Genomic DNA, 492,450 nt, shown 5'->3' on the forward strand with positions numbered 1-492,450 from the left:
TTTGAAGAGGTGAAGTAGATGTCAGGGAAGCAGGACGTGGTGTGCTGGGCAGCCTTGTGCAGCAGGAGCTGAGGCTGTTGGGGGCCTGCTTGAACCGTGGCTCAGAATGTGTGGCATTTTGGTGAGCCTTGACAATCGGAGAGAAATGTAAAGACATTGCTGGAAATCACTTGCTCTGTCAGAAGGAGAGCATAAGGCAGAAATCCATGGTTTAATTGACTGCAGATACGAGCTGCCGTTGCGCGTTATCACAGAGCCTGATAGAATATCTGTAAGATACGGGGGACTTGAAGCCTGGGATATTACTTGACGATTGAGTCTGGGTTGCTGCCTGTGTTATTTCCTGTCCTGCTTCTGCAGTTTTGCTGTGCCAATAGCTGATAATATTGTTCCTTTTTCCCCTGAAACAAGTGCTGGTGCTTAAGTGGTGCTTTTTGGAAAGCCTCGCTCCAGGCTTCAGCTTGAGGAGAGGAGTAAAATTGCAGGGTGTCTGAAGGAAAGTCTTGTTTTGAGATCATCTTGCTGAATCATCACATAAAGTCTGGCAATTGTAATCCTCTGTACGTCCATCATTTTTTGCAAGGTGTTTTTAATGGTTGAAAAATATCAGTAACCTACCGATGTCATATCCTTTTCTGCAGCTTTTCATTTACTGGCTTAATCTAGCCTTTGTTGTTCTATGGGGCAAAGTGCTTATTTATAGGGTTGCCATACTAATGTCTACAGTTGTACAAAGGGAATGTTGAATTACATCCCATGTTGCAGGTGCCTTTTTGAGTAATGGCAATGAAAGTTTTATGCCCTGTGCCAAAGATGAACTCAGTATCGCCATGCTTGAATTGTTTTAAAACCATGCATACGTATGGAAATTGTCTTTGTTTTAAGCTTTAAGTTGGCACACAGGCGTGAGTTTTCAGCACTTGCATTGTCAGAAGGCAACCCTTGGGTGGTGCAAACTTGTGCTGGTTCTTGCCCCTTCCATGTTCTGCTGTGCACTTGACCATCAGTGTGCTGCCTTGTTGGGGTGTGGGTAGGTTTAGGGTTGTTCTGTCTCATAGCCATCTTGTGGGGCTCTGGGATGGATGTCCACAGCTGTGATGGGTGTTACAGCTGCTGCCCAGTTGTACTTGAGACATTGGTTGGTCCTCCAGCACTGTGATGTCAGTTGTAGGGGAGGTTTCTGAAGATGGACCTCCCATAAGTCAAATTGTACCGGTGTACAGTCGGGAGGTAGGCAGTTTGTGTTGATGCTGTGACTTGTTTTTGTCTGCCACTGTGCTCTTACACAGTCAGAATAGATCATTTTATGCTGAATTTGGTTACTGAAATTACTGAACTAATATTAAGCTTAGTGCAGAAAACGCTACGCTTACAGAATGAATGCTATCTTTTTCATAAGTTACAGGAAACAAAACATATCTAAAACTCCTTCGTAGTTGTACCAGCAGAGCTTGCTGATGTATAGCAGAGTGGAGGTTGCAGCATCTTATTTGTTGATCTTTTTTGACGTGGTGACATCTGCTCAATTGCCTTGTCAGTAGCTGTGTGCTTAGCAGGGCGCTGGCTCTCCCAGTTCACGACAAGCAGCCTTTCTGCTGTTCAGTGCTGTGTGGACAATTCAGAAAAGAGAACGGAGATCAAAAAGGAGGTTTTGAAAGAGCTGAAATTCTAAAACACTTTAATACATCAAAATAAGTCTTTCACATTAGGAATATGTTGTAGTTTGTTTTCACAAAGAATAATGTTGCACTGATACGTAAATGTAACTGTAGATATTAAATTCTAATCATTCAAATTATCTGGAATCAACTTCGCAGATGGTAAGCTGTGCTTCAAATTATTTTACCATTTGACAGTTATTTCATTATTTGTAAGCCTCAGTGGTTTAGATACAGCTGTAACAGAAATCTTTGCTACAGGATTTTTAGAAAAGAGATGATGATGAGTCAAGCAGTGACTCAAAAATCTTATTGCACATGTATTGGGAGCATGACATTTCCATTTAGATCTTGTAAGAAGACAGAATTTAACTTGGTCTCTTGACATGGATATTCTTGTACGTTGCAATTGGCCTCTTTCGTTTGTTCTGTTCCTGTACTGATAGAGAGCTCTTGGTACAGCAAGGGCTGTGCTGAAAATAATGCCTCCTGTTCTATTGTGCTGACCCAGAACATGAGAGACAGATGTTGGGGGTATGGCAGTAGAGACTGAAATTGCCCACCAATGTTCTATTACGTTTTGTTGCTGTGTGACAGATGGCAGCAGAAGGGCGGTCTGACAGAATGGCATCTGACATGGATTTGAGTATCAAGCAGAGGTGTGTCATTGAATTCCTCCATGAAGAAAAAATGGCACCTATTGACTTTTGTCAATGCTTGCAGAATGTTGATGGAAACCAAATAGAGAATGTGAACACAGTGAGGAGGAAGAGAAGGAAAATATGTCACTGCTGGTTACACCATTTTCATATTGCTAAATGACAGTTGTTAAAATGAGGTCATTACATTGCCTCCTGTCTTATTCCATGTTGGTATTGATTATATGCTATTGCTGTCTTGCCTCTTAAAGTTAACAAACAGCTGTAGGGTTTTGTTTTGCTCTGGTGCATTCAAAACTCGAAAAATATAGTTGAACAGTTGTTCATCAGGCAGTATCAGAATAGAAAAAAATAGAAGTTCAAGGTTCTGTTTGGTTATTTTGTCTGGTTTTGTCTGTGGCTGATAACTGATATAAGAATAATTTCTTCAGTGTGTTGTTTCTGCCAAGAATGGAAGGTGGAGGTGGAATTTTCTCCCTATTTTCTATGGCCTCCAGCTCCCCACAGACCTTAAGAGGCTTCAAATATCCTGAAAGAATTTATAAAGGAGCTGGCAATAGTTGAAACCTCTGCAAGACTCTGTGAATGGGCTGACTAAAATCTAATCTGTACTGATTGAGCATACTTGAGTGCTTTTGTTCCAATTAAACCAGGTCTTTTTTATTAAGCAACTTATTTACATGATCTCTTTCCTGGAATGACATTTTTACTGGCAATCATCGTACAGAGGTGACAGAACAGTCTGAGAAGAGGCTCAATTTCTTTGTCTTGTCCAAATAGGGCTTATCTTCTGCTAGTGCTTTTGGTAATTGCTTCACCACTGCTACTTGTAGGCGCTTGGACATTGCAAAGGCAGTCATGTGTCTTGGTATCACTGGTTTTTTAATGCCTAATTGCCTTACCGCTTAAAAAAAGGCTTGTAGAACCAGCCTTGGGAGCATCTTCTGACATCTAAACAGTGAGAAAGTCTTATTGGGCTTCACTGGGGAGCCCCAGTGACTTTGTGACTGACTTTGCTTGGTTGTTGAGGCCTCAGCAGCAAAGGGAAGATCTATTTTGTACAAAAGAATGCCGTAATCCAGGGGAAAGGCTGGCTGTATGCATTTTGGAGAAAAACAAATGGACAGATTTCTGGTGGAAAAGCAGCGTAGCTCGTGTCAGATTGTGCTGAACTCCTTGAGCTGCAGCAGAAAACTAGGCTTAATTTTAAGATGAGATATTGTGACTGCCTGTATTACAGACTTCTTTGAAAGAGATCTTTTCTTCTATACATCTATGATAATGTCTGCATTTTTGTGCTGAGGGAAGTTTGCTGCCCACAGCTAGGAACTTCAGCTGCTGTATGTGTTGAAGTTGGATTATGTCACTTGCAGGATTCCCAACTCAGTATGAAGCAAGGCAGAAAAAAATAGCTAAGTATAACAGTGATCAGTGCCTTCTTTTTTTTCCAGGCACCATTAAAAATGATTTTACAGACCTGAGAATGTTGTCTTATTCCATTAGTAAAGGCTGTAAAGAGACATAACTTGATTTACATGTAAGCGGTTGCATTACAAGGGCTAAATTGATGCCTCGACAAGTTATGACTGTTCTGAGAAAGGGCTGTAAATGTGTCTTACAGCTGCTAGAGAAGAAACAGAAGTGGTCTAGGCATAACAGAAAGAGGTACTGACCAACTGGTCCCTGACTCTATTGGCAAGAGCTGAAGGCAGCATGCTCGTGTGCATTCCGCTTTCTGCTGCTGAGGGGACTGAAAATAATTTTTCTTTCTTCCTTCTCTCCCAGCATCTACTGGAAATTGGGCAACTGTACTACACTGGTATAACCTTTCTGGTTGCTGGCAGAGAGGAGGAATGTCTACTTTCTCTTGCTGTGCTGTTTACTTTTTCTTTTTTCCATTGCTGATGTTCTTTATCCTTCTGAGCTCTTCCACTGTGTGTGCTTTTTGTGGCCAGTTATGTGGCACTGCTGACTCTTTGGCCTCTGTTGCTGTTCAGTGTGAAATTAGTGAGATACTTAGCATTTCTTGTGGGAGCTCACACAGCATGTATTTTTGGAAACAAAAAGATAAGGCATGTGGTTGAGGTGATGTATCTGCATAAAGGAGTACATTTCCCAAAATATGCTTGTTTAAATTGTTCAGCTTTTAAGCATCATATCTGCAGAATTTATTGCATTCCAAGTATAGCTGATTATGTCTGAGTTAACATGTTGGTATGACAGTGGTTATTCACATGAAGTGCAGTTGAAGAACACTTCTTCATTTGTTAAAAAGGGGGGATGGAGAGTTATATTAAATACCTCAGCTCTACTCTATGAAAGAGGCTTATTAACAGTTGACTTTTGTCTTGTCTCTGGCGTGTTTGGTATTTGCAAATTGGCCTTAAAATAGTACTTTATTCTTGTGTAGTGTACCAAACCAGGATCTGTACGATGAACGTGTTTGCAGGTGTGCATGATTGCAGCCAGTTTCTTTCTGCCTGAGAAGTTAGATCACTGCCTCCCAGTCTACAGTAAAGAAGGAATTGTTTTGGATGTGTGAGGCTTTGTAGTTACCTGCAAATCTGGTATCTAATCCAGATATATTTGGATGCAGCACAAGTAGTGATTTCAAATCACTTACTCTCTTGAATTTAGGCAGAGTTGGAATATTGATAGATGAATAGTGATAAGAACTTTTCTTAAACAGCGGCCAAAAAAGCCCAGTGGCTGCTAGCCAAGGAGTGATTTTTGCTGGCTGACAGTAGCTGTGGAAAGTTGAAGGCGGTTCTTTCCACAAAGAATTTCATGACAGCCACCAGACTCATTGCCTGTCTGGCTTTTCAGAGAGAATTTTGGAGATGTATCAAAGTAACAGTTCTTCTGTCTGACAGTTGTGTCTTTCGGCTCCTGTAGGTGTGCCTCAGTTGAGCTGTAGTGCTTCCTGTAAGGCACTGCGTGCTCCTCGCGATTCTGTACGTAATTTATACCATCACAAAAATGAAGAGATGTATTTTAGGGAAGTGCCATGTGTCTGTCACCATGTGTTGGTTGTCTGATTTGCTTGCTAAGATTCTGTTTAACAAATTTTGATACTTTCTTTCTCTGAGTGGAGGTGCATGGAGTTTTGCTTTCAACTGGTGCAGGTTTCCCCAAAACCTGTAAGAAGTTAATTTGCAGTTTCTGCTTTTCCTCAGTTCTTCTCTTTATATCTTCTGTTTTCTCTTTCAAATTTGTGTGACGCATCCCCCTCTTTTGATACTTAATGGTAGGCTCTCGGCTAAATCCTTTATTTCATTGGAAAGCAGGCTGAAAAATCCTGTTCTGTATCTACTGACATCCAAAAGTTAACAGCAGGTTGTCTTTAAAAGTAACTGTTTATTGTGACTGAGCTACCCTGCCTTACTAGCTGTATGAATGGGAAAGATTCTAGAATGCTTTTATTCTGCTGGGATTCTCATCTAACTCAATAAACTTTATCTTCCAGTACCAAGATAAAGAGGAAGTTGTTTTATGGATGAATACAGTAGGACCTTATCACAATCGCCAAGAAACATACAAATATTTCTCTCTTCCTTTCTGCGTGGGATCAAAAAAAAGCATCAGCCATTACCACGAAACCCTAGGAGAAGCACTTCAAGGAGTAGAATTGGAATTTAGTGGTCTTGACATCAAATTCAAAGGTAAGCACGTGAAAGCACACAGTCGCTTAAAAACAAGCAAACAAAAACACACAAACCCATAGAACTAGATTTTGAAGTTAAAAGAGTTGAAAGTTTGCTGCTGCCAGCAGCTGGCTGTCTTTCACCTTGTTTCAGAAGCCCTGCAAGGTTGCCTGCTACTGCTGAGTGTTCAGTTTACAAAGTTTCCATCTGTATGACCCTTAAAGAAGGTGCTCATAGAAGATAAATTTTCTGAGAGAAGTGATTATGTTTTATAGAATAAAAATGAGGTTTCTGCATATGAATGATTAAGAATATAGTTACTGTGATTATTCTGTAGTTATCAATTCTGAATTTTTTTTCTGTGGTGTTGAATACTAGAATATCTTTGTGATTGAAAAGGAGAAGCAGGTGCTCAGCATCTCCTGAGTTCTACTCTAACACTAGATTAGTTACTGTATCTGTCTGTTTGCTGTCTACCTTTAAAATACCTTTGATGAATTTACTTCTATTGAAATACGGTGGCTGTAGCTTCTTTTTGCAGATACATTTATTGGTGTTAGGGACTGAGTCTTCTACCACAGAATTTCTTTGAACTGTGTTCTTTGGTACCCAATGACCTTCCATGTGCTGTGTAATTAGTAGTTGCAGAGCTTCATATAACAGATTTCTTTTGTTTATATCAAATTTAACATTTGTGTTTAATCCAACTTGGAAATTAATGTTTGTATTGTTACATATATGTAGTGTTATTATTGCATTGCTGGTTCTTACTGGGTAAAGAACTTAAGTATAGTGTCTCTTGTCTGACCATTTGCCTTCAGAGGGGACTTGTTTTCTGTAGTCTACAGAGTTTTATCCAAAATTGAAAACCTCATTATTATACTTCTCTTATAAATTGGGTAAATTGAATAAATAATTATGATTTTGTTAAAACCATACATTCTTCAGAAAGTTGTATATCACATAAGTGGTTGCATCTCAGCATTAAAGGAGTTTGGAGTTGAATCTTTCATTGAAGAAATGAGGTGTGCCTGTATAAACACCAGAAAACAGCCGTACTGTTTCTTTGCAGAACTTACAGCCTGCTGAAAATTTTGATCAGTGTGAGGGAAGTAGCTTTCCTGCCAAACTGTGTAGAAAAGGTTCAGAAACAAACTGCTAAAAACACAGAGGGCAACTGGCAGCAATTCAACGTGATTGTGAAGATTAAGCCAAGCTTCTGTTGTCTGAACACAATAAGTATTTATTTTTACAGCCTGTTATGTTTAATTTTTACTCTCTTTGTTGCATCTCTGCAAAGAGATTGTGTTATTCCAGGGACAAGCATATGCTCTAGATGATGCACCAGATTGAAAAGGCATAAATACTGTTACCAATGGAACTCTTTCTCCATCCTTCTTGTAAAACAAAATAAGGTTTATTTCATGATTTTATTCCCCCCTCCCCCAGCTTGTTTTCTGAAAATTAGCCGTGGTTAATTTATTCCCCTGTCATTATCAACTTCTTGCTAGTGCAGTCTAGGAGTACTGCAGCAGATTGTGCTGATCCTCACTGCTCAGCACTTCTCAGACCTGTGTTTTCCTTGTGGACCTGGAGGCAGTAACTTAGTCTACTTTTATAGAGGAAGTGTTGATGTGATGTCAAGGAAAGGAGATGAACTGGCTTAACTTCAGCAGCTGATTGAAATGCTTGGAAAAGTTTCTTCTGCAGAAGTGGAAAAAGCCTAGAGCCTCTGCTGTCCCAGAAGTATGTGCCCTAGTCTGGGTTAAGTTTGTGAAGCTGGTTCTACTTGGGAGAACAGATGAAGTAGAGTGAAGTTTTGATTCATCTTCTGCTGCTCTTTATGGCCTGTAGTTTCATGTTCATCCTTCTAGGGTGTTTTTCTGCCTTTCTACTGTGAATACAGTCTCAAATGCTTCTGTAAAATGCTTTGATAATGGAGAAATTAATGTGTTTGTTTCAGAGGTACTCATACAACTCTTAGAAATAAGATACATAATGCCTGTTTTCTTATACAAAGGTAAGTAGAGCTTAAGTGACTCTGAACTTCCACCTCCTCAATGCAGAAATTGGTACCATTCCTCTTTGCTTAGGAGAGGTCTTTTGCAATGAAGATGGGTTTATTGCAGACTAACAAGAATTCAGAAGAGGGAAAGTGCATTGGTTTTTGTACCTTGTGATTGGTTTGATTTTGGTGATGACCCTGCCAGTTTTATATGTCTGTTGCCTTTCATGGATCTTAACAACAGGTTTTCCTTAGGTTTTATTTTCCTTTGACAATTCTGATCCAAAACTTGAGCTGATGTTTTACACAAAAAGCTCTAGATATTTTTCAAGTATTCTTTAAGGTGAAAAATTGAGGGCAGTTTCTCCAGGGCTTATGGTGCTTATCTTCTGCCCAGAATATTTCTTCATGTGCCTTTTACATCTCTAATTGTATTGCTGGCCCATACTAGTATCTAGATGCTCCATTGGGGCATGTTTTTGTGAAGACTGCCCATAATGTCATTCAGAACAGGAAGTGAATGAGCATAGTAGAGTAGAGAGTTGTAGTTGTTTAGATTGGTTGGTTGTTCTTTTTTTTTTTAATTATTTTTAGAATTAAGTGGATGTTTTAGTCTTCTTTAAGTGTGATTGATAAGGTAGTGGCACACATGGAGAATTCTACTATGTCCTATATTAATTATTATTATTATTATTTTTTTTACATTTATTTAGCAACCCATTTCTGCTCTTTGTTCATTGTTAATCTGTATGGGACTTGTAGTGAATTTAACTCCTAAACAAAGTGGCTACAGGTCAGATGTTGTCTATAAGGTAGATGGTATGTGATGACTGTTTGATGCCTACGCATGTGAGCACAAGCAGAGGAGCTGTCCCTGTGCACTTCTACAGTTTGTGTCCTCAGCATCCAGCAGCTTCTTCATTAGGAGGTGGTGTCATGCTTTTAGTGTCAGATTCATTAAAGAAACCTGAATGGGAGTCAACTCTGTTTTATTCTCTGTAATTTGTGTTTATTTTTTTTTTTTCAGCTTTCATAGTAACAAGCATAAATTCATTGGAGTTATTAGGACTTAAGCAGTTGAATTGTCATCCTCTATACATTACATCAGAGACCTAGTGAATTATTAAACATACTGAACATTGCCATCATAGCAACTTCAATTAGAAAATTAATTTTTGGTGGTGTTGTTAACACAGTAACAATTAGCAAAGGTGAGTGTAAAGAAGAAAGGATTTTTTAAAAACATTTCAATTTTGCTCTTATTTAGAATTGGTGTTGAATAAGTGCACTTCTGAATGAGAACTCCTTGCCCAGGACTGCTCTTCTGTACCATCTCTATGCTGGCTGTTCAGGGTGATGTTCAGTGTAGTACTGGGAGATGGTCAGATACCAGATTTTGTACTATTTACACGTCTGAATGAAACCTAATTGATCAGACGTTATAGAAAATCTGAAATGTGACATATGGGCCCCTCCTGGGTCTTGCTTCCTTATCTTTAAAACTTTGTTACTGTGTTACTGATATTAGTAAAGCTGTTTTGTATAGCAGGCATATTTTAGCAGATGTTATTTTATAGACACTGATATCTGTGACTACATAGTAGCTATCACTAAGTTTACATTCCTCTTGTAACCATGACTGGGATAAAAAGTATCTTAGGAGGGCAAAGCTTTGGACCTGGTAAAGCTGATGTAGTCTTCAGCTGCCCCAGCTGCTGAATGCTGATCCAAGCTACTTTCATTTAATCATTTCATACAGCAGACTTAAGCTTAGCAATCTAATCCTGTTCTGTAACTAAGTTATATCTTCAGTATTCTCTTTTTAAGCAGGACTGTTTTTTTTAATGGCTTGAGCACTTATCTTGGTTCCCCTTGCCTTTTCTTCCTGGAAGAATTGTTTTGGCAGGAGGCAGGGGGAACTGTTCACCATAGTATGGTTGAAAGTGAAAGTATGCTATTAAAATCACACACTTATATGTTGTAAGAATAAACTAAGGCTCTTTCTAATAATTGTACTGGCTTTGTGTAAGTGCACTGGATTAATTTGTGACATGGTTGATCCGTAGCTGATGGTTGTGTCATTGCGAGGTCTTCTTGGTATTCTGCAAACTGGAAGGAAAATCTCTAAAAATGGAGGACAACTTTTTGGTAGTATGCTGCTGTCAGCATCAGTGCAGTCCCTTCCCTTCATGTGATACTTCAAAGTCTTTTTTCAGCAGCAGAAGAAAGTATTTATCTCCCAGAGGATTAAATGCAGAGTGACACCACTTGAGTTAGCACAAAAAGCCAGTTCCTGGGGTCTGATAGCCCATGGAGGAACTTGACATTAGATTATAGTCCAATACTACATTAATTTTAATTAACAGCCACAAACAAAGGCTGTCATATTCAGGCTAAAATGGGGAAGATATATAAACAAAGAATTTATGTGTAGCTTATGTTTTAGTTCAGTAGTAACACTCACCCCTGTCCTTGTGTTGTTCTTCAGTGGTGCTGGTACCAGTGCCATTTGTGTAGCCGTATGATCAACCATGCAGGCAAGAGAGACCTGCTGAAAAAGAATTGGCCCCTTAGCACTTCCTCTAGAGCAGGTTTCTGTGCTGTGGTGCTACGCAGTGCTTCGTCTAACAGACTCCACTGGTTTACCTTTTTGAAGTACTTTCACCCTTATGTTAGTTCATAGGGTATTTTCATTTGACCTCTGTGTTGAAGAATCCCGTGTGATTAAATTTAACATCAGAAATGGGTTATTACTGGTGTGTAGTGTGGGACTGCCCAAGAGTGATAATAAAGTGCCCGGTGTTTTGGAAGGAATGAATCCCCTATGTAGCAACGAGTCCGGAAGGTAGGCATTTGCTGCCTTTTTTTTTTTAATTGATGTCAATTGGACTCAATCAGTTAAAGTGGAAAAAAAATGCCAAAAGAGGACTTGTTGTTGTTGTCCAGAAAGTATAGGATCCAGCAGAGGCATAAATGGAAGCTGAAACCTGGATTTGTGAGTCTGTTTAAATTGTGGTGCAGTTTTAATGACTTACCTCTCCAAAATGTACCAGTATAGATCTTGGGGATGTTGCTCATGAATGCTTAGTCAGAACAGTCAGAATGCTGACCAGAATGGTATTATTCTTCTCTTTGTTCCTGGCTAAGTGACTTCAAAGCAGCAAAATATTTGTTGCCTAATATGTCAATCTGGAAAGTAATTTTTGTCATTGTGCTTATGAGGCTTGGAATGCACTCATTAGATCAAGGAACAAAAATGGAAAAAGTAATGTTTCCATAAGAAATAGGAAGAGAAGTAGCATCCAGAATAGCATACAGGATAAACAGCCAGGACACTGTTTTGTCCTGGGCTATAGGAAATTACTCCAACTATGCAGGACTGCTGTTGGTTGGTTTGTTGCTGCCTTGCTTCTCTGGGCTCTACATCAATTTTGCTTGATGAGAGATACTGCCTGTACTTCTGTTTTCACAAATTGTTGTCATCAGAGAAACTATGTTATGTATTGGAAATACTCTGCTTGTCACTGCTCCTTCTGTGCAGGTAATTCAATTTTCTTTTTAAGCTTTGTGTTTCAGTAGCATGTGGAAAAGTTCAACCAGGCTGAATTTCAGTACACAGTAAAGCTTTACTTTGAGTATCTACTAGGAATGGGTTGCTCTTCTCAGTGATAACAAAAGGGGTAGCAGGAATCTGTTTACATTCTGTTTATTTTCTACTTCTGGAGAGTGAAAAAATTCTCACAGAAGCAGCTATCTTTTTTTTTTTTTTTTGTCTCTAAATCTATTGCTGCATGAGTTCTTCTACATGTGAGCCCTTTTACTGCCTTTCACTTGAAGTGGAAATGGAGGCATGAACGCATGGTTGTTAACAGCATTACTTGTGAATTGTAGATGCTGAAAAATAATTTTCTGGCTTCAAAGAATGTATTTATTTTATTTCCAAACACGGACTCTCGTGCATTCTTTGCCTTTTCCTACTTCTGTTTTCTGCCTTTTTTTCTTTGCCTCTGTTTCTTCTTGGAAATTGCTCAGAACTTTACAATACTTTATAATGATGATTGTTCCTGGTGCCAACAGGGACAATCAATGAGCCTGAAAATACTAAAGAGAAGAGTTAATAACATGTGCAGTTTTGTTTATTTGCTAATAATTTAATATCTCTTGTTAAAGTAAAAGCGTTCTCAGTATCTGTCCAAATAATGCTGCTGTCAACAAAAGGATTTTGATCTTGTGCTAATAAAATAGCATAAGGATTCTTTGAAACCATTCCTTGTTCAGTCAATGCGAAGCTTCTTTATTTGGAAGAGTGGAATTACATGCACAGTTGTGTAATTGCTTTAACAGTTCTGTTTTAAATGTCCTTCTCTGTTACCTACTTCATTGTAGCCAAAGACTCCAGCAGTGCCCATTCCTCCATCTGCTTGGCCGTGTTCGTTTTGAGCCAGTTCTGTAATAAATCGTTAATAGTGCTTTCATTTTTTTTTGCAGATGATGTAATGCAGACTACTTACTGTGAGATTGACTTGGACAAAGGAAGAAGAGAAGCCTTTGTGTATGCTATCAAAAATCACTATTGGTACCAGATGTATATTGATGACTTGCCAATATGGGGTGAGTAATGCACTGCATTAACAACAAGGTTACAACTACAGGATTGCAGCCCACTGTGCTAGTGGCTTTCCTGGAGTCATCAATGGCTAACCTTCCTAGAAGAATTTCACAAGCTTGTAGAATTTATGTAACTAACTAATACAAGTAAGTGAAAGGATTACTGCTTTGAAAGAACAGTTGGAGGACCAATGCTAATGAATTACATGAACAGTGAAAAACAGCATTGTTTCTCAGGCATCTCTTTGATAGTACTAAGTTACCAGGGTTAAATTCATCTTTCAGATATTAAAGTAAATGGTATTTGGGTTGGAGATGATGTCTGTGTCTTCTAAACTCTCCGATTTTGTCCCTCCCTTGTATCTCAGTCACATTCCTAGTAAAGAAGTACTCTGCATGTTTCTCCTGGCATTTTACAGTGATGGCAGTCAACCAAAGTAAAAGTAGTGGTTTAGGTTTTTCATGGTTTTCCACCCTGTTAGGACTTACTAATGTGAAAGTCAGTGTGACATATGCACGATCATTAAAATTTGGGAAAAAAATTGGGAAATCCTCAGAATATCCATATTCTACTTTACTGAAGTCCAGGTAAAAAATACCTTTCATTAACTGTTTGTAACTAAATATAATGACTTCAAACAGCTGTTTGAGGGCTTTTGAAGACTTGCACTTTATTTTCTGACCTGAAAGGAGCAACCAGCTCTTCCTAAGTGCATTCAGATACAATGATTCAGTTTTTTGTTTCTGCCTGTGTTGCTGTCCTCCAGTGGAGTGGCTAGAAATGGCTGTTTTCTACCATCTCCCAAAGTATGGAGCTGTGTATGAGTTCACTCCTTCAGATACTGGTTGATCACAATGTCTTTTACGTGGAGTGGAGGTTGGCATTCTGTTATTCTGCTAATACCATGGGAACAGGTGGTACCCAGGTGTTAGGCTGTATGGCGTAGGCATGAACTGGGGCTTGTTTTGCCTGTGTGGCATATGCAAGGCAATTCTAACTGATGAGCCTAAGTACAATTACAGCAGGAAAAATACTCCTTAAAACTTAAAGCACGTAAGTGCCATTCCTTCACACACCTGCTTCTTTGTGAGACTGTTTTTCATATCCTTCACCTGCTTACTCTCTCACTGTCCTCGCCTTTATAGATCCTTGAGAGAGAGATCTTGAGAGCAAAAAGTGTGTGCTGAAGGTTCAGCTAACGAGAGCACAGTGAAAGCAGAGTTTTGTAAAGAAAGAGAAATGAGTGGAGGGGAAGACTGAACAAGGTGATGGGAAGATACAGAGGTCCAAGGCTAAGTTGTGTTTATACATTTTAAATCCATATTCAGGTAGTTCTTGCCAGAAGTACACATAACGTTAGAGGAATTGTTACTTCACGTTTCTCACGCGGGATTTGTAGCTGTGTGCTGTGGTGTTAAAAAGCCGTTGCCAAACAGTTCTTGTAGATAACTGTGATTGAAGGTATAGTCCAGGTACTGCATTTGAAAAGCAAAACATAGGGTCTGCTGTGTTCTCTTTGCTTTAGCAATATTGCTTTTTATCTGCCAAAACTTTAGAAATCTGTATTTTTGAACATAATTGTATAATATTTGGAAAACAAACTGTGATAGATGCTTACACTTGTTTCCTGTGCAGGCATTGTTGGAGAAGCAGATGAAAATGGGGAAGATTATTACCTTTGGACTTATAAAAAACTTGAAATTGGTTACAATGCAAATAGGATTGTGGATGTCAATCTAACCAGTGAAGGAAAGGTGAAACTGGTACCAAATACAAAAATCCAGATGTCGTATTCTGTAAGTACTCTGATGATGCATGTGTAAGAAGAAAGTTCACATGATAAAAGAGCTCAAAGGTAGTTAGTTACTTGTGTACTTATGTATCAGTGTAAAACTACATTAGAGGAAGATATCTAATTCCATTATTTTTATTCACTTCTGAAAAACCTTGATAGGTTTAATGGCAGTAAATGGAAAATGAAAATAATGATTTTTGAAATACTTTAAACATACCAGAGCTTGTGTAATCTGCAGAAAAATGTTTTGGTAGGAAAGGAAGGTGTTGTCCCCAAAGACATGGAGGCTAGAACTTTGAGGATCCCCAGGCAGCTATGTATTTCCTTAGTGCTTGGAGCAGTGACTTGCATGTCACAGATTTGAGCTGGATTCTAAACTAAGATCAAAACCCTCTTTGAATGTTTGTATTTTGTAGGCAATTACTATTAATGCTTTTTTATTTTTCCAATTACAGTAGAAATTTCTTGTTTATATAGCCTCACAAGGTTTTCTCTGAAGCTTTCTGCTTTTCTCTTGAATTGCTATGATAAAAGGTAACAAGTAAAGAATATTTTCTGATCTTTCCCATTGAATGAGATTATTAGATTTTCATTCCTTGTTGATTTGATCCATTAGACATTTAAGTCAATTATCTCATGTTTTCTAAATTCATATGCAGAAACCAATTCTTAATGCATTAGTTTTCTGCTGTGTGTTAGCAGTAGGTGTCAGCATAAGATCTTTTGTCACGGTACATTCTTGCCACTGTTATGTTTGTCTTATGTTGAACAAATTATAGAGTTTGAAGTGCAGGTAATTGTATTTATCTGTGCTTTCTCAAATTGTTTCTACTGCAAAATTTATAGTTTCAAATATAACCAGCATTGTGAGATTCGTATGTTCTGTTGATTTTGAAGTGGACAGCACAGCACTGAGTAGCTGTCAGTAATTAGAGTGAAATTACATGTTCCTTTTAAATACGTCTGGTGTACAGAGCTTAAGACTTAACTTTACATCTCTTTTGGCACCACTGGGCAATTTTTGGTCAGGCATGTGCAGTGTTTAGTTCACAAATTGTATGGGGTGGATTTAATCTAACTTGTTGTAAGCAATGCTTCTTGGTGGCAGTCTCTCTAATGAGAAATGCACTTGTTTAAAACAGTGCTAACATTAATATTTTGAGCTATTAATCTTGATCCACTCTGTATTTTGAACTAAACAACACTTAGTATTGTACCTGAGAGTGAGGGTGATACTGAGGTCTTGCAGTTTGAGTATGGCTGTGGTGAGTATTGGGTTATTCAATCTGTGTTAATAAGTTCCCTTCTGTAATAGCAGGACAGATCTTCTGGAAAGGGAAGGTCCTCGTCATGTATCTTTAAATACAAAAGCAGGTTACGTTTGTTTCACCATCACTAAAATTACTGAAGTTTCCTAATCTCAGCCTGCTTTTGAAAAATTCTTAGTGTAAATTTGTATTTAATTTCAAGAATTACATTCAAAAATTCTGATGAAAATAGTCTTGTTCTACCACGTTAGCAAATTCATCAGTGCAGCTGAAACTTCTAGATCCAAAGCAGTCCTCTGTGGCGCTTATAGAGTAATTACTACTAATTAGTACCAGAAATATTTGCTATTATCCTGTGAGTGTATGGTGATAACCGTATACTTTCCCATCTGGTTAGAGTTGATCATTGATGGATGAAATGTTTATATTAAGACCATGTTGTTTTGCAAAATTCTAAGTGGCAGCTTTTTAGCTTGCAGTTTTAAAAAATGTAACTTCTGTCTTGAAGGCTGATTCTTTCTTGTTCCTGAACATGCCCAGGGAAGGTTATGTCTGTAAGGCCAGGTGGCTGATGTTTGTTCTGTGCCTGGACAGTAGAGTGCAGCTTTAAGAACTCTGGTTTTGCTTTTACATGAACCTGTATTGAAGGAAATCTCTGAAGTATGTAATTTAAAAAATGTGGCTTGGTTTCTTTGTGGTTATAGCTGAATGCATTATAATAAGCTTCTCAGTTGTAAACTTTTCTCTTTAGGTGAAGTGGAAGAAGTCAGATGTAAAATTTGAAGACCGATTTGACAAGTACCTTGACCCGTCTTTCTTTCAGCACAGAGTATGTACTGTACTAAGACAACCTTACAAAATATTCCTCTGAAATGTGTGTGTTAGTTCAGAAGATGTAATGGAAATTCTTATGGCTGCCCCCATTACTGTTCTTCTATAGGGAAAATGTAGCGGGGAGCCGTTCTGAAGCAACCGGTATTAAACTTACCTCTGTTTGTTGCATTTGTTCCCCCAGTGTCTTACCTGTATTACTGTTTTAAAATTGAATTCTAGTTTTAGGTTCATAAGTTATCCTTTTCATTGAAGCAGGGGTGCCATCACATGTTGTATTGTTCAGCTTCCTGATACTGCCCATCACCGTGCTGTTCTGAACGTCTGACCAAAAGGCAGCATGCAAATGTTAGAAACTGTACTTACTGTTTTGTTGGTTTTTTTTTTTTAAGAAACAAACAAGAGCTCAGTCAAATCCACTCATCCACTTAATGATGTTGGGACTGTCTCTAAATATAATTTTCTGCAAGTAGTTTGAATATAACCCTTTGAAACGCTGGCCATCTGATAGCCAGCAAAGAGCTTAATTGTGTTGGATTTCTTAAATTCAGTATTTTTGTGTGGTAAACTTTTTGCTGATTAGAAAATTAACTTAATTGAAATAACTTTCTGGCATTTAAATTGCAGTAGAGTAAGCAGTATAGAAGCTTTCTGCATAGAATCCAGATGATCTGGCATAAAGCTACTAGCCAGTGGAAGACTATTTAAAAAAAAAAACCAAAACTAAAAAGTTGTCAAGTTATTTCCAGTGTTTGTTGTTCCTTGTGTCTTTGATGTGGCCTATAGATCTAGGTCTGTGAGGTTTTCCTCTCAATCAGCAGTTGTTAAAGAAACATTTCTCTCTACTAGGTCTTGTGAAATTTAGTTCTTGTTAGTCTGCTATAACAATGCAGGCTGAAGCCTACTGGTACTGCAGTATGAATTGTAAAATGTTTGGGGGCAATCAGGCATCTCTAGGACTGCAGGTTTTAAGTGACAGTTCTGTTACTTAAATAGGATGGCTTCAGTCTTCTTAAGTGCTTCAGCAAACGTCTGTGTGACAGTTTGAAGTGAGCTGCAAATACCAGGGTGGTTCAGGTAAATACATTCACATGTTCAGAAGCAGTCTCAGCCTAGAGACAAAACCACCATGCAGCTCCACTGCTTGTCAGTTGGATAACTGCATCTGTTTACATATACATTTCTTGACTGAAGTAAATGGAAAGCAAAAGGGTGATGCCAGTTGTGATTGTTTAAGCTGCCATTGCAGTTTCCTTTAGGGTAGTATACTGGGCAATGCTTCTTTCTGAAGTCAGAAGATTTGCATTCTGTTTGAGCTAAGTAAGAAAACAAAGTGTGCTTGTTATAGGCAGAATAATGCTCAGCATGTTTTAGTCCTGTGCAGTGCAATTGTTTATTCCACTGATTTTTTTGTGACCTGTGGACGTATCTTTCACCAATGTAAACCTCCTTAGTAAGGCAGGAGTACATTGTGCCTTTACTCTGCCCAGGGGAGCATGCATAGAGTTGTTCAGACTTTGCTGGTGCTTAAGTAATTTGTGATACCTTGGTTACAGCAGTCAGCTGTTAAAAAGCTTTGTGTAGTGTTTCAGAGGTCAGGTTTAGTGGGACTTTCTGCAAATGTAGTGTTGCATACAATGTGGGCTTATTGTTGCTTAGTTAGTACTGTCTTACCAATCAATACCTGTATTGAAACAGATTTCAAATACATTTATGATTCTAAATCTTCAGGGTATGTTTTCTTTTTGTAGATTCACTGGTTTTCAATTTTCAATTCCTTCATGATGGTGATCTTTCTGGTTGGCCTAGTGTCTATGATACTAATGAGAACTTTGCGAAAAGATTATGCCAGATACAGCAAGGAGGAAGAAATGGACGATATGGTAAGACTTGCATTAGCAGTCAATTTTATTTCAGGCTTAACAATTTCTTTGTGCATTCATTGAGTTAGCTGCAATTGGATGGCTTTCTTCAGTTGTCAGAAAACTCCCCGTGGGTGTTTTGAAAGTGTTACTGGTTTTCTTTACAACATGCTTCTAGGTTGCAACCCAGAATTCTGTGTTGTTGTTGTTGTGTTAGTGTTTGTATCCCCATTTAGATTAAATGAGATCTACTTTGAGTACATACATGCATGTGCTTCACTTCAGAGGATTTTAGAGGCAGGAAGAAAATCTAACAGATCTTACTGCATCCTACATTCAAGTTGTATTTTATTTCATTTCTCTCTTCAATGCATCAGATCTAGTGGAAAAGTAATACGCTTGCAATTGTTTTACTAAATTAAATCTTGAATTTGTGCCTAGCTTGTGTGTTTGTCTAATTATGGTAATGTTTAATTATGATGAACAGATCTAATTTTTTTTTGTTGTCGTTCCTAGGACAGAGATCTAGGTGATGAGTATGGATGGAAGCAGGTCCATGGAGATGTTTTTAGACCATCCAGTCACCCTCTCATATTCTCATCACTTATTGGCTCTGGGTGTCAGATTTTTGCTGTGTCTCTTATAGTCATTGTTGTTGCAATGATAGAAGATTTATACACAGAGTAAGTGTAATTGTTCCATGTCTTTCACATATAAATGCTTAAGTGAGCAAAATAATCAAAAAAGTGATAGTTCTGACTAGCTTGGGAACAAAAAAAAAAGTGTTCCAGAGTCTATAGGAAATAATCAGTAGTAGTATTTTGGGGGAGTCTTGAATTCTAGTGAAAGTTTTTGAATAATCTGACTGTGTGATTTGATCATCTTTAACTTCATGAATTCTTGCTTTTTTACATGATATATTGGTATATTTTGAAACTAGTTTGTTCTTCTGTGGTATTGCTGATAGATTGTTTGGGAAAGAAGTGTTTGAAGATGCGTGTCTCACTCCTGCTTTTATCTGCAGTGACAGTGTATTTCTGTATTACACTTTTTGTTGCCCTCTGTCCTGTGAAGATTAAATTATGAGTTTACTGTGTTGTGAATAATCTTGTTTTCTGCTGACAGTGCATTAAGTCAATCTAATGCACAAGTCTCAGGTTTGGGAATTGAATCTCTTACATTTTTTTCAAACAGATGACAGATGCCACTCAGCAGGTGTTACATGCAGAACCTACAGTAGTAGGTGGTATTTGGTCCTGCCTGGGGAGAACTTTCTTAAACAGTACTCCAGTTCCAATTTAAGATACCAATTTTGGTTCACCCAGTTCTCTTCTGTGCTTTTCAATGTGCTTGATTTCTTTTGCTGTTCTGGATTGTATTCTTCAGTTTTCTGTAGTGACTGTTTTGAATAATGAAGAAAACTGTATTTCTTTGTGTTTTGTTTTCCCTTACTTGTCACCATTGCTTTTAAAAAGCTGTAGTACTCCTGATACGCCACTAGAGAGAACTCTTGTTACTGAAGTTCACTGCTTTTAAATGGCATGTTTAAAAACCTACTACGTGGTCAGTACCTTGGCATATTTTAATTTTTCATATGATGCCCTTTGTGCCTCCTTGTCTGTATTTCTGCATACGCTTGTACACATTTGTAATTACACAACCTGTTGGCACTTTTAAGAGAGGAATTGAAGCAATTTCAGAATGCTTGTGCACTGTAGTGAAGCTATAATTTGGTAACAGCAATTGTAAAATGCAACAGAACAGTAATTTAAAGTATGTGTGCACTTAGGCTTTTATTGCAACAGGTCTTTGTATTACGTTAAGTGAATTCTGGGTGTGTAACTGAGGGCTTGACCAAACCTGGACCAGAACATTCATATGTTGAGGGAAATAGCAGTGCAATTTCAAAAATGCCATAAATGCCAGTGTGGGAATTGCCCGTTAGTGTTCTTCAGGTCTGTTAAAACTGTTAAAGTCATGCACCTGATGCCATCTAAAAGCCTTTTTGTGGAATTGGATCATGCCAGCTATTCATTTATTAATAGTGATTTGTGTTTTGAGCAACTTTGCTGTTAGAGTATTTGAAACATAAGTGAGTAAGCTTGAGAATAAGAAATCTTGAGATTCTACTTTTAGTTGAGCCTCTGCTGATTGCTTTACAGATAGCTTAGATGTACATGCATCACATCAAACTTCGTGGTCACCTGGGGTTTTGCACAGTTTTCCAAGTTGGCTTAAATTAGAACAAGTGTTAAAACTGGTTTCTGTCTAGCTTTCTAAATAGAAAATACTAGCTTTCTAAAATAGAAATATTATTTATTTATTACAGAATCACAGAATGGCCAGGGTTGGAAGGAACCTCAGGGATCATGAATCTCTAGCCCCTCTGCACATGCAGGGCCACCAGCCTCCCCATTTAATAGTAGACCAGGATGCCCGGGGCCCCTTACAATCTGGCCTTAAACACTTCCAGGGATGGGGCATCCACAAACTCTCTGGGCAGCCTTTATTAACAAGCATATGTTAGTGTACTTCTCCTTTAATGTGTGTGTGACCAGCAGTTACATTTGCTTTGTTCACTTGTTATGGTCATGGAAGCTGGTTGTATTAAAGATGACTTCATTCCAGCAATTGTTAATCAGAAGGCAAATTACCAGTAGCCTAGAATCTCTCAGAGCAGCAAACTGGCTGAACTCTTTCTGCTACTGCTTGTAGCCAAGGTGGCAGAGGGATATGGAGAAACAGTTCTCTTCACAGATAATTTGCATCTTGCTATTCTTAAGTATCATTTAAAAAATGTGTGCTGGGATGGTTTTTATAATTTAAAATTATTAGGTTTGCATGTAAAGTTTCAGAAAGTATGCCAAGATAAATACTTCAACATTTAATGAGGTGATAATTTAGAAATGACCAAACTCTTCTGATTTGACTACTCTGTGTTGATTGTGGTTCCAGTATTTATAGTTTCCAGTTTTCTAATTTTCTCCAAGGTGAACACTTTTGGTCTTAAAAGTTGAGAGTCTGAGGGATGGCAGAAACATTTTTCAGAATCATAGTCAATCTTTTTAATGCTGACTTTTATGTTAATCAAAGGGTAACTTTTATCTGCAGCAGTTGAATCTTACTTTTAATATATGACAGTTAAATATTGCATTCGCTGATACAAATTCAAATGCCAGAGTATTTTGGGCAGAGATGAGATTTTGTACTTGATTCTACTGAAAATGAGTGCATAATATGAAGGAATTTTGTATGCCGGACCCATGTTTCCCAGATTGAGTTATAGTTGACCAGAAGGTTTGAATATAAATAGTTCTCATTTTTATGTAGACTTTACTTACATTTGCACATTTTCTCTATAATCTTTTCTCTAATACTGTTTGCTTTTCTATTTCATTTACAAAACCATATCTTGTAGGAGAGGATCAATGCTTAGTACAGCTATATTTGTTTATGCTGCAACATCTCCAGTGAACGGATATTTTGGAGGAAGTCTTTATGCTAGACAAGGAGGTAAATTGCTTTTGTGTTTCAACATGCTTATTGCAGTGTTTTATGAAGTGTTATTTTTATTTTCAGTGACATAGAAGTATTCTCATGGAGTAACATCTTTCAGTTGGAATCCATTGAGATAGTAATTATTTTGAATATATTTAAGTTTTGTGTTATTTCTTTATTCCATATTGGCTCTGTTTTCTGTGTAAAAATAGCGAAACTGTGGTTAATTTAAAGATAATAAGTACATCTTTGTGGTTTTTGTAGCTTAATCCATTCCTTACTCTGCAGTACGAAAGTAATCAGTGTCTGTTATCTTATACAGAGTTTTAGGAAAGCCCTTATTTTAGGAAAAATATAGGGAAAATAATTGTGGTGTGATTGAAAGTATTCAGTCTTAACTGCATTGAAATCCATCATGAGTTTGGAGGTTAGACATCTGAATGTGTGTGGCCTACGTATTAACCTAGTGATTTCTAGGAAAGCAGATCTACGTAAATCATTTACTGATCCAAAACAGTGTTCCAAGCTGTGTAGTTCAGCCAGATTTGCATTTTGTTTCCAGTTCCAATGCAGCAGACTGTGAAATGCTATCATATTGGGTGAAAATGCAGATGATGGTCTTGAAAAATGTATGCTGTTCTTCTGACTGTTTTACATTTAGTGCACACTACAGAACCATGTATGTTGTGTATACTTAAAATACATATGTTATTTAAGAGCTTTAGAAAGTGAATATATACAGTGAAAATTAAGGTATTGTCCAAGAGAAGCTTTGTTTTGAAGCTCCTAAGGGAATGTATACAGTAATACCTGGTAGCAAATGTTGTTTTTCCCCTTACGTGTGGTGTTTAGGAATCCTTTCTAAACAATATCTTTCCTTCTAACTTTTCTGCTACTGAAGAGATCTGAATTCTGTTTTGCTGTATATTTTGCTTTACACCTGGGTTAGCTAGTTGTTTAATGCATCCTGAATGCATGAATTCAGCTTAGTTGGGTTGAGACAACCTGGAGCGTGCTCACACCACGTCTGTTTTTCTTTTCACGTGGCCTAGTAAATTGATTAATGTACTGTCTCATAGAAGTTTCCAGAAGCCAAATAAAAAGAGTAGTTGGCTCTTGGCTCTTGTATCCTTGCAGTTTGTTGTTACTTATCTCTTTCATCTTTTTTTGGGAGAAGAAATCAAATATCTAAATTCTGGAGAGCTTACTGGTGTTTCTTAAGGAACTTTCTAAACAGATTGCATTGGGATGTTCCTTCTTACAGGAAGACGATGGATAAAACAGATGTTCATTGGAGCTTTCCTTATTCCAGCAATGGTGTGTGGAACTGCCTTCTTCATTAACTTCATTGCCATCTACTACCATGCTTCAAGAGCTATACCATTTGGAACCATGGTGAGTCATTTTAGTGGAGAGTTTAAAAACCACTGTAGACATGGGAGAACTGCCTTTTAATCAAAATACGGTTGTGAGTCATGGTTTCAGCTTTTTAGTTACAAATTTAAACTGGGAAGTTTTAATGTGCTTCAAGTATAATTTCCTTTAATCATAACAGATGCTGATTTCCAGCAGCAGGCCTCTCTCTTAAAATGTCCCTTCTGCTTTGTGCTTGATCTTCATTCTGTAATAATCCTGTACAACACATGAAGTCAGCGACTTGAATGTTCAACTGGATGACAGATGCCAACTGTTTATAAACTTAAACATAATCCAAAAGGAATCCAAGTGAAAACCACTCCAAATTACTGTAGTCAAGCAGGGGGAAAAAAAAAAAAAAAAAAAAAACAACAAAAAAAAAAAAACAAAAAAACAAAAAAAAAAAAACACTTTAAAATTTGGGACAAGAAGTCCTGAGGAGATCTGGGTTTGGAAAAATGAATCGCTGTTTTTACTTTCTGAATAGGTATTTAGTATCCAGTTATGGTCTTGTGACTGTGTGTTAACCGTGTCACTTGGAGAACAATGCTTGCTGGATTACTTCAGTATTTAATCAGCGTAACTTTTCTTGTTTCTCATGGCTTTTGTGAGGGTTTTTTTTGTGTGCTATTGTTAGCCCTTTCAAGTAACCTGAAATAACCCTGTGAATACAAAATAGGAAATAATAACTTGGCACTTCAGCAGAATTTCTTTTTGATCTTACAAGGGGTGTTATTTCGGAGGAGAACTTTTTCAAGTGCTACAAAATAGCTTTTTAAAATTTTATGCAGCAGTTCTTCAAGAAATACTGAAGGGAAGACTTGTTATCTTTGTAGGATCTGTAGCAAATCATAATATGTAACATTTGTCATAGTTCCCTTCTTTTTGCACCAGATTTAGTGAATTGTTCGATCAGAGAGATTTGAGTAGCTGTGGATTTCTTCTTAGTTTGTCTATTGCAAAATGTAGCTTATTAACACAATTTTTATCATATGAATTGTAATATTAGAGTTATAATCAAACTCAATATATGACTGGAAATATTTCTGAAGAACACATTGTTAAATAATGAATGTGGTAGCAATCATAAATGGTAATTAAAATGGGAGAGACAATTCTCAGTTCCAGGCAAAGGCTTTTAATAACTTTTTCCAATAGAATAGTAATTACTTCTTATGTTTGTGCTGATTATAGTTCTTTATAAGAGGTATTTACAATGTCCACCATATTACCAACTTTTTGCATTGATTAATTGTTACAAAACTAAGTACAAAATCAAGTTAAATGTGTTTATAAATGGTTCATTTAGTTTTTCTGATTTTCTTCTTGAAGAAGATAGACTAAAATTTTCTTTGATTGTTTGTATTAATCAGTGTGTGCCCCAAAGGGATATTGTAGTGTTTTTTCTTTCCTAAGCTTACAGTCATGTACAGTATTGTCAGAAAGTTTTATAACGTTGATCTTTGACATGTGCAAAGGGGATGTGTTTTACTGCTGAGCAAGCATTTATGATATCAGATTTCTCACTCTGTATTCCCAGTTGGAACTCAGAAATGCTGAGGAGAGGGAATTCCACCTGTGCTGAAGTTTGTCTTGTAAATCTGTTCAGCTGACGTGTATTTTAAGATCATGGAAACATGGGCGTGCAAAAGCAGATGGGAATATAAATCTTTAGGGGTCACTTAATCAGGGATGTTAGGGCTCTTTATACATAGTGATTTTAACAGTCTCAAGGTTTTATGAGCGTGTTTGAATCGTTATGACTGGTAATAAAACTTCAGTGGATTTAGGGGACTTTTAGTAGGAGCGGGTTATGAATTGGAAACTTCATCAGAATCATCAACGCTCTAATGAATTCAAATTAACTAATGGAGCTGGTTGTGAAAGGCTGTGAAAACTGTTTGAAATTACTGTATTATGCTGGGGTCTGAGGTCCCTGGGAAGCTCTCTAGATATGTGGATAAGATACCTTTGCATCTTGTCACCTTTGTTTTTAATGTAGAGAATCTTCCATAATTCTCTAATGTAAACTTGTTGCTGCTTCTGTTTTGTGGAATTAAAATCTGTCAGCTGAATACACTCAAAACTCGGAAATGACGTACCTACCCTGGGGTATGTTGAGGCTACCCTCTTTGATTTAAAGTTTCTGGCAAGAATTAACCATTTATCCTTCAGTGCTGTAAAAGTGGAAAAAGACAAAACTGAATTTCTGAAAAGAATTTCTGGGCTAAAAGGTTGCTAAAAGACTGTGCTTTAATATGACATCCTGTGATTTGCCCTGTTTCGCATTGCTACTTGCAAATGAACTGCAAGGTTCACTTCTCTGCACCTTAATTCCTTCTTCCAGACAGATTTTTTCTGTTAACTCTAGGCAAGGGCAGCTGATGCTGTCAAAACCAAGATAAGAAAGTTGACACGCAGTTTCTACATCTTTGATCTACCTGCTATCTGCTTCTCTGCATTTTGTGTTAAAGTACTCAGAATAATCGATCCCTCCAGGACCATCGTACACCTGACTGTTGTTTTAGAACTGTTTTAAACATCAAAAGCTTTGTGCACCTTGAATATCTTTTTCTTGATGTCTGAGATTGCCTCAAAGATGTGGCAAGGACTAGGAAGACCACAGTTATTTTCTGCAGTGTTTCATCAGTGTTGGAACTCTGCCTTTAGCCCTTCTGGATGTTCGTGGCAGCTATACTAGGGCAAGTTTTGTGCAGTACTTGAGCCTCAGCAAAGGCTTAACTTCTTCACTGGGACATCCTTCAGTTGCCCTTCCCTTCAAAATGCAGCTAAGAATGTGGCAGATGTTACTCAGATATGAGAGCTTTTTAAAACTTGATGGCTTAATGCTTTCAGTACCCTGAGCATTTCAAGTAGATGTAAAAGTCTGTTTTTTCTCTTTCATCTCTTCATCTTTGGGTGATGTTCTACTCTTTCTTCTTTTGGAGCCCAAAGTTGTTTTCAGTTAGTGTTTATTTGTAGAATTTCATTACTATTGAATGTGGATTTCTTCTGAAGCTGTTGTACGCCTTAGCTGAACTTCCATTGATTTTTGAGTCTTTCCAGTGTATTAATCATTCTATTTTGTCGTGTTTGAATTATAAATGGAAAATAGAGCAACTAAAAATAATTTTAGTAATAGCAAATGAAGTGAACTCTCTAGTTTTTGAAGGAGTATTATAATAGTTCTTTGCAAAAATACCAATTAATGCTGAATTTCTAGAGTATACCATGGTAGAACCTCCTTAATTCTGACATTTCTTAAGCTGTGACTGCTTACCCTGTTGTGCATGTAATATGTAATTTAAAGGTTCCATTAAGACTGGTATGACTAATGTAATATTCTGACTGCAGAATCCAAGCAGCTTGAACTATTATGTTGTACCATTTTTGTTTTGTTTGGACAGTAGATTCCTGTGTGGCTTTCATTTCTAGTGTGCATTTTTAATGATCTAATTATATTAGGTTATTCATAAAGTACTTATCTTGCGATCAGGAAACTACTGTTTGCAGTCTTCATTCTTTGTTGAAATTGGAAAGAAGTACTTCCTATGACAGATAGCTTAATCCAGGCTACAGCCATCCCTGACTGCTATAAGGTGAAGTAAGTGTTGGTTGCCACTGAAAGAGCTGAATGGTAGCACCACAGGTTTTCATCCATTGAGCCAGATCACAGAATCACAGAATTGTAGGGGTTGGAAGGGACCTCCAGAGATCATCGAGTCCAACCCCTCTGCCAAAGCAGGTTCCCTACAGCAGGTCGCACAGGTCGGCATCCAGGCAGGTCTGGAACATCTCCAGAGAAGGAGACTCCACCACCTCCCTGGGCAGCCTGTTCCAGTGCTCCGTCACCTCACTGTAAAGAAGTTCTTGCGCACGTTTGTGCGGAACTTCCTATGCTGCAGGAAATCAGATCAGATCAGGAAATGAACTGGCTGAATCAGACCTTGCCTAAAAAAAGGGAAAAAAATCTAGTTATTATGCGTTCAGCAGATTACTCCCTCACATTTGCTTGAAAGTTACTGTGGAGTCCTTGGTTAAAAACTGCTTTTATCTTGAAATTGACTCAGCTTAATGCTTTTGGCTAAATTTTTTAACAGTTCTATTTATTACCCAAAGTAACACCCCAGATTTACAATTCAATTGTTAGAAAATTAAAAACAATTTATTTTGAAGCCTTCTTTTCTTGCTGTGTGTGACATTTTGTCCAATTCCATGTAGAAAACTTTCACTGTACGAATTCATTACCTCTACTGGGGGAAGGTTTCATGATGTCTCAGGGTGCAGTTTTGGTAGGTGACAGGAAAGATCAAGCTGCTGCCTTGACAGTTAATTTTTATTGCTTTTCTCCCTTGTGCATTAAGCAGTCAAGGCACCACAGCCTGCCAGTTGCTGTTTAATATTAGATATGCCCATAAAAATTTTAATTATCACCTTTGAATGAAGTTTAATCTACAGTTGTCAGAAAATATGAAACACATGGTACTCAAACATAAATTATTTCCCCCTCAACAATGTTTCCTTTCAAATAAGGAGAAGCGAATTCTGTGCCTTCAGTCAAGGGCAGTAAATATTCTTTCCCTCTTAAAACAAACAAAGAAAAGGTGTGGTGAAACAACACAAGAGTGGTGAGGTTGATGGTTTCTCCTGTTACAACTACAGTCTGTGCACTAAATCACATACTCAGGTGTGAAGAAGGTATGTAACAAAAATGCAATAGCTGAAATAAGTATGTTATGCAGTGTCTTGATAGAGAAACTCATGTAATTTGCTTGTGTTTAAGTGAATTATGGAGAGTGTGTGCTTTTTTTTTTTATGAACTACTGTTTTTGCAGTTGTAGTAGATCTGCTGTTTACGTAATTTGTTTTCTGAAGTGATGGTGAACACTGCTGAATGAATCTCTTAAAGGACTCATTACGATGTAATTCTTGCATCTGCCTGTTGCACAACTGCTATTATTGCTTCTTACTAAAATTTAAAAAAAATGAATAAAATTACTGGTTCCTCTGGAGAGGTGCTTCTGTGGGAAAGCAGAGCAACCTCCATTGATCCTGCCTTCATTCCTTCTCACTGTGATGATAAAACAGAGGCCAGTAAGGGCCTGAGCTGCTTTTACTATTGTAGTGTATTGTAATTCCATTCTTTGAAACCTTCAAGGCAGAAATCTTTCTTTTTCACAGAATCGCACAGAATCACAGAATCACCCGGGTTGGAAGGGACCTCAAGGATCATGTAGTTCCAACCCCCCTGCCCAGCAGGGCCACCAAACTTACACATTCAGATCAGGTTGCCCAGGACCCCGTCCAACCTGGCCTTGAACACGTCCAAGGACGGGGCATCCACAACCTCCCTGGGCAGCCCGTTCCAGGGCCTAACCACTCTCCTTGTGAAGAACTTCCCCCTAACATCCAACCTAAATCTTTCCTCCTTCAACTTGGATCCATTTCCCCTAGTCCTGCTATTGTCAGCCCTTCTGAAGAGTTTACTCCCCTCCTGGGTGTAGGTTCCCTTCAGGTATTGATAGACTGCAATGAGGTCACTCCGCAGCCTTCTCTTCTCCAGACCAAACAAGCCCAACTCTTAACTTTGCCTGTCTTTTTTTTTCTTTTTTTCACTGAAGAGCTGGTTTTACCCACACACAAACTCTATTTGTTTCAGATTTAGCTTTAAACTCTCTGGGTTTAGGAATTGCCTAGCCTGCATTGTAACTGCCATGGTAATTTGCGGCAATAGGCAGAACGTGTTCGTCTTGGGAGGAGGCAGTGTTTTCACCTCAGATTTGAAATAAATAGGGTGTCAGAAGCTAAAAAAAGCTAATTATTTCTGGCCATTTGTCATGTCCAAAGAATGTCAAGAATGAAGGAAGTAATTTTCAGCTAGCATCAGTCTACACAGGTAGGCTACCTTGAGGTCAGGCAGTGAGGTGAAAGTGAGAGAGAAGATGCTACTGAGATTAGTGGCTTGTGTTGATTGTAAACAACACTGGTTTTGCTGATCAGCTTTCTAAGAACAGCAGGTTGCTGTCACCGGAGCACTGTTGTTTGAGAAGACTTAATATTCACATCTTTATCATCTAGTGCAGCTTGTCAGAGGCAGGTGGAAGTGGGAGACATTGCTAAGCCTGTGCTGTCATCTCTCCTCTCTCATTTTGTTTGCCCGCCCTTGCACTGCAAAATTCTCTCAGTTAATTTTTAGACTTCTTAGTGGCTCCAGGAAAAAAAAAAAAAAGCACTGTAAATCCAGGTGTTCTCAGAACATAGTAAAGCATTAAGACAAGTGGTGCATTGTACTGCTCAGTAGATTTCAGCAAAGGTTCTGGCTGTTCAGTCCGAAATTCATTTGTTTTTTAACCAAATAAAATACATTACAACACTGTCAGTCATGTTTTGGCTGAACAAAACCACAAGCACTCGGGTTTTCGGATGGATGCCAACTACAGATGTACTGAGGGCAGGTTGGCGGGAAGCCATTATTCAAGGAACATTGGTCTGTCTTAGCTCGTTCTATGCAGATAACCATTTCTAGATTTCAGAATTGTTGGTGGGTCTGTCTCCCAAAAAACGCAACAGCCATGCCCAGCAGGAGCAAGTTGGGCCTGTGCCTTGCTCACCTGATCTGAAGCCATTCGGCTCTGTGGTTGTATCACTAGTGTGTGATGATGCTGGATGCCTTTCCTCATCTCTTGAGCTCAGTGGCTAGACCTTGGTTTCCTTCTCTGAGGCTGTATTCCTTCCATGCAGATTTTCTATGGTAGATGTTTTGTAAGACGGAAAATCACAAGCCTGTAAGTTTTCTTTCAGTGAGACTGAAATTCAAGGCTGTTGCTGGACAGTTTTTCTGTAGTAAAGTACTAAGATTTCTACTGATATCCACATTTCAGAATTTATTTTTGAGATCAAGAACTGAAATGAAGCTACAGGCTCTTGATAACTCTGCCCTGCAAAAGCCAGTTGTAGTTGGATGAGTAGTACAGATGCTCTGCTGTGGTGCCCCTGGCTGAGCCTCTTGCCAGTGCCAAGAAGAAGCCCGCCTTATAGCCACATGTGGGGAGAACCACAGACAAAGGCAGCCTTCTGCACCCCATGTCCCTGAGCAGGCAGAGTGCAAAGCATCTTTCAGTGGAAATGATTTTGGTATGGTCAGCTCAAATTCCTTAGAGCCTCTTCAGGCCTTAATTCTGGAATATCTTTTTACACCCTACGACTCAAACGAGCTGGGTCTTTTTGGTCTGTATCCATTAGCTGTTATTTAATTTTGTGGTAGTGGTGCTCTTGTCCTGTTAAGTTTAAAGGATTTTTGAAGTATTTTATTAAATGTAGCACTCAAGATGTTCTTTGTCTCAGCTGGTTTTTGACATTTCTCTCTCAAAATTTTCATCTGCTTATTCTTTTGAGCAGATTTCAAGTGCAGAGCCTGCATCCATTAAGTGAATTATGTACTTCCATAATTCATTCTTAGTTGACCTCAGTGTCTCACCTAAGACACTGTGCTTGCTTACCTGTGTGTTTCCAGTAATGGGAAAGAAATGGGAGATACTAAATGTATGTCTGCTTTATTATTGCTAAGTATAAATACTAAGTTTCCCCTTATTTACTGATGAAGCTTCTCATTTTAGTGGCTAATAATGCAATGCTTTAATAACATCTCCTCAAAGAGGTATAAAACAGTACGGAGAGTGTGCCTGGTTGGTGTACCACTTCTCTGAATTTTAAGATCTTGATCCACGCAACCATAGGCAGTGTTTCCTGTTTGCATCTGGCCCAGGTTAGTGGTATTGTGCAAGTCAGTAGCACAGGGATAACCCACTCACTCCCTCTTGTCAGATGTTACTGTAAACTCATGTTGCTGACTTAATACTTGTTGTATTGAAGTAGTACGACTCCTCATCCCCAGAAGTTAATAAAATGTTTAATGCTAGTTCATTTTATGCTAAAGGTTTGTGAGTATTTAACTTGTTGCTAAACATTTTTTCTGTATTGGAGGGTAAAAATACACTACCTTCCAGGAATAGTAGTAGAGATACATATGTATATTGGAAAAATTGTCCTGGTAAGCTTTTAGGGAGGATGCCTCGTTGGAAAGATGTGGAACATTAGCTTGACTTTGTATTGTGCGTAAACCTAATTTTTGTATGTAAGTAGGGCCATTGTGCTTTTAAACTAAGTATTTGTACATATCAGTGGTCATTTGTGTCTTTGGCCATCTGTGTTCTTAATTACCTGCATGATGGATAGCAGAGAAAATTAGACCTAATATTTTGATTGGTAGCTTTCTGATGTGGTTTTGCAATTCTTGTTTAGGGTTCTTGTGGGGATTGGATTTAAATTCTTGTACCCAACAGTATTTGTTGTAGATTTGTATGCAACTACCTAACTTGCTAGGCTGACTCCCAGGGATAGCTGCAAAAAGTGAAAAGAAGCTGGCGAAGCTCCCAGTGATGAAGCACAATTGAGGTTTAGTTTAATTCCATAGTGATTAATACAATGTTTAGAGGAAAACAATAAACTAAAGAATCTGCAGTAATTCTATAGTTGATGTAAGAAAATATCTCTAACACTTTTTAGTAATATCTATTGTGAAGTTTCTCAGGGAATAAATACTTCATTTGATAAAATAGTTGTATATTAACTAATGCTTCATAACCAAGAGTATGGTTCTGCAGCAGTGACTAATATAGACAGACAGAATAGGCTGATTATCTTCTTTCATCTTTTTGATGTTTATTTTTAAATTATTTTTCATTTTCAGGTGGCAGTGTGCTGCATTTGTTTCTTTGTCATTCTTCCACTGAACCTTGTTGGTACAATTCTTGGCCGCAATCTGTCAGGACAGCCCAATTTTCCATGTCGTGTCAATGCAGTGCCTCGTCCAATACCAGAAAAAAAATGGTAAAAAAAAAAACCCATACATGTTAACTAAATGCATTTGCTTCAGTACGTTTAAAGTGACTTATCAGGCATGATCCCTATAACTTTCTGAAGTAACTTTTCTGATTAGAGTTATGTATGGAAGAGTACCTTTACTAAAATTTTATGACTTCTTTCTTCTGAATGCAACCACCAAGCACAGTTAATGGGTAATAGATAAAGCAGATTTTACAGTCCTGGATCACTGGTTTATGTTTGGCCTGAAATGCTCTCCCGTCTCTTACGTAAAAAGGATGGCCTATTTCTGATATGGGTGTCTTGAAACTAAACCTGTTTTCCTTAGTTAATGCCTCTTACAGGTTTAGGATGCAGTGTGCCTTGGAGGCAGAACTGTTCTGTTTAATGGTCTCCACTTTCAAGTTGAGACATCTGCAGGGTAAAGGTGGGGAAAAGCTTGTAGTGCTTTTCTGTATTTTTGTTGATGGTACAGAGCCTAAAATATTCCAAAGTAAATTGTTTGAATTACAAATAAGCCTTAATTATTTTTGCAAGATTTGTAAAGGAGTGCCTGGTCTCAAAGAGTAGACTTATGGGGATTTCTTTGCAAAGCTTGAGTGCAGCCACTTTTTTCTATTAATTTAACGTAGAGATTGAGGCAGCAAGCTATGGAAATGAAAACATTCTCAGAGGATTTTCTTAATAGATTTTTCTTGCTTTTCCTGTTCAGAGGAACACAGTGTGAAGGGGGCACTGAAACGTGTACACTTACAATATCCAGCAAGTGCAGCATTCTTAATCTCTTGTTAGTGGTGGATTGAGCAGCTCAAATGCTAGGATTTGATTTATACTGTGGCCTGTATCTTGGGAATCTGATAGATTTTGCAGGATAGGATGACAGGACCAAAAAAAAAAAAAAGGTGCTTTCCATAAAGATAATGTAATTGCATGGTGTCAGTTTAGACAGCTCTCCCTATAAATAATAAAAGAAGCTCTAAATTAAATCACTGGTTACCAGCTATGTTTGGAATCACTGCAAGTACTAGACAGATCACTTTAGTAGGTGGGTAAGTATTAATTTTTGGCCATATGCTGGTGACTATATAGCATTAAAATGAACACTGGTTCTTAATCATACAAGGATGACCCCGTGGAATTTTCATTCTGGTATTTGCAGTATCTGTTGTCAACAACAACACTGAGTTTTAATTACTTCATTCAAGGCTGGTGAATGTTCTGGGGTTTGATTGCTTAGGCCCTTCCTGTCAAGAGAAATTCTTTCTGTAGCTGTTAAGGCTGCTTAGATGCGTGCCTCTATGCTTGTAGATAGGTGTGGGTCCTGCATTTGCTTCATGTTTCCCCAAGAATGACTCCTCAACATCCCTGGGGGTGCCTTCTTTCTAATATACTGATATGAGACATAATTCTTGTTAGCATGTCTTTAAATAATTTTCTGGGCTTTATAAAGTACCTAGTTATATGTTACGTTATATTTTTAGAAATATTATTATTGTCCCTAAACTGGTTTTAATATCTTTCAGGTTCATGGAACCAGCTGTTATTGTTTGCCTTGGTGGAATCCTCCCTTTTGGGTCAATTTTTATTGAAATGTGAGTTTGACAGCTATTTGCCCATTTGATTAAAAACAGTAAGTTAAGTCGAATTGCACTATTATCTGCATATTTTGTTTACTCTCTGCAGGTATTTCATTTTTACTTCATTCTGGGCTTACAAGATCTACTATGTTTATGGCTTTATGATGTTGGTTCTGGTTATCCTCTGCATTGTGACAGTTTGTGTGACTATCGTTTGTACATATTTCCTGCTAAACGCGGAGGATTACAGGTGGTAAGTATTGTGGTGTTTGCATAGTTGACCAGGCTGAGAGTTTTATAGAATCAAGAGTCTTGACAGGTCTTTTCAAAGTATCCCATGTCCAGATTTTGTCTGTGGGGAGTAAAAGTGAGTTCTTGGATCCTTTCTACAGAGGAACTTTCTTGGTGAGCACGCATCTGGGCACGTATGTGTATATGCATTAAAAAATACATTGAGGTACAAATGAATATAAAGAAGGATCATTTGATATCAGCAGTTGATCTTGGTCTTGAAATAGCAACTTTTGTTATGTGTAGCAAATGTAGAGTTTGATAAATAAGTCTGTAGAACCAGGATGCTTTATTTTTAGTGCACTGTGCATCTTCTTGGGAAGCACTTTCAGTAGATGTGTGATAAGTGTGTGTGTGTGTTTTCTTTCAGGCAGTGGACAAGCTTTCTTTCTGCCGCATCAACTGCGATATATGTTTACATGTACTCCTTTTACTACTACTTTTTCAAGACAAAGTAAGTGACAGTTTTCTTGAATATCAGATTGCCAAAGAAGTTTATTGCAATAGACAGGGAAAAGTACCTACCATAAATTTGTATTTTTTCTTTTTCAGGATGTATGGCTTGTTTCAAACATCATTTTACTTTGGTTATATGGCAGTATTTAGCACAGCTTTGGGAATAATGTGTGGTAAGTTTCAAATATATAGAAATTTTTCAGTCAGAATTTTTCAGATTGCTATGTTCTCTCACTTTAGATCTGTGTTTTTGGTGCAGGAATATGTACGAATTTTGAAGAAGAGTATTTATGTATTGTGGAGCGAATTTCAGCTCCTCTACAAAGCTGAAAGACTCAGTATTAGGCAAGAATACAAACAAAAAGGAATAGGTTGTTTTTAGAGCAGACTGACTTCTTCCAAGCAAATTCCATGTTTGATTGAGTCCATGTTAATATTTTGCCTTGGAGCTCTCAGTGTTGCCCTTTGCCAAGCAGCTACGTATTGGTGCTGCAGTACTGATGAGAACCTTCCATATCCTGTGGCGTGTTTAAGTGTGGGTAACAGTTCAGAAAGGACTGGGACATCAGGGCAGCATTTATAAAAATAAGTATTGGCAAATTCAGAGATGAAGGAGAATGCAGAGTGCTCCCATGTTCAGCAGGATTTCATTGCTTTTTAAGATACCTGTTTTAACAGGTGTTTAGTGAAAAATAGTTCTTGTCATGGAAGTCATCCAATGAAGCCATGTATATTTATTTGTTAGTTTTATTTTTATCCTTTTTTTTTTCCCAGGAAGAAAGTGCTTCTTAATTCTTTTATGCGTTATGTATGATCCTCATTTAATACTTTCCTTCACAGCAATGAGTAGACCTCTAGACTCTAGTGGAAGGCTTTCTCTGAGTTAGATATTTGGGACCCATGGTGTCTTACTGGAGTTGAGTTTTACTTTCTGTAAAGTATACATTTCCTGATATCTCAAGAGGATAATTTCACAATGCTTTTTAAAAAGAGGAGAATCATCTCTTAATCTCTTTCCTTTCATGAAATCTGATCTTGCCTCATTGGGTTCTTGGCACATTACAAGACTTCCCTGCTGTTCTGGTAGTCTCACAACCATTTTTTTTTTTCTTTAATAGGCTTAATACTTTTCAGCTCTAATCTTTTCTTATAAAGTGCTCAGGCTGGTATTGATTAAAATGTCTGTGATGCAGAAGCTGAGCTTGCCCACCAGTTCCTGTAATTAAAATGTTTTTTAAAACATGGAAGAGTCAGTTTGTCAGATGTTTTCCTGTTATGGTAATACTGTACTTGGTGGAATATTAGGACAAAATCTAAATTTTTTCAGAATCAGAAAATACTTCTGTTACATTTGATTTCCGTACCTCTATTGAGATTTTTTTATTTTTTTTTTGTCTTTTTCAACTGTGCTGTAAGAGAATCTGTGAGATTCCTTTTTACTGAGAACTCATATTTTCAGCATGGGGGGAGGGGAAGTCCCCTGTCAAAAAGCATTTGTCCAGGAAGCTAGCACGGTTCTCTATGTAGTGTACAACTCTTGTGTAATGTTTGTAGAGCTGTGATTTGGATGCTTGTGCAAATGGCCATGTTCAGTGTCACAGCTGGCTATAAGATGAACTAGTTCAAACCAAGGCAGTAGTGTGTAGGCTAGTATCATCCAACTCTTTTTTTAAGTGCTGCTGATGATGCTTAGTTGTGGGATACTTTGATCCATTAAGTCTTCTGTCCTCTGCAGAACATCTGCAAGTTCTGGAACTGGACTGTAGGGAGCCCATGAGAACTTCCAAATCTGTGGAGCTTCTTGTGCTTCCCTCTTACTGCCAGAGAATAAAACTGATTCCCCAACTCAGTGTATGGCCGTCTTTGTTTCGGCTGGGTTGGAATCGTTTTTTCCAGAGTGTCTGTGTGATGCTATGTTTTGCTTCTAGGAGAAAAGGGATGTTGACAGCACATCAATGTTTATAGTTGCTGCTAAGCAGTGTTGTACCGAGCTGATGACATTGCAGCTAAGGGCCCAAGGAGCTGGGAGGGAACAAAATTAAGATACCCGACTTAGAGTAGCTGAAGGGATATTCCATGCCATACAACATCATGTGGGAGTTTTGAACGGAGCTGGGAGTTCTCCTCATGGGAGTCTTCTCATGGAGCTGTACTGAATAGCATCTTGCTTACTGTTTGTTTTCCCTGCTGTGGTGTTTGTTAGATTAAGGTTTTTATTTTGCTGTGGTGTGTGGCCTTGTCTTATAATAAAATAGGCAGCTGAGAAACTTATGTTTTGTGTGCATGTAAGATTGCAGTCATCTCTGAGCTTTGCGAACCTCACTGTTGATACTTTAGTAACTACATTCTTTGCTTTGCCTCTTTGAGGAACCAGGCTACAGAGAAGATGGGAGGGAGAATTGAGGGAGACTTTCCAGCAGTCCGTCGGCCTCCCTTTCTCTTTCATTTTTCTTTTTCTCTATCTTAGTAAATAGTTTGATCTCAAAAAATAAAAAATAAAAAAAAAGGCAGTATAGAAAAGCCTTTTGCAGTACTATGCTTTGGCATCCACAAAAATACTGTAAGTATAATTGTATGACTTTCTAAAAAACTTAGATGCTTAGTAAGTCTCAATTGACTTGAAGTAATAGATGGGAAATAATGTTTGATTGCTTTTCCTGGCTATTTGGATTCTTTTAAATTCTGTTTATTTAAAGCCTGCTGTTCTGCTGAAATATGCTTACAGTTTATTCCTGCCAGATCTATGTAGGCAAGTTGGGCACCTTATCAGGTGATAAGAAGGTAAAGAAAGAAAGAAACTGTTTTGTTTTTTCTTATTTAATTTACATAAACTAACTGTCCTGCATTATTCTCAGGAAGACATTCTTTAATTGTTTGTCTTAATTGTCTGGTGTTCCTTATCAACTCCCCCGACTTCTATTCAGTGCCAGTGAAGTGGCTTTTAGAACCCTTGAACTTAGGCGTGGTCATTAGTGGGCCTTCACTCATACAGCTGCTGTGGTTCACAGTGAGTTGTGACTTGCTTATAGAGTTGAGAGCTGTAGTCTCACGTGACTGCTGTTTGCTACTACTCCTCACTTCTATTGCATCCACATATTCCCAAAGGAAGCAGAATGAGTTGTTCGTTCTCCCAAATACCTTGTGCTATCTGGCATCGCATCACTGGAGAGGCTCTCGGTGAAGGAGTTCTGGAATGTGTCTGAGTTCAGGAACTGAACTGGGCATTGGATCTGCTGGCAGTGCCCGCTTTAACAGGCAAAATATGATGAATCTTAGAACAGGAATTCAGTACCTTTATTTTGTCCATTTGCTGTCTGAGACAGATTAGTATCATTGACAGGCTTCAGAAGTCCACTTGTGCTTCTGTTTAACTCCAAGCTTATGTCATGCCTGCAAATCACTGCCTGGCCTCCCCTCTGCTGCATTCTCAGTGCATTTAATGCTTATGAGCAGCAGCCTGATCTTGTGTGTACTGTATTCATTTTAATGATACTCTACTTTGTCCAGGCTTGTAATACAAGTACTTCACTTGCTGACCAGGGAGTGACTGCCATATTTGCCCTGCTTGAAATATCACACAACAGCACAGGCTGCCTCTGCAGGCTCCTGATTATTCCAGTTGTTATAGAAATGATGCATCAGGTTTGCTTTATTCAGGTTTCTTGATTTTACATGAATGTTGGGCTTTTAGAATTTGAAAAACAGAGTTTCGAGCAAATTTAGTGGCTGGACTCATGAATTATCTGAGAAGTCCCCAAAATTTAAAGAACTGTCGTGGTTCTGAATAAATCTGTGGTCTGCTGATATTGTAAGGCATCTGTGTTTACTCAGTCTGGCAAACTTGGTTCTGAGTTTTACCAGTAGGTTGCTGAATCTCTTTCTGAGAGAAGGTCTGGGTCTCATCTGTATTTCTTCGTGTTTCTAAGTGTGCTTAGTCTTTCAGTATTTTGGGTATGGCACAAACTGTTGCTCTGTTGTTTTGGTGTTTTTTTTTTAAAAACAAACACAAACACAAACCCACCAAACAAAAAAGATTCAGTGACCTGTTCTTTTACTACTGCTGTGACAATGCGTAATCTGCTCATGACTCTTACTAATTTGAAAACCACAGGTTGCAATTTCCTTTAACTACTAACTGCTACTAGTTTAATCTCTTTGCACAGACCTCCTTGGAGTTTAAGACTCGTGGGATGGGGATCTATTATTATTTGTGCCTTGTGGGAAGAAAAAAGCCATCTGCCAATAAAACATTCATCCAGAAGGCATGCAACTTATAATAAAAACCTGCCCCCCCATCTACCTTCCCTGCAGAGTGGGTGATTGTATGTTTTTTACCCTCTGTTCAGAAAAAGGGACCCGGTTATTGGCAGCAGTAGGGGGGCTACTATATTTATCGAGGCCAAGTGAGCGTGGCCTCTTGGTAAGATGGCTTAATGGATTTAGTTTGCTAGGCTAGGGGAGTTCTTGCAGATGATTGCTGGGAGCGTGGATAATTGGAGAGAATGTTTGAGAACAACTATTGCAGATAAATAATTTTGTGTGCAGGGAGTGATTTTAAGCGACTGTTTATCTGGTTTGTTTTGATCAGCTCTCTAACGTTCAACGTTTTCTGTTTACTTTGCAGGAGCTATTGGTTACATGGGAACAAGTGCCTTTGTTCGAAAAATCTACACTAATGTGAAAATTGATTAAGGAAATAAGGAAATTGAACTATGGATCAGTTCCTGTTTTCAGGGGGATGAACTTGCACAACAAAAAGCGCGAGAAGAGATTTGGGTTTTAACACTGGGCACTGTATGGGTCTCCATTTTGTGGATGGCTTAAAGTAACATCTATTTCATTGATCCTAGGTTCTTAATGACTGCTTTCTCCAACTGTTCACAGCAAATGCTTGGATTATATGCAGTAGGCATTACTACAGTACGTGGCTAATCTTCCCAAAAAACAAACAAACAAAAAAGACCCCAGCGCATTTAAGATGAATAGACTAGCTCTCTTCAGTGAAGAGGACAAACGGTTTATTTAAAGCATTTGTTCCATTCAGTAAAAAGGGGGAAGCTTGGCTGCTAAAACTGCTTGATCAGTAGTCTTCCTGGTACTTAACATTTCTAACTTACGGAAAAATGCTGTTCCAGAAAGATTACTTTTCTGATTTTTACTGCCATTGCCAGGATAGGAGGTATGTTTTATATTTTGAATCCAGGTGCTTTTTGGTTTATTTGCGTTATCGACTCTACCCTACATTCGTTTAAAAATAATTTAAAAAGATATTAAAAAAACCACATGCATGTAATATATCAGCTCTCATTCTAGTTGGACCAACTTCCCTTTATTTATCTTTAAGGTAATATCCAGCTATATCTTAAATCCATCCAAAGAAAATAGAGTTTGAAGACAGATGTGTTCTCTGCAATGCAATTTACTGTACAGTTAGAAAGCAAAATGTTAAATGAAGAGGATTGTTTGTTTTTTAATAAACACTCTGAGGTCTAGATTAAAACAAAACCAACATTTTAACTGAATGTCTAAAGTGATTCTCCTTTTTTTTTTTTTTTTTTTTTCCCAAGTTATTCTTGCTTTTTTTGGGGGATTTGAATGAAGATTTTCCTTTAGACATTATACAAGGGGTAATAAGTGTATATAACATTAAATAATGTAACTTAGGTGTAGATCCCAAATGTATTTGGATGTACAGATTTACTACAGAGTACTTTTCTGATGATTCGGTGTAAAAATGTGTGAATTTGGGTGGCTTTTTACATCTTGCCTGCCATTGCATGAAAAGTTGGGTTTTCTTCACGATGTGTGTATGTCATGCTTTTCTGTTCTTTCCTTTCTCAAGCTCTTACAGGAATTAAATTTGTAATTTAGAACATTTTAATTTTTGTTAATCCTATCTGGACACTCGTGTAACATCAAAAGCACAGTTGCTTTACAGTGTTCAGAAAACTAAAATAAACTTTTCAGACAAAAATGTTCTGATTGTGAAAATAGATGAGTTTACAGTTGAAAATGTTTGAAAAGGCAGTGAATGCCTGTTTCTGCATACGACATCAGTATGTTTTTCAAGTATCAAAACTCCACGCATCGAATTCAGGATTTCCTTAGAACTGTGTTATATGATGCAGCTCCATTGTGGCTGATCAGCATCTTAGAATTCTTTTTGACTGAACTGTTTGTGGAGAAATCTGTTCTGTGATGGAGCTGGTATACTGAGAAAAAATGGGGTAAGCACGGACTAAAATGAATGGGCAAATAAAGGTTGCGTCTTTCTAAGATGACTGTTAATTATGCACTGTATTTAGCTAGAAAGGTCCTGAGTGTGTTTGTGACAGACTTAAGAAATGTTTAGCATGATGCCTTTTGGTTTTTGTTTTTCTGAGGGGGCAGGGGAGCATCTGCCACACAGGGATGTTGTTATCGGTGTGACTGTCTGAAGCAGAGCAGCTACCGTGGAGAATGTGACTTCTTTAATTTAAAGAATGAGCCAAGTATTTGTATTGGTCAGTACTTTATTGTCTCTACGTAAAAAGTGCAGATAATGCAGTAGCCACAATGTTTCTGCGGGGCTGGGGAAACTGAACGTAAAGCTATTAATAAGAAGCAATGCGTCTGGCTGTGTATGGCTTCTGTGACATATTTGAGCTCTCAGCTCAGACACCGTTGTCCACTTTTAACCAATCTGTCAGAAAATAATTAGGTTTTGCTTCAAGGGAGCGGGTGGTGTCTGCGGTAGAGCGCTGGCATTTAACGGACAGTTGTTTTTTTTTAAGGTGCTGGCTGATTTTGAGATGGACTCATAAACTGGGTCAACAATTAGTTTCCCTTGGTTCAAAAACATGGAGTCTTAATGCAGAGAATGGGTTTTGTGCTAGTTCTTGCCAGTGTGAGAAGCCCTTTTTTCATCCATGTTCTAAATCTCAAGTGAGAAGCCATTATCTGTACACAATAAATACGTAAAGTACTCCTCTGAGATGCAAGTTTAAAGGGAATATTTTTGATAATGGGTCTGTTTTTCTATTTAGAGCACTGCTATGTGATTAGTCTATCAGAAATGTCACCAAACCATTTGTGAATTTCATTTAATCACTTTTTAATGCCACAGAATGGTGGGCTGCCTACTTGCTTTCTCTATCCTTTGACATTATTAGCTTTCGCATATCTAGATAAGATTGTATAGCTTTTAAAGTGGCATTGAAAAGATACTTATTGCTCAGGCATTGCTTTTGTTTCTGCAAGCACGTTCCTTTGGAGAAGTACTGTGTTTAAATAATTGACATTTTAATACTTTCACCTTAGCATATGAATAAATTGGGGATTTGCTTTGTTTTCCCCTTTACTTTGCTTTCTGAAAGGGTGCAAAATAGTTCTGAACAGCCTGTCTCTGTGGTTGCTGTTTGGGAGTAAGGCCATTTATTTGCCCCACCCTCCAAAAATAAAAAGTGGCTCTGATGTGAACCATTCCGTTCAGTAGAATTTGGAAGCTCTCTGCTTAGATGATGTAGTCCTTCCTCTTTTATGGAAGAAATAAAGATCTTACAGCCAACATTCCTCTTTTCATGGTTGTTTCTCAGGATTTTCTGGTTCTTGAAGCTTTTTGATGACTCCTCAGTTGGCTATCAGCACTTCTCCTCTTTGCACTGGGGCTGGAGAATTCATCAAGCAGTAGTGCAGTGTTAAGTGTTACTTCTGGTACTTTCTTCATGAGAAGTGAACAAATACTAGATTGAAAATGGTGTGATGTTTGGTTACAGTCTCAGTTATGCTCTTTTTTGATGTCTAAATGTTTTGAAACAATAGTATAACGGTTGTCCATTAATTCCTCCCCAGTTTTACATTCCAAAATGCATAAACGGTGCACAAATGATTTTCTGTATGATAATGTGGGTGAACTTCTCACAAGTTTCAGCTGTTAGAAAAACAATTCTGTTGAATATTACACTTTTGATGCTATAAAACTGGATAAAATTGATAGCACACTTCAAGATATTTGTATAAAATGGCACCCGTTATCTTGTGTGATTTTTTTTTTTTTTTTTAATGAATGCAGAGGAAAGACAAATGGGAGAGTAACATCTTGCTCTGGTTACAGCAGTAACAACATACAGCTAAATCTGCCAACCTAAGATATGTAGGCAGCTTCACTGAAAGCAGTAGACTTTCATAACTGTGACTGCATCAGCAGTTACTGCTGGAACATGTCAGAAAAGGGTAAGCTCGGGGGAAAAAGGCAAGCTTTCTATCCAGTCTGGATCTCGAGTTACTGGAGAGGTCCCCTTCAATTAATTTTTAACTGTGGCTTTTAGTTCATTTAAGAATCAGTTACAAGGTATAAACCTAAGGTATAGGTTGGACAGAGGGGTGGAGGGGGGCACTTTGACGTGGGAGAGAGAATAAAAAGCTGCAGAACCCCATGAATACTGAGTGGCTTTTTGTAGTTTTGATAAATTTAGGCAATTTTTTGATAGATTCACTTCAAAGGACGGAAGCCAAACTGGGAACGGGGTAAAAATAAAATAAAAAATACTGTATTTGGTGGACAGGCCTCTAGAGAAAAAATTCTAGTTGTATCTTTTTCACCCCTGACCTATGTCCGTTTCATTGTCATCAGTGCATTCACCGTGGTGCAGGGTTTTTCCAATACATGACATGGATTCTTCTGGCATGTCATAGGCAGATGAATGGGGGAGGAGTGGAGGGGTGTTGCAAAGAGTTGTGGCTTGTGGGAAGGTTAATTTCCTAGTAATGCAATGGAGATCAGTATGTCATATCTGCAGGTTCTACTGTGCTAAGGCTTCATTCCATACGGAAAGCAAACCTAGGGGAACTTTCTGAACATCCTTGTCTGAAGCTTTCCTTCAGGAACTTGAGCTTGGAGCATTCTAGAGCGTATCAAGCGTTCCAGCCCATGTCTATCCTTAGCTGACTTTGCAAGCCCACAGGACTCCAGAAAATAAAGGCATTTTTAGAGTTGGAAGTCGATGTGCAATAAACAAAGCACCAAATTTTACATTACTTTTGTTGCTATGAAATGGCCTTGTAAATTCACTTTTGTAGTCTTGTGAGGCATGCTTAACCCCTAGATGCAATAGCTGCCAAGATAGAATCCAGTTCACCAAATCATAGACACTGTGAACTTGAAATGCTGTGGCTGAATCTGAGCCAAAAGGTTTAGGTAGTCTATCTAAGCAGCTGAGCAAACTAAAAAAAAACCAAAATGCAGTAAATAATGCATTGTGATTTTTCATTCTGTCTGAAGACTGTGCGGCAAGCTTCTGGTGGCTTATGCAAAGTTCTGAGTTACGGGGGCTGTTTCTGAGGAGCTTCTGAACATGGCTGAGAACATCATGCAGTGCTGGACTCTGGGAGGCTTCTGTTTGTGGCTGATGATGTTCATTTCCCAAAGGCTTGAGTCAGATGTTTTGGAACTGTGTGTTACACTGAAGTGTTAGACAAGGCATGGTTGTTTTCTGGGCTGCTAGCTATGTGATGCTCCCTGGGAGTTCATGTTACACAGTTACTGGATCCTGAATTGCTGGAGCCTCGGTTTATCCGTATCATTTTACTGCTGTTAGTTTAGCCTGAGCCTTTTCTTTCTTTCCTAAGGAGGTTTAGCTACAAGAATAAGAAGGAAATCTCCTTGCTCTCTTCTGATGTCTGGCCTGAAGTTGCTGGGTGAACCATCGAGTGTTACCATTATTATTAAGGAGTTTGTATTAGAGATCTGAGAGTTTTATGGACACCCATTTACCTGCAAGAACCCCAGACGATGCTCTCTCAAGTGATTTTTACAATCAGATGCCAAAGAGGTGCAGTTAGGTTTCTTAAAATGCACATTTTGACTCTGCAAGATGACTTGTATTAGTTTTATTGCTTAGCTATCTTTGATTTTGAGATTTTTTGCCCCCCCGTTTATGTCACTACCAGAAAGTGATTGAAATCTAACACCCACCGTTGTTTGAATCTGAATTGTAACTTATCTCTTTCATTATATGCATAGCTAAATAAATAATGGAAAAGGAAACAGGATCTTGGTGTTAGCAGTGTAAAAGGCAGTGTGTAAGGTGAACCTGAAGTACCTATTGCCTAATGAGGTGGAGTATCTGTGTGGTCTGTACCATAGCTAGGTGTGTGATTTGGGCGAAGATGCTACTCCAGATAAATCCACGTGCAGAAACTGTGTCTGGGAACCTTTCTAAGGCATTTCTCCCTGAAGCAGTTTTTTCTTTGAATTTTGACAAATTCCACCATTCTAAACTCACCCTGTGCTGTCAAGATCTGCAAAGGATGCACGGGTGTGAGCAGGTAAATGCAGCTGTCCCATCTTTTGTCTCAGAGTAAATAAAAAGGAATTTTCCAACCACCGGTAGCTTCTTGGAAAAACGTTACTGCTTGTGTCTGCTTTGGGCAGCACTGTTACATTGATGCTTACCTGCTAATACACATGTGGAGGGCTGTGACTGCAGTGAGCAGCTTTCAGGGCAGATCTCAGAGCCCCTGGGCTGTGTGTAAGCAGACGTGTCAGTGCCTTTATAGATTACTTCTGGGCAGTGAATCACGTAAGCACAAGTGAGCTGTTCACTGCGCGGCAATGCGATAAACTTGGAAAAAGAGCAGCTCACCTCCAGCCTATTGCAGGAGTGACTGAAGTGGGCTCTGGAAGGAAGGAAGAGTGAGGATCAGCAGTGACCTTCATGGTACTTTCATTGTTATCTGTTTGGATTTGTCAATGCCGTGGGCCAAACAGGGAAGACAAGGTGTCCTAGGAGGAGTCAGCTCTAGGATGGGGGGGTCCAGAGCAATAGGCTGGGGGGATAAAAACCTGGTGGAGGAAATGAGCAGGAGGAAACAGGGAGAAGATGGATAGGCGTTGTGGGATGGGAAGCTGTGGAGGTATTAACAGACTAAATGAGCCCTGGTAACAGTGTCACAAAGCGGGGGAAAGCGATGCCTCTGCAGTGCTCAGTGCCTGCAGGAAGTGATGTGTGGCGCGTGAGTTAAAGCCACTGCAGTGGTCGTTCCCTGCTAAAAAGGAGGCAATTAAGTAAGCTGGAAGGGTGTTCTGGAAACGCAGATGAAAGAGAAACAGGGATGCTATGATTACAGAGACCCGCTCCATCTGCCCCTATAGCGATTGTATAAATGAAAGAAGAAAAATCTTTACGTGTTCGGGGAGCAAAGGGCAGGAGAGGAAATCTCTCATAAGCCTGGAGAGAACTGGGGAATGAACAGTGGGACGGGCAGCAGAGTGCCTCAACCACTTGGTTCAGTGTGATGGAGCCGAGTGTAGGCAGGCAGCAAGAAGCAGGTCTTGTGGAAAACTAACAAACGTGTGTGTGTGTGTTTTAGCCTCGGGACATATTGTGTGCAGAGATACTCCATCAACACTAAGTGGCTCCCACATAGCTTTGCTCATGGATGCTGTTCAAAACAAGCTGTGTGCATTCTTGCTCAGCGAGGCTTGAAAACACAGCGGATTTTGTTTGCATGCATTGGGCAGGGGGGATTCTGAGAGCAAAGCAAAAGAGCGCCTTTGACAGCGATAGATATAGATTGCTTTGTTTCCAGCTATTTAACTGTTGCTGTCATGAGCTGCGCCCATTTGAAACTTTACCGTGTGAGCAGCTCCAGTTAGAAAACAAGCAAACAAAACCTTTCACAGGGATTTTTTGTTTCTTAGTTGTGCTGATGAGGCACCTGCCAGTGGGAGATGTCACCAACGGGTCTCTGAACGCTTAGAAGCAGTCACTGCCTTGTATGCACTGCTTTGATTGCCAGCTGCAAAATGAGAGCCGCTTCTGGAAAGGCTGAGCAGTGCTTGTGTTAGGGAATGGCTTTCTAGAAAGTGTCTCCTGGAGTGGAGGAATTTTCTTTGTTGGGTGACAATATTAAGCTCCTTTTTTAACTCTCTCAAGAGCTCATTCTAACTACGTGGTTAAAGAACCACTGTTTATTTTGTTCCCTCCTTCAGAGCTTTAGGATGTCTACTTGTGTCCTATCTACGTCTCCAACAAAGCTTCCAAGTGTAGAACTTGGCCTCCCAAATATACATTGCTAGCAAGAGAGAAGTTGGTGATTTCCATGTGCTGAAAAGACTTTGTTCTTTAGGTGGGTGACAGCCCACATCTCTGCGGTGCTGCCGCGCACCCTGCCTGCTCTGCTGCTCCATGATGCTGAGCAGAGAAACTGTTGCCTTTCCCTTGCGAGTGTCTTGGGGTTTGGTGGTACAGCCATAACTGTCTCAGCCCCACCTTCTGTGCAGAGGAGAGAAGGGAACACCTCCAGCTCCTACCTTGTGGGAAGTGGGAGCTCTCTGAACAAAGGGCACGTTTCACATCCTTCTGAGTTAGATGAGAGTGTGTACCCATGTGGGCCTAACTCCAGGCGTGTGTTTGATGTTACAGCTCCGCGTTTGTATTGGGCAGAGGGCGGTGAAGGTTCCCGTGAAAGCTGAGGTAATTAAAAGGAAGGTGAGAGGGACAGATGCTTCTCGTGCCACTCGGTACAGTCTTCTACTCGAGGTTCTGCGCATCCAATTACCGCTTCCTAAGAGACTTTAAGACCGTGATATGAGAATTTGTGCCGCTGTCCGTGCTGCTGGTACTCGGACCATGGGGCAAGGCATTTCTCTTCGGGTACCCCCGTTCGAGGGAAGGAAGGTACCGGGCGCTTGCCGGCGCACCGGAGCGGCTCTTTGCTGCGGGGGGCGGCGGCGGCTCCCGCTCGCGGCACCTCAGCCCGCGGGGCGGGACGGCGGCGCGGGCGCGGTCGGGATTGGCTGGCGACTCCCGGAGTGGCGGCGGAGCGGACCAGCCGGGGCGGGGGCGGGCGGGCGGTACCCCCCGCGGCGGGAGCGGCCCGCGGCGGCGGCGGGCCGGCCGGCAGGGGCGGGCGCGGGGCTGCTGGCGCCGCGCAGTGCCCGCATCCCGGGCAGCCGCGCCGTGCCGCCCCGCTCCGCCGCCGCCGCCATGGGCCGCGGGGCCGCCCCGCTCCGCCGTCTGCTGCTGTCGCTTCTACTTCTGCCCGGCCCGGGGCTGGCGGCCGGGGAGCCGGAGACGGCGGAGGAGCGGATGGAATACCGCGACCCCTGCAAAGCCGGTAGGGGGGCTGGCGGGCGGGAGGGCCGCAACTCCGCGAGAAGTTTGGCAGCCGCCGGCGGTGGGTGCGCGCGGCGGGACAGGTGGTCTGCCGGCCGCGCGCCGGGCTCACCTGGCCGCCCGCTGCCCGGGGCTCCCGTCTCCGCAGCACAGCGAAGCCGGGCGCTGATCGGGAGGAACGGCGCTTGCTGTCGCGGCTGCTGCCGGCCGTGCCCCGCCGCTCCCATTCCCGGGCAGCCCCGGGCCGCCGCTCCGCTGTCCGCGAGCTGCAGCCTCGCGCGTGGGGCGCGCGTACGTTTGTCAGAAAACGACGACGCGTTCTTCTCATCTCCCTCACCCAGCTGTCACCTGCTGCTCCCAAACGAGAGCTTTCTTAAAACGATAGGAAAATGCCCAACAGGGCTTTGCAATTTTTTTCTCATGTACAATCGTTTTCTGTGCATTTTTGCAGCGTGTCGGCGGCTGTTTCAACTTGTCCTGCGTACGGCTCTCTTCCCCGAGTTCTGGTGCGTGCCCCGAAGAGGCGGGACCGCACCAGAGCTTCGCGAGCTGCTCCCATCCCGCAGCTCTGCCTCCATCCCGCAGCTCTGCCTCCATCCCCAGCTCTGCCTGCCGCCGCTCGGGCTCTCCTGGCGCTCCCCGCTCACGGGGAGGGGAAGGAGGATCAGAGCCGGTGAAAGCAGCGCCAGCTCCGGCTTCAGCCATCAGCCAAACCTCCCCGCCTATCTGCCTGTGTCAAAGTTACTGTCTACTCTCTAGCAAGTCTTCTCTTGCTGCCTTCGTCGCTCTCTCAGAGTTTTTTCATTCCTGCATTGGATTGTGTCGGGTTGTTTCTGAGCGTATGCTAACTCATCTTAACTGTTTTGATTTCTTCAAGAGCTTCTGTCATCACTTGTATCTCAGTTTGCAGGGAATATCAACTCAGATTTTCTCTTTGGAAAACTGGGTCATGCTCTTAATGTGATCGTTATTCCTTTTGGTTCTGGCAATCAGCTGATGTTTGATCTTGTGAATGGCTTGTCTGCTAGGAAATCCGTAATCAATATCTTGTTAACCGTACTCCATTTACAGATAACTTTGTGCAAAGTCTTGTTTTCTTGGTGCTATAAGGGGAACTTTCTTCACGTGCGGTGTTCCTGGTCCCTGGGCTTTCACTTAATGACAGCTTCCCTTGTTGCCAGTCGTCTTCTGACTGCTTTCAAGGTGTTTGCAGCTCTGTCTGCTCACACAGATGAATTCCATCCATACATCTGTCAGAGCTCCTCTCTCTATTCTGTATTGCAAATTGTTTAGCTGGCCTTGTGTGTAGTTTGTGTTATGAGTGGAGTGTTTTATTCCAAAATTAATTGGAGTCCCCTTTTATCTGCAGACTGTTGACTGCAGAAAATGTTCCCTTGATCAGTAAGCCATTTGTGTATATATGTGTACATGTGATATGTGTATATATTTATTCATTATGAAACCTAGCCCACCCGTACATGCTTTTATTGGCTTTGTGTCTGTCTCTTATTTGGTAATGAATTCACCTCTCTCTCTTTCCAGAAAAGCTAGGTTTTACTGATATGGCTGTGATTCAGACCTGGAGACATGAAGTTTAATTAACTTACCAGCATCATTCAGGGAACCTGTGGCTGAAAAAGAGAAAAAAAAAAAAAAAAAAAAAAAAATCAACCTGTTAATTACCTGCCTCTGCTGCAGGTCCTCTCCTTTTCCTGCAGCTCCCTCATTTCCAGGCTCTCCACCTCTCACTTCTGCTTGTACAAGGAGCCTGCACTGAAGCCTCCCTTCATCATGCATCCTTTCCTCCTCTTCTGATCAGCATATAAACCTGGTGTGTATTATTCCTGTCAATCCTCTTCAGTCAGGATCAATTCTCATTTCTCAGTATTTGTCTCTAATAATTTTCTAGTGTTTTTCCAACAGAGAAATGAGAATGAGTGGACAAGACCCCTGGAGATCACACACACTCTTCTTGACCAGTTCAAGACCAGGCTGGTGCTCGTGACAGTGCTGGCAAGCATCTGTCTTTGGTGGATGCTCTTAACCAACCCAGACCACCACTGTTTTGGCTTCCCTGTTGCCTAACCTGGGGCTCCAAGTACTTCGCTTCAGGTCTGCCTTTTCCACCCAGACCTTATGGTGCAGAGGATGGTACTTCTACTTTGTTGTAGCCTTTTACACTCATGGGCTGGGCTTGTTAGTGTGTTTCTTGTGTTCCAGTCTACTTTTCTGTAGGCAGTATGATCCTTCCAGTCAGTCCTGATACATTGTGCTTTCTGGTTCTCTAAGCCATCTTTTCTCCATATAAGCCATTTCAGTCTAAGTGCGGAGACCTTAGGCTGCAAGACGTTTAATGTACTTGTCTCTATGCACTGAGCAGATCCAGTTTTTGAAGTCTACCCAAAACCAAGGCAGGCAGGACTTTTACCACTTGGAGTTGTTAGACATCACCCCTCCTCCTCTCCCTGCCATTCATTCACATGCTTCTTCCTCTTCCAATAATAGACCTTTAACAGACCTAAGCAGGAGTTCTGCTCTCTGAACGTCATCCCAAAGTATTGAAGTCCAGACAAAGTTACTGAACTGCACCTCTGTAAATGAGACTGTACACAAGAATGTGGTGAAGACGCTTCTAACAGAGTTGGCCCTCTAAGTTGGGCTATTTAGGGGCAATTGTCTAATAATTATGTAGGAAATCTGTCAAGCTCTGTTTCCAATGTGCTGTAACATCAACAAGTCTATTTAATTTCCTTGAGCCCGAGTTTCTCCACAAGTGAGACACCATCAAGGTTTGCCTAGAAGTTTGACTACCAAGAGGGCAGTGATTGCAGACCCTGCTCTGAACAGCTCGAATGTTATATGCTTTATGAGGGTAAGTTTTTGGTTGTCTTTGAAGCTGACACTGTGAAACCTGTGGTGGTATTCTTGCTGTCACCGCAGTTACACAGCCTCCTGTGTATGGTACTGTGGCTGCAGATTACATGCAGACTCTAGCCCATTGCAAAGACAGAGGCAGCTCCTAATTAAATGTTTTCCGAAGCTGTTAAAAGTATAGTGATGTACTTCACTTCTGCAGGCTAATGGCTGTGACTCAAGGACGTGATGTGTTCAGATCTGGCAGGTGAAAGCCTGTCAATTCCTTACCCTGCAGCTCATGCCCTGAGGGTGAGTGCAGGCTGTTGATGATTCATCTCCTAAGCCCTCAGTGAAAAACCTGGCACAAGTTTCCCTCTGTTGCACTAGCTAAGGGTATGATTATATCTAACAGCAAGGTGAGACACACAGCAGCACAGTGCAATAACCTGTTAAGCCACTGTAACGACCGGGTACAAGTATAAATGTGTCCAGTCACCAAGACTCAGCTGATGATAACTCCACTGCCACTTAGTCTCTAAATCCAGCCATCCTCTATTTCCTTTTCATAATCCACGGCTGCTTTCTTGCCTTTTGGTAGGGCAGGACATGTCTGGATGAATGGTAAGGGAGAACTGAGGCAGGGCTGCACAGCTGGTTTGAGTTGCCAGGGGAGATCACAGTGCTGACTCTGCTAGGTGGTTTTTGCTCAGTGTTGTGTCACGTCCCTGGAGCTTTCCAAAGGGAATGGTACAAAGGTTCCTTCTCAGATAGTCTCTGTAATAGGTAGGAAAATGTCATAAGCCTACCCTATGCTTAGGATAGATTTGCTGCCCGCAGAGTACAGCTAAAGATGTAGGTTCATAGAACATCTGCTGTTCTATGAGTTGAACGGGACCCATGGGGATCACGGTCCAACACCTGGCTCCACACAGGGTCACCTAAAATTCAAACTGATGTCTGAGAGCAGTGTCCAAAGGCTCCTTGAAATTCCAGCACTCAAGCTGTACCCACTGCCCTGTGCAGCCTGTTGGTACCCTCTGGCGCAGACCTTTTCTGTAACCCCCAGCTGCCCTCCCCTGACGCAGGTCCATGCCGTTCCCTGGGCCCTGTTGCTGTCACACACAGCGGAGCTCAGCGCTGCCCTCCACTCCCTGTGAGGAGCTGCAGCCACCAGGATGGCACTTCGCAGTCTCCTCGCTGCTGAGCAAACCAAGCCTGGCACAAGGTGGCTGCAAAACAGGAGGATAGCACCAGAAAATTGAGTCCATCCCTGAGGATTTTGCAAACTGGGGACTATGGGAGAGTATAACAGTAGCCTTATCTTCTGTTTGTTTATCACTTGAAAAGCTGTTAGAAAAGAAATCTAGCAGTGATAGAGCAACTATTCCTGCCAAACCATTGCCCTTTCAAGGATGGATGCTGTTTGCCCAGTCGTAGGCTAGCACTGTGTATATCTCTTCCTGCTGGTCGATCCATCAGATTCTAAACATCCCACAACAGAGTTCTTAAGCCTTGACTGAGTGCAGTTCAGAGTGATCTTCCCACAGGGAGATGCAAATTGTGCTTTGCTTTTGTTCTGTTCCTCCTAGCTCTCCTCTGTAAAGGCAGTGCCTTTTGTCCTGGAGGCAGTAGTGAATTTCACTTGAGTTGTGGTATAAAACTTAGAAGTCACATGCAGACATTTCTTTGGGAAGCTGAGGAGGTTACTGTTAGGAACTGAAAGCCGTGTGGGGGCTGATCGAATTGGAAGGAGGAGGGGGGAATCTGTGAAGTTTAGTTTTCATGAATATTACTTGGGTTTTGATCTTTCTCCATTGAAGCACAGATCCATCGCATAAGAAGGGAAGCTTGAAAGCTCTTTGCAGATGACCCAGTGAATCCAGCCCACACACCCTGCGAGGGTCTGCCTGACTCTTGATTGGGGCTTTTCTGCATTCTTGCAAGATGCCTTTTATTGGGGGGCAATGGTTTGAGCAATGACAGAGTATTTTCTAACCTGTCCTTTGCTTATCGATTGCAGATTCCTGTGGAGGAATCTCATTTGTGTCTTAAAGATTTTTCTATAAAGCCTTGAAGCCTCTGAGCTGGTGTGGAAGGTCCAAGTGAGCTACCATGGAGCTGTAGTGCAGCTATTGGTGTTTCCAGCTCTGAGTCATAGAAGATGGCAGTGGGAGATGCTGACTTACCCAGGGCAGACAATATGATGGCATCAGTACTGGCAGCTGAATACTGACCTCCTGAAGCTATGTGCAGCTGCATGAACTAAATAAAGTTCCCTTCCTCCTTTTTTTGACTCCTTACTTCCTTGTATGTACTTGCTTTACTTGTACTTAAAAATGTGCTTCGAGGTAAGAGCCTGGGATATAACCCAACCTGTGGGTTCCTCAGCACTGGTAGGATGTTTACAGGCAAAGTGACAAGCTCTCTCAAGCAATTGTTCCCCTTATATTTTTTTCTCCAGTAGGTCATAGCAAGGGTTAAATCTTCAAGGAGGATGTTGACTGAGTCTTTTTGGGTGGTCTGGAAAAGAATGAGAGAACAAACTATTAATTTACCTGCTTTGGGGAGGTGACAGCAATTAAAGGGGAAACAGGTGGGTGAAGGCTACTGCGGACATTCTGTCTTTATATACATTCAGTGTTGTTGCTGTTTGCAGCTGGGGAGGCTGTATTTTGCAGTGGAGTAGAGTTGCGGTAGAAACTTCTGCCTCAAAGGAAAGGTAAAAGGTGACCTTTGTTATAATCCCAGCCAAACACAAACTGATGGTAACAGCTTGAAGCAAAATTAACCACCAATCATTTTCTTTATTGAAATTCCCAGTCACTGAATATATTGGTGTGGTGAACTTGAGACAAAATCTTATGATTGTTGGGCACAGGAACATATAAAAATCTGTGTTTGGAGTCCTTCCAACATTCAGCTGTTTCCTTGGTATCCAAAAAACCATGCTTGATCTTTGACATTACTTGGGATATGTTGAGTCTACTTGTCCTGAGTGAGATTTAACTCTCAGTGCTATACAACTTAGTATTTAGCAATGGGCAGGACAAGGGATGGGCAAACTTTGTAAGTAGGAGTTGTATTTCCAGAAAGAAAGCTGGTAGAGTAGGGAAGAAGTGTTTTGGTTGTCATGGACACTTCTTTGTAAAGAACTTTTAGAGCTTTTATTGAGCTTTATAGTCTTAGTGCAGTTCACAGGTGCATGCCCTTGACCATAACCTGTGCAGGCTTGATCAGTGAGGATAGCTCATTCCTCAGGTGTTCTGTAGCATGAGATTAGTAAGTCAAAGAGCCCCAGCCAAAGGAATTTAGAAAACTATGCTGCATATCCTTCAGGCTTCAAAAGCCCGCAGAGCAAGGAGTTTGGGCTTAGGGTACTTCCCACTTGTATAACTGTATTTTACATTCACAGTCCTGCTTGGAGTTTTCATTCTTCTCTTGTCCCAACCTCCTGTGTAATGTTTATGCCTTGCTGGAAGGCTCACCCTGGAGCTCGCTGCATCTTTTCAATCAGCCACTTCTTTCTCTCTGCTAAAACTGTGCCCATGGGTGTTTCCCAGGTGAGCAGCTGCTGCCCTGGTCTGAATGAGGCGAATCATATAACTACAAATTCCCACTGTAGTCAGATCAGACTCATGCATTCCTGCTTGGGAAATTGCAGCCACAGTGTGCCTATGTGTTAGATTTTCTGGAGCACTTTCTCTAATACACCCGTTTTCTTTTTTCTCCCCTCTCTGTATTACCTTAGCTGCAGAGACCCACATGCTCTCTGTCTGCTTCACTCTGTTTCCTACAGCTTCATTTCTGGTGCTCCTCCATCTCTGTTCTCCTGAAGCTCTCTTAAGTTCCTGCCAGAAGGATTTGCTCAAGTCTTACCCTGCTGTCTCAGGTGTTCTGAGATGCTCTCTTCCTCAGTCTGTGTAAGGTGCTCTTTCTCTTCTGTCCTGTCCCAGCATTAACTCCTGCTATTCTCCCAGATGTCTGTGGGTTGTTACATTCTCATTAATCTGTGCTGCTGCGCAGCCCTGTGCTGTGTTGTGCATTTGCCTGCTGTGTTGCCTTAATGAACTGATTCTGTGGAAAAAGCTGTTTGCTGTAGTAGGTGGTTGCTTTGCCAATCTCCTTTCCCCCAGGAGACTGGAGGGAAATGATAGGCCTGGCTTCTGTGAATCCAAATCCAGACCTGTCTGTACCAAATAATGGTGATGGAACTGGTGAGAACATTGACCTGATGAGGAGCTTGTTTCTTTGCTCTTTTCAGAGACAAGCAACCTTGGAAGAAAGGAGGCACTTCTGACAGTGAATGGCCTTCTTGTCCTGGACCATGAATATTGCAGTTATGAACCTGCAACAAAGCTGCTTTCACCTAGTGCTGAAATGTGCTTACACTGCTCAGAAAGGATGGATGATTGATTAGAAACTGTTATTGTTCTGATTCAGATACTTAGGGCTTCTGCTTTTTATCCCCTTTGTTATAGCTGAGCTCCCCAAAAATGCTGATCTCACTGGGCATGTATACTTTGATGTTCAGATCCTCTCTAGCACTTCCTGAGCAGGAAGGTCCCAGTCAATAGAAACTGCTGAAATGTGCAAAGAAGCATTTGATTAAACAACTGTCAATGTCTGATTGCTCCTTCTCAGCCAGTTTGTGTCAGCCCAGCTTGGAATGAAAAGAAACTGTTAACTGTGTGTGTTGAGAAGGAAGTCCACTCTAAACCCAATGGTAAATCACCCTCTGGTTTGATCAATACAAAATGTCAGAGAGGGGCAGCTGCTATTGGTTCTTGAAATAGTTCAGCTTTAGATCGAAACAAAAATTCGTAACCTCTCAAGGCATTTTGTATTCATGCAAATACCAGCATTCAAGCAAAAAAGCATCTGTTTCACCTCCCAGTCCACAAATCCCAAGCAACTTTGAGAGCAAACCATCCCAGTGTTAGAAGTCCAAGCAAACTTTGTATTTTGCCTCAATTTATTCAGAATTAGATGTGGGGTAATGCTGAGTGCCTTTGCCTACTTATAAAACAGATTGATGCAGTCCTGGACAATACTGAAAATTAACTTTCTCTACTTCTCATGTCATAGCTCTGGGTGTTCCCAGTCTCCCATGTCTCGTTTGCACAACTTTGAATTTAAATAGCGTTGCCTGCATAAGTAGCATTTCCTAATCAACAGTGTTTTCATTTGCTTTGAACTTTGCCAAAGTTTGCTGTTTTGGTTACTCTTTTGCATTCTGAATTTCAGGATTTCAGGTCAGACCTGCTGAGGGTTTGTTGCTTTCAGAAAACAGAATTTGGAGAAGAAAGATTATGTGCAAAATGTACCCTGCCTTGCACTAGCACTGGCTAGACATAATGGAGGAGATGATCCTTGCTCTTGTGACACGTGTTTGCTGTGGAAAGAGAGAACTGCCTGCAGCAGTGTGTGTGTGTGGGCAGGGGGCTGTGTGATGAAGGCATGTGTTGATTGTTTTTGCTTTATATTTCCCCAGGTATAAAATAGATACACTAGTTTTGCCAGGTCAGAGCTCCCTCCTGCAGAAATGACAGAATCAAGTCTTCTCTGCGGCTTGTAATGGAGCTCCTTGAACATGAAAGGGGGACTTGAATTATGTTCAGCTCAGGAACTCTGCACCTGAGGCTGCACCAAATATAGGTAACAAAGGAAACTTTTGGGTGCATTGCCCGTGTTTGTTATAGATGTTGGGTAGAGCATAGAAAATGAGGCTCCAGAAAAAGCCTGGGTAGCTGCAGAACAAATAAATCTGAGCTTTGTTGGACTCAAGAAACCCTGGACTGAGAAGCAGCAGTTGGTAAATGATTCTGCCAAGCTAAGAAGAAAGTAGGCACTGGGGAGCTTAACATAGTGATCTATGAGTCAGGGAATCTTGAGATGGCTGGAAATCATGGACCTCCATTTCCCTTACTGAGTACCTTGAGGCTAAGTAGGACTATTCCTTGGGTGGCTATTATAGTTACCGCAAACTAGATGAGGACAGAGCGGTGATAAAACAGCAAAGTTTTTCAGCTGATTCATGGAGCCTGTTAGTAGGGCTCCTGGCAGTAGAAATTGCAGCTCTAAGTTGGATGCACCTTGCTTTGCAGAATCAAGATATTTGATACTTTAGAGGCCTAATTTAGATTTCTGTGGCTACTAAGTCTTGCCTCCACCATTGTCCACATACTTCTGTGTCGGTTTATCTGCTGCCACTGCATTCTTGACAAGAGAAAGGCAGATCTCTTTCACTAAAAGCGAGTTTTAAAAAATTTTGGCTGGGCCAAGAACTTTCTGACTTATTTGCACAGTGTGAGTTTGAGCATGGGCTGTTTTTCGTAGTGCTGTTGCAGTTAACTCTGATTAGAGACCTACAGTTCAGTTTGGTTTTTACCTGCTGATGCTACTGACCTGGGAAGGCAGAGGCACTCCAGTTCTTGGTGCTTACCTTCTGGGGTTGCTTTTGCAGCAGAAGAGAAGCCTGTTGTTTGTAGTGATGTTGATATTGGAAGTGTGTTCTGCTCAATGACACTCGGAGCTGCAGCTGGCCCTTGTATTAAGCTGCTGATGTGTTGTGCAGTTGAACACTGCCTGGATTTAATCTCTAACCTTTGATTGTTCTTGAAAGCATGTTCTAGGGATTGCATTCCCACCCACGCTGCTCCTATGACCCTTTCCATTTCCTGGGTGTCTAAGTACAGAACAGAAAAGATTCATTAACCTGGCAAGTAACCTCTTTTTATGGGGGAAGTGATTTTCTGTCACGCTCTGTTAGATCCTATTGATTTCTGTTTTTCCCCTCTTTGGCCTCTTCTGCAATATATTCTCTTCTTTGTCATGCTTCAGTAACAAGGTGATATGTGATATGCTGGTGTTTTGGTGTTGTTTTTTGTTTTTTTTTTTCTTCTTTTTCTGTTTCCTAGGCTGGGATCTCCTAAGGCCATTGCTGAAGTTGCCAAGGCTCTGCCTTTTCTTGGAAAGCTTTGTTGTTAAGGTAAACTGTTGTTTAGTGATGAGATACTGACATCAGGACTAAGACCTCTTGGCTGTCCTCGTTTTTTCTTGACACTAAAGAGCATTTTCTATCCTTTTGCACTCTTTTTACATTGAACAATTATTAATCTCCTGGAAAAGGTACAAAATGTTTGCCATGGAGTTTGTAACTGCGTGTGAAATAGAGACCCTCAAACCATCAAGCATGCCTGCTCTTTTTGTCATAGGCACTTTTGACTGCTGGGTCCTGGATGCTTTTGCTATGCCTGCATACATCACACCTATATCCCTGACTCCCAAGCTGAATCTTTGCAGTAACTAGTTAGAGAAATAGTTTCCCTTCCAAAAGTATGCTTGCACTTCTCCTACTAATTTTTTAGCTTTCGCAGTTACAAGAAGCCATATTCTGTAGAAATGTTTGGCTTTCATGTTGCCTACCCCTACTGCTGTTGAGATTCAGTTGATCAGAATGAGGACCTCCGAAGGGAGAAATAACACTCATTGTGGCAAGACTTGACCAGGTTGGCCTAAAAGATGATGCATGAAGAGCAGTTACTATTAATTTATTAATATTACTCTTTTGAATGTAAGTCCCCAGACTACTGTGTGACTGGTATTTTATGTGAGAATCTGGCAAGGTGCAAGCAGGCCATGAAAGAGAAGTTCTATCTTCTGTGCGTTTTCTTCCATCCATTCTGAAATACATGCTGCTGACCCAGAATCCATGCCTTGGGTAGAACTTGTCCAGAATGCACTAGGGACTTGCAGGCTTTCTCCTTGCCCAGAGTAATTCGTAGCCCCTTGGGTATTTTGTCTGCGTGTGGAATAGGAAGATTGCAGCTGAATTAAGTGATAGAAAGTCTATGTGTGCCTATGGGAAAGGACTGTCTTTGGAGGAGAAAGTGGAGTTGGAAGCCATTGTTGCAAAACTGGTGAAGCTGGCTGTGTTAGTATCAGCAGAAGGTATCATCAAAATTGCAACTAATGGCTAGGGAGGCTTTGAAAGGATATTTGCTCTCCAGTGTAAATGCTTGGCTGGAGCTTGGTCACCAGTCCCTACAGGGTGCTAGAATGTTTTTTCAGCCAATATGAAGGCTAAAGGGATTGTGTTTAGGGGTACCTGTTCTTTGTGCATTGGGAGTGGAACTCCCTGCCATGTGATGCTGCTGTGTGGCACAGGCAACCACTGCTTCCTTGAGGACTTACCTGAGGATAGTTCTTCCTCTGGAGGGAGAAACTCAGGAATCAGCCCTGTCTTGGAAAGACTGGAGGAGAATGATGGGGCTGTGCTGCAGGTGGTGCCACTTCTCGCATGCTTCTGTTACTGACGATGAAGAGAGTGACAGATAAACCAGCCAGTGCGTTGTGGGCTTCTTGTTACTCATTATCAAAAACCTGCCAGCAGCCTCCTTTACACTGTCACAAGCCAAGGTTCTGGCTTTGTCTCCAGTCCCCTGCTTTACCCCAAGTCTTGCTAACGTACATGAATGCAAAGTCCTGAAATTCAGGTTCATGGTTCCAAAGTTCATGGTCTTGAGAATAAACAAAAAACTATTGTGATGGCTGCGAGCTGGGTACCCCATTAACCCGGAGTCATGAATATTTATTACACTGGATTACAAAAGAACATAGAGACTATATTGTATTTCCTATAACTTTATTTCCATGGCATCTTTTTCTTGCTGGGTCACTTTAATGTAAGCTTTGCTTATTTAGTTGCACACTTTAAGCCGATTAACTTTTTACTAATAAAATATGTGTTGACTCCCTTTGTCCCAGCTCCTGTTTGTTTGTACCTACACTCCTGCAACAAAGAGTCGCAGAGAACTGCTTTAAGCTTTGGATAAATCCCCCTGCTGGAAGCTTTGAACAAGCTGAATGTGTCCGGGGGTGATTTCAGTCTTGCATTTTCTCTCTTGCCCTGTCAGTGCCTGGAAGTTGGGCCTTGCAGAGCTAACTCTTCTGAACACCTCCTTCGTTTCTGAAACCATTTGTGCTGCTATGGAGTTTGGTGAGACCAATTCAGCCTGTTATTGTTATTCTCTGAGCTGGGTCAGAATAAAGCCAGCTTCTTACTACTAGTGATGGGGGGGACTGGGGAAGCTTTTCTGCCATGAAGAATGATCTGTGGTTCTTTATGTTCAGTAGTTTCCCAGCTTGTAACTGCATTATTCCTTCTTTGCTTACAAACCTTCCTCTGCCATTCAGTGCACAACTGTTGGTTGTTCTCAGATAGATGATTACCTCCTATCTTTTTTTTAAAGTTGCTCTATAAAAACTCACTACTGGTGGCAGTTGATGACCTGTGACCACAAGGAAAAAGAAGGTAGGCAGGATGCAGAAACATAAAGAAGAAGGAAGGCCCTACTTTGCAGCCTACTGCAAAGAGAAACAATATCCTCCTTGGGATCATCTCCCCTGCTCAGAAGCTGGTGATGACAGTGGTGTTGTAGCCATTGATTTTTGTTCTGCGTTCCCATCCCATGAACTGGCTCTGCCTGGGTAGATACCCTATTGCTGGAGAACCACCAGCACTATTGCTAGGTTGGGTGGGACTTTAAGCAACCTTGCTGTGCTGTAGATGTTCCTGTTCATTGCAGGGGTGTTGAACCAGACGACTTCTAAAGGTCCCTTCCAACTTTAACGATTCTTTGATTTGATGCAGACCAGCAGCTGCTGGAGCAAATTCCTGGGCGCTGTGTCTTTTCTGATCAAGCACAATAAAAATGTCCTTCTGCAATAAATGAATCTCATCCCTTTTGTGACCTTTTATTATTATTTTTTTCCAGTGGGACTGGTGACCCTGTCTTCTGTATGTACCCAGGAATTCCTCTGACAAAGTCTCACAGCTGTAGGAAACTGGAACCAGTTTGCATTTTTGAGGGCTGGAGTTCTTCCTGACACTGGTCTGTCTGGGGCTTGGAATTTTTTTTTTAAATTCTGAGCCAAAAAATGGCTTTTCTGCCTCCAAACAAGGCTAATGCAGAGAGACCTTATTGGCAGAGTTAAATTCTGGCAACTGTCTCATAGCAGCTCTGCCTCTTCTCCCCTTTGCCCTCTGCTTTTGTCAAACTGCAACCTCCCACTTCAAAGACAGGCACACTCCTGACACAAGACTATTTGCTATCCAGAGGGCACAAACATCTTGTCAGGGGAAGAAGTTGTTTACATTGTAGAGACAATTCATTAAGGCTGGGAAATGTCAAATTTGAAGTTGCTTTTGCACATTCAATCCAGCCCTGCTTATGTGTAGTGATAGTCACTAATTATACGATTGCATTACGCTGCTGCTGGAATAAATCCAGCTCTGGGGTGAAGCAGACTGATGATGACAGGAATCCTTTCTCTTCTCTTGCAGAGCCAGGGAGGTGCACAGTGAGCATGGATGAAAAAGCTTCTGTTTTTTAGACAGATGAGTGGCACCATGGCAGAGTGCATACTGATGCTCTGCATGCTTTTAAGTGAGCTGTAGCACCAGTCTTTTCAAAGATTCTTAATACCTTTGTGGTTTTCTAGGTTTTTGACATGGGAGCATATAGATAACTTGCAAAAGTGCCAAGTATTTGCTACCACAAAGGGGGAATCTAAGCTCTGACACAGAATGCACCGTGCTAATGTACAAGGCTCAGCTGGGGTCTTTCAGAGAGAGATGGCCAGCAGAAGCAGTGCCTGCTTGTGGTTGTGTATTTCATATAACGCTGTGAATGTTTGTGAAGGCCTGGGGTGAGTGACTTCGGGGTGATTCTTTGTTTTCAGGACAAGACTGGAAAGGGACGGATGGGTGTGCTGCAGTAGGAGGCCATCCTCTGGCTAGGGAGGGCTCAGCAGCTGCTCTGTAAGTCAGCTGTGTCCAGTTATGCTGTAGTTGTGGCCACTTTATTCGGTTTAAGTCCTGGCTGCTGTCTTTCCTCCCACCTTTCTCCTTCCTTTTCCTTGTATAACTGAGCTTCAGGGAGAGAATGTAATCAGAGTCTGATCTGGTTGAGAAGTTTTTTATCAAGTTGGTTTCCACACAGACTGATTTCTTTGACTGGTGTTGCTTCCCAGTTTTGTGAGTACGTGTGGTAGCTTGAGTGGTCACAGAACCAACTGACTGCTAAAGAGGAAAGAGAGAGAAGAGAAAAACAGCTGCCTTAGGGGGTAACCAACAGTTCTGCAGGCTGCATTCAGAGTGAAATAATGTTTTTGTTTTGCTTGTCCTGTTCTGATCACCTGCCTGGACTGTCATGGCTGTAGCTAACTAATCCTCCAATTTTCATGAAATTATAGATTTTATTTGTTAGTGATCAAACAGGACTAGAAAGCACTAACAAGAGTGTGTTACCAGTTTATTGGAGGTGTGGAAGGTAGACCATATTTGCATATGCATAGAATCACAGAATCATAGAATCATAGAATTACTCATGTTGGAAGGGACCTCAAGGATCATCAAGTCCAACCGCAGCCTAACGGTAGTACCCTAATTCTAGCTGACTCTGCTAAATCATATCTCCAGGCACCACATCCAAACGGCTCTTAAACCACATCCATGGATGCATGAAGCACAAGCTGTGTTTAATGTTATTTTTGTGCTGGATGGCTTTAAAAAGTTTCAGTGCATGAGGAAGCAAAGCTGTGTTAGGGTGGCTTCTCTTTCTTCCATTTCCAAGGATATGGAGGAATAACAGCTCCTTCAAATTCCTTAATGCTGTGGTTTTATGCTGGTTCTTGACAACTCTTCTGATGTGATGCTATGTGGTTTACTATGAAGGGCCTTCAAATGATTAACAGTTTCCTCCTGAGATTCTTCTATCTTCAGAGCTTTTTATTCTAGTCTGGATGTTGGTTTGTGAATAATTATATATTTATTAATTCTTTTAAAATGGCCATGAATTGATTTACCTCTATGCAGAATCTCCTGTGCACTGATTTCCATTCCTGGAGTGTTCTTCAGTAATATTCTCAAAAGTTTACTGGGTGAGACAGACTGTAATGCATAGCCTGAGTTTGTTCCTAGCACTTTCTGAGGGCGGCCATTGCAACATCATGTGCTCCATACTTTCTGCAGAGATCAGGATAAGAAATATCTCTCATAACTTGGGCCCAAGGCAAGAGGCTGAACTGAAGAGGACCCTGTTACTGATGGAGAGAGTATAGCCTATAGCATGCTGAATCACACAGCTTTTTCATTCATTTCAGCTGCTTAACAGGATTACATGAGGAGTGGTTTCTGCCTCCAGGCACTTAGTGCCTATGGAGATCTGCAGCTGTCTGGATCGGTTAAGTGCAAATCTGAGGACTCCCCTTTATGCAAAGGAATGTATGAATTACAGAAACCATGTGAATCAATTGCATGGGAAATTTTTCAATTGCTTCAACCTATGTGAGATTTGAAGAGGACTTTCAGTTGACTGTGTCGCGTCCCTGACAGTTTCCCCCTTAATGAGAGGAGATGTTTCAGGATGGCCACTAGGTGTAGGAGTAGGATAGTTTTGGTGAATCTCCTTGCCTTGGCCAGCGGGAAACAGCGCAGTGTGCAAACAAACTGAGATTGCTTGTTCTTCTGTAGCATGACTTCCTTTTGAAGTGACCAAGCCTTGACACCCTTCAGACTTGAGAGGGAAGGTAACTGTAATACCTAAATGCTCCCCAAGAGCAGATACTGTGTCTTGGGTATGGAGCACTGGGCTGAAGAGCTGGGACATCCAGCTCTTCTTTGAGTTCTGTGGTAAAAAAAATGTGTTGTGTATTCAGGACATCCTAAGAAACGTACATTTGGATGACTCTTTGGGATGTGTATTTGATGCCTGATTCACCAAACTTTGTCTAGAGAAATGTGACACACTTTACAGTGCAGCACCTTATTCCAGTGGATGCAAATTCTGCACTGCACTTTTCTTAGAGTGCATGTATAACATGCCTTTATTAACAAGCAAAATATTGTCATCTATGTTCTTTTCCCTTTCAGTTTTTTTGAATTCTTCTGATAAGCTCCCCTGCGTTTCCAAATGGAGATGTTTATTGTCTGCTTCCCTGACTGGATTTAATTTTAGAAGAGCAGTAATTGTGAGTGAAGTCCTCACCTATCTGCTCAGGCTCCTGATCCACTTGACTACGGACTGTTAGTTTGCATGTGGTCTAGATTGAATATGCTGTTGCCAGAATGGAACAGAGTGGGAAGCCACAGTGGATGCAATAAAAGTGAGAAGGCAGTTTCAGATGTACAGCAAAATATTGAAGCATACATTTCAAAGATACATAGGGTACAAGAGCATCATTTGTGCTTTGGGGAGTTCTAACAGATACAGCCTCATATCTGTGGTAACATCTGGATGACAAGTGGGCAAAAGTCACTCCTGTCCTAGGAGTAACTCACTTCTGTGGAACCAGGAACAGGGATGCTTGCACTCTGTGACTTGGCAGACTTTCTTCACATGCTGAGGTGTTCATTACAGGTCTTCTATTTGTGAGCCTGCAAGTGCGATGCTGCAGGGACGGGACCCTGGCAGGAGGCAGCATTTAGACCAGTCAGCAGCATTCCAAGGAGAGGGCACTGGGGAAGCCCAGGCAGACCTAGGAACAAAGGAGCTGTTGCTTGGAGCTGCATGATGAAACCTTTCTCTGTGGAATCCAGACAATCTCCCCATTTATGTATAAGTGGCATTTGGTCACAGTTTTTGGGCAACATATGGAAACTGTTTAAATTAGCTGTATGAGCCATACGTGAAACAGATGCATATTCTTGAGTAGGCTTTTGTAATTTACATTTGAGCAAGTGAAGGGTGCATCTGGCTTGCTTGGTGAGTGGCAAGCACGTCCTCACCCACAAATAGTTGAGTGCTTGAAGTGAAACAGAACCAAATATTACAAGACATATACTGATTAAGACCAACTTCTCAGCAGCACCTACTGCATAAATAAGATGAATAGATATAATAGCACTTGATCATTCATTGCTTTCCTGACTGCTCACTGCTGGTGCAGTGATTAGTAATTAGAGGGACATGAAACCTTGATGAAGAAAGCAGAACTGCTGTGGCTTTTGAATCCTGATAGGAATTTCACATGGGAAAAAAGTGCACCCAAAAGTGATACCTCTAACTGGAGCTGTGATGACCTCTGAACTTGTGGAGCTCTATACTCTGGGAGGACTGTGTTGCTACACAGCCCTATGTGCTCACTGTGGTGCATGTGGCTGAAACAGGACAAAATGGCTTTGAATATAAAGAGCATCGACTTTATATGTGCCAGCTGTTACAGAATAGACCAAGGTGATAGCTGCTGAAACTGTGGTGATGTTTGTTGTGGTTGTTTGGGTGCCTGAGTTCAGCTGTGAGGCAGTAACACTGGAACACAAGAATGGGAGAGTTTATGGCACTGGGTTCATACATGCAGTAAAAGAACTCTGGGATGAGTGCTTTTAGGGCTGACAATGAAACAGATTTTGGAGCATCAGAAGAAATCACCCAAAGGTAGGCCATAACAGGGTATGAATCACTGCTACAGCAGCAACACTGATTTGATGTGCCACACAAGAACGTTTGTACAGCAAAGCATTCATTCATGGGTATATTACTGACAGTTATGCTCACCTCCAGCACTGGGTGCGGATCTGAGTGCCACAACATTTGAAGGACAGAAAGCTGTTAGAGAGCACCCAAAGCATGGCTACGAAGATGGCGAAGCATCTGGAGAGTGAGGTGTGTGAGGAGCGGCTGAGGTCCCTGTGTTTGCTCAGGTCAGAGCAGAGCAGTTGAGGGCAGCCCTCATGGTGGCTGCAGCTCCTCTGGGAGCAGAGGGCAGCGCTGAGCTCTGCTGTGTGTGGCAGCGACAGGGCTGAGGGAACGGCATGGAGCTGCGTCAGGGGAGGGCAGCTGGGGGTGAGGGAAAGGGTCTGCACCAGAGGGTGGTGGGCATGGAACGGGCTGCACAGGGCAGTGGGCAGCCTAGGCAGATGTAGAATTACCTACAGATGTCTCAGTTTTCAAAGGCATTAGGTTTTGGTGGTTAGAGTGTCACCAGACAGTTGCAAGAGAACTGTGTTCCTTCATAGCTTTGCTGCTGGTAATTTGTTTTTTTGTTGGTTTTTTTTTTTTCTTTTTAAATTTTTTCTCTTTTATTTATTTATTTATTTATTTTTTCTTAATTGTGATCACTGGAGTTTATTCTTTCCTGCCCCTCATCCAAAATGTAAGCTGTGCAGAACTCCCTGGGCCGTAATCTTGCAAATGTTTGCGATTTGCTGCCACTGCTGTTGGAGCCCTGGAGTATGACTGAGGAGTGTTAGGGGTGTGCATTGTGCCACTGCAGCAAGATCTGGGGTTGCACTGAGCAGTCTGACTTTTCTGAATGGGTGTTGGCAGCACAAAGAAAACTTTCCTAGGTTCCCCTCTCCTCCTCTAGCTCAGGTTGGAGCTGAAAGAAAGGATCTGCAAGCAGGAGCCTAGAATTCACTGCAGCACAGGTGGTAAATATGTCCAAATGTAGAAACAATGTGTTCCTGAAGCGGAAGTATTGAGTTGCCACCTGAAGCAGTGATTGAGCACCTGGTGGAAGGCAGCGCCAGCCCAGGGGAGTTCAGGTGCATGCAATGTACCTGAATGACCAGAAGGGATGGAGCCAGGATCTGTCCCTTACAGACCTCATGTAAAGGTTGGCAAAGAAATGAGGGTGTTTCTTTAGAGATTCTGTACCTGAGGTCTTTTGAAGGTAAGCAACTTCTTTCCTTCGTGTCTGTGCTCACCGCTGTTGCATTTGAACAGTCCTGGCTTGCTGCAGCCTAGCACCTTGCTACTTTGTTATTGTTGCTGTGCATTACAGTGTTGCACTTCTTAAATTTAAGAAGTGAACCCAATAGTTGTTTGATGTCTTCTCTGGCAAATGTTGATGTTTTGGGTTGCGGACAAGCATAGGTGAAACATCTCCTGTGCTTTGAGCTCTCCTTCTTGTTTTGTTCATGCACTTCTTTGGACTGTTTTTGCTAGTGGTGAGACTTATCAGGAAGCATCTTTGTCACATGCATTGCTCTAGTAATGTTTTGCGTGTTGCAGGGGGTGGAGCGCTTCGTTTTGCATATTTTTAACCCCTAAATACTTGTGGTGAGGCCAGTCTAGGATAGTGGCTCGATTCTTCATGAGGAAGGGCTGTAGTCTGCTGTCAAGGTGAGCAGTTTCTACTCTACCTGTTTGAGGTGCTACTATGATTTTCTGTGTGCGGTATCTCCTTCTGATGGGTGTTTGTACTGTTTCATTTTAAAGGGAAAAGGGAGGGAAGGAGATAAAATCTGTTGGTCTCCTCTTATGGACTGTTGTTGTTGGGAAGGAAAGAAGTATTTTTCTTGTGGCTTGCCCCTTATCGATGCAGCATAAATGCCATGTTTCATATTGGATCTTAGCTCGGCACATGTCTGGGACAGTGCTAGTGTCTTATGCAGCCAACTTGCTTTCTTGATTTCTCTTCTAAACTTGTGGTGTTAAGTGTTCTACTAGTTAAGCTACAATACACAGTCACTTGTTTTGTCTGCTATTACTGCTTGCTTTTTCTTGACACTGTGATTTCATAGCTTGCAAGAATCCCAGTCCTGTGGGGGTGCCAAACCTTCCGCTCCCTGGAGTGAGCTCAGTGCTCTGTGAAGGTCCTTCCTGGTTGGCATTTGGAATGTGGCATTTGCCCATTTCCTGAGATCTCATATTATTCTTGTATAACAGCTTTTTTCTTCCCCCCCCTCCCCCCCCCCCCCCCCCCCCTGTTCTGCTCAGGCACCTTTGCATGGCTTGGGAAATAAATTCTAGCACAGTCAGGAGGTGATTTGGGGGTATATATCCCATGCTCCCACAATGCCATTCTCTGTCTGTTAATCTCATTCTGATCTCTTCATTGTTGTGTTTTTGGCAACCAAAATTCTCCTCCCAGGCCTGAGAATTTAACATCAGCACATTTGCATGACTGATCAGATTTGTCTCGCTTCTATGATGACATTGTTTCTATGGAAAATTAATGGATTCTCACGTTGTACTTTTAATGGCTGAAACCAGCTCCCTTCCACCCCCAAACTCAGAGGGGAAGTCTGTAAACAGCTCAAATTAGCCATCCTCCGTAAATATTTCCCATTTCTTTCGTACCTTCTGTCTGCTTCTTTGCTTTTTTTTCCTGCAGTGCTGCAACACTCCACTCCTGGTGCTGGTGGATGAAGAACAATGAGTAAAATGAGCCAGTGTTTGCTTTCCTTGTCTAGCCCATGAATAGATGTGATCTATCACGAACTGCCCCCTTTCATCCAGCACTGTGGTTAGAAATTGTTAGCCTGTCTTTAAGTTTGCTCCAAATGGGCTGGAATTCTACCTTCTTTTTTTTTTTGAGGATATAGCTTAGCTAATGGTTCTGTTCCTGCTCATTTTTGTGATGAGCCTGTGTGTGTGCATGTGTATTTTCTGCATGCTTGCTTAAGATCACCTGTTCTCTAGCTGCATTGCTTGGGGCTCCAGTCAGGTGACAACACCTAATGCATCAAGGAAAGAGGGCAGTTTCTGCAACAAAATCTGACACCTGAAGAATAAATTCTATTTCCAAATGATGCAGTTTAAATGAGTTGTGATGGTTCACTTGACACTGTAGTCATGGCTGGTAAAATGACTTTAAGGGGAGAAAATGCTTAGCTGTAGAACTGCTCTAAATGAAGTTTAGGATTGCAGCAGTCTTAATTTTTCACCTGCGTCTCTAAGGTTGTTGTTCCTCAGCTTCATTTGAAAGAATGAATCCAGGGCAAGTCCCAAGGTGTGAGAGTTATCTGAGGAGAACAGCTGGCCGAGATTGATTCCTACCAGAAGACTGAAGCTGATGGCTGAAAGATTCAGAAAGTTTTTGTTTTGTGGACAGTTGGTGAGGGGTGCGCAGTGCTTTAGGTCAAGGTCTCGGTACCCATGGTACTGAGAAAGTGTTGTTGAACAAGAACCTGAAACTCAAGACAGCAATTCGTCTTTGAAATGGGGACTATGTTCCTGGCCTCTATCCTGCAACTGTCACTGTCATACCTGAGTCAGAAACTGCTGTCATGCAGTCCCCATGCCTGCCCTTGAGGACACGTTGGAAACAAATCCACAAGATTTAACTCTCTGCCCCATTCCTGTCTTCTCCAGCGAGCTTGAAGGCACCCTTTGTGAAATCACACAGCAGTCAGACCTTTCCACTTGCTCCTGATCCAGATGAGAAGGGCAGTCTTTGGGCAGAGCTTCTCACCCTGCAGCTTTGAGCACTTGTCTGCATGTGCTGGGATCTTTCTCCTGCTCTGGGTGTACGTGTTCAGCAAAAAGCTGATGGACTTGCATATGAGTCCAAAGAAGAGATGCGTGCTCCTTGCGAGACAGTATCAATTCTGACCAAATGCCTGTGGAATTACTGACAAGTGGTGGAAGATGTTTGCTGAGATGTCTCTGAAAACCAGAGCCTACATCTCTTACAAGGTGGAAAGAAGGGATTTTGAAAAAACTTGTTTCACTTTGGAGCTATAGAACTACACTTGCCTGTCCTTTTCCTAACCCAGACTTGCCTTGTGGACTAGTGTGTACTTCCTGCCAAGGATCCTGCTTTCAGCCCTACAAGTCCAAGGTGGGGTGGTGTGTCTCTTAGAAGGTAGATGTGTCTGTTGCAAAATTCACCAGGATGAACTTGGTGTTTCTGTGTTCTGATTGTCGATCTAGTTATCTGAGGTTAAAAGATCAGACTGGTACATCAGGCAGGGGGCCATGTTTTCTAGTGAAATGTGTTTTGCCTTAGCACTTGGGTAATTAAGGTGTGCTCCTACAAATGACAGACAGAAAAGTATGGGGAACATAATGTCTGAGTTAATTAGAACAAAAATGTTGTCAATGGTATAAGTTAAAATGCTGAAGATACGGACATAAAGAGATTTATTTGAATTCTTGTGGTATGGGGAGGGAAGGGCAAGAGTGAATCTGCTTTGTACTGACAGGGCCTGGGCTGAAGCAATTGACTGTACAAAGTGTTACTTTTCTGGATGTAGTTGTTGCACGAGGCTTTGGATTATATTAGTGAGGATAAAATGCCTCCAAGTGAAGGGCCACAAATCATAACTGGGCCAATAGGAAGGGAAAGGGGACTGTAAAACAGGAAATCAATTTAATACTCTGTGGGTGTTTGCAGCGTGCTCACCCTTCCTTCAAATTGCCAAAGGAAAGATTAATTAAAGTTATATCGAGCAGCAAAAATGATGGAGGGTGTGCAATGGGGCTTGTGTGGTATGACTTTCTCTGTAATTAATTGACAAAGGCACACTTGGATTTCATTATCCAGAACCTTGCCGTCTCCTTCTCTTAAAGGACAGCAGAAATGATGCTGTATTTCCAGTGAGAGCATTTCATATGCACTTGGGGAAGGCGAAGCAGGGAGGGAGGGGAAAGGTGCTGCCTCTTGTCAAGAAGCACCTTTGTCAAGTGCCACTATGCTCTCTTTGGAGACTATCATTTAGGATCAGAAAACAAAACACATTTTTCTGTTGATGGTTTTGGTTCCTGGTTTCCACTCCTACAATGGTTGAGAGCTGTATGCACCATGAAATGTAGATTTTGGCAGGGAATGGTGATAGCTGGACCTTAGACTTCTTGCCTGTCTGCTGCAACACAGAGCTGTGTTGTGGGAGCTTCAGGTTGGGTTAGGAAACCGTTCTTCAGGAGAGGGTGGTCAGACCCTGGAACAGGCTCCTCAGGGCAGAGGTCACAGCCTCAAGCCTGTTGAAGTTCAAGCAGCATTTGAACCATGCTCTCAGACATAAGATTTGAATTTTGGGTGGTTGTGTGGAGCCAGGAGTTGGGCTTGATGCTCCTTGTGGGATCTTACCAAGTCAGGGTATTCTATAACTCTACTTTTTTAACTTTGTGCTTATTTGTTTTGGCAAGGGCATCTTACCAGGATGTGAGCTGACAGGAAAAAAATGATATAAGGTCTTTTTTTGAGTGACCATTTGTTTTTCCCCTATATGCCTCTAAACTGTGTAACTTGGGGATTGAACAGATCCATGAATGATAGCCCTATTTAAAAGCAGTTTCCCTGCACTGTCTTGTACAGACTAGGAAAGTGCCAGATGCTCAGCTATCTCAGGTGTAGGTAGCTAGTTAGCACTTGTGAACAAACCAGATCAAAATACATTTGTGTGTCCATGGTGCCTTCTGGTCATCTGTTGTCTACCTACCCGTGAAATGCGACCAAGAAGCGCACTGCAAGCTGTGTACAGCTTGCATGAAGGTCCATTTAGACATGAATGGGCAAAGCTGTCTTGTGACAGAACTGCAATGGGGTGTGCATAGTCATCTAAAGGAGATAGTGTGCCAGAATGTTAGTTTGATCACATAGCCCAACTTCCTTTATGAGAAGGGTTAAGCTGGCCCCTTGAATTTTACACATTGCATTACAGAGAAGTAGCATCCTTAGCCCTGTAAGTTGCTCCAAAGTATTACAGCAGACATCCTCTTGTAGTACTTCTATGAATGGATGGATGTTTAGCCCTTCAAAAGCCCATAGATGGAACTGATTTGCTGCCTGTGTCATGGATTTTGTGTTCTGAGTTCACAAATGCCATTCTGCATCACCTGTACTGGGAGTGGATTCATAAATCACCGGGCAGAAGAGACTACCATGGAGGTATGCAAAAGGTGGAGACCTTGAGTGAAGAAGCAGCCAACAGTAGTAGGAGAGTTATGAATATTATAAAGAAAAAATCTTTCTCCTAACCTAATTATGACAGGCCGTATTGCTCATGCCACTGATTTTTATTTATTTTTATTTTTATTTTTTTCCCCTCAGCTCCCCATTAAAATAAGGCAGCATGCAGCCAGGAGAGAGTATGAGTTGTTCCTTAAAACCAAATGTTATATAAGCTCACACATGTGCTTGCAGCTTTGGACAAATATAAGCCCAAAGTGTGTGTTTGTTACTGCTTTGTCACCTTCCAGGGAAAGGCATTCATTGAACGTAAATGCTGTCTCTTGCAGATGACTTCCCAAGAGAGGGTGCTGTGGGAATGCTACATGTGGTAACTTAGCTCAGATTTCTGCAGAAGTCTGAATAGGGCACCAAACTCAGATTCCCACGATGTTTTGATGTTCTTGAAATGTTTGTTGTTGTTTACAAGTGGGCCATGTTAGATGTTATTCCACAAACTGACACTCTGCGATGAAATGTCGTCATCGGGCAGAGAAACTTCTGCTTACTGAGAAGTGAATTGTTGAGTCTCTCTTGCTGGAGAACCATGCTTGTGCCAGACAGCAGGCTGGCTGTAGGAACCTTTGCTGTATGGCCTTGTTTGCAGTAGAGCCTTCAAGCCAATTTATCATCAGGGCTGACCAATGGGGAACTTCTGATTTTTTCCTACTGAAGAGAAACAGACTGATCCAGATTGAAGCACCATGGCTTAATATGGTAGTCTTGACGCTTTTCTCTTAATTATTGCTGTTGTTGCTAGTTTCCCATTCTACTTTGCCTCATGATCTGGCCTTATTTCCAACGCAAGCCTTTACGATTTTTATCTCCTCTTTCACTGATTACTGCCTTATTTTTGAGGCTTTTCTCTTTTGTGACACAGTTGTTACTTTGCACAAGGGAATATGATTTTCTTCTTTAAGGTATGAATATTTTCCAGCACATTTCAAAGTACTTTCTCACTGCTTCCTGTATCTGCAGGTGATTCAGCAACAACAGACTTGCATGTCAGTGCATGAGCAGAAAGAAAAATGAATGTGCTGGAAATTCACTTTGATCTGTTGATTTATTTATTGCTGGAGTGCAGAAGCCCTAATGAAAGTGTGGCCAGCCCTGAAAACTAAATTTCTAGCACTCAGACCTGTCAGACTGGGAAGCATCAGCAAATGCTGAGAAGTAACTTGCAGGCTTTTGCTAGTGCATGAATAATCATAGAATAACCCAACTGTATGTACAGCCAGCACTCCTCGCCTATTGCTCTTGTTGACAAGCTGAGATGCTGGCTTTCCCTTGCACTATTCTGGCATGCTACAGTCACTTCTGGAGCAACAGGAGTTGGTGCCCTAGGATCTTTCCATAACCCAGATTATGGAGAAAAGATCTGGATGGGGAAAAACACTGTCCCTTAAACACGTGCATGTATGATTATCTCAGGGATGTGTTCAGACCACATCCTTTGATTGCACTTTTAGTCACAAACAGCTGACGTGGCTCATCACTTGAGTGACAATTGAGTCTGCGCCTTGGGTTACCTGACCTTTGCATCCATCTGGCCACAAAATTGGAGGTGCCCAGGTTACTTGTGCAAATGCTTCTTCCTCTGATGTTTTGTACTGACTCTCACATGCTCAGGTAGTCAATCATGAGGCATTCCTTCTTGGGAGCACAGCTATTATCTACACAGAGAGGTTGTGAACGCCACTGGAAACTGAGTTTGAGTCATGAATGCTGCTGAAACAAATGTGAGGCATCTGTTTGGATTCACATTGCTATTTGTTTTCCGTGCTCGTTGCTATACTGTGCTGCAGGAAATCTGCCAGGCAGGAGTAAAGACCTTCCAGCAAAAATGTGTTAAAACTGCATAGAGGAACTGAAATAAAAGTCTGTCAGTGTGAGCTGTGCCAACTGGCTGCAAGCTCAAAAAAGATTCTTGAGCTGATGGCATAGACTTAGCATGCTTCTGTCCCCACAGAAAGAGGGTTCCTTTGAATCAGCTTGTGGAGTATAGTCCTCAATCTAGGTTCACATCCTATTCAGCACCTAAAACCTCTCATTACTTAATCAAAGCTTCACCCGGTGAGATCCTCTCTGAGGAGGAGTGGGATGGAGGTAGTTTTCCAGGCAGGCAGAGCATGCCTGTTTCCAAGGTTGCTTTTTCTAAGAATCTATTGCAGCTGTTTCTGATGGGTGCTTCAAAATTCCTGCAGTCTCCCATGGTGTCCAGAGGCCAACTGCTTTGTAGCTTCCTGTCAGCAGGGTAAATCTATGGACTATACTGATCTTTTGGTGCTGGAATGGAGCTTTCTTGCAAGAAATCATGACAGGCAAATGGGTGAAAGGCTCCTAGCCTTGGTTTGGAGGCTGGAGATCCATTCAAACACAGACTTTGGGTGATATTTTTCAGTTGCATCCTTCTGTTAATAAGGCTTGCGTAAACTTGGGGCTGATGATGATGAGGGTGAAAGACAGTTGTCCCATTTTGACTTGAAGAGATAAGTCTGCTTGTAACAAATACAATGATATTGCATTTTGTTTGGGTTCTTATTCTCAGGAGTAATGTTATTTTTTTTTCTACTTTGTTGCCTTTGAGGAGAGAAAAAAAAAAATGTAGAAAGACACTTCATTAAAGGACTGGAGTAAACGTGCTTTATAGGATGTGATTTTAAATTGTTGCAAACACTTTTGTATTGACTCAGCATGAGAGACAGCAGGTTTTTTTTTTCCTCTGAATTCCAATTCTGACTTAAAGCTAGGGAAAGAAGATACAAGTAGGAAGAAATAGAAGAGGGAAAAAGAAGTTACTTGAGAGCACTGTGGGAAGGAAAAGACCAGGGGGTGTTTTGCAGAGAAATGATTTTAGGAAGAAGATGCTCTGGGCAGCCACATTGCTTTGGAGTTATAGAATGCCAGAGCCCCCCAGGCAGGTTACTGTGCAGTGCAAAAACCAGCATGTGGACTGTTCTCCTGTTCTCCTGGGGAAGAAATCTTCTGAAAATGAAGACAGCTTGCAAGACTTTTTAATTTATTTATTTATTTATTTATTTATTTAATGGTGGGTTTGTTTGTTTATTCCTCCTTTGCCTCAACAAATAAATGGTTTCCCATTGCACACACTGGGGAGTGGTGGGGTTAAACATTCTGAGTAGCTGATGCAGACTGCTAGTCCGGCGTGGAAGCAAACTCTCTTATATTAACTGCATCAACCTCAATAAGGGCTGCTCTGTTCTAACTATCCGGAGCGATTAATGCATCATCTTAAACAAAAGCTGGCACACTATTGCGCTGAGTGTTAAGAGTTTGCACCTGGCTGTACGCTGCAGAGATTTCTGCCAAGAGCAATACTGGTTTCCAAGTTAGCTAGCCTGCTGTTAGGAGATTTTAATTTTTGTTTTTGTTTTCTCTTTTTGGAAATCCTCCCATGTTAAATTAAAAAGGAGACGTTGGTAAAGGAAATCAGAAGGAATGCTTTCAGAGGTTTAATTTGCCAGAAGTCTCTGAACTTGTGACCCTTTAAAATAAAATACTTGTTCTTTCCTGTGGGACAACTCCGTTGGGGTGGAAGCAAGCATCTTTTAGGCTTGCATGCCTTTAGGAAAGAGCCTTTGACAGCACAGGAGAAGTTGCAGCGCAACATTCTCAGCCAGGATTTCCAGTGAGGAAAGTTGCTTAGCTGGCTCAGGACTGTGATAAATTGTGGTTCCCCTTGAGCATGCTGGGACTATAGAGAGCTGGCAATAAATGCTAGGGAAATTTGGCTTTTGTAGTGGGCCATCTTTCAGGATGATGCATGGCTTTGTAACAGAAAGAGATTCCTGTGCTAGGGTTGGGAGAAAACTCTTTTCCATTGGGAATGAAAATACAACAATTCTGTTTCTTTAAATCCATACCACAGCTTCAGCATGTACTTACTACCTTGTCCTGAAAAACAAACTATGCTGTGCTAATGGAAAAGAGCCCCTGAGAGCCTATGGTGGTGGAAATTACTCTGGGATTGAAACGGTACTATTGATTTGTGTTAGGGTGGAGAATGGATGTCCGTTTGGCCAATTCAATAGTAACCTACTGAATGGGGCTGGAGAAAGAATCACATGGCATGGGATGCTGTTAGCCACATTGTTCTGAGCAAGTCATGGATATCTATATGGATAAAAAGTCTTCAAATTGCAGTCAGTTTTTTCTCTGTTTTTTCTCTGGCCATTCCCAATCAGCATGCCTCTTGGCCAAGCTGGTAGACTTGTTAGTTGGTGGTGAGCTGATAGTATTTTATGTTCTCCTTTGTTCTGTATGAGGCATTTGGTTGCCAAGATATCAGGGAGAGCCTGAGTTATGCCTTTGTATAGGTTCTGTCCTAGTTTTAGTTGATGTCAGTGCATAGATTAGTCTGCACTATGGAGTCTTTTGGAACTGTTGCTGTATTCCTGTACTCTGGATTTTGGTAGTGCTGTTAAGGAGACACAGCCAAAAAGCTACAGTCAGTCTCCTGAAAGGCTGAGTCCTGCCTCCTATTCCTCTACTATGGCCAGATAACCCCAGGCAGACAGAGGGAAATGGAAACAGCTGAATTCCTGTGCTCGTACCAGCTCAGCTGCTCATGGCAGCTCTTTGGTGGGGTGATGTGTGGCAGCTGGTATGTGCCCTGTAGCAGGCATAGCTCTGTAGGAGTTAACTCTTTATAATTCAGTTACCACAGATGCATTTGCAGGTTTCTGATATAGAGGCGAATATCCTGACATGTTTCATTTGGTCTCGTCAGTAAAAGCAAACTCATGAGTAAAACCTGGTGGTTACTTAGGCCTAACTTACTCTGATCAGTGATGCTGCTTGCATAGCAATGGGACAATTTTTCCCTCCAGGAATGTAAATATTGTTGTTTGTGTTTCCATTGCATCTGGTCACTGCTGCAGAGAGCAACTAACTCTACATTGGTCCTTGCCTGACTTACTGAGTTCTCTTGAGTTGTACAAGGAATTAATTTCTCTATTGTTTATTTGGTGTGTTTGGTTTTCTTTTTCATCAACCTACACAGACTACAAATTTTAACAGCTCATTTCATAACCTGTTTGTTATCTCTGAAAGATCTGTTCTGTTTGGTCAACTGCTTCATCATCTGCAATTACTTAGTTGCATCTTTTCAATATGAACTGTACACTGTACACTGCAGAGTCTACTGAACTCTTATAGGGTTACCTTTTCTTTTTTTAAAGGATTCCCAGTCTTATTTCTTTGAGCTTTGAGTGTTGAGGTATCAGTTTGTTTGTTTGTTTATTTATTTATTAATGGCTTCTGGCTGAAATTCAAGGATTTTTACAGAACTAAAAACTCTGAGAACTTCATTCAGGGTAACTAATCCGCAAGAGGACAAATAAATGACATTTCTCCAGCTAAGTGGAAATGGTAGGCTGGATCTGTGGTTGGATTTAGGCCAGTTTAGCATGGTGTAGGTTGAACATTAAGTCCCACAGCTGACAGTTCATGGTTGTCCTATTTTATGCAAACTATTAACCTGAGATGCTGTGGACGCAACATCTGTCAAAATCTGAGCTGCATCTTAGTTCTCTCCTTCACACTAGCTAGGAAAGTACTCATAACTGCCCCTTGTAGGCTTTAATGGGCAGTGAACACCACCTCCATAAAGCTCAGCTGAGAGTCAGACCTGCAATAAAATTTAACACAAGGCATTTCAGCTAATAAGCTCTTTTCTGTGCACCCGCACAGTGGTTCAATTTAAATACTGTCACCTAGCCTCCACCAATGTCCACTCTCTCTGTGCTTATAAAATACTGCTGTGTATTACCTTTTTCTGGTCCATGGAGTTGTGATAGTCTGCATAGGAATTATACTTTCCTTCCAAAATAAAACTAATTGCAGTTTGTTTCTCTCCAGCTGCCTTTTGGGGTGATATCGCTTTAGATGAAGATGATTTGAAGCTGTTTCAAATAGACAGAACTGTTGACTTAACAAAGCACTCAGCTGGCAACGCAAGACACACTTCAGGTAAGGGCAGCCCAAAGGTGACACTGCCTTCTTTCACTTGGTTTGATTGTCAGATGGCAAAGAGTTCCTTGTCATTTGCGTGGCCTATTCTTGCAGGCAGGGAAATGCACACAGAGAGAAGCTAGTTATGTAATTGGAAATGAGAACCAACTCTGAACTTTGATAAAAACAGTCAAGATTTGCACTGAGGGCAGTCATGGAGCCTTTCTGTTTGGCCTGAAGGAGTTTCGAATTTACAGTGTTGGTTTCTTCCTTTGACGAATTGCCTCTGCAAATTTGGAAGGAAATTTGATTGAAATAGGGACATTCAACTTGGCATTAAATTTAACTATTACTGTTCTCTTTTCTTATAATCTTGATGGGTTAAAAACTGGAAAAAAAAAATGCATTAACCTAGGTAAAACCCATTGATGTCTTGCACATCAGCTACCCTTGAAAAGATTATGTAATTGTTACAGATTAACAGTCCTGATTTTTTTTGTAAAGCCAAGAGATTGGTAATATAAGCTGATGTTACTTTCTGCCCCTACTTAGCTATTACGTATGCTCGGTTTTGAGTCAGACTGGAGTTGTTTCTTGAGTCAGCAGCTCTGCTTTGTCTCCATCTCTAAGAGTATCTGAAACACTCTGCAGCTGCTTTGGAGAGTGTGAAGAGACTCCCTGCAGTATTTATTTCATGATGGCAGGAGAACTAGTTGGAATCTGAGCTTTGAGGGACATTTGTGAAACTGGAGACAAAGCAGGTTGGGACAACCATATTTTTTCTCTGCTGCTGTGCTTTTAATTTAGCAAGTAGAGTGTACAGTTGAGTAGACACTCAGATTGGTGGGGCAGATCTGATGTCTGTGCATCTCCACTCATTTTGTTTCATTCACAAGGACTGCTAGCTGGTTCTGAACCTTTGTGACTGCCTGCCTTTTGTTTCAGAGTAAGTCCTATTCTGGGGTTTGGTGCTACAGCTTCCTGTTAGAGTATGTCAGAAAGAAAGACGGCACATTCATCTCCCAACTTTTTATATACTTTATACTTTAACATCGCCATATCTAATCTAAACTCATATTGACTCTAAACCACTGTGCAGAGGGGGTCTGCACATTTCTTACTTTTTTTCTTACACATTGCTTCCTGTAAATGTGTTATTGTGTCACTTACCCTGTTAATGTTGTTTTGAATGTAGTTCATTCTCAAGTGTTAGACTATTAGGAATCAGTTGCCTTTAGAGCAGAAGGTAAGTCGGAGAATGAGGACCAAGTAGGCTGGACAGGCACTGTTCATCTCTTCTGTGTCTCTTTGTCAGCTACAGAAGTTAGAAGATATTTCTGTGGAAGCAAAGCCAAATGCCAACCATATCAATTTAGTGCTGGTTTTTATAGTTTTTGAATCTGAAACATTTTTTTGTGCTCAGTACTCATGCCAGGCATGAACTTTGTAACCTACACCTATACTAAGTAAGGCAGACGGTGGTCTCACACAACCGTGACTTGTGTAATTGGTCTTTATGTATTAAAGCCCAGTGGTGCTCCATGTGATGGTCATTAGGGCAATTGTGATGCTGTGCTCGTATGGTGCTCTCCTCATCACTGGCAGACTTTGTTCCTCTCCCTGATTTTCAACCCCTGGAAGTGCAAGCTGACAACTGGCCAGCCTCTGGGCCTGTCGTAGCGAGCTTAGCTTTCTGCAGAGCATGCATAGAGGGTTCTCTGCATTCACCTGCTCTGCAAGGGGGCTCTTCATAGGAGCAGGAAGAGATGATTCTTCTCCTACGGGGCTTGCTTGACACTTGTGAATTGTAAGAGGGTGGTCTACTTTGGCATGGTGGGGATTGGGATCCATTCTTCCCTGGGAGAAAGTCCTGCTTTCTGGTTGTTTGGTTTTTTTGTTTTTTTGTTGTTTTTTTTTTTATTTTATTTCCAGTGGGAAGAATGCAACCTCTGTACAGAAATGGTCTAAGACCTTTTATGAGTTGGTCCCCTTGAATTATAACGTTTCAGAGCTTCCTAAAGCTGTTAATCGGATTAGTTGCATAGTGGGGGAAGTACTTAATATGTACATACACACAGGCTCTTCATATCTGGGAGCTGCAGTTCTGAACAAGCTATTAGGCCAGGCATTCTTTTCTGTGTCCCCAGAAAATGCTGTTTGGCTGAGAGGAGTGGGAGGAGGGGTGAAAGTAGTGCTATTTGACACTCTAGGGCTGTTCATAAATGTAAACCTTACTAGTTTGTGTAGAACATCTGCAGCTGTTAAGCTCCCGAGGAAGAATGAAGTTTCCACATTTGTGTGGGTGATGGATCTCCAGTGAACGTAGATACAACTAGGGATGATTTCACTAAAAGCCTTGGCTGATGAGAGCTGAGGCTGTCAGATGTGGAAAGCTTTCTCATTTCAACTCTCCTTCTTTACCTTTTTCCAGTCCAGTCTCCTTTCTAGAGAGGTAGTTACTGCCCTTCTCTAGGCCCTTTAGAAGGAGGCATTACACAAGAACTGTACCTCTTATTTTATGCACTGAAATCCTTTTGGAATGCAGATATGACCTGATAGTCCTTACTCACGTGAACAGTCTCCTTTGCTCCAAAACAGCTTCCTTTCCAAGTAGTCAGCGGGGAGAACGCAGGTTGGGCAGCTGAAGAATGCAGGAGGCATTATGAATAGCATCTTGCATTCTCTGATGCTTTTGTAGTGCTGTTGAGGGAAAGGCAGAGACATCAAGGCAGTCTACAACTAAATGCAGCCTATTTAATCCAAGCAGATTATTTGAGTTACTTATGCTGGTCTCTGTCCACTAAGTTAAAACTCTGAGCAGTATTAAGTAAAAACAACAACAAAAACCTTGCAAACAGTACAGATGAACACTGTGTGAATGCTGAGAGGCACACACTTACAAGGGAGCTCAGAACAGCCAACTAGTTCAGTTCTCATTCAAACCCTTCCAGGATTTCCCTGCAGATATGTTCCAAAGTGTTTTTTTCCTACTTAAATAATTCCAGTAGTGTGATTTCTGTTCTCTTTACCATACATCTCAACCTCAGCTGTGCTTTTCCTGAAGGTTAGTTTTATTCTGATCAATGATCTTGTAAAAACAGCTGTCTAAAGTTGTACACTTGATCTTTTTTTGAATTGAAATACAATTTTTGTGATATTCTAAAGCAGAAGTAAAGTGTGTATTTTCCTCCCCTCTATTAGCTGCTCTCCACTGAACTTAAGTTCTAAACTAAGAATTGCTTGTGTTGTTTTTGTTTGCTGCTTATTAGACAAGTAGAGGTGCTACAGGCCAAACATGTGCTCTGTATCATTTATTCATCCTATTATTACTGTATATAATGACACATTTTAAAAAAAAAAAAGCTCCAAATAGGAAAATTCCCCCTCCTCATTAATTTAATTTATTTATTTATGTAAAGAAACAGAGAAGGATGTTTAAATATTACTTTGCATTTAAAATGTTTGTTAGCTGCCTCCCTGCCTCTCCTTTTTGGGTTCAAGTTTATGTGGCATGTTTGCTATGAAAATCAGTTGTTCTCATACGACAGTGTTGAAGATGATTTCCCCTGGGATTTGGCTCAGCAGAGAGGGTAATGATAGAATCCTTATGGTTGGAAGGGACATCTGAAGGTCATCTAATCCAACTGCCCTGCAATGAACAAGGACGTGCACAGTTAGATATGGTTGCCCAGAGCCTGGGGCACCCACCACAACTCTGAGCAACCCTCACTATAGAAGACTTCTTCCTTTTTCCAACCTATAGCTCCCTTCTTTGAACTTGAAGACATTTCCCCTTGTTCTAAATGCCTGAAGATCATCCAGTGAGTGCAATCCTCTGCAAGTCCTTGCTTCACCAACTCCTAATCATGTTGAAAAAGACCTTACGGTTTTTAAGTTTCCTGTAGATTTCTTTGAAGCTTATTACATGTATTTGCTTTTACAATGTCTATTTCAGTTTAGAAGAAATTTGGATCTGAACTTTAAGGATTCTTTTGCTGCTGAAAGCCTGTTGGTGGCTTTGAAATGGGGAAGAAACAAAAAAATCCGCTGGCAAGCTGTGAAACTGCATGGTGGCACTCAGGTTCTGAGTCCTCTAGTGCAAAGTGATTGTCTTTGCTTTATTGCTTTATTTTCCAAAGCATTAGCCATAGAGGAAGAAGACCTTTTCTTTTCTTGCCATGACCGTGGGAATTTTGTGACTATTTAATCTTAATGGGCTTATTTTAAGTCTTTTGAGGCAATTTAGGGATTAAGAGGAATTTACTGTTACAATATGTTTTTTCCTGATTTCTGTATCACTGAGGCAATTTGAAGTCCTGAAAGGAACCTCTGAGAATGAGAAGGGCAAGTTTATCTCTACTGTTTTGTTGCTTTGGCTTGGGCAGATGAGAAGACATGGGAGTCTGGCTGCCTTCACTGCTACCATGCTGTGCTGGGCTTGCTGCTGAGGCAGTGACTCTGCATCACGATGCCGCCAAGAATGCTTTTCAAGAACGCTCAAAATAGGTTTTCTGTGCCTCTAATACTGAGAGATTTTTATGCTCATGGCATGAAGGCCTTGATAAAGCCTTCACAGTCACACAGATCAGGAAGGATTTACAGAGCATCTCTATGAGCTAAAATAAGTGATTCAGATAACAGTGCAGTTGGATGTGTTTGATCCCAGAGATTTTATTGAAATCAGAGTGGGAATTGACTTTAAATCACAGAATCATAGGGGTTGGAAGGGACCTCCAGAGATCATCGAGTCCAACCCCCCTGCCAAAGGAGGTTCAATACACCAGGTCACACAAGTAGGTGTCCAGGCAGGTCTTAAATATCTCCAGAGAAGGAGACTCCACAACCCCCCTGGGCAGCCTGTTCCAGTGCTCCATCACCCTCACCGTAAAGAAGTTCTTACGCACATTTGTGTGGAACTTCCGATGCTGCAGCTTCTGGCCATTTCCCCTGTCTCCACACACTACTAAAAACAGTCTGGCCTCGCCACTCTGCCCCCCGCACCTTAGCTGTTTACAGAGGGGGAGGATCACCTCCCTCAACCTGCTGGCCACGCTCTTTTTTATGCACCCCAGAATGCCCTAAGTATTTCATAACTGATGTTGGGATGGAGGCTGCCATGAACGGCCAGAGGCTGTGGCATCAAATTCATGAGTCTGGTGCAAGAAAATTCCTCTTTGGTGAATTAAGCAAAGAGAAGTTCTGAATTGTACCTTCTATGAATAAAAGTGTGGTATTGGTTTGTTGGCACATGCTGGTTTCTTGGGCACCCCCTTTATTCTGATCATGATGTAAAACTGCAGGTGGCTCCTCTGCTGTTTCACCAGGTCTGCAAGAAGCTCATCTCTGCAACAGGCTGCTTTTCTGTTTCGCCTTTTGGGATGCTTTTGCTCACTTTGTTCTACAAGGCTTTTCCTATTTTCAGGATTTGTTCTTATGCATTTTTTTTCTCCCTGACAAACCAGGAACCTTTGACTTTAATTATCACATGATCTGGGATTGTTTACAGGATGTTTTGCTGGAGTGCATCTCTTCTACTAGAAGATATATTATTCAGCTGTAAGCTGAGGAAAAAGAGTTCTTCTCAAGTGGCAAACTTGGTGCTCAAAGCAGTTAGAAGCAGGACTTCTGCTGTCCCACTTTGGGTGAGATCGTGTAGTTTAGGATCTGTGGACAGCAGTAATGCTTTCAAGCACGTTTTGACGCATTTCTTTCAAGTCCTCTGATGCAACTGCTGTGCTTCTAGTGTGATTTAATTTAGTGCAGAGTGATTTCAACATTGCTGCTCAGCTTGGAGCATATTGTTTGTGCTGACTTAATCTAAGCTGTGTTGATCATAACCGTCCAGGACCAATGTAAATAGCTAGTAAATAACGTTTGTGTTATATACCCACAGCTATTAACTCCCCACAGCATCTGTTCATCCTCTGAGAAATCTTTAATGAAGGCTGCTTCCTCTTACGTGGGTAGAAAAATATCTTTTTTCCAAAGGACCTATCTGAGGGCTCAGTCCATCTGTGTACATACCTCTTTTTGATACAAGTTGTTAAGCTTGCTAGTGTTTGTCCTTTAGGGCAGATTAAAGGACAAGCAATAGGTGAACTACTATTTGGCCCTTGCAGGAGCACAGCCTGAATAGTGCAACCCTTCTACTTGCTCTGTGTTCCCCTTGGAATTAGATGTTTGTTTTTCCCTCTTGGCTAGGTTCCTCTTGGCAACTGGTTGCATGTGCACAAAGGGTTTTTTGGAAATGCACTGTTCCCTGAAATCGAGGTTTTTAAATGGTAGACTCCCACCTATCAAAATAAGTGATTTTATTCACCTGAATAAAATCTGAACAATACGATTTTGCTCATATTAAAATGTTTTCAGCATTGTAACAAAAACTCCCAAATATTTCTAACACTGGCCACCTATCTATTTTTAGCAGAAACTTTGGTGTTTGTCTTATGATAAACACATCTTTAATCCTTATGTTTCAGAAATAAATTAGGAAGCCAGTCTGATCTGATTTTGGCATATCTCTAGATAGCACTAGTTGCAGCACACAGTCTCTGCATAGGCAGTGCTGAATCCCTGCTGTACCTTGCATGGCTTTGCCTCTGTCTTTGGCTCCCAGCCCCACAGATTTGCCAGTCCTCTAAGTTCTCTTTTTGGACAGGTCTTAGGCACCTGGAAGTTGGTACAAGAGGGCATTATTAACCATTTAGGAAGTACAGCATTAATAACATCTGATTTATGTTTGCGACTTTCTTGCTCTTGATTGCTCTTAATTAAATGTTCTTTAGGTCTTGTCTACAACTGGTTTAACACACTTGGAAACCATTCCTTTTACTGGTGTCAGAAGAGTCTGAATAGTCTTTTGTGTTTAAGTGGAGGTTATTAAATAGCCGTATATGAATTAACTGTGATTCAGGGAACACATGGACAAATGCATTTGAGGAGATCAGTTTATCCGTATGGAAATTGTCCTGGAAGTTAAATCCATTACCCTAATTGTAAAATTTGACATTGCTGAGCCAATAACAATGGAATTGCCTAAATCATGCATTTGTTTCAGAGATGGCAAGTGCTTAATTTCCTTGAATACTTGCTTGAATGAAAAATTGAATTTGCCTCAGCTGTGTAGGCGGCTTTGTCAATTCTGTGAGTGTTTTAGTAAATGAATTTGGAGGTAGGAAGTTGTTGGTGAAAGACTAAGATCTAAGAAGCTATGAGAGAAGTCTGGTGCAGGCTCGTGGCTCTGCAAGGCCAGCTTGGATGCTTTGATTTTCAGGCTCTTTAAAGCAAGGATGTTCCTGTGCCCATGAAATAAAAGTTACTTACTCTATTCAGTGGAATAGTGGGCCAGGTACAAGAAATAATCAGAAACCAAAATGTTTTGATAAATAATTACAAATAACAAGTAAATTAGAAAAAGCTGTAAAATGCTCATGGTTGATTTGAACAGAAAAAGATTACGTTTGTGGAATAAATGTGTTTACTTCGAGTGCTTGCTCAGGTCTAATTTGGAAAGAAGGCAGGCTTTTATAACTACAGTGGACAAAAAGGAACTTCACTGTAGCTCCCCTTTTCAAGTGGCAAGGACAAAGTATTTATTCAGCTGTCAAGTGGGGAAAGAAAGCAAATTAGTTTTAGGCTGAAATGCTGTACTGTGCTTGCTGCTGTAGTTCTAAGGTCAGATGGCAACTTGAATAACCTTTAGGAATGGGTAACGAGTTTCTCCAGGACAAAGATCAGAGGCAAAAGGAAATATTCAGATTATCCTGCTGTTTCACTTCCTAGAGCTTTCCTAAAGAGAAGTGTGAGATTTAGAAAGCGGTGTCTGTAGGGGATTCATCACACATCTTGAAACTGATGGAGCTGCTGAGTCCTAGAGTGGGTTTGTGGCAGAGATGAGATTTGAGTTGCTTTTCCACCAGTTTGTCTCTTCCATTGAAATGCAGTTGTCCCTGGGCTGAACTGGGTAGTTTCTCTGCCAGAAGCTCTTGGTGTGGAAGTTTGCTGTGGTAAAGAAAGCTTTTTCCACTTACACTCCAACTCCTCTGTGTTTTGTTTTGTTTCGTTTTGTTTTGTTTTTTTTTTAATGACTGCAAATGATTCTGGCATGTTTCGCCATGGAGCTGAAAGGCAGCATGAGGAATGGGGTGACATCATGCATAGGTCCACTATGAAAATGAAGGTCTGTGCCTCAGAGGCACTGCTGCTTTCCCCAGCGCTTTTATGTCCTGGCTGGCTGAGCTGCGACCTGCTGAGATCCCAACTCCCAGCTTCATGGCTGTGGCAACAGAAATCCATACAGCAGCAGCAGCAGCTGGCCATATGCTCAGACAAGTTTTTGCTCAGGCTCGGGGCTTTTTTGGGGCTTCTTTATCTGCATGCTTTCTGGACAGGGATAATTTGCAGGGGAGAACCTGGGAGAAAGCTGATGGCAGAAGGATGGTGGAGATATGCTATGCAAGGTCTTGCACGCTGCCTTACCTTGAGGGACAAAGGATCATGCCTACCCTACCCAAGCCATAGCCCTCTGGGAAGTCGTAGTCATAAGTTGTATGACTACACCCATGTGCATTTACAAGGCTGCTGCCAGCCCTTTGGGAGCCTGGAGGGAAAGTCTGAATGGCAGTAGCTGAAGCTTGACCCCGGTGTTCTGGATCCCTTCAGCATGCTGAGAAGAGATATGGTGTTGCTGGCTCCACTGTTGATCGAGCTCTACTTGCTGCCTGTCATGGTCTCATTCCCCTCAGCCTGCAGAGTCTGCCTGGGTACATGGTGGAAGGCTAATGAGACTGAGTAAGTCCTCCTGCTTCTGTTCACATCTGGGGTGTATGCAGGGGCTTGCTGGGTCCTGGAACCAGAGTTGACTTGAGGCTGCCTGGTAGTCTTAGTGTTTGTGCTCTTCTGAAAGCCTTTTGAGCCCCATACCTGGCCCTTCTTGTGCTATCACCTCTGTGCTGGCTCATGACTCAGTTTCCTTGCTGCTGGCAGCCAATTGAAATGTCCTTTAAATAAGCTGTAGCAGAGCTGGCACGTAACTAAGCAGATGAGGTGTCTGCTGGATCTACTCAAGGTCCTTGGGTCTGTTACATATGTCACAGTCCTCCAGAGGGTAAGAAGGACCAAAAGCGCTCCAGGACTTGGGAGAATTTGAATATCCATCAAGGTAGAAAGCTATTTATGCTTGCACTGCACATTCTCTTTGAACAGAGTTTAATTGTATTTGAACATAATTTAGTTTCCAGTGTAGTGTTTTCATTTTGAGTTAATTTTTATCCACTATAAACAAGGTAAGGGGAAAACAAGAGGATTAGGAAGGCTCAGTGGGAGCAGAGCTGGCTGGCTGTGCATGGGAACCCACAGCTGGAATGGGGTAGGGAAGTGCTGCAAGGAGCACAGAAAGCTGTGCATGGCTGTGCCTGAGGAGGTCCAGAGAGTATGGCTGAAGCAATTAGACTGCGCAGGTCAGAGGTAAGGGGTTGTTAGCAGAGGGGGGGCAGGAGGGTTTGTACTGTTTGCACAGCAGTGGGTGAAACCAAGCCAGCTCTTACCTTTTCCTTAACGCTCCAGAAGTTCATTTGTTTTTCTTCTTTTTTCAGAGGAGACGTAGGCAAGAGAATGATTATTGTGAATCAAGAGAGGTGTCATGGAGAAGTGCCTGTGAGAGCTTGATCTACTGTATTTACAGGAAGGCTAATGCAACACACCAGTAGTTGGTGCTGCACATTGCTACTTCAATGTGCTGGGAGGGGAGAAGTTACATTCCATGTGTACAAACTTTGTTGTACAACAGGAACACAGACATGACCAAAGGACTTGTGTACTTGCTTTGGACTTCAGTTGTCACTTGTCTAAGCACTATAAGCCAGCATCTTGCAGGACTCTGTCTCAGGGAAAAATCAGTGATATGGCACAGACTGTAGGTAAATCTTTTTTCCTTCCATCTGTCCATTTTTTTTTTCCCCTGGGGGGCAGGGTAATTGTTAATTTTCTGCAGGAAAGACCTTCTTCTGATCTTCCCAGTCCTCCCTTCTTTCCATGGAGTATTATTGTTCACTGATTATTGCTTGAAATACTGATAGAGAGGTTAGTGCAGGTTCTCACAATTCTTGCAACATCTTATTTTTAAAGATGCATCACAGTATGAAAATGATACAGTCACCTCCAGAAAACCAAAGAGCGCAGAGGGAAAACATAGGGTGCTGGGGAATAATGCTGCCAATGGTCTCCTGCAGTGTTGGTACTAACATGATACAGGAGATGGCCAGCCAGAGGGCAAGGTGCAGTAAGTGCTTTACAGCTCATGCTTTTTTGCCAGCTCTGCATTTGCTGAACTATGTTCACCTTTCTCTTGCGAGCTTTCCTCGCAGGCTGGTGTCTTAGTTCCACACAAGCAGAGCTAATGCAGAGATGACACATCTGCTTGTCCAAGCTTATGAACCCTGAGACTCTCCTGAGTTATTGCAGCTAGTCAGCTTACTCTGAATGTAAAAAACAGATTCCTGCAAGGGATTTGTAGTTCAGAATTTTTCTCCTTAATTTATTTTTCTTTAAATTTAGGGACTTTTGGCTATTTCACTGTCAGGAAATGCTAGAGGACTACCTCAAATAATTTGTTCAGATCTCGAGGGCCCTGGGGGTTATGGAAAGTTCTTGCTACAGACTCTCTACCAACTCTGGGAGACATCTGTTCTGCATTCTGAATGCATTTTCCCAACAGAGTTTGTTTTAATAAAATCATCACTTTCTCTGCAGTTAAAAAATCCAGTGCAATAAAGGGTTTTGACTACCTTAAAAACTTGTTGACCCCTGGTTAATGAGGAAATTAAAAAGCAGAGTGTAGCATCATTTGTCTAAGCCTGTCCTTCCAGAAACTTCTCTGATGATCGTAATATGGCAGTTAACCAGAACTGAAGCTCTGAGAAGAGATGTGTTCAATGTTACCTGTACTACTTGCTTTCTTGTTGATGCTTTGTTGTAGTTTCTGTTTCAAATCCAAAGTTTGAGCTGTGGAATTTGACTAGCATGTATACTGAATGAGTCTACTAAAGCAAAGTACTCTGAAATACAAGGTGAAATCAAACTGTTAATTTTATTTTTTTTTTAATTTATGACACGTTTTTCCTTGGTTGTATTCAAGCCCCCAAATGGCTTTTCCTTCTTTGTAATACATACTCGAAGTCTTGATGAGACTTAGTCCATGTGAGTCCTATGTGTACAGTCAAGTTGTTCTCTGCTGAATTAGAAAAGCAGGATAACCTAAGAAAGTGCTCAGGATTGGATGATGTGTCCTTTCACCTCAATGAAGGCGACAAGGCTGTAGCTGCTGCCCATGTTCAGCTATGGTGTCCTTGTATGTGAGAAGTAAGCAGGAAAAGGAGTTTGCATGAATGTGGTGAAGAGTGCCTTCACTGTCTTGGAGAGAAAATGTTACCCTGTCCTGGAACTGCGTGGTAAGATTTGATTTTAATGGTAACTGGTCTACCATCTTGGAAAAAAGGGAAGATGTTGGAAGCTTCATCCCATCCAATTTCCTTCTTGGAATACTTTCTCAGTTTTCAGGCACCTACAGTTCCTCTTGACAGTCATATGACTTTAAATTCTAGATAGGTATTCCGCTATCCCAGGAAGGATTGTTTCTCCTGTGTTTCCAAGTGGATAACATGCGACTCCTGAGTTGTGCTTTCAGGTAAAAGCTTCAAGGCAGATGCTGTTACAGTGTTTTAAAAGTTAGCTACCTCTGAAGCGGATTTGTGGCACTGTGGGATGTCTCACAGTGTGCATGGGAGAAGGTGATGTGTATTTCCAGGTCTACTACTTACATCCCAATTCAATAGCTGCTTGACAGCTTTGCCTGGCTTTTCTCTCCTCTGGTGAACAAGACAACCCATGTGATTTTTGATCATATGGAAGAAGCACAGAAGCTTTATTTAGTAGGGGACCTGATTGCCCCCTCTTCAGCAGATCAGAGTGTTTGGGTTTTAGAACCAAAGAAAGCGGAATGCACAGAGCAATAAATATTCTCAACCTTAATCTGCATTTTGTGTAAGATGAATTTACAAAAAAGTCCAATAAATTACTAAGGTGTTCTTGTCCCACCCTCTCTCATAGACTGCATGAGTACCATATGGACTCTGCTTTCTGCTGTTTCTTCAGATTGTCTTTTTGTCTATGCTAGTGGCAGAAGGGAACTGCAAATTGTATAGTTTTGATTTGACTCCTGGCACACTTTGTGCTCTCTCTTGCTCTCTTAATCTGCTGTCTTTTATTTTGGTCCCAGCTGAGCAACTTGGACTCCTTTAAGCAAAATTGGATTTTCATTTTTCTTTTCTGGAAGAGGTGTAGAAAATGTTTTCTTCCCAGCAATGCCACAGCCGGCTGCTTTCTGCTTCACTGGACCCTTACTTATCACTCAAGCTGCCTCTTTAGTTTTTGCAAACAAATTGGACACCTGTTCTTTAGCCAGGACTGTGAGCATTATGGATTTAACTCAGATTTATGGTGCATTTAAGCTTCTGGAAGTTCCTTTAAGTCAGCCAAGCTCCCGTGACAATGCTGATCCGTGGGGAACAGAAAAACTAATTGTTGTGAGTGTGCTCGAGGTAGAAGGTGAAATATTTCAGCCCTGGTAGAGAATCTTTTGTCTTTGTCAAATTGTGCATGGAAACTGAGTTATCTAGTAAGGAAGTCCAGCAATGCCCAGCTGGGGTTGTAGCTGTTAATTCCAACAAATTGTTAGGGAAGATGCAATCATAGAAGTGTGGGAGTTAAAAGAGCTTAGGGTATCCAGTACTGCTCCCTGTGTAGAGGCATGATCTAACAAGATTCAAATCATTCCTTGTTATGGGAGAAGCAGACAAATCTTGAAGTCAGGATGAAGGGAAGCCATAACTTATCTGACGCAACAGCAGGAAGTATAGAGGATGAAAGTGATTTTGAAAGATTTGTTAACTGATGGAAATACATTTAAATAAAAAAAAAGAACAAGAGTCAGTCCTGTTTTGCTTGTGTTATAAAGCTACTTTAAGGCCTACCTTCTTATTGCAATATGGAATTTTCACAGACCATTGTGTCAAACTGAAAATTTGCATTCTCCTTTTTAATGTTTCTAGTCATAATAGGCCTCAATGCATGGGCATTCCAGGCTCTGGAGCAGTAATGGCTGGAATCCATTACACTCTTTGATGAAAAGAATAGTCTAACTGAAAGGTGTGGTTTAAGGGACCTACTGAGAAGCAACAGGTCCTGCACAATGCCTGTGGTGCAGCTGCTTTCAGATAAAAGGTTCATTCCCTGGCTTCCTTATCTTACTGATAAAAGCATGTCAGTTACTTATCTTTGTCTTGCCAAAATCAGGCATTATCCTTCTCTTGGGATGAATCAGGAGAGAGGATTAAGTGTCAAGTTGCTTTAATCTTCAGGATGTGTTCAGATATCATAAGGATAGGAAATATCTGAAAGCCAGTATGAATCAGAGCAGGATCTTCATCTCATGTGATTCCTTGTGGGAGAAGAGTGTAGTTACTCCCCGTCTTTCCTAGTGAGATTACTAACATTTGAAACTATACGGCATATCTGCCCACCAATATCTGGCCTTTGTGTAGAGCTTTCCCTTTTCACGGGCTACAGTGAGACAAAATATGCAAAGATGTTTTAGATTTCATTAGTCACACTAGTTTATTCAAACATCCCTTTTGCATAAGAAACCAAGGCTTGCACTGATCTCTGGGAAAGAATGCGCTCACAGCTTGGAAAAACAGTCTGCGCAAATGGCACTGCTGCTCTGCAGAGGTCAGCAGCTTTGGTGCAGGAAAGGGGGCCCAGCTGTAGATTTTGGTGACATTATTTGCAATTCAATCCCATACAGTCCCCTTTTAGGAGAACAATTCACTAAATACGGAGTTGTTCTTTTTCCTAATTCACCATATAATTCACCTCCCGATTTCAATTAAGAAGCAATCTGTTTGTGACTGCAAGCTGCATTTGTTTAGAAGTACAAAATCATCCTTTGCTTCAGCAAAGACTGCATCCCTTAATTCTGGTGGTGAATGACTGGTTAGGGTTTCCTTTAAATGGAGTGGCATGTTGTGTGAAGAATAGCAAACTTTGGGAGAGTGAAAAGTCCTGGGGACCTAAAATTTAACTGAGAAGCAACTTTTGTTGAGCTTGGGCTTAAGGAAGTGAGGAGGACTGGGCATGAAAGAAAACAAAGGGAAATGTTAGGATGGGACATTGAAGCTGGAAAAGAGTGATAGAGTTCAGAGCAATCTATCTTGTTGAATCAGGCTGGTTCCTGTTCACACATCTAGTGGCTTTTGTCCAGTCAAGTTCTGCTACATTATGCACTTCCTTTGAGAGACAATCCCCTGATTTAGTGAGTCTCTTGGACCACAATGATTTAACCTATAGTCAGCTGAGAGTCTGGATATTTTATTTTCCCGTTTCATTTTATTGCTGTCTTCCATCATCTGTTTCCTGATCTTTTAATTAGTTCTAGTAATATAATGTTGGAGAGGTAGAATTGGAAGGAGTATATCTAATAATATATTTTGAAGAGACAGAATTAGAGTTCTTCTCAGCCCTTTTCCCAGGTATCATAGATGTTGACCTGTGTAAAGGGCCAGTGAAACCTAGTCACCCCTTCCCTCCCCTTAAGAGCAGGATGTGACATCCCTGTCCTTGCCTACTTGGAGGGACTGGAGATGGATTTGCAAGAAGCCAGTTCCAGAGCAAGAGGAATGTTTTCCAGCTGGCAAAGCGAGACTTGCAAGGCTGGAAGGATTCCATCTCTCTTGAAAGTGGGACACCTCTCTTGGAGCTTCTACAGAGCATCCAGAAGTGCTGTACGCATAACAGTACTCTGTTCTGTATTTGGTAGTTGATCATGTTCTTCCTGCTTTACCTTGCCACCAAGACTGAAAATTGCTGGTACTTTTTCAGAAATCGGCCCATTCAGCTTCCCTTCTCACATAGGTATCCTCAATAGCAAAAATGGGATGGAGGGAGGGTGACAACAATGATGGTGCCAGAGCCACCTTCTTAAGTCTGTGGATGTAGTCTCAAAGCCCATTTAATTTGTTATCCATCTTGCTGCCTTGTATATTATGCTCTCTCACCCTAGGCATGATTTTTTGAGTTTTTCTTCCTACTGGAAGAAATTGGTAACTGGAAGAAAAATGGTAATTGTGGAGAGCTTTCCTGCCAAAGATATGCTGGGCTGGTTTTCTGTGTTGGTTCTGTGTTCAGTGGCTTGCTTACAAAGCTTCTATACTGCCTACAGCTCTTCAGCTTTGGTATTCCCAAGCTGATCTTTGCAGAATGGAAAAATTTCCCTAGAAGAAATGCTTTGCCTTTTCACTACATGGGGAAAAGTAAAGCACAGGATGGTAACAAACTGCAAGACATCCCTGTAGGCTGGGAAGAAATCCAGGGAAAGAGCCCTGTTTTATCAGGTTGCTAGTTACTGCTCCTGTAGGAGGTATAGCAGCCAGTTTCTGAGGCCAGCAGACCCACAGATGACCTCGCTGCCATCTGTTGTCCTTCCTATGTCAGAGCTATGCCAACATACAACATGAAATCTGTTGTTTTTCTTTTGCAGGAGGCCTGGGAGAACAGTCTTTTGAGCCAAGTGAGAACACCACCTCAACCGATAGTAAAAAAGCAGTTAAAACGGGTAATGTGGTACCCCACCCAGACCTTTGGGTATCTTTTATTTACTTTTTTTATTCCCTGTAAAACAAACCTTTGTCCTGTGCATGGGTGTGTGCCTGCATGCCTGGGAGACTAGCTGTTCCCAGGCATCTTCATTTACTGCTGTTTATGAACTCTCTGCAAGGGTGAATTTGCCTTTTGTGATGTGGAGGGTTGACCTCAGCCAGCAGCCAAACATCCATGCTTGAGCTCACTGGCTTTCCACCTCCACCAGTGGGATGGGGTAAAGAACAGAAAGAGAAAAAGCAAGACAATATTAATGACACTTTAATTAGTAAAGGAAATAGGGGGCAAAAAGTCCAGAAGTCCCCAAACAAAGTGATGTAAAAGCACTCACTCACCCTCTCCCAGAAACAGAACGATGTCCGGCTAGCTTACGAGCAATGGCTCAATGGCTACCTTAGAAGACAATCCTGCAGTTCTTATTGCTGAGTATGATGTCAAATGGAATGGAATATCCTTTTGGCCCATCTGGGTCTGTTGTTATAGCTGCATCCTATCCCGTTTCTTGCTTGCTTAAAGAAGTAAAGATGACTTAGAAGACTGATTTATTTTTTTTTTTTAAAAAAAAGAGCCTTGATGTTGTGCAAGCACATCAGCAATAGCTAGGACATGCATGTTGTTAGCACTATTTTAGCTGCAAATTCCAAACAGCATCATGTGGGGCTGCTATCTATGAAAGAACTTAACTCCATCCCACCCAGACCAGTACATGTAGGTGGCCATGAGTGTGGCTGGGCCTGTTAAAACCATTTTACTCCAGAGCGGAGTTTGTAGTACTACCTGTCTGCTTCTTGCTGCTGGAATATTTCGTCTAAGCTGTTTTGTACTTCTGTTCACCTGAAGCTGTGATATCACCTGTGCAAAGTCTTGCAATTGGTTTCTCTTACTCTTGTAGGGAAGGTATTGCTTACAGGAACAGTCTCAACTTGTGATATCACAGGTATTTGCGCAGTGTTGCCCTGTTGATGTTTACAACCCACTGTGTTTCCCCCCTCGTAGGTCATCAAGGCAGAGACCAAACAGCACTTCAGTCTGCAGCAGGGGTGTGTGTGTCTGCATTAATGAGTGCTATGTTCATAGCCCAGTGCTGCATTCCCATGTCACAGCTGCTCTTATCTCCCAAACCTCCGTCAGGCCTTAAGTAATGGCACAGTTGGCAAGAACTCTCAAGAAAGATACTTATGTCAGTGCTTGTCTGACTGTTTCCCAGACAAATGAGGCTGAGACGCCTGAGTGAATTTCAGAGAACATCAGGGAGTGTTCTGTGATATGCTGCAGATTTGGAGTGCTACCTGGGTTGTATTCACTGTATGGAGTCTCAGATCCGTAGGTGGTTTGTGGAAACCTCTGAGGTTGGTGATGTTCATCATGGAGGGAGGAGGGAATGGATTTTGGAAAGAATCTCAATTGTGTTAGGCTTAGCAACAATACTAGTCTGTTAAAGAGATTATGCCCACGTAGACTAAGTACTGGAAAATCTGCCTGGCTTTATCTTCCATCGAGGAAACCGGGAAACCTTCATGTGTGCAACATGGCAGTGATTGAAATCTTCTTAAAGCATTCTGTCTAGGTTTCTTCTATCTCCTGGTGATATTACACCTGCTGCCATCTTCCTTTCAGTCAGGTTTCTTTAAGGGCCCAGCAAGTATAAGCAATAAAAAGAAGAATATTTTAGGAGGTAAGGTGTCAAGAATTAGGACTGCTGCTAAGAATTCATCTAAGAGGTTGTATTGTTGGTGAGGAATGGAAACATTGTGCTACAGAAAGGCAGATCTTGCAGAACTTCTATCACACAACATGCAGGAAAGCACTGGGGAGATGACTCTTCATTTGTCTTTGCTGGTAGGAGCTGTCAGTGTGCAAATTCACAGGGATCTGTGGCAGCTTGTGGAGCAGTTTCTGACTGGGAGACAAATATCTACTAGACCATTTCTTTCTTAAGACCCTTTCCCTTCTTCCAGCTGTGGTCTTTTAAATGACCCAGCAGTCCTTTGTGGGATAGGTGAGTGTAAAGAAGGGGAGGACAATTCTTATTCCGTTACGGTAACCCTCCCTCAACATTGAAGGATCTAGCAGCTGGTTTGGGCATGGAACAATTTCTGAAAGAGTGCAGCTAGCATGCTGGAGCTGGAGATAAATGGAACAAAAGACAAGTTATTGCTTTATCCTGCAGCTGAGGGTATGACCTCCAGTGGGATGGGCAGAGCTGTATGAGGCAGGAGGAAGGGTTTGAAGTTCATTACTTTCTTCTCTCTGTACTACCTTAATTTCCTTCCTATTGTTAAGGTTGAGGGGATCAAAACAGTAATGGTTTACTCACCCATGTTTCTGCTGAAGGGATGAATGGGAGAAGAGGTTCTCAGTAGCACATCTAAATTTGAGAGAAAGAGTTCAGTGGGGCTTGTTTTTCGTAACCCAGCAACCCATGGCCCTTACTTGAGAATCAAAGTTGTAGCTGGTCTTGTTGATTTCCATACGAAATACCACAACTGCAGCTTAGATCATTCCTCCTGGAGCTTCAGAAAGGCCTGCCAGCACAAAGGAGCCACTGCCAGCAGTGCTGCTTTTTCAGGTGAGAAAGGAGTTCCTGGTGATGTGATTTTTTAGACCAGTGCTCTCTGCCACTGTAGCAACGCCTGTACTCTTATTTCTTTGCCCAAGTATATTTGATGGGACAGCTTGGTGATATACTGGTGAAGAACATCTAAGAACCACAACTTATCAAATCCTTAAAGATGGTAGTTTAAAAGAAAAAAAGGTAGAATAAGGCTGTTTTGAAGTTCAGACTCTCCCATAGCACAGCAAACATGAGGTGAACAGCCAGGAGTGAAAGGAGTTTTCTCCTGTGTCAGTCCCAGTCCCACACTGTATCAAAAGTGCAAATCTTGTAGGCGACTGCTACCCAAGCACGTGGCAGCAGCATAGATACAAGGCAAGGTACAGGGACTGCCTGGGAGCATGATTTAATCTTCATTCAATCTCTGTTTTTTTGGCCAGTACTGAGCACCACACAGCAGATCTAATGAGAAATCTGTTCTGTTTTTCCTCTTGCATTTTTACGTCCTTTCATTAAAATGTTCAGCATAGAGATTTGCACTGAGATTAGAATGCACCAGCTTTGCCAGCCCCGAGCATCCCTTCTCCAGCACTGTGTGATCCATATGTTTTTCCATATCATTTGACATCTGGCATGTGAAAACAAAAAATTACGTGTAATACCTTTCATCCTTAAGTGTAGGTTTCAGTGAAAGCGGCCCATCTCCTTTTTCAAAGGCCTCCTTGATGTGTTATTCTTACTATTGTAAAGCCAGCCCTGCCAAGATAAGCCTTTCACTGCAGATCTGAATGAGTGTAGCACATCGAGAAAATGAAGGAATATTTGGATTTGTTTGACCTCCATCCTCATGCTACTCTTAAAAGAAGTGCTGTGTCCCTGTCTCTGAAGTCGCTATTCGGTAAAGCGAGGTGATGGATACAGCAGGGGTGATCCTTCACGCGTTTCCGAGAGAGTATATTCTTGTAATGTGCAGTGATTCTGTACAAAAAGAGGGGCTAGGTTTTCAGAGACTAACTGTTTCCAACTTCCAAACAAATCACTGGCAAATCTGGCTATGGCTTCTGGCTTGAATTAACATCTTGCCTTTTCTGTTTTTCTGTTTTCTGAAGGTCTAGGGTATATACCTGAGGTCTGTACCTGGAACTAAAGAGGATTTAAACAGTGTTGCCACTCTGTCTTGCAGACGGCAAGCAGAACGCAACACTTGTGAGGAGCCTGAAGAAGAAGGAATATAAAGATGAGTCTGGGATGGATGCACGCTCCTCTCCCAGAGTGCGCAGGGCAACCACATCCAGGGCTGAGAGGATCTGGCCAGGGGGAGTCATCCCCTATGTGATTGGAGGAAATTTTACTGGTCAGTAGTGAAAATATTGCTCTGTTTGCTCAGGGGTGTCTCAAAATACGTGGGAGATCTCTGGAGCAGTTTTCTCACAAACAACCTGTGTTTTTGAGAGCCTTTTTCCAGACACATGGTGGTGGGCAATGGGGTTGTGCAAGGAACTGTGTACCATAAAAGCCTGAGACTAAAGTGTATGGAGAAATAATTCTTTGTTCGGAATTCAAGAAATAACTGAGTGACTTGGCTGCTTTCTTGATTGCTTCAGGGACTAACATCTGTAAACTGCAGTCACATCTTGTGTTTCCAAAAAAGGACCTTCTGTGCAGTTGGAAGAGCAGGGCAGTTTGATAACCACTTCTGTATAGTGTGGTTTTGCTTCCCTAGTCCTCCTCCTCCTGCCAGCTTAGGGCAATCCTCATGATCTGTTTAGTAAGTTAAACAAGACCCTTTACCATACTTGCACTAAACTGCTGCCAGGAGTGTGTGGAGCCTTAGTGGAAGGGTCTGTTCTCCTTCTCCTCATACTAAAGGAGGGGTTCATGCACCCTAGTAGGCTATTGCAGAGCCTGCTAGTCGCAGGTGTCTCATGCATTTGTCAGAGAACAGCTCCCACATCCTTCAGAGTCTGAGGGAGTCTTCTCTACGTTGTGTGTGTCCCACTGCTATAACCACACAGAGTATGTAATGCCATCCTTCTCTTTGGGTGACTGTGAGAAGCAGCTCTCGTAATAGCTCTGTTTTATATTCAGCTTGGTGCTTTGCCTTAGTTTAATATCCTCCTGGAACTTGTCTATTCCATGTGCTTTTTTGATGTACTTCTGACCTTTAGCCCTTCTTTAGTCCTTCTTGAGAGTGGCAGCTTACTCTGTAGACATGTGTACACAAAAGCTGCATGTTTTGTTCTGGAGCACAACTTTCTAGCTGACTGTATGACTGTTCTTGGTGCAGCTGAGTGACCACTGCAGGTATCCCATATCCTGGGAGAGATAAAATGCTGTCACCTACCTTCTTGGTAGTATGAGCAAGGTGTAATACCTTTCTTCCCGAGTGTCTCTCTGATAAAAGTCCTGAGCTGTTCCTGAATTCAAGGATAAACCAGCAGTGTATATCTGTATCTCTATTTGTATCCATAAGACTGTTCTGCCTCTAGCTCCTATATTCTTTTTGCTACTAATTTTAAAGATAAAGCATCTGACAGTAGTTCTACTTTAGTTTTGTGGTGCATTTATGTGAGATTCTTGGGCTTTGAAATCTGTGTGGTCACTGTGCTGCAACATGTGAGCAAATCTGGCGTGCCACTGAATAGCTAGTGCACAGATAAGAACACCAAACTGCAGTGCTAGAGAAACATTTACCTAATGAGGTGACATTTCTTGTATGCAGAAGCATTGCTGTACTTAACCATATTTGCTACCTGTTTTATTTAGAGCTGTTAATTCATCAAATACAGGAGGATAAAAATATGATACAGTAAATTAGCTCTATAGTAGGAAGATTGTCCCAGATTGTTATAGGTATCTATGGGTATAGAATTGACTATTGGAAAGACTGACTGTCCTTATGAAGTCATGCTCTTGAAAGCCAGGCTTTCACTGTTTGCTGTTCTTGGATTTCTTTTTCAGGAACCCAAAGAGCTATATTTAAGCAAGCTATGAGACACTGGGAGAAGCACACTTGTGTGACGTTTGTGGAGAGAACTGATGAAGAGAGTTTCATTGTGTTCACATACAGAACGTGTGGGTAAGTGATACTTACGGTGTCTGCAGCTATCAAAGTTGCAGGCATCTCTTTCATTACAAACAGCTTTGTAAGTCTAGCTCTGGCCACAATATAACAACAGCCACTTGGGGGTGTCTTTCTGTTTCAGATCCTTTTCCTGAGATAACACTTAAGTGTAAGCATGCATTTTTACAGACGTGGTTATTTATATTTTTTTCTACATATACACCTATCTGTATGCATGTGTGTGCATATATATAAATATATACTTACATACCTACTTACATATGCAGCTACATGTATGTAGATGTATATAGAAACATACGCACACTCATATACTTACAAATATAAATACATACAGTGTATGAAGCAGGTAGCTTGTACCTATCTCAGTCTTTCCTAATTCACTGATGAACTGAATGGGTTTATGGCTTTTCTCTTCCAGATGCTGTTCATACGTGGGTCGCCGAGGAGGGGGCCCTCAGGCCATATCCATTGGAAAGAACTGTGATAAGTTTGGTATTGTGGCTCATGAGCTAGGTCATGTGGTGGGTTTCTGGCATGAGCACACACGGCCAGACAGAGACCAGCACGTCACAATCATCAGAGAGAACATACAGCAAGGTAAAATGGCACTTCAGGTTATTCCACCTGGCTTTTGGATGGATGGCAATCTTCCTTACTGGGCTTGTGCAAAACTCTGCTGTGAGATGGGATGGAGGGGAAATATTTCTAGTCTTTGCCTAGAATAAGGGTCAAAATAGTTGAATGCATATAGATTTGGGGCATCCAGGCAGAATTGTTGGGTTGTAGGAGGATATTCCTTTAATTCCAGACTCCCAGAATTGGAATAACTAAGGGATTTGTTTTTTCCCTTTGTTTAACATCACAGGTCAGGAATACAACTTTTTAAAGATGGAAGCCGGGGAAGTTAACTCACTTGGAGAGACCTATGACTTCGACAGCATCATGCACTATGCTAGAAACACATTCTCCAGGTGAGAATTGTAGATTATCTGTCTTTAGACAGGTAACTCTTAGCAGTTGTCATAAGCTGTGCGGGATATGTAGAGCCTAGGATGAGACCTGTGATCTATTACAGAGATATGTGGTGGTTGCAGTAAGCTTTGAAAACATTTGAAAAAGCAGAGTGCTTGAAGAGAGGTATGGTGGGCTACTGTATTCCCCTGCCTACTATATTCATCTTCTACTGATGGTCTCAGAGACTATTTAAAGCTGTACCAGTATGTCTTAGAACCTCCACAGTCAACGTGTGTGTAAATCTGCCCTCCTGCAGGGGGATAAAGCTAAAATCAGCTTCGAATTTTGGTAGTAGTACAGCTCATAGTTTGGAGTTACAATATTGCCTTCTGAGTCCTTAGCAACTTTGCCAAGGAATTGGTGTCAGGCCATTATTTTTAATTACACATTTGTGTTTTTTATTTTTTTTAACTATTTATGCACTCTAGATCATGGCCTTTTCAGGCTTGTGATTCTGTGTTGTTAGGTTTCTCATGGAGAATTTTTCAATTCTGTTCCTGTCTCAGCTTCTGTGTGGGCTATTTGCCCTTGACTCTCATTTCTTCTATACAGATGGAGCTTGCTTTCTGAGTAGAGGGCTCAGGAAGATGTGTATGGAAAGGGGGAAATGAACATAAATTTATGTCCTGAATTTGGAATGAGAACTACTGGATGACCAGCTCTATTTTGCTACATTATTTGAAGGTTTTTCAGTAAACAGAATAGAAGCTTTCTTCCCTACGTACCTCAAGTAAAGGAGATGAGAAGCAGAGCTCAAAATTTTATTCTGAATAAATTTTTTTGCTAATATTAAATGCATCTTTGAGTCTTTTAAAATCTTCTTATTTGCCAGTTGTATGGCAGTGCTAAGCCTAACATTTTGTGCTTTTGTTTCTGAAACTTTGCATCAACCATGAGAAAATATCAAACCTGCTGAAGTACTGCTTGTTATGGCAGGGAGAGATGGTGGTTGGGCAAAGATGTATTGCTGCCTTCAGAGATTTCTTTGGATCAGATACCCAAAGCAAATGATTTTATTTCCCTTGAGGCATCTGCTGGACTGCCCCAGCATTTGCTGGACTCTAAATAGATGGAATTGTCTTGCACAAAAGCAGGATTAAGTTATTACTGCCATTTATATTGTGGATGCCTTTGAATCTGTCTCTCTTGAAAACCAGGGTCCTTCAGAACACTGCTGGCCAAAAAGGGATACAAATGGCAAGAGTCCTTCTAAATCTAAATTGATGCTTAATAGGATTTTTAAGTCTGTTTTCTTTAAGTCTTTTGTCTCTGTGACCCACCCTCACCCCAGCAGCAATCTTTGTGCAGTAATTGAACTGAGCACTAAGTGCATCTGTGGGCTGATTGTGCTTTCAGAGTAAATAGGCAGTGCTGGGAACAGGCTTTTACTTAACCAAAACCTGTTTTGAGATCTACTGCCCCAGGCGAATTATGCTTACTTTGACCAATGAGCGTGGATACAGATTTGTGAACTTGTGCATGTCTCTTCACCTTACTGAGTTTTGCAGGTGCTGGCCAATTGCTGCTAACAAAGACGTAGGACCCACGAAGATACTAAGTTCCAGCAAAGTTCGTTATGGCTAATGGCTAGATATGGGAGACAGTCTCTCTATGACACTTCTAAGGAAAGGACTGTAGCAGGTGTGTGAATAGTTCAGCAGGCTACAGAAAGTTCACATGGGAAAAAAGATGGTATAATTCTCTGCTGGTGGAGAACAGCGTATGGATGAGGAGCAGCTGACGGAGTTATGAATCATATGGCATGAGAAGCTCTAAAGCTGAATCTGTGACTCGCTGAAGCAGCTCTTACACTGCAATCAGCACAGCCTTGTTGCTTATAAGTTCTGGTGAACACTGATAACAAATCATATGGTATTTGACATTGTTAAATACTGCCCCAAATCCTAGGATGTATTTACACTTTCTGTCGTGGACATGAAGTTTAGATACTGTTTTTCTGGGACACGATGATCCCCGCCAGTGGAAGTAGCACTACTGGGAATTGCTGCAGGAGTAACTTACAGTTTTCCATTCAAAGTGACATCACTTGCATCTGTGATGGGTGAGGAGTATAGTCTTAAAGGCTGTAATGACAGCAAGAAGAAGTTTTTGCCATGATAACTTCTCTCTGTGTTAGAAAGCTGCCTGTTTTACGAAGTGTGGCTACAGGCTTATATTTTCTGGTGCATTCTTTACAAATATGGAAGGAAATTGTTTAATTTTACTATCTTAAAATTTCTATTATCACTGTCCAGACCTACAAATGGCAGTTTAACACTACGGGAGTTTAAACCTCTACAGACTCCAAAGCAAATAGTGGTTTGCTTTAGTCCAGTAGGCCTGACACTCATCAAATGTACGACTTCTTATTAGCAGTGTTGCTAACCCCAAGGGGGCTTATTTGGACAGCATGGTACTGCTGTGACCTATGTGGTCTAGGCCAGAAAAATGCTCTCTTGTTATCAGTTCCTTTGTTTGTGAAATGACAAGAACTATATTTAGTGCCTCCTAATTTGGAGTCATGTTTGGCAATAATGCTTGTTCAGGGAGTAGGCGATTCAGTTGGTGGAAACTATAAAACCTAAAATCTTGCTGCCCCAGCCCATGTTACAGCCATCCAGAAAAAAATGCTTGGCAGATAACAATCAATCACAAGGTAATTTGAAATTGAGTTGTTTGTGTTGTGTGAGCAATTCCCTAGATGTACACAGTGACTGGGAGGCTGGAGGTTGTGAATATGCAGTTTTGAGGACTGTAATAGTCAAAAGAATCAAAGGTTTACCTTCACAAGTGGTGGTTACTCTTACAGTTTGTCAGTCTTTTCTGGTTGAGCCTGGAAGTCAGCAGGAAGCATTTCACTTGCCTCATAAGTACATCCCTGCCAAGCATTAAGTTCTTCTCTGAACTCCTGAGGAGGCTTGAAAATGTAACATGAGCAAAACAACCTGTCTCTGCGTTACTCCTGGGGTTGGAGGATTTATTTTTTTTATACAGAAATTCAGACTGAAGCATACAGCTGGCATTTAGAATGCAACACTGAATTTGTCAATCAAAACTTGATGTATTTCAGAGCTTGCAAGTACTGCTTTATAGTGCAGATCAGAATTTTTTTTACTACTGGAAAAAAGCTCCTTCCATGACTTTTTTTTTTTTTTTTTTTTAAAGTAGATTAAATTATTTCCCTTCTATTTCTTCTGTCAGCTTGCATATTTACAAAATATATTTATCCATAAAGTGTTTCTTGACATTTTTCAAAAATTCCACTTGCGGTATTTATTTAAAATTAAAGCAAAATTCTCACAAACTTTATTTTCCTGAGGCTCTCACTCAGCTGAGCAGCCCAATGAACCAAATTGTTGTCTGCTTAGACCTCAGCTCACACTTTTGAAGATCCTTGTATCAGGACTTGCAGCACTAAAATTACTGCCCTTACTGTCCCACTGGGCTCTATGGACAACAGTATCTTTTCCATCAGAAAGAAGTCTGCCTCAAGGAGCCAATACCAAAGCTTCAAAACCTCTGTTAGCATTGACACTGTCAGGGTTGTTAGGTATTCAGGAGTGCAGTGAAATGGTTCCAATGGACTGGACAGCCTGATTACTAGAGCTTAGATTTTTTACCAACCTGGCATTCAATTTTCTGATTATTCCCTCTCACATTAGCTGTGCAGTTTTAACGATGTCTCTTGCGTGCAAGCTCTTGTTTGTGTGCACTGACTCTGCATTTTGATGGAAGTGAGGCCTGAACTTAAATCCTTTATCGGACTGAGATCAGAAGTGCAGTAGACAGCTCTTGAGTATGAAGCAAGGAGAAAAAGGCAGAGACAAATGGAGTTATTAGTCTGGCAATTCATGCAGAACAAAGGTAGAGCACTTGATCTATTTCTTGTCTGTGGCAACCACAGCCATTGCCACAGTTCAGCCTCACCTGCTACCAAACAAACTTCCTTTCCCTCTGCTCATAAGTGTCCAGTGTGCACCTCTGCTTAGTCAGATGTGTCATGAACCTTCTGCAAGAATATTTGCCTTTTCTCATTCATGGCAATAAATGTGTCCATTCTGAAACAGCAGTTAGAGGCTATCCTGATATATCAGAGATTTGCTTTGCAAGTCTTGCAAGATTTGTCTGTATGTTTGGAAGCTATCTGCTGTACACTGATGACCACCTCAAGACATGTTTATCATAATCTGCCTTACTCTTACTTATTAGCATGGGATATGTTCTCAAAGACGACCTGCAAGGATGGCTTTGTGTTCATCATGTCACTTTCCCTACTTCACTGCTCTTTGTCTCTCTGCTCTTCTCTTTAGAGGGGTTTTCCTCGACACCATCCTTCCCCGTCGTGATGATAATGGAGTCCGGCCAACTATTGGTCAGCGTGTTCGCCTGAGTCAGGGAGACATTGCTCAGGCAAGGAAGTTGTACAAGTGCCCAGGTAAATATGGCTTGTGGGAAGGGCTACAGCTTTAGTGTAGACACAGTTTGTCTGGAAAGCAATGAAAATCAAGAGCACCTTTGGTGAAAGAACTCAGGAATTGTAGGCCATCAAATGCTTTAAGCTGAAGGTGTGGAAGAACTGCACTTGCTTAGCATGTCTCTTGTTAGTATTTTGCTTGTATTCTTGTTTGGTTAGGGTTTTAGTTTTCTCTAGTGTTCTCTACTGAAACTTTGTAAGAGAAGTGTAGAGTAGCTGCAGCATTAGCATTTTGTTAGTGTTTTCATATCAATATCCCTTCTAGAATTAAGGCTCTATTTGTAGAAAATGAAATTGATATGTAAGACCATAGATGGCTGGTAAGCAGAAATTAGCAAAATAGCAAAGGATTTTCTGATAAACTAGGGTCTCTGCTTACCAACCCTCAAAATTTTATCTTTCTATACACGTGCTCTCCCAAGGAGAGCTTTATTGAAACTTCAAGTGATTATGGTGTGTTGCACTAAAGCTTTGGGTATGACATGGAAGCTCAAAGATGCAAGACTAGTTGCTGCAAGTGGTTGCTTTGGGCTGCTCAAGGAAGGATTGTATTCCTCTTTCTGCTGCAAAAGAGGTGGTAGACTCAGGAGAGCTTTTGTAGACAACCCATCTAGTTATATCTGACTACTGAAGACTGGTAGTATGAGTCTTGCTTTATCCAGAGTCTGCAAAGATTAGCAAAAAGAGTTATCTATGAGAATAGAAGGATCCTTTTAAAATTGAGATGATAGACAATAGACATTTATGCAACAGTTATGGATGAATAGGTTAAAAAAAGAAAACTAGATTTCAGAGAAGTCAGCCAGACTTAAGGATGTGCAGAGTATGAAGATATAAATAGAGGATTTGAAGAATGATCACACCTGTCTAGCACCTGTGTCAAGAATTGCAGCAACTGAGAATGGGGAAATTACGGAAGGTGTGATGCTAGGAGGGAGTTAAATGTAGAAAGCATTGAATTTCTGCTGGTGGCGGAACATCCATGAGAAGATACTTGATAATAGAGTTGCCCTAGTTTTGCAGTATGACTCTAACATTTGTAATAATGTAGGTAAGGAAAAAAGACTTTTGCAAACATTGCCCAGGAGTTTGGCCATTGTATTAATGTGGCCTCACCTGATCATAAACATTTTCTAAATCAGTGTATGCTAAGCAAAACAAAAAATTAATCTATGTGGAGAAAACATATATTGGAGAGAGGGGAGAAGGTGGTGGGTAGGAGAGCAAGGTTTTACCAATATACAGAGGCATATCTTAAGATCATAGAAACATCAAGTTTGGGAAAGACCTCCAAGATCATGTAGTTCAACTGTCCATCTACAACCCATGTTTCCTCACTAAACCATGTCCCTTAGTACCACATCAAAACTATTCTTGAACACTTACATGGATGGTGACTCAGCCTCCTCACTGGGCAGCCCATTCCGATTCCTGACTACTCTTTCAGAGAAGAAATTTTTCCTAATATCCAACCTGAACCTCCCCTGGCACAACTTAAAGCCATTTCTTGTTCGTGTAATCCTATCACTGTTGGAGAAAAGGCCAGTCTTCACCTCATCACAACTGCTTTTCAAGGAGCTGTAGAGAGCAATAAGGTCTCCCCTGCGCTTCCTCTTCTTCAGGCTAAACGATCCCATTTCTTTCAACTCATAAGACTTGTGCTCCAAACCTCTCACCAACTCTGCCCTTCTCTGGACACACTGCAGAGCCTCAATGTCTTTCTCGCAGTGGGGAGCCCAAAATCAGACATGGTATTTGAGGTGCAGCCTCAGCAGTGCTGGGTACGTGGGGATGCTCACTGCCTTGCTCCTGCTGGCTGCACTGTTTCTGATACTCACCAGGATGCCACTGGCCTTCTTGGCAACTTAAGCACTCTACTGCCTCACGTTTAGCTGAGCATTAACCAACACCCACAGGTCCATTTCCTACACAGTCTTCCTGCCACTCTGTCCCAAGTCTGTAGTGTTGCCATGAGCAATGCTTAAGTGAGCAGCTGGCTAGCACTGGTGTGTGAATTATTTACAAAGCTATGGAAAGTGGCCTATAATTGATGTGCATGTCCTCCTCTTCTGTTTTATCCAGATACAGGTCAGAAGGTATGAGTTCATTAGGGCCTACAATAAATTCTGAGGCACAGCAATACTTCAGAGACCGGGATGTTAGGGAATCAGGTATAACTTTTCTAGGTGTACTAGTCCTAACTAGCAATTATTTCTTTACATAACTCTTTTCTCAAACATGTAGTTGGAGATGTAGTTCTAAGGAAACTATCTTCTACATCTCAGAGATGTATTTCTAAGAAAATGATCTCCTTTTACTTTAAGGATTGAACTGTCTGAATACTTGAAAAAAAATAATTAGAGATGTCTTGCACTGTTTTTCTCTGAGTCAGATTTAATAAAATCAGGCTTCTCACTTAATCTGTAGTCAGTTCTTCCAGCTCAGATTTCTTGAGGCAAACTGAAAAGCTACTTTTGGCCTGAGGTTAAAGTCAAACTAAAAGCTACAAAGCAACTTTTTTTTTTTAGTGAGGACCCTTCTGAGCTTCAAGTTTTCTGCTTGCAGAGTAAAAACACTTAGACTCTTTCACCCCCGCCCCCCCCAAAAAACTTAGCAAAGGTTATTGCAGTTCAGAAAATACTTGACAGAATAACGATCAGAGCTTTAAGCTCTTGAAACCAATTTTCTTCAAATGTCTATTGTTTTATTTGGACCAAAATTTATAAACAAGTTGCTTTTGAAGATAAATGGTACAGCATTTTTGATGCAACTGCATCACTGCAACTGCAGTTTGAATCTATGGCTTGGAAAAAAAGTTCTTCAAAGCACAGGAGTTAAAACCCAAAGGACTTCAGTTGTATGCCTTTGCAGGATCTGACTGAGATTTTTGGGTAAGGAAACTTTGTTCAATAGCCAAGCTGAGGAATTTAAGGTGAAACATGATCACTTAATCCAGAAGTTGAATGGCAGAAGGTTTCCCATGTAGTAGGAGTGTTTGAGAACCCCCACAAGAACTAGAAATGATATAAGAAGAGCTAAAAGTGTACTTGTATGAACCAGAAGGACTGTTATTTATTAAAAGAGATGTGGCTCTCCAACTCATTAGGTTTGTGGCCCCTATGTTTAGGGCTGTCTTAACTTTCCCATTCTAGAACCCTGCTGCTTTAAATTGCACTTAATTTCCCAAAGCTTACACCTGCTGGGTTGTGCCAAGCCAGGTGAAACCAGAGGAAATTACTGAAGGTATTTCTGAAAGGAAATAGCAGTAAATGCTAGTTTTGGTATGGCACCACAGTTGAGGATTGGATGAATGTATTCACTCCAGAAAACTTTAAAATGTCCTGTTTTGGTGCTAAAGAAAACAGGACTGTATAGCTCTTCTAACTGCACGGGGATGGTTAAGCATTTCATTGAGCATGGTCATGCATTATGTCATCCCATCCAATGCTCTGTGCAGTATCAAAAAGATTTGCCAGTAAGCTTATGCGCAGAGAAAGTGCCTGTCTTTCTACTTCATTTGCAAAGGAGTTTTGACGTATTTGCCTCTTTCACTTCATGTCTGTTCCTTTTTAGTAGCTTAGATGTACAACAGACTCTTCATCATATGTGAAAACTACATCAGCTTTTTGGATCCCAGAAGCACTGAACTATAGTCTTATTGGACCTATTGGTTTATTTGATACTAAGAGGAGTAAATCTATATTACTTATTGATGTCCACTACAAGAGACTATATTCTGTGCTTACACGTACATTGTTCCTTACTATTCTGCTCCCTCCTACACATATAGGCAATTGCCCTCCTCTGCTTTGAAAGGCCAGCCTCTCCCAGCACGCATGGAGCCTCTCTGAGGCTGCGAAGTTCAGATAATTAGCAAGGTCTCATTTCATGATGCTTTAGCGAGTAGTATTTGGTAGTAAGTATGTTAGCAGCTTCTCCATAGTTACACTATTACGTGTTTTTGCCAGTTACTGTGCTATTACATTTAAGAGAACTAAGTTAGGGCTGGGAAACCTCCACTGTGGTTCAGTTGACTGGGTATCTTCTTTATCATTTGCTATTGTGGTATTATAGTGTATTTTGCAGTTTCCTTATAATCTTGTGAGGGGCAACTTTGTTTGGATATATTTTATTTTTTTTCTTAGTGGAGAAAAAGCATGTGTATACCTTGTCAGTTTTGGATTGGCATATCTTGCCAGATGTTGGCATTCCTAGAACAATCCTAGGCTGGTGGCCACTCCAGTCAGTACTGACCCAGTGGCAATACCAGAGGATCAGGTGAAGAGTGGCTTGCTACATGCAGGGATTATATGATTGATATGCCTATGTGCCTGGGATTATATGATTGATATGCCTACAGAGTGGCTGGAAGACAGTGTAGAAGAAATGGACCTGGGGGTGCTGATTGATGCTCGGCTGCCAGCAGTGTGCCTGGGTGGCCAAGAAGGCCAATGGCATCCTGACTCAGAATGTATCAGAAACGGTGTTGCCAGCAGGAACAGGGAAGTGATTGTCCTCCTGTACTCAGCTCTGGTGAGGCCACATCTTGAGTACTGTGCTCAGTTTTGGGCTCCTCACTGCAAGAAAGACATTGAGGCCCTGGAGTGGGTTCAAAGAAGGGCTACAAAGCTGGTGAGAGGTCTGAAGCATAAGTCTTATGAGGCTGAAGGAGCTGGGATTGTTCAGTCTGGAGAAGAGGAGGCTCAGGGGAGATATTATTGCTCTCTATAACTACCTGAAAGAAGGTTGTAGTGAGCTCTGAGGGTTGGTCTCATTTCTTCTCTTGTGCAACTGGTGATAGGACTAGAGGGAATGGCTTTGAGATGTGCCGGAAGAGATTTAGTCTGGACTTTAGGAAATACTACTTCTCTGAAAGTGGGATGGGCTGCCCAGGGAGGTGCTGGAGTCGCTGACCCTGGAGGTGTTCAAGGAATGTTTGGATTTTGTGATGAAGGGTATGGTTTAGGGAGAACTACTGGTGATAAGCGGATGGTTGGACTGGTTGATCTTATAGATCTTTTCTAACCTTGGTATTTCTGTGATTCTGTGGGATTCAGCTTTTTTTGAGATATCATGTTTTTCCTGGTTGAGAGTTCTAGGAGCATCCTGGGAGAAAGAATTAGATCCCAGCAGACTGTTCCATGGGCAACAAGGCAATAAATCTCTGCAAGATGTGAAAAGGGAGAAGTGTGTGTGCGTCCTGGAAATGTCCAGTTTTCTTCTCCTGTGCATGCAAGTCACCATCTTTTACCACCAGCAGCTCTGCTCACCTGCTAAGCATGCTGGGAGAGTCTGGAGGAAGCATAAGTTATTACTGCAGAGTACTTTGAAACTAAAACTTCCCATGCAATGCTTCTTTGTGGCTGGATAATGGTAAGGGGAGTTCTCAGGGATCAAAACTTTTTGAACAGTTTGGAGGTTTCTGAACTCTCTTTTTTTTTTTGCTTCATCCCTTCAGGGCAGATGCATGTATTTTCCTGTTTGTTTGGTTTTTGTTTTTTGTTTTGTTTTTGTTTTTTTCCAATGGTGCTTCTTTCTAGTAGTTTTAAGTACATTTGTCTTTCCTAACAGGAATCAATTTGCCAGAGATAATGCTGCCTCAACTTATTCCTAGTAGTGATCTACCTTCCAGAGCACCTGTAGGAACTGGTTGGTTGAGCAAAAAATCCCTTTTTGTGCCCCTGCCTATTGTTCATCAAGTCTGACCTGCCAAACTGTGGGTCAAATTACTGCAGGGAAATCAAGAAGTTCTGGTCTATATGACTCCTTTCCCTTTTCTAAAGATTCCAAACTTTTTGAATGGGACTGCTCTCTTTTCACCTTCAACTTCCAACCTGCCTATCAAATATGATCATAGCTGAAAAAATTAATGAGTATGCGATAGTATAAGGCAGAGAATCCCCTGGCACTCCCATGAGAAAGGGAGCCAGATATTCAGTTTTGTCAGATCCTTCAAAGCATTGCTGCTTAACAAGGGATTTTTGGAAGCTGCCTTACCATCACTGAGGAAACCAATTTGCAGGTCGAGGGGAGCTTTATAATGTCAGTGAGTTATGACGTTAGAAAAACAAGGTGAGAGCAGGCAAGCCAAGGTCCCCTCTCTTTGGGAATGGTATTTGCACATGTCTAGTGAGTATTCTGATGGATGAGAATAGAAGTTTTTGATTTGTGTGGTTCTGCAGCATAGCTGGTCAGCTTCTCTGGACATATGTGTGGTCATTCCTTGTTCCAACAAGATCCTCCTGGCTCAGAACAGGAACTACAGTAGCTGCTGCTTTCCCACATTTTGGTAGTTTCCTGAAGGAGTGTTTGCAAATTGTTTACTTCCCAAAGGTAACACTGGAATCTACATTTCATCAATGGCAGCAGGAGACAAACATGAAAGTGTAGAGCAGAATGAGCTGCAGCATTCATATTTTATCTTGCATAGTGTAGCATCAACGTAGATGCTAGACAGCCAAAGATGTGGTGCAAGTAGAACTTGCCCTGCTTTTTTTGCGAAGTTCTAACCCAAGACACTTAAGAGTAACTACAGAGAATGTCAACTAGAAGTACTGAGAAGGGTGAACAGATTTGGTGGAAGCAGTCGTGGGATTGCAAATTGGGGTGGACTAACGTTTTTTTATTTTATTAATGGATAAGATATTCCTCAGTAGGACCGAAACTTTGAAAGTTCTGACTCGTGGAAAGAAGGTAAAGGAAGATGTGTGCCTTTTAAAAAGCTGTTTCCTCTGTGTCCTTGTGCTGATAATCTGTCCCAGGAATCCTAAAACATTTCACATCACATCTTCAGCAGCAGCTGACCTTATGGCAGTACCATGAATGAACATCCTTAGAGTATGAGTTACCAGCCTTCTTGGAGCAGCTATGTGCACGCATTTTGTTAGAGCTCAATATCCTTTGGAGAGTCACTTCTTGTGGCTGATTTTTCTGACGTCCTCTTCTCTCTCAGCTTGTGGAGAAACTCTGCAGGACAGCACAGGGAATTTCTCAGCTCCTGGCTTTCCAAGTGGCTATCCCTCATATTCCCACTGTGTCTGGAGAATCTCAGTGACCCCAGGAGAGAAGGTAGGTGACACGTGGACTAGCTGTAAGTGTACCATTCACTCCCCTTATGTGAATTTTGCTTGAGATGTTAAATATTAACTGTTGCCAACTGTTGACTTCTGCGTGCCTGGACTGCAGGAATGGGGTCTGTCCTGCCAGAGATGGGGGTCAGGAATTAGTGGCTCTGACAAGAGGTAACACTGGAATAGAATCCTCTTGTAGGTTTGGGCTGTCAGTTGATCCCCGATCCCTCTTCTCGTTTCACAGATACACCCTGCCTGGACAGTTTCCTCAGTTATTCAGCTTGCCACCTGCTAACTCAGATCGAGCTGATAGCTGACGAAGTGTTCTTTCAAACCAAGTGCTGGTCGGATGAGTTGGATAAAATATACCGACAAGACAGAAGGGAGCTGAGGAGTTGAGTGACATCAGTAGCCTGTCCCTGTCATGTGGGCATAATGCCTCTGTCAGGAGAACCCTGCTCCCAGCCTTGAAACACTGGGGCCTGCTGTGCATCAATCAGCTGCTCTGTCCGCTTTTCAGCTCCTTTTGTTTTATTGATCTTCCTGTGGAAACAAAATCTGTCATTAATCCATTATGCCAACCCTTCAGGCCTTTCATGTCTTACTGGACTGCAATAATGCATGGCCTGACTTGGGTGCTTCTTGGCAGAACAGCTTTGCTGAGGACCGCCCTGGAGACACACTTAGGACTGAGACTTGGAAGAACAAAGGAAAGTGCAGTTGTCTTGCTCCTAGACTCAGTTCTGTCATCTTCAGGCCTGGTCCTATATTGTACTGAGCTCTTGATGTTGGCTTCAGGGAGAGCTTTGCAAGGTCCCAAGAACAGTCCAGGTTTTGGAAAAAATTCTGTGGCAAACAATATATATAAGTTATTACATGGCTTAAATCTTGCAAGGACAAAAAAAAGCCATGAGAATATCCATCCAGTGACTTCCAGAATGAAGCATGTAATCCTTGTTACAGGGGAAGGATGCCAGTGGGATAACGCTTTCTTGCTGAAATCTGCCCTGGAAAGCCTTTGAACATAATATACGAGTGGAAGTGTCAGAATGTGGAAACTTGTCAGCAGAAGTAGCTATGTCTTACTGGAGATGTTTGTATAATGGAATAAATCCCAAGCATCTCCATTTTTGGGAAACATGTGTCTCTGTAATATTCACATTATTTAAAACTAAGTGTTCCATTTTTAACTTTTTTTTAAAGGAGACTTTAGTTGTATTTTATTAATTGTGAAGCAGTGACTGTGTGAATAACATGTAATAAAATGTATAGTAAAATGCCATCTTCTGTTATGTACTGTATGGCATAATTACAATTCCTTGAGAAGCCTTTCCTTTTTTTTTTGAGAAAAATTAATTTGAAAATCTAACTTGTTCTCCACCTATTTTTTTTATGTATACTCACTTATGCAACACTGTAGCAGAGATGAAATAGACTTGATTTTGAAGTAGCTCTCATTCCAAAGATAAGTGTGTAGTCTGTCCTTTCAGATCATGTTGAATTTCACATCAATGGATCTATTTAAAAGCCGGCTTTGTTGGTATGATTATGTGGAGGTGCGTGATGGCTACTGGAGGAAGGCTCCCTTACTAGGTGAGAAGCTGCTTCATCTTAACTGCTTTTTTTTTGTGTGTGTGTGTGTGCTTTTAAAGCTTGTTTTGGGAGGGAAGGAGTGGGAGGAACAAAAAGTATCCCAACACCACTAAAAACAAAACAAAACACAACTTTCTTTACCTGCAAGGAACCTGTGTCCAGACAGAGCACTGGTCATTAATGTTAGATATGTCAGCATATTATATGTGCACCAAATGATCAATGCTCCAGTCCTCTAGTAGCAAAGACTTTATTCCTTCCTTTTCTAGCTTGTGAACTGAGGCAGAGAGGGAAATGAATGAAAGGCATGGCTGAGATTAGAAGTGTGTGGTCTCTGGAGCTTGATGATGCGTTTTTCATAAGATTTAAATGGAACTATCAGATGGTAAGAATGAAGAAGACATGCAGCTCCTGTCCAAAGCTGCTGACCTTATTTCTTCTTAAGAATACAAATCAGAGAGTAATAGAACAGTTTGAGTTGGAGGGCACCTTAAAGATCATCTAGCTCCCACCCCCTGCCACGGGTAAGTACATATTCTACAGGATCAAGTTGCACATAGTCCCATCTAACCTAGCCTTGAACACTTCCAGGGACGGAGCATCCACAGCTTCTTTGTGTAGTCTGTTCTGGACCCAGCACTCTGTACTTTAAGTCTCTGTAATTCTAGTGGGGAATTTATCTCTGGGCCCAAGGATTACTGATAATGCCTAGAATATCAAACTCTGCAAAGGCTCTATTTCTCCCGAAGATCTCAAAGTGCAGCTCTCCCTTTGTACTCTCTGTATTCATTTCTCTGTATCTTGCTGTCATAACTGCAAGTTGTCTGCCACCTAAGTGGGCAGCCAGAATTCTCACCTGCTTTTACCAGCTTTGCTGCTGGCTCAGATCCTGTCTTCTGACCACGTGTCTTTACATCTGAAAATTGTAAAGACTACTTCCATTTTGAAAGTTAAAAATCAATCAGCTTCTACCACCACCAGTTTCACTAGAGTTGAGGTGCCCAGGCTGCAGCATGTATCTAGGCTAATGTGAGGTCAGTGGGGCAATGGAAATTTAGGTGCCAAGTTCACCTTAGCCCAAGGGACATTCCAGCTGTAACACAGGATGAAGTTCTTAGGTTGGAACTGTACTGCTCTCTACAGGTCTCTGTGGGCCTGTGTTTCAGTGTGGAGTTGGCGGCTGTTTTTATTACTTCCTGCCTGTTTTGGGGTTGGCAGCAATTATTGTTTTCTGTTACACATGCTTCAGGTAACATTGCTCCAGTAGCTGTAATTTCAGCCGTTGTTACTTATTTTTTTTCTGGCAAGTAATTTGAAGGTATTTCAGAAGCCGAGCCACCTCCCTTTCACTTTCATGCAGGTAGACTTGTGAGTGTTTCCATCTGGAATGAGATACTGGTTGAAGAGGCTCCTGCAAGGGGCTGAGCCCATGAAATTAGCTCAGCAGAGGCAAACAGACGGCAATTCAGCAGGGGGTGGGGAGAGGGATTAATGTGAATTGTGAAAGCATGGACTTCTTGCAGAGGGGAAAAAAAATAATACATGTGCACTGCATATTTTCCCAGGGTGAAAACCTTGCCTTTAAATGTATAACATTTTATGAATGGGCCCTTTATCACACTCTGAGGAGTTTGCTCATTCTAGTTCCTCATCTGTTTCCTCTCCTTGACACCCTTGTCAAACTGCAAGTCTAAATCCAGGAGGCAGTTGCTCAGTGACCCTAGAGGAAAGAGTTTTGCAGCACTGATGCTGTTTGTTAGTATTCTTTTTGGTAGCACAGATGGGAGATACAATTATGCTGTATGTATGTTATGCCGTATGCCTGTGTCACACTGCCCAAACAGTGCTGGGTAGCTTTGGTACACAGGCTAAGGATAGAATTGCCAAATACAGCTTGTGTCTGGACTGATAATTGAATGAAGGACTCTACGAGGGGAAAAAAAATTGGTGATGAAACTGCCATGACTCACTTTCCATGCATTCTTATTTCCCTTTACTGCATATCACAGGGGCAGAACACTCACATCCTTGAAGGCCATGGGCATTCTGAGGCTGCCAAGTAGTGAAGATAGGGTAAGCAGAGCCAAAAGTGACAACCATCTGATTGTAGGCAGATGACTACACAGGGGGCATCTTGGCTTTTAATGCATAGAATTCATGTCAACCACTCTGCCCTTTGTATGGAGGAAAGCAGCAGCCTTCTCTGTCTGCCAGTAAACAGGACTCAAATGATCTGTTTCCTTCTTCAGTGCAGAGAGCACTTAATGCAGCCTGCTAATGAACTAAGATACTATTTTGTCAATAAGCAATTACCCAGGTTTTCACTTAGACAAGGATGTTCAAAGAAGCCATTCTCTAGTTTCATAAGGCCAGGATCAGGTTCCCTGTCACCACTGCTGTGACTGAACTTCTGAATAACTGCTCTCTGCTTCTGTTAAATTCGACTTAGGGATTCAGTTGGACGAGATGCCAGTTTTTGCTCTGTTACCCTGAGGAGCCTCTGTCTGGGACAGGTAGAGAAACACTAGAACAATTTTAGGGTTGTTGAGGTTGTTCAGGCTGCTCTGACAGATGCCTTCTGCAGCTGCTCCGTTCCAGGATTCTCCATTGCTGGCAAGATTCAGGTATTTACCAATGCTGATGAATACCAGAGAGCAAAAAGGGCACTTGGTCACAAATCTACTGAGTGAAAGAGACTGGATGACTGCAAAGGTTTAACCAGAAGGAGGTTTGCTAGGAATAAGATCGGAGGATAAGGGATTTTTAGTACTAGCAACAGGATGAGCTGTGTTGATGCTGTGGGAGATCTGCAAAATCCTCTTTTCAGTATGGTTACATCCCACCTTCCATTTGACTTGTATAGGAATTTCTGAGGCTTAGTAGGTAGGAAGGACAGATCTTTAATGTCCCATCTCCAAAAGGATGGTGGATAGTTCTCCTCTATCAGCTCATTTGTCCAGTCATGTGAATCAAAACAGGAACCCCTCTGAATTTACTGAGGCAGCAGAGGTTGTGTCCATAATAACTGAATTCTGCTCCCTGCAGAATTCTTCAATATAATAATTGAAGAGAATATATATTAATGTGAGGGGAGAGAGAAATTCAGAAACATGAGTGGTGGAAGTGAAAGGGTGTCTTATACAAGCACTGCTCCTTTAACCACAGACTGTCTTTGCTTCCTGGAACCACAGGTGCCTGCTACCAGTGGCTGTACTGCCTGGAGATCTTGATCATCTTTTTTCTGCCTTCTAGGTAGATTTTGTGGTGACAAGATCCCTGAACCAGTAATCTCCACGGACAGCAGGCTGTGGATCGAGTTCCGGAGCAGCAGTAACATCCTGGGCAAAGGCTTCTTCGTGGTCTATGAAGGTACAGCCTTTAGTTAGTAGTGTATTGCATTGCATGGAGCAGTCAAAACAGGGCACAAGGATTTACGGGATCAGTAGGACTTCTGCTTCACCATTTAGTTAGACACAGCACCCGCTCATGCTTTCATGGGGATCAGCAGAATTTGTGGGTTGTTCCAGCAGGTAAGATATGGCTCTTCTAATTGGATTATCATAATTCCTTTTGAGGAATAGAATGGCAGCACAGAGCAATGGCTTCCAGTCATAGGCCAGGGTTCTGTTTGCACTAACCCACCCCTGCAAGCAGCAGTGCTCTGTGTAGCAGGTGTTGCTTCTAGTAATTTAACAAAGTTCTGTTTCAGATCTTATGTTTTATATTACTTAATGCAGGTGTTTCTTATTTCTTAAATGCAGAGGCTGCTCTTTGGTTTCTTGTGTGTTTTACTTACAGAATATTAGAAATTAGCATGGCAGATTTTCTGTAGATCCAGGTACTTTGGAAACTTCTGTGACAGTGGGATGCTGAGACAGTTTTAGAGGAGAATGCTTCCAAAGTCATTAGTGAATCTCATCAAGTAGTTCACTTAGAAGGCACCTATAGAAATAAGCAAGTCCAACTGCCTGACCACTTCAGAGCTAGCTGAAGGTTGAACTGTTTGTTGAGGATGTTCTACAAATGCCTCTCTTTAAAAATAGTTACTGCAGTAACTGAAAATTCCTGATCTTAGTCCTATAACAGTGCAGGCTAATCTAAAGCCTCTGGGATGTCTCTGCTGTCCACAATTCGACTATGAATAATTATTTCCTTTCATTTTCTATTACTGACACAGCATTAATGCAATAGCTGTGGTTACCAACCACTGAAGTGAGTTTCACTCCTATTTGCTACAAGTTCACCTGCTGTTATCACTATTATTTTTTTCATCGTTACACTGCACATCTGTAGTGTCCTTTTCCAGAACAGCTCTGTAGTCTGTAACACCCACACTCATTACGCAAATACTCGTAGGTTCTGACCTGTTCTCCATATATTTCTTGGAGCATTTTTACATTGATCTCCAAAGTATATTCATGTGCAAAGCCACTGACCACATCAATACTAACAGTAGCTTTTGTTTTGAAATGCTCTAACAGTAAATGTTTTTTTACCCACTAATTTAAACATCCAATCTTTTTGCATCTCTTCCTTTCTATCAACATAGACAATACATTTTCTTGAAGTGGTCCCATGTTCAAATTCAATCTTATGAATACGATCGCTTAAAGCTATTTCCCAAACAGCCACCAAATCTGTCATCTTCTGTAAGTGGCTGCACCAATACTTCCACAGGGCTCTCCTCCCTGTTGCTGTTTTGAGCCTCAAAATCAGTAACATTCCTTTTCCACATACGCTTATTTTTGACAGTAAAGATTTAAAAATATGTAAGGGTCTTCATTGTTCTCTGGACAACAGGCATTTTCTTGGAAGAATCAGTCATGAGTTTAAACATAACTGTCCTGATGATGCATCATGTTTCAGTAGCCACAGGAACAAGCATGGCTTTGAAAATCCAGTGCTGAGTGTCCAGTATACTTGTGAATAATAGTACTAACAGAAGGAGGCAAAGAAAATGCAGGACTGTTGGGGAAATGCAAATAAAGCATATAAGGATTTCACAATCGTGTGGAGCTTTTCACAGGAGAAATATCTGATTTCTGCAGGATCTGCTATCCCAGAGACGGAAGTAACCTGACAGATTTTTTTAACATTTCTCCTGAGAAGCAGCTGTTGCAGCACCATGTGGTTTGTAACACCCCTTTTGTGGTAGTTTGAGGGAATTTGCACTAACCAGAATAGTGAGTTCCTGATAGACTGTTTTATTTTGACCTATTGCTTTTGTGGACTAGTCAACTTAGTTCTTACCAGTGGAGAATAGCCCACCATATCTGTTCTAATTTTTTAAAGGACAAAAAGCAAGGGTAGGACTGTTCTTAGGAAACTACATCTCTGTTCTTCATCATAATGTATTGATATGATATCTTGTTTTATACTGATAAATTACACTGAAAGATTTTTTTAATATTAACTACATCCCAAGGGTTGAAAAACTTGTTTATCTGGATAATTTTTCCTGTTTCTTGTTAATGAATAAATGACCCCTACAGGTTGGTCCAGTAAAGATGAGCAATGCTTACTTCATATGAAATCTGAGGAGAGCAAGCAAAAGTGCAGTGTGCATCTAGTTGTACTTTGCATTCCTCTGATTAGTCATATTTACCCTCTTGCTGTTAGCATAAGCACTTTTCAAGGCTCCAGCTTTTTACGTAATTTTTTCATGTAAGCAATTTCCCTTTGAAAAGGTAGGAAATCTGTTGCTAAGCCTGAAAGGCAAATACAGAGTATGAGTGGTGGAAGCCAGTTTGTATCACTGATGGCCCATTTCTTAATTCTTTTCTTAGCTCATTCTTCTCTTGTTAAAAGGACGGGAAATAAGATTGTTAGCATCTCTCCAAATACTTTATTTGCTGAAATTGGAGAGTTTTCAAAAATCATCCTTAATAACAATTTCCCACTGATTCAACTGCATGTAGTATCTCATTTATTTCCTCCATTGTAATGTAGTTTACTCAGATGATTTGTGACTTCTGTGTTTAGACAGTATGTGTAATTTTTATTTCCAAGGGAGGCTACCCTGAATTCTCTAACTTTCTGATAATTTTTGTCCAGAAGTTCTGTGTTTCTCTTAGTTCCTCTTTCTTCTTTTGAAATCTTCTCCCTCACATTTTGAAAAGCAGAAGTGGGTCTTCAGACTGCTTTGCTGAGAGAGCACAGGTAAACTCTTGTGCATTCAAACTTCGCTGGGAGCTGTATGGGTGAGGACTGACTTTTGGGTTGGTTTCCTCCAGTTCTTGACTTTAAAGTTTTAAATAGATGGTAGGAAAGATGTAGAAGCACACAGCCACATAACAATTATTTTTTGGTAAATCACATAATGTAGTGAAAGTGTCCTTTCAAGAGATTCAAGATGAAGAAGATGCTGGTGGCTTTGCTTTAAAACACTGCTAGCAGCCCAGAATTTATCATTTCTGTACATTGCTCAGGCTATGTCAACAGTCTCATCCATTTAGCAGTAAAACTCTTCCTATGTAGTTAAACACTCAACTGAAATTTAATGGGAGCTATTGCAATGGGTAGAGAGAATATTGTTTGCTGTCTGTTTTATGGCTATTAAAAAATAATAAGACTTGTCAATTCTCTCCTCTGTTAATCCTCTTTTTGTTTGATAGGGAGGTTACTTGGAGGGTCATAGAATCACAGAATGGTATAGTTTGGAAAGAATGCTAAATATCATCTAGTTCCAACCCCCACCTTTGGTAGGGCTGCCACACACCAGATCAGGCTGCCCTGGGTGCCATCAACCTAGCCTTGAACACCCTCTGACTAAAGAATTTCTTCATCTAACCCAAATCTCCCCTCACCTTATTTAAAGCCATTCCACCTTGTCCTGTTGCTACCGAACCGTGTAAGAAGTCAATCCCCCCTCCTGCCTACAAGCTCCCCTCAAGTACTGGAAGGCGGTAGCATGGTCTCCCCAGAGCTTTTGCTTCTTCATGCCTGCACCAGAATGGCCTCTTGAATGTTGCTTGATGAACAGTTCAGCTTATGCTTGTTAATATCGCCATCTCGTGGCTGGATTACATCTGCAGCTTTTTGTTTGGATTTTTTTCTTCCCTTCTTTTCTTGGTCCTTATTGCTGTTTGCAAGGGTTAAGCAGTAATGGATGTGACCTGGAGTGTGAAACACACAAATCCACAGCATTTCTATGCCCCAGTGAGTTCACTTTGTAAAGAGGTTTTACAGCAAGATGGGAGACACTTTCAAAGATGAAACACTGGATTTTGGAAAACCTTCCATGACGTGTGTTGCTTTTGTGGAACAAGTACTATTGATGCAGATTTGAACGGGGAAGAAGGCTACGTATGGAGTTTTGTTTTTTTTTACCTAAGAAAAAGCTTACAATCACATGGTTTTGTTGCATGTTTTTTTATGAAGCTATTTGTGGTGGAGAAATTCGCAAAGATGCTGGCCAGATCCAGTCTCCTAATTATCCAGATGACTACAGACCTTCCAAAGAATGCATCTGGAAGATCACAGTTTCTGAGGGCTATCACATAGGGATCTCATTCCAAGCATTTGAGGTGAGAAATGTTTTTGCAAGCACTTGAATAGGTATTGTTTCAGCTCTGTAGGTCCTTTAAAATGAAAAATGTGTAAATAATTATATTCAAAACAAACAAACTTTTCATCTCTCCTCACCAGAAGTTTGCTCAGAGATTTCAAAGCCAACTTTTAAATTTTCAATGAATTTAAAAATTAGGAAGAACTTGAATGCACAAAAAACTGTGAATGTTAAGTAAGGGACTCATGAGTCCTTAAGATTTCACTCCGGTCAAATAAAATTGATGGTCGCAAGCCAAGTAAACAGCTCCGTGCTGGTGCTGCTGGTACTTCTACAGATTTCAGCATGTTTGTGGCTGTCAAAATAGATACCACATTTTCAGATGGTAGATCATGAAAAGTTCAGAAAGTTTACTATTGGTTATAGGATGGCATTCACTCTTAGGTAGGTGCCCAGTGATATATTGTATAAGTCACAGACTGCTGATAGGACCTCAGTTTTTACATAAAGCCTATCTAGCTAATTGATTCCTCTGGCTTATGCACACTTGCTGCACTTGTCCAGGAAAAGGCAGGTACCATTACTTTCCTGACAGCAAACCCAAGGCTATTTCTTGAGCCTATGCTTACAGCTTCTCACAGAAGAGCAATTTATCATGGAAAAATCAGAGACTAAGTTTCATTGGAAAGTAGCCATGAAATAGAAATAAACTGAAATCTGAGAGTGTTTGAATGTGATTTCTGCTGCAGGAGTGACAGCAGAGATGAAGCAAGAACTTAGTTGTGACCAGTTTCTTAGGATGCTCTTTTTGAAGCTGACTGCTGGCCAAAGCATAACTAGGTAGCTAGCCTGGTTCAGTGCTCATGCCGACAATTTACAGGCCCACCCTTTCCCATTTGCAGATTGAGTGGCATGATACATGTTCTTATGACTACCTGGAGATCCGAGATGGCCTCACTGAAAACAGCCCACTGATTGGTCAGTTCTGTGGCTATGAGAAACCAGAAGATATTAAATCCAGTTCAAATAAGATATGGATGAAGTTTGCATCTGATGCAACCATCAGTAAAGCAGGCTTTGCAGCAAATTTCTTCAAAGGTATGTGATCTGGTACCTCTCAAGGTCAAACTTAGGAGATGCTTATCCAATAACTTACTGACAAAGTGAAGTTACCATTGCATCTACTTCTAGTTAAAAGAGGTTAGACTTGTCAGCCAATATTAAGTCTATACGTGTTTTACTTTAAAACTGTAGAAGAGTTTGTTGCTGAGTCATGAACAGCACTTTACTGGTTAAGACAGAATCTACATCAAAAAAATATTAGATTTTACTAGATGCCATTACTAGTGCAGACCCTAACGCATTTTGTATCACAGTGAGATGGATTTTGAACCGCATTTATCTGCACCAGGGATACTGATATTTGCAAAGAAGGTATACTACTGTACAGAGTGTTATAAAAACATACAAACAAACACACAACCAAAAACCTCTCTGTTTAAGTTCTATCCCCCAGAAGAAAACTTTTGGAGAGGAAGTGATTTGCAATCTAAGTAGAATTTCAGGGAAAATTCCAGAATGCTTTTGGAGACAAATGTGTTCATATACTGAAATCTTCTTCAGGAAGATATGAAGGCTTTTTTTTTTTAAGAGCTGGACCCAAGCCATGGTTCTTCACCAGCATCCTGTCTTGATAGAGGCAGGAGCCAAACATCTAACCTCTTGGGGAAAATACATTACTGAGTTGCTTTGAGGTAGTCAAAGTTTCTTCTACTTCTTTACAACTGTCATTGAACCCAATAGATACAGCTCCAATATTTGGATTAGTCCTTTATTTCTACTTGTGCCCTGCATTAAAACTGATTACCAGATTGCTGGCAAATACTGTGAATTTTTTCATCCCGTTTCCTGGACAATTCTCACAGTACCTAGATTGCCTGTTAAAAAATTCACAGTTCCACATGGATACAAAATGTAGCTGGTTCTTCCTCACATTGGCTTCTTTCAGGAGTTCAGGCTGATTGTGCCAGGAATGTCTTCCAGTGACTAGCACTACCATAAGAATATTAGTAAAATGTTCCAGTAAGGGCTGTACGTGGAATCAGGGGTCAGAGTGAGAAGAGTAAATCTGGCCATCTGTATATTAAATAGTCAGCTCAGGTTGTTAAGGTTGAGAACCTGACTGCAAAATCTGGGATAGAAACTAATGTGTTCCTGAAAATGAACAACTATTTCATGCACTCCCAACTATGTTGCTGCTCCCCGTTCAGCACAGTATAGCCTCCCACAGCTCCATGCATGTGGGCACCATAATGGGCTGGTTTCTGGTAGCTCGCGTCACTCGAGCATGAGGAATCGAAACAAAGCAAACAAACTCAAAACCAATTGGCAAATGAGAATATAATAAAGTGAAGTCTTTACAAGGGACCTTGTAAAGGGGATTTGGCTGGTTGGGAAAGTGCGACTTGTTCTGATTTCCTCTTGATAGAAATGGATGAATGTTCTCAGCCAGACAATGGTGGATGTGAGCAACACTGTGAGAACACGCTGGGCAGCTACAAATGCACCTGTGAGCCTGGTTATGAGTTGGCAGCTGATAAAAAGAGCTGTGAAGGTGGGTAATGTGCAGATTGAGGCATCTACCTATCAGGTTGGTACTGCAACTAACAGTGGAAATGAACAGGCTTGGAGACAATACTCCTTTCCTCTCCATGTTCATTTCTTTTTATCTGTTCCCCCGTCACATCCCTGTAAATTGTCAACATGTTCAATTGAAAAGTTTGGGTGAAAGACAGAAGGCATCCTTATTCTCTACTGTTGTGGCCAAGGATCCCTGTTCAGACCAGATTTTGCACTGGTGGCAGGAGGAATGTTGGAACCTGATAGTGGCCCAGAAGAATTTCAATCCAAGGCTTATTTTTTTTTAATAGGATATTTCTATTGTAGACTGATATCTGTGATTGTGCTGAGGATTCAATTCTAATTTCCAGTTGTGGGGGGGAAAAGCACTTCTTCAACAGAAACTGTTTCTGTCAGTATTCTGTGTGGGCAAACAGCCTGCCCCACCCCAGACAGCTGTGCTCACTCTGGAGTGGAATGCAATGCTGTGTTGTCCCTCAGATGAAGTTCTGTCTCCCCTAAAACTAGTGAAGTGCTAAATGTAATAAGCAAATGGTTTGGGAAGTTTGGGTGAAAATCCAAATGCTTTGTGCATGTCTTGTTTGTTTTATTAGGTTCAACAAAATGCTTGGTTTTGTATAACTCTACTGTAACAAGTCTATAAAACACTTAAGGTAATGAACACACCTGTTGCACTTTTTTTTGCATTGAAGCTGTCCCCTGTGGATTTTGATGTTCTGGCAGGGTCTCATTATTCCAAAGAAATAACAAGAAAAAAATGTTTTGTTGCAAGTAGAATCTTGCACCAGAAGAGCAAACCACGCTTGATTTCTCTAAGGCAAAACCATGTCCTCTTTCAAAAGAGTGGAGCTGAGATGTCCTGAATTTTTAAAGGAAACAAGGAAGTAAAGTTAAGTCCCTGGCTTTGCTTTGCATTTTCCATAGTGAAAGTGCTGTCTACATGTTAAATTTGAAATTATAAGGTTAATAAACTGAGTGTGGGTGAATTTACCAAGCTGACGTTTACAATTGTATTGTGCATATTAAGTCAACAGAACCGTAGTAACTCTAAGGCTGTAGAGTAGAATTGAGATCAATCTTTATCAGTTTAAGCAGCTTCTGGGGTTTGTAGCCTGGCTGCATTTCACTGGTGATTTACAGCAGGTGAAGTTCTGTCTTCTCTGCAATTCCCAGCATTTTAAACCAGCCCTAGAGGCTGGAATTTGAAGTGTGCCATCAGCCAGGGTCTGATTCACATCCCAGATAACAGGGTGACAAATTTCTGTATCTGAAGAGAACCCAGTAAAACTTGTGTTCATTTATTGCCTCTCCAGCTGCCTGTGGGGGCTTCATCACCAAGCTCAATGGGACCATTACTAGCCCTGGATGGCCAAAGGAATATCCTACTAACAAAAACTGCGTCTGGCAGGTGGTAGCTCCAGCCCAGTACCGGATCTCTCTGCAGTTTGAAGTGTTTGATCTAGAAGGCAATGATGTATGTAACCAGTCCCTGCATCTGTGTGATTATTGGCTAATTTGGAATTCTGTACCAAAATCCTTTGGGTACAAGGATGAGGAGACTATCTTGCTGGTGGAGCTTCTGGTTGTTTCCTCACCCTTGATATAATAAGCTAATGGCAATGACTGTTCATCTTCTCTATGGAGTGAAGGATTCAAGCTGTTCTGTTATAAATGGGTGTCTTTCCTCTACTGGCTTTACGAAACTGTAGATGTTCTCCATCCCTAATAGGTGTCCCATCCTATGCTTCCCCAGGGCTGCCTTTGTAGGAAGATAATTGGAAATGAATATACAAGTAGAGTTGATCAAGGGTAAAGAAAATAGACAGGATAAGAGTCTGTTCTCTGCCCTACCAAAGACAGGATGGATTTTAAATGAAGCATTTCACTTCTTTCACTGTAAATGGCTCTTCCTTAATTCTTCCTGGCTGCTGAAGATCCTTCAGTGCTGTCATGCACCTGATAAGGTGGGAGTCATTATTTTGGATAAACTAAATGGAAATGCTGCTATTCTGATAAAAGCACAGATGCTGTAAGTTTAGAATAGCAAGGGAAGGGGATGAGTACATTCACAAGAGAGAATCTGATGAAATTGGGAGCATACTGGCATTTCCTTTCCCTATCAGTCAAGTCTCTGTCCCCTCTCTGGAATGGTCTTCTCTAAATCCACTGCCTCCTCTCTTGGCAGGTCTGTAAATATGACTTTGTTGAGGTTCGTAGTGGGCTGGCTACTGACTCCAAGCTGCATGGCAAATTCTGTGGCTCAGAGAAACCCGAAGTAATCACATCATATGGCAACAACATGAGACTGGAGTTCAAATCAGATAACACAGTATCTAAGAAAGGATTCAAAATCCACTTCTTCTCTGGTATGTAGCTGGTTCTCTGATTTAACCTCTCATTTTTGGTGAATTGTCTTTAATCTCCTCTAAATTAGGCAGAGTTTGACATAGATGCATCTAAAAAGAATGGTTGCTCTGTGTTGTCATCTTTCATCTTTTCTCAGTGCAATGTATGGTCCAGTTTCACAATTTGATATCAGTGAAGTGCATAGATTTCATCAGCACCTCCAGGCCCTGCACAATGGAAAGCAATGGGGAACTTGGTCCTGGAACTTCTTTTTGTCTCTGGAATCAAGAATAGCTTTTTTTCTCTGAAACTAGGAGAGTTAGAACATTTCTAAAAATTTTCTATATAGTGATCCTTCCCATCAGCACTGTACATACCAGTGGAAGTTCTGAATTCTTTGTATCTCTTGGTTTCTGAACCTTGTTAGCTTTGGAGGATAACTGTGCATTGTATGAAAGCGGGCATTTAGATCCATGCTCTGTTTTCAGTGGAGGCTGAAGAGTATTAATATTTTCAAAGAGAATGATCAAGCAAAATGACCTTGTGTTAGACCGCTGCGGAGTGGAATCAGGGCTGAGGTGTGGTTTATTGAATTCAACAAGGAAGGAAAGGCAAAATGGCGTATGTTTTAGCTAGAACTGTGTTAGGGAGTGAGGAAACAGGTGAGCATAATGAGGTCCAGGGTGGTCAGAAGAAAAATTGGAAATAAGCTGCTTATAAATTAAATTGGACTGGAAACTGGGAGCAGAATTCAGAACACTGAGGTTTAGGAATGTCTGTGAAGAGCAGTAGAGGCAGGTAAAATTCCGTGGTTGTGTGTTTTTTTTCTTCAGTTGGAGCAGTTTGTCACATGGACTCTATGTAGTGAGAGGACACTAAAAAAAAAACCTTCCACTTTTCCTTCTGGATCCTTTCATTGCTTGCACTGTGACCGTGAGGTTTTCTGGGTGGTGAATCTGAGGTGAATCTCATGGATTTTCTTATGAGAAAGGTGGGACAGAGGTCTTTTCTTTTCCCTTTTCTCTGAACCCTGTATGAGTCACTTGTGCAGTAAGGGTGAAAGAGGCAGGCTGTCTGTGGCCTTAGGACGGTACTGAATACACAGGAGTAAATATTTAGGGCATATTTCAGCTCCTACCTCAGATGCCTTTCTTGGTCAAAGCAGTTTACAGACACTTATCAGAGCATATATGAATTTGAAATTATAAGATCGTTATTTGAAAATATAAGATCGTCTAGTCGATTTTTGCTTAGTCTAGTGAATTTGTGTGATTCTTTTCCTGGACCATATTTTAAAATAAGGTGTTGCTATAGATTTCTTTTTGACAAGGAATCTTCAGCTGTTCAAAGCTTGCATTATATAATAAAGCACTTTTGTGGTGCATCTTATGGATTGAAAGACAACTGCAGAAAATGGTATCCGGACTAAAAAGGGATTGGACTAATCCAGCAACAGAAGCTGGAGGTGTGTGGTGGTATGGTGGTATCTGCCATTTTGGATATAGGACTCGCTGCTTGCGACTGCAGTAGTTTGTTTCTCACTGGCAACTCAGTGCTTGTTGCTCTTGCCCAGACAAGGATGAATGTTCCAAAGACAATGGCGGCTGCCAGCATGAATGTATCAACACCTTTGGGAGCTACGTATGCCAGTGCAGAAATGGCTTCAAGCTGCATGAGAATAACCATGACTGTAAAGAAGGTAAGCCCTCTGTTCCGTGCGTTCAGGAAAGATGAGCTCCCACAAACACTATCTGAGCCAGAGTGCTTCCTGCCCTATATTGGAAAAGTTTGTACTTATCAGTCTGGGACATTGAAAATGTCCCAGGTAGCTGAAGAACTATCTAGGAAATGCAATAAGAGGTCTCAAGAACTCGGTTTTGGCTGGATCTGTTTCCCAGTCTGGCCCTTTATATGTCCATGGGGATGGACAGGTTAGAGGCAAGAAATGAAAGAAGCATTTATGGGATGTTACCACCAGACTAGTCGCTTCATTTAAGGCTTGGATTGGGTCAGAAGAGAGAAGCTGACCTGGTACAACACTTTGCTGATGCCAAAAATACTTTTTTTTGGTGCATGCCCACCCCTTAGTTGACACTGCTGAGGCCTTCCACTGAACAGCCTCTGTTACTTGCCTGATTGTTCTGTGATTCAGTTTTTCAAGTCAGCAAAACAAAATAGCTCAAGGCTGAGATAGCACTGAAGTCAACATGGTGGTGGGGTTGGAACACATGCCACTGAGAGCAGGGCAGATGAGCTGGAGGAGCAGGAGAGTACATCTGACAGTGAGGAGACTGAGGTTAATGAGGTCCAGGAAGATAAGATAGTCTTTCACCAGCTGATCAGTTAATTCAGCCAGCTAGTCTGGCTGTATCTAGGAATGCCGAAAGTATAGGCCTTTTCAGGGACAAACCCACCAGAACTAAGTAGTAATCCTAAAAGACCTTATTCGTGACTGAAGCCTACCATGTTTTTGCCATAGCTAGGGTCTCAATGGGGGGAGAGAGGTTTGTAGGCTATTTCAGTGATGCAAATTAATGTATGAGACTCTCCTTGATGCCTCTGTCATACGGTCTCTCTCAAGCTGGTTGTGAGCATAAACTGAGCAGTGCAGAGGGAATGATGAGCAGTCCGAACTGGCCTGACAAGTATCCTAGCCGGAAAGAGTGCACCTGGAATATCTCTGCAACACCTGGCCACCGAGTGAAAGTAGTGAGTAACCAGCAAATGGGAGTGCCAGGGGAGAAGCATTCTCAGATTTATAATCGTCCTTCTTAATTTTCCTTATTTTTATTTTTACTGTAGACTTTTAATGAGTTTGAGATTGAACAGCACCAAGAATGTGCCTATGATCACTTGGAAATGTATGATGGGCCCAACAGCAAGTCACCCATACTTGGCCGCTTCTGTGGCAGCAAGAAACCAGACCCTGTGGTAGCTTCTACCAACAAGATGTTCCTTAGGTTTTACTCTGATGCTTCCGTGCAAAGAAAAGGTTTTCAGGCAAAACATAGCACAGGTAAGCTGATTCCCTGCAAATATACCAGTATGATGAGATGCCATCATATCTCACTGCATTGTTTACCAGTCAAGATTTTAGATACGCTTTTCTGCAGGTGATTTTACCCTGAGATTTTTCTATTTGGAAACTGTGCTAACCATCTCCCATTGTTGACAACATACCATACATGCTAGCTGAGAAGCTTACTGATGTCAGATGTTCCTACTCACCTTCTGCTGTTTAAATAGGAGATGCTTGGTCAAGTGACAACCTCTTCTGTTCCCCATCAGTTCTCAGAAAAAGAGTGGATACAACTTAGTCTAGCAAGGGATGCCTTTCAGATATAATGGCCCACCACAATGAGCTCATACTAGATTGGTTATGGTGGAAGCAAAGATGTGCTGTGAGCATACACAGCAGGATTGTATTTGTAGCAACCCAGCGGTGGATGTGTTGTACCAACATTCTTTTCTGAAATCTCTGTCACTGTAGATGAAGCAGACCTTGAGCAGCACTACTTATTCCTCGTTAGCTGCAGAAAAACCACCAAAGTACTTGCACTGAACTATCTTAGGTGCAACGTGGGCAGATTATTTTGGAGTCCAGGTTTTTAATAAGCTTCAGCTTACTGTTGGCAAGACATTTGGGGTCACAATTTCAGCTACAGGACAAGTTCAAAGAACACGTTAACAAAAGACATTACGTTGCTGTTCTATAAAATATCTTTTCTTCTGGCCAACATTAACTGGTCACTTCTTTCTCTCCATGTTTTGCACCAAAAGAACCAGGCTTTTCTACACTATGTGGGTCACTGGATTCATGGATGACTGAAGAATTCACTCTTATGCTAGTTAGATGCAGTGGTTAGTAACCTTCCCTGCTGTTATATGTACTTCAAACTGAAGGTCATCTTTTCCCACAGACAGCCCAAAAGTGGGATGGCAAATCTTTTGTGAGGTAGGGCCTTTGAGGAGACTGTGTTTTGTGCCCTTTTCTTCCTTCAGTGTGTGGTGGGCTCTTAAAGGCTGAAGTACAAACTAAGGAGCTGTATTCCCATGCTCAGTTTGGGGACAACAACTACCCAGGGCAAGCCAACTGTGACTGGGTGATTGTAGCAGAAGATGGTTATGGGGTGGAGCTGATATTCCAGACATTTGAGATCGAGGAGGAGGCTGACTGTGGATATGACTACATGGAGATCTACGACGGTTATGACAGCACCGCACCCCGCCTTGGACGCTTCTGTGGCTCTGGGGTAAGCCATGGTGGCAAGGATTTCACAGGGTTCTCGGAGGTGGGAAAGAAGGGTGCTCTCATTTCCTGTTTTGGGAGAGGAATATCTGTCACAAATTGGTGATGAGAATGTCTTGTGCATCTGAGTCTTGCTGCTTCCCCTCTTCCTACAGATCAGTCATTTTATCTACTATGCAAAGTTGGTCTAAAAAACAACTGACTTTCCTAGCTGACTTTCTGTTTTCAGCCCTGGGCTTTATGCATCAACATGGGACTGCTACAATGCTGTGCCCTAGCCCAGATGCAAAATCATTGTGTGAATATGAGAAACTGCTTCCGAAATCTGGTTTAATCCTTAGTTACTTCCTTCCTGAAGCCAAGTCACATTTCCAGTCATGGTCAGGAGAGAATGAAGGCTGAAGCTGTTAGTTGACTCCAGGATGGTGTCTTGTCTTCTAAATTGTTATCTAAGTCCTGATTAGCAGATGTGACTCTGTTAGTATGAGCAGTAGTGGGACTTGAACAATGAAATAGAGAAAGTGCTTTTGGAAACAGCCAGGTAGCATGTGTCAGGACAGTCTATGCAAACTAGGGAAATGGTCTGGAAAACTGACCAAGGTATAGCAGATTGGTGTGAAGAAGCTCAGAATAGTGGGATAGTAATCACCTATCTGCATGCTGACAAATGGACAATGGTAGGGAAAGTTTCAGGGGAAACACAGAGGTTGTAGCAATTCACAGCGGTGAGGGAAGCAACCAGAGCTTTGCTTGCATGATGCATGGGAGGGACTCGACTGCTGAACAAGGTCCAATTTGAGCTGTGTCATTTCCTAAAAAAATTAGCACAAATCAGAATGTACCCAGAGGACTGGAACAAGAATATCCAGGGAGTCCCGTGACCAATCAAAAACAACTGGAAGAACTGGAATTGTAGAGTGGACTGGTATCAGTCTTCAAATATGAAAGGCAAGCATGCAAAGAGCAAGACGAATATGCTCAGAAAGTCAGGGCAGGTGGTACTGAGCACTGAGTATTCGTGTTTCCTAGCCTATTCATTGTGAGCTTAAACTCTGGCACCACAGCGTGGATGATTACTTAGCATGCGGACTTGACCACTGTGTTATGTTCTTTCCTTTTCTGCAGCCTCTGGAAGAAATCTACTCTGCAGGAGATTCCATCATGATTCGATTCCACACAGACGACACCATTAACAAGAAAGGGTTTCACGCCCAATACATAAGTACCAAATTTCAGGATGCGTTGCATATGAGAAAGTAATCTGACTGCTCCTCGCAGACGTTCCTTACCTGAAGATCGAGATGTTTAGCTGTGATTTTTGACTTTTTTAAGCCTCTGTGCATCTGACCAAAAGCAGTGTACAGTATTTTCTGTAACTAAAACTAAATCCTGTCACAAGGGTTTGCCTCTGAAATTATTAGTGTGACTCTCTCTTGTTAACATACCTAGGACCAAAAATTGTCTTCTAATCATACCTGTCAAGGGCATAAATGTTGTGTTTTGCATAGCTTCCCATAGGGCTGAATGAAGACTGAGCTTAAACTGAGGAAGGTCTTAGTCTATTGAATACCCTGTCTCTAGATTATATTTCCTAAGCATCCTGTACAAGCTGTCTGAATACATTTTCTAAGGCATATGATGTGGGCAGCCACTCAGTAGGGTTTTCTCAGAGGACGTTGTGGACTGTCTATTCTCCTCTGCAGCCCAAGTTACTCAGTGCAATATGAGAACAACTACGCAGCTGAGACTCCAGATTCCATGACTCCTTCTGTCCCACCTATTTAGTGTCCTAGTTTTTGTGATTTGAGAAGTAGCTGGGGGCATGGGGATGATCTCCTTGGTTAGCTGACCACAGTGAACAAGCAGTGGTCAGTGCCTGTCTGCAGTAATTGTCCCACTGCACACTGAGTGGAAGTACTTTGACACAGTGGCCAAGGGAAAGCTTGTGTCTGACAGGGATGTGTTTTTTTATAGGAGGCAGAGCATGAATGTGTAATGGTGGCAGAACTTTGCAGGTGGAACACTTACAGTCTGCTCCAGTTACACTGCCAGGCAAGGCAGCTCAGAGGGCTATAGCAGCAGTCCAGGCTTCATCTTTAACAAGAAGTCTCTCCTAACTCGACCCATGTTTGCTTTCTCAGTCATTTTATGCTTCTTCCTTTCCAAGTTTCCGTTGCTCCTGAGTACCACATCTTTGTGAGCCTTTCATTTTCATAACTGTTTATGAAGCTCTCCCCAGAACTCCCCACAGCTACCAAGGGGTGCTCTTACAGCATCAGCTAGCTGGAGCATCTCACAGAAGAACACATCGAGTCAGAGATGGTCAGAATACCTTAGCATATTGTTGTGGTTGTTCCTGAGACAAAGAACAGAAACTGTGCTACAGGTCAGCTCTGGTGAGCTCTGGGAATCTGTCAAACAGATGCATGCTCCAGGCACAGGACAAGGAATGGGAAAGTTCTGCTGGTTTGCGTTGCTTCATTCTTTGCCAGCCCACCATGCAGTCTATTAGCTTCATAGCAGTTCTATAACCCTGCTGTGCATATGAGATGTTGACTTAAGCACCTTGAGCTACAAGGCTGAGACCTGCTCTGCGTTGCAGTTATTTATGCACATGGAAGCTACTGAACCATTGCAGAATTAACAGATAGCTTGGCACTTATTTGAGAGAAAGTAGGGAAAACTGCGCCTTGTGGGAGAAGTACTGTAATTGAGCTACTGGTAAGGGAGGGGAATAAAAGAAGAAAAAAATCATTCAGAACTAGATCTATTTCATTATGGCACTCATGGGCAGTAATGAGCTAAAAGATGAGGTACATTAGCTTTAATAAAGTATTTGTAATCCAAGGGTTACTGTGTTTACATAACCAGTGTACTGTCAGGCTCTGGGGTGACACCTGCCCGTTGAGTGCATGACTGTGGAGAAACGTGGGGTCAGCAACACTGTCAGGCACAAATGACTTTTCTGGAGATGAGGCCGTTTCCAGACACATAATAAATAGACCCAGCCTTCTCCAAAAGTCCTCAACCAGAATATGGTCCAAGTATTGTGAATACTGGGAGAAGCAAATGCATGAAAATATTTTCTTGCTTAGAACAAGAAAAATAAAATAATTTATAAACAATATTATATGTATATAAAATGTGCATGTAAAAAAACAGTAGTCAAAGCCTTAAATGTCATGTGAACAATACTGTGCCATGGACTATAGCTTTATTGCAGGCTGTATAAAAACATGTTATTTCTGTTTGTTTTTCTAGCTCTGTTTTTTCTTTCTAATTTTTGAGGCCTTTTTACAGGCAAGGCCTTTAAATTCAAGCTGTTTGACCATGCAGGTCTGAGGAAGTGAGGTCTGTTAGCTGTGGTCTGTTAGCTTTTTTCCTTCTCTTTCTTGATCCCATTCAAGCAAAATTGCAGTGACTCGGATCTGGAAATAAAAGCTTGACACTGATCCCTGTGAAGCAGAAGGAAAGTAATAGGTGGCAAGCAGCAGTTCAGATTTCCTAGCTCTCTAATAGGAGAGAAGCTTCCTGTGTACTTCCACATCTGTGCTCTATGTTTTGATAATTTCTTATGTTCCTCAGACTTTGTATTTGGTGTTCTGGTTTGTTGCAGATGCTTGCAATGTGGTTTGATGGATCTACTGCATTTGTTAGCATTCAAGCAGGTGTCTTTTGTGACAGTGTACTCACAACTGTTGTACTGTACATTTCAACTGATGATTTGTGTAGAATATTTCTGCTGTACTGACTGGGTGGTAACAGTCAATAATTCTAACTGTCTATAAGTTTCTTAAGTGAAAAAGAAAAAAATGTGAGATCCTCCAAGGTGTGTACACATATTCCAGTCTTTGTGTGGTTTTACATTTCACTAACAAAATTAATATTATAGGTGGGGAGGAGAGGAGGGTGTGGGGGCAATCAAAATGTACCTAATTAGTCTAGAGACCAAAATGAGTCTCTGCTTTTATTAAAGACTGGATTCAGTTGCACATTCTATTGTATACATGCATCCACCAGTTCCTCAAGGAAAAGAAATTTCTTAACACATCTTCACTGCAGCCTTGTGATCTGTACTCCCACTGTAGCAGCAAAATGTTCAGTACACAGGCAGCATTAAAAATGTTTTTCTTCCTTTTTCTGTCCTCTGCCTGATACATATTCTGCTTGCTAAGGATCATTTCTGTGTTTTTCCCTATCCGTCCACTATTCATTTATGTCATTTATGTCCCCTGAACGTTTCCTGTGGTGTGTGATGCAGCCACTCAAAACTTCATGGTGTCTGAATTTCCTCTATGCTGCACCTAAAGGCAGAGCAACAACGGAGACAAAGAATAAGTGTCTTCACACAGCCTCCTGCACCAGGATATGACTGCAAAGTTTGATTCTGGAATGTGCCAGGGTGCTGTCAGTCAGGTCACTGATGGACATGATTTCCAAAATGAGGGCCAGTGAGCATCCAGTCATGCTGAGAATATGGTCCAAAGCAATGCAACCAAAGTAGAAACCAGTGGGAAATAGGAGGTGATATAGAAGGTGGAATATAAACTAATGTGACAGCTGTCTGAGAAACACTGATGTGTGCAGCTGCAGCAATATATGCTATCACCGTTTTCATGATCTATCTGGATGCTGAAAGTGTTTCTTGATCTTTCACAGGCTTATATATTTCTTTCTCTTCAAGTAGAACTTTCCCTTAATTTCTCTTTCAGATTTGCCAGCCACCAGTGCTATGTGATGTGGCCAGTTTCTTATTTTTAGAATCAGGATTTAATTTTCTAGAAAGTGCCCGAAGACCATCCGGTCACCATCTGTGAGATGCTGAAGGGGATATCTATTGTCTGCTAGCAGATTCTTCATCCTTTATAAGCATGAGTATTCAGTGGTACACCAGTCAAGACAAAGAAAGATGCTTAGGAGCACACAGGCCTATTGATCTCAGTATCAGGCATGAAACAAGCCAGCAGGAATCCTCCACTTTGTTCTGGCATTTCCCATAATTCTTCTCTAGCATACAAGTTGTTAACCTTAGAAAACAAAAGCAGAATTCCCCTCAAGCTGCTACACCCTCACAGCCATAAACAGTTTTGTTGTTGTTTGGTGGGTTGTTTTTTTCGGTTTTTTTAAGCCATGAGGCAGATTAGAAAAAAAGAGCTGTAGTCCTCAGTGCCCTATAGCCACGTGCCAGCCATTCTGCCTCTGACAGAGGAGCTGCTTTATCAGGTGTGCTGGGATCCAGTCAGACTGTCTGACTCACCCTGACAGAAATGCCCTCATCTTCTTCCTCTTTACAGGTCTCCAACTTCTTGTGTTTTGGTTTTGTTATTTTTTTCAGCAGGAAGAGAATCTCATTGTAAACAGAACGCTGAGCCTGGAGTCGGACAGTCAGCTGTTAATGTGTGGAGGGATTTCTGGTGGAGGAGAGCAAAATGGTGAGTGGAGCCATCCTGTCTCAGTAGAGTCATATTTCGATGGAACCTGGGGGAGAGGTCAGAGAGGTGAGGCTGACGGAGTATTTGAGTGTTTTATGTAATGTTCCTTGGGAGTTTTTAGCCCTCCAGTTCCTTGCTCCAACCAACTCAGCTGGCACTCTTGTCGTCTTTGCTTTACTTGTAGTGCAACCAACAGTTTTAGGTACCTGCTTGGATTTTAGTGTCTATTACAGCTTTTCTGTCCAGGAGAAATTACCCGGTTCTGAGGCAGTTGGAGCAAAGTGGAATCAATCAGTGGTCCTTTCTTGAGGAAATTTCCTGTCCTTTGGAGTGGGTTCCTGCAGGATCTGCTGAAATGATCACACTAGAGCTGATGCTTGTATAAATACAGGAGAGGACATAATCCCTGGCTGCAAGCATTCACGGTTTGAGCTAGTATGGGAACAACTGGGAGGGAATTCTTTCCATATGTTGGAGAATTGATGCTGAAAGGGTGGAAGCATCTGTTAAAAAAGACAGTAGCTACTGTAGTTAATGCTAGGAAATGTACTTGACTCCTGTCAGGGTCACTGATGCTCAGAGCCCAGTAAATATCACACTGAGTAATCTGGACAATCTATGAACAAAAGCAGGGATGTGTCTGCAAATAAGGATAACACAGTGCCAAATTATGTTCACTTTAGGTATCAAAATTTCAGAGCGGGCTGGAAGGGAGTTTCAGTCAGGAGGTCTGGAAGCGTCCTTTCCATTCTGAAGTAAATATATTGGATGTCAATAGTAATTTACATGTAAATGACATCCTTGTCTCTCCTGATATGGATACTGTACCAATTTGCATATTTATCCATTTTTGCAAGTGATTTGAGACAGTGGCTTTAAACTATTGTTCACATTAAGAGAAACAGCCTTGTTCTCAGTGTCTTGCTGCAGTTTCCTGTGTTTGCTTGATTAGAGAATTCAGATTCCAAATATGATAGTCTCAGTAAGATATCCTGAATCTTTCATTTTGTACATAAAAGAAGCTCAGTGAAGAACGCAAATGCATAAGTTACCAGTTAAAAATGTAAATGTAGAACCAGGTTATTACTTTAAATAAGAGCTGTGTGTTTTCTGGTAGAAGCTAAGTATGCATTCCCGGTCTAAAGCTATGATTAAATAAACTAGGAAAAAAAAATTCTATTTAACCTGATTGGTAGTGATTGTTTTATTGCAAGTTACAGACATACCTGTTTCTTGCTGGGAATATAAATTTGTCAGCAGTCAATTGCACGTACAGTTTCGCAAATACCTAGAGCACAGAAAGGTGAGAGTATATAAATGCATTATTTACATGGCCTCTTCTGCTCAGACTTTAATCTAACCTCCATGCACAGTCCTGAAATACATATAAAGTCCATTAAGTATATATCATTACCAGGAAGGAAATAAATGTACAGCTTCAGAGAAGAGATAGGTGTGAATATCCAAGCTCAAACATTAACAGGTCAGCTGTGCAGAAAGGTGTGTTTCAGTGAGGAAGTTTGAAGAATGCACAATAGAAAAGTTGAGTAAGAATGCTTCTATAGAATTTCATTCCCAGCTGGCAAGATGGGTGTAGCCATACCTGGGTCTCTGAGGGGCCTGAAAAGAGATCCTTCTCACTTGGTGACTGATTGTTAACTATGCATGCAGTCCCTAAGCCAAGTTGTTCAAAGGTTACACTTCCAGTTCAATGTCCACAGCTTGCCTACAAAGGCCACAGTTCCAAACAAGCCTCTGACTGCAGTTAGGAAGGGGAGGATGAATTCTGGATTGTTCATTAAGTAGTATGATCCATCATATCCAGCGAAGTGTCCTACTCCCAGACCACAGGACATAGACTGAGCTAAGATTGAAGTGTGAATCCTCTCATAACCTGCTTGTGCTCCCAGCCTTCCTTCTCCATAACCTGCAGTATCCAGACTTCCTGCGTACTTTCACTGCATTAACTTCCCTGACCTGAAATAACCAGGCCCTATTCAAGGCATGGCAGAAGAACTTTCTGCAGTCAGAAAAAGCCAGATTTGTGCTGGCTCATTATACTAGCTTTCTGGGGAAGCACAGTGACACTTCCTTTCAGCCTTCTGTCACCTTTCACACCAGTTCAAAGAGACCCCAGCAGCTTTGCTTTTTCACTCAATTTTTATTTAATTCCAATGTTTTTATGGCTCTGGCTGGGTTCAGCAGAGCTGCTGCACATGGACATGCTACTTACTCCTGGATTAGAGGAGAGACTCCTGTGCTGCTTGTCCTCATCTCTGCCCTCCAAACTGAGCTTCCCTTCCCAACACTGCCACTAGCACAAATCCCTCCAGTCATCTGCAGTTGCTGCGGTGCTCACTGTGTAACGGACTCAGTACTAGTTCTAGCAGCATGGCTACACCAGAAAGAAAAGTAGTTCTTAACTTTCTTTAAGCCTTCCAGAATGCTGATTTGCATCCCAGACAGGCAGGCAGCTTTCCTCCTGTGCGTAGAAACAAATTAGCCAGGAAAAGGTTAATATCTTTCTATCTTTTCAGCCGTCCTTGAATCAACAAGAGCAGAAACATGTGATTAGTTTGCAGCTCAAAGGCTGCAGGTGCAAGTCTTTGCTATCTTACAAATTACCCTGTACTTCGGCTTTGTTTGTCCCTCAGCCATAGTGGTAATAAAAAAGTTTTGCCCTCTTAGTAGGGAGTTGGCAGAGTAAACCTATTGCATGATAAGGCTCTGTATAGTGTAAGTAATTCAAGCAAACCAGTTTATGTTTTCTTGTACTGCACTTTTAAATAGCCTTGTATGCTTTTTTTTCTTTTTTTTTTTTCTTTCCCTCTTGAATAACTGTCATGTTTCCTGTTCAAATCATGTTGGTATATTCCCGTGCCATCACTTCCAGACACTGCAGAAATATCCCTCTCCATTCCCACACCTGCATAGGGCACCTACAAATTGCAGAAAGTGTGATATTGTTTTTATTCTTCTTCTTTTCTAATTTCTCTGCAGGATGTGACAAGATCTTTCATGCCCTTTTACAACACAACTGTAAATTCAGTAAGTATACTGTGTAGGATGAAGATCAACTGCCTCCTTGGCACCACGATATACCTCAGAAAGAGGGAATATAATTCTGAAAAGGAGGAGGTGCTCTTAACGGATAGTGGATGATTGGAATCTTATCTGACATGCTGTTCTATTGCTGCTAACATGCTATTTTATTTGTCTTGCCACTGAATGAAAAGGCACATCAGTGGTAAATCTTTTTTAAAAGGCAAGTATTTTGTCTCTCTTCCCACAAAAACTTGTGGATGTGCAAAGATCTGGACTTTACAAACTGACCTTCCTGCTTGTACTGTCTGTATTCTGATGCACAGAACCTACCTGGCTTTGCTTCTTCCCAGCATTTTACTGCATAAACTGTCAGCTGCGGGTAGTGGGTTAGCCTGGGTGAAGGGATAACAAGCAATGCATCTGCCATCATCACTATGTGATAGGCCTTCTATCTCCCAGCTTCAACTGCCTTGTCACTTGTAACCAGGTGTGATGTTTTTGCAAAGGCTAGAAAAAGCTGGAGAGTTTTGATATGGGGTACGCACAGGTTTCAGTGTCCTTCTGTGCATGCCTTGCTTCTGCAAGCCCAGACAGGGTGTGCAGTGCTTTCCAGTGATGGATGCTCCAGGTAGGGGCATGCAGGTAGATGCTGCAGTGAAAATGAAGAGCAGATTTGCAAAATCACATCATTTCTGGGGTCTTCTTGCTCCCCTTTTTGCTTCTTTCTCTTCTGAATCCAATCTTCTATGGCATGTATTAGTGCTTATCTCTTGCATGTATTTTTTCCAGTCTCAAACTTCTTTTTGAGGAAGAATATACATTCTTTCCATTCAGTCAGAGCCACCGTTGGCTGGGTTCTTGCTTAGGACTGGCAAGTGCGGGCCAAGACCTCAGGGTCTGGCTGGGTTCTCCAAGTGTAATCTACCAAATGCTGCTGTTGAAGTCTTGCAACTGATTAGTCTCTATCTGTGCTTGCTCTATATAAAGTAATTTTTTGTAAATTTCTATAATTGTCTTATTTCTAGATCTCTCCAACTGCAACAGCAAGCACACCTGTTGAGACAGATTGTTCTTATGGGGTAAGAGTTTGTTTCATTATTTAATTTGACTGATTGCTTATGGAGTATTTCCCCTCTAAAATCGTAGAATCTTTTGAGTTGGAAGGAACCTTTAAGGATCATCTAGTCCAACACCCCTACAATGAACAGCTCAATCAGGTTGGCCAGAGCCCTGTCAAGTCTGATCTTGAATGCCTCCAGGGAAAGGACATCTGCCTCCTCTCTGGACAGTCTGTTCCAGTGCTTCACCACTTTTGTTGTAAAAAAAAAAAAAAAAAAGCATTTTTTTTCCTTATATCCATTCTAAATCTCCCCTCCTTTAGTTTGAAACCATTTCCCCTTGTTTTATCACAGCACACCTTGCTAAAGAGACTGTCTCCTTCCTTCATACAGCCCCTGTTTACATACTGAAAAGCCACTACCGGGTCTCCCCGGAGCCACCTCTTCTCTAGGCTGAACAGCCCCAGTTCTCTCAGCCTGTCCTCGTAGGGAGGTGTTCTATCCCTTGAATCATTTTTGTGGCCCTCCTTTGGACATGGTCCAACAAGTCCACATTTCTTCTCCACATCTGGATGCAAATCAAACTTCTGCATCTCCTTTCTATCCCAGTGTATAGTATAGCTGGGCTAGATGGCACTGTTGTGGCCCAGAACTGTAGGTTCATCATGTTGGCTATTCTTTTTGCATGCTAAGGCACGCACTCAGCTACTAAGCACAGAATTAAAGGATCACACTGCATGTGTTTGACCTGACTCTCTTTCTTTGTGAATTAGTATAAACTTTGGGTGGTTGGAGTAGCTGCAGGGATACCCAGCTTCCTGACATTGGTTCTTGCAGTCATGTTGGCAGTGGTCTGTGTTCTCCAGAGGTCAAACTTCAGATGGAAATGGGTAAATACCTTCCTTCACCAGAATGTCTTGCCACTTCCCAGCCTAATCCTCTATGTCAGAAGGCTGATTCAGTCCTCTCTATAGCTCTTGGAAAGTTCAGGACTGCACTCCTAGGCACTCAAGCTCTCACTGCTTTACTTAGAAGTTAAAGGATCATAAAGATCAAAGAGAAATTTAAGTTAAAATTCAGAAGAAGCACTTCCAGGTGGTCTGTTAACTAGCAGAAAACAAAATCTATGGCCACTGCTTTTCAGTGGATTCTTCTCACCCAAGTAGGAATCCTCTGATTCCAAAATGATGTTACTTAGCTCCCAAAGCATTGGCAAGTTGTTTCATAGTAACTAGTTTTGTCAGCTTTTCTTCTGTTCCAGACTGTGGGTTGGGTATGGATGTCCTATGTCCCCAGTGATGGGATAGAGTCAGAGTTTCTGCAGCGCCATACTTCTTTCCCCTGAGGTGAAAAAGCATTCATATGCCCAAGAAGGAGAAAAGTCAGGAAGCACTGTGGCAGCCAAACACTGACAGTTCTGCCTAAAATGGTCTGTTCCTTCCCCTGCTACTTTATAGAAGTTTTAAACCAGCTCTAGTTCTTGCGTGGCTCATTCTGCTCTCACTCCAGAAAGAAACCTATAAAAGTACTAAAGGAAGTGGCCTCCCTGTAGTTGCTGTTCATTAACATCTTTTTGTGTTTTGTTCTGCTTTTCTGATTGTAAATGTGCAAGTGAGGGTTTTTCTCCTGTATGAAATGATCATAAGAATTTGAAATGTTATAGTGAAAGCAACTGTTGGGCATTAAGTGATCCCTTCTGAAAGGTGATTCCCATGGGCTGGCATCAAAAGGTCTATGTGGTTGTCCCAAATGAAAAATCATTTTGACAGGCACCTTAAAATGTTAGTTTATTATCCTCTATGGTTATTTACACACAGAGTGTGTTCTGAGTTAAAAAATTGTTTAATAACATTTTCTCACAGCTTTGTGCTCTTTGTAAAGCTCTTTGTAAAGGGTGAGTTGTAGATAGATGTTCTTTGTCACTGATTTTGTTCGTTGCTTTAGACAAGTGAATGTTGTGAAGTACAAGAAGAACATGAATATGAAAAATCCCCTCCCAGACCTCCAAATGTAAGTCATCATTTGACTGACTCTTAACATAGCTACTGAGTTACTAAACACAGTGCTGGCTTTAGCAGTAGGAATGGAGACCTCACCGTAAGCTTGCTATCCCAGAGCTCATATGTTGCCAGTATTTCTATCTATGTGTCTGTCTGATGGAATCCCTGAAATGGGCCATGTAATGGATTGCCATTGTTTTAGAGTACATGAGTGAAAGAGCTGCATCCTGCTTGGGCAAATGTGGGAGGGAGAGGGGAAAACTAGAAATGTGACCCGATGTGACATTTTCATCAAAATACTGACAAACAGTTCTAAAGATGGGCAGGAATTCTAGTGTTCTCCATTCTCTGCAGCCCGAATACTCAATGACAGCCATCACAGAAATAATATTTTGCTTCTAGGATATATACCTGAATGTGCTGGAGGAGACAACAAATGTCTATGTAAATGAAGATCAAGGAAAACGCTTCGGAACAGGCATCCAAACACAAGCAAAGGCCCCACAAGTGAAGAAGCCCAGAACAGAGCCACCTATGACAGAATCCATTTATGAAAATCACCCTCCCTCTTGCTGAGAGAAAAGTGCCAAGTGATGGCTGGACCAGAAATAACAGACAGCATTTTCAGGACACCAGGGGTCCCACAACTGTGTTTCAAGAACAAGAGTATTTGTGTGTACTTGAAATTCTGGAGGGTAGGACAGAGACATTGTGAGGGGAAAGAACCTGATTGAGGTTCAGTCTCTGAGTGGCTCAGAGATAGTCTCCTCATTTGGGGAGTATGAAAATTCTCTGGGAGAGGTGGCTTTACTGTCCTCCTATGTTTAACTTACTCTGTTTTAATAAAAAACATGTAAGTCCTCTTAGTGATACAGCTGGAAGAGAAGGACAAACGGAGTGTTTACAGGAGCTCACACAACTCGGGTGCTTTTGCCCCTCGGTAGTGCCTAGGAGGGCAATAAGGCAACGTGGTTCTCATTTGACAGGAGGAGACAAGACTGTAAGTGAGAAAGAAATCTGGAGGCAGAAAGAAACTGCTGCTGCTGTCCTTACCCACAGGGATAGCAATTCCCCTCCATTCTCTGCTAGGGAAAAGCTGGGCCATAACATGCTTAGTGAATAAGAGAGGACCTCAACAGCAGGCAGAGGTCCGACCAAAGGTGGAAACAGCATTGAAACTCTTGCTACATTCAGCCTCTGAACTTGGAGGAGTGCTGTGCGCCAATAGGGATGTTGCAGCTTTCTGTCAACCCCCTGTGAGCAGCATACTGGCAAGGGTCCTTGCAGGCAGCAGCAGCAGTGAGTCCACTGGTGAAGCAGGCAGGGCCTCCCCCTGGGAAGGACAGTCTTGCCTGCACAGCACTGCCCACGTGCACTCTGACCTACTGTGTTGTGTGGAGCAGTGTCTGCAGGCACAGTCCTAACCCAAAGAAAGGAGCAGCTCAAGTCCTCATGAACAGATTGTTCTTTATTGGGTCATTAGCATAAACATACAGCATAGTAACTCGGTCCCTCTGCAAAGTCTGCTGCTGCTGTTGGGACACACAAGGCCAGAGAAGCGGGTGACGGATAGCCACAGAGTCACAGCTGTGAGCAAATCAGCTGTTCAGTGGGTCTGCTGTGCTCATGGAGCATATGCACAAAGTGTCATTGCAGTGGGGTGCAACATCACCTTCTGCGCTGTGTGAGGAGGAGCCGTTCTGGGACGTGTTTGATGTACCACAGACTTTGTCTGTGGGCTGTCCTTGCGGAGGCTTTGAGCTGGTGGGGCAAAGTTCCTGCTACTGGTTTGAGTCGGGGATGTGTAAAGGAGCAGACTGGCTGAGGAGCACAGCAGTGAGGTTTTGTGCCCCTCAGCGGGGGATAGCACAGAGCTGGTAGTAGGGAGGAATATTTCCTGTCCCACTCAGTGATGGGGTGATGCTGAGTTTGTCAGGGCTGACAACAGGCTTCACGGTGAAGTTCTGCAGGATGGCGGTCAAGAGTAAGAATATCTCCATGCGTGCCAGGCCCTCTCCAGGGCAAATTCGTTTCCCTGGAAGCAAACACAACCAATAGCACTGAGCAGCTGATGTGGAGCGGCTCAGTGTTTGTACTAAGCCCACGTGTTATGTATGCAGCTAAAGCACACGTTGACTAGATGCAGCCGCAGCAGCGAGGTGAGTGGAAGTTTGGCTGGGTGTGTGATGGCAGAGCAGGAGCAGGAGAAGTGTTGAACACAGGAGGAGGCGCGGAGGGGATGGGAGAGTGAGGTGATGCAGAGGGTGGTTGAGAGCGGAGGGTTGGGGCTTTTGGACAGCAAGTGTCTGCCCATAGCCTACTTAAGAGGAGCGTGGGAAAAGTGGAGCTGCCGTGGAAAGACAGGTTGGTTCAGGCTGGCTTTGATGGTTGCGTATGAAGGTGACAGGTACTTTAGAAAATGAGAACGGGTCTGCTGCGTGTCATTCCATCAGCACCTGCCAGCGGGGGTTTTGAAAAGCTGTCAGGCCCTAACCAAGGTGTCCAATGTGGCTGGGGAAGAGATCAGCTGAGAGGAATTAAACAGAGAGCAGTGAGCCCTGAGGAAGCGCTGGCAGGACTGGGCTGGGAGCATGTGTGGTCACCTGAGCAGGAGGACCACAGCTCCTGAGGGAGGAAGGCTGTGCCTTACCTGCTGAGAAGGGAATGAAGAACTCGCTCTTCCTAAAGGTGCCATTCTGGTTCAAGAAATGTCCAGGATTAAACTCAGTTGGGTTTGGAAACTCCTTGCTGTCATACAGTGCGGTACTGAGGAGGGGAAAGACGGTGGTGCCCTGCAGTGACACGAGAAGAGCAGAACATGAAGGGGAGCGGCATTGGGCCACTTAATCCTGCTGCCTGCCAAGCTACGGCTGGACTTAGTGGTACGATTGTGTCAGAAGACATGAAGAAATGTGAGCACAGTGGCCCAGGCTCTAGTGGATTGCGGTCAGCTTGGTGCCTGTGTGAAGTGACACAGCTATGTTTTGTTGTGAGCGTTGCGTGTTTCCCCTAACTGGGCAGTGTACAGAGCAAGGCAGTAGAGGAGTTGGACAGAGCTAGTGTTCCAGTCTGGGCCCAGGGAGCAGCAACAAGGCATTGCATGGAAGCTAGCGAAACCGCTGGGATGTGAGGATAGAACCTTTATGAAGGCCTGAATGTGGACAAGGTCTGGCCCCAGCGTTTCTTGCTCCTGGCCTCTATCTGACAGCCTGACAGCAGTGGTGCTGCTGCTCTGTTGCCAAACCGGAGGGAGTGTGCCTGCTAACCTTGGGAATGACGTAGCCTCTGAAGTGGACATCTTTGGTGACTGCATGAGGGAGGCTCATAGGGACGAGGGTGATGAAGCGCTGGATTTCGTGGACCACTGCATCTGTGTAGGGCATCTGGGTCCGGTCAGCCACACAAGGTCTTCGTGATCGTCCTACTACCCGATCAATCTCTTCTTGAACTTTCTCTGTCGTGAGAAGCACAGCCAATAAGATGAGCGAATAAGGCAAACCCCACCCAAGCAGGTCGTCCTAAGCCGTCCTCAAATCCTGTGGGTTCAGTAGCAAATCAGTGATGTTGGGAACATTTATGTTGATTTAGGTGTTGTCTGGAATGCACCTTCTCTGCAGCCTATTCCAAGAATGCCTTATAACAACTTAGTTACACTGGAGTACTGAGATATAAAGATGTGGACACAATCAAGTCCCTGCGGGTGCATTTGCTGCTCTTGCTAGTGAAGCCAGGAGATCTCTACCAGCCACCCTAGGGTATGACAATGCAAGGACTTTGGCTGTGTATGTAGAATATGAGAGAGTAAGTTTGGGAGAGGGAAATACTCTGAGATATCTGTCAGACTCTGGGGAATTGTAGAGGGAAAAAATACTGTAGACCAGTACCTTGTATCTTTGGATATTTGAGGAGAAGCAGAAGTCCGTATCGTACAGTGGTGCTTGTTGTCTCTGTTCCAGCAATGAACAAGTCAAAGGTTGAGGTTATCAGGTTTGTGATGTGGAAGTGTGATTTGGGATTGTCTTTTTCCTAGAGAAATAAAACTGTGCTGTTTCTCAGGTTGAACTGAGCAGTGTGGCCCTTCCAGAGCCGTCGCATTTTTCTGCTAATGTGCAGCAGCCATTTGGGACCTTGCAATGCTATTAAAGAGCTGCAAGCCAGAACCAATAGCAGGCATCTTTCCAGCTCAGTGCTGTACGGTACATAGCTGCCTACTTGCCCTTCTTGTGCCACTTGCTTTCCAGTACAAGAGCTGGAAGATCTGATTGTGAGTGCCCCTGGGTAGTAGCTGGTGAGTTTACAGGCCACCAGCTATGAGCACAGTCAATCTGATTATTTCCACTGCACAGACCTGTTGCAGTGGTTGAGAATCAGGAAGGGTAAGTGCAATGTCATTGTTGGTTATGAGAAGGAAAGTGATTCAGCACAGGCATGTTTGAGAATGAGCTGAGGCTGCGTGCTGTCTCCTTACCTCCTGCATTTTGCTGAGGAAGCAGTCGATGAAATCCTGAGGGGCACTTGGATCCAGGGAGGCTTGATGCAGCTTCACCTCCTCTGCAACAAATGCTTTTATGGCATCAGTTTCTATGATTATCTTGTTGTGTGGGCCCGGCAAATAATCCAGGATGTAGGAGAACATCTGGTACAACTGGAAGGAAAGAAACAGGAAGGTCCCTGGTGTGACCATTGCCCTAGTCTTTGTGATTAGCCAAAAGCAGGCAGGCTCAACTCCCTCAGCTGAGACAAGTAGAAGGGCTGTGGGGCTGTGCACAACTTCAACAGAGCAACTGTGACCTGCTTGGTCACAGTATGAATTCATAGTGTTATTGAACGGTTTGGGATGCAAAGGGCCTTCAAGATCATCTAGTTCCAACCCCACTGTGGTGGGGTGGAAAAGGTGCTTCTTGTTTTGAAGGTATTCCCTTTTCTGCAGCAGAGTGTTGATGGGTCCTACTGTGAAGGATGAGATGAGACTTTCCTGAGAGGAAGGCCTCCTGCTCCTCTGGCAAAATGTCCCCACTATGAAATATCTGCTGAATGTACCTGTCCCCAGTGAGAGTTGGTCAGTTCAAATACGTGGTTCATGTGGCTCATCAGGGACAGGAACTTTTTGTCTTTGTAGTCATATCGTTTCCCAAAGACGATGGAACATATGACATTGGAGACAGCGCAGCTCAGCTTGAACGTTGGGTCGAAGGGCATCCCTGTGAGTTCAGAAAAGTTACAATCTATAAAGAAGTAATGAAATAATTAAATAAAACCTACGGCTACTGTGAGTAACATGAGCTGCAGTGGACAGTGGAATTTCACAGTCTCGGAATGAAGCAGAGGGGTTCTCCAAAAGGAACTATATGTGATCCTGGCATTGTTAACAGCTTAACAGCTTGGGAATCAAATGTGCCCTAACAAGGAAGGTGCCCTAACAGACTCACAGAATCACAGAATTGGAGAGGTTGGAAGGGACCTCCAGAGATCATAGAGTCCAACCCTCCTGCCAAAGCAGGTTCCTCATGCCAGGTTGCACAAGTATGCATCCAGGCAGGTCTTGAATATCTCCAGAGAAGGAGACTCCACACTCTCCCTAGGCAGCCTGTTCCAGTGCTCCATCACCCTCACCGTAAAGATGTTCTTGCTCACATTTGTGCAGAACTTCCTAGTGCTTCACTTTCAGTCTGTTCCCCCTTGTCCTGTCTCCACACACTGCTGACAACAGTCTGGCCTCGCCACTCTGCCCCCCACACCTTAGATATTTATAGACCTGGATCGGGTCCCCTCTCAGTCTTCTTTTCTCAAGGCTGAACAGACCCAGTTCACTTAGTCTTTCTTCATAGGTTTGATGCTCCATGACTGATGATCTTTGTGGCCCTCCGCTGGACTCTTTCCAAGAGATCCCTGTCTTTTTTGTACTGGGAGCCCAGAACTGGACACGGTACTCCAGATGAGGCCTTACCAGGGCAGAGTAGAGGGGGAGGATCGTCTCCCTCGACCTGCTGGCCACCCTCTTTTTAATGCACCCCAGAATGCTGTTGGGTTTTTGACCACAAGGGCACACCGCTGGCTCATGGCCAACCTGTCGTCCACCAGGACGCCCAGGTCCCTCTCTGCAGAGCTCCTCTCCAGCAGCTCATCCCCCAACCTGTACCGGTGCATGCAATTATTCCTCCTAGATGCAAGACTCTACACTTAGTTTGTTAAACCTCATCTGGTTTCTTACTGCCCTGCTCTCCAGGTCTCACTGAATGGCAGCACAGCCTTCAGGTGTGTCAGCCAATCCTCCCAGCGTCGTATCATCACCAAACTTGCTGACGGTGGCCACAATCCCCTCATCAAGGTCATCAATGAAGATGTTGAACAAGAGCGGACCCAGTACCAACCCCTGCGAAACACCGCTAGTTAAAGACCTCCAACCGGATTCTGCACTGCCAATGATGACTCTTTTCTCTGCCAGTAAGCCAGTTCTTAACCTACCAGAATGGTTCAGAGTCATCTGAGAGGCCACCTTGCCCACTGCTCAAGCAGGGCCACTTAGAGCCGCTGCCACAGGACCACGTACCAACGTCTTTTGAGCATCTCCAAGAATGGAGACTCCACACCTTCTGCTAAGAACATGGGCTCCCTTGGCACATTCCTTTTTTTGCAAACGTAGGTGATATTAAAAGCAGATCGTACTGTTTGTTTTTGTGATCTCTTCAAGCAAGTGCTCAGCTTCCTCCTGGATCCTCTCTTCTATGCTCCTCTTCCCCATCCCAAAGTTGCGCAGAGTGGTGAGAGCAAACCGCCGAACTTGTATCCATCCCTCGTTGTTGCTGAAAATAATGCCTGCGGAGGAAGAAGAAAGGGGAAAGACCTGTCTTGGGTGTGCTGGACCTGTGATGAGTGGAGGCTCGCAATGAGAGCGAGTGCTGTCTCTGGGGGAGCACTGACACAGCACTGTGTAGCACTGTGGTTTGGAGGCAACCTGCAGAGGTGCTGTAGTCCAGCAGCCTGCTTTTGGCCTTCTCCAAGACATAACCAACCTCCTTGTGAACAGCTGATCCCTTGCATCCACACAGAATTTCCCCTACTGCAACGTGGCTCCGTTGCTTCTTGCCCTTTGCTGTGCACACATGAGCCCAGTCTGGCTCCATGTCTCTCTTACACACTTCACGTGGTGGAAGCCAGAGATTGAGGGCTGCCCTGCCTTCCCTTGTTGCAGTGGGACCCACCCTCTTCTCTCTGACTGCCCTCATACATGCATCATTTGCTCCAGCCCTCATCTGCCCTACTTGTCCTCAGTGCTTCTCCTTTCCTCAAGGGAAGCTCAGTCAGTGAACATACCTAATCCTTTGTTAGTCCGCTCTGCCATTGGCATGTGTCCTCTGGCAGCAAACTCATCCGCACGATCAATCAAGGCTTCTTTCACCACCTCGTATCCAGACAGCACCACTACTGGACTTGAACCCAGTTGCACTGAGAAGACCGGCCCGTATTTTTCAGAGAGCTGTCAAAATGCAAGAGAGAGCGTGGCTGTGGAGCAGGTAGAGAGGAGGGGTTGAAAAGTGATCAGGCTGCTGCTGCCTCGTGCTGCAAGCTGGGCAGCCTCACAGACCTGCAGTGTTAAGTGAGGCCTGGTCCTCTCAAGACAAACATCAGTGAGCCATCAGCCCCATAACAAGGGCGGAAGCAGCGAGGGGGCAGCTGAGATCCCCAAGAGCTTTTCTGCTCCTTGCCCATTGCCATTCAGCAATTTACAGCCACATATCGTCCCCATGCACACAGCCCACACATTCCTCACCCTCAGCAGAAACTGAGAGGAAAGAAGGGAGTCCTTACCTTCTCAAGAGTTTTGGCTAAATCCTTTGGTTTCACCTGCAGTAAGTTCCCTACGATGGGAAGGGGAGCTGGTCCCTCAGGCATCTTCCCCTTTCCAGACCTTATTCTCCATTGCACGATGGAGAGCAGGCAAGCCACACAGATCAGGAGGACAACGCTTGCTGCTCCCAGGAGCAACATTTCCGAGGTGGACAGGAGCTTCTGATTGTGCTGTTGTGGCTGCCTGTGCCCCTTTATATACTGAAGGGTTCTGCTTTGTTAGGTAAACAAGAAGTTTTCAATCACATGGCTGAGTTACTTGATACTACTTATCAATCATTGCATTTTTGCCCTGTGTTGCGAAATCAGGACGTGTCAGATATGCTTTGCTGATTGAAGACACACCTCGTGTCAAAGAACTGCAGAGGCCAACAGAGTTCAAGTATCTTCATGTCTGCTAATATGGCTACTTATTTCACTCCCAGTTTATTGTTACAGAGTTCATACTATGAATGTGGTGTTCCACTTGAGGTGCTCCCAGAAGTCTTCTGTTGTATATGTTGTATAGCATCGTTGCTGTAAGTGTTTTCTACTATTCAGCACAGTTTCTACTAGTTCTCATTAGGGGAAACCATCTGTGCTGTTACTGTTACTGTCTTCCTGACACCAATGGTTGTGGTCACACTTCTTGCAGACAGTGCAGCAGACCAGAGCCAGGAGTATATAAGGGAAACCATCTCTTTTCATGCATGCACAGCTGCCTACTTATCCATCGATTGCAAGCAGGAGACTGTTTCCATGCTTCCATGTTAAGACCCTGTGTGTAGGATTTGAAGCAGTGACACCTTTAACAGAGAGCATTGTCACTGAGCTTTTTGCACTTATGCCATGGAATGCGCAATCAGTGCATCAAGAGGGGAAAACATGGAGAAAAGGCAGAACTGCGGGACTGGCCAGTGAGGGGAAGAACTCAGGGTGAGAGGAAGAGCTGGAAGGCCCTTCTGGGGCTCCAGAGTGGCGTGCACAAATGAGCTGCTCTCAGCTCTGTGTTATGAACTCTTGACAGAAGCTGAGTTGGTGGCCTGTGGCTGTTTGCTGGAATGGGTGCAAAGCACACAGTGATGGCTTTGGAGGCAGCTGGGAGCAGTAGAAGATGTTAAACTGCTGGGTTGGGTCCACCTGGAAGCATCAGGACTCGTTCTTCCCAGCTGTCTCCACAGCTTAAAAGCTCCAGGCTAAGGGCAGGTGCTTCATGGTGCTTGGCAGGAGAGCAGGATGGGTGTTGTAGGGCAGGCTATGGCTGTGTTTGGAGCCTTGTCTTTCTTGGGGTTGCTTGGTCCCCTTGCTTTGGTTGTGGGGACTTGGCGTAGGCCTTTTGTTGACCCTGACTTGTTGATTTGTGGCCACGGCAGCTTGCAGCTCACGTTTCCCCCAGGCTGGGAAGGGAATGCTTCCTTTGTGCTGACTGCTTGGGGTAAGTGAGGGTGATGTCAAGAGGCGTTCTGAGTGCTCCCTCATCAAATTTGAGCGTGCTTCTGAGCAGAGTGTTGCGGTTGATGCTCTCTAGGGCTAAGATGTTGTCCGAATGGACCTTGATTGGCTTGAGATGTGAACGCATTCCTTTTTGCTTCTGTAACACCTTTACTTGGTTCTTTGTTTAATAATTATGTTGCCAGCATGTTCAGGCAGGTTTTGATGTGCTTATCTTAACTGCTGAATACGTGCCGATTTTATAATAGCAGTTTATGAAAGTTATTGCATGCCTATTCACTTCTAGTTGGTGAAAGTGGAGTTCATGGTTTTTTGCCTTGTAGAGGAGTTCATGGGAGTTTGCATTGCTTCAGAGTCTCTCTGCCACCGATTCAAATCCCCACCAGCTTTTCTGTAAACTTCTTGGAACCGTAGAATGGCCTGGGTTAAAAAGGACCTCAAAGATCACCTAGTTTCAACCACCCTGCTATGTGCAGAGTTGCCTACCACCAGACCAGACTGCCCAGGACCACATCCAGCCTGGCCTTGAATGCCTTCAGGGATGGGGCATCCACAACCTCCTTGGGCAACCTGTTGCAATGTGTCCTCTGTGTGGAAAAACTTCCTCCTAATATCTAACCTGAACCACCCCTGTCTCAGTTTAAGACCATTTCTCCATTGTCCTATCACAGCCATTCCCGTTCTTGTTTATTTGCTCCCTTCAGGTACTGGAAGGCCATAATGCAGTCTCCCAAGAGCTTCTCTTCTCCATGGTGAATGATCCCAGTTCCCTCATCCTTTCCTCACAGGACAGGTGCTCCTGCCCTCTAATCCTCTTAGTGGCCCTCCTCTGGACCCTCTCCAAGAGCTACATGTCCGTCCTGTACTGGGGGTTGCAGGCTTGGATAAAGTACTGCAGATGGGGCCTCACAAGAGCCAGGTAAAGGGGGATGTAATCACTTCCCTCTCCCTGCTGGTCACCTCCCTTTTAATGCAGCCCAGAACACAGTTGGCCTTCTGGGCTGCAAGCACACACTGCTGGCTCGTGTCCAGCTTCTCATCTACCTGGACCCCCAAGTCCTTCTCTGCAGGTCTGCTCTCAAGGAGATCTTCCCCCAGTTTGTATAAGTACCTGGGATTGCCCCTGGCCTAAGTGCAGCACCCTGCATTTGGCCTTATTGAACCTCATTAGTTTTTCATGGGCCCACTTCTCCAGCCTGTCCAGGTCCCTCTGGATGGCTTCCCTTCCTTCCAATGTATTGACTGCACTGCTCAGCTTGGTGTCATCTGCTAATTTGCTGAGGGTGCACTCAGGGCCATCGTCTGTGTGGTTGATGAAGCTGTTGAAGTGCACCAGTCCCAAGACTGTCTCCTGCGGAACACTGCTTGTGAACACCTTCCACCTTGATACAGAACCATAGATCTCAGCTCCAAATTTCCCCTTTTCCTGCGGAGTCATCCCAGGAATGATACTTTGACCAGGACTGGCATTTTTCCTCCATGCAATGTAACTCCTTACTCATAGTGATTTCTCACTCTCTGTTCCTTCCTCGGTGCTCCCAGCAAAGGTATTTCAGCTGACATGTGGAGCAGAAGTGTTTATTCTCCTATGATTTCAGCAGGAGACACCATGTGAGAAATGATCACTGCACTCCATCTTTATTCAAGGGAGGTGCTGAGGGGCCACGTTGTCAGTTAGTGTTGTACCATGTAATGCTTCAGGGAGACAGAGGTGCCACAGTAAGAAGGTGCTGCCAGCCCTTCCAGCCTGTTTAGTGGCTGGGCCATAGTGTGCCCAGTACTTCTGAAGGACCTCTGGCAGCAGGCACCTTTCTGTCAACCCCCTGTGAGCAGCATACTGGCAGGGGTCCTTGCAGGCAGCAGCAGCAGTGAGTCCACTGGTGAAGCAGGCAGGGCCTCCCCCTGGGAAGGACAGTCTTGCCTGCACAGCACTGCCCACGTGCACTCTGACCTACTGTGTTGTGTGGAGCAGTGTCTGCAGGCACAGTCCTAACCCAAAGAAAGGAGCAGCTCAAGTCCTCATGAACAGATTGTTCTTTATTGGGTCATTAGCATAAACATACAGCATAGTAACTCGGTCCCTCTGCAAAGTCTGCTGCTGCTGTTGGGACACAGAAGTCCAGAGAAGCGGGTGACGGATAGCCACAGAGTCACAGCTGTGAGCAAATCAGCTGTTCAGTGGGTCTGCTGTGCTCATGGAACATATGCACAAAGTGTCATTGCAGTGGGGTGCAACATCACCTTCTGCGCTGTGTGAGGAGGAGCAGATCTGTGTTTGGTCTGCCTGGGACTTTGTCTGTGGGCTGTCCTTGCGGAGGCTTAGAGCTGGTGGGGCAAAGTTCCTGCCACTGGTTTGAGTCGGGGATGTGTAAAGGAGCAGACTGGCTGAGGAGCACAGCAGTGAGGTTTTGTGCCCCTCAGCGGGGGATAGCACAGAGCTGGTAGTAGGGAGGAATATTTCCTGTCCCACTCAGTGATGGGGTGATGCTGAGTTTGTCAGGGCTGACAACAGGCTTCACGGTGAAGTTCTGCAGGATGGCGGTCAAGAGTAAGAATATCTCCATGCGTGCCAGGCCCTCTCCAGGGCAAATTCGTTTCCCTGGTAGCAAACACAACCATTAGCACTGAGCAGCTGATGTGGAGCGGCTCAGTGTTTGTACTAAGCCCACGTGTTATGTATGCAGCTAAAGCACACGTTGACTAGATGCAGCCGCAGCAGCGAGGTGAGTGGAAGTTTGGCTGGGTGTTTGATGGCAGAACAGGAGCAGGAGAAGTGTTGAACACAGGAGGAGGCGCGGAGGGGATGGGAGAGTGAGGTGATGCAGAGGGTGGTTGAGAGCGGAGGGTTGGGGCTTTTGGACAGCGAGTGTCTGCCCATAGCCTACTTAAGAGGAGCGTGGGAAAAGTGGAGCTGCCATAGAAAGACAGGTTGGTTCAGGCTGGCTTTGATGGTTGCGTATGAAGGTGACAGGTACTTTAGAAAATGAGAACGGGTCTGCTGCGTGTCATTCCATCAGCACCTGCCAGCGGGGGTTTTGAAAAGCTGTCAGGCCCTAACCAAGGTGTCCAATGTGGCTGGGGAAGAGATCAGCTGAGAGGAATTAAACAGAGAGCAGTGAGCCCTGAGGAAGCGCTGGCAGGACTGGGCTGGGAGCATGTGTGGTCACCTGAGCAGGAGGACCACAGCTCCTGAGGGAGGAAGGCTGTGCCTTACCTGCTGAGAAGGGAATGAAGAACTCGCTCTTCCTAAAGGTGCCATTCTGGTTCAAGAAATGTCCAGGATTAAACTCAGTTGGGTTTGGAAACTCCTTGCTGTCATACAGTGCGGTACTGAGGAGGGGAAAGACGGTGGTGCCCTGCAGTGACACGAGAAGAGCAGAACATGAAGGGGAGCGGCATTGGGCCACTTAATCCTGCTGCCTGCCAAGCTACGGCTGGACTTAGTGGTACGATTGTGTCAGAAGACATGAAGAAATGTGAGCACAGTGGCCCAGGCTCTAGTGGATTGCGGTCAGCTTGGTGCCTGTGTGAGGTGACACAGCTATGTTTTGTTGTGAGCGTTGCGTGTTTCCCCTAACTGGGCAGTGTACAGAGCAAGGCAGTAGAGGAGTTGGACAGAGCTAGTGTTCCAGTCTGGGCCCAGGGAGCAGCAACAAGGCATTGCATGGAAGCTAGCGAAACCGCTGGGATGTGAGGATAGAACCTTTATGAAGGCCTGAATGTGGACAAGGTCTGGCCCCAGTGTTTCTTGCTCCTAGCCTCTATCTGACAGCCTGACAGCAGTGGTGCTGCTGCTCTGTTGCCAAACCGGAGGTTGCTTGCCTGCTAACCTTGGGAATGACGTAGCCTCTGAAGTGGACATCTTTGGTGACAGCATGAGGGAGGCTCATAGGGACGAGGGTGATGAAGCGCTGGATTTCGTGGACCACTGCATCTGTGTAGGGCATCTGGGTCCGGTCAGCCACACAAGGTCTTCGTGATCGTCCTACTACCCGATCAATCTCTTCTTGAACTTTCTCTGTCGTGAGAAGCACAGCCAATAAGATGAGCGAATAAGGCAAACCCCACCCAAGCAGGTCGTCCTAAGCCGTCCTCAAATCCTGTGGGTTCAGTAGCAAATCAGTGATGTTGGGAACATTTATGTTGATTTAGGTGTTGTCTGGAATGCACCTTCTCTGCAGCCTATTCCAAGAATGCCTTATAACAACTTAGTTACACTGGAGTACTGAGATATAAAGATGTGGACACAATCAAGTCCCTGCGGGTGCATTTGCTGCTCTTGCTAGTGAAGCCAGGAGATCTCTACCAGCCACCCTAGGGTATGACAATGCAAGGACTTTGGCTGTGTATGTAGAATATGAGAGAGTAAGTTTGGGAGAGGGAAATACTCTGAGATATCTGTCAGACTCTGGGGAATTGTAGAGGGAAAAAATACTGTAGACCAGTACCTTGTATCTTTGGATATTTGAGGAGAAGCAGAAGTCCGTATCGTACAGTGGTGCTTGTTGTCTCTGTTCCAGCAATGAACAAGTCAAAGGTTGAGGTTATCAGGTTTGTGATGTGGAAGTGTGATTTGGGATTGTCTTTTTCCTAGAGAAATAAAACTGTGCTGTTTCTCAGGTTGAACTGAGCAGTGTGGCCCTTCCAGAGCCGTCGCATTTTTCTGCTAATGTGCAGCAGCCATTTGGGACCTTGCAATGCTATTAAAGAGCTGCAAGCCAGAACCAATAGCAGGCATCTTTCCAGCTCAGTGCTGTACAGTACATAGCTGCCTACTTGCCCTTCTTGTGCCACTTGCTTTCCAGTACAAGAGCTGGAAGATCTGATTGTGAGTGCCCCTGGGTAGTAGCTGGTGAGTTTACAGGCCACCAGCTATGAGCACAGTCAATCTGATTATTTCCACTGCACAGACCTGTTGCAGTGGTTGAGAATCGGGAAGGGTAAGTGCAGTGTCATTGTTGGTTATGAGAAGGAAAGTGATTCAGCACAGGCATGTTTGAGAATGAGCTGAGGCTGCGTGCTGTCTCCTTACCTCCTGCATTTTGCTGAGGAAGCAGTCAATGAAATCCTGAGGGGCACTTGGATCCAGGGAGGCTTGATGCAGCTTCACCTCCTCTGCAACAAATGCTTTTATGGCATCAGTTTCTATGATTATCTTGTTGTGTGGGCCCGGCAAATAATCCAGGATGTAGGAGAACATCTGGTACAACTGGAAGGAAAGAAACAGGAAGGTCCCTGGTGTGACCATTGCCCTAGTCTTTGTGATTAGCCAAAAGCAGGCAGGCTCAACTCCCTCAGTTGAGACAAGTAGAAGGGCTGTGGGGCTGTGCACAACTTCAACAGAGCAACTGTGACCTGCTTGGTCACAGTATGAATTCATAGTGTTATTGAACGGTTTGGGATGCAAAGGGCCTTCAAGATCATCTAGTTCCAACCCCACTGTGGTGGGGTGGAAAAGGTGCTTCTTGTTTTGAAGGTATTCCCTTTTCTGCAGCAGAGTGTTGATGGGTCCTACTGTGAAGGATGAGATGAGACTTTCCTGAGAGGAAGGCCTCCTGCTCCTCTGGCAAAATGTCCCCACTATGAAATATCTGCTGAATGTACCTGTCCCCAGTGAGAGTTGGTCAGTTCAAATACGTGGTTCATGTGGCTCATCAGGGACAGGAACTTTTTGTCTTTGTAGTCATATCGTTTCCCAAAGACGATGGAACATATGACATTGGAGACAGCGCAGCTCAGCTTGAACGTTGGGTCGAAGGGCATCCCTGTGAGTTCAGAAAAGTTACAATCTATAAAGAAGTAATGAAATAATTAAATAAAACCTACGGCTACTGTGAGTAACATGAGCTGCAGTGGACAGTGGAATTTCACAGTCTCGGAATGAAGCAGAGGGGTTCTCCAAAAGGAACTATATGTGATCCTGGCATTGTTAACAGCTTAACAGCTTGGGAATCAAATGTGCCCTAACAAGGAAGGTGCCCTAACAGACTCACAGAATCACAGAATTGGAGAGGTTGGAAGGGACCTCCAGAGATCATAGAGTCCAACCCTCCTGCCAAAGCAGGTTCCTCATGCCAGGTTGCACAAGTATGCATCCAGGCAGGTCTTGAATATCTCCAGAGAAGGAGACTCCACACTCTCCCTAGGCAGCCTGTTCCAGTGCTCCATCACCCTCACCGTAAAGATGTTCTTGCTCACATTTGTGCAGAACTTCCTAGTGCTTCACTTTCAGTCTGTTCCCCCTTGTCCTGTCTCCACACACTGCTGACAACAGTCTGGCCTCGCCACTCTGCCCCCCACACCTTAGATATTTATAGACCTGGATCGGGTCCCCTCTCAGTCTTCTTTTCTCAAGGCTGAACAGACCCAGTTCACTTAGTCTTTCTTCATAGGTTTGATGCTCCATGACTGATGATCTTTGTGGCCCTCCGCTGGACTCTTTCCAAGAGATCCCTGTCTTTTTTGTACTGGGAGCCCAGAACTGGACACGGTACTCCAGATGAGGCCTTACCAGGGCAGAGTAGAGGGGGAGGATCGTCTCCCTCGACCTGCTGGCCACCCTCTTTTTAATGCACCCCAGAATGCTGTTGGGTTTTTGACCACAAGGGCACACCGCTGGCTCATGGCCAACCTGTCGTCCACCAGGACGCCCAGGTCCCTCTCTGCAGAGCTCCTCTCCAGCAGCTCATCCCCCAACCTGTACCGGTGCATGCAATTATTCCTCCTAGATGCAAGACTCTACACTTAGTTTGTTAAACCTCATCTGGTTTCTTACTGCCCTGCTCTCCAGGTCTCACTGAATGGCAGCACAGCCTTCAGGTGTGTCAGCCAATCCTCCCAGCGTCGTATCATCACCAAACTTGCTGACGGTGGCCACAATCCCCTCATCAAGGTCATCAATGAAGATGTTGAACAAGAGCGGACCCAGTACCAACCCCTGCGAAACACCGCTAGTTAAAGACCTCCAACCGGATTCTGCACTGCCAATGATGACTCTTTTCTCTGCCAGTAAGCCAGTTCTTAACCTACCAGAATGGTTCAGAGTCATCTGAGAGGCCACCTTGCCCACTGCTCAAGCAGGGCCACTTAGAGCCGCTGCCACAGGACCACGTACCAACGTCTTTTGAGCATCTCCAAGAATGGAGACTCCACACCTTCTGCTAAGAACATGGGCTCCCTTGGCACATTCCTTTTTTTGCAAACGTAGGTGATATTAAAAGCAGATCGTACTGTTTGTTTTTGTGATCTCTTCAAGCAAGTGCTCAGCTTCCTCCTGGATCCTCTCTTCTATGCTCCTCTTCCCCATCCCAAAGTTGCGCAGAGTGGTGAGAGCAAACCGCCGAACTTGTATCCATCCCTCGTTGTTGCTGAAAATAATGCCTGCGGAGGAAGAAGAAAGGGGAAAGACCTGTCTTGGGTGTGCTGGACCTGTGATGAGTGGAGGCTCGCAATGAGAGCGAGTGCTGTCTCTGGGGGAGCACTGACACAGCATTGTATAGCACTGTGGTTTGGAAGCAACCTGCAGAGGTGCTGTAGTCCAGCAGCCTGCTTTTGGCCTTCTCCAAGACATAACCAACCTCCTTGTGAACAGCTGAACCCTTGCATCCACACAGAATTTCCCCTACTGCAACGTGGCTCCGTTGCTTCTTGCCCTTTGCTGTGCACACATGAGCCCAGTCTGGCTCCATGTCTCTCTTACACACTTCACGTGGTGGAAGCCAGAGATTGAGGGCTGCCCTGCCTTCCCTTGTTGCAGTGGGACCCACCCTCTTCTCTCTGACTGCCCTCATACGTGCATCATTTGCTCCAGCCCTCATCTGCCCTACTTGTCCTCAGTGCTTCTCCTTTCCTCAGGGGAAGCTCAGTCAGTGAACATACCTAATCCTTTGTTAGTCCGCTCTGCCATTGGCATGTGTCCTCTGGCAGCAAACTCATCCGCACGATCAATCAAGGCTTCTTTCACCACCTCGTATCCAGACAGCACCACTACTGGACTTGAACCCAGTTGCACTGAGAAGACCGGCCCGTATTTTTCAGAGAGCTGTCAAAATGCAAGAGAGAGCGTGGCTGTGGAGCAGGTAAAGAGGAGGGGTTGAAAAGTGATCAGGCTGCTGCTGCCTCGTGCTGCAAGCTGGGCAGCCTCACAGACCTGCAGTGTTAAGTGAGGCCTGGTCCTCTCAAGACAAACATCAGTGAGCCATCAGCCCCACAACAAGGGCGGAAGCAACGAGGGGGCAGCTGAGATCCCCAGGGCTTTTCTGCTCCTTGCCCATTGCCACTCAGCAATTTACAGCCACACATCGTCCCCATGCACACAGCCCACACATTCCTCACCCTCAGCAGAAACTGAGAGGAAAGAAGGGAGTCCTTACCTTCTCAAGAGTTTTGGCTAAATCCTTTGGTTTCACCTGCAGTAAGTTCCCTACGATGGGAAGGGGAGCTGGTCCCTCAGGCATCTTCCCCTTTCCAGACCTTTTTCTCCATTGCACGATGGAGAGCAGGCAAGCCACACAAATCAGGAGGACAACGCTTGCTGCTCCCAGGAGCAACATTTCCGAGGTGGACAGGAGCTTCTGATTGTGCTGTTGTGGCTGCCTGTGCCCCTTTATATACTGAAGGCTTCTGCTTTGTTAGGTGAACAAGAAGTTTTCAATCACATGGCTGAGTTACTTGATACTACTTATCAATCATTGGATTTTTCCCTGTGTTGCGAAATCAGGATGTATCAGATATGCTTTGCTGATTAAAGACACACCTCATGTCAAAGAACTGCAGAGGCCAACAAAGTTCAAGTATCTTCATGTCTGCTAATATGGCTACTTATTTCACTCCCAGTTTATTGTTACAGAGTTCATACTATGAATGTGGTGTTCCACTTGAGGTGCTCCCAGAAGTCTTCTGTTGTATATGTTGTATAGCATCGTTGCTGTAAGTGTTTTCTATTATTCAGCACAGTTTCTACTAGTTCTCATTAGGGGAAACCACCTGTGTTGTTACTGTTACTGTCTTCCTGACACCAATGGTTGTGGTCACACTTCTTGCAGACAGTGCAGCAGACCAGAGCCAGGAGTATATAAGGGAAACCATCTCTTTTCATGCATGCACAGCTGCCTACTTATCCATCAGTTGCAAGCAGGAGACTGCTTCCATGCTTCCTGTCACGGAGTTGACCAGATCAATCTATGTCCGTGACAGGGGCGACAGGCCTCTGTCCTCCCCCCCCCCACCCCAGTACCACAAGAATGGGAAGGAAGGAAGGGAGGAAAAGAGCAGCGGCAACAATCTATGGAGGAAAACTTATTTTACTATAATATCGGAATACAAGATAACACAATATATACAATTTAATTGAAATTGAGATTAATAAATCAGACAAGATGAGAGAGAGAGTTCCCGGGACCGATTCAAACCTGAAAAGCTTGGAACGGCCAGGAAAGCACCCTCCAGCACCCACTGCCAGGCAGCAAGAGAGCGCCCCCCTCCACCCGGAAGGGCCAGATCCCGTGACTGCAGTAATGTACAGGGATAGGTAGCTGGGATTGGGGCAGTGACACTTTAATGCCCCGTACACTACATGATGTTTTGATGTGGAATACTGAAACCCAAAATAAAACAAACAAACATAGAACCATGACATTCCACCCCTTATTCTACATCGTTACATCATGCTTAAAATATATGTATACATATATACAAACAAAAAATGATTACAATGCATTACACACACACGACTATATATATATACATATACACATAGAATTAGTAACTGCACTCCCCTGGCATCAAGTTTCCCTGTGGTACACACTGGACATCCCCATTCTTTTGCATTACCCACCAAGTGCCTCCTGGTCCCTGGGCAAAAACTGTACCACGGAGAGGTTTGCCCTTTCCAGAGGCTGGAAGAACCCAAACTGCCTTTCCTAACATGTTCTTTACATGTACAACAGGGACTTTATCTCCCTCTACGGTATGTAGGGAACTGGATTGGTTAGGACCATCACGATTGATAGATCCTCTGGTATTGACTAACCAGGTGGCTTCTGCCAAATGCTTCTCCCAGTGTTTAAATGTTCCTCCACCTAGTGCTTTTAGCATCGTTTTTAACAATCCATTGTATCGTTCAATTTTACCAGAGGCTGGTGCATGATAGGGAATATGGTAAATCCACTCAATGCCATGATCTTTGGCCCAAGTATTTACAAGAGAATTTTTGAAATGAGTCCCGTTATCTGACTCAATCCTTTCTGGGGTGCCATGTCGCCACAGGACTTGTTTCTCAAGCCCTAATATGGTGTTTCGGGCAGTAGCATGGGGTACTGCATATGTTTCAAGCCACCCAGTGGTTGCCTCCACCATAGTAAGCACATAATGCTTACCATTGCGAGATCGTGGCAAGGTGATATAATCAACCTGCCATGCCTCCCCATATTTGTACTTTTGCCATCGCCCTTCCTCCCACAGAGGTTTCATCCTCTTGGCTTGTTTGATGATGGCACATGTTTCACAGTTATGAATAACTTGTGCAATGGCATCCATAGTTAAGTCCACCCCTCGGTCTCTGGCCCATTTGTATGTTGCATCTCTCCCTTGATGACCTGAGGTCTCATGGGCCCACCGAGCCAGAAATAATTCACCCTTGTTCTGCCAGTCCAGGTCTATTTGAGCCACCTCAATTTTGGCAGCTCGGTCTACCTGATGGTTATTTTTCTGTTCTTCAGTAGCCCGACTCTTGGGCACATGAGCATCTACATGGCGCACCTTTACAACCATATTCTTTATTCGGGCAGCTATGTCTTTCCACAGTTCAGCAGCCCAAATAGGTTTACCCCTTCTTTGCCAGTTATTTTGCTCCCACTGCTGTAACCACCCCCATAAGGCATTTGCTACCATCCATGAGTCAGTGTAAAGATAGAGCATTGGCCACCTCTCCCGTTCAGCAACATCTAAGGCCAGTTGGACAGCCTTTACCTCTGCAAATTGGCTTGATTCTCCTTTCCCTTCAGTGGCCTCTGCAACTTGTCGTGTGGGGCTCCACACAGCAGATTTCCATCTGCGATGCTTTCCCACAATACGACACGATCCATCTGTGAACAGGGCATATTTCTTTTCATTCTCTGGTAGTTCATTGTATGGTGGGGCTTCTTTAGCACGTGATACCTCTTCTCCTGGTGATGTTCCAAACTTTTTACCTTCAGGCCAGTCCATGATCACCTCTAGGATTCCTGGATGGCTGAGATTCCCCATCCGTGCTCGTTGTGTAATCAGTGCAATCCACTTACTCCAAGTGGCATCAGTAGCATGATGGGTGGAGGGAACCTTTCCTTTAAACATCCAGTTCAGCACTGGCAATCGAGGTGCCAGAAGAAGCTGCGTTTCAGTACCAACTACTTCAGAAGCAGCCCGAACCCCCTCATATACAGCTAAGATCTCCTTTTCAGTTGGAGTGTAGTGCTCTTCAGACCCTCTGTACGCCCGACTCCAGAATCCCAGGGGTCGGCCTCGAGTCTCTCCTGAGGCTCTTTGCCACAAACTCCAAGTGGGACCGTTCTCTCCAGCAGCAGTATAGAGGATGTTCTTTATACCCTGTCCCATCCGTACTGGCCCTAGGGCCACGGCACGGGCTATCTCCTGCTTAATCTGTTCAAAAGCCTGCTGCTGCTCAGGGCCCCATGTAAACTCATTTCTCGTTCGCGTCACATAATAAAGGGGGCTTACAATGAGGCTGTAGTTTGGAACGTGCATTCTCCAAAAGCCCACTGCACCCAGAAAAGATTGTGTCTCTCTTTTGCTAGTGGGTGGAGACATAGCAGTGATTTTGTTGATCACATCTGTCGGGATGTGACGACGGCCATCTTGCCACTTTATGCCTAGGAACTGAATCTCCTGGGCAGGTCCTTTCACTTTGCTTCGCTTAATAGCAAAACCAGCACTCAGAAGAATTTGGATCATTTGCTCTCCTTTTGTAAAGACTTCTTCTGCTGTATCGCCCCACACAATGATGTCATCAATGTACTGCAGGTGCTCAGGAGCACTGCCCTGTTCCAATACAGTTTGGATCAACCCATGGCAAATGGTTGGGCTGTGTTTCCACCCCTGGGGCAAACGGTTCCAGGTATACTGAATGCCCCTCCATGTGAAAGCAAACTGTGGCTTACATTCTTTGGCCAAAGGAATGGAAAAGAAGGCATTAGCAATGTCAATGGTGGCATACCATTTGGCCGCTTTTGACTCCAGTTCATACTGGAGTTCTAACATGTCCGGCACAGCAGCACGCAGTGGGAGTGTGACTTCATTCAGGCCACGGTAGTCCACCGTCAGCCTCCATTCTCCACTGGCTTTACGCACTGGCCATATGGGGCTGTTAAAAGGCGAGTGAGTTTTGCTGATCACTCCCTGACTCTCTAGCTGATGAATTAACTTATGAATGGGGAGCAAGGAATCCCTGTTGGTGCGGTACTGACGCCTGTGCACCACTTTTGTAGCAATCGGTACCTGTTGCTCTTTTACTCGCAGCAGCCCCACAACAGACGGATCTTCTGACAGGCCAGGCAGAACAGACAGCTGCTTAATGTTGTCTATGTCCACAGCAGCTATTCCAAAGGCCCATCGATACCCCTTAGGATCCTTGAAATGCCCCCTTCTGAGATAATCAATACCTAGTATACATGGAGCCCCTGGGCCCGTCACAATAGGATGTTTTTTGCCAGTCCTTACCAGTGAGGCTTATCTCAGCCTCCAACACAGTCAATTCTTGAGAGCCCCCGGTCACTCCAGAAATATGGATTGATTCTGTCCCTTGGTGACTCGAGGGCATCAGAGTGCACTGTGCACCAGTGTCCACCAGTGCCTTATATTTCAGTGGTTCTGATGTGCCAGGCCTTCGAATCCACACAGTCCAATATACTCTATTATCCCTTTCCCCCCCCTGACTGAGGGCAGGGCCCCTCTATTCATTACCTGTGGTAACTGGAGCAACTGCACTGGTGGTTGATCTGCTTTGTAATTCTTTCACCCGGGCTCGTAGTACAGGAGTAGGTTGACCGTGCCACTTCCCCATGTCTTCTCCATGGTCACGCAGGTAATACCATAAGGCAATTCGCGGTGTATTACCCCTTACTTGAGCCGGAGAGCGTTTGCTTCTAACAGCTGAGATCTTTGATGGTGCACGTGAGAAGGAAGGTTCATCATCTTTAGTTAGGTGGGCTCACATAAATTTCATCATCTCCTTCATCTCCTTCATTAGACTCTTTTGATTATCCTGATCTTCATCAAGCATCTCTGATACTGCTATAGGTTTGTCACAGTTAATCAGTTGAGACATTTGCTGCCGCGTTTCATTCAGTTGGTCCGTCACTTTTGAGATGGCGGCTACAGCAGCATGAATGGGGGATAGCAACTGTTGATAGTTTTGGAGCGTAAGAATTAATTCATAAATTAAGGGTGTTCTCTGTTGTTCTTGGTATCTATCACACGCTGACATTAGTGTAGAGGCATATTTGTCCGGCGCTGTTGTTACGAGTTTCTGCCATATCTCAGGCGTTGTCCTCACTTTTTCAGGGTCGCGGTCTTGGCGTGGATGGTTAGGAACAAAGTTAGGGTCATACAACATTTCCACCACGCCTATTTCTCTTAAATACTGGATACCCTTTTCAACTGTATCCATTTTTTTCATCGCAATCTTCAAACCGTTTTTGAAGGGATATTTTTCCTTCACAGCTATTAACACTCGTTCCCAGAGGGAGGCAGCCTCATCCGAACACCGACTAATTCCTCTATCGATAGCTGGATCTCTGGCAATGGCACCGAGTTGGCGAGCTTCATTACCATCCAGAGACAAGCTGTGGGCCCCACTGTCCCAACAGCGAACCAACCAGGAAACAAGACTTTCATTCGGGTGCCGTGTAAACTCCTTTCTTGAACCTTGGATTTCAGTCATCTTTAGAGGCCGGCGAGTAGTAATAGAGATTTCTTCTTCATCATTCTCTTCTGCATGTCTCTTAGTTTTCCCTTTTGCCTTTCGTGATGGTGGTGGTTCTGAGGAGGGCCCCTCGCCTGGATCTTCCTCCACCTCCTCCTCCTCCTCTTCTCTTTTTCGTTCAAGACGCGAAGACACTCGTTTCCATTTCTTGCCCTCCACAGGAGCAACTGGTATTGTTACTGGTGTCTCCTGTGATTGATTAGATTTGACTTGGGGATTTTCCCCTTTGGCTTGAACCTCAGCTCGGAAACTCTCTCTCTCCAGAATGGTATTATATAGGGCACGGTAAGCACAAGCCAAACCCCAAATAAGTTGTACCTCCTTAGATTTATGTAAGCCGCATAGTCCCTGACTCAAATACTGGCTTAGTTTCTCAGGATCCCACAGGTGTTCAAGAGTAAAATCCCATGACACTGCGGGTCCCCATGCTTCTAAGACCTTTCTTAAACCTCTCCATATTCCCTGCCAGTCATCATTCTCTAGTTTTGGAGGAGACTCCTTATTACGAATGCGTTGGAGTACACTCAGGAGAATTAACAACATGCACACCAACATGAGTATTGATGACACACTCACCAACATGAGTATCAATTCAAGATTCGAAAAACGTTTGATAAACCGATAAGAAAAACCAGAGACTGGTCTGAACATTGTGTTGTTTGTAAAATTAGCTATTCCATTTGGGATGTAGCTGTTTGTGAAATTAGCCATTCCTTCTGGGATGTAGTTGCTTGTGAAATTAGCCATTCCTTCTGGGATGTAAATGTCAAAATTCAAATCATACCACATTGCAAGTAGGTAAAACATAGGTGTCTCCATCAGTGCCCTTAGGTAGTTATATATGAATGCAATTCCACAACACACAAGTGTGAGATGGATTATTGGCCAGTAGGTTGTGAGTAACACCATTGCTTTAAATCCTTTACCCAGCACCCCCAGGATAACAAGTGGGTTCATCACTGGTGCTTGCTAAATAGGGGTTAATGAACTGAAGCTAACAAGAGCAGGGAAAAAAAAGGAAAAAAAAGAAAAAAAGGCACTACCCAGACTAAGTAGTGCTCAAAGTTTACAAATATCCCAGAACACTGGCAGTACGCCTAATCTTTCAAGGTCAGGTTTTTCAGCACAGACACTTGAACTACTGATAATGCTCCCTAACGAAGCTCTCTAAGAGCAAAGAGAAAATGAGATTCGTTCTAAAAGCTAAAAAGCAGCTCGTGCCCCACGTTGGGCGCCAAAATTCTGTCACGGAGTTGACCAGATCAATCTATGTCCGTGACAGGGGCGACAGGCCTCTGTCCTCCCCCCCCCCACCCCAGTACCACAAGAATGGGAAGGAAGGAAGGGAGGAAAAGAGCAGCGGCAACAATCTATGGAGGAAAACTTATTTTACTATAATATCGGAATACAAGATAACACAATATATACAATTTAATTGAAATTGAGATTAATAAATCAGACAAGATGAGAGAGAGAGTTCCCGGGACCGATTCAAACCTGAAAAGCTTGGAACGGCTAGGAAAGCACCTCCAGCACCCACTGCCAGGCAGCAAGAGAGCGCCCCCCCCCACCAGGAAGGGCCAGATCCCGTGACTGCTGTAATGTACAGGGATAGGTAGCTGGGACTGGGGCAGTGACACTTTAATGCCCCGTACACTACATGATGTTTTGATGTGGAATACTGAAACCCAAAATAAAACAAACAAACATAGAACCATGACACTTCCATGTTAAGACCCTGTGTGTAGGATTTGAAGCAGTGACACCTTTAACAGAGAGCATTGTCACTGAGCTTTTTGCACTTATGCCATGGAATGCGCAATCAGTGCATCAAGAGAGGAAAACATGGAGAAAAGGCAGAACTGCGGGACTGGCCAGTGAGGGGAAGAACTCAGGGTGAGAGGAAGAGCTGGAAGGCCCTTCTGGGGCTCCAGAGTGGCGTGCACAAATGAGCTGCTCTCAGCTCTGTGTTGTGAACTCTTGACAGAAGCTGAGTTGGTGGCCTGTGGCTGTTTGCTGGAATGGGTGCAAAGCACACAGTGATGGCTTTGGAGGCAGCTTGGAGCAGTAGAAGATGTTAAACTGCTGGGTTGGGTCCACCTGGAAGCATCAGGACTTGTTCTTCCCATCTATCTCCACAGCTTAGAAGCTCCAGGCTAAGGGCAGGTGCTTCATGGTGCTTGGCAGGAGAGCAGGAAGGGTGTTGTAGGGCAGGCCATGGCTGTGTTTGGAGCTTTGTCTTTCTTGGGGTTGCTTGGTCCCCTTGCTTTGGTTGTGGGGACTTGGAGTAGGCCTTTTGTTGACCCTGACTTGTTGTTTTGTGGCCAAGGCAGCTTGCAGCTCACGTTTCCCCCAGGCTGGGAAGGGAATGCTTCCTTTGTGCTGACTGCTTGGGGTAAGTGAGGGTGATGTCAAGAGGCGTTCTGAGTGCTCCCTCATCAAATTTGAGCGTGCTTCTGAGCAGAGTGGTGCAGTTGATGCTCTCTAGGGCTAAGATGTTGACCGGATGGACCTTGATGGGCTTGAGATGTGAATGCATCAGAGGCTCAGGATGCTGGAGAAAGTTTCCTTGAAGGTCCTGTACCTGTCTGGGGTGATCCCAAGCACCAGAACAAACTAGGTGGTCTGCTCCAAACGGGCCCCTGTGTCCTAAAAATCCAATTGTATCCTTCACTGCATTAAAGGAGATGTGGCCCATAGGTCAAGGGAGGTAATTCTCCTGCTCTACTTTGCGGTTCTGAGGCCCAACCTCCAGTTCTGCATCTGGGAGCTCAGCAGCTCCCAGGATAAGAGAGTGGTGGACTTGCAGCAGGTCCAGAGGAGGGTCGTGAAAGGCCACGGCTGGAGCACCTCTCCTGGGAAGTTAGGCTGAGAGCTGTGTTTGTTCAGCCTGGAGAATGGAAGGCTCCAAGGAGCTCTTGCAGTAGCCTTCCGATACTTGAAGGGGGTTTGCAGGAAAGAAGTGGAAGGTGTGTATTGATAGGAGAAGGCGTAATGGTTTTAAACTGAAAGGGGGTAGGTTTAGGTTAGTTGTAAGGAACAAGATATTCACAGTGAGAGTGGTTCAGTGCAGCAACAGTCTGCTCGCAGGAACTGTGGATGCCCTTTCCTTGGAGGTGTTCGAGGCCTGGCTGGATGGGGCTTAGAACAACCAGGTTTATTGGATGGTGTCCCTTCCCTGTGCAGCGGTATTGGATCTGGATGGTCTTTGAGGGTGCTTCCAACCCAACCATTCTGTGATGCTATAGAATCAGGAACTCCTGCTCTGGAAGGCCCTGGACTTTCTACTTTCCTTTTTGCTTCTGAAACTCCTTTACTTGGTTCTTTGTTTAATAATTATGTTGCCAGCATGTTCAGGCAGGTTTTGATGTGCTTATCTTAACTGCTGAATACGTGCCGACATTACCATAGCAGTTTATGAAAGTTATTGCATGCCTATTCACTTGTAGTTGGTGAAAGTGGAGTTCATGGTTTTTTGCCTTGTAGAGGAGTTCATGGGAGTTTGCATTGCTACAGAGTCTCTCTGCCACCGATTCAAATCCCCACCAGCTTTTCTGTAAACTTCTTGGAACCATAGAATGGCCTGGGTTAAAAATGACCTCAAAGATCACCTAGTTTCAACCACCCTGCTATGTGCAGAGTTGCCTACCACCAGACCAGACTGCCCAGGACCACATCCAGCCTGGCCTTGAATGCCTTCAGGGATGGGGCATCCACAACCTCCTTGGGCAACCTGTTGCAATGTGTCCTCTGTGTGGAAAAACTTCCTCCTAATATCTAACCTGAACCACCCCTGTCTCAGTTTAAGACCATTTCCCCATTGTCCTATCACAGCCATTCCCGTTCTTGTTTATTTGCTCCCTTCAGGTACTGGAAGGCCATAATGCAGTCTCCCAAGAGCTTCTCTTCTCCATGCTGAATGATCCCAGTTCCCTCATCCTTTCCTCACAGGACAGGTGCTCCTGCCCTCTGATCCTCTTAGCGGCCCCACTCCAAAAGCTACATGTCTGTCCTGTACTGGGGGTCCCAGGCTGGGATGAAGTACTGCAGATGAGGCCTCACAAGAGCCAGGTAAAGGGAGATGTAATCACTTCCCTCTCCGTGCTGGTCACCTCTCTTTTAATGCAGCCCGGAACCCAGTTGGCCTTCTGGGCTGCAAGCACACACTGCTGGCTCGTGTCCAGCTTCTCATCTACCTGGACCCCCAAGTCCAGGCGAGTAGGGTTCTCTTCTCAGTACTACCTCACTCTTTGTGCCCTAATTCTAGCAAAAGCCCTGGAACTAGGAGTACTCCCAAAGTTTCTCGCTTCTACCAGGAAGATCTCAGTGTGTTCCAAGTATTCCCACCACCCTGGCGGGCACACAGGAATTTATTGACCAGAGGGGAAAACTCACAAGTGCAGTCACTCTGTCCTTTTCCTGCCAGAAGCCCTAGGCCCTTTCATGTCACAACCCATGGCTTTTCTGAGCATTCATTTCTGCTTGCAGAAGCCACGAGCAGACAAGCCTGGTTGTTCCTCTCCATCCGTGTGAAAGTCTGGGGAAGCAAGGCTCAAAGACCCTCTTTCCACCTTTCCCAGTTCCATTGGAGGAAGACCACTGGAGGCATATGTTTGGGTTTTTCAAATAACAGGCTAGCAGTGTTGTAACTTGGTCTCTTTTCTTCCGAAGTAAAACTCAAGCTTGGAGGAAATGTCACCTCTGTGTAGAATCTCCAGTAGGCTTGCTGTCTGCTCCTTCTCTTTTTGGACCTCAGTTCAGCAGGTGTCAGTGGCAAGTGCCACTCCTGCCCTCAGGGCAGCCAGCACCCCCCTTCCATGGGATGCTTGGAGAGTGTATCCCTGCTGTCTGTAAATGCCGTTCGGGCTTGGGGCTGGGCAGTGTGTTAAGTGTTGCATCTCTGTGCACAGTTGTTTTGCACAGCATACCCCATCCCTTGCATGGTGTGGGGCAGGCACACAGCATTCTCACTGGAGGCAGTCCCAGAGTGCATGGGCCATCTGGTCTGCAGTTCATAGCGGTTACTGATGGTGGTATTTAATTCCTCTTTTCCTGTCAGAGGTCTCCAGAGAACTTCTCTGCAGGTGACCACATCTTTCATGCCCTTTTTCATGAGACCCATAAAATCAGGGCGAGCCTGCATAGGATGAAGGTCAACAGCTGTCTGGGTGCCAGGGTGAGCCTGGGAGCTTGGGACGATGGTTTTGGAAGAGAAGGAGCAGCTCTGATGTGACGGTGGCTGTTCAGAGCCTTCTTTGATGTGCTCTCCTACAGCTGCCAGCATAAGACTGTGCTATGTGACAGTCATCCCAGGAATGATACTTTGCCCAGGGCTGGCATTTTTCCTCCATGCAATGAAACTCCTTACTCAGTGATTTCTCACTCTCTGTTCCTTCCTCGGTGCTCCCAGCAAAGGTATTTCAGCTGACATGTGGAGCAGAAGTGTTTATTCTCCTATGATTTCAGCAGGAGATGCCATGCAGGAAATGATTCAACAGCATCCTGGCCTGCATTCGAAATAGTGTGGCCAGCAGGAGCAGGGAGGTGATCTTCCCCCCCGTACTCAGCACTGATGAGGCCGCACCTTGAGTACCGTGTTCAGTTTTGGGCTCCTCACTACAGGAAAGATGTTGAGGTCCTGGAGCGTGTCCAGAGAAGGGCAACAAAATTGGTGAGGGGTCTGGAGCACAAGTCTTATGAGGAACGGCTGAGGGAGCTGGGAATGTTCAGTCTGGAGAAGAGGAGGCTCAGGGAGACCTCATTGCACTCTACAACTTCCTGAAGGGAGGCTGTGGTGAAGAGGGATTTGGCCTCTTCTCCCAGGGAATGAGCACGAGACGGGGTAATGGACGCAAGTTGTATCAGAGGAGGTTTAGGTTGGACATAAGGAAGAATTTTTTCTCTCAGAGAGTGGTCAGGCACTGGAATGGCCTGCCCAGAGAGGTGGTGGAGTCACCATCCCTGGCAGTGTTCAAGAGGCATCTATGCATGATGAAGTTTAGTGCTTGTGGTGGTAATGGTGATGAGGAGACGGTTGGACTAGATGATCTTGTAGGCCGTTTCCAACCTTGTGATTCTATGATTCTATGATCACTGCACTCCATCTTTATTCAAGGGAGGTGCTGTGGGGCCCGTTGTCAGTCAGTGTTGTACCATGTAATGCTTCAGGGAGACAGAGGTGCCACAGTGAGAAGGTGCTGCCAGCCCTTCCAGCCTGTTTAGTGGCTGGGCCATAGTGTGCCCAGTACTTCTGAAGGACCCCTGGCAGCAGGCACCTTTCTGTCAACCCCCTGTGAGCAGCATACTGGCAGGGGTCCTTGCAGGCAGCAGCAGCAGTGAGTCCACTGGTGAAGCAGGCAGGGCCTCCCCCTGGGAAGGACAGTCTTGCCTGCACAGCACTGCCCACGTGCACTCTGACCTACTGTGTTGTGTGGAGCAGTGTCTGCAGGCACAGTCCTAACCCAAAGAAAGGAGCAGCTCAGGTCCTCATGAACAGATTGTTCTTTATTGGGTCATTAGCATAAACATACAGCATAGTAACTCGGTCCCTCTGCAAAGTCTGCTGCTGCTGTTGGGACACAGAAGTCCAGAGAAGCGGGTGACGGATAGCCACAGAGTCACAGCTGTGAGCAAATCAGCTGTTCAGTGGGTCTGCTGTGCTCATGGAGCATATGCACAAAGTGTCATTGCAGTGGGGTGCAACATCACCTTCTGCGCTGTGTGAGGAGGAGCAGATCTGTGTTTGGTCTGCCTGGGACTTTGTCTGTGGGCTGTCCTTGCGGAGGCTTAGAGCTGGTGGGGCAAAGTTCCTGCCACTGGTTTGAGTCGGGGATGTGTAAAGGAGCAGACTGGCTGAGGAGCACAGCAGTGAGGTTTTGTGCCCCTCAGCGGGGGATAGCACAGAGCTGGTAGTAGGGAGGAACATTTCCTGTCCCACTCAGTGTTGGGGTGATGCTGAGTTCGTCAGGGCTGACAACAGGCTTCACGGTGAAGTTCTGCAGGATGGCGGTCAAGAGTAAGAATATCTCCATGCGTGCCAGGCCCTCTCCAGGGCAAATTCGTTTCCCTGGAAGCAAACACAACCAATAGCACTGAGCAGCTGATGTGGAGCGGCTCAGTGTTTGTACTAAGCCCACGTGTTATGTATGCAGCTAAAGCACACGTTGACTAGATGCAGCCACAGCAGCGAGGTGAGTGGAAGTTTGGCTGGGTGTGTGATGGCAGAACAGGAGCAGGAGAAGTGTTGAACACAGGAGGAGGCGCGGAGGGGATGGGAGAGTGAGGTGATGCAGAGGGTGGTTGAGAGCGGAGGGTTGGGGCTTTTGGACAGCGAGTGTCTGCCCGTGGCCTACTTAAGAGGAGCGTGGGAAAAGTGGAGCTGCCGTGGAAAGACAGGTTGGTTCAGGCTGGCTTTGATGGTTGCGTATGAAGGTGACAGGTACTTTAGAAAATGAGAACGGGTCTGCTGCGTGTCATTCCATCAGCACCTGCCAGCGGGGGTTTTGAAAAGCTGTCAGGCCCTAACCAAGGTGTCCAAAGTGGCTGGGGAAGAGATCAGCTGAGAGGAATTAAACAGAGAGCAGTGAGCCCTGAGGAAGCGCTGGCAGGACTGGGCTGGGAGCATGTGTGGTCACCTGAGCAGGAGGACCACAGCTCCTGAGGGAGGAAGGCTGTGCCTTACCTGCTGAGAAGGGAATGAAGAACTCGCTCTTCCTAAAGGTGCCATTCTGGTTCAAGAAATGTCCAGGATTAAACTCAGTTGGGTTTGGAAACTCCTTGCTGTCATACAGTGCGGTACTGAGGAGGGGAAAGACGGTGGTGCCCTGCAGTGACACGAGAAGAGCAGAACAGGAAGGGGAGCGGCGTTGGGCCACTTAATCCTGCTGCCTGCCAAGCTACGGCTGGACTTAGTGGTACGATTGTGTCAGAAGACATGAAGAAATGTGAGCACAGTGGCCCAGGCTCTAGTGGATTGCGGTCAGCTTGGTGCCTGTGTGAAGTGACACAGCTATGTTTTGTTGTGAGCGTTGCGTGTTTCCCCTAACTGGGCAGTGTACAGAGCAAGGCAGTAGAGGAGTTGGACAGAGCTAGTGTTCCACTCTGGGCCCAGGGAGCAGCAACAAGGCATTGCATAGAAGCTAGCGAAACCTCTGGGATGTGAGGATAGAACCTTTATGAAGGCCTGAATGTGGACAAGGTCTGGCCCCAGCGTTTCTTGCTCCTGGCCTCTATCTGACAGCCTGACAGCAGTGGTGCTGCCGCTCTGTTGCCAAACTAGAGGGTGCTTGCCTGCTAACCTTGGGAATGATGTAGCCTCTGAAGTGGATGTCCTTGGTGACTGCATGTGGGAGGCTCGTAGGAATGAGGGTGATGAAGCGCTGGATTTCGTGGACCACTGCATCTGTGTAGGGCATCTGGGTCCGGTCAGCCACGCCAGGTCTTCGTGATCGTCCTACTACCCGATCAATCTCTTCTTGAACTTTCTCTGTCGTGAGAAGCACAGCCAATAAGATGAGCGAATAAGGCAAACCCCACCCAAGCAGGTCGTCCTAAGCAGTCCTCAAATCCTGTGGGTTCAGTAGCAAATCAGTGATGTTGGGAACATTTATGTTGATTTAGGTGTTGTCTGGAATGCATCTTCTCTGCAGCCTATTCCAAGAATGCCTTATAACAACTTAGTTACACTGGAGTACCGAGAGATAAAGTTGTGGACACAGCGAAATCCCTGCCCATGGAGGGGGTTGCACAGCACAGGCAGCATCCCTTATGAGGGTGCAAGGACATTGCCCACAGATGTAGAACATGAAACAGAAAAACTGTTAGATGTGTCACAACCTGGGGAACAGAAGAAAGGAGAAAATACTGTAGACCAGTACCTTGTATCTTTGGATATTTGAGGAGAAGCAGAAGTCCGTATCGTACAGTGGTGCTTGTTGTCTCTGTTCCAGCAAGGAACAAGTCAAAGGTTGAGGTTATCAGGTTTGTGATGTGGAAGTGTGATTTGGGATTGTCTTTTTCCTAGAGAAATAAAACTGTGCTGTTTCTCAGGTTGAACTGAGCAGTGTGGCCCTTCCAGAGCCGTTGCATTTTTCCACTAAGGTGCAGCAGCCTTTTGGGACCTTGCAATGCTATTAAAGAGCTGCAAGCCAGAACCAATAGCAGGCATCTTTCCAGCTCAGTGCTGTACAGTACATAGCTGCCTACTTGCCCTTCTTGTGCCACTTGCTTTCCAGTACAAGAGCTGGAAGATCCGATTGTGAGTGCCCCTGGGTAGTAGCTGGTGAGTTTACAGGCCACCAGCTATGAGCACAGTCAATCTGATTATTTCCACTGCACAGACCTGTTGCAGTGGTTGAGAATCGGGAAGGGTAAGTGCAGTGTCATTGTTGGTTATGAGAAGGAAAGTGATTCAGCACAGGCATGTTTGAGAATGAGCTGAGGCTGCGTGCTGTCTCCTTACCTCCTGCATTTTGCTGAGGAAGCAGTCAATGAAATCCTGAGGGGCACTTGGATCCAGGGAGGCTTGATGCAGCTTCACCTCCTCTGCAACAAATGCTTTTATGGCATCAGTTTCTATGAATATCTTGTTGTGTGGGCCCGGCAAATAATCCAGGATGTAGGAGAACATCTGGTACAACTGGAAGGAAAGAAACAGGAAGGTCCCTGGTGTGACCATTGCCCTAGTCTTTGTGATTAGCCAAAAGCAGGCAGGCTCAACTCCCTCAGTTGAGACAAGTAGAAGGGCTGTGGGGCTGTGCACAACTTCAACAGAGCAACTGTGACCTGCTTGGTCACAGTATGAATTCATAGTGTTATTGAACGGTTTGGGATGCAAAGGGCCTTCAAGATCATCTAGTTCCAACCCCACTGTGGTGGGGTGGAAAAGGTGCTTCTTGTTTTGAAGGTATTCCCTTTTCTGCAGCAGAGTGTTGATGGGTCCTATTGTGAAGGATGAGATGAGACTTTCCTGAGAGGAAGGCCTCCTGCTCCTCTGGCAAAATGTCCCCACTATGAAATATCTGCTGAATGTACCTGTCCCCAGCGAGAGTTGGTCAGTTCAAATATGTGGTTCATGTGGCTCATCAGGGACAGGAACTTTTTGTCTTTGTAGTCATATCGTTTCCCAAAGACGATGGAACATATGACATTGGAGACAGCGCAGCTCAGCTTGAACGTTGGGTCGAAGGGCATTCCTGTGAGTTCAGAAAAGTTACAATCTATGAATAAGTAATGAAATAATTAAATAAAACCTACAGGTACTGTGGGTAACACGAGCTGCAGTGGACAGTGGAATTTCACAGTCTCTGAATGAAGCAGAGGGGTTCTCCAAAAGGAACTATATGTGATCCTGGCATTGTTAACAGCTTAACAGCTTGGGAATCAAATGTGCAGGAAGGTGCCCTAACAGACTCACAGAATCACAGAATTGGAGAGGTTGGAAGGGACCTCCAGAGATCATAGAGTCCAACCCCCCTGCCAAAGCAGGTTCCTCATACCACGTTGCACAAGTATGCATCCAGGCAGGTCTTGAATATCTCCAGAGAAGGAGACTCCACACTCTCCCTTGGCGGCCTGTTCCAGTGCTCCATCACCCTCACCGTAAAGATGTTCTTGCTCACATTTGTGGAGAACTTCCTATGCTTCGCTTTCAGTCTGTTCCCCCTTGTTCTGTCTCCACACACTGCTGACAACAGTCTGGCCTCGCCACTCTGCCCCCCACACCTTAGATATTTATAGACCTGGATCGGGTCCCCTCTCAGTCTTCTTTTCTCAAGGCTGAACAGACCCAGTTCACTTAGCCTTTCTTCATAGGTTTGATGCTCCATGACTGATGATCTTTGTGGCCCTCCGCTGGACTCTTTCCAAGAGATCCCTGTCTTTTTTTGTACTGGGAGCCCAGAACTGGACACGGTACTCCAGATGAGGCCTTACCAGGGCAGAGCAGGGGGGGAGGATCACCTCCCTCGACCTGCTGGCCACCCTCTTATTAATGCACCCCAGAATGCTATTGGTGTTTTTGACCACAAGGGCACACCGCTTGCTCATGGCCAGCCTGTCGTCCACCAGGACGTCCAGGTCCCTCTCTGCAGAGCTCCTCTCCAGCAGCTCATCCCCCAACCTGTACCGGTGCATGCAATTATTCCTCCTAGATGCAAGACTCTACACTTAGTTTGTTAAACCTCATCTGGTTTCTTACTGCCCTGCTCTCCAGGTCTCACTGAATGGCAGCACAGCCTTCAGGTGTGTCAGCCAATCCTCCCAGCGTCGTATCATCACCAAACTTGCTGACGGTGGCCACAATCCCCTCATCAAGGTCATCAATGAAGATGTTGAACAAGAGCGGACCCAGTACCAACCCCTGCGGAACACCGCTAGTTAAAGACCTCCAACCGGATTCTGCACTGCCAATGATGACTCTTTTCTCTGCCAGTAAGCCAGTTCTTAACCTACCAGAATGGTTCAGAGTCATCTGAGAGGCCACCTTTCCCACTGCTCAAGCAGGGCCACTTAGAGCCGCTGCCACAGGACCACGTACCAACATCTTTTGAGCATCTCCAAGAATGGAGACTCCACACCTTCTGCTAAGAACATGGGCTCCCTTGGCACATTCCTTTTTTGCAAACGTAGGTGATATTAAAAGCAGATCATACCTTTTGTTTTTGTGATCTCTTCAAGCAAGTGCTCAGCTTCCTCCTGGATCCTCTCTTCTATGCTCCTCTTCCCCATCCCAAAGTTGCGCAGAGTGGTGAGAGCAAACCGCCGAACTTGTATCCATCCCTCATTGTTGCTGAAAATAATGCCTGCGGAGGAAGAAGAAAGGGGAAAGACCTGTCTTGGGTGTGCTGGAACTGTGATGAGTGGAGGCTCGCAATGAGAGCGAGTGCTGTCTCTGGGGGAGCACTGACACAGCACTGTGTAACTCTGTGGTTTGGAAGCAACCTGCCGAGGTGCTGTAGTCCAGCAGCCTGCTTTTGGCCTTCTCCAAGACATAACCAACTTCCTTGTGAACAGCTGATCCCTTGCATCCACACAGAATTTCCCCTACTGCAACGTGGCTCCGTTGCTTCTTGCCCTTTGCTGTGCACACATGAGCCCAGTCTGGCTCCATGTCTCTCTTACACACTTCACGTGGTGGAAGCCAGAGATTGAGGGCTGCCCTGCCTTCCCTTGTTGCAGTGGGACCCACCCTCTTCTCTCTGACTGCCCTCATACGTGCATCATTTGCTCCAGCCCTCATCTGCCCTTTTCCTCAGGGGAAGCTCAGTCAGTGAACATACCTAATCCTTTGTTAGCCCGGTCTCCAATAGGCATGTGTCCTCTGGCAGCAAACTCATCCGCACGATCAATCAAGGCTTCTTTCACCACCTCATATCCAGACAGCACCATTACTGGAGTTGAACCCAGTTGCACTGAGAAGACCGGCCCGTATTTTTCAGAGAGCTGTCAAAATGCAAGAGAGAGCGTGGCTGTGGAGCAGGTAGAGAGGAGGGGTTGAAAAGTGATCAGGCTGCTGCTGCCTCCTGCTGCAAGCTGGGCAGCCTCACAGACCTGCAGTGTTAAGTGAGGCCTGGTCCTCTCAAGACAAACATCAGTGAGCCATCAGCCCCACAACAAGGGCGGAAGCAACGAGGGGGCAGCTGAGATCCCCAGGGCTTTTCTGCTCCTTGCCCATTGCCACTCAGCAATTTACAGCCACACATCGTCCCCATGCACACAGCCCACACATTCCTCACCCTCAGCAGAAACTGAGAGGAAAGAAGGGAGTCCTTACCTTCTCAAGAGTTTTGGCTAAATCCTTTGGTTTCACCTGCAGTAAGTTCCCTACGATGGGAAGGGGAGCTGGTCCCTCAGGCATCTTCCCCTTTCCAGACCTTTTTCTCCATTGCACGATGGAGAGCAGGCAAGCCACACAGATCAGGAGGACAACGCTTGCTGCTCCCAGGAGCAACATTTCCGAGGTGGACAGGAGCTTCTGATTGTGCTGTTGTGGCTGCCTGTGCCCCTTTATATACTGAAGGGTTCTGCTTTGTTAGGTAAACAACAAGTTTTCAATCACATGGCTGAGTTACTTGATACTACTTATCAATCATTGGATTTTTGCCCTGTGTTGCGAAATTAGGACGTATCAGATATGCTTTGTTGAGTAAAGACACACCTCGTGTCAAAGAACTGCAGAAGACATCAGGATTATGAAATTTCATGTCTGCTAATATGGCTACTTATTTCACTCCCAGTTTATTGTTACAGAGTTCATACTATGAATGTGGTGTTCCACTTGAGGTGCTCCCAGAAGTGTTCTGTTGTATATGCTGTATAGCATCGTTGCTGTAAGTGTTTTCTACTATTCAGCACAGTTTCTACTAGTTCTCATTAGGGGAAACCACCTGTGCTGTTACTGTTACTGTCTTCCTGACACCAATGGTTGTGGTCACACTTCATGCAAACAGTGCAGCAGACGAGAGCCAGGAGTATATAAGGGAAATCACCTCTTTTCATGCGTGCACAGCTGCCTACTTATCCATCAGTTGCAAGCAGGAGACTGCTTCCATGCTTCCATGTTAAGACCCTGTGTGTAGGATTTGAAGCAGTGACACCTTTAACAGAGAGCATTGTCACTGAGCTTTTTGCACTTATGCCATGGAATGCGCAATCAGTGCATCAAGAGGGGAAAACATGGAGAAAAGGCAGAACTGCGGGACTGGCCAGTGAGGGGAAGAACTCAGGGTGAGAGGAAGAGCTGGAAGGCCCTTCTGGGGCTCCAGAGCGGAGTGCACAAATGAGCTGCTCTCAGCTCTGTGTTGTGAGCACAGAGCCATCTCTTGACAGAAGCTGAGCTGGCCTGAGGTGGCCTGTGGCTGTTTGCTGGAATGGGTGCAAAGCACACAGTGATGGCTTTGGAGGCAGCTGGGAGCAGTAGAAGATGTTAAACTGCTGGGTTGGGTCCACCTGGAAGCATCAGGACTTGTTCTTCTCAGCTGTCTCCACAGCTCAGAAGCTCCAGGCTAAGGGCAGGTGCTTCATGGTGCTTGGCAGGAGAGCAGGATGGGTGTTGTAGGGCAGGCCATGGCTGTGTTTGGAGCTTTGTCTTTCTTGGGGTTGCTAGGTCCCCTTGCTTTGGTTGTGGGGACTTGGAGTAGGCCTTTTGTTGACCCTGACTTGTTGTTTTGTGGCCAAGGCAGCTTGCAGCTCACGTTTCCCCCAGGCTGGGAAGGGAATGCTTCCTTTGTGCTGACTGCTTGGGGTAAGTGAGGGTGATGTCAAGAGGCGTTCTGAGTGCTCCCTCATCAAATTTGAGCGTGCTTCTGAGCAGAGTGTTGCGGTTGATGCTCTCTAGGGCTAAGATGTTGACCAGATGGACCTTGATGGGCTTGAGATGTGAATGCATCAGAGGCTCAGGATGCTGGAGAAAGTTTCCTTGAAGGTCCTGTACCTGTCTGGGGTGATCCCAAGCACCAGAACAAACTAGGTGGTCTGCTCCAAACGGGCCTCTGTGTCCTAAAAATCCAATTGTATCCTTCACTGCATTAAAGGAGATGTGGCCCATAGGTCAAGGGAGGTAATTCTCCTGCTCTACTTTGCGGTTCTGAGGCCCAACCTCCAGTTCTGCATCTGGGAGCTCAGCAGCTCCCAGGATAAGAGAGGGGTGGACTTGTAGCAGGTCCAGAGGAGGGTCGTGAAAGGCCATGGCTTGAGCACCTCTCCTGGGAAGTTAGGCTGAGAGCTGTGTTTGTTCAGGCTGGAGAATGGAAGGCTCCAAGGAGCTCTTGCAGTAGCCTTCTGATACTTGAAGGGGGTTTGCAGGAAAGAAGTGGAAGGTGTGTATTGATAGGGGAAGGCGTAATGGTTTTAAACTGAAAGGGGGTAGGTTTAGGTTAGTTGTAAGGAACAAGATATTCACAGTGAGAGTGGTTCAGTGCAGCAACAGTCTGCTCGCAGGAACTGTGGATGCCCTTTCCTTGGAGGTGTTTAAGGCCTGGCTGGATGGGACTTAGAACAACCAGGTTTATTGGATGGTGTCCCTTCCCTGTGCAGCGGTATTGGATCTGGATGGTCTTTGAGGGTGCTTCCAACCCAACCATTCTGTGATGCTATAGAATGAGGAACTCCTGCTCTGGAAGGCCCTGGACTTTCTACTTTCCCTTTTGGTTCTGATATTGCCAGGGCAGTTCATGGAAGCTCATGCGTGCCTAGTAACTTCTAGTTGGTGAAAGTGGAGTTCATGGATGTTTGCTTTGTAGAGGAGTTCATGGGAGTTTGCATTGCTACACGGAATCTCTCTGCCAAGGGTTCAAATCCCCACCAGCTTTTCTGTAAATTTCCCGTTCCTGGCGAGTAGGGTTCTCTTCTCAGTACTACCTCACTCTTTGTGCCCTAATTCTAGCAAAAGCCCTGGAACTAGGAGTACTCCCAAGGTTTCTCGCTTCTACCAGGATGATCTCAGTGTGTTCCAAGTATTCCCACCACCCTGGCGGGCACACAGGAATTTATTGACCAGAGGGGAAAACTCACAAGTGCAGTCACTCTGTCCTTTTCCTGCCAGAAGCCCTAGGCCCTTTCATGTCACAACCCATGGCTTTTCTGAGCATTCACTTCTGCTTGCAGAAACCACGAGCAGACAAGCCTGGTTGTTCCTCTCCATCCGTGTGAAAGTCTGGGGAAGCAAGGCTCAAAGACCCTCTTTCCACCTTTCCCAGTTCCATTGGAGGAAGACCACTGGAGGCATATGTTTGGGTTTTTCAAATAACAGGCTAGCAGTGTTGTAACTTGGTCTCTTTTCTTCCGAAGTAAAACTCAAGCTTGGAGGAAATGTCACCTCTGTGTAGAATCTCCAGTAGGCTTGCTGTCTGCTCCTTCTCTTTTTGGACCTCAGTTCAGCAGGTGTCAGTGGCAAGTGCCACTCCTGCCCTCAGGGCAGCCAGCACCCCCCTTCCATGGGATGCTTGGAGAGTGTATCCCTGCTGTCTGTAAATGCCGTTCGGGCTTGGGGCTGGGCAGTGTGTTAAGTGTTGCATCTCTGTGCACAGTTGTTTTGCACAGCATACCCCATCCCTTGCATGGTGTGGGGCAGGCACACAGCATTCTCACTGGAGGCAGTCCCAGAGTGCATGGGCCATCTGGTCTGCAGTTCATAGCGGTTACTGATGGTGGTATTTAATTCCTCTTTTCCTGTCAGAGGTCTCCAGAGAACTTCTCTGCAGGTGACCACATCTTTCATGCCCTTTTTCATGAGACCCATAAAATCAGGGCGAGCCTGCATAGGATGAAGGTCAACAGCTGTCTGGGTGCCAGGTTGAGCCTAGGAGCTTGGGAAGATGGTTTTGGAAGAGAAGGAGCAGCTCTGATGTGACTGTTCAGAGACTGTTCTGGTGGCTGTTCAGAGCCTTCTTTGATGTGCTCTCCTACAGCTGCCAGCATAAGACTGTGCTATGTGACAGTCATCCCAGGAATGATACTTTGCCCAGGGCTGGCATTTTTCCTCCATGCAATGTAACTCCTTACTCAGAGTGACTTCTCACTCTCTGTTCCTTCCTCGGTGCTCCCAGCAAAGGTATTTCAGCTGACATGTGGAGCAGAAGTGTTTATTCTCCTATGATTTCAGCAGGAGACGCCATGTGAGAAATGATCACTGCACTCCATCTTTATTCAAGGGAGGTGCTGAGGGGCCACGTTGTCAGTCAGTGTTGTACCATGTAATGCTTCAGGGAGACAGAGGTGCCACAGTAAGAAGGTGCTGCCAGCCCTTCCAGCCTGTTTAGTGGCTGGGCCATAGTGTGCCCAGTACTTCTGAAGGACCCTCAGCAGCAGGCACCTTTCTGTCAACCCCCTGTGAGCAGCATACTGGCAGGGGTCCCTGCAGGCAGCAGCAGCAGCAGCAGTGAGTCCACTGGTGAAGCAGGCAGGGCCTCCCCCTTGGAAGGACAGTCTTGCCTGCACAGCACTGCCCACGTGCACTCTGACCTACTGTGTTGTGTGGAGCAGTGTCTGCAGGCACAGTCCTAACCCAAAGAAGGGAGCAGCTCAAGTCCTCATGAACAGATTGTTCTTTATTGGGTCATTAGCATAAACATACAGCATAGTAACTCGGTCCCTCTGCAAAGTCTGCTGCTGCTGTTGGGACACAGAAGTCCAGAGAAGCGGGTGACGGATAGCCACAGAGTCACAGCTGTGAGCAAATCAGCTGTTCAGTGGGTCTGCTGTGCTCATGGAACATATGCACAAAGTGTCATTGCAGTGGGGTGCAACATCACCTTCTGCGCTGTGTGAGGAGGAGCCGTTCTGGGACGTGTTTGATGTACCACAGACTTTGTCTGTGGGCTGTCCTCGCGGAGGCTTAGAGCTGGTGGGGCAAAGTTCCTGCCACTGGTTTGAGTCGGGGATGTGTAAAGGAGCAGACTGGCTGAGGAGCACAGCAGTGAGGTTTTGTGCCCCTCAGCGGGGGATAGCACAGAGCTGGTAGTAGGGAGGAATATTTCCTGTCCCACTCAGTGTTGGGGTGATGCTGAGTTCGTCAGGGCTGACAACAGGCTTCACGGTGAAGTTCTGCAGGATGGCGGTCAAGAGTAAGAATATCTCCATGCGTGCCAGGCCCTCTCCAGGGCAAATTCGTTTCCCTGGAAGCAAACACAACCAATAGCACTGAGCAGCTGATGTGGAGCGGCTCAGTGTTTGTACTAAGCCCACGTGTTATGTATGCAGCTAAAGCACACGTTGACTAGATGCAGCCGCAGCAGCGAGGTGAGTGGAAGTTTGGCTGGGTGTGTGATGGCAGAACAGGAGCAGGAGAAGTGTTGAACACAGGAGGAGGCGCGGAGGGGATGGGAGAGTGAGGTGATGCAGAGGGTGGTTGAGAGCGGAGGGTTGGGGCTTTTGGACAGCGAGTGTCTGCCCATAGCCTACTTAAGAGGAGCGTGGGAAAAGTGGAGCTGCCATAGAAAGACAGGTTGGTTCAGGCTGGCTTTGATGGTTGCGTATGAAGGTGACAGGTACTTTAGAAAATGAGAACGGGTCTGCTGCGTGTCATTCCATCAGCACCTGCCAGCGGGGGTTTTGAAAAGCTGTCAGGCCCTAACCAAGGTGTCCAAAGTGGCTGGGGAAGAGATCAGCTGAGAGGAATTAAACAGAGAGCAGTGAGCCCTGAGGAAGCACTGGCAGGACTGGGCTGGGAGCATGTGTGGTCACCTGAGCAGGAGGACCACAGCTCCTGAGGGAGGAAGGCTGTGCCTTACCTGCTGAGAAGGGAATGAAGAACTCGCTCTTCCTAAAGGTGCCATTCTGGTTCAAGAAATGTCCAGGATTAAACTCAGTTGGGTTTGGAAACTCCTTGCTGTCATACAGTGCGGTACTGAGGAGGGGATAGACGGTGGTGCCCTGCAGTGACACGAGAAGAGCAGAACATGAAGGGGAGCGGCGTTGGGCCACTTAATCCTGCTGCCTGCCAAGCTACGGCTGGACTTAGTGGTACGATCGTGTCAGAAGACATGAAGAAATGTGAGCACAGTGGCCCAGGCTCTAGTGGATTGCGGTCAGCTTGGTGCCTGTGTGAAGTGACACAGCTATGTTTTGTTGTGAGCGTTGCGTGTTTCCCCTAACTGGGCAGTGTACAGAGCAAGGCAGTAGAGGAGTTGGACAGAGCTAGTGTTCCAGTCTGGGCCCAGGGAGCAGCAACAAGGCATTGCATGGAAGCTAGCGAAACCGCTGGGATGTGAGGATAGAACCTTTATGAAGGCCTGAATGTGGACAAGGTCTGGCCCCAGCGTTTCTTGCTCCTGGCCTCTATCTGACAGCCTGACAGCAGTGGTGCTGCTGCTCTGTTGCCAAACCGGAGGGAGTGTGCCTGCTAACCTTGGGAATGACGTAGCCTCTGAAGTGGACATCTTTGGTGACTGCATGAGGGACGCTCGTAGGAATGAGGGTGATGAAGCGCTGGATTTCGTGGACCACTGCATCTGTGTAGGGCATCTGGGTCCGGTCAGCCACGCCAGGTCTTCGTGATCGTCCTACTACCCGATCAATCTCTTCTTGAACTTTCTCTGTCGTGAGAAGCACAGCCAATAAGATGAGCGAATAAGGCAAACCCCACCCAAGCAGGTCGTCCTAAGCAGTCCTCAAATCCTGTGGGTTCAGTAGCAAATCAGTGATGTTGGGAACATTTATGTTGATTTAGGTGTTGTCTGGAATGCATCTTCTCTGCAGCCTATTCCAAGAATGCCTTATAACAACTTAGTTACACTGGAGTACCGAGAGATAAAGTTGTGGACACAGCGAAATCCCTGCCCATGGAGGGGGTTGCACAGCACAGGCAGCAACCCTTATGAGGGTGCAAGGACATTGCCCACAGATGTAGAACATGAAACAGAAAAACTGTTAGATGTGTCACAACCTGGGGAACAGTAGAGAGGAAAAAATACTGTAGACCAGTACCTTGTATCTTTGGATATTTGAGGAGAAGCAGAAGTCCGTATCGTACAGTGGTGCTTGTTGTCTCTGTTCCAGCAATGAACAAGTCAAAGGTTGAGGTTATCAGGTTTGTGATGTGGAAGTGTGATTTGGGATTGTCTTTTTCCTAGAGAAATAAAACTGTGCTGTTTCTTGAGTTGAAAGGAGAACCGTGCCCCTTTCTTGTGTCACCCCAATTACTTTTTTTCCACCCTGGGCTATTGAATTTCTCTGCTAAGTGCAGCAGCCAACTGTGAGAAATTATCAGCATAGGTGTATTTGGGGATGAGCTGTGCTTTGGTGTCTCCTTACCTCCTGCATTTTGCTGAGGAAACAGTCAATGAAATCCTGGGGGGCGCTGGGATCCAGGGAGACTTGGTGCAGCTTTATCTCCTCTGCAGCAAAGGCTTTTAAAGCATTAATTTCTTTGAATATCTTGTTGTGTGGGCCGGGCAAATAATCCAGGATGTAGGAGAACATTTGGTAAAACTGGAAGGAAAGAAACAGAAAGGACCCAGAGTGACCATTGCCCTAGTCTTTGTGATTAGCCAAAAGCAGGCAGGCTCAACCCCCTCACCTAAGCGAGGGAGATGGGCTGTTTGGCTGGCCAGTTCTATACAGCAGTGGAGACCTGTTTGGTCACAGCATGAATTCTTAGAGATTTTAAATGGTTTGGGTTGGAAAGGGCATTCAAGGTCATCTAGATCCAATGACAATGCCGTGGGGTGGTAACAGCATTAAACCTTCTCTGTCTGGAAGGTATTCACTTTTCTGCAATAGAGCACTGACAGGTCCTGCTGTGAAATATCACAGAATCACAGAATTTCTTCCTGAGTTGGAAGGGACCCACCAGGATCATTGAGACCAACTTTCCTGTGAGGGAGGCCTCCTGCTCCCCTGGCAAAATGTTTCCACTATGAAAAATCTGCTGAACGTACCTGTCCCAAGCGGGAATTCATCAATTCAAATATTTTGTTTGTGTTGTTCATCAGGGACAGGAACTTTTTGTCTTTGTAGTCATATCGTTTCCCAAAGACGATGGAACATATGACATTGGAGACAGCGCAGCTCAGCTTGTACGTTGGGTCGAAGGGCATTCCTGTGAGTTCAGAAAAGTTACAATCTATGAATAAGTAATGAAATAATTAAATAAAACCTACGGCCACTGTGGGTAACATGAGCTGCAGTGGACAGTGGAATTTCACAGTCTCTGAATGAAGCAGAGGGGTTCTCCAAAAGGAGCTGCAGGTGATCATGGCAGTGTTAACAGCTCGGGAATCAAATGTGCAGGAAGGTGCCCTAACAGACTCACAGAATGGTTCAGAGTCTTCTGAGAGGCCACCTTGCCCACTGCTCTAGCAGGACCGCATACCAACATCTTTTGAGCATCTCCAAGAATGGAGACTCCACAGCTTCTGCTAAGGACATGGGCTCCCTTGGCACATTCCTTTTTTTGCAAACGTAGGTGATATTAAAAGCAGATCATACCATTTGTTTTTGTGATCTCTTCAAGCAAGTGCTCAGCTTCCTCCTGGATCCTCTCTTCTATGCTCCTCTTCCCCATCCCAAAGTTGCGCAAAGTGGTGAGAGCAAACCGCCGAACTTGTAACCATCCCTCGTTGTTGCTGAAAATAATGCCTGCGGAGGAAGAAGAAAGGGGAAAGACCTGTCTTGGGTGTGCTGGACCTGTGGAGGCTCGCAATGAGAGCGAGTGCTGTCTCTGGGGGAGCACTGACACAGCACTGTGTAGCACTGTGGTTTGGAAGCAACCTGCAGAGGTGCTGTAGTCCAGCAGCCTGCTTTTGGCCTTCTCCAAGACATAACCAACCTCCTTGTGAACAGCTGAACCCTTGCATCCACACAGAATTTCCCCTACTGCAACGTGGCTCCGTTGCTTCTTGCCCTTTGCTGTGCACACATGAGCCCAGTGTGGCTCCATGTCTCTCTTACACACTTCACGTGGTGGAAGCCAGAGACTGGGGGCTGCCCTACCTTCCCTTGTTGCAGTGGGACCCACCCTCTTCTCTCTGACTGCCCTCATACGTGCATCATTTGCTCCAGCCCTCATCTGCCCTACTTGTCCTCAGTGCTTCCCTTTTCCTCAGGGGAAGCTCAGTCAGTGAACATACCTAATCCTTTGTTAGCCCGGTCTCCAATAGGCATGTGTCCTCTGGCAGCAAACTCATCCGCACGATCAATCAGGGCTTCTTTCACCACCTCATATCCAGACAGCACCACTACTGGAGTTGAACCCAGTTGCACTGAGAAGACCGGCCCGTATTTTTCAGAGAGCTGTCAAAATGCAAGAGAGAGCGTGGCTGTGGAGCAGGTAGAGAGGAGGGGTTGAAAAGTGATCAGGCTGCTGCTGCCTCGTGCTGCAAGCTGGGCAGCCTCACAGACCTGCAGTGTTAAGTGAGGCCTGGTCCTCTCAAGACAAACATCAGTGAGCCATCAGCCCCATAACAAGGGCGGAAGCAGCGAGGGGGCAGCTGAGATCCCCAGGGCTTTTCTGCTCCTTGCCCATTGCCACTCAGCAATTTACAGCCACACATCATCCCTATGCACACAGCCCACACATTCCTCACCCTCAGCAGAAACTGAGAGGAAAGAAGGGAGTCCTTACCTTCTCAAGAGTTTTGGCTAAATCCTTTGGTTTCACCTGCAGTAAGTTCCCTACGATGGGAAGGGGAGCTGGTCCCTCAGGCATCTTCCCCTTTCCAGACCTTATTCTCCATTGCACGATGGAGAGCAGGCAAGCCACACAGATCAGGAGGACAACGCTTGCTGCTCCCAGGAGCAACATTTCCGAGGTGGACAGGAGCTTCTGATTGTGCTGTTGTGGCTGCCTGTGCCCCTTTATATACTGAAGGGTTCTGCTTTGTTACGTAAACTACAGGTATTTTATCACATGACTGAGTTACCCAATACCCCTGGTCAAATTTCTGAGATTGCTCTGTATTGCGAAATTAGGGCTTATCGGGTTGTTTATTAAAGACACACCTCGTGTCAAACAACTGCAGAGGCCAACAAAGTTCAAGTATCTTCATGTCTGCTAAAATGGCTACTTATTTCCCTCAAAGTTCATTGTTACAGAGTACCTGCTGTGGGTGTGGTGTTCCACTTGAGGTGCTCCCTGAAATGCTCAGCATGTTCCCAGTAGCTCAGTGCCCTGTGCATATTCTATTCAATACTTTATCTGCTCTCAGGGGGAGGAGCCATTTGTACTTGTTCTTCCTAACACCACTGGTTGCGGCCACTCTGCAATATTCTGAAGAACATGGTCATGTATGGTCTTGTGTGCATAACAACCAACCCAAGTCTCTCTCTGTAAGTGAAGTATGGCCTCACTAGAGGGGAAAGAATAACAATCTCACATGATCAGAAATGTCTGCAGAGATGGCAGTATACTAGAAAGGACCTACTAGATGACATGAGCGGGACATGAAAAAGGTGAACTTGGCCTTTGGACTCTGATATCTTCAAGCACTTTTAGAGGACAGGAAGAGATAGGGAAGCAGGTAAAGAGAGAACAGTAGATACTGTGACAGACTGGGAATGGCTCTCCAAGTTGAGAAAGATCTGAACTTGTGAAAGCGAGACTGTATCTTACTGCAACAAAACAGAGGCAAGGGCATGAAAAACTCTTGGAGACAAACCAGCATCTGTGTAGAGCCCCAGCAGGGTACTCTCTGGGCTGGACTATACGATGCTGCCAGTGCTGCATAGAACAACCTTGGCTCTGGTCTTTTCAGTAGTAGGTGGAGAGTCTTTCATTCAGTGTGAAGGTGAGGAGATGGTCTATGTGGCATCTCATGCAGAAAGGATAGGGCATATCTGGGTACCTTCTCTTCATCTGGTACAAGAGTTTCCAGAGGCCCACTTTGGTAGAGCAGCATGTGCTGAGCACAGTGGTGGAATTTTCTCAGCACTTCATGCAGATTTGATGACAAAAAGAAACAAAAAAAAAAATAACCCAATGAACAATCCTGTAGCTGTCCCTACAAACCCTGAGTTGCAAACAGTACAGCAGACCAGAGCCAGGAGTATATAAGGGAAATCACCTCTTTTCATGCGTGCACAGCTGCCTACTTATCCATCAATTGCAAGCAGGAGACTGCTTCCATGCTTCCATGTTAAGACCCTGTGTGTAGGATTTGAAGCAGTGACACCTTTAACAGAGAGCATTGTCACTGAGCTTTTTGACTTATGCCATGGAATGCGCAATCAGTGCATCAAGAGGGGAAAACATGGAGAAAAGGCAGAACTGCGGGACTGGCCAGTGAGGGGAAGAACTCAGGGTGAGAGGAAGAGCTGGAAGGCCCTTCTGGGGCTCCAGAGCGGAGTGCACAAATGAGCTGCTCTCAGCTCTGTGTTGTGAGCACAGAGCCATCTCTTGACAGAAGCTGAGCTGGCCTGAGGTGGCCTGTGGCTGTTTGCTGGAATGGGTGCAAAGCACACAGTGATGGCTTTGGAGGCAGCTGGGAGCAGTAGAAGATGTTAAACTGCTGGGTTGGGTCCACCTGGAAGCATCAGGACTTGTTCTTCTCAGCTGTCTCCACTGTCTCCTAACTCAGAAGCTCCAGGCTAAGGGCAGGTGCTTCATGGTGCTTGGCAGGAGAGCAGGATGGGTGTTGTAGGGCAGGCCATGGCTGTGTTTGGAGCTTTGTCTTTCTTGGGGTTGCTTGGTCCCCTTGCTTTGGTTGTGGGGACTTGGAGTAGGCCTTTTGTTGACCCTGACTTGTTGTTTTGTGGCCAAGGCAGCTTGCAGCTCACGTTTCCCCCAGGCTGGGAAGGGAATGCTTCCTTTGTGCTGACTGCTTGGGGTAAGTGAGGGTGATGTCAAGAGGCGTTCTGAGTGCTCCCTCATCAAATTTGAGCGTGCTTCTGAGCAGAGTGTTGCGGTTGATGCTCTCTAGGGCTAAGATGTTGTCCGAATGGACCTTGATGGGCTTGAGATGTGAATGCATCAGAGGCTCAGGATGCTGGAGAAAGTTTCCTTGAAGGTCCTGTACCTGTCTGGGGTGATCCCAAGCACCAGAACAAACTAGGTGGTCTGCTCCAAACGGGCCCCTGTGTCCTAAAAATCCAATTGTATCCTTCACTGCATTAAAGGAGATGTGGCCCATAGGTCAAGGGAGGTAATTCTCCTGCTCGTCTTCGCGGTTCTGAGACCCAACTTCCAGTTCTGCGTCTGGGAGCTCAGCAGCTCCCAGGATAAGAGAGTGGTGGACTTGCAGCAGGTCCAGAGGAGGGTTGTGAAAGGCCATGGCTGGAGCACCTCTCCTGGGAAGTTAGGCTGAGAGCTGTGTTTGTTCAGGCTGGAGAATGGAAGGCTCCAAGGCGCTCTTGCAGTAGCCTTCCGATACTTGAAGGGGGTTTGCAGGAAAGAAGTGGAAGGTGTGTATTGATAGGGGAAGGCGTAATGGTTTTAAACTGAAAGGGGGTAGGTTTAGGTTAGTTGTAAGGAACAAGATATTCACAGTGAGAGTGGTTCACTGCAGCAACAGTCTGCTCGCAGGAACTGTGGATGCCCTTTCCTTGGAGGTGTTTAAAGCCTGGCTGGATGGGGCTTAGAACAACCAGGTTTATTGGATGGTGTCCCTTCCCTGTGCAGCGGTATTGGATCTGGATGGTCTTTGAGGGTGCTTCCAACCCAACCATTCTGTGATGCTATAGAATCAGGAACTCCTGCTCTGGAAGGCCCTGGACTTTCTACTTTCCTTTTTGCTTCTGTAACACCTTTACTTGGTTCTTTGTTTAATAATTATGTTGCCAGCATGTTCAGGCAGGTTTTGATGTGCTTATCTTAACTGCTGAATACGTGCCGATTTTATAATAGCAGTTTATGAAAGTTATTGCATGCCTATTCACTTCTAGTTGGTGAAAGTGGAGTTCATGGATATTTGCTTTGTAGAGGACTAACTCATGGGAGTTTACATTGCTTCAGAGTCTCTCTGCCACCGATTCAAATCCCCACCAGCTTTTCTGTAAACTTCTTGGAACCGTAGAATGGCCTGGGTTAAAAAGGACCTCAAAGATCACCTAGTTTCAACCACCCTGCTATGTGCAGAGTTGCCTACCACCAGACCAGACTGCCCAGGACCACATCCAGCCTGGCCTTGAATGCCTTCAGGGATGGGGCATCCACAACCTCCTTGGGCAACCTGTTGCAATGTGTCCTCTGTGTGGAAAAACTTCCTCCTAATATCTAACCTGAACCACCCCTGTCTCAGTTTAAGACCATTTCTCCATTGTCCTATCACAGCCATTCCCGTTCTTGTTTATTTGCTCCCTTCAGGTACTGGAAGGCCATAATGCAGTCTCCCAAGAGCTTCTCTTCTCCATGCTGAATGATCCCAGTTCCCTCATCCTTTCCTCACAGGACAGGTGCTCCTGCCCTCTAATCCTCTTAGTGGCCCTCCTCTGGACCCTCTCCAAGAGCTACATGTCCGTCCTGTACTGGGGGTTGCAGGCTTGGATAAAGTACTGCAGATGGGGCCTCACAAGAGCCAGGTAAAGGGGGATGTAATCACTTCCCTCTCCCTGCTGGTCACCTCTCTTTTAATGCAGCCCAGAACACAGTTGGCCTTCTGGGCTGCAAGCACACACTGATGGCTCGTGTCCAGCTTCTCATCTACCTGGACCCCCAAGTCCTCATCTGCTAACTTGCTGAGGGTGCACTCAGTGCCATTGTCTGTGTGGTTGATGAAGCTGTTGAAGTGCACCAGTCCCAAGACAGTCCCCTGAGGAACACTGCTTGTGAACACCTTCCACCTTGATGCAGAACCGTAGATCTCAACCCTAAATTTCCCCTGTTCCTGGCGAGTAGGATTCTCTTCTCAGTACTACCTCACTCTTTGTGCCCTAATTCTAGCAAAAGCCCTGGAACTAGGAGTACTCCCAAGGTTTCTCGCTTCTACCAGGACGATCTCAGTGTGTTCCAAGTATTCCCACCACCCTGGCGGGCACACAGGAATTTATTGACCAGAGGGGAAAACTCACAAGTGCAGTCACTCTGTCCTTTTCCTGCCAGAAGCCCTAGGCCCTTTCATGTCACAACCCATGGCTTTTCTGAGCATTCACTTCTGCTTGCAGAAGCCACGAGCAGACAAGCCTGGTTGTTCCTCTCCATCCGTGTGAAAGTCTGGGGAAGCAAGGCTCAAAGACCCTCTTTCCACCTTTCCCAGTTCCATTGGAGGAAGACCACTGGAGGCATATGTTTGGGTTTTTCAAATAACAGGCTAGCAGTGTTGTAACTTGGTCTCTTTTCTTCCGAAGTAAAACTCAAGCTTGGAGGAAATGTCACCTCTGTGTAGAATCTCCAGTAGGCTTGCTGTCTGCTCCTTCTCTTTTTGGACCTCAGTTCAGCAGGTGTCAGTGGCAAGTGCCACTCCTGCCCTCAGGGCAGCCAGCACCCCCCTTCCATGGGATGCTTGGAGAGTGTATCCCTGCTGTCTGTAAATGCCGTTCGGGCTTGGGGCTGGGCAGTGTGTTGAGTGTTGCATCTCTGTGCACAGTTGTTTTGCACAGCATACCCCATCCCTTGCATGGTGTGGGGCAGGCACACAGCATTCTCACTGGAGGCAGTCCCAGAGTGCATGGGCCATCTGGTCTGCAGTTCATAGCGGTTACTGATGGTGGTATTTAATTCCTCTTTTCCTGTCAGAGGTCTCCAGAGAACTTCTCTGCAGGTGACCACATCTTTCATGCCCTTTTTCATGAGACCCATAAAATCAGGGCGAGCCTGCATAGGATGAAGGTCAACAGCTGTCTGGGTGCCAGGGTGAGCCTGGGAGCTTGGGACGATGGTTTTGGAAGAGAAGGAGCAGCTCTGATGTGACGGTGGCTGTTCAGAGCCTTCTTTGATGTGCTCTCCTACAGCTGCCAGCATAAGACTGTGCTATGTGACAGTCATCCCAGGAATGATACTTTGCCCAGGGCTGGCATTTTTCCTCCATGCAATGTAACTCCTTACTCAGAGTGACTTCTCACTCTCTGTTCCTTCCTCGGTGCTCCCAGCAAAGGTATTTCAGCTGACATGTGGAGCAGAAGTGTTTATTCTCCTATGATTTCAGCAGGAGATGCCATGCAGGAAATGATTCAACAGCATCCTGGCCTGCATTCGAAATAGTGTGGCCAGCAGGAGCAGGGAGGTGATCTTCCCCCCGTACTCAGCACTGATGAGGCCGCACCTTGAGTACCGTGTTCAGTTTTGGGCTCCTCACTACAGGAAAGATGTTGAGGTCCTGGAGCGTGTCCAGAGAAGGGCAACAAAATTGGTGAGGGGTCTGGAGCACAAGTCTTATGAGGAACGGCTGAGGGAGCTGGGAATGTTCAGTCTGGAGAAGAGGAGGCTCAGGGAGACCTCATTGCACTCTACAACTTCCTGAAGGGAGGCTGTGGTGAAGAGGGATTTGGCCTCTTCTCCCAGGGAATGAGCACGAGACGGAGTAATGGACGCAAGTTGTATCAGAGGAGGTTTAGGTTGGACATAAGGAAGAATTTTTTCTCTCAGAGAGTGGTCAGGCACTGGAATGGCCTGCCCAGAGAGGTGGTGGAGTCACCATCCCTGGCAGTGTTCAAGAGGCATCTATGCATGATGAAGTTTAGTGCTTGTGGTGGTAATGGTGATGAGGAGACGGTTGGACTAGATGATCTTGTAGGCCGTTTCCAACCTTGTGATTCTATGATTCTATGATCACTGCACTCCATCATTATTCAAGGGAGGTGCTGTGGGGCCCGTTGTCAGTCAGTGTTGTACCATGTAATGCTTCAGGGAGACAGAGGTGCCACAGTGAGAAGGTGCTGCCAGCCCTTCCAGCCTGTTTAGTGGCTGGGCCATAGTGTGCCCAGTACTTCTGAAGGACCCCTGGCAGCAGGCACCTTTCTGTCAACCCCCTGTGAGCAGCATACTGGCAGGGGTCCTTGCAGGCAGCAGCAGCAGTGAGTCCACTGGTGAAGCAGGCAGGGCCTCCCCCTGGGAAGGACAGTCTTGCCTGCACAGCACTGCCCACGTGCACTCTGACCTACTGTGTTGTGTGGAGCAGCGTCTGCAGGCACAGTCCTAACCCAAAGAAAGGAGCAGCTCAGGTCCTCATGAACAGATTGTTCTTTATTGGGTCATTAGCATAAACATACAGCATAGTAACTCGGTCCCTCTGCAAAGTCTGCTGCTGCTGTTGGGACACACAAGGCCAGAGAAGCGGGTGACGGATAGCCACAGAGTCACAGCTGTGAGCAAATCAGCTGTTCAGTGGGTCTGCTGTGCTCATGGAGCATATGCACAAAGTGTCATTGCAGTGGGGTGCAACATCACCTTCTGCGCTGTGTGAGGAGGAGCCGTTCTGGAACGTGTTTGATGTACCACAGACTTTGTCTGTGGGCTGTCCTTGCGGAGGCTTAGAGCTGGTGGGGCAAAGTTCCTGCCACTGGTTTGAGTCGGGGATGTGTAAAGGAGCAGACTGGCTGAGGAGCACAGCAGTGAGGTTTTGTGCCCCTCAGCGGGGGATAGCACAGAGCTGGTAGTAGGGAGGAATATTTCCTGTCCCACTCAGTGATGGGGTGATGCTGAGTTCGTCAGGGCTGACAACAGGCTTCACGGTGAAGTTCTGCAGGATGGCGGTCAAGAGTAAGAATATCTCCATGCGTGCCAGGCCCTCTCCAGGGCAAATTCGTTTCCCTGGAAGCAAACACAACCAATAGCACTGAGCAGCTGATGTGGAGCGGCTCAGTGTTTGTACTAAGCCCACGTGTTATGTATGCAGCTAAAGCACACGTTGACTAGATGCAGCCGCAGCAGCGAGGTGAGTGGAAGTTTGGCTGGGTGTGTGATGGCAGAACAGGAGCAGGAGAAGTGTTGAACACAGGAGGAGGCACGGAGGGGATGGGAGAGTGAGGTGATGCAGAGGGTGGTTGAGAGCGGAGGGTTGGGGCTTTTGGACAGCGAGTGTCTGCCCATAGCCTACTTAAGAGGAGCATGGGAAAAGTGGAGCTGCCGTGGAAAGACAGGTTGGTTCAGGCTGGCTTTGATGGTTGCGTATGAAGGTGACAGGTACTTTAGAAAATGAAAACGGGTCTGCTGCGTGTCATTCCATCAGCACCTGCCAGCGGGGGTTTTGAAAAGCTGTCAGGCCCTAACCAAGGTGTCCAAAGTGGCTGGGGAAGAGATCAGCTGAGAGGAATTAAACAGAGAGCAGTGAGCCCTGAGGAAGCGCTGGCAGGACTGGGCTGGGAGCATATGTGGTCACCTGAGCAGGAGGACCACAGCTCCTGAGGGAGGAAGGCTGTGCCTTACCTGCTGAGAAGGGAATGAAGAACTCGCTCTTCCTAAAGGTGCCATTCTGGTTCAAGAAATGTCCAGGATTAAACTCAGTTGGGTTTGGAAACTCCTTGCTGTCATACAGTGTGGTACTGAGGAGGGGAAAGACGGTGGTGCCCTGCAGTGACATGAGAAGAGCAGAACATGAAGGGGAGCGGCGTTGGGCCACTTAATCCTGCTGCCTGCCAAGCTACGGCTGGACTTAGTGGTACGATCGTGTCAGAAGACATGAAGAAATGTGAGCACAGTGGCCCAGGCTCTAGTGGATTGCGGTCAGCTTGGTGCCTGTGTGAAGTGACACAGCTATGTTTTGTTGTGAGCGTTGCGTGTTTCCCCTAACTGGGCAGTGTACAGAGCAAGGCAGTAGAGGAGTTGGACAGAGCTAGTGTTCCAGTCTGGGCCCAGGGAGCAGCAACAAGGCATTGCATGGAAGCTAGCGAAACCGCTGGGATGTGAGGATAGAACCTTTATGAAGGCCTGAATGTGGACAAGGTCTGGCCCCAGCGTTTCTTGCTCCTGGCCTCTATCTGACAGCCTGACAGCAGTGGTGCTGCTGCTCTGTTGCCAAACCGGAGGGAGTGTGCCTGCTAACCTTGGGAATGACGTAGCCTCTGAAGTGGACATCTTTGGTGACTGCATGAGGGAGGCTCATAGGGAGGAGGGTGATGAAGCGCTGGATTTCGTGGACCACTGCATCTGTGTAGGGCATCTGGGTCCGGTCAGCCACGCCAGGTCTTCGTGATCGTCCTACTACCCGATCAATCTCTTCTTGAACTTTCTCTGTCGTGAGAAGCACAGCCAATAAGATGAGCGAATAAGGCAAACCCCACCCAAGCAGGTCGTCCTAAGCAGTCCTCAAATCCTGTGGGTTCAGTAGCAAATCAGTGATGTTGGGAACATTTATGTTGATTTAGGTGTTGTCTGGAATGCATCTTCTCTGCAGCCTATTCCAAGAATGCCTTATAACAACTTAGTTACACTGGAGTACCGAGAGATAAAGTTGTGGACACAGCGAAATCCCTGCCCATGGAGGGGGTTGCACAGCACAGGCAGCAACCCTTATGAGGGTGCAAGGACATTGCCCACAGATGTAGAACATGAAACAGAAAAACTGTTAGATGTGTCACAACCTGGGGAACAGTAGAGAGGAAAAAATACTGTAGACCAGTACCTTGTATCTTTGGATATTTGAGGAGAAGCAGAAGTCCGTATCGTACAGTGGTGCTTGTTGTCTCTGTTCCAGCAATGAACAAGTCAAAGGTTGAGGTTATCAGGTTTGTGATGTGGAAGTGTGATTTGGGATTGTCTTTTTCCTAGAGAAATAAAACTGTGCTGTTTCTTGAGTTGAAAGGAGAACCGTGCCCCTTTCTTGTGTCACCCCAATTACTTTTTTTTCCACCCTGGGCTATTGAATTTCTCTGCTAAGTGCAGCAGCCAACTGGGAGAAGTTATCAGCATAGCTGTATTTGGGGATGAGCTGTGCTTTGGTGTCTCCTTACCTCCTGCATTTTGCTGAGGAAACAGTCAATGAAATCCTGGGGGGCGCTGGGATCCAGGGAGACTTGGTGCAGCTTTATCTCCTCTGCAGCAAAGGCTTTTAAAGCATTAATTTCTTTGAATATCTTGTTGTGTGGGCCGGGCAAATAATCCAGGATGTAGGAGAACATTTGGTAAAACTGGAAGGAAAGAAACAGAAAGGTCCCCAGAGTGACCATTGCCCTAGTCTTTGTGATTAGCCAAAAGCAGGCAGGCTCAACCCCCTCACCTAAGCGAGGGAGATGGGCTGTTTGGCTGGCCAGTTCTATACAGCAGTGGAGACCTGTTTGGTCACAGCATGAATTCTTAGAGATTTTAAATGGTTTGGGTTGGAAAGGGCATTCAAGGTCATCTAGATCCAATGACAATGCCGTGGGGTGGTAACAGCATTAAACCTTCTCTGTCTGGAAGGTATTCACTTTTCTGCAATAGAGCACTGACAGGTCCTGCTGTGAAATATCACAGAATCACAGAATTTCTTCCTGAGTTGGAAGGGACCCACCAGGATCATTGAGACCAACTTTCCTGTGAGGGAGGCCTCCTGCTCTCCTGGCAAAATGTCTCCACTATGAAATATCTGCTGAACGTACCTGTCCCAAGCGGGAATTCATCAATTCAAATATTTTGTTCATGTTGTTCATCAGGGACAGGAACTTTTTGTCTTTGTAGTCATATCGTTTCCCAAAGACGATGGAACATATGACATTGGAGACAGCGCAGCTCAGCTTGAACGTTGGGTCGAAGGGCATTCCTGTGAGTTCAGAAAAGTTACAATCTATGAATAAGTAATGAAATAATTAAATAAAACCTACGGCCACTGTGGGTAACATGAGCTGCAGTGGACAGTGGAATTTCACAGTCTCTGAATGAAGCAGAGGGGTTCTCCAAAAGGAGCTGCAGGTGATCATGGCAGTGTTAACAGCTCGGGAATCAAATGTGCAGGAAGGTGCCCTAACAGACTCACAGAATGGTTCAGAGTCTTCTGAGAGGCCACCTTGCCCACTGCTCTAGCAGGACCGCATACCAACATCTTTTGAGCATCTCCAAGAATGGAGACTCCACAGCTTCTGCTAAGGACATGGGCTCCCTTGGCACATTCCTTTTTTTGCAAACGTAGGTGATATTAAAAGCAGATCATACTGTTTGTTTTTGTGATCTCTTCAAGCAAGTGCTCAGCTTCCTCCTGGATCCTCTCTTCTATGCTCCTCTTCCCCATCCCAAAGTTGCGCAGAGTGGTGAGAGCAAACCGCCGAACTTGTATCCATCCCTCGTTGTTGCTGAAAATAATGCCTGCGGAGGAAGAAGAAAGGGGAAAGACCTGTCTTGGGTGTGCTGGACCTGTGATGAGTGGAGGCTCGCAATGAGAGCGAGTGCTGTCTCTGGGGGAGCACTGACACAGCACTGTGTAGCACTGTGGTTTGGAAGCAACCTGCAGAGATGCTGTAGTCCAGCAGCCTGCTTTTGGCCTTCTCCAAGACATAACCAACCTCCTTGTGAACAGCTGATCCCTTGCATCCACACAGAATTTCCCCTACTGCAACGTGGCTCCGTTGCTTCTTGCCCTTTGCTGTGCACACATGAGCCCAGTCTGGCTCCATGTCTCTCTTACACACTTCACGTGGTGGAAGCCAGAGACTGGGGGCTGCCCTACCTTCCCTTGTTGCAGTGGGACCCACCCTCTTCTCTCTGACTGCCCTCATACGTGCATCATTTGCTCCAGCCCTCATCTGCCCTACTTGTCTTCAGTGCTTCCCTTTTCCTCAGGGGAAGCTCAGTCAGTGAACATACCTAATCCTTTGTTAGCCCGGTCTCCAATAGGCATGTGTCCTCTGGCAGCAAACTCATCCGCACGATCAATCAGGGCTTCTTTCACCACCTCATATCCAGACAGCACCACTACTGGAGTTGAACCCAGTTGCACTGAGAAGACCGGCCCGTATTTTTCAGAGAGCTGTCAAAATGCAAGAGAGAGCGTGGCTGTGGAGCAGGTAGAGAGGAGGGGTTGAAAAGTGATCAGGCTGCTGCTGCCTCGTGCTGCAAGCTGGGCAGCCTCACAGACCTGCAGTGTTAAGTGAGGCCTGGTCCTCTCAAGACAAACATCAGTGAGCCATGAGCCCCATAACAAGGGCGGAAGCAGCGAGGGGGCAGCTGAGATCCCCAGGGCTTTTCTGCTCCTTGCCCATTGCCACTCAGTAATTTACAGCCACACATCGTCCCCATGCATACAGCCCACACATTCCTCACCCTCAGCAGAAACTGAGAGGAAAGAAGGGAGTCCTTACCTTCTCAAGAGTTTTGGCTAAATCCTCTGGTTTCACCTGCAGCATGTTCCCTACAATGGGAAGGGGAGCTGGTCCCTCAGGCATCTTCCCCTTTCCAGACCTTTTTCTCCATTGCACGATGGAGAGCAGGCAAGCCACACAAATCAGGAGGACAACGCTTGCTGCTCCCAGGAGCAACATTTCCGAGGTGGACAGGAGCTTCTGATTGTGCTGTTGTGGCTGCCTGTGCCCCTTTATATACTGAAGGGTTCTGCTTTGTTACATAAACTACGTTTTTTATCACATGGCTGAGTTAATCTGTTCTAACCGTCAGTCATTTGATTTTGCCCTGTGTTTTAAACCAGGTATTTGCAGATATGAAGTGTTAATTAAAGACACACCTCGTGTCAAACACGGCAGAGACCTACATGTTTAAAAAATTTGAACTGCACTCATAAGACTACGTATTTCCCTCAAAGTTCATTGTTACAGAGTTCATGCAGTGGGAGTGGTGTTCCACTTGAGCTGCTGAAGTTATAGTTATACCCACAACGTTTCTTTAAGGCTGGCACAGCCAATACACAGCCCAGCCCTGCCAGCCCTGCAGCCTCTCCCTGCCCAGTGCCATCGTGGCAGCGACTCTGCCCCACCGTGTGACCCTGACCCAGCTCTGGGTGCACACCCATTTCTCACAAAAGAACATTGGTGTGATATTTACACTGTCTGGGCTGTAACTAGGGTACAGAGAGGGTGCAGTGCAGTTCTGGTTCTTTTAATGGCATGTATTTTTGTGTGTTGTTATACAGTGGCTAGATACAATCCTTTGAACAGCGATAAACAAGTAGCTGTGCTTTACCTTTCAATAATGGAATTGGATTTATTTCCTTTCAAATAACCTAAAAAAACATCAGTTCTTTTGGTATATTTTTTGACTCTGTTTTCAGTCAACATAAATGCATTATCTGTGAATTTTCATATGGGATGTAGAATTGCAATCAGACACTAAACTCAAAGAAAAATCTGAGCATGTCTCTACCAGGCTTTCATATGCTCTCTTACCTGAGAAAATATCCCTTGCTCCACAATCACACCTTATTTGTGTAATTGATTTTTGGCAGTGCATACATTTGTGAACAAATGTTTTCAAGGGTGAAGCACAGGAAGAGTGAAATTTCACCCAAAATCTCTGATGACTCACCTGAGAACTCCCTAGGAATCCCAATTACTCCCATCAAACCAGGCTAACACAGTAGTTTCACAAAAACAAGTTTCATAAAAGATAGTTTCACATATCCCACTAATGTAAAAGTTTCGTTACTATCATGCATTAACTACATAATGTATTTCACAAGGGCTGCTCCAAAAGTAATGACTCCTATATTATTATGTTGGCTCATGACATCAGGTGTGGATGTTGGTGGGATGGCAGTAGAGGCTGAACCTTCCTACCAATATCCCATTACATTTTGTTGCTGTGTGACAGACAGCAGAAGAGGGGAAGTCTGACCAAATGGCATCGGACATGGAAGTGCATATGGAGCAAAGGCATGTCACTGAATTCTTCTGTGCAGAAAAAATGGCACCTACTGATATTCATCAATGCTTGCTGAGCATTTATGGAGACCAGAGAGTGGATGTGAGTATAGTGAAGCAGCGGTGGTGCATTTCAGCAGAAGTGATTGTGGACCACCTCCACTGGTATAGATGTTTATGAGTATGGCATGCAGGACTCGTTCATTGCTGGTGAAAATGCACAGCTAATTGTGGTGACTGTCTTGAAAAATATTGTTTTGTAGCTGAGAATTTGCTCAAATAGTATTATTGTGCTCTTTGCATCTGTTGTAGTTTCCAAGGAAATAAATAGGAGGCATTACTTTTGGAGTGTCCTACATAGGTGTGGCCCAAGACAATTCTCTTCAAGCCGAAAGGTTGGACACTCATATTATAAGGTGTGAGAAAACAAGCAAATGCTTAAGGAAGAGTTTTGGGAACAAGACAGATCTACATTTTTCCTCTCACCAAAATTGCTTTCCACTGCTTATAACAACTCACAAAGTAGTTTGCTTTCACAGATCTCAGGTGCATTTTACTTACCTCCCATCTCCACAGCAACCAACATGGCAGTCATGTGTATGTACAGAGAAATTAGAAAGAGCAACAAGTGAAACCACTCTCAGCACAGGTATTGCTGTGGTGGAACTACAGCACTCCCACTGTTAGTCTGGGTTTGTTTGTTTGTTTGTTTGTTTCAAATAGAGCTATTCTTTAATTTTTTTCCTGTCAGCATGAACAAACCACTGATAAATTAAAGTGAACTGTTTCTGTAGCTCCAAAGTACTTCATTTATTTACTATTATTTAGCCAATTATCAACAGTAAATGCTACTAGCATCTGAGAGCTGTATGGATGATGTTTGGCAAGGACAAGGCTGTCTGTGTGAGGAGAAATCTTGCAGTTACAGTCAGGCAAAGGGTATTGACAGGATAAACTTTCTCTGGGATCATGAAGGAATCAGTGTTACCTATTCTTCAGGCCCACCGATGGGTTCTCAAGAAAACCGGTCAGCTTCTGGGGTGTGGGTCCCACAGAACAGATGGTCCTGCTGCCCAGCAACCTGTCCCTGCTATCCCCACACACCTGCACTGTAAACAGTGCTGCAGTCCAGAGCCAGAAGTATATAAGGGAAATCACCTCTTTTCATGCGTGCACAGCTCCCTACTTATCCATCAATATGGATATGCTTTGTTGAGTAAAGACACACCTCGTGTCAAAGAACTGCAGAGGACATCAGGATTATGAAATTTCATGTCTGCTAATATGGCTACTTATTTCACTCCCAGTTTATTGTTACAGAGTTCATACTATGAATGTGGTGTTCCACTTAAGGTGCCCAGAAGTGTGCTGTTGTATATGCTGTATAGCATCGTTGCTGTGTTTTCTACTATTCAGCACAGTTTCTACTAGTTCTCATTAGGGGAAACCACCTGTGCTGTTACTGTTACTGTCTTCCTGACACCAATGGTTGTGGTCACACTTCATGCAAACAGTGCAGCAGACCAGAGCCAGGAGTATATAAGGGAAATCACCTCTTTTCATGTGTGCACAGCTGCCTACTTATCCATCAGTTGCAAGCAGGAGACTGCTTCCATGCTTCCATGTTAAGACCCTGTGTGTAGGATTTGAAGCAGTGACACCTTTAACAGAGAGCATTGTCACTGAGCTTTTTGCACTTATGCCATGGAATGCGCAATCAGTGCATCAAGAGGGGAAAACATGGAGAAAAGGCAGAACTGCGGGACTGGCCAGTGAGGGGAAGAACTCAGGGTGAGAGGAAGAGCTGGAAGGCCCTTCTGGGGCTCCAGAGTGGAGTGCACAAATGAGCTGCTCTCAGCTCTGTGTTATGAACTCTTGACAGAAGCTGAGTTGGTGGCCTGTGGCTGTTTGCTGGAATGGGTGCAAAGCACACAGTGATGGCTTTGGAGGCAGCTGGGAGCAGTAGAAGATGTTAAACTGCTGGGTTGGGTCCACCTGGAAGCATCAGGACTCGTTCTTCCCAGCTGTCTCCACAGCTTAAAAGCTCCAGGCTAAGGGCAGGTGCTTCATGGTGCTTGGCAGGAGAGCAGGATGGGTGTTGTAGGGCAGGCCATGGCTGTGTTTGGAGCTTTGTCTTTCTTGGGGTTGCTTGGTCCCCTTGCTTTGGTTGTGGGGACTTGGAGTAGGCCTTTTGTTGACCCTGACTTGTTGTTTTGTGGCCAAGGCAGCTTGCAGCTCACGTTTCCCCCAGGCTGGGAAGGGAATGCTTCCTTTGTGCTGACTGCTTGGGGTAAGTGAGGGTGATGTCAAGAGGTGTTCTGGCTGCTGCTGCTGCTGCTGCTGTCTCTATGCAGTAGTGAGGTATGGCTGAAATGTGAAGGGTGCTGGCTCTGATGTGATATGCTAGTAGTTTTAGTGCTGCTTGTGTAATCTGGGAGCTGTTTACCTGACCCGGCCTTCATGCATTTGAGTAGAATGCTGTGCTAGGGTCTACATGTCCTTGGCTGCTAGGTTTCCTCACAACTGTCTGACAGTGCAGGCTCTTTTGTGGGCTGAGATGTTTTGTTTTGTTTTTTTTTTTTAACTGAACTATACATTTGTAGCACACTCATGTCTTTAGCATGGGCTGCTGAATACCCTGCTGCTGTTTCATCTCCTCCTAGATACTGAAGGGAGGGCACATGCTCTGCAGAATGATTCTGGCTGTGGTCTCTGGGTATCTGAATCTCCGGATGGCTCCATGGTAGTGTCAGTTTCCTACACCAGCTGCTATGTCTTTGGATGGGTGAGTGACTTGGGGACTCTCCTTGGGCTGCAATGACTGCTACTCTGGCTGCACTGATTATGTATGGCTCTCTCCCAGGATGGCAATTACTTTATAATTGTTGGGCTGGAAGGGACAGATGCTGCTGGACAAAAGTTTCTTCATGAAGAGAAGCTGTTTATGTGCCCTGCAGACCTTCCTGGTAAGACTGACCACTCCTGAAGAAGTATGCTGCCTGTTGTCATGAATACCTTTTCTTGCAGGTGCCTGTTGCTCGACCTCCTGTAGGTTTGGAGAGGTAGCTTGTATCTGCACAGGTGACATCTTGGAGAATGTCAGTGCAGAGAGCCCTGGTTTTCTGGGTACTTGCTTGTCAGCAGGCTTCTATGTGTGCTCTGAGGCATGTTTGACCCTCACCTGTGTCCATAAAACTTCCCTTGACTTGTATGCAAAATCAAACTAGTGTTCCTTGTGCTCTTGATCCTCTGCTACTGTGCTCTTGCTGCAAGATTCTCCTGTTCCTTGCAGCACTGGATGCTCCCAGCAGTGGTGTCTGTTCTGCTGTCCACAGCCAGGACCGGCTGCCCTGTGCCTCTTTACCCATCAGCCAGGGAGACTGTGAAGTGCGAGGCTGTTGTTACAACCCTAGGGACAAAGACAAGACTTGCTACTATGGTAACACAGGTGAGTGTGAATGGCCATCCTACCCTCTGATGCAACGTCTGGCTGGAGTACCTGCTTTCCCTGGCAGAGGATTGGTGTACCAGTCATGCAGGTGGTTTAGGGCTGTGGTTCTGGTTGTCAAGGAAACTCATTAATGTATTCAACCAATAATAACTATTGCAACAGGCTTGGGTTTATGGCTAGAATGAGTATTGCTGAGAGTATCCAGTGCTGGTAGCACTTGTACCAGCATTTCTACCTTGCTTTACTCAGCATATGCTGTGGGAGTTACAAGAAGGTCTTGCTGCTCTTCTCTGTACTGTGTTTGAGGCTGTTTCTCCTTGGACCTACAACTGACTCTTTTTCTCTCCCCCAGTGACAGCACACTGCACACCAGATGGACAGTTTTCCATTGCTGTCTCTCGAGATGTGACCCTGCCACCTGTTATCCTGGACTCTGTGCATCTAGCCAGTGGGCGCAGTGCTGGCTGCATCCCTGTAATGAAAAACAATGCCTTTGTTGTGTACCAGTTCCCACTCTCTGCCTGTGGCACTACTTTTCAGGTGAGAGTTGCAGCTGAACTAACTGAAGCATGCTGATCTGGAACAACCGGATGTGGCTTTGACTATGCATTGGGCACCCTATGGATTTCCAGAAGCTAACCATTGTTCTCCAGCCTGACTTCTGTGCAGCAAAAATGTCTGTCTTGTCATTGCAGATGACTGGAGGCCATGCCATATATGAGAATGAGTTGGTGGCATCCAGGGATGTGAATATGGGGAGCCTTGGTTCTATCACTAGGGACAGCACTTTCAGGTAATACCCTGGGGCAGGCATTGCTGTAACAAGCAGGAACTTGTCCAGAGAACATGCACACAAGTTCGGAATGTACAGCAGTCACCTGAGTAGGCTAGGGACTGGCATGCCTCCAATTAAAGGGAATAAAACTGGTGCTGATCAATGCCACCCTGTGGACTCGAATTTAAACTCTGAAGAGAATTTTGACTAATTATGAAGAAGAACTGGAGGATACTCTGGAGATATAATTAAGGCAGATACCAGTTTGTGATCCTGGGGAAAAGCTAGGCAATGCCAGAGTACCTATCTGCCTGACCCAGTGTTCTTGTCCCACCAGGTTACATGTCCGCTGTAGTTATGCCATCACTGGGAGTTTTGTCCCCTTGAGTGTTCAGGTCTTCACACTGCCACCGCTCCCTGCTGTCTCCCAGCCTGGTCCTCTGTCCTTGGAGCTGCGTATTGCCTCAGGTGTGAGAGGTCTACAGGACTTGGTCTAGCTTCTTGGTGTGGGGTTCTGTTCTCTGCTGGGTAATAAGGGAGTGAATCCTATTACTGCTTCTCTGCCACTCTGAAGACTTGATGGCACAGCTATGAAGGATGCTCTCAGTTTCTCTACCTGTTTATTCCTGCTTTAAAATAGCCCTTTTTTCTCACCCAGATGAACGATATAGTTCCTACTACACTGGCACTGACTATCCCATTGTGAAGGCTCTAAGAGACCCTATTTACATAGAAGTTAGGATCCTTCAGAGGACAGACCCTGACCTGGTTCTACTACTGCACCACTGCTGGGCCACACCAAGTATAAATCCTCATCAACAGACACAGTGGCCTGTCCTGGTGAATGGGTAAGTGGCTTGTAAACAATTTTGGATGTGGGGGAATGACTTGCACTCATTAACTTCTGGCCTCTTTCTCAGGTGCCCTTATTCAGGAGACAACTATCAGACACAGCTGGTACCTCTTAGTACTGCCTCAGGATTACTGTTTCCATCACATTATCAGCGCTTCACCCTCTACACGTTTACCTTTGTGGACTCTGCATCCCAAGAGCTGCTTTCCGGGCTGGTAAGAAGCCTTCCTTGTTCCCTGGGTTCCTCTTGAATTGGTTCTTATTGCTCACATTAAGTGGTCTCATCTCTTCCCTGAGATGATTTTGAGTATAGGCAATGTATCAGTGGAGGAACATGATGGAAAATGAGATTACTGAAATAGCAGATTACGTAAGTGCTAGCTTGCTGCCCAGGATGTGTTGAAATAGTTTAGTGCATGTGGTCCAACTATACAGATCAAATTTGTAAACTTCATGGCTAAAATGACTTGGAAGTAGCTTTCTGGACTATGAATCTTGTGAATTACTGAGCACTTCAGTGATGAACTTTATTATTTCCCGTGCTGTCTGTTCAGTGCTCCTGAATCAACCAATACTCCAAACTAGTCCCAGCTGTGTACTTAGGCAGTGCTTACTCAACTGACCTAATTCCAGGAGTCTGGGAGATGTGCTGTAATGCCAGATCTGATGTAGTTCGAAGTCCATGTGGATAAAGTATCAAAGCTGCTATGTTGGACAGGTTCAATGTACCACAGCAGGATATAATTTGTCTGTAGATAGTGAGCAATTCAGTTCTGTATTGCCTTCTCTTTAGGTGTACCTGCACTGCAGTGCCTCAGTGTGCCACCGGTCTGTGAAAGAGTCCTGCACCAACACTTGTCCTGTTAGAGCCAGTAAGTGTCTTTGCCTTGCTGCATCTCAAGGGGCAGCAGGGCTCTGGTCTCCCAGCCAGTGGGTAGGTGCACATGCTGTTCCTTAGTACAGACTGGCAGGCATTTCCTGCTCCTTTCCTCTAAGGCAAGGCTCTTGCCTCCCTGACAGAAATGCAAGGGTCACTGTAGGCTCCTCTCTCTGTTCTAATCCATGGCAGGCTTGTCTGAGGGTTGAGAAGGTGGCCAAAGCCTCCTGACCTTGAGGACTAGGCATGTTTGTAACCTACAACTCTCTTGCTGTTCCACAGGAGGTAAAAGAAGTGCTGAGTATACCCTTAAGGACAGTGCCTCCCATGTTTCCAGCAAAGGCCCTGTTATTTTCCTGCAGGATGAGCTAAGACAAGTAGCTGATGTGGATGACTTCAGTAAGTGTGCAACTCAGTAGGAGTATGGACCAGTCCTTTTCCAGCCTGGTTCTAACCGGGGCTTCTCTCCTCTACAGGAGCAGCTGCAGCCCCTTGGGCTCTGGGTTTTGCTGCTGTGGCTGCTGGGGCAGTGCTGAGCATGGTGTTGGTGGCTGCTGTGCTGTGGTGGAGAAAGTGATCTCATTACAGGCACCTGTTTTGCAATAAAGTGGTTCCCAAACACATTAAGTCTCTGGGATGCCTTCTCCCTCATCCAGAGCAGGAGGAGTGGAACAGGAGTAAGCCTTGGCACTGTTTTGGTTGGGTTTTTTTTTGCTTTTTTTTTTTTGCAAGACAAATGATCCTGGTGGCTGTTCTCCAAATGCCATTTATCTAAACTGATCTTGCTGTCTGTCTGTTCTGCCATGGGATTGGTGCAACTATGCTGATGTCAAGAAGGAGCCTCTGCCCTGTCTTGGGAATCTGCAGGCTGAGCTAGGAGTGATGCAGGGTGGGGTCTGCATTTCTTTCAGATATCTTTTTTTAAAAAAAAAAAAAAAAAAAAAAAAAAAAAAAACGATCTTGGCTTCTCTCAAACACTAAGCTCAAGAGCAGCAAAACCAATTAAGGTATTTTTTCATCTGCTGTCTCTTTGGGATATGTAGGGTAGCATGTGGCTATAAAGAGGAGCTGGGAATCTCCCATTGTGCCCGAGGACACCAGCTCAGTTGAGGCTGTGCTGCTCTTTCCTGCTACCTCCAGGACAGGATAAGCAGTACTTAGTCGTCTCGTGTTCAGGACAGGAGCAGGTGATGCCCTCTGCCCTATCATGCAAAGACTTTTCTGGCTGGAGCCATTATCAGCTGAAAGTCTAATGCCTCCCTTAAGGGAGTGCCTGTTGCAGCTAAATGGTATGCGTGCAGCTTATCTGGGAATGCAGGGCATGAATTTGTCTGCCTTCTGACCTGTCTTTAGCAGCCTGCGTTATTATAGGGCAACGAGAGGATTAGTGCTGACCACACCTCAGTAGATCAGAAGCTGTCCTCCAGCTCCGCTCTTTATCGTGCGTGCAGGCCGATAGCTGAAGGCTGCGGAAGCATCCCGTGCGGGGCGGGGGTGCGGCCGTCGGGGCCCGGCCAGGGGCTCGATGCTGCCCTCCGCGGGCTGATGCGTGCGTATTGAAGCCAACAATCAGCTTGATGAGGCTGGGAGCTCTGGGTGAGAAGGTGCTTAGGGGCTGTACGAGACTGGAAGCAAGCCCAGGGGCTGGAGGGGCGTTGACGCGTGCTATAGCCGTGCTCTGTCGGCGCCCGGCTGTCTGCAAGCAGCTTCAGGGCCAGTGCCGAGCTCGGGGGTATTCTGTGGGGTACCAAAACCCCTAAAACGCCAGACTCCAGTCAGTCAAGGACACAGGGCAATTGAGCAGCACTGCTGCTAAATCTAGATTTCCAGAAACACTGGTCCTGAGCACCTGTGTTCCTTGTCCTGGATGTTTTTTCCTCTTCTCTGTGGCAGTGCTGAGTGCTGCTCTGCTGTGCCTGCCTGTAGCTGTGGGTATGAAGCCCAGTGCAGTTCTCTGCGATGGAGCTGCTCAAACCAACCTCTCCCAGCTGTGCCTGTGGGGAAAAAGCAACAGACTCTCTAAAGGATCAACTGCTGCTTTGTAGGAGCTGAAGGTGTTGGAAGCCCAGAGATAACACTTCCTTTCTTGGTGAGCTGTGTTTACCTGAAAAAATGTGCCAGCAGTAACTGTACTCCACCCCTAGTTTTCATTAGTAAGAGATCTGAAACCAGTTATTTCATAAGTGATGATTTTATTATTAAACTTATTAAGTTGTAGTACAAGCATATCTAAAAGTGGCAAACTATACATTATGTTACAGGTTATAAATATAGTTTTGAAAATACATGAATATATTTCATATAATGCAGTAATAAAAAGAGTGCTAGTTCATCTTAATTTTAAAAACCATAACACCTATAATGTGAGGAGAGTAGGGGATGGGAAAACACCAGTTCATGACTTTCCTGAAACGCTGCAAGTCCAGTTCGTATTCCTCATAGTGTCTGTATGGGTGGAGGGTGTAAGTTGAGGCAGGATTTTTAGCCCCTGGGATTTATGGAGATATACAGACTATTCACAGAATAATCAGGTCATAAATATCTCTAGCTTTGGATGAAGCTAGCAAAATATACAGTTAATAACCAAGTGTTACAACAGCAGCTGTAATTAATGACAACTGAAATATTAAACACAGCACCTACTTCAGGGTACTAACTGTGAGTCAGCACAAACTTTTTTTTTTTAGATGCTAAATAACAGCAGCTACACTGACCTTCACCTGCAAATTATACTTGCACTGAGTAAACATGACCTGTTGTTCTAGTGAGCAACAACTCTTTGCTTTGTGTTGCTGCTAGAACTGGGCTCAGAGAATCTCAGAAGAAGAGATCCTGCTCTGCCTTGGAGGGCTCCAACTGCTGTGCATGAGCAAAAGGGAAGCACCTGCTGCTGAAAGGCTAAACCTGCTGAAGTTGGCATGTTACTCTCATCTTCTGAAATCTCAGTTCCTAAGGGTAGACCAGAAAGGATTTTAAACAGCAAGTGCCTGATTGACAGTTATATTGTAATTCAGGGGAGTTGCAAGCTCCTGTAACAAGAGACAGTTGGCTTGCTTGAATTTTTACTCCATAGGTATAAAAGCACCAGCTCCTACCAGCAAAAGAGCAAAGATCACTGTGGCAGCTGCAGCACCTTCAGAAGCAGATGCTGTCAATTCTCTGAGCTCTGTGGAGATGTGGCAATAAGGCACCAGCATTAAAAAAAAATAAACCTCAAAACCTAAGAGATCTAAAAGAACAGTCCTAGATACAGAATATAGAGGATGCGTGTGAGTAACTCATCCTTGCAGCCCTGCTCTTCCAGAAGGTGGACAGCACAGCCTGACAGAGAGCTGGGCTGCTGGATGGCTGAGATGCTGCCATGGATGTACCCTCCCAACTCTCTAATGGTCAATTCTTGCAGTGCCATTCATCATGTTGACTTCTGTGTTAGGATGGCACTGAAATCGAGGAGTGTTTGCAAAAGGTGCAGGTGGTGGTGGGTTTCTGAATGGCCTTGGGGGAGAGTTTGGCTTTATGGACTTTTGTTCCTGTTGTATTTGATTAAAACTGCATAGCTGGTAAGGTGCTGCTGGGAAGGGAGGAGTGTGCTGAGGGCAAGCAGCCTGCAGCCCCTGGCCTGAGGGAGGAGTGCAGGCCATAGCCATCTCTGCATATAGTGCTCCTCTGGCTACTGTGAGGCTGAAGTTCATTTCAGCTGTAAGAGGTCCCCAGGAAGCAGTGATAATTTAAAAGCTTTGGTGATTCAGGTAGTACTGTTCCTAGCACAGGTAGGAGGAAGAATTAATTATCAAGTCTCATTTAAAAGCCTCTCCTGGTTATGGTACCAAGGTGTTGGCTGCAAGTTTCTTCTTCTTTGGCTTGTGAGTATGTGGCAGGTTCAGGAGCAAAGCCATAGGTAACTGAGTATGCATCTGTCCACAGACCATTATCCTCCTCCCCTTTCCTTCTTTCCCTTCCAACATTCAAACCAGAGTTGCTTTGCCAACAGTTGGAGGATGCTGGGTACACAAAGCTGCACAAAGCACCCCTGGACTCTTCCATTTTGTGTCTGCCACTGTTCCCATTTCTCCTTCCTGAAACAAAAACATGTGGTGAACGTGAGGGACTAGAAAGGGTTGTTCTGCATTTATCCAGTGGCTGAGTCTGTTTCACTTTTAGTTTTTTATCATGTGCAGTTTGTTTCCCAATATATGTTCGCTTTATTATTTGGGAATATTTGACTAAGACTGCAGATAACTGAACTTGCTGCTGCGTTTCTTTCTGCACTGAATGCAGAATGCCTGTGTAATGCAGGCTAAATGGCTATAATTGCCTAAAATTGACTGTTCTTTTTTTTCTTCTTATAAGAGGAGGGGGCAGAGTGTGTCAACTAATTCAAAGGCATATGGGCTGGTCTTCAGTTGGCATAAATCCATACAATTTGAACTTCAAGAATCTTCTCTGTGCCTGTTGGAGCGTGTCTGGGTGAGGGAACAGAATTGCATAATTTCTGTGCTGAGTGGAAAAGTTTTACTTACTTTACCTTGTCCCCTTTAACTTGAGTTATCAGAAAGGCCATATGTTTTCATTCTTTGTATTTTGCCCCAGAACAATCATGGAGTTCCTCTCAGTTCTCTCAGCTTTCCTCAGCTCTGAAGACATAATATCAGGCCTAAATAAAAAGAAAAATACAATTGAAGTTGACAGCACACAGTCAGTACACATGGTGTTTTTTTAGCACTAACGTGCTGTGCATATGTACCCACCACCCAAACAGCACCCAATGCTCTTCCCCTTGCCAGTCCAGAATTCCAACCCACATGCTGGCTAAATACTTGTGGGAGCATCCAAGAGAAACCCAAAACACTACAAAATGCATAATTTGGTGTGATATTGCAAAGAGGGAGAGATTGGTGGCTCACTGTCACAGGCTTAAACACTTTTGGTCTTCAGTAAGAGGTGAAGAATTGGAAAGAACAGGACTAAGCTCACTGCTTAGTCTGTCTCCAGCTTTGCAGTTGTTCCTTATTGCTTCCCAATGCAGTAAGTGCCATGCATTCTGTTTGGTTGTAATGGCACAGGCCTCCAGGACTTGGGGAAGAAAAATCTTTTGGAACACTTTCTAAAAATAGTTGCTGTTTGAGAAAGTGAAGATGTATGTTGTGTTTTTTTGGTGTTTTTTTTTTTTATTAAATGCAACATTTCAAAGCAATTCAAATGTTTAGCAAATAGCTCATTGCTATCTTTGATTTGAAGAACTGTTCAAATCAAGCCATGACTGATATGACGCTGATTTCTATTTTCTAGCTACTGATTTTTTTATCTTCCTAAACGTTGTAGGATTTCTGTTTCATTAATTCTTAAGTATTTTGCAGTGAAATGGCTGAATTTAAGCCTTGCTGCTTTAGTTTTTTGGCTGCCTCTGCTCCCATGGGAGTAACTTTCCCTAAGAGTGCAACTCAGACCTAGGCCTGCAAGCTCTGGGTCATGGGATTTCTGTCATTGCACAAGGCTGTTCTGGACAGGGGCTTTGGCATATTGGTGTGGCACTGTGCTTCCTAGCTTACTTCACCCTAATCACCAAGTAGCTGTCATACAGATGTAAGCTTTCAGTGGCTGTCAGATCGAAACTAATGTCCTTGCCCACAAAAGATATCATAACTTGAGGTTAGCTCAAGTCCACGTAGCTACCTTAGAGCTGCAACGCTTGTAGATAAACAGGTGGATATGTCTCAACAGGAGTACCAGGCTGGAATTATCTGAAGTTTCCCATATTAGAACCTGCCCTAGGAAGGGATTTCAGATAGCATCAGTAAAGCTCCTGAGCTGAATGGCTTTTGTGGAAATGGCTGGGACTACTTCTCAGCTGCAGTCAGGGCAAGAAGCAAGGGATTAAAAGTTTCCCATGTATAAAAATGGTGCTGGGGAAAATAAGGGAAAAATATCTCAGAGGCACTTATGTGCTCCTACTTGTTCCTGGGTTTCTGGGGACTGGTAGGAATGTCAGTCTAACTAGAGGCAGTTCCACATGTACTTCGTAATGTCAGATGGAGTGGCAATAAATTTTTCAAGGTGGGCTCCTGTGGAACTTACAGCCCAGCTGGATTCTCTCCAGTCAGTGTCAGTCTGCAGTTATTTATTCAGGGCAAATATTTGACCTTCTGATGCCAGACTGTCACTTGAGAACAGTCTTCTGTCACTGAAACCAGTTCACAGTGCAAAGACAGAGAGTTCTTGTCTTAGGGATCATTTGAGCTGGAAGGAAGTTCCTTGCTCTTTGTGGAGAGTACTTTCTGCAAGGATTTGAGGGAGAAATCTACTTTTCTGCTATGTGTCAGGCTCAGGTCCATATGCTGTTAAATTCACAACTCCATGACCAGGTCGTCTATCAGCCTCTTCTGGCCCTCTAAGAAAAACAGACTTTGCAGGAGTGAAAGTGCTACTAGAAAACAGAAAATGAAATGAAAACCTAAGCCTGGCTGGAACAATATATGACAAACCACCAAGTCTTGTGCCAGTGTGTTTACCTTGGCAGGCTCTGTCTCTCCTGCTGGAAGAACCAAGTTCTCTCACTACTGTGAGAATTCTTTTGTGGACTTAAAAAAAGAAAAGAAAAGAAAAAAAGAAAAAACAGACAAAAGAAAAACAGAGCCACCGCCCTGAAGCAGATCATTCATCATAAACAGTGGGAGCATGAAAGGCGACTTGCTTTGACCTAGTTACAAAAACAAAAACAAACAGACTTTCCCTAATTGCCTGAATGACTCAAGTGGGCCTGAGTGTCAAAGGCAACAAATCTGTGCTTCCTTCAGAGCTATATGTTAACTGTGGGACACCAGGCTACAGCCTGCTCCAGTTCAAGACCTTGGGAGATGCCTCTGAGCCCAAGGAAGCCTGGGTAAGCAAAAGACAGCCAATTCTGTGTGCCTGCACGCACAAACAGGATCAAGTGCCAGGACAAACATGTTTCATAAATTGTGACAAAGGCAGTGGCTTTCAATGCTGAGACTATCAGGGTTTCAGTGCTTACGTTGCTTTGCTTTGTTATCATGGTACTGCTGCAGGACGGGCCCAACTTTCTGTCCAGCAGCATTTGCAGAGCTGTCGCTGATTTACTGAGGCTCAGTGCCTTATTTTAAATGAGCCTGAGGGTAGTAGGTACTTAAAATGCCCAAGAGCACTGTTCCCAGCTTTCTAAGCCTCAGCAAAAAACAAACGTCAGTGCATCGCTATTGCAGGATGCGTGCTAGAGAGGGTGAGAGCAAACAGGGATAGGGCAAGTGAACAAAGTTGGAAAGCAGGAGAAGAGGGAATGGAGAGACTTCAAGGGCATGGGACATGTGCGAAGTGTCTATGCCCATATGTTAGAGAAAGCCGTTTATTTACCAGCTACGGGAAGCAGCCTGGGAAAATCAGCATGCCAGGTTTCTGGAGCTGCCCATTTTCAGTCAGGTAAAAGTCATCCCTTTGGCATCTCATTCTGCAGCCTTTCTATGTGTTTTAGTTGTCCTATATGTATGCCAAAGTAGCTCTTTTAGGAGCAGTTGGGATGGCCTTTCAGTAGAAGAAAATGAATTTACTTAGGCTGTAATTCTCACCCAGGGAGTGCTGGCAGCATCTTCAGTGCTGCACAGAAAAGGCTGTGGGGGGTGGCAGAGACAGCACTTTTCTGAAGCCCACATGGGGTCTCATTTTTTTCAGTTTTAGAGGGCAGGTTCACAAGAGTTTGTATGTTTTCCCCAGCTGGTTCACCATCTATTTTAGATGGAACTGTTTGATCTCTTTCTGTTTGTAGTCCTTTCAGTTTCACAAACAATAGGAGGAAGCTTGCCTGTTACCATGTGTTTGGGCCCCAGCTAAGCTTCTCCCAGCTGGAAAAATCAGTCCATGAACTACAGAGGGTTTTCTCCAGCTGTAATTACCAGTTCCCTTGTGCATCTTGTAAGGTAGGTACAGGCTATCAGAGGGAACAATGGGATGTTCCTGAGTGGTTAAACAACTGCTGTTTCCCTATCTTTGCCCCTCTGAAAACCCAAGGAGGGCTTAAGCACATCCAAGCTGTTCCCCTCGAGGTTACCAAGACCTCAGCTGAAAAAACACAGGGAGGTGCCCAGTTCCATGTAATTCTCCTGCTTTGTTAAGATACCCAGGCTCTTCCTGTTACCTGCTTATAGATGCAAACATCACAAATCCACCAGACCAGCTGGGAGTACTTGATAGGCATGCAGAGAGGGTTTGTGCAATGGATGCTGTTATCACCTTGCACAGAGAGTGCTGCAGCTCAGACAGCAAACTCACCTGAGGGACCAGCACAGATCTCTTAACAGATATAGTAGTTAGTCACTGGAGTGACCCTTGCTAGTGATGACTAGGTAGGCACCTCCTTAGGGACCCCAATATTTTTGTTATTTTCACATAGGTAACATTGTCCAGTGGGGATCTTAGAGCACCTGGGCAAAGGGCTGTGCTGGCCAGGACGCTCTTATACTAGAAAGAAGGTAAGGAGGGTCTTCACTCAGAAAAATGTTCTTGTCACCACCAGCTGCACCAGCACTAAGTGAAACCCTCCCGCAGCTCTGCCCTACCTGTACAACTGTGGGCAGGACCTCTTCAGAGCAGCAGAGGAGAGCCCCAGCTTGCTTTGGTTTCTCAGCCTTGTCTTCCTCATAAGATCTCTCATTCTCCCCCACGCATGGCTCTCACCCTAGGGAGAAAAAGAAGCTGTAACTGGGACCAGAGGTTGATTGCTGGCAGACCTCATCTGGCTAGCATATGATACTTTGGCGTACTCTAGGTTGGTGGGAAGAAGGGAGCTTCCCACTCATAATACATCCCAAGATAAAGGGGTAAAGAACTCATATAGGTCTGTGACTCCGCCACAGCTGTGCAGTTCACCAGTGCATACAGTGCTAACTGTTTTGTGCTGCTTTATTTTGGACACATAGGAAAAGCCTTGGTTTTAGTTAAACCTAGCACTTCCCTGGTGAGTGCTGAGTAGCTGCCTAAAGCCACGTTGCACCTCACTGTTACACTGTACTAAAGGAAAAGAGAAGTGGTTTGTTTTTCTACGACTTACCTGCACCCATTGCAGGGGTGCAGAGGGGGACTTTACACAGCAAACTACCCAAAAAAGCAGCTTGACTCTCTTTGCCTTTTTATTAGGCCAGGTGCATTGGTATCAGCCCTTCTCAAGGTGTCATTTTTTGGGGCCCATGAATTAGAAGGCACCAAGCCTTTGTCTCTCTGTCACATTCACAGGCTGCAGCTGTTGAGTGCTTTCATTTGAAATGCTAATGGTGATTATCAGGTCATGGAGTCCCATGAGGTCCTCCTTAATGTTTGCTGTCTTAGGATGGACTTACTAACTTGGAAGAAAAAGGTATACAAAATGTTCAATATTTTTTTTTTTCCTATGTTGTTTTAAATTTCCTAAAATTTAGTGCTGGAAAACCTTGGGAGCAGAGGGAAAAAATCATGTCCAGGGGTAGAAATGTTGCTGATGCCTATTTTGGTGAAATTCTCACAACCACTGCCATGTTTTGGGCCTTGTCCTGAGCTGCCATCCCACAGTGCCACCAGTGGAGCATGTGCTCCAGCACAGCTCCGTGATCCTGGGCCATCTTGGCAGCATGACCTGGCAGCTGCCAAAGCAGAACCTACTGCAGCAATTCTTGAAGCTCTGCTAAATTTCCACTTCAAAACTTCAGATGAGGTCATGGGCTCAGCTGAAAACTGCAGCGTTTTCTGTGCTATTGAATTAATTGCCTGTAAGAGACTGTTTACTCATGGAAATATCAAACCTTTGTGTTTCTTACTAGGATTAATGTGTGCTGCAGCAGACTTCTGAAGGCCTTGGCAGCTCTGCACTGTGGGAAGGCAGTCCCTGGCTGTGCCAGAGATGTCCCAGAAGAGCCAGCACTGTTAATGCCACAAAGGCTGAGCAGTTGCCTGTTCCTAGCTAGCTAGCTATTGCCTATTGTGGGAGTGGGAGAACAATGGAACAAATGCAGTAAGTCATAAAAATAGCATATGTGGTCTGTTACTTTGGCAAAAAACCTTGGGGGTCAGCGAATCTCTTTTTCTATGTAAAATGCTGTGTGCTTTGGGAGCTAGGTCCATGGCAGTGCAGATACAAGCAAAATATATTCCACAAAGCAGTACTTACCAAACAGTTCTTGCTGGTCTCCAGACCCTAAAAGCAAAGAAAAATAGACTTGTAAGTACTGTGACAGTGAGACCATCTCAGAGAGGTGGGAACAAGCTGGACTCTCTTCTCATCTCTGCCCTGACTTCACTCATACCCCTTAATCTCTTTGTGGTTCTGCCTTTTACATATGGATGGTAATCCCTTCTTTCCTTTTCTTTTTGCCTCTCTTTTTTATTCAGACTGCCAATTCACATACCTCTTGCATCTGGAATGGTGTGGCAGGATTCCCATACAGCTCCTCAGCTGTAGAAGGTAAAGGTCCGCAGTACCAAATATAGGAGTGACTATACAAAGATGCGGTGTAGGAAGACTGCGCTAGGATTCAGTTTAAGAAGTGTGGATCTCAGTTCTGCTGTGCTGTGAAATAAGTAATCAGGACTTCCCATGCACTTAAATAATGTTCATAGCCAGAACTTTGCTAGACACGAACTGCAGCACTGAGCATCTTTCAGGATATGTTCTTGACAGTGTTTATGGAGTTCATGCAAATGTTTGCAACCAATTTGCAACTTTACGTGGAAATTTCATGAGAAAGTCTTTCCCGTGAGAGACTTACTCCTTCCTCCTTCCTGTGGGGCTGGGAATACTCTGATTAGAGCCTCTGCACTGGTATTTCAGCACTTCTGATCCCCCTTGGAACAGTAAAGTGCTGAGGCAGCCACAAACAATGGGAGAGAGAGAGAGAGGAAAACCATTCGTTGCAGCTTCCTTGGAATTCAGTGATAGGGCTTCCCTAAAACAAGCTTTGAGGTCTGATTATTACACTGATATGCTGCCAGTCTGGCAATAAGCTACAGGCTGACCCACTGAAATTGTTATTTGCAGTAATGAACATGTGCTTGCTTTAATCTCGCTGGCAGTATTAGTGAAGGTGCTTAGAACTGACTTCACGCATCAAACTCTTTGGGGCTGGTACACACTGGGTACCTGCTCTGTGCCCTTCTAGCCATGTTGGCATACGATCTTTGTTTGAGGCTGGGACCAGAAGCATACGGAGCACGCTTTCCTGCATGCCCCAGCCCTGGTGGAAAGCAGGCAGTGTGGGCTTGTTCTCCCAGTGCCTGACTTTGCATTTGCCTGAGCAGAACTCCCTACTTCCCGCACAGATCTCACCCAGAGCCCTGGCGCCAGGTTTATCACTCACCTTTCTGGCTGCAGAATCCTTTGGTGGAAAAGCCTGTCTTTCGGCCATGCCACCACCTTCTCTGAACTCATTTTCCTTGTTCCTATTGTTCGACAACTTCCTGAGCCCTGCTGTTGGATGGCTGTTTCCTGATTCTGGGTATCTCTCACTTCCTGCAATGAAATGCAAGGACTTATATTTGTACTCACATTTCTAAGTAATGTCCTGGTGGACAGTGCTGCCAGCAACAGGATGAGTCCTCTTAGGGCTTAATGATTGACAGAAAACTTTTTGTCTTCATGCCACAATTTGGTGCAAGGAAGGTAAATGATCCAAGCTCGTGCGTGATCGGGGCAAACTTTCTGTTGGCTTCCTCATGGTCTTATTTTCCTCTCAACCCTGCACTGAAACTGCCAATAAAGAGAGTTTCTGAGTTTTGGCACTAGAGGGCCCAAAGGCCGTTTACACAGTGACCCAGTTCTGCTAGAAGCTGTGTTGAAGGTTTGTGTTTCAGAGGGTATAACAGCAGGCTGAACTTGAAGGTTTGAAATAAACTAATTAGGTTCATTTACTGTGGTAGTTGACATGTAACATTTTATCTAGGCTTTTCAGCTGGCTTTACATGAGTAGGCTGAGTCCAGTCGTTCTCAGCCTTCTGGAAAAGTTGATCTCTGGACCAAGCTTTGCAGCTGGGGTTTATTTCCTCTTGGTCTACTGAGTATGTCATCCTCCAGGAATGTGTTCTGTGCCTGTATGAGAGAGCAGGAGACTAATAGGCATGAGGCTTCCCACCTTAGATAAAACTATATCTTGGCTGGGAGGATTTTAAAGCCACATGGAGGAGCTATACTAATAGACTTGTTCAGGTTTCCAAAAGAGAAAGATATTTTGATAATATATTTGGCCCAACCTCTGTAGCCACAGTTACAGTGGGCAAGAAATCTGACTTCGCACATGTGAAGGAGCAAGTGTTCAAGGTATTTCAGAATGCATCTTTTATGGGATAAAACCTTAGTTGGGAAGCTGGCACCTTCCTATCTGCCTGTCCTAGGGAAAAGGGAGTTGCCGGTCAGCTTGTCTCACCAAGTGGTGACAAATGGAAGGGCAGTTTTGGGGCAGCCAAACTCACCACAGTAGTCGCTGAGCTTGTCGGTGTTTGCTCCTATTTCTGGGATGATTGAAAGATCAGAAGGGTTTCCAGTCTGAACCAAGAGGCTATGAGGTCTGCTTCTCCCTGCCAGAAATGTCTTCATGTCTTGGTACGAGTTGAGGAACATGCTGGCAGCTCCACAGGAGCAATGCTGCATGAGGTACTCCTACACCAGACAAGAGAAGGTAAGCAGACTGTGAGGCTGCAGCAGCTCAAGGTAGCGGGTCAGTGTGAAGGCACAGACAGATTGCAAGCATTCCAGCCCTGGGATGCTCAGCCTTGTCCTGAGACCTGACAGGACCCAGATAAGGGATTTACCTCTCTGTAAGGCTGAGCAATCTAGAGTAAGCAATGCAGATTTTTTCATGGATTCATTAGTGCTTGACTTGAACTGCTTGGTGTTCAGCAGCTTTTGGGGTTGTTTGCCAGAAGGAGTTGAAGACAGTTTCTAAACACAGAGCTGCTCAGCTGAAGCAGTTGTGTAAATAAACATCCATTATAACAGACTCACATTTTATGATAATATTATTTGTTTTGGACCATGCACAGACAACAATATCTTGTATTTTTATTGATGGGAGGCCATAACTTGCTAACGTGTTACCAAACACTCACCATATGTGGTGCTTTGCTGTAGCTGGTACAGTGAGAGAGGGAGCCTTTCAACCTTGTAATTGACAATCTTAATGTAACATCTCATATGGATATGTTTCACATAGCACTTTGCAGTATCTGGGCTTTTGGGGGGGTGCTTTGAAAAGCTGATAAAATATGTTGCTTTTTACCCAGGGCATTGAGGATCATTTGTAAAGCAAAGGACATGAAGTAACTGTGTTCCCTGTGCTCCTCAGTATCAACTCTGTACACAGCCCCTGCCACAGGTGTGTCTGGGAGGTCTTTTGGTAAGTATGGAGGTCATTAAGCTGGTGAGATCTAATGGGATCGCAGTAAAGGCAGAGAATGATACCTCCTCTTTATTGTGGTTTGGCAAGTAGCCTTAAGATGCCCCCCCTCCCAGGAAAAAGTCATGCGGACATCAGCTGTTATGTCCTATGGCAAATAGTGGTAGTAATGTTTCTCTTCTATATTCTTCTATATATATATGTATAGAGGGCTTGTGGGACTGAGGAGGAAAATAATGGAGAATTACTTGGATGCAGAAGATGCAGGCACCACAGTAATACCGGGAGAGCATTCAGTTTTGTAGATCATGTTGCAAGTGCTGAGTGTTACAACTGGGAGTGCAGTTCCCCCAGCATATCACGGGACATATGCAGGCAAGAAGGCTGTGTTGAGAGACCTTGGAAAATACTGTGAGGACCAGTTTCGAATATTTACATAAATGCACGGTGCCTTTCATTTTAATGGGAGCTGGAGGATGGTGCACATACACCAGATGATGATTTGACCCTGAATTTGCAGCTTATAAGGGTTGCTTTGGGCAATGACTCAGTTGTAGAGCTTCAGGAAACGTGTTAACAATTCCCAGGCTCTATGCAGGAGGTTGCATTCCTCTGAGTGTGAGAGATGAGTACATGGAAATGACGAGCCTCCCTGCTCTGCAACCTGACTCACAACTTGGCTTCAGCTCTGAGAAGGAGCTGGTCACCTACTGCAGATCCAGTCCCAGCAGGTGGGAGAGCAGTACCAGGGGAGGAATGACTGTGTCGGAGGAATGAAAGACTCATCACAGCATGGTGGGAAGAAATAGCTGAGTGTGACAGACCCCTTGTGTTCCTTTGGGGGTGATATAATAAATGAAAGGGGAGAAAGGGAAGGGAGGTGAAAAGGTGGAAAGCTGGTATGGTGGCCAAAGAAAAGGAACTGAGAAAAAGAGGTGGCGCGGAGCTGAACAAAGTGTTCAGGGTCTGAGAACTTGGTGTGTGGGAGGAAGCTGAAATGACTTGAAAATTTAAATCAAATTCCACAGCTAGCTCTGGCTGATTTAAAAAAAAAAAAAAAATTAATGAAAGAAAAGACAGATGGGAGCACTAAGATGTTTCAAGTCATAAATTCTGAGTTCTTTACAGAGAGAGTGGCAAAGTGCTGGAACAGGCTGCCCAGAAAGACTGTAGATGCCCCGTTCCTAGAGGTGTTGAAGGCCAGATTGGACGGGGCCCTGGGCAGCTTAGTCTAGTATTAAATGGGGAGGTTGGTGGCCCTGCATGTGGCAGGGAGGTTGGGATTCATGATCCTTGAGGTCCCTTCCAACACTGGCCATTCTGTGATTCTGTGATTCTTCCTTTGGTAGCTCAGCAGAGCAGAAAGAGAAAACTAAAAAACAAGCATGGATGTTGGGCAGTGGTACCACCAATTCTCTCTTCTACTGTGTCTATTTTGTGGGAAATTCTGGGATTTCGACCACATGAAAATAGAAGGGAAAGAAAGAACTTGCAATTCAAAACGTGTGATTGCTACAGAAGTCCATGACAGTGTTTTGTTTTGATAACACTGTCAGAGGGAGATGCATTCTTGGGGCATTTTTGACTGCAAAGAAATGAAAGCTACCAACAGAGTTGGCCATGGCATGAGGTGAGGGGGCCCTTTTTAACTCAACAGAAGCAAGTAAATGGCAGTTAGGGCATCTGAGAAACAAAACTGGATGAGAAGAGAAATCTAAGACCACCCCAAGAGAAACTGAGCTCACCATGGAGGGCAAGGGCTCCCTAAAGAGCAGAGCACCCAGCCCAGGTGGTCAAGTAAAATCAGCATCATCCCTCAGGTGGGCTGGAGACTTCCCATATGGGCCTTGAGTATATCATTTAATGAAAGATTCTATGCTGTCTGCTTACCTCTTTTATCTGGCTCATCTTCTGCTCTTTCTGTAAGCTGCAGACTTGCTTTTGGAGCCGCAGGTTGTGCTCCTGCAGCTGCCCAATCTTCTCAATCAGTTGGCAAATGTGTTCCAGGTATCCCAGGCCAGATCCCAGGGCTTTGCTGTTCCCTTGGTTCACCTGCAATGACAAAACAGCCTGAGCCACAGATGGCAGAGCAACCCTTACTGGCATCTGGGAGCCCAGCCTGCTCTTTGCAGACACATGTACCTGAATCGATCTGCATCTTGTGAACAACATCTTCCCAATTTAGTAGAACCCAGATGCCATTTTCTCAGATATTAAGGAAGTCTGCTGGCCCAAGTTTGCAATATAGCTTTGTCAGGATGTTCTGTAAGTGTGGCATCAACTGGTCTTAAAATGCTTTTATCAGAGCACTGGCAAAAATGATCAGTATTGGAGAGAAACATTGCAATGCTGTGAGTTTTACTGTGCTGTAGTTCTTTCAGAATGACGAGTCGCCCATTTGGAAATGTGTGCTTTCAGCTTGGTCTCTTTGGAGCTGAGCTCAAGGCACAGCAGCTGCCTGGGACTGGGCACTAGGAGGTGGTGTGATTTTTGATGAAAAGGATTGCCTGTGTTGCTGTCCGTGAGCAGATTTTCGCAGTGTTTGTGCGTCAGCAGAAAAGCATGAGCCACGAGTAGGCTGTACTGCTGCTCTCTGCCCAACCAGGACCTGCAGTGTCTCCCCATGCCCAGCCTGTAGCCTCTGCCCCAGGGCTTCCCTGCACGTGGGCAGGGCACCGCTGGATGCAGTGCTCACAAATGCACGCAGAGGCTCTCTTCCACCTTGGCGCTGCCTGCTGCTGTGCATCTGATGTCAGTAAGTAAAATAAGCCTCAACCTTTACAAAAACGGTGCTGTAAGTTTACCTTCAAAAAAAAAAAAAAAAGTTCCCTCTACAAAAGCAGGAAGCCTACTCTGTCTCCTTTCCCACAACAATCTACGTTTTTGGGGAAATGCCAGCCTTAGGACTCTTCCTGTCTTTTCATTATGTCAGAAAGCTCATGGTGTGTTCAAAAATAATCAGCATTAGGATTTACTTCTTTTTAAACAAATGATGATACAATGTTGTTTATAAATAGGCGTTATTATGTCCAGATGTTTTTGTGTCTGAAGCTGGGACAGAGGTCACATGAAATGGTATGAAAATCCACTGTGACTCCAAGTCTCCATTGGCCATTTGCCTTCCTGAGCTCTGTGTCCCTCTCAGCAGCACCCGGAGGAGAAGTGGCAGGACAGAGGTCACCCATCCCAAAAGAAAAGAGGGAAAAGGAGTACTTGTTCCAGGCTTCTAGCAAGGGGGATTCACCCTTGTGGAGGAGCTAAACCACATTGGGTATAATATACTGGAGGATCCCATTCTACAGCCATCCCTCAGAGTGCCCAGATCGGGAACTTCAGGCTATTGAACAGCAAATTAATGTGTGTTTTGTTGCCATGATCCCAGCAGGTGCAAAGGAGTGAGAAGGCGACCAACCAGGCAGAGCCTGCAGTGTTTGCCCACCCCTGCAGGGCCAACCATCTCAGTAGGTAGCACGCAAGTGTAAGAGCTTTGAAGGGAGAGCTTCAGCTTTTGTGCCCTCCCACGAGGCCCATTTGCGGTAGGATTGCTCAGATGTGGTGGGCATTCAATACAGAAAGTTTGTGTAACTTGGCAGGTTGCCCCCAAAAATGTTTGCCCAGAGAGGGCCTCTCCAGGGCCCCTTCCAGGACTTTTTTTCCATGGACTGGAAACGCCTACACATCCCTCACTATCTTCTGGCTGTGCTGCGTACAGAACCTGCTCTGTCACGTATTGGTATAAATATTTTCCTCTCAGCACCTATCAGAGTTTTATGCTTGAAGTTGTGGGGGAGCAACCACAGGAAAACTGCAAACATTTTCCAGGAGGAGTCCCTTTCTGTCTGTCCTCTCAGATGAAGCTTCCCAAAACATTCATCTCACGGGGCTGAAATGTTTCCCATTCCCCACTGGGGATTGCTAAATAGTACTCGAACAAAAGCCATGTACCTATTTTTGGGTGCATAAAACCTATGTTTCTTAATATAAAGATGCAGAGGATCAGGTAGAGCTTACAAATCGGAAGGTTAAAGTTAGAATAGGGAACAATAATGTATAAATTGTGCCAGCTTTTTCTTTCGGGCACGTCAAACTGAAAGACACTCTCAGAAAGAAGAAAAGGACGGCAAGGTCCCAGCCCCACTGTGCTGAGTTGCTCTCACTAACAATTTGACCGTGTGGATTGAAGGGAAACTGGAGTGAGATCTCTGCCCTTGGGAGTGCTCACCTGACTAGGTTTTGGGGATGGGTTTTCAGCAGGTGCAGCCCTCCTCAGCAATAAATCCTCACAGTTCTGCTAGCTCACAAATTCCTTGGGAAGCCTAAAAATACAGGATCAGTGCCTGCACTGGGAGCTGCTGCTCTTATCTGGAGCTCTCTGGTCAATATTTTGGCTGGTGTAAAATCATGCTTTTCCTCCAAAGTCACTGGAGTTGCTCTACCTTATTGCACTACTGAGGTATGAAGGCCAGTGGGAGCTGCAAGACAGACAGTTGTTTACCAGACTCTTTGCTTTCTCCCATGAACAATTTTGAGTAGAACAGTACTCTGTCCTTCTAGAAATCCCCATCCGCTTTCCTCCACCCCATCAGCATGGCGAGCAAGGATGGAGCATGGGGCCTGCACAAAGGCAAAGGAATGTAATCACATGCTGCACATCATGGGCTTGGAGCGACTGATTGGTGACGCCATAGGCAGTGCGGGAAGCATTTGTCAGTGGGAGCTGACAGCACCCTGAGGCTTGTGAATAACAGGAAAGTGAGGGATCATGCTGTATATTTCTGATCACTCCACCCTGATGTCCACGAGTGGTTGCACTGCTGATAGCTTCTGGTTTCCTGCGCGTGGCACGCACAGGCTATGGGCAGAGCATCACAGCTTGCCCTATCCTTCCCCTCAACCCTTCTCCTCTCCACTGACAAGTAGTTTGACTTCTTTGGACAAGGATAATTAGTGCTGTGTGATTAATGGGCTTTTTTTTTTCATTTAATGACGACAACGTTCCCTCCCTCTCTCTTCTTGTAGGGGCCTGGGCTGACTTTAAATGTAAACTTTATGGAGTGTGAGGAAGTGTTTGCAAAGCAAAAGCATCAAAAGCTAAGTATCTTCAAACTGACCCAAAACATTTAATTTGGCTTAAAAGGAAATGCTTTTATTTAGCCTTCAAAGTTCTCTTGTTGTTTAACAGCTTCCACACTCTTTCATCTTTTTAAATGTAGGCAAATTTCAAAATAACGCCAGTTCAAAACAGAAGATCAGAACGCTTTGTTTAAGAAATGCCAGACTGAAATGATGTGATGTATATTTTCAACCAAAACCTTTCACCAAATGAATCCAAAGCATCAAAACATTTGTCTTTTCCAGTCCCTCTTTTCCAGCACTTTCCCTCATGTTTCTGTGAAGCAGTCTCAGCAGCAAGGTTGGAGGATATCAAGTCCTCATCCAGGGCTGCATCCTCTCTTGATGGTAAGCTCAGAGCCACTGGCAATACCACAGCCAACTGGGCTGGGGAAACTCCAAGTGAATTAATGCATTAGGAATTAATTGGAAGGGGCATGTTTTTTTGCCAAGCAGAGTGGGAATTCCATGTACTGGCCTGTTGTCTTTCAGATGACACTGACTGTGTTTCCAGAGATGTCAAGCCTGGAGTGGTCTTAGGGACACAGACAAGAGTTGGCTTCTAAGTCACATTTCAGACAGGTGACAGGAGCATGTGAAAACTCCAGTGAGCACGGAGCAGGGCCTCAGCTGGGGCAAACCAAGATGCATCCATCAGTTGTACAGATAGATCACTCTGGATCACACAGTGTCCTGCCTGCACTGCATGACAGTGAGGACGGGACAACATTGTGCAGGTTTAGCGAGGGCACAAAGCTCTGTCGTTGCTGTCCTCATGCTCTGAGGCTCAAATACAGCAGCAGCCCTGGTCTGTTGTTGCTCCAGATAGCCTGGGCACTGCTGGCATCCCAGCAGTTAGCAGAGTGCTGCTCCTGAGATAGAGCAGCCCAGAGGTGCTCTGTGACGGGGGGCAGGCTTCCCCAGTGTCCAGGTCACAGCTGTATTTGTACTGCTCCAAAAACAAACACAGAGAAGTGCTCTGGGGCACAGAGCTTTAGCACTCAGCCAGTGAGGATATTAAAAAGGAGAGGAGATAAGCCACGAAGAGCTTCATTTCCTCTTCAGTCTCTTTCTAATTTATTCTCTTGTTTATTTAAATGGTCTGCTTTGGGAAACTGAGGCTTGGCTTCACAAAGGATTTAAAGGAATTTCATGGGCAGCCAAAGCTGTCAGACAAGATCAAGCTAGCTGCAAACCCTCCAGAGCGACAGAGAATTTAGGTAACTTTATAAAAAGTTTCCTTGTATTCGAAGTCTGCTGCTCCAGTCCTTTCTGAGCTCCTAGCCAAAAGGCCAGGCCACTGTCTGGGAACCATCAAAGTCACTCACTTCACAAGAATGTGCGAGGTGGCTCTGGTGAGGAAGAGGACACTCCATTTGATTGTGATCTGCTTGTGCTGCCCAGATGTGAATATTAAGGGCAGTGGTCCTGAGCTATGGGGCCATCTCTGACCTTCCTCACTGCTTTGGGAGGTCTGGCCGACTGATGAGTCTGTGCCTGGCCAGGGAGGTCATGGTGAAATATGCTTGTTACATGCACAGCACATGTCTCTTGGCCCCCTCCTGCCTCCCTTTTCCAATTCATCCTGTTACCCAGATGGGAAGCCACGCGTGGACTCACCATGGTAACACAGCCCCACATTCTGATGATATAGGCAGCATCCCCAGGCCTGGTGTGTGACATGGGATGACTGACTCTCTGGAGCCTCCAACAGGTACTGCTCTTGGGAATTACTTTTTAGAGGGGTCCAAGCACCTTGTACGTTCTGAAAAGCCCCCTCTATGCACTCTTTGGTGACCGCTGGTACTTAGCCTGCCCTCTCCTTTCCTTCTGCCTACTGAGCTCTCTGTTCTGGCTCTCACTCAGGTATTAACTTGCAGTGAAGTTAACTTTTTGTCGCTAGCTCCTGGAAGCCACAATGGCAGGCAGGTTCACAATCTGTCAGCATGTCTGTGTGCACTCCAGGCAAAGCTCTGGCCTGAGCACTTGCCAGCATTTAGTGTGGAGCAGGTACTCAGGCGGCTTTTTATTCTCCTATTCATTGCACAGTGTACCCAGCAATGGGAAAGGAGTGAGTTTGAAGTAGCACAAGTTACTGAAAAAATTACTTCTTTGTAATTAAGTCGGTCTCTGAACACAAGAATTTCCATCACAGCTGTTCCAGTAAAGTAAAATGGAAACTCCCAGCAAAGATTTGGATTTGTGCATTAATTTGCTGTTCACTCACTACTTGAGAACTGACTCTTGAGCCAGATCCAGGCCTGGGCAGAATGAACTGCCCCTCAGACAAGTTTTCTCCAAACTTTGAAGCCTCAACAGCCAGCCAGCTGTTCCCAGAAACAGGAATAACTTGACTTTGAAACCGTGTTCTGCTCCCACCTCAGCTAACAGAGCGGTGTGGCTCTGCAGGATAACTTACTTCACAGTTTTCATTTTAAGAACAAACATAAGCACATCCTCTAATCTAAAGCTTTTTGAAATGGACTTTACTGTTAGTTCAAATGTCTCATAATTTGTTATGGACAGCAGAACTGAGGGCCACAAAGATGGTGAGGGGCCTGGAGCATCTCTCCTATGAGGAAAGGCTGAGTGAACTGGGTCTGTTCAGCCTTGAGAAGAGAAGACTGAGAGGGGACCTGATCCAGGTCTATAAATATCTAAGGTGTGGGGGGCAGAATGGCGAGGCTGGACTCTTTTCAGTGGTGAGTGGAGACAGGACAAGGGGAAACGGCTGGAAACTGCAGCATAGGAAGTTCTGCACAAATGTGCGCAAGAACTTCTTTACAGTGAGGTGACGGAGCACTGGAACAGGCTGCCCAGGGAGGTGGTGGAGTCTCCTTCTCTGGAGATGTTCCAGACCTGCCTGGATGCCGACCTGTGCGACCTGCTGTAGGGAACCTGCTTTGGCAGGGGGGTTGGACTCGATGATCTCTGGAGATCCCTTCCAACCCCTACAATTCTGTGATCCTGTGATATTTAGAGAAGCCTAACTATAAGATACAGTTTAGGTGCATTTCTTACCTCACTCAGTCTACAGCATTCATTCATGTATTCGTCCAGACTGTCACTTGTGGGGTACTTCTTCAGCTGATGTCCATGGAGCTGAAGGTCTTGTGCACTGCCAAAGGTCTCTGTGTAATTGTCAGCAATTGTTTTTGGCTCCTCTATGGGAATTGGGGTGGGAAGAGTGCTCTCTGTGGGGGAGTTCGTCTCTGGGGATGGTTCTTTTTCCAGAGATTGCCTTTCACTCTGGTCAAAACGCTCATCAGGATTTTCTGCTTCCTGAGGAACACTGAAGTCTTCAAGGGAAGGTGTGGGAACCTCCACAACATCTGACTCCTGGCTATAGAGCTCATCTTTCTTTTCACTCTCCACAACTTGCTGGCCAACCTTCCTGGAACGTTCTTTACATGCTCTCATTATCAGGTGGTCAATTTCTGGAGAAGATGAGGTGCTAAGCACACCTGAGTCACAAAATGAGTCTCTACTGTGAAGAACAAAGCTCTTCTCTGAGCCCGTTGGCGTTGATGGAGAGTTAGCTCCGCTTGGCAGCTCAACTCCCGAGTCCTCAGATTCAAATTTGGAGAATCTGTGAAGGCGGCACTTGGACTCAAAGCTGCTGAGGTCAGGCAGTGTGGCTACATAATCTGTGCCTGCTGGGGCTTCTGCATAGTCTGTGTCTGCTGTTATGGCTGTGGCATTTGGACATCCCTGGCAGTCCTGTGGGAAATTTGTGCTGGGAAGATGGGGTTCCTCGGTGCAGGCTGCATCAGCAGGAGCCTCTGGTACTAGCCCTGGGTTCTGAATTCCTTCATTGCTCAATATCTTCATATGTGTTAGCACTACTTTGTCCTCAGCAGGTGGACTCTTCTTACCTGTGTAAAGGAAAACAAGCAGAAAGTCACAAGAGACTGCAAACTCAATCTAATCTACAGCCCATCGCCTGAGGAATGTAAATGGAAAGTTGTCTGCAGTAATATTGCAGAAGGGGGCAGCCCTGGTCTGGTTTGTTTTTCTTGAGCTATATACAGCTTTCTTGTAGACTTTGCTACAACAAAAGTATTGTGTTTCATAGACCTGAAGTCCTTCATGGGGGTCATAAATGCACACAGAGTTCTGAGTTAGTAGGTAGGTAGAAAACAATGCATGTAGTCAGATGATTTTTCTTTTTTTTTTTTGGTCATTAATTGCAAACAGACACAGGGGAACATAAGATAGACAATTTCCTGATTAAATGTATTCTGAAGCAGCAGTAAGAAAAAAAAAAAAAAAAAGGACAAAACCAACTCTATTTCTGTAGATTTGAGTGAATTCCTGGTTGCAACAAGTAATTTACAAACTGATTAGCAGTGCCCTGTACTCGTACAGATGATGATAAGAAAGTAGTGATAGGAAAAGTAAATGAGGCACTATAGGACTTTCTCACTCTCTGTATGGTGTTAGCTCTGAAGTCATTTCTAAATGAACTCTTTCCTTCCTTATAAAGAGAAAGGATGTGGGAGTAGCTTTGTTCATTAGTTTTTGCACGTGAACAAAGAGGACTTATTTTCACGTTGTGATTATCTCACGCAGTGATGCGGATGAAGTGTAGAACAGTCTCTGGGTGAAAGGCTGATCTGGACAAGCTGGAGATTTTCCCCAGGTTTTCTTACTGCTTTTCTGGATCTCACATTTCAGAGTGCAGTTTTGCTTCACTCTGGTGTCTGCTATAAGAGGTAGCACGAACGCTGAAGCACAAAACTTCAGTTTCTTTGATACTTTCTCATTTATTACTTTGTGACCCAGGGCACCTCGGAGGGCTACCACGCACACACTCATGAGGATGCCTTACTTCCTCCTTCGTTTCCTGTAATTCCCTCTGTTGCTTTCCTTCCTTTTCACCAAGCCCACAGCTGCTTCAGAAACTCATGACTGGCAGCATGGCAGTCTGTAAGCAGGTAGAAGAGGTGAGGACCCCCAGCTGGAGGCAGTGAGGAGAGCTCTGCTGTGCAGCCTTCCTTCATTGCAACCCAGAAAAATCCCTGTTTCCAAAATAACCCGTTTTCCAGCCTTCCCTCCTCCAGCTTGCCTTCTGCAGACAAGGCATTAATTTTACTCATTAATGCCAGGCTAGCAATTACGTGAGTCAATTTCTACTTTATTTAAATACTCCTTTTATTTGATCTTAAGAATTTCTCAGGACACAATTGAAACATGCCCTTCACTGCTCATATGCAGCCATACATTTAATATTTTACATTGGATTTTCAAAAGGGCTGAGAGTGATGAAGGATCATATCTGATGGGATTTCTTTGGGACTTTCTATGGGTGTGTAGTGCTTTTAAGCCCATACAAAAGACCTTGTTTATCCAATACAGACTTGTACTCGCCTCCCTTGGAAGCATTCTCAGGCATCTCTCCACTGCAAAGAGCTGCATCTGAGACAGCACCAGCCTGCCAGCTACACTGCACCAGCACACTGCTGTGATGGGCAGCCAGAAAAAGACACTGCCCATGGAAAAGCCACAGAAAGCTCATCAGGAGCTGCTGCACTGGGCTGGGTAACAGGGCACCTCCTTTTGGGATGAGCATAGTGGACCCTGAGCTGAGGACAAGGAGTGAGCAAAAACAACAGCAGTAAGGAGGACCTTGGTGCCAGGTCCTGGAGGGAGGTGCTGGAGTTGAGCCGTTCCTGCTTCAGAGTGAAAAGCAACTGCTTGCTCAGCTGCCAGCACCTCTCTGCAGCCAGAGGCAGGGTGCAGAATTTGCTTGAAAAATAAAAGGCTTGCAGGCCCTTCGGATGCCATCATCGCCCCTTGTGGCACAACATTCACTAAGAGTCAGGAGTAAAGCATTTGCTGTGCAGTGTTTTCTTTTTAAGAAGAAATAATGAAGCTGTCATTCCTGCCAGGAATCACTGTATGCAGTAACAGACCATTCCCAGAGACGCTGACTGCCTTCACTTACTAATCATGCCATGCTTTCATTTGATTGGAGATCCTCTCACTGTCTTTCAATCTGCCTTTTTTTTCCTTGCTTAACCGGTTCACTGTGGCCTGCACAAATATTTCTTTGTCTGATACCAGGAAGCAGCATATTAACATGAGGTCTTGCTGCTTACAGAAGATGTTAGATGCTATAATCGGTATCATCTATGACTACCATGCGGTACCACAAAGTTTGATGAGGGCATAAAGGAACTAAAAAGAAATTAAACTCCTGACACTCAATGAGAAGGTCCCCTCAGAACCAGCAGCTCCAGAGCTGAGAAAGTTCTGCAGACAACACGGTGCCTTGCTTTTCCCATCCTGTAGCCCGTGTAATACGAACCAGTTTCACCACGGTTTCTTGTTTATCTGGTGTAGGTTGCAAACTGTCGGTCCTGGCACTGACAGGTCCCAGTAACCACAGTGTTAGAACATTGCTGAGTTATGCTCCCAGCCCCTTATGATAATGATGCAAAATGTTATCTTGCACCATGTGCTCAGAATGGATGCAAAGGATGGCTGGATTCTGCAAGACATCTAAGCAGTCGATCCTCATTCATTCAGTGATACTTTCCTGTGGTCAGTGAGGTCAACTGTGCAACAGCAAAGACATCATCCATGATTAAGGCAGCAACCTGAAACTCAAGTTCTTGCTTCACCTCTCTTAAGGAATAGTCTCCTTTATATAAATGAGTTACAGAGTCTACACCATGGACCTCCCAAAACGTAGATTTTTTTCTGCTACAGATCCTGAAAGAAGCATACAGAAATATTCAGCTCTTTCAAATGCCTTGCCAATAAACACCAGAAGGGTGTAATTAATGTTCACCTGTGCAACTGAAAAAAAAAAACCAGGCCTTCAGTTGCTATAAATTAACCCATTAGCAAGGGCCTTAGTAAGGTTGTGTCAGGTGCTTTGAGCTGAGGGGTCTAGATTGTAAGTGTAAGTATTTATACAATAGCAATCAACAAACAATACAAAGCTGGGAAGGTGGCCTCCTGTTGGGTGCTGGTGGAGCGTGCTGCAGGGCTAGAGTTACAGAGCTGTGCAGCGCTTTGAAAGAAGGTGTGAAGCACTTCAGAGAACAGAAGGGCAGCATTAAGGCTGGTAAGATGAATTTACTTGTGCTGGAGGCCGGCCAGGTTTGATGCTGACTGCTCTCTGGGAGAACAGCCAAGGCTTCTTTTTGTTTTGTTTCCCTTGCCCTGGGTTGGTTTTCCACACACCCAGAAGTGGTGTGTGTAAGGTACCAGCAGATGCTGCTTTCAGACACGTGGCTGAGGTGCTGGTGTGGTAACGCTATGGGGAATAGAGCTGCGTGTGTGCTTAGAAATGATATGGCTTCCTGCAGCACCTTTGGCAACATTGCCAAAGCAGCACCCAGGTCAAATGTTGTCTTGGGTGAACTTGTGCTGTTTTCTTAGTAGCCCTCTCGAGGGGTTATATGGCTCTGTAATTGCACCAGAGATAAACAGGATTCCCTGGGTTGTAATGTAAGCCAGTAGCTGACAGTGACTGATGAAGTATAACCTTGGGCAAGTTGCTGGGTTTCCTGCAATGGAAGAGCTGGAGGATAAGGCTGCTTCCCACCTAATGAGGAGGTGACACTACCTGATATTTGCAGGTAATTGGTAGGGAGAGAAAGGAACCGGTGTATCTCAGCTGAATCCTTTGAATGTTATTTTTCTATATTTCCAAACTGCTTTCTAGGATACTCCTCTGGCAGATAGCAAAGCCTGGCAGAGAAGTTTAAATCCTCACATCTGCTGCTGTTCTGAGGTTTTCCTTTCCTTGGAAGTTTAAGTCCAAGTGCATTTTTCCTGTTTCATAATAACCAGCAGCTGCCAGGGCACAGCCTAGTACATTAATACAGACAATTCTGACCTAAGGAAGGAGGATGAGTGTGTAAGCATGGAAGTGCTTTCAAGCATTTTCTTTAACCCAAGTAAGTTCTGTGCAAGAGAAACACTTGCACAATAATCCAAAACAAGGGCAATCCCAGCCCTGCCCAGACTGAACTCCTGCAAAAGCCCCCACCCTTCTACTAAACAGACTTTATTTAAATCCCCATACTCCAAAGCATTTGAAGTCCAGGTCACGTCTTTTCTCTTATGATCTGTGTATTGGTCTCTGATGTACTGACTCGAGTATTGCATCACAGCGTTATCTGGTTAATAAAAGGACTGGAGGTGGAAGAGACATTAGAGTGCTGCCAGTGGCAGCATGGAGCTTCCTGAGGAGCTGGTGTCATGCAAATGAACTACTTGATTATGGTGTTGCCCTGTGCTGCTCTCCTCCCTTATGGTCTGTGCCCATCCATCTTCTCAAAACGTTCATTCTGATTTGTGGATTGCTTGGCAAGGGGAAAATCGGTTTTAAATGTTCACAGTGACTGATCTAGCCGGAGCCAAGCTTTCTTTATCTCAATTGGCCATTGTGTTGTAAGTGATAGCAGCGTGAGAGCCACCAGAGCCCTCTGTTTGGCCCCAGAAGTGCTGCAAGATTCACGTACACAGTGAACCTGTCTGCTCCATGTGGTGCTAGCAGGGTTATTGGGGTGGCAATCCCAGGCAGAAGCATGAGGTGAGCAGTCCTGAGATGCTCAGGTGCCTGTTCCTACTACGTGACCCTTGGCACTTTCTGGACTTGTGCCCAGAAGGCTGGTAGTCCCCAGCTGTAGTGTGCCACAGGAACAGAGCATAGGAAATAGAGAGCATCATCAGTGGCTTGGGTTATTGGAACATCAAGAATTTTGCACAGCCACCCTTCCAAGAGAGGCTGAAGTCAAATCGCGCCACTGTGCCCTGAGCACAGGACAAAGATGTGCCTGTGAAACCCCATAGAAAGGTTTTTTGGAACTGTGCAGCTTGCTTGGTGACCCATCTCTGGCTCCAACTGTGCCAAAGGTTCAGTTCTGTGATGGAGTTGGGTCTCCAAGTACAGTAAAAAGTGATCACCCTATACAGACTTGTAAAGAGTCACAAGGCAGCAGTGACTAGTGAGCTGCAGTCACTCTCATGACCTAGAAGCAAAAGGCTGCCTCTCCCACTCAGCCCTTGCATTCCCTCATTTTCCTTCCTTCCTTTACAAAAAAAAAAAAAAAAAAAAAAAAAAAAAAAAAAAAAAAAAACCTCCCTCTAGTTCTGTTGCCTCTGTGTTCCCTAACACTGCTGGCTGCACAGCTCAGGTGGCATTTCCCTTTCACTGCAAAGACATTTTTTTCCTTGCCGATGATGAGGTCTCAATTTCCCGGCATTTAAGAGAAAAGGGTCACTTCCTTTCTGAAACAATAGGCATTTTTTGCTGCTGACTCTTCCACCATGTGTTCTAGGGGTTAGGTTGGGTTGTCACCTACTTCTCAGTGCTGGCCCTGCTGCAGGGTGCACAGGGGCTATTACTTTTGTAGCTGGGCAGTGGTTGTCCTGTACTTTGCACAGTGTCATGGGTACAGAGGGCTGTCGCACAGATGAGCCCCCTGTGGTTTCCTATGCAGTTAAGACAATTCTGAGCATGAGAAATTCTGGGGAAGCTTATGGAGGTCTTTGGGTCTCAGCGTACCAGTTACAGCCTCCACCTGCAAGGGCAGCTTTTTTTTGGGAAGGAGTAGAGGGGGAGTGGGGAAGGGAGGGATTGTGAGAGGAAAAACTCATATTTGCAGAGGAATGCATTCCCATGTGGTAACTGGATGTTTGCGTGATAGACCTATTTCTTAGAGTTTGCATTTATATTCATTAGAGAACTTAAATGCATGTATGTATATATACAGCTGATTCATTTGAAATGCTGGATGCAAAGGAAAAAGCATAACAAAGCTGAGGTCTTGGACAGTCATTGAACAGAAAGTTCTTGGATTGATCCACAGTGCTCCCCGGTCTCGCTGTCATTTTTGTCTGAAGTCCCTCTGGATTGTAGTTTGCTAATACAATGTGATAATTCCTCTGGATGGTGGTTTGGTAATCTTGTATGACCTAAAAGGTTATGGATAACCCCAGAGCTGCAGCAGGTAATGATAATTCCATATAGAATAAATGCTGAGAGAAAGATAAGAGTTCAAGGACTCTGAGGAGGCATCAGCACTTCAATATGTATGTTTTAGTAGGGAAGGAGATAATTATAATTGTTTTCAGGCATTTGAGGTGCAATGAGAGGGAGATGGAGTGTTTACTGATGGATATAGATGGAAAACCATTTCCTCTTTAGTTTACCCAAGTAGAGAGGCCACTTGACACTTCTATTGCTTGCTTCTATTCATTCCGAGTGACCAGTGAAGTTTTTTTTTTTGAAACAGAGCGACAGGTCTGATAACTGAGTGACCTTTGGCAGAAAGTCCTGCGGCACGGCAGGTCCCCGTAGACCACCTGGTTCATTGGGTGCTTGTAGGGGCTGGCACCTGACCTTACTCACAGCACCAGCTAAAGAGCATCACCCCCTCATCACTGACTTTTGCATCCTTAGAGCTGTGACAACCACCAATATGTCCTGTGTCCCTTCATGTGGGAGTGCAATGGAGGGAGCGCAGGCCAGAATCCTTTACAGCAACATTTTGTGTAATTATTTTTTAACTTTGTATTTCATGAACAGCTGAGTATAACAGCAATCAAACTGGTTATCTAACATGCAGCATGCTAATGTGTCTGAGCAGAAAATGAAAACACCTGGGCAAAACTGCTTAATCTAGAAGCTACTTCCCTTGCTCATCTGATTTGCAGGCTACCTCATGTCATAAGGTATATTCAGCTAGAAATGTGCAGGGAGACAGGAGGCCCTTTGCAGGGATGGAACTTGCCCCCCAGGGATGACAGGTATGCAGTAATTCAGGTTTTATTGCCTATAATAAGCTTGGATAAACAGTTGTTCAATAGCTCTATGGACTGAAGCCATTAAGACCCCGATGCTTCTGCTAAAGTCAAAAGAACTCGTGAATTATGTCAGAAAGGTTGCTGGGGCTATTAACCTGTTCTTCCTGGGCAGTCATTTCTGTCCCCAGACAAAACCTTGGAGAGCTGCTTCAACTCAAACAATGAAGCGGCAGACAAGCATAAATGCACTGAAGAGTACATCAGAAATCTTACATAGGGACAATGTGGATGGCGAGGACTCCTTATTTTATTGCTCTCCTTGGGGCTAGAGATCGTAGACTCATTAAAGTTGGGAAAGACCACTAAGTTCATCTAGTCCAATCATCAACCCACCTTGACCATGCCCACTAACCATGTCCCTCAGTGCAACACCTCCACGTTTCTTGAACACCTCCACGGGCTGTGACTCCACCACCTCTCTGGGCAGCCTGTGCCAGTACACTGCTACTTCTGAGAAGAAATCTTTCTTAATCTCCTTCTTGAACCTCCCCTGAAATGATGATGAGGAGATGTGCAGACTTCTGCAACTGCATTGGACTGAACTTGCTGATATGAGGTTCTTCCACCTGTTACAACAGTTTTTCAAAAAAGGGAGTCAGATCCAGCCTATACCTCTGCTACTGAGCAGCATCTCTAAAATCATTGTTTAGTTTGTATTCTGCCTTGGGAACTGTATTTGGAATGCAACTTCATAGTCCCTGCTACAGAGCTTGCAAGGAACAGCAAATTCTTGGCTCCTTCTGCATGGAGCTGGGGCCCAAACCAGGATGCAAGTCATACTTGATGCTTCTTTTCAGATGATGTGACTAGCAAGTGCCCTCACTGTTCCTAGCTGAGCCTCTTTTAATTCTTCTGTGCCCTGTGTGGTAAGTCTGTTGGCACCATCAGGACCTTCACCTATAGACTTAGCTCTGTACTGCTTTGAGGAAACAAGTTTGTGGCCAAATAATGCATAGAGGAGGAAAAAAAGCAGTCTCTACTATTTTGTAAAAATGTTTGTTTTCAAGCGTTCTCATCTTGTGGTGATGCTGGTGTGCTCCAGCAGCAGCACTGATTAGCTTGCTGCTAAAGCCAGCCCTTTGCATCGAGGTGATGCCTACTGGCCCCACGGCTTAGTGTGCAGGTGGGAGGTGAAGACCCCTGGAAGCAGAATCACTCCAGTGCAGCATCTCACACGCCTTTGCCATCCTGCTGTTGTGCAGCACAATACGCTTAAATTCTGGAAGAGTGTTTGCAGCCACCTCTGTGCCAAGCAAATGGAACCCGTGCAGTGATGTTAGAGTAGATGAAAGTCACAGACCGTGCTTCCAGCTGAGGGGCACCCTGAGGTGCAAAGAGGATACCGCTGCCTGGGCTCGCAGTCTCAAAGCCTGCTGAATTGCTGCAGGGATATAACGTACCCAACCACGCGTGCCTGAAACAAGCAGACTAAGAGCATACCAGCTTACAGCCTCTCTGCCAGCCTCACCTCGTCTATACTGAGCAGAAGGGAACGAGCAAAACCTCTCAGAGCCGCGATAATCCGCGTTGGATGGGGATGCGCCAGCCCCGACAGCGAGGAGGTGCCCATCGCCGGCACGGCGGCAGGCACGCAGACCTGCTCTGCCTCACGTCCGTGCAAAGCCACAACAATGCCCGCGGAGATAAAAGCGCGCACAGCCTCTACAGATGCTAATCCCCTCTTTCACCGTGAGCGGTTTGCCCCCGTGGCCCCGCAGCCCGCTCGAGTCAGGGCTCTCCCGTCTCTCCCGCTCCCTCCCGAGCCCATCCGCGCTTACGAGCCGAGCCTCTTTCAGAGGGGCAGCGAAGCGGGTTCCGCAGCCCGGGCTGCTCGCTGCCGCCTTACCTGCGTGGGGACAGAGGCAGCCGGAGAACAGCGAGCGCAGCATCGGGCCGGGAGCGGGGCGGGCCGGGCCGGGCAGCCCTAAGTACCCTTAGGGAAGGAGGAGCGGGGCCAGGGGTGTGCCGCGGGGCGGCCGGGCTCACCTCTCTTCCAGGGCGCTCCCAGGGGAAAGCTCCGGTGCCAGGCGAACATCCCGGCGGCAGCGCGACTCAGCGCCGGGGGGGCATCGCCGCCGGGCTCTCCCAGCGCTGCCGCGCGTCCTTTGGGCCAGGTTAGGGCATGGCAGGGCGCGGAACTGCGCGGGCTGCGGAGCGGCGCGCGGGCGGCCGGCGGCGGCTTATAAAGGGAGCAGCCCTGAGGAATGCATCTCCCTCGACTGATAAGCCGAGATGGCTGGAGGGGTTTGAACTACCTTCGCAACCCCCAGAGGAGGGAGGGGGAAGAACTTTTTTTTTAAAAAAAAAAAAAAAAAAAAAGACGGGAGAGCAGAAAAAGAAAAATATTTCAGCACTTGCATAATGTCAATAAACAACCCCCCTCTCAAGTGGCAGGAAAGGAAAGGCTGGAATGCTTTGGGTGGGGAAGAGAGCAGAGTGGGTCTTTTCCTTTCTTTTCATTTTTCCTTTCTTTTTCATTTTCTGTTCTTTTCTTTTTCCTTCTTTTTATCTTCCATTTTTAAACCTTTCATTTTTTTTAATTTCTTTTCCTTTTTATTTATTTTTTCCTTTTACCTTTTTCTCTCTCTTTTTTTTTTTCTTCTCCTTTTCCTCCCTCCTTTTCTCTTTTCTTCCTTTTCCCTTTCCCCCACTTAAATCCCAGGTTTTGTATTCACAGTGAATACCTCTGCCAATGTGGGCTGAGGGGATGTGGCAGGGCTGTTCCCAGCTCCTTTTCCCACAGACAGGTTGGTGATGCCACCCCACTGCAGCAGTGCACTTCGAGTGCTCAGGCTGAGCATGCAGTGCTATTCCACACCCTGAGTACGGCTGCACGCACCAGATGCTGTTCCTGTACTCTGTGTGCACACATAAGAAGTTACTCCTGGGCGAAATTTGGACAGTGCAATCTCCACACAGCCAACAGCTCCACAACCTTTACAGAGTCTCTGTCTGCTTTGAGAGCGCCCATCCCTGCATTACGCTCCCATCCAAGCTTCTGCTGACTCCAGCACTGTCAGGAGGAGATGTGCTGCTCCACCGGTTAAACCAGCCTGATGCTGTGGAAGGGATCAGCAGCCTCAAGGAGCCCACAGAGAGCCAGTGGTGCTATCTAGGGCTGGGTCAGCTCCGCGCAGGCCCTAGATCAAACCAGCCTTGCTACAAGTGCCTGCTGTAAGGAAGGCAGCGGGAGAGGAGCTGTCAGGGGAGATCCAATCCAGCTGCCCCTTGCTCTTCTCTCCCAGCAGTCCTCCCACTGTGCTTCTGAAACAAACACAACTGGGAAGAAGAGAACTGACTCTTTGCTGTAGCAGTCACTGAAGTTTGCTGATTCGTGCCAGCTGCAATTTGAAGGCAGAGTGTTAACTGGCACTTTTTCCCCACCACATGGCTCTTGTATTTAGTTATTTTATAGCTCCCAAGATCTTGTCATCTGGCAAAGAGCATCCCTCCTCCTAAGTGCCTTTATGGCACTCTGGGCACTCAGTGAGCATTCAGTGCCTGCTTCTGGTTCTGTGACAGTGCCAAAGAGGGTTATGCTTAGGGCTGGCAAGAAGGAAAAGCTGTAAGACCCCTTTATAGCCTGGACACTGTAGGGTTTTTGCTCTCTGAGCCCCTCTGCTATGGGTGGGTGTGGAATGTTTGGGTGAAATTGACTGGAAGGCCTGAGCCCCAGTGGCTTTCTGGAGAGACTGTTTGTGATGGCCTCCCCTCCATCCTGCCATGAGGTGTTCCTAGGCCAGAGACTGTTTTACAGAAACGAGTGAAGGCAGAGTATTACTACTGAGGAGATATGAGTGAATTTAAACTTTGGCTAAAGATAGCCTTGATAGCTACACTAGCTGGTAATGTGCCTTTTCCTTTATGGTATTTAGAGCAAGTTTCCCACTCTTTGGCCTCATGTTGCAAATGGTGCCAGGTTTCAAATGATTGTAGGTGTTCAGCACCCACTCACGTAATATGTTTTCCAGGATGAAGAGATGGTGTCAGTGTGCTGAATTATTACAGCAGTGGTAGGGTAACTCCCAGGTGCCTTAGGACATATGCAGTAGCGCTCTTAGCAGCCAGAAGGATTTGGAAGGCAAAGCATTACCTTGTCCTCCTCACTGCCCGTATACCATAGACTTTCCCTGGTCCAGTTTGCACAATCTTTCTGCTTGCCAAAGGGCTTCATTCCCTTATATGCTGCTGAGCACACTTCTATTCTACCTAGGGGCTTTTTTGTTTGTTTGTTTTTTGTAAACTAGTTTGGAGACAGAAAACAAAAAAAAAAAAAAAACCAAAAAACTACTGTTCTGCTGTCTAAGCAGTCACAACTCAAAGTATTGTGGCAGGATTAAATGCCGAGAATAATTATTGCATAGGACTTTCCCTTTTTCATAGGCATATAGACTACTTTTTCATCTCAGTGAGTCTTCTCCTGCCCAGGCCTTCTTCAGGAGACATCGCTTTAAGTCACTTTCAGTTTAGACCAAACCCGAGAGACACTGAAGATTATATCCAATATTTTCAGAAATGTCTCGTGATTTTGAAGCTGCAGTTATGTATTTTATTCACCAGATAATTGTCGCTCACTGGCAGTGAGCAAAAGGTTCTCAGAAAACCACGTTACTAAGGAGAGAGTTTTAAGCTGTCTGTTTCAAAGCTCGGTTTACCCCTTTGTGTTCAGCAAGTGCTTGGGGCCAACAGAAGTGACTCTGTTACCAAAATATAATAAATAAATGAATCCAGTGACTGTGAGCTTTTGAACAGGAATAGAACAACCCCTGGAGTGCACACCAGCCAAGTATTGCAGCCCTAGGCTAGGGTAAATCTTGGATGAAAATTACTGGAAATGAGCACAAGATTTTAATGCTCTAGGTGTTCTTACAAGAGGGTGTGTTTGCATGTGTGCAACTGATAATGAATACTGGAAGTGCCCTGTGTTGACACAACATGTGACAGTGTTCACTGTCTGGAGGGCCCTGACGAGCTGTTGTTGGCTGTTGTGCATGGTTATTTTTGTCTGCATTGGAAAGTTTTAGTAGCATAACTACACATGGTTTTTTGATTATTGGCATCTTTTTTTCTTTTTACCTTTTTTTTTTTTTTTTTTTCTCATATATATATATATTTAAGCTATGTATTTTATGTGTTGAAAAAAATACAGGTCATTGGCTCTATTTGAATTAAGATGGAAGCAGCTGCTGGGACAGCTGGCTCTGAGATGTGAGGCTGTGCTGCCAGGTGAGGAAGGATGCTGCCAGCATGGGTGCAGGCCTTGTGCCAGGACTCACTCCTTCCCACTCATCCGTGTTGTGGGATGGGTTCTCCGGATTGCATCCAGGCAGGAAATTCCCTCTTGAGCTGTAGGGGATGTAACGGGAAGAGGAAAAACCTCTTAGTCAGCATCAGCTTCATTTCTGATTGATGCATCAGTTTCCTCAGCCTTAAGAAAACTCTCCACCCAGACAAGTCCCCATGTGTGGAAAGCTGCTGTGTCTCTGGTTCCCCTGGGCATACAGCTGCATCCTATCTCCCTGGTCAGCTTTGTGAGACTTCAGTCTGGTAGGAAGCACTTCTCTTCTGCAGAGAAGCAGTGTACTACGGGATGGAAATCAGCCCCAGTTCTGCCACTATAAGCAAACACTAGCGTCCTTTGAGAGGCTCTGTAGACACAAAGGAGGATGCCTGTCAGGTGTGATCCCTGCTTTGAGAAACTCCCCGAGAGCCAAATTAAGCAGTATCAGAACAGAGCCCCGAGCATGTGCAGCTTTGCAGGGGAGAGCCCTCCTGACTGGGACAGGTGTTGTTCTGCTGTTTTGCTTTAGGCTAGTCCCTTGTGCAAATAACTTCATCTCCTGCTGCTGCAGCTTGTCTCGCAGAACAGGATTTTTGTAGGTAGTTTCAGGACTCATCTTCTGAAAGGTGTGCAGCCCCCAAATAAAAGGATTTCTCGTGTGTATGAAGGACCTCGCCACCTGGCCTGAGTTGTTTAATGTGAAGACAAACACATTCCAGTAACAGGGTTGCAGCGGTTTTCACACTGAAGGACACAATGTGATAACTGTTGCCCTTTCAGCATATGTGTATCTCAGAGCTCATTTTCCACCGTTTCCTGACCCTGTTAGTTAAAAGCTGGATCTGGACAGGTTGCTCAACTGTGTGCTGCTTGGGTTTGCGCACTGTGGGGTGGCACGAAGGGACCCTTTGGAATGCCATAAGCTCCTCAATGGAATGCATTGCCTTTCCTTTTGGTGCAACAAAAGTTTGGATGTAGCTGGCAGCAAGACGCTGGATCCTTGTGACAAGCTGAGAAGGAGGAGACACTGAAGAGGGGTTCCCTATCAGCAGAGGAAGGGCGAGGAGGGGGTGACCTGCCCGCGGCTGTTGGGATTTGCTGGGACCTGTCCCACATGGAAGCCATCAGGGGCTGCTCTTGGCCTTAGGTTTCAGCTGCCTTTGCCATGCACAGCTTGTTGCAGCCTCTGCTGCCTCAGACAGCAGCCCCTCACACAAGGGCTGGGTTGAGGGAACGTGAATGATCAAAAAAAAAAAAAAAAAAAGAGGTGTTTGAGGTGGAAACGCATGACACTTGTGTTCCTGCAGGCTGGAGTTTCCTGAGGACCCCAGCTTCCTGTGAAACGGGTCCCTGCTAACTTGGCAATGGCCTGCACATGTACAGCCTGCCCAGGTGAAAGGGTCAGAAGAGAGGAAGTTTTTTTTACTGCAATGCCCTTATGGTGCAAAAAATAGCCTGCTGGGCCAGATTGGCCCTCAGCTCCCTCGACAGTGACATGTTAACCCCTGCCAGCCTGGGCCTTGCTCCAGCCACTTGCTCAGTCTAGATCCATCCACTGCTGCAGAACTCAGGAGCAAAGCCATGGCCTTGTTGTAAATGCTGCATTGTTTTAAATGTTTTCATTTGGAAGTGTTTCTTCTCACTTAGAGCAATCTGTTTCAGTGGAGTGCAAGAGAAGAGTTAGGTGTGACTTGCTAAACACAGCAGTAAAATCCATGAGATCCTGGGCAATTTGCATTGCATTCCCTTGGATACATGTACACACCTCAGTAGAACTAAATATTTTTTCTCATGTAGCAATTTAATTAGAACTGATTAAAGTAAACATGTCCTGAAGGCTTGAATATGACAGAGGCATTGCAGTATAAATGCCATTTTGATTAAATAATGACTTTTTCCCCTTGAGCTGGATAACTAACCAAAACACAAGGGTGAAACTTTGGTTAATAATAAAACTCCCACCAACTTCAATAGAGCTATATTTCACCTTAATTGTGCTCATAATTACACTTTCACAGCCTGATTACAGAATGGACTGTTTCCCACTTGGAGGGGGTATACATTGTTGCCCAAAAGAAAACTGGGAGCCAGACACTGCTGATCTGCAGTGTGTGAACCTGGAATGAGGCCTTTGGCTCTGCTCAGGGAAGTGATGGAGCTTCTGACCCATGAGCATGGAGTTGCCCCACAGACTCTTCCACTGAAAAAGGTATGAGAAGTAGGCTCTGGAACAGTGAGTGCTACTTCTGCAGACCTGGCTACTCTGGCTATTCAGATGTAAATGCCGAGAGCAGGCCAACCTTGAGTGGGTTTGAATATGCTATGCAAGCCTTCATCTCTTCTGTTCGAGCTGTGCTTGTCCCCATTCATTGAAGGGGAGTTGGACTAGATGACCTTTAAAGGTCCCTTCCAACTCTTAGGATTCTATGATTCTATGATCTCCACTGGAAAATTTTACAGGGCTTCCCAGATGGAGAAAGATTGAAAACAACTGTCCTTGAGGGGAGGATGGTGTTTGGTAGCCAAGGACCTGTCTGGATAACCCCAGGACATATTTTGCAAATAGCGTCTGCTTCTGCAAACCTGCTATTTAAAAAATCTATTGCTGAAGCCAAATCAGTGCTCTTTCGTTTGTGTACAGCCCTGATATCCAGTTCTTGGGTGTGTATTTCCTCTGGACATCCCGGAGGATATCTCTGGCTCCACTGTTTGTGAAATCAAGTCAGTAACGTGACTGTGGACCTTACGCCATGGTCTGCGTACATGACTGTGTGCAAGCAGCAGGTGTGTGCTGTTATGTGGCCCCACATCTGGCATCTCTGTCATGCTGTGGAAAGAGCACAGGAACTCAAGTTTGGTACCAGTGCTGAGGTGCTCTGCCTCCTGAGCATGGCAGTCCATTGCTCTGCCTCCTGAGCATGGCAGTCCATTGCTCTGCTTTTCATCTACCCTTTTATCTGCTGAGTGACCACTGCTGTCGAGAGCTACAACAGAAAGTTTGTTTTTTCATTTTTTTTCAAACAAACCCCAAAGCAGGGCTCTTCTCCAAATGGGGAATGCTAGAGCTATCTTTTCTGTTCAGATCTGAACTAAGCCCTGTGAAAGAAATGAAACGTAATCAAGGACTTTCGGGAATCTGGGACCATGGCTTTTGTGATTTTTATCTTAACGGTACTACCTGTGCTTCTGTTTATAAAACTCTGCTTCTCTTTGTATTCCTGTTTAGTGTGGGATGAACGGAGACAGCCAGATATTCCACTGCAGACCTCCTTGTGCTACTAATTTAAGATTGCTGTTCAGACTGAAATTTCCAAGTTGGCTCATGATGAATCCCTAGTCTATATGCAGCTCTTGAGAGATATTTCCATATCCTGAAATAACAGGAGACTTGTGATGCATCACTTCATGACCTTGCAGTGCTCCACAACTCAAAGGATGGAGGACTGATGTCACCACATTGTTGTACAACAGAACAGTCACTGCACAACAATCCTTCATTTAAAGTCAATACAACTGAACTGAGGAGTTAGTAAGACTTGTATGCTTCCATGCCAGGTACAAATAATTGGCATATGTATTTTTGTATTTGCAAAAGGACAGCTTGCTTTCTTTGGTGCCTTCCGAAGAGTTGTTGGCAGTGCTCTTAACAGAAGAGAAAAAAAAAGAGAGTGAATACTGACCTCCAGGTGACCTAGCTTTGAATGTCAGTGAGTTGCAGTCCCAGAGCACAGTTTTCTTCCTCCAGAGTTACTCTTAGTATAAAGAAACTGGCAAAGATGCAATATAGTATTGCAAACTGCATCAGTCACATTCCGGTCTGCCAAAATCAGAAGTAAGTGAGGGACAGACTTGCGTTTGTCCTGATATCCCATATTTGTACAGGCTCAGAAGGCAGCAGGAAACAAGGGCGTGCTGCAAAGGGCTGCAGAGCAGACCTCAGGTACACTTGGCTGCAGCAGGCACCTGCCTGATTTTTCAACAAAGGCTCCACATCTAAGCGTTTTGGGGATATTTAAAGTTGTGTTTTCAAGCACACAAAGAGCCCTCTAGAAGGAGTTGGCTGCTCATTTTACTGCCCCAAAGTGCAGGCTGAGGCAGTTCTGAAGATCTAGCTCTGCTTGTGGACGTTGAACTGTTGTGAAAGCTGAATCCTTTTTCGTACAAACACCAAACTGTCTAGTGTCAAGTCAGGTTTGCAAGATAAGATAAGGGTGCTTCGGTGAGGGATAAATGAAGGAGTTTATGGAAACAAAATTATGGTAAATAGATAGCATCAAGAAGCAGGGAGGGTTTTGTAGTGCTTTGCATAGCAAAGATGGATAGAGAGTGTAGGCAGTCTTCAGAGCTGTGGGAGATGAGAGGGAGGGTAGAGCTTCCACACCCTGTTCCCTGTGTGAGAGGTGTGAGCAAGGGGCCTGGAAGCTCTGGGACAGGGCCAGTGTGGGCTGCATGCTTTGGGGTAGGCTGAGAGGAGTGTGGTGTGAGGAACGGGGATGTGATAAGGCTGAGGAAGGGCTGGGTGAAGGAGGGGAAAGGAGCAATGTGGGAAAAGGATAGAGTGCAGGAGGCCAGGAGTGCCCCTTTCTACTACCTCTCAGTGCCCCTGTCCTACAGGCAGCTCCCAGCTGAGTCAACAAGGAGCTGCTCTACTGAGAACATCCCAGTTCCTCTCACGGATGCTGCAAGGCCCCAGCGGCAGGCAGAGGACAGTGTGCTGCCAGCAGCCACTTGCCCTGGCACCAGCAACCTCAGAAATAATAAGTGGTGTTGCCATTGTCTCTGTGTTTGCAGGTGTTGTGGCCCAAATGGTAGACATACACAAGGTGCTGTGGAAGTTCCTGTGCAGGCAGTACAGGTCTGTGGGACTGTGTCTCAGGCACTTTTTTGTGAAGAGAGGTCTTCAAGGCTGTTTACTTTTCCTGTGTTGCTCTCACATCTGCAGTAACTCAAGCTAGAGTTGCTGTCATTGTGCTGCTTTGGGCAATGGGTATTTTAAGGAGAGGTTTGGTACCTCTTTCATTGATGTTACTTGAGTCATACAGGTGGAGCAGCGTGATGCCATGGCACAGGAAAGCTCAGGGCATGGCACGTGGTTACACTGCAGCAGCAGGGAAACAGGCTGAACTGTGCTGAGCATCACAGTGCTGCCGGAGGCCAAGGCCCTGTCAGAGCTGGTGTAACATTTCTGGCACCAGCATTAGCCCGAGCGTCTGCACATTCTTATCAGTAAGACTTACAGGTAGAATTACTTGTTTGTTCACTTGTAATAGAAATATTCCTTAACTCTGCGCCTCCCTGGCCTCTCTTGGTGGTCAGTATACTCTACAGACTAATGTACAGATTATATATGTATACTAATTATATTAATATAATTTTAATTTAATATTATTTTAATATAATATAGATTTTATATTAATTATATATACTAATTATAATTTTAATTTAATATTATTGTAATATAATATAGATTTTATGTTAATTATATGTATATGCTAATATATCCTGGCCTTAACCTTTATGGCTGTATAAATTCCTGCCTGCAATAGTTCACAACCTTCAAAATTCAGGAAAAAAAGATAATTAGAGGAAATCTATCATGATTCAGTTGTACAAGTGAGTCTGTAACTCAATTATTATCCCCCATGCATGCAAGCTAACAATCAGATGGTTCTGAGACATGGACATAACCATCACTATAAGCTCACTATCTGAACAACTGGAATTTTACAGTGATTTAAATCAAATTAGGATTTTGAAGCTCAGAAACACTTTGAGAAAGCTCTAGGAGGAAAGAGAGATCCTTAAAGCCGTAGGGAGCAAAACAGAGGGATGTATGACAGGCTAGGTAGTTGTAGTTAGGACCTGGCTGTGATTCTCCTGAGTTCTTAGGGGATGCTTTGGTGTACATCCTAAATATTTTGGATCAACTATTTGGTTTTAACTTTCACTTTCATGCAAGTCAATCACACATGTAGCTGTAAGAACTAGAAGGATTATGGTCTATAAATTTCCTGGCCTCCCTGACCAGTCTTCACTGCTGGCACAGAAAATACTGAGTGGAAAGAATTGTGGTGAGGAAAGATTTCACAATGTCAGCAGTACCCAAAGGGAGAACGAGGTGGAGCTTGATGAGTAATGAGAACTTTGGTACCAGCAGGTCTGGATATCTCAGAAAAAAAGTTGTGATTTCATCCTGATATTTGGATGAAGATCTGCCCTACTAAGTGTGCTGTGGCCACCTTAGTTTCTCCTCACAAAAGGGAGTAACTTCTCCTCCCTTGGGGTGCTGCCAACTGCAAAGCAGAACATTGCAGAGCTGTTTTTACTCCACACAACCAGCAAACAGACCTCCTGATCTTTGCAGTATTTCTTCCCAGGTGGTGTTCCAGGTGGTTTGGAAAGCCTCTGGCTCTTCAAAGAGCCTATGGTTCTTCAAAATCCTCCTCCCTTTCCTCAGATCAGTTGTGTTTTCCCACCACCACACACACCAGCGATGCTACAGAATGTACTACTAACTCAATGTAATGCGGGGTCCCCAGATGCCACACTTTTCTGAGAGGCAGTACAAATTGCTGAATTGCTGGTTAGGCACCTGGGTCTGTCCCACAGCTTCAGCAGAAACTCTTGCTCTTCCAGGAGTGCCGACGCTGCCACATCACTCCACAAAAGGCAATGAACTCTGTTTGTAGTGCAGCTGGATTTCACTGAGCTATTTTGATCTTAGGTAATATGATGTGCCAATGAAAGAGATGTGTGTGATTGGAGTGCTGATCTTGTGAGCTGGAGGAGAACATGGCAAGGAGTCTGCATACATTAGTATTAGCCACAGTTGGCAGAGGCGGACTCCTCCGCTGGATACCTGTTGCTAGAGGGCACAAAAATGTGCCTCTTTGGGTGGTTGGGTGAGTTGCAGAGAGCACTGGGAAGATGTATTTACACTGAGATGGTGCAGGAACCCATGTGATGGTCTTGGGTAAAGAATCAATAAAAGCATGAGATGATGCCCATTTGTTACATCTCCCTTTTCACTTGGAAATTGGCTGATATGAGAGAGAAAATGGCTGGCTTTAGAGCTGGGGGCTGAAAAGAGGAGGGATATCCCAGTGTATGAAAATGCCAAGCCTTGTTTCACCAGTAGTTTTGCAGAGGGTATCTCTGTGGTTATTTCTTTTTTTTTTTTTCTTTTCTGTGAAAATACAGAACTCAGGTATTGAAGGCAGAGGGACAGTTAGGGGGGAGTCGGGTGTTGTAGGAGTCTCAATTAACTGTTCCTAACACTTTAGGGACATGTGATAATAACAGAAAATGTGCATAGAGCCTCTGGCAGCTATGAAAAACTACTGTAAACTAAAACAGAGATAGCTATGCTTTACTGCCCCAATGTTGTGATTGCTTTTCAAGTGTAAGCAAGTCCCGTACAGGAATGGGGATTTTTTTCCTGTTTCTTTCTTTTCAGTAGTTGAAAAGTAGTGTTTCCAATAAAACTGCATGGTATCAGCATAGCTGGCAACATAAATAACTCCTGCAGACATTCAGGTTGGCGTTCTGCACCAATCAAATGCTGTGGGCATTTTCAGTCATGTTCTCATGGACTTCAGGGTAAGATGAAGTGTTACTTCAGCTTTCTTTCCCACAAGTGGTTAGTTTTCCCAGCACCACCCTAACAAAACCCTCCAGCACTGAGTACAATGGATTGTTAATCCTAAATTGATGCCTTTAGTAAAGAAATACTGGAATCGAAGTAAAGAAAATTTCAACACATCATTAAAAATATGTCACCTTCACTGTGGCATTGTAGGGCAGTTGACGTGAATTCTTATGTTTTTGTCCATGGAAGGGAACTGTCATTTTCATTGCTAAAATATTTGTTCATTGGATGGAAATGATTACAAATGGAACAAAACAAAATGTTTTGATTAAATACAGGGCTGGTCTTGTTTTTGGTTTTTTTTTTGTTGTTTTTTTTTGTTGTTGTTTTTTGTTGTTGTTTTTTTTCCAGTAAATGTTAGATGTTTTCAGTTCTCTTCCCCCTTTTGTAGGGAAAATATAGCAGATATTTACAAATCACCTTCCATCTCAGAGGACCCACACTTGCATAAGAATTGCTCCCTTTGGCACTGAAATATTGCTACCCATGGGGCAAGAACCATTTAACCATGTAGCCCCCCAGGGTGCTTCCACAGAGCACAGGAGTTTTCAGGAGACAGCCTCCAGTTCCTACTCTGTGCCAAACCCAAGAGCTGACACTGAAGTGTCAGAACTGGCTGTCCCACGGCTGAGGAATGAAAACTGTCCAAATTCCAGGAATGGTGCTGAGAACAGCTGCAATGAAACCATGTCCCACCAACTTTGATCTTGGATCTTCTGCACAGGATTAAAGGGGTAACTGAGCCTGGGGCTGAGGCATAGGCATTTGGGGAAGCAGCAGGGGGAGTTTCTTAAGTTTTCATGGGAGTTACTGAGCATACGATGATAAGGCAAAAATGACTCTCCTGTATTATAATGATCCATTTGTTTCTGAGTGCTTCAAGACCCATACAGGAACACAACAGGGACACTGGCAGACTCTCTGTGCTCTCTGTGTAGTGATTTTTTTTGTTTGGGTTGGAGAGGTGATGCTTTGGCCTGGATCAACTTCGTAAATAAGGATGGAACAAGATTTGTTTGCACAGATCCAAAGACTTTACTTGTTCTTTCTGCTTTTCTCCAGAGTTTGATGTGACGAGTTCACATACTTGTCACATCCCTGGGATATGAGCAGCTGCCAGAAACGCCTCTGGCTGCCATCAGTCCAGCTTCAAGACACCTTGTCAGGAGTGGCTCAAACAGAAGAGAGCGCTGTTTGTATCCATACAGCATTCAAACCCCACTGTTGTCAGAGCAAGGAATCATATTTCCCCAGCGCCTGCCCTCTGGGTAAGAAAAGGCAAACATATCATCCAGGTACTATGATAAGTCTGCTAGAGATGTCTCTGCAACCTCTTTCTCCTCCCCAAACTGGAATGTGCCTAAGCTCCTTCTGGTATGGTTCTTTCTTTTTTTCTGACAGCCCTTGGGGAAGGCACCTAATACCTTTTAGTAAACATTATTTATGGACTCAGAATGCTGAGAACGTGTCTTTACAAATAGTCTGTACAATATGTCCTGAGCTCTCCTGTCTGGCACCTCTCTTACCTAACAAGCATCATGCTCTTCTTCTAGATGCATCTATAAGTCCTAGTGGGTACTCTGCTTATGTAGCCAGCACAGAGGTTAAAGAGAGCGTTTGGTTTATAAAAGAGAGACAGCTGTAGATAAATTTCTCAAAACCACCTAAAAAACTTCCCTCAGAGGAAAACCACTATTTGTCCATCTTCTCGGGATCAAGACCATAGCATAAATGCCATAGAGAGAAGCTCAGTGGGTTCTGTCTCTTCTCTTTCCTATAAGAAAATGTGAAAACATTCACTTTCACGTCTGTATAGTGCTTCCCATTTCCTATATGGAACGCTTTGTAGATTATGTATTTCTTGTCTTATCATCATTAAAGAAAATGCCTTACTCTAAGCCAGGAGTTTGAGACAAAATGAAGAGCAATGTATCCAGCTGAAAATATAGGGCAGGAGGTGGTCTGAGGTGGAATTTGATCTGGATGCAAACATTAACATTGTTCAGTGAATACTATATGATCCTTATTATTGTAATTGCCTGAAAACTCCAGATTTCCATTCAAACCAAAGGGCATTATCTCCATCTTTGTAGCTTATCCTGTGTTGTTCGCATGTACGGGCTGCGCTGTGCTGCAGTGCACTGTGAGATGTGGGTGTTACAAAAGAGGGGTCTCATTGGGCTGCTGCTTATCATGGCTCGTCCTTTGCTCATCCTCGTATGTTGAGTCAAGCATTCTTGGGCTGTGCAGTCCAACTGGATCAAAGCAGAAGCTTGCACAAAGAGTGGACTCTAGAGGTACAGAAAATCTCCAGGGTGTAATCCTGGGAATTTTGCCAGAAGTTTAGGACCACCATGTTTTGGTGGCCATGTGAGCCCCAGTCTGAATCATAGAATCATAGAATCATAGAATCACCAAGGTTGGAAAAGACCTAAAAGATCATCCAGTCCAAACGTTCACCTATTCCCAATAGCTCCCACTAAACCATGTCCCTCAGCACAGCATCCAGCCTTTCCTTGAACATCCCCAGGTTCGGTGACTCCACCACCTCCCTGGGCAGTCCATTCCAGTGCCTGACCACCCTTTCTGAAAAGTAAGACTTCCTCATGTCCAGCCTGAATCTCCCCTGCCGTAGCTTGAAGCCATTCCCTCTGGTCCTATCACTAATGACATGAGAGAAGAGGCCGACCCCCAGCTCACTACAGCCTCCCTTCAGGAAGTTATAGAGAGCAACGAGGTCTCCCCTGAGCCTCCTCTTCTGCAGGCTGAACATTCTCAGCTCCTTCAGCCTCTCCTCATAAGGCCTGTGTTCCAGACCCCTCACCAGCTTTGTTGCCCTCCTTTGAACACGTTCCAGGGCCTCAATATCTTTCTTGCAGTGAGGGGCCCAAAACTGGACGCAGTACTCGAGTTGCGGCCTCACCAGTGCTGAGTATAGGGGAACAATCACCTCTCTGCTCCTGCTTGCAACACTGTTTCTGATGCAAGCCAGGATGCCATTGGCCTTCTTGGCCACCTGGGCACACTGCAGGCTCATGTTGAGCCGAGCATCAATCAACACCCCCAGGTCCATTTCCTCTACGCAGTCCTCCAGCCACACCGCCCCAAGCCTGTAGCGTCGCCTGGGGTTGTTGTAGCCGAAGTGCAGGACCCGGCATTTGGCCTTGTTGAAACTCATCCCATTGGCTTCAGCCCAGCTCTCCAGCCTGTCCAGATCCCTCTGTAGGGCCTCGCTACCCCCAGGCAGATCCACACTTCCAGCCAATTTGGTGTCATCTGCGAATTTACCGAGGGTAAATCATTTACTGAGTCCTCACCTACAGCTACTCCTGTACCACCTCATGCCTTGGCTTGTCTTTAAGGAAGATTCTGTCTTCTAGACTGGTTTCTGAATGCTGGCAGAGAGGATGGAACTTACCGACTTCAGACGAGATGCCAAAGCATGCAGAGGGGACTCTATTGTAAATAATCCCTTAAAATTCATTTTAAAATGAGAAATAGATGAAGGGAGGTAAAACAAAATACCCAGAGATGCTGACTTGTCCTCTACAGTCATCCTCCCTCAGTGGTAATTAGTCATCTCCCCCTTTGAGCCCAACAGACCAGCTACATCACATTCCTCATTTTCTTCATTGCTGGCAAGAAATTTGATTTTTGGCATGCCTTCTGTAGGATTCAAAATTCCTTTGTGCTCTGGTGAGTGTGAGGGAAGGGAGTTTCACTTCTCTAAAGATATGCTAAAAGTATACATTATAGGTAGGGCTCTGCACCCCACCCAGGTTGCAGGGAGCCATTTGTGGCTCTCTGATCCCATAGCTCTGGCACCTGGTGAACTAAGCGGGCTGGAGACTCTGGGTCTGCGTGTTTCTCTGCTTGCTCTAGGAGATCTGTGTGCTCTTGCAGGGTTCAAGTCCCTTCTGACTCACTGAAAAACTGAGCAGGGAGTAATCAGATGGAATGGGATTTCAATTGAGTAGCAGCTTTCCTTTACCATCTGCTTTCTGTGAGCCAACAGAATTTTGGGTCTTGTTTATGGTACTTAATTACATTATAAGTACAATTGCAGGCAAATCATCTACAGTGGAGATTCCCCCAACGACCAGTGTAAAGCTCCCTTCTTTACCAGTGTAACACTGGTAAATAAGGTGTTTTCTATGCCTTAGGAAGAGGATCTCAATAGTGGAAAGATCCCTTTCCACCATAGTTGTGGCGTTCAAGGGGTGATGTGAAAAGGAATCTGACCCTCCTTGCTGCAGTGTTAAACCATGGTCTTGCCAATACAGCATTTTCTGGTATTTCTAATGACAATTAAATGGGTAGAGAACATGTTCCTGATGATAAATCTTGTAAGCTAGCCCACTTCTGAAGGAATTGCAAAAGAATAAGACTGATCATCTCACGCAAACCAGCTGTCTTGCATTGGGGCTGAATTACAGTGATCAAAAGCCACGAAAGGAGGAACTGATTACTTCCCACGGATGGATGATGCTTGGAACACATTCTCATATGCTTTATGTGCTGGTTTTTGCCTGTACATGTGTGCCTCCTTTCTGTGCTCTCAATCTGTAGGAAGTTCTTGACCTGCACGTTTGATACATTTTGCTTACAGATGTTTGTGTTCCTCCTTTGCCTGACAGCAAACATTTCACAAGAGGTGTACTTTACTGAGAATTAGAGGTCATTGTCTCATATGACAGCTCAAAAATGTAATCATTCCTGATCGGAGTTGGCTTGGACTGAAAAGAGAAGCAGAAGACTGGCATGTATGAATGTAGGTGAGGGCGCTCTCCGTAGGTTTCTGTGTGCAAGGGCAAAGTTGTACCCTTTGATCTCTTATCCTAATCCCTTTGAAACAGTAAAATCCCTGTGGATCACAGGCTGCAGTCAGCCATGCAGTGACCCCAAGGCTTCACTAGCAGCACGCTGCAGCACAGCAGCTCTTCTTTGCTCTCCCTCATCTGTAATGTTTTCATTTCTGATAGTTAAAAGCAATGAAGTGGTTTAGGGACCAACTGAGTTGGATGCATTCCAGGATTTGGAGCCAGCCATAAGTTCTGACCTCCATTTATGTTCACATCAAGTCAGAACAGCCTGGAGTTTTGGAGCAGTAGGTTATCAGGATGAGGCCTGCTTCTCATACCATTGTGAATAAGTTGGTGCCTGTCTGGATGTACACCCACAAATCATTGCAGAGGCAAGCAGCTATGGTCAGAGAAACCAGAGAGGAATTTGTTAGTTACCTGAAGATAAGTCAGGAAATGCATTGCTGGCAGAGCTTACACTTAAAAGATTTGGACCAGGCGATGGGCTGGATAAAAACACCATTTCTTAGCTGATGTCGTATTCTCAGTTACAAATGAAAGTGCTGTAACACCCAAAACTAACTGCAGTGAACACAAGCAATCTTTTAAGCAATGTATGAATAGGTATATATTCAAATGCCAGGTTAATTGCTGACTGTGATGATTAGACGAATGTAGTGATTTCTTGGCCAGTTTTGCAGAAACTTATTGAATACATTTCCTGGCCTCCAAGAAAGCTGCTTACCTGCTGTATTACACTATCAGTCTTTATCCCTAACAACCTCAATCCTGCTCTCTCTCGTCTGAGCTGTGTGCTGCAGCAGGAGCTAGAAAACTTGGGATGTTGCTGTACAGAATGGTGGGTAGTGTTTTCAGGTGTCTTTGTATACAAACAAATGCAGCTGATTAAAGCCGGCTGCCCAGAGGTTTCTGCCTCCGTCTGCACACCCCACTCTTTTATCATCAGTTACAGGGATTTCAATTTCAGGTTACTTGAAAATCTACACTGGAAATGGGCTCAGGAGCTGCTTCACATGTAGTTCAGCTCCTCCTGATGGAAATGGAGCAAATCTGGAGGAAGGACACTTCATGCCAACATGGTATTTGGTGGGACGTTTCAGTTCAACCATCAGCTGCATGCCATACCTTGCAGCCCTGGCTGCCAGCTCAGGAGGATTTGACTGCTTGCTTACACAGAGGGGCTGGCACACAAACATGCTCCTGCTTCACTGATCAACACATTTTGCCTCGTATGCTTCAGGCCCATAAGCTACAGAATTGAGCCTGAAGGAAAGAGTAGCTTTTCAGAGTCTATGCAGCCATCTAGTGTTATTGTATGTATAGTACACCGGTTAACATCTGAGCCCTGGCTCACCGTAGAGCTTTCTTCCTGCACATCTCCCAGCTGAACGTTTAACTCTAAGTTAAAGGAGATTTAGTTAAACTTGCTAATCCACTAATCCTGACGACCTCTGAAATTTTTGGCCGCCTAAAAGCTGTGCGTATGGATGGAAGAGAGACTTCTGCTACAGTATTTCTTTTAGACAGATTGTGCAGGTTGCTTCTGTCAGGAAGAGCAAAAGCAAGATGTTTTGGCTGCTGCTGCATTTTAGCAGCACTAGTTCTCAAGAAAAGAAAAAAAAATATTGAAGATTATTGAGCGAACTTCAGGGAAGCTGCTGTTATCTGCCTCTGTGTGAGCTCCACAGTGCTTTGAATTGAAGACTTTCACATGTGCTCAGGAGTAGGAAGCCTTGTACGTATATTGTAAACGAGTGAGACAAATATCCTGACTGTATTTCTCACTTCTCTCCCCTAGAGAAAATCAGCTTATTTAAAGTCCCAGATTCCAACTTCAGCAGTCAGGGCAATTAGTACAAGGCACTGCTCTTACTGCTTGGAATAAACTCATTAGGAAAACTGTGTAGGCACAGAGCATGATGAAACAACACACATTCTTGTTTTGCATACCAGAGCGACAAGTAAATTTCAAAGGTGACAGTCCAGAGTTCCTGTGATTTCACAGCAATCACTTGGCTGACCTGAGAACAGAACCGTCTTTGTTTACAATCTGCATTTTTTCTAACTCTTATCTACTCTCTTGCACTGTAATTTCCCCCAGCCCCCTTCTGTGCCTCTAGGTTCAGCTTTCTCTGCACCTTGCATTACGCTGTACAAATGTCCAGGTGTTACAAGGGACTTTCATCTTCCAAAACAAAAGGTGATGGACCAGGGACTGTCTGCACTGCAGTAACAAGTCACTGCCTAGTGAGACAAAAGACATTTCTTCTGGATAGAAGCTACGTGTTATAAGCTGTTTGCTCTGGCTGAACAGTGAAACTAAATATATGCCATGAAGTTGCACCATCTTCTGGATCCTGCTGCACTTAGGGAAGATGCTACCAAGTCTGCCCATTTAACATTATTTGCTGACTGAAGTGGCCCTATTCACACCCCTAAGAATCTGCCCCATGAGTATTTTACATTAGCATTCCCTTATTCACCTTGTGAGGTCAGACCATTAAAGTCAAATATTAAAGTCTCAGTCTCAAAAGTGTTTGAAGAGGAGCAGTCATCAGCAGCTCTAACTCATTCTATGATGATAGCTGCATGGAGAGGAGTGTTTGTTGGCATCATCCCACTCATGTGTGCTTAGCCAAAATAAGTACCTGCATCTGCAAGGCTGGACATGAATCTTCTGCATACTCCCTGGTAAGTGTCTGTCTCTGGGATGCTAAAAGCAGGCCACGGTGTGTGTCCAGCATGCTCCAGGCCCTATTGTCTGATCTTGTACCATTTGCCTGGGATAGGTTTTTGAAAGATATACTTTACAAAGACTCCTTTATTGCATAAAGTTTTGTGATTATAGGATATTGGAATGTCACCCAAGAGAAGTCTGATTAACTACCATTTTGTCATTTATTCCTGCTGACCAACAGGGAAAACAGTATTCCAGCCCTACGTGATGACTAGTTGAACATACAAACATCTCACATACAAAGGAAAATACTATTCCAGAAGCTAAGAGAGCATTCTCCTGCTACATTCCACAGGCAGGATTCTTGGGCTAGGGACGGATGCAGACACGGCAATGGTGGGAGGGAGGATGACGATTTGACAGGACAATGCAGTCTCTCCCTGCAAAAAGGAATGGCCATGGCACCACTACGCAGCAGCATATTCACCTGCCCCAAACAGCTTGCAGGCATGGTGCTGAGCAGAGCAGAAAATGCTTGAAACAACACTGTCTGATTCAAGATGTGCTGACAGAACAGATCTTTATTGTTATTGTTATTATTATTATTATTACTATTACTATTTATTATTATTATTTAAAGAAGCAGAGTTATTAACATATATATCCCAACAAAAATTTGTGCAGTTTCATTTTCTCAAGTGCTTCGGAAGCTTAGTGACACCTTCACCTTTGCTTCCCACCTGGAACTGATGCTGGCATCTAGGTCAGCACTAAGTACTTTGGAAACTGCTTAGAGTCTCATACAGTTAAAGGTGCCTTAAAAAATAAAAGTTTTCTCTGATTATTTATTTTGATGTCTTGAGACTGATTGAAAGTGAAAAAGAATTGTAACCGCAAAGCCAAAACCAGTAAACTTTATAAGGCAGCCTTTGATAGTGCTGCCTCAGCTGCAGGTAGGACATCCAGGATGTAGATACAGACATGTCATTAAGATACAAGAATGTTGTGGTCAAGAGCTATGAGGCAGAAGTAAGACAAAAACAAGTAATCTCTGCCAACTCTGCAATGCATGTGCCTGAGGGAAGAGGTTACCAAAGGGCAGCTGAGGAGGACTATTGAAAGGAGTCCTTGGAACCACCAAGAGAGACTCAGAACACCCAATACACGTGCACATAGGGGTGGAGAAGTATGCAAAGAACTTGTCAGAAACAATATGATTGTTCTCAGAAGTATGATGCATATGTACAGCTTAAGCATGTATATATAGCCACAATCTGAAAGCAAGGCATGTGAAGGGCTTGGAGAATATGCCCTACAAGGAGAGACTGAAGGAACTGGGGCTGTTCAGTCTGAGGAAAAGGAAGCTGAGAGGAGACCTTATTGCTCTCTTCCAATATGTGAAAGGTGCTTACAGCGAGTGGGGTTGGTCTGTTCACCAGTGACAGGGGAGAGGACGAGGGGAAATGGCTGCAAGTTGTACCAGGGTAAGTTCAGTTTGGATCTCAGGAAACACTTCTTTATAGAAAGAGCACTGGAATAGGCTCCCCAGGGAGGTGGTTGAGTCACCATCCCTGGATGCGTTTAAAAACCATTTGGATGTGGTGCTCAGGGATGTGATTTAGCAGAGGGTTGTTTAGAGTTAGGGTAGTATGGTTAGGTTGTGGTTGGAGTTAGGGTAGTATGGTTAGGTTGTGGTTGGACCTGATGATCTTTAAGATCTTTTCCAACCTCAGTGATTCTATGATTCTGCAATTCTATAGGTAGAGCTGCCCCCAGTGCATCTGGCAGTGCAGTGAAGGAGTGCCTGCCTCTTAATGCTACATTGGTGTTAAGAAGCTCCTCAAGGCTGCATTCTGTTACCACAGTGTCAATAAAATAACTTTACTAGGGGTCAGTAACATTCTTCCCTGCTAATGTTCCCTCAAGTGGATGCAGAACCACTCTGTGCCAGCCTCCAAACTGAGTGTTGCAAAACAGAATTGCTTTTCCATAAACCACATTACAACATCCAGAACCAGCCTCTAAGGCTTTGGGAATGAGAGGAATGCCATCCACCCCAGTTGTTACCAGACTTGGTTGTCCTTCTGCTACTCCCCCATCTCTCCCTTGCCCCGACTCTTTTTAAAGCCAGGATTCCGTGTCCTCATGATGTGGAGTTCAAAGCAGTGACCTACTGGACAGGCAGGCGGGAGCAATTACTAGTGTGGCTGTTTGTATGGACCTGAAGAGACGGTATAAGCCCGGGGTTATTTTGACAGCTGGTGCTACTGGGGTCACGCTGAAGTGTTTGTGTTCTCAGCTCTAGAAATATTTACTTTAACACAGGCAATGTTTTGGGAAAGGCAGTTTTCCTTCACTCGAGTGATTCCAGCCCTCTTTCATCTTTTAAGCATTCCTCTGCCCTCTGGTGGCACAGAAGCACTCAAGGCTCTTATACTGATGGCGGTGCCCTCACTATGCAGGTGCAGATCCACAACCCCGGGAGCCAGGGCCGCACCTCTCGGGACAGACGGAAACGGGAAGACAAAGCCCGCTGACCGCTGACCGCTGACCGCTGACCGCGAGGTCCCCGGAACGGGGCGGGGAAACGGGCGTCACCTGACAGGACCCAACACGGCTTCCATTCGAGCCCGCCAGAGGTGGGCTGAGCCGTCTCGCGAGACAGACGTCTTTTCTCGCGAGACTCAGGCAGCGCGCGGTTTTTGGTCTCGCGAGGCGGGTGGCGCGTGGCGGCAGACAGTCCGGGCGGGAGCTCGGCGTTGGCTGTGCGCGGGAAGGCGGTAGGCGTGTGGCGGCTGCGCTGCGTACCGCGGTGCCGCTCGGCGCCATGCCGGCTCAGAACGTGGCGAGCGGCAGCGGTGAGCGTCGGGCCGTGGACGGGAGCGATCGGAGGGCCGAGCCCGGGGGTAACCGCGCGCGCGCGGTCGTTGCAGAGCCACAGGGAGCCGAGATGGGGGAACAGGAGGTGGTGATCACGCCGGCCATGCTGGCCGAAGAGGAGCAACTGGAGGCGGCGGGGCTGGAGAAGGAGCGGCAGATGTTGGAGAAGGTGAGGAGGGGCTGGGCGGCTGCCGGGTACGGGGAGTTTGTGCTGCTGGCACCGGTGTTGGTCGTGGCACTGGTCTGAGTGCTGGGCTCGGCTCTTGCCTTCAGGAAACGCGTCCTGAAGAGCTTCGCATCCCCACCTTTTGAGGCATAGCCATTCCTGTGCTTCGTTTCCCCCTTGCTATGTGTGTTTTCAAGTGCTGATATTAAGGCTGCTCGGGGCATGTTGGAGCAGAGGAGGTGGCTCGCGTTGTTAATCCCTGGCATGCGCGCGTCTTGGGGGCAGCTGGTGTTCTTCGGCTTCTGGGTTTTTGAAGGTTTCTTTGTCACTTTTGTGGACCCCTTGCCAGGTGAGTTGTGCAGCAAAGGAGGCACTTGTCCTTTCTATGGTCTGATGGTAAAATACTGCTATGTAAGTATGTGAGAATGTAGCGTGATGAAAAGCGAGCATCGTGCATTTGGCCTAGTCAGTATAACGGGTATAAAGCCCAGCTTTGTTGTTGGTTTGGATGGAGTCAAAGGACAAAGCGATGCCTATTCTGGAGAAATCATAAGCGTTTGTTATTGTTTGTCGTCTTTAGATTTTCTGTTTTTCCATTGAAGTTGGTCAAGGGAAATATTCTTCAAAAGAAGCAATTAGTGGGAATAAACAATTCAACTCCTGAAAAAAAAAAAGGAGTGTTAGCAATTCACTGAACGAAATAGCTTAATTTTACTCGCGTTATCTCTTGGCCTAGCCATCAAGGGTCGGTCCTCCTGGCCTCAGGTACTTCCATTTGAAGGAGAGCAGAAGCAAATAAAAACTTCATGGAGAATTACAGGAAAGCCATCTGATCTCCAAATGACACGTGGAAATGGATCTTCCTCTCGTTAAAGAGCAGAGTGATAGCTGCTTTGTGATTTGGAGTACCGTTTTTGGAAAATTAAAGGAACATTTCTACCAGAGCTTTTTTGTCTTGCAGTTTGCCCTATCAGGCAGCTAATATCTGTAAATAGACTACTTGTTAGTCCATTTAGTTCCAGAAAATTCCCTTGTTTTGGTGTCCTAGTGTGCCCTTCCCCCCCCCCCCTCCCGTGTTCCTTTTGAAGGCTGTGGCATAGATAAGGATCTCCCGAAGCTCTGCTACTTGCCTTCCCTTGTGTTTCTCTTGGAGATGCTAATTGAGACATTTTCGTGTGTTTGACATCTCAATGTAACAAGCAGTTTTGGGTGAATGCTTTTTTTACTTTTTGGAGGAGGTCTTGACCTCGGTTTTAAAGATGTCTTGCAGGCTTCTAATTGCAGTATGGAATAAATTCAACAAGTGTCACTTTCAAAAGAGAGTGGCAGTTCAAGCGCATGTATTTTAAAAGCAAAGCAAAATAAGTTACTGCTTTCATACTGCAAATTCACTTGGCTACTCTAAATTAAGCATTAATGGTTTAGGCATTAATAATTAGGCTGTTTAAATAGCTTGCTGATGTACTTTTGTGCCTACGGCTTGGGAAACAGTTTGCTGAATTTTGCGAAGTTATTTTTTTCTGCCAGGTTTTGTGAGCTCTGAATAAACTTAAATGACCTTGCTCTAAATCTGTAAACTGGAAATTAGACACCTTTGAGGCCTTGAATGCTTTGTCCTACTGCTCTGGAAGCAGATAGACTCAGAGCTCTGTTTACATATGGGAGCAAATCCAACCCTCAATTACATTAATCTGTGAGCACTTTGTAGAGAGAGAGAAATGTGGATTGGCACACCCACAAATTGTGGATGTGTTATGACTGAAAGAGAATGCTTGTGTGTTTATGAGACAAATGCAATTAACCTGTAAGAGAATCCTTCATTATCTTAAAAGCATTGCATCTGAAGCATGTATAAATAGGTGATGTCTCTGTGTTGGCCAGGCTCGCAGTACTTGGGACAGGGAGTCAAGTGAAATGCGCTACAAGAGGCTTCAACACCTGCTTGAAAAAAGCAACATTTATTCCAAGTTCTTGCTAACTAAAATGGAGCAGCAGCAACTGGAGGTAGGTGTGTTCTTGTCTACAAATGGGATTCCTAAGATGAGCTGCCATCTGTTTGGTTTTCCTGCCATCTAGCATTTTGAACTAAGGTGAAAATAATGTATAAATCTACAGAAGGTATTGTCCAAGGATGAGGTGGTGCTTTACACTGTATTCTGAGTTTGTCCTTAAAATATAGAAATAAATCGGGCTGAAAAGTGATCAGACACAATGTAAAGGGTAGCACTGATGTCATTAAAATCCTTCTGTTAGGAAGAGGAAGTCAGTATTTCAAATAAGAAACAAAGTTTTAAAGAAGCTGGAAAACGTGGAAGGAGGATTTAAAAACAAACAAACAAAACAACAACAACAAAGACTCAACCAGTAGGAATTGTGTGGCCTATTTGTGTTGTTTACTGATGGCTGAGGATGAGGCCTGTTTTCAGGATGCTAATGTGAGACAAATGTATAAATTACAGTGATCTGAGACCAAGCTGTTACCAATCAAACTTCCATAAAATTATTTGATGCTTTTGTTTTTTTTAATCTATGGGCTGCTAAGTTCATACTTGGCCTTGTCTCGACTCTATTAACTGACCCTGTATGTACAAACTTGTGGGAGTTTGAGCTTTAGAGAAAGGAGAAATCTCAGGAGAGGATGCAGGTTAATGACTGCTCAGGGAAGTGGCACTGGCAAGCTGCTGAAAGCTCCTTTCTAAAATAATTCTCTAGCTTTTCCTGTCAGTTTGGATTCATGTTTACAGCATTGATAGAGTGCCTTTTTCAATATTAAATCTTTTGTTACTTCGTTTTATAATTACCAAGGTTCTATTATTTTTTTTTTTTTCCCAGGGTCCTTTTGCTTTCAGCAAGTAAAAATAGTAGATGATGTAAAAAAAAATCTTAGATTCATCAAGATATGAACGCAATTATTCTTTAAAGGCATTTTAGGATACTTAGGTTGCTTTCTGTTCCACAATGAACACAAGTAGTAACATGTAAAAGTTGAAGAGGAGCTGTGTATATTGAATACTTAATGTAGGAAATGGAATCTCTTGAAGGAGTTTGTAATTGGAAATATCTTTGGAGTCTTGTTAAATTACTGTATTTGAAAGTGTTTTTAGAGTAGTGACTGACAGACCACTCAGAGCAGTTGTACTTTCTCACCTAAATTTTATTTCATGATTTTTTTTTTTAAACAATGTCACTGTCAGAATAGAAGCTTGTAGTGAGACTGCAAAGACAAGTCTGTACGGTACACAGAAATCTGGATTACCAATGGAATTTGCATCTGTTATTTCTACAATGGATAGGTCTCTCGTAGGTGTTATTTAAGAAGTATCTCTGTCTTTTTTAGGAACAAAAAAGGAAAGAGAAGTTAGAAAAAAAGAGGGAGATGATGTTAAAATCTGCCAAGGTAAGACTAGCTAGCTATTTTATGTAACTGTCCTGTATTTAAAGTCTGTCAAACTGCCATATCAATTTTGCTCTTCTAGTCAAGGTAAAGAAGTTAGGCTTCCCCAGTATTTAACTTGAAGATATGTCTATTTATAGAAACTTTTGAAGAGAAAAGATTTAATGAATGATTTTGCTGGGCCCTGTCCTGTTCATTGTCTTTATTGATGACCTGGATGAGGGCATTGAATGTACCCTCAGTAAGTTTGCAGATGACACCAAAATGGCAGAAAGTGTCCATCTGCTTGGGGGATGGAAGGCCCTACAGGGGGACCTGGACAGGCTGGATGGCTGGGCTGAGGCCCATGGGTCAGCCTCTTCTCCTGCATCACTTACGATAGGACAAGAAGGAATGGTCTCAAGTTGTGCCAGGGGAAATTCAGGTTGGACATAGGGAAATAATTCTCCACGAGTAGTAAGGCACTGGAATGGGCTACTCAGGGATGGAATTGCCATTCCTGGAAGTGTTCAAGAAACATTTAGATGTTGTACTGAGGGACATGGTTTAGTGGAAAATATTGATGATGGGTGGACAGTTGGATTACATCACCTTAGAGGACTTTACCAAACCTGGTGATTCCATGATTCTATTATACCATGGTTTTTAGTTATGGTGGGTTTTTTTTTTGGTTTTGTTTTTTTTTTTTTTTAGGTAAAACTGTTCTAAACTGTGCTTAAAAAAATCACATAGTATAGACTGTCTTAATAAGGAGACTTTTTTGACTAATTTTTATTAAAGGCAATGGTATGGATTTGCCTTGAAAGCTGGTATTTTTTTAAGCAATGATTCAATGATTACTTTTCTTAGTCAACCGAGAGCCTAAGTGCTGGCACACGAAAGCAAGGATGCAAAAGTCTGGTGCTTAACTGCCTTTGCTACTTTTTTTTATAGTAAACGTGCTTCAAAAAGCTTTCAAAAATAATGGTTTGAGTCTGATGACATATTCTTCATTTGTGTTGAGATAGAGTATGAAACTTCCTGTGTTTGTTTTCTAGACTCAAAGTCCAGCTGATGGAAAAGAAGAGAAATCAGGTAATGTATTAGACTTTGTTTTTTGTCAGTACCAGTGTTTTTAGTTCCTTCAACATTTACTCTGTTGTATAAACTCAAATCTTATATTATAGCTACAAAAAAGAAGAGAGGGAGAGATGACGGAACATACAACATTTCAGAAATTATGTCCAAAGAGGTAGGCCACATCTGTAAATGGACTTGTTTGAACTCTTGTAGCACAAATTTTAAGTAATGTCACAATCACTGTATGACATCAGTATTTTGTTGCAGTGCATCCTTATACATTGTCATCAGACTGACTAACAGACAACAGTAGTCTGTAAGATATTTATTTTAGCAAAGATCTACTTAACAAGCAAACCTATAGAATCAAAATACTTTTCTTAACACCTTTAGAGAGGTGAGATGAGAAGGGAATACATCTTCCTATTGAATTTCCAGTTACCTCTTGTAATTGAAATATGTTTGCTGATGCATGGCCTTGTTTAGAGTCAATTATGATTTTTGAAAATTTGTTTCAAGTATGTCCAGATTCTCAAAAGATCTTCGGGAATACAAATTTATGTGCTTTTGAATCTGAAAGGCTACAAAAGTATGAGTTTTTTTCTTCTTTTCCAGGAAATCTTATCAGTGGCAAAAAAAAGTAAAGTGGAAAATCAGGTACGTTGGCAGATGTTAGAACAGTTTAAACATTTAGAGCCCAAAAGGAAAAAGGGAGGGCTTTCTAAACTTTGCCTGTAAATAAATCTGCTAACTGTTGAAGACCTGAGCTATCTCTGCTCCAAAGCAGTAAAGAATACTGCCTATAAGGTATTGAGATTTTGCATGAATACATCTGTTTTTATGGCATTAATGCTCAAAATAAATTCTACTCTTCAGTTGACAGTTACTCAAAATAAATCTCTGTGTCAGGCGCTGTTTTGCTTCAGTACGCTGTAACAGACTGGTGTAGATTCACCAGAGTTTTGATAGAAATATGTCTTAGCTGGGCTTTATTAACACATTCCATTTGTCACATGTTCCTTGAACATTCCTCTATAGGATGAAAGCTCTGCTGACAACCTGTGTCCAGAAGACCTGCAGAAAAATGGGGACTCAAATAGTGTCATTAAGGATAGGTTGTGTCAAGCTGTGCGACACAGTGCCAAGCAATTCCTTGATCCAGTGCGGAAATTTAATGGACAACCAGTGCCTTTTCAGCAGCCAAAGATTTTTACTGGAGGTGTAATGAGGTGGTATCAAGTGGAAGGCATGGAGTGGCTAAGGGTATGGAGCAACTGTTTACAAAAGTGCATCTCTTGCTGACTGGGGACTGAAACAGGGAAGGAGAAACAAGTCTGATTATAGTCAATACGGGGAAGATAAGAAGGAGAATTCTTTGGGTTTTTTTTTTTTTTTGATGATACAAGAATCTGGTATTATTAAGTTGTTAATACTGTTGATATGAATTTAAAGGGTGGGGAGGATATGTGGATTTGTTAAGATTTCATTAGGCTTTATTTTTTGGTGTTCTCCATCTATGTTGTTGTTCAACTGCTTTTTCGGCCTCCCCTTCAAAGTGCTTTATGACAGTATATTCATACCTAACTTGAGGGGCAATCTTGCTGGTTTTCCTCTCTCAAGGACATGAGTAGCCCAGGTCTTTAGACTCAGCTGCCTTGCAGGCCTGACACAGGTGACAGTTTTCAATTCTCTCTGCATTCTGAACACTTTACTAGTAGTATTAACATAGTGTTTTTAAAATGTTTTGTCTTTAACATTTGAAATAAAAAATGGGAGAAACGTGCTATAAGCAAAAAATGCCCCTGTATTTATTTTCTCCCAGGTTTTCATTGCAAGCCAAATGAGGATAACTTTGCTTTCTCATTATCAGATCAAAATAGAACTTTCTGCTGCTGATCTCAGTTTTCTCCCGGGTTTTCTTCAATTCTTCCAACAAACATGTGTATCCTGTTCTAGTAGGCTTTGACTCATCTCTCAAGTGATTGCCTCTAGACTAACTTGTCTGGAGGAATAAACAGCTTCCATTGTTGGACCCTCACTTATAACTTTCTTCATGAATAGTAGATAGAAGAGTTAAAAGGCACTTCTGTGTCTTCCTTTCTATTCTGTTGTGAGAGGTTCTCTTTCAGTTTTTGAAATAGTGTTTGCATGAAACTTCTGCAAAAGCTACATTGGTCAGGTACTCTACTATGCTGAAAGTCTTCCTGTAGAAGCTACTTTAAAAGATAAAACTGTTCTGTTGTGGGTTTGTTTGTTTTTTTTTGCCTCCTAGTCAGATATTTAATAGACTCAAAGCACATAAATGCCAGACTTTAATATATAGGTTTACAGGATGGTATTCTTACCACGGAGAAATTTTACTCATCTGATGTGCTTAGTAGAGAATTTCCACTAAGAATTTCCAAATGCCTACAAATGTCTGTTGTTCCTAAGATTTGATGGTTATTCTGTGCTTAATGTCTTTCTTTGTGTGTGCAGATGCTTTGGGAAAATGGTATCAATGGTATTTTAGCTGATGAGATGGGGTTGGGAAAGACAATCCAGTGCATTGCAACAATAGCTCTCATGGTGGAGAGAGGAGTCCCTGGTCCCTTCTTAGTATGTGGTCCTTTGTCCACGCTTCCAAATTGGATGTCTGAATTCAAGAGATTCACTCCAGAGGTAAAAGAAATGAAGATTTCTCTTCCATTTTTTTTTTTTTTTTTGTTTAATTTGGATTTGAAAGAGCAAACTTCTGAATCCTTACTGTAATTCTTAGCCATGAAACTTCATACAGAACATCAGTTGAATTGTGGTTGTTTACATTGTTACTACTATGTAACTGTGTACTATGGTGCGGCTTGCTATGTATTTACAGCCACCTTATAAGCAAGTGAATTGTCATTACTATCTCTGTTTGGGCTTACAGCTTTAAATGAGCTTAATTCACCTGATTTCTAAGTCTTTATTTCTTCAGATTCCGCTCATGCTGTATCATGGAGCTCAGCAGGAACGTCGTAAACTGGTTCGTAAAATTCACGGGCGACAAGGATCGCTGAAAATCCATCCTGTGGTCATTACTTCTTTTGAAATCGCAATGCGGGACAGAAATGCCTTGCAGGTACTTCTTTTCTCACAGAAATCTGATGACAGGTGGAATGTCTCATCAATAATGATAGTGCTTTTGAATATACATCTAACAGAACAAAAAAACCTCCTGTGTGCTGCCTGTACAGTGTCATACTGTAGCAGCTATGTTGGCATTCAGTTCTGCCATCATCTGTTTCATTGCTGACTGGATTTTTTTTTTATACTTAAGAAGTACTTCAAATAGAATGCTATCCAAAACATGAAGTAAGCAGATAATTACAGCATTTACAGCTGCAGTTTATGTATTGCAACTTCCTTTTATTACCTCTGTGTAGACGACGGAGAGTAGAGACTTGGATGTAGAAATGTTATGATTTTAATATTGGACTGATTAGTTTGGTGATGAGAGCTTGTAATTTCAGTGTAATCACCAAAGCTTCCTGTATGTGTTCACTGTGAAGCATTAATTGTTTGGATTCTGCTGTTCAAGTCTGGCAAAATTGAAACAACACCAAATGCTGATCGTTGGCACGTTTTGATGGAGTAAGCTAAGATTTACTGAAATGTCCTTTCTTCTTGTGTAGAGCTGCTTCTGGAAGTATCTGATAGTAGATGAAGGTCATCGGATTAAAAATATGAACTGTCGTCTTATCAGAGAACTGAAACGGTTTAATGCAGACAACAAACTGCTGTTGACTGGTACCCCCTTACAGAACAACTTGGCAGAGCTTTGGTCATTGCTTAACTTCTTGTTGCCAGATGTTTTTGATGATTTGAAAAGGTAGGTTGCAATTTGGTAGTAAAAACTTCTTCCTTTTGTTCTGTTTGGGCATTAATCTGACTCTTTAATTATTAACCTTGTATCAGCATTTAAAGAGCTCTTTGGTGCTGTGGTTGTAATTTGATATAATTATCTGATGGTAGAGGCTTTGAAATGTGTATTGCTTTCACGGTTGTAGTTTTGGAAAGGAAAGAAGTAATCGTCAATTCCCGTTGATAGTAGAAACTCAATTCTGAACTGTGAGCTTTGGGGGAAACAGAGAGATGGCTTCTAATCATAAGGTTTTGGTACTGCTTGAGATTGTGTGAGCTGTTGGAGATGGCTGTGTGGGACAGGCAGACATTAAACCCACGGGAGACTGATGCTTTTCTGGAGCAGCATGGGGAGGTCAGGAACAATGCCAAAACAGTCCTGAATTTGACTGAACTTGGAAAATACTATAGACTATAGTGAGAATAACAACATAGTGAAATTCTAGGTTAGACAGCTTTTTTACTTGTCAGTGTTAAAAACTTTAGCATCCAAACTGACAGGTATGTATCAGAAGCATTATTACCTGTTCATCCTCTGTGTGTGATGGGTACTAGTGCCTTGTTTTTCTTAAGTCATCAAAGTTTGGAAAACTTCAAAGTACACAATGAAGAAGAGTAATAGCTATGAAGAAAACTATTCCTTTTTCTTTTGCTTTGTTTTTGTAGCTTTGAATCGTGGTTTGATATCACCAGTATTACAGAAACTGCTGAAGATATTATTGCTAAAGAAAAGGAGCAAAACATCTTGCATATGCTGCATCAGGTTTTCACTTTTATTCTTTATATTATTTTTTCATGATTTATTTCAGATGTTGGCCAAAATCTTGTTAGTGGAGGCAACTTATGGGTGTAAGATTCTTATTGTGGCACCTCTGGACTTTCCTTGACTTTTTTTTTTTCCCCTCCTATATTTACAGCATTTGTAACTGCTGAAAGGAACAACATACTATTAGTAATGCTTAGTTTTAGTTTTTGGAACCAAACTGGATTTAGTTAAACTTAATTGCAGTTGCTTGCTTTGGTTTGCCTAAAGATTTGGTTGGTTTATTGATCTCGTGGAAGGGTAACCTTGAGGCAATTCATGCAACTCCAAGGTACTGAACAGAAAACCTTTTGACAAATTAGTTTTATGATTTGCCTGTCTTCAAAGGCAAAACTAAAGTAACACTCAAACTCTCTTTTTAAGAGGAAGAAAACTAAGTGCTTTACAGAACTGTTATTTTCCCCTTGTAAGCTGATGGTGGGAGGACCAGTAGCTGTCACTATGAAAAAATGAAATATAAATCTCTACATATTAAGTCCCTTAGTTTAAATTGTGAAAATAACACTTTATTGCTAGATGTGTTCGTTTCGTTTTTGTTTTTTTTTTTTTAACCAGCCCTGTTAAGAGCTCTAGTAATAGCACAACCGTTCAACATTTCAGATTCTGACACCTTTTCTACTGAGAAGACTGAAATCTGATGTTGCTCTTGAGGTTCCTCCTAAACGAGAAGTTGTGGTGTATGCACCCCTAGCAAAGAAGCAAGAAACGTTCTATACTGCCATTGTAAATCGCACCATTCGGAATCTGCTTGGAAATAATGAGGTATCTGTTGATTTGGGAACGTGCTTACCTGTTTATAGTTGGTGAGCAAAACCACATTGACATTGCTTCATTACTAGCCTAACTAAAAACCTTTTTTTGCCTTTTTGGGTCTGATTCTTTTGTTGCTGTTAGTCTCAGAACTGCTAATAAGAATGTTAGTATGTTCTTGGTTACTTGTAGCTTAGCAGCAACAAAAAAAGTTTTCCTTGAACTGATAGGTTCTGCTGTCAAGTCAGCGAAGTATAAATGCAGTTTTTAAAAACCCCAGCACAAGCTCTTGAAACCTACAACTTAAATTTGGGCTTCTCTTTCTACTGAGTAAAATTTACAGCCCTGAATTCTAAGTGTGTTTTGATGGGGTGTATTGGTGAGAACTCTGTTCAGGATTGAGAATTCTTGGCTGAGCATGGTTTAAAATTGAAAGGCCTGTCTGCTGCTGTTGATGATGATGTTATTTCCTACAGGAAGAAGTAGTTGAATTGGGTCCAACAGGCCGACCAAAGCGCCGTAGTCGAAAACTGGTGGATTATTGTGAGGAACACAATGGTTCACCTGATGACTTGGAAAAGTTGATCAACAGAACGCAAGAGGAAGTAGTAAAAGAGAGGTGCCTGCCATAAAAGAATATATTTTTGTTACACTGAGTATCTCTCTCTCAATCTGCCTCCAGAGCTTTGCTTATACATTTTTTTTTTTTCTAGGTTTTGCAAGCTTTGCAGTGTTACAGTGAACCTTTTGACCACAATGTCCAGTTATGTTTGTAGCTTTCATTGGCTCAAAGACAGGACGTGGAATAGTCTTTGTGCTAATTACAATTAACTCCTGTGTTTTTTGCAGTTTCTCAGGAATACTTAGAGCAAAGTTCAGACTTAGACTGGAGTAAAGGGGGAAGTGGTTTCCTTGTTTGATTTTTCAAAAATAAATAGGCTTAAGCTGAGATCTGAAACTCAAATGACTAGCGTGGTTCTTACTCTTACGGTGAGATATATTGTCATGAAAGCTTACTGGTGATTATGATGAGAGTCAAGGGCTGGGATTTGAGATAGACCTTGTCAAACTCAGGACTTGTCAGCTGTCAATAGCTTGAAATTAGTTGAAGTCCTTTGAGTACAAGGAAAGCTAGGATTGAGCTTAAATTTGGGCAGTGAATCATATTTATTTTGCTAGATTTTAGTCCAATGTATGTTGATGTAACTGATTTAAATGTATGCTTTTGTTAGTTTTGTCACACTTGGATCCCTTATTTTGGACATAGCTCATAGATGTGGAAGAGCTAAATAGCTGCATTTGTGGTAGAATCCTGCAACGTGTAGATGGGGGCTGAAATGGGATAGGCTGAGAGATGATATCTGGAACAGTTTCTTTTGTTATGCAGGAAATCTAACCGCATGTTCCCAAAAGGGGCTTGTTTCTATTTCCTTTTCTGCTGGATAACTTGCACAAGCTGTTGTTTTCTCATTTCTGATTCCTGCTTATCACCCTTTAATATTTTAAACCAGTAATGACAAAACTCATGCCTTCAGTGCCAAATGTGGTGCTAAAAGAGGCTTTGTCTGATAATACTTTTATTAACTGTGAGAGATCTAACTCAGATTTAGAGGAAGTTTGAAGCAACATGTGAGCCTATTGCTTGATTATTTTTTTTTTTATTTTTATTTTTTGCAACATCTATAACACACAGTGACATTTTCTGTACTAATAAGATGACATCTTTTCAAGGCCAGTGATAGAAGTGAGCATGCCCATGGATTCAGAAGTGAACCTTAAACTACAGAATATTATGATGTTATTGAGGAAATGCTGTAATCACCCCTATCTTATAGAATACCCCTTGGACCCTGCTACACAACAATTCAAGGTGTGTATTTTAAAAAGATTAAGAAGGAAAATATTGTAGGCATCCAGAAGTGATGGATTCTGTACAGCCAGCAGTGCAGAACAACCTTTTCAATGTATTTATATGTGCCTCCCCACTGAATTTCAGCAGTGTGAGAGAACAATCATTTGCTGCTTCATGCAGCTGTAATTGCAAAGCAACTCTGTCCCCTTTTAATCTTCTGTAGTGTTTATTCTACATTATGGAGGTGTTTGTCTTCTGTAAGCCAGGTTACTGAATTGAAATGATACTGCCTTCTGTTTAGTTGAGTTGTTTTAGGATCTCCTTGAAAAGGCTTATTTTCAGAACTAAAAGTGCTCGTGCTGATGAACTATTCATGATGTAAACTGTACATGTTACAAAAGGTGTGGTGGTAGTTTGTAAGTGTGAGGTGCTGTAGAACTGGCAATTTCAACTGGATTGTCTGCTTAGAATACGGCATCCTGTCTGCCTCTCAAAAGGGAAAAAATTAAAAGGTAAATAGAGGCCATTTGGTAGTTAATCTAGACAAAGCAATTGGTAATACAGGAAAGTATTAAGTAATTTGGGTTGAAAGAATCTTGATCAGCCGGAAGTTGTTTGCATGCTCTCAGTGTAGGTTTGTGCCCATGTGTGATAACGGATTTGGCTGCACAATCTGAAAAAAAAACTGCCAGTCTATCAATGCAAAGGCAGTGCATAAAAGCAAACAACCTAATGCTAACCAGTAGGAATTAAATAAAATAAAAAATGCAGGTGGCTTTATGCTTGCTTGTGGGACCTTAGCACCTGCAGCTTGTTCAGCTGGTGCTTCCAGCAGGTGGAAGCCTTGTGCACTGATTACCAATAATAGAAGCTGGGAAAGAAAAAGCAGTGCTTTTTCCACGTGAAAAGTACAGGAATGATGAAGGTTTCTCCTTCTGGAAATGGGATGGAAGCAAATTCATTTTTTCCCAAAATTACTTGGGTGTATGAAATGTTGGGGTTCGATTTAATTTGATCATGATTTAAATTATTCAACTTCGCAAAAATTAGTGTTGCTTCCAGTTTTAGAGTTTTTACTTAAAAAGATGCTCAAGATTTTCAGTTAAAAACTTCCAGTTAGCTTTTGTTGGTGTTTCTGTGTGATAAAAATCATAATCTCCTTTCTTCTAATATGCAACCCCCCCTTCTGCCTTTTTTTTTTTTTTTTAAGGTTGATGAAGATCTAGTGAAAAACTCAGGCAAGTTTCTTCTCTTGGACCGAATGCTTCCAGAATTGAAAAAGAGAGGACATAAGGTAAAACCTATTCCTTTTTTGTTTTTTAATGTAGTTGTCTCCTCGTGACCAAAAATGTTACTAAGGAGTCTTCCTCGTTATGCAGGTCTTGATGTTCTCACAAATGACTATGATGCTTGACATTTTGATGGATTACTGCTATTTGAGAGGCTTTAAGTTTAGCCGATTGGATGGGTCTATGTCCTATGCAGACAGAGAAGAAAATGTAAGTACCTGGACATGTCCCTTAATTTAATACTGTATTCTGCCTGTTAATGTGACACTGGGATAAAACTTAAACCAGAATTTAGTCTCTAAAGGGCAAATGACATCTAACGTTCTTGCTGCTGCTTAAGCAAGTTGAAGCTTATTTCTCTCTAGTCAAAACTGCCAGTATGTTATGTATAGCTCAGCTAAGAATGAATAACCTCTGGGAATAAGGAGGTGAGTTAGCATGTTGCTGCATTTAGTAACATGTATCCAGAAAGGATGCCTTTAAAGGAAGAAAGCAATGCTCTCTTTGGAGGCACTCGGAAGTCAGCTTCTGCATTATTCAAAGTGATTGGAAAGCTAAGAGGAATTTCCGTGTAGAAGGAAACTTGACTGTAGGTTGATTCTTCAGTAGAACAGGCAAACATCTTGGCTTGATTAGTTTCCCAAAGCATTTAAGCTGCATGAACAGCAATGACTGAAGGTGGCATGGCACTGGAACAGGCTGCCCAGGGGGGGCTGTCCCTGAAGATACTCAAGATCCACTGAGATGTTCTCCTGCAAACCTATGCTAGGGAACCTGCTTTTGGGGGTGGGGGGCCTGAAATAGGTGATAGAGGTCTCTTCCAATTTCTATGATTTTGTGCATATGACTCAAGAGAACTGTGGAAGCAAAGGATAAATGCATCAAACTTTCAAGGGTGTCCAGTTTGCTTCTCTTCCTTGCCATTCCTGGTCTCAGTGCCTACCACAGTGTGTTGTGGGTGCAAAATGAGAGAACAAGTTTAACTGCTCTTATAAGACCTGACATGAGCTGTGCTGACACTTAGGATCATCTTTACTTGAAAGCAGTCTAGATGCCAACTAGGAGGTGAGAAAGTTATTCTTAGTTTTGAAAGAGGAGGAGGTAAACATAGGAGCTGGAAGTAACAGTCAAGGCGGCATCAGAATTTCAGATTGCTGCTTTTGTCAGGAAGTGGAAATATTTTTAAGCTCTACCAGCTTTTGACTATGCTTGCCTTGGGGAATAAAGTATCTCTGAATGGTAGAATACGCGGAGATAAATTGGGATTGGGATGATGATTGGGACTATGATGCTACAGTCATATCTGTTCTGTGTTGGATAGCTCACTTGATAGAATCAGCAGGTAAGAAAATAATTGCTTTACTTCTTGGTCTCATCCTGCCCTGGATGCAGTTTTTAGATAAGCTTGATTTTGGACTCTGACACTACATGTTTTACTCTTCGTTCATCTTTTTAAATTCCAGGCATAGGTTGATCTTAAAGTAAAATATTGGCTATGTTGTGTTTGATCCCCCTGCTGTTTTCAGTAGCTGAATTCTCTTCCAGATGCATCAATTTAATAACGACCCTGAAGTATTCCTGTTCTTAGTGAGTACGAGAGCTGGAGGCCTGGGCATTAACTTAACTGCAGCAGATACAGTTATCATATACGATAGCGACTGGGTACGTGGATGGACTGTTTACTTCACAACGTCATAAAATGCTTTCTTTACTGCAGCTTTCGGTAAACGTTTAGTATGCTGTTATGGTGTAGACCACTTCTGTTGTTTTAGTGAAGTGTTTTTACATGATGACAGCATCATCTGTCTATGTAAATATGTTATATATTAAATATACTACCTAATTTGAAAATGTCTTAGCTTTCTGAGCACAGTGTTAGAGCAAGCTTGCAAAACCAGCATGTTTGTCCCTGGGTTATACCAAAAGTAGGATTTTTTTTTTTCTTTTTTACTTGTAGATGCACTGGTCTTTCAATTTATTGTTTGCTGGAATGTAGCAACAATCTCAACTAAACTTTGGATACAGAATGTCTGTCTGAAAGGGCATGATGTAGATCACAGGCAGTCAAGCTAATTGAGTTACTCTGGCTGTGCAGCTACAACAGCAGGACTTGACATGGACAAGTTTAAGAACAAGTAGATGTGGAGTTCCATTATATCATAACTGCCCTGCACTGTTTGCTTCTAATATGACTCTGAGCTCACTGATTAGAAATGCTGCTTGGGGAAGCATTAAAAAAGAAAGTTAATGCATCTAATATTACTTACTTGTCTACTCAGAATCCCCAGTCAGACTTGCAGGCCCAAGACAGGTGTCACAGAATTGGCCAGACAAAACCAGTGGTTGTTTATCGCCTGGTGACAGCAAATACAATTGACCAGAAGATTGTGGAGAGAGCTGCTGCCAAAAGGAAGCTAGAGAAGCTGATTATCCACAAAAGTCAGTATCTGTCTCTTCTGCCTTCGTGTGATCACGTTTCTTAAACCTCAACAGATCTCTGCTGTGTTTTGATACTCAACAGTATTTTTTCTTGTGTGAATAGTTTTATCCTTCCAATAAGTGGCCATATAATATCATTCTTTAGAATGTTCTTAGATGCATTGTAGATAACAAGTGAAGGGAAAGCACTTTTGCTTCTGCTGTTTCTGACGTTACTGTCTTACAACTGATAGGTAAGGAAAAAATAGGGGAGATGGGACAGTGAGCCTACCTGGAATAACTGGAAGTAAAAGCAGATAAGGGAGTACAAGAATGGGGCTAATTTGGAGCTTATTGGCAAGATGGTTGTTTGTTCAACCCAAATGTTTTGGACTGTCAAGATAGAAAGTATGTATTGACTGTTGTATTAAATCAAATGATCCAGATTATACATGGAAAAGTAGAGAAAATTATTGTATTGCTTGCAGTTTAGCTTATAATAGTGTGCTTTATTTGATCCTACCTTTCATTGTATGGAGCTTATCAGTAGGTTTTCCAGCTATGCTGGCGAACTTGCTTGAATAGCAAGCCTTCAATTAAATCTGGTAAAATGAGCAGAGTCTATAGAAATGTGGAAATTCCTGCTGAACTTTGTAGAAATTGCAAATCTTAAAGCTGTGAAATGATGGTGGCTGCTGTCTGCATCTGTTGTCCTTAATTTAAGAATAATCTGTTATAATGGCAATAGAATAAGTCCTCTTTTTGGAGAAATTAGCCAGTGCTGAATGGAACAGCAGTCCTTGATTTCTTTTTAAATTTTTTATTTATTGTGTGTAATCACAGTGGTGATTTTTGTGATGTCCTCATCTAGCTATTTATGCTCAAATATTTTTAGAAAATGATTGAGATGAATTTTCTCTTTTGCAATAAATTCCTATTTTTTAGGTGCTATAGGAATCTTTCAGTAGCTTTTTCTATGTGCCGTATTTGGATGCCAGCTCAGTGTAGCATTTTCCAAATGCTAAGCTCATTTGAAAAAAATATGATTCTTGTTGCAACTTCTGACAATAATTGGCCATATATTAAACTGTTGAATTTAAGAACTTCTCATAGTATACTAAGGACAAAACAAAAGAACAGAATGAACGCACTTCTGAGAAGATGTAAAGGCCCTGAAAAAGCACATCTGTAACTGCACACTGCACAGCACACTGCTTGTCACGCCTAAGCTGTGGATTGCCTTTGGGTTTGGATGACATTGGCTAATCTTCAATAGTTCCATAGCCCTAGCTTTAGTCCTTTTGTCGCTGCGGGTTTGGGGTTATTACCAGAGCTGCCATCTGACATTTTCCAGAGGAGCTCTTTTAGATACGAGAAAAATGTTTTATAATTATGTGATTGTTATCTAGCCTGAAGATGAGTCCGAAGTGGCAAGGCCAGCCCACAAAACACATTTAGATGACTGCCATGTATTGAATTAGCAGTGGGAACTAGGACTAGGCAGTGTACAGGAAAGAAGCTGACTGGCAAGGGCATGTCTTCAGTTTTGCAGTAAGCTGAATATTTATCTTGTCGATTATAAGTAAGTGAAGCTTATCTAAATCCTGCAGCTTAAGTTGGGGTATCCCTGGCAGGAGCCGTGGATGTGTTCTGTAATTATAAAGGTGATATATTAAAGTAGCAGAAAAGTTGGTGAGTGGGTAAGGAAGGGATATCATGAAGCAGACATGCTGAAGTCAGGCCCTTAGGTAGTGTCTGTTAAAGAATGTGTACAATACAAATGCAGAACCTTAAGAAGTGTAGTATCTTGCAAAGTCATGCTTTTGGTTGAGCTTAGCACCACACTGCAGTCTTTTCTTTCTGCTTTTTATTGGAAATTGTACAAGAAACAGCACAACTTTAAATTATTTGATGTCAGACTAATATGGTGTGCATAAACTCTTATCAAACACATGATGTAAACAAGAGTGTCTTGTTTTTCTCTTACTATTACAGCCCAAGATCTCTACAGTGCAAATTCAAAGCCACATAGTTTGTGAAACTCTGAAAACTCCAAATGATTAAAAAGGAGAGGATGTATTGCTAATGATCAGGTCAAAAGACCTGATCTGGGTCTTTTGAATCAGAGGGGGTGTTGGTGGGGAAGAGAATCCTACAGCCCAGACCTTACTGGTGCTTGCAATCTGATTTGCACTTCAGAGAGAAACAGACAGGAGAATGGAGAATGGGGAGAGAGAGAGAGAGAGAGATGTGGAAATGTGTAGGGAGGAGTTCTGAAACTGAGACACAGGAAAGAACATCAGTGTGGGTGATGAAGGGGTATGATGAGGACTTGCTAATTAAATGGGTACACACATTAATAAAAACTGAGGAGGCTTAGCACAGAACAGTAGGGGCTGTACGTTTTCTTGCAGTGTACAGACTGAATTCGGCTTCATCCATGCTTGGACTTAGGTAACAATCTTGTATAATTTCAGGATATTTTTACTGACATCCACTCATTTGGTGTAGGCTTAATCTCTACAAGAATTCAGCTCTTGTCTGGTGTATTATTTTGTTGTCTATCCCTGTAACTGAAGGATTTTTCTACAATGAAACCACTTACCTTTCATATATTTCCTGTCTTGTAGTGGTTAATGCTGCTTACTTTGTTTCAACTAGCTTACATTACAAAGGGAACAAACTTCAGCATCCACCATCTAACTTTATTTGCAATCTCTTTACTGTAAGTAGAACTAATGGCTTTTCTGCTCCGTGTGTGCGTGTGTGCATGTTGAATTGGTGTTTCAATCAGTCCTTCTGCATAGTGTAGGTAGAAAGTGGAAGACCTGCATGTAAACTTGGCACGCACCATTAATTTCTTTTGACTGGTTAGCCTATCAGCTGATGGTGTGCTTTACCTGAGGGCTGAAACAACTGAACATACCGTTAACTTTGCAAGAGATTTATTCCATCTATGCATCCAGCATTGGTGTAACAACTCAAAGAATTTATTGTTTCTGTCTCTAGTTAAAGTCTCTACTTAAAATTTTTCCTTTCTACAGATCAGTTTAAAGGTGGCAAATCTGGTTTAGCACAATCAAAGAGCTGCCTGGACCCTCAGGAATTAATAGAATTGCTGAAATCCAGAGACTATGAGAGGTATGCAGATTTTAATTTTTTTTGTTAACCATAATTTTATGTTACAGCTTGTGAGCAGCTGTCAATAGTTCTCTTACGAAGCGTTATGTTGATCTTAAGAGTGAAAAGAATGTTGTAGGGGTTCTGCTGTGTTGAGCACTGAGTTCTGTGCTACGTTTACATGCTTTCTTTTTTTTTTTTGTATTTCTTCCTCAACAGGGAGGTTAAGGGATCTAAAGAAAAAGTAATCAGTGATAAAGATCTTGAGTTACTCTTGGATAGAAGCGATCTTATTGGTAAGTCAGAATTCTCATCTATGTTAGACAATGAATTCCTGGTTTTGTGTTTGTTTTCTTTTATAAATGAACTTTATATCTAGAAAACTGTCGCAGCTTCACTTCCCTATGATTGTGTTGTATATGTGAAGACATGCTTTTAGTCCTTTGCTGACATTGCCAGTAGGATCTGCTGAAGATGATTTAAGCAGAAGTATTCCAGAGAAATTCATTCATGTGTAGTATTCCCTGAGCATAGTGTGAAGGAAAACCAGATGCTCTGCAAAGCAACTTTTCCTGCAAGTTGCTGAAATCGGTCAGAACGTAAATCATCCTCAGAAAAGGATTTCAGCAAATCAACTGGAAAATCGTAACTGAAACTGACAGTGCTTTTTAAAATTATGTTGCACTTCCAGTGGATACCTGTGAATGCAAACATTAGGAAAGCCTACACCATTGCATTTCAGAAAAGAATTTAGTGAAGCTCCTGAGAGAAGCTATATAGTTTCTTGAATTCTGTTTTCTTCTACGGAAGATAGGACTTCAGAGAAAGATTCTAAAACTGCTCATTTCCCACTGTTTTTTAAGACATACAGTGGAGTTTTTTCTTAAAGCACACAAATGGAAAATATTTTCAAGCACGAACTTCAGTTGCTGACTGTTTAGGAAGTAGCAGAATGATGTTCCTGATGATAAACTTGTTTTCCAAATCCAGATGAAAGAAATCCAGATGAAAGAAGAGTGCATTGAACTTTTTACTCTGCATTACTGTACTTGTAAAAGAAGGTTGCAAACAATTCACCTATCACTGTTATTTTGTTTTTTTTTTATTCTAGATCAAATGAAAACTTCTGAAACAAATAAAAAGGAAAAAATGGGTGTCTTCAAGGTCCTAGAAGAATCACCAGGTTCCAATGCAGAATGTGTCTTTTAAAAGTGCAGGTGGCCTGTAGTCTTATAGGACAAACATGTGACATCTGTAAGAGGCCAGTTTCAGTCATTACATGGACTGATCCTTCACCCTAATTCTTTATGGCCATTTTTCAAACCCCTCGGTTCTTTCAGTGAAATTTCTGCATTCTAAGGTGTAACATTTGATAGGTTCATGTTTGTAGTTTTGTTAGCCTATGATAAAGAATTGAAAAGACAAGCATTTCAGGTTTTCAGTTAGCTTTTGTGTTCAGTGGTAAAAACTGGCCAAGTTGTGTAAAATCTTCCTGTGGAAGTCCTAAAACACTTTTTTATATGGTGTTGAATATGATTTTATTGGGAAGGGAAAGAACATGTTGCAAAGAACTGTTAGCTCTTGGTTCTTGTCATTTTTTGTAATTTCTGCAAATTATTTTGATAAATAAATGTTTGGATTGTCTTAAGGGTTTCCTGGCTGAGGTTTATAAATAAGCACAGCTCACATGATGTCCATTATTCTTTCTGCACTCATGTAACCCAACTTCACACATATAAAAGAAATCCCAAGCTGCAGTCTTTTCTGGTGTAGAGGTCGGTTCTCTAGTGTCTGGCTTGTCAGCTTGCGCAGCCAGCGTGCCCCTTCAGAAGCACATAGGGGGAGCTATGGGGACTGGAAAGGGAAAAATGGAGATTTCTGTCTAGGGAGAACTTTCTGGGGAGAGTTTGAAACTTCAGTGGGTGCAGGTAAATAGATACATTATGCAAAATCCAAATCACTTGGAAGCTTGGTTTTATTCCACAGGTGACAGGAGTGGAAGTAGATAACAAAGCAGGCAAAGTATTTAATTTAGTCACTTTGTGAACATTTGTAGAAGAAGTCTTCTATATAAAAACAGGTTCAGTGTCAAAGGAGTGTTACTTTCTTGCAGGTATGAAATTCTTGCTGTCCTTAGAGCAGTCTGTTACCTTGAGTTGGAGAAAGTCATTTTATATTTGTGGCAGATCCTTATGGAAGTATGGGTAAACAAAACTCTGTTAATGAGTAGACTGACTTTGACCTTTGCCTACTGAAAGCCTTGTCTTCTAATTCTTCCTAAAAATGCGTAGGCTAGCATTAATGCTGAGGGTAGCGTAAGTGAATGAGAGTTGCTGTTCAGTAATGTGTTAGTGAGAGAGATTTGCTTTGTAGAGCTATGGTTCAAAAAAATCAGCCCACTTTCAGAAGGTGAAAACAGTGCAAGTTTTGCACTTACTGCTATAGTTGAATGTAATGCTTGTTGGTTAAAGCAAACAGTATCTTCTTGTCATGACCTTGCATTTCTTAATCCTCCAGTAAAGGAACGTTTTCTTACTTGTTATCCCTCTGAACTATGAAAGGACAATCCTCCCTGAACTTCAGAGAAGGCCAGAGTTGGTGCACTTAATGTCTAAAAGCAAAGTTGGAGGCCTTTTCTGGTGTTTTGGAAAGTGGCCTCATTTTTCACAGGTGCAGAAGTAAATTTGGGACTGAGAATGTAAGGATTCTTAGGCAAGGGTGGGGGCTGATTAAGGCTAACAGTTTTAAATTGTTTTGGAGGAAGTAATGACCACCAGCAGGAAAACTGCTTCAGCTTGATGGACAAATGCTTGAAACGTAGACTTGGAAGCTGTGCTCCTTGTCACATGCTGTGCCTAAACACACTCAGCTATTGTTCCTCCACTGAAGTGGTGGGGGAATGCTGGAGTTGTTAAGACCAAATGCAGGGGCAGAGGGCTGGGACCTCAGTGCATTTCTTACCATGGTGTGTCCATATGCAGAATTTAGGCCATGTCCATGAGGAGCAGCAGGGCACAAGCACCACCTGCTGCACCAGGAGAAAGGGTAGATGTTGCAGTGGCAGGGAGAGGACATAACCAAAATCCCAAGTAAGTCTGTGTTAAAAGTGAGTCTGCTTTGAGCCAAGCTGCACACCCATGTGAGCCAGGCCCTCTTTGGGAGGATGCTTGCTGAAACTGCCCTCACTCTCTTCAACTGGCTGAGTGAAAGTTTCTTATTTCAAACTTAGTTTTTTTTATCCTTCCTGAGTAGGCAGTTGAGCATTGTTGTGGACTTGACCCCACTTTTCCTCGTTTCTCATTGTTAACAAGCCTCAGATGCCAATTGCTAAACTCAAGGGGAATTTGTCAATTACAGTCAAAACTGCAGTTGCCAAATACTTTTTGCTTTGTAAAAAGCTAATGTGTTCCTTTTTTTTCAGTGGGCTGCAACAGCCAGAGCAAAGTCCTCCCTGAGCAATGAATGCAAATTGCCTTGGCGCGCCTGTTCCCATAGTAATAAATTGGATCAACACTGGTATCTGCATTGGAAGTCTCCACTTCCAGCACTGGGCCACAAACCTTTTGTAGTTCCCGGCTACTGCGTCAAGCCCCCCACAATCAGTGTTTTCCCAGCAGTACTGCCAGCCCCCACTGCAGGAGCTTGACTGGGTGATAAAGGGGCCGAGACAAAGTGAAACTTGTCTGTTTACAGCGAGGAGTTGGGGCTGGGGAAATACCAAGCGTGGCTCAGGCTGTTCTGTCCTGGCCCATTGCTGCAAGAGCTGAAGTTGGCTACATTTTGTTGGTGGGAGTTCTACAGTGTGGAAAGATTTCGTGACTGTACCAGGCCCCAGTTCTTGGTGTCACTGCAACACAGATCGAGCATTGGGGCCAGCATTTCCTCCCTGCTCTACAAACACAGGTGGGGGGCCAGGAGCCCACTGAGAAAGTAGGGAGTGTGCAGTGTCTGGGGCAACTGCAGCTGGACAGCCCCAGTTACTACAGGGGATGGGGAACTGCTGCCAGCTACTAGCAGGGTTAGACAGTGGATCAGAGGCTCCTCCCTGCACTGGCAGAAGTTAATTGAACACTCAAATGGCCTTGAAAAGTAACATGTATTTCACAGAAAAATGAGAAGTTTGTGATTGCCTTTTTTTTATAACCCCAAAACAACCACCTATATGACAAACCCTTCCTGACCCACTGAAACCTGTTGCCCAAAGCCTTCCGTGGGACCTGAGCCAACCTCCTGTGCTCTTACCAAACATGTGACCAGCATATTCTTAGTGAACATGAGGGTGATGCCCTGCTCTTACCTGCCAACAGCATCTGGGAGGGCGATGCTACGACTGACCAGGCTCCAGCCCAGCCTGCAGGTGCTGGATAGTGCTGCAGCAGGGAGATTATCACCCTGGGAAAGCATGTTGAGGGGAGGGGAGTAACATCAGTGAGAAGGGGGGTATCATACAAGCAGGCCAGGAAAAAAAAAATTACAATCTCACTTCAGAAATAAAACTACCTGCAGCAGGAGCTGGAAAGTGTATGTATGTGTGCATGTGAGTGGCCTGAGCAAGCTTGGCTTTCCGTAGGTAGGAGCTAGACAAGAATGCCAGCTGAGCTACTGTAATAGCACTCTCTTGTTCATAGAAGGAGCTGAGAAGAGGAGCTAAATACAGTTAGGTTTGTGCATTAAAGCTTTTCAGTGGGAGACAGACTTAAGCATTAGCTCAGCCTTACTCCCAGTGAGATTTGGGATGTTTTAAGGGATTGCACAGGGAAGCAATATAGTTGTGGGGTCCCATGGGATCTGGCCTTTGCCCCATCCCAGCCTGCAATCACTGCTTGTTGCCTGAGACCATTGTGTGCTACTTGGTGATTCCATCCTGCTGCTCTCCAGGGCAGCACCACCACACACAGGGGACCCAGAAGCCCCAGTCAAGGAGAAAGCGGACACTTGCCTGTTGGAGTCACCCTATTTATTGAATGTGAACAGAAAGCAAACAACTGGGATACAGGTGAGCTGTGATCTGACTTTGGCCTCTGCCATGCCTGTGCACTTGGCAGCACAAGGAAGGGAAAAAATAATAATCTGTGTATTAAAAAAAAAAGAGAGAAACAACAGTGAAAGAAAAAAGAATGTTGAATGATTAGTGACACCTTGTGTGTACAGACGGAACTTTCACGTGGCAAGGAAATTCACAGCCGTGTCTAGCATTCCTTATTGCGAAGGAGAGTCGGCAAGGGGCAGGGCAACACTTTCCCTGAAGAGCAGCAGGAGAGGAGCAATCCAAGCTGACTCCACTGCAGCACAGGCTACTTAGGGAAGACAGTGACCACCTCGTAGCCCTCTGGGGGCACCACTCGCTCCCGTGCGTGCTTCTCACAGTAGATTTGATCTTCCACGAAGAAATGTCCTTTCTGCTTGAGGTTGGTGCCGCAGTCACTGCACACGTAGCACTCAGGGTGACGCTGCTTGTCCCGAATCTTCACAAACACCCCTCTGGGGAAGGAACCAGCACTCAGCACCAGCTGTCTGCCAATACAGCCCCCAGTCCAGCATCTCACCATCCCCCCTCCACCTCAGTCTCCCCCTGGTGGATCATTTCCCCTCAACATAGGTCTCACCTCTGCCCAGGTGCTGACAGCACAGAAGAGCAATAGGAAGCCTCCTCTGGAAAGCATGTTCTAGCAAGGACCTCAATTCCACAGGGACAGGTCCTAGTGCTTGTGCTAGCAAGAAGCACTGCAATAGCAGCAATAGGCAAAAGCAGAAGGCAGGTAACAGCCTTCAAACACCCAGGGAGAAAAAAACAGGATCAGCTTGACCATCAGGTGGGGTGTAAGCTCCAGGTACGTCCCAAACAACCAGGTTTTAGACCACATGTTGAAGTGACTGCCACCACCACCAGAGAGGCACAGCCAGCCACTGCCCTCTGCTAAGGACTGCCTGCTCAGAGCAGGGGCACAAGCCAACCAGATCCTGACTGGTCTCAGACTCGCTGTCCCACTCAGCATGGACAAGCTCTGGCTTCCCAGACTGACCCAACAAATCTAAGAAGAACTACACAGCAACTTGCAAACTACCAGCAACAGCAGCACAAGTTGCCAGCAGCATTTGTTCCATCAGCCATCTAGATTTTTCATCATTCTTTACTTTTTAAAGCTGGTCATAGTCCTGTGCTTTCACTCCAGCTGTACGTGGCTGGCACAGTAATTGTATGATTTGTCTCTGATTCACATTTATAGCCTATGGATTGCTTCTGCAACAACTGTGATAGTCCTTGGAGATGGAGGCATGCCAGGCCCATGCAACTGCAGTGTGCTCCGTCTCACAGTAGCACAACACTGCAGCTGACAAAGCTGAACTCCTCCATAACAATGCAGGTGGGCATCCAGCATTCACCCCTGGAGCTAAGTAGGTTGCAGTAAGTGAAGGCTAAGTAGGAAATGAGAGCAGAGGAAAATGTGGCTGAAAGCCTAGAGAGTATATCAGAGATAGAGGTTGGTTGTGCTGTCACAGCAGCTCTGTGCTAGAAGTCAGACATACCCCACAAAACCAACAAACATTAACTGCATAGATCCATTGGGAGATGTGTGGTACTGCGTTGGCACAGGAGCAGAAGGCAGCTCTCCAAGCTCACTGCACCCAGCTGCCAGGGCAGGACACCGCTCCATGGCTGGGAGCAATAGGACATGAAAATCATTAAACACATTGGCCTCAAATGGAAAGTTCACTTTACCTCTAAGTGCTATTAACAGATTTCTGGTAGGAAGCAAAACAACAGCACTGAGGCTGTCTCAAAGGGATTTGCTTTGACATGGAACGGTAGAGGGAAACCCAATTCCTGCCTCGCTGCCGAATTTACAGGGTGAGCACTACCAAAGCTGGTGAGAACACACATGCTGGGCTGGACCCTGGGTGCACAGGCACAGGTTGCTTGCCTTGGGGACAGGCTTACTTACACAATGCCAGATCCACACTTGTCACACATGGGCAGCTTCTGGGCATTCCCAATCGATGAGGCCACCTTTGTGGTGGGAGCCTTGACGCTCCTAAATCCAGATGGTTTGCTGGGATCTCCTGGGGGTGGAAGGAGAGTGCTTCAGAGCATGTGAGATGCGTGACTCCAGGCTTCTCCCAAGCAGATGCTCTGCTAGGGAGGGGTGATGTCCTTCAACATCAGCTTTGAGGCAAAAATTCATGCATGGGAAGGAGGAAGGGACTTAGGGTGTGCAGGGAGTGGTGTGAGAAGGGACACAGCTGATCCTGGCTCTGGAAACCCAGGGCCTGAGACAGTGGGCCCTAAGATGAGATACTGCCCTTTCTCATCTTAAAAGCCCATCAGATATTGGCTAACACATCTCGCATGCACAGAGATTCGAAGCAAAAGCAAAGTCTCAGCCTCAGAAGCATCAGAGCCTGCTTGCCGTGTTCTGAGCACACACTCAAGCCAATGGCTAGATTTGGGTTCAGAAAGAGGAAGTGGGTGTCCCAGCAGTCAGTAAGGCCTTCAAAGCCTTTTCCTCTCCGCTGTCTGGTGTAGAGTGTTGTGCTCCCCTCACAGCTCCTTGGTTAACTCCTTGTTGCAGGGATATGGAGCATGTGGCACACTCCAGGGGCGAAAATACCTCCCAATTGCAGGACTTTCAAAGAAGACATCTGGATGCCTACAAAAGTAGTGGATCCTAGATGCTGGATAGGAGGCAAGCCTTTAAATATCTGCAGTCAAAAGGAAACCTCTAACAAAATGATACCATTGATACAACTAGCATTATCTATGTGACTTTCACCTGTACCAGGCAAGAGCAGAAGAAGGGATGCAGATTCCCACAATGTCACAAAAGGACAGAGGAGGCTGTTGAGCAGACATGTCAGCCTCCCCCAGTGAAGTGGCGCGAAACCCTTCTGACTATTGCCAAGCCAAAGTACACCCACTGATCCTTTTGGAGTGGAAAAAGAATCCTGGAGAGGCTCACCCCAGTGAACAGCAAGGTCTGAGACATTTCACAACCCAGGGCAGCACCACTGGCAGAGAATCAAGGGAAAAAGCTGGGGCACTGCCCACCCCACCTCACTGTCACCCAGCCTAAGTGCCACTGCATTGCCTTACCAGCCACAAACAGTGCACCCCACGTTGAGCTTACAGCTGTTTCTCCTTCACAGCAGCATTTGGCTCAGGGGCTTGCACTAGCTCAGTGCTGAGTGTGAGGTGCCCTAATGGGGACAGAAGCCCGTGGACCCTTCAATCACACCAGGAGGCACCTGGCTGCTACCTCCATCGCTGGCAGCGATCCTTGCTGAGAAGGAAGAAGCAACCACATTTTCAGGTTCTACCCTATCCCCCTGCTTGCTCCTGCTTTGAACAGCACTTTGTCCACATTAGTAACACTGATGGCACATTTTTCAATCTCTAAAGGAATTGGCTTAACAAAATGCCTGAGGAAACATAACTTGTTCCACTCTCTGAAACACCCTAAGCCTCAGCATGCAGACTCAAGTCTAAACAGAGAGCAGCCACGATGCTTCCCCACACCAGCAGCCACACACAGATCCCATCCTTTCAGCTGGTGTGGATCAGCATAGTCCATGCCTCTGGCAACGCTGCAAGGACTGGTCCTGGCTGGGAGATGACAGCTCTCTGCTGCTGCTCACAAGCCAATGCCTGAAGACAAGCTCAGAGGAGCATCCCACAGAAGGTGCCACTTATTGCCAAGGATGCTATCTCAGCCAGGAACAGTAGTGTGTGAGCCAGGGCACCATCTCCTCTGGGGCTGCATAACCTTGCTGTGTATGGGTGATTACAGCTCACAGCAGAGCAATACCCAAGCCTATCCTGGCCTGTGATCAAGCAGGCAAACCTCATGCCAGAGAATCCCAGTAATGCTGCAAATCTTCAAAGACTGATAAACTAGAGAGGCTTTTGCTTATCTTCTTCAGCACTACTAAGCACAGAGGGGGACCTTGGATGCGTGAGAAGTCCTGGCTCCTCCAGTCCCTTCCACGCAGGAGTTGAACCCTGGGAGGTAAGCTGCAAACACTCATTATTAAGATCCTTTCAGATAGAAATTTTAACAGTAAAGACTCAAAAATCCTATTTTCTCTTTTCCTATTGTTTCCTTACTTCCTTCATTTTACTGTTCCCTTACAGATCACTTAGGTCTAACAGCATTTGGCTGAGCTGTTTTCCTTTCTGATATCTCAGCACCACGCTTTTGTTGGATGAAATTGAATACTCTACTGCAAGCCATTAACACAACAGATGAAGTCTCAACTGGTTTAAGAAGGGGAAAAAAAAACCTCATTCCTGGAATTCTTTCCCTAATTATTTGTTTATTTTACTCTATTTAAAGGGAGAAGGGAGTATGATTTGGCTCCCACCTAAGTTAATCAGAGTTTTTATCTAGAAGCCTATAGCCTTGAACTACATGCTGTCCAGATGTCAGATTATGAGCGCCAAGCAGCACAAGATTTTCACAGGTCTAAAACTGCAAACTGATTGCTGTAACCTTGCTTCCAAATTTTTTATATTCAGTAGCAGAAGATCCTTTTTTCTCCTGTCAAAGGATGGCACCCAGAAACATTAAGATTCACTAAAGAATACTATCTTGTATTACCTGTTGTCATAAATCTAAGATGGTCCTTAAATTGGTAAATATTTTCCAATAAGGGCAAAACTTGGGACAGTCTGGAAGGCTTTTGCAACTTCTAGAATTCCTTAAGAACTAAATGCAGCAGGGTTTTATTTCTTGAGCATTCAGTCAATGAATGAGTAACAATATGTGCCCATAGACATCAAAACTAGCTGCAGAGAAGAAATTTAAGAGTAACGTCAGTGAAAGGGACCACAGTTTTTGTGGAAGTCACCTGTACATACTACTTTGAAGAAACAACAGCTAAGGAAGGAGAAGAAAGTTTGAGACATTACTCTGAGGCCATCATACACAGCCCAAGGAAAGGCTGAAAGAAAGGGTGCACCCAGGCTGGGTGCTCAGGAGGGCTTACCTTTCTCCTCTGACTCCAAGATCTCCTGCAGCACTAGGAAGGAAGCAGACTGCCTGGGTGGCTCATGCGATTCTTGGTTCTCCTGGAGCATCTTGTAAACCTCAGAGTCTCTGTCTATGGCAATGCTGCCTGAGGGATGGCTGTGCTGATCTAAACTGAGGAAGGAAGAGAAAACACTTGTTCAATGGCTAAACACTACAGCCAGTCCCTCTAGCAAAACCATCGCAATGCATCACGTGACTGAGAGACGAACGTGCAAACAAGAGGCAGAACAGGATGCCATGAGACACAGAGGTGCCGGATGTGCTCGCAGAAGACAGCTGCAGCCCCCAGGACTGAGGTGCTGGGCCACCCATGCACACTGCTGTCATCAGGTTCTCACCACCCCTGGCCAGCCCCAGCGCATTCCCTCTGCTTCCCAATTGCTGCTTACTCCAGAAACTGTCTTACTGTCCAGGAACCAGGAAATAACACGTGCTGGGACAGGAGTCCCACATAGAAGCTTTGCCACCACTGTGCAGCCCCCATACACCTAAACCACCTGAGACTGCTACCTTACACTGCCGTGACTCTCAAATTCAATAAATTTTATTTCTTAGAAAAATATGCATCTTTGCAAGCACGTTATGAAGTGGTAGTGAAAGCCACCTTCACTCAGTAACAGCTGCAGGATCCAGATAAAGGATCCTCTGTTTGGAAATAGTTGGAAATAGTGTTTCAAGTGGGCATTATGTCCACTCCCAACTCGAGAACTTTGCTAATTCTCACTGGAGCAGGAAGCACACTAGACTTGCAAGCATCTGAATCCTGGAAGCCTAAATCCCACTTACTGAAGATTTTCACCCTGAATAAAACAAGATCCCTTCAATTACACAGACAATGTTCTAGATTATCCCAAATGAATCCATGCTCCACATTACATTCACCTTATATAAACTGATGTACTCCCTTCACTGTCCACCTCCAAAATCATTGGAGAGGAAGGCAGTCCTTGGAGTGTGCACACTAACAATGTCTCACAAACATGCATTCAAAAGCAAAGGCTCTATCATCTGAACAAGCAGGAGAGTCAAACAAAGCCATTGCATTTCAACCATGCATTTTGATGGTATGCAAAACATACAGATCAGCTCTTCCAGAGATGTACCAGATAGATACGCTTGCATATACAAAATTTCAGAAAAAAATATATTAAAAAAACCCCAATTGCTCAAATTTATATTCTGAAGAGTGAAATACCTCCAATTGTCAGAGCAGGGAATAACTACAGTACTCACACAAGAACAAAACAGAACCCAACAAACAGCACATGCATCTTTTGAAGGGCCAAGGACACAGCGCTGTAATGCCTGCAGTAACAGGTCTCCACACCAGCAGATTTATGCTATCTGCTGTCACAAAGGCACTTCATCTGCTGCAAACACCACCAAATGGTGCCCTTGCCCAAAACAGCTTTGTAACACACAGCTCCAGCACCCCTCTCTACTGGTACCTCCAACCCCAACAATTATGACTAGATTTCAATGCTTCTAGTGCAGGAAACTCGCAATACTGATGGAATAACACTGCTTTAAAACAGAGCTTTAAAACTGGCAAGATGATGGTATTAAGAAGACATAAAGGCTGTCTCACACAGCATCTTCAGAAAAGCAGTCTTTTCATTACTAATGTGATTCCATTATTACACGTGAACACATTTTGTCAAGCTTATAAAAGTCTTAAAGCTGGGCTACAGGGAGATCTTGTAGTCGCTTTTGTTGTCTCCTTTGTTAGCAGCATCAGCCACCCAGCAAAGCTGCCCAGCCAATATGCCTGCTCCTGGGGAACACAGGATCACCTACAGCCCAACTGGTGACTCATAGCAAGTAACTGCTCTGAGCAATAATACAGCTGCAAATCCATTGCATCCTGCCATCACTTGGCAGCTGTCACACAGCAAAGCCTGCCCATAGGAGCCTGTGGACCAGGACACCAACCTGCCTGTTTCTAAGCATGTGGTGCTCAGCCAAGGAGGGGACCATAAGGGTTAAGGAACCATGAGATCCATGGGGCCAGCTCCTAAGCACCTCTGAAGAGCTCTACCTCAGTTGGAGGTGTTCTCTGCACACCTGCCACCCACCTGGGCTACTCCAAACCCATAAGCTTTGCCAGACAAAGAGGGAAACACGCAGGACCTGTTTCACCTGGAAATTAAGCTCCTCACACACAGCCATGGCCCAGCCAGGCAAACTAAACCACAGCTGACCACATACAGACACATGTAGCAGCACCCAGCTGCAAACAACAGTCATTTTGGTTTGGGAGAAAAAAAAAGCAGCTGTTGGGATAAACACCCTCCCACAGAAAATCCATCCATTGCAAGTGGATCCTCCAGGAATATCCCTTAACTCCTCGCTGTATGCAGTACCAGACACATGGGCAGGCTGAAATGATGTTTTGGTGCTTGACACAAACACAATGCAGAGAAAGCTCCTGTGAAGTCATGCACTGCCCTTGGGAAGGTGAAATGTAAGTGCTCCCTCATGACCAACCAGCACTGGGAGCCACAGACAGAGACAAGGCACTTGTGGACACTGAGACGCAGATGAGTGGATGCTCTGTGCTGGCTATGGAAGTGGCAGGCAGGTTACCTGGGGAAATCAGGGCTGATGGAAGAGATCTGCCCCTGCAGGGAATCCATGATGTTGCTCTGCGAATAGAGCTGCAGGGGAGAATTGAACTGCACATGCAGCACCTTCAGTCCTGGCACCTCCACCTCCACAGGGCTTTTAGGGCAGGCCTGGGCCGCGTGCTTCAGCTGCTCCGGCCCCACACGAACCTGGCTGGACAGGGCACCAGGGCTGTGCCTGCCCCGTGCCTCCACACTGGGTGACTGCAGCGGGTTATAGACAGAGGCAAAGGGAGCCTGCTGCGCACCCATTGGCGAGCGGCGGCTGTAGGCACACACCCATGTGCAATGAGCAGCACGGGTTGCGTTTGTTTGGGATGCGTTTGTATTTTATGTGGTGGAATTGAAGGAAAGACGCAGAGGAGGAAGAAAGGAAAGAATTCAGAAGTTAATGGAGAGCTAAATCAATACTCCAAGTGAAATAAACAGAATACTGCCTGTTGCTTCTGCCGGAGGGACACACCACTGCATTCATCACTTTACATTAAAGGCCTTCAGCTGATGCTTTAGCTGCTGCCTCCTTGCTCCAGGTGTGTCCACACACTAAGCAAACCACAGCCATTCCACTCACAACAGCAATGAAGACATGGCAGCAGGACTGAGCATTCAGCCACAGCCTTGCTGTCCACCCTCACTGCTGCCCCTCCCAATTTGGTCTGGGCACCCTGCTGAGCAGCCACTGCACCTCCAATTCCAAAAGAGTTCAGTGGCATGGCTTCTCCCTGTCCTTCTTGCCTCCTTTGCAAGATCGAACTCTGCAATACTATTTATTTGCCTCATTTACAAATTGCATCAAACAGTCCAGGCTTCCAGGGAGCGCTCTCTCCTGGAGGGGACTTCAGACTACATCAGATGGAATTTGGCTGCAAATGGTCCCAACATGTTAACATAAAGCCAGATTTCTTTTCTCCCTGCCATCCCTAACTCAGTCACTGAATGTGGGGTGAGAAGCAAACACCCAGCACCTTGCCCACCAGCTGCAACATATGCAGCTTTCAGAAAGCTTCTGCTTTATGGCTTCCAACCAAAAAAAAACCAAAAAAACAACAAAAAAAACCTTGGACATTCAGGAACAAAAAGTTCCCATGGTGAAGTTATGGTTGTTACTCAAGTAGAACCACAAAGCTTTCAAGATTGAGATCATTTTAAGTCTCATTCATAAAATTATTCACACCACTACGAAAAGTTTCATCTAGATATTAAAGCTTGTGAGAAAAACTGAGTCTGATAATAAAAATAGGAAGGTCAAAGCCTGTCTGTGAGCACCAGGCCAGTTGGGAGCCAGGATGGATGTTCTTCCTGCTCTAGCTGCACCCTTCCTGCCCAGCACAGTCACAATGAGATACCCGCTGTACAAAGAGCTCACAGTGAGCTGTCAGGCACCTGTTCAGACCAGCAGGCTTGCACGTCATGCTGAATGCACATGGAAACTGCGTCGGTCTCTGCTAAACAAAGAAACACAAGAGCATTAATTTCATCTCTGCATCGTGTAAGACGTTCCCCACTCCCAGGAGATTTGTCCCTGGGTGCTGCATCCACTCTTGCCAGTCCGCTCCATCCCCTGTCCTGAAAGAGAGCTGTTACATTTCCCCAGCTGGACAGAGCTCAGAGGCATGGACGATACTTACAGCTTGCTGGGCTCAGGGGGCCCAGGCGATGTCTTTGACTCCACAGCATTGTTGAAGGTCTGGAGATTTTCTGAGGAGTAGAGGCCCGCCGGGCTGTTGTACTGAGCAGTGATCACCTTGGGGGCAGAAGCCGTGGCAGCAGTGAAGGGGACCGCGCTCCGGTTGTGTGCGCTTCCTATGTGCCTTATTTCCTGCATGCAAAGGAGCAAAGGCACAAGTCAGAGGTGCTCAGGCGTGCAGGGGGATGTGGCAGGCAGCCCAGAGCATGCAGCTGCTGCAAGGGTCACGCTGAAATGTGGTGGCACCTGGGAGCTCACTGCCCCAAAGAAGATGAGTGTCCTCAACATGTTGGCAGAGCCCGTCTCCATCCTGGATGGCCAACATGGCCTCTTCAGGCTGGCACTCAGGAGGTCATGCAGGTAATGCACCAGGAATGCAAGATCTCCGAAATGCAGTGACAGTACGAGATCAGCTGCTGCACACCTGGAAGCTCTGCAAAGCTATGGTGAGGCACAGGGCCCACCTTTTCATGTAAGACTACAGATTTTAAGTATTCCCTGCAAATCCTGAAAGTAATTTCAATGGAAAGTGAAGATTGATGGGCAGACAGAAGAGCACTCTTCAACAGCAGCTGAAAGGCTGATTTTCCCAAGACAAGGGCACACCAAAAAGAAGGAATCTGACATTATAAATGTACTAGACTACATCTGCTCCTTCAGCAAAGATTGGTCTCACAGCATTCTTTCATGAACAACTTAGAACTATCTGAACAAAAAACAGAAGAGGTGGGAAGATGACAGTTGTTAACACAAAGGACTGCCCACAGGCAGCAGTGGCTAAATGCCTCGACAAGATCAGAGACCTCCTTAACATCAGAAGAATCACCCAGACATTCTGGGCTTGCTGCAAATTGGAGCTTCCAGAGGCATTAGTGGATAACTTAGCAGAAAATTCCAGACAAATATGATGTAAAAACAAAAAAAACAACAAACCACAATTCTGAATCACATGCAGTTCTAACAAAAATGGGGAAATTGGTAGCCCTATCTTCAGCTCAGCAGGCTGGGAACCACAGCCCTAGGGCAAAGCTAACAGCACCCAAGGCTTGCTCTTCCTGGAGAAAGTGCTTAGCAAAAGCAAGGAGGGAAAACAATGAGGCCTCAACAGAGAAGGCAAAAGAAAGTCCACAGAGGTGACTGAAATATTCAGTGCTGAAAGATGGCACTAAAATGTGCATTTTGAGAAGTCTGGGTCAGAGGCTGGGAATGGCTTCATTACAGGGCTTGCGCCCACTGGCACAGGATCAAACAGGGCCCTTCTCAAATATGCTGGGCCCACACTTCGTTGTCATAATTGGCACCACCAGTTTGCTTCCCACTCCATACACATGCTGACTTCTACACCAAGGAAGTGAGCTTTCACTGTCCTTTCAGTGTCTCATGGCTCTCGTTCGATAGAGCTATAGTTACAGAATAAACACTCATTAGAAACAAGCATGACTAAATTCCCCTATAGAGCTTTCTTAAAATTGCTTTTATGCCTCAAGATTTCCTTACGCAGCTGGCTAATGTCCCTGAACTGACAAATGGGAGTCACCTTGTTCAATGGCACACACAAGGCACACACAGGAACCCTTGTAGAAGAGGAGTACAGGTCCAAACACACTCATGAGATACGAGTCATGTGCAATCCAGTGGGGTAGCTCAAGAAGTTCAGGTGTGGGATGATGGGATTGCTCTCCCACAGCTTTCTGGCCAACACAAATGGAAATCAGCCATGAAACTTTCCCACACACCAAAGGAAGACAGACCCTGGAGTAATTAGCTAATCTCCTTTGTTACAATCTCATTCAAAGTGCTCATAAAAATAGTCTTTCCCATGGCAGAAACTGTGGATATTAGCAAAAAATAATAATTACTTCAGCCTGTAAATCACACCATGGGGAAAAGTATCAGTGCTCTTTTTATCAGCATTAAATGCATATGTTAGAACACCATTCTGAGGCAGCAAGTGGGAGAGAGTATATGCAGACATACATATAAGTAGTCAGTTTAATGAAAGATAGAGGCAAAAGTTTTAGGCTAAAGAAATTATACTCTTAGGTCACATAGGCTCAAAGATTAAATCATATCACAATCTGTATTGTGCAAACACTTCAGTATTAACCAAGAATTAGAGAAAAGGAAGTAATTTAGTTTTTTGTTTGTTTGTTTTTAATTTCTAGCTTCCTAAGGAAGGTTTCCTTAGGAAAGTCAAGCAGTTTCTTAAGACATCTCAATTACATGCTCTACACGCATGTGGACACGTTCACATCCCGACCAAGGACTTCGCATCTGTCAACCAAGCTCCAATCAGTCTGACAGCATGACAGAAGCCTGAAGGACCATTAAGCATCCACAAACATTGAGAAAACAGGGACCTGGATAGAGGAAAAAGATGGAAATCACATTAGTGCCTGGACTCAACTGCAAATTGTGCTCAGGCACTGAAGCCACGTTGGAAGTTTCTGATTACTTGCCACCAGGTAAGTTTTCTGCTGTTTAATAACGTTCAAGTCTAAGCTTCCAGAAGCACCAGGACATCTGTAGCAGTGCTCACAAAGCTAAAATCCATGAGAGACTGTAAGGGAGTTTATAACAGACCAAATAGAGCATAGAGAATCCTGAAGAGGATGTCTGAAGATTAGGTCAGAAAAATCCCATCTCAAGAAGAACACAGAAGATCTGTAGCCTAAAAGTCAGACAATATAGCAAAAGCGATAAAATTATAAAGAGCATTTGGATAACCCGAATTCTCCATCACTTTGTCACACCATGCTGCTTTTTCTGCTCAAACAGTGGAAGGAATTTGTGAAGAACAAGTACTTTCACGTAGCAAAACCAAGATCAAAAGATAACCTGTTTTCCCTGTTAAATGCATTTACCTAGGGATTTGCCAGACCTGCCCACCAGGCTCTGGGTTGGGCAGTTGCTTTGTGAAAGCCCCAGCTCCAGGAATTGTGTGTTTATGTCAGAGTCTGTGATTTAGCACTGGAAAAATATCAGAAATGAGGCAGTCCCACACCTGGTCACCATCAAGCAAAAAACGAATCACAGTGCTGCAGCCTCTTCCAGGCAGGGAGCAGCCACAGCACTAGCTGTGGTACGGGGAAAACATCCCCACACCAGAGCAGGAAGCGGCTCAGCGTTTCCGACCACGCCAGCATGACGGGGAATTCTCTGGGAGAACAATGGCCCCTTCTTCCTGCTCACATCAGGCCATGCTTGGGGATACCAGGTCTGTGAAATCGCCATGGCTGTGCCATCCCCTGCAGCATGGCTGGCTGCCTACCCCACAGCTGAATTGCAAGCAAAGTCCACCTCAGGTACAGCCCGAGGCTCCACGTTACGGAATCCAGGGAGCTCAAGGAACTCCTACTTGATGCTGCAAATTTAAACTATCAGCACCCAGGCACTGCAGCTGCAGGGAGATGTTCTCCAGCACCCCCGCAGCCCTGCAGGCCCCAGAGCCAGCCTCACAACCCAGCCAAACCGCATCCTACCAGCCTGCAGAGATGGAGGCTTGGATGCTGGAGCACACGCCTCAAGAGCCACGCCAAGAGGAAACACGATTAAAATTTTCTCGGCACAAGTGTTTACTCAGCTCGAAGAAAATGGGCCCCTGACCAAACCTCAGCAAAGGAGAGCGCCATGCATGCAGAGGAGAGCACAAACCCACAGCCAGCGTGCCTGGCCCCATCCCCGTGAGGCCACATGCGATGTGAAGGCCATGCTCGTGCCTAGGAGCACCAGTACCTCTGCAGAGCCTGTCCTCACAGCCAGCTCCAGCTGAGGGAATGCTTCACCAGCTGCAGGCACAAGGAGCGGTGCCTCCGCTTTCACCTCTCCCTCTGTTATTGTTTGGGGTTTTTCAGCTATGGAAAAATCTTTTGCAATGCTTTGAAATCTGATTAGAAATTAGAAAGGGTTTGGGGCTTTGTTATTGTAGGGGGGTAAAACAACACGGCTGGCTTCCCACATCCTCTCCCTCCAAGTCCTTAAAGCATTCCACATCCATGCAGTAACGCCTTTTAACCAAAACCAGCAGGTCACCATATACTGTTATTTTATATACCTATTGCTTCATGCATTGCCCACGCACGCTTGGCCTTATCAAAGACCAGGCCTACCACACACCCAGTTTCTATAGCCCTGGCCTTCCTGGTATCCAAGGAGATAAAGTACACAAGATGGAAACAATGACATCACCCAGCGAGGACGAGGATGGGGATAGGGCAAGCACTCTCACAAGGAGCCTTGGGAGGACAGAAGCAGCTGTCTGCTCTTGCCATCCCACAAGTACCATGATTCACCTCCAGAACTCCCTCGCTCCCTCATCTGCAAGTCTGGACCTTGTTGTTTCTTTTTCTATTTTTTTTTTCTTTTTCCTCTTCTAAAGAGCATTCTTGAGTTTGAAAGCCCTTATCTTCTATGGTTGAGAAAGATGTGATGTCAAAGTGAGGGCTTTCAGCTTTTCTTGGAGACAGTCCTGGCTCTGACCACCCTCAAAGCCAGTCTCTCCTGGTCACTTCCTACATGATCTCACTAAGCACAGAGACCTTGGCCCACTGACCTCACTGTCACACAAACACAGGAAAAAGCCAAACCTTCTCCCAGAAAGCCTGGATTTAGCAAGGCAATGCACAGACACAGAGATAACAAGATTTTCAGTTCGTTTTACTGACAAGCAACACAACAGCACAGCACACATGGCTCTGGAGCTTACTGCCTGGCCCAGGCTACCAGAGAGCATGGTAGTTTGAAATCATCCTGTCCTCCGGTCATACCACAAGCATCAATATTAGCTCAGTTACCAAAATAAGTTGTTCTCTTGCCTGCCATCCCTTTTCCTAAAAAAGTTAAGCAGAAGGGACAGGCGGACGTGTTATTTTAATCTTTCCCACTGCAGTGCGGAAAAGCTCTTGATGGGAAAATGACATTGAGTGAATGCCCTCATGATCCGGGTGAGAAGTGCAAGTGAAATAATTGAGTAAATATACGAAGAAGTCTCCGTCATTTCCTTCCCATCACGTTGCCATGGTCACACCCAAAACAAAGCCAGCACAGCAGCAGAGCCATCATCACCGATAGGCTGCTACACCTTTTGATAAAATGCGATTTTGTCATCACTCTTGCCTTGGCTTGAATGAATTTAAGAGGATAAAGATAAGAATAATGAAATAAGGCCATGGCTTTCTCGTTTGAAAAGACTAGCACAGACAATGAAGTCAGTCTTGGTATTTAGGACTTTGGGGAATGCATGGGAGGTTGTGGAATGCCTTTTTTTTTTTCTCCCCTCCAAAGGCACTCAAAAGCATCTTGAGCTTGCATTCCAAGGGAAAATACTCACACAGACAGATGCAGCATTTCACCAAGTGTCAGCCTCCAAAAAGACTACAGACATAAACAAAAAGCTTATTGCAAATGGTAAAAAGAGTACAAGCAGTGATCTTAGTGTCTAATTAGCCACTTATGACATAAGCCAAAAACTATTTTGCAAGATCACTCTCAAAGATTTAACTGTAGAAATGAAATGGGAACAGGCAAAGAAGGTGGCCAGATGCTGAGAAGTTTCAATACAGATAGTGAAGTTGGGGATCAATGTCAAATAGTACCTCATTTTAAGAAAGGGAGAAATTATTTGAATAATTGCTCTCCAATCTCTACTGCAAAGGCTTTAAAGCATTTCTTTTGAGTCTGAATTAACTCTATTCACGTATATTATGGTATTGCTGCATTCAAAAGGCTGTGATCAAATACAGTGAGAAACATCTTCAGAGAACAGTGAATCTGGCCCTAATGAACTACTTGGACTCAGCATGCCTTATTTTCTTTGGTAAGGGACTTAAGTGCTCTGCGTAAGCCTGCAGTCAAGGGCAGCACATGTACTGCTTTCACTGGTAAAGCAGTTAGATAAACCTAAACAATTCAGACAGCACTGCCTTCAGAGAGTCAGCTCTGCTTATGGCTTCTACCAGTGCTGTCTGAAAATGAGCTCAGCATCTTTGCAAGAAAATTCCTACCAGTTTGCCACACTGGTACACGCACAGCATCTTCCGCATGCTGCGTCTGGCTCTGGTGATACTGTAAATACACAGCCCCAGATAAACTTGCTGAGTTCTCACTGCAGATCTGGCAGAAGTCAACATGCTACGCTGACATCATACTGCAAGCAGACAGCCCTCACCACAGATCTCTACTAGCTGCAGTCAGCTACTGAAAAAGGAAATGGGTATTTAAAAAGGATTAAAATATAAAGAAAAGAACACAGCTCAAAACCTGATGGTGTTCATGACACTAGCCTTTGGCACTGTGAAACAGAAAGGGTAAACAGGAGCGTGTGGTTTGGAGACATGAGCCACACATCTCACACTGCCAAATTTCCCTGCTCCAGCCCAACCCATGTAAAGAAAAGCCCTGTGCTCAGAACACCAGCAAGCACCATCAATTGCTAAGCCACTGAAAACGATTTAATTGGCTCCGTTTTAAAAACAGAAAGAAAAAAAGGCAAGACTTCTGTGGGAGCTTGAATGTCACTTCTTACACCAGGAAAAAACTCTTCTGGAGCCAGTCACAGGAGCATGTAGCCCAGTGTTGGCTTCTAGTGCTAAATTAAAACAAGAGTTACTGACCAGAAATAGGGTTTGTAACAGGAATCTTGCTGTAGTCATTTTTTTTTGTTTGCTTGTTTTTTTTGTTTTGGTGGTGTTTTTTTTTTTTGTTTTGTTTTTGTTTGGTTTTTTTTTTTTTTTTTTTTTTTGACAAATTCTCCTGCTGAAGTCAGTTAAGGATTGGTATCATAAATCTCAAACTTTGAGATGGCAGCATCAGATTACTTGCAGAGGGGCCAGAGCTAGAACCAGGAACAGGGCTAAGATTAGGCTATTAGGTGCACTCCACAACCCTGATGAATCCCACCTGGTCTCTGTGATGCCCTTTATCCTGAACTTCAGGAAGGAAAGCAGAGAATTCCATTGCCTCACCCATTACTCATGTCCCTTCTAGTTCCACACTGCAGTAGGGACCCGTGCATGACTGCAGAAGATGCTTTTTCCTCACTCATTTCTGCTGGCACACTGAAATTAATGGAAAGCTTATCGGATTGGTTACATAAGGTTTAGTTTTTGAGCTACAACTCATATCTCTGTCCAGACACAGATACCAGAAGATTACTACAGCTGGTACTTCCTGATTTTCTTTTGCCAGCGTTGACCTAAGGATCACCTAGGAGAAGCAGGGCTGCAGGTATGTATATATTTAAAGCCAATGAAGTCTCTCACTTCAGTTTCAACTGGACAAGGTGAATTTTATGCTTCAACTCACACATTAGGTACAGATGTTGTGGCTGGACCAGCTCTCTCTTTACCATGCAGTGCTGCCAGCTTGCACTTCAGAAGCACAAATTTAACCTGCATGTTGGAGTTCACAGCCTTTCAACACTCATTGAAGAAGAAACCCCACAACTGACTATTAAAAATAAAATGTTTCAGTGAGAATTACTGAGCAGTGAAATCATGCCTTAAAACAACTGCACAGACAGATTGACCAGCCATCACTAGGTCTTACGAAGCACCACAAAGTCTATTTTGTTCTGAGATGCAGTGCTAGGAAGGAACAAAGTTACCTTTGTGAGAGCATAAGATGAGGTTTATTTCAAAGACCATGCATTATCCATCTTTCCAGAAACACGCTTTTTAGATACCAACCCCCTGAAGCCTTGCAGGGGAGTCTCAGAGCTGATTCTGCACTTCTCATTTCCCCAGTCCCAAGGTTTGCAGTAGAACACCTCCAGGGCAGAAAACACAGAGCAGATCCCAGCTCAGTGGTGTCATAGGCAGTGTCACTGCATGGCTCCAGCCTAAGTCCAAATGGCTTCACATTATGCTTTGGCTAAGCTATGAAATACTTGGAGAACACAGCACCATGCTCTGAGCCAAGCAACACACGGCAACTTGGCATAAAAGGGAGCATGGATTGATCCCAAATTGAGTCTAGGCAGGGCATTGCTGCACACACTACTTCAGATTCAGGCCTTTTCCATCCCAAAAAGTCATATCAGCACTTATTTAATTGCCAAGTCAAGCTATTTTTCTCTCCTCTCATTTTGCTAGACAGATTAATACAGGAGATGTACTAGGACAAAAATCCACTATCCTGGTGAAAACCCAGAAAACCCCTTCAATTTTAGCATAGCTGTAGATTTGCGCCGAATAGTTCTCTGAACCTAGCCTAGCCAACATCCTTGCACAGCTCACTGATATTGCTACGTTTACTCGATAGAAGCAGCAGACTGATAAGGGAAGGCTACCAACAAGTTATAAGATCAACCTCCTCGACAAAACTTGCAAGATCTGCCACACAGATAAAAATACAAAAGGCTGATATGTTTCTCTTCTGCTTTCTCCACAGCTAGACTGCTAATAACAGCCTGTTGGGGAGAGGGGAAAAAACAACTGCATAACAAAAAGAAAAAAAACAGAAGACACTAAATCATTTTCCTTCCTTAAGATCTTTCTTATCTATGAAAATCATCAGGCTTAGCAAGAGTAGCGATGATTTAATCAAGCCACACTTCCACAGTGCCTTCATGTGCGCTTTATGACAGGTTTGAGCAAGTTTTCCAACCAGCTCTCCATGGCAGCAGGCATCTGAGCACGAGGAAGAATGACCATCTCTGAATGCAAACATGGGGCACACACACTACCCAGTGTGACAGAGTGACACATGCTCAGCATCTTTGGGTGCCAGGCCAGAAACCACTCCAAAGTCAGACAGGAGTAAGTGGGCACAAGCATGCAGATAGTCTGTTCCTTACCTGGGGCTGGGAGGCTAGATTCATCTTGTAAGGATGCGCCTTTCCCTCTTCGTTTACAAGCGGTGACCAGACTTTTGACTCCGTTCTGCAACACATGAATTCCCAACAGTTAATCTACTTCCATTGCTGCACATCACTGTTGCTATTAGAGGACTTGTTTTCAGCTCATGAGCTTCATCTCCACCAAACTTCTGTATAGTTTGAGTATGGTTAAAGTAGGAATCCACACAACTCATCCTGTGGGACTCCACTGATGACACAAGAGATGTGGGCTCCAACCCAGGCAATATATTTAGGGGTCACCCAACAGCAGAAGATGGAAACGTCCCTGAGATGCATACCCTTTAACTGAGACAATTCAAATTACTGTTTTCCAGCTCCTATGAGTCGCATGGAAATGAAATGAGTCGTGTCTGTATTAAATATACATAGAACACTGTGTTCTTGAACTTGGGCTGCTGGAAATATTTCTCGCTTTGGGTCTCCAGAATTTTCTTATTCATACAGTAGAATCCATGTAGAACAGAGGCTTTTGGGAATCATGAAAAAAAAAGAAATGGGTCAAAGTCAGCAATGGGACTAAAAACTGAGATGACAGTGTGTCCAAGAGAAAGTCTGCATAACCTTTGCTAGTCTGACCCAATTGCAGCAGCCTGAAACACAAATCTGTGACCAAAACCAGCTGCTTCTACCAAGAATCATTCTGGAGTTTTGTTGTGCCCCAAAGAACAACAGAAAAAGTAGTGAGGGAGAAACAGGAATTAAACTTAGATTTGCTTTAGATTCTTTGTGGGAAACACATGCCATCTAAGATTCTCACATGTACAGAGAGCAGTTAGCTTTAAGGAGGGACCAAACACTGCTGCTTCTGCCAAAATTTGTAATAGCAGGGAATAAAGTGGCGGCAGTATCACTGAATGAAAACCATCATTCAGTGTTAAATATTACACAATGCAACAACTAGACAGCTGATAAACTCTTTGGATGAGTTTTGAAATCCATGTCCTGTTTTGACAGGAGATCCTGAAACTCTCTAAATTCTGCAATTGCAGGCAGATGTTCTTCCCAGATATCTGTGGGGTCAGGGCCAACTACAGTTTAAGTTCTTAGTTAGCAAAACAAGATTGTTTCCACTGAGAATTAACTGGATAGCTGGAAAGAGACTTTAAACAGAAAAGGCTTATAAAGCTGACAAGGGTAGAGAAACAGGATACAGAGCTACCCACAATAAAAATTCAATCTGGTCTACTCTATTATTCCAAAGGCCCACCAGTTTCAGTACATTTTTAAACAAAAACAATGAAAAAACCCTACCTGTGCACATACTGCATAAATAATACTTACACCCAGATAGCAGCTCAGTGGGAGGAAATGACAGGCAACCCACTCACTCTGGGAAGAGAAGAGTTTCTAGAATTCATTCACCTGCTACTTCATCTACTGTGCTCTGGACTTCACACAAAAGAAATCCTGCCTGAAGCCTGCTTTTTGAAGTACATCCTTTTGCAAGAAAGTATACAGGCATGGGTCACAGACAGCATCCTCTGCTGAGTCAGGTACAGCAGATCTTTGGCTTGGGGTTATTTCATTCTGTGGCAGCAACTGCAGTGCCAAGAGCCAACAGCCTGCCCATCTGACCCCTGGCATATGATGCACTAGGGCACACACAGACTGAAGAGCACAAATATAACAGCTGCATGGGATCAGCTCTACAACAGTCTAATAATCATCTTGCCCCAACAGCTGTTGTTACTGTGGATGTGCAACATACCCCAGGTGAGTGTAAAACAATTATTCCCTCCTCGCTTCTGGTCTAGTGTTTTAGGAGTGCCTGAGGAACCAGTGATTTTTACCCACATCACAGCCATGGAGCATAACAAAGTCACAGCCACCTCTAGGGTGGCTGCATTTTGCACATGAAAATCATATTTGCACAGAGGGGAACAGCCCACTGACCAGCACAAAGCCTTCCTCTTTGGAAGATCACGTGTGACCTCTGGAAAACATGGGGGCACAGCAGAGCTCATGGAAACAAACACCTGCCAGCCAGGCTATAAGCAAGTAGACATTGGCTGGAGATGAAAGAGCAGTTCAGAAAGCACTGAACACTTCAGTGGATTTCTAGCGTGAGGCATCCCTGGTGCCAATTCTCACTGGTCCTGATTGAAGCACTTTCCAAGTAGTATTTTCTTTTGCAGCAGTTTAATAATGCCAAATTTCAGAATCAGCAGAAGGCCTTTCACAATCTGCAGATTTAAGCTTGGAACAAGCCAACGTATGTACACAAAGCAGAAACCTCTTCCCAGTGCCCCAAGGGGTTACCTCCACCCTACTGCCCCTGGCTTGGTACATGAGGTGGCACAGCACATTGGTCACCAGTGTCTGGGAGATACCTATGGCCAGCTACTGTAGCCAACATGTTTCTGTACAGATTTTGCTCCCTTTTTTGATAGCAACGCAAAAAATGCCAGTTTGTTGCCCAGCCTGCTGCCATTCCAATCTGTCACTGCTTATAAATGGAAGCAGCAAGGTCACTCCAGGCTTTACTTCCAATCCAGTTTAGATGCTATCCAAACAGAAAGGTTAAACAGCCCGCACAGTTGTCCCTCTAAGGCCAGGAGAACAAAGCTTCCCTTGTCTTCACAACAGCTGCCACAGAGCCCTTCACTTGCTCTCACAACGGCCCATTTATGGCACCAGCGAAGCTGAAGATGAGACAGCTTTGCTTGGGATGCATTGCTAGTGGGTCCAGCACAGCACATGTCCCATTGCATCCCACCACTGCCACAGAAGCTGCAATCTGTGGGTAATCAGTAGGACTGCAGCAACACCTGCTTTCAGTAAAGGGTCCATGCCACCAGCACTTGCTCTGAATTGAGAGAGAGAGAGAAATAGCATCAAAACGTTCACATCTGTCCAACTGCTGGCCCAGGACTTATCTTCTAGAAGGCTGGGAAGTAGGGATACGAGGCACAGGTCAGCTGGATTGGTTAGACTGATCACATCTTCACCATATCTGCATATGTTCATATCACTTATGGGAAGCAGGGAACGGGCAGTTAGCTCAAATTCAAATTTAAGTTAGAATATATTTTCTCCTATATACTCCAGCAAAGGGAGTGACACACAGTACAGAAAGAGAGGACAGAAACATGACTGTCAGACAAACACAGGAACACCTGCCAGGAAAACTAATAGCAGGTATGCAAATATACAAACTTCATCACATTTGTAGTTTACATTTCCATGCCGTTTCCTTGCCACTGGAAAGAGGGCAACTAAGACTAGGCCAGGGAACGAGCCGTGCATTTGCTTTTCCATCCAGGCAGAAACTAAGACCTGAGATAAGAACAGATACTAGCTTGGATGCAGAGGTCTGGTAGGAAGGATAAGAAGGAAACTGCATGCAAGTCAAGGCAAGAATCTGGAGAAGTATTTGTGAAATTCATCATTTTTCATGAAGCTTGGCTTGAATACAGTATAATATAAGCAATCACAAGAGGCTAGATTTTGTTATCAACGCTCTGTGTACAGAGCTAGGCCATAGCTTCAAGGGAAAATTCAGTGCTGGAAAATGAGGATCTAATTCTGTTGCCAAGAATTGCGTAAATAAGTTCAGTAAAAAAGGCACATTTACATTCTTATTTCAAACACTGAGAGAGGCAAGTCTAATTTACCAGAGTAGCAATTGAACTCCTAAAAGCAGAAAAGTTTCTTCTAAGGTAGAAGGTTCGTGAGGTGAAAAATGAGAAAAGACCTAAACAAGTCCTCTCTCAGAAGCTCCCAGGGTTTTAGATAAGTGGCAAAGGATAAGACACACCTACTGTTTTCTGAACTAGTCACCTACAGAGTTCACAGCTTCTGCCTTGCCAAAGAGGGTGTAACAGTATAGCAAACACCAGGTTTGTCTTGCCAAAATGCCTTTGAAAGCACTTATCACTGGTAAAAAGTGCTGAGAGAGCTGGGGAGCACAAAGGCAGCCAGGAGAGCCTTGAGCTGCTGGAGATGGCCGCTCCACATCTCCTTATATAGCTGTGCACAGCTCCAGGCTTCCCAGGCCACAGGCATTATTAGCACAATGACAGACCTGGAAAACTCTTGCTGGCAGGGAAGCAAAAAGCAAGCTTAAATGAGTCAACAAACTCTGCAGACTTCCTAGAACACAAACCCAAGCCTATTGTGGCTTTATGCAGCCACAGCTGAACACTGGGAACACGTGGAACAAGGATGGGGAGCTTCCCACAGAGAGGGTGCAGCTGAACCTACCGAGTATGGCACAAAGGACATTGTCTGTCTCTCCTCGCTCCTTCTCCATAAGCATTACACATGATCCTTTTTGACAATGCATTTAACATCTGCTGGTAGCAAATCTGACTTTCCTGATCTTAGCAGTTTTAAAAAATAAAAAATAAAAAAAAAATGCATAGCTTCATTCCTTGGCATCATTTTAGCAGAGTAACAGACTGTTTTGCAAACAAAAAAATGTATTAATATATCATACACTGGCAGCAGGGCTGCTGAGTAGGAGATTGGAATTTGAAGAAAAGGACAGTAGGAGCAGAAAACAAGATTATATGCTTGCACTCTTTTCCACAAATCTTCTTTTCCTGTTACCACCCCAATCTGTCTCCAAACACAAGGGAATGGCTTTAGGAATATTTCTTCTTTTGTTAAAAAAACATAAATACCCATAGTTTACCTTGGAGTTGCCCATGGCTGCACATGAGCGCAGCTTTGCTACCCACTAGGTGACTACAGCCACTTCTTTCAGAGATAACTTTCACCTGTACTGCAACTGGAATGAGTATTTGTCCACTTCTGCCCATCTGCAGCTACTACTACACAAAGCTGCGTACCAAATTCACTACAAGTATTACCACTGACATCAGTGATGCCCTGGACTTTGTGGCCATCGGGCGAGTTTTTGTCTCTTGAGCCTTCCTATCTTTGAACACTTTCGCATCCAAGTGTGTTTCTTTCCCAAAACACACCAATTTTCCAGAGCAAGGTTAGACAGTGCTCTCCAGACTGGACACATCTAGCTGCTCACCTCCATAACCCTCAAAAGTCAGTGCTAAGAGGTACAGACATCCACTGCAAAAAAAAAAAAAAAAAAAAAAAAAAAAAAGCTCTTCTCAAAGAATCAAGATCCCAAACTTCCTTCCTCTGATGAATGCAAGAGGCTTAAAACTCCACCTGTGAAATTTCTCAGTTTGGCAACCAGGTGGCTTTGAGTTGACTGAAGTGCAGACTCCACTGTAAGTTGGTCTTTCTATGCATATCAAAGAAAACCGTGGTGCAGAGCTTGAGAGTACACCACTGAAGACAACATCAGAAGCTTTTCCTTCATTTATTGGGAGCTATGTTTCTAAGAAGACTCTCTACTCTGGAAAAAAAAGCAAAACAAATGAGAAGAGAGGGGGGACCTGCTAGGCTTGCTAAATCCAGCAAGAATTTGGTGTGTGTGCCAACGCTGCAGAAGAACCACTTTCAAGGCTGAAGGCAGACCTCTCCAACTCTGCTCACACATCATACAGTGCCAACTAGAAAAGCACATTCAGAGAAAACAGTTTGTGACTGACTTTACACCCGAGCAAAATCTGCCCCTTTAGGTGAAAGAAGCAGTCGAGGCACAGTCTCTCCTGTTAGTACTTGATCCTTTTTTAAACAGCGACGTGTTAGACAAGATTTCCTGCCTACAATCTGATCTGAAATATTTCTGGACTGTTACCATCATTTAGGAAAAATATCGAAACAGGAAACATTGGAATGCTGTTGATATTCACAATCAAGTACACAGTACAAACAGCATTTCCTTTACCAGAAGTGTTTAAGTCTCTCTGGTTCTCTATATTTACACTTCTCTTAAATAATCACTAATGCTGCCAAAGATAGGGACATTTTAACCACTCAGCTACCACTAAAAGAGAAGAGGGTTACATAGATGCAGATGAACACACATAATATTTGTTTAGGTGTGAGGAAGAAGGACAAGATGAGCATACCACCATGCTTCCTCTAGAACACACCAGCATCCAGCTTTTTGCAGCCCAGGGGCTTCCTGCAGCAGAGATACTATGATGGTCCATACCGCCCTTTACCGATTTTACTTCCATAAATACATCCAGTCTCCTCTTGAACTCATGTGTACTTACAGCATTCACAGTATAGTCACAAATCACAAATGATGTCCCCACTGTCACAACAGCAGTGTCCCCTCATGGAACTGAAACCTTTGCATGAGCTCTAACAAATGTCTGTAAAAATCCCTCCTGGCATAACCCTGATGCTACTCTGAACACAGATCTGATAGCATTTTGCACACATAGCTCCATGAGCAATCATTTAAAATTAATCAGGTATTAACTTAAAAAACACTAAAGACCCACAGCAACAGCTCTGGTTACAGAGCTGCTGCCCTGTCAGCTCAGGAGCCTTTGCCAGCAGCCCTTGCCAGCACAGCTGCTTTGTATGTGGATCCAGCTCATGAGCTATGACTGTGGAGCACGGAGAGCCAACCCAGGAGCTGGTGAAGCACAGGCGATAGCCTTCCCTCTTTGTATCCAGGCAGCTGCTTAGAGAGCCACGTTCACAAAAGATGTAGTTACAGAGGCCCAAGAGAAGACAGCTGAGGGCTAGGGATAAAATATCCTGATGAAAGAACAGCAGGAATGATGTTGTGTGATGCACGACTGCCTTCTGGCATTAAAACAGTGCTTTTTTCTCTGAGAAATCATCCTGTGGTATCATATCCCCAAATACAAACATCTCTAGCAGCTATCAAACCTCTAAATAAGCAAGCAGTTCTTCCCTAAGCAGAATCTTAATCCCAAAGAATAAAGAGGTCCAAAGACTTCAAGGCCCTTACAGCCATCTAAAATGGATTTTATACAGAGCAATGGGCTACACTATTAAACCCTGGGGTGGAAGAGTACTTAGATCATTGCTTTTCACTTCCTTGCACTATTGTCACTCTCTTTGGCCATTTACTTGTCAGTCAGTACAGCAGCAGCAGTGTCTGTCACACACTTCATGGTGTCTCATTTAAAGATGGCTTTGAGAAAGAGTTGGGCAGTTTCAGCTCAAAGCCCTCCATGATTCCACTCAGCTGCACACACAGCTAGAAACCTGCCTCCAGGCAGCTTCAGCTTCCACACCCAAGGCTGATAAGGGCATGCGGTAGCCATAAAGTTAACAGCTTTGTAATTAACATTAGCAAACCCATTTTACAGACTCAATGACCTGTAAGACTAAGCCTGCTCAGCAGCTAAAAGAACCCTGGCCTCCTCTCCTCTCTCCCAGCCACAACCACACAGCACTGGCTTGCAAACCAAGAAGTCAGACATTTTGGGGCAGCCAAGGAGCACTCCTCTGCAGAAAAGCTTCCACGTTAAGGGTCAGCATGAAAAACATCAGGGCTAGCAGTCTGCCATGCCATTCACACCACTTTTGCTTTGCTCCTCTCTTCTCTCTGTGAATTCCCCTCAATGAATTACCAGGCTTTTTTCGGCCAAGGCCCATAATTTTTTTCCTGACCTGGGAAATAATGTTGAATTGCTAGCATTATGCAAGTTACAGTAAAAGACTTCCCATTATCATGGAAAGGTCCCAGACAACTGAACTACTATGTTACTTGAGACATGCTTTTGCACCTCTCCTGAATCCACTGTGAAGTTGGTACCCACAGCCGCAGTTTAAACAAGGGTAAGTTCCCAGCACCCCAGCAGGCTCTAGTACTTTTAAACTTCAAAACGAACAATTTTTGAGTCTGCATGTGGCAAAAACTAGATAATAGTTTGGACAGCACATAACCACACGTGTTAACTGCTAAATTACTGCAACAGGAAGAAAAGTAATCTCTGGTCATACCTCCTCTGCTACGAGTAAAGTTTTCATGAGACCTGTCTTGGATTTCTTGCTGTCAGAGGCCACAGAATAGGCTGACAGACTTTGACAACTTATCAGCCAATTTCTCACTGAGAATATTGTTTTCATAAGGTCAAAGTGCAGCAAATGCAAGCAGCATTAGGATTAAAGGCTGAAAGGCAACACCCTCTTGCAACCCAGCGCCTGGCCTTACAAAGCAGTAAGAGGTCAGCTTAAACAAACCAATACACAGCTACTGCTCACTCCACATCCCCCCGTCTCCCCACCCACCACTGGTGACATACCTGCTAACCGTCAGGGTGAGTTCATCCGCACAGCCCTTGATTTTGTTCTGCGCCTCAAGGTGCGTCATGTTATCTGTGTTCACTCCATCAATGGCTATGATCTGGTCTCCTATACACAGGTTGGCTACTGCAGCTTTGCTACCTGGAGTCACCTACAAGAAAACAAAACAAGTAAGTGTGCCTCCCAGGGACCAGCTTTTCAAGTAACATTTGAAAGACAGCTGGAGCAAACTGGGCTTCTCTTGCTGGTGCCTGAAAGCAAGGAAATAAAAACTAATCAAAGCAAACTGTTAGCAGGAATCTATCTGGTCAGACATCTCTTAGAGCTCCTCTGTGAACATTAGGATCAGGATTCTGTTCTGGCACCCACAGGAAAAGATTTTATGGGGGGAGATGAGTAAGTGACAAAATAAGACAAGAGGGAATTGTTTTAAACTAAGACAGAAAGGTTTAGGTTAGATATTAGGAGGAAGTTTTTTTAAGTCAGCCCTTAAAAGAGGTCTAAGGGAGGTACTGCCAGGCTCCACCCCTTTTGGTCACACAGATGAATTGCCTTCACCTGTGCTCCCAGGGCTGAGCTGTTGAGCTATTCCTTTCCCCAGGTGTTCCATCAGTTGTTCAGGCTGTGACTCAGCAGTTGCCATACAGTAGTAGAGAGCAAAACCCTGAGAACACAGTTCCACACTTTACTGGATAGAGAGGTTCTCTCCAGAGCAGAAGGTGCTGAGAACAGACAGGAAGTTCTGGAACAGATATACCAGAAAAGGGAGAGAGAATCAGAGTTAATTGCAATCATGAATACATTTGTCTGCATCATGATCTCATCTGCTTCCTCCTTTGTGAGAAAGATTTGGGCACAAGATTTTGAATTGTGCCTTTGTCAACAAGCTGGCACCCAGGAACAGGTGCAACAGCCTCACTGATTTCAGTATGATTAATCCTAAAGTGCTTGACCTAACAAGTGGATAGGGAGGCAGAAAAGCATCAGAAAACTAATTTTTAAAATGCAATTTGGCTATACTTTCCAAAAAATCATTAGCAACATCCCCAGCCTCCTGTTCTGACCTCACATTGATATATCCTGATATATTAAATCTCCCTTTTTTCTTCATGTATGATGCTTTGTTTCCCAGATACACTCTAGCACTGCTAAAGTGCTGTTTGAGAAGTGATGGATGAGAAGGAGCTCAGGGTGATCTCACTGTGACCCCCAGGTAGGAGACACTATGCAGTAATGCCCCTGGTATGGTGCTCCTTGTGAAAAAAGAGCTCCCAGCTAAAACTTGGCATTTTCAAGCTAACAAACTGAAAAGCTTGCTCGCTCATTTTTCCCCTACTTCTGCTAAAAAGATGTCCTTTTAACAATACAACCTCTCTGGACCAAAACTATTGCCTGGACAGAGGGAGAAGAGTGGCAAATCTACTTGCAGCTTTGCAATCAGTATGTAAGATTTTGTGCAGCTTTAATGACTTCTGTGGGAGTTGTATCATAACCTTTCCTCAATTATTTAACAGGCAGAGGAAATGAGAAGGGTGGACTGCTCCCAAGCAGGAGTACAGATTAAAACATGCCTTGCAGCTGGGACACACCTCATTTATGAGTTTGTTGCAACTGGTATTCATTCTACACATTCATGCTAGGTTTCAGCATGCCGAAAAGCAGCTGAGCAAACCCTGCAGAGCTGTCAGACATAAACAAACATTGTTCATAAGATTTAGAGTGCTCCTAATGCAGGACTGGATGGCGAATCATTCCCCCTAGGGAAATATTCTCCTCCCAGAGGTGTCACGCATTAGCTGCAATCACTGCTTTCCCTGGGCTAAAAATGCTCAGCCAACAGGAAAGCACCGATGAAAAGACCAGACGAGGCACCAGGTGGACACAGAAAATCTGCTTTAAACACGAAGATTACTGTCTGCCAAGCTGCGGCCCTCAGCTCATCAGTGGCCCATAGGATCAGCCTAGCCTGCTGCCACTCCTTCATAGCCTTTGCCTCTACAATATTTTCATGTAAAACTTGTGACAAGGATAGCCAGCAGACAGGAAGAAATCTTGAGCACCAGAAGGGGCTCACAGTTCTACAGTTCTCCCAGGATTTGGGAGCTGCTGTTTGACAAACCATAAGACAGACCCCTGGGGACAGCATTACACCTGAGGGAATGTGCAGGAGACTTACTGTGGGTACTACCCTGGGTGCTGGGCCTTAACCCTAAGCCCGGGTTTCTCAATGCCTTTTATCTCCTCTAGAGATGGGATGAGGGCACATTACTCAGCCCTGTGAGGAGCACTGAGCTCAGAACACAATAAGCGATTCATTTTTGATCAGACAGAATTGCCAAGTGGTCAAGAATTACAGTAGACTAACACCACCACTGGAACTCTGCCGGAAGTCAGCTGTATGGTTTGCATTTAAAGGCTGACAGCCTATGCAGCTTTTGGCAGGCTGCTAAAAATGATCCTGTACCACAGGCAGCAGCTGAGCCCAAGCAGCCAGACACTAAGATGCACAAAATCTCCCAGAGAAACCCCAGGAGCCACTGGGATGAGAGCGTGGTGTCCGCAGGGACATCTCAGCACTTTGCCCACTGTGCTTGTGGGGTCACATTCCCCTCCTGTGTCCACTCTGGAGGAATTTGAAATATGAGTGCTGTTCTCGACCAGATAAGAGCCACCGGCAGCACAAGGGCAATTACGCCCAGCAGGTACTGTGCAGACCTCTCCCCTAAGGGAAAGCCTAAAGGATGCACAGTAATGAAGAAGATAAGCAAATCTGCCATAAGAAAACTTGCTTTAAAAGCCAGCTCCTTTAGTTCTTGACATAACTTGCCCTGAATTGTAACCTTCCAGAAAGCATTCTCCTGCAACATCCATCTCCCACTCTGCCAGCATCACTCATAGCAAACATGTTTGCACAGAGCCCAGCACTGCACAGAACCCATCCCCCAGCCCTTTAGGATGATTAATGCTACTAATGATGCTGTCTTCCCTCTCACTGTACAGTCTGGGCTCATCTCAGTGCCATCCGTGTTGCTTCTGAGATACATTCACCTACCAGTTAAGTCAGGAAAACAGAAAGCATTCCTGTTTTCTGCTTCTGTTTGTGTGGCATCCCTCCCTACTCTATGACAGCAGGGAGGGGTGCTCAGAGCACTGGAAGATATTGGCTAACTTACATGATCCAATGAGAAGGACTCCAAAAACAAATAGCCTACAGGTTCACAAGCAGCCCACAGATTACAGACCACCTGGGGAACCTAGGGGCTGGGAGGCAGCAGCTGGCACACAGCTGGCTACAGCTGCACTGGTTCATGGGAGGGTGAAGAGGGCTGGAAGGGGCTGTGAGGAGCACAACCTGCAAGCACAAGTTTTATCTTGTGCAAAGGCAGAGCCTCCTGCTTCATTCAAGGCAGCTCCCAACTAGTTTGTGCTTCCCACACTGCATCAAGCAGCCTCTGGCAGAGGGACTGCACGGCATCAGGACACTATAGCCAAACAAATAGCACTGCACATCCTCTAACATCACACCCTTAGGCTCCCTCTGCAAACAAGCCGTGCCCTACCTTCTGGCATTTGCTCCAAGGCAATTGTGTGAGACTTTGCCATTAGGTCATCTCACTGCTGAACAGACAATGCTGAGGCATGTTGAGCAGAACTGTTTGATACTGTATCCAAAACAGCTCCCAGAGCTGTTGTAGGTGTTGCCCACAGAGTCAACAAGGATGCTCTGTCTGGCTAGTGCAGGCATGGTATTCATCTGCACTGAGCAGCTGCCACTAGGAAACAAAAGCTCAGATTCATGGATGTGCCCTGTGTGCAGGAGCAGAGCCTTAGCAGCTGGGCCAGGAGGCATCTGCAGCTTCCACACAGCCACCTGAACAGGTGGGAAAGGTGGGAGATTGCAAAGGATCTGCCTTGCCCCATGTTGTCTGTGGTGGCACAGATACCTAGACACAGCCAGAGCACCAGCCCAAGTCCCTGCCACGAGCTCAATAAAAGTAAGAATGAGCTCAGATACATTTGTCAGCTTAGGGAAGAAGTAAATGAACTCCACAATCTACAATTATACTAATGCAAAGCTCAGTGTGGTAGACAACATCTAAGGTTACGTGATGGATGTTCACGTGGACGTCTTTTTTTGCAAGATCCTGCAGACTCAGGTGTTGGTGTGGCTAGAAGAAAAACCTACATAATTTGGTCATACCACAAGGTAAAGATTAATGGTTGTGTGCACCACCTGGCCCCGCTCTGCCTTCCCTGCACACACACTTTGGACTCTGCCTTGCCAGTACAATCAGGAGTTTGCCAAGTTCCAGGTTTCTCACCACAGGTGGTTTGCCTGCTGTCATTCCCCTGCACTGGAGCCCAACAGCAGACTTGTTTGTGACACGTTAAGCTCCAAGCTTGTGTATTTGGGCAAGTGCATTTACACACTAGGAAAAGTTTTCATTTAGCAGAGAATGAGATGTATTTGGCTGCTTACCCAGCTCCAAGCCTTCTTTATAAAACCTCTATCTGTCCCCGTGCTAGCCAAACAGAACTACACTTCACATCTGCTGCAATTAATTCCACACATGCTCTCAAGCAAGCTTTGTTATTCCTCTGCAGGGACATATGACATCTCCTCTGCAAATGAGGATCCAAGAAGCACCAATGGGAACAGTAAGGAAAGCTGCTACCCACAGCAAACGAGGGAGGGAAAAGGTGGGAAGCATTTAAATGAAGAGCAGCATAATAGAGCTCCTTATGAGTCAAGACACAGGCAGGTAAAGGTGCAGGGCCCTCTCTCTGCCCCACTCCCTATCCATTCAGGAGCTCCCTCAGCTCTCTGCAGTTCCTCACAGACCCCACAGCCTCTGGCACCACCTGGCATTCTACACCTAGACACACATCTCGAGAAGTGATGAAGAGATAAGAAAACAAGAAAATTAAGAACCGTGTGGGAAGAGATCCAGATAAACAGCACCTATACCTATCTGAGCTAGAGAGGAAAACCCTGCTGGGCCTCTGCTGGACCTTACAGACATGCAGCAACATACTTATAAGGCCACCAGCGACAACGAAACATCCCTGACGATCGGTTTAATCCTCCCCACCCACACACTGCTGTCTTACCATGAGTAATGCACTCAGCACAGAGTACTATGCTAAGCAGCCACGGCTTCTCCCAGCGAAAGCATGTAGCTGGGTCAGCAGACATCAGAGGCTATGAGAAAATGCAAACAGGCACGTTCCCCACCGCTGCTCACTGGGGAGTGGAGGCAAGTTCTTTACAAGCGGATCTGGGAGAATCCCCCTCCAGGCTGCAAATGCTGCATGCACTGCTGCAGTCGGATGCTGCCCAGCCTGGAGCTCACCCAAAGGATGAAAAGCAGGAAAACTCAGACACTGTGTGGAGAGGGCTGACCTCAGCAAGGCAATGCAAGATGCTGGTCAGACTCCTGACAGTGCATAGGAATAATTCTGGAGGCTGTGCATTCTCATAGTTCACTTTGTAACCTGCCTCACATCAAAATACAAATGCACAGAAGTAGAATGTTCTCTTACAAGGCCTCAAAAACATTACATAAATTGCTCACCAGCTGAACGTCCCGATGGTTTATTTCATCCTCTAAATAAAACAACATGTGGTGAAATCAGCAACCATCTCAGATACTGTGTCACAGTCCAGAACAGCATCAATTGTTTATGCAGTTAAGGCCCCTCTTCATTTCCCTGTTTATATTGCAAGAAAAAAAACTTCCCTGTTTATACTAAGAGAAAAATAAATCCATTTGCTACAGTGCTTTTGACGTAGCACCCTTCAAACCCAAAGCATTTTACAAACTCTGCCCAGGGTACCCACATGGCCCGAGGGACATCCCTGCCTTGGTCCCACAGGGCAGGAAAACAGTTCAGGAACCAACAGATCTCCGTTTCTGTGCTATATATGAATTAAAATAGAAGCAGCTCCCAGCACTGAGAGGTGTGCAGGCAGTTCTGTAGGGCTAAGCTTGATATAGCTGCTCCAGCCCAGGCTGGTGGGTAAAAGCTGCATCCACAGCAGCTGTGCCTGAAGTCACCTGGGCCACCTCCACCCAGGCGGGCCAGCAGACACAGGGCAGATTGGTGAACAGACATGGAGACAGCTCTTTCTGCAATGCATAGCATCAGGCTCTAGGCATTCCTGCCAGATGCTCTGTGTCCTCGCAACTTCTGGCTGGTGACCGTTGGGCCCTGAGTAGCAAAAAAGGGGAAGGCAACATTTCCATTACTGTCTCTGCCTCCCAGCAGCAGTGCAAAAGGCAGCTCAGGGAACACACCAAGGTGTGCGCTGGGCAGATCACACACACGTACCACAGCAGCCCAACTTTTGCCGTAGTTTTGCTTCAAAAGCCCTTAACATTCTTGAAAATCCTACTCAGTCAGTCACGCATCTGCTGTAGCAAAGTGCTCCAGGCACCACCCAGGCCAACACTTGGCATCATGAATTAGGCCTACCTGCATCTCTTCACCAAGGTTTTGGGCCAGTACTGCTCCCTCAGAGTGTGACAGCTGAGATGTACTGTCTCCATGCCTGTCTCACCCCAGCTTGCCCCACAGGTGGCTCAGTAGGTGGGCACCCCCAGGGCTGCTCCATCACACCTCAGCCAGGCCGGGTCCTCTTGGAGGAAGAATGTTAGCCAACATCAAACTAACCCGGCAGCTCCTCACTGCAGAACATTCAGCCCTCCGTTTGGATCACCCAGACTAGTTTTGGCACTGTCTTTAGAAGTAAAACTGTCTTCAAACCACTTTTAAGTGGGAAAATGATGGGTTTCATATGAAAAGGTAGACACAGAAGTGACCTGGCTTTGGCCAGTATCAGAGGTTATGACAGACACCTCTCCATAATGGAGCTGAAATCCTAACACAACTAACTAACCTTCAGCTTTATTTTGGGTCAGGCATTTCAGATCTACACAACACTAGTACAAAACATAAATTCAGCTCAAGAGCAGGATTTATGGGACAGTGCCATGTATATATTCAACTGGAAACAGAAATCTACTGTGTTTATCAAAATAAAATGTAAATAAACAGGAAAAAGCTTGTATTACCTGAAGGACAGAGGGGGATGGGCTCTGTTAACCAAGTTGCTTTATTGCACGTCTCCCCATACAGCACATTCCTTGCTTCCTCCACCAGCCTTGCTGGTCTCACAGGAATTTAACTGGGAACCACCCTGTACAGCTCTACCATCACCCTGCAGTGTGTCCATCCATGGCTCAGATGGGATTTGGGAAAAGCTCTGCACCACTGACTCACTGCATGTTATCGAAAGGCACATATAGACAGAGGTCTTCCCTACTCCTGTGAGGCCTTACAGTAAGCACTGTCCTAGGGGTCAGAAAAGCACACTGTGTTTTTTCTGAACAAAGGCAGTAACAAAACATCCACCAAAAGCATACAGTGCTTAGAAGGAAAAGAGACATCTGTAAGGCATCTCTTTGGAAAGGATGGGAGCTCTATGAGCAAGTCTCATGCAGAATACTTGTGAAATTCTCACGCTTGCCCTCACAGGTCCAGCACAACCCCAGAATCAGGAGTGTGCACACAAGAAGATACTGCAATGCATCTGAGCCTGAAGCAGTTCTGAACATGTGGCTCAAGTTGAAGGGGAGTTAGAGCAGCAAGAGACAAGAAAAGAGCAGCTGTAGAAATAGTGTTGTGTTTCATCTGCTACTGTCATCATACATAATCAGACATCAGTACCACATGGCCACTGCTGGCCAGGAGCTGAGGGGCAGAGCAGGTTGCTCCGTTGGCTCTGTGCCCACCACACCACTGCTTCTCATCCTCCTTGGCCCTAGAAATGAGTCATCGAGCTTGCTTTTACACCCCAAACAGTCCCACCTCTCTCCCACCAGCAGGACTGAGAGAAGTCCTGCTGATGGCAGCCAGTGGTGGGGAAGACAAGACAGCAGGAGGCACTGAGCTATAATGGAGATAGGGGCCATAAAAACCAAGACAAGCAGAGTAGCTCACCCTGGGCATGACACTGTCCAAGGCAAAATCTGAACTCCTGACAGGCAACACAGTCTGAACATAGACACTTTGCTTCAAAGAGAGGCGCAGGGCACCCAACCCAGGTCTGTGATCGAAGGACCAGTAGAAAGATTGATAGCTTGAAAGTCTAGAGGATGAATTAAAAGCACCAGAGGAACTGCCAATTGCCAAAAGCAGAGAGGCTTGTTCTATTACATTTCAGCCTCCAGGGTCACAACTGGTTTCTCACAAGACAGTTATTTCGGCCACTTCGCTGATCTACATCCCTTGGTATGCAACCACAAGCACTGACAAAGACAGCCAAGGAGAAGAGGTGGGAGCAGCGAGGTAGGGCTGCAGGCATACTTCTGCCTGACAGTCTCACTGGAAGGAAACGGCAACAATTACCAAAACAATGCAGTAAATATCACTTCCCTTACGCTAAAGCTACTTTCATGTCCAGAAAAAAAAGCTTTACAAGAATGTGGCATTATTACTGCAACTGAAAGAGATTAGAGACAAAATTAACAACAGCCCCCCTCCTGTGAATCTGACAGCACTGCTGTCCCTGGAGCCTTGTGGCATGCAGGGACCACCAGCAGCAAAGAGTCCAGGATGGGGGGCATTTAGAAAAAAATAATGCATTTTGCCACCTCGTTTCTCCAGGAAGGACTCACAGAACACAGCAGCCTGGTCCCACTGTCTTCAAGGTTGGATGGGCCCTGGGCAACCTGAGCTAGTGCTTGATCTAATGGTTGGCACCACCCTGGCAGGCGTTTGGAAGTAGGTGGTCTTTGATGTCCCTTCCAACCCAAAACATTCTGTGATTCTACGAAATCTCATGGGCCCCAGCTGAGGAAGGGCCATGGGATATCAGATGTACTTGAGATGAACACAGCATTGGATGGAGACCAGCGGGCAGCCCAGATGGATGCTGAGCAGCACACCTCTCACCAAGTGATAGGTGGCCAGGAGCTCCTCATCCCCTGCTTCTTGGAGGTGCCTGACGGCAGTGCGGGGCAGGGCACAGTGACATCTGTATGCAGGTGGGTACCGGGACAGAGAGAGCGAGGCCACAGCCCAGCCCTGGTGCTTAGCAGGCAAACACTCGAGTATATAGGCAAATTAAGTTACACCAATGTAATCGCTTTGATGTGAGGCTTTAGCCGTCATTTCCTAACTCATTTTTCCTTAAGTAGGGGGAAAGGGGCTTAAAACAGAAACAGGGAGAGGCACTTAACAGAGGTTAATATGGCTTCGGTAAACAAAGGATTTTCTATCTATACATGGCAAGTAGAAGCAGACGCGCGTCCCGCAGCAGCACGGTCGGTCCCGCGACGTGGGCTGCGGCGCCCCGACCCCTCGGGGAGAACGTGGCACCATGCGAACGCACCTGGCCGCGGAAACAACTCCGCCCTGTGCCAGCAGCCACCTGCCGACCCCAGCTCGGCTCCCACGGACACACCCGCCGCTTTGCTCTGCGCCAAGCCATGCCTGCCGGCAGAGCGCACGGCCCCCGGGCAGCCCCGGCGCCCAGCACCGCCAGCCCCGGCCCCGCGCAGCCTTACCCGTGAGATGGTGAGGGGCTGCTCGAAGTCCCGGCCGCCCACAAGGCGGAAGCCCCATGGCCCGGGGCCCGTCAGCACGATGCGATGGGTTCCCATGTGCACGGCTACACCTCGCGGCACGCCCGGCAGCACCGGCTCCCCTCGCCACGGCTCTTCTCCGCTCGGCACGGCCCGCCTCCGGCCCCTCCCCTGGCTGCTCGCCCCACGGGGCTGCCTGCGCGGCTCCAGGAGGAGGACTGAGCCCTGCTCTGCCCTGGAGGCGGGGCAGCATCGCTGGCTGGGCTTCACCGGCGGTAAAAGTTTGGGGAAAGAAAAAAAAAAAAAAAAAAAAAAGTAAAAACCGTCCCGCCACAGTTTAAAGTGAGATTCTTCCTACCGCAGTTTGCAAGGCTGAGCACGTCGCGGGGCAGTCTCGGGCTGTAGAAGCGCTGCCTGCCAGCCCTAGCACAACACAGACGATTCTATGCGGGAGCGGCACCGCCGGGGTACAACTATGGGCAGCGCGGCAACCCAACGGTAGAACTAAGAAGAGGCTCCAAGGGTACCTTGGGGAGAAGAGCACCTTCTCTTTCATTTATCTCTGATTCGTTGTCGCTGTAGGCAAAATTTTCCTTTTTTTTTTTTTTCTTTTTTTTTTTTTCCTGATGCCCTTAGGGGCACAACCAAAAGGCAAAGAAAGCATTCTTCCTACCAGCCAGCAGCAGCTGAGGTAGATCACACAGGTGCTGCTTATCTCGCTGCTGGGCACAGGTGAGAAGGATCTGCCCCCTTTCTGCACACATCCTCCCTTCAGCAACGTTAATCACTTACACCCTCTCAGCCTCTCCTCACAAGATGTGCACCAGGCCCTGATCACCTCTGTAATTTCTGCTGAGCTCTTTCCGGTGATTTTGTGCCTCTTTTGTACTGGGTAAGTAGACTGGTATGGAGAGGGGCACAACAGAGGTCTTCAGTGGAGGTAGATGTCTCCTTGTGTTCAGGAACACACATGTACTTCCCCCTATGTCTTCTGGCTCTTGCTGAAGACAGCTGCTGTAGACAAACCAGGGTACCACATCCCTCTCAGCAGATGATTTCTGCCTTCTCTCCTCACTGGGGCCTGCTTAATACCACAGAGCATGGTGGAGTGCTCTAAGGAATAAGCCCCTTGCACAGGTCACAACGGGAGCTGGCGACTTGGTGCCCTTTCTCTCACCCTGGGGCAGTGGTTTCCCCACACAGAGCCCCAGTCATGCCCTCAGGGAAGTCCACTGAGGAGGGTAAGATGCTACAGCCAGGTTCCTCACCCACTCCAGGCACAACAAAGCAAGGGTTGAGATAGTGGGTGCTGTAGCACAGTGATGGCAGCTGCTCTTCTGCTTTTTCTGCATGGTAGCCTGCAAAACTGAAAAATGTTCCCAGCCCTGCTTGGAACAGCCTTCCTTCACTCTGCTCTGCAGGGATGAGTTGTTTCTGTGAGACACAATCCAGAAGTCCCAGCCAGCTGTTCTGCCAGAGGGCTGGGAGCTGTGGTATGCACACCACAGACTTTGCCTTCAGTCAGCGCTGTGGCAAGAGCTGCCTGGGTAGAGTGCAACTATTTGGCAACCTGAGGGGCTGCAATGCGACACCATCTCTTGGTGGGGTCTGTGTGGACCTGAGTCTCCCAGCCCTGCTTCCCTGAGAGTGACCAAGTACAGCACACATCAGGTTTAGGCTGCACACAAAACCAGGGCAGTAGGATGAGGCTGGAGGAGAGGCATTAGCAGGGAGTTAATATCCTGGAGAGCAATCACCCCACTGAAGGTGCCACTTATTGACTCCTGGGCTTCATGTCCTCTTCACACTACAGAACTACCACAAAAGCAGCAATGGGCACCAGAGGTCAATAACTGAATGCAGAGGACACAGCTGCCGCCTGCCATCCTAAGAGAGGGCCAGGGGGTAAAACTACTGGCAAAGGCACGTCTAACTTCCATAGGCACAAGGGCAGAGAAGAATCTGAACACTGTGAAGTTTCTGCCTTTGCAAAAGGCAGTTTTCTTTTCACCTTTGCAAAACACTGGGATCAGGTGTGCTCCTGAGCTGCCAGCTCTGCACCCTGACCTCATGTTACTGAGGGATCGGATGTAAAATGTTTTTTTTCTCTGCTTTCACACCTTGTTTTCTTCAAGAATGAGCCACAGCCTGCCTGGCTCGTAAGAGAGCCCTGGTGAGGTAAAGCCAAGGTGAGAGCAGGATCTGGAAGCACGGGATGGCAGATGTCTACAGCTCAGAATGGCCACAGCCACTGAGAGCCACAGACAGCACTGGTACAAATGTGCATTGCTACAGGAATAGCGGGAACAGGCTTTATTTAATAATTTGTACAACAAACACAATAGTAATTCAATACTTCCATTTATTAATTGCCAAATAGTAATCCACTGCAATAAGGAACAAAAATCAACACAAAAATAAGTTGTGATGTGTGTGTGTGTGTGTGTGTGTGTGTGTAACTTAAAATGGCAAGAGCGAGAACAGAAAATAAACCTTTAAATGAGTAGGTTATATACAGTCAGTATTATTGTGTTACTTTGCTGGATAGATTAATTTGGTGCTGTCCAATCTTAGCAACAGCCTATGTCTTGCTATGAATAACTGAAAGAAAAAACCAAAGCAGAAAAAAAACATAAATAAGATGCAGAATTAATGATATCTCCTATTGAAGAGCAGTCAGTGGTCAGTGGTCAGTGTCATATCTGAAACTCTTTCATAGTGGATATTTTGTGCTAAAACTCTTTATATGAACACACACAGAATTCCATCATTTAAATAAAAGTGGAATAAAATTCCAACCTCTGACAACTGCCTTTCTTTTTCTCCCTTCGCTCAATGCGTTTAAATTATTTTTCTATACAAGGTAAGTACATTGTCTGTACAAAGTTAAATATACATATTTACAGTCAAACTTCTGAGACACTGAGTCTTCTCCTCCGCAGACTGAGACGGAAGACAAGCCTACTTGATTTCAAACCCAGGAGCATGGCTAGTTTATCAAAACATATTGCAAGTCGTGCTAACAGTTAGTTGTAGTTACTCTTAATAAATCTGTATAAAAGCATCAGCATAAAAATAGGCATTTTATATTATTAAATACGGCTTATGACAAAATAGCAATCTAACCTTTTGCTATTTGTATGGTAACTGTAGGAAGCAGAGTCTGATAGAACTGGTTTTGTTTATACTTCTTAATAACAAAGTGTCTATCAAAAGAGTATTTGTAGTGGATTTACAGGCAAGCCACGTTTTTTTCCTCAAAGAAATACAAATCTCTATGACTGGTAACAACCGCTGTAAACACGGCTTTCCAAACTGAGCAGACTTTTTTGTTGGACTAAGGGCCAGTCAAAATGCAGGTGTTTATTGGATCTACCATCTACACTGCAAGAACAACAGAAAAAGGCACCTTCAAAGGCATGTTTCTCAGACTTATCAGAACCTCTGACATTCAATGCTAGAGAAGCAAAGCCTTCTTCCCAAAGAGCATGCTTCAACTCTTTTTGGGCCAACAAGGGGGAGCAGAGAAAGCAAACAGCCGTAGGACTCATAAACAGGATTTGCTCTCATGGATGTTCTGTTTATTGGTTTTATTCTTTGTGCAGATAAATGTCAAAGCCAGGTTGTTTTCTCTTTAAAAAAACATTACTCAGTTCGTTTTGCTGCACACAGTACACTCACACACACACACACACCCTGCACAAAAGAAAAAAACCTTGCAGAAGTGGGTAATGTGTTAGGAAAGGGTTTGGGCTTTTTGCGTGTCTGCAGTACACTTTGGCTGACACCTCTGGATTAAACTTCCAGTCCCAAACTCCTTCTCAACAGAGTTCTGCAGTTTAACCACACTGGCTGTCCTCTGCCCATACGGGGTCTTAAGGTGCATGGCATGAAGGAAGGGAGTTCTATGGGAGTGGAAGGCAGAGCACAGTAAGCCTTCAGCAAGGCAGGAAGCCTGGCCTCCCTGACCTCACCAGTGAACGGAGAAGCTGCAAGGTCACGTACTTTCTGAAAGTACTGTCATATCTTAACACACAAACAAAACCTATACCTTTTGCTTCCCTGAAGCCTTCTCAGAAGTAAAGTACTCCATACGAATTAAGGTTATCACCAGAACTCTTGTTGGGGAGGGGAGAGGAATACACAAAGGCAGCACTGTAAACTAGAAACTGTCTCTCCTTCAGCAAACAAATCATACCCTGAATTAGTAGAAGCAGGGCTACACATTCAACTCAATACTGTACCACATAACCACATCCTCCTAACACTTTTCATCTCTTGTCTATTACATTCATAAATTGTCTCTTTCTTCATTGTTTAAAAACACCATCTGAAAAACAGCTCCATCTCTGTCACTGTGGGATTACTGTTACTTTACAGGTACAGAAGCTTCACATAGTTGCCTGGGAAGGTGCCGAATTGCCTCGTTCTCCTGGATGTACCTATAGCAAAATAAAAGACAAGGAAGCCAGAGTGAGATGGAGCCATCCAAGGAAGGCTTAGGGGTTTAAAAGGTCAAGATGGCAGCCCCTGCTGCTTGCATTCATTGTTTTATAAAAATATATAAGAGTCCTGGTCAGAGAGCCTTTTGGTATAGAAGAGATCAGAACTAGTCTGCTAATAACCATCTTTGGTCTTTGGTTCTAACAATGAAGAAGGTGGTGGTGACAGCTCCTGGTCATGTACGCTAGGAGCCAAACTTTGATCTATTCAAATGATCTCAGCTTCCTTAAGAAGCTGAGGACAAGCCTAGATTTGCACTGTTGAGATGGAGAGCGCTGTCCAGACTTACGTTACTTGAAGCTGCAAGACTTCATTTAGTTTAGACTACCATGTTTAGTTGAGGCTGGATTTCTAGAGACTGCAACTCCAATACAAGTGCTCCTTCTGCCCCCTACTTGCTACCTTCTGTAACTTGTCATGACTCCTTTGAAAAGGCACAGAAACCCACTTTTCCTTGATTCTCTCTGCTGCTCTGCAAACTGTGTGAGCAAGGAGGATCAGGAGGAAGAAGGGAATATGGAAATTAAAAGAAAAAAAAATTTGAAAACCTGGACATACAGAAAGAAAAACAAAGTTCCACTTCCCTGCACCCTAATTTTAATGTTCTCAGTAAGAGAAGATGAGAAATCATCAAAAAAGTTAAGTTGATTTTTTTCCATTCTGTTTCAATCCTGCAAATGAAAGCAGCTTCTAGATGCTCTGCAAAAATACTCATCTGCATCTCAAAGGCTCCTGCTGCCTGGCAAGCATCACACTTACCCACAAACCAGCCATCATCACATTTCTCCATAACATCAACAATATCACCATCCCTCAGTTCCAGCTCATCATCATTCTGAGGAGTGTAGCTGTATAGAGCTTGGTAGCTAACTCTAGAGTAGAAAAATACCACACGTTAGTCACTGGATTTTGTTCAATACAATCTGGACCTGTATTCCCCATTTAAAAGGTGAAAGCCACTCACATTAGATTGACTGTTACCACAAAGCTATAGCAGGAATCAGTGTCACACCTGCACTGCATAGGATGCGCAGAGCACTTTTGTTTCCCTTGTAGACCATAGACTATAGTGACTGCAGCCTTCCTAACATGCTACACCTAGAGACCAGACACCCTACAAATACAAGCCAAAACCTGAACACACTCATTACTTGTCTAAATGAGACTTTCATTCCCTTGTCAGGCACACAGGCAGGGCCATGAACTGCTAAATGGCAGAGTGAAGGTCTTGAGAAAAATACACTGCCTTGTTTACTGCACTAAGGTTGGATAAATCCTGGTTAAGGAGGCACAAAGTTTAAGATTGAATCCTGCTCTGAGGTAATTATTGCTCCAGAGGCACTCTGTAATTATCTGAAAGGAATCTTATGAAGTGGAAGAAATCTCTGGGCAAGTCCAGATCCCCTGGCTGTGGGGAGTGAAAATAGAGCGGATGCAAGAGTTTCCATTCTGCATAAAGATAGGGAAAAGCAAAGGCTCCTTTTAGGAGCCAACTGTCACTGAAACCCAGTACAGTGCAGGCTCCTATTCTCAAAACCAACAGTGAAATGCCCTAGCGAGATTAATGGCAGCTCCAGGTTTAAACTCAACATAGAGCTTTGAAGATCTTAGCCTGGCTCTCTCATATCATTCAGCCACTAATTCTTTCCTGGACCTCGCACAAAGTGACCAACCTTGGGACTTCTCACTATGCCATGAGAAGCTAAGAACAGGAATGAACATGCTGACCCATGGCATATGAGCCAGATTAGTGCATGTTAATTCACCTCCAGCTTCAGATACAAAGACACTGAAACAGTCTCCGTAAACAGCATAACTGAAATGCCCAAAGGAGACCCAGTCTTGGAGAATAAGGCCAGTGCTCCACATGCTATACAGACACAAACATCCCACTTAGATAGACTTCTCACTATTATGAGGCTATTTCTGTTCTGCAAAGAAAAGCACTAAGCAGTCACTCTTCCACAATCTGAATTTAACACCTGAGATGCTGAAGCTTTCACACATCCCCATCCTCACCATCAGTATAAGTCAAGGCCCCTGGAAGAGAGGGGAGCCAAAAGGACTTACATGTCTCGTGGTGTTTGACTTCTGTCAGGGCTGGCTCCTTGCTGCTGTGCTTGAGGTTGCTGAGAAATGATGAGAGATGGTTTATGGTCATTAGAGGTCACCTTGTTGCGAGAGTCAAGAGGCTGAGAAATAGTACTGCAGTAATGCACAGACTTTTCTGCAATGTTTATGATCTCATTGCAAACAGCTTCCTGCGTGGTAGGCAGCATTGACATCCAAAAACACCCAAAGAACAGTCAACAAGGGGGGAGGGAAGGGAAAATATAGACAGGAAGAGATGGGACATTCCAGATGCAGTACATAAGTCCAGTAAAAAAAAAAAGAGTTGTAGATCCAGGTAAACATCCAGGTAGTGGAGTGCAGAAGGGATCCAGGTGTAAGCATGGAAAAACAGGTGAGATATAGAAGAATTTGGCATTTAGTTTGAAGATTTGTAACAAATACATAGACATATATTTTAAAAAGCAGCAGCATAAGAGGTTGCAATTAGATCTGCAGTGGTACTATTACAAATGCAATGAGGTCAGTTCAAGAATGCAAGGTGGGCTGCTCCATTCATGCATTTGGCTTCATTTAGCTTATACCCAGGGACTGGCAGCACAATTAGCCCAACTTCTCATTGATTATGGCAGTTTTTCTAAGTGCTACATTCCCTTCTTCTATTGCAAACAAAACAATGTATTAATAGGTAAATAAATACCTATTTCACAGCTAAAAATGGTGCTGGTATTTTATAATCTATTGAGATGTCCCTGTCTTGGTGAAGAAAGGCTAGGACTACACATCTGATTGAAACAGTAGCCTTACCACATAGCTCTTTTCAGACTCTGTGAGATCTGGTCCAGCTCTCAATGAATGGAGGGAAGGCTGTGTGATCACCAAGCAGATGATAAGGAAGACATTTTAGCAGATGTGATACTGGTCAGAATTTAAAAAAATAAATGGTGTGCAGACAACAAAAGAAAATGAACAACTCTTCCCCTCCCCATCCCAATACCACTCTTTTTGGACAACAAGATCTTTCATTTAAACAAGACATTAGGGCTACAGTAATGCAATTACACTGCAGCGCACAGAATATTGCAAAGAGAAGGACAGCAAAACAGAAGCTTAGAGCACAGAGCCAAAGGATGAGCTAGAAGATCATGGACAGGGCTACAACCAGAACTGATACATAGTGTCACATTGCATTCCTGTGGTTGGGAGGGTGGGGGAGCGGGGCCGACAAGGACAGAAATACATACTTGAGGGCACATAACCCACTGAGAAGAATCTGCTGCTGTTTTTAGCTAAGTCCTTGGTGACTCTGACACAGGGAAGAACAGTAATTTGCTTGCTTCTTAAATAAAGACCAGCTCAGGTCCTCAGGAGGCACGATGCAGTGTAGCCCCATCAAAATCACTCTAGTTTGTACCCCACAAGGATCTGAGCTGCAACATTAATTCCCAAAACAAAGCAGAGTTTCAGGTTAGAGGAGGCTGACTGAAAGCCTAGCTCCAAACACCATCCAAGAAGCTTCTGGACTCCTTTTCTCCCCAGTCAATCCTCTTCACAGGAACTCCCATATCCCAGGTCACAGATATCCAGAACATGGTTTTTTTTAAGCATGATTCTGCATATTCAAACACAAGAAGAATGCTGTGTGCATGCTCTAGCAAATGAGATGCCTGAATGAGTGCAGTTCTGGTAATTCAAGCAGTACTGATTAGAACAGGTAAGATACAGAGCAATACCATCCTCTCTGATAATCCAATACAGTATTCATCCCAAACTCCACATGCCTCCATTTTTATGCTTTCCCATACTCTTCATTTATTTCATCAGTGCCATTCATTCTGCTCAAAGACGTGGCTGCACCACTGGCTTAGGAAAAAGCTTGTGAGCTCATAGCATCCTGAGGCAGCACAGAAGCTGAGGAGAAAGACAACTGACACCTTCAGCCCAAGCATGCACAAGGAGTCTGGAGAAGCATAGGGTGATGAGAGGTATTTCCCATTCTCAAAGCTCCTGTGAACCACCTCTTGGATCTCTAGGACTGTGTTCATCACTGTACTAAAGATAATTGACTCTCTTCTCAAAGACTGTGATCCGCTCTATGCCAATCCAACGCCACAACTCCTTCTTCGTAAGTCTTGCTGTCTTGGGCTGGAATCTGGGTTCGGTGCCTTAAAACACAATGCTCTATAACCATGTGCATAGTGTGAAAAATAAAATAAGAGAGAAAATAAAATGTAATTTGGATAGGCTAAATGGGGAGGAATTTGCCTTCAAAGCATTTACTGTGAAGCCTGAAATCACAGCAGAATATACAGAAGTCATTCCTGTCTGCCTATCATCAGTTCTGAAGGGCTAATAGCATAATTAGAAGTTTAAAATTAATATTTTACAGAGCAACAGGATATAGTGCATCAAATCTGATAAGATCAGAGTTAACCCAGGCGGTGAAGTATCTGGAAAAAACAATTTCCATCATGAGGTGAAAGGTAGCTGTAAGAACGACTTCTTTTTAATTCAAGAAAGTGCTTATTTGTTCCTCACTAATAAATTGACTGCTGCAATTGCTCCATGAGCTTAAGACCATGCTGTCCATTTCTCACTGATTATTTGCGACCTCTCAGACGAGCTTTTCTCTAAAAAGCATTAACAATTCTGAAATAAATTACTTATTTGAGAGCTAAAGAAATTAGCACTACCTCGGAATGCTCCACAATCCATCAGGGCCCTCAGCTCCCACCCTCTGGGTCACACTAAGTACTTTGCTAATACTTAAGTGTTTCTGCCTCCGTCCTACACAAACGTGGTATAGCCAGTTCCAAAGCACAGCTGGCCACTGTTTCCACCTTGTACAGAGTTTGAGGATGGATCTAAAGAGCATCACAGGTTTGTAGAAATACCAGAAAGATGTTCTATGTAAAGAGCCTAGAAAGGTCCTGAGATAGGTTTTGTACTCTTAGGAAGAAAGATCCTGGGACGACTCAGCAGCAGTTCCCCTGTTCCTAGCAGAGTCATCAGCGTGTCCAACCAACCACAGCAGCACTTGTTTGTATGTCTTCTTCCAACATGTTTCTGGTGTGAGTCAAAAGGACTACATCAGCAAAAAGAAAGCTAAGCAGAACAGACTGACATGACACACAGAAAGAGGCAGAGACACAGGCATCCCTTCAGAGATGGGCATGCAGTAGGGCTGCTCCTGCACATGGATGGAGAGCCATGAGCAGAGAAGACTGCCAGTCCTCCAGAGTGAAGGAGAACTGCTGCATATATCAGATCCCAGCTCTGGTGGGAGTGAGGGAAAAGCTGGCCCAAGAGCTCTCACAAAGGGCACTGAAAAGCTTGCTGTGCACTGCAGCCAGCTGTAAAGGCTGGCAGAAACAATGGAGAGACTCCTTGGCCACTGGATTGGGAGCCAAAGGCTCACACATGTGCTAGCACCATTTGACATTTAATATCAAGTTTCACTGGAATACTGAAAAAACATCTGTTAATTACACTTGCCATATTTTTCACATGCTATGGGCTTGCTCTTTTATCTTTTTTTCTGATCAGTTTGAACTGTGAAACTAAGAAAAGGGAATAATTTTATAATATTTAGAAGAGCCTGTGCTCTTTACATTACTGCTTAGTGGAACAGGCAAGAACACAGCCTTTAACCCAGCTCTGCATCTAAGCGGTCTTAAAATGACAAGAAACCCGGGTTTGAATTTCATAACCTGAGAGATCATCTTTTACGAGCAAAATATGACATTTAAAACAGTACAATACCTCAAACCTCAGGGACAGACAGTATTGAAAACGAAGCCAAATGCAACGGCTCGCTTGCACGTCTACTAAATGCTCTTCTCATTTAATTAAATTCAATGGAAAGAAGATAGATTTTGAAAATGCCCCCGGGTCTGCTGAAGCAATTGGCCTCTGTATGGGTCATGCAGGTAATGGGAAGTCATTATATGTGTATATATGTATATACAACACCACTACTGCTCCCCAGTAACTGCAGGCCCAGAGCTGGAAAGGAGGTCAAGGCCGGCAGCTGTCAAACACAGCGTTAACTTGACACTGACAATGGGCTGATTGTCAACGCACACAACGTATAAAATGTGCCTTGACTTTAACTCCAAAGAAGTGCTACAGTGTCCCATTGCGACCAGGTGCAGCACCCGAAATAGAAGTGCATGAGAGACAGCATGGGACATGAGGAGAGTAAAAGGAACAAAAATTTCAGAGTTAAAGCCAGATCTCAGTCTCACGAAAGTAAGAACACTGGCATCTACTTCCCACACTCACTCAGCAGAATACGGTTCACTGATGAAGCCAAGACTGCTACCCCCAAAACCATCACTAGAACTCTGCCTGGCTTTTGCTAACTGTGAACTTTCTGCTTCACACACTGCCATCGTGTGGGGCTGCGGGGAAGGACTGAGAGCCTCCAGCAGTGAGCGCTGCTCCCTCCTGAGCCGGCAATGCTGCACAGACACAACTCTGTCCCTCCCTAAAGATGACTGCAGGTGTCACAGAATCACAGAGTCATTACAGATGGAAAAGACCTCTGGAATCCCCTTGTCCAAACGACAACCCATCCCCACCATGCCCAATAACCATGTGCCTCAGTGCCGCATCCACCCTTTGCTTGAACACTGATTCCAGCACCTCCCTGGGCAGCCTGTTCCAATGTGCCACTCTTTCTGAGAACTTTTTCCAAATATCCAAACTGAACCACCTGGGAAGGCTGAGACAGGTCCCCAACATTGTGGACATCAACCTGAGTTGTCCTGTTGCAGTTCTGAGACACTCTGGCCCTGAATCCCGATCTCAGGAAATTAAACAATACCTGAATGAAAGTACCACAGGTGATGCTGTTCCTGCTAACAAGGAAGGCACTGATATTGCCTTAGAATGAAATTAAGCTGTAGAAACACAACGTCAGAAATAATCAGCAGCTGAAGTACTAAAAGTTCTGAGCTAATCCTTCAGAGGAACAGAAAATCAGATCTCCAGCTGGTACAAACTGGCAGAAGCTCACTGACCTGCAGTTAGGTGGATTTGCACCAGAAGATTTTGTCCATACCTGCCCTTCTGCACAGCCTGGAAACTGTTTAAATTGCTTGCCTTTTTCTTTTTTTTTTTTTTAAATAAAATGCTTAATTAAATGACAGGAGAAATATTGTGTGTAGAATTGTTGAATGGATAGACAAGCATATGATAAAACAATGGCATGGCATGGAAACAACTGTAAGCAATGGAAGAGTAATCAGCAAAGATGATTACCTGTGGCTTATTGACTCTACGTGTAAGTCTGGGAGGTGGCTGTGTTGTGACAGTAGAGGAAGAGAGGGCAGAGGAAGAGAGAGGAGCAGGTGAAGAGAAAGCTTTTGAGTCTGCAGTCTTTTGAAGAAAAGAAAAGTTCATCAGCTTGACATACACACTCTTATCACAGTCATTGGTAGTGATAAGAACACCTGCTATGCTGTAAGATTTGATGCACACACAGCAAACATAACTCCATGCAAGGGCAGATGCAGTTTCCTAGTTGGTTCGTTAGACCTTACCACTTCATTCTGCTTAAAACATGCAGGTTATGCCCGTAGAAAGCACTGCTAAAAATATATGCAGTCAGTAAACAGCATAGTCTTAATACAGCTTTCAATATGCTTCTGGTTATGATTCGAGCAGAAATCAAACAAGTTGTTTGAAATCAAACAAGATTTCCCAGTGTGAAATGTGTCATCGTAGAAATCACAGTCCCTCACTATTTAACACTGGCTAGATGGGATACGTCATGGAGGCAATCACATTCCATCAAGAAGCTGTTTGTAACACTATGATTTTGAGCTCCCCAAATTCCCACTCCTGTACAAGTTAGCACGGAAGTGTTGTAATGTAGTTTGGATGGCTGTAGCCCATAATGGACACTAAGACAAGCGAGAGCTACAAAGTAAGACAGATCTCCATAAACCAAGACCGAGGACAGAAAATGTTGCAGAAGCTACTAGAAGGTTCCCTTATCTTCCTTCCTGTAACATATGCCTACATATACCTAAATACTCTTGGGAGTATTACACATGGAACCTTTTCATGCAATTTTCAAAATGCAAATTTAATAAATTCCACTCAAAGCACAGATAGCAAGCAAGCCTCCCTGACTTAGCCATGCACATCCCAGACTGGGAATCACTAATCCACAGTCTCCAGGATCATCCATTCTGTATTTCCTCAACAAGGCATAGCTTTTGTGGTTCCAGAAGCCAGGCTGACTTTATAAGATATTTCAGTGCTTGGCTTTACGGGGAAGGAATAAATCCCACCACCAAAGATGGTCCATTGCACACTGGAAAATCTTTAAATAGCAAATAATTGCTTGTATTCTAGATGGTGAAGTACATGAGCAAGAGGCCTGTATGACCCTTTTATCTGACTCTTTTATCTAGTAATAGCTGTTGTCTGGCATGGTCACCTTGTTAGATATGGCCAATTGAGTCAGTTCTGTGCTACACTACTCCTGAGCACTCTTCTGAAGGTTTCTTATCTACTGCCCAGGGAATGCCACTGGTGAACCTTGGAAGAAGGTCTTAGGATCATTAAAAGTACAAGTGCCAGCCACTGGCTCTGCCTGCATGGCAGAGTAGCACAAACCTCAACACACCGGTAAAGTCAGGCATTCAGAGTAGTGCACACACATGCAGGAGAAGTACCTTCTTTTCCCCGCCTTGAAACTTCCCCAGATCACCTCTCCTCGTGCCTCTTTTCTCTGCTTTACCTCCCTGCACAATAGCCATTAGCTCCTGACACAACTGGTTGTCCTCAGAGGAACTCACAGGTCTCCTTTCTGGGCTTGCACGCATGTCTAGCTGGGATGGTTTCAGACAGCGCTCCACAGAGATGTTGGGAGCAGCATGGGAACCCTGCTCAGGGTTGCTGCTGCCCTCTCTAGTCTTCTGGAGCCAGGCCTGGCTGCCAGGGGTGCCGTGCTGCTCTGTGAGGATGCTCTCAGGGCTCCCGCCTGCCCAGCGAGGGCAGGGAGAAGAGGAGCCACCAACCTTCTCTTTGCTTTGCGGAGCAGCCAGGTAGTAACTGCGAGCGGAGGGCTGAGGCCCAGATGAGTAAAAGGGCAAGGGGGATTTAATGGACCTTGGAGTTGAGGAGCCAGAGAGATGAGAATAGGGGAGGCTGAACGAGGGGGAAGGGCTGGCTACAGTAGGAGGTGAGAGAGAGTCAGTGTGGGAGAGGGAGGCTTCAGGCAGAGAAGGCAATGGAGCAGTTAAGGCAGGAGTGGTGCTGGGAGACACTCCCACAGTCAGAGCAATCCACTCGGATGTGACTGCCTGCACCTCTGGAGACAAGGCACGGCGTGAGAAAGGCAAAGGCGGAGGAGTTGGTGTATGGAGCAGCTCAGAGCTGGGAGACTTGAAGGAGACAAAAGCAGAAGAGAAAAAGAAAGAAATGAACAAAAATAAGAAAGGAAAATAAAAAAAAACTATTGAACAAAAGCAAAAGAAAGTGAGCAAGCATGAAGAGGAGCAGATCTACAACCAAGCACATGCCTAAGTTCTCCATGGACAAGTGTACCCTGGAGACAGCTGGAGAATCTGCTGTCCACAGCTGCTCCAACCATGGAGTCTTGTCCATGTCTGTATTGGTAATACCTTTCTCCAGCCTTTGCCAGGATTCCAGATGTCTTGTGGAAGACCTTATACTTCTTACTGTTAATCCTAAGTACCTTAAGGAGTAGCTAAAATCACCATCCATGATGGCAGCATACAGCATCTGACTGGCCTAGCAGTAACACAGGGGACTTTGGCAGCTCACATCATGGAATCAGTCAGAATTCATAGCTGCAATGAATTTTGAGTTTATCCAACCTTACATTGAATAACACCTACCCCTCAAGAAATTTGCATTGCTGAAGCTGTGGAGGAGAAACAAATTAAAAGCAAACAAACAAAAAAAAACAACCAAACAAACAAAAAAAAGAAACAGCTATGGCTATTTGGTCTTTGGCTGATTAAAGTCCTGTGTTTATAAAGGCAGAACACAGGTTCAAAGTCTGCCCTTGGCTGTTGCCATCAGTGAGACCAGCTACGTGTACAGAACTGATCACTGTTTCTCAGTCCTCTGCCATGTCAGACAAAAAAAGTAAGGAAGAGAACTGCTCTACTCCAAGGGAATCAAAAGGATAGTTAAGGAAACCAAAAGAGGTTGGATATAATCCCTTCCATCAAAGAGAGAAGCTTGCAGAGAGCTAGTGGCAGACAGGCCACAGCTACACAGTGACAGCCAAGCTCAAACAGAAAAACATGGCTGTAGACCACTTCAACAGCAAACCCCAAACAAGCAGCAAGCCTCTCCTCTTTACACAGTGGCTAATAACAAAAGCACTCTTTAAGGGAAGATCCAGATAGACACCATGCAAAAGCCATGGCATCCTGTACTGTATATACTCTCCTCCTGATCTCAAGTCTCCACTTTAATTCCTTGCAGTCTTGACCTCAGAATGGCCTTCCATGGTCCTGTGACACATCAGAACCTCATGGCCCCACTCCAGACACATATGCTGACATTTGAGCATGAGTATTTGCAGAATGAGAGCAAAACATACAGATTTAGAGACTCATTGCCTCCCCAATACATATTCCACGGCAAACGTTCTGGGACTCTTAGATTCCCCCTGCATTTATCTGTTGCCATTTTGATTTCTGGTTTGAACTGTAGCAGAGCTTGCAGTTAATCCAGTAGTCGTGAAAAATCCCAGGTTAGCTTGCTCTCTGAACTTGAGTTCACTTAGTACCAGTCACAAATAATACAGAACACTCTTGTGACTCTGTCTCCTAAAACCTTGGTCCTGACCTGGAACATTTTGGAGTAAGGGTCCAGCTTGATTCAAGCTGTTTGCAATCAACCATAGTGACTGCACCATAACAGTCCATGATGCCCTGGAGGTCTGTAAACACCCCAGAGGGGAAGCTGGATCACCTATATACTCATTCCGTTTCTGGCAGTGAAATCACAGCCGTTTCACCCTGGCCTGAATTAAAACTATGGATAAGTGAGGAAAAGCTCAATCTCTAAATCTCTAACTGACCCATTAATTAACCTTTCTGGTAAATGAAACATCACCTTCTCTTGCAGGGAGCACTTAGGCTTTACTGCAGAGAATACCAGTGTTAGCTAGAGCTTTTTCCAGCTACTATTTCTAGCACAGTAATGGCAACATGCCCCTGTTGTGCAAGCTGCGTTTACTGGCTGCGTCTAGTCCAAATACCTGTGGTGAAGCTGTCACGCTGCGGTTAGGGGAGAGTGACACAGGTGGGTCTGGATATTCAATGGCATTCTTGACCACTGGCCGTTTGAGCACTTCCACATAAGTTACAGGGAAGATGCCTTGGCGACTGGTGCCAGAGATTCTTCCTTCATACCAGTTCTCATCCACTCGTCGAATCAACGTGATCCTTTCACCCTGTTGAAAGAGCGGCAATGAAGTCAAAACAGATTACATTTTTAATCTTGCTGCAATCGACTTAAAACAATCTGTGGCTCTCAGCCTTCCTTATTTCCCAGTTATGTAGTCCTTACCCTAACATCTGGGTGGGAATGATACTCTTCAGTTCAGAGAAGAAAGAAACATAGACCCTTTGGTGCACTTTTTGGACTGCCTACAGGTTATGTTCATCTCACATTTTCAAGACTATGCATACTAAAGTTAGTTTAAAAATGGAAAACAGAGGTTGTAGTCTGACTGTGAGATCCTTTAGGGGTATGAGAGGTACGTGGAATATGCACAGGTCTGCAGTTTAAACCAGATCTCTCTATGCCCTCTCTCTTATTTTGCTGACAAATGAAGTGACTTTCAGATCCTTAATACAAACTATAAGCCCCGCCTTCACACATAATTAAAAGACAGCTGACAAGATCTAATTTGAGCATCATGATAACAGGATGCTGGTTGAAAAAGAGAAATTCTGCTGTTTAAATGTGTTTGACTGCACTGAACAGTCATTACAGAACTAATTCCTATTCTGCGACTGCAATCAGATCTAGGAAGTCACTTCAGCATGACAGAATATCGTCTGCCTTGCCTCGTTTAATGACTTGGTTTGTAGTGCGAGGGAAGGGGAATCTGGCTTTCCTCTTATTGAATCACCATTCTCACAAGACTATGTGCACCTCCACTGGAGAGGATCATACTGCAGACATGTCATCAAATATTTAATTTTCTTTGCACAGCCCAGCTTACAGCATTTGCACTCCAAGTATCTTCTCAGCTAAACCTAAGAAAGCAATTAGCACTTCTTGATTCAGCTGATCTGCAACACTCTCATCACAATACACAACAGTAGGGTAAAAACATGGGTGATGAGGGTGAATCCTTGACAAAAAGGTTGATCTTACTGTCATTTGGACAGTATTCCATCCATTTGGAAACAGAAAGTTACTGGCATTACAAAACTTTTGTCTGGACTCAATTCATCAGTGCAACTTAGGTCTTACCTTTCTGAAAGACATTTCTACTTGAGTATCACCATTGAAGTTGAACTTAGCAATAGCATCTCCATATTCCAATACTTGCAATGGTAATGGCTTTTTGGGCTGAGCTTTCTCAGCTGGTGGGAGAAGCTAGAATGAACAAACAAAATCAAGAGAGTTGCATGAAAAAAGCTCATGAAATCATCACTAGCAAAAAGGGAATGGGCAAAGAGAACACCTCCAGGGTAAGCAGCTACCTCTATATAGGATCGTGGGAAGATGCCAACTCTGCCATGGTGTTCACCTTCATACCAATTCTGGTCAATCTGCTTGTAAATGTAAACAATATCTCCTTTTTGCAGAGGAAGTTCCCTGTTAACAACACAAGTACTCCATCAGAATTCCACTGGAGATCAGATGGGTTCTTTTTCTGTTCAGCAACTCCTAAGTAACAAGATCTGCAACATCCCTATAGATACACATCATGCTCCAATCAAAGTGAAGGCTATATGTTGAGAATTACCCTGTTCACACCATCATGTGCAAAGAACTCTCTTGCTCTTTGTGTATTCTGTTAAAAAAAAAAAAAAAAAAAGAAACAACCAGACTTATGACCCTACTGACTACACATCCTTCCAGCAGCAGTGGGGTCAAACTCAAGCAAAAGGTGCCACTGGCTGCTCTCCATGTTGGATATAGTGGGAGGACTGGAAGCTGTGCTCAGTTCCTGCTTCAAAACTGGTCATGACACAAGAGCCTTCCAAAATGACACAAGATTTTAATGGAAGGTTGTTTAGTGATTAGATGAACCCTCAAACACACAGAAGTTGATTCTGTGAATATTACACTTGGGTCAGCCAGTGGCTGTGCAACCACTGACCTCATGTGGGATAACAGTTGGGATTTGAATCCAGAGTCTTCAGTGCTAGAATTGTGAAGAAGGTACTCATATTGTAGTCAGCTTGTACTAGGCTCATAAGCCTACTGTGTGGTTCCCGATGGAAAAACAAGCAACCCAGACTTTCCTATCACAATTTTCACAAGCTCTGCTTTACTTTTGTCTGATACCTCGCATGTTCTCCTCAAGGGACATAATAGTTAGCCCTTGCATTTGCTTCAGTTTTTCTGCAGGTCCTGGGGTCCAATGCTTTGTAAATCATTATAAATCATCACCTCTAGACATATAACAAAACCATCCCAGGGCAGCACCTGAGCAGAAAATCAGTCACTCATTTACTGAATTCTGTTCTTTCTTCCTTTCCTAGCAATGTTAAAATGAGACCCTCTCAAGGCTTGCACAAGATTCATACTATTTTTCCCTGCCCTGCTGCAGACACCTTGCTTGGGCTGAGTACTGAAATGTGAATTCTAATTCTATGAAACTTCATAAATGCAGCATCCTTGAGGAAAAGACAGAAGAAGAACAGTAAAAGCAATAGGAACAAGTTATACTCACTTCAGAGTCTGTGCTTTGAAGTCAAACTTGGCTCTAGCAGGTCTCATCTAGAGATCAGGAAAAAAAAAATCAACACAAAGATAATAACCAGGTTTTCCATCCTCTTCTGAGGAGCAACACGCCAAACTCTTCTACAGCTAGCATTAGTCTAGGGATGGAAATGAACACAGGTGTTCTGCTACAAGCTTATGTGCAACTGGTGCTACACTGTAAATATGTTGGATGGGTCACTGGGCCTCTTACCAGGGCAAAAAGTGCCAACTTGTGGTATAACAGCACTTAAATAGGACTTAACAGCAGCAAATCTTAAAACGTGACCAATGCTGGTGAATAAAAGCTGCTTCAGTAACTACAGTTACAGAGGCTCTGGGACTAAATTCCCCTCATGGAGAGGATCGGTGTGCAAAATTCACCAGCTGGCAAAAGAAAAAGGTAGGATTTTATTTGATGTGGCTCCTTACTGATTATTATCTGGCCCTGCTGAATCCTGCAATGTGGTCCAAGTAGAATTGGTAGGAAAGAGACAAAGGTGAGAAGGAAGTATAAATAAATAAAATGTGTTCATTAAAAATGTCTTCAGTAGCTATAAAGCCAAAGAGGACATGCTGAGAGCAGGCCTAGGCTTTAAAATTTCATTTATCTGGCTCATTTTCTAATTGCCACAGAACATTTGGACAATTTTCAAGTCATTCTGGTAATGAAGCGTAAAATAAGTACTAGTTGCTTTATAGAGTGTTTGAAATGACATAAGCAAAGGGCAGAAATATATAACCTATCCAAATGGTGATCTCCTCGCCTACCGCCACACTGCACCTCTGGGGAAACAAAGCAGCTGTAAGAGCCACAGGAGCATCCCCTAAGGCAGGAGGTAGCACCTGGCCAGCACACCTGGCCCAGCACCCAGCCCCAGGGAGAAGTGGCTCAGCCTCACAGAAAAACCATCCATCTCCTCCTTTGTCTCTTTCAAAAGACCGATCAGGTCGCACTCAGTGAAACATGCTGAGCCTTTTTTCCAGTTGTTTCCCAAGGACACGAAGCAACTTTTGATAGGAGATGAGGCAATCTATTTCTAACAAAAACTATGAGACAGTCACATGGCCAAGGTCAACAAGGCATGAAGTTTCTAAGCATAAGGCACAGACAGAAGGCAATGTAGCAATATGATGCAAAGGATGTAGAATGCCTTTGATTCACTAAAAGTAGCTGATATTTAAAGGCATGCATCACATGTGTGCACCAGCAATTCTCAGCAGGCATGCTTTAACATATGCAGCTTGGTATAGAGATACCTATTAATTTACCAGGCACGAGAGTCAAAGCAGTTCTAAATGAAGCCAGAATGGGAAAAGGGAAGGGGTAAAAAAAAACAAACAACATTCTCTGAAGAGCTAATGTCGGCCTAAAGCACAACGTCGTGAGAGGCAAATATTGCTTTGGGTCAAGCAGCAGACTGAGGTAACTAAAACAGACCTCTGACCCAGATTTCCTCTTTGCTGTATCGTCTACATTTAGGAGGTCCCCAAATCGCTCATTAGTGATAAACTGATGGTGCGTTGGAATGACCCCTGTGTGCCTTCTAGCTGCAATATCAGCTTCTTCTTGCTCACGTTTAAGCCGTCTCTGGTCCTCTAAAAGTTTCTGCCATAAAATTGCATAAAATGGGCAGTAAATCATCTAGTTAAGGCCATTTGAAAGCTGCCACAAATGTGACTTTAATAAAATAGCTGGGACTTTACAGTTTAACACAGAATACTGATTCAATGAACACAATACCATTAGATTTAGCAGGCACAAAAGTACATTGCAGTAATGGCATAATGGAAATCCAGCTCATAGAGTGGATCTGATCCAAAGCTGATGGAAGTCAATAGGAGTTTGTCTAAGCTTGGGCCAGGCTCTGAGAGCTTATTAGATAAGGGGAGGCTGCAGATAATGCAGATGGCTAACAAGGAGTTTCTTTCATTGACATCCAAGAGACCTGGATCAGCTGCACACATAAGCTGAGGCACCAAACTCCCCTGAGCTCTGAAAGGAGCTTGGGAGAGTGTCTACCCACACCCAGGTTCCAGATTCCCCCATTCTTCCTCTGGGATCAATTAATATATTTCTGTACTGCTCTATAATTTGAAATCAGCAGGTGGAACTCAGAGCCCTGCTCTTAGGTAACTTTTCTTGCTGGATTTTGACACTGGGAGCATTACTAATGGGAGAAGACAGCAAAAAAATATTGTTTACATCGGAATTAAGAACCTTTTACCCATATTTCAAAACATACACAAACACTTGAGCTCAGAACGGTAATATGATTCTTCATTAAAAATACTCCTTGGTTTTATTTCATTTTACAATTATTAATTACTTTTGCAAACAGCTTTCTGGAAATCAAACACTTTTAAACTTTTTTAGCTCTGTTTGAATACTCCCTGTGCTGAAAATTCTGTATTGCTTTCTTATTATTCAGTTTGCCCATACATTATCTAACCATTTTGAAAAGGACTGACACATTCTGTTGACAATATGACACATCAAAGAATTCTAGTTTGCACCAGGGAAAAGCTTCCCACTTACTGATGGCTTGGGATGTCTTACATTTTCTACTCAAAACCTGAGGGCTCCCACAGGAAATGAACATTCTGACCAGTCTGATTAATACTGACTCAAGTGGCTTGCTTGGAGAACAGTAAAAAATTAAGTCACTTGTAGAATAAACATTTCATCTTTATCTGCAAGTCCTGAGGTGCTGCACTACATCTCACATACTTATCCAACCTTTTTACATTCTTTATAACCCCTCTACATCATTCTGTGCAACTGACACAAACTGTAAGGTTCATTTTAAACAAATGGTAAAGGGAACTATGCATCACACAATAAATCAGCACTAGAAGCAGTATTAAAACTAAAACTTTCTTGTTCTAACTTCCAATATACATATCAGTCACCATATAATTTGTCCTTTAAAAAGGGTTACAGCTTATTTCTTGTGTGTGGAGCTGCAGTAGCTGTTACTAGGCCATAGAAGAAGGCATTACCTCTTTATCATCATAACGCCTGCGGATAATTTCTTCTGGAGTTTCCATGTAATCAACTGGTGCAAAATGCCTTGGTGATTCTGAATCTACTTCGAAACAACATAAGGAAGTTAAAATACAAATGGATTTACCTAGCATAACCAGAAAGGAAAAAAATAAATATTTTTAAACAATTTGCTTCCATTAAAATAGTAAAGATTCTCAAAATTGCCACTAACTAAATTGCCAATCAGATGTCGATAATTTATCTATTTTCATTTTTTTCCCTTTTGGGCTGTACTTGTTAACAAAGATCTAAAAACAGGGAGAAAATAAAGGCACGGGAAAGAATAAAAACATAGAAGGACTTTGTGAAGAAAAGATTTGCTGCCATCAAAATATGATTTGGCATTTAACTGCAGAGGAAAGTTTAACACACACACACACACACACACACAACCAGACCTTGAGAAACTGCTCCTTAAAGCAAATCATATGGGTTTGTTTTATACTCCCATGTGTGCAAATGATACAGGACTAGAAATATCTCATGTTGAGATTCTTGTATCCCAGGAGTTGCTTGAGAGACCAGCTGAACCCGGTGTGATTAGAAAGGCAGCGGTAACCGTTTCTCAGAAGTGCAGCTGTTTACATGTCCTGAACAAAAATGCTCAGCAAGACACGCAAAGGACGTAAGACACACCATTAAAAAAAAAAATAGGGAGAGTCAGGAGATGCAAGGGTGGGGAGTAAAAATGCAAGGGTTGTGAAAGGAAGGAGAGGGAAAGCAATACAGATGAAGGGACAGTGGTAAAGAACACAAAAAGCCACCTCCTAGGTACGTCCCAAGTTCACTTTGCGGGTTGTTGTTTGTGTCCAAGCTGTGATAGAGGGCATATGGAATTGGGTTCCCATTGTGTAAGGAGTCAGGAGTGTCAGAGCGGCCCATGGAGCTATCTCGGCTAGATCCCATGCTGGGGAAGTAGCTAAGCCTCTCCACAACATCAAAGGAAGACAGGCGCCTGGGGGCTAGAGGCCTGCTTCTGGAGCACAGCTCATGCTGGAAGTGATGACTCTTGTCTCCTACACTCCCCTGCAGCTGTATGGGGTCATCCGGGTTCTGGGGGCTGGGCACTGCCAGGGTTCCAGGGCAGTCTGGGGGTGGAGTCCTGCTGGACTTGTGCTGGAAGGGCTTTTTCACTCGGAAGGGAAGTGGGCTCATTAGGTAGACATTTCTGGGGAGCGTGTGTCTGTCCCCATAGATTCCTTTGGAATCAGTGTTCCTGATGGCTTGCTGCTGCTCATGCCTTCGGATGGTAGTGAACCTGGTGTAGGAAGCTGGGCATGTGCCTTTGCATCTGTTGACTTTATGCTTCTGAGGCCCATTGATGTTGCTGTTGCTGCTGCCACTGTCATTGGAAGCATTTGAGAGGAGATCTATCTCATCTGTGCAAGCTGAAAGTGTGTCCATTGGGATAGCATCACTGACATCTGAAGCTGTGTCCTCCACGTTGCTGCAGGAATGGGAGGATTTGTCTGCCAAACTGGCAGCATCCTTCTCTTCTTGGTTTATTTTTGGCAAATCCAGAAGAATCTCTGCGGAGTAGGCAGAACCTAGACAAGCTTTAGACTGGAGAGAAGTAGTGAATTTGCTTTGTCCAGTGGAAAAGTCAAGTGCGGGCATCGATCGGGATCTCTGGATCAGCTGTTCAAAGGCACTGATACGGGAGGAAACAGTGTCTTTGGGGATCTGCTCTGAATCCTCTCGACTAAGGCTGTGTTCCATCCTGTCCTTTGCTTCGTTCTCAAATTGAGATGCAATGTCCCTCACACTGCAGGAGGAGACTGTGCCCAACTGGATCCTGGACCGGTTGATCTGGTGCATGTCTTTATACAGCATCGTAAACTCCATTCCGCTCTTCCTGGAGGCAGGGAATAGGTAGCCTTTCCTAGAGTTGGTGCCATACTCCTGTAGGCTCATGGTACTGCCAGACTTGATGACATATTCCTGCTTTGACTTCATCAACATGTTTTCTATGCTTTCCCCTACGTCTACCATAAAAGACTTTTTATTATCAAACAACGCAACGGAGCTACGAAGGTTTTCACAGCTTTGAGCTTTCTCATGAGACAGCAAGATACCCTTCTTGTCCTGCCCAAGAGCAGCTGGAGCTGCTAGCTTGGGTTTGAATTTAGAAGGGAGGATTTCAGTAATGCAGGCTTTTGCAGCTGATAAGGGCTTCTTATGTTTACATGCGTGACCTAACATACCGGTATGACTAGCGTTAAAGGTTCGGCTATTAACTGAAGAGGGTGCAGTCATATGAGCATTCCCACCTTTACGATCCACTGGTAAGCATGCAGAATAAAATAAATACAACCTGTTAGCTTAAGTGCTAGAAAGCTATTGAGAAAGGAGAGAAAACATGCTTGGATTTCATAAAATGCACTTTAAAGAAACAATGTTCCAAAACATAAAGAAAAGCAGGAAGACACCGCACAACAAGCCGCGCTCACAGAAGTAGGTGAAATGCTGCTAATAGTTCTAAGATGAGAGGCTCAGCCAGAAGTGCCTGCTGCACTTTGAAGGTATTGTCCTAAATAGTTCTGAACATCATCAGCTTCCAGGGAAGCGGTGGCATCACGGAAAAGGGCAGCTGAACTCTGGGCGGGATTAAGGTGTCAGCACGAATGCACAGGCACTAACATTGCAAAAGTGGCTTAATATTAAGCCTGTAATCACACCTACTATGTTCTCACCATAGTGCTTTCCAAAAAGTTAACTACTGAGGGAGAAGAAAAATCAAGGGCTGACTGTGCAAGCACAAGCAGGCTGCATCAGCTGGCCTTACCCAAGAGCCAGATTAGAGATTCCCCGTGCTAGGAGCAAACTGAGTATGCTTCAGAATGGTGTGAGCCATGTTTCCTTTAAAAATCAAGGAGTCAAATGAGGACATTTTCTAACATCAGATCCAGTCTGGGTTCAGCTGTGACTGCAGTTTCTTAGATCTGTTTCTGATTTGAGTACATATTAAGATGTCAAAATAGCCATTCAGGCTCAATTGCCGTTTGGAGAACAATAAATTGAACAGATTTTTTCTGTTCAGCTCCAGTTTAACTCCCTGCCCCAAAGGCTGGACAGAGTGCTGAAAAAAATAGCTGGAAAATGGAGACAGAGACCTTTTTGGTGTGAACGCACTATTTTTAGGAAGAGCAGTTCAGAAACCCAATGCATTCTTTCCCCAGTCCTCTCCTCATCTGAAGCCATTTTTAGGTTGAAGTTGGCTCAGAGATACATTCCCTAACACAATTCCCTGATGGGAGCCAGCTCTTCCTTGACTTAATCTTCTAGAGAGCCCACAATGGGGGGAGGAATGGGGAGATGAACACAACAGTCTCTGCTGCCTTGCTGCCTCACAGATTGCAGGGCACTGCTGTCTCAATGTCCTGTGCATTCTCTGCACACCCCTCAGGCAGGAGGCTGTGGAACACATGGTGCCAGCTACCCCAGGGCATCTGGGCCAGCAGACATGCTGTGGCCTGCTGAGAGATCCAATAGAAAGAGCAGAAAAGGCAGGGAAGGGCTGTAGCATGACAATGCATGGTGCAGATGGACAGCAAGGCCAGATCAAGCAGCCTGGAGGAGCGTGAAGGTGTGGGAGAGAGGGAGCTGGTCCCTGCTGTGATGAGGAACCTGGATCAGGTAAAGGCATCATGAAAAACACTGGTTGGTGTGGGCTGAGGGAGAAAAGAAAGAAAACTAGAGATGGCAAAGAGAAAGGACAGAGGAACCCTCAATTGGCTTGAGCAGGACTGTAAACCCTGCAGTGCTTTGCTCCATACCACCATACTTTTGATACATTGTACAGAATGGAGGTCAGGTCCACACCCTGACAACCCACCTTTTGTGGAAGCAGAGCTAGAAGGACGCTTGAGACCACTCAGCCCCTGGAACGGGATATCTCCGCCTTCCAGCACACTCTTGTAAATCTGTCTCTCATTCTCCAAGGCAGCAAGGTCCCCTAGTGCTGGTTCTGAATCCCTCTTCGCTGTGTGGTAGTTGGGTGAATATGTGGAGCTGAAAAACAGTTTGGAAAAAAAAAGGGGGGGAGTAGATGCTAGTGGGTCACTTGCATTTGTTGAAAGCTTCATGCAGTGAAAGAGAAAACCACACCTGTAAACCCCAGAATAGACTGTACATAAAGAACTGACGCTGAATGAAGAGGTTATGAATATACTGCAAAAATACTGCAAGTTTTGTGCTCCCACAGTATGCTCAGCCTGAGGGAGCTCTCCTAGCTCAGACTCCCAGAAAGCAGGTGGCAGGAAAGCACTCCTCCTTTATTTTACAGATGAGACAACAGGCTCATAGAGGAGATGCATGGTTCCCTTGCAGATGAACAGAAATTCAGTGGCTAGCTGGAAGCGGCATGTTTATCTTCCAGTTCCAGTCCTCTCTCCTCAAACACTAGCACTTTCTCTTCCCTGCTGCAAAGAACAGCTGCTCAGGAATCCATCAGAACTACGTCAGCCTCCCAGCCAGCATTACAGGCCAAGATTCACAGATTTTTCAAGTCATTCAATGAGGGACTTTGCAGAGAAGGAACAGCTTTGGGCTACAGACACTACTGTTTTAAGAGAAATTTCCCAGATGTGCACAGTTGTGTTCAGCTTTCCCTCAGACTTGCACTACAGGAAACATCATGTCCCAGACTCTCACTGACACAAAAACAAAATGCTGAATTCTGAGACAGATGTAAAAAACAAGCACAATCGTAATTTCTTAAGCCCTTAAGTATTGACAGTTTATTACAAATTCCTTTCCTTGGTCATGAATCTGACAGCCAGTTCATCCCCACATCTGATACCTAGATTTCACTGTTCACTCTTTGAAGAAGACAAGCCAAAAAAAAACCCAAACAACAAAAAACATTTCATGATATGAAGGGCCATTCAAGGTGCAAAACATTTGCTAAGCAATCAGACAGATTTTTTTTCCTAAAAGCTGAGCTGAGTTCATCTGATACCAGTCTGCATTCTCAACCAAGCTCTTCAGAATAAGATGCAGTCTCACACATAAAGCTATTCCTAGCCCAAAGCTTGGTTGCCAGAAAGTTAAAATAATAATAATAATAATAGCCTTTTGCCAATTCACAGAAATGTTCTGATGGCTGGTTTGCATCATGATATCCAGGAGTGATTCAAATGTATGCAAGTGTGGAAATGCTTGTAGTTACGCCTGCTTGTGGGTAAATCTGTACACACATCTGGTTATTTTGGATGGATGCTGTAGTTACAGGGCAAAGAGAAAGCTTTCATAAGCATCAGAGGACTGCCTGTGAGAGTGGAATTACACAATGTCTAGAACAAAAAGAAGTTTTTTGTTTCTGGACAAGGAAAACTAGGTCACATGCATTCCCATGAATTACTTTTCAAGTTTTCAAGGCCTAGAACAACTCCTACAACCACCAGCGCAGCTTGTGCTACCAGACTTCAGGGGGAACTGAGACAGGCTCCAGCAGATGACATGATTGCAGGAGAGCAAACCTGTCCCGCCTACCAAAAACAGAGGTTTCACTGCTTTGGTAACATTTCTGGGACAGTCAGGAACTCAAGATTCTTATCAGCATCTGTCAAAAGTAAGTTATTCATTCATGCTAATCTTGGAGATTTCCATTTGCTTTACTTCTCTCTCTCTACCAAAAGAAAACTAAAAAGTCATGGGAACAACGAACGACATAATGTCAGTTGGATGCCTGAAGGAGAGCATGCCTTTCCCAACAACCCACGCACACCAAGGAGATCCTTGGACCTTTGGGAAATGCCAAGCAGCAGTCTGGTTACAGGAAGCAGCAGCTTCACAGGAGGAGGAACTCAGCACAGCTCAGCATTTCACCCAGGGACTTTTTTTCTTTCTCTTTCGAAGCAAACCAGCTCCATGTACCAGTCGATTAGCCAGAGTTAATATTAAGTATTCTTCCAGAAAACCAGTGCCACATTCAATCTCTGAGAAATATCGCTACGACTACTAGTTTTCCCTTCCTAGAAGCTAAAAGTCACTGCCTTTGAAAAACATCATCCTTTTCCTCTGGCATGCCTACCTGGGAACATGTAACGGGAGACAATCTCACAAGAATAAAGGAAATAAATTTCTTTTTTGTTACCAGGCAACAAAATTGTTGGCAAATATGTTATATCTTAGTGTAAGTTGCATCAAGATGGAGTTACAATTCTGCTTGTTTTTTAAAAAGTTTTTGCCTAGCACAATAGCAATTCATATCTAAGCATTGCCACCACTCCTGTAATCACTACAAAATTCATTCAAGACCAAAGAGCAGGCATCATACCTGAACTCATCTAAAGTACATGTAGAATTTTCCTGGGACATGCATCTGCCTATATATCCATCACCAAAAAACAGAGCCAGCCCATTTCCAGCACCCTATATCGTGTCCTACATGCTGCCAGACTATAAAAGAGATATCAAAAAACAACTTGAAAACTTACTAGGAAGAATGGTCTGTGGAAGTTTCCAGAGGAGTAACACCTGCTGTATTCTGCAAAAGTCCAAACAAAGGAGTAATTGATACACACTTACATGCCAGGAATAAGAAAAAGGCTTGCTTAAGTCATTTTCCATCGCCCAAATATTAGCATTTATGAGACATGGAAGTTTAAGGCAAAATGCAATTTAAGCTGCCGATATCTTTGCAGAAAAGCAACGATTTTCCGAGTTCCTTTAGGGCAGTGACAGGTTTTTAGCACAGCCAATGCCTTTTTGCAGCGCCTATTCTTTTGTCTGCCAATGAGTCATTGTGCATAAAGCCAAAAGCAAGAAGAGATAATCAGCTGGGCCAGGACCAGGAGACACATGCTCATCATTATTTCCCCAAGCTTTCCCCCCAACCAGTCACTGCCCAATGCTGCTTTAAAGGTACATTACGTTTCTGCAGCACAATACGTTCTTAAGCATTCAAAAAAAAAAACAACAAAGCGCTAACAAGAAAAGCAACATTTCAGTTCCATTTCCTTACTTAAGAGAAGCAATGCGAGCTGCACAAGTTCAAGAGCAAAAGCCAGATCTTATCCACTTGCTTTAAATCCATCTAATGCTACCTAGGCACATTATTGAAAAAATGGAAGGCAATTTTAAAAGAAATGCTGCATTTGGTCTCCCCTCATCTACCTGAGGATTTGTACAATGGAAGAAAAAGCAAATCTTGGGTTTGAAAAAGCAGCTTGTTCACGTCCTGTTGAAATGCCGCAGTTTCAAAGAGAGAGAGAGAAAAAAAAAAAAGCCCAACAAAAGAAAAAAATAGCGTGTTACCAATTTAATCTATCATTTCATGGTTCGGGTCCTGCGGAGCCTCGGAGTGGCAGCAGCTGACCTGCCCTGGAAGGCCACGGCAAGGTGCAGGGTAGGGAAAATGATGTAAAATCTCTGGGGAATATCCAAATGTTGGGCAGCACACGCTGCTAGCAGGGAGCAGCAAGGCTTGTGCAAAGGGAGGGTTGATGGCAACACACTTGAAAGGCACGAGATGATGACGTGAGGCTAAGCAAGAATTTTAAGCTGATTGCTGCTGCCTATTCATGTGAAAAATAGAGAGGGTTTGTTGTTGTTGTTTTTTTTTTTTGCAGACACCGAACTCAAAACCCTAAAGGGGGACAGGGTGGGGGACGGGTAGCTGAAAAGGAATGGGGGGAGAGGAAATTGCTGTTTCTGAAAATGGATTTCAAGCCGGATTCTCAGCATCACATTCTATTATTTCTGACAGCGACACAGCAAGCCATGCAGTCAGAATGGTCAGAACCATTATTTATCCCAACCTCATTTAATAATCATCCAGCAGCGAATAGATTAGAGCAGAGAGTTTGGAAACAGGGATTGGCAGCATGAAAAGAATAGGAAATACCTTCTGTGGCTTTTTATGTGGCGCTTTATAAAGCTTCTCCATTTTTTCTAAATCTGCCTCTAACTCAGTCTGGTAGAGGTAGAGGTCTTTTTCTAGATCAGTCTGGTTAAAGAAGGAGAAGAAGAATGGGAAAATGATGCTTAGGGTTAGGGGATATCAAAGGAATGTTAATTCTGAAAAATAAATAAGCGAGCCTTTTTAATTGAAAAAGTCAAAGATGGTATGGACAATAAACAGAAATCCACTACTAATTAATTGCGTTTCAATGGTTACAGAGGAAATTGATTTAGGCATTTAACATTCAAAATTAAAAGACACGCAGGCCTGCTAGGATCTAATTCTACGAACAATAAAATTATAAAACTCACCTGTTAAAAAAAAAAAAAAAAAAAAAAGATACTGTGACAATAGGCTGTTAGTATAATTATCATTGCAAGTCAAGATAGCAAAACCACCATTCTAAACTACTGCTGATTATGGTTTAAGAATTGCTTATTAAATCAAATTACTAACTACTTGTTAGGCAAATGAGCTCAAGCCTATTTAAAAAATAAAATCACTCACAGGCACACAAAACCCAAGCAATGTTACAAAAGAAATCCACATACACACACACACACGCAGCAGATGCTGTAGTACAACGTACGTGAGACACAATTACCTTTCTATCCTCTCTAGTAAGGATAGAGCAATCTCCAGGAGTATAATCCCAAATCTTTTTTGGAGGCTGATGGAAAGCAGAGGAAGGAAATGAGGAAATGAAGATAAGGAAGACATCACAGAGAATATGGAAACTGGATTAAAACAGAGCGGGAATACAATAGGGGATTTGCATCAACACTGAAAAGAAATTAAAAACAAACAACAAAACAGAGAAAGAGAGATAGAAAGAGGGATAAATCCGTTCTAGCACGAACATCGAGAGATCACAGGAGGTAAAAGGAAGCACACATGCAGTCTGGGAGGGGCTGCTTTCAGTAGTATTTGGGGACAGCTTTATTACTGTGAGGCACTCAAAGGGATTTAGGGCTCTCTAGGAGGAGCCTGCAGCTGTGGTTAAAGCATTCTTAATATAGACACAAAAAAAAAAAAATCACAAAACAAAATGGGGAAAAAAAATCACATAGTCATAAAAAGCATTTTTTTGCTCATTCTTCTTTTCAAAAGGAAAGGGTAAAATAAGGGCCTTTGGTAAAGAAAAGGGAGATATCTTTCCCACCCACACCAGACTCTGAATACATACCATGTGAACAAATGGCTGAATTTCCAGTGTTGGCATTGTGGGGCAATGAGAATGCAGAGTTGTTATTTGCTATTATTCTCTTCTGGGGAGATGGTTTGTGGTGTGTTTTTTCTTTTGGTGGAGAGAGTCGGGCACAGGCAAGTTTGGGAAATACTTACTTATAATTGATCCTACAAATAAAGGCTATTTCAAAATACAATTTTTCCTATTTTATGTATGTGTAAATATCAGGGAAGATTATTCAGAGTGAAAGACCTTTGTCCTACCCGAATAATGCTGTACCAATATCCTTCTCTTACCAGACGTGCACCTCACTGACATGTTCAAACACTTCGTTCTTACTTTGTAAAATCAAAATACTTCTGCTCTTCTGCAAACAAAGTAATCTCTGTTGGTTGACAAGCTTAGCATCATCCTAGGAGTCTGTACTGACTGACAGAACTATATTATCAAAGTATCTGACAGGGAATCATGAAAGCATGATTGAGCTACAACATTTGAGTCTTGGTCCAAATTCCATCAGGTTTCCAGACAGTCTGGGTCTGTAGTTTGAATCAGGCTCACTTCTAAACTTGGACTGCGACACTAGGGCATGAGATCAGCAGCCAGTAGACAAGATGGTGCTGTAAAGATTCAGGTTTGAGACGTGGAGATAGGAAGCGGAGGAAAGCAGGTAAGAAGGCAGGATATGCATGAACCCTTTTTCCAGTCCTCTGTTCATAGCAAAGAACAAATTCAGGGGCTGGGAGAAGTGTCCAGTGTCCACATGTGTGACCCCACAATCCCAACAGAAGACAGTGAAGCTCTAGACTGGCTGGCCACCAAATTTGGCTGGTGGGGGGAGAGGGAAGGTGTACCATCGAGTGCAAGATCAGAGGTTGGGAAGAAAGAAGGAGAATGTGGGGATTCAGTCTCTGCAACACCCTGGAAAAGCATCCATGCTGCACAGAGCAATCTTCCGATGCTCTGCAGGCACACATCAACATATCTCCCTAGAAACATATCTGGGATGTTCAACCAGCAGAGCACTGCTTCAGCTGTCCTTAGGAAGTGCATAGGCTTTCCTCAATGCAAACCCCTATCCTGGTCATTCTGGTATGTTTGGAGATACCACAGCCTTGCAAGAATACTGTGCTTCCTTCTATCAAGGGTGTTTACTGTCCATGTTCCATAGCCGCCATATTAAAGCCATAAAAATGGGAAAATATGCTTTTACAAGTATACATTATCTGCAGCACTAGGCAGGGAAAGCCTGACCAATGTAAATGGGGCTTAGCCACAACTAGTCACAAAAATCAGATCTTATTGTGGCTAAAGTGAGCAATGATACATGAAGACTACTATTTGGCTGTGGTTGCAGGGCTCAGTGAGAGCTTTGTTGAATTTGTCTTGTTCAAGAGCAGCTATCAGTAAAAGTCTGAAATAGCATCCTCAATTAAAATGCCCAATGTAATGCTGAAGCACTACGCACATAGCGCCACATTCACTGTCTGGTATAATGTACCAGGATGAACATATATGGTTTTGGAGACAGAGGAAGTTGACATGGGCAGTCACTTAAAGGCAAACTGTAAAAAACCAGGCCTTAACAAAAGTCATGGACATCTCAAACACCTTTGAGGCCTACGTAGCATATGTCGGAAGGCTCTTTGCTATAAAACACAGTTGCCAATGACAGAATGGACAGCCCAGCCACTGATCGTGCCTGTTTTCCAGCAGAAATTATACTATTTCTATATGCAATCAGAATAGGCACCCACCCAAATTCAGACATCTATAAACTGCAGAGGGATTTAATCATATCCTTGAGAACTGTGAGCAATGCTTAGGTTTAAAGAAAACCTGCCCTCTGGCGTCCATGTGCAATAGGCTTTGAAACCAGTGCTGAACTCTAAAACATATTTGTTTTATCATATGTGCATGGAAATCTCAGCAGTGTTCAAAAGTGGCGTGTGTGGGTATTCGACAGTTTCAAAGAAAAAGAGGAAACAGCCACTGTACTTGGATAAATGTGAGAGGCTGATGCTGACCCTCTGGTGCAGTAAGAGTAGCTTATTAAACAGCATTTAATGATGAGGTTCATTGTGTTTAATCAGTGAGAATCAGTTTAGTTGGTGAGAAAATTATACAGACCCTGTTTTTGTCTGTTGTTTTTTTTTTGTTTTTTTTTTTGCTGGCAGCCCTAATCACTGATGTGCTCTTCCATCAAAATGTCCTTTGTCCTATCTAATAATTAAGCTTTGCTTCATCCTTTTCCAGAGTGAGTGATCAAGGCTTTTACTTTCTTCCCCTTTCTTCTTTTTTCCCCCCATACAGAAAACAACACAGCTCTACTTGAAAAGAAAGCACTCTGTTATCAGATTCCTTCGCTTTCAGGGAATGGCCAGGGCTATTCAATGCAGCCTGATGCACATCATTTGGGCAACAGGCAGGTACATGAATAAGGAAAGAATCAGGAAACAGGCTCATAATCAGGCATGGATAACTGCAAATTACTGATCCATAGTTTACAAGGTGAGGCCAGAAATAAGTAACTGATTTACCTAGATTTAAAGCTACCTATCAGCATTCCTAAATCTTCTTAGAAGATGGGAAATTGAAAGAGGACTCTCAGTGAGAACAGGGCATTACTTCTACCATTAAGAGTAATAATGCAGTTTGAATTGTGGTGTGCAAAAACAAAAATATTGTCTTGTTGGTAAATACAGCTGGAAGGTGGGGAGTGTTTGTAAATGGCCTCAAAATACTCCAAGCAATCATAAAAGGACTATTTTGCATCAATACCAGGGTGGTATTATGAACAGTCATTTTTAAATGAGTAAGGCAGCTGCTCCACGTTTAGAGCCTAGCAAAGAGATGTGACAATAATTAAAAAAAAAAAAAAAGGGGGGGGAAAAAAAAAAGGCAGGTTGATTTTATTGGTCACTGCAACTATCAAACTTACCGGTTTCCCAAACTCCAATTCCGAAAAGAATTTATACCAAGGTTCATTCTTTAAATCTATCTCTTCTGGGCTTATATCCCGAGTCTAAAGGAATTGGTGATAGGGGAATGGAAGAAAGAGAAGGATAACATTATGCAAAGAATACACAGAAAAAGACTGTTAAAGATGCAGATTCCATAGTTTCTGTTCTAAAATGTCGATATTTAGCCTGATAATTTGAAATTTCTATAGCATCTCTCATGAAAGCTATGAACTGCTTTGCGAACATCAGTTAAGCATCATTGTGAGATACATGAATATGAATGAATTGCATTTTACAGATCAGGAGACTCGCACAGAAAGAGATTATGCAGCTTGCCCAGATTCACTGGAGGCTCACTGGAAGGGCTGGGAGTCACTCAGTCCCCCAGTTCTACTGTCAGGCATTTCCACTGAGACCAAAGCACAGGTACTGGTTGAATCTCTTTAAACCATCATTTGGTTAAAACAAACAAAACAAGTGAGATTCAGTGAGACTTGAATCAAACATAGCAAAATACTGCATCTTTAACAGCACATGAAAATGTGAGAAACCCTGTTCTATACATTGCAAACAGGGTGAAAGGTGGTTTTCTAAAACAAAGCGGACACAGGTCAGAGAAAGCACATTTCTGAATATTCTCTGATAAGATGGATACAGAGAGACAGTATTACTTGTTTCTTCACAAATAAATGTTAAGAGAATCAGACTGAACTAAAATGAAGGAAAATCAGACAGGACAGAAAATACTACAATTGAAAAGAAAATTTCCTTTTATTCATACAACACGAAGTGTGTCCTGATGCAAATCTTCGTGTGATGGGGTTACTGAGGTGGGGGCAGTTCCCAGCATTGCTTGGCACTGCTGGATGTTTCAGATGGCCACAGCCATCAGAGGCATCGCAACAAAAAAAACCAAAAACAAAAACAAAAACAACAACAACAAAAAAGGCTCTATGGAAAGAGCATACAACTGATTCTGAAAGAGGGGCAACACTTCTATCTGAAAGATAAATGGTTATGTTGTGTCTGATCTCTTGTCGCCTGGACAATGCCTCCATTTTTTTCCTTTATTGCACTCTAGCTCAAGTACTCATCTCATTATGTAACTGCAGTTACTGAAGATAATAAAAAAACCACTGACGTCAGTGGAAGGCTCTTCATTGCCCTGCAATGGTCTTGGATTGGGATTCTGATAGCCACAGCTCCTGGTGTGATCACCAGGAGATATTCACAAATCTGCTGCTTCCTCAGAAACACAAAGATAGACCTAGTTACTAAACAGTGACTAGTTACTGTTGTACTTAATGAGACTGATGTAGATTATGAAGTTACTATTTCAAGATGTTCTTTTTCCTGTGATCTGTGGTTTGAAATTAAAGCTCAAAAAAAAAAAAATCATCAAAAGTAACACAGCTATAGCATTCTTGTCTTTGGTGATCTCAGTACAGTTTTTCTCAATTGCACTGAATGATGGTCCTGCTTTTGGCTTTTAGATTCTGATTAAACAGCTCCATTAAGTAACTCAAGAAGTCTGAATGCATAAATAGTACCACTGGTTATGTCAGACCTTTTTTAAGGCTTAAGTATACAGATGATGCAGGACTTTTGCTACAAGCTTTAATCTTGGCTATTTATCAAGAGACAAAATTGCCGCTGAGCTCAGCAGAAATCTTAATCCACGATGCACTGAAGAAGTGGCACTGTCATACCAAGCTCAAACTACTCCTCCCCGGTGCTTTCTCTATTGGGTTGAGCCAACTCCCAGTACAATTGAGAGCCACCCATTGCCTAGTAGTCCAAAAGGCCCCAGATCATACGCTGGTCAGGGGTGACTGTCCTGAAGTCAGTGAGGGACTGTTTGGATCAACTTTTGAATTGTTAAGGCACAGAGTGCAGTTTACATTTGGAATCTCACCTGGAATTAGCAATTCCAACCAAGTCCTTCGGATTAATGCCTACACAGAACAATTACATATTTACATACCAAACTGGTTATTCACTAATAACCTCACTCAGTATCTCCTAGCGCTTTCACAGTTGTGCTTGTAAACTGAAGGACCTTAAGTAGGTAGAGCTGATTTATGCAGGACTGACAGAGGTTAACATCACCTTTCCTCCCTGTTGCTTCCCAGGTCTTCTCATCCAAGCCTGCAGAGTGAGATTTTTGTATTTGCCCTATTTGTCACAACTCACAGCTTACTAATTCGAACTAAAATTGGTAACAGTTCACTTAATATTCCAGGTCACACACTAGTGTAGCTGGGGGGTCAGCTCACATTCAGTTCTGCCACCTCTGCCATGGAAGGAGTGAGATCTAGCTGAGGAAGAAAGTAGCCAAGGGGCTGTGTCCTAAAGCATCTCAGAAGCATCCGCTGAAGCACATTACTAGCACTCTAAGAAGTTGTTCAGTGTTTAAAGCTAATGGCATCAAAAGAACATAGAAACTGAACCAGGCAGTTTTGTTTCATAATGCTTTCAACCCTACTTCTGTGCCCTAGAAAAAGTACAGCTGGCGACACAGCTGCTGCAGAGGTCAGTGTCAAACACGGATTAAAAACTAGGGTTAGTGATCCATACTTAACACAGAAAACAACATATCCCAAAGTAAAGCAGCCTCTCAGTCCTCATGGATTTTGCTTTATAAAGAGAGACAATGTTATGCAAAACGATTTTCAAAACAAAATACAACAGAATACATCACACGATCATTGCAATGTAAACATAAGGAATCCTATCGGAATGGAACTGGACAAGCACTCAGTATCATGTATATCATGTATATCATGTATATCATGTATATATCACATTCACAGGATTAAGGCACACTCTAGGAAAAGATAAACATTACCATTTTTTCACTGTTCAGAACTGAGGACTTTCCTGGCTGATAGTCATAAATGCTCCTGGGCTCTGCACGGTATTTTCTAGTGTCCACCTTCTTGTCTGGAGGCTCCCAGTCCGTCCTGGGGAAAGAAATATCAGTTAATGCAAATCACTGTGGTTTCCATGGAAGCAAGTACTTCTTTTGACAGGCACCTTCTCCTGCTAATCCTGGTTTCATTAGAGTACTTCCTTCATTCTGGAAAGAAATGTGCTGTGAGAGAAGCAGGTCAGATAGGACTCATGATTGTATATTTGTTTTTCTACAACAAGAAGAATTTGACACAGCTCAGATGCTGAAACCACTGGAATACGATGGGTTGGGTGTCTTTTTCATACTTTCAATGAAATGTCAGAGTTTAATGTCTTTCCTGATTGAAAATAATGTAATGATGGAGTACAAATTAAGCTCACAAATACCAGTGTGTCCAAACGTGGAGGAAAATTCAGACTAATTTCTCCTGCTAAACCACTCCATTTTTGCCATGCCACTGAGTTATCATCTCTTCACACAGAAGTGCAGCAGTCTAACCAGAACTACTGCTGCTCCAGGTTTGCTCCCACTTACCCTATTGATCCGGTTGACAATAGGAACCACCCACTGAGATACCCTTCTCTCTTCACTGATTTTGGAAGACACAGGCAAGTAAGTTCTCTTTTAAAGTAAGGCAAGATGATAATCAAAATGACTAGACCATCAACACTGTGCAAACTTCCACAGTGTTAATCATTACTGCTTGGAATTAACTTGACGGCTTAAGATTCCAGTCCCAGAGAAACTTTGCCCTGGTGAAACATTGTTTCGTTACTAGATAACAGGAAGCACTACTTATCACAACTCTTCCATTTGCAAGAATTTTCGCAAAGGGCCAATGTACTCTGCCTTCAACTTCTGTGTAAGGAAGAGATGTTCCATCAGTTCTATGGCCTGAGATGTTTACCGAAATAGCACTCTCAAATCACAGCATTACATATTTGAGGCATTAAGTGAAAAACATTAAAAGCATGAGGAAGTTAGTGAAGGAAGGAGGAACAATTCAAAAGCTGGGAGAATTCCACAGGACATACAATATTCATTGCCCTTTCTGCTTTCCCTTCATTTGGTAAATGCATTCATTACTCTTATAAAGAGTTTTTAAATGCTTGGTAACAAACAAAGCAAAAGATCAGGATGGAAATCATCTTGAAAGCTTACTAGTAATCATGAAAGCTAACTCAAATCTACTTCCAGTAAAGTCCATTATGAGTGAGACGACTCAGAGAAGGGCAGTGTAAAAAACTTTTACCAAGGTTCAGCATAAATTCACTTCTTGCCCCTATGCAATTACTGCTGTTCACTTGTATACTGAGGCATCTTTACAGTGTCACATTAAACGGAGAGCTTCCACTATGCTTATGTGGAGAGACAATACCCTAGGAAACACTGCTCACCCCAGCAGAAAACTACCTATGTAATAGTGAGTGTGATGCCTGCTCAGTAAATGATGCAATGGCAGAGGAAGCCGCGGCAACAAAGGAGTTAATTAGTGTCCTGCAGACAAGTCAGAGTTAAAAATACACCTCCACCTCCCCAAAAACAACTGGAGTCGTGAACCTAAACTTCCGTATTTGTTCTCTTCCTATTCACAACTTTCAGACACTCTTCCACTATTGATCCAAACATATCTTAGTTCGGGTCACCTTTCAGGGCTGGATTTCAGCAATGAAGTACGGTTTGGTAGGGGCAAAGTGGCAGACCTCTTAAACACCTTCTCTGAGTCAATATGGTCCATCTCACTCTTGGAGCGAGGAACTGAAGGCTGGCTTCTGGCTGTGGAATAAATCAAATACAGAGATGTTGGTGAAATGGATAAGAGGCCAACAAATACATACTTTATATATCCCCTTATGTTTGAAATATCATACAAGAAAAGGGAATTACTTACTGTCCTCACAATAGGAATAACGAGGAGAGTATGAATCAGAATCTTCATCTGAAAGACAAAAGCATTTTGCAAGTGAGCTGAAAAAGCCCTCCAAATGAAGCATCAGAAATCCTTTTCATTTCCATTCTTACATTGGCCATAACTAGAGAGTAATACACTCAATACCTACCACAGAGAGGATCCTAAAAAAGAAAATGCCAATGAGATTTAAATTGCATTTAAAAAATGCTTCCTAGATTAGATATAAATATTAATATAGTACTTATACCTTTCTCCAGCCTCTCAAAGCACTTTAAAAAACAATCACTTTTTGTCACAAAACGCCTCCAGAGCAAGTGTTATTAGATCCACTTTATCAAAAGCTGAAAGATAAATCGAGAATCTAAATGCTGAACTGTATGCCTAAAATAACTCATTAGGTGCTAGACACAGTAATAGAGCTGAGGAGTCCTGTTCTCAATCACACACAGTAATCACTGGGCCATCTTGCTAGTATTAAGTAGCACACTAAATTGAAGTATGTTCACTGACTCAGATTATCTTTAAACATTGATAACATTCCTGGCACAATACATGCATGTATAATTGCACTAAGAGATTGTCCTTGCTCTAAAGAGCTTACGTTTTGAATAGAAAAGATATGTCTATAGAATGCAACAGAGGGGGGTTCAAGCAGCTCTACAAGAGCTAGCAATGACAGTCATGACTGTAGTGCCCAGGGCACGTGCACACCTAAAAGAGGCGGGGAGGATGGTAGCATTACTGCCCACACTCTACAAGTGATGTCCAGAGACTAGCTTTGATTATCAAAAACCTACAGGTATCTTTTTCACCATATTCATCATACTTTGGAATAAATCCTCAATGAACTGTATCTAATAGCATGAGGAGCTAGGATCAGAACTGGAAACTGGATCCACAGACCCATCATCTTTCTCTACCAATGAGGGTTCCAACTATCAGGGAAGTGTACTTCGGATACCTATAAGACTTCAAGGCAAAACACAAGAAGATAAAATGCAACGCCTGCAAAGAAAATCATGAGTAAAGATATTGCTAACAGCTCTGTGAATAAACCACTGAAATAGCCAGATAAAAATAGAGAAAAACAGAAATAGATGAAGTAAAGAACATACTGTACGTTTGTCGCATTAACTTAGTGATGTCAATCAACAGACTAAAACAATTTGTAGCTTCTCTCTCTCAAAGAGTAGCTGCTATATCCAGCCTCATCTGCTGGAAAAACAATTTGGCTAATACAGCTGACCTGAACTTGCACTCATCACTTAACTGAGCTTTTCAGAAAGGCTCAAAGAGGTCTTAACTCTTAGCCCTGCTGCTGAATTTCTCTTGGTGAATGAATTAGAAGGTTTAAGTTCTAAATACAGTTACTGATTTCTGGTATGCTTATTATAGCCTTCAGGAAAAAAAAAATAATAATAATAAAAAAAAAATTAAGGTCAATTTTCAGACCAATTTTCATGTTTCAGACTAAAATGACAGAGAACAACTGTTGATCTATTTAATAACAGGGAACTGTTGAAAAAGTTGACCGCTATTGCTATACAAAAAGTGGGTGTATACAAATACCAAAATACTTGGTAAATCACCATCTGCACATACAAACAGATACATCTAATACCATCTTCACATCCATTCAAGCTCTCAGTATTATTTAATGCTAGTGAGCAATTAAAAAATTGATCTACTCACTCAAAAATAATTGTCAATACTCATTAAGTATTGTTGTTCAGGCAGGAAAAAATAATTTCAGATAAATGCTAAGTTTCCAATTGCAAAGATTTTAATAGCTAAAGTAGTGAGGAAGAAAATGATACTATTCTAAGAGAACATTTCTGAGGGAGAAAACACAGGCATTCTTCTATTTTATAGCAATGAACAGTAAAACGCAGAAATCTGGAATGACCCCATAAAATTTAAATCAGAGATGAGCAATTTGAACAGGATCTCCTGAGCAACATCCTATCTATCCAACACTTAGTGGGGCTGGGCACGGCCAAATCATCCCTTTAAAATCTGATTCTTTTTGCAAAAAGTGGCAGTCCCCTGGCAGCTCCTAGAGAATCTACAGAGTGTTTTGTTGTTGCTGTTATCTGCTTTTAAGGCTGGCTAAAATCTCTAGATTTCAATATTCTTAGACTTTGAAAGAATTTTAGAGAAGAACCCAATCTTAATGTTTTTAGGAGATCTTACACAACAACCCAGAGCAAACAGACTAACACTCAGAGTGTATGCAATCTAAAGCTTGAGGTTTCAACCCATCTCTGTATAAGCTCTTTGCAGTAGAACAGAACATTTTGAAATATATTCTGAATATGAAGCATGGACTCTAACACAGCTACACCATCATATATTCTGGATTCCTCATCAATAAAGAATCCAAGCAGGTATTTGAGAAGCATTTCTCAATATACTGTAAATAATGAGCAAACATCAACCACCTAAACCAGCAAATTACTCTCATCTGCACATCTGAAGTGCACAGGGGAAATTTATGGGAAAACAGACTCTTACTGCAGTAAGTTCATTAGCTTTACAAACTGTTTTTGTTAAGATAAAGAGTAAGATGAAGATGGATTTTCAAACTTCATTACAAACCAGAAAATTAATTGCAAAATTTCTTTAGTGACCAGTTACTGAGGTTCTGTTTCTCTCTCATTTGTATCAATATACCATCCTGCCAACGTAAAATAATTTATACTACTTTGTAATATGCAAGACAAGACTTTTCACCTGCAGGTTTCACCAAAAATTAAGTATCTGAGATATCTGTTTGACACTAATCCACATTCGTTTTCACAGTGAAATGCACTTCACATCTCATCTTCTTTGATCATTTCAGCTGGAACCCAGATCATACACTTTTCTTTTTATAAAATATCCACCAAATCCTTAATAAAAACACTGAATGAAATGGTTAATTAATAATCTCACCAGGGCTGCCTTGAGGCACAGGCTATGTAGGCAAGTTCCTAAATGGCAGGATTTTAAGCAGTACCAAAACATGAAGCAAACAAGGCTGTCACCACCACCTCCTCCCTGATTACTAAACATCTGTATATGCCCAATGTCTGCAGTGGATTCCAATGTTTCTAATGTATAAGTGTTTTCATATATATATGCAGACGGTTGTAGGATTATAAATGCTATAAATACAATTTAGCCATCCCTGAAACATGACAGACAAATCTAGTTTATACCTGAAATTTAAAGGTATCTCCTGAGCACACGAAGAGGCTAATATAAAGACAGTGATGTAAGTTACAACATGTGCTGATGACCATCACATTCTGCCCTTGCCCAGATAAGCGAGTGCCCCTAAGGCCAGCCCTGAACCCACGTTACCAGGTTATATTTATTTTAAAGGACTGCATTGAGGGACTGATCCAAAACCCACTGAAGCGAGCAGCCATTTCACCAATAGACTTCAGTAACATTTTGGTCTGGTCCTAATGCTGCGTTAATATTAAAAATAAGAAATAAACAAATAAATGTGTTGATCCAAAAGAAAGGCAAGAGAAATCACAGTTAGATCACATCTCTACATGTATATCAGCATTTTAGGCATGTTAAGTAATCACTGCACGCATATGGCTAAGTATAATTGGTAAGCGCACAAAACCAAGCAAACCTCAGGTCTGTAGCATTAGTCAACTACTAGTTAGAAAGCCAGAGGAGCACTGCAAAGCCAAAAAGGCATCATACAGTCAAGGCAATGCTTACAGTGCAGCAAATAATTACGAGGCAGCATAATGTTCAGCAACTAGAAAAAACTCCAGGAAGAAAATAAATGGACAAGGCAGCATTTGTGCAGAAAAATATAGATGGTCCTTCATTATTACCTTCAGAGATAGGGCTAGGAGTAGACGCAGGAAACTGGTATGTAGGAGAATAAGGATTGTCTTCTGCAGCAGAGAAAAGCAGTGGATTTTGAGGCTATCCACAGTGAAGTGGAGGTTCTGCTTCATCCCCCAGCTTCCTACCACCATTTGGCTTTATTGCTTATTTTAATAACACTTGAGTAAACATCATCACTCTTTAAAAACTTAAAAATGGATTAGCAAAGTTTTAATTACTTTATACATTACACAAGAAGGTATACTGGGCATGACTAGACCTGAATCTAGTTACTACTATGGTGCTACAGTACAGTTAACTCAAAGCACGAGACAACACATACTCTGACTATGCTTCTGGTACCTTCAGGTTTTTGCTGGATTTCAGGAAGTTCAGGAAATATGTAGGTAGGGCAATAAGGATTTTCTTCAGGAGTGTCTAAGGAGAGGAACATGATTTGAAAAAAGAATAGAGAGTAAAGATTTAAAGGGGAAGAATGGCAAGACAAGAATCCACACAGGCTGCAGAACAGCTCCTTGTGCTGATGACACACAGCATGACACTACCCAGATGCCTTCTTGGGCCCTAAGGGAGATCCTGGAAGCAGAAAGGACTAAATTTATTCTTCATATTCAGAAGTACTGTCTCTGACTGAGCTGAAGAACCTCTGTTAGGAGCACTAGGGTGAAGAAATGGTTCAACTCTTTCTCACTCTATCCAATACAACATGGTGCCTAAATATGCATAAAGCTCATCATGACAGCACCTGCAGTGGCATGCAAAACTGGAGCAGTGTTATGTAAGCGCAGTTCTGGATTGCATTTGCCTGCACATGAGCCTGTTCAGACACTGCAAACACTGCTGCAGCCATTTCTCACACAGAAGAAAGAACACGGATGTATCAGCAGCCAGGCACTGAAGTGCCTCAAAGTAGTCGAGTCCCTCACCACGATGAAACTTCAATAGAAACATGAAATGTCATATTTGCAAGAGCTTATTACAGTTTTGAATTATGAATGAAGAAAAATTTGAAGTTTTGAAGAGCAGAATTCAGATTCTGAACTGCTCAGAATCAGTGGAAATCGTTCCCATGGTATCTGTGACCCTCAAACCATGTTCTATTAAGCAGGTACTAAAGCAAAGTTGTTTCAGTAATAATATAATTCAAAAGTGTTGTGTGGGACAGCTGCTAATACTGGAGTTCAGGGATCTGTTTCTTAAATATAGACTTAGTGGCAGCCTTCTGTACACTCAATAGTACGTTTGATTTCATGAAGGCACTGAGGTAAACCTCTCAGAACAATCAGACTTTGCTTTGGACTTCACTGCTTTCTTACCTTTGTTTTTAGAGATTTTAAATACATTGGTTGAATTCTGTGGTGCAGAGTAAAAACTAGTTAACATAAAACAATTCTACTGAATACCCATAGTATGATTTTTCATATGTATTAAAAATGTTGTAAAGGTTGTCTTGTAAATTTAGTAAAATGACCCATCGTACAGTACCTCTGTTTAGCTTGTGTATCTGTTTGAACATTGTCTTGTACCAGTCCTTCGATCTGTCTGTGTTCTATTGGAAGAAACAGCACACAAATAATCACAAACATGAATTCTATCAGCCTTTCAAAGTTTTTCTTTCTTTTATCATATTCACCAAAAGGTAGACACAGTGTGTAATTTAGTCATTCATGCTCTGTGTCCAATGGACACATGCAGTGTTCAAGTTACTCCAGACACTAGTTGTAATGGGTGCGTTATTCTTTTCACTGTAATTTCACTTGATAGCTGAATGAAATTAAACACAATATTTAGAAGAGATAACTGCCATTAAGATCACTAAAATAATGCAAAATTAACATCCTCCTTCACCGCTAGCAGTGAATGAACAATGTTGTCCAACATGATGAAAAGAGAGACTCATATTTACTTTTTTTTTCACCTGATGCTGAAATTGGGTAATTGATAGAAAAGTTCATAACAATATGCACTGGAACTAAAATTCTATTTTCTCTTATATCTCAGCAGCCTCTGTATCTTCAGCAAATTCCCCAAGTTTCAAGACAGGCAGAACCAGGTTTTTGCAAAATGGTCACGTTTCCATTGTTGCCTTACCCTCAGTGGAATGCCAATGTCATCAATAGAAGTATCAGCCATATGCTGAGGGCTCTTGACAATTCTCTTCTCCTCCAAAACCCTCCTCTCACTCAGCACGGGCTCCTGGACTGGCTTGACTTGTGTGAGTGCCAAATCTACTTTATCTGAAATTATTCTGTCTGGCACAGAATCTGGAAACAAAAACAAGGCATTCTTACTTCATTGCAGTATTCCATCACTTCACCATATCCCACTCTTTTAAGGCAAGAACCCTGGCAAATAGTTGATGAGACAGACTGTGACCCTGCCAGCTGTGGCTAGCACATAGGCTGAAGGAATCTAGCAAGAATATGTTTGATACCAGCAAAAGCAGGCTAGTATTTCTTCACACATCTCGTGACAGGCTCAGCTGTTACATAAGACAAGATTTTTGGTTTTGGAGATTTTTTGGGGTCTAATCAGTGACTGCAATTTCATTCTTAATCTCCTTTGTTATAATCAACAGGATCATTTCTGCATCCTAACTAGAATTTGTAAACGACAAATCCCACTACAGTTGTTAGCATTATGTATCATTCCTCTCTAAGTAGGGAAAACAACTACTTGCTCCAGACTGCCTTGATTCTACCTGGCATTCCTTGATGCTGCCTGGCTGACATCCATATGCAGCACCACTGAGCAAGGAACCTGGGAGCTTGAACTGCTCTGAAGATCTACTATGCTGTGGAGAGCTGCAACACGACAACATTTAGGCTCTGCTAAGAACTCCTACATGGATTTTCTGGAGAGAAAACATCAGTGATTTTACAGTCTGTCTCATCAAGGATCTGCTGAAGCCTGTTCACTTTATATCACTGCATGCATTGAAGATAGAGAGAGGTTTATTCACATGCACATCAACATGCTGCCCAAAGCCATTAAATGTGAAGAAATCTGAGAGGGACAGTTAGCAGAGGAGGGGCTCATGCACAACGAAGCACTGGTACCCTGAGCAAACACAATCTGGCCTGCAAAAATTAGTACATGAAGAATTTGTGTTTGAGTGGTTTCTCCTCTAAAAAAAAATAATGAAATAATGTTTATAAAAACAGTCATCATGTAGCAAAGCATCAATTAATTTGTCATCTACCTTATCCCACTTTGTTTTCTCTCCATGGCAATGCATGTACACTGTCTTCCGGTCTTTTTTGTGTTTCTGGTGCAAAGGGTTGGTTCATTCTCCTACATCTGGGAGAATTAACAGCCAAATTCCATAGTGGAATATTTGCCACACAGCTCCAAAGATTTCTAAAGTCTTAAAGACTTTAGAAAGACTGCTGGTGGTACAAACCAGGCCAAGGTACTCAAAAACATCAAACAGCCAAAGGCAGTGCCTGGCCACATAGATAACCACACTGCATACCCCATGGCACCTTCGATGTCAGCAGCAACATGGAGCTGCACAGCAAGAGTTCCACTGTTGTGAGGAAGAGGATGCAAGACACAAGGGATGAGGTGGCCACCTGCATCTCTGTGGTTGTTCTGACTCAATAAGAACAGGTGCAGGCACAGCTGTGCAAAATGGGATTCACTGGCAGGCCATGGGCCATTTGGGTCCAAACAAGCCACACTGTGTGCTGTCTCTAGTTTGGAAAACAAAAGGGTTCCTGATCGTGAAGGGAAACACCTTGTGGAAGGGAAAACCAATAGGAAGGAAGCTTCTGTCTGCAGGACACAGCTGAGCTGAGTGCGCTGAGGCACCACCAAGGGAAAGAGCAGGGAGAAACGTGCAGCCTGCCACCTGAGCAGGGCACAGCAGAGAGCAGCAACTGGTGTGGCACCAGAGGAGCTGGCTGGAGGCAGCTGGACCCTGGGAGTGGGAACAGGAAAATAACTTCTCTTCCCTGTCAAGGAGATGCTCACAGACCTGTTGCAGGGGCAGATACAGCTGCAAGGGGAAAGAAGGCTGGCAGCACACCTGCACACTTGTCTGCTACAATTTTATCATATACTTCTTAGGAATTGGCACAAATATTTCTGCTCTATAAGTCAACACTGATTTTTCTCTCCCCATCCTATGTGAGATGGACTCTAGCGGCCACGCAGGGAAACTTGAGAATACATCCCATGTCAGTAAACCTAACGGTTCAAAAGGCAACCAAACCAATCAACAAGTTACAATTTAGGAGGAATAGACTACCAGTTCTAGGAGTTATGTAGGTATATTAACACAGCCACACCGGCAGCACATGGAGGAGAGACTGAAATCAAACATTTGGTGACCTGGACTAAGCCAGGACAAACATTTAAAGTCTTTCTTTTGCGGTTCCTGGGAAGTGTGTTTGCTCAAGGCACTTCACAGCTAACAAAGCAGCACTTTGTTCCAGCAGAGGCAGTGGGCGCGAGGGAGCAGACCTTTCACATCATACCTGCCAGGCTACTAAGCCTTTTTTGCTGTTCTGTGGTAAAGAAAGAAACAAAATAAAGAGAAATACAGAACAAATGGGTGAGACAAACAGCAAGTGCTCTAGTGCTGCATTTCTGACAGGCAAGAAACACGCTGCAGACAGAATGGCAGCAGCTGCTGGAGAGAGTCTGTTTTCAGATCACTGCTAAAGTGACAATCCACAGCCCCTTCTCCACACAGCACCCATGTGGATTACACACATCTCGTGATGCAGTGCTCAATACATTTGTGAGGAGTATTTTTTACTTTTTTAAATACCAGAGAGAATGAAAAAAGCTGGACAGCAGACACTTTTAAAAACACTGAGGACAGAGTCAACCAACTTGATCAATAACTGCTATCATTACCACAAAGTGCATTTTAAAACAATAATACAATAATTTCATAGCAATATAAGAAAGTATTGAGCTAACACCGTGCTGAGTCTCAGCACATACTACTGAGTCACAGATTGAGTGATCAGCCCACAGGCACAGGTTGGGTAAGGCAATGAGTTTCAGAGACGTCATTTTGTTTTAGAGCCTTTCATTACTGAGTTACATTACACAGACTGGGACATCTGTGGTATCTTCTGGGATGTTTCACTGTCCTTATAAGTTGACAGAGCTGCTTTCTAAAGAGATGTCCAAACAACGTGCCTGAGTTGCGGCTGGGAATAAACCAAGGATTCTTAGCTGTGTTCTTTGCTCTATCCACTGCTTTGCAGTTAATCTGGTTATTTAATGCATGAAAGCAATTTGAATAAACATTTTACTGACATACAAAACGCAGACACTCTTGAAAGCTCATGTGGTTAATGCAAAGACTACAAAACTTTATATGTATTAATTACACCTGTTAAATATTCATAACAAATCATGCCATGCACTGCCTGCCCAGGAAATAACCGTGCTTTGTGGTGGCATGGGACACTTGCCAAGCAACACTGCAGTAGGTAAAAATTCTCCATCTGCATGTTTGTTAGCAGAATCTGTCTTCAATGGATGTTTGTACTAAATGTACTAACTTTGCAAGGGAGACCAGTTTTCTTTGCTAAAAAAAGCTCCCTCACTAGCAGAGCAGAAGTGCTGTTTGTTTTTCTTTTTGTTGTTGTTGTTTTGGTTTGTTTTTTACATGAAGGTGATGTTTTCTTTCTACTTGTGTCTCAGACTAGGAAAGAGCTGCTGATGGACAGAAGCTGGGGACATAACTGCTATCTCACTCTCCCACCTGACCAGAATCAGCTTGCAGCCCCAGGCACACACTAGGCAAATGAGGATTTGATCTTTGATCTTGCGTTCTGGGACTGTAAGCAAAGGCCAAAGACTTGTCAGAGTCTCAGAGAAAGGGCTGAGCAGGGGAACACAACTGCTGGCAAAAGGGAAGGAATGATTAAAGATGCCTTCAGAATTCCCAGAGGAACGACAGAATAAATGAAGGCTTGAAACCAATAACAGAAGGGGAAGAGGAAACAAATATTTCAGTATGTTTACTGCAAAATTAAGATGTCCAAAATAAAACGTATCAATCTGGACACCAACAAATGTGAAGGGAATTAGTTCTTACTCTAATACTAGGAATGAACTAGAGGATCTGAAATGATCTATGCTTATAGGCATAAATGTTATTCAGTTGGTGATACTAAAATCTGGTTAAAAAAAAAAAATCTCTCCTCATGACTGAGCAATTGTATTTACTATGTTTCAAATGTCATGACCTGTTTAGCAGCTACACAGCAAAAGATCTTAAATGTTTGCAGATTAATGAACCAGCAAGTAAAGTATAAAATTGGACAGTAGGTGATGTCTGCTACAACAGTCACTCCAGAGAATAAGATAACTAGCTCCTTAAAGAGCAATCAATAAACCACTGAAGAGAAAAAAAGCCACATTATCCATCTGGAAGACTAACTGAACTACAGGAGATTTCAGATTGCCAGCATTAAAACGACCTTGAAATTTCTTCCTCAAAGGATATTCACAGCACACAAGAGGAATTTATATTAAACCTCATCCTGACATGAAGGAATTGATTTCAGAACAAAATATAATTAACTATTTTAAGGGAAGGTGTGCCATAATCCAATAACAATGTTATCTGCCATGAGACTAAACCGGCTTTGAATGGATACGGTCCAGAAAGATGAAATCAAATATGAATCATATCAGCCAGGACAGAAAAACAGAATATCGCTAAGATGTGAGAATCATTTAAAAATACCATATCAGCTACATTACAGAAATATTACAAAACACTACCAAAAATCCCTAATACTATGCTGGGAGTCTAGATGTGGGCAAAAACATAAGGAACTATAGAAATCCCCAACATACAAAGCAGATAGAAAAGAAAGAAAACATACCTACGAGCAGATAATATATGCCAGGAAGTAGAAGAAAACTATGATGGAAGAAAAAGAATTTACAGAATGTCCCAGAGATTCAAAGAGAGGTTCAGAATAAACAGACCTAACAGAGGACTTCATATTTTACCAAATAGGCACATTGTAACTATTATTAAGAGGGCAAAAAATATGACACATCTAATCACTATTTCCATTCTTTTTTTTTTTTTCACCCCTCATTAAATAAAAAAGCCTGACGTCCTACTGTCTGATGGAGAAATACTTTCCACTTCAACAGTAACAAAGGACCATGCTGAATGACAGAAACTGAAGTCAGAGACTTGATAATCACTGTGCTCATATGAAATGCACTGAAGAATTTTAGACCAGTTTTTTTGCTCTAAAGAAAGAAGTTTCAGGAAGAGCAGCTTGCTGGTCTGTTGACAGTCATCCTCAGTATGCCTTGCAATACAAAGGAAACGCTACAGGATAGGAAGAAAGATGCTGTGACAACATTTGAAAAGCACAAATGTGATGGCTGGAACGTCTGCCCGTCAAGTTGACAGTAACCCCAGAAAAAATATTGTAATGACTGATATGAGATTTTATTATAAAAAACGGTGCAGAAAGTAGCATCAGTTGGTACAGACTGATAATGATGATGATGATGTGTTCTCAAACTAGTTCAATATGATCCTTACAAATTATAGGTTTGATTTCTAAGGACTGGAAAACATGTTTGAATGGGATATTGTACAGACTCAATTATGCTGCTTAACAAGTTGCAATCTATAACACAGTCAACAAAGATGTGATTATAAAGCTCTTCAATACATCAGCCTACAGTATTATGAGGCCTGATAGGCAGAGGCAAGAGATCTTCAAGACTGAATAAAATTGTTGTCTGCAAAGGTGATTAATCAAGTGAACAATCTGACATCCCTTGTCTGAAAGCCAGAGTATGCGGACCATCGTATTATACAAATCTGTCATGCTCTTAAAATCTACATAGAGAAAATATCCTTGGGAAGTACACACTCTAAAATGCTCCAGATTTATAATAAGGCAACAAAAAGCTTTGAGATAAAAAGGTTGTCTCAGATAAAACATTTGGGAATCCAGACATCCTCATTCAGGAGGACAAAAAGTTTCTTCAGATGCTGGAAAAAAGGAAGAGATACAATCCGCTCACATGAGAGATATCATCAGCTGGGCTACAGCAGAGTAACTAACTCTGGAGCTAAAGACAGTAGTCTGTTTAACAGAGGCACTGAAGAAAAGAATGTACATGTTGTCTGCAAAGGAACAGAACAACAAATGCTGGTAAGCAAGACTGATTTAAACGAGTACAAGTCTTGCTGCCATTTCCTGATTTTCTTTCTTCACAAAACACAGGTTTCAGCATTGCAGATGAAACTTCTCCTGCCTTGGAATTTCCCAAGTTCACTAGAAACCAAAGCAAATTGGGACTGCATCTGTGTGAAACTTTACAAACTAGTCTTTGGTGATGTAAAACCAACTGTCAGGCTGAGGTAATGTCAATCATCACGAGAACTAAAAAGGAGAAGGAAAAGTTTTCCTCTAACACACAGATAAAGAGATATTACTATCCATTCAGAAGAAGCTGTGGTGAGGTAGAGAAAGATTTGTATGAGCTGTCTTGCGTTTATTAAGTTGTTTCGTTCATACACAAACCTAGGGTATACTGCAATGAGGGTCTGAGTTTAATAAGTTGTGGAGGGAGGAACAGATTGCCAAATTCAAACATACTGGCAATCGGTTGATTTACTACTGGGTAAATATGGCTGCTTCCACACTGTAGTAGCTGAGAAGTAGCTCATCCTTTTTCCAGTACAGGAGGACCTAGCTCAGTTTGTCTCGATTGTACTGACAGATAGACAACAGTACATAGCCTTTCCACCACGACAGATCACCTAATGAGGGATAAGCTGTTATCTGCAATAAGTTAATATGTCCCCTTAGAAACATCTTCCCCAACATCTAAGTAGCTACTGATCCACAGGTACTAATTAGAAAAAGTAGGCATTGTGCCACACTTCTAACCTGTAACCTGTCACCTGGAGTATGCTGCAGTCCCAACACTTCCTGGAAACATCTTTATTATCCCTTAGTAGTATGGACTTCATTGTCCATGGCACAGACATTTCTAAGTTCCTTGCAATTTTAACAGGTTACTCAGTTGGAACCTAAATACCTATCTGGAAGACTCCTTACCTCGATTGTGCTGCAAGAGGACAATAGTGGGATTGACGATTGTGGTAGAGGGATAGGCAGAAGATGACTTGTTGATTGATGTGAAGGAAGTTGGATAGTCAGTGCCACTGCTAGGCTGGGTCACGTCATTTAGTGCAGGACCTGGGTCCTGAAAAGGAGAGCAATACATTATCATCAGCATGCAGGAAAACTGCAGCACTGGGAAAATCTGGGAATAAAAAACATCATTTGAGACTGAATGAGAAGCATAATCATAGCAATTTTTAGTAAAAAGGCATAAGCATGAGCATGACCTTGCTCCATGTATGTACTCTGCTTCTTGTTAATGCAATTAGTTTGCTAAGGCAGTTGTATAATTCTTTGGTGTTGGGTTTCATGACTCCAACCCCAAAAGGAGGCACTAAATTAACCCGGCAGGCTCTCTAGAGCAAACACAGAGTGCCAAGCAGCTCTAGTTGTAAGAAAAGAGGCAGACATCCTTCCCTGATACATACACACACAATTTTTTTTTTGGAGGGGGGGTTGTTGTTTTAAAACAATTCCTTTCACAGCAAGAATCAGGCATGCAAAACTCATGCAGTTCTAGAATGAAACATTACTGTAGCTGGTTTGGTAAGGAAGTTCCAAGAAATAAGGTTAGCACCATCACTCAGGAGACCGTGTGACGTCTACATGGTAAAAAATCATGAAAAACAGAGAAATGACAAACAGTAGGACTCTACTAAGGAAGATACTCAACATAACTTTGTTGCTGAAACACAGATAGCAGGCTACTCTTGCCTTCCTAAAGCAGCAAGCTCCATTGTTTATGAATTTCAAACCCACCTTTTGTATCACCACAACTGTGCTTGTTCTGTAGAAACACAGGTTGGGCCCACAGGAAAACTTAAAAATTAGTTCATCTTTGAAAATCCTCAGTCTAAGGATATCAGGCTCTCTCTTTATCTTACTGCCAACAAAAACAAAGGGGTGATGGCCTAAGAATGTGTGCAGCAGTTTAGGCTGAGATTTTTCAACTTCTCATGGAATTTAGATGCACAATTAAAGTTAATGGGGAATAAGCATCTAAACAAAGTGAATGTGGAATTTCTGCATTCTTGCTGCTCCACTGTCATAATGGAATGCTGCAGGCCACTGATCTGTGAAACAGAGCTGAGCATTCAAACAAGAGAGTTTAAGTCAGCACTGAAAATAAATAAATACACAGACTATTACACCTCACACCCACCAGTGTCAATGGAAAGGCCTTACAGGATAAGGTAAGGGGCTGAGGAAGGGCCAGAGCTCAAAGAAGTTATAGTGAGAACTGGCCATCAACAGAAGCAGCATCTACAGTTAATCTAACCTGGAGGGGAGGTAGAGCAAAACAATCCAGTTCTGCTGGATGAAGGTGTTCTTCCTCCAAGAATCATTCTGATCAGGCCGTGGACAACTCATAAGGACAGAACAGAAGGTTCTTCAGACCAAAGGTCTCTAAGACAGAGACCTAACCTCATTTTGCTGGCTTGGGATAGTATTCCAAGCAATGCAATTTGGGAGAAGGGCGGAGGGAGTTGGAGAGAAGTAGGAGAGATGCATTTGAGCTTAATTTTGATAACTAATGTATGAAGAACTCCTAAAAGAAGGAAGGTGTCAGGTCAAGTCAGGCTTAGGAGTCCCAGCTAAGTCATCAAACTGGGTGAGCAAAGAGCACTAAAATTACTGAAGAAAACTGCTCTGCAATCACATGAACAGAGTATACACAAAAATAAAGTTTCAAAACTCTCATCTCATAAAAATCGTGTAGATCAAAATTTCTACTACTACCTCAGTATTTGGATGCCTGCTGAATTTTCCTAGTGCCTGTAGATAGGCTCCATAAAAATACTTTCACTTTTCACACACTGTTCTCAGCAGTAAAATCCCACTAATTCCAATAGAAACAGAAAGGCCAATGCTGAGAACTTTTTGAAGTATCATCCTCAGTTGTTTTTTTCCTTTCCCCCCAAGCCCCATATGCCTGTTGGGGGCACCTGTTTGACCTCTATAGAGTTGAAGGACAAAGGAAGTACCATCATAAGAGATGGTTCTGCTGAGCTTCTTGCTTACCCCCATGAGCAAGCGTATAAAAAAGCTGGTGGTTTCAAGACTTCCAGTATCTGACCCTCCTTGTACTTTTTGCTTTTTCTGAAACTTCAACTGAGATCTATTTCTCCTCCTTGTTTGGAAGGACTTTTTAATAGAAGGTCATGGGTTTAAAAAGAAAATATCTAAGCCAGGAAGAACACAGTAAAGTTCAAGTTACAATTATTGCAGTACTTTTTTAAAAATTTGAAGAATTCAAAGACAGGCAACTTGGTACTGAAGAGACACTCTGATCCTAACCTATCCCGTAGTGCCTACGAAGTTGGAAAAGTCTCAGCTCAGTAACTGATAGTATTGCTTGTAGGTCATTGGATATCAGCAGCAATCTTACATTGGCTTCAACAGGAATTTCTGTAGATATCATACAGTCTTATTCCAAGTGGAACAGAAAGCCAGCCCTAACCTTTAACTGGTCTGCTATTATACTTCCAGTGTTGTTCAAACACAATTAATGATGTTACTAAAAGAGCCTGAAGAGATCAGTTAGTTGCAGCTATTCTGTTTACACAGAATTAATTATTAGCAAAGCCTGGTGAAGGCTCCTAAAATGTGTAGCACCTAGCAGAATGGATACAGAAGTAGACAGTCAAATGTTGCACAAGTCAATAAAAAGTCCAAAGCTGCACAGGGCAAGCAATATGCATGCACTAGCATAGGATGTAAACAAGGTTTCAGTTGTCATGCTGCTAGCAGGGAGTGAGTCATCACTCCTCTCAAGTTTAGTATGCCAAGAAGAAAGTAATTTTAATCTGGGAATACAAATTTAGGACAAGAGTGAGAAGGGTACTTGGCAAGCTTACTGTACGTGAGATGACTCCAGTGATTTCAGGCTTCAAGCCCCTGTGCAAAGCCCCCGTAACCGGAGGTACAAGTGAAGGTGGTGTTGAGAAGAATGGAAGTTTCGGGTAAACAGAGGGTGATGTGCCAGACGCAGAGGGTGCTTGGTTATGGTGGGAACCCCTCTGGAGATGTGGGGGAATGAAATCATCTAGAGTCGGAAAAGTCAAGGGTGTGCCAGGAGGAAGAGTCTCAGGGAATACGGAGCCTTGCCCAAAAGGAACCAGAGGCGGTGGAGGAGTGCTGGAGCTGCCTTCTTGTTGTCTGTCTGGATTAATCTGGACAAGGGGGACTACTATAACCCCAGGCTGAGTTGTGGTGGCAGTGACATCCTGTAGGAAACAAGGTGTTGTTATGCAAAGGGGAAGATCGGAACTTTAGTCTAACGCAGCCACATAGTGTCATGCAAGGATGCACCCCAAATAGTACAAAGCCCCAAAAGACTTTCCTTCGCTAGAGAAATATCTTTCCTCAGTCTTTCAGCAATGGCCTCTGTAAGCACACACAACTTTTTACCAAAAAAAAAGAATAAAATAGCATCTTCCATCCCCTCACCACCCCTCTCTCCTGTCATTTGCAGAGAGGCTAAATCAAACCACAAAACAGTGCTGCACTCACCCATTACTTGAGAAGCACTAACCAGCACGTAACAGAGTTTGCTTCTTTTATACCTCCCTAAAATAGCAAGATCTTAGCCGGTCCAACCCAGCCCCCTACAAACAACATGCACACACAAACACACAGATCAACGTTGGGGAGACATGAGGTGTTAAACATCATGGAGTAGAAGACCACAAAGGCTCAGGTGGTGTATCAGATGCTCAGAAATTAGGGAGGATGGAGACAAAGCATTAAGGAAATATTATAATGAATTAAAGAACCATTCAAATGGCTGAAAGAAAACAAGGTTATGTAGAAAACATGTACCATGCTGCGTCCCACTGCCTTGTACGGCGGCTGCCGCTGCTGGGTAAGATAAGGCTCTTTTCTCATTCTGTCCTCTGTGGCAGCTGTGCTCTGGGGCTCTAGCACTCTGTCCCTCAAAGCTTGCGGAGGTGATGACTGTGTCCAAGAGGGCTGGCCCGCATCAGAACTAACTGCGTCTTTATTGAGGACAATGTAAAAGTACGGCCTGGGAGGAATAGGAGGAGGAGGAGGAGCAGGAAGAGCTTTTCCCGTTGCAGAGAAAACAATATTGGTGGCTGGTGCCTGAGTGACCTCAGCTCCCAAACTGGTGCTGGCTGATGGGTCATGTGTGGTGCCAGTGGAATTTTCAGACGTGGCTGAGCAAGTGTTGTTAGATAAACAAGCTACATATAGTTTGCTGACCTTTTTATCCGCCTTCGTCTCATGACTGGAATTCATTCCAGCCTTACTACTGGGATCTGCCCTGTCAGGGTTGCGTTGTAAGGATGATGCATTTGATGAGGAGCTACTTTCCAAGAGTGGCTGCCCAACATGCACCATATCTCTGGGACCTGAAGAAGGAAAATGCCCTGCTGGCAAGCCTTGCTTTCCGCTGGGGACTGCCCCATAGGGGGTGGGTGATGAGAAGTAAGACCGTGCGCTGGCATTTAGTGATGCACGCTGAGCAGAAGGCTTGGGTGCATTCAGGTACACACAATCCATGATGGGCACTGGCAGCAGGTTGGTTGCTTTAGTGTCAGTGCGAGGACGCCATGCAAAGCTTTCCTCCTTGGGGAGAGGAGGACGGGGAGGAGGAAGGGCCTGCCCAGGCAGAGTCAAGAAGCAAGAGAGGGAGAGAGGAAGCATTACAAAATGAAAGGAAAAAGGAGGGAAAAATAAATTGGAAGAATGAATTTGGTCATTAGATTTGGGTTAAGCAGGTTTTAATACAGCAAGAACAAAAAGTAAATACAGTATCTGGAAGGCCAGTATAGAACTCACTCACATCATCTCACAGAGTCTCTCCCAGCACTCCTCACTGCAGCACACAAACATTACCCAGCTCTAAGTCCCTGCCTACACATTTCCATATTAAGATTTAATATCCTGCCTAACTAAACCCAGGCATATGTCAGTGTAACCAAATACTTCCCAGCACAGGGTTCATCTGAATTGCAAAGCCAAATTCAGAGCTCTAGGCCACCTCCACTGCACATAAAGTGCACTGCCAAAAGATGAACATGAAGAAGTTTTGCCAGTGCTAATGAAAACAGATGTGAATACAATAGGTTGCAGTTGACCAAGTAAGAAGTCAGCATTTATTCCTACTGAAAAGCTGGTCCTTGAATTTTTTTCATGATTTTTTCAGTCCTAAAAATGCTTTTGAGAAAATCAGAATAATTGAAGTTTCCTGAGGAATTGAGTTAATAAGATTTTGCCTTCAAAATTAAGATCGCTACAGAGAAGTTCTCTTTCCAGTGAATTTTAAAGGAGTGGGAGAGCTGGAAGCAAAAATAAGCAGCAGACAGCATTACTGGCTTTGGTACTTTGCAACTAATTGCAGCTCCAATTCCAATCACAGTCAATTTCTGCTGAAAGTCAGATTGTTTTGAAGAAAAATAACTGCAGTGGAGAGATTTTGCTTTTTACTTGGTTGCCAGTTGCCAAAAATGATAAGCTGCTGAAAAGAATAAAACACCAGCCTACCGAACAGCAGCTCCCTGCATTCTTGCTAATTAACCCTCTGGAAACTATAGCAGTATGTTTCATACATATATACCACTGCTGTATCTTTATGGGCAAAGAGTGGCTAAATCACTTCTGAAATAGTCAAAATCAGAATGAATATTCCCTAACAGCTCACAACAATCAAACATGAAAAAGTACCACCTGTAAAATACATCCACACATGACAGGTTGGAGTCAGCACCTATTCTTGTTAGATGGATACATATCTAAACTATTTTCATAAAATTACAGCTACTCCTGTCCTTGTGCTGCTCCTCTTTCACCTTCATCCCCAATGAGGGAAGATTGCAGAAGTGCATTGGAAAGTGCTTCTTCTGAAGGGCTTCTGGTTTTGGAACAGGATCATCCTCTTTTGGTTCCTTATAGAAAGTAGTTTTAATGCAAAGAAGTCAGCTCCACAGAACTTTCCTGTATTAGGCTCACTTTATCACTGTATTGCTATACGGTGAAAAATGAGAAAATTATGAGAAAATACAAATTATCTACTCGCAATTGCCTTTTCTCATTTTGTTCATTTCACCTTAGTTTGGACAGTAGCCCTGGCTACTTCTGTAAGGAGTACTACATGCCTAAGTCTTCTCTCTGTTCATCAATAAGATCAGCAAGTGACTACAGGACCAAATGGAAATGTCAGGCAGAAAATAGGTCTCTCCTTTAGGATGCTGCTCCTTCCCAAGTCTTCATCTGAGCTGTGCCATCTTCCACTTAAAAATTTTAGGAACAGTATCTGCTCTGTGGCATTACTGCAGGTTGCTGATGATAGGAGCAGTCACCCCGACAGGGGACAGGGTTTTCAGGGGCTCTCCATTTCACATAAGAACACATTATCTAACAAAGGGCTTAGTTATGAGCATTCAGACCAGCTCTGTGCAGACCAGTCACTCAAAAGGATAAAGTTACACTTTCTTTTAATTGATTCAGTTCACAATTTATCCCAACGTACAAATATAATCTTTCCCTTGACAGCCTTAAAAGGCTTGTATCAGTTACAGTATTAAAACTAAAAGGTATTTCCCCAGTAAAGTCAGGCCCATCCTAAACAACTTATTTCAGCCTGCTCAACCTCTAGAAAATACACCAACACAGAAGACAAACTAACGGATGGCTACTTCACCTTTTTGTTGCAAGCAAATAGCATTGTTGTCCTTCTTCGTCCACCAAGGAAACACTGTGGTCCCTCTGAACACAAAAGCTCCACAGCATTCTGCTGACATCAGTGTTGTTCCCATTTCACAGGAAGGAAAAGCTGATGCACAGTAACTTACCCAAGTCTGCAGCAAAATCTGGAGTTCAACCCGGGACTTCTGCCCATGAATCCAGTGCTTCAACCCAGAAGATCACCCTGAGAGTGGCAGAAGAAAGGCTTACCTGTGGCTTGCTGTCCGAGGAAAGGTTCGGACGCACACTCCTATAACCCTTGGCAGCCAGAGAAGATGGTTGGGCATCCCCGTTGGCATCAGTGTTGGGTGATGATCTCCAATCATCTAGAAGGGAAAGAAGAAAAGCAATTCAGATGACAGAGGATTCCCTCCAGCTACAGAATTAGTGAAGGGAAGGGATTTTTCTTCCTCCAGACAAAAAGAAATACTTCCAAGAAAGCAGCAGAAGTAACAACTTAAGTAGTCAATGTTTGTACCTGTTTCTGTGTTTTCTGGCTCCAGACCTAAGCATTTCACAGAAAAGAGGGACAGAAGGGATGGGAGTAGAGGGCAGGCATAAAGGAAAAGGAAGGGAAAAAATAAAAATAAACTGTTACAATTACAGACAACATGTACCTATTGGAGTAAAGAGTTGAGTTACTTCACTTCAAACATAAAATGCTCTCTGACTGGGCTGCCTAATTACCATAGAGACCAGCCCCAAACACGATGCCCTCCTCCTTTCTGACCTTTGTAAACACAAGGCAATTCATTCAGAGCAATGAAGAAACAATTGTTCATTGACATTCTTATTTCAGAGGCAAAAAGGCAGCCCAGCTAGCTACTTTCTAAAGCTGCAGCTTCATGTCCGAACACCATACACTACTGGGAACACAGGGACTCCATATTCAGCTCTGATAAAGCTGATGAAGACATTTCTACCCTTGTCACTGCTACTACATATGATTAACTGGGACAGAGGACTGTCAACAAACAGAACAGGTTTGGCACACTAAGTTCATGCACGTGAAAGGAATTTAAAAACAAAACAATGTCACTTTACAATCAAGTCCCTGCATATAGATACATTGGTTTCATCATCTCTTTACCCACCTTCCACTGGGCTCCTCCCCACTACCTCTCCCCTGCTAGTCATTTTGCTTTTAGATGCAAAAAGCTCTTCCAGCTCCAAAGTACATTTCATAAAGTGATTGAGAGAATAAGCAAAGGAAGTATTAACAACCTCATTTCCATAGTAATGGGCTCACTGCCATTCAGGCTGCTGGAAATTTATGAAGCCATCAGCAGTGAGAGGCAATGATGGGGGGCAGGAACGTGAAAAGAGGGAAGGTCAAGGGTAAAGCAGAAAGGGAGGAGAAGATGGAGCAGAAAGTGGCACATTGGGGCTGGAATTAATGGAATCATCCTTCTTATAACAATACATCCAGAAATGATGTGTACTTTGCTTTCAGGAGCAAGTTTGACCCCCCATTCCCCTTAACAGCATCTTGCCTGTGGGAGTTCATCCTCTCTGCCAGACCCATTACACTGGCCAGGTTTATTATGCTTTGCCTGTCTCCTACAATTAAGTAATTACACTTCTGCTATTGAATGATGGCAAAGCTCTGTGGCGACAGTGTATGTCTGGGATGCCACTCCTGCTCCCTTGACAACCCAAGTGAATGCTGTGGTAGCGAGCAGCACTGTCGAGCCTTTTTCTGGTTCATCTTGGCTGGGATAAAAGTCTGCCAGAACAGACAAAACAAAACAACCAACCAATCACCACAATAACAACTAGATGAGAATTCTTGGTGCTGCTGGTAGCAAAAGGGAGCTGTAAACAAATTTAAGTCGATAAGAGAGCTGTCATGCACTGGAAGACAATAGGAGTCCATTTCTCCCCTTGGAGATGTAATACTGGTCTGGCTTTTAAAAAGAGATTTCCAGCAGCTATAGGACCTCAGGCTTTAAATTTTAGTTTAAAAATCAAATAACAACAAAAAACACAGCCCAAGACCCTGAACTGACCTCACACAATGTTACTACAAGGCAACATTTTCCAGATAACTTTGCAGCCACTTCACTTACTTTCAGGTTTCTCAGCATCCTGAGGACATGGCGAAGAGATTTTCTGATTCTCTTCAGAGGTTGAAGATACCCAGAGGGTCACAGCTCCTTTTCCACTGCAGACTTTAGTGGGATCTGTTTCTACAGGAAATGTACATGCACAGAAAAGACACATTGAACGAGATGATACAAAGCTATTAGGAACCATCAGAGCTCTGTGGAGTAACTTTAGCATGGCTGTCTCTGAGTGAATCGATCTAGTAATGTTTATGTTGATGAAGATTAGCTCTGGATTTAAAGCATTGAGAATTCAAAGCAGTTTTGTATTCAAGTAACTGATGAATGTAGAAACAAGTTCCGTGCCAATGTAATAGAGCTAAGAAAGCAGGAAAAAAGGATGATTGGTTGAACCAAATTTCATGGGTCCATTTGCTTCATTTGGCCTGCTCTGCGTGTAAATATTGTATCAGCAGGACAGCATTACACCTGTGTCTCTTCTGTTGGATATCCCAGTGGTATACAGCAGCATAATTTGTATGCTTAAAAATGCCTTTTGTGCAGGCAAAAAAAAGGTCTTATGTTTACTGGAGCACAAAACCTTGTAACCGTGAATATGATCTGCCTCCTTGCCAGGTTCCCCCATTCCATGATGGTGTTGTATCTTTTCAATGTAGGAACTCAAATGCCATAAAGTATAAAGAAATTTAACAGATGACTCTGCGAGCCAAACACCAGGTCACATCAGCTTCCTTGCTAAGGCTCATTCAGGACAACTTCTGTCCAGGTTTACCCTTGTGCACTTCAGTCTGTGGATTTGGGTTCTTTCCTCCTGTCCCCTTATTCAGCAATTACAAAACAGAACTTCAAGGCCATCTTCCTGCCCTTATTTAAAATCTTTCCGGAGAGTTGTTTCCTCTAAGATATACGTAGAAACAATATGCCTAAAGAGACTCTTACTTATCCAACCTACTTCCACAGGAAAACATATCACCTCCCTTTCTTACGCACTACCTATTACTGCCCTGCAGCTGCCATCAGCCTTTTCACTTTGACCTACCTCAGGAGAAGTGCTAGTCCTTCCATGACAATGCACAGGGAGCTTGAAGGGGATCTGAGGATGTGCCATGTTGCACAGGTAACAACATGCTTATTTTTTATATTTACAGGTAAGGATCAAGTTCCCTCTATACCAGAGGGATGGAGCTCCTCTTTGAGACCTGTTATCATAATGACAGTTACACCTCCAGACTGAAAGGAAGGGGTAGAAGCTGCTGCTCACTGCCCAGATAACAGCTTGTGTTTGTACAGATCAGCATCCACTGCCTAATTCTAGTAAGACACCATTCATTACATCCACACCCAGACAGTGCCTACAGACCACGACAATGCCTCAGCCAAGGTTGCAAAACACTGCCACAACATAACAAAGCATCAAGTGTGGCAGATGGATAAGAGCAGTAAGCAGGAAGACTCACTGCATGTCAAGCATTTGGTTCATACTGGAAACCCTCAATGCTGAATCTCCATGGTTCACACTTTTACTTGGGCTTACAAAACTTTAAGACATCCCTAAAAAAGATTGTTTCAGGTAGCACATCCACACGTATCAAATGCTGCTTAAACTTAAACGTACTAACTTCACAATCACATCACACAACAGATCATGCCTTAGAGTCACCCATGTGGCTGCTGAAATAGAAGCTGATTTCTCTGACTGAGGAGCATTTGGTATGTCTGTGTGATAGTCCTTCCCCTCCTAGAGGTTGCTTCAATGCCACAAATTAAGTAAAGACAGAATTGATGGAAAAAAACATCCTACTCCCTATGTATTCCACCTCTTCTCCAATACTAAGGGTGGATCTGCTACCTGAAGATCTCACTCTTTGTGAGAAAGCCCTAAAGCACTTGATGCAGAGTAGGGTTAGATTATCTTGTCCAGGGCTATTACTGGCTGCCACTTATATCCACGCAACACAACACGCAGCCTCAGGACTCTACAGATTCATGTGCAAACCAACAAAGTTTACATTTTGAGACTCCAGTTTCAAGAGTATTGTAATTATGAAGCACAGGCATCTTGTTGGGAGTTATCAGGACCAAGTGAAGGGTTGCCATTCTTCTACACTCACAAAAACATCTAGAGCTCACAGCAGAAATGCTTCTATTATACAGGAGGAGGAAGGTCCTGGAACTGTTCATCGCTCTCCATGGACTGTTGGAGTCCAACATCCAGATTAAAAGTAGTTTTTCGAGACAAATTTTATGCTAAGTCTTAGGCTAAGGTTCAAGAGACATTAAAGTCCTTCACAGAGGCCAGATCTTAGTAACATTTTTGAAGCTTAGGAAAAGCATATCAGCATCTTCATGAATGAAGGCTCTAGAGATTGCAATACGGCTGGTTCCTTTTTACTCCACAACCTCTTCTTGCTCCCAGGCTATCGCAAAGTGGGCAAGTGGAGAAAACTTCAGCACTTTCTGCTAACGTTCTCCTTACTAAACACTTCTGTTCATTCTTTTCCCTCCTCTCCCTTCCAGTTAACATTTCGATTCTTGGTCATTAAGCAGATGAGCAAGTGAAAAAGTCTTTCCTAATCATTTTGGCAAAAATAAACAGTGCACCTGGAATAGAGTGAGAGCATGCAGCCTGGAAGTATAAGGCCCAGAATTAACAGAGATGGCTCTAAATGCTGCAATACAGCAAAGCAGACACCTTGCATTGCACACTGACATAACTCACTTCTGAATTAGGGATACATGAAATAATAAGAGGAAAAAAACTGTAAGTGCTCTGTGCCTGACTGCTCGTGTGCTCCATTTTAGACGCACAGGTTTGGGTGGCAGAACCCTTAATGATACAGGAAAGTCTTGGGACTGACACCTCTGCAGAGATGTACGCCAAGAAACAGAGAACTTTCCTTACCAAAGCAGTTTATTTTCATACAACTTACTCCAAACATAAGCCAAATCAAAACAGTAGCACTCACTGAAAAAATGTTTTGAACTCAATAAAATCAGAACACTTAGAAAAGGGTTGAAAATAAAACTGACAATGACAAATACCCTCACAAATTTAGTCAAAAGAGAGAAAACAAAGATCCAAATTTCTCATTAGAGGGATCCAGCAGATTGGTACCAAACGCAATGTCATAAGTTCCTTACTCAGTGCCCGTGTGTGACAGATTAGAAGAGACGAGCAGTATCAGCTAGCCTGGTACGACTGCCCAAATCCAGCAAAGAACAAAAATAATCTTGTAATTCTAGCAGGAAAACACGTTAGTGGGAGAGGGTAACAGAGAGCCTGACATCCTTATTTATCTACATAAAGTTTCTCTAGTGTCAGCATATGCACTGAATAACAAAACCATCCCATGGATGCTGAACTATGCTTGAACCTGTAAAATAGCACCTCTGATGTCTATTTACTTTCATAAAGACTAAAGATACGCAGGAAGCATTCTCTGGTTCATCAGGAGTTTGGTTCAAAATGAGGCTGTAATAACAGCAACATTCATAACCAAGCACTAGAAGAGCTTGCAATGATTCCAGATTCAAGCAGACACAATTATGTCTGCAGAGAAACAGCATAATTGAGAACAGTGCACTGTGCCATCAGGACCTAACTTTATTACTTACTGATGAAATCTACGGCTCTGGAAACAGTGAGAATGATGAAGCTGAAAGCCAGCCAAAGCACGTGGGTGAAGCAGAGAAAAAAAAAGAGAGAAAGAGGGAGAATGATGGCAACTAATGCACAGCAGGGGGAGTAAGAAAAAGATACCTGTAGGCAGCACTAGGTGAGGAGAACTTTTCACTTTCTTCACAGGGATTATTGTAACGGCAGAAATAGAGCGTGTGTATAAAGGGACGTCAACAGCTGCAAACACAAAAGTGTAAATGGCACATCCAAAAGGGAAGAACAGAGTTTGGAATCATGCCACTAAATTTTCTAGTGTACTCAGAGACACAATAGCAGGAAATTTCAAACACAAAAGCAGTCCAGAGAGCAGTGATGCAACCACTAAAAATATCCCTGCGCTTGTCCTAATCCAGGATACGTCTGCTTTAGAGCACGCACAGAACTGCTTACTGAGTCAACTAACTGCTGACCACCACTATGCTGCAGGGGTAACAAACCTGGAAGCATTAGTTTTTACAAGCCATAATTTTTTTTTAGTGTGACCATTCAGATGCGATACACTACATGCAAAAATAAAAATGTTAAGTCAATTTTACAGTGGCTCAGTTAAAGTGAAAAAACAGGCAGAGGTTCAGAGAGAAACACCAAAAACTACCCATACTACAGGAATTCTGGATTTTAGGGCACATTTTATAAGTTCAGCAACAAGACAGTACAGAAATATTAAACAATCCTGAAAAGCAGTTCCACACTGAAGTGTAGCATCAAATATCTGGTCCAGAAAAATAAGACACCTATCAAAGCAGTAAATTAAAGATTTCTCCTGCACACCATTACTTAGCATAGTATTTACAGTATATATATAAAATGTAATGTTACATATAATTACATATATATATACATATATATACATATATACGTATAAATGTAATAAAATTACATATTAAAATAATGTAGGGGAAAATCATAGGTAGCACAGTGCAAAATTCTAGCAGTGGTTACAAAACTCTCCAAAACTGTTGCTACTTCCTTTCCATTTCTTTATTGCTGCTAATGGGGAACCCTATTACAGATGAAAATAAAAAAGGTGAAACTACATATAGGTGATACTCAGTAGGATCTGCCAAGATTAACACCACGCAGTCAAAGCTCCACTAGAGTAATGACACAGTAATAACACAATATAGTGAGTTGTGCTGTTGATTTCTGCAGAGCCAAGATTTTCTCCTTTAGAACCTATTAGATTTCTGCATGGAAATATTAGCCAGAAAGTGGCAGGTGTCCTCTACACTCCACCTCCTTCAGGCCTGAAAAATCAGGAGTAAGAGGAACCACATCCCTAACACTTTTCACACCACCTCTGAGCACTGGGTGAGAGTGAGAGAGGTACTGACCTCAGAGCACCGTGCACATCACCTGGTGGCAGATCCTTCTGGCCCCTGGCAGAACTGGGAAGCAAAGACTTCCATCTGGCAAAGGGCTCTCAAGCAAGAGGCTAGAGGAAGAGCTCAACATATTTTTTCAAACCACAGATAGCTGTTGATTTTTTGGATTTGATTGAATGGATTGAAAGCCATTTGCCTTAGAGCAAACCAAATCAAACTCTGTTCTCCACGCGTCTCCCTGAGCATCCTGAATTCAACAGAGCTCTCAACTCCAAAGAGTCTGCGGTTTAGGAAACAACTCTACGGCTGTTCTGCTTTGCAACCAACTGAATTCAGCCACCCACAATGCAGCCAAAATACTAACCACTATAAAAAGGCATCGAAAGAAAAGAAAGGAAATGAACCCTGCAGACAACCAACCCATACAAGCACATACTTTCACCCTGCCAAAATACACACCATCACTATATAATACTGAATGCTATTTAATGCTTCAAATCTGTTGATGTTAACACGAAGGCTGGTTTGTTCAGATAAATTGGGGCTTAAAACCCTGGTTGCTAATGACACATTTCTTTATTACATAATCAGTTCCAGCTCTTTAATTCTGGCTCAGAACTTCACCTCTCACTGAAGTTAACGGGGTTCACACACAGGCATCCAAAAGTCCATGCTGCTTAAACATATCAAGATACTGATACACAGGTGCTCGCAAGTACTAGAAGTAGTGTACTGCTTTCTTCAAAACAGCACAAAAAATATGCAAAAATGCAAATCCAGCCTGCCACCTTTTGTTGCTTAAAAGACAAAGAGCACTTGTTCAGCTAAAAAATGCTGCTGCTGGCATGCCGCAGCACAAGGCCTTTCTTGTATCAGTCGCCAGGCAAACTAAATTTGGAAACACTGCTGTGGTGCCCAGGGAAACCAACCACATTACTCAGCTGACACACAGGGGGAGCTGCAGAGGTGGCTCTGAAGCTCTCAACCCACCTTTTTCTTGTCCATTGCTGCTCAGCCCATTGACAACAGTTTTTGCAACATCAACTTCTTCACGTTCTGCAAGAAAACCAAGAAGCAGATTACTTTACAAGTATTTGCAACTGAATTTCACATCTGAATATGAGGGCGTGCTGTGGGTCTGAGCTACTTGATTCTGGAGATCGGAAGTATTCCTACCATCTCTAGAAATGTTGCTTGGAGACATAAATCTCCCTTGGATGACACCTAGGTCTCTCTTTGTCCTTTGTGGATTGCAGCCACTTTAAAAGCAGGGACTGTCTCTATACGTATAGATGGCACTCGGCTCAATGCCGTTTTCATTTTTGGAGGGACATGAATACCCTAGCTTGGGAAAAATAAATGCTCTTTGCTACCATGTTAGCCAGATGTGAGTACAAACTCAAAGATAAGAGAGCTGGCCCACACTCCCTAATTTTTCAGCTATGTGCTGTGTTGGCATGAATCAAATTGAGTTTTGTGAGTTTAAAGAAACAAGACAGCACTGGAAAGGATCTCCAATGGTCATCTGAAGCCATGTTCCTGACCCACAACAGGGACATACGTATCTATCTTTGTAATTACTGACATATGTTTGCCTAACAGGTTTTTACAGTATCACCCTAGAGCAGTTTATTCCAGTGCTTTAAAACATCAAAGTTTTTGCAACTTTTAAGTCAAATTCCCAGCTCAAGCTTCTGGTTATTCTTCTGGTATTTCTCTGTACGATCTCCAAATGGTTCTGTTTTTTCTCAAAATGCGGTGCTAAAAACTGGACACAATACTCCAGCTGAGACATGATAAGTGCTAAAATCAAGTGGGGATGTTATTCCATGGGTCCTACATATGGTACTTTAGCATGGTATCTACTTTAATTTTTTCAGTCTTGCCTTATTACCCAGACAAACCCAACACTTGTCCTTTCCCCAACTATCTCCATTTCCTTTACCATCACTTTTCTTTGAAGAGCTAATTTTTCCTATCCAGATGTCAAACTTTGCACTCACCTCCGTTAAAACAGATCTAAGTCTTTCAGAACTCATTCCAGACTACAACAAGCTAAAGTGACCAACTTTGGCTCAAGATGTCAGAGCTTTATAGACCAATTTGAAAGAACAGAAATCTAGCCAGGACACTACTACAAAGCCATTCCACTCTTTCTCCAAAAGTTAGCATCCCTGAGCCTTTCCTCAGAAGGCTGGAGCAACTGTGAAGAGGAGATAAGGGAGTTGGGGTCATTCAGTCTGGAGAAGAGATGGCTCCAGGGAGATCTTATAACACTTAAGGGGAACCAAGAGGAAATCTATGGAAGGACACCTTATCAGGAAGTATAGCGATAATAATGATTTTAAACTGGAAGGGGGTTTAGACTAAGTTTAGACTAGGTATTATAAAGAAATTCTTCCCTATGAGGGTGATGAGACCAGGTTGCCCAGAGAAACTCTGATGTTCAGTCTCTGGAGGTGTTCAAGGCCAGGTTGGATAGGGCTTTGAGCAACCTAGTGTAGGGGAGGTATCCCTGCCAATGGCAGGGGTATTCGAGGGATTTTTAGGTCCCTTCCAACCCAAACCATTCTGCAATGCCAGGGCTTTGCCTGAGAACCAGGATGTAAAAGAGTCAGAAAAAGAAAAAAAGTAATTGGATCAAAAACTACTAGGAATAAGTCCAACAATAGAAAGGTAGGTTAATGAGTACAAGCAGAAAATAACACAGACTTACCAGAGCTCATTGTGGCAGAAGGAATTGCCTTTTTCACTTCTGGATTTTGTTTATCTCTGTTTAAAGTGAAAGGTAGAGTGGTTATTTTGTTTAAAATCTGCTTAGACAGCAGCGTATCTAATGCTGAACAATCATCACAAAAATCAAGGTAAGAACTAAGAACAAGAAACTGAGTTTCAAAATCAAGATGTATTTATGTCAGCAGTTACCATTTTTGTTGGTAATTATCAGAAATTAAATTTTCACATAATATACATACAACTTTCCAACCTAGGGATCATACCAAATAAAGCATGAGAGTTTCTATACAGCACACTACAGATCTGGATAAGCTTCTAATATATGAAAAGCCCATCATCTTTGATTTAAAAAAAGAAAAAATCTTAGTGAGACCATCCATTTTTAAGCTAAAACTCTCAAGCTTAGATCACTGCCATATTTCAAGGTTATCTGCTACTCCTACTAACACCAGCCTCCCTGGTGGAAGATGTTAGAATGAAGAATAAGTATTTGTAGAAATGTTTATTAACTTCTGCACCAACCATTTCCAGTCCTGTTCCTGGTATCATCAGGAACAGGCTGCAACAGGTGAAACTTCAAATTAGAAGCTTTAATGCTCCTGGGATCAAAGGCCATGAAGTTACTAATCTGCGATAAAGAAATCTCCGATTGTGAACAGAGATGAAAAAAATAAATTTTCAGTCATTAAAAACTATGTAGGACAACTGCAGTGCCTATTCCTGGTCAAGACTTGGTACTACAAACAGTTTTCAATGTCACTGCAGATGTTGGTCTGAAAAGAAAAAGAGCAGTATTTCTACAAAACAGTCTATGTTTACCAGGACTTCTTAACTCTCCCGAGGTCTAGGTTGATAAAAACTCTTTAATTTCACGTCTCATTCTCCCTCCCACTTCCCCCCCAAAAATTAGCACTAAATAGAGCATGAGCGATTCCAGCTAATTAAATGCTTTTCAGGGCACAAATAGGAGTAAGTATCACAAATTATGCAATTGTGCATAAACAAACACCCTAATCTGAAGGAATACAACCCCTTCCCTTACTTCCAGGCTGCTTGGAGAAACAAGGTGGCAGAGGAGACATTTTTTGTTTTCTTGTTTTCCTGTTATAAGAAGCAGAGGCAGTAGTGGGACCATCTAAGAGGTGGAAATTGTCTTCAGGGAGTTCAGTTTGCCTCCTTGCCTGAAGCATCCCCATTCTAAAGCAGCATTCATTCCATACCAATCAGAATATAATGAGCATATTTGATAGACAGTCAAAAGGAAAGTAAAGAAAATTAAGCTGGCAAATAAAATAATGGATTCACCTGTAAAACTAGCTGATATCTGGGCTTTCAGGCATGTCACACCAGCAACTGCTGCCAACACTTAGTTATTTTATTCATTAAAATGCCCACAAAAGGTACTTCATTATGGGCCAGAGAAGGCTCGGCAGGGCACAGCCTAACTCCAAACTGATCCCAGAAAAGGAGCAGCAGGCACAAAATAAAGCAACTCAACAAAAGCCGAACACAACCAAAAGGCCTGCCAACACAGCACCCGCTTTTTGTTCCTACTATTTTGTATTAGAAGCAAGAGCCCTGAAATAGTAATGGTTGACAGCCTGAGAATTTGGCCAAATGTATTTATTAATAATGATCTTTCTGATCTCTGTAAGCTTCAATTACAGAAAGTAATTACCTTAGTTGAGGTAAAGGATAAATAAATGAGCTAAAATTACAGATTATCAAGGCAAAGGAAGAAGCAATATCACATTCGTCCAGCTATGGAAAACTATTATCAGTTAAACTTACTGGAAAAATACAAGTTCCTTCATAGAGCAGGGAGAAAACCACTGCAGTTAAGTCTCAATTCAGCTTTAGAAATAAAAACATTGTGAAATTGAGGGAGGCTGCTAGTACCCAGAAGTACTAGCACAACACTGGCCCTCTCCTTGGGATATGTACAGGTCAATAGGACGTTTCCTCTACACTGAGTATCCCCAAAAGGTTGCATGTCTTCCTCTGCTATTTAAGATTTTTAAAAGGCCCAACAAACTCCAGCATGCTACCCTTCTGGCAGGATACACTAAGCTCACACACCTGGCAAAGGCCAGGTTCTCAGCAATATGGTGGTAGAGCACATTTCTCAGTAGCAGTATCTGAGCAAGTACTTCTCTGACCCCGTGCCTTACTCATTTTGAAGCGTCTCTTCTCCACTTAGAATGTGACATCATACCTGCCAGGAAACTGATTTCAATGGTTTCTTTTGTATTTGAGAGTCATGACACTGCTTACAGAATAAAGCACTTTCTCCACCGTGCTAAGAAAGGCATTTTGCAAAGAACTCACACAAAAAAAAGCTCAATTATTTGGCCTTAAAAGAACAAATTACTTTTCCACAAGAAGCGATTTGAGATCAGAAACTCAGTTGTAATTAAAGGAATAAGTTTCCTAAATTAAATGAAGGTGGTGTACAAACTCATTAGAACTAGATCTAGAAAAACGACTACACCCATATACTCACACTTAGTTGCAATTACAGAATCCAATTAAAACAACAACCATTCAGCGTTCATTAACCGTGAAACTAACCAGTATTATTCAAGCACTCATGAACATACACTTAATATAGGTTCCCATAAAAAGAATGGGTTTGGAGTGCTGAGGGTTAATGTATGCAATCTAGAGCACTTCAACTACTGTAACTCTGGAGGTTCCATTTTAAAGTTGATTTAGGTCATTTGAGGGTCTGTGTGCAGACTCACTGCAGCCTGGTACAAAAACAATCTGCTGCTTAGATTGAGAAAATTACAGAGTATGTTTGAAGTTGAGAATGTGCCTCGGTGCCTTTTGCACCCTGTTTCCCATAGGCTTCACCTAAACCATTCACTGAAGTCCTGTTACGCTTGTATTTTGTGTAGTCTAAGGTTGTTCGCAGGGCCAGATTCTGTTTAGTCCAACAGCACACCTAGCCTGGTGCCCCCTGCATTACCCTCTGTAACATTTGGGAAGATATGTGCTATAAGTCAGCACACTGTCTGTGTTTGCGAGAGCATCCTCAGGCAGAGCAGCCCTGCCAGATTGGTTAGACAAGCTGCACATGGGCTGCAGAGGCAGGTGGATCTGGGAACATCTGCTGCTCTCAGTTCCTCCTTCCTGTAGAAATGATCACACAGACCCCACAGACATGTGCAGAACACACAGTCATACTTCAGGACTGAATCTTTTGAAGAAAATTAAAGGTTGGATCCCTTGTGCCAGTCTTAGAAACTGAAAAACAGTACCACCAAATCAGGCAAAACAAAAACCAATCTCCCACACAAAACTACCACAGTTGTCTCCTAGGTCCCTGCTGTAAGGAGCAGACCACTGTCTCCTTGCCAGGTCTGAATTTATGCCTTTCCTGAAATATGACAGACATAGCAACAAAGCTGCAGACATTCAAAACACAATGAAAGGTGATGAATTCCTAAGGGTATAAGCCAGCAGTTGTAATGCTGAAGATGCCAACGCCTGTATGTAACGTCCAGCAGCTCCTTGCCAGCTCTGTACCTCTAGACGGGTGTTCAGCACTCCTTCCTCCCTCTCACCCCTAGCACATCTCTCCCAGGGCCGCAGCTCCTTCCCTACTTGGTGTGGAAACGGAGCACAGTGGATTTAGAGCCCTATTTAGGAGGAATGCAGATAAGTAGTGACTACTGCTGCGCAGCATGTCTCTGGATTATCTCACATGCTCTAAACATTCAAGTGCTCCCCCTGCAACGGTCAGGGTAACAAACAGCTCATTAATTGTCCCGAGTAAGGACGCACGCTCTGCAGTCACTGGTATCTCTGCCGGGAGTCGTGGGTGGTGGTTATTTTTGGTGGTCTAATGTACGTGTGGGGAAAAGTCATTTCCTCTGGTTTCTTCTCTTGCTGTTACTGATAGCCCCGATGACTTACTTAGAATTTAAGAGCTGTTGCTAATCATAAGCATTCAAAACTCATCAGGCAGGCCTTAAATTCATTACTCAGATTCCCCGCTTTAGCTCCTCAGTTCTGAGCTTTCACATTTGCAAAAGTGTTTCTTCACACACAAGATCGTTGAGTGTTTTGTAGCATGCAAATGAAAAATCAAAGTCTTGTTTATATAATAGTCTAGCTATTAAGGCTTTTAGAAGAAAATTGGAGATTTTTAGATTTAAGAGATGATGAGCATTCACAAACGCTGTTTTTCACTTGATCAGCCCTTGAACATTACTCTGGCACCCACTTGTTTAGCCCTTGGCTCAGCCCCTCTCTCAATGCCACCAGTGTTCCTGCCTCAGATGCTCCACTCAGCCAGCAGGGCCACCACCATGTGATCCCAGTGATCCCAGAGCTGGACAGGGGGCAAAGGGCTGCACTGCTGCCAGCGTCTGCTACTAAGAGGTTCCTCTGCTTAAAGCAAGCCACTGGAGAACACAGCTGTACTTCTCATGCTGTACCACATAAAAGGGAGCAAGAGAAAGTAGCTTGGGAATATAAGAGGCACAGCTCTGGGTTAATCCAGTCAATCAGCTCTCTTCTCCAAGTATCATTACTCTCTTACCCTGAAATACTGACGGAAATATGTTGCCTGTCAGTTTTATTTTAAGGGTTAAAGAATGTCCTGTTATTCCATCAGAAGACATGATGCTCCTAAGAATAAATGTCAGGAAAGGACTGTGAAGAATCATAGAATGGCCTGGATTGAAAAGGACCATAATGATCATCTAGTTTCAGACCTCCTGCCATGGGCAGGGTTGCCAACCACCAGTGCCCAGAGCCACATCCAGCCTGGAGTCCTACCAGCTCCAAGCAGCCTCCTCCCCGCACACACTTCAGCAAAGGTTCAGACAGCACTGAGCAATGAGGGCTCAGCTAAATTCAACAAATGACAGCGCTGCACACAAGCTGGAATAGCATGTCCTTTTAAATAATTGAGCTTACAGCTGTTGGAACAAACATAGCACACTGCATATACAGTACTGTTGTCTTTTTTATTTTTTAAATATGGTGCATGTTTGCTTCCTTTCTAATGAGCTTATCTGGGGTATGTGTGCCAGTCTGGGTATAATTTAACAGTAACATGCCAGCCCATCAAACAAGAAATGTAAACCAGGAGATGTGACTTTAAGAGCTCAGAGATGCCTTCAGAATGAAGTTATCCTTCAGTCACCAACTTCAGAGCAAACAACTCTTACCAGCAACCTGAGTTAACTCATTTCAAGGTCACCACTTTCGAACACTGCCAAGAAGGATCTGTGGGGTCATCAAGCTTACTCCCATGCTATTGCAGGCAGCTGTGTCATACAATCCTGGGCAGGAACTCTTCAAGTCCCAGCTTGAAACCCTTACGGTTTCTTGCCTCTACAGCTCCTCCTTGAAGCCAACTCCTTCCTTCTTATGAGTAGAACATTGCTTCTGACTTGCAACTTGCATTGTTTCTGACCTAAATTTAACTGGTGAACAGCTAGCACCAAACTGTTTTGTACCAACATCGTTTTTCTGTTTACATAGGCACCATTCATTTTCAGAAAGCAATCACAACTCTGAGTGTGGAAAGGACCTGTTTGCAAACCTGTAAACAAACGTTTCCAAAGCCATTGGTCTGCGTGCTGTCATCCATCTCTGAAATCCAGCAAGCAAACAGCATATCTTTAAGGCTGGACAAAGCTTTAACTCTGGTCAGCATCACAGAACCAGAGAGCAAAGCCTGAAGGTGAGATGCCCAAGAGCTGAAAAGCAAGGTTCAAAAGGCAAAGCAGCTTCTCTGGCCTGTTCTAACACTGGCCTGTCTTTGAGAAACAATTCCATGGTCAGTGGAACTTCAGAAAATGATTTGATGTCCACAGGGATCTCCCATGCAAAGAAATAGACTGGAATACTGTCATCAGCCACTGAGCTCTCGTGATGATGACTCAGACATGTAGGGTTGTGGTGCTGGAGGTGTCTCCTGCTCAAGTCATCAGGCACAGGGCTGGGAAAGCAACAGCTTGGCACAGGGCAGGAAGGAAAGTGACTACACATGTGGTGGCTCCCTGCTTCCCATGGGATGAGTTAACTACTGTTATCAGTAACTTTCCAGTCAAAAAATAGATAACAGATTTTAAATGCACTGTAACTGGGCTTTGACTTCCTCCTGAGTCCGCTGTGACTGCCTTCTGTTTTTGTATTTGATGGCTGAGATCATGGTGACATTGGCTGTGCCCCATGTATCATGTGTCTGCTAGAGAAACAATTGCCTTTGTGCGACACCTATACACCCAAGCAGCTCACGTTGTAAAGGTTCAGAAACTTCTAGAGTATTCTGAATAAAATCCTACATTCAGTCGCAGCACCTGAGAGCATTAGAGGGGGGAGGTGACAATTTCTTCTCAGCTTTACCTGCAATATGTATGCTAACACCTCACAGACAGAAGCACTCTACAGACAAGTGGCAGTGCAGCCCATGCAAGGCAATTCCCAGAGCACAGCTCTCAGACTGTAGCTCTAAAGGAAAGCAGTAAACAATTTAGCAGCCCACCACCACCTGGGACAATTCAGGATGCTTAACTGAGACTTACATAAGAATTCAAGCAGGACTCACACATAACTACTGAAATTGCCATTTACATACAGTGAATAAGGGGTAATGAATTCAACACTGTCAAATTTACCTTTTTGCAGATTTACCTTTTTGGGGCCAAACAGTAGCAATCTCACCTAGCTTAGAGCATGCTGGTTTTATACTTCAACTGGAACAAGCAGAAGATTCATTTAGTTCAAGCTGTTTTGGGACTATCTGTACCATCCACGCAGCTGGGGTGCTCTGTGTGTTGCACTCAGCTGCATACACCTCTGACACTTGTGTCTGCAGAAGAATTGCTGTAAATTAACAGACCCAAATTCCAGAAGCCCTAATTATATATAACAATGGATCCGTTCAGCTGACAGGACAGAGGGACACGCACAAACACTACACTGCATTTAATACAGTGAATGGCATTCTGTAAATACAATCAATTAGATCATCTAAACAACATCCAGCAGCTTCTCTTGCATGATTTTGTACAGCACAGACTATAAAGGCTGCCTTCACTGCTGTCATACGCTCTCAAATAGCAAAGCAGTAAATAAGTGGAAGTTTTATTAAGTAGAAATACCAATTAGCAATTGACTAGTGTCACAAAGTTCAGATTCCAAATAACCTAATTTTTGTGAAATATTTGTAGAGGAAAGATTCTTGTGCACCTCTAACACCATAAATAAATACCTTAATACTACAGATCACCTTCTACCACCTCAGACACATCCTGAGACTCCTAGCTTTGCAAGGCAGAGGAGTTGCTTTGGTATTGAATCATCACTCTGGCAATTGTATCAGACAGCTGTTAATCATGACCTCTGTTAGCGCCGTTTCAACCTCTTCACAAACACTCAGTAAGCAACATTTGGCATAGAGATGGAAGATTCAAGCCTCTGCTCTATGCATTGTCTGAAATTAACTAAGCCAGAACAGGGTAAACAAGGCGTGTATGTCAGTCTTTGAGTGTTTTATGATGCCTTCAGAATAATCTAAGCCATTTCGAAAGTTGTTCTCATTATAAACACAACTGCAATGATCTCCAGGAGATCACAGAACAAGGTAAATCTAGCCCGTGTATGAAGGAAGTAAGCCATACCCCTTCTTCCAACGCTCCTCTGACAAGGCTGAGGATGTATGGGGAAGTTGGACAGGATTGTTCTCCTTAGCCTTTGGCACTACTCTGAAGAAATTTCCCTGGAACCAATTCATCTGCCTGAATATAGGCACAAAAAGGCCCCTGCAAAACCCTGAAGGCTGGCTCCTGTAATACGTCCAAGGCCAGACAGCAAAGCCACACCTGCCAGGAATTCAGGCTAAAGTCCTGGCCGCTCACCTTGCTGCCTCTAAAGCTACTTACATGCTGGAATGAAGAACACAGCAATTGCTCCTCTGCTTGGTACTGAAAACATTCTGAGAAAACTGAACTTCTGGATTAACAATGGTTTGACATTTGAAACATCTCCAGAAATTGCAGAATGCCAAATTTCAGAAACCAAATCTCATCTTCGCTTCCCTCTGACTCCTCAAGAATCAAGTGGCATATTGCTGAGAACTCCACATCCACTCTCCTCACTTTCATTTTAGCAATAGATTTGGACTCAGCTCTCAGGAATAAGTCTCAACCACTCCTTCACATAAAGTTAGTCAGAAGAATGATGCAGTAATTTGGGTACAGATGCTAGGACCTGCTCAGTTCCCTTATCCAGGACACAAGCTCACAAAATGACTATTCTAGATATCTCCTCTCTTTTCAAGCAGCAACTGGAAATACCCACCCATGTGAATCAAACAATTTCAAAGTCAGTGAGTGTAGCCCAGCAGACCTACCCACTCATTGCACATTAGCAGGTGCCAGTGCCATGTGAACTGATCTCCCAGGGCTTTATAACAGCTCCAGGAAGGCTAGCTTTGACTAACTAGGAAAAAAACACAGCAGTGTTCTTACCTTGATTCAGACTTTTCAGTTAATGGTGCCATTTTCTTAGCCCCTTAATTTCATCCCATATGAGCATAAGAGTTAAGGAAGCCTTTCACTGTGTTGCCCAGTCACTTGGCTGCTGAAGTGTACCAAAAAAATTGTGGAAACCTTTCTCTCTCTCCCTGGCACCCTTAAATACTTTGCTCCTCCTCCTCCTGTGCTTTTATTAGCCAGCGGGTTCTTAGTCACACCATGCTGTCACTAGGCTTGCTCATCATCAACCACCCCCACCCAGCCTGCTTGTCACTCGCCTGCCACTGTCATCAGGCCCGATGCTGGCTCTTCCTGCAGCTCTGGAGCTGGGGAAGAGAGGGAAAGTTGGGAGATGACTCTGTGGTAGCAGGGAGATGAGACGCACTACAGAAGGGAAGCAACAAGCAAGCCTTGTAGAAATACTTGATTAAAGCATACGGGAAGTACTTGAAAAAGAGCTTTTTCCTCTTTCTTTTTCATAACCGGAGAGTATCTGCCTATCAAGGGAGGAATGTTTTCATTAGCAGTAGACATGGTAGATCCTATTTCAATGGGTAGGAGCTGAAGGGTCACAGCTAAAGTTTCTGCACTTGGCAGCTGAGATTCCTCACATAAATTCTCATGTGTCACACAGGGAAACAAACCACTTTAATGATTACTAGATGTTATATGATGCGCACGCCATGGGTTTCGTAGCTCGCACGAAGGGATGCTTTAAGTCACAAGACATACTACAGTGTCCCACACCTTAGCACTTCCACCACTCCACAGGCTTGCACTGGGGTGGAAGTGGTGCATTCAGGATGGCAAGGGGTGTTGTTTGCTCGCAGCCTGATTCTGGATTGTGATGCCTCAAATACGCACATATGGTCACTGATCTGCTGTCAAACCAGGGGACTGAAAAAATGTACTGATAATTATTGCAAGGCAAGCATCTCCTAGCAAGTGAGGCCCAGAAAGCAACACAGGTGTCCTGAGCTGCTGATTGCAGAGGGCACAGAGCGAAGGTTACTAAGTGGGTCAACACTTATGCTAACGTCATACTCGCCATAAAACATTAGCAAAGGACAGAACAAACAACTCCAAATGCTACATATGTAAATACACACCAGTGTACTGTGAAATTCCGATTTACAGCATGCCCCCGTTTTATTTCCTGCCAAATATACGTTCAGCACCCCAATATTTATCTCTCATCAAGTGTTTAACTCTTGGCCAATAAAGGCACAATTCTGACTTGGCATACTGACTAAAAGGGCCTGAAGTAGCTGGAAAATTCTGCTTCAAAAAGACCAATCCCCATTCCTAAACATGTACTTTGCAGTATCTGATTACACTAAACAAAGGGTTCCCATGCCCACAATTAAAGACTATTCCGCAGAGGGCTCAGATTTGGAGTTTTGGATTCTTCTACCCCAGTAAGTATCAGAGGTACTCACAACATTCAGGTTGGGATTCAGGTTCTAGCCCCTGAAAAGTCAGGTGTACAAAACTCCTAATAAAAGAGCAAACCAGGAAAGATAAGGAAAAATAAAGAAACCAAAAAAAAATCCCACACAACACTGTCCAATGTAAACTGTACAATCATCACCTTCAATTACTTGAAACACACAGTACAAAACAGGAGACCTCTCTCACCACCCAAAGAAAAACTCCTTTATCTCCTTCTCAAGTGTGCTCTGGAGCCTGATCACTGAGTTTTTTGGGCAGAAACCATACTACAAAAATATCAGCTAATGAATGAGAGAATAGCACCTATGCAGAGACAAAGTAGGGAAGGATCCAAAATAATCTGCACAACAAAGGAAGCATTTGGGATAACTGTGACAGATCCAGCTCTAGGACATTCCAGACCACTGCCCTATCCCTTGGAAAACCTACCCTCATCATATCTGTTTTGCTGTCAAATCCATACACAGACTATCTCACAGGACGGAGCAGGCTACTTCCACTATAAGCTACTCCACAAATCATGCTGCACAATCAACAGGAGTGTTTGTTTGTTTTAATAAATATCACACAAGTTCTTTTATGCCTCTCCAATATGCCACAGGACAGTGAAATGCAGCCTAAAAAAATAAGGTTCTTCTGGAAGATCTGGGAGATTCTAAGTAAAAGCTATGAAGTTTCTGCAGAATGAGGAAGGTGGCAAGCGTACTTGCATCATGCTTGTGTTTTTACCTCAGTTTCCTCTGAGTACTGGGGTTTGACTCACAAAACAAAACTCAGACAAAATAACATGCTGCTGCTAGAGTTACACCCAACACCATGATTGAGAAAACTCACTCACCCAGGATCCTGGTCCTGCTGGGCTGGAGCGTCTGCTTTGTTACAAAACAGCCACCCCAGTTCTGGTTGGGATACTTCTACAGCACACTTCTGCTCAGAGATGAGCACTAGCTTGCCACAAACCTCCAACTCCCTGATTCTCTGGGATGTTTGAGACTTGAGCACAAACCCCACAGCACAGTTCTCCACAGCTGAGAGCTACAGGAACCAGTGTCACTGCAGAGTGCAGCACTGCAGGTAGCCCCTGCTGCTTGCCAGGCAGTGCAGTGCAACTGCACAAGGACTCAAGAAGTACTCACACTGATCCCTGTGGCGGGAAAGGGCTCAAACTGTCACCAGAGACTGAGGAAGACTCAATTTAAAGATGCATACAAGCCTTTTAACAACTCTGGATAAGCACATAATCTTATAGTATAAGCAAATCCATAGGGCTAATTAAGGGCTAGCAAAAGACCCTCGTAACAAGCAGACAGCCTGTTAAGCGGGGAGAGAGAAAGAGAGAAGTGTAGGCTACAAGACAAACAGCTAGAAATCTTTCTTAAACTGCTGAGAAAAGCAAGTGTATGATTTGGCTTCCTTATTGAATTGAGGAACTCTCCCAGTGTCCCTTCTGGAAATAAGAGATACTCTGTAGGCTGTTGATCTATCATTTAAAACAACCAAAATTACTACCTGGTAGGGTTATAATTGATCAGGATCTGAGGTCAACATCTTCAGAGACTTCAGCCAGAGACATAGGTTTCCATTGAACTAACAAGTGAGCAGGAGCTGGGAAGCAATGCCTCATGCTGACAGAGGCTGGGAGCGATCAGCTGTTCAGCAGCCTCCTGAGCAGCAGTTCCCCCCAGCTGCTAACTCGTCTAAACTCTCAGACTTGAGCTGTTAGCCCATTTACACTCTCACACATAACAAAAAGTATAGCCTTGCCCTACCTTGAACAGTTGCTGTCTATGGTCCAGGAAATTTTGTAAAATCAAGGGCCTGCTAAATAATACTGCAGGAGGAAAAACTTAGGACTGTCATGCTTATCCAAGTCCTAACGAAACTAATGGTAGTTACACCATGCAGTCAAGGAAACACATCCTCACCTGCACACCAGCAACTCTACCCCTTTGCACGCAGCATTGCCACTTATACTCAGGTAAAACAGAAGTAAAACCTGCACAGTGTGATTCCTTGATTAGATTCATCAATCTCCCGGTGCACACTGTCTAGCAACTGCACGATCTGCTCCACTAATACAGAAAACAACAGATGACAATTCTTAAAACGAGCTTAGCTTACCAATATCTGATCCTTAGTGATCCAATCAGTCTGTAATTCAGTGAAAGGCACTCTGGCAGTGAAAGTAACTGAATACAAACTAATCAATATTAAAAGCTTTGTAATGGCATTAGCTGTCTACCAGCGTTTTACCAACTATTATCAACAGTTACCAACTTTTGTGCTGTAGAGGCTTGAATTAACCTTAAGGTACAATCAGGAGAAAATCATGCAAATAAGCTGGTTTTTGGTAAAATTCACTCACTTTTTTAAAACGCTCAAAATACTAAATATTTGTCAGTCTCTGGGCAAGCAGTTGAGCTTACTAGCTACACCAATAACAGTGGCTTAAGAAGAGATAAGAGATAAGACAAGAGAGCAGTAAAGAAGGGAATTAGGAGAAGCAGCCACAAAGAAAATTCGGACTGTGCTGTCTATTCATCTCAGTATTTTCCTGCAGTGCACCTCTCTGCACCCTTGCTAAAGACAAGCCAATATAGAATCACAGAATCCTTAGAGTTAGAAGGGACCTTTAATGGCCATCTAGCCCAAATCCCCTGCAGTGAAGAGGGACACCTGCAGCTTGATCAGGTTACTCACAGTGTGGTCCAGCCTGGTCAACCTGTCAACTACAGGTACGAAGCTTCCACCACATCTCTGAGCAACCTGTTCCAGTGTATCATCACTCTCACTATGAAAGACTTTTTCCTTACATCCAACCTAAATCTACCCCCTTTAAGCCTGAAACCATTTCCCCTTATTCTATCACCACAGATCCTCCTAAAGAATCTGTTCCCCTCTTTCCTGTATCTCCCTTTTAAATACTAAAAGGATCTAATATAAAATCAGACTGCTCTCTGGTCCTCTGTCCTCCAGGAACAAGCTATAAGCCAAGAGGAAACGTGTTTTCCAGCAGAGAAGTTTGTGCATTCACAGAAATAAAGTCCCAGCAGTCCTGCTTGCAGCACTTACTGTATATGCAATTAATAAATATCCAGACTCGAAACATCAGGCAGAGGAGAAATGTGGATTTGACTAACTCAGCCAGCTGTCTGGGATTATCAACCAGATATATTTGTAACTATGAAAGCTAATGAAAAGGTAATCAGATCTCACAGCAAGTCATTGCATTTGGGAGTGAAGAAAGGTTTAACAATCCCATCTCACCCATTCCTCTCCCACCAGCTCTGGCTTCCACAATGATTTGAAGGCATCACTGAAGTTACATATGTCCTCTCTGGGCAACACCCGAATATATGTTCAATGCAAGGAAATTTACTTAAACATCTCCAAGGAGACTAGAACAAAAGCCAATCTTGCCTCACATCCTCTCCACCACACCAATATCTCTTGTCAGAGAGAGAAACAGTAACTGAATGATTAAGGAATGATAATGACTGCTGGTAGGTGCACTGCTCGGCTCTGATTCCTCTTGGCTTCTGCATAAATTTAAAAAAAAAAAACCAACAAAAAAAAACCATTGGTTATTTAGAGAGGCAGGACTGGCCTGTTAGTGTCAGTACAGGACTCTGTCAAGACACTCTAGAGTTGTCATCTTTCTCCAGGAAGTTTAGACCCTTCACTGTAATAACCTGAAATGAAGTAAGAAAAGATCTTGCCCATCAGGCCATGAGCTGCTCCCACAATCCTGTATGTCAGAAGTCTCTTAGGTGAAAAACAACAACCCAACAGCCTCTAGTGAGCACCTACCTCTGGAGACCTGGGGGCACTGAAGTTTTCGTGTCTTACACTAACTCCCCTGTAGCAAATAAGCAAGAGCTATGAATCTACGAACAGATTGGGAAGAAATTAAGGAAAAAATTTGAAACACACTGTCCCTTCCAGCATCTCTGCCTCATCAACTCTCCATCTGTTTCCAAAAGTTCAACAGAAAAAAATAAAACTGTTTTCCTGCTTTCTACAAACTCATTCTCACTGTTCTGGTTTATGTGCAGTACTACACTGTTTCAACCTATTTTATAGTCCACAATGGGCAGGTGGTGTGACCAGCTGGAGCCAAAACAATGTTTTGTGCAACACCTTCCTCTAGGAGTCACCCTGCTCTGTCTCCAGGCAAAGGAGTGAAAGGACTAGATGCACCTTACAGCAGCCCATCTGGGTAACCTTCACCTTTCACTTGAAGCAGTGAATTAGAGAACTGGGAGGACAGCAACTACTGACCCACAAGCCCTGGGAAACACAGCCGCTAGTGAGCACAGGAATCTTTAGTAATCTCTGCAATACTTCTCTGCATGCAGTATGGGTAATTTTTCTCCTTTTAGAGAGAAACAAATGGATCAGCTAGACAGCCTTGGATTCAGTAGCATTTTCCATACCTAGGTCCTCCACTAAGAAAGCAAAAGATATAGTCAGGATTTCCTCACTGTTCCCTTAGACTTACTTTGCTTCCTGTTGGCCTGGCTAGATAAGTACTTTCATGCAGCTGTGCTGAGGTAGAGATCTCTCACCCAGTAGCATCCAACACCCTCATAAACTATTCACATCATTTATATATGTACTTTTTCCTCTTTCTGCCTTTGGTCCAACTCATCAGGGCTGCAATTGTGTCTCAGCCAGCTGTCTAAGCTAAAGGTCTCAACTGAACAGTTGATCTGCATAGTACATAGCAGTTAAAAAACAACATGGTGTCCTAATTAGATCCTAAAAAACAAACACAACGTAGCATGGTGTACAAGTACTTCTCTTCATTCCCATAAGCTTCTGGCAAAAGGAAGACTCAGACTACAAAAAAGCAAGTATTTTCTCTCGTGTAAAAGTATAAGAAAAAAAGCTATTAAAAGCTCCATGTAACCAGGAACTGAGGTTAGAGTAAACCATCCTCCTCCAAATCTCTATGTGGACTAACCAAGTATAAGTACTGAATGCTGTTGTGCTCATTGAAGCACAGGTGTGCTATGCCTTAAATATCACTTAATGGCCATAGGACTGAGCATAGAGGGAAGCTCTGTGGCTCTCCGGGATATCTGTGACAATCCAGGCTTCTTAGAGATGCTATTTTCCAGACAAATGCCTGACAGCATAGTGCATATTTCCACCTGGAGGAAAACTCAGTACGGAGTTCCCTTCTCTTAAAGCAAAAACATAAAGGGGAGACAGCCCTTTGGCAGCCAAAGGACAGGATCAAATTCAGATTTGGTGTAAAATGGCTCAGCTCTACAAGAATAACATATATTCTTGTTGCAAGTAATTGTGTCAGTTCAACAGCAGGGTGCTGCAATTTTGCTTTGAGGCAGTAGGAGGAAAATTACAGAAAACTCAGTTTGATACATTCTAAAAGGTTCTCTAGCTTTCTTTTCAATAGCACAGGCTTTCATCCCTCAGAGAGCACTAGGTCTTAGAAGAAATAGCACAGTCAGGCTGACAACAGCCTCTGCATGTTCAGTAGAGGCTTATGCAAACTCCTTTCCTCCCCTGTAACTGGAGGGGCTCTGTATCACTGAAGGAAAGAGACAGTACAGCGTTATGTGGGAAGGAATTGAGATGTCATACAGAGCTGAAATTTGAGATGCCTGCAGCACCCATGTAGACAAAAAGAGAAGGACAGAGACAGAAGAGACTGCCCTCCAATGCTCTTAGTCTTTTTAGAAAAGAAAAAAAAGAAAAAGAAAAAGAAAACAGCCTCAAATAATTGTATTTGCCACTTCTTGGATACAAGAGATTCTGCCTTCTGAAACTGCTGCTTTGACCTTTGCCTTTCTGACCACAAACAGGATCGATATCAGAATAACTAAGGGGAAATAACTAAGTGGAATGAGACCAATGGTCTTATGCTTGACATGTGAGCCTCAACCTTAACTGCATCTGGAACTTCTACTTCAATACAGAGCTTTCAAAGACTGAGTTGCTTTAGCCTTGAGCAAATAAAAAATTCAAAACCGTATCTCAGCACTGTCAAGCCTCAACCAATCCTGCATATTATCTTCGAGAAAATAGTAATCCAACTATCTCTTCTAAGAAAAGCAAGATCATCTTCACCGGTATTTGTAGCTGTCCTGTCGCTAATAACCCCAAATCTAGCCCAGTAGCCCCTGGGGGACCTCATCTTATGTCACCAACACAATAATTTGTCCTGATCCCTGATCCCAGCCCAACAGCTTATGTCTGCTCCAAATCAACACAAAGCCGTGTTATGAATCTTGATATTCTCTTAAGCCTAGCCCAGTGTCTTACAGATGAAGCAATTAATCCAGCCCAATGTTGCCATAACCCAAAGCTACTCTCTAATTCAATGCATGGTAGCCATGACCAAGTCTAAAGCTTGTACATATGCACTGCTACTAAATTTAGATTAATAACCCATTCAAGGCCAATTACTAAACTCTGGACCTTACCCTAAGCCCTAACTCTCAATGCAGTTCCAAAATTTAACTTGTAACCATGTGTTCCTGACATAGACTAAGGCACAAAGTACTTACTGGTATCAACATCAAAACCAACAGCAAAGGACATCACAAATGCAGACAGGAAATGAGAAAGGTATCCAAAGATTTAAAAAAAAAAAAAAAATTAAAATATTTTTGCCCCAGCAAGGATCAAATGCATCCATGAGTTACCACAAAGTAGCACTCGGAGCTCGATGCTTTTCCAAGCACTAGATATTTTGACTGTGACAAGATCCTTCCCCTCCTGCAGGTTGCTCACCGCAGTCAGCTGAACTCTTCAGGCGCAGCTGAAAAGTGCAAGATCCTCTGCCAGTGACTTCCACTCCTGCTTTTCTTCACATACAACTGTTCTGTCACAGCACATACCTACAAAAGGCAAATGGGGAGAAAACACTTTTAGTGCCACTGGTCCTGCTGTCCAATATATCTACAGAGAGATCTGTCCCAAAGCCATCAGCTGTTCACAGAAGTACTGTTACATATAGAAGAACTAATTCCCTTTGCTTACCATGCGGGAAACAGAGTTAGTACAAACATCAGGCTGTGCAGATCCACATCAAAGCATCCCCTGTGTAAGAGCCAATCCTTAGGGTTGTCTCCAGTGAAGGCTGAAGCACATCCGTTTTCATGCCTTTCTGCTAGAGATCCCCCCAAGCAGCAAGGACAGCTGAATAGCACAAATACTCACGCCTCCTCCCAACCTACAGCCTGTTTGCTAATGTAAATCGCTGCTGATTTCAGCTTAATTTAAAATACTGGTTTGCAAAGTGCAGAGAAATAAGTGAACGCACATCTTATTCAGCTATCGCTAATGCATGAATAGACTTGTCTGACACAAAGCCTAGTCTGGGAGCTAAGAGTAGTAACCATCACATGATGGGAACTCCCCACTGCCAGGAGTTCCCCTAAGAAATATATCAGTTTCTCTTTGGACAAATTCTTTGGTTAGAATACGCAGCTAGACAGCCACAGAGGCTGAATTTGCAAAGTGTTGCAAATTCTGTGCAAACTCTGAGTGTTGATGGTTACTAAGTGTGACTATTTAACTCCAGTCCAGTATTAAATCTAAATAGTTATATTTGACATTGATTCAATAGACGGCTTTACTGTTTTACCCAATAACACAGCATCCTGGCTTTAGCAAGCCATCTTTTCATGTCAGAGAATAAGGTAAGTATTGATACCACTCAAATTTAATCATGTCGTTTGTCAGGCTTAACTAGATGTCATTTGATGGGCTGAATTAGTCAGATAGCTTTCCTAGGCTTCTTCTGCACTGAGTGGAAGTGTGGATTCTCTAGAGGGCAATCTGCCCTCCTGGCATTTGCCTGTATGTAGTAACATCAGAAAGACCCTGAGGAGATCAGCGGTTCAAGTTACACACCTACACTGGATGACTAACAAACCCCAACTGTGCTTTATTCGGGCTCTGAGAGGAATGAGGTTACCTCTTCTGACAAGCAATGTCAGTCCAGAACCTCCAAGGGTGCAGTACAACACCAGTGGGGCAGCCAATGTGTCTCAGAGGTTGGATGTGCTGAGGAAGTACAGGTTGTAAACATGGCATGGCGGAAAGGTGATGATCAGGGGTAAAACTCTCAGACAACATCAGAGACCTTGCCTGTGAGCCATCTCAGAACATGCCCACAGACCACCTGTAATAGCAGATTCCTTTCTGTTTTTTAAAGCCTCAAGTTTTCTTTCAGAACTCATTGATGTCATGAACAATGAGCTTAAATGAACCAGTACGGATTTTTAATAGAAGTGAAATAGTCCTTGGAAGACACAAGATGAAAAAAATCAGTTTTCTGTCTACTATAGTCTAGTAGTTTCCTCATCTCCAACAGTTAGAAATGAATAGATGGAAGCACACAAATAGCCTTGTATGTTAGACAGTACACTTGAAAGGATCATTTGCCAGTTATGGGAAGACAAATCTTATAGCAGGTTGTCTGCAGCATGTGTCAAGATGACGTTAAGATTCCAATTGCAGGCCAAGCCCTGGTTTTGCAGCTGGACAAGAAGCTGACATGTTGGCATTATCCATGGTTTGTTTGCTCTCCCAACCTTCAAGCAAAAGGCTGAAGCTGGCCACAGCCACAGCTACCAAAAGCACCTCAAAGAAGAAAACATGTTGCTCATCGCAAGGACTAACAGCTAGGCTGAAAGGGGAAGGATAGAACAAATGGATGCAAGGAGCCCTGGTGGTGACCTTGCTCTGGAGAAGGTTCTCATCTGGCCCCTGGCCAGGGAGCACAGAAGGATGTGGGAAAACATGCAGACCATGGCTGGCTGTGTTCCTATCCAGAAGAGAAGCTAATCATTCAACCTTTCCTCTTAGAAATACATCCCTGAAGAACCATAGGAAATTACTTTTGGTAAAAAGCAATGCAGGAGTAACAAAAGGATTCAGCTTTAACAAACTTTACACCCACTACTGTTAGTGACAGAACTTCCCTTCCTGCCAGTGGCTAAGGAATCTGATAGTGCCAGAGATGAAGAATATTGCTGAAAAGGTTTTCAACATTTAAATTCTTATTTTATTAGCCTTCAGCTGTGTTCTTGTTTTATCTGCTGTTACAGCTTGATTTCCATTGTAACAGAAAATCCACTTGAAGGAGTTAGTAGGATGACAATTGGACTAAATGATTCTAGCAGTCTTTTTCAACCTTAATGCTTCTATGATTATAAGATGCTCTTCAGGAAGACATTCCACCAAGTAGTGCAGAAAGAACCTGGGCATATCCTGCACAACTGGGCAGCTTGCCAGGCCTGTGCTCAGCTGGCCACAATTAGCAGCATATGGGAGCAGATAACCTGTGCTCCTGCTCCAGCACTTATTTCTTAACAGCATCTGTTCAGAGTGAGTGTTGAAATTGAGCAAACTGAGGAAAAACTATAAATAAAAAATAAAAATAAATAAAATTCCAACACCAATGGTAAGGTGTAAACATTCCTTGAGCTTCCCAAAATTCAGATTCTCTGTCCAATAAGGCATTGTTGCACATGACAAGCTGTGGTTTGCATTGCTTTGATGCATCAAGTCTCAACCTCAGTCTGTCCAGGCACCTAGATCTGATTAAGGAGCATTTTAGAGTGCCAGGGGAAGGGAATATTAGGAACAAGGTGGGAATTACAAAAATCACAAGGTCCACATTTTTCCTGGTGTTTATTAAGGCTGAGTGTTTCCTGGTGTTTCTCTTTATTCTGAATGCTGATACAATGCCTGACAACATCACAGTAGCACACTACAACAAGGTACCCAGCTCCTTTTCCCTTTCTCATATCAACAACCAGTAACCTGGCACTTCTTTAAAAGACTGGACACAGGCCATGTTCACTCAAACCACATCCCAGTGGAGAAAGCAACACTGCCAAAAGCAAAAAGGAGAGGCAGAAAACAGGAAAAAACTTTTTCTCACAGACAGTGGCCAAACATGATCGAGCAAGACAAGTCTATGTGTACACCTGAGAGCACAGGCAATGCCTAATGCAGGCATAGACACCTGCTCAGTACACTGCAGTTTGTGCATTGATTTTTGACACTTCACAGTGCAATTCCACCCAATGATCCAGCAGACAGCACAGCTCCTGTGCCCCCATTGGCAGCAGTGGAAAACTGTGCGAGTCCCACCTGAAGGTGGTGGGACAGCAGCAGAGCCTCACAGCCTCCAGCTCTAGAATTGGAGGTGCCACGCAAAAGAAACACAGGAGTTTCACATTGTTTTCGAGATAAAAAGAGAAAGGAGCTGACCTGCTTGACTTCATCACGTTGTTTGTACAGGACCCTGTGCTTTGTGCACTGAGCTGCAAAATTAAAGCAAGTGCAATGACAATGAAATCATAATCAAATACATCAGTGTGGGGCCAGCTTTGGTGTGGAAAAGCAAAAGGTTGGGAAGAAAAAACAAAAACTCTAAACAATACTCAGATCTGAAGGTCAGTTCTGCAGCCATTTAGAAAAAGAGCCACTTTAAATTGTTAAGATTAGCAGGATAACAATATTATTATTTTGCTGCTGTCCATGTAAGAACGGGGAGTCCATTTTTCAAGGAATCTAAACGGAAAAGATGAATGAAAGAGGAACGGGTAGAGATGAGGAGTGACTTGACCTTGGATCACATAACACCAGGATCAGGGCCAGGAAGAAACCATGGTTCCACTCCTGGCACAATGCTCTTTTCACTAGTCCGTACTTCTTCTAAGTCTGGAAGCAGACACTTATATTTATCTAGAGGGACTGAGGGTGTTGCCATTGCAAACTGTCGGTCACCATCCCATCAGCTGGAGGCTATCAGTGTATTTCAGCACACTGTGCAAATGGGAAAGCTGTGAGCAAATCCAGCAAGAAGCATGAGCAGGTGGGGAACATGAGAGCAATGTCTTGAACAACAGCAACTGCTTCTTATCCTTGGTCTGAGATATGGCAATATTCCTGAGTCCTGGAAGTCATAAGACTAGTGGTTCAGATAAGAAAAGCTATCAATTAATCTTATGAAAATGTCTTATCTGAACCATTCCATCCTGACCATTCTATTTCAGTATCACACACAACACCACCATCCTCAGCCAGAGCAGCAAAGATGAGATTCTGAAAACCCTTTAGCTCATTACAATTAATAACAATATTGTGAATCAGTCTGTTATTGATAATAGTAACATTGCAGATGGCTTAACTTTTTGATCGTTTACTAGATTTTAACAAACTATTCATATGTGATGTATATGGACTGCTTATGGACAGATGGCCAGTGTTCAGTTTGTGTCCATGGAGTGAACAGCTCATAAAAACTGCTTTGGGACAGTGAGAAGAGGGATCAGTGATACTACTAAGAGCCTGCATGCAAGTCCAAACCCTGTAAAAATATACCACTGAAATCAACAAGAGAGGAACAAACGCATTCCCAACTTGATCTCATTCTAAAAAGCTGTCTTAGCTCTTCTGCATTATAAGACTGAATTCCTCTAACGGATGACTCTTTCATCTTAGTGAGTTTACTTAAACCACTGGCTTTGCTCACCCACTGCTCAACAAACATGACCTATATTGTATGTGATCTCCAAACAGAAATTCCTTACACGGGCTACTCAGGATTCAACTGTATTGAAAAAACATAGCACATAACACATGAGCTCAAGTCTTCTGAAAAGAAGCTCCTCTTGGCTGCTGCTGTAATTCCTCTTCCAGGTTTGGTGAGTCCAATGTCTGACAGCTTGCTTTTGCCTGCCTAAAGAAGCCAGCAACATCTACCTTCAGCTCTTCCCCAACAGTGTGGTCAGCACAGTTTCTGGTCAGCAGTGTCAGCCCAGCACAAAAGGACCCTCCCTGTTCAGGTGTGACAGTCTTTTTGGTTGGGTAAACCAGTAGGTGAGCCTCACAGATAGAAATTGCTCAGAGGCAGCTAATATGTACCAGTAAGGCATCCCATAATGCAGCCTTTCCAACAAGAGCATAGGCACACAGGTCACAGATGGTCAGTAGCAGCTTTCAATCCAATGCAGAGTTTAAGAATACGTCTGCACACAAAGGGAGAAGAGAAGGGGATATCAATGGAGCAGACTTAACACTGCTTTTCAAGGAAGTTTTCACTGATCAGGAAACCATATTAGAACAAGAGAATAAACTCCTCTGCCTGCATCCAAGACACTATCAGTACTGATTCACGTTTAGTCCTCAGCAATGCACAACTGCCTATTTCCATAATCCAGTGGTTCTCCTTTGAAAGGGAAGGAGTGTCAGCATCATGAAGAGGGGAAACAAAGAACAACGCTGCAGTGATGCCGGAGCTTAAGGCACATTCTCATTTTGTCTCCATTTTCCATTAACTAACGTTGTCAGGTCCACAGAGGCGACATATGACTTACTGCAGGGTAATACCATTTAGATACAGACATTACTCTTCCCTGACCCCAACCTACGTGAGATTAGAATCACCCCCTCCCACCCTCACCTCTTTCAGCACTTCTATATTTAACTGCAGATTAACTCATTTCCTCTTTGCACATGAGATTAGAGTGTCCCAAGCGCAGTCAGCTCAAGCAGAGCCTCAGTGCATCCCCGTGTAAATCACCACTCATTACACATACTAAAGCATGTCAAGGAGGAGAATGAGTCACTCTCTTCATACTCAAACTAAACACTTGCTTCTCAAGAAGTAAAACTGGCAGGCAGCCCAGGCCCCAAAATAGTAGGAGATACCTCCAGTACTAATCTTCCCCCATCTGTTATATAAATATCTCAAAAACACAAGAAGTGCCACTATTTACCAAAGTGTTTGAATGAAATGTAGGTCGGTGACCAAGGCAAAGGGTTGAACACACTGTGACTTGGCCTCTGGACATGGCATTGATTGCATTTCTCTAGGAAGAAATAATTGCCCCTCATACCAGGGAGGGGAGGGGAAAAAAAAAAAAAGAAAAAAAAAAAGAAAAAATCTCAGTAAGGTCATGCTCACCACTCTTGGTTCAAAAAAGCTGTGAGCCATAAAATTGCTGGGAGGGAGTAGCAGGGAACGGGGAAGAGAACTTCTGCTTGCACACAACCCTCCTTTCCATCTTGACAGGACTGTGCAAGACAGACTGTGTTTATGTATCTAGCTGACTGCCCCACAAAACACTTGCAGCCCTAGGGCATAAGAACTTTCGTTGCTGCTTGAGACAGACACTGAGAGGCTGTACATTAAGCTGGAACTTTAACTCCAGCCACATGAGTTAACTTCACAGTGAATATAATTTTTCATAGCTAACAACGATGGCAGTGAATTTCACCTCAACAAGCACAGAAAGGATGAAGCATACAAAACTCAGAATGGGAATAAGGTTTTTGGCCTTTGCTTTTATATCAAAAGTCCTTTAAAGTACAAGCACTTATTTTCCTCATCCCCCTAATGGTAAAACCTCTCTTGTTCTAACACTTCAAGAGAAGAGGCCTCCTTAATTTTAAGTGGCTGTAATAATAGGCCTCAGTATTTCTGCCAAGAATAACAGAAAATCAATGCGAACCGAGAGCAGGGAGACACGCAGGAGAGCTACTGGCATTTGCTTCAGCACAACAGCTGGAATAAGTTGTCAATTCTTACTGTATCTTCCAACTACACTGCCTGGCTAAGGGAGCTATTAAAGGAAACAAAAAGGTCACGACAAGCTTATGACACAGCTCAGAAGCAATAGCAGTCTCTTCGTGATTCAAAAAACTACGGAATGACAAACAGATGGAAATAAGAAATAGAGCTGTGGAATGACACAGGAGGGCTCTGTTGTGGATTGCTGGAGCAATGGGGCATGGCAGGCAGATGTACAGTTGCCAGTGCAGAATCTGTCGGATCTAATTCAGTGACTGCATTGCCTACAAATGAAATCACAACGTGCTACACAGACAACTGTTATAATTTGGTGCTCTTGCGCATATACTAAGAAATGGATGAACATATCCTTTACTCTCTGTATTTCAGTGTGAAGTGGCTGAATTATCCCAGGAAGGCAAGGATCTGCTCTGCAGAGATCAATACCCACTATGGCAGTGGTGAATCTCTTTCAGCTCCAGCATTCCCAGAGGATTATAAATAAATTGCAATGGTTTGCAGACATCCTTCTTTTCTTTAAAGGTAGATTGAAGGTCCTGAAATAGTTGTGGGTTTTTTTTTCCTGGCAGTATGAGGTCGCTGCATGAAATACACAGCAAACGGAGAACACATCTCAAAATCAATAGCTTGCTTCCAGTGATTTGAGAGTCTGAAATGATGAACAGATGGAGATGGGAAAAGAAACAGTGCACTCCATGAGGTGACTCAGAAAAGCTAGCACAAATACACTATGCACGAGCTGTATACCTATAGGAAATGCTCCTCTGCTCCCTCTGTACATGAGTTACATGTTGCGATGAAACTGCAAGCATATCTTACGGCAATAAGACACTCCTTGCTTCCATTCCACCTGGGCATGTGCTCACACACTCTTATTTACCTGTTTGTACACTTTTTTTTTTTTTTTTTTTTTGCACCAAGACTTAATAAATAGGGTTATTTTTCAGTTTGTTCTCCTAATTGAGAAATTAGCCTCAGACCCTGAGAAACACGATCCACTCCTGGCAAAACGAAGGGTAAATGCTAAGAGACTACATCAGGACTACAAGAAAGTGCTTCCTGCTCTAAGGAAAAGGTTCACATTTCATATTTCTTTAAGCCCCATGTTGTTTAGATGTTTTTATACAGAACAAGGGAAAATTGATTGTAATCATTATGAGAAAAAATTCTCAGGAGATTCCTTGTCAACTCTGCACCTTCTGCTTGTATACTGCAAGTGACAAAGTGGATGGCAAGGTTACACCAGGTGTGAGTGCAGTTACACTGACAGTAAGGCATCCTCAGAATGGGTGATAACAACTCACTAAGAAACACTTCCTGCTGAGAATGCCTCTCAAGAAGCCGAAAAGCAGACTGCAGAGCAGCTCTCATAGGATCACTTTTTGGCCAGAGCATGCTGAGCTGCAGATCCAACATACTGCAGGGGATAATGAAGAAGTCTCACTGACACTGTGATTGCTGCTGCACTATGGAGCTCCCTGCTGCCCCACAAACATGCTTTAAGATAATTTCTGTTTGACACAAGCACAAACTGTGAGAAATGGAAGATCAAGTTCACTACAGCAAAGGCTGGAGCAGCTACAAGGAACATGTTGAAGAGCTGGGATCATATCCCTACCTGGGCTGGGATTCCCAGTGCTTCAGGAGAGAGCAGCAGGAGGACCAGGCAGACTTTTGGAGCAGCCAGCCAAAAAATCTGACTCGCTAACAAATGTATAACAAAATAATACTGAGGGACCTCAAAAAAATTAGACAGCTGAGTCAAATTAATGCTCAAGAGGCAAACAAAATTGAAGTTACAGGAAAAGACTAGAGGAATATTTAGCTGGAAAAAGATGGAAGCAAAGAAGAAGAGATGATTGATTGCAGACTACAAGTGAAGCAATGAATTAATAATTGTGAAGCAAGATTGGGATGTGCCGATTTATTCTGTTTCATGCTATAAAAAGGCAGTAAAAAGTAACAGATATTCTTTTACAATAATAATAAAAAACGCAGCATATCACTCTGAGAAATTTATGACCCCAGGCAAGGAGGGAGTACTATAACTGTACTGGCTTTCAAAAAAGATTAGACAACTGCATTAACATAATATCTACAGCTGGGAAAGCCACATGTAAAGTCACACAGATCATCAGCCCAATGGCATTGTTCTCAATTTCATTTGCAGTTTTTCACTTGCATCTCCAGGCAGGGTCTGCATTTTCCAAGTCTTAACTGGATTCAAAAGGACTGTAAAATTCCTGTTCGGCCCTTAAAGGGTTTAGTGTGAGATGGACGCTCGGGCCCTGTGGGAGCACTGATTTAAGTTCTCAAAGATTCTGGATTTTGCCACTGCCAAGGAGAAAGCTTACAGTTCTCTATGGTACAGCAACTGCTATTTCTACTCCTGCAATCTGGAAAGCTAACAAGCAGTGTAGCAAATTGCATAAAATCAACAATCTTTTCCCTCCTAGAGCCTACCCTAGCTATGACTCAATCTGCTGCTACAAATGAAGATGAAAACCAAGAAATTCCATCTTTGGTCTCTATGCTCAGACCACCATAAAGTGCAAAGCCTTTGATGGAGATTCATGTCTCAAAACGACTTTTAAAGCCAGCTTGTCTTCAGCAAAGCCCTGGTGCTAAAATACGAGCCCAGATTAACTTCCCCTGTTTTAATAACAGAAGTAGTTCCAAAGAGTCACTCCAAAACCAGTGAAGTCTTCTCACATAGCTCTGACATCCAGTCTTTAGCCAAAGAATCTCCTTGGGAATCTCTTAAGCTTGAACGTTTCCAGAAATACCCAAAAGTAGTTATGGAGCTGCTCTAAAATTTTTCAAATCTCCTGGTCAAGAAAGGGCACAGTATGAAGTGTCATCTCCCAGTATAATACATCCTTGAGCACTGCACATCTAGAATGACACTGTCAGATCCATGATGCTTTCATAAAGCCTCACCTGCTGGAAACAGAAGACAGACAAGAATCTCAGCTTTCAACTAAAATAAACAGAAAAAACAACTTTCCAGAACAAAAACAGTGAGTTACTGACATGGTGAAGGTAAAGACTTGAATATCCAGAATGTATTAGAAACCAAGTGGCAAATAAAAGTCATTCTAACATGTATTCACACGTGACAAACAAAACACATTAAGTGAAATCCCTTAACCTGAGGCAGGGCTAAGCCACATGATGATTCAAGAACACCTGAAAGGGCAGCACCAGAGACAGCAGATAACTTCACACCATTCTGCAGGCATTATCTCTCAAGAAACACAGTTCCTATTTTAACATAAAGACCTCTGATATCAAAGGACAAGGCAGGGGAGTGTCAAAACAAGAAGCTGAAATGCTGCCAATGAGAATAATTGTCAGAATACTTGGTGACATTTATCAGAAGCCACTGGTTCCCTTTGATTGCTGCTCTAGTGTGCTGCCATGGCTGGGCTGCACTAGGAACCTCCGCTGAGCTCCATCATTCCCCATGAGCAGAAAGCGCCTCAGACTGCTTCTGCATCCTGCCAGGTGTCAGGCACTGCTTTAAGAAAGGCAAACTTGAATGAAATCAGAAGTTTTCTTCAGTCTCTTGGCATGGAAGCCTATCATGCCCAGTAACTGCACAAGCTCAAGAAAAGAGAGAGTTAACATTCACAGAGGAGGTTGTTTTCTCATCTGTCTTCCGTGAGTGTTAACAGGTAGTTCTGTCCTTTTCTTCTGATGCCAGGAAAACGTGCCACGAAAAAGCAGTATGAGAGTCTGAGCAGTAGCTTCCCTTGGGTCCAACTCCTTTCACAGTTTACACTACAGTGGGCACAACACAGAATTTAATCCCATCTCCTGGGGGTGGGTGCTTTTCCCTGTGAAGTCAGAGGACTTCATTAACAAAGTTGCAAGTCAGATGTAAATTCACTACAGAAGGTCTAATCATGACAACTTTTGTGCTTTAACTGTACTTCTTATGACAGCTGGGTTTTTCTGTAAAATCTGAGCTGCTGTATCTTGTGCAGTAACCAGGAATTTTAGATTTCAGCTTAATAAATTTCTAGGAACATCACTCAGCACAACACAGGGCAAGATGTGAGCATGCCCTGAGATAGCTGCCACACAGCTTTGTTTGCCCTGTGCTCCAGAGTGAAAAACAGAATGCTCTAGGTTCCAAGGTGAGATCAATTAAGTGTCCATGTAGGTATTTCTAATGTAAATATACATGAGGCCTAGTCAATGCTTACTTCTCACATTCCTAAAGATCTGCTTCCCTTTAGAGATACTATTTCTCACCTTTGAAGGTTTAGGCTGCCAGCATCACCCCCTAGAGCTGACAACCAACTACATTTTGCTTAGAGAACATTGTAGTTCCACTGCAGAGAAGCACAGTAATGCTACCATCACCTAGCAGAGTAGATGCAGCTATTGCAGCCATTCATGAGCTGCTTTTTTTTTTTTCCCCTTTTCTTTGCCTTTTTGGTTTCTAATTTGCAAAACAACAACATGAATATGCAACAGCCTCTGTTTTCTTTGTGATACAGAAAATAAACTGGGGAAAGAAAACAAAATGTTGTAGAAAGATCCTGATATACTTTTTAAAAATTTGTAGCGGATTAATCATGACAATACTGTTAATCCACTGAAGGTGTTCCTATTAATTGGGATTCTACAAAAATGCAAGGGCAGATACATTTCACAGCTAAATATCTCACAGAAAGGGAGATGCAGTGATAATCCAGCTAAGAATAGAGCACACCTGTTCAGGTTCTGCCACACATGTCATAGAATTTCTCTATATACAGGTAGAATGCTATAATTACAACAATAATTCTTCCTCATCCACTACACTACTACCTGACATTTCAGGGGTGTCAATTGGAACAGTGAAAAAATAGTAAAACAATATGATCTTTACACATCTGGATACCTTCTCCTAGCAGTCACTCATCAGAATAGATGATATCCATGAGCCTAAATAAATGTACATTCCTCATATTACCCATGAGATTATATTAAAGTACTCACGTGAATAAGCCAAGATCTGACCACTCTCATCTTGTTTATAGCTTTGCATAAGATACAAGCCATCAAGTGAAGTTGTTTTACAAACTCACTAAGCATGCTAAACTTTCAGAACAAATCCCATAAACTATATTCTCTGGGTCTTCAGACCTTCCCTAATATGGTCTCTAAATATCTGAGACATGAGGACACCTCACAAATTACTCAGATGAACTATAAACTTTTCAGACTTATCATTAAAAAAAAAAAAAAGTCAGAGACAAAAAGATATGCCAGATTACAAATTGGAGCCAAGAGACAACTAAACCATGTGCTTGACAAGAGTGTTAGAAATGCCTAGTATAACTCAGGCAAAACAGTCAAATATGGTTGCAGAATTTTAAAAAAAGGAGGAAGGATATCATTGTAGAGCTAAGAGACAACTATCCAGTACTCTTGTGATTTGTAAAATTGAGATGTTTTTCCACTTTAAAAACTAGAAAATCACTAAAGATCTGAGAAGTAAATGTAAGTCTAACTTTTCTGGCATCAAACATTAAGATCAAACTCAGCTTATTCAATTCCGTGTAAAATTTTACTACTCTTATTGATGTCTTTATGAATGTTTATACATTTAATCCAAGTCAATATTTTGAGTCTCAGACAGTGCTGCCATTTATGAGAGCACATCTTGGTTGGATGAATTCACTATTAATTCTATTACAGAGTTTGTCCAGACCATTTTCCCCTTCTTCACAACTAAGGAAGTTTATACCTAGCAATTACTTTGACTTCATGGACATTCACCAGCTAGACCACATCAGCTCTGTGCAGAAACACTAGCAGAAATACTAAAAGAGAAAGGACAAACTCTTCTCACTCCTTTCATCCATCCCTCTTCAATCCTACCTGCACTGCTTTTTGCAAAGGGAATTAATTAAGCAGACATTCTCCATATAAGCAGCTCACCCCAGCCCAGAGGTTGATAAGCAGAACCTAGCCATGCATTCAAGAGCAGAGAATGCTTTGGCCCAAGCAGACAATTTTCTCTGAATAGTAGGGGCTGACAGACCTTTTGAATATGACTTATTAAAAACAGCCTATGATCCAGAAGACTTGTAACTCAACTGCTTTATATCTGGCTTATAACGTGATGAGAAATATCTTTTGCCTTCCATCCATTCAGATAATAGAGAGCTTGGCTTTACTATAGTACAGCTGGGCTAGTTACAATTACACCGGGCCAAAACATTTTCAACAAGTTGTTCAAATGTTATTAATTTTGTCCTAAAAAGAGCAAGGTACTCATTTGCTTGGGGCTTACTAACTAAACAGATGTTCAAACACTAAAGGCACGCAGTGTCCGTTAGCTGAACTACCAGGGTCTTGGGAACTTGCACTGCATTGTACTTCTGTTCTCAGCAGGTATTCTCCAGCACTGCTCCACCACATTTCCCTGTATTCAGAGCAAACAGAGCTGCTCCAGCATAACAAGATTGGAATGAGTTAGGATATTCCCATTCCAAAGATCAGTATCATCAGACAAACAGCATTAGAGAGGAAGTTCTTTGTTACTCAGGGGCTAGAATCTTCAGGGCCTGTAAGCATCAAAGGTGACTGTGCTTAACTGCTACACATTCATTTTTAACATGGGCCGATGGTTAACATATTATATCTGAAACACTTTCAGACCTTAGAAGAACTATTTCATTCTAAATTCTCCAAAGCTCACGGTACAGAAACTCCAAGCTATGTCATGCACCAAGAGAAGTTGAATACACTTTCACAATAGTTGCTTATTTTTTTCTCCCTCTTTCCCACATTTTACCAAGTCAGACATATCTTATTCTTTGTTGTTGTGTCTTGTTCCCACCTCCCCTCCCCACCACCCCTTTCCAAATCAGGGCTCAATAAAACAGGTCAAAGGAGGCTCTTTAACAGTTTGAAACAACATGTACTACTTTGACCACCAAGGCACATTAATCTCATGGAAGTAATTGTATGAACAGCCTCTGCCTATTTAAGGCATCTCTTACCCTAGTCACCTCTTACTGGAAGAATTAACAAGCCAGGTCCACCATTTCTCACAGTCCCCTTGAGGCAGTGCTTGCCACGCTTCTTTAACGTAACCGTAGCATCAGCAAGCTTTCTATGTTCAAAATTCAAACCTACACACTCTAAGGCAAAGCATCCTTTGATTTCCAGATAAGTACAGCTGCAGATCCCTAAGGCTTCATTGTAACAAAACATTCAGGCACATGTATATAAATTATTTCAGGCCTCATGTCAAAGGCAATAACGAATAAGCTCTTTCTTTTAACAGGAATGAGACTCGGACTCTTGAAAAGCAAGGGAGTTAATGAAGGGAAAATATATTGCCAGCAACGCTGATATGACCAACTACATCAATCTTGTGTCAGTGCAGTTACGTCCATGCACTGGGATCCTGCTGTTTCTTTTTAGAGTGAGAACTGGAGCACCTAGAAAACGCAACTCTTCCCATAACTTATATTCACAGTGTACACATCTCTGTCACTGTAACAGTTATAGATTATTCGTGTGAACCTGGCTTTTTGTACAAGCTAATCCCCTCTTGCTTTGCTATCAGAAAGTTGTCATGTAGGAACAAGGAAAGAGGAATGCTACATGCGCTCAGTGAAGAGGTCGGTGACTAAACATGTTTTAATGCAGTTTAGACTACATATCTGAGAGTGAATTATCTCAGTGTTCCAGGATGAGATCTTCCAGAGAAGACAGACTGATTTGCTGAGGTCACTGGAATGAGCATTTCCTGGAAGGAAACTCTGAAATTCACTCCAGTAATTTCTGTGAACCAAATTTGGAAGTATACTGGCTTGTTTTATTTGCCTTGTCATTTGTATAAGGCATGAGAACGTATTCAGCAAGCCTAGGCCCAGATAAGTAAAAGGACAAATTCTAACTTACAGCTTTCAGAAGATAAAAGTCCATATATAGATAATGATACAACAGATTTAATAGTGGTAACTAAATAGTGTCTGCAGTTAATTAACTTGCAATGTTTGAGATGTTTCCTGTTATAGCTTTAAGGAAACGAGCCCAGAACAGTTGACATTTTATCCTTATGCATAACTAAATTGTATCACAAATTAGAACTCTCCCTACCAGGGGAAAAGCAGTAACAAGCCCTAGCTGCGTCAGAAGGTTCCAATGGCCTCTGCCTTTGAACAAAACACTAAAGGGACTATTCTGTGACTGGAGTCTGAACTCTCATCTTCACATGAACTTCATCTTTCCACTGCATGACCTACACAGCTGTTCCAGGGGTTCAGTTCAGAGGCAGTGCTCTCATGGTCACAGGCTGGCCTCCAGCAGGCAAGAGACAAGGCTTCTCCTTGGGGTGCTGCAGCTTTTCCAATCTCTACTTGCCATCCAGTCTCTGCATTTCGCTAGCCCCAGGGTTGCTCCCGAGCCCAGACTGAGTGGGATGTATTTCACATCTTAGCTGAAGTAAATCACACAAACACTTTGCATATTTGGCAAGCAATAGCCTTCCCCAGTCTTTTCTACAACTATATGCCAAGTCATGCTGTTTTACTGACTCAACTGCTACAAATAAGAACGACACTTTCTTTTGCTCCAAGACCACAGTTACAGGGGCTAGAGATTGTGGCTTTTATTCTGAAAACACAACGAAGTCAAGACATTTTTGGGTATCAGTGTCCCTAAAGCACATTGTCACACATCCTCCCCTGGAGCGTAAATCATCCCTTGCTTCTGCTCCCATATGGAGGAAACAAAGGATGACTTCTGCAGGCCAGAGGTAGCCATGTCTTGCAGAAAGTTGCCTTCCATCAACACTCTTCAGGCAAAAGTCAGAACAAGACTGTTGTTTACTGAACGTGGTATGTAACAGGATATCTTATAGCACACATAGTAATTGCTCAGAGTTGCAGAGAGGCAAAATTTGATTACTAATTGTTAGTGACAGGTGACAATGCTGTTAGCAATTAGTCCAAACTGCTATACAAATTGCTAGCAGCCACTTATTACCAGATATAGACCTATTAGGGGAATCACTGTGAGAATAGACTGAGTGCGCTGTTACCTCCAGGGCTGGCTGCCAGCTCCAAATCTCAGGGCTGTACTACTGCAAGCCTCACAGTCCTGTCCACCATACAAGCTACCTGACATCTTAATAGGTTTGCCAAAATAAGAGGGGTTAGCAATTCAAGTCCCTGTGTCTCTCGCATCAAGAAGTCATTTGTATTTTAAACATTGCTAACGGCACTTACTGACTGTGCAGCAGGGCGATCAACACTCAGGAAAGCAGCCTTGCTTCTGTCAATGCCAGCATGATAAGTAAGGTGAAGAGGAAACAGAACGAAAATATTTAAGCCTTATTTAGTCTCAGCAAAACCTTGGGTAGTTCAACCTGATCAACTGCCAACCCACTGCATCTGGATTTGGTTTCTGATGAAAGCATCTACAGAAACAAAGTGATATAATCCAGTTCTAAATTATGAGCAAAGCTTAGAAATAGTCTGCCATGACAAATGGAAACTATGCTCTTACAAACAGCAAGAACTTGCTATGTGATGCAGTAACAGAACTGCTATCGGCACAAAAGTCCTGGCATGCTCTTTATAATGAGAAGTGTGAGGGGAATGGCAATGCTACATTTCCATTAGGAAAAAAAAAAGTAATGCATTTCTATAGCATGTCATCTGAACTTCAGAGCTATTCTAAGCTGACAAGTCCCTGTTGCTGTGACAATGCAAGCATTGCTCCCACTCTGCTGATGCAAAAGCTGAAGCACAGACAGGAGATAATTTTTCTGAAGTCCCCATGGAAGTCACAGGCTGCCAGATGAACTGAGTCCACAGTGCCAACAGACTCCCAGAATGACAAAGGGAATCCTTAATAACAGAGCAAGCCCTTTCCTGGCTTTGTTGCGCTAAATAACCAATGTGATTTGGGGTTTCATGTCTACAATCCAAATGCTGTTAATTAATAAGATTGTGAAGTGTTGACACTCTTCAACAGATGCATTCCCCACAAGAGTCTAGTCTAGAGTACGCACAAGAGCGTACACATCTAACGAAGAAGCTGGATGCCGCAGAACAGAGCCAGCCCACTAGAACATGATCTTGAAATTAGTCTAGAAGTGAGCAAAAGTCTCCCTGAGCTGAGCTGCCCAGTGCCTTACAATCAGGCTCATCACAAACACAAAGGCACCTTCTGTCCAAACCTGGGCTACCAAGAAATGGCTCAAGTCACATCTTAGGGAACAGCTCAGTAGATGGTTAAATGGAATCTCACATAATTTCTACCTGTGGTACATGAGGCCCTTGCCTAAAGGAATTCAGTGTGTTTGGCAATCAAACTTTTTTTTTTTTTTTTTTTTTTTTTTTTAATCAATCCAAAAGGAGAAGACATGCACAGACAGTATCTTACTACACCTCTTTCCTACCACCCTCGATAGGATAAAAACAAACAGAATGCCAGCCCCCAGGCCAAAACAAAACCTGGATCTTTTCTACACAATGTTTGCTAAGGAATCCCTTAAAGAAAACAAACAAATAGAAAGCCACCCTACAGAACTAGGATTTATCTCTGCAGTCATTTATCTCCCTGCACGTTGATCACCATCAATAAACTGAGTTGTGTATTGCCATAACATTTAAGCAAGTAAACAACTGCAGATCTGGATGGCTTCTGAGGCTGCAAACAACTTACGCAAGTGCCAACCTCTGCTAAACAGATTCAGCTTCACACCTAACTTCCTCCAGATACTTCTGTTCTTTGTTAGAGCAGAGCTACACATTGTGCTTTCATCTTCACACTCACTCAGCTTTAATCTTCACACAGATCTGTAGTTCTCCTTTTCAATCCACAAAGTATTTACTGAACACAAAGACCAGTAGGTAAATCTGAAGAGTTTTCCCCCTTGCTCGGTGTTAAGATACACAGGGGAAAAAAAAACAACAACACACCAGAAAAACAGTTAAGGCAACTTTTGTTTTAGCACTATCTTTCAGCAAAGGCATTATTTGTGCAGCACCTTATGCAATGAGCACATTATCACCTACTCCAATGGCTGCTGTAACACATTCATTAAGTAGTTATACTAACATCACTAGGATTCTCTATAAAATGTTGGGATACTTTATTTATGAGATAGTTAAGAGTCACATGGAATAAGGTAATGCAGTGACAGAATAATAGGGACCTCAGACAAGGTTGTGTCAGTTTTTGCAATTATGTGACAGGTTCAGAGCAAAACTGTCCATTCCCAGTAAATAACCTCACACATGCAAAAAGTTCTCATCCCATTTGGCTCTAAGCAAACATCAAACACACCATGTGTCTGAAACATTTGTAGCGTAAGACTCTCAGCTTTTCAATTTTACAGAAATTTTTGATCTTACAGACTGCTGCAGTTGTAATTATCTGTTTGTGACCCTCTATTTTCTGTCTGTTTCCTATCCTGTGCTTGTTAGCAGTGGAATCTTCCCCCATTCCCAAAAGACACTACCAAAGTGTGACTTGCAAACCAGTATGTGCATGCAGAAACTTTGTCAAACATAATCCTCACTCAAGATAACAATTAGAGTTGCCATTGATTCTAAGCATGGACGTCTCCACAAAACAAACAGTAAGGACAAGATCACCCCCTGCTACACACAGATGTTTAATCCTTTACAAAACAATTAGGAAAAGAAAGAATCGGTGTTGAAAAGACAAGCAGATTTCCTACTAAGAATACTAATATGAAGTTAGGTAGTGTCAGCTTGTAACAAATTTCAAGTTGTGGGTTTTAAGGTTGTGGTTTGTGTTTTGGCAGAGACGTCATTTGGATCCAAACACACTTCATGCAAATACCACAGCTGAAGGTGTCAATTTCAGACTGAAAATGGGATTGTACTTAAAACATACATCAATCTATGGCAGAACATTTAAGATCCCAGGATATCAACATCACTAATCAGAAGTCAGATGGCATAGCTCATGGTGAAAGCACTAAGACTTGAACACAACAGCAGTGTTATAACACTGTCACCCTTTCACCTTCCTAAAGTCTCACACAGGTTGTGGTGCCAAGTACTCAAGCAGACCTGCAAGCCTCAACACTTCTCTCTGCTCTGACACAGATGAGGTCAGGACTCTTAAGAGCAGGATTTGGGTCTAAGAGAAATCTGCACCTATTTTAAAGATGACTGTTCATCACTGTTGGCCTATGAATACACTCCCTTGAAGATCAGGACAACTGTATCAATTATAAAATACTGTAGCTGATGAAAGCATATATTTAGAGGGGAGATGCTTAACATATGCTGCAGTGGACATCAAGAGTCTTCTCAGCTCTCTGCACAGTTAGTGGAAAAGTAGTGACCTACACATTTTCAGCTTGCTTTACAACTCCTGTACTAAGGAAACACAGTAACCTTTTCTAGTTGTAAGGTAGTTCACATTCCAGAAACAGTCAACAGTGTTAGCTGTATTTAATAATCTGTTCTGGTGGATCCTGCTTATTCTGATGCTGACAGAGATGACACATACAAGAAAGGAAATATAGATTAAGTTCATAAAAGATTTACGTATATTATTGATTGTGTAAATCCAGAGCCAGCATTAAAGAATGGAAATGGAATGAGACATTTTCTGAAGTAACATCTTAGACCATAATCAATTTTGCACTATACTGATTTATTTAAAGAGAAGATAGAAGTCCTACACCTCAAGACAGCCCCCCTCTCCACTTCCACAGAAAAAAAGTCCATGGTGCTTTCTGTATTTAGGATCTGATTTTGCATCACCTTACACAGCCAGCTATGAGCAGCCCCACAGACTGCAAGGCAGCTGCTCATGGAAGTGAGGACTGTCCTTGCATTCATGGGGTCTGCAGGCATCCATTAGCGTGCATTTGTACAGCAATCTGCGTTCATATTAAATCAACACTTAATATAGTAATTCCTTAATTTATCTCACAACTGCCTCAGATCATGTAACAAGGATGCTCTAAAATACGGTTTTATTAATTTCTGCTAGTGCTTTAATATAAATTGAGCAATGTTATCCAGAACTACAGGGCACAGTATTAATTTGAGCTTCAGAATGTCAATGAGAGAAAAGGCAGTTCATTTCAGTAACAAAACGCTTTTATTATCTATCTACAAAATACACGTGACATTTAGAAGACAGTGATCTTCATATCCTTGTGAACTTTAGCAAAGATCCGTTACAAAATGCCATGAGCAACTGATACATTGCTGTAGTGTTACGACAAAGAAATTGGCTTCCATTAGCAGTCTTGTGACATGCAACAGCTAGCACAGAACAGAAACACTGCACATCACAAACTCAGATCACACTTGGAGCTCTTCGATTCATAATCAACACTTTGGTTTTTATTAAGAAAATCAGATTACTTGAATTTGGGGGTGTTTCTCAGTGAAATGTAGAAATGCCATATGCACTTTTCACCTATTAGCAGACAAGTCAGCTCAAGTTGGTGTTGCTGGTTGACACTCGCATGGCACCAGACTTCTTCAAATGCCCAAGCCAGATGGGCATTTGCACAGGGTCCCTTTATACCTCTCTGCCAGAGGGAAAAGCCTAGTTTAAGGATCCTGACCTTGCCATGTCACAAAATAAAGCTGCAATGGAAGAAATAGGCCTCCACTAGCCTGAATGGGAACAGATTTTACTGCACTGTACACTTCTGAGAAACGTATCCAAAACACCTAGATGATGTGACCAATATAACCAACAGGCTTGCAACAGAGAAAATACAACAAGTCTGTCTGACAAAAGTGAGCACCAGGTCAAAACAGCTCCTCTGAATACGTTCCTCACTTTGAAGAGGGCTTAGTAAGCCCCACAAAATCTTTCATTATTTTAGTGGATATTTTAGAAATAAAAATGGGTACAAAGCATTTGACCTGATAGTTCTGCTGACCATCCATTACCAACCTGCTCAGAAGCATGAAGGTGTGCACTGTTAGAAGGAGATGACATTAAAATTATTTCATTAACATGCGAGTAAAAGATGGAGACGAAGACAGAAATACAATGTCAGAAAAGGCTTCTTGCTCAGGAGGATTGAAGCTAGGTACCCTTTTTGTATGCGAACAGATGGCATTTGCTGTACATGGACTTATTTCCATTAGCTTCCATAATGACTGGGGCTGGGAGTTGCTCTGTATGTGAACATACATATATGACCTTGAGAGGACCAAAATGCTGCTTTAAGAAAGCCACTCAAGTTTGTTTAAAACTATCAGTTCAGTAAGTTGTTCCCTCCATTCTCCCCCTCCACCCCCAACCAGTGCTTACATTTTATCCATGTATGGAAGAGATTTCAGAGGTCTGAGTCATTAAAACCTACAGAGAATAAAAAAACTTGGCAAATATGAAAGCAAGGCATTTTAAAAGGCTCTGAGGAGACAGCCTGCTCCCCCTTGCTACTGAAGATGTGATAGATGAGTTGCCATTTATGTGTAGGAGCTGACAATCTGAGGATTTGGGCAAGCCTATGAACTTAATTACATACAGTGCGTCCCAAAACAGCTTAAATAGATATACATGCCAAAAGCTGAGAGGGAACCTTTTGATCCTACTAAGAAAAAAAACAAAACAAACAAAAAAAAAGAAACCAACATTTAAAGTAGCAGCCTTGTGTGTTATCTACAGACAAACTTCCTGCCAAATATTATTGTCTCTGCCAAGAACTATGGTATTTTTGGATAGTTTCTTATTTACAACCCCTCCTTGTGCATGAAACAGTGATGTTTTGCCATTTTTAGGTGTGGCTGATTATATAACAAGCTCAAAAAATTTCAAGCAAGAATCTCTTCTCAGAGGACTTGTCTTACTGGAGAGAGCATTACAACAAACTTCAGCTTCCCTATAAAAAACACTAACAACAAAACCAAGAAAAAACAACCCACTTAACCAAACCAGGTATTCCAAGGGAAAAAAACAACAACAAACATGCTGAGGAAAGGTCCAAGGGATGTTTGTTGTTGTGGTACCTTAGTCAACAATATGACATTCTCTGTAAGCATATGGGATTTATGAGGGATGATACCCTGCTCTTGGTAATACTACAGTAAGCAAACAGAATCAGTGGTATTAGCTTTTTTCCTCCCCATCCTGATTTTTGGATGTGTATCCATGCGTCTTCCAGATCTGGCTTTATGAAAAGCAGACTTTCTGATGACATTCAGCTTCCAAGCCCTTAGTACCCACTCAGAGAGTTGCTAAGAAATCACAGTTCAGCATCACGTTTCCTCCCTCAAGACAATTCAGCAGGGCTCAGATTCTCAGAGGTCACTGAGGATCTGGGACTCAGGAAATCTGAGCTCTGTTCCCAGCCTTCTGCTATCACTGCACAACAGTGCAGCACCTCATTTTCTCAAATTAAAAAAGGGCTAAAACCACCAGCCTCCTTTTCAAGAACTTAAAAAAAAAAAAAAAAATTAAAAGAAAAAGGATCGATACACTGTGCACTTATCACTCAATCTTCACATCCCCCCCAAAAACCTCACAGGATTTTAATGTTTACTGGCCACAAGCTCCTGCAATATTCCAGGTAACATTTATACCAATTCAAACACAGTAGCATTTCTCAAGAACAGAGACTTCTCTTTCTCCCACGTCTACCCAGAGTAACTTATCTCAAATACATTTACACAGGATTTCGGTTCTAAAGCTGTAAATCCAACCTAAGCTCCTCACTGTGGCATCCGAGCCATGTCAGTACTTGCAGCCACGCAGATCCCTGTGAGATGGGCTGTATTTTCCCAATTACCAAAAACATTTAAGATGAATATCACAGAGAGGGTCATTTGATTTCCATTGTAATCATTAATGATTACTTCACTACTAAGAAACACACCTCCTCCTTCCCCATCGTTTCTTCATTCATAACCTGAATAAGTTAAGAATGGGAATACTTGAGTACAAAAAATCCAAAAAAACTTTGTGGATAACAATCCTTCTATGCATACTATCTGCAAGAAGAATGCATCATTAAAGACAAGTAATACTCTATTCCTCATAAAATACATTAATTTCATATAATCTTTAGAGTCTCCAAGCTCATACAGAAAAATCATACTTAAAAAAAGTATTTTCAAATCTTTCCCCCTTTCTCATTAATAGGGACTAAAACTTGTTCTGTTTCTTTTCTTCGTCCTTTTCCTTTTTTCTCAACATCATACTCAATGGAATTCAAAGCAATTATAAAGTCACAGAGAAAACATCAGGACACTGAGTTAGAATGAAAACCCTGAATAGGTACCTGAGAGTGAGCTGCAAAACAGGTTAGCACAGATTTGAGTGCCAAAGGCTTTTCATGAATGCGGTGAGATGATGAGAGGTAAACAAGAAGAAATAAGCTTCAGAGTCCATTCTCTGCAAAACTTATGTAAGTCTTTTAAGAGTCTGGAGCGATCAGAACACAATTTCTGTAACTCAGAAACTAATCATGTCAAAAGCTGTACAGGGTTTCTCATACAACAGGACACCCTTTAGTTATGCAGTCTTGGCCCTGGGGAATCCCACCACTCACAGAAGGAGCCAGCAAATTTCAGTAGAATCTAAAAATAACGTAGAATGCTACATTAAAAGATATTAATGTGGTAAACATTACTGCAGCTTGCCTAGCAGGGACGAGTCAATGCATAAATCTGTGCTTGCCTCCACTTGGATATTACCAGAACTTAAAACCAAAAATAGGAGCCCAAGATCTTACTTTATGGATTAACTGGAATAAATTGAAGTCAAACAGACATGCTCTGTGTGGCAGACGTGACCCTTTCCCAATAAAGCTTTCAGCAGATCTTCAGTTCAACAAATGCTTTCTATACGAATAAATTCAGATGCAGTTACCTCAAAAATCTGTTTTCATATTTCAGCATTTTTACTGCAGTGGTATCTAATGGTTCAATCAAATCCCATCCCTAAAGCTCTAGGTGCGTGTAGGACTGCACTCCTTATCAGACTAGTTTAGAGCTGATAGAATCCACACAAACAAATAAAACAAATAAAGGAAACATAACGCAAACAGATCAAATAACGTGGCAGAGATCACACTGTGTGCAGCAGAGTTACACATTCAGCCAGTGAGCCCCAGCTCACTGCCAAAACCTATTTCCAGGCTGAGCTCCCCAGGCTGCTGGGCCCACTTGTGCCCAGGTGTAGTCATTCCCTTTCTTCTTGGCCAAGAACTAATGACTATACAGGACAGTGAGCTACTGCGCTGGTTGCAATAGAGATTGCATTTTCTATAAATGGGAGACCATTCAGTCACCTGAAAGGTGCCTTAAAAGAGGAGCCCTCCTGCAGAGCAGACTGAAGCTCTATACAAGGTGGCTTAATACCTGTTAATAACCATGCTCTGGGTTTCAGTTATTCTTCTAGACATCTGCCTTGATGTCTAGAAAGCTCTGGAAAAGCAAACTTTGGATTTTAATCTCAAGGAAACCACCTGGGAAAATCCAACAGGAGCACGAAGCAATGTGTTAGTCTTTGCTCAGCATCCTGAGCTCAGGCCCTGGCAGCCACCCCAGACAGGGATAGAAGGAGCAGGAGAGCCCTCAGAACGATGCTGGTAAACAGGACTTCACCTCAGAACAGCAGCAGGCAGCAGTGCTCCTAGTGTCACATATCACAGCTCCAAACTTTAAAAGGACCACAAGTTACTAAGCAAGAAGCTGAAACACACCTAATGGAAACATGAGAATGGTTACATCTTCAGCTATCACCCACATCTATCTAAATCAAAAAGCGCTCACAGACTTCAGCTGAATCCAAATAAAAATCAAACTATCTGCAATTTTCATCTCTCAGACCAAAGCCTATGGAAGATCTCTGGTACCCAAGAGCAACTGCTGAGCAGCTGTGCACAGCACAAGCTGCCTGGGGCCATAGGAACACCCAGTCTGCAGGCATACCCTGTTTTGGGGAAGCAGGGGCTGCATCTCCCAAGCAAAAATCAAGTGAGGTGACGAGGACAGACACAGGTCATTACATGAACATAACAGAACTAGAAAATGGAACTGAAGATCCAGCACAGATACCAGCCACTGTGCTTGCCTTAAAGTCCAAATGACCACACCCAACTTCAAAGTATATTCCAACCTGAGCAATTCTATGATTCTGTACTCGCACAGACTTTCAAAACAAAAGGAATTCTCTCATATTTGTCAGCAGAACCAAGAAAAAAGTCTAGCATTAGGTCTCATTTTAAATGTTTTAACTACGCTACAAATTATTGAGTCAATTCATCAAGTTTGAGGCTGGCTCTAAACGGTTCCAGCTGCCACACAGAAACCTAGAACCAAACACAAACCAAATTTCTAAGGCTTCATGTCAGCTTCAATTTTCTGTTACATTAAGAGAATAATTTTAGCCCTAAGTTAACAGTTACTAAGAAGTGCTGAAGTTGAGCCCATTTAACTCTCAGTTTTAGTTAACAATGCTTCAAGATGAACTTGCAGTTAGACACATCGCATCTCTTTTGTTTCGGGATGTTCATTTGGGGAAATTTAACAGGCAAGAGATGCCTATCTGAGAATGGAATCAATCAGGAATGAAGTTACGACAGAAAGAATTTCAGCAGACCATAAAAGAGAGAGAGAAAAAAGAAAACCCCACTATAAGAATAGTCCGTCAAAATGCAACTGTAGCGAGTTTGGGCAGCTTCCCAGTGCTCCAGAGGGAATTCTGCTATTTGCTGAGTTTAGTGAATGTAATCGAGTACCGAAGGAAAACCAGCAAAAAAAAGTACTGCTGCTGCTTTCACCATTTTCTCAGTCCTGCTCAGTGTGAGAAAGCATACGGAAAACAGAGAAATTATTGTATTGCTGCGAAAGCAGATGTTCACAGCACAGATAAGAGTGACTGATTACACATAGAATAAAACTACACAATCAGGCTTTTTTTTTTTTTTTTTTTTTTAATAAAAGTCACTCAGCTGGCAGAGAGGAATAAAGAAAAAGAAGATTCAGAAAGTACTTTGGGAACATCTGCAGAGATAAGTCCTGCTCAGTTCCACAGTAAAAAGGAGCTAGTATTTTCCCTCGCAGATCATATGCAACATCATCTGAGCTACTTTCCTCCAAGAATCTGAGTGTACAACATTAGGCAGGAAATTCTAACTCATTCAGAAGAGATGCAAACAGTTAACAGGAAACATAACATGAAATAATTCAAGCAATCTCCTTCCAAAGGCAACAGATAGTCCACAAGTTATTTATAGAGGAAAATGCAAAAGAGACTGGAAAGCACTTAAAGCTTCTGAGGTTTTAAATACTCACTTCTTGCAGCCAAAATCACATCAGATGAACATCCAGGAAAATTTTTAAAAGCTCACATTAAGGAGCTTAACCAGCTGAGAACATGATGTAGCCCTTCCTCTGGGCCGTCCAGCCATACGCATTTACTCATTCAACAGAAGCACAGAGCGTGATATTGTAGTGCAGCCTTTTACGTAGGGATGCCAGGAGAGGGGGGAGGAGAGGAAAGCCCTTCCCAAAGGCTTTAGTTCAGCCCACTCATTAAAATACAGAGTGGAAACAGCTGCCATGGAAAGGAAGAGGATGTCCTGGCAGTTTCTTGGGTGTAAAATGATTTAGTTCTGGAATCTTAACAAGAAAGATTTTTTTCTGAATTTTATTCTTACTCTGCATTTCTCTTAAAAATAAATAAAACAGTAATTAAAAAACAAAACAGATAACTCTGTCTCTAACTCAGCTCAGAAATTCATATAACATACTGGATAGTTATCCGTCCATTTTCAAAATTAGTACGTCTTATTAGGGGAAATAAATCCCCAAAAGATCCTATTTCTCCTCCTTGCGAGGACAACTACAAGTTCATGTACGCTTTCTAAGGCTTAAATCTTCATGTAATGTAATACCAAATTCATTCAGAATGCCTGCTCACCAAGAAGTTCCAAGAAGATAATAAATACTAGTTCATTAGTAGCAACATTTATGAGTGACAGCATCTCTCATATATATTAGCACCTCAAAGTTAAGACTAGATAGGGAAGAAAGATAGATGGCAACAATAATGAAAGCCCCAGGAACATTTCTTCAAGGAGACACTGAAAAAAATGAGGATTCTTCAGTCTGAGAAGGTGTTGACAGAGGGGAAATGAGAGCTTTATTAAATCTTGAAAGGCATCAAAACCACAAATCTGGGAATGGTGACTCGTTCCTTCTGGTAACACAAGCACTGAATGAAATCTTCTCAGGCTACTTCAAGCTTCAGAACAAACAAAAACCAGTACCTTTTTACAGAATATATAATTGGATTGCAAACCTCATTGCCACAGGATCTGCTGTGTAAACTAGCTCAAAAATTAAATGCTAAAGCTCATACCTTGGGAAGTTGTTAACCACAAGTTACTAGAAGGTACAGATACTTTGGTGAACTAGCACTTTGCATTTGGCCTCCACATTAACCCCTTCCCTAAGGCTGTGACACTGGCTCCCGCCAGAGATAGCAGACTGGATTAGGAGGAGCATCTTTGTGCCACACCTATTGCTTTGTATTATCAGTGTAGGTACGTCTATTCCACAAACAGAGAATTAACTACGTACATTAAAAGACAAGCATCAAAGCTATTTTGAATTTCTGACTACAACCCAAAATAAGACATTGGGACATAACCATTACTGGCCTGAAGTAAATTTGCACTTCCTCAAAGGCAGCACCCAAAGCGTCCCCCGAGACTCCAGTCCAACTACTTCATGACTTCACGACTTCTCACCACCAGTCTTTCCAAAACAGATTTCAGCAGCTATTTCTCCTATTTTCTGCTTTATGTGTTCTGATCATGAAACCTGATATTTAATATCAAAGCTATTTTAAGTGCATGTATTTCTTTTTTTATATATCGTCAGCTGGCATTTTTCAATTTTCAACTGGGTAACAGCCACAGCAGCAAGTAGCAAATAGTTGTACAATGAGAGGCATACCTTAAAAACAGCCTTGCAGTGCTCAAGCGCTCACTGCATAGCAAAAGGCGTAACTGCCCACTAGCTCTGCTGCTTCAACAGCTGGTCTTAATTAATATTCAGAAACAAGACACTTCTATGCAAAATTAACCAACTGACTTCAGAGACTGGGTCTAAGAAAAGCATTCACAAACTCTGCTTCTCTACTCCGCTTAATTTTAAGCTGGGACTTAACAGCTGTTTGTCTGTCTTTGCATGTTTAATGTTTCCTGTAGGTCTGCAAAAGCATGCAAAATATTTTAGCTCAAGGCCTCTATATGGTTGTAATAGGAAATGGCTGTCTCCCTTAAAGAGCTGGGTTAGTATAGAAACAGGGATTGTCTGTCTGACAGTGAAGTTTTTAGTGTATATCTCAAAGGGAAGGAAAAGACACATAAATATTTACTGCCTTCTGTACACACCACAGAATTCAAACGCTGCCTATTTTTGGTTACTTCTTCTCTAAACAATCCAGGCTAAGGTCTGGTACTGTTGTTCTCATTGTTGTTTTTTTTTCATATCAATAGAAAGTTCTGCTCCCACCTTTGCCAGACAGTTCCTCTAAGCTGCAAAACAGCATCACAAAGAGAAAGCTGCTATCTGAATCCTAGGCTGGCCAAGACTACTTGCTTGTGCAAGGTGTGATCATGTCACAGACCCCTTAGTCTTTCTGAGAGCATGCATGCTTCCTGTGTGAGGCTTCAAACCTATGTTGAAACAGCCTTCTAGTGTTTCAGCATGAGGCATGGTGAAGACATATACATAAGCAAGGTTCTGCTTCCTAGTTCTGTCCTCTTTCACTTCACCTATGCTGAAGAGCACACAACATTCCCTCCACAGAAAGTGCATGGGATGAAGCAGCAGAAACAGATGTTCCCTTTCCTCCGGCATAACCCTAATGAACAGCCTTCAAATCTGATCTTTGACCCATTTACAGCTTCAAATTGTGGTCCTTAGCCTCCTTCACCACTGTGCTCCAACAGGTCCATCCTTTCTTTTTCACATTACAATATACGTACTGCTAGAGGACCAGCAGCACTGAAAATCACTTTCACTTCCTAGATGCACCCTTACCGTACCTGCCCTTCTTTAAGGCTCGACTAAAACTGCAATCTTCACCTCCACCCCTTTGTTTCTCTCTTTTATTTAAGAGCCATGTGGTAAATAGAGAGGAACTTAAAGGATTCGCACTTCCTTCATGTGGTTGTAACTACACCTTGAGTCATGAAATGCTGAGGAAGTTACTGATGGAGTAACTCATGTAAATACATAGCAGTGAAAACTTGCTTATCCAAAAAACAGCCAAGGTGCAACCAGATACTCTGATCAGTAGACAGGAGCTCAGCTCACTGATGGGAATATGTTTCAGGATGCTCAATGAAACCAATGAAAATTTCCTACAAAACACAAATTTGCAACAATTCAAGAACTGGATAGGAGGTCCTGCAGGTCTGAGAGAAGATGAGGGTTCAGTGAATAATAATTTTCCTTCAAATGATACCTTAGCACAAAGCCTTCTAATGTGGGCTTGTACAAATCAGAAGGGTCACTACAGTGCATGAGGATCCAGCCTTGATATACTTAGTTAAAAAGAGTTACACCTGCAGTATGATCTGAAGCAGTTTAACAGAATTGATTGCAGGAACTGCACCCCAATAAGATTTTCTTTGCATTTCATCTGAGTTTTCTTGTCTCTCTTTTTTTTTTTTTTTTTTTCCTTTTATGTAATAAATCTGGTTTGGGATGCCACTGAGTTTCCACCAGTTCAGTCCACTTCTTGCCTCATTTCCACTGAACAGCACTACAAAATGAAAAGAAAATGAGAGCAAAGGTACTTAGGCAAGGGAAGCGAAATGGACAGAATGATTTTCACAATAAAGATGGATCAGTGCAATCTTTAAAAAAAAAAAACAACAAAACAAGCATTCTTAACAGAGATAAGTTATACACACACAGCATTTTTCTTGATCATGGGAGATGCACATAGAAGTCCAATGGGATATTCTGAGCACAGAAGGCTGAAGTGTCTCTGGATCCATTCAAAAAAACGCACCCACTTCATGGAACCAGAGATTGATTTAGAAATCTGGTGGGCTGAGGCAATTCAACCAAGCATCAGGGATGCGGAACAAAACCTCAAACAGTCTGAATCTGTTCTTTGGATCACAAAGCCTCTCCCTTCCAGCTAACTTCCCCACCCACCCTGAAAGCATTCTGCTTTGGGAGTGGCTCTTCTCATACAGGAAACAAAATTTTCTTTTACTGTGGTTCACGGAAAATTTTCTCATTTTTCTTTCTGCAGCCCACCTAGACTGGAAAAAAAAAACATTAGCCTCATCCAAAACCCAGGGTTAACAACTCTGCCTATCTGTGGATAGTTCTTTTCAACTAGCAAGGAAGCAATCCCACAACTGCCTTTCATATGGCTCATTATGGGAATGGCGGTGCAGCACAACCACAAAAAGAGTTGTACTGGATTAATTTGAGAAGTTATTGGAGAGCACTTTGAGGTACTTCCATCTGAAAAAAGGCTTATGAAAACAGGGATTAGATCAATTCTAGGGCAACTGTGGTCTTTAAGTGTACGAGGGCTTCCCATAAATTTGGATGGTAATAAGAGACAACTGGATACATAGATTTTATTCCAACTTGTTACAGATCATGAGATATAAAGATTGAGTCGTGGAGTATAAATAATACAATTCTCAGGTACAATAACTGAATTTATTACCAATCCAAAGTCTGCAATCAGTAACATGAATCCTATTATTGCCTTCAGCAGGATTTGGATCAGTCTTCCAAAGAGCAATTTGGGAAAAAAAAAATAAAAAATAGAGAAATAAGAGCATTTTAATTTTAGCAATGTATAGAAAATATATATATTTTTTTCCTTGTCAGAAAAAAAAAAAAAAAAAAAAAGGACTTGGATGAAGCTACAGTTGATCAGATCATCACTTTATTTAATCCAAAAAGCCTTTATCAGTACCAGAAGCCCCATAGTCACATACAAGAAACTAATCAGCAATTCTGGGAAAGCTGCAGCTGGGCATCTCTACTGAGAAGAAACAAAGCAGCTTCACTGCATCAGCAAGGCATCAATTTGCATTTACTGGATAAGTTTTCAGCTGGACCAGTTCCCAATTTGCCTCACCAGTGCTAGCCACGAGTTGGATCAGTTTATACCAGTTAAGAAAATACAGCTCTATAGAAGAACTTAAACATAAAATCTTTCACAGTTTGGTGATACAAAGCAGAAGCCAAGAGAACAAGTCAGGTAAGACAAATATTTGGGAACAAGTATCATTGTCTGTATGTCTGGAGCGATGTTCCTGGCATTTCTGAGAACTCAGAACCAAACATGTGAATCTACTTTAAAGCAGAGCTCGCACAAGGAACCTGTGGCATAGCAAGAAGCAAAGTCTGGAAGCCCGACTCTCATATTGTCCCTCTTCAGATGGCTTGATGTTCTTCAGACAGCTCAGCTTCCTCCTGACTACAGAGTGATATGGTTCTCTTAACAAAGAATACATCATTTCTCATACATCATTCTCTAAGTTAACCACCTACTTCACTTTCAGCACATATGCAAAGTACCCTTTTCCTTTCCCTGAGCACCCACAGTAACTCCAAATTTTTCACTTTCAATCTCAGTTAGAGAGGTACCTCCACCCCAAATTGCATTTTGGGTCTTCACTCTGCTTTCCAGGCTTGGCAGAAGCCTTACAACTAGCTCTGCTTCCTCTCCTCTCTTTCACTGCAGCTCTGGCCCTGCAAGCAGCACAGCTGCTTCTCTTGCCGACGCTTTCTCCTAAAATGCCTCCTTGGAGCAGATGTTTCCCATGTGTTTCATTCTTTACTTTCTCCCCACCCCCTACATGTTCCCATGCAAGAAGTAATTTATCTCCTTTAGCTCACAGATCCAAACCTGAAATAGTGTAAGCTTTATCAATCTAGCCATTGTGGTTCTGGAACAGGCAGGAAAAAAGAAACAGACTCTGTCTTTTTCCCTATGATAATACGTAGGGAGGAGGAAAAAAGGTATAACTTTGGCACAGCCTTTGGTTCCCATTTCATTTTCAGATCACCAGCTTTAAGTTCTGGAATTTATGGTTTTCTTTACAGAGGTGAAATTTTATTTCTTCCCAATATTTTGATAAACAGGATTACTTATTATCTGCATTTTTTGCCCCTTTCTCTTCTACCTCATTCCACTGTTCAGCAGCTGCTGCTAATATCTCAGATGCCCCATTCGCCTTCTCTGTGACATTTCCCTTCCTCCAGCTGTCTGTCCTTGGCACCAGGGCCTGCAGTGGCCCAAGACCTTTATACAAATTACCTTTGCTCTGCTGCTTGTTTCCACAGTTAGTTCAACAACTCAAGCCAGTTTCACCAGTTTATGCTACCTGAATCAAAACTAAAAACAACATCCTCCAGCTGGACTGATACAGTAATCTTAGTTTTAGGTTATTACAACTTCTTCTACTCTTACTTTTGCTGGAAGAGGGATAGATGCAGCCTCTCCCATGCAACAACATGTTTTTCTGAGCAGGAAAGCTTCTCACTTTAGGCCAAATCCTGAAAGTGTCATCAGTCTACAAAAGGAGCATATAACTGCACCCTGTAGGCTTGTCAGTGAGCCCTGCCACAAGTAGGTGAGATTACAATTTCTAGCAGCTGCCAATAGATTAGGAGATCCCATGCACTTAGAAACCTGAAACTAAGAACTAAAGTGAACTAAAGTCAAGCAGGTTTTGCTCAGGTGGTCAAAGCCCTATATGGAATAGATCACAAAGTGCTTGTTGACTTCACTCCTAAGAGGCCCTCACTCCAGCTTCAGTCCCAGGCAGGCAGTACCTAGTGATACTATCTGTGTGTTCCCCAGCCATGGCCTTTGTCACCTGCATACAAATGGCCTGGAGCCAGCAGAGCAGGGTGGACAGGAAGGACAGACAGTATGACCAGCTCACCTGCTAGGCTGGTAATGTGTTGGAGTGCAAGAACTGGTGATAGGATGGCCCTTTCCTGACTGTTTGCTCCCATACTGCCTCTTTGCAAGCAGCTTTCCAGCATGTGACCTCACATTCTGCAACTGCTCTGATTAAAACTGCTGCACTCAGTCAAATGTTTAGTAACTCCTCTGATAGCTCTATATTAAAAATGACTGTGGGGGTGAGGGAAAGCAGAAAGAAGAGTAATAGTCTGAGTTAGTTAAGTGCAGTGCTCAGGCAAAGAAAAAGTTTGCTTTCCAAATCCCACATGTAGTTGATTTGCTGCTGGGACACAACGGATGCGTGGGCACTGAAAAGCCCCAGGCAAGGACTACAGTCTCATTTTCAGGCTTACCCAGAGTCTCTCTCCATGAGTTCAGCTGAGTCACTTCATACTCTGCTCTTCTGAAAACAGGCAAAAATCTCCATTAATGCTACACATTGCAAGTTTGTATATTAGTAGCGCTCTCCCCTCACAGTAGCAACTGGCTTTTCCCTGTACTTGTATCATGCCCAGATCTGAAATGAAGCCACAAAGCGACACAAACATAACTGGCAGAAACCTTAGTAATTTCATAGTAGTGCCATGAAGTTGCTCGTGTGAACCACTAGGACCTGGCACCGACCATGCCTCTCTTGTATGTATTCTTCCTCCTAGCAGTGTCACAGTGGAGTCAGCTTGGTTTTCCAGAACAGAGAGGACCTTGTGCCCTACATAACTCTGCATAGAGCCAGCCCCAGATAATAATCTCTTCCCATACTGTTCACTAAATTCATCATGAAGTGTTTTCTGTAGCTCCCTTATAGGGCAGACTCCAGACAACTGATATAAACATCAGTGCAATCCTTTGTTTTTCAGTTCCTTGATATTTCTCTAATGGGGGAGAGGGGGAAGGGGGAAGTCTGAACGAGAAAAATAGAATGAATCTAGAGAGAATAAAGCTAGTCCCCTGTCAATAGAAGGATCTTCCCAGGTGGAACTGTTGTTTAGAAGTACGGAAAAAGTGGCAGAGATCAGAAGATCAATAGGTATTGAAGGAATGCAGTTTTATCTTGACCAGGGCAGATCAAAGAAATTATATTAATTGCTTTTCAAGACAGATACTCCCATAGCCTTTAATCCATTCTGGTAGCATGCAGGGAAATTTGGTAGAAAACCATTCACAGTGTGTAATCCTCAAAATCCACAAGATACTTCAAACACTGAAGGAATCTCTGCTTGAATATTCAAGAAGTGGCAAAAAGAGAGCATTCTCCAATCCATGTCATATTAAATTTATCTCATAACTAACAACTTCTCAACTTCTTTTCTGCTCCTTACTACTTCCTAAACTAGCTATATTGCTTTGATTTCTATTTTCATTTCAGTTTGCACCTTTTGATTTGTTAGTTCCTAGACCTGCTAATCCTTCTCCAGTCACCATCTTCTCAGAAATCACTTTTCCTTCAAACAGTTCTCATCCTTCCTCCTACAAACAGCTGTGCTGTATGTCATGTAGGCATGATTTAGACTGGAAGCTCTGCAGTGTATAGAACAGGTCTTATTTATGTTTGTGAATCTTGGTCTAACTTTATACTGCTGTATAAATGTTTAATAGCTAATAATGCATTTGCTGGAACAAGCTCTGCGCTACTACTCAGTGTGACTTTTTGGACACAATCCTTGCTGACTGTCAGAAGCTTCTGGAATTAAAATAAAAAAAAAAGCAAACAGCAGCTACCTGGTGACACTGCAGTCGCAGAGTTATATGATAAGATAGTTGATATATAGTTGAAGATGCAATAATTGCAATGCAGCATAGTTGATAGTTGAAGATGCAATAGTTGAAGATGCTAACAAATAAGCACTGTAGCACTGGAAACTCTTTCTACTTTTCCAGTAGAAAGAGTTTCCAGTTTCCAGTAGTTTCTACTGGAAACTCCTCTTTCTACTTTTGAATTAGCATAGAGTTTAGGAGCTCAGGTCTACCACTGAGTCTTACCTCCTTTATGTCATCTATCTCTAGACCCCCATATTAACAGAATTGTAGACAAGCATTTCAAATCTTTTTTTTCACTTCAGTGTTGGCTGAAGATACAAGAATGGTCCCATCCATTCCTTACTCCATTCCTGGCACTATTTTTCTCTGATTTTGAGTACCATAACCTGTGTTAGAATTAATTCTTAAAAAGAAATTCCAGTAGCAGATTTTTTGTGCAGTTTTTACTTCAGTGATCAAACAGGAGCCAGACAATTCATAACTGATGCCACACAGCAATGAATTCTCAAGCAGATAGGGAATGTACAATGTCTCAGCCTTGGGGCCAATGAATAAAATACGGTGATGCTAATGGAGAAAATGCAATGGGACAAAAGGAGCCTCAGGTCTTTATGTCACCTAGCCTCAGGTTAACACTTATGAAGACAAACAACTACATAAGTTTCCACAACCGGTAGAAATAGAAATCTTTGGGTTTTGTTTCATCCATGTTATCTCCTTATCAGGTTGTTCCTGATGGTGCAGTTGGATGATGAGAAGTCTCATCCTTTAATCTCAACAATTTGTGCACTGTTGATGTAGGAATATATTAAGAATCAATTCTGTTACATATCTGAAGGGGCTGTAGAACATGGAGGGAAGTGGGGCTCCTGCCCAGCCATTTACATCCAACACTACATACTAGGGTCAGAATCCCTTTTCTATGAATTTTGATAAAGTCTCACTAATAACACTGTTGATACTTTATCCTTGAAAGAGATTTGACTAAGTGATGATTTAAGATTTTGAGATTTGTCAGTATGCATTAGAAAAGAAATGAGAAGTCAGTCAAAAATTAAGCAAAAACCATCTATTAGGAAAGACTCCTATTACAGTCAATTCTCACAGACTTAATAAAGCTTTTTAAGTGGCATGAAAAAAACTCCACCACTTCAATCATTTAAAAGTAGATTGGACCAAGCATTGGAAGAAACATATTGCAGGGAACTCAGACATACCAGCATGGCAGTAAAATCTTTTTCTCTCACTTCCAGGATTGCGCATGATAAGATTTCATTACTAGTCAAAGTGTACTTATCTGTAATCATCACAATTTTCAGAACTTGGATTTTAGTGCCAATATCTCTTCAAGAAGAAAGGTGTTCACCATATATACAGACAGAAGCATTACAGTTGCAAAGAGAGGTGCAGAGAGGGGCAACGCTACTTAGTGAAGATGAGCTAGGGACAAAGACTTTTGAACAGATCAGAATTGAAACACTTGGGAAAGTACTCCCCAGTATGATTGGAAGATGAATTTTTAACAGAAAGTCCCATTCAGTTGGAAGCATTCAACAAGTGTAAGTAGGCTGCAGCTCCCTAAGTATACTAAGTGGTATCAGAAACATACCTCCACACAGAAAGATTGACATATCTCAATAAATCTACAATTTTCATTAACTTCTCAGCTCATCAAATATCACAGCTCCCACAGTCAAACTAAAACAGGGAGGATCTTCAAGCAGACCAAGTTGAAACCCACTCTCCTATACTGCATAGCAAAGAAAAAAACAACACTTTTAAGAAAACTCTCAGTGAAGTCCTCCTTATTTGACTAGCATTATTTTCAAATTAAAATAACTCTTTTTTCACCAATGGTACAGTGCCTTCATGCTTAAAAAAATTTGGAGAAGATAGGGATCGGATCTGTCAGCTATTTTGTTTTGCCTCTAAAGAACATGGTTTCAAGTACCCAAGCAATAGCCACAATGAATAATTAACACCTAAGCTCATTTAGAGCTCAGGGTCTGAAAAAACTGCAAACTTGTTACTGAGAATATGGCCCTCCACCTCACTGTTTTTGGCAAGAAAGCCATACCTAATTCACAAAAACATCTTTCTGAAGGAACTAAAACAACTTCTTTCATGACCATTTCGTTTTGTCTCTAGTTCCTTTAAAAATGTAACAGACTCTAACTCAGATATAACTAGAATAATTTGCATTAGTTCTAGTACTGAACAGATTTATGATACCTTGTGTATTCACAGGAAAGTCCCATCTTCAAAAGATTCCAAGGATGAACTGCTGAGCCTCAGAACAAAAAAGTCCTTTAAAATCAGGGTCAAGCAAGGCATTTAGATTCAAAAATAATAAATAAATCCATTTGGAAACAAAAGCCTATTGTATATCGCTTCTCCAGGAAAACCCATGGGTGGCTGAGAATTACTTGGGAAAACTTTGTGTAAATTAGTTCTGAATCATTCTCAACTCTCTCTCTCTTACACTGAAAAGAGGGGTCTGTAGAAGGAGAAAAGCATTTGTGAGTTCACACAGGGTCAGGGAATATCTGGCATTCCAAATACAGAACTAGAAAATGTTCACAGTTGTTGGGATGCTGAAAAAAAGAATGAACGTCTTCCCTACTCACGACTCACTGAGGAACTGGGACACCTTCAGCTCCCAGCTACAAATGATTGGGGCTGGGGAGCTAGAAAATACAGAAGGAAGCATAAAATGCAGCAGTAAAAGCTCATGCAGTTCGATGATTCAAAGGAACCAATTCCTGCTCTTTACTCCAAAGAGAAAAAATACAAAATGGAGAAATAACACAATTAAAAAAAAAAAAAAAAAAATCAGTACCACTGTTCCCCATCATACTTTGCTTTCTCTGCCACCAGGCAGACACTGCCACGCAGACAAAGCCAACGAGAAGAAATCTCATGAAGAGTCTGTTAGAAAACACAGTATTTCACCCAGGGATTTTGCAGCATCCTATAAAGAAATCCTATCTACTCCAGTAGTTATTTTTTAAAAGCCAAAAAATCACCATCTGACTATGAATCAGCTTTTATGAGTAAAGAGCCTCCATATCTATATAAAAGCCAAAGCATCATCATCTGTGTTTATTATTCTGTAAAAAAAAAAAAAAAAAAAACAGTGCCAAACTTCCTGCAACACCCACTTTAGTTGCTGAAATCCAGAGAACTGAATGTACTGCTGTTAGCATTTGGAGACAGGAATATGTTTTGATCTAATATATCAGAGACAGGCTTGCAAGGTAACAAGAAGGTACCGGATTCCATAGCATGTTAAAATAGTGCCAAATATGCAGCCAAACACAGGATAACTTCTATTCACCATCTTCAAATTCTTTCAGCAGTTCTAACCATCCTGAAAACGCCATGAAAGTTGGTAAATAGTTGAATTTTCCCAGCTCATGACATAAATCACAGCCTGATTAATATTCTAACACTACTCTTACTTATGTTGCATTTAACACAGTTACCCGTGAGACAGGAGTAGGACAAAATTTCTCAGAACAGAGAAGTCTGCTTTGTAGCTATAGCCATTTCTATTAAGTCAGGTGTTTTCCTACTGGCAGAGGACACAGTTTGTGGATAAGTACGTGTCAGGACACAGTGGGTGCGCCACAGAGCCAGCTCTCTCCTGAGAGAGAGAATTATAGCGCTGCTTTTCCATCCTGCAGTGTCCCAGGAAAGCACACTCTCTTGCCTTTGCCCATCTCTTCCTGCAGGTCTCTCTAAGAATCTACTGGGAGAAAAGTTTCCCAGAAAGGCAGATCTGCAAAACCTGTCCAGATTTCAGTGCCATCTCAAACCTGTATAAGATTTGTTTTTCAAGACTTCTGCTAAAGCTTAAGTATAGGATTTTCCAACTAGTGGGAACTCACCTGCCCATTACTCCACCCACATAAGGCATTTCTCTGCACATTTTCAAGAGCAGGTGATAGCAAAAGGGAGGTTCATTCTCTGCTGCCATCACCAAGGACAAGAGATCAGAAACGTGAGCAGCCATCAGACTTCAACTGCTGCTCTCCAAGTTCAGTGTGGATGATAAGTGCAGGGCCTATGCTCTCAGCTGTCACCTACCACAGAACCTCAGGGTGAGGAGGATTTTGTGTTTGGATCATGATAAGGGAATATTTATCACTTCTGTAAACTCCCACTGAAAAGCTGTCAGTTTGTAAAAAAAGAAACAGGCACTTCTTGAAACTGAGAAGTTCCTCCCTGCCTCCTTCTTTGCTTTGCAAATGGTAGCCCAGTAGGATTGAGAAAAGACAACATCTCTTCCCCTGCAGCACGTGCACAGTCACTCCAAAAGTAATACCTCCTATTTGTTTCCATGAAAACTACAACAGATACAACAGACAAATGGTGTGCCACCAATCTCCTGTCCTGCTGCTCCTTTCTCAGTTCCAGGATTTGTGCACTTGTTTGTATGTTCTTGCCAGTGAGTGAGGAGTTTTCCCCCTCCCACAGTGCTTTTTCAGGGAACAAGTAATATCCCCATCAACTTTCCTGTCTCTTCTTCCCTGCTAGGAATCAATTCACCTCGCCACTTACATTAACTCAGAAACAAGGACTAATGATCTACACACACCTCACCCCTTTTCCCATCTCCTCAGTTTCTGAAGCTTATCCTTCTCATGATTTGAGACATCAAGCCAACCACATTGGAAAGTGTAACCCACAACCATGCCATAATGCTATCAGGTATACCTATCAAACATAATTTAATACCATAATACCATTATACTCTAAAGCCTCTTCCACTGACAGACACATTTTTGCCTGTATGCCTAGCTTGACTGTTTGTCTTTCAGTAGCATTCAGCTTTTAATTTCTCACTTACTATCCATGGGGAGGAAAGTAATCTAATCTACCCTATTTGGGTGCTGTGGCAAGCTAAGATCCCTAAAGAAAAACTCTCGATAAATGAAAAAAAAAAGCACACCTGTATCCCTCCTTTCTATCTTGAACTTACTCTGGATCAAACCCCCATCCAATGCCTATCTTTCAGTTATGGGACCAACCAAGCCCATTTGTGTCATAGTTTGTATTACTCATGCTCTAATGGTATGGAAAACACAGAGATACAACACTTTTTTCTATATTAATTTATCAGAGAAAATACTGAGTGCAGGTTGCTTGTAACGTGTCAGACTTGGATTGTTCACCTGCACAACAGCTTGTTGTCTCAAATGCGCACTATCCCCAGACACATTTCACAAATAAAAGTCTGGGAATAGAAACAATCTAACACGAAAAAGTCAGACCTATTTTCAGTAAAAACTCCTGGATGCTTTTGGCTAAAATGCAGAGCTTGAAAACAGAGAAAGTGAAGTGAGATATGGATACCTTGACTCCAAGAACATTACTTAAGGAAAATGATGAAATTTCCATGTGCCTCAAGACAGCAAAATGCCCAAGTATGCTGAAGCACACATTATTCTGAAGAGCAGTAACAGTTATGGTTGGCATTAGATAAGTAACTCTGACATGAACTCCTCTTATCTAACATTAATTTGGAGTTGTTTCCATCGGTTTGCCATGGAGGAGAAAATCTTTGAGAGCTCAATTAAATTAAATCACTAACACATGCTTCCTACGGATATCCTTGAGAATCAGGCACATATTGCAACTACATTCCTAGCAGCTAGAAGGGCAATAAGCAGCAAAATTAAATTCCGCCTTTAAACTGCTGATTTACAGCTTGAAGAAATCATACCCAGGATGTTGCCCGTTCCCCGCAAAATTGTCTGATGAGGGCAAATATGAACACATTTCCCTCCTGGCAAGCACAGCAGTCTAATTTGCTTATGTGAGAGCCATGCAGCTTTCAGAGAGCTTGAGGAAGATGGAATAAAATAACTGAATTATTATCTTTTAAATAAATAAAGTACAGAACATACTGTCTGTCTGCGGCATTATTTTGGAACACAAGTAAATTTTCTAAATTACTAATAAGTGTGGAAGTATTTGGATCTTCAGGTATGAGTAGCAAATGTACACATTTTGGGTATCAAAAATAAAGATGTTGTAAAACTGGAAGTTGCTGGAGGTACAATGAATAATCTGGGAAACTTTTCCTGCACCTCACACATAAACACTTATCTTACTTATTCATAACTACTCTACTTTACCGCCTCCTCTCAAACCAGCCTTCGCAGTGCTTAACTACTTTTGACCACAAACTTTGAGCCTTTTACTCAAATTATGATCAACCTCCATCCTGCCACCTCCCCTAAGCATATGAAATATGAACAAGTCAGGATGCAGGGATGAGTACTAGGCTGTTCAAAACTTTGGTCTTCATGATAAATGCATGTTGGTCCGTTACAAGAGAAATCATTAGATTGTTGCATAAATATTGAAGTGATCACTCCTGAGCATCTCAGGCAAACTGTTAAGAGCCATGGAGGCTCAGGTTCTTCCAATAGGAGCTCCTGCCTTGTGAAACAGGTCCAGTAGCCTCTAGGAAGCTTAGTACTATCCCAGACTGTTTTGAGCACCGTGAAAGCATTTCCAACTTAAGGTTTTAGACAGATTCTGGAATGACTGGATTTATTATCCCTTTCAGGAAAAGGCTGAGATCTCTGGAATAAGTACTACAACTTTCTGGAACTGAACTCTGTTGCTCAAGTATGCTGACAAACACGCCGTGCATTGAAAACAAACAAACAAGCAGTGCCCATATTGTATAGAAGCCCATGCTAGCAAGCAAAGAGCACGTACATCCATCCTTCCACCCTCAAGAGTCTAACATCAGTCAATTCTTGTAAAAATCAGGCAAGTTGCTGTGCCATTTATAGTAATAGGAAGGTTGCCATTTTTCCTTTCTTGTAAAGGAAAAACATGCCCATCTCTGTGCTGTACATGATGCATTACCGACCCAGCATTAATAAAACTTCAGTGTTGAGGAGCAGGGAGAAAAGAGAGGGAATAGAAAACAGTGTCACAGCCTCTGCCATTTTGGAGTGCTTGTCCCTTTTAATCACAATGGAAAGCAGTCCTCAGGCAAGATAATGAAGGTTCAACTCACAGCACAGAATGAAATCAAGTCATTTTCTCCAGCTTAGTCACTGACTTTCCAAGCATCTCAAACAAAAAGCCAGGAAGAGCACTGAGGATTGCAGCAGCAGCAACAGTACTGCTGCCGAATGGTCTTACAACAAAACATGTCTTTGGAAAAAATGACTGTAGTAATGCAGTGAGGAACAGAAGAGGAAGCTGATGACGAAGGGACACTTTCCCTCCACCTCTAGTACTGTAATCCTAGCAACCAGAGCTCTTCAAAAGCATGTGTAGGAGGATACTGGGAAGAAAGGGTAGCACTGTTTATAGTACATAGAAATAGAGCCTGCAGAAGTAGCCAAATGAGGAGAATAACCTTTATGCAAGAACAGAAGTGTGGAAGGAAATGGGTAGGTAAGGACAATTGTAGGATTTGTACTGTATAAAAGAGAATCCTTTCTAAGTAGGATGCAACGGAAAAGATGTTTCACCCATGAAGTTGGAAGAAATAACTCATCTGGAATAGGAACCTTTTAATGTTTGTTATCTGAGCATCTGTTACAAGATGGGTTGTAGTACTTATAATACTTATAATTAGCACTTTATCAGCTAAAAAGTCAAAGCATTTTGTACATGAATCCATTTAGTCTTAAGTCACCTTTATGAGATGCCAATCAGCCAACACTGAAAGTCTGGTGTGAAACACAAATACTTTAAAGGGTTTTCAAAGTTTGAATGCTCAACGCTTTCTGAAAATAAACTTCCTGGAGTAAGTTTCTATGTCACTCAACTTGATATCCTGGCCATTTCCTCTTCACTACAGCAAACAAAATGAAGATGCAGAGGCACCAAACAGCTTGTTTAATAAAGGCTTATTTGCAAACCTAAAAGAAAGCTGTTGGTGTTTCATCAGTTGTCAAGTACTACAGATCTCACTAGGAAAATTACATCCTATCCGCAAAATGCAACAGAAGCTTGAAAATCTATTAAGGGATATCTAATAAACCCCACAAGATTTCACACAAATTCCTACAAAAATCCATTGTGTTGAGCTAGAGTACACACAGGCTCCTCTATGGACAGATTAAGAAAAGCTGTCTGCTTGCTGACCTGCTTAGGAATTAAATTAATGATCCAGTCCACAAGCGTGAAAACACCTTCCTAATTAAATTGCCTCAAATCAGAGTGAGAAATGCATGCACAACTCATACTTACTTATTTCTTAAACAAACGAACACTTTTTTCTGCAGTTATTTCTGTGTGGACTCCTCCATGGCACCAGGAGAGCTGATCCAGGCTGCCACTTACCACTGATATGTATCAGTGGGGTTTTTTTTGTGCAAAGATGGCCACGAATAACAGCAAGCCTGTTGGCAATAGGGTTAAGTCATGTACAGAGGGGATCAAGATCTAACAAAACAAACTTAGTGTCCACATACAGAAAAAAAAGTTCAAAACCACTTATTTACACCGACAGTATATTAATTATTGGCCTGCAAGTAATTCCATTAAGACTCTTTACACAATCTAAATATTCACATCATTATTTGGTGCTATCAAGATAACACCTAATTATTTGGAAACGCAAACTGCAGCAAAGCAAAAATAAACAAAAATAAACTAAGCTAAAGAGAAAAAAGACTTGACAGAGCTCAGAGAAGCATACAGAAAATCCAAGCACATTTCACCACTGCATTTTTTCATGTTGTTTCCAACTGATTTTTTTTTTTTTTTTACACTGAATTGGCTTTTAATAGATGCAAAGGAGATAAATGTCTCATTACCAAAAATAAATCTGTCTGTTAAGGATGGCAGAAAGAGGCAAAGGCACTGCACTGCCTATTATGGTATTAAGCAACAGATTTCACTCCCTCTGCTACATGCCCATTAATTAAAAATTTGACAAGCTTTTCCAAAGAATTTCTGAGCTTCTTTGGTCTTCTGTAATTCGTCCATAATTCTTTGTATATATAAACATGTCAGGCCAGAACAGAAGTAGGACATGCACATAGTTCACCACAGAATTCTTTTCCTATTGAAACACAAATACTGGTAAAGAAACAATAACAGACAAAAGGGGAATAACGCAAGAAATTAACACAATGAAACAAATGTGCCTGCAATTCCCCCTCCAGTCACCAGATGAAGCTGCTTAAAGGACCAGTACCAATATGCTTGTCTTCCTTTTTGACCACAGAGACCTCCTCTGTCAGTGCCAGAACTGCATGCAGCAGCTCCCAGTGAGTTGAATCACTTTGCATTGCAGCCTTGCATGAATGCGAGACACTGCTGTAATAGGAAATGGTCGCTTGCTCCAAGCTAACGGTGTGCTGCACACAGCCACAATGCAGCAAGGTTTTTCTTCTCTTTGCAGTGCATTGGCTCTGTAACATTCCCTCCCTGTGCTCAACCAGAGTAGCCACTGCCTTCTTGCTACTGGTGTAACATGGGCAGATGTCTGTCAAACACACGTGCACACAAAGACATACTCACTGATTTTTGTCTTTTCTTCTTGCTCTCCTTTGATGAGGAAAAAAAAACCCACAAAAAAATTATAGAGCAAAATTGCACATCTGTGCCATCAGAATAGCTCCTGTTCAGTCTGTTATACTTACATCCAACAGCCTGGAAAGAAAAATAGGTTGGCTATTGCTGCTATTCGGTGCAAAAGCAGATACAAACACAAGAACTGAAGTACAGCGGAGCTTCCACCCCATCACACAGCAATGTTATCCTGTGCTTTACTCAGCTGTTCTTCTGTCCTTTAATGCAAATCCAAATGAAACAATTCCTTTCTGGCATGCAGGAGGGCGAGATAGCCTAATAGGTCTACACCACCTCTAAGCAATCTCTGCCTTGCATGGCTTGTTTTATTGACTTATCTCACTGGCGGTTCGTGGGCAGAAGCACGTGCCTCATACAAATGTCAGGACCTCTCTCGCTTCATGATGCTACTGTGCAAGCAATCAGAATTAAAACAAAGCCCATCATTTTATTTCTGAGGGATTAACTCCACATTGCCCCACATCGTTTTCCCAGATACAGACAAAAGGTTTGACAACACCATCCCAGAAGTATTTTATTAACCACTGCAGCCCTTCCACTTTCAGGGCCATGGAAACTACTGCTCCTGATACATCAGTTAACGTAGAGCAGGATTACAGCCCCTGCCCTAGGGAGCACCCATGGTTTTGTCAAGTTAAAATCATTTTGCTTACTTACATTGAAGAGTTAGGAGAGATTATGAGAAGCACACAATGGGTAACATATGGTATTCTCCCGGCTTCTCATGTGAGGGATTGATTTTTCAGCAAAATATGAATTACTGAGGGAAATAATTACTAGTTTTACAGAACTGCATTTCCTGAATTAGATTAAAAACAAATAAAAAGCCTTGCTGAAAGCACAATGGATTCTGTATAGCCCATGCACTCCCACAGCAGACTTTGCCATTACTAGTCAGAAACTCTGCAAACAAAATATTCCAGTGCAAGTCCAAAATGATTATCTAATATAAAATCTTGCTGTTGCCAGTATTTAAAAAAAAAAAAAAAAAAAAAGGGGGGGGGAAGAAAATAAAAGAAAAAGCAAGCAGATTTAGGCTAGACAAGCAAGAGACTTGTTGAGAGGCTGGTATTTCTGAGATCTGTCAGAAGTCCTCAGCTAATAAGAAAGGCAATGCCTATATGTGTTCAGATTACACCTTAAGGAGTCACTACAGCATCAATACCAAATCTCAGTGTTTATTAACACTGCCTTTCTGACTAAAAGTGCAAACAATGGAACTTGTACCTCTAACCACAAGGGGGAAAAAAAGTCAACCCTTTACTTAGAAAAAAACTATATGTCTCAGAGTTAAGTGTCTGCATGAGATTCCTTTCTTATGTCTACCACCAAGGAAGCAGAAGCAGCCTGATTTTTAATGTTTAACCATGTTAAAATAATGACCAAGCAAGCTGTAGTTTTGGAAGTTAAGCAGCAAAATTTAACTACAGGAAAGGAAAGTCTGCTTTCAGCGCTTGGAAGTGTTCCTGACTTTTTGCAGTGAGAACATTTAGTAGTTCATGTTAATATTTAACTCTGTTTTTTTCCAGTACTCCACCAGTTTTCCTCCAGGGATGCAGAGGAAGGCAGTGGCATAGCTGAACTGTTATTCTACTTTAAAAGCAAAAAGGGAAATGGCGACTGATCACAGAAAACAGCTGCAGAAAATACATGAAAGAAGAAAAAAGTTTCTCAAAAGAAACTTTCTGTAGATTGCATCAGAAGTACGTCTTACTGAATAAACAATTCACACAGACAATAAATGATGAAAAGGATGTAAATAAAAATTGTCATCTGACCTCTTCATTGAGATTTGGAGAGTGATGGTACTGCCTGACCCGGTCACTCAGCCGTTCTGAATCAGGTTAATTTGAGAAATCCTTCAATTGGTTGCCAGTGAGTTCCTATCCATAGCCACCTCTTTAAGGCTGCTCCAGCTTTCAGGGTAAAGCAAAATAAGCTTATTTGATGGTGTCCTGGCTCCCCTCTTACAAGTCATTCTTACTGTCTAGTTTCTGTAATCTTGTTATGAGACACTCCTTCCTTCTGCCTACCCCATTTTTTACTTCTTTCTTCCTGAATGCTTTCCAAGTCCATTTCCTTGATTTTTGAGTTAGTAAGAAACAGGGCTTTCAAATTAAATGCTGAAAGGAATCCATCCACACTCATGATAAGCTATAAGGAAAAAACAACTAGGTGTTCAGAGATGGGAATATCTGGTTCCCTCTGGTGAACACTCTGCATCCTCCCTTGTGCCCCACTGCAGCGGCATAGGCAAACAGGACAGTCACAGCCCCATTCTTCAAGCCCACTGGTCAAAAGGACACAGTGCTGACAGTTCTAATGGAAATCACTGGTGCCTAGGAGTGGCCATCACTTCCAAAAGGCAAGAGAGATGTTGCTTTGGTACTTAGACTCTAGATTTTAAAAAGATTTTAATGTTAGAAAACATGATGAGTGAATAAACGATGGCGTGTATTTTCCAGATGCAAATTTTGTTGTAATGAAACAGAGAAGGAAAGCCAATACTCCTGCAGACAGTAAAAGGCTCACTGTGTCAGAGCCTTCTATCCTTCCACCATCCCATTCGACACTTCTTAAGTGGGAAGTCTTTCTGCAGCCTTTCACACTTGACGTCTTAATTAAAGCACAGTTAAATTAATATCTCAGACATGATATATCCTTTATCCATCTATATCAGTAATTAAACTAATTCTCAAGGGAATGAGACCATTTGTTATGTGTGATGTAACTTTAGCTGGGGTATTCCAAAGAAAGAGAAGGAGCTGATGTTATAAATGCAGTCATTTATATTTTAAAGAGCACTATTGTAAATGAAAGAACACCACCTGTGACGGCTTGAGGCAGCCCCCAGTCAAATGAAATCTTTTGTGTCATGTGTCACCTGTGGACAGGACATTGCATGTGGTCTCCCTACCTTCAGCTGCAACAGTGAATAACTAAGTGGCACAGGAGACAGACTTTATGCATTCTCTAACTCCGCAGTGATAGAATGAAAATCCACTTTCAAAACCAATTGAACTGTATTTCAAAGTCATTTCATATTACTTCTATGTGAAAAGTAGGACAGATCAAAGCAAGTCTAAGGTCTTTTTTTACAGGCAATACATTCTGTTTGTTTTACATTTGTGGAAATCCTGGAAGTAGAACACCTTGACTTGTGACTGAGACAATCACAATACAAACAAATGAATCATCCTGTAGAAAGACTACATCTAATCAAAGTTAACTAAGAACTAGTTTAATATGTGAAAAAGAGCTATCACTGGGATCAAAACTGCTACAAAATATTTAATGTTCCTATTACACCAGTTCCAAATACAGGCTCTGTCATCGAAGTACCAGCAGCAATACAAGAGAATAATTTCACCTTAAGGTAAAAGGCAGCTTCCTTGGTACAATGGCAGCCAACCATGTGAGCAGCACAACTAGCTGCCCCAGTGGGAGCACACTGAATGTAAAACAACACCCAGAGCAGAAGAATCTAATCTTCTCTTTGTGATAATGTATAAATGACGAAGTAATGTAAAATAAGTCCTAAAAAGTAACAACCAAAGAGGTAGAGAAGATATATGAAGTGCTACAATAGCATAGAAGGCAAAACCCATTCATTTAGGAACAAGGCTGATTTGCTGACATCTCTGGTGCCAGCTTGAGGATTTGAATTCATGCTGGAACCTGACGCACAGAATGCATTGCTGCAGCAGGCAAATCGGGGCCTTGCTTGAAGGCCATATGTATGAGCCCTGTGCAATCATCAAGGTGTAAGGTGTATCTGTTGAGAAACAAGGTCCAGGAAAGGTCTGCTCTCCTGCACAGTGAGAGGGGAACCTTTTCTGAGAAGCTGTCTGGGCTGCAGATGAGCCATCCTGAGCATCAGAGGTTTCTCCCAGATGTCTTCTTCAACAAAGGTTTAAATGCACAGCTTTCAGGTTATAAGCAGCTAGCATTTTTCAGTGATAAAGAGAGCAGAAACCATTCCCAACTCTCACACCTATGGTGGGATTAGTAAACCACAACACAGAAGACAGCACTGCCTAAAGCAGTTTTTCTGGATGAAGGAAAGAGAAACCACAGAAAGTCCTTTTGGCACAGGCAATAAAGGTTACTGTGTTGTTTTGTTCCACTTCTATGTTTTGGCATTGTGGCCATCCCTCTTGAGTTTTAATATAAAAACCAGGCATCAAAATGTTTCTTATAAAATTGTGAATATGACGATCAAAACAATTCAAAAATAAATTCCAATGGCAAAGATTTTTAAGATTATTTTTCTACTTTGAAGTACTCAACTTTAAGTCCTTAAAAACAAAACACTACCCCCTATGTTCTTTAAAAGCCTTTTTATTCCTCTACTGCTGCTAACTCAAAAAGCAGAAGCACTCTCACACAGCTTCCACCAACCTTCTTCCTTATACTAAGGGAGCTGTTGTTGAGCTCTGTATAAGTCTACAGTGAAGCATATTCGTCTCTCTGGGATTTACTGAATAATAGCCACCTCTCCAATCCTCAAGGGAAACTTATCCATGTCTGTCACTGGTATTAAACATCAGACTGCTTACTGAAGTCTAATCAAAGACTGAGTAATAGGCTCAGCAAACTCAGCCTTACATATCTGAGAATGCCTCTATCTCTGCTCATCCAGATTTTAGCACACAAAACAAGTCATTGCGGTTGCTGTGACTTCTGCACCAAGTTACCAAAATATTAAGTCCATACAACATGAAAAAGAATATTTAACTTCTGATCTATTTCAGCTTTTCCTTAGCTCAGAAGAAAAGCCAAGTGAGAATCCCAGAGAAGCTTTCTTGGCTTCTCTACAATTAATCTTTAAAACATTGCTATAGAAATAAGATAGCTAAATGATCATTGTCTTAAATATACACTGATCATCTTATAGCATAGCCAGTTTATTCCAGTTCTGCTATGTAAAGCATCACAGACTGAGCACATGACAGATAAAATAATCAGAGGCATTCAGTTGTGAATAAACAGGGCCAGAGCAGAACATGAATATAAGAATGGAGGATTTAAAATCTCTTAGAAGCAGATTGCTATCATCGCATGGAAGGCAAAACTGAGTGGGCAAGTTCCCATCGTAACCAGGACACCATCTGGAAAATGAAGAGAACATTTTTAGAAGTAATTAAGATAACTTATTGTGATATTAACAGCATTAATTGGAGTATATATAGGCTCAAAAGATCAGATCCTCATCTGGTTCAGTGAAAGCATCTTCTCAAGCCAATGGCATTACAACACTTTATAGTATAACACCGTAACACCTACACTAACACAAAATTTTACTTCTCTTCCTTCTGCTTTCATCTGCAAACACTGAAATTTCAAGTCATTAGATACCTGAGTTTCTCTCAATCATAGATCCTGTAGGATCCAACGCCTCCTCTAAACAGTATTACTCGAGATTTACACTAGCACCATTAAGCATGAAATGCCATATCTTTGCTACATGAGGTACTGTAACTACTTTCTTTGTACTGTGTCAGGTATCAATCCTCAGTACAAACACACCACCAGTACTGTACAGACCACACAACCCAGACCTCAAACTTACAGATTTGACTTATCAGCACACAATGGAAATGTACCAATGTCAAGAACTGACATAATTCTTTGTCTGTCTTCAGGCAGAGTCCATTACTTGCCACTTCTAAGAAAATAGTATGAATTATACCCCAGGAAAATGCAGGAAATTGTATATTCACAGCACTGGGACATTCAGCTCAAAAAGTTTATATACATGAGCATGTACTGGTGATAAATAATCACATTCAAAGGAAATTTTGGAAGGAAAGACTGCAATAATGCACAGAAAGAAGCAAAAATTTTTTTCACTATGGAAGAACATCTGAAAGTTTCAAATGTGAAATGCCACAGTGAAACGTGCTCCTAAACCTTCCAGCATATAGTGGCAATCACAAACCATGAGACAGTTTAATAAATAAAGATGAATTTCAGTGGTTTGAATTAGGCAGTATAGATAAAGGTTGTAGATAATTAGACAGAAAATGACTTGCTTTCCATTCACGTACAGATGGAAAACTGCTTTGACTTCACTGGAAGTAACATGGTATAAAGAGTAACATTTGTTTATCTAGCGTGCCCAGAGAATTTAGCTTCCAACAGGAGCTTCTGACTTCTACTAGAAGTATCCTCAAAATGTTGACATCCTCAAAGATGAATAATGCACCAAGAAACATCACTGTCGCCATCCAGAGATATGGGAATGCATTAGATCTGAAACCACAAGAACATTTCTGCTCTGTGAAAGAAGGCAATAGAGCAAGGGACAGTATGTCATTGACTTGAGAAACTCTCCCGGAAATTCTCTTGGAACCAAAAGAGTCCAAGCTGTTCCGAGGCTGCACTAAGACAGCTGCAACTCAAAAAAATCGGGCCTATTATCACAGGACAAGACCATGCTCCTGCATACTGTCAGGGACATACCATTACACTTTCAGGCTATAGCTTGTGTTAGCCTCCCCATACCCAAATCCCACTGTGGTGAGAACAGCATAGCACAAAGAGACATCACGTTCAGGTCCCTGGAGAGGGCTGTGGGAGCCACGCCAGAGACAAGCTACAGAATGGAGATAGCTTTTTGCTAGTCTCTGGGTATCAGATATACTCGTACCTCTAGTGGGCTTGGGTCTGTTTGAGGATTTTTTGAAAGAGAGAGCATTTGTTCAACAATAATGCTAAACTAAGGCTGTGGGCACTGAATTCAGCACAGTCTACTGTGGAAAGGACAAATGGCATCCCACGCAAAGGGGCTGGGGACTCAGGAGGGCTACAACTCCTCAAGTGCAGGGGGATAACACTCCTGGAGACATATTTCTGCAGATCAAATGAGAGGGAGTTGCAGGTACACGTACTCTTCAGTCATCAATTGCAACCAACAGTGAGATTCCAGTTAATTCCAGTTAATCACTACCTAGGGATAGCAATATCATCCACCATTCCTATCAAAGACAACAGCTTAGGGACGCCCATGCAATTTACAGTCTCGTTGTCACTTAGAGGCTGCCAGAAAATGAAAATTATGGTTGCAAAATAGCAGTATTTTTCATTAAAATCCCAAGGTGTTAATTACATAAGTAGTTTCATATGCTACACTTCACAACCTCTCCCCAGGAAACTTGTTAGACTCTTTTAATAATGCACAAGCATCATCTTATTCCCATGAAATGGAAGAAATCCTGTTCAGTACAGCCACAGATGTCACTGCGAGGTGTTCCTGCACAAAGATATCAAGGATCAGCTTCTACACATACCCAGTGGCAGAAACTGGCCTTTATTACAGTTGCACGTCTGACGATATCAGAAAGGATAAAATATTTCATGGGGACAAGGGCAACAGTGCTCCATTCAAGGGCTTGTCATCGCTTCTGATTAGGAGCTCCCGAACGCACAGCCTGTTGTCACTCTGGAGATGCAAGGAAAATAGCACCAGCCACTACAATGCAAGTGAGAAATAAAACAAAAAAACTGAAGGAGAAAAAAAGTTATCCAAATTTTAAAAAGCAAGGCTGCTGTGCAGTCACACTCCCACAGTCAGGAAGAAAACACTTCTAGCCTCCATTACGTGCTGAGTATACAGACCCTAATGGATGAAGAACATTTTCTCATTTTTTGCAGCTCTGTTTTTCACACAGTTTACATTTCATTAAGGTATATAAAAGAACTGAAGGACAGAGAAAAAAAGAGTTGAAGGACAGAGAAACAGAAGCAACATTTTCTCCTCCTCAGCCTAGTAATTCCTGCCTTGTTTCAACCTTCTGTAGCTACTGAATATTACTACATGTTCCCTCAGGAAGTTAGGACAGCCCTCATTAGTCTATGATAATGAAAGATACCTTTTAACTGCATATCCTTTTCACCACATACTGAAGGCCATCGGAAATTTTCACAAACTGAATTATACAGGGATGTGACCCAGACCAGCTGTGCCTACACTCCTGTTAGCCCTGGTGGCCCATGGCCACCACCTGGGACTATCAACTAATAACCCAGCCATGCTGACAAGGAGAGGCCGCCAGGCAGCAATTAAAACATCAGTAGCTATCAACACTGTGAGCATTAGTGCAACTGAGGGACGAGAAACGCTACTGGAGATGAGGTGAGCAACTTCTGTGTTACAGCTAAATAAGAAATAGAACAATAAAGAAAATGTAGTCTAAGCCTACCACCTTTTAGTTTAAAAGCTAAGAAAGTAAAGGTCTTCCCTAACTGCACCCACACGTCTCTTTCAAGCATTTTGTGCTTGAACTGAAGAACATAACTAGATCCTATTTTTATAGCTGAAGTACGCAGAAACATATCTAATTTAGTTACAGCTCAAATCCATCACCCAGAACTTCATCATCACACCCACACGGACACCTGCAGCTGGCATTCAACAGGAAGGAGGAAGGAAGGTTTCACCCTCCACCATGATCGATTCCATCACAATCAAAGGGACCGCCAAACACTAAAATTGCTGGCAGGAGGACAGTGGAAAGGCTTCAGTGCTAAAGATCATATTGGTTTTATTTTGTAAGGACAACTTAGTGGTGAAGGCTGAAGAGCTGGCTTCAGATTTCTTTGAAGAAATATTTCTAAACAATTTGGACAAATCATTTGTGCCTTCTACACTGCAATTCAAAATTTAAGAGTAGCATTAATGTTCTGCCTTGCAGGAATCCAATATCTGATTCTGCAAGGCAATGGCAGCTTAAGTCTAAATCAACAGAACAACCTAAATTGTTGTCCTAGTTGTTAGCACAATGCACGCTCTAGAACAGTGCACAGAAAGGCAATTTGTAATTGTGAGTAAAGTTTCCATCTTTAATAATTTTTTCTTCTTCCTTAAAATGAACCAAGCCTCTAACCACTGCATGAAAAAGGGTGCAGAGTACTTACCAAGGGCAAGCTGGGGATCCCAGGCACCAGGAGGTCAGAGGGGGTTCAGTGAGTGTTGCCCCAAGGCAGTGACTCTGGGACAAGGCACTCCAGCAAATGGACAACCAGCAAACCAGACCGGCACCCAGAAAGGAAATGTGTTTGGCAGGTAGGATACTGTCAACATTTTGTCAAAATTGAGCTCTCTCTGCAACACATTTCAATTTCAAGGAATTGGTGACTTGCTAAATATATTGCATTGGAATTTTTCCAAAACATTGCAGTCACTGGAGCAAAACTGTAATGTTCTTTAGTGTGTATCAACATTATCTATGTTTCAGATAGTATTGATCAGTTTAACAAGAAGAGTTCTGATGATTTCTTGGTTTCATGCACTGGCTAGGAATGCTCATTCTAGTGAATGATATTTGGGTATAACTTGGGTAATTTGAGTTTTTGTTTTTCTTAAGCTGATGGTGTATGTCTCGCTTGGCGGGAGTCCATCTCAACTAGAATTTCCTATGTTTTGCTTTGGGACCATCTGAATAAAAGAGGTACTTACTGTTCAATACCTCAAATAAAAAGGCTTCAACTCCTTCATCGGATTTAAACCACAACTGACTCAGCTATGCCATTAAAAAAAAAAAACAAAAAAAACCCAAACAACTACACAATAAAAAGCTTATTTGATATTAGAAGGATAAGATATTCCCCATGGAAACATATTCAGTATTTTGCTAGATAGATATAACCAAATTCTAGTGACAATGAAGAAGCTACTGTAACAGTACTACAAAACACAACTTTATGCAACATATATATGCTTGTCTTAACTCCTTAGGACATTACAGTTCTGCCACTCTGACAAAATATTTTTCCTTTTTATTTAAACTGTTGTAGGGGCTTGGTGATTTGCCACTAAACGCGAAGTCAATGTGATTTGTTGACTTAATTTAACTTATAAAGAAACATCCTCCCCTGAGTAAGCTCCTAACAATATTTTGTCAAGCGTGTACTGCTGTACTAAGAATTTGGAGTGTTGCACTTGCTCAGAAAAAGTTCTCAAAGCCACAATGCTTGAACTCATTTTGCTTCACTATGTACATTTTACGCTATGCACAAGACAGATAGATCTGTTGCATGGCTAAAATTAACACTCTCTTTACAAAATGAAACATTTTTTAAAATCTTGCAAAATTGATTCTAACAGCACAGCCACAATTCAACCCATAATTTTAGCTGTACTGTGACTGTGCACACACAGTAATGCGCATGTTCAAAATACACTGCAAATTGAGCCAGTGTAGAAGAAGTCAAAGGACTTAACAAATGAAGGTGGTTTTTTTTTTTTTTCAAACCTACAATATATTCAGCTTCCACTGCTGAGTTAATATTGTTGAGCTCATACAACGTTTTACTTTAAGAGTGGCATTGTTGATAGTTAACAGGTAGTTAGTCTTAGATTCAGGATGCAGATGTCAAATTAAGTGAGAATAAAACAAATGGAAGATATTTGAGCCAAAACTGGATAAAGGGAAGTTGAGTAGAAGTTATTGCTACAATGTAAGAGTGTGAGAAATCACTCCACAATGTCACAAAGAAGAATTACACCATATTGTTTTAGGCCAAGGGAAAATTGCTGTCCACTTCTTCTCAAGCTTACACTTCATTATTTTATTCTTTAGCTAGACTGAAGGTAAGGGTATTTTTCTTTGGTCACAGACAAAATGCATTTGCCCTAAAATGACTGGCTGAACTATAAAATTCTGGGGGCTGGAATGAGATTTACCTTGAGATTTATTTTGTTCAGGGCCTAAGTAAGGGAAGCAGCGATCCTGACTGTACCCTACCACCAATGCTGTAATACAAAAGATAAAAAATTGCCCCCTGTCCAATTGATACCGAATCACATTTGGCTACATACTAAAATTTCGTTGCCTGTGTACCAGAGGTCGGTAACTGCCTGAATGTCGTATGAAGCTATACACTGAACATTCCTGATCAAAACCTGAATGCATATTGATGTTCTGCTTAGTTCACAAGACCCAATTCTGGACATCCCACAAAGAAGAAATTCTGGCAATATTAACTTTGGCTGAGAGCTGAATTAATGATGGGAACCTAAAATGCATTTAGGCAGTGCACTTTACAAAGAAACAGGATGATAGGACAGTTTGCTTTATGCCTGCCTCTTTAGATCCATGGAATCAGAATCAGGAACTTGGAGGAATGGTTCTACTGGGAGATCCAGGTTTGCCCTTATGATATTTGTCCACACTATGTAAAATTCACATAACTTAGAGACCTAGTGAAATGGCTAATAAACAAAGAGGACATCAGTGATGAAATCAAGTCTTTAACTTCATTTAGTACAGTAGTTAAAAGACAGCTTCAGTTTTTCTTCCTAGCTATGAGGTATTGGATCTATCAAATACAGCCACTTAGAAACAGGAGGCACAGTACCTTTTCATCCTTATCACCCTTTGTTGACATCCAGACTGCTCTAAAAGACAGCTTATAACTTTGCTCATTCTAGTCAAGGAGCAGATGACCTGAGAAAAACACATAAGCTAGTGCCAAAATTAGGCCCTTTTCCTTTGACTTGGTCTCTAGTGAGAAAAGATCCAAGACAACAAATAAAGTTAAATACCATTTCCTAAGTCTGGATCTTGTTCTGGGCACAACACAAAGAATAATATCCACAGATCTTTACAACAATGGGGCTAGGCTTTGGTTTATTTGTTTGGTGGTTTTGTTTTGTTTTAAAAAGCTGTTTTTTTCCACGATACAAAGATTTCCCACAGCACATACTGAGGTATCTGATCAAAGTTTTAGACTCTTATTTTACAGTCCCTGTCTCTTGTTTGTGAGCTCATCTCTCTGGGAATTAGGCTATAAAAAAAAAACACTGAAAAGAACAAGATGTTACAAAGGAACTTGCATGAAAAGCAATTTTGCTATTTTGTGTTTAAAATTTTTGCTATTAAAGTGTTTTAAATCTAAATGGCTTTTCATTCTGACTCCCCAACAAATCATTTTCATTTGTGTTTAATTAAAAAAACGAACAAACAAACAAAAAACAATATAACTGTTCAAGGAGAATTATTATAGATGAATTACTACTGCCAATGAATCATTCAAGCTTTCAATAGGAAAGCACAAAGCCTGTCAAATAAATAAACATAATATTTAAGGGAGGCCAGGCATGCTATCAAATGGACAGATCACTTCACCTAACAGACAAACACAGGAGTTACTCTGTTCTCAAGCTACAATGTCCTTTATCAAAACACTGTTTGTCTGAGCACTCAATGCCCTGTTTGTAGAGATTTTGGACTAGCTCACAATCCACATCCACAGGCAACCTGTTTAATCAGACTGGTTGAATCACAACACAACCTGCTGCTGCATACAGAAGAGATGCACATTCATTTTTCTGACAGTTTGAGGTTTTTTACCCTTCATTCACCTGTACTTGCTCCACATCCTGCACAAACTTCACTTCTAGGTCTCTAATATTTGGTTCTTTTTCTGTTTCCATGTGTCTCTACACAGTAATGAAAGCTGAAATTAGTTTTTCATTGCTTGTATTATCATATGAGAAACAATTATCAATTTTAAACACCTTACAAACACATAATATGTACAGCCTTTAAGACTGCCATTCTAAGAATCAAACGTTACAACCCTTTTCACTATTTTGATCTTTCTTCTTTTAGCATGCTCAGTAATCAAGCAGCACTTTGCCCGATAATGGCCACAAGAAAATCACAGTAAAAAGTGGAGCTTTCACATCAAGCCATTTTAAAGGTAACTCAAACTGGAATAAACTAACAAACTTTCCAAAAATGGACTTAAAATAAATATTCAGGACCCGATTTCCAGGATAAGGAGGGGTCTAAGGCTTTTCTTGAACAATATATTGTCCTATGTAACAAGAGTCTCTGCATTAATGGCAATTAAATATTCACTAACAAACTGTAGTTGGCATTCCAGCCAGCACAAACAAAAACTATCATAGCAAAAGAAACAAACAAAAAAAAAGAGGCAGACACCTTCAAGAACCTGCAATGGAAAGCTTTAGAGGCATATTAATGGATTTCCACTCAACAGCTTATTACAGAATAAGTATTTTCAAATGACAGCAGCATGCCATTTTAACTATGAATAAAATAGTATTTTCTCAACTCTATTTACAGACTTTTGCAAAGCACTGTTCAAAAACAGGTGTTTTGTTCCATCCATATGCTATATTCTCAGAAGAACGTTATTGACATTTTCAACTCCAGATATTCAGATAGGCCCAAGGTATTTGGGAACACAGCTGTTATTTGCAATTTCATACCTTTCAGCATTTGTGAAATTACCAGTCAAAGAAAGAAGAAAATTTGTTTTGACTTTTCAAAGTAAGTTTTTGAAACACAACAGTTGGAATAGGAGTCTGAGGCTGACATTTGAGGCATGGTGTATTTCTTTCAATGTCACTGTCCTTATACTTACAACTTTTTGTTGGTATCTTGCTACTTATACTTTTTATCAAACAGAAAAATGCCCTCAGAACATCAGCCATACAAGCACCAAAGCTGGAACGCTGCACTTGAAAGCATGAAACTCTGCTGCTTCAGGTTAAAAAGATTTTGTCCAACAGTTCAGAGGAAGCAGCCAATACGCAAAGCTCCGTATGTGGTCTAGCTCTGGGCTCTGTACAGCCATCATTTACTACTGAGTGTTATTTTAAAATGATACTGTTGTACCTGAGTAAAGATTACACTGGCTTCTCTACCCTTATCCCTTTTAATGACAGCGATTCAGTATTCAGTGAATTCAAGGTGTATTTGACAATGAAATAATTTCCAAGGGTTGCAAAGGAAAATGAAGTATCTGACATTTAATAATACGTAAGGAAAAATACCTCTCCGCAGTGTTTATGACTGATAGCTTTACATTCATCTCCAGAGAATTCACAACAGAATGTTGTGACACAGTGACAACACAATGAATAAACACAGCCATGCAGTGATGCTAGAAAACATAAGAAAATACAGGCCACTCCAAAATTTTCTTGGAATTCCCTGCTCACCTTGAACAAGCTTGTTAAATGGGCATATGCATATCTCAGAGATCAGTGTTTCTCAAACTTGTTCAGCGGCTTTGAGACAAATAGTATTGTTCAGACTACCCTCTACATGTGCCTAACTTCAGTGTTTTGACTGCTGTGCAATTTAAGATAGCAGTGAGCACTTCAGATTACCTAAACCTCCATACCATCAATGAAAGACAATAACAACATGTTTATGTTGCGCACCTGTAAATAGCAGTTAAACATCCAAACACCCAAAGTGATATCCCAAGTAGGTGCTAAGATTCTCAACCCACACAACATACGAGTTTCAGTGATGACATAAGTGGGTACAACATCAAACTGAATTATAGGTGAGCTGGATCACTTTACAGCTTAGCTGAGTTTAGTCTCATGTTTGAGGACAAACTTTTCTCTTGTTCAAGAACCTTCCCAACTGCCTCTTAGTAATGTCACTCTGAGACACATGAATTTGATAATGAGCATATTAAGTGCAAATATCTACAAGTCCAATCAGTTACACAACTGAATTTTTAAGACCTGTTCAGTATTTGCAGGGCTAATCCCACCACCTCTTACTTTTCTTTTCTTTTTTTTTTTTTTTTTTTTCCAACCAGGAGAAAGATCAGGATAAGTACTAGTCTTAATGGATACACTTAAAATATTTTCAAGAAATTTCTTTGGAAATAAATAGAAACTCTCAACAGCCTACTGATCATGTACCTGAAACTTACATTTGCAAGAACTTGAATAAAAGCACTCCAAGGAAAGGCAATATTCCGAGGAGATAATGAAGTCCATGGATTTCTCCAATAGTTGCTAACAACTGTTCAAGGACCTTATACATATCTATAGGAAGAAGCATGACATGACTTCAAATCACAGACAAGCTGATACTGAATGGGCATAGGCTACATGCACATCCTATCAGCCCCACGTCCACTTTTGTCCAGCTCTACAGTGTGAGTTCACTCAAGCTAGCTACTCACTGTACCCTGGAAGACAGAGATCAATAATAAAATCTTGAGCCTTTCATACCTTCTTTAGTTATCTAAATAAAAACTACTAATTTCAAAATCCATCAAAAACTACTGTGCTCTGACTTGTTTAATGACCTTTAGGGAACACCATATTGCCTTTAGGCTAGTTCCTACATCCAGCAGGCAGCTATCCAAAGGTATTTAGGCACCTACAGATACATGAAGCCTCCTAATCAGATCTGCATTGTGAATTAGGAGTCTAATTTACTTAGGCAATTCTGAAATCCCATTTAGCGTCTAATGACTCTTAAGCAAACAAATACCACCGAAAATCTGACTCCAGGTCACTTAAAGTATAAAGATTGTAACAACAGATGACAGTAGTTGGTAGTCTAAATGCAATGGCTACACAGCTTGTCAGACCTGCAACTTGGCCTTTAATTCCAGAGGTAAATCTCCTGGAGAAGGAATGAAGGACTTACTAGAATATATATGAAGAAAACTAGGCCACTATAATAGCATGGCATAATTATATAGAATATTGTGCATGTACACAATTTTACTAACATTTCCTCCAAGGCAGAAGATCGCATCGTACTATCAGTGAACATTCTGAAAAAGCACCAAGTGGTGCCTCAAACATAAAAGGACTCAGAATGATTTCTTCAGCATGGTGCAATATCAAATTAACCTACAGTCAACCAAACATTCTTCTCTTACCACTCTTCAGGGATTCAGCCTATTGGAAGCTGTTCTGTGAGCAAACACATTGCTGCTACTGCTTGAGCAGCACATACCTACACTATATCCTCACACTGTGCTTCCACAGAAGTGCCACAGTAGAGACCCAACAGCTTAAAACAAGACTTTTGATTCCACTGTTGATCCAGCAGACATTCTTCAACCATCTATCACAGCATGCTAGCAAGAGAAATGAATGAGTTTATGTATGCTGGAACCAGTACAAGTAATGGTTTAAAACCAGTCTGGTTCTGTTAAAGTCAAAGTCGATGAACACCAACAGTGTCTATGAGCTTTTTTTTTCTTTTTTAAACAAAGCCTCTTCTAGGCACATAACAGTTTCATTCCCAGTAGCTAAACTGAAAACACAGTGATTTTGAGATGTGTTATTAAATGAAGTGTTTAAAAATACACAGTTCCAGAATGCAACTGAAAATTCCTGTCTCTTCCCTGAAACATAGCAGAGCAGAATTGCAGAACAATGTAGTTCCCTCATCAGGCCAGCCAATCCACATAAACACAAATGAAATTATGGCTCACTGAAAAACATTTCCTAGCTACCCACTAAAATAGCTCCGAGAGGCCAGGTCCATACATGGAATAAAATGCCTTTCACTGCAGTCCTAAGCCAAACTCTCATCTGGAATGACATTTTAGGTAACATAAACAGTTTAAGGCAAATGTCGAGTAGAGCAGACTAGTTTTATACAGTCTGAGCAACAAAACCGAGATACGTACTGTACTGAATTAAACTCTTTATATTATTTCTACTTAAAAAGGAAATGCATTGATTGCAACAGTTGTATAAATCTATCTTTCATGACAAACACTTCCTCATTTTGCTTTAGATTTCACCAAACAGCAGCAGCATGGATCAAAGCAAAGGCTCTGTTCATTTGAAAAAGCATAAAAGCTTTGCCCTTCCTACTCTGCGAGCTGCTTCACTGGTGACTTCTGTCCTCCCACCACTGCTGCAATGAACTTTGAACAATACTTAGAAGGAGCTCTCAAGGTACTTGACTCAGACAGATTCTTTTCAAAACACCTGCAAGGAGGTGGGATTTGCATTTAGCCACAAAAATCCTCTAATACATTTGTATGTATTCAAGGCATGAGTAACTAAACCTTGTAACTTCCTGCGGCACAGAACAATTCCCATTTTATATGGGAGCAGAGGGGGGAAACAAAAGAAAACAATTGATCAGCAAGACAGCACATAATAACAGACTGTTATTATGCTGAGATACTGTATGAGTATGAGATACTGTTTGTATCTCTCAGCCCTATTTCACAGTTTTTACTGAATGCCTGAAAATCAGACTTCCCTGGCGAGCTGGGCAGGACAGTACAGGTGCAATTGGGATGCTTCGACATGTATATTCAGCACAGCCTGCAACACCTGCCTGCCACACCACTTTCTGTTCACGAATTGGGTGGCACAGGATTGAAGGAGTTTGCCTAAGGTGACAGAAGAACATAAGGATCCAGAGCCCCTCATTCTAAGCACCAGCTCCATGCTTTCCCTATTGCTACCTATGAAATACATGGCAGAGAAAACAGCGCAACACATGCTGAGGTGCAATAGGACATTCTTATGTTTAGCCTGGACAACAGCAAAACGCAGCAAGCAATTCTTGCTAACTATTACCTTAGATAAAAATGCAGAATTGCAGCAAACACACACGAGTACATTCATGCCAGCAAAGAGACAGAGAGTTTTCTCTAAGTCAGAGGTCAAGAAAACACAAAAATAATATTTTAGAGGACAAACTTCTTGCAGATTGTCTGGAGACAGCAACTGCAATCACTGATCCTGAATAGCTGGGTTTGACAAACATTTTTTATCTTTATTGGAGAACTTCAATGGATGATTTTTTTATTTTTACACTTTGCAACAGACATTCAAAGCAGGACTTGCTGCTTGGATTGGAATTACAGCCCACTAGAGTAACGAGTTACAACCATGAGTTCTCAGTTAAGATTTATGTGGCACAAATGATTCTCGGCTTCAAATTGTAGAATTTGATGCTTCAAAAAATTTCCTCTGATGCACTGCAGAGGGAAAAATAGTCCTCCAGAAGGAACCTCAGTACTGGCATTAAAGAACCTCTTCACTTTTCCTTTTTCAAGGAAGTTGGGGGGGGAGGAAGGGGGAAAAGGGAAAAAATACCCTATTTAATCATCTGAAGTACCTACTAAATCATTTTAAATGCCTGAAGAACATCAATAACAAATAAATTAATTTAGATCTGACCATCTGAGCCTGAACCATCCAATCTTGATCAGCTTTAAAATACCACATATAAGCAATTTTCAAGGATGCTCAGATGAGGGATGCTAATTCAGGTCCCACTGGTGAAAGAAGAGGAAAGATAGAAAGGAATTTTGAGAGTACTCACATTACACAGATGCAGTTTTGAGGGATCAGCTCTAGTGAGAGCCAGATACAGAAATAATGTGTGTAGATTTCTGTCATCACTGAACAATTTCTTACTGCCAGTGAGCCCTTGCTTCTCAACAAGATGCTGCTCAGGATGGGAAATATAAAGACCAATGCCAAGGGTTCCAAATAGAAATATGACAATATATAAATAATACTCTGAATTTAAGTTCTGGTAGATTGATCAATAAGAAAGAGAAGTAAGAGTGAAGTATATCAGGCTGAGCAAATGAGGAGTAAAGGTCTTCTGGATTACACTGACATCTTTGCCTTGTCGAAGGAGTCAGTGGCTATATTGGATTATGTCACCTGAGACTTTAAATATAATCATACATTTCTAATGAAAAATTGCACATGTGCTCCATATTACCTTAATTACAGATTACAATTACAGCAGCACCACAACTGGGATGAAATCACTATAACTGAACCTCTCCGTATTCCGTTTCACACAGACATTCCACAAGAGCCTCATGCAGCCTCAGCTGACACAGGTCTTCCGCAAATTCAAAGTGCACAACATGAATTCTGTCTGGATGTAAGGAGAGGGCTTCACTGGTCTTGAAATGGCTCAGAAATGAAAGAACATTTAATTTCTATATAGAACACAAAGGTTCCTTGAAGCAGGAGCTAAAAATAACTGGAAGCATTTTCCCTTAGAAAAAATGCACAGCCCTGTACCCTCTGGGAAAACACTCATCAGTGATCACTACAGACTCATGATGATGATGTCCTTAAAGCCACAAGGACTGACTGATACACTGGGACACCCATATCTCACAGAACATGTACTTCAACAGCAGCATTACAAGGATGAAAATCTGTTCCTAACTATTCCAGATACCTCCAATTCAAACTCAGAGGAAGAGGAAATTCAGACTCACATTTTGCTTGTCCAGCGTTAATAACAGTCTATATTGATACTACTACATGAGAAGCTCTAGTGATAGCAGTTTGCCCAAATCCAGGTTAAAACTTAGTTCTTAATCCAGACTGGTCCCTAAACCTGAGTCTAACATGAACCAGTTACATAAGGAAATCACCTCCTCAACCATTTCTTAAAAGAATTCAGCAACAATCTGAGGAGTCGAGGTTGTAAAGGCTCAAAGAAACTCAGATTCTCCTCCTGCATTTTGCATTCTCCTCAATGTCCCCTTCCTGTGGTTGCTCTCTCTCTTCACAGTGAAGCACTAAGACACATTCTCCATGGTATTTATAAAGTAATAGTTTGCACAAAGAGCACCCCAGTACAGTAACACTTCTTAACCTATGCTCAGCTACAGCAATAATGAGCACTTTACCGGTGGCTTCACTGGCAACACAACACATCACATTTGCAGTTACTCAGTGAGGATGGCAAATGTACCCTCTTGCTCCAAAAGCAGCAATCCCAAAGTTCGGAGATGGAGACCATTCTCCAATAGTTACTCCCAAGGCAGCAGAGGATGTAATAGAAACTTAATTTATATATCTGGGAGCCTAAGGAGAAAAAAAAAAAAAAAATGTTTTCCTACCTCCCCTAAGCTTCTCAAGGAGCCAAATCAATTCAATTGGTTATCTACTTTGAGGCAAATTAAAAACATTACCCAGAAGAGGCACATTCACAGCATTAACAAGATACATAAGGAGGGAAGCAGGAGTCCAGAGCTTGTTTTTTGTCTGGAACCGAAGGACAGGGTACAACTTTATGACTTGTTTCCTAGGCAAGGAATACAGCCCTGTGCCCTGCCACCAGCCAGGCTCTGCAGCTGCCCAGCCCTTTCCTCCCACTTTAGCACAGCTCTCCATCACTCCAACAGAGCACTGGCCCTTTATCCAAGTCAGCTTTAACACAGCAAGCCTCTGCCGTGCCACTAGGACCTGATAAAATGAAAAACAAAAACCTCACACACCAAGAAATGGAACTGTTCCCTGATGCCAGAGTAATTACAAACAATCAACAGCAGGAAAAAAAAAAAAAAAAAGAAGAAGAAAAAAAAAAAGAAGAAGAAGAAAAAAAAAGGCTGTTCTCCAAACTCCTTCATTTTCAATGGCTCAGAAATTGCAAAGCCATCCATGTGACTCTTGAAGGACAAAAAAAAATTGCAACTCAGATTTTTTTCCACTTAGAGCAAGCAGTGGCAGCCTAGCTTCAAACAAAAAGACTTGTTCAACATATTTAGTTAATATTTACTGACATAAATAATATCTTGCTTAATGGTTTAATTTACTTAACATTGACTTCCACAGCAAAATACATACAAGCTGACCTTTCAAGTTCTGTGTCCTCTTTTTCTAAAGAAAAATTCCTAAAGGTCTGCAAACTATTCAAAATAGTGAGAGAGGTGTTTGAGATTTCTTTTGCTGCCTGTCCTCTTCATTTAAAAATGTCACTTGTCTCCTTTTTGAGCTCTGCAGTTTCCTTAGAGGTCTTAGATTTAGACTCGTTAAACCATTAAAGTGAGCAAGCTCTTACCGTTTGGAAAATAGCTTTTCTCCCCAGTATTTTTCCACATGTTTGAATGCTTGGGTTTCTTGTTTGCTTGTTTTAAACTTTTAAGCGAGCTGAATAAAAACACCTCTTCCCTGGAGAGTTAGTCATTTTTTGTTCTCTCAGTAGCCTCGAGATAATTCTACCTGATAATCAGTTATGATCATACATTCTGGCAGAAGTAAATAAATAACAGAGGAAACAAAACATGCTTTTTCTCATATAGAAGAAAAACAGAAGCGGCAAAAAAATAGGGACCTTTCAGCCTTTTTTTTTTTTTCCACATAGAGCAGAAAAAAAGGCAAAAACACAAAAATATCACAAATGTACTTTTTATCCTCTATAGTCTGCTTAACAATAGCTTGCAAAAGTCTTCTAAAGGACATTAAAATTTCATTCATTTAGTTCATCCACTTTGCATATAGGGGGAGAGGGTACATAAATAAAACCCCTCTGCTCGAGGACAACCATCTAGCAGGCAGTTAGCTTTGCAAGTGTATCATAAACAAAATTTTTAGATTCAAAATTACATTACCTTATAAAATATTAAAGTGGCAGGAAAAGGAAATTATCATAAGATTTGCATAATGGACTAAATTACTTTAGATTAAAATCACTGAAGTACTAGACAGTTTTTTTAATAATTTATTTATTTGTTTAGATTGAGGAAATAAAACAGTTGCTGCATGAGATACCAGCAGACAGCAGTTTTGTGCACCCTCAGTTTCTTGTTCCTCAGGCGGAGTCTATTTGTTTCCTATTTTTCTTTGCGCTCCTTTGCTTGAGTGGTGCCAGCTTTCCTAATTTGGACATCCAAAAGTTAACCAAAGACTTGTTATGCAGATTCCTTCCATTGTAAATTGAGTTGGAATAACTCATCCTTCAGAGAAGCTACAGTGCCACTGTTCAGTCTACAGAGTGAACTCTTGTAAGACAGACTGTCATGTGCTCTGGTTGGAATACTGGTAATTTTCTAGTAGGAACACTACCCGTCTTACTCCAGTATTCACAGTGAGCTTTGAATACAGCCCTTTTCTCAGCATAAACCCAAACCTGCAGGATATGCCACATGGGCAGCTGCCACAACAAAAAACAGTTAATTCTGCCACTGCCCTGCTTGAACTGACTGAAGAAAACAAAAAGAGAGGGACAAATACTCTTTAAGCCCAGACTAGGGGCTGGTCACCCTGTAGTAGAATAGTACTAACAAAAATTATGTAAAATTGTATTAGTACATTGGAAGGGTTCAAGCATGTAATTCACACACAAGGATGTGAGTGCTGTGTGCAAACGGAGTGAAATCAGTATCCCCATGGCTACAATGCTGAAATTCAGGAAATACCAGCTCTGCTTTAGCAACCACTGTGGACTTTGAGATGATTGGGACTGTTAATTTAACTTATTTATGTGGCAAGTAAGGCAAGTGTTCTGGGGTAGGAATTAATTTGGGGAAAGTGACAATCTTGTTATTTTAGTTTTTTTTGACATGCAGTTATCCCATGTACTGAATGTCCCTCTGTTTCACCAATGTATCTGCCTCACAGCCCCTGCGCTATTACATGTTCCAGGAGCATGGATGATGGTCCTCTAACCTTGGCCATACCAAGACACTCTTTTGCATGAGTTCTCTGAAGCCATTTTTCTCAGATTCAGATCTGGATTCATGTTAGGCTCCTGAGTACATGAGGCATCAGCACTGTACTGAGCTGAAGTTACAACACAGCACTTCAAGTCAGTAGGTATTCCACCACCTAGCAAGAATCCAGAACGGCTTAAAGAAACAGAAGTTCTCAGTGGGAAAAGATAGGTTTTTACAGGAAGATATGGTTCACAACCACTCAGTGGCTATGAAAGTGCTTATCTCAACATTTCATGGAGGGGAAAGCAAAGCAGAAATGAAAGATAGCACACATGACTTCTGAAAAATCTCATGACTTCTGGACTCACACAAAATACTGACCAAACTAAACAAAACATAAAAAGTCTCAATATTTAGATCAGAAGCTTATGGTAGTAAAGACCATTAAAACAACTACAGCAGTGAGTGTTTTCAGAGGTAGTGTCTCACACGTCCATTGCATTTTCCGTTCATGATTACTCAGAAAACACTCCCACAATCCACAAGCAGAAATTCCTGTACTCACTCCAGGGAATCCAAACACTTCTGGGGTAGGTTACAGCAGATGCTTGGAATTGTGCCTCCTCTACATTATAGCCAAGCAAGGGGATATCATCTGAGTTAACGCCTCTATACAATTGCAGAGTGCCAGGTATAGGCAGATCTCTTTCTCACATTTACTCTTACAGGTCCACCAACTGCCTGCCCTGGGTGTTACCATGATCAACACGCAAGTAGCAGGACTGCCTCACACTGAACCATCAACATTGCTTCCCATATCATTTATGTTTTCATACATATTCAAATATTAGATGTGGACAAAACATCCCCCTCTTGACCAGAAAAAAACCTACAGCCTCGAGCACCAGCACGCAAAAAACCCCGATGTTCTTACTGTACAACAGAACACAATGTTGAATTTCAGGCAAAATTTCTGAAGCTGCATCATAGATGGGAAAGTGGAAGCATAGAAGAATGTTGTGTAATTTACCCGCCACCCTGCTCTATATCAGTAACAGAGCTGGAAATAGAAACCTCCCCTATTAACGATACCACATCAAGAGGCATGACAGGTGCTTCACGGAGCCCTGTTCCAAAGCACGTGTAACTAGAATGCGGGCGTAGTGTCTTGGGGAGGCAAGAATGGGTGCTGAGACATGCTCAGTGAGGCTTGTCGGTGAATGCTTTCCCCTGCATCTATCCTGTAAGCAGTCAACAGCTTACAGGAGGTGAATTCTATCATTCTGTCTGCACCTATGTGATGACAAGAGGAGATAACATAACAGTGACTTGCTTCTGATAGAGCCTTGATAATGAAAGGCAATAACCCCAAGGTTCTTCAGTCAAGTAAAATGGTCTTCGTTCCAGTGGGAGCCTTCCCAAATACAAAATGAATTCCATTCTGAGATCTGACCTTAGTTTACAAAGCCATTAGAAACAGAATTAATTCTGAATTAATGCAAGGACAGACCGTGGTTTGTCAAGATGCCAAGTCAAGCAGACTTTCCAGAGCATTAAGCTTTGCTTGAGCAGCTAACTGTCAACCAGTAACTGGCTCAGCAACAATGAGTCTCCTACTGTAAGGAGGTCTGTAGCAGCCAGCAGCTCACGAAGGCAAGATTTCTGTCATTCACTTCTAGCAGGATCTGCTGTGTCCTTGTACTCACACCTTGGAATTCACAAAAGACTTCTGTTGCCAGGTGACTCAGTTCTTGTTTTAGCTGACATGCCAGAGAAGTTGGCATGACATTCCTGAAGGTCATGAGTTTATATAAAATTATTATTATTATTTTCCAATTCAACTGCTAGATTTCACTTGTAAAAATTTCCCTGAATTAACTTGTGTGTGTATAAATCAGAGAGAATACAACTGCTGAAACATGAGCCACTGTCCACTAACAGTTAATTTGCTTTAGCTTGTGTAACTGGGAACATATTAAAGCATATTTAAAGCCTATAATCTCCTGAAGTTCCTACAGACTTTTCTGCCTTCTAACAAAGATGGAATTGCTACAGTACTGGCAAACACTGGTAGAGAACTAAAAGCTATGATACACAGGAAATAATTTGTCATTAAATTTTAGTCTTACTGTAAAATAAAAGGAACTATACTATCTAGAAACATACATCATCTCTCTTCTCTGATAGCTTATAATCTTTTCTAAGAGAAGAAGGGCATGTCGGGAATTAGTATTTCTTACGGCTGAACCACAAGCAAGGCTTGGTAAGTCAGATGATTATTAACTTTTTAAAAACGAATGAACAAAACAAAAATACCCCATATTTCACCTAAGAAGGAAGCACGATAAAATTAGCCAAAAATATCCAGAATGTCTGCATCTGGGACACTTGGCAGCAGTGGAGGTGAGCTGTCTGCTATTGTGCAGGACATTCTGCTGCACATCGTGCTGACTGTGGGATGGCAGTAAGGGACTTCCACTGCCAGAGCCTGCAGCACTGCTTCAAAAGTAACAAACAACTGAAGTGCCACTGCAGCATTTCCAAATTCTCTCACACTCCCTATCAATTCCAGGCCAACTTATTTCAATTTAAAAACCAAAAGGGGAATTCATTTAACATCCTGTTCTGACAACTCAGCCCAAAGCCTTCCTGGATGAAGCCAACGAGATTGTTTCCATCAGCTCCAGTAAGTTTGGATCAAGATCTTGGGTCGCTTGCGCTGGCAACAAGAACCTGAGGCTGGAACGCAGCTAAAAGAGCCTGATGAAGTATGAGTCACAACATACCACAGCTCACAGTGTCTGAGCTCTATTGAGTGCACTATCAGCAGCAGAACGTTTGTTTGGGCCAACACAATGAACGCATGCCTGACACCATGGTTTTCAGTGAGCACAAATATGCAAATTTGAGTGCTCTCATCGCTTGTTTGTTCCAGTAAGAGACAAAGCAAGACAGCAAGAAAGAACAAAAGTGAAGGCTGTGAGATGGCAGAGGGTTGTTGACCTCTCTTTACCGGTGCCTCACAAAATAGCCAGCGGTTATCCCTCCCAGTCTTACAAAAAGACACATCAGAGAAAGTAATGTAATAACCCTGTCTCCACGGGAGGAGATGGCAGGAGATGGAGGAGTCCAGCGGCGATGCTGAGGTGCTGCTACTTCTGCCAGCAGTCTGATTGCAAAACAAGACATCAGGATTCCTTTTAAGCAAAATTCCACCCAAGCAGAGGCAGACATACAAAATATGAAAATCGAGGAAAAAGACTTACCAGCGGGAGTGCCCTGAGTTAAAGCCAGCTGCAGCAAGAAGGAACACCCCTGCCTCATTCATTTCCTGCACTGAACAGAAAGATTTTATGCAGAGCCTGACTGCTAAGTCTATTCCACTTTCTATCTTTCAGAGCTGAATAACAGGATTCTCTTCTGTCCCTCCATGGCTAAGAATCTCCAGCAAATGTATTTGCTTGATATACCATTTCTCATAGATTTCTTACTGCTTGTTTTTTTGCACCAAGATACATGTACCACATTTTTCACCCAGTCAGAAATAAAACATGAACAGCATCACAGAAGTATAGTAATCTCTCATTCAGTATCAGAAAAGACTCATTGCCAGTCATTCTTCTCCATTGGTATCCATTTGGTGTACAAAGACATTTGTTGACCTGGGAACTCTAATACAAAACAGCCTTTCAGAGTTTTCTTTCTTTCATTTTTCCATGTAAAGAATTTTTAATAAAAAAGCACAGTCTTGTGATTAAAATACTGACGCTATTTTAAAAGCAGTTTTCCAGAGACTGCCTAGCAAGCTGAAGCTATAAATGATATATATTTGAAGAACATTTCTAATAAAAACTTCATTGTTAATAAAGGGCAAGTATACTCAGGCTTGAAGATTTGTTCTGTCACATGTATCAGTCTTACAAACACTCAGACTGCATCTTATGGTGAAGTTGTTAATTCCTTCTTGCTAGCAGTTTCAGCCATTTTTTCTGTGTATCTCAATATATCTCTATGTATTCCTCTATATATCTCATGATTGAATGATTAGTGTGTTATTTATGAAAGCCTTCATTTCACAGGGGGAACCCTCATAAAATTACACAGACAGCTAAGAAAGAAAGGACAGAAAGCCTGTGGTTTTCCTACTGCTAGCTTTGTCACACCTCTTCATGGCAAGAAGGAATCCTTGAACACATACATCGCCCATCTGGGCCACATCACAGACAAAAGCCTAGCTGCAAAGCCATGCACAGGGAAAGGCAGCAGCCCTTACTGTCCGTGCCCTCACCTTGGAGTCCATGTTAGCAGCACAGTGCCCCATTGCCTCTCTGGCCGCTCTCTCTGCCCTCCTGCCCCAGTCTTATGCACGTAGACCAAAAGTGTGCTAGGTCAATGCCATCTCTGACATGTTTGCACAAGGCCTGCTGTGATCAGGACTTTGGTCCTGGTTGGTGCCAGCGCTGCCTGAATCCAAGCAACAAAGAAGAACCTGCTGCAAAAGAGGTTGAGAGCACCTTACAAGTACAATAATATATTGTTTAAATTACAACGTTGCCGTGATATGTGTAATTAAGCACCACTTTTAGGAAAACCATGGCACAATTTGTGCAAGCCTTCAAATCATCCAGATATTACAGCACTGAACAAAGGCTGTATTTTGTTCATGTGCACCTTGTGAGCATATCCAAATATTTTGGGCTTGATGAAATGTGATTTCCAGGTTCAAGATCTATGAATCTACAAGTTTTCACACATTTGTATAGTTGGCTGTAGAGACTCCTATTTCACAGATATGTGAAGAGTCAGGTGTATGGGCAGCTGGGAGATAGCCAATAAATTCGTCATGACTGTGTGTCTCCCCTCACCTGGCAGCACCAAGCTAGCCTTGCTTGGTGTGTCTCATCTCGTAGGGAATAAGCCTTCTGCCACAAATTTGCTGGACATACAAAGGTACAAGAGAAATCTCTTTAAAAAAAACCACAAAACCACACACACACAAAACCACCGCCCCCAAAATAGTTTCCTTGGTTACTTACCCAACAAAAAGACTCAGAATGGTACTGCAGGGAAAGTGAACAGGAGGAAACTGAAGCAAGGTTCCAGAGAGGAAGCAAATATTTACAGTCTTTGTTCTTTTTGAATCTTTTATAGGAGCCCTACAGGTTCTTAGCACTTATAGTGAGCAGCTTTTCCTCTGCTGTTGTAAAGTCTTAGCAGAGGAAAAGTATCAATAGATAAGATAAAAAGATAAAAAATAAAAAGATGTAAAATATTTAGAGGGTGCTTTTAATAATTAATCAACCCAAGAGCTTTTCAGTCTATCTATACTGACAGCACAGCCAAACCTTTGAAGAGAAGAAACAAAACTAAGTATCCAGACACCTATTAAAATGTGCCATCAGAGTGCTGTTCCGGGCTCCCTGAGTGTCACACTGCATCAAAGAAGCCACAACACCTGACCACTTTTTTCTGAGATCGTAACTCTGGGGCATACACAGCTTTTAATGGCAGGCTTGGCATGTGACATATTCTTTCCTTACTTCTTTGTGATGCTGTCTTGTGGCAAACACATTTCTGAGAGGATTTCTCCTGTGAGAAGTACCTACATGGTCACAAGTACCTACGGAGCTCCTAGCTCTGGTCAGGCTGCCCCTCATGATGACCGTACCAGCCTCAATGAGGAGTTAAGCAACACACTGCCACCCACATTTCAGTGTCCACCAAGCGTCTGTGGAGCTCTGTGCTGCATGACTGTCTGCTCCCTCAGTCCAGTCCATGCTCTGTGACTGACTCACCCGCAAAGCACAAGAATGGCTTTCCACAAGGAAAGCAGGCAGTTTACATGCAAATAAATGCCACTCATTTTTTTTTTTTTTTTAATAAAAAAGCAACTGTTCCCAGGAATAATACTTAATCTATAAAATTCTACACAATTATGAAGGAGAGCTACAAATCAAATCACAGCAAGACATCTTATTTGAAGAACTGCTTGCAAGTAATTTTTCTCATTACTCAGAGCATGTTGCAAAAAGGAACAGGAAGAGTAGAAAACAGTTGCCTGTCGAGCAGAACAGACCTGGCATAATCTACTTCTACCCCTTGTTTAAATGACACCAGGGATATAAGGACAATAACTACAAATTCTCCTAGACTGAGACAGTTTAGTGAGTATGTTATCATCTATGATAACTACCGTGCAAACTCTCAGATGAGTTAACCTCAATATTTTCAGGATAGTGACAGCTACAATCCGATATCACATCAGCTAAGATGCTGATCAGCATCTTCTATAGCTGATCAGCTTCTCTTCTATAGCTGTTTTTCAGCTTTTCTAAGGTATGGGCTTGAGCTGAGCAAGGACTAAGGCTACCTCTCACACCACTACTGCTGTTGACATGGCTGGGCAAAACTCCAAGCAGACCATCCCTAAATCTGGCCTCTTCCTCTCTTAGGTCTCACATGACGATCTGGCCCTGCATGACCTGGAAGAGCCATGGCTATGATTGCAAAGGGCATGTGACTGCAAGGGCCTTGGCCTCCTTGTTTGGGCACTGCTGGAGACTTCTCTAACAGCGATGTTGCAGGCTCTGAAAAGTGCAGAAATGGCAAAACTCCTAATGACAACTGCTGCTTCTGACCTTTACATGCTAGGATCAATACAGACATAGGAACAAAGCAAAGCAGATTGGCGTTCTGTTGAGTCTTCCTTTCTACAGCCATCTTCATCCCAACTGTGTTCATTTGGTTTTAGGAAAAGGTAACTTCTGCTGTTGAGGCGAACAAGTACTGCAGTGTTTATTCAAGACCACAACAGCCTCAGGGTCTTAGGGCATATTTCATTGATACTATGTAAATAATCAATTCTTTGAAAGACCAGAATAGCTGTAAACCAGACCTGTAGGCAAACCACGCTTTCATGCATGCTGCTAAGTTTCCTTTTTTTTTTTTTTTTTTTTTTTTGTTTGGTTTTTTTTTTTTTATGAAAGCAATGAAAATCCCCAGCCATTACAGCACTGAGTAACTTTCTCTTGGTTCTCAGGATAAGAGGAAGTGGAATTCCTTCAACAGTCATCCTAACAAAGAGTAATTTTATCCAGAGTTTGCTCTCTAAGATAAGGCTACTCACTTCAAAGTTTGTATTGTTTATCAAGAGGGCAAACATCAATAAACTATTACAATGGATATAAAAGACAGTTTCTTGTAGATCTAAAAAATTTCTTGCAGAAATTGCATCAGGGCTCCACATCTTATTTCCCTCAGCTGTAAAATGGTAGCAAGGTTGCCTGCTATACTGGTGTCTCCAGATAAACAGATTTGGCACTACAACATAATGCTAGGGAGACTGTGCACAGGGTATGGGACTAAAATTCTTTAAAAATCAATCCAGATTGTTTCCACATACTGTGGATGGGTATGAAGTCCAAACCTTCAGTTTTACATTGCACACATTGAATAGGTGTAAAAAATAAAGGAAGAGGGAATGAGAAGACAACACTTACTGACATTTGTACATCTAACATCAGACATGAAGTGTCTCACTGGAGAAGAACACCACAAAATCAGTTCCTCTATCTAATAACCCTTAACAAATATTATTTGTTTTTACAAATATGTTCCATGGCATCTGTGACACAGGGATCCAAAATTATTTAATTATGTTTCACGTCATCTTAGTGAGACCATAAGAAGGCATACATAAAGATACCATTCCTTCTAGCTTTTAAACAACATTTATTGCTGGGACAGCACATAGCAACACTTAGCACCCATACACATCAAGGAGAGCTAGGCCAATCCGCATTGGGTTGGCAAAGCTCTCGCTGTGTGACCATCACTGCTACTGAGGCTGCAGCCTGGCATGGACCAACTCTTACACAAAAACAATGGTGGAGTTCTGAGGAATGCAAGCGTGCATAGCATCAGTGTGATAGCTTCTTCGAAAGACATCTCTAGTGGCACTTCTGCCTTTGCTGCCACACTTGGGTGAGCACTGTCAGCTGAGTGTGAACACATGGCATCATCATGTCCTGAACCCTCTCCCAATACCAGCTCAGTCCAACACCTGCGTGGAGATGGATCACAGCTCATTCTGCACAGGAACAGAGAGTGAGATCACACTGAAGCTGAAGGTCAGGTTGGTAAGTCCCTATTAGACATACAGATTAAGTGCCACTCACTCAAGGAAAAGGAAAGCTCTGAGTACTTAACTTTGTTGAAAACCAGCCTTTTGTTAGGGTCCCACTTCAGAAATCTTGAGCATCAAGTAAAAGCCCAAGTATATCCCTCTACACAATAAGGGCAATGAATAAAACAACCCACCCGTGCCAGAGAACTTCAAAGGCCTGAATTAAAAACAATTTGCAAAGCACACCGGCCATTATCCTTGCTGCCAGAGCACTTCCTAACGCTGGATAAATCCAAAGCAGAAACTCACCAAAAAAAAGCTTCTCTGTCAAAAACTTGTCTACTTTTAAAGGCAGAAGCATTTTCCACAGCCCCATGGGCAGCTTCTACTATGCCATGAGTTACACTGAGCAATGAAAGTGCTGATCCTGCCATAGCACTTGCGCTAGAAACAACACGTACTGTACAGCCTAATTCCATAATGCTCATTCTCAGATATAGCCCCACAGAAGTTAATGGGATTATGGAGGGGCTTGAAGACTTCAGGATCTGACCAACAGAACCTCTGGGTCACTGCAAAGGCAATGAAAGAAAGCTCAATGATCATTCATCTTAGGAGATACACACTGCAGACTTTGCTCAAACAAAACCAGTAAAAACATCAACAGCATGGCTCTGGTCTCCATCAGGTCTATTCTGTGGCCAAACAAAGAGGCATTCAGTGAAGCGAAGGACGAGGAAAATGAAAAAGCAGCAGTGAAACACACAGGCACAGATCATTAGCCAGTGTAGCTCTCTGCTGCAGGATACCATTCAGACAGCATTTTGTATTAATATCATAAAGTAATTGGCACACTGGATATAGCAACACAACAGAATAAACACATGCTGTGACCAACATCTGCTGCCATCAGTGAGCAGAGTGCCTGCACACATGTATGCACCACAGCATACACACACACAGAGCATATTCTTACAATCAGGACACGTAACTCACGTGAAGGTTTGATGTTCCTGTCTTTTCCCCTGGGTTCAGTCTCCACAAAAGCCATCAGCTCCATAATTCCACATTTGCAAAGTGCTTGCAGAGTGCTTTTCCCCCCACCCCAATTATTTCCCCTACCCTACAAATAGGGAACACAAGAAGAGACCTGCTCATCACATGACCTTCCTCAGGAGGGCATTTCCATGTGCATGCTCTGAAGTGCCTGTGCATTGAACAGAAAGGGCACATGCAACACACAGTGCATGTCCTCCTGACTCCAGGTCAGTCTTTGGGGAGCGCATGCTGCATTGGGCACCATTTCTTTCTTCTTGAACACAGGTTAGGCACGAGCTCGTGCGTATGAGTTTATCTTTGTCAGAAATCCAGTGCATTACAAAGAAGGCAGTCACTGTGTTTTGACTGCCTAAATATCAAAATCTCCATTTTTTATGGAACTATCCAAATGATATTGGCTTTATCAAACAGATTTACCTTTAAAAGTACTATCCTTATTTTAAGGTAATAAATGCAGTTACTGGACTAGAGAAGCATAAAAGAAACAGGAGTCAATAAGGGCACCAATGTGACACACACCTATTTTCTGTCTGTGCATACACATAGCACACCCAGCCCTCCAGCTGAGGAGGCAGCAGCTCCATGGGTAACCTTGAGCAGGCTGAGCCTCCCCTTGTCCTTCCTGAGACTCCCTGGATGAGAAGGATCTGGGACAGACACTGCTTCACTGTTTCTTTTTTATGGCACAGAAGTATCAGCTACACCAGAAAACAATCTTTCAGTGGCACGATTCGTAAAAATGAAATACTAATGTACCAGACACTGCCTTGGAAGAGCAGCACGGTCAGCAGCACTAAGCAGGATAAAGAAGCAGGAACCTCAAGTAGGCAAACGTTGCTCTTAGGGAGGAAGAGTGAGGAGCGCCCTGCTGTGCACAAACCCTTTGGACAGCCCCTGCCCAGAGCTGACCCCTCGCCAGGCTGTGCTCAGTGCCTAGAGGCACAGCTGGGGCAGACATGAGCGCAGGGCACTCACTGGTTAAAAATCAAACGTGGGTAACAGCAGGAGCTCAGGCAGTTTGCTGAAATGAGATCTGCACAGCAGGGCATGTGTGGCTTTTCTTCATTACTCTAATAGCCTAATAAATAAATAAAGTCCATGGCAATCATGCCGGTGATTTTTATTTTTTTTCTCCTCTCTTTTCCAAGACACCTTAGGAGAGAGATGGCTATACTGGAGCTGCAGAATCCAGTACTGGAAAAAAAAAAAAAAAAAAAAAAAAAAACAACCGAGAGCTAAACGAAGCCGTTTCTGTGACAGGACTAGAACTACTGCAAATTCTCAGCACCTGAGCCACCCACCATTCACAAACACCAGCAATACATGTAGACCTCGACAGAGTAGCACACCAAATACAACCTGAACACAAACGGCAGCCGCCAAGAGCAGCCGGCAGCCTCCCCTCCGGCTGGGGACGCAGCGCTCCCGGCCACGCACCGCGGCCCCGGCTTCACCCCAAACGCAGTGAGTGCGGTACCCGGGGCCGCTCTCGGAGCGCCGCACGCAGGGCAGCTCTCGTGCGCTGCTGACTCGGTAATTGCATTATCCGCAGCCGCTGATGAATGAACAACCGTAATGCATACATCCTGGCCCGGCTCTCCCGGGACAAGGCGACGCGGAGTCTGAGCTCCGGTCCCGCTCTGTGCCGCGTCCGAAGGGCACGGAACGTGCCCGTGTGCATTCCCTTTCATTTTAAAAGCAACGTTACGTTCTTTCCCTATTCCCACGGAAGGAAAAATAACATTTCTATTTACAAGCAAGAGAAAGTCCTTCTCAAACCTACTTCTCTACATCTGCGATGTATTTTACCTGCAAACAGTGAGGCTTAAACAGAAGCTTGCAAAAACTACGGCGTACTGCGGATCACATCTACACCGAAAGACAGAGCGAGAGGCCACTACCCCGCAGCAGAACGACCCCTTACAGAACCCCCGTCCTTACGGCTATTGAATAAAATGGAGCCAGAGAGATTTCCGCGGCGCAGCCGCCGCAGCAAATGCGCGGAGCTCATCCGCTTACCGCCAGAGCCGGCCCCGCACACCGTACCGTACCGCAGCTCCTCCGGCCCCGCGCCGCTCTCCCGGCTCCGCCGCCGCTGCTCCCCGGCAGGCGGGGGCCGATGGGCGCCGCCCCCGCCCGCCCCCCGCCCGCGGCGCGGCAGCCTCCGCCCGGCCCAGCAGCCTCGGGCCCAGCGCTGCGGGAAATACGAAACGAACGGGGATCCCAGCAGTGAACCGCGCTGCGGGGCGGGTGGCCCCAGCCTCTCGGCGACCTGTTGAGCGCGTGCCCGCAGAAGACAGAGTGGCTCTGGGGGCTGCGGGTGGCAAGCTGTGGGCAGTTCGGGGGCTGGGACGGGACTGCATCCTTCCTTGGATTTACCGCGTGTTGTACAGAGAGAGGCGAAGGAAGCTGGGAGAAAGAACTGGGAGATTGCTGAACGCTTCACCCGGAAAAAAATAAATGGAATCAAATAGAGGAGAATGAAAATCCCTACTAACTCCCTGCTGCACTTGCCCTGCGTTATGTGAGATTAATACTACAGATTAGTTTCGTTAATGCTTAGAGGCACTGCATCGGCTTAGGCACTCCAAAAAGCGAGAGCAAGCCAGCCCGGCACATGCACAAAACACACCAGTGGATCTAACATCGCAGGGTCTGAGCGAACTCCTTTGTGTGAGGAGGAAACGCAGTGGACAGGGAGGGAACTTCATCCTTCACAGGCTACCGTGGAATCTTGCCATCCCTTCCTCAGCAATTGCAATTCTGTTCTTTCTTTTCCTCCTTCCAAATTCTTTTTCATCTCCAATATGCTAATAGCTATAGAAATCTCACTTATCTGTCTTAACTTGAACCCATGGATCAAAAATATCTGCAAGTAATTCAAAGCAATTGCTCGAAGAAATGAAGTAGACATCAATCAGTTGATGTGACAAAAGATCAAACGTATTTTAGCTACAATTGCCAGAAGATGCAAAGGAAGTCCGGTACCAAACTTCACTCCATTTGGAAGGCCAGCTGGAAAAAGCCCTTAATTTCAGGGTGATGAATGTGCACAAAGGCAGGCGTTCTGCCCTCCAGATGGGGACGGAAGTTGCAGCAATGCACTGAGCAGCCCTTGGCTTCTCACAGTCCCCAGGGAGAGGAACGTGACCATAATCGCAGAGCAATCAGCCAGCCCAGAAATCTCAGAACTGAAACCTGGCCTGAGTAGAAGACAAACAGTGGGGCAAGAACTCCTGCCACACCTGTCTGCTTCTCTGACCCAATGCAAGAAGGGCAATACAAACTGTGGCACCCTGCCAAACCCACTTAGGCACCAGCCCTCACCTTACCCAGGCTGAATGACATCAAGGAGAAAAACTTGAGATTTTACCCACTGATTCCTCCCTCTCCCTTGCAAAGGACTCCCTGTGCTGCAAGAACAGCAGTCGGGGAAGATAATTCAAAGGCCGGGGGTTGACCTAATACCTGAAGCACTCAGTTTCAATTTAGAGACTCACTGAAGTGGAGAATGTGTGTAAGGGTGCACATGTGTCCATATGCACACAGAAGAGGCAGAACTCAGGGTGAGCACAAGGTAGGCAGCAGCCAAGTGGATGGTACTGCTCATCCCTCCTGACTGCCCAGGGCTCGTGAGGTCTGTTTGCCTGTACAGAATTGGTGCCTTTAGGGACTAGCTCAAGGGCTTCAGGTGGATTGGAAGCATGTTAGTTGGTCCCTAGAGCCAGGAATGTCAGTGCCGAATTAGAATATTTTCTTTCTTACAGGCTTGTGTGCAGGGAATCATAGAATTGTTGAGTCATTAAGATTAGAAACCACTAAGATCATCTAGTCCAACATCAACCCACCACCACTGTGTCCACTAATCCCATCCCTCTGTGCTCCACCTGCCCTATGCCTGAACACCCCCAGGGACAGTTACTCCATCACCTCCCTGGGCAGCCTCTGCCAGTGCATTGCCACTCTTCCTGAGAACAAATTTTACCTAATATCCAACCTGAACCTCCTCTGGTGCTACTTAAGGAAGGCAGATAGGTGCTAAGCACAACAGGTCTGTGTATCACATATACACTGGAGACACAGCATGAAGCTGTGATACACTACTGCCTCATTAGCACACCCCAGGGCAAGAAGTCCTGGGCCTTGTTGTGTCTGCACTGTTCATGGACACCTCTGCTATCCTTAGGAAGCTGCTTTCTGGACCTTCTGCATCAGTACACGGACTTGATGGGATCCCAAGGAATGCACAAATGACTCCTTCCTGCTTGCAGCAAAGACAGACACTGCTGTGGTTTAAGCTGAGCACCAACATCTGAGGAATGGCACCAGATGTTCCACCTCCAGCAGCAAGCAACTGGAAGTCAGAGCACAGAGAAAGCAGGACTGCAAGTGAAAGCATACTTATACAGCCCAATACTCAAAGCCTGTTGAGCTTCTGTGAATATCCACCTCAATTAGAGCAGACATCCATCAAAAGATGCCCCAAAAACAAGCCTGTACCATCTAGTTCATACAGATAAAAACCAACCACAGGCTATCTGTGAGAAGCCAGAATTTCCTGAAGAACAGGAGAGGGCTTTGCACAGTACCACTGTAAAGGTGACTTCACAGATGCCCATCTCTTAAGAGCTTTGGAAGCTACAAACACTCATCTCCTGACATGTCCTATCCTGGAGATGACTTCCTGCTTGTGCGCCTGCTGCTTTAAAGAAGGCACAGGGCTGGCTGCTGTGTTACCACTTTCCAGATGGCACAGGGAGAGAAGAGCATGAGAGACAGCAGGTATGTTGCAGAGCCAGTTGTGTCATTGGGAAGTGAATCCAGCTCCTCCCATGAGAAGCCAGAGAGAGCAAAGGTGCTATCACCAAGCACCTAATGGCCTTCCCAGTGATACTAACGGGCAGGTATTTAAGGCTTTGTTCTATGTGCTAACACAAAGCCTGCACCACATTTGCAAACCTGAGACATTACCCAGGAGCTCTGGAATTTTAATGCTAATCTAAATAACATCACAGAAACAAGATAAATGTAATGGCTAAATAGCTGGTATGAGAAAACAGAGATAAATGGATTACAGCGCAATGCAGACAAAAAGCAATCAAAAGAAGATCAGAATCTTTCTTACTGGGAAGACTTTGGCTACTATACACAATTGCTTTATTTTCCCCATTACACTCAAATTTTGAAGCATGAACTGAAAAAAAATTGATAAATGTGACCATTCAAGAGTCAGCTAGTGTTTGAGTCCACATACAGGTTGCAGGAGCTGTGATACAAAAGATGTAAAATTGCAAGTTCACAGTGACATATTCAGATGTAATAAATATGTAGGCACAGATAATCCTAAGTTATTGAAGTCTGTGAGACTTCTGAGATCATTTTCATGAAAATGGAGGTTTATCACATTGACCAGAAAATACCCCAAAGTGTGCCTCTGGGGTATGCTGGAAGAGGCACATGTCAGCTCTTTTCAGCCAACTGCTGCAAGATGGTGGAATGGGGATGTCCTAAGCAGGGTGGCATGGGAATTGGACAGGATCACTCTTCGTGTCACAGCCTCAATGTGAGGCACCTGTGCCAGGCCTCCCAGTCAGCATTACACTGCTCAAACCAGACACACAAAGTTGCGCTGATTCCATGAAGGCATCCAGACAGAACAGCTGCAACATTTTCCAAAGGCAAAATCATAGAGTGCAGTGAAATGGAAATTGTATTGTATTTTACATTGCTAACAGAGGATTTACAAGCACACAAGCTATGTTTGTTCAGTCAGAGTTGAAAAGGAAACCAGAATCATATGAACCATCCCTCTAATCCATGGGCCCAGTGAACAGGATGACCCCAGCTATTGTCTCAGTACGTGTGGCTTGGGGTCCTTAATCCTTCAAATTACTGGCATGGTGCACTCGTTCTGTGACAGCTCTTTCCAACCGTCTTCCTAACTCTACTGTTTTGTTTTCTGCTTGAGTAAATAGCTGAGGTAAAAGTGACATGCTTGCCTTCTATTGTCAGGGTGAATGGGCCTGGATCTACTAACTCTGCACAGGCTAACAGGGTAGCTGCTCTCTTGAAGGGCTCCCTTCTGAGGTGATCTTGAATAGTTTTGTGATACAGTCTTCAACCTTGGAGGCCTCCAGCATTGTCTGTGGTACATGCTGAAGCATCCCAGCTGATACAGGAAAGGTAAAAACAGCCTCATCTTCTGTAAAACCTAATAATCAGATTTGCACTTGTTCTTTGAGCAACCCTTATCTATCCTTGAAAGACTCAGAGTTGCTTTCAAACCATTTAGAGTCTCCAGAGAGTTTCAATACCTTCATTCTTCATAATATAAATGGAATCACAGTAAAGAAACCATAGTTCTTGTTGATGTTGATAGGAAAACGTGAAGTAAGCAGCATTCTGTCTGTGCTTGCTCCAGAGACTTACTGGAGAGAGAAGACGAAGACAACCTTGGTATCTGTTCAGTTCTAACTGCCAGGAGGAATGAGGACTCTTAGTGTTGGTTTAGCACGTCTTTTGCTGGGAACCAGGTAAGGGAAGAAGTGGGCTTTGACACTCAAGACAGCCTCTACTGAACAGAGAGATAGTCTGACTTTTCCTTAACTGGCACACCATGACAGGCTATTCCTTCTCTCCGCCTGGTGGACGGGGTAACACGGAGGAGGAAGTACTGACCTAATCTTTCAGAGACCTGGCACTGCTTTCAGCTTCGCCACCACTTCTGCATGCAGCCTTTTATAAGACACTTACCTCTATGGCACTGCCTATATTTCTAGAGCCTTCAATTCTGGCAGGGTCTGCCACGCATACTAATTTCCATCAAGACATTCCATTTCTTATGCAGAAATTCAAGGAAGTTTGTATTCAGCTGAGAATATTGCAGACCACACGTACAAGAAACACGTTCTTCCTCAAAAGGAGTGTCTTGCTGTGCAGTTGTGACAGGGTGTGTGGGCGCATATTTCTGCCTGGCATAATTAATCATTAAACAACTTCAACAAATGATTCTTCTTTGGCAGGCTGTGCAGGGTCATTCGAATACATAAACACACACACACACACAAACACATGCGTACACATAACACAAAGCCACCTTTGTTAGTTTAACACAGTTCATTACTTTAACAGGTAATGTTTTACTCCTTGATAAGAAGTAGATAATGCTTAGAATAAGGTTTTCCATACAAACACAATTACTTATGATCCCAAAAAGCTTTCTATAAATGCATTATAATGATTTCTCCCTGTTGTGAAGAATAGTTCTGACAACAGACTAATGTTTCAAGGAGCACAGAGACTCTAAGCATATTTCCAATTTTGGTTTAAGCAAACCTCAACGTATTTTTTCTTTCACTGATACGTTTATGTCTCTAATTAGAACCTATAGGTACAACCAGAATGATAAGATCTAATCTAGGGAACAAGAATCACTAGTAGGGGGAATTTTTTTCCTCTCTCTGAACACAGCAAAATACCAAAGCCCATCCTCAAATCACCAACTTGTAGACCCTCACACAGAAGCACTGGCTGCCAGGTTCACTCCTCAGCAATTGTGCTTGAAAACCCAAATCTGGGACAGAAGCAAAGCAGTTATTCTCTGCTAGGAGACAGTTTGTTTTCTGACTGTACTTTTGTAACCAATGATGGAATCTTCCTCCATTCACAGCAAGCCTAAAGCATTTGCAAAGTGAAGGAACATTACGCAGCCTAGAAAACCAGCGCTTATTTCTGACTGAAAAGTAAAGGGGAAAATTCGGGGCAGCAGTGATTTAAGTTCTCACAACTGGTTGACCAAAACTCTGAGATTTGAACATTTGTGTTCATGTCTATCTCAGTCAAAGGCTTTAAAACTGACAAGTGCAAAATAAGTTCTGTTTATGAGATGCCTAATGTTCTGAGTTATTTAGATAATAAAATGTCATTGTGTTAGCATTTGTTTGAAATAAACTTATACAAATGACAGAAAATTGCTGAAGAACAAACCCTCGAGGATTCTCTCCAGGATCTCTGTTATACATTATGAACAAACTTCTCCATGTGGGAGCGTCAGTGCTTTGCATCGTATTCACAAAGGATCAAAAAGACACATTTTTATGACATGCACCTTGTAAGTACATAGAAATATTTCTGCTAATTAATTTGGGATACCCTTAATGACTAAGATGGGAGTCACTGCTCCTCCACAGCTTTCAAGTGGTTTTAGATGGAAAGCAAAGCTCGTTGTTTCTGAGAGAAAAACAAATGCCAGCATGCAGTTTAAAATCAAGCCAGGGACACAGGACAGAAACCTGCTTCTCTGGTCCCAGTCTGAGGCCCTGGTACAAACCTTCACTGGATGCTGCCTGCATAATCCTTCCTGTTAACGCAAATTGAGACACTTTTTATATTCCAGAATTAAAATCTGTCCTTTCATATCTCTGAATTACCCTCAGAACTCCCTTCATCATTTCCAGCCATTGGCACAATGTGTTTTATTTCACAGTCCCAGCACTTCCATTAGTTGCTAGCCTAGTGCTTTCCTTTGGGATTGCAGCATTTCAAGAAACGTATTTGTACAAAAGCCTTTGTCTGAGGGCTGTTATCAAGACCAACCTTATCTACGACAAATAAATCAGCAAGTGTTTAAAACAGGTAATAACACAGTGGAAGGAGGAAAATAGAGCTATCACCTAAGGATTACAGGTATGAAAATGCACTGGCTTAAACATTGTTCCTATGGGGATATTTCAGTGGTGTGTATTGAATATTGTCTTTGTGCTCAGACTGTTGTAAGACAATTCCTAACAAAGCAGCTTCCTTATTTAGCCAGCCCTTTGCTTGGTGACCCCAATGGGAGGCACAAAGACAAACAGATCAAGTGCCACTTAGCGCACACTGCAGGAGGACAGCTCTGGGGGCTGCTGTGAAGCCCAGGGTGCTCAGCTAGACTGCAACAGTGACTCTCTCACATGCCAAGGCAGTCTGACTGCCATTACTACCCAGAATCTTGAGAACAGATTCTTGTCTATTATGTAAATGCCACAAGCATTGAACACAATTGGTGTACAGCTGGACTTAATAAATACATTCAGTTATAGCACCAGTACAACTCCTGCCATTCTGATTGTGGTAACCATTTTAAGAACATTGCCATGGGTCATTTTATAGCACTGTGTTCAGGGAGCACACTCATTTTTTCTTCAACTAGAACTTGGCTGTAATCGATATAAAGACATGTTCACTAGCAATTCTGATTGATGTAGCCTGACACAGTCATATCACAGACTGGCTTAGGTTGGAGGGAATCTTAAAGATCATCCACTTCCAGGCCCCTGCCACAAGCAGGGCTGCTGCCCACCAGATCAGCTGCTCAGTGCCCCATCCAAGCAGGCCTTGAATGCCTCCAGAGATGAGGCACCCACAGCTTCTCTGGGCAGCCTGTGCCAGTGATGCACCTTCCTCTGACAAAAACATTTCTTCCTAACATCTAACCTAAATATCCCCCTTCTCTAATTTAAAGCCATTCCCCCTTGTCCTATCACTCTCAGACCGTGTAAAAAGTCAGTTCCCCTTCTGCTTGTAAGCTCCCTTCAAGTACTGGAAAGCCAAAAAGAGGTCTTCCTAGAGCCTTTTCTTCTTGAAGCTAAACAAGCCCACGCAATTTAAGATAGAGAAATATAGGTCTGCAAGTTTTATTTATAGAAATGAAAACCTATGTATGTTTATGCATGTGTATATTGTTGTGCTCATGCCACACAATGCATTGCGTAAAAATCATTATCTTCTGTGAAGATCATCTTCTGGTGGCTTGAAGCTGCACAGATTAAAGAAACTGCTTTGTCTTTCACTGCACACTTAATTTGCCTGAGTGTTAGCTATTACGGTAAACAGATAGTAATAAATGTGGCCTTGGAAAATTTAATCCATTTCTGTTATTTCCCTGCAGCTTAAGTCTATAAAATGTGCCCGGTGGCAAGGGAAAATTAGCTACGTATAATAGAGAATGTCTATTACCAGCTTATCCATGGTTCAAAACAATGAAGATACACATCCCTTCATGATCTGGGTTCATCTACAATCATTCCTCATCCCACGCCTTCACTGACAAGGTGAAAACAGTCTTTGTCAAGAGGAGAAAGATGCAATAGACACTACTGCAGCAGAATCGGAAAGAGACCATGTATGTGGTTTGCAGAAAATATCAGATGTTAACATAATTCGAATGCACTTTTCATATAACCAGAAATTGCTTGAGGAGATTGCCTGAGCCTGTTGTCAGTGACACAAGCCCTGCTGCATCAGGCTGTATGGGGCTAAATTTCAAAGGTTTGCAGAAGAAAATAGGTTGAAAAAAAAGACTGCCCTGGCAAGAAGAATAGTGATCCAATGGCTACTCTGGAGACCAGCTCTCAAGCTCAAGGTACACCTCCTGCCACTGCTGCCAGTGTTTTTGATGGTGCAATTTTGGTGAACGTGTTGAAACCCGATGTTAGCAACACACTTAATGACTATGCTACAAAATGTGTTCTGTCATACTTTTGAGTTGTAGCAGCAGGATTGTAGGCTGGGCTGGTTTTACTGCCAAAAGTCTCAAGGCTCAGACTAGAAGCAGAAAAGGAGAGGGAGTCGAGAGGTTTTCCAAACCTCTAGCACAAAGCTAGCAATATTTTTTTCAGCAGTGATAAAAAGAACAACCCCACACAACTCTCCATTCTAAAGGGGAAAAAAAAGATCAGTAAGCTGACTGTAGAAAGCAAAGGTGTAATTACTGCAGGTAATCAAGCTGCAGGGCGCAAACACATTTTAAGGCCTGCCTTTCCTTCTGTTAGCAGGGAGAAGCAGACAACAGGAGCACCATGAAAGTCCAGCTGCACCAGAGTTCTCATGCATGGACAAACAGTCTGTGCAGCAGGGCATATGCACAGGCCAGGTTCCTGAGACATAGGAAGGTCTAGGGACACTCAGTAAAGACATGGCTTTTTCCCTAAGCATGTCAAGGGCTGTACCATTGTGCCATGGCAAACTGACTGCAGGACAGCTGCTCTCATTTGAAAGAGGAAAAAACAGGTACAAGGCAGGCACTAGAGGAGTGATCTGTGCTTTCATAGGTTGATCTTCAGGTAAATCAACAGACAATAGAATTCAGTCTTTGGCAGAGACCTCAAGATACTGCTGTACTGATGCCACTAGCAGTACCAGTAAGGCCACAATGCAGGGCAGTGCTCTGAGGCTGGGCGAAGCTGCTCTGACCCAACATAGCATGCGAGCGACAAACAGGACTCTGGTGGGTTTCTGCACATCGTGCCTGCACCCAAGTTTCCTTTGTCTCAGAAAACTAATGGATTGAGACCACACTGATAAAAGCCCCTTCATAACTATGAGTGTGACAACACCAACTCACACTGCCCAGGGGAGCATACAAAGCAGACACAGAAGACTGAGAAAGACTTCATTGCTTCCTTATTCATTTGCTGCTGCATGCTTCTGTAAATTGCACATTCCTTTTCCTGTCTCTTCTAAATGTTTATAAAGTTGTGTATATTACTGAAACTCAACAATATCTTCTTACACTTGCACCAATTTGGTTACTACTATTAGGAAAGGAAAAGTCAACTTATTAACGTCATAATTATTAACAGAAATTGCATAGATGACATGCCACACAGTATGTTAATTCTAATATTTTTTTTATTCAATTCACTACTTTAGTTTTCAGGAACCTTAGACAAGGCTATATGCATATAAAAAATAAGTGGGATGCAGCAACAGACTGTAGTCAGTAGAGGGAAAACACCAGGACTCTGATTTTAGGCAAACCTCTGCTGGCAACATGAGAATGTCTAGCACAAGCTTCCTATATTCTTACTAGATGACATCCTAAAATGGTCACAAACTTCAGCCTTCATCATGAAACTCACAACTCTCTGTAAGTTTGTGTTTGCGTTTGTTGTTGTGATTAGACAGAGTAGCAAGAGGAAGGCAGATCAAAACCCAGTGTTTGAGTCTTGCTAAACTCTTGACCGCAGTGACATTAATCAACTGTAAGTCACTAAGTTCTACTCCCTAAATGCTTGCTGTGTTAAAAAATTACTTATTTTATTGCTACGTCAGCACACACTTATTTGCTTTGTTCCCTCTTTCTTGCAGCAGGCTTATTATGAACCCAGAAGAGCCATACAATTAAGCAACTCAGATGCTGAAATCAAATGAACATCTCAAAGCAGCTGAATGTTATTTGTACACACACTGGAATGTGCAGATACATTTACATCACCTACATGAAGCACGCTTTATTCAAAGAACAAGAGACCAAAACCCTGCCTTGTGAAACTCCGGTTAAACTGATGCGGTTAACCTCAAGCAGGCTACACACTAAAATACATTCCAAGGAGCATAGTATCAACAGAGATCTGGCAAGATCTAGTGTAAAATAAATCACCACATAACCAGTTCCTGTGCAAAACCAAGAGGCAGTGTTCCCCCTCTCCTAGACTGTACAAAGCTGCTCCATATTAAGGGAACGGCCTCTCCAGAGCGTGCCTGTGTGTGGTCTGCTCGCCCCGTGCAGTGCGACCAGCAGCTTATGTGCATCAACCACGTTTGCTCAACTGCCATATGTGGCCCCAGGTCTGTGCTGCCGAATTACACAGGCGTGGTCAAGATTAATGGCACTGAGAAGTAAAGGAACTGCTCAAGTCACAGGGGGGCTTTGGGAAGGGTACCAAAAGACAAGAACAGTTCCTCTCATGTTAGATCATGCATTCACTCTAATGGTACAGGACAAGGAAGAGAATGCCTAGTTATTCCTAGGAGTGTGAGAAAACAGGTTTGATGAGTACATTATGACTAGGATTTATAACACAATAAAAATGAATAATATTTTATCAGGAAAAGATCATAATAAAAGCATCACTGGAATATTAGAAAGTTTGAGACAGCAACTGATAAGTAAATAGCAGGAGAGTAAGAAAAAGAGCATCCCTTATGTTAATCTGCAGAGCTCTATGAACTTACATTTCAGATTGCATCTTTCCCCTAAAAATACCTGTAAATTGTTTGCAAGGTACGCGTACCAGGACACAGATGTGCACAGAAACATTCTATGTGAGACTGGGGATCAGCAACACTCAAGATTTGTTGGCCATAGTCTTCTTCCTTCTGCCATGTCCCTATACCATTTATCGGCAAATATTACATTTTCATGTGTGTAGCAGGGAAAAGCTGAGTTTACACAGCTGCTGAGTTTGCTTGTGGTGCCCGGCCCAGCCCTACAGCACAGCCATCCCACCCACAGACATGGGAACTGGAAGGCAGTGCTCAGCCCTGTGCCTTTTACTCAAGGGATCAGTACATGCTGACCAGTGTCTGAGATCTCTCAAAACAGAAGAAAATACTCTTGAAATCTCTCTCTTTTCTCCTGTTTGACCAGACCAACTATGACATACTGGTCATTTGCTGCTGATTACAAGATGTTCTCTGGAGTGGGGCACCATTTGGTTGTTCATCCTGTCCACTGCACAGACAAGGGTCATGAAAGGAGTCCTGAAACCTTTCTGAAGCAGAAGGCCTTCTTACATAGCAAATCTGCACATAAGAGGAAGCAGCAAGCAAGCAAGCTTTCATACAACTAGGCTTTCCAACTTTTTTTTTCTGCTTGAAAACCTGTATATATCGCAGCAACACGGATGAGTAATAGACAGCGTAAGCAAACTTCTCCACATATCACCACCCCCAGCACTTCTCTGCCTGGGCTGCAGCTGTGACAAGAATTATGAGACCATCCAGGTCCAGTTTCTGTGTACATCATCAGCCTCATGCAGTTCTTCTAATGCTCAGCCAAGAGAGGTTTGGAGACATCTGGCCACGTGCACAGTCATTTTGAGTAGGGAAGAGGATATGATATTGTTTTTAAAAATGGCCAAAGGCAACGGCAAAAGTTAAGTCTACTTCCTATTTTTTTTTTCTCCTGACATTTACAATCAGCTGTATGTTTTTAGCTTCTTGGCTGCTTCAACATATTCAAGCAGTTGTGGTAGTCAATGGCATTCTGTATTTATCAGTTTTTGAGGCAAGGGGCAAAGGCTGTTCCTTTTCCATTTAGACATTATTGACTGTCTCTCAGCTGAGATGGATTGCAGCCACTCCAGTGAAATATACTTTAGTGAAAAACCACTCTGAAATTGCAGCTAATGGAGAACAGTGCTGTGTGGGGTTGGTATTTTCATTACTGTGAGTACTACCTTCTCCTCTGTGTGACAGCACTGCTTTAACGCCGACTGAAATGGATCATGAGGGCAGTGCCAGGATATAAATGTCAGACAGGAGATCCCTAGGAAAGAGCATCCCCCTCCAACCCGGGACCCAGCAGCCTCCCCAGCAGCTGGCAGAGCAGAGAGGTACATCTCTGGAGAGGTGATTTTAAACAATCTCAGACATTGTTCATGAAGAAATTATCTCCAAGTATAAATTAGCATTACTTGATATCTCTCATCCAAGTAGTACCTGGATTGCAATTTTTAGTAAACCTGAAACGTGATGCCACGGCAATTATGTCTTACTGCAAAGTACAATGCATATAAAAGCAGGATATAGTGTATACTTGTTTATATATACAGATCTGCAGCACATAAAATCTCTGCTCACTGCTAGGGTGATAAAACACTTGTACTGTGCTCTCAGGTTCTGTGACATGAGCAGAGCTTGTTCAGTGAATTATGACATTGCATTAATTCATTTCAGGCCCAGCTATTAGCAAGCACAGCTACAGCTCCATTTCCATGTTCTGAGGTTTGCACATACAATAAATCACCATGGCAGCAGAGGGATTTATGGGGGCAGTTCCACACACACCATTTCATACATCTATCAAAGGCTTGTTCTGCTCCTTGCCTCAGCCACCACCCACAAAAATCTCTCT

The 492,450-nt window shown here is 43.3% G+C and overlaps 10 protein-coding genes, 4 long non-coding RNA genes and 1 pseudogene across 105 annotated transcripts in view; 5 read left to right on the forward strand and 10 right to left on the reverse strand.

The window, feature by feature from the left end:
* TM9SF3 (transmembrane 9 superfamily member 3) overlaps nt 1-41,895 on the forward strand; it is a 44,898-nt gene extending 3,003 nt beyond the window's left edge. Inside the window, exons 2-15 of the mRNA XM_052678260.1 lie at nt 5,784-5,979; nt 12,455-12,577; nt 14,211-14,371; nt 16,390-16,467; nt 18,221-18,352; nt 18,848-19,014; nt 21,750-21,844; nt 23,094-23,224; nt 31,995-32,134; nt 33,652-33,720; nt 33,812-33,958; nt 34,367-34,450; nt 34,549-34,625; nt 39,077-41,895. Coding sequence (XP_052534220.1) covers nt 5,784-5,979; nt 12,455-12,577; nt 14,211-14,371; nt 16,390-16,467; nt 18,221-18,352; nt 18,848-19,014; nt 21,750-21,844; nt 23,094-23,224; nt 31,995-32,134; nt 33,652-33,720; nt 33,812-33,958; nt 34,367-34,450; nt 34,549-34,625; nt 39,077-39,144 — 1,668 coding nt within the window. The 3' untranslated portion in view covers nt 39,145-41,895. The remainder of the gene's footprint in view (nt 1-5,783; nt 5,980-12,454; nt 12,578-14,210; nt 14,372-16,389; nt 16,468-18,220; nt 18,353-18,847; nt 19,015-21,749; nt 21,845-23,093; nt 23,225-31,994; nt 32,135-33,651; nt 33,721-33,811; nt 33,959-34,366; nt 34,451-34,548; nt 34,626-39,076) is intronic.
* Nucleotides 41,896-47,381: 5,486 nt separating this feature from the next.
* Nucleotides 47,382-175,430, forward strand: TLL2 (tolloid like 2). 14 transcript variants are annotated; one of them, XM_052676971.1, is made up of 26 exons: nt 47,382-47,550; nt 76,965-77,075; nt 92,650-92,724; nt 95,185-95,337; nt 96,506-96,676; nt 98,284-98,401; nt 98,826-99,004; nt 99,273-99,378; nt 103,732-103,856; nt 110,848-110,963; nt 112,456-112,558; nt 115,811-115,927; nt 119,939-120,084; nt 120,968-121,163; nt 122,554-122,679; nt 124,019-124,179; nt 124,891-125,071; nt 126,625-126,750; nt 127,633-127,760; nt 127,854-128,067; nt 129,054-129,304; nt 130,426-134,732; nt 137,733-137,780; nt 138,803-138,856; nt 140,780-140,845; nt 141,238-141,707. In XM_052676971.1, the coding sequence occupies exons 1-22, from the start codon at nt 47,421-47,423 to the stop codon at nt 130,558-130,560; spliced, it is 3,168 nt and encodes a 1,055-aa protein (XP_052532931.1). In that variant the 5' UTR covers nt 47,382-47,420; the 3' UTR covers nt 130,561-134,732; nt 137,733-137,780; nt 138,803-138,856; nt 140,780-140,845; nt 141,238-141,707. The 14 variants fall into 14 exon arrangements, with proteins under 14 accessions (XP_052532931.1, XP_052532918.1, XP_052532917.1 ...); XM_052676958.1 differs by lacking the exon at nt 95,185-95,337 and adding an exon at nt 139,609-139,725; XM_052676957.1 differs by lacking the exon at nt 95,185-95,337.
* LOC128077576 (fas apoptotic inhibitory molecule 1-like) lies at nt 116,651-122,171 on the reverse strand (annotated as a pseudogene).
* LOC128077578 (uncharacterized) lies at nt 133,237-137,211 on the reverse strand. The gene is made up of 3 exons (XR_008205064.1): nt 136,966-137,211; nt 135,959-136,020; nt 133,237-135,235 (listed from the first exon to the last, which is right to left on the reverse strand). It is a non-coding gene; the product is annotated as an uncharacterized LOC128077578 (long non-coding RNA).
* LOC128077572 (cytochrome P450 2C9-like) lies at nt 142,283-148,880 on the reverse strand. 2 transcript variants are annotated; one of them, XM_052676998.1, is made up of 9 exons: nt 148,645-148,880; nt 148,150-148,312; nt 147,502-147,651; nt 145,876-146,036; nt 145,304-145,480; nt 144,720-144,861; nt 144,102-144,289; nt 143,486-143,627; nt 142,283-142,870 (listed from the first exon to the last, which is right to left on the reverse strand). In XM_052676998.1, exons 1-9 carry the CDS (start codon nt 148,822-148,824, stop codon nt 142,689-142,691), a joined length of 1,485 nt encoding a protein of 494 aa, XP_052532958.1. In that variant the 5' UTR covers nt 148,825-148,880; the 3' UTR covers nt 142,283-142,688. The 2 variants fall into 2 exon arrangements, with proteins under 2 accessions (XP_052532958.1, XP_052532957.1); XM_052676997.1 differs by having other exon boundaries at nt 145,876-146,060.
* LOC128077569 (zona pellucida sperm-binding protein 4-like) lies at nt 149,884-205,756 on the forward strand. 5 transcript variants are annotated; one of them, XM_052676985.1, is made up of 13 exons: nt 149,884-149,959; nt 178,197-178,334; nt 201,841-201,962; nt 202,041-202,143; nt 202,470-202,625; nt 202,981-203,168; nt 203,324-203,421; nt 203,741-203,871; nt 204,062-204,251; nt 204,324-204,471; nt 205,050-205,128; nt 205,416-205,532; nt 205,610-205,756. In XM_052676985.1, exons 1-13 carry the CDS (start codon nt 149,899-149,901, stop codon nt 205,708-205,710), a joined length of 1,632 nt encoding a protein of 543 aa, XP_052532945.1. In that variant the 5' UTR covers nt 149,884-149,898; the 3' UTR covers nt 205,711-205,756. The 5 variants fall into 5 exon arrangements, with proteins under 5 accessions (XP_052532945.1, XP_052532947.1, XP_052532946.1 ...); XM_052676987.1 differs by lacking the exons at nt 149,884-149,959; nt 178,197-178,334 and adding an exon at nt 150,040-150,097; XM_052676986.1 differs by lacking the exons at nt 149,884-149,959; nt 178,197-178,334 and adding an exon at nt 166,276-166,487.
* LOC128077571 (cytochrome P450 2C9-like) lies at nt 152,131-186,395 on the reverse strand. Of its 8 annotated transcripts, none has more exons than XM_052676995.1 (10): nt 186,153-186,395; nt 185,747-185,821; nt 157,993-158,080; nt 157,345-157,494; nt 155,719-155,879; nt 155,147-155,323; nt 154,563-154,704; nt 153,945-154,132; nt 153,329-153,470; nt 152,131-152,713 (listed from the first exon to the last, which is right to left on the reverse strand). In XM_052676995.1, the coding sequence occupies exons 1-10, from the start codon at nt 186,330-186,332 to the stop codon at nt 152,532-152,534; spliced, it is 1,485 nt and encodes a 494-aa protein (XP_052532955.1). In that variant the 5' UTR covers nt 186,333-186,395; the 3' UTR covers nt 152,131-152,531. The 8 variants fall into 8 exon arrangements, 7 of the variants coding, with proteins under 7 accessions (XP_052532955.1, XP_052532956.1, XP_052532951.1 ...); XM_052676991.1 differs by lacking the exons at nt 152,131-152,713; nt 153,329-153,470; nt 153,945-154,132; ... (3 more) ...; nt 157,345-157,494; nt 157,993-158,080 and adding exons at nt 170,576-171,158; nt 171,774-171,915; nt 172,390-172,577; ... (3 more) ...; nt 175,744-175,893; nt 176,371-176,458 and having other exon boundaries at nt 186,153-186,386; XM_052676996.1 differs by lacking the exons at nt 185,747-185,821; nt 186,153-186,395 and adding an exon at nt 158,487-158,695 and having other exon boundaries at nt 157,993-158,155.
* Nucleotides 192,911-197,877, reverse strand: LOC128077573 (cytochrome P450 2C9-like). Its single transcript, XM_052676999.1, has 9 exons — nt 197,666-197,877; nt 197,172-197,334; nt 196,524-196,673; nt 195,974-196,134; nt 195,347-195,523; nt 195,019-195,160; nt 194,440-194,627; nt 193,824-193,965; nt 192,911-193,208 (listed from the first exon to the last, which is right to left on the reverse strand). The coding sequence occupies exons 1-9, from the start codon at nt 197,843-197,845 to the stop codon at nt 193,027-193,029; spliced, it is 1,485 nt and encodes a 494-aa protein (XP_052532959.1). The 5' UTR covers nt 197,846-197,877; the 3' UTR covers nt 192,911-193,026.
* A 1,549-nt stretch (nt 205,757-207,305) lies between the features above and the next one.
* Nucleotides 207,306-236,737, reverse strand: LOC128077568 (uncharacterized). Of its 6 annotated transcripts, none has more exons than XM_052676979.1 (9): nt 236,423-236,658; nt 226,631-227,484; nt 220,388-220,549; nt 217,575-217,761; nt 216,467-216,618; nt 215,281-215,307; nt 213,701-213,819; nt 209,659-209,787; nt 207,306-209,202 (listed from the first exon to the last, which is right to left on the reverse strand). In XM_052676979.1, the coding sequence occupies exons 1-8, from the start codon at nt 236,469-236,471 to the stop codon at nt 209,682-209,684; spliced, it is 1,656 nt and encodes a 551-aa protein (XP_052532939.1). In that variant the 5' UTR covers nt 236,472-236,658; the 3' UTR covers nt 207,306-209,202; nt 209,659-209,681. The 6 variants fall into 6 exon arrangements, with proteins under 6 accessions (XP_052532939.1, XP_052532940.1, XP_052532936.1 ...); XM_052676980.1 differs by having other exon boundaries at nt 207,306-209,209; nt 209,654-209,787; XM_052676976.1 differs by having other exon boundaries at nt 209,650-209,787.
* Nucleotides 210,221-226,635, forward strand: LOC128077577 (uncharacterized). Of its 5 annotated transcripts, none has more exons than XR_008205061.1 (7): nt 210,221-213,061; nt 213,535-213,613; nt 214,374-214,494; nt 214,934-215,124; nt 215,502-223,957; nt 224,730-224,829; nt 225,206-226,635. It is a non-coding gene; the product is annotated as an uncharacterized LOC128077577 (long non-coding RNA). The 5 variants fall into 5 exon arrangements; XR_008205060.1 differs by having other exon boundaries at nt 215,502-221,958; nt 223,517-224,829; XR_008205063.1 differs by having other exon boundaries at nt 215,502-221,252; nt 221,880-224,829.
* Nucleotides 236,738-257,392: 20,655 nt separating the features above from the next.
* HELLS (helicase, lymphoid specific) lies at nt 257,393-278,146 on the forward strand. 4 transcript variants are annotated; one of them, XM_052676974.1, is made up of 22 exons: nt 257,393-257,504; nt 257,799-257,914; nt 259,793-259,915; nt 261,249-261,308; nt 262,343-262,379; nt 262,472-262,536; nt 262,980-263,021; nt 263,403-263,627; nt 264,843-265,025; nt 265,321-265,464; nt 266,018-266,214; nt 266,913-267,009; nt 267,670-267,831; nt 268,296-268,438; nt 269,551-269,689; nt 270,882-270,965; nt 271,051-271,170; nt 272,506-272,622; nt 273,240-273,399; nt 276,423-276,519; nt 276,718-276,794; nt 277,610-278,146. In XM_052676974.1, exons 2-22 carry the CDS (start codon nt 257,816-257,818, stop codon nt 277,705-277,707), a joined length of 2,469 nt encoding a protein of 822 aa, XP_052532934.1. In that variant the 5' UTR covers nt 257,393-257,504; nt 257,799-257,815; the 3' UTR covers nt 277,708-278,146. The 4 variants fall into 4 exon arrangements, with proteins under 4 accessions (XP_052532934.1, XP_052532932.1, XP_052532933.1 ...); XM_052676973.1 differs by lacking the exon at nt 257,393-257,504 and adding an exon at nt 257,565-257,723; XM_052676972.1 differs by lacking the exon at nt 257,393-257,504 and having other exon boundaries at nt 257,564-257,914.
* A 309-nt stretch (nt 278,147-278,455) lies between these two features.
* On the reverse strand, nt 278,456-281,243 carry LOC128077579 (uncharacterized). Its single transcript, XR_008205065.1, has 2 exons — nt 280,796-281,243; nt 278,456-278,648 (listed from the first exon to the last, which is right to left on the reverse strand). It is a non-coding gene; the product is annotated as an uncharacterized LOC128077579 (long non-coding RNA).
* A 197-nt stretch (nt 281,244-281,440) lies between these two features.
* On the reverse strand, nt 281,441-317,563 carry PDLIM1 (PDZ and LIM domain 1). Of its 4 annotated transcripts, XM_052677000.1 has the most exons (8): nt 317,376-317,553; nt 307,803-307,954; nt 299,632-299,716; nt 290,534-290,595; nt 289,113-289,415; nt 286,483-286,637; nt 283,443-283,560; nt 281,441-281,979 (listed from the first exon to the last, which is right to left on the reverse strand). In XM_052677000.1, the coding sequence occupies exons 1-8, from the start codon at nt 317,469-317,471 to the stop codon at nt 281,793-281,795; spliced, it is 1,158 nt and encodes a 385-aa protein (XP_052532960.1). In that variant the 5' UTR covers nt 317,472-317,553; the 3' UTR covers nt 281,441-281,792. The 4 variants fall into 4 exon arrangements, with proteins under 4 accessions (XP_052532960.1, XP_052532961.1, XP_052532963.1 ...); XM_052677001.1 differs by lacking the exons at nt 289,113-289,415; nt 290,534-290,595 and adding an exon at nt 290,779-290,969 and having other exon boundaries at nt 317,376-317,544; XM_052677003.1 differs by lacking the exons at nt 307,803-307,954; nt 317,376-317,553 and adding an exon at nt 307,501-307,524.
* Nucleotides 317,564-319,737: 2,174 nt separating this feature from the next.
* Nucleotides 319,738-428,317, reverse strand: SORBS1 (sorbin and SH3 domain containing 1). 50 transcript variants are annotated; one of them, XM_052676909.1, is made up of 36 exons: nt 428,167-428,317; nt 402,070-402,176; nt 385,338-385,393; nt 383,612-383,677; nt 381,378-381,473; nt 377,621-377,740; nt 376,030-376,056; nt 375,762-375,877; nt 372,666-373,466; nt 371,702-372,070; nt 368,778-368,925; nt 364,182-364,211; nt 361,792-361,964; nt 361,186-361,249; nt 360,043-360,117; nt 359,685-359,747; nt 355,822-355,869; nt 355,577-355,706; nt 353,865-353,979; nt 350,995-351,078; nt 347,469-347,534; nt 346,808-346,909; nt 345,399-345,448; nt 342,794-342,969; nt 338,913-338,998; nt 337,351-337,518; nt 335,881-335,927; nt 334,682-334,796; nt 334,449-334,574; nt 333,223-333,417; nt 330,656-331,366; nt 329,232-329,348; nt 324,774-324,833; nt 323,967-324,157; nt 322,656-322,768; nt 319,738-321,835 (listed from the first exon to the last, which is right to left on the reverse strand). In XM_052676909.1, exons 3-36 carry the CDS (start codon nt 385,345-385,347, stop codon nt 321,768-321,770), a joined length of 4,926 nt encoding a protein of 1,641 aa, XP_052532869.1. In that variant the 5' UTR covers nt 385,348-385,393; nt 402,070-402,176; nt 428,167-428,317; the 3' UTR covers nt 319,738-321,767. The 50 variants fall into 50 exon arrangements, with proteins under 50 accessions (XP_052532869.1, XP_052532870.1, XP_052532871.1 ...); XM_052676910.1 differs by having other exon boundaries at nt 402,051-402,176; XM_052676911.1 differs by lacking the exons at nt 402,070-402,176; nt 428,167-428,317 and adding an exon at nt 401,982-402,002.
* A 32,419-nt stretch (nt 428,318-460,736) lies between these two features.
* Nucleotides 460,737-479,674, reverse strand: LOC128077580 (uncharacterized). 3 transcript variants are annotated; one of them, XR_008205067.1, is made up of 3 exons: nt 479,571-479,674; nt 472,656-472,859; nt 460,737-471,703 (listed from the first exon to the last, which is right to left on the reverse strand). It is a non-coding gene; the product is annotated as an uncharacterized LOC128077580 (long non-coding RNA). The 3 variants fall into 3 exon arrangements; XR_008205068.1 differs by lacking the exon at nt 479,571-479,674 and adding an exon at nt 473,404-479,563; XR_008205066.1 differs by lacking the exon at nt 472,656-472,859.
* Nucleotides 479,675-492,450: the final 12,776 nt, after the last annotated feature.

This window comes from Tympanuchus pallidicinctus, unplaced genomic scaffold, assembly GCF_026119805.1.
Source record: "Tympanuchus pallidicinctus isolate F22 unplaced genomic scaffold, pur_lepc_1.0 scaffold16, whole genome shotgun sequence".
NCBI classification, from domain to species: Eukaryota; Metazoa; Chordata; class Aves; order Galliformes; family Phasianidae; genus Tympanuchus; species Tympanuchus pallidicinctus.

Coding starts and splice junctions, on each gene's coding strand:
- LOC128077571 (XM_052676989.1), bottom strand. CDS start 177,044: ATGTTGCTCCTGGGAGCAGCAAGCGTTGTCCTCCTGATCTGTGTGGCT. Junction 172,578..172,968: donor CAAATATCCAAAGATACAAG/GTACTGGTCTAC, acceptor TTCTCACGACAG/AGAAAGTTCAAGAAGAGATT. Junction 171,159..171,773: donor CTTCATTCCCTTCTCAGCAG/GTAAGGCACAGC, acceptor GTTTGCTTCCAG/GGAAACGAATTTGCCCTGGA.
- PDLIM1 (XM_052677000.1), bottom strand. CDS start 317,471: ATGGGAACCCATCGCATCGTGCTGACGGGCCCCGGGCCATGGGGCTTC. Junction 307,955..317,375: donor AGCCCCTCACCATCTCACGG/GTAAGGCTGCGC, acceptor GTTTTCTTGTAG/GTGACTCCAGGTAGCAAAGC. Junction 289,416..290,533: donor AAGCCTGCTGGTCTGAACAG/GTGCCTGACAGC, acceptor GTGTGCCTACAG/CCGCCGCTCGCCAATGGGTG.
- SORBS1 (XM_052676901.1), bottom strand. CDS start 393,881: ATGGCACCATTAACTGAAAAGTCTGAATCAAG. Junction 383,678..385,337: donor TTCTGCCACAATGAGCTCTG/GTAAGTCTGTGT, acceptor GTTTTCTTGCAG/AACGTGAAGAAGTTGATGTT. Junction 372,071..372,665: donor AGGCAGTGGGACGCAGCATG/GTACATGTTTTC, acceptor TGTTTCCTACAG/GATGTCACTGCCACCACAAC.
- LOC128077569 (XM_052676985.1), top strand. CDS start 149,899: ATGGGTGTTGTAGGGCAGGCTATGGCTGTGTTTGGAGCCTTGTCTTTC. Junction 203,422..203,740: donor ACTAGGGACAGCACTTTCAG/GTAATACCCTGG, acceptor TTGTCCCACCAG/GTTACATGTCCGCTGTAGTT. Junction 205,533..205,609: donor AGCTGATGTGGATGACTTCA/GTAAGTGTGCAA, acceptor TCTCCTCTACAG/GAGCAGCTGCAGCCCCTTGG.
- LOC128077573 (XM_052676999.1), bottom strand. CDS start 197,845: ATGTTGCTCCTGGGAGCAGCAAGCGTTGTCCTCCTGATTTGTGTGGCT. Junction 196,135..196,523: donor AGAGATCACAAAAACAAACA/GTATGATCTGCT, acceptor CTGAACTCACAG/GAATGCCCTTCGACCCAACG. Junction 193,209..193,823: donor CTTCATTCCCTTCTCAGCAG/GTAAGGCACAGC, acceptor GTTTGCTTCCAG/GGAAACGAATTTGCCCTGGA.
- LOC128077568 (XM_052676979.1), bottom strand. CDS start 236,471: ATGTTCGCCTGGCACCGGAGCTTTCCCCTGGGAGCGCCCTGGAAGAGA. Junction 227,485..236,422: donor GGGAGCGCCCTGGAAGAGAG/GTGAGCCCGGCC, acceptor TCCTTTACACAG/GTAAGAAGAGTCCACCTGCT. Junction 220,550..226,630: donor AATGCTGTAGACTGAGTGAG/GTAAGAAATGCA, acceptor TTGTCATTGCAG/GTGAACCAAGGGAACAGCAA.
- TLL2 (XM_052676971.1), top strand. CDS start 47,421: ATGGGCCGCGGGGCCGCCCCGCTCCGCCGTCTGCTGCTGTCGCTTCTA. Junction 103,857..110,847: donor GAAGTTGTACAAGTGCCCAG/GTAAATATGGCT, acceptor CTTCTCTCTCAG/CTTGTGGAGAAACTCTGCAG. Junction 127,761..127,853: donor CTGGCCACCGAGTGAAAGTA/GTGAGTAACCAG, acceptor TTTTTACTGTAG/ACTTTTAATGAGTTTGAGAT.
- HELLS (XM_052676972.1), top strand. CDS start 257,693: ATGCCGGCTCAGAACGTGGCGAGCGGCAGCGGTGAGCGTCGGGCCGTG. Junction 263,628..264,842: donor AAGGCATGGAGTGGCTAAGG/GTATGGAGCAAC, acceptor TTGTGTGTGCAG/ATGCTTTGGGAAAATGGTAT. Junction 270,966..271,050: donor TGAAAAAGAGAGGACATAAG/GTAAAACCTATT, acceptor CTCGTTATGCAG/GTCTTGATGTTCTCACAAAT.
- LOC128077572 (XM_052676997.1), bottom strand. CDS start 148,824: ATGTTGCTCCTGGGAGCAGCAAGCGTTGTCCTCCTGATCTGTGTGGCT. Junction 146,061..147,501: donor AGAGATCACAAAAACAAACA/GTACGATCTGCT, acceptor ACTTCTTTATAG/ATTGTAACTTTTCTGAACTC. Junction 144,290..144,719: donor CAAATATCCAAAGATACAAG/GTACTGGTCTAC, acceptor TTCTCACGACAG/AGAAAGTTCAAGAAGAGATT.